The 576,716-nt window shown below is 37.4% G+C and overlaps 5 protein-coding genes, 1 non-coding gene and 2 pseudogenes across 8 annotated transcripts in view; 3 read left to right on the top strand and 5 right to left on the bottom strand.

The window, feature by feature from the left end:
• ATP7A (ATPase copper transporting alpha) overlaps nt 1–31,911 on the bottom strand; it is a 158,725-nt gene extending 126,814 nt beyond the window's left edge. Inside the window, 1 exon segment of the mRNA XM_042975315.1 lies at nt 31,747–31,911. The gene's annotated coding sequence lies outside the window, so the exon portion shown is untranslated.
• Nucleotides 31,912–36,437: 4,526 nt separating this feature from the next.
• On the bottom strand, nt 36,438–41,841 carry LOC102951800 (cytochrome c oxidase subunit 7B, mitochondrial). The gene is made up of 3 exons (XM_007090780.3): nt 41,696–41,841; nt 38,001–38,125; nt 36,438–36,637 (listed from the first exon to the last, which is right to left on the bottom strand). Exons 1-3 carry the CDS (start codon nt 41,733–41,735, stop codon nt 36,560–36,562), a joined length of 243 nt encoding a protein of 80 aa, XP_007090842.1. The 5' UTR covers nt 41,736–41,841; the 3' UTR covers nt 36,438–36,559.
• Nucleotides 41,842–48,230: 6,389 nt separating this feature from the next.
• On the top strand, nt 48,231–105,345 carry MAGT1 (magnesium transporter 1). The gene is made up of 10 exons (XM_007090779.3): nt 48,231–48,475; nt 56,891–57,060; nt 61,089–61,206; nt 84,446–84,586; nt 85,621–85,761; nt 86,696–86,785; nt 87,424–87,487; nt 96,317–96,391; nt 99,835–99,925; nt 103,310–105,345. The coding sequence occupies exons 1-10, from the start codon at nt 48,374–48,376 to the stop codon at nt 103,323–103,325; spliced, it is 1,008 nt and encodes a 335-aa protein (XP_007090841.3). The 5' UTR covers nt 48,231–48,373; the 3' UTR covers nt 103,326–105,345.
• LOC122235585 lies at nt 69,679–69,768 on the bottom strand (annotated as a pseudogene).
• Nucleotides 105,346–118,978: 13,633 nt separating the features above from the next.
• On the top strand, nt 118,979–430,861 carry ATRX (ATRX chromatin remodeler). 3 transcript variants are annotated; one of them, XM_042974749.1, is made up of 36 exons: nt 118,979–119,198; nt 165,961–166,073; nt 189,573–189,628; nt 190,563–190,615; nt 191,510–191,634; nt 194,314–194,427; nt 200,485–200,594; nt 202,225–202,292; nt 203,058–206,134; nt 224,388–224,460; nt 234,925–235,058; nt 235,745–235,921; nt 242,116–242,209; nt 275,239–275,341; nt 276,939–277,157; nt 292,775–292,801; nt 294,658–294,799; nt 295,966–296,075; nt 302,171–302,317; nt 302,481–302,658; nt 310,120–310,257; nt 312,053–312,228; nt 313,619–313,736; nt 329,840–329,970; nt 330,490–330,578; nt 330,707–330,879; nt 348,560–348,713; nt 353,670–353,776; nt 381,496–381,604; nt 393,358–393,535; nt 394,855–395,049; nt 423,066–423,215; nt 424,048–424,173; nt 425,107–425,202; nt 425,709–425,837; nt 427,117–430,861. In XM_042974749.1, the coding sequence occupies exons 1-36, from the start codon at nt 119,179–119,181 to the stop codon at nt 427,393–427,395; spliced, it is 7,488 nt and encodes a 2,495-aa protein (XP_042830683.1). In that variant the 5' UTR covers nt 118,979–119,178; the 3' UTR covers nt 427,396–430,861. The 3 variants fall into 3 exon arrangements, with proteins under 3 accessions (XP_042830683.1, XP_042830682.1, XP_042830684.1); XM_042974748.1 differs by lacking the exon at nt 292,775–292,801 and adding an exon at nt 126,429–126,490; XM_042974750.1 differs by lacking the exons at nt 194,314–194,427; nt 292,775–292,801 and adding an exon at nt 126,429–126,490.
• Nucleotides 155,005–155,618, bottom strand: LOC102951219 (annotated as a pseudogene).
• On the top strand, nt 172,209–172,313 carry LOC122235631. The gene has a single exon (XR_006213671.1). It is a non-coding gene; the product is annotated as a small nucleolar RNA U13 (small nucleolar RNA).
• Nucleotides 430,862–458,036: 27,175 nt separating the features above from the next.
• FGF16 (fibroblast growth factor 16) lies at nt 458,037–466,068 on the bottom strand. The gene is made up of 3 exons (XM_042975118.1): nt 465,795–466,068; nt 459,619–459,722; nt 458,037–458,282 (listed from the first exon to the last, which is right to left on the bottom strand). The coding sequence occupies exons 1-3, from the start codon at nt 466,066–466,068 to the stop codon at nt 458,037–458,039; spliced, it is 624 nt and encodes a 207-aa protein (XP_042831052.1).
• Between the last annotated feature and the right edge of the window lie 110,648 nt (nt 466,069–576,716).

The following is a 576,716-nucleotide window of genomic DNA, read 5'->3' as shown; positions in this document are numbered from 1 at the left end:
TACAACATCCCTCCTGCATTTATCAGTGTCTACCTTAAATTAGAATTATTAACCTCTGCCTGAAAAAATGAAAATAATTTAAATGTTAGTTCAATTTAACACCCCCTTTTATTAGTTTCCCATTGCTGCTGTAACAAATTGCCACAACTACAAATGTATCTTACAATTCTAGAGGTCAGTAGCCCAAAATGGGTCTCACTCGGTGAAATAAGATGAAGAAAGCAAAATCCACCTTGACACGGTGATCAATATTAATATCACAGTGGGAAAACAAAGCATATTTACGTACCACCTATACACCATCTATGGAGTATTTTCACTAAAAATCTCTTAACATGTATCTAATCAAACCTTTAGAGCTAACTTCCAATATACAAGAAATAATAGGGACTAAAGAATCTCATCTTGAAATCAAGGGAAAAGTAAAAACTCAAAGTGTTGGCAAAACTATGTCCTTTCTGGGAGATGGGGAGATGGGAGAATCCACCTCTTATTTTTCCAGCTGCCTGCATTCCTTGAATTGTGGCCTTTAGTTCCAACTTCATGACTCCAACCTCTGCTCCTATCCATGCATCTCTTTCTCTAACTCTCCTGACACCCTCTTTTACTGGTAAGAACCTTTATTATCATATTGGACCCACCCAGATAATCCAGGATAATGCTTCCATCTCAAGATCTTTAATCACATCTGCAAAGTCCCTTTTACCTTGTAAGTGAATCACAGGCTCCAGGGATTTGAACACAGACATATTTATGGGGCCATTATTCTGTATTCCACACTGCTCCCACATTTTATATAGTGGTGTTACATATTTTAATTCAATATGTTTACAAACACTTCAAAGGAAAGCTCTACCACCTCACAGTAGAATGCCAATTAATAAGTGTAGATAGAATAATGAAGTTTGAAAAGCACCATTTGCAAGTATCAAAGTAATAACTGATTAAGAAATCACTTGTGTATGCTAAAAATAGGGGGAAAAGTTTGATGGGAAAGAGGATATTTACATAATCTCCAAGTACCACCCTAGAAAATACTTGCCAATTACTAATAAGCCAAAAATACTCCTTAATTAACTTTACAGTAATATTTTAGACAAAATAAAAATTATCATCACAATTAATGAGACAAATTTACATACTATGCTAACTCTATTCAAAAGAAAGGTGAAGGCTATGTTAATATTTAAGAGGATTTTAGAACAAGGATCATAAGCAGAGATAAAGAAGGTCTATCATTGAAAGACCTCAATGATAAAGGGGCCAATTAATGAAGAGGACATAACAATCCTAAAAGTATATGCAGCTAGTGACAGAGCTTCAAAACTCATGAAGCAAAAAGTCAAAGACTTGCAAGAAGAAATAGAAAAACCCACAATAATAGTAAGAGATCTCAACACCCCCTCTCTTAATAATTAAAAAAACAAGTAGTCAGAGAGCCAGCAAGAATAGATTTAATGAACACTATCAAACAATTTTACTAGACTGGTATTTCCAGAATAGGCGAATTTACCTACATCATAGGGTTGTTATATGGATCTAATGAAAAAAGCAAGTAAAATAATCAGATATAAGTTTATATTTATATGTTTTAGAGAAAATGTATGTATATTAGATAATATGCTTGTTTTCCTGAAATATTCACCTAATTACAGAGTTTAAGGTAGAGTTAATGTAGAGAGGTATTCAACAATTGAATGAGGTCGGCAGCTAAATATATCAAAATCAATTGTTTATTCACTGACAATAATCATCTAGAAAATATAATAGTAAAAGATCCCATTCATATAGTACCTAAATATCTCCCTGGGAAAACAAATTTTAATACTCAGTAATAATAAGAAATGTGTATGAAGGGGCACCTGGGTGGCTCAGTCGGTTAAGTGTCCTACTTCAGCTCAGGTCATGATCTCGTGGTTCATGGGTTCGAGCTCCGCATCGGGCTCTGTGCTGACAGTTCAGAGACTGGAGCCTGCTTCGGATTCTGTGTCTCCCTCATTCTTTGCCCCTCTCCCACTCATGCCCTATCTTTCTCTCTCTCAAAAAATGAATAAACATTAAAAAATTTTTTTAAATAAATGTATATGAAGATATTGTGAAAATGTATATGAAGATAGAAAAGTAAATTCTATCCAAATTAATCTATACATTTAAGAGAGTGAGTAGGTAGCACAAAAACAGGCATTCCGATCAATGGAACACAATTGACAACCTACAAACGGACCCACAAACGTATGGCCAACTAACCTTTGACAAAGCAGGAAAGAATAGCCAATGGAATAAAGATAGTCTCTTCAGCAAGTGGTGGTGGGAAAACTGGACAGTGACATGCAGAAGAATGAACCTGGACCACTTTCTTACACCATACACAAAAATAAGCTCAAAATGGATGAAAGACCTCAATGTAAAACTGGAAGCCATCAAAATCCTCAAGGAGAAAGCAGGCAAAAACCTCTTTGATCTTGATTGCAGCAACACCTTACTCAACATGTCTCTGGAGGCAAAGGTAACAAAAGCAAAAATAAACTCCTGGGACCTCATCAAAATAAAAAGCTTCTGAACAATGAAGGAAACAATAAGTAAAACTAAAAGGCAACCGACAGAATGGGAGAAGATATTTGCAAACGACATATCAGATAAAGGGTTAGTATCCAAAAATCTACAAAGAACTTATCAAACTCAACACTCAAAAAAACAAATAATCCAGTGAAGAAATGGGCAAAAGACATGAATAGACACTTCTCCAAAGACATTCAGATGGCCAACTGACACATGAAAAAATGCTCAACATCACTCATCATCAGGGAAATACAAATCAAAAGCACAATGAGATACCACCTTACAGCTGTCAGAATGGCTAACATCAACAACTCAGGCAACAACAGATGTTGGCGAGGATGCAGAGAGAGAGGATCTCTTTTGCATTGCTGGTGGGAATGCAAGCTGGCACAGCCACTCTGGAAAACAGTATGGAGGCTCCTCAAAAAATTAAAAATAGAACTAACCTACAACCCAGCAATTGCACTACTAAGTATTTATCCAAGGGATACAGGTATGCTGTTTCAAAGGAACACGTGCACCCGAATGTTTATAGCAGCACTATCAACAATAGCCACAGTATGGAAAGAGCCCAAATGTCCATCGATGGATGAATGGATAAAGAAGTGGTATATATATACAATGGAGTATTACTCAGCAGTCAAAAAGAATGAAATCTTGCCATTTGCAACTACGTGGATGGAACTAGAGGGTATTATGCTAGGTGAAATTAGTTAGAGAAAGACAAATATATGACGTCACTCATATGAGGACTTTAAGACACAGAACAGATGAACATAAGGGAAGGGAAGCAAAAATAATATAAAAACAGGGAGCGGGACAAAACACAAGAGACTCTTAAATATGGAGAACCAACAGAGGGTAACTGGAGGGGTTGTGGGAGGGGGTATGGGCTAAATGGGTAAGAGGCATTAAGGAATCTACTCCTGAAATCACTGTTGCACTCTATGCTAACTAATTTGGAAGTAAATTTTAAAACTAAAATTAAAAAAAAAAAGAGAGTCAGTAGGATTTTGAGGTAGATGGAACCTGATACAATGATCCTCAAGGTCATATGAAAGAATAAACATCTAAGAACACACAAATTGTGAAAAAATGATAAGGGGAAAATACATACATATATATATGTGTGTGTGTGTGTGTGTGTATATATGTGTGTATACATATATGTGTGTGTGTGTGTATATATGTGTGTGTGCATATATATACATGTATATATGACTTTCTACATATCACTGTACTTAAAATAGAGACATTTCCTTTTTCTTAACTAAGATTTTATTTTTAAGTAATCTCTAAACCCATCAGGGGGCTCGAACTCCCAACCCTGAGATCAAGAATTGCATGCTCCACTGACTGAGCCAGCTAGGGGCCCTGAGACAGCATTTCAAGTAGGTGAAGAAACAGTGGCTCACTTAACAAACACCATTGGGACAATTGGTTAATCATTTTAGAAAAAAATAAAGTTAGTTCTCTATATTATATATCTAAACTAAAATAAATTCTAAATGTATTGCAAATTTAAGTGTAAAATACAAAAGGTACTGAAAGAAATTATAGGCAAAAATTAGTATAATGTGGGAGTAGACAAAGCCTTTCTAAGCATGATACCAAAGTCAAGACACATAAAAACTAAAAGCTCCTACGTTGGGAAAAAAATACAAACAGATAAAAGATAACAAAATATAAAAATGGATGAGCAATATATACGACAGGCAAGTGATTAATATCTTTAATATACAAGCATCTTTTACATATATATAACAAAAAGATTAATACCTAAAAGAGAAATGCACAATGGAAATAAACAGGCAACGCACAAATGAAAAAAATACAAATGGTTGGGGCTCCTTGCTGGCTCAGTTGGTAGAGCATATGACTCTTGATCTTGGGGTTGTAAGTTTAAGCCCCATGTTGGGTGTAGAGATAACTTAAAAATAAAATCAATCAATCTATACTTACTGGCTTTGACTTTTCTTATGAGCTCCAGACTTGAGTTCCCATCTGCCTGCTACATCTATCCGGATATAAATATGCCCAGTACCTCTCAAACTCAACAAAGCATTAAGTCTCTACCTTCCTACTCCTCTGCCCTGACCACCTCTACCCTACTACAACCTGCTCCTTAAATAATATAAAAACAGGGAGGGTGACAAAACAGAAGAGACTCATATATATGGAGAACAAACTGAGGGTTGCTGGAGGGGTTATAGGAGGGGGGAGGGGCTAAATGGGTAAGGGGCATTAAGGAATCTACTCCTGAAATCATTGTTTCACTATATGCTAATTTGGATGTAAATTTTAAAAAATAAAAAATAAAATTAAAAAAAAAAAAAGAGGGGCGCCTGGATGGCTCAGTCAGTTAAGTGTCCATCTCTTGGTTTCAGCTCAGGTCACGATCTCACAGTTCGTGGGTTCCAGTCCCACGTTGGGTTCAGTGCACTGACAGCGTAGCAGAGCCTGCTTGGAATTCTCTCTCTCTCTCTCTGCCCCTCCCCTGCTCATGCATGCACACAACCACTCTCTCTCTCAAAATAAATAAATAAACTTAAAAGATGGAAAAAAATACAAATGGTCAAAAAGTCTCACGAGTCATGGAAGACAAAAATAGATAATCATTTTTCACATAACAGACTGACAAAGCTTAAAAAGAATTTCAGTAACATCTAGCATAAATGTGGTCAAATAGACATTCTCTTACACTGCTAGTGAGAGCATGAAATGATAGCTTTCTGAATGAAAATTTGGCAGTATGCTATCAAAAGTCTTACAAAGTATTAACCACTTTTATATACTGTTAGTGGGAGTATATAGGTGTACAACTCTTCTGGACGCCATTTTGGCACTATTTACCAAAATGTATAATGTACGTGCCCTATGACCTCACAATTACACTTCTAGGAATTTTATCTAAAAGATATGCTCATAGGGGCACCTGGGTAGCTCAGTCGGTTAAGCATCTGACTTCGGTTCAGGTCATGATCTCGTGGTTTGTGAGTTCAAGCACCGTATCAACTCTGTGCTAACAGCTCAGAGGCTGGTGCCTTCTTCAGATTCTGTGTCTCCTCCTCTGTCTACCCTTCCCATGCTCATGCTCTCTGTCTCTCAATGATAAATAAAAGTAAAAAAAAAAATTTATAAGATATGTTCATAAAGATACATATACAAGGATATTCCTTGAAGCACTGTTTATAGCACAGAACTGAAAACAACCTAAATGTTAATCAAAAAGGAACTAATTTAAATAAAACACAACATACCCAGACAATGGAATATGCTATAACCATTTTACAAAATAAGGTGGTCTATATTTCTTGATGTAAAATGTACAAGATATGTTAAATGAAAAATGGAAGTCATAAAATTGTGTGTGTATGAGATCCCATATGTGTAAAGAGAAAAGAAAAAGAAATAAGTATTTACATAGGCTTGAAAATGCACTGAAAATTTCTGAAGCATACACAAGAATCTGCTAACAGTTTCTCAGAGAAGAGAGCTGGGAAGTCAGAAAATCTTTTTACCTTACATGCTTTTTTGTATCTTGTAACATTTTGTCACTATGAAAATATACATTACCATTGATATAAAAAAAAAAGCTTAGATAAAGTACCACTCTCTGACTTGGAAATACTACTTTGAGGAATATATCCTAAGGAAATAAATAGAAAGATACTTCAGTATATAAGAATACTCATCACAAAAAGAAAACATGAATACAAGTTAAAGGACTATAAAAAATCAGGACTGATGGGGCGCCAGGGTGGCTCAGTCAGTGGAGAATCTGACTTTGGCTCAGGTCGTGATCTCACGGCTCATGAGTTCAAACCCCACATCAGGCTCTGTGCTGACAGCTTGGAGCCTGGAGCCTGCTTCAGTATCTGGGTCTCCCTCTCTCTCTCTATGCCCCTCCCCCACTCACACTCGGTGTCTCTCTCAAAAATGAATAAACATTAAAAAAAAATTTTAATGAGGACTGGTAAAATAAATGATGGCCCATGTATTTGATGGAATACTACATAGCTATTAAAGTTAAATTTTCTTACATTCAAAGACAGTCAATAATATGCTGAATAATGAACCTATTTTAAAAAGCATCTTAATGTTTATTTTTTATTTTATTTTTTTTAATTTACATCCAAGTTAGTTAGCATATAGTGCAACAATGATTTCAGGAGTAGATTCCTTAATGCCCCTTACCCATTTAGCCCATCCCCCCCACACCCTCTCCAGTAACCCTCTTATGCTTTGCCCCCTCCCTGTTTTTATATTAGTTTTGTTTCCTTTCCCTTATGTTCACCTATTTTGTCTCTTAAAGTTCTCATATGAGTGAAGTCATAAGATATTTGTCTTTCTCTGACTAATTTCGCTTAGCATAATACCCTCTAGTTCTATCCACGTAGTTGCAAATGGCAAGATTTCATTCTTTTTGACTGCTGAGTAATACTCCACTGTATGTGTGTGTGTGTGTGTGTGTGTGTGTGTGTGTGTGTGTGTGTGTATACACACATTTTCTTTATCCATTCATCCATCGATGGACATTTGGGCTCTTTCCATACTTTGGCTATTGTTGATAGTGCTGCTATAAACAATGGGGTGCATGTGTCCCTTTGAAACAGCACACCTGTATCCCTTGGATAAATACTTAGTAGTGCAATTGCTGGGTCGTAGGGTAGTTCTATTTTTAATTTTTTGAGGAACCTCCATACTGTTTTCCAGAGTGGCTACACCAGCTTGCATTCCCATCAGTGTTTATTTTTGACACGGAGAGAGAGAAAGACAGGGAGAGAGGGATAGAGCAGGGAGAGAGGGAGACACAGAATCTGAAGCAGGCTCCAGGCTCTGGAGCTGTCAGTACAGAGCCTGACACAGGGCTCCAACCCAGGAACCGCAAGATCATGACCTGAGCCAAAGTTAGATGCTTACCCAACTGAGCCACCCAGTCACCCCAAAACGTCTTTTTGTTTTTAAAAAGAGACACAGAGAGGGGCGCCTGGGTGGCTCAGTCAGTTAAGCATCTGACTTCGGCTCAGGTCATGATCTCACAGTTTTTGAGTTCGAGCCCCATGTCGGCCTCTGTGCTGACAGCTCAGAGCCTGAAGTCTGCTTCCAATTCTGTGTCTCCTTCTCTCTCTGCCCCTCCCCCCCCATGCTCTCTGTCTCTCAAAAATAAATAAATGTTAAAAAAATTTTAAAAAGAGAGACACAGAGAGACAAGTGTGCATGTTTGCATAGGAAGAAGTTTGGAAGCCTAAACAGTTAACTTGGAAAGCAATAGTTCCTGTAGTAGTTAGGATTTTTGGCTGTACTTCATGAAGTCTTCTGCAATGAACATACTGTTTCCTGAAACAGAGTGACTGACCATCCATGTGGAGTTAAACCCATAAATCCTAGGAATTTAAACACATTCAGCTTGCTGCCCATGTATATTCATTAAACACCTTCAAATCCACTTTGGTTAACACAGTCCTACAAGAATCCTGGGATATGTCTAGTTCTAGCAGGCTGTTTCACAAGAGTTGCACGATACCTGTTATGAAAAGATTTAAATGTATTTTTTTAAAGGCACTAAAACAGGGGCACCTAGCTGGCTCAGTTGGAAGAGTGTACAACTCTTGATCTCAGGGTTGTGAGTTTGAGCCCCCACACTGAGTGTAGAGATTAAAATTTTTTTTTAATCTTTAAAAAAGGCACTAAAACTGAATGAGCCTTTTGAAAATTTCAACAACATGGATGAAGCTAGAGAGTATTATGCTAAGCGAAATAAGTCAGAGCAAGACAAATACCATATGATTTCACTCATGTGGAATTTAAGAAACAAAACAGACAGACATAGGGGGAAAAAAAAAGAGACAAACGATAAAACAGAGTTTTAACCATACAGAACAAACTGAGGGTTACCGGAGGGGAAGTGGGCAGGGGTGTGGATTAAATGGGTAATGAACAAAACAGCTGAAATAGGAGAATAGAAGAAAAAATAAGATAAAAACTGGGAAGGAAGCAAACCATAATAGACTCTTAAATATAGAGAACTGAAGGTTGCTGGAGAGGAGCTGGGTGCGGGGATGGATTAAAGGGGTGATGGGCATTAAGGAAGGCACCTGTGATGAGCACTGCGTGTTATATGTAAGTGATGAATCACTAAATCCTACACCTGAAAATAATTTTACACTGTATGTTAACTGACTAGAATTTAAACAAAAACTTGAAAAAAAAGTAAAAACATTCTCTGAAAAATAAAATCTTGTTCCCCATAACATTTAAACTTTCAAGATACTTGTAAAAGGAAAGCATTTACCTTGCATTAGCACCTTCCATCCTGGGCTGCCTGTACTTCAAGATAAAAAACTTTTCTGTAACAGGGGCAGCTGGGTGGCTCAGTTGGTTAAGCGACTTTGGCTCAGGTCATGATCTTACAGTTCGTGAGTTCAAGCCCCATACTGGGCTCTGTGCCGACAGCTCAGAGCCCAGAGTCAGCTTCAGATTCTACGTCTCCCTCTCTCTGCCCCTCCCCCGCTTGCACTCTGACTCTCTCTCTCTCTCAAAAATAAACATTTAAAAAAACTTTTCTATAACAGTCTCTGGAGGTCAAGTAGGTAGCTACACTCACAAAATTTATCATTTAATTTTTTTAAGCAACCTCTACTCCCAACATGGGGCTTGAACTTACAACTTCGAGATCAAGGAACTGAGCCAGCTAGGCACCCTACAAAATTTATCATTAACTTACACAAACGGTACACTGAATGATCAAGCAGTAGTAAAAGTTTAGTATGACCAGAAAATTCCAATGAAGTAAGAAGGGTTTTGGTTTTTATTTCAATATAGGATTCCCCATTTTTTAACAGAAAAAGGCACTTCCATGACTTTCCATATGACATAACAGTTAATAAAGTTGCATTTACTTTCATTAGGTGAATTGCACTTTATATGCTACCAAGTTGGTAATACAGATTTTGGGAGGGGGGGATAATTAGTTGCCTTTATTTCTACCTGTGAGAGTTGGTGGACCAGAACAAATATTAACCCTCACTACATGCCTGTTACTTTGGTGAAAGTTAGCAACAGAGGTTGGGTGGGTGGCAGAAGGGCGTGAGAACCACTTCCAAAATTCCGTCATGCTACCCCTTTATAACCAACACTTCCCAACATCCCTAAATCCTGGTACCCACTGATTGATTTTCTTCCCTATCATTTTGTTTTTTCAGGTTACATATAAAGGGAATCACATTATATAGGCTTTTGAATCTGGCTTCTTTCACTTAGCTAAGTGCATTTTAAGATTCATCTGTTTTATTCCAAGAATCATTAGTCAGTTCCTCTTTTATCATGGAATAGTATTCCATGGTATGGGTATAAGATAATGTGCTTATCTATCAGTTGAAGTAACTGGGTTGCTTCCAGCTTTTGATGATTAATGCTGAATAACGCTGCTCTTAATACTCATGTACAGGTTTTTGTGTAAACATAGGTTTCATTTCTCTTGGATAGATACCTAGAAGAATTGCTGAGTCATATGGTAAGTATATGTTTAATTTCATTACAAACTAGCAAATGTCTTCTTTTTAAATCTTTCTGTGCCATCAGCACAGAGCCTGATAAGGGGCTCGAACTCACAAACTGTGAAATCATGACCTGAGCTGAAACCAAGAGGCAGGCACCCGACCGACTGAGGCACCAGGCACCCCTAGCAAACTGTCTTATATAGTGGCTATGCTATTTTTCATTCCTACCAGCAATGTATGAAAATTCCAGCTGCTCTGCCTTGCTAACACTTGGTATTGCAGTTTTGTTTTGTTTTCACATTCTAATAGGTGTATAGTGGTATCGCCCTGTGATTGTCAAAAATATTTTTAGAGCATTTTTAGATTCACAGCAAAATTGAACAGAAAGGATAAAGACTTCCCATATACTCTTTTCCCTCCCATGCACAACAACTTTCCCCACTATCAACATCTTGAATCAGATTGGTACATTTGTTACAATCATCACTGTGGTTTTATTTTACATTTCTCCAATAGTTTTCATTCACATATGTCTAATTTGCATTCACCTTATTTGCTATTTGTATATATTCTAGGTGAAAAGTCTATTCAGATATTTTGCCCATTTTGTTATTGGGTTATTTTCTCATTGTCAAATTTTTAATTTTCAGGAATTTGTTTATGTTTATTTATTTTTGAGAGAGTGTGCGTGCACATGCATAAGCGGGGGAAGGGCAAAAAAAGAGGGAGACAGAGAAACCAAAGCAGGCTCCAGGCTCTGAGCTGTCAGTGAAGAGCCTGATGCAGGGCTCAGACCCACGAACCATGAGATCATGACCTGAGTCGAAGCAGGATGCTTAACCACCTGAGCCACCCATACACCACAAATTTTGATGGTTTTTTAATTTTATCCTGGACACAACTTTTTGTCAAAACTGTGATTTGCAAATATTTTCTCCCTGTCTGTGACTTGTCTTTTCATTTTCTTTCATAGGACAAAAGTTTTTAATTTTAATAAAATCCAATGTAATCATTTTTTCACATATGGATTGTGCTTTTGGGATGACACAGATTTCTAATCACATTTCTTTGTTCACATCTTTCTTTGTATTAGCATTTCTCCTAATTAGCAGCCTCAGTCACAAAGGTTGAGAACAAATAAACAAAAACTGCCACTAATACTGTTTACTGGGTATAGAGTTTCAGGTTGGGAAGATGAAAAAAGATCAAGAGACAGATGGTAGTTGTTGAGATGAGCACTGGGTGTTATATTTAAGTGATGAATCACTAAATTCTACTCCTGAAATCATTACTACACCAAATTTTAACTAACTTGGATTTAAATAAAAAATAAATTTAAAAAATTTTTAAAAGAAAATGTTTATAAACCAAAAGTTATTTTTTTACACAGAAATCCTGTTTTTTTTACAATTTCTGAAGAAAATGAAAAGCATATTAGACACATAAGAACTAAGGAAATATTATACCTGTGGGCTCAGGCTGAAAATATTTCTCAAAGGTATACTAACCATTAAAACCATTTAATTATAGAATTAAAAAAAGAGAGACACATGGTAGTGAAGATTGCATAACAACATGAATGTACTGTAAAAAAAAAAAAAAAAAAAACTTTTTTAATGTTTTTTGGGAGAGAGAGACAGAGGACAAGCCGGAAAGGGGCAAAGAGAGAGACACAGAATCTGAAGCAGACTCCAGGCTCCGAGCTGACTGCACAGAGCCTGACACGGGGCTCGAACTCACAAACCGTGAGATCATGACCTGAGCCAAAGTCAGATGCTTAACCGACTGAGCCACTCAGGTGCCCCACAACATGAAAGTACTTAATGCCATTAAACTATACACATAGAAGTGGTTAAAATGGTAAAATTTTGTTACCATAATAATTTTACGATAACAAAAAGCTGCCACTGAACAACAGTATTTCAGAGAAGTCCATGTTCCAAAGCTCACCACCTAGAACATTTCAAGCAGTACTGAAACCAATGCAATAGAGCCAAAGCTTCCCTTTGGATCCATGGATGATGAATGAGGGTCCATCTCCAAGATGAGAGGTAACCAGACAAAAGGGACCATGCCCAGCACTTTGTAGAAAGGTTGTCTCTTTTAGTCCTCATACTCATCTTATGAGGCAGATAGTATACTATGCTTCTTTCACAATTAAAAGAACTGAGACTTGGAGGGCAAAGTTACCAGTTCAAGGTCATGCTTGAGTCACTGTAACAAGGAGTGAAGATAAGTGGAAACCAGACAAACTGACCCCAGAGCTCTTACTCTGTACCATTCCCCTGTATTACCTCCAAATCTGTGAAGAAAAACTCTCTTTTCAGCTTTTATTTTAAAAAATTCTAAAGTTTTAAGAAACTACAAATAATTTACCAAACATTCCTTGGGGACTTTTGAATGTATTTTCACAAGATTGGTTTCCCATAATACAATGAACAAAGATAAGCTACATGTTATCTTCTACTTTGCAATGGAGTGGATAACAACTCTAATGTGAAGTCAAATGGCCTCATGTCAAATCCTGGCTCTGGCTTTGTGCTGAAATAACTTATGAATTTTAGTTAATGTGAAAATTTTCCAATTTGGGGTAATAAAATCATAGCACTAGAAGCTTGTTCACTCAAATGTGCTGTTTTTCTCATCTTGAAGCTCCAAATTATAAGTAAGTTCACTGATATTGTGAAGATTTAATAATGCTTAAAATACTTTGAATCTCTATAAAAGTTAGCTATTATTGTGGGGGTTTGCTATTATGGTTTATAAAAAGTGTTACCTTAGGCAAATCACTTCATCTATAAAATATATAAAAGTATTTAAGAGCAAGGGCTCTGGAATCAGTCTACCTTAGTTTGAGTCTTCACTCTGCCACCTGCAGAATTTAAAGCCCTGGACCTGTTACTTTGTCTCTTTAAGCTTAAGTTCTTCACAGCTGAAAAAATAAGAATTATTACAGCACTACATGATGCAGGATAAAACGAAACAATCTATGCAAATTGCTTATTATAGTCCTTCATACACAGTAAGCCATCAATACATATGAACTGCTATTGTTTTTATACCAATAATAAAATGTGTACATAGCATTAGGAATCAAATCATAGGGCATTTTGCAAACCTGCAGAGACAGCAATACCCTAAGTAATGAATTCTTAGAGAACTGTCACTTTTCTTATTTGGTACTCATAAACATTGACCCTTCCATTAAAGGCTACCTTTTGCCAGTCCCTCTATATCACAATCTTCTTGTTTTACATTTACCATACCACTTCACTACTTGATATCTATTTACTTTAATTATTTACTATCTGTCTTCCCCTTCTAAAATGTAAGCTCCCTAGAAGTAGGGAGGCATAACAGTTAAAAACACGGACTGAAGAGCCAGACTGGGTTTGAGCCCTATCTCTGCTGCTTGCGAGCTATGTGATGTGTCCTTGGGCATGCTACTTAAGTTCTGTGCTCGGTTTCCTTATTTGTAAAACAGGGATAACAACATCTGTTCCATAGGGTCGTAATGAGAATTAAATGGCTTAATATATATAAAGCACTTAGAAAAACTTAACACACAGGAAGCACTCAACAAATGCTAATATTATTATTGACCCAACTGTCATTTAAGCCGCCTGAATCATCCCTGGCACAGAGCAGGCACTCAATAAACATTTACTGAGTAAAGGAATTATAAGAGCTCAATGCTCCAATTGAATCCAGTCTTACAGCTCAAGAACATTCCTAAAAGACAGAGTTGGGAACAGGGAGAGGAGACTGGGGAAAGGTGCCTTCTGAAGGGTCAAAGACTATGTTCAGACCCCATCTTCCACCCTAAGTGTTAAAGGCAGCTGATTTCCATGGGGCATGATCTAAATTCTAGAGCTGCCTCTGGCAGCTAGCTAAGTCCCTGGGCACCACCTCCTTCCTCAACTAACATTCATCAAGAGTTACCAGGAGCAGTATTTTTGCATGTATTAACTCATTTAATCCTTACAACAACCTTGAGGTAAATACTATAATTATCCCTATCTTACAGAAGGGAAAACTGAGGTACAAATAGGTTAAGTAACTTGTCCAAGGCCACATCACTCTCCAGGGCAGGATAGGATAGAAAGCAAGAAGATCCCCTTAGTGTAGCAGGAAACCAAAGAGACCTGAAGGGTCCAACCCTGTTCTGTCATTTTTTAAAACATTTCCCTTTATTTTTCAGCCATGGGTCTCCTCCTCACCTTTTAGGAAAAATACTAATCTTTAAGTTCTGAGCTTCTCACAGGTAATATGAGATAAAAGACCTCACTTCTCATTGATATCCCCCTCTGCAGGCAAGTTCCCCCTCTTCTTCTGCTTCCTGCCTTCCAGTGATATGTTCAAACCATTCCTCTGCTTATGTCCCTCTCCTGTTCTCTCTGTCCTTGTAGGCTTAAGCCTTTCAAAACTTCTTTAGTGTCATATTAGTGGAGTTTGAGAAGGACAAGAGCTAACCATGTGTGGTCAGGTAGCCATGTTTAACCCTATATACTACTTTTATGATTTTTTTTTCAAATGAAGATTTAAAAACTAGCAGATCATGCTGATAGTAGGTAGAATTATGAGGTAAAGGGGAGGAGAATAAAAGGGAAAAGGAATAAAGAGTTATTGAATTACTATTATATGCCAGATATTTTTAAATATTTTAATCCTAATAACCATATTAAACTGTCTTCCTTTTGGAGAAGATGAAATTGAAGTCCAGAAAGATAATGAGAGTTTCTTAGCCTAATGCCAAGAAGCTAATGAAGGGTAGAGTCTAATTCTAATTCACACCTCTTGGACTCCAAAAAGTATGTTCTTTCCCCTGAATGTCCATCCTTGCTCATCCTGAGAAGACACACAAACAGTGTCCCTTCCTCCCCTTAATCTGAAACAAACATTAAACTTTCCAATTCTTTCCATTTCTCTCACTTCCTTACCATTTCCTAGATGTTTTTTTTTTCTCCTACCTCTTCTGGGCAGCTATTCTTCCGATCCTAGCCCCCAAAGTTCTACAGAATCCCCTCCCCCTGGTCCCCTACCTGGTACAAATACACACATTCCAGCAATGTTTCCTCCCTAAGTTATAACTGCAACTGGTTATCCTACCCTGGACAAAGTAAGTGTGACTGGGGGTGACCTTAACGGTGCATTATCAAGAAAAGAAAATCTCTTGAGTGCCTAGCATATTTCTCTGAAACATATGACAGGCCCTCAATAAGTATTCATTGAATGAATACCTTCAATTTAAAAATGGGTTCCTTGAAGGGCACCTGGATGGCTCAGTGGGTTAAGCATCCAGCATCTGACTCCTGATTTCAGCTGAGGTCATGACCTCATGATTTGTAAGTTCGAGCAGTGGTCAGGCTCTGCACTGACAGCATGGAACCTGCTTGAGATTCTCTCCCTCTCTCTCTTCCCTTTCCCTGCCCACATACACATGTGTGTTCTTTCTCAAAATAAATAAATAAACCTAAAAAAATAGGTTCCTTGAGTGCAACTTGCAGAGCATGGCATTAGTGGGTTTTCTATGTTTGGCGGCAGCAGTCCTAGCATGGGGCTTCCTTTGAGTTTGGAACTCCTGGGAATGAATGAAGAGTCAGGAGCTGACTGATGTTCTGGGAAATGGAAGCAGGATTCTCCTGGTGATCCTGCATCTTGATGAAGCCATGTTCTTTGCTCCCACAATGCTAGGCTTGGCCTGCCTGAGGCACCAGCTGTCCTTGCTTTGCTTCTCTGCAGGGTTCTGTTGTAGAGAGCTAAGCAAATACGCCAAAGGTTCCTTCTCTGGGCGCTGCACAGAGAATTGGTGGCCCCAGCTTCTGGACTGTAGTAGCCAGCTTCCTAGGTGGATTGGGGAAAGTCACCAGCTTTGGTATTTCACTGCCAGCAGGACTGAGGAGCACAAGAGAACTGCTCACATTTCATTCCATTTAATACCTACATTACTGCTTGGAACTGTGACTGTACTCATTATTCTGTGGAACCTTTTTACCTGCTAAAGGACTAAGAATAATGATCTTACTATGGGACACCAAACAGAATCTAGGCTGTATCATGCCTGCCCAACCCTTAAAATTTTACTACTAAAGGTAGCAAAGGACTTTCCTGCTCCTTTTAAAATCCATTTTGTGCCAGAAAGATGCATATGTCAACTTGAAGAGATTGATTCAGATCATTATACTAGAATATAATCTTATAAGTAATTTTAGAGTTCAACTCCTCTAATTTTCAGTGAAGAGGCTTTCAAAGAGTAAGTCCTCCTTTACCATACAGAAAAGATGGACTGAGAAAACAAAAATTGACACTGATACTGGATTATGGTAATAATTGCACAACTGTATAAATGTAATTGAACTATATATATAGACAACAGGTGAATTTTATGGTATGTAAAATTATACCTCAATAAAACTATTTTCAACAAGAAATTGGGTTCCTTAAACCATTGTTTGTCAATTGATTTTGAAGACATATGTTTTCTCACAGAAAACATTATACATGATGGCTAGGTTCACAAATTGGTCTTTAGAAGTTTCTTGGCAATTATGAAGCTAGATTATATATTAATAGTGTTTTAGCACTGGTTCTTATGGAGAAATGCATAGTGAGTTCCAATTAGGAAATCAAAATGCCAATGGACACCTATGTCCTATTCACATTTCCAGCTCTGGGAAAGATTTCTCTGCCCCATGGAGGCAGTGATAGGGGTAAGTGATGCCTGTCCTCAACAACAGTAACAAGTGAACTTATGTCAGGTCTTTCATAGATAATTAGGTCAGGTACTTGTATTCTGCTTAGGAAACAAAAAAGGTATCAGGTAGGTTTATACCACCAATCCCATGCACACTAGCATTTGACTTGTATTGGAGGAAATTGTAATACTCAGTATATGTGGTATATCTTGGTGACCCATCTTGATGATTATGCAAAAGTATCTTTCCTATCAAGTAAGAATATAATCAATCTTTCCAATATTTATTTATTTATTTTTTTTAATCTTTCCAATATTTAAAAAAAAGCAGTTTAAATACTGGTAGAAAAACTATTTTGTCTTAATTCTTAGAGATGAAATATTTATGTGCTATGACTAAAACCTAAAAATAATATACATATCTATTTTTCAGAATACTTTGACCTTTCCTAGCATCCATATTGTTCATAAATTTTCTTTTTATCAAACCAAGGTCCAAAGAATAATTTTCAGCATGAAGTAAGCAGACACTGTAAATATAGTCCAGATCTACATTCCCACCATACTCAACCCCTCAATTCCTTTAATGCCCTGTTTTATACACTTTGATTAATGAAGGTGAAAATCTAATAAACATTCTATCCTATTCAAAGTTGAATCACCATCAGAACAGATAAGGATGAAAAATTACGTACTAGGAATGTATGAGGAGTTCAGGGTTTTTTTAAGTTTATTTTTGAGAGTGTGCATGTGTACGAGCAGGAGAGGGGCAGAGAGAGAGAATCCCAACCAGGCTCCACACTGCCAGCACAGAGCTGAATATGGGGCTCAAACCCATAACCTAAGCCAAAATCAAGAGCCAAATGCTTACTAGACCACTCAGACTTACTAGAGCCACTCAGGCACCCCTAAGGAGTTCAATTTTTAAAAAGGGACTAGAGGGGCACCTTGGTGGCTCAGTCAGTTAAGCGCCCACCTTCGGCTCAGTTCATGATCTCGTGGTCCCTGGATTCCAGCCCTGCATCAGGCTCTATGCTGACAGCTCAGAGCCTAGAGCCTGGAGCCTGCTTTGGATTCTGTGTCTCCCTCTCTTTCTGCCCCTCCACCGCTTGCATTCTCTCATTAAAAAATAAAATATAATAGAAAAGGACTAGCAATTCCAAATTGTCAAGGACAACTGTTTAGCCAGGTATTTTCATACAAATGAATGAGAATGAATTCGGAGAAGCCCTATATCATTCCATACCCTTTAGAGTTTTTAACTGGGAAGTTTCAAGTGCTTTGTTTTTTGTGTTATAAATAGGCTCCATGCCCAATGTGGGGCTTGAACTCACCATCCTGAGCCAGCCAAGCACCCCTCAAGTGTTTTGTTATCACAAGCAAGTGGAAGCCCTAATACTGATGGCTATATCAAGTCCAGTGAATTGGCTATATCAAATCCACTGACTTTCTGGGAAAAAAAAATATTAATTTTAATTCAATGCACATTTGTTGAACAGAAATAAAGACAAATAGCCAACAAGATTTACTATTTTTAGAATTTAAAGTACAGGTGGGCACCTGGGTGGCTCAGTCAGTTAAGCATACGACTCTTGGTTTCAGCTCACGTCATGATCTCATAGTTCGTGGGTTTGAGCCCCATGTTGGGCTCTGTGCTGAAAGCTTGGAATTTCTCTCTCCCTCTCTCTCTGCTCCTCCCCGGCTTGCTCGCTCTCTCTCAAAAATAAACAAATATTAAGAAAATCATGGTGCCTGGGTGCCTCAGTCGGTTAAGCGTCCAACTTTAGCTCAGGTCATGATCTCATGGTTCATGAGTTCGATCCCGCATCGGGCTCTGTGCTGACAGCCCGGAGCCTGGAGTCTGCCATGGATTTTATGTCTCTCTCTCTCTGCCTGCTCCTCCCCAGCTCATGCTCTGTCTCTCTCTCAAAAAATTAATAAACATTAAAAAAAAATTTTAATCTTTAAAGTACAAATTCATTATGATCTGCAGGAAGATTTTTTTAATGTTTGTTTATTTTTGAGAGACCGAGCACAAGCGGGGGAGGGGCAGAGAGAGACACAGAATCCAAACCAGGCTCCAGGCTCTGATCGGCCAGCAGAGAGCCCAACGTGGGGCTTGAACCCACAAACCACGAGATCATGACCTGAGCCGAAGTTGGCCACTCAACCGACTGAGCCACCCAAGAGCCCCTGCAGGAAGAGTTTTTTTTCAGAATTCAGTTCAGCCTCAGTTCTGGGTTCTGTGCTTTCTCAGAAAGCACTAGGATGAACTTTGTCATCTTACAAAATTAAGACTCCAAATAGGCTGAAATCATTAGAAAGTTGCTTTTGGTAAAGTAAAAAATGTACTTTACCTAAAAGGGAGCTTCCCTCCCAATTTCAGACATGCAATTTTCACAAAGTGGATGCTTCCTTTCAATTAGTTTGCTTTAAAGAGGTTTAACTTTTTAATTCTGAAAAAGCTGTAGGGAGTCAAGCTATAACTAATTCAAATTTTGGCTTAGTATATTCTCTTGGTCTTTGAAATAAATTATCAAAAAGCCTCTTGTCTTATGTGCCTTTTTTCCTACTTTTGATGAAGGATTAATGTGCACAAACACACACACAGAGAAATGAGTCAGATAAAGACTAAAATTACTAATATCTTTCAGCTAAAAACAAATTCTGACAACATCTCCCTTTGAAAAAGGTATGGCTATGAATGTAGGAAATTAAAGTTGGACATATCAGAGAGAAAGGGAAATAGATCAAATTAGGAAAAGTGTAAGTATCTATGTTCAAAGATGATACTGCCATAGTTTGGTGTAAAATAAATTATATCTGGCCAGATAATTACAAATCAGTCTCCTCAACATGCACACACAAAAATGAGTTGGATGGAAATGGATGGATTAACCTGAAAAGCTTCATATCATAATTATAAGCCAAGTTCATAAAAAGTGGGTAGAGCATGAGCAATATAAAAAGACAAAAGAAAATAAAATGTCAGACACCCCTAAACACACACATTTTTAATAAAAATTATGTATTTTGTTTTATGACATGCTTTTTTTAAATGTTTATTCATTTTTGAGAGAGACAGAGAGAATGCGATAGGGACAGAGAAAGAGGGAGAGGATCCGAAGCAGGCTCCATGCTGACAGCAGAGAGCCCAATGCAGGGCTCAAACTCACAAACAGTGAGGTCATGACCTGAGCTGAAGTCCGATGCTTAACTGACTGAGCCACCCAGGTGCCCTGTGACATGCTTCTCATTCAATACTTACAATGAAAAACTTTGTAAATATTAACATGTAATATTACCTAATATTTTTTAATATTTTAATCTTCACAACCCAAGGGGAAAGGTACAATATTATATCACTTTATAGATGATGAAATTGAGACTCAGAGAGGTTAAGGAACTTTCCCAAGGTCACATAGCTAGTAAGTGACATAATTGAAATTTGAACCCAATAAGTCTGATCCAAAGTCTGTGCTTTTAATCACTAATATATGCCATAATTTTAAAAGGCTGAATAGAAGTCCATTATATGAATGGACCATAATTTAACCAACCTACTATTGTTAAGAGAGCTGGGTCTTGAAGGTTGAATAAGAGTTCTCCAGAAAAATGCATAGGAACTCCAGAAAAAAGGGCCATGAGCAAAGTTACAAAGGTGTCAAATAGCATGGCACATCTGAAGAAGTGCTTTTGGTATGACTAGGAATATGGTGTGAGTGGAAAAGACAAAGATGTTGGAAAGGTTAAGTAAGATCATATCATGAAGGATAAATTTGAAAGGGGCAAGACTAGAGTCAGAAGACCAGTTAAAAGCCTACTGTCGAACGATGGAATATTATCCAGCCATTAAAAGGGATTAAATTATTACACATACTGTATCATGAATGAACTTGAAAGACATTATGCTAAGGGAAATAGGCCAGATAAAAAAGGGCAAATACTGTAGGATTCCATTTATAACAGGTACCTAGAATAAGCAAATTCATAGTGACAAAAAGTAGAATAGAAGTTATCCGGAGTAGGAGAAGGGGGAGTGGAGTGAGAAGTTCTTCTTTAACAGGTTCAGAGTCTCTGCATGGGATGGTGAAAAAGTTCCAGAAATGTACAATGCTGACAGTTACACAACTTTATGAATGTACTTAAAGATACTGAATTGTACACTTACAGTGGTTAAACTGGTAAATATTATATGATGTATATTTTACCATAATTTTGACAAAGGCTATATAGCGCAGGGCACCTGGGTGGCTTAGTTAAGCATCCGACTTCGGCTCAGTCATGATCTCACAGTTTGTGAGTTTGAGTCCTGCATTGGGTGAGTTCAAGCCCCACTTTGGGTGAGCCTGGTTCCCCTCTCTCTCTCTCTCTCTCTCTCTCTCTGCCTCTTGCTCACTTGTGCCCTCTCTCTCTCTCAAAATAAAAATAAAAAAATAAAAAGGGAAATGATTAGGGACTAAATGGAGATATAGAGGTAGGGGAAATTTGGGGAAATATCAAGAACTAGACAACAGAGGCGCCTGGCAGGCTCAGTCAGCACAGCATGTGACTCTTGATCTCAGGGTTGTGAGGTTCAAGCCCCATGATGGGCACAGAGCTTACTTTAAAAAAAAAAGAAGAAAAAAAACTAGACAAAAGACTTGGTGACTGACTGAATATGGGGTGAGGAAAAAAAAAAACAACTCTTGGGTTTCTAGGTAGAGAGGAGTGGCATTATTAGTGTCCTTTCATAGATAAAGAAACAAACACCCAGAAACACGAAGTTATTTGTCCAAAGTCACAGTTTGTTAATAGCAGAATTGGAACTTAAATTCCAGACTCCTGTCTCAAAGTCAGTACCCCTTCCACTATAAGACAAGACACCAAGAAAGAATATTATCTTACATTTGTATAGCACTCTACAATTTACAAAGTGCTTTTGTATATTATTTCACTTGATACTCATAACAACCTATGAGTTAGGATAGGCAACATCACCATTTTATTGATGAGTACACTTAAATAGAGTAAGAAAACTGATGCAAGTCCTTAAAATCCTCAAAGATCTAAATTTCATCTGTTGGACTACAGAAGAGCCTTAAGGTGGGAAGTGAGATTCAAGTGATAAACTTGGGACTACCATGGCTGCTAAATGTTGTAGATATTAAGAGAAAGGGGCTAGAAATAGAAGTGGTTTGTCAAGTTTTCAAGGTGAACATATTGCACAACTCCACATTATAATATCTATAGACTTATATGTATTCATAATATTTATAGACTACCAATGTGACTGCTGCCTCTGGAGTTGTGTAAGACAATAGCCCTAGATGAAATAAAGTAGAAGTCTCCAACCTGCAGATCAGGATCTACTGGTCAGTCTAGAAACCTTGCTTCATGGAGCTCCAAGGTGGTTCCCAGTATTTTCTCCTCTCTGCTACATCCCCTTTCTGCCACATGTCCCAGCTAACATTCCCAGAGTGAAAGGGAGAACAGACGTACAGCCAGCAACTACTTCTCAGGAACTACAATGACTATATCTGCCCTGATCTCAAGACTTAGATTAAAATAAGGTCCTCCGGGGGTGCCTGGATGTCTCAGTCAGTACAGCATGTGACTCGTGACCTTGGGGTTGTGAGTTCAAACCCCACGTATAGAGCCTACTTTAAAAAAAGAAAGAAAAAGAAGGTCCTCCACATAATAAGGCTGGAGATCACCCCAATAAAGGATTGGGATGAGACATAGATGGTCTTGTGTGATCATTTCTACTCATTTGGCGGAAAAAAAATTCTAGAAAGTGCCTTAATAATACTGTTAAACCTTATTAGAACATGATGGTATTGGGGCACCTGGGTGGCTCAGTTGATTAAGCGTCTGACTTCAGCTCAGGTCATGATCTCACAGCCCGTGAGTTCGAGCCCCGCGTCAGGCTCTGTGCTGACAGCTCAGAGCCTGGAGCCTGCTTTGGATTCTGTCTCCCTCTCTCTCTGCCCCTCCCCTGCTCATGTTCTGTCTCTGTCTCAAAAATAAATAAAAACATTTAAAAAAATTTTTTTTAAAAGAACATGATGGTACTTACATGAAATCCAAAGGTAGCAAGGGACAAAAGGCAGGTCATATCAGGCATTCATTTGGCAATCCACTCAGCCTTAAGCCAAGTTGTGAGAATACTAACACCGATTATAAACAAAACTTACCATATAAGCTTCTGACCAAGTTGTGTTTAGGTAAAACACAAAACTAGGACGCAATGGTCTAGTCAGATGCTTCAAATATAGAAGATACTCTGACACTGACTAGATGCTTTGCATGTAGAAAAGAATCTAAAATGACCACCGGTAGTCCTCAAGTGGCTGAGTCAAATAACTTGCAGTTATTGTCTCATATTTGGACAGAAGAAACACACTATTCTTAATAAAATACAACTGAAAACAAAGGCAAAGCAAATGTACTCTGTTTTGCTTGAAGACATTTCTAATGGCATTCTACTAACCATCACAGAATGCATTTCTTTCTCTCTCCTTGTCTAACGTCCTTCTACTTCTCCCAACTTCTTAAACTTCCCACCGGCACTTCATGTAGACATTGCTCTCTTGTGTTACTTGGTGTTACTAGGGTAACTGATCCCAGCTCCTCTGTGAAAATACCATTTTATTGCTCACTAAGAAAACTTAACACAAAATTCTAAACTTAGGACACAAATTAGAATGGAAATGGGACCAAATCAAGGCCTAAGGCTCCAAAGCCCATGCTCCTAACCCTCTCCAAAACACCATATCCAAGGAATTTACCACAGATTAAATACTGTTCAAAGCGTTCAAAAGATGGCTGTATTAGAAAAACCCAGTCTTCTTTCTCATGTTTCTCCTTTAGTCTCATAGTACTCCTATACTCATAACACTTCTGACACCAGATGTGTGGCAGTTTTCCTCCAACAAGCAATTCTGTGTGACACCAGCTGGGTGTCCTACAGTTTAACTCAATTCTGATACTGTCTATCTGGAGATAGGGTCAGATTCCAAGTTAAGGGCTTAGTCCCACAAGACTGTTCCCACCCCACTTTCCATAGACTTAAATTGTTGTTCAAAGCATTCAAATGATGGCCCTCATCTATCACTTTCAATACTCTTCCCTAATATTCCCTAACATATATAATCTCTACTACAATCAGGCAAGTGCCCTCACTGCCATATATAATCCATGCTTGCCATTTCTTTCTACTATATTGTTTAGACTGGTCCCCTCATCTGGAATGCTCTCTTCCACACATTTAAATCACCTCACTCATCTGTAAACTCCAGAAAAGCAGGACCAGATCTGTTGTATTCACAATCATATCCCCAGTACCTTGCACATCAGCTACTCAAATAATTGCCGAGTTAGTAAATGAACTCAAGTCCTACCTCCTCCATGAAAAACATGTCAAATACTCATACCCACTTTCTTTTTGAGTTCTGAATACCCTTGGAATCAGCATCATAGTTTAGTACTTAATTTCTCTGTAATTGCTTGGTTTTAGATTTATTTCTGATTAGACAATGGAGCATATGCCTTATGCTTCTTTGCATATCTCACAGAACCCACATAAATACTACATACATAACAAGCACACAATAAACATTTAATTGGAGTGCTGACATAACTTGTAACAGCTCAACTTACATACAACTTTGTAAGAATGCAACTATTTTGAAGAGTAGGTCAGAAATGCACAAAGCCTTTTTTTTCCTCTGCCTACTTTTTCAGAAATCATTCAAAGTATGGTTCAGCATTTAACAATTAAAGAAATAATCCAGAAAAGCTCAGTGACCCAGAGCCTGTAACTCAGTAATTATGTAAGCAGAATGCCATGAGTTTTCTTGGTGGAGAAGCAGAAAGATTAAGTACATCACGGTGACTTGACTTGCTATCTGTGATAATGAGTTTCAAGATGTGATGTTAGCATACTGTAGGTGTAATGTAGGCTACTGTGCCCTCCCAATCTGAGTTTTCCATTTTCTGTGGTGGAATTTAGAAACTAATTATTGCTGCAGTACCTGGGTGGCTTAGTCAGTTAAGCGTCTGACTTCAGCTCAGGTCATGATCTCGCAATTTGTGGGTTAGAGCCCCGCGTCGGGATCTGTGCTGACAGATCAGAGCCTGGAGCCTGCTTCAGATTCTGTGTCTCCCTCTCTCTCTGCCCCTCCCCAGCTCGTGTTCTCTCTCTCTCTCTCTTTCTCTCTCTCTCTCTAAAGTGAATAAACATTAAAAAAATTTTTTTAGTGCATTAGAAACTAATTATTGCTTGCAGGTACTGATTCATTAGTATATTCCTCTTACGTCCACTCAATTTATAGTACTGCAAAACTAGAATTTATAATTTTATTATATAGGTTGCTAACATTACTTTAAAACATTTTTAATAATTTTTAATTTTTTTAATTTTTATTTTTGAGAGAGAGACAGAGGTGAGCAGGGGAGGGGCAGAGAGAGAGGGAGACACAGAATCTGAAGCAGGCTCCAGGCTCTGAGCTGTCAGCACAGAGCCCGACACAGGGCTCGAACCCTCAAATCAAGAGATCATGAACTGAGCGAAAGTCGGACGCTTAACCAACTGAGCCACCCTGGCGCCCCTATAGTAAATAGTTTTTAAAAGAATAATGGTAACTAAACTTTACTGTGTGTTTACTACCTGACAGGCACTGCTCTTAGAGCTTCACATGTATTAACTCATCAACAGTCCTCTGAGGTAGGTACTATTATATCATTTTTGTATTTACCTAATGTCTGAAATACATGTACTGAATAAAACAGTTTTTCTTTTTTTAAATAAACATTTTTCCTTAAAAAAAAAAGATAAAAATAGACACATGACCATTTCTTTTCTCTTCCTGAGGGACTTAGAAAATACAAATAAGACCAACATCACTTTAAACATTAAGTCTTTTAGCATATCTTTAAATAATGTAATTAGCTAAAAATAAAACTATGACTCCTTACTTTTGAATTTAGTTTGAAAGTATCAAGGAAATTTTGAGTTACCAATACTTTAATTTTTCATCATCAAATCTATTTGCTCATTCATACTTTCAAAGAAGATAAATGAGTATTTCTCCCTTTAGGACAAACAAGGAACTTAACTGCAATAGAGCTAATTTTGCTCAAATGTCTATGTACTTTAAAAAAAAAAACAGTTCTTTGGGGAGCCTGAGTGGCTCAGTCAGTTTGGCATTTGACTTCAGCTCAGGTCATGATCTCGCGGTTCACGAGTTCAAGCCCCACATCGGGCTCTGTGCTCACAGCTCAGAGCCTGGAGCCTGCTTTGGATTCTGTGTCTCCCTCTCTCTCTGCCCCTTTCCCACTCACACTCTGTCTCTCTTTCTCTATCTCAAAAATGAATAAACATTAAAAAAATACAGTTCTTTTATTTAAGGTAAGAACATGGATTCTAGGGGCACCTGGATGACTCAGTTGAGCATCCCATGATCCCAAATTCATGGGATTGAGCCCATGTTGGGCTCCACACTGGGCATGGAACCTGCTTGAGATATTCTCTCTCTTTCTCTCTCTCCCTCTCCCTCTCTGCCTCTCTCCACAACTCATGCACTCTCTCTAAAAAATAAAAAATAAAGTGACTTTATAAAAAAAAAAGAGAGAGAGAGAGAGAAGACCACAGGTTCTAAAACCAAACTGTCTGGCTTTAAATCTTAGCTTAGCCACTTACTAGCTCTAGAAATAAAATCTGGCCCTATGAAAGAACATGTTAACTCCTACCAAATTGCACATTTTTTCACACTAGATGAAAGATCAATTCTAGTCTCCTTCATTTACATGCTCCCAAAAAAATAATAAAAAGGAAAAGATTCAAGATCCCATGACTTACCACTGCCCCTAAAGTTAAGAAACAGGCATCTGTGAGTTATTTTTGTAAAAAACACAGTGGACACACTCTTATGCAACCCTAGTCATACCCTAACACTCAAGGTCAAGTAATACACTGCACTACATAAATTATTTTTTCTATCATCATACAATGAATTTAAGGCTTTATAACTATCTGAAGACTACAAAGGTTTTTATGACTAAAATTCATTCTGCTATCACCTCGCTAGAAACAGAGGAGCCAGATAAAACACTTCACTTTAGATGGACAATACTTGAAGACATATGACACCAATTTGATTTCTAATACCCAAAAACACACTTACAGGTGTGATCAGAAATTAATACCAAGATACTGTGGCTGCAAGTCTGAACTAAAAATTGATAATCAGAATTAACAGTGAAATGGCAGAGTAAAATAAGAGAAAACATTTATTGGCCAAAATGAAACTGGTTCTATGCAAATGATTTAATATTAATAGTAGTGTTTTAAAAATATAATATATTGGAAGCACCTAGGTGGCTCAGTTGGTTGAGCATCTGAATCTTGATTTCAGCTCAGGTCATTATCTCACAGGTTTGTGAGATCAAGCCCTGTGTCAGGCTCTGCACTCAGTGTGGAGCCTGCTTGAGATTCTCTCTCTCCCTTTCTCTCTGCTCTTCCCCTGCTCCAGCACACGTTCTAAATAAATAATTAATTAATTAAAAATATAATAATTGGGCACTTGGGTGGCTCAGTCAGCTGAGCAACCAATTCTTGATTTCGGCTCAGCTCATGATCTCACAGTCCTGAGATCAAGCCCCATGTCCACATCCGGTGCAGAGCCTACTTAAGATATTCTCTCTCTCTCTCTCTCTCTCTCTCTCCCCCTCCCTCTCCCTCTCCCTCTCCCTCTCCCTCTCCCTCTGCCCCTAGCCGGCTCTCTCTCTCTCCCCACTCCAAAATAATAACAATGTATTTATTAATAATCAATACAATATACTTTATATTAATAGCATTATTATTGATTGATTTAATAATTCAATTAGAATTCTTAGAATAATTTTATTATCACCAAAAAATTAGATACCTTTGTTTTTCTTACCATTGTAAGTACAAGGATCAACTAAGGAGTTACACTTGGAACTCCTTACCAAGCTCTTTGTAAACTTTTGTTAGTTCAAGGATCAATTCTTAAGTATCCTCATGACACTAGAAGTCAGCTACAAATTTATCCTAAATAGTCCTGAGAAGGGCCCCTGGGTGGCTCAGTCCACTGAGCTTCTGACTCCTGTTTTCAGCCCTGGTCAAAATCTCAGGGTCAGGCTCCACCCTGAGCATGGAGCCTGCTTAAGATTCCCTCTCTTCCTCTCTACCCTTCCCCCACACATGCATGCTTTCTCTCTATATATTAAATAAATAAATAAGTAAACAAATAAATATTTAAGAAACAGTCCTGGGAATTTCCTTTAAAGGGCTCTCCACTCTGGAATTCTTTTCTGTTCTTCTATCTCTGTTAACAGTTTTTCAGGTCTTAACAGAAGCCCTCTTAATGCTCTCCTCTCCTGAACGGCAGGTACCATGCTTCAGGTGAACACTCAAGAGAGCAGAAACCATTTTCTTCACAATTCCAAGAATATACAATGCCCTGCAAACTCTCAGGTCAGAGTAGAGGAGGGAAGTAATTCCAATATTATTCCCTCACAATCTTTGGCTGAGACATCAAATGCACAAACAGGATCAGCAACAATTACATCAGCATAAAACAAAACACTTAAACTTTTTACAAACAAAATCAAATAAGGTAAATGGCCAGGTTAAAACAATTTCCCTAAGATGTGAAATAACCTGTTTATTCAACTAGTAAATTATGAAAATGTGCTCCCGAGTATAGGTCTGAAAAACTGGACTTCTACACTAGAAAATCATAAAGTAAAAATAGGTTTAAAAAAATAGCTGTGTAATTCTAAATGTGGACAGAAAACATGGGACAAAGTACAACTAAGTGGCTCAAAATGGGGGATATTTTATCCTCATTTCAAGGAAGGAAATATCTGTGAAAACTAATGTAATCTACCAGTATCCCACACATTTAATTCCACAAAGATAGGAAAATCACTTCAATTTTCTAACAGTGCTGGAGAAACTAGGAACATATTTATGAAACCAGAAATTTTCTACCCTTTCACTTTAATGGAACACATTCTAAAAGTATCATGATACTTTTCCTGCCATACTATCTCAGCAAATAAGCAAGTTATATCATATTAAATCTACCTGAAGACTTGAGAGTCATAAGTGAAAAACATGATTGTTGAGATGGTAAATTGAACCAAAACAGGCCTGTGGCCTATCTCTCCTGCCCACCTCCCTGCTCCGCCCACATTTTTATGTCCTAAGAAAGACCACAGTTTAAAAACAAAACTCTGTAAAACCTTTCACAAAGATGAGTAGAAGAAATTTTAAGATAAAACTCCCAAATATTATTCTCAGCTGTGCCAGTGCCTGTATCACCTCAGATAAATCTCTCCTCACAATTTAGTTTCCCAACTGGTAAATGAAAATTATTTTCATGCATTGGGATGTGTCAAAAGTCTTGATTAAAGGAGCACCTGGGTGGCTCAGTTGGTTAAGCATCTCTTGGTTTTGGCTCAGGTCACAGTCTTATGGTTTCTGAGTTTGAGCCCCAAAAGGGGCTCCACGCTGATGGTGGGGAGTGTGCTTGGGATTCTCTCTCTCCTTCTCTCTCTGCCCCTCGTGCTCTCTCTCTCTCAAAATAAATAAATAAATAAACTAAAAAAAAGTCTTGATTAAAGTTTGTCAAGTATTTTTAAACATATAGATAAAAGAAGTTATAATGAGGAATTTATAAAGAAATGTGTTGCCTTAGCACCCTCACAGAAGTAAAGATTGTATATGTTAGTTGATTTTTGCTCATCACTCCCTTTCCTTTTCAAATAAATTGTACTATTTCTGCATGCATCTTTTCAAAGAAAAACAACCTTCTGCATTAGAGACCAGAGATGTCTCTATCCTTTGGGGAGATTAGTGTTTAATCTAACCCTACCTGGAGGCCAAGAATCAAGATCTTTCTAAGACTATGATTGGAAAAGAATAGTTTCTATCATATTAAGACCAGGCGAGAAATCAATTTGGAGAAAAAGAAATGCAGAAATTCATTGGGGAAATCCTGGAACAAACAACTTCTGGCTTCAGACACCGATGTTATTCATTCCCAGAAATGTAAAAATTGATTCCAAATTACATTTAAGTTATAACAGTCAATCAGAATTAAAATACAACAAACTTTAAGAGGAAAAAAATGAGAGAGACAAATCAAGAAACAGACTTTTTCTTCTTCTTTTTAAGTTTATTTTGAGAGACAGAGAGAGTGAGAGGAGGAAGGGCAGAGAAAGAGGGCGAAAGAATCGCGCTGGCTCCTCACTGTTAGTACGGAGCCTAATGTGGGGCTCAAACTCATGAGCCGTGAGATCATTACCTGGGAGCTTAATTGACTGAGCCACCCAGGCACCCCAAGAAACAGACTTAACTATAGGGAATACATTAATGGTTACTAGAAGGGAGGTGGGGGGGGGTATGTTAAATAGGTGATGGGGATTAAGGAGTGCACTTGTGATGAGCACTGGGTAATGTATGGAAGTGTTGAATCACTATATTGTACACCTGAAACTAATATAATACCATATATTAACTAAATTTAAAATTAAAGCTTAAAAAAATTAAAGCTTAAATGAAAATATATAGCAAACTTTATTTTTTCTCTTAAATTTGAGTTTACATCTGACTGAAATCTCATACATTCATGCTGCTTTTGTCATTTCATGTATTTTTTCTATATATAAGCTTTTTTGTTGGCTGGAGGGTAGCTGGATATGGTTGTGAGCTTACCAGTTTTGGAGCCTATATATTTTTTTCCTTTAACAGGAATATCTTAGAGGATGTGGCTGTGTTAGAAATAGGGATGTTGATGTACAGTGTGTTGTTGGATGTCCTGCATCTTTCCAGCCCCCTAAGCCTCGGCTCATATTTTTTCTTCTACCTGGGCTGCCCTCCCCTACTTCCATTCCTGCAAAGTTAAGTCCTACCCATTTTCAAGGCCCATCTCAAATGCTCCCTTCCCTGCATTCTCATAACACTTTCTCGTTCTAACGTACAATGTTACTGAGATGAAATTGAAAGGATGTACCTGTCTTTCCTATACATTGTGAGACCCTCTAGTACCAAAAAACCCTCTCATGTCATGAATGTAAACACAAGAACGTTTTAAAAATAAATAAAATCTCAGTTGAAAATATCCTTTTAAAAGGATGAGATTTTAAAAAGATTTTTAAAAAAAGAGGATGAGATAAGCAGTCTAGTTATTCAATCAGTGGGGCTGCTAGAACCCACTGACTTCATAACTGAACCCAACTAACTTGACTGCAAACTCACTTGAGGCCAAGGACTCTGTCCTATTTCTTGCCTATACTCCATACCACCCCCACACCTCGATATCACCCAATTCGATGTCCTTCACACATTAAGACTCAATACAAAACCGTATTACTGTAGATGAAAAGACCCTAAAACAAGGATCAGATGCTAAAATACGAATTTGTGAAGCAATGAAAGAGTTGTTGGTGCTTGGGATAACCTCAACGTCTACAACAAAAAGTGTCAAAGATAAAGGTACCACAAGGGTGTGACAAGTGTGGAGAATAACTTTACTGGGAAGCGGGCCGAATGAACAAAATGAAATGAGAACAAGAGCGTTCTCTCAGTTTAGCTTATGCTCCCAGAGCAAGACAAGAAGCAAAATAATTTTTCACTTTATTTCATTAATTATGGTCATCAGTACATGTGACTTCCATACAGGCACAGACCTTCTCATATCTTTAATTAATTAGGTAACACAGGCCACAGGATGATCAGAACACTTCCCCAGGAGGGTACAAGGAAAATGACACGGGTCAGTACCCAATCTCCCCTCCATTATGCCCTGTTAGGAGGGGTAAAACATGAGCGAGGTAAATACCTGAGTTGTGAAGAAGTGAGCGTTTGGGGATTGCCCCCAGATTAAAATGACCCTCGGTACACTCGATAGTACAGACTGACAGTACAGAACACCTCTCCAGTAGAAAGGAACGACGGGAAGCCGGTATAGGACTTACCTGGGTTTTTTTTCCTATGGTTAAACGTCGGGAGCTACGCAGCCCGTGGCAGCGACAAATGCACGCGCAGGCTCCAATCTAACACACCGGGAGAAGCAGCAATAGTGGCGGCGTCCGGAGGGAGGGGGAGGAGGAGAGGGGAGGGGAGCGCGGCGGCGGCGGCGGCGGCGGCGGCGGCGGCGGCGGCGGCGGCGGCGGCGGCGGCGGCGGCGGCGGCGGCGGCGGCGGCGGCGGCGGCGGCGGCGGCACTCACTCGGGCTCTGTTCCTCCACCCATAGCCTCCCGGGCCTGCGGCCTTTACCCTTCCCTTCCTTACTCCCCCCACTTCCGGTGACGCCCAGGCCGGAAGCAGGGCCTGAGACGCGGAAAGAGGGACGCGTCACGTGAAGGGCAACGCGAGCCCTAGAATCAAGCTTCTTCCGCCCCCTACTGCCCTTAGGCTTACACGCAGCCCCTGGCTGAAGTCTTTGGCGTGGCAAGAGAGCCCTCCAACCCGTTCCATCACCAGAAACAAAACAAAACCCCACCAAAGCCTGTGTCATCTAACCAGCCAGAAAGTGCCATAGACCTCCTTGTAAATCTTGTACATAGTTCAGCCTTTCCCAGCATGAAATTAATGTGCTGCTGATAGACTGTGTAGCCTAACTCCAGATGCAAATGCCAGAACTATGAACTTGCATTCGTCCTCCCTTCAAAAATGATCTTGGGATGCCTAGGTGGCTCAGTCGGTTAAGCGTCCAACTTTGGCTCAGGTCATGATCTGGTGGTTCATGACTTCGAGCCCTGCATCCAGCTCTGTGCTGACAGCTCAGAGCCTGGAACCTGCTTCAGATTCTGTCTCTATCTCTCCTTCTCTTTCTCTCTCTCTCTGCCGCTCCCCCGCTCACACTCTCTCTCAAAAATAAATATTTTTTAACAATTTGTAAAAAATGATCTCAAATTTTTTTGACTTTTTATTCATGCTTTTGAATTCATAATCTTTATGTGTCAGTGCGTTACAGTTGGGGCAGGCATCGCACCTCACACTACCTTCGATATCACCATCCTAAAGCTTCCAACCACTTGCCCATTTATCCATTCACTTGCCGATCTTCTTAAAAACCTAGAGGATTCCACAGATGTAAAGATATTAGACTATCACCATGAGTTCGGAAAGAAATGAGATGCATAAAATGTAGCAAGACCATGCAATAAATAAGCAATACAGAATTTGAGAAAAACATACTTTTAATCCTGTTTGCCCATTTCAACATTTAAAAAACGGCAAAATCCTAGGATTTTTAAAACTATGAACATTAAGAGGTACAGGCTCCCTTTCACTAAATTAAAAGTGAGATATGGTCTTTTCATATTTCCTTTCATTGAATATCTGTCATAAGATATAGAGGGAAATTATAGATTATTTTGCATTTTCAACCCAGTTCCTGGGGAGCACCTGGGTGGCTCAGGTGGTTAAGCGTTGGACTTTGGCTCAGGTCTTGATCTCACCATTCATCAGTTTGAGCCCTACATTGGATTCTCTGCTGTCAGTGCAGAGCCCGCTTCAGATCCTCTGTCCCCCTCTCTCTCTGCTCCTCCCCCACTTGCACTCTTAAAATTAAAATAAACATTTAAAAAACCCAGTTCCCATAAAAGTATCAAGTCCAATAATGTTGCCAAATTCAAACTAGTACACAAGGTATACATATTAAATTAATATTTGTAAAAGGCTTAGCAAAGTGCCACACACTAAGCATATTTAAATACTGATAAACTAATTTCCATGCCACCTGTTTTCAAACTCCTATTAAGCCTTTACAGGCCACTTAAAATCGCCCAAGATTTAAATTTTAGGCCTACAATGAAGTATTTCAGAAAGGATTATTCCTTCTCCCCTATACCTATACACATATATGAAAAAATTATCTTCAATATTCCTAACCTTCCCATTTAGTTGTAACTGTCAATCGTGTACAACCTTATGTCACAAATTCAACCCCAAATTTAAAATCTTTAAAAGTCACATGAAATTAAGATGGCTTTTAAGTGAGCTTCAAATCATTAGTAAGTTGGTTTGTAACTACAATATTAACAATTGTATTAAGCTTTCACAGAAATTCACTAAAAGGCAGAAATCATAAAGCTTTATCAGAGTACCAAATTTACCAGCTAATTTTTATGTAAAGTTTATCGTTATGAGCTGCAACTCTCTTATCATGTACATCCTTAGTGATTGAGCCTTTCCCTTACTCTAAAACACCTCACATCTCTAAATGCATAATCCCTAATCTCCCTAATCAGCGCACAAGCATACCAACAGTTTTTTTTACAATTATTATACTGAGCTTTCAAATAGAAGGGAATATCTTCAGGAAGTAATCAAGTTTTCTGGCAGTGAGCAGATAGTAGGTGCCCCCAAAATGCTTATAAAGTGAGATTAAGATCTCCAATAGTCACAAGGGTGAGAACTCAATATCTGTGCCTCCACAATTACCATAGTACCTAGTTCTAAATAAGCTTAATAAATTTAAAAGAACAGAAAACATTGTGATATAATTTACGGTCAAATTAATTGAATTCATGATATTTCCCCTAATTTAAAAAATACTTTCTGGGGGCGCCTGGGTGGCTCAGTCGGTTAAGCGTCCGACTTCAGCTCAGGTCACGATCTCGCGGTCCGTGAGTTCCAGCCCCGCGTCAGGCTCTGGGCTGATGGCTCAGAGCCTGGAGCCTGCTTCCGATTCTGTGTCTCCCTCTCTCTCTGCCCCTCCCCCATTCGTGCTCTGTCTCTCTGTCTCAAAAATAAATAAACGTTAAAAAAAAAATACTTTCTGGCCTTCAACAAATAACATTTAAAGGATTGGCAATGTTTCTAAAGTCACTTACCTAAATTCTTCAGACGAACAGATTTTTGATAGGAAGACTAATTTGACAACCTTCCCAATCTAGGTATTAAAACTTTCAGTGATGTTCTGGGATAAACTGAGTGTGTTTGTGAGAGGATAGACCTTTGAGTACACTAAGGAGGCTGCAAGGTCAGAACACTGTGATGACACAAACTAATTTAGGCTTCTACTACTGCTTCATTTCTGGTAGTGGCCATGGCAGTTTTATTTTATATTATTACTTTTTATTTGAGAGAAGACAGATTGTGAACAGCAGAGAGAGAGAGACACAAAATCTGAAGCAGGCTCCAGGCTCTGAGCTATCAGCACAGAGCCCAACAAGGGGCTCAAACCCACAAACTGCGAGATCATGACCTGAGCCACCCAGGCACCCTGGCCATGGTAGTTTTACAATTACTCATCAGGACAAGATTAAGTACAAAATAAAGTTTTAAAAGTCTGTTCAGACATGCCAACTACCACCACCAGATTTTATCACACAGAGAAACATGTATGTTGGCAAATGGACAAGTAGACATTTAAAAAAATTTTTTTTGCCTGTAAGAGCTGGCAACACTTACCTGACAAAGTGGCACAAATCATATTGAAAATTGCGTATAGTCGTTAGTAATCCTCAATAAAAATTCAGTAATGAAGAGGTAAATAATCTAATGGAAAGTTAAAGCTTCCTTAAAGAAACGTTTATTTTACTTAATCACATCTCAGGGCTACATGCATTTGAACACTTTAGTCCTATTTTAACATTTTTTCTAAATATAGTGTTCATTCAAATTTTATCAAATATAGGCACTATTACATAGTTACTAATCTGCAACATAGTTTGCAAGGACATTCAACTGATTTTTCCTACTCAAACAATGAAATTACTTACTGGCTTTGATGCATTTTGCCACGAGAGCATTCTTCTAGTATTTCATACAACAGGTAAAAATTTTTCTGATGTTTGGTTACACATACATCCTTACCTACATACATCAGGTAAATTTGGCAATTCCTAAAAGCCGCTTACCTGATAACTTATTTTAGGTGAGTGAATTTAGGAATCTCTAATTTAGCTAACATAGATTACTCCACTGAAATTCCATTTTCTGCTTATTTGAGCACTATCAACAAACATGAGGCTTTTTACGCCTTCAGCCAAGGAATTAACAAAGCACCAATGTGCTTCAAACATTATAGATGTTTTCTTCAGTTAGCATCTTACACATAAAATCCAAAGTCATACTGAATTCAGGATAATACATGCATCAAAAGTTGGTATAATTACAGGATGCCAATAGGTCACCGAAAGTAGCTGGTTAAGTGACAATAAACCATATTTGACAGATCCTTTCTTTAATAGCATCATAAACATCCTAAATAAATATAATGAAAGATCCAAAGCTCTAAGATGAATGTGCCAACGGAGCCAAAGAGCTAGCTAATCTTCAGACATCCTAGGAGTTCATCTGATAGGACCACTCTTCCCTTGGGTCTGGTGACACCCCAAGTTCTCTTGGCAGGACTAAAAAGGACTTAATTCCAATTCCAAATATACATATAAATTAGAGGTAGAAAGCAGTATGCATATCAATATCTGGGCACTCAAAGATGACCTAAAGTAACTCTGAAATCACTTATTCATGAACTATAAGCCTACTATAAAGTTGACTTCCAGGTGATAGCCAAATTTTCCTTTCAAAACACCTCATAAAGAAAAATTATTTAAGAAATTATAATGCATCTTCCTTTAATAGTAACACAAAGGTTAAATAAATGAAAAGTGATCAAGCTTGGTTTCATTACAAAAGAAACAAAATGACAACAAAGGTTTCAAATATACTTTATTTCTTCAATCAGGCCATATTTTAATGGGTGCACAGTGCTTTTACTTGGCATCAATTAGGAGTTGGTTTTGAAACAATTCATTATTATACCAGCTGGGATGACTACTGATCTCTCCATTCCTTTGGGGTGACTCTGCCAACAGGGGACAGGTTCCATTCTATTCCAATTTGTGTTGCTGTCTGTAAGAATTAAAATGCTATCAGTTATAAAAGTTTAAACCAGAGTCTACTCTCCCGTGGAGACCATTTCTTAAAAGTGACAAAGGTATTCTACTCTATAGGTTAAAAACACACAGAGATTCAGCTGGGATATATAGTGCCCACTATGTAAGCCAAACCCAATTGCTGTCCTAATTCTCCAGAGCAGTACTCTTCAATAGAACTTCTGGAGATGAAAGAAATGTTCTAGATCTTCATTGTCCAACACAAGAGCTACATATGGTTACTGAGCAACTGAAATGTGGCTAATATGACTGGGCAATTGAATTTTTAATTTAATTAACTCAAATTTCTACTTCACATTTCTGTAACATCTCCTCAAAACATTGCTTCACTCAACCACAACTACCTAAATACTGCCAAAGAGCACTTTTGTAATATCCTTTCAAGGAACACCACTCCAAAAGTGCCCCTGATCACACATTTGTTCAAAATCTATTTACTCTTCTAATTAAGTAGACACACCTATTTAATAGTATATTTAAGGAAGGTTAAAACAAGAATAAAAAGCCCCATTAATAAATATCTTTGTTTATTAAGGTAAGGATTTATACGTATCTTTTAAGAACAACATATATTTATCCCACTTTTAACCAGCAAGTATATAAACTGGTAAGCAGATTGTTATATGTAAGATGTAAAAAACTATAATAGTGAAAACAAGTCACTTTTACATCTCATCCATCAAAAATGTTGTACTCTGTTCAGAGGGCAGAACTTTAGAAGAGAAATGAAGGAAGGTGACCCAAGATGGTGAAAACCATGGAAACCACATAACAAAAAGTGATTAACAGAACTAAGGATGTTTAAGAGAAGATCCAGGAGACATGATAGCAATTTTCTAGTATCTAATGGTTGATACATGAAAATGGGATCAGAATTTTTTTGGCAAGAAAATGATGGGTAAAATATGAATGCTTAATGCTATGGAAGAAATTCCTATACTGGGTGGTTAATTACATCAGAAAATCTCTGAAGTCCCTCTGAACAAGAAATGTATACTACTATGTGAAAACATCTTGAATTCATGAACTAAATAGGAATGAAGGGGCGCCTGGGTGGCTCAGCCGGTTGGGCAACTGACTTCAGCTCAGGTCATGATTTCACAGTTCGTGGGTTCGGAGGGTTCACAGCCCTGCGTCGGGCTCTGTGTTGCCAGCTCAGAGCCTGGAGCCTGTTTCGGATTCTGTGTCTCCCTCTCTCTCCGCCCCTCCCCCACTCACGCTCTGTCTCTCTCTAAAATAAATAAACATTAAAAATATATATATATTAAATAGGAATGAAAAACATCTAATATAGAAAATTATCAATCAATAGTACTTACATAAGCCCATACAGCAACACAGAAAGTGGCTCCACTAGCTAATACAGCATTACCGTATTTGTCATGGAAATCAGGTGTCCGTTTCTGGTGGCTCTGCCTTGCCATTGTTTGCTGAATGCTTTGAACTTAAAGGAAAAAAGAAATACAGAAACATATCTATCAATTATAAGGAAAAGAGAACATGTAACTGATACTGCCATCAGGAAAGCAAAGGAAGTTAACTTTATAGTATCAGGCACTTCAATAAAATGTTAAAACATATTGTAGCTAAAAGCAAAGTAGCGTACTTTAAAATGCATCAAAAATAAGATGAAATGACAGATGTATAGATATGTGAGAAACCAGGGGCACCTGAAATGGCTCAGTTGGTTAAGCATCCGACTTCAGCTAAGGTCGAGCACTCTGCTGTCAGCACAGACCCTGCTTTGGATCCTCTGTCTCCCTCTCTCTCTGCCCCTCCCCTGCTCATCCTCTCTCTCAAAAATAAACAAACATTAAAAAAAGATATGTGAGAAAACAAATATATCAAAATGTTAATTGTATCCATTAACATTAATTTGTATCAATAATTAATTTGAATTAATTTGTAATTTGTGTGTGATCATACAATTCTTCCAACTTTTCTATATGTCTGAAAATTTTTCATAGTAAAATCTTGGGGGACAGGGAGTGCCTGGGTTGCTCAGTCAGTTGAGCAGCCAACTCTTGATTTCAGCTCAGATCATGATCTTGAGGTTCGTGAGTTCAAGCCCCATGTAGGGCGTGGAGTCTGCTTGGGATTCTCTTTCGGTCCCTACCCCACTTGTGCACTCGCACACTCTCTCAAAAATAAATAAACAAACATTTAAAAATTAAGATAAAATCTTGGGAGATAAAAAGGACAGGTGGTGTCAGTAACATTCACTACAAACCTCTGGAACTTGGCTCCTATTCATTAATTTGAATGACTTAAATTTTCACTAGAGTTTATTTACTCTGCAGTACTCAACAACTTACAACATAAGTTGTAACTTACAATACCCTCAAAATGAATTTCAAATTAAAGCACACTAAATGCTTATGACCTTAAAATTACAAAAACAGGGGCGCCTGGGTGGCTCAGTCGGTTGGGGCGTCCGACTTCGGCTCGGGTCATGATCTCGCAGTCCGTGAGTTCGAGCCCTGCATCGGGCTCTGTGCTGACAGCTCAGAGCCTGGAGCCTGTTTCAGATTCTGTGTCTCCCTCTCTCTCTGCCCCTCCCCCGTTCATGCTCTGTCTCTCTCTGTCTCAAAAATAAATAAACGTAAAAACATTTTTTTTATTACAAAAACAAAACAAAACTAGAATAATCTTGATTTTTTTCAAAAACAAATGAATACCATGCTAAAAGAAATGGGGTACATGAAAATGTGTAAAACACAGATCCTGTCCTCAAGTAACCCCCTAAGTTAGAGGAGGATATGGGACACCCATACACAAACCACTGTACTACAAGTAGAATATTAGATAAGCACTTTGAACAGCAGGTAGGATTTGGTTACATAGATGTAGGAAAGGGAAATGTGAAAAACAGCAAACAAAGAAAAGCCTAGTATATTAAAAAAACAATTATGGGGGCACCTGGGTGGCTCAGTCAGTTAAGCGTCCGACTTCGGCTCTGGTCATCATCTTGTGGTTCTTGGGTTCAAGCCCCCAATCAGGCTCTGTGCTGACCTCTCAGAGCCTGGAGCCTGGTTTGGGATACAGTATCTCCCTCTCTCTGCCCCTCCCCTACTCATGCGTGCAGCATGCTTTCTGCCTCTTTCTCTCAAGAATAAACAAACATTAGAAAAGGGGAAAATTTAAAAAGTTATGTTTGCTTGAAGGACAAGGTATACGGACAAGTAATGGGGGATAAAACTAGAAAGGGTCGGGGTGCCTGGGTGGCGCAGTCGGTTAAGCGTCCGACTTCAGCCAGGTCACGATCTCGCGGTCCCTGAGTTCGAGCCCCGCATCAGGCTCTGGGCTGATGGCTCGGAGCCTGGAGCCTGTTTCCGATTCTGTGTCTCCCTCTCTCTCTGCCCCTCCCCCGTTCATGCTCTGTCTCTCTCTGTCCCAAAAATAAATAAAAAAAAAAAAAACGTTGAAAAAAAAAAAAAACTAGAAAGGGTCGTTGGTAGAGGCAAAGGTTTTTGAGCAGAAGGACATTAAAACTTTGCGTTACTATTTTTTTAGTAGAATGAGTTTTCAAACTGCCTCTGGAGGCACTTAGGAGAGCTTGGCAAAGAGCCCGAGACTGGAAAACGCGTATTTCCGGATATTTTTTTTTTCTTCCGAAGTAACAGGTCCTTATTGTTTTAGATCCTCAAATGGCACTACTTATGTAATTGTTGCCCATTCACTAGCATTTAAGAATTTAATAGCTTCTATGTGATAGAATGGGTTATCTCAGGATAGTTATTTGGCCATTAATGATTTCTCCTCTTAACTGCCTTACAGGTTTTCTTTTCACCTTTAGATACACTTGGGATGAGCAAATTTACAAACATTTCACTATATATTCTGCTCTAGAGCAGTTATTAAAAAGTGAGCGTGTGACTTCCACATTGAAAAACAAACAAAACAACAACAACAAAAAAAACCTCCCTTTCCTGAGAAGTACAGGCCGTACCAGCTCAAAGGGCAAATAGATTAAAATTACCAAACAATTCTGCAACACCTCATGACTTCAACATTCCGGTAACCCAAGTGGATTTCTTTAGAACTCTCCTCTGTTAACAAGAAATTTCTTGGTTACCACCTATTGGTGATCTCATATAATCCTCAACAATGGTATGAAGTAGGAATTATTTACTAACACCCTATCTTACAAAGAAGGAAAATGAGGTTCAGAGAAAAATCATTTGCCCAAAGTGAAAGAGATAATAGACATGGCTTTTGGAATATTGAAAACCCAGTTGGGTAACTATTGTTTTGGTTATTGTCAAAGCTGCTTCAGTGTTTAGAACACAATCTACTAATACCTCTAAATGACTCTGTAAACTGAAAATAACAAGATGGCTCAAGAAGCAATATGGTAATTGCTTAAGGTCACTTTCAATGTAAAACCACTGCTCACATTAGTCAAGGTCACCTTCACTGCAAATCAAGTACGGAAATGAATTTTTCTCTCCAATGTAATACATTCTCAATACATAAGGCTGGTCTCAAAGTTCCCTGTACCTGCTTAACTTTTAGACAAGAAAAAAAAATTACAATTACTTTCGAATAAGCTAATATTCACTTACTAACCTACAAACTACATAAAAGCTGCAGGGCCACCATTTAGGCTGTCACCTTGCAATGAAACCAGAGAAGCTACATTTACAGTTTCCTTCCACAGTTACAGGAATTGGGAGAGAAGGTTCTTCTCTTTCGGGGTAAGTGCACCCTCAAAGCTAAAACTTACTAAGGGATTAGTGTCCACCAAGTGCCTCTTTCCCTGCAATTGTACATAACTGAATAATAATAAAAAAAACTGGGTATGCTATGACTCTGGTAACAGAGCGAGCTGGGAACCAAAACAGGAACTCTGCGTGATTAAGTTAATGCTAAGGACAGCTTTCCAATTACTTCGGGAGACTGCGCATTTAGAATTAGAAAGTCAGGATGAAGGTGGAGGGAAAGGACACGAGAAACCATGAGGACAAATTGATAAAATGCAGTTGGAAATTATTTGCTCACAATTTTTGCTTACCTCGGAGACGACTTAAAGCGTTTCTGGCCATAGGAAACATCCTGAAGCTGAAGACAGAACGGTGCAACTGTAGCTGCTGATTTGCCACAATTTGGGGCCAAGTCCCCTTGCAATGAGCCCTGAAAAACAAAATGGCTTTCTGCTGGATACTTTAATGAGATTTAATGAAATCTCGCGAGACCTTAAAAAAACCCTATAGAAATTGTAATCCTCTTTACAGACAGGAAGGAAAAAGCCTTTCTGGGAGATGTAGTTTCACGCCTTGTGAGTGGTGTACGATGGTATTCAGTGAAAAATGAGAGAATCCTCCCCCTGCCCCCGTCTTGGAGCCAGGTTTAGAGCTCTACAGAGAGCTAAGACAGTGATTTTAGGCTGATACATCCAAGGCGCTAGCTTCAAAATAGTGTTTCAGAGTCTTTGAGCCTGTATCTCGCTCCACATTAGCAGTTTGTTTGGGTCCCCCGAACTTCATTTCTCTAATTTTTTTTTTGTCTCCTATTACTACATACTACTTTGTTTAACTTTCAATTTTGAAATGATTTAAAATTTAGAAAAGTTGCAAGAATAGTAAAAAGAAACTAGTAATATGTGGATAAACAACGTCATAATTGTAGAATCTTGATGGTGGGTGTTCAGAGTACAGTTCTTTCACACTTTCTGTATGTTTGGATATTTTCATAATAAAATATAGGTGGTGAAGAGAACTCCTAAAACACCCATTGCCAAGGTACACCACTTGGATAATGTTTTGCCACATGTGTTCTCTCTCTCGCTTTCTCTCTCTCTCTCTCTCTCTCTCCCTCTCTCTGTCTATGGTGGGGGCAGATGTGAACCATTTGAGAATAACTTGCATACATCATGTACTTTTACCTGTTAATACTAACGGGTTCATTTTGTAAGAATAAGATATTCTATTACATAGCCATAGTACAGTCATCAAATTAAGAAATTTTAGTATTGATACAATACAGCTTATATTCCAATTCACCAATTGTCCCAGTGTCTCTATCCAGAATTCAGTCCAGATCCCCATATTGAATTTAGTTGTTGTGTGTCTTTAGTTTCCTTTAAAATTGAATAGTTCCTCTGTCTTTGTCTTTTGTGGCATTGATTTTTTTGTCACTACCAGTAACCTTTATTCTCTGTTTTACATCTGAAGGAAGTGAGGTGCATAATCCTTAAGTGACTAGTAGAAGATCAAGATTAGTCAATTGTAAGTGGAAGAACTGGTAATGGACCTTCTGACTCCACAGGTCTGTGCTCTGTAATATCTTTGAAGAGTATAGGCCAATTATTTTGTAAAAGTTCCCACAAATTGTGTGTGCTTAATGTTTACTCATGATTGAATTCAATTTATGCACTTCTGGCAGGAATACTACGTAACAGATGTGTTTTCTTAGGGCATCTTATCAGAAAGCATACAGTGTCCTATAATTGTCTCATTATTGCCAACTTTAATCATCTGGTCCAAAGAGTGGCTTCCAAGTTCCTACACTAAAGTTACTGGGATTTTTTTTTCCTTTGTAATAAGTAATGTGAAAAATACATTGAGACCATGCGAATATCCTATTCTTCATCAAAATATCACCCACTAGTTATTGTATCCATTGATGATTTTTGCCTAAATAAATTATTAGTGTGAAAGTTTCAAATGGTGATTTTCTAACTCTATCATTGCTTCTATATTTAATAGTGGGTGTTCTGCTGTAGGGAGGAATTTTATCCCCTCCTCCATTTTATTTGTTCATTATCAGTATGGATTTGTAGATTCAACAGCTATAATCCATTACTAGCATGATTTATTTTAATAATCAATAGTCCCAGATGTGAACAGTAGGATTCCATTCAAGCTGGTTTCTATGTATTTTTTTACATGACTTCATTATTTTTTTATCATGTGTTTATTTTCTGACATAAGATGTTCAAGGTTCATCTTGTACTTTCCCTGCCACGGTACTGGAACCAGCCATTTCTCTAAGGAGCCCTAATTTTTTTAGAGATGTTATTTAGCAAAATATATTCGGCACCAAGTATGCTCATTGATATTGGAGTGTCGTTGCTTCTAGTCCTTTCAGCAAATAGGGCTAGGAATATATGTTAGGAATAATATTTTATACTAATACCTCCAATGCCAGTCCAATCCCCAAAAGTTCTTTTTTAGTTTCCCCCCTTTCATATTTGTATCTCCCTTCTTCCATAGTGAGAATCCTGGCTCTCAATAACATCAGTGTTTATACGTATTACATTATATACAATATATTATATACAATACTCATATTGCTATAAAAAACAAACCAACTTAGTAGAGTTCAAGATTTGCTTGTAGGGTTTTTTTTTTTTTCAACTAATGGTGTATAATCAAAGTCCTGTGTTTCATAAATTATTCAGATTTGTTTTTTTCTTTAGTGTAGTTGTTTTTCTTTTTTTTTTTTTACTTTTTTAAATGTTTATTTATTTATTTATTTATTTTTTAATTTTTAACATTTATTTATTTTTGAGACAGAGAGAGACAGAGCATGAACGGGGGAGAGGCAGAGAGAGAGGGAGACACAGAACCGGAAGCAAGCTCCAGGCTCTGAGCCATCGGCCCAGAGTCCAACGCGGGGCTCGAACTCACGGAACGTGAGATCGTGACCTGAGCTGAAGTCAGACGCTTAACTGACTGAGCCACCCAGGCGCCCCAAATGTTTATTTATTTTTGAGAGAGAGAGACAGAGTGTGAGTGGGGGAGGGATAGAGAGAGAGGGAGACACAGAATCTGGAGCAGGCTCCAGGCTCTGAGCTGTCAGCACAGAGCCCAATGCGGGGCTCAAACTCACAAACCATGAGATCATGACCTGAGATGAAGTTGGACGTTTAACCTACTGACCCACCCAGGGGCCGTCATAGTGTGGCTGTTTTTCATTTGAAATAGTGTCAAGCTCTCTTTTTTCTGTTTATATTCAATTTAAGTTTTCCCACATTCTTACTGATATGATTTAATTTTTTTCTAATTTACTTTATCTTTTAAATTATTATTTTTTTAAGTAAGCTCTACACCCAATGTGGGGCTCAAACTCACAAGAGTCGCATGCTCAACCAACTAAGCCAGCCAGGCACTCGTCTAATTTATTTTCTAAATTGTGGTAAAATATACACAGCATAATATTTACCTTTAACAATTTTCAAGTGTACAGTTTAGTGGCGTTAAGTACATTCACATTTTTGTGCAATCATCATCACTATTCATCTTTAGAACGTTTTTCATCTTGAAAAACCAAATGATTTGTTTTTTACAATTGGATTATTTTATAAATATTTACATTATTGCAAAAGTCAAAACTATACACACTTGTATACTTAGAGAAGTGTCATTCCCTCCCATAACTGTTCCACTCCATTTCTTCCACCTCCTATAGATAACCAATTTCATTAATTTCTGGTTTAACTTTTTTTGTGTTTCCTTTTGCAAAAAATGGGCAAATATGTGTATATTTTCTTATTTCCTCTTCTATTTTACAGAAATGTAGCAAATATGTATATTCCTTTGTACTTTGGGTTTTTCCCACTTAACAAGAGATCTTGAAAATCCATATCATTTACATATATATATATATATATATATATATATATATATATATATATCTGTAAAATACTCAATGTTGTTTATCTATGTTGGAGGAGGTAATCGTGAGGACTTGACTGCTGGTTGACCTGCGAACTGGATCCAGGCAATCAGATACTCCTCACTCAAACCCCATTCTTGGAATGTACATTATGCTTACTATCTCCACAATGAGAGCTATTCTAATGACATAACTTTGAGAGTAAGTTATTGTTGAAACCACTTGTACAGAATACATGACTGAACCCATTTAAGGCCTTTTGAGATCTGGTGGGCAGGGGAGGAATTCTACTCATTTTGCAGCTGCCCAAGATAAGCCTCACAAGTAAGTTCCCTTGCTTAGTAAAAATACAACCTAAGTGTCCATTGATAGATAAATGGATACAGAAAACGTGTTATATACAGTGGAATATTACTTAGCCATAAAAAATGAAATCTTGCCATTTGTTTTTTAATGTTTATTTATTTTGAGTGGGAGAGAGAGAACAGGACAGCAGGTGAGGGCAGAGAGAAAAAGGGAGAGAGAGAATCCTAAGCAGGCTCCGCACTGTCAGGGCAGTGCCTGACATGGGGCTCAGTCCCACGAACCATGAGATCATGACCTGAGCTGAAATCAAGAGTTGGACATTGAACCAAGTGAGCCACTCAGGTGCCCTGAAATCTTGCCATTTGTGACAACACGAATGGACCTAGAGGATATGTACTAAGTAAAATAAGTCAGACAGAGAAAGGCAAATACCATGTGATTTCACTTATATGTGGAATCTAAAAAACAAAACAAAACAAATGAACAAACAAAAAACAGAAACTGGCTCATAAATACAAGCTGGCGGTTGCCAGAGGGGAGGGGGGAGGTAAGATGGGTGAAATAGGTGAAGGGGATTAAGAGGTACAATCTTCCAGTTGTAAAATAAATAAGTCATGGAGGTAAGAAGTACAGCATAGGGAATATACTCAATAATATTGTTATAACATGATATGGTGACAGATGGTGACTACACTCATGGGGGTGAGCACTGCATAATGTATAGAATTGTCAAATCACTTTGTTGTACACTTGAAACTAATATAACATTGCATTTCAACTATACTTCAAAAAAATAATTAAAAAATTTAAAAAACTTACCAATCTAGAATGGTCTGCTTCTTTCTTCAGTCTCTCCCTGCCCTGCATGTACGGGGGCCAGTTTGTGAACCAACAATGTACTATAGTATGTTCAGTCTCTTGTATTTGAATATTTGGGTGGTTTTGAGTATATTTCAGTTATAAATAGTGCTAAATGAGTAACTTTGTACACATATATTTTCTTACTTTTGGAGTAGATTCCTAGAAGTGGATTGCTGGATCAGAGGACAAATGCATATGTAATTTTGCTAGGTGCTGTCAAATTACCCTCTATCAATATACCATTTTGCATTTCCACCAGCATTATATGAAGGTGCATGTTTCCCAACAGCCTCGAAATTAGCATGTACTGAATTTTTGCCAACATGATAAGTGAGATTTCTCTGTTTTCTTTAAAAACTTACCTTAATTTTTACTTGTTCAATTTATATGCAGTAGAATTCATTCTTTTATGGTGTACCAGTCTGTGAGTTTTGACAAATGCCTAGTGTCACCACTCCAACAATAAAAGATATAACAGTTCCATCACCACAAAAACCTCCTTGTGTGACTCCTTTTGTAGCCAACCCTTTTCCCCACCTCCAACCCCAGACAGCCACTGATCTATTCTCTGTCCCTTTGAGTGTGTCTTTTCCAGAATGTCATATAAATGGAATTGCACAGCATGTCCCCATATACTTTTATTTTGTATTATTATTAGTGTCTGTGAACATTTTAAAATGTTTTTCATATCTCTCGATCACATCTCATCACTTTAGAACGAGCCATTTTCCTTTCTATATGCATATCTTTGTCTTCAACATAATGAAATTCTCTTTCTGTGTGTGTATGTGCATGTACTTCCAGCAAGGCCTAAAAGTGTAGTCATATCATGTTTCACACCATGAATTTAAATCCAAATTATAGGCACCTGATTTTATTTTGTTGGTATATTTTCCTCTGGAGTATATTATTCTTGTCTAGTTAAATCATCCCAGATTTACAACCTACTATGATAAACAGAACTGGACCAAATAAATGGAAACTTCTTTAGCTATGCAGCATTTTTGTTATTTTTTAGATAAGGGGAATTGGATGTTTAAAGAAACGGACTATGACACAAAAACTAAAAAGACAGATCTGCTTCCTTACAACCTTAGTTTCGCGCTCATCTCCCAAACAAAATAACAAAAAAGACGGCATTTGTTGTCTATAAACTGAAATTTAAGTCTTTGTTGGTGTTTTAAAGCAATAAAGAACGTTAACTTTAACATTTTCATGAAAAAAAAACTTAAATAACTTTGACGTCCACTCTGTTCAGAGGACAAGGCACAGTTCCTGGGACACAGAAAGTATTCAACAAGCTCTTACTCACTTTATTTTAAAAATCTCCCTCATTGATATCAAGTGTATTTCTGCTTTCCTGCCTTTACTATTTTCATCTGATTCGAAAAGCTTTACAGGCATAATGAGGAATAAGATAGCTAACATTCTCGTGGCTGGGCCCACTTTCTCTGGAACATTACATGAACAAAGTGGGTTTCAAGGACTTCTAAATCAGCGGGGAAAAGACTCCGTTTCAGCAACCTTAAACCATTTTGGATTAGAGTAGGAAAAAAAAAAACAAAAAACAACACCCCGCAACGCTTCCCAGCTGCGCATGCGCCTGTGAAGATCCATCAAATGTCTCAGCTTTTCGTAAACCAAAGGGGTGGTTAATCATCCTTAGCAAACCAATGAAAAACCACCAGATTATCCTTTTTCTATTGGCTAACAGAGACCAATTAGAAGTGAACCGTCTTTTAGCGGGCGTCTAGCAGTAGAGCGCCGTGACGTAATGTGAAGGGTCACCCAAAAGGGCTAAGTTGGACCAATGAGGAGGGACAGGGGGCTGGTTCGCCTGTTCTCACGCCCGACCCTCAGACCGAGCCCGAAGAAAGTTTAGCTTCTCAGAGGGAGAGGAGCGAACATGGCAGCGCGTTGGTGTCTTCGGTGTGTCTCCGCGAACATGGCGGTGGCGCTGCTGCTCAGTTACGGGGTTCCCTCAGCTTCTGCCCAAAGAAAGAAGGAGGTGAGGACGCTGTTTGCGACAACACGGGCTTTTCCCAAATAGTGGGGCTTGAGAGGGTCTGTACTCTTTCCCATTCTTTTTCCCCCAATGGTTCTGTGTCTTTTGGTGGCTCCATTTTCACCGTTTTTTAAGAGTTATGGGGTTCGCGAGAGAAGAAATTGTAACTTCTTGTCTTCTGGGGATGTAGAGTCTGAGAGGGGTGGGGTAGATGACAATCTGGCTTCGTTAGGCCTGTGCATGTACATAGTTGCCGAGTGTTGACAGTACTTTCAGTATGGGCCCCATCAGGTGCTAAGGGAAGTTTGACTTTAGGTCGGTGGGTAGATTTTCTGCAGTCCGTAGATGTAACTCCTTTCTAGACGACTAAGAGCTATATGTTTGTAGCATTTTCGCTTCAGGAATGTGAGAATTAAACTGAAAAGCTAAAACTATGCCAGGATTATGACATTGTCCAAATAAGTGATTCGAAGCAATTTACTGGGATGGAAGCTCTTAAAACATTTTCAATCATTTACTAATATCAAATATGCCAGGTACTGTTGTAGGAGCTTGATATGCGTAAGTGAACAAAACTAAGATTCCCTCTTTGTGGAATTTACTGGCTTTGGCAAGAAGAGGACATACAATATTCTTTACTTACCGTTAAGCAATGCAAGCAAAGGCATTTTAACATTGTGTTTTGAAACATTTGTGACTTAGAGCCATATGCTCTTAGAGATTTCAAGATTACTAACAATTATTTATGTTCTCTAATTTTATAGATGAGGAAAACTGAGTCCTAAGCTTACACAGTTATTTGTTGCAGAACAAGGACTAAAATCCTAGGTCAGTCTTATGCTAGTTCCTGTAGTACAGGAACTTTTTTTTGTGCTTCCTCTAGTACACAACACCTGTACACACACTTTTAAAATACCATTTAAACGTCTCAGATGCTTGTCAACTGAGCTGAATTTAAAGGAGCCTATTTTAGGGGTTCCTGGGTGGCTCAGTCGGTTGAGCGTCCGACTTCGGCTCAGGTCATGATCTCGCGGTCTGTGAGTTCGAGCCCCACGTCGGGCTCTGTGCTGACAGCTCAGAGCCTGGAGCCTGCTTCTGATTCTGTGTCTCCCTCTCTCTCTGCCCCTCCCCGCTCATGCTCTGTCTCTCTGTCAAAAATAAATAAACATTAAAAAAAATTAAAAAAAAAACATTTTAAAGGAGCCTATTTTTTTCTGTTTCTGAATATTTGAACTATTCGATAAAAGAAGCCAGGAAGTTAAAGTGAATTACTTATTAGGTTGGCAGAAAATTAAAAAAAACACAGTTTTCAAATGTACAGTGAAGTGAACAGGCTTTTTTGGGGGGTGGGGGATTCCAAGCTGTTTTTACATGGGTAACAAGATGCAGGGAAATACTTTTTTAAATTCTGTAAAAAAAATTTTTTTAATGTTTATTCATAGTCAAATGAGAGACAGAGTGTGAGTGGGGGAGGGGCTGAGAAAGAAGGAGACACAGAATCTGAAGCAGGCTCTAGGCACAGGGCCTGACACGGGGCTCAAACTCACAAACTGTGAGATCACGACCTGAGCCGAAGTCAGATGTTCAACCGACTGAGCCACCCAGGTGCCCCGGGAAATACTTTACATTTCAGGTGCCTTTTATGCACCCCCCCCCCCACCAACCTGCATATAAGTGCATATGTATGTGTAGAGAAACCTTTGTAAGGATACACAACAATCTTAACAGTGGCTATCTCTGGGTAGTTGGGATTGTTCATTAGGGGAACACTTTAACTTTTTACATTATATACAGGTATTGTCTGAATTTCTACAGTAACTACTTACTCCTTTTTAAATAAGAAAAGTGAAGATTTTTTAAAACTACTATTTCTACCAGTTAAATTCTATTTAGTCATTTAATCTTTCACTGAAATAGAAGAAGTGCCTAGCAGAAGATAGATTTTTAAATTTTATTTATTTATTTAAAAAATTTTTTTAATGTTTATTTTTGAGAGAGTGAGAGACAGAGTGGGATCGGGGATGGGGCAGGGAGAGGGAGACACAGAATCTGAAGCAAGCTACAGGTTCTGAGCTGTCAGCATGGAGCCTGACGTGGGGGGATGAACCGTGAGATCATGACCTGAGCTGAAGTCGGAGGCTTAACCGACTGACCCACCCAGGCGCCCCAGAAGATAGATTTTTTAAAAAAGGAATCAGCAGGGGAGCCTGAGTGGCTCAGTTGGTTGAGGGTCCGGCTTCGGTTCAGGTCATGATCTTGCAGTTTGTGAGTTCCAGCCCCGCGTCGGGCTCTGCTGACAGCTTGGAGCCTGGAGCCTGCTTTGGATTCTGTGTCTCCCTCTCTCTCTGCCCCTTCCCTGCTTGCACTCTGTCTCTCTCTGTCCCTCAAAAATGAATAAACGTTAAAAAATTAAAAAAATAAATGAAAAGGAATCAGCAATGAATTCTATGCTTTAAAATGATTAACATGGTGGATTTATGTTATGTAAATTTTATCTCAGTAAAATAGTTTAAAAAGGAATCAGATTCCAACTTCCTTCCCATCATGCCCACTTTTCAGACCCTTACCACTCTTGCAGATCTGTTGTGATACTGCCTAACTGGTCGTTTTGAACCCATCCTTCCTTCAACCAATCCTTCGTAGTGTTGCCAGAGATGCTAACATGAAAATCTGGAAGCCTTTTAAACCTATTTTGCAAAGTATAAAAAGGCTTCTGTAGCTTGTCCCTGGTTGGCTTGTTCCAGGCTTATCTCAGTCCAAGCTCCTCTCTATACTATGATTGCACTAGTCATACTGAATTATCTGCCTTCCTTGATATTTCTGTATTTTCTCGCAACTGTCTGTATTTGCTGGACTTCTGGAGTATTTTCCTTTTCTCTCACCCCACCCCCTCATTCACCTGAGGATTCCTACTCTTCAAGTCTTAGCTCAAACATTATCTTCTTCCTCAACCAAGCTTTTCCTAGTCCCCCCAGGTGAATTGAGATGAATTCAGCATATCACGTAATCATGTTCATATATCAGTCTTTCCCATAGTCTGTGATCATCTTGAATACAGATACTTTTAAATTAATTTTTGTTTCCTGGCATCCATCAATGTCAAAAAGGTCCTTGATAAACATCAAGTTAATTAATTAATTGTGTGTATATAGAGTCAGGAATCTGTTCTTTCACTTGCAGTTTGTTTAGATTTCACAGCCTGAAGTTGGATTTTCTCATCAGTAAACAAGGAATTAATATAGGATGGTAAAGATGGTTTAGTTTTTACCCTTTTCCCCTGTAACTGAGGATGTTTTAAGCTGTTTAAAAAAAGATAACTGTGATACTACTTAGAAACAAAAAATATAGGTGTTCTGTTACAGAACACTTACTTTTTTTGTCAATTTTGAAAACATTATTTATTTATTTATTTTAATGTTTATTTATTTTTCAGAGACAGACAGAGAGACATAGCATGAGTGAGGGAGGGGCGGAGAGTGAGGGAGACACAGAATCCAAAGCAGGCTCTAGGCTCTGAGTTGTCAGCACAGAGCCTGACGCGGGGCTCAAACTCACAAACCATGAGATCATGACCTGAGCCGAAGCCGGACGCTTAACCGACTGAGCCACCCAGGCCCCCCCACACTCTTTTTTTTTTTTTTTTTAATCTCAGGTCTATCCATCATAGTAGATGTGGCTTTAAACTTTAGGGTGATGTCCAGTCTTATAATCTAAGTGTTCCTTTTAAAAAGACACTTTTCCTAAAGTAATATAATTAAAAATCACTTCTCAAGTTCCTCCTGGTTGTCTGTTGTTAAATGTAATGCTACCCTACTTATCTGATTATTTACACTCATAACAGTGTTTTCACTGGAACATTGACTTATTCTATAATATTTATTCAATACCTTCTACATGCCAGGCACTGTGGTTTATATACGTTATCTAGAATTCTCACAATAACCCTGCAGAGTATTAATCCCTTTAGAAAGATGAGGGAAGAGGTAACTGATGTTGAACCAGAGAGATGTGAGCTTGCCCAAAGAAGCACAGCTCTAGAGACTGAGCTGGGATTTCACCCCAGGTCTGACTCCAAACCCTTTCCTCTCTGCTAGGCCACAAAGGTTCCTTTTGAAATGACTTATTTTATTTTTCTGATGAATTGTATCTCCCTTTAGTAGAAGGAAAATTGTTTGTCCTTGCATCTGGTGTCATTTTAGGAAGGCAGCATGATAAAAATGAGTAAGCATGACCTTTGATAAAATGATCTGTATATCTTGATCTACTTCTGGGAATCTGTAACAGAGAAATAATATGAAATATGGAAAACAATGAATGCACAAAGCATACTGAAGCCTAATAAAAATGATTATAATAATGCTAGGATGACAAATAGGTCTCCCCTCTTTTCTCAGTTTTCCAAAAAATTTTATAAAATATAAAAAGCATATATGTTAATGTAATCCAAGTGATCCTTAGCCAGTTACTCTTAGTCTCATTTTCCTTATCGGTAGAATGCAAAAATGCCTATTTCTATGCATATTGTGAAAATTAAATGATGAAGGCTGTAAAGTGCTTAATGCTGTACCTGGCATATAGAGGACATTAGATTAATATTAGAAAATAAGATTGTGTTCCTCTGTGGTAGTAAATTACTTTTCAGTTGATATCTTTGTGATATTTTTATGAATATTATTCAGAAAATAGAAGTACTACATATTTTGACAAGGAAGGTTATTGTTGGGAAAACTTCTACATTCTCTGACATTACTTTGAGAACTGACACATAAAATTGCCACGTGCAAAACCCCTGTGATTCTTTTTTTAATGTTTATTCATTTTTGTGAGAGAGAGAAAGAGAGCTAGTGAGCATGAGTGGGGGAGGGAGAGGGAGGCAGAGAGGGGGACAGAGGATCTGATGCAGGGCTCGAAAACATGAACCAGGAGATCATGACCTGAGCTGAAGTCAGATGCTCAACCCTTGTGATTCTTTTTTTAATTTTTTTTAACATTTATTTATATTTATTTTTGAGACAGAGAGAGAGCATGAACAGGGGAGGGGCAGAGAGAGAGGGAGACACAGAATGTGAAACAGGCTCCAGGCTCTGAGCTCTCAGCACAGAGCCTGACGCGGGGCTTGAACTCACGCACCGTGAGATCATGACCTGAGCCAAAGTCGGACGCTTAACCGACTGAACCACCCAGGCACCTCAACCCTTGTGATTCTTTAGAAAATAACTTATTACTAAGAACCAAAGGCCTAGTAGCAGTTGCAAAGCAAATTGAGGTACCCCCCAAAACTAAAACATCAAGAAGAGGGGACAGAGGTGTATTTTACCCCTGTCCAGAAATTAGGTAAACTGAGAATGGAGCAGATGACACTTAAGGATCAAAAAATGCTCCATTCTCAGGGGTGACTGAGTGGCTCAATTGGCTAAGAATGTGACTCTTGACTTCAGCTCAGGTCATGATCTCAACATAGTGAAATGGAGCTGAGGTCAAGGCCCCCTCCCACTGCCCATGTTGGATTCCATGCTGGGCGTGGAGCCTGCTTTAAGGTTCTCCATCTTCCTCTCCCCCTTCTCCACTTGTGTGCACACATACACTCTCCCTCTCTCAAAAAAAAAAAAATGCTCTCTTCTCTGCTTATTGTCTCTTTCCTTCAGTCATTATCTTCCAGATATGTTTCCAGATCTGTTCAATCTCTTAATTTAGTGATGGAGTTGGAAATGTATTCCTTAACCAGGAATTTTATTTCACTAATGTCTGAAAACTAGTGGATGATTAACAAAAAGCTGAAAATAGCAAGAAATGTTATGAATAAACCCTGATGGTCTAGAACACAGATACAGTCAAATAAGCTTTGTGGGAAAGGGAGGTGCATTTGAGAGGAATTCAGACTGGTGATGTTTAGCTTTATTACTTCTGAAATTCAGAAGAAATCTTAACGGCAGGATCAGATTTTAGTTTTAAATGATAATGGATTCCCATATGCTATTTTTCATGAGAGAGATTCAGGGACAGTAGGAGAATTTGTAGTTGTTAAGACTTAGTCTAATTTACTAGAACTAACTTAGATAAATATTATGCAAGCAGGTAGAGTGAAATGAAACTGTTGTGTCGCTGCCTTTTCTTGGCTCTCTTAATCCTTCGTAGCCCTAAAATATTCATCATACTTGATTATTACTAACAGGATTAGAGATATTAATTGACTTCCTGTTAGTGGGATTATTTTGTGGCCATACTAATTAAAATGTTTCCAGAGAAGAGAGAGTTCAAGCTTACTTAACTTTGTTGGTAAATATTTTAATTGTGAATAATATTGCTCCTTTTTTTTTATTTGAATAGAATATAGTGTAGTTCAAGAAGGAGGAAAATTACTTGATTGTAAAAGTCTTTCCTTATGAATTTAGTTTTTTCCATAACAACCCTGTATTTTGTTGTGAATAAATGTATTTAATACAAATTAAAAACTGTGAATGGATATGTTTTCTTAAATGTTTTGTAAAACTGTTAGTGGAAAAATTATTTGCAATAGTTGTTTCCAAATCAATTGCTTTTTGTAGTTTCTGAATAATTCATTTGATAAACCACCTACTTTCTGTACTATAGTTCTTTGTGGATCTTACCAATAACTATAAAATATTAACAAATAGAAGGGAATGAAGGGCATGAAGGGCATGGGCAACATTTTAATTCTTTACTTTTGAAGGTTATGTCTTTGGAAAATAAAGGGTATCTGGGGAGTGTATAGTGGGACTTAGTGTAGATGCTGTAGAAAAACAAAATTTTTATTTCTGAGCCATAGCTTTCAATACCCAAACAATGGGCTGTAGACAATGGATAAAAGGTACCCTAAGGAAGAAGTTTCTTCAGTACTAGAGATTTTACACTGATCAAGAAATCTTTCAACTCAGGGAGCCTGAGTGGCTCAGTGGTTGAGCATCTGACTCCTGATTTTGGCGCAGGTCATGATACTAGGGTCACGGGGTCAAGCCCTGCATCAGGCTCCACACTGAGCATGGAGCCTGGTTAGGATTCTCTCTCTCCCCTGCTCTGCCCATCTTCACCACTCACGTACTCTCGCTCAAAAATGAAAAATAAGTTACAAAATTAAAATAAAAAATGAAAGCTTTCAACTCAAATGTGAAAAGAGAAGTTCCATTATAAAACCACATACTAGAGAAGACAGAGGGCTAGTGAAAGAAGTATCTAGGACCTCTACTTTAAAAACTATAAAACATTGATGAATGAAATTGGAGATGACACAAATAAATGGAAAGATATCCCATGCTCATAGATTGGAAGAAGAAATACTGTTAAAATGTCCAAACTACACAAAGCAACTACAGATTTAATGCAATCCCTGTCAAAATACCGACAACATTTATCACATAACTAGAAAAAACAATCCTAAAATTTGTATGGAACCATAAAAAACCCCAAATAGCGAGAGCAATCTTTTTTTTTTTTTTAATTTTTTTTTAACATTTATTTATTTTTGAGACAGAGAGAGACAGAGCATGAACGGGGGAGGGTCAGAGAGAGAGGGAGACACAGAATCTGAAGCAGGCTCCAGGCTCCAATCTGTCAGCACGGAGCCCAACGCGGGGCTTGAACTCATGAACTGCGAGATCATGACCAGAGTCAAAGTTGGACACTTAACTGACTGAACCACCCAGGCACCCCTTCCTAAGATTTTTTATAGTTTTAATTTTTATATTTAAGCATGTGATCCAATTTAAGTTTTTTGTATAAAGTGTGAAGTTTAGTTCGAGGTTTGTGGTTTTTACTATGGATGTCCAGTTGCTCCAGCACTGTTTGCTGAAAAGGCTCTCCTTCCTTTACTGAGTTGTTTTTGCACCTTTGTGAAAAATCAGTTGGCTATACTTATTATAGGTCTATTTTTGGGTTCTTGTTTCTATGCCATTGATCTATGTATCTATTCTTTTTTATCAGTACCACCCTGCCTTGCTTACTGTAGCTATATAGTAAGCCTTAAAATCAGGTAGAGTGACTCTTCCGATTTTGTTCTTTGTTTTTGAGATTGTTTTAACTACTCCAGTTTCTTTATAGGTGTGTTTTGTTTTGTTTTGGTTTTGAGAAGCAACATCTTATACAAAAAGTAGCTGGTTGGTTTAACTCAACATTCTTTGGAATCTTTGGTAAATGAAAGGTTTTATGATTTTATATTTTATTTATGAGTAAATAATAAGTAATTCACATCAACAGTGTAGTATCTTACTAAATCTTATTATGAAATAATAGAATTTTAAGAATAATTATCATAATCAGCTCCAATTAGTAGATTCTATTTTTCTGTCTTTCACATTTTCTATGTACCTCTGCTTGTTAGTCTTGGTTTTAAGTTGCTTAGTTCAAAGGAACTTCAGATGACAAGTTGAGAGCATTAACACTATGCTCCTCCCTTTTTTTTAGATGGTGTTATCAGAAAAGGTTAGTCAACTGATGGAGTGGACCAATAAAAGACCCGTAATAAGAATGAATGGAGACAAGTTTCGTCGCCTTGTTAAAGCCCCACCAAGAAACTACTCCGTTATTGTCATGTTCACTGCTCTCCAACTTCACAGACAGTGTGTTGTGTGCAAGTATGAACTTTCAACTATACTTTAAAATTAAATAACATAAGATTTTAACCATTTCTCAATCCCAGAAGAACCAAATTGGTTCTGTGGGTACATAAACAATTAATGTCTGTATCTTACTTAGGATGTCTGTAGTAACACATAATACTACTGCCCTTTTACAGTATTTCTTAGTTTCCCACATTAGTGGGGGGAACAAAAAACAAGGATAAAGTATTCTGGTAGCCATGATAGGAATAATGTAAAAGTTGAATAATCGTCTTATAAATTGGTGTCACTTATACAAATGTATGCTAGTAGCATTGATGTAGTATTTTACCATTTGTAAGTGCTTTCAATTTCATACTCTTATTTTATACAACACCCCCAGAAGGTAAGTAAAGCAAGTATTCTCTCATTTATGAAGAAACAAGTTCCAAAATTTTTAACTGGTTTACCCAAAAGTAGAGATAATTATTAATGCAATAATGGTAGCTATATCCAAATTTGGAATTACAAGAGAACATTTTTAGAAAATAAAGATGTATGATTTAGAGATGTTTTCTTTTTTCTAGATTATTTTGTTGGGATTATAAACCGTGGAAATGGCGACTAATCTCAGTTAAACTTTCATCAAACAATGGTGTATTGATTTTATTTTCCTGTTTCTGAATGATCTTAGGAACAAAGATTGATATTTCTTTAAACAAAAGGACTTTAAACAAAAGGACTATATTTCTTTAAACAAAAGTACAAATAGTGGGTACTGAAAAATAGAACAGCTTTAGCTTTTTGGTGTTTTTTTTTTAACTTATATTTGAGATCAGTGTGTGTGGTCTGGGAATTCACTTTAAATGAAATGACAAAGCTACCCTGTGACGAACTAATTTAATAAAATCTTGAAGGCTTTCCAAATTCTGACACCCTGGGCCTATGTGAAGGAATAGACAATTTTTTTTTTTTAGAGTATACATTATGCTACCCCAAGACTTCTATCTTTTCTTAAAGGATTTTCTCCCTAGAGTTAAGAGATAGTCAAGGTAATTGGTACTATGGGTAGTACTTATATTTGAAGAGATGTTATGAATAAACATAAAATCTAAAATCACTCCTTTTTTAAAATTTTATTTTCTTTCATTTTTTTAATTTACATCCAAATTAGTTAGCATATAGTGCAACCATGTTTCAGGAGTAGATTCCTTAGTGCCCATTACACATTTAGCCCATCCCCCCTCCCACAACCCCTCCAGTAACCCTCTGTTTGTTCTCCATATTTATTAGTCTCTTATGCTTTGTCCTCCCTGTTTTTATATTATTTTTGTTTCCCTTCCCTTATGTTCATCTGTTTTGTCTCTTAAAGTCCTCATATGAGTGAAGTCATAAGATTTTTGCCTTTCTCTGACTAATTTCACTTAGCATAATACCCTCCAGTTCCATCCACGTAGTTGCAAATGGCAAGATTTCATTCTTTTTGATTGCCAAGTAATACTCCATTGTATATATATACCACATCTTCTTTATCCATTCATCCATCGATGGACATTTGGGCTCTTTCCATACTTTGGTTATTGTTGATAGTGCTGCTATAAACATGGGGGTGCATGTGTCCCTTGGAAACAGCACACCTGTATCCCTTGGATAAATGCCTAGTAGTGCAACTAGGGTAGTTCTATTTTTAGTTTTTTGAGGAACCTCCATACTGTTTTCCAGAGTGGCTGCACGAGCTTGCATTCCCACCAATGATGTAAAAGAGATCCTCTTTCTCTGCATCCTCGCCAACATCTGTTGTTGCCTGAGTTGTTAATGTTAGCCATTCTGACAGGTGTAAGGTGGTATCTCATTTGTATTTCCCTGATGATGAGTGAAGTTGAGCATCTTTTCATGTGTCGGTTGGCCATCTGGATGTCTTTGAAGAAAAAAAAAATTTTAACATTTATTCATTTTTGAGAGTGAGAGAGACAGAGCATGAGCAGGGGAGGGGCAGAGAGAGAGGGAGACACAGAATTGGAAGCAGGCTCCAGGCTCTGACCTGTCCGCACAGAGCCTGACGCAGGACTCAAACTCATGGATCATGAGATCATGACCTGAGCTGAAGTCAGACGCTCAACCGACTGAGCCACCCAGGCAGCCCTCTTTTTTAAAAATTTTTAAATGTTTTTAATTTATTTTTGAGAGAGAGAGAGACAGTGTGAACAGGGGAGGGGCAGAGAGAGGGAGACACAGAACCTGAATTAGGCACAGAGCCCAATGCAGGACTTGAACCCATGAATCGCGAGATCATGACTTGAGCTGAAGTCAGATGCCCAACCGACTGAGCCACCCAGGTGCCCCTAAAATCACTTTTTTCCTTTATGTTTATTTATTTTAGAGAGAGAGAGAGAGACCACGTGTGAGTGGGGGAGGGGCAGAGAGAAAGGGAGACAGAATCCAAAGCAGGCTCCAGGCTCCGAACTGTCAGCACAGAGCCCGACGCGGGGCTCAAACTCACGAACTGCGAGATCATGACCTGAGCTGAAGTCAGATGCTCAACCGGCTGAGCTGTCCAGGCGTCCCCTAAAATCACTCTTAGTTCAATAATTTACTCAGCAATCAAGAGTATATAAAAAATCAGGAAACAAACACAAACTCCTTCATAATTCTGTATTAAATGCAAATTAATGACAAGTGTTTATTAGTATCTTACTTTCTATAGTACCAAATTTAATATTAGCTCACATTTTCCTAAACTCATTCAAAAAATAAAAGTTAACAGCAATGTGTATAATACTATATATTTGGTGCTATCAGGATGAGAAGTGTAAGATGCCTATCCTTATAATATGGCTAGGGAAATGAATTCCACACGTGAAAATTTAGCTGATAATATAAGGCAATTTATAATTAAGTAGCAAATGGATTATGTACATAATAAATACTACAAGATTTCAGGAAGGACTTAAAATAGGAAGATTGGGATTGGCCTGAAGAAGAAAGGATTTGTATTAAGGCTAGACAGATGGATCAGATTTAGATAGAAGTAGGATATTTTGGTTAGAAATAAAAATGTGTGCAAGGGTACAGAGATAGTGGCAAATAAAGTGCTGGAATTAAGAAGTCCTGTTTTGGATTGATTAGTAGTAAGGCTACATAAAAGCTAGATGCCTTATTAGGACTAGATGATAAAGAATCTTGAATGACCAGTGAAAGCTTAGAGACTGTTCTAAGGTAGTAGAAAAGCAATAGTGGTTTCTGAGAAGAGTAGGAGTTTCAGGAAAGTAGTAATTTAGGAAGACTGATGTATATTGCAGTGTAAGAAGAAGGATTGGAGAAGGAGAAACTAGAGTCAGTATTTTAATATTCTAATGTCCAATATTAAGGATCTGACTTTAGCTGGTGGCAATGAAAGTTAATTAGAAGGGATGGAGTTAAAAGATAATTGCGAATGAAGAATGATCAGATCTTGGAAACTGAAAACATTTGGGCAATAAGGGAAAAGTCAAACGTGACTTGAGGTTTCACTTAATCTCAATTCCCTAGATTCTTCTTATCTTTCACCCTAATAATTCCTATGACTGTATTTTTATTTACTGACTAGCATGTTACACATTAGATTTATAAAATGGATTACTATTATAGCCTTCTTTCTCTGGAAATACTTAAACCTTGTCTTTAAACACTTAAGTAATTTAGAGTATTAAAAAAGTTGTTGTACACTTAGCTGTATTTTTCCAGTGACTACTTAAAGAGCTTTGAAATAAGAAACAGGCACAAAGTATGAAGCTGAGTTGAGTAACTACTTTCTGTTGAAATCCCTAGCACTTAGGATAAGCCTTCTCTCATGTCAAAACAGTGGCAATTTTTTCCAAGGTTTGTCCTAACCCTGTCAGCAGAGCCTTACTGCTCGCTCTCTCTCTCTCTCTCTTCCTTTCCTCCCCTCTCTTTCTCTCTTAAAAATATTTCCCCCCCCTTTGGAAAAACTGCTATGGCTTCTTTGGCTCTGTTTTACTGCTGACAAACTAGATTGCTTTTAAAAATGTTTTATGTTTTATCTTCACAAATCTGCTTGTATCTAGGCAAGCTGATGAAGAATTTCAGATCCTGGCAAACTCCTGGCGATACTCCAGTGCATTTACCAACAGGATATTTTTTGCTATGGTAGATTTTGATGAAGGCTCTGATGTATTTCAAATGGTAAGATCTTCGGCTTATTTTATTAAGTAGGGATAAACTAACTATAGATAAAGTAGAATATCTTTTTCAATGGTCGCAAGAATTCTTATTTATATATTCTTTATTATCTAAGTACAATGGATATACAATGTCGTATTGCTTTCAGGTGTACAACATAGTGATTTCACAATTCCATCCATTACTCAGTGCTCAGCATGATAAGGGTATTCACCATCCATCACCACACAATGTTATTACAATATTTTGACTATATACCCTATGCTCTACTTTTCATTTCTGTGACTTATTTGTTTTATAACCGAAAGTTTGTTCCTCTTAATCTCCTTCACCTATTGCCCATCATCCCTTCCCTCTGGCAACTACCAGTTTGTTATCTGTATTTCTTTTTAAAAACAATATTTTTAATGTTTATTTTTGAGAGAAAGAGAGTGCGAGTGAGGGAGGGGCAGAAAGAGAGAGAGAGAGACACAGAATCTGAAGCAGACTCCAGGCTCTGAGCTGTCAGCACAAGGCCAACATGGGGCTCTAACCCATGAACTACGAGGTCATGACCCGAGCTAAAGTCAGACACTTAACTGACTGAGTCACCCAGGCGCCCCTGTTCTCTGTATTTCTGAGTCTGTTTCTGTTTGTTTGTTGGTGTGTTTTTTAGATTCCACATATAAGTGGGGCACCTGGGTGGCTCAGTCGGTTAAGAGGCCGACTTCGGCTCAGGTCATGACCTCGCGGTCCGTGAGTTTGAGCCCCACGTCGGGCTCTGTGCTGACAGCTCAGAGCCTGGAGCCTGTTTCAGATTCTGTGTCTCCCTCTCTCTGACCCTCCCCCGTTCATGCTTTGTCTCTCTCTGTCTCAAAAATAAATAAACGTTAAAAAAAAATTTTAGATTCCACATATAAGTGAAATCATGTGGTATTTATCCTTCTCTGTCTGACTTATTTCACTTAGCATAATACCCTCTAGTTCCACCCATGTTACCACAAATGGCAAAATTTCATTCTTTTTCATGGATGAGTAATAGTTCGGTGTGTGTGTGTGTGTGTGTGTGTGTGTGTGTGTGTGCGCGCGCGCGCACACGCACACGTGTATATACATGTCATATCTTTTATATCCATTCATCTATCAATGGACATGTGGGTTGCTTCTATATCTTGGCTATTATGAATATCTCTGCAATAAATAGGAATGCATATATCTTTTCTTTTTTTTTTAATTTAACTTTATTTTTTATTTTTTAAGATTTACATCCAAATTAGTATATAGTGAAGCAATGATTTCAGGAGTAGATTCCTTAACGCCCCTTACCCATTTAGCTCATCCCCCCTCCCATAACCCCTCCAGCAATCCTCAGTTTGTTTTCCATATTTATGAGTCTCTTTTGTTTTGTCCTCCTCCCTGTTTTTATATAATTTTTGTTTCCCTTCCCTTATGTTCATCTGTTTTGTCTCTTAAAATTCTCATATGAGTGAAGTCATATGATTTTTGTCTTTCTCTAATTTCACTTAGCATAATACCCTCCAGTTCCATCCACGTAGTTGCAAATGGCAAGATTTCATTCTTTTTGATTGCCGAGTAATACTCCATTGTGTGTGTGTGTGTGTGTGTGTGTGTGTGTGTGTGTATCTACCACATTTTCTTTATCCATTCATCCATCGATGGACATTTGGGCTCTTTCCATACTTTGGCTATTGTTGATAGTGCTGCTATAAACATGGGGGTGCATGTGTCCCTTGGAAGCAGCACACCTGTATCCCTTGGATAAATACTTAGTAGTGCAATTGCTGGGTCATAGGGTAGTTCTATTTTTAGTTTTTTGAGGAACCTCCATACTGTTTTCCAGAGTGGCTGCACCAGCTTGCATTCCCACCAAAGATGCAAAAGAGATCCTCTTTCTCTGCATCCTCGCCAACATCTGTTGTTGCCAGAGTTGTTAATGTTACATGCTGACAGGTGTAAGGTGGTATCTCATCGTGGTTTTGATTTGTATTTCCCTGATGATGAGTGATGTTGAGCATTTTTTCATGTGTCGGTTGACCACATGGGTGTCTTCTTTGGAGGAGTGTCTATTCATGTCTTTTGCCCATTTCTTCACTGGATTATTTGTTTTTTAGGTGTTGAGTTTGATAAGTTCTTTGTAGATTTTGGATACTAACCCTTTATCTGATATGTCGTGTGAAAATATCTTCTCCCATTCTGTTGGTTGCCTTTCAGTTTTGCCGATTGTTTCCTTCGCTGTGCAGAAGCTTTTTATTTTGATGAGGTCCCAGTAGTTCATTTTATAGGAATGCATATATCTTTTCTAATGTTTTCATTTTCTTTGGGTAAATAGTAGTGTAATTCTTGGGTCATATGAGATTTCCAATATTAATTTTTTGAGGCATCTGCATACTGTTTTCCATAGTGTTGCACAAATTTACATGTCCACACCAACAGTGCACAAGGGTTCCCTTGTCTTCACATCTTTGTCAACACTTGTTATTTCTTGTCTTTTTGATTCAAGCCATTCTGACAGGTGTGAGTCAATATCTCATTCTGGTTTTGATTTGTATTTCTGTGATGATTAGTGATATGGAGCATCTTTTCATATGTCTATTGGCCACCCGTATGTCTTCTTTGGAAAAATGTCTATTCAGTTTCTCTGCCCATTTTTTAATTGGATTATTTGGGGGTTTTTTGGTGTTGAGTTATATGTTCTTTATATATTTTGGATATTATCCCTTTGTTAGATAATGTGATTTGCAAATATCTTCTATTCAGTTAGGTTGCCTTTTTGTTTTGTTGATGATTTCTTTCCCTATGCAAAAGCTTTTTATTTTGGTATAGTCCCATTAGTTTATTTTTTATTTAATTTCCTTTGCCTGAGGATACATATGTATAAATATGTTGCTATGGCCAATGTCCAGGAGATTACTGTATGTATTTTCTTTTAGATTTGTGGTTTTATGTCTCACATTTAGGTCGTAGGACTGCTTTTGTGGTGTCCCAAAGATTTTGGACTGTTATTTTTCTGTTTTCATTGTCTCCATGTATTCTTTAATTTCCTTTTTGATTTATTTGTTGACCCATTGGTTGTTTTAGGCCCCATGCATTTGTGTTTTTTCTGTTTTTTTTTTTTCTTGTAATTGATTTCTAGTTTCATTGCATTGTGATTGAAAAGATGCCTGATATGATTCCAATCTTCTTAAGTTTTGAGACTTGTTTTATAACCTAATTTATGATCTATTGAGGAGAATGTTCCACGTGCACTTGAAAAAAATGTGTATTCAGCTGGGTTTTTTGGATAGGGTGTCCCATATGTATCTGTTAGGTCTGTCTGGTCTAATGTGTCATTCAAAACCACAATTTTTTTTATTGATTTTATGTCTCGATGATCTACCCATTGATGTCAGTGGGATGTTAAAGTCTCCTACTATTATTGCATTATTGTCAGTGTCTCTCTCTATATCTGTTAATATTTGCCTCATTTATTTCAGTGCTCCTATGTTGGGTGTGTATTTATAATATTTATAATTGTATTGTTAAATTTATCCTTTTATCATTACGTAATGCCCTTCTTTGTCTCTTGCTACAGTCTTCTGTTTTAAGTCTGTTTTCTCCAATATAAGTATACCTGGCTATTTTTCCTGCCTTCATTTTCATGGAATACATTTTCCATTCCTTCACTTTCAGTCTGTGTGTTTCTTTAGGTCTGAAATGAACCTTTTGTAGGCAGCACATAGATTGTTCTTGTTTTTTATCCATTCAGTCACCATATTTTTTTTAGAGAGAGAGAAAGAGCACAAGAGAGCACACACAAACGGGGGAGGGGCAGAGAGAGAGAGGGAGAGAGAAAGAGAGAATCTTAAACAGTCTCCACATCCAGCACAGAGCCCAAAGGCGGGGCTTAATCTCATAATCCTGAGATCATGACCTCAGCCAAAATCAATTGTCAGACAGACACTTGGACACCTTGGGTGGCTCAGTTGGTTAAGCGTCCGACTTCAGCTCAGGTCATGATCTCTCAGTTTGATGGTTTAAGGGTCTGAGCCCCACATTGGGCTCTGTGCTGACAGCTCAGAGCCTGGAGCCTGCTTCAGATTCTATGTCTCCCCCTCTCTCTGCCCCTCCCCTGCTCACGCTCTTTCTCAAAAATAAGTAAACATTAAAAAAAAATTTAAAGAGTCAGATGCTTAACCAACTGAGCCACTCAGGTGCTCCATGATATGTTTTTTGATTAGAGCATTTAGTTCAGTTAGAGTAGTTACTGATAGGTATGTACTTAGTGCCATTTTGTTATTTTTTTTTCTGGTTGTTTTTGTAGGTCTTCTCTGATCTATATTTTCTTCTTCTCTTCCCTTGTGGTTTGATGGATTTTTCTAGTGTTGTGGGTGGATTATAACATTCTATGTTACCTTGTTTTTAAGATTTTGTATATCCCTTGACTAATTTTTGTAGATATAATTGATTTTACTTCTTTTGTGTTTTAACTTCCATGCTGGCTTTATAAGTGATTAATCTAATGCCTTTACTGCATTTTTGCTTTCACCATTGAAATTTCCTCATTTCATAATTTTCTTACTTCTAGTTATGGCCTTTTTCCACTTAAAGAATGCCCCTTCATGATCTCACTATTGGTGAGTTTGAGCCCCACATTGGGCTGTGCTGGCAATGCAGAGCCTCCTTGGTATTCTTTCTCTGTCCCTCTCTCTCTGCCCCTCCCCTGCTCTCTCTCTCTCTCTCTCTCTCTCTCAAAATAAATAAACTTTCTCTTTTTTTAACATTTATTTATTTTTGAGACAGAGAGACAGAGCGTGAATGGGGGAGGGCCAGAGAGAGAGGGAGACACAGAATCTGAAACAGGCTCCAGGCTCTGAGCTGTCAGCACAGAGCCTGACGTGGGGCTGGAACTCACGGATTGCGAGATCATGACCTCAGCCCAACTGACTGAGCCATCCAGGCGCCCCAAAATAAATAAACTTTTAAAAAATAAAATAAAGAATGCCCTTATCATTTACTCTAAGTTTGGTTTAGTGGTGATGAACCTCTGTAACTTTTTTTTTTGTCTCAGAAACTCTTTATCTGCTCTTCAATTCTGTTGCTAACCTTACCTGGTAGAGTATTTTGGTTGCTGTTTTTTTTTCTTTCAGCACTTTGAATATATCATGCCACTCTCCCTTCTGGTCTGCAAAGTCTCTGCTGAAAAACTCAGCTGGTAGCCTTACTGGGCTTCCCTAGTATGTAACTGTTTTCTCTTGCTGCTTTTAAATTTCTCTATTATTAATTTCTGCCATTTTAATTATATGTTTTTGTGTAGACCTACTTGGATTCATCTTGTTTTGGGTTTTCTGTGCTTTCTGGACATGGATGTCAGTTTCCTTCCCCATATTAGAGAAGTTTTCAGCTATTTTTTCTTCAAATAATTTTTTCTTCCCCCTTCTTTCTGTCTTCTCCTTCTGGGATCCCTGTAATGCAAACATTATTATGCTTGATGATGTCATAGAGGTCCCTTAAGCCGTTCTCTTTTTTAAAAATATTTTATTTTTAAGTAAAACAACGTGGCACTTGAACTCTTGACCCTGAGATCAAGGGTTGCATGCTCTTGCAACTGAGCCAGCCAGGTACCCCAAGCTGTTCTCTTTTTTTATTATTCTTTTATCTTTCTGCTATTCAGCTTTGTTGCTTTATATTATCCTGTCTTCCAGATTGCTGAACCATTCTTCTGTGTCTCCCAGTCTGCTGTTTATTCCCTCTAATGCATTTTTTAATTCAGTTATTGTGTTCTTTACCTCTGTCTGGTTCTTTTGGATAGTTTTTATCTCTTTTTTGAAGTTCTCTCTGAGTTCATTCACCTTCTTTTCAAGTCCAGTGAGTACTTTTATTTATTTATTTGTGAATATAATTTATTGTCAAATTGGCTTACATCCAATACCCAGTGCTCATTCCAATAGGTGCTCTCCTCAATGCCCATCACCCATTTTCTCCTGTCCCCCACCTCCCCCCCCACCCTTAGTTTGTTCTCTGTATTTAATAGTCTCTTGTGGTTTGCCTTCCTCCCTCTCTGTTTGTATCTATTTTTTCCCTTTCCCTTCCCCCATGGTCTTCTGTTCAGTTTCTCAAGATCCACATATGAGTAAAAACATATGATATCTGTCCTTCTCTGACTGGCTTATTTCACTCAGCATAATACCTTCCAGTTCCATCCACGTTACTTCAAATGGCATGATTTCATTCTTTCTCATTGCCAAGTAGTATTCCATTGAATATATAAACCACATCTTCTTTATCCATTCATCAGTTGATGGGTATTTAGGCTCCTTCCATAATTTGGCTCTTGTTGAAAGCGCTGCTATAAACATTGGGGTACACATGCCCCCATGCATCACCACCAGTGAGTACTTTTATGACCATTGCTTTGAACTCTTTATCGGGCATATTGCTTATGCCCATTTTGTTAGCTCTTTTTCTGTGATTTTGGCTTGTTCTTTTATTTGGGACACAGTCCTCTGTCTCCTCATTTTGTCTATTTCTGTGTTTGTTTCTTTGTGGTCATGTAGGTCACCTACATCTTCTGGTCTTTTTTTTTTTTTTTCCTGGTCTTGAAAGTAGTGGCCTTGTATAGGAGAGGCCTCATGGTGCCCTGTAGTACAGTTACCCTGTACACCAGAACCAAGTGCTCCCTATATGAGCTACATGTGCCCTCCTGTTGTGGATGTGCTGTGATTGCTGTGGGCATGCTGGTGGGTGGGGCTGGCCCTCACCCCAACTGGTTTCAATAACCAATTCACCTACTGCAAGTGCACTAGACAGGGTTTGCTTCCTACACTGTTGAGAGGCCCTGCTGCAGCCCTCATGGGCTTGTTGGTGGATGGGTCTGGCCCTAAACCTGGTTGTTTACAGCCAGGTGCTGTGATAGCTACAGATGCAGGGAAGGGTAGTGCTGGCGCTGGCTGTCAGTGCAGTTAGCTAAGAGGCCTGCCTTTAGGAACTGCAGGCATGCTGTTGTATGTGGTTATCTCCTCCCCACCCTAGGGCAGAATTCATTTTGGAAGGGTGCTAGTTCCAACTGGAGCTGCCTGCCAAGTGTGGTGGGGCAGAAGCCACTTTGCAGGGGCACCTGCCAAGGTGTGTGTGTTAAGTGGGGCAGGTCTAAAGAGGAATGCCAGAGCCAGACATGTGGCACTAACAAGGTAGATGGAGAGTGTGTGAACTGGCTTCCACAAGTGACTGAATATGTAGGCTAGGGGTGGGCAAGATAAAAATGGTACCCACTAGCACTTTTGTTCCCAGAGAAGTCTGCAGATCCCTGCCCCTCCAGCACATGTCCTAAAATTGGTGAGTAAATTTCCTTCATATATACCCCAGGTACTTTTCAAACTGCTGCTTCTGTATTTCAGGCTAAGTCATTTAGTGTGCTGATTCTTTGAGGGTAGGGATTCATTTTCTTTTTCCTATTTCCTTCTTGCTCTCCCGGAGTTAAGCCCCACTTCTTTTCTTTTCTTTTTTTTTTTATAACTTTTTTTAATGTTTATTTATTTTTGAGATAGAGACACAGAGTGTGAGCAGGGGAGGGTCAGAGAGAGAGGGAAACACAGAACCCGAAGCAGGCTTCAGGTTCTGAGCTGTCAGCACAGAGCCCGACATGGGGCTCGAACCCACAAACTGTGAGATCATGACCTGAGCCGAAGTCAGCTGCCCAACCAACTGAGCCACCCAGGCGCCCCTTAGCCCCACTTATTTACAAAGCAAGATGTATGGAGACTTACCTTCCCAGTGCAGGCCTTCAGGGCCAGGGGTCCCTGGTGTGGGATCTGATTAATTGCCTTGCTCCTCTGTGCTTGTGATGTCCCTTCTATTTGTGGTCATTTGTACTGGGGGTTTGGTTTCCAACCATATCTCCATTCCTCCTACCCTTTTTGATGTGGTCTATCTACAACTAGCCGTGGAAGATCTTTTCTGCCAGTCTTCAGGTCATTTTCAGAATTAGTTTCCAATACATGTAGCTGCTGCCTCAATGTGTCCATGGGGCAAGGTGAGCTCAAGGTCCTCCTACTCCTTCATCTTCCCTTGGCCACAAAAAGTTTTAAATATTTATTTATTTTGAAAGAATGAGAGCGAGTGAGTTGGGGGGAGGGGCAGAGAGAGAGGGAGAAGGGGAATCCCAAGCAGGCTCCACGCTGTCAGCACAGAGCCCAGTGCAGGGCTCTTTCCCATGAACCCTGAGATCATGACCTGAGCCAAAACCAAGAATCCGATGCTTAACCAACTGAGCCACCCAGGTGCCCTGGACACAAGAAATTTTAAATAGGACTTGTCTTATGTGATACCTAAAGTAGTTAGTGAGATAAAAGTGAACTTGAGCTAGCCATGAAATGTAATGGTCGGTGCTATTAGAATATGGAAAATGAGTAGTAATCAAGTAGGTTTTGTAGTTTTTTATTGTGTTAAGCTATATATAATACAAAAAGTTACCATTTTAACCAGTTTTTCTTTCTTTTCTTAAACATGGAACGCTTCATGAATTTGTCATCCTTGTGCAGGGGCCCTGCTAATATTCTCTGTATCATTCTAATTATAGTACTGACCAGTTTTAACTCTACAATTTATCAAGTAACTTTTTAAATCACAGTGTGAATACCACCATTGTGCCACCATTATGTAATAGTGAAGTTCTTAGTAGAACTAGGTACCTGTCTACCCTCTTGCTTCCTGACTTAGTGGAACATCTCCTTATTCCTGATCAAAGCTTAACCCTTTTCCTGTGCTTTGAATCCCATACCCATTAGCTCTATTAATCATGACCTCTTGCACCTGTATTTTTTTTCACCTGTATTTTTAAAAAAAAGGTTTTTAAGTTTATTTATTTTTAAAGACAGAGCAGAGGAGGGGCAGAAAGAGGGAGAGAGAGAATCCCAGGCAGGCTCCATGCTTCCAGTGCAGAGCCTGATCTGGGGCTTGAACTCACAAACCATGAGATCATGACCTGAGCCAAAACCAAGAGTTGGACACTTAACCGACTGAACCACCCAGGCATTCTAACACCTGTACTTTTTAAAATTAAGACTTAAAAAAAGTTTTTTTTAATGTTTTATTTATTCTTGAGAGAGAGGGAGACAGACAGAGAGACAGAGCATGAGTGAGGGAGGGGCAGAATAAGAGAGGAACACAGAATTTGAAGCAGGCTCCAGGCTTTGAGCTGTTAGCACAGAGAGCCTGATGCCGGGCTAGAACTCACAAGCCATGAGATCATGACCTGAGCCAAAGTCAGACGCCTAACCAACTGAGCCACCCAGGCACCCCAAGGCTGTTTTAAGAGCAGCTTAAGGTTCACAAAAGAATTGAGGGGCAGATAAGGAGATTTCCCTTATATCCCCTCCCCTCACACATGGGTAGCCTCTCATCATCAACATTCCCCACCAGAGTAGTACATTTGTTATAGTTGATGAACCTGCATTGACACATCATAAACACCCAAAGTACATAGTTTACATCAGGATTCACTCATGATCTTGTACATTCTATTGGCTTAGACAAATGTATAATGATATGTATCCATCAGTATGGTATTATAAAGAGTATTTTCACTGCCCTAATAATCCTCCATACTCTGCCAATTCATCCCTCCCCCCATCCCTTGGTAACTACTGATGTTTTTACCATTTCCATATTTTGCCTTTTCCAGAATGTGATATAACTAGAATCATACAGTATGTAAACTTTTCAGATTGACTTCTTTTACCTAGTAATATGTATTTAAAGTTTCTCCATGTCTTTTCATGGCTTGATAGTTCATTTCTTTATAGTGCTCATAGTGCTCATAGTGTTCATAGAATAATATTCTATTGTCTGGATGTACCAGTTTCTTTATTCATTCATGTATTGAAAGATATCTTAATTGCCTCCAGGTTTTAGCAATTAAGAATAAAACTCCTGTAAACATCCATGTGCAGGTTTTTGTACAGACATTAAGTTTTCAGCTCCTTTGGGTAAATATCAAGGAGTGTGATTGCTGGATCATATGGTAAGAACATGCTTAGTTTTGTAAGAAACTGCCAGTCTTTCAAAATGGCTGTATCATTTTTCATTTCTAACAGCAATAAATGAGAGTCTCCATTGTCCCACATAGTCATCAGTATTTGGTGTTGTCAAGTGTTCTGCATTTTGGCCATTCTAATAGTTGTATGGTGGTATCTTACTGTTTTCATTTGCATTTCCCTGATGACATATCATGTAGAGCATCTTTTCAAATGTTTATTTGCCATTCATACATCTTCTTTGATAAGGACTTTGGCCCATTTTTTCTTAAAGTAGGCTTCACGACCCATGTGGAGCCCAATGTGGGGCTTCAACTCATGACCCTGAGATCAAGACCTGACCTGAGATTGAGTCAGAAGCTGAACTAAGTGATCCGGGTGCGCCATGGCCCATTTTTAAATCGTCTCATTTGTTCTCTTATTGTTGAATTTTAAGAGTTCTTTGTATATCTTAGAGAACAGTCATTTATCAGATGAGTGTATTGCAAATTTTTTTCTCCCAATCTGTGTGTCATCTTGTTTTCTGGACTCTTTTTCACCAAGCAGAAGTTTTTAATTTTAATGAAGTACAATTTATGAGTTATAGCCATCATAGATAATGTCTTTGGTGTTATATCTAAGAAGTCATCACTATATCCATGGTCATGTAGGTTTTCTCCTATGTTACCTTCTAGGAGTTTTATATTTTTTCCTTTTACATTTAGGCCTTTGATCCATTTTGAATTAATTTTTGTGAAAAGCATAAAGTCCACGTTTAGATTAGGTGGATTATTTATTTATTTTGCTCATGGACATCCAGTTGTTTTAACACCATTTGTTGAAAAGACTGTCCTTTCTCCTTGTAACTGCCTTTCTCTTTTGTCAAAGATCAGTTTTATGTGGGTCTATTTCTGGGCTCTCTGTTCTGTGCCATTGATCTATGTGCTATTTGGCTAATACAACAGTCTTGATTACCATAGCTTGAAGCTGAGTAGTGACAGTCCTCAAACTGTGTTCTCCTTCAACATTGTGTTGGTTATTCTGAGTCTTTTTTGTCTCCATATAAACATTAGAATAACTTTGTCAATATCCACAAAATTCATTGCTGGGATTTTGACTGAGACTGTATTGAATCCATAGATGAAGTTGGGAAGACATTTTGACAATATTGAGACTTCCTATCCATGAACATGAAATAGCTCTCCATTTTGCTAGTTCTTCTTTGATTTCTTTCATCAGAGTTTTGTAGTTTTCCTCATATTGGTTTTGTACATATTTTGTTAGATTTATACTTAAATATTTCATTGGGGGATGCTAATATAAATGGTATTTTTAAATTTTTTAATGTTTTATTATCTTTTAATTTTTTTAATGTTTTTATTTTTGAGAGAGAGAGAGAGTGAGGGAGGGACAGAGAGAGAGGGAGACATAGAATCCAAGGCAGGCTCCTGGCTCTGAGCTGTCAGCACAGAGCCTGATGTGGGGCTTGAACTCATGAACTGTGAGATTATGTTCTGAGCCAAAGTCAGACACTCAACCAACTGAGCCACCCGGGCGCCCATTTCACTTATTTTTGAGAGAGAGAGAGAGAGAGCGCGCAAGTGGGTCAGAGACACTGGGACAGAGGATTCAAAGCAGGCTCTGCACTGACAGCAGCGAGCCTGATGTGGGGCTCAAACCTGTGAATTGTGAGATCTTGACCTGAGCCAAACTCGGATGCTCAAACCAACGAGTCACCTAGGCTCCCCTTTAATATTTCCTTAATGTTTATTTTGTTTTTGAGAGAGAGAGAGAGAAAGAGCATAAGCAAGGGAGTAAAGAGAGGGAGACACAGAATCCAAAGCAGGCTCCAGGCTCAGAGCTGTCAGCGCAGAGCCCAATGTGGGGCTTGAGCCCATGAACTGTGAGATCATTATGTGAGCCGAAGTCAGACACTTAACTGACTGAGCCACCCAGGTACCCTGTATTGTTTTTTATGTCAAATTTCTCTTGTTCATTGCTGGTATATATGGAAGCAGTTGACTTTTGTATATTAAACTTGTAATCTGCAACCTTTCTGTAATCGATTATTAGTTACAGGAGTTATTTTGGTCGATTCTTTTGGATCTTCTACATAGATGATCCTGTCATCCGTAAACAAAGACAATATTTTCCTTCCTTCCCAATCTATATGCCTTTTATTTCCTCTTTTATCTTATAGCATTATTGCATTAGTTAGAACTTCTAGGATGATGTTGAAAAGGATTGGTTACAAAGGCCATTCTTGTACCTAATCTTACTAGGAAAGCTTTGAGTTTCTCATCATTAAGTATAATGTTATGGCACAAGAACAGAAACTCAGATCAATGGAACAGAAGAGGGAACCCTGAAATGGACCCATAAATATATGGCCAACTAACCTTTAACAAAGCAGGAAAGAATAGCCAATGGAATAAAGACAGTCTCTTCAGCAAGTGGTGCTGGGAAAACTAGACAGTGACATGCAGAAGAATGAACCTGGACCACTTTCTTACACCATACACAAAGATAAACTCAAAATGGATGAAAGACTTCAATGTAAGACGGGAAGCCATCAAAATCTTCAAGGAAAAAGCGGGCAAAAAACTCTTTGATCTTGGCCACAGTATCTTCTTACTCAACACATATCTGGAGGCAAGGGAAACAAAAGCAAAAATGAACTATTGGGACCTCATCAAAATAAAACTTAGTGAGAGAAAGACAAATATATTGACTTCACTCATATGAGGACTTTAAGAGACAAAACAGATGAACATAAGGGAAGGTAAACAAAACTAATATAAAAACAGGGAGGAGGACAAAGCGTAAGAGACTCATAAATATGGAGAATAAACAGAGGGTACTGGAGGGGTTGTGGGAGCAGGGATGGGCTAGATGGGTAATATACTCCTGAAATCATTATTGCACTATATGCTAACTAATTTGGATGTAAATTAAAAAAAAAAATAGGGGCGCCTGGGTGGCTCAGTCAGTTAAGCATCTGACTTCAGCTCGGTCATGATCTCACAGTTTGAGATTTTGAGCCCCGCGTCGGTCTCTGTGCTGACAGCTCAGAGCCTGGAGCCTACTTCAGATTCTCTCTCTCTCTCTCTCTCTCTCTCTCTCTCTCTCTCTCAAAAATAAATGAACATTAAAAAAAGATTTAAAAAAATTAATTAAAAAATGTAGCATTATCAGAAGGAAAAAAAGTATAATGTTATTTGTAGGATTTTTGTAGGCATTTTTATCAAGTTGAGGAAGCTCCCCTCTAAGTTTACTAAGAGATTTTATCATGAATAAGTTTGGATTTTGTCAAATGCTTTTCCTGTATGTATTGATAAGATCATGTGATTCTTTTTAGCCTATTGTTATGATAAATTGCATTAATTATTTTTTTATTTTAATTTCAATATAGTTAACATACACTGTTATATTAGTTTCAGGTGTGTAATATAGTGATTCAGCAATTCCATACAACACCCAGTGCTTATGACAAGTCTACTCCTTAGTTTCCATCACCTATTCCACCCATCCCCCACACCCACCACCCCTCTGGTAACCATCAGTTTGTTCTCTATAGTTAAGAGTCTGTTTCTTGGTTTGTCTCTCTTTTTTTCCTTTGCTCATTTGTTTTGTTTCTTGAGTGAAATCATATGATATTTGTCTTTGTCTGAATGATTTTTTTCACTTACATTATGCTCTCTCACTCCATTTGTGTCATTGCAACTGACAAGATTTCATTCTTTTATATTGGTGAATAATATCCCAATGTGTGTGTGTGTGTGTGTGTATACCATATATATATACCACATCTTCTTTATCCATTTGTCTATTAGTTGGACCCTTGCACTGCTTCGATAACTTGGCTGTTGTGAATAATGCTGCCGAAGACATAGGGGCACTTGTGTCCCTTTGAATTGGTATTTTTGTATTTTTTGGGTAAAATACCCAGTAGTGCAGTTATTGGATTATAGGATAGTTCTATTTTTGACTTTTTTAGGAATCTCCATACTGTTTTTCACAGTGGCTGTACCAATTTGCACTCCCATTAACAGTGCAGGAGGGTTCCTTTCTCTCCATATCCTCACCAATACTTGTTGTTTCTCTGTATTAATTTTTGAATATTGAACCACCCTTGCATACTTGGTTTAAATTTTTCTTGGTTGTGGTGTATAATTCTTTGTGTACATTAATGATTTAATTTGTTCATATATTTTTTTATGTTTATTTATTTTGAGAGAGAGAGAGACAGAGCGTGAGTGGTGGAGGGGCAGAGAGAGAGGGGGAGACACAGAATCAGAAGCTGGCTCTGTCTCCACGCTGTCAGCACAGAGCCTGATGCAGGGCTTGAACTCACAAACTGCAAGATCATGACCTGAGCTGAAGTCAGACCTTAACCAAGTGAGCCACCCAGGCGCCCCGATTTGTTCATATTTTGGTTAGAGTTCTTGTATCCATGTTCATGAGAGACATTGATGTGTGGTTTTCTTATAATGTCTTTGTTTTGGGTATGAGGATAAAAGACATGCTTTATCTTCTGAAAGAGATTGTAGAAATTGGTATAATTTCTTCTTTATATGTTTGGTAGAATTCACCATTGAACTCATCTGAACCTGGTGCTCTCTATTTTGGAAGGTTATTTTTATCGATTCCATTTCCTTAATAGGTATGAGCCTATTCAGATTGTTTATTTTTTGTGTGTGAGTTTTGGCAAATTATGTCTTTCAAAGAACTGGTCCATTGCATATAGGTTATCAAATTTGTTGATAGTTTTTTTTTTTTACTATCCTTTTAATGTCCATAGGATCTGTAGTGATAATCTCTCTTTCATATCTGATATTAGTATTATGTGTCTTCTCTCTTTTTTTTTTTTTTTTTTTTTTTGAGAGAGAGAGAGGGCACAGTGAGCGAAGTACAGAGAGAGGGAGAAAGAGAGAGAGATAAGCAGGGCTCACCTGAAGTGGGGCTCATGATTTTTTTTTTTTTTTTACCCAGAGTGGGGCACAAGCTCACTGGATGCAGGACTCAAACTCACGAACTGTGAGATCATGACCTGAGCCGAAGTCAGATGTTTAACTGACTGAGCCACCCAGGCACCCTCTCGGTTTTTTCTTAATTTGGCCAGACACTTATCTATTTCTTTAATCTCTTCAAAGAACAAGCTTTTGGTTTCATTGATTTTTCTCTATTGACCAGTTTGAATTTCATTGGTTTCTGCTCTAATTCTTTTAATCTATTTTCTTCTACTAAATTTGGATTTAATTTGCTCTTCTTTTTTTGGTTTTGTAAAGGGGAAACTTAGATTGTTGGTTTTAGATATTTTTTCTCATTATACATTCAATGTTATAAATTTTCCTCTAACCATTGTTTTTGCTCTATCCCACAGATTTTGGTAAGTTGTGTTTCCATTTTCATTTAGTTCAAAATATTTTTTAAAGTTTATTTATTTGAGACAGACAGAGACAGCACAAGCAGGGAAACGACAGAGAGAGGTTAGAGAATCCCACACATGCTCCATGCTGCTAGTGCAGAGCCCAACCTATGAGATCATGACCTGAGCCAAAACCAAGAATTGGACACTTAACCGACTGAGCTGCCCAGGCATCCCTAGTTCAAAATATTTTTATATTTTTCTTGAGATTTCTTTTTGGACCAAGTGTTAATTAGAAATGTATCATTTAATTTTCACATATTTGGGGATTTTCTAGTTCTTTTTCTGTTATTGATTTCTAGTTTAATTACATTGTTGTCTAAGGGCAAACATTGTATGATTTATACTCTTTAAATTTGTTAGGGTGTGTTTTATAGCCCAGAATGTGGTCTGTCTTGGTGAGTGATCCATGTGAGCTTGAGAAGAATGTATATTTTCCTTTTTTGGATGAAGTAGTCTATAGATGTCAATTATATCCAGTTGATTGATGATGTCTGCCTTAATGCCCCTTACCCATTTAGCTCATCCCCCCACCCACAGCTACTCCAGCAACCCTCAGTTTGTTTTCTGTATTTAAGAGTCTCTTATGTTTTGTCCCCCTCCCTGTTTTTATTGTGTATATATGTATCACATGTTTATCCATTCATCTGTCGATGGACATCTGGGCTCTTTCCATACTTTGGCCATCATCAATAGCGCTGCTATAAACATTGGGGTGCATGTGCCCCTTTGAAACAGCACACCTATATCCCTCTGATACATACCTAGTAGTGCCAATTGCTGGGTTGTAGGGTAGTTCTGTTTTTAACTTTTTGAGGCACTTCCATACTGCCTTCCAGAGTGGCTGCACCAGTTTGCATTCCCATAGTTTGGGAAAATTCTCAATCATTACTGTTTTAAATATTTCTTCTGTTCCTTTCTTTCTTCTTCTGGTATTCCCATTGTGTGTATGTTACATCTTTTGTAGTAGTTGACCTATAGTCCTTGGATTTTCTGTTCTGTTCTTTTTAGTTTTTATTCTCTGCTTTTCAGTTTTCAAGGATTCTGTTCATATATCCTCTAGCTTAGAGATTTTTTTCCTCAGCCATGTCTAGTGTACTAATAAGCTCATCAAAGGCGTTTTTCTTTCTGTTATAGTGTTTTTCATCTCTAGCAATTCTTTTTGGTTCTTTCTTAGGATTTCTATCTCCCTGCTTACATTGCCCAAATGTTTTTACATGCTGTCTAATTTATCCATTAGAGTTATTAGCATATTAATCATAGATTTAAAAAATGCCCTGTCTGATAATTCCACCATCCTTGCCATGTCTAGTTATGATACTTGCTCTGTGTCTTCAAATTGTGTTTTTTTTATTTTAACTTTTGGTATGCCTTGTAATTTTTTCTTTATACCATACATGATGTACTGGTTAAAATGAGCTGTGGTAAAGTGGCCTTTAGTAATGTGGTGGTGAGGAGGAATGGGTACATTTTATGGTCCTATGGTTAGGTCTCAGTCTTTTAGTGAGACTATACCCCCTGGACTATGAACTTCACAAGAGTTTTTCAGTTTTTTTTCTCCCCTGTTAGGGGGCAGAATGGCATCTTCTTTCATTTGAACTAATACAGTAGCCTTTCAAATGGTTCACTTACCATCCATATAGTACTCTATCCCGATTACCTGCTATAACAGTTTCCAGAGGTTTTTCAGGAGAGTGTTAGTAAGAATCATTGGGAAAAATTATATTCGGGAAACTTGAAGGTAAACAAAATTAAATTTTATTTTTGACTTCAGTGTATCGTGAACTATGAAGGATCTGAGGGATTTACTCTACTTACAATTGTGCTATAATAAGTTAGCCTGCCATGGTTTCATAGATATTGGCAGAAGAAATGATACTCCTGGGTCAGAGTTAAAGAACTTTATTTATTTATTTTTGAATTTTTTTAATGTTTATTTATTTTTGAGAGAGAGACAGAGCATGAGTGAGGGAGGGGGCTGAGGGAGAGAGGGAGACACAAAATTCAAAGCAGGCTCCAGGCTCTGAGCTGTCAGCACAGACCCCAACATGCGGTTCGAACTCACTAGCCGTGAGCTCATGACCTGAGCCGAAGTCAGATGCTTAACCAACTGAACCACACAGGCACCCCAGGACTTTATTATTCACAGCAACAACGGTCTCTAAATTATCTCCAAAGCACTTTCTTGTACTGTTTCCCCAAGCCCCACTTCCCATGGGACAATGCAGAGAAGGCCAGTGGTTTGCATTATGGGAGAATATCTCCAAGCTTTGGGAAACCCAGATCTTCTATAAGGGTAGAAAGCATGCATGCTCTTTGCTTTGGAGGGGGTCTATCTCTGTCTTTTAAGGCTATACAAATATGCTTGGGCAAATCATCCACAACAAAGGCAGTCAGGTCCTCTGCATGCAACGTGTACAGAAACACAAGAAACCTATGAGAATTGTCTCCCAACACAGGACTTCTTATAGACTTTAACATGCTGATATGTTACTCTTTCAATTCCAACAGTGGGCTGTGATATGTAGAATTTCCCAAATTATTGGACTATTTAATGGAGGATTTTGGTTAGATTCTATGGAACATACTTTTGGAAATAGTGGCATATAGACTAAAGCCAAAATTCCTTAGTCTTCCATTCATGCCCTCTTTACTCTAAACACATAACTACCTTTCTCATATTTATATTATGTCATACCCTGTCTTGTTTCAGCATCGTTGTTTGCTTCCTACAACATGAAATATCCTTGCTCCCTTTTTCTCCTCTCTTAAAATTCTATTTACCCTTAAAGCCTCATTTCAGATACTCCCTTGCAGCCTTTTCAAATCCTCCAGATGAAATGTAAGTCACCCCTTTTCTTGTGTCACCATACTATTTTCCTTATATTTCTATTCTACGTGTATCCACATTCTACATTATAGTAGAATTAGTCCTAGAGTTGTTTGACAGTCCCCCTTAGAATATAGTTACTTACTTAAGAGCAGATCCAACATCCTGTAGCTATTGTATTAATCACATAATAGATGTTCAGTAAGTAGTAAATAGCTTAATGTTCCCATTTTAAAGTATGTCATGTGTCATTCTAGTCACAGATCAATAACTCAAAATTAGTACATTTATAAAATGCTATAACCTAAAAGATTAGTGCATTTAGTCTTTATTAGAGGAAACGAAACAATCTCTAGAGTTTAAGAAATTGCTTTCTAACTGTCTACTATTCAGGCTGGGATTGTTTTAGAAATTAAAAATTGTAATTCCATTTATTTTAACAATATACACAAAGACTTTTTGTTAGTGATTTGTAAAAATACAAAACTAATTTTCTTTTACATCAGATAGCTTTCATATTGATGCTCATTTTATTTTTTTATTATTTTTTTCAATGCTCATTTTAGGGCTATATTTAGAGTTGGTGGTATAAGGATAGAAGTATGTCCATCTGTGGAAGAAATTCAAATCTTTCTCTAAATAGTAGTGTCACTTGCCACTATAAGTGGGAAAATATATATAACATATAATGTACTATCTTTACCAATCTTAAATGTACTGTTCAATAGTGTTAAATAACACATTGTTGTGCAACTGATCTCCAGAAGTCTTCATTTTATAAAACTGAAATTCTTTACATATTAAATAATTCCCTATTCCCTCTTGCCCAGCCCCTGGCAACTACCATTCTTTCTATTTTCAGTCGCTTTGAATTTGGCTACTCTCTATGTACCTCACATAAATGTAATCATACAGTATTTGTCTTTTTGTAATAAGCTGTATTTCACTCAGCATTATGTCCTCAAAGTTTATACATGTTGTAGCATGTGTCAGAAGTTTTTTTCTTTTTTGAGGCTGACTGATGTTCCATTGTATGTATATAGCATATTTATGCATTAATCTGGTGATGGACACTTGAGTTGCTTCCATCTTTTGGCTATTGTGAATAATGCTGCTGTGAACGTAAGTGTACAAACATCTCTTTGAGACTCTGATTTCAATTCTTTTAGATATATGCACCTAGAATTGAAATTTCTCTAATGGTAGTTCTATTTTTAGGTTTTTTTTTAATGTTTTTTTAATGTTTATTTTTGAGAGAGAGAGACAGAGTGTGAGCAGGGGAGGGGCAGAGAGAGAGACACAGAATCGGAAGCAGGCTCCAGGCTCCGAGCTGTCAGCGCGGAGCCCGGCGCGGGGCTCGAACTCACAGACTGTGAGGTCATGACCTGAGCTGAAGTCGGACGCTTAACCGACTGAGCCACCCAGGCGCCCCTATTTTTAGGTTTTTAAGGAACCTCCATACTGTTTTCCATAGTGACTGCACCATTTTGTATTCCCACCAACAGTACACACAGGTTCCAGTTTCTTTACATCCCCATCAACACTTATTTTCTAGTTGTTTGGTTTGGTTTGGTTTGGTAGTAGCCATTCTAATGGGTATAGTTTCATTATAGTTTTGATTTATATTTCCCTAATGATTAGTGATATAGAGCATCTTTTCATGTGTTTGTTGCCCAGTTGTTTCTCTTTTTTGGACAAACATCTGTTCAAATCTTGTGCCCAGTTTTTTTTTCTCTGCCCAGTTTTTAATCTGTTTGGGTTTTTTGTTGTTGACTTGTAGTTCTTTGTATATTGTAGGTATTAACCTTTTATCAGATAATATGATTTGCAGATATTTTCTCCCATTCTGTAGATTGCCTTTTCACTCTATCGATTGTGTCTTTGGTCTACAAGATATTTTAAAAGGGGTGATTTGGCATAAAGATGTTATACTACTAATTATGGAAATACAAGTTACAATAATGGTGATGTATAATGTTTACCTATTATATGAGGTTTTGACAAGACTTTGCAGAAATAGATAGATACCTTCCTACATTGGTGGGTAAAAGTATAAATTGGTACAGCCACTTTGGAAAGCAAATGGACTCTATGCATTTTAATTTAAAACTTTTCTACCCTGTGACCTAACAAGTCCATTTCTATAGAAAACCTCTCACAAGTATACAGGGAGGTAAGTATATGGCTGTTCATTGCAACATTATGTATAATTGGAAAAAAAACTAAAAGTTTAACAATAGCATAGTTACTTAATAATCTATAAGAGTGAGGTTGAGGGGCACCTGGTTTCAGTTTGGGTCATGGTCTCACGGTTTGTGAGTTCAAGTCCCACATCAGACTTCGTGCTGGCAGTGCAGAGCCTGCTTGGATTCTCTCTCTCTCTCCCTCTATCTCTGCGCCCCCCCTCCGCTCATGCTCTTAATTTCTCTCTCTCAAAATAAATAAACTTAAAAAAAAAGAAAGGCCAGCACTGCTCCCCTGGGGCGGCACCGGACAAGGGCTACCTGGAAGGCGCTCATCTTGGTTCTGGAGAGAGTTTGAGTTTGCATGGGACAGAGGCACATGCAGGTATGGCTGTAAACTTAATTCCCAGCCCCGTTCAAGCCTTGCACTGGCTGGGTGGCTGGGTGGCTGGGTGCTGGCTGCGTGGCAAAAGGCAGGTCGCGTCTCTCTGTTTGCCCCTGAAAGAGAGGTAGCTGCATCTCAGTCTCCTTAACGTGCCACCTGACTTGAGGACCCTGCAAGTCAAAGCGTATACTGGGTGACGACAGCTCCATGCCCAGGTCACGGCTGGGCTTTTTTGCCAGGTTCTTGCCAGAAAGGGTTTGGGTCTCATTGATCCACCAGTAAATACGGGCTTGTGCTGAAGTTTGCTCCCTTGCCATTTTAAGTGCATTTCTTAATTTTGTTACCTGGTACAAAATAGGTGCTTAATAAAACTTGGTTAAAAGAATGAAAAAAAAAAAAAAAAGCAAGAGGTTGATATATATCTATCATGGATAGATCCCTCAAACATGGCTGCATATAAAAGCAAATTGCAGAATATTATAGGTAATATGATACCATTTGTGTTAAAGTGGACACAAAGCAATATTTTTGTTTTCTGTGGTATACACACACATATACACATATATGAATAAATTCAAGAAGGTTTAGAACTAATAATAGTGGCTGCTAGAATTGTTGGTCCTTATAACCTTGTAAACTTTTTTTTAATTTTATAAAGGAAATAGATTCATATATTACCTGTATTTTTAGACATTTTCTTATGAATCCAAAAGTGATATAGTTAACTATTGAATATTTTGGCCTAGGGGTGCCTGGCTGGCTCAGTTGGAAGAGTATGCAACTCTTGATCTCAGGGTCATGAGTTTGAGCTCTATGTTGGGTGTAGAGATTACATACATACATACATACATACATACATAAAAATTAAAAAGAAAAAGACTTTGGCCTAAAATTTGGGCAACAGTTTGATGGAGTGAAAACTGTCCAGGGTCTAGTTCTTAGCTTTTCAATTTTTTTTAAGTTTGTTTATTTTTGAGAGAGACAGAGACAGAGCATGAGTAGGGGAGGGGCAGAGAGAGAGGGAGACACAGAATCTGAAGCAGGCTCCAGGCTCCGAGCTGTCAGCACAGAGCCTGATGTGGGGCTCAAGCTCACCGACTGTAAGTTCATGACATGAGCTGAAGTCGGACTCTTAACCAACTGAGCCGCCCAGGCGCCCCAAGGTTCTTAGCTTTTCAAATTCAGAAATTGCATTTTAATTTTTTTTTAATGTTTATTTTTGAGACAGAGAGAGACAGTGCATGAGCATGGGAGGGGCAGAGAGAGAGGGAGACACAGAATCTGAAGCAGGCTCCAGACTCTGAGCTGTTAGCACAGAGCCCGATGCGGGGCTTGAACTCACGAACTGTGAGATCATGACCTGAGCTGAAGTCGGACGCTTAACCGACTGAGCCACCCAGGTGCCCCCAGAAATTGAATTTTAACAATGTAGGCAGAATTTACCTAGTTCTGGAGACTGTGCACACTCACATGGATGTTGGTAAATAAGGTACTAATCTATTAATTCATTAATTTGCCATATTATATTGCCAAGGAGACCAAATAATCATATCGACTAATCACTATACTTTTCTTCCTTATGGGAAAGTCTAAAAAATTACTATTAGGGGGTTCTATTGTGATTATAGAATCAAAGCAAGGGAGTTGGATTATTTTATTGGCTGATGTCTTTAAATTATAGTTGTCTTATACAAGCTAGTCTCCATTATTGGATTGCCTGTTGAGGGACCTGAATGTTTGCATCAGTTGGTCAGCATCTTTTCCCTGGACTTACTCAGACTTTGTATTTTCCACAAATACAGTTATATCACATCAGGAAAGATATAATGTGGATGAGTCAGTCATGGTTTCTTTACCTTAGCAATTCCAATGTTGTCTTCTTTAAGCATACCATCGTCTCATTATAGAGAATAGAAAAATGTGATGCTTATCAGTAAACATTTATGAACCTTTTAGAATTAACTGTTTTTGCATATGACTACCATTTTGATGGTTTTCACTGCAGTGTTATGTATGTATGTATGTATGTATGTATGTATGTATGTATGTATGTATTTCATTGCAGTTTTAGAGCACTGTCTTGTTTTCTCCAGATTGAGAATGTACTCTATTTGGAGTTTAGTCCAGCTACATAAGGCAATTTTAGTTCTCACAAATGTATTATTTTTGCATAATTTCTGAACAGATGAAAATGTTTGTGATATATGAGATTTTCCATTCTAAAGTAGAAAGTATAGACTACTTAGCTAGGAATTAATATTTGGTGAGTAAAGTGTACTAATTAATTAAGGTCACAGGCAGCCTTGGATTTGAATCCTGACTCCACCACTTACCACTTTCCTTAAGATGCCTAAATTTCAAGAAAATATTTGCTGTTAAGATTATTTTCTTGATAACTTATATTTTCATGGACTTCTTTTTATTCAGCTAAACATGAATTCAGCTCCAACTTTCATCAACTTTCCTGCAAAAGGGAAACCCAAACGAGGTGATACATATGAGTTGCAGGTGCGTGGTTTTTCAGCTGAACAGATTGCCCGGTGGATTGCTGACAGAACTGATGTCAATGTAAGTTTCCCTACTTTGTAGAAAGTTACTTTGCCATTATCCACTTCAAGTCTTACGGGAGGTCTTAATTGGTCTCCTCCCCATATCACTGAGGTGGTAATAGTTCAGTAGCCCCTTCAAAAGTAGCATTTAACAGAATCATCCTGATGAAAGAGTGAAATTATAAAACATCTTCTATCACCTTCTTGAATTCAGTATGGAAACCACTCCTTTGACCTCATTAAGTCCATGGACTATCTAGAGATACTTGGCAAATACATCTTAATCTTTATTTATTTTTGAGAGAGAGACAGCGTGTGAGCAGGGGAGGAGCAGAGAGAGAGGGAGACACAGAATTGGAAGCAGGCTCCAGGCTCCGAGCTGGCAGCAGAGAGCCCAACGCGGAGCTCAAACTCAAGAACCGTGAGATCATGACCTGAGCCGAAGTTGGACGCTCAACCGACTGAGCCACCCAGGCACCCCAACTTGGCAAATGCATCTTAATCTAAAAGATGTTATGTTGTAAGCAGAATGTTGTACTTATCCCATCCCATTTAGGATATACTATAGACTGTTTTGATTAGGATGAAAAGAAAAAAAGTGTAATTTTTCCTGAAAGAATTTGAAATAATTTTTCAAAAATTTTTATTGGGGCGCCTGGGTGGCTCAGTCGGTTAAGCATCCAACTTCAGCTTAGGTCATGATCTCACAGTATGTGAGTTTGAGCCCTGCGTCGGGCTCTGTGCTGACAGCTCAGAGTCTGGAGCCTGCTTTGTATTCTGTGTCTCTCTCTCTCTGCCCTTCCCCCGCTTGTGCTTTGTCTTTCTCTCAAAAATTAAACATTAAAAAAATTTTTTTTAACATCCAGTTAGTTAACATACAGTATAATGTTAGTTTCACATGTGAAATATGATTCACCACTTCCATACAACACCCAGTGCTCATCACAACGATAACCACACTAATTTTTATTGCTTTCATTTCAAATCAATTTGACCTATATAATTAACAAATAAATTTCATACTTGAAAACATTTTTCTTTCCTTTCCATTAGATTAGAGTAATTAGACCTCCAAATTATGCTGGTCCTCTTATGTTGGGATTGCTTTTGGCTGTTATTGGTGGACTCGTATATCTTCGAAGAAGCAATATGGAATTTCTCTTCAATAAGACTGGATGGGCTTTTGCAGCCTTGGTAAGTAAATTTAGAACAAAAATTGTTTGCATACAATATAGTATAGTTAGGTAGCATTAAGTTTATTTCTTACCTGTGAGAAGAGATTTTATATGTTTTTATTTCATGCCTTAAAATCAGTTTCTTTCCTCCATTATCTCATTAGGATGGCCAGGGTTTGGAGGAACTCATACTCAGTTTTTATTCACCCCTATGAAAATATGCATTTCTTTTGGAAATGCTTTTTTTTTTCTAATTTTCTTTTGTATTAAAAAAATTTTTAATGTTGGGGCACCTGAGTGGCTCAGTCGGTTAGGTGTCCGACTTCAGCTCGGGTCGTGATCTAGTGGTTCGTGAGTTCGAGCCCCGTGTTGGGCTCTGTGCTAATAGCACAGAGCCTGGAGCCTGCTTCGGATTCTGTGCCTCCCTCTCTATATGCCCCTCTTCCGCTCTCGCTCGCTCGCTCTCTCTCTCAAAAAATTTTTTAATTTTTATTTGAGAGAGCACCAGCAGGTGAGGGTCAGAGAGAGCGGGAGAGAAAGAGAGAAGGAGAGAGAGAAAGAATCCCAAGCAGGCTCTGGGTTGCCAGCGCAGAGCCTGACACGGGGCTTGAACTCCCAAACTGAACCATGAGATCATGACTGAACGGAAACAAAGAGCCAGACACTCAACCAGACTGAGCCACCCAGGTGCCCCCCTTTGAAAATATTCTAAAAGACTTCAGTTTTCAATTGTGAAACTTGTGTCAGCTTATTTATAATTTTAAAATAGGGTTTTCCTTTCAGAATAACTATTATTGGTTCTTGTGAAATACAAGACTTAATCAAAAATCATTTATCTGAAAAAATTTTGTTCACATATTACTTAAGCAGACACACTTTTCATAAACCTGTTAATCAGTGTGGGAGCAGCTGCACCATGTTGTATAAGTATTTCATTATTTTTTGTTTTTTAGTGTTTTGTGCTTGCTATGACATCAGGTCAAATGTGGAACCATATAAGAGGACCACCGTATGCTCATAAGAATCCCCACACAGGACATGTGGTAAGGGAAGTCTGGAATTTCTTTCCATTGTATACCAAAGTTAACCTTAATAATTATTTTGTGACATCATTGCCAGGATGTGAAGGACCTAGGTTTAGTTTTTACCTTTTAAGTTCTCTGATACTGAGCTTCAATTACTGAAAAGTTCTCTTAAAAGTAGAAAGTTCCTAAAAAACAAAAAAAGTGGAAAGTTCCTTATCCCATTTGGTGAGTCCTTTTGACTAGGCTGACTCTGAAAGTCAGACTTGAACTAAATAGAATAATTGATCAAGTACTTGAGCATGTACTGTTTCTAGGCACTGTGCTAAGTATTATAGTGATAAAGAAGAAAAACAATCTTTGTCTTCATGAAGTTTACATTATTGTACCTCATGGTCTTGTACACTGAAATACTAGTTTTCTCATATGTTCTGTTGTTGAAAACATAGTATAAGTACAATGAAAAGGCAAATGAATAAAAACACAGAAATAATGTTTATTTTGTCCAAATTACTTATTGATGAATACCACAGATCCAGTGCTGGTATACATCAGGTAAATTAACAATTTCATAGGAATTGAAAATAGCCCATTTTAGGATTAGAATATCAAAAGTTAATGTATGTTTAAAGATTTAATTTTGTCTTTTTTCCCCCCAGAATTATATCCATGGAAGCAGCCAAGCCCAGTTTGTAGCTGAAACACATATTGTTCTTCTGTTTAGTATCCTCTTTATAATAAGTCCTTGGTGCTACATTTTAATTTGTCTGTTTGCTCACATTCTAGTATTTTGTCTATAGTGTTTGGTTGAGGCTGCTCTCTTATTTTTTTGTTTATTTATTTATTTTGAGAGAGAAACAGCACAATTGGGAGAGGAACAGAGAGGGAGGGAGAGAGGAAGAATCCCAAACAGGCTCTGCACTGTTGGTGAAGAGCCTGTCATGGGGTTCGAACTAAGGAACCGTGAGACCATGACCCGAGCCTACATCAAGAGCCAGATGCTTAAATGACTGAGCCACCCAGGTACCCTGAGACTGCTCTCTTATTAATGCAAGTTTTAATATCTTTGGAATCATATTTCTGTGCCATCTATCTTAGCGCAGAGACAAACCTGCAGTCTGATAGAGCCAGGTTTATTGATCACTGATTCAAGGGAGACTGCACATCAGAAGAATCATGCGACATCTTACCTAAGGAAAGATAGAGTTATAAAATTTGAAGGAAGGGTGAAGCTTAGGTGAAATGTAAAGGAAGCAGTGTTTTTGATAAACTTAAAGGAAAGCCAGGCTAAATGTAAAGGGATCAGTATCAAGTTTGGACTGTAAAGTGGACACAGGATTCTGTTTCCTAGAAACTATACAGAGTTCAGATAAATGTGGGAGTTTGTCTTCACAAACTCTTTATTTGAAGCTTTATTTAGTTGTAAATTGAGGCTACTTAGAAATTGTGCATTAGGGCACCTGGGTGGCTCAGTTGGTTAAGCATCTGATTCTTGGATTCAGCTCAGGTCATGATCCCAGGGTCATGGGATTAAGCCCCATGTCTGGCTCCATGCTGACAAGGAGCCTGCTTAAGACTCTCTCTCTCTCTGCCCCTCATCTCCTACTTGCGTGTACTCTCTCTCTCTGAAATAAAAGAAGAAATTGTACATTTAGTAACTTAGATCCTCCAGGCAAGAATGGATTGTTACCTTAGTGGTATAATTTGAATCAGTGTATGATTTTAGAGAACCGTGTTCATCATTTAGTAAAAAACAGTAGTTACTCAAAGACAGAGGTTATTTTGACATTTTATAGCTGCAGCACATCCTAGGTAGAAATATTATTTCCTGTGAACTTTGTAGCTGCTTTTTGTATGTTGTCCCATTCTTTTGAATGGCAGGGCAGATTTTTACTTTCTCACATCTGAAAATTTCAGTCTCAACAGTAACAGACAGGTCAGTGTGTAAATTTCATAGTATTACTGAACACAGTTTACCGCCACCCCACGAATATACAAGCAGTGACTCTGCAGAACAAATCAACAAGGTAAACAAATGTAATGTTCCTAGAGTTGTGCTTCTTGGCCAAGGGGTCCTGACGTTGACATTAGAGTCAGTTGTAGCCCAGGCTGTTAGAGAAAACTGCCCAGTGGCTTGATGGTAAGGTCTCATCTCATAGTCTAAAGAACTTAGAGGTCATCTAGTTCAACACTTACTCTGTTGACAATGGATTATACTAAGAACTGGCTAAGAAATTTGAAGGTGATTACAATCAATATGACTAATTTAATCCCTTAAAAATTTTTTTCTGATTATAAAAGCAATACAAGTTAATTAAAGGAAATTTAGAAAATAAAAAGAAGTGTAAAGAAAATATCAAAACCCTTGGAAATACCCCCTTTAGTCAATCTTTGTAAATCGTTCCCCATTTTATTTTACTATATCAGTGATTTATTTAATAGAGATACTTGAAGGGAAACATTCTGGAAAAAATTTAAGCTTTTGGTCTTAATTGAAGGACATTTGGGAAAATGATATTTTCTCAAAACAGTGTTCATGTATAATATGGAAAACAAATCTGCTTAAAATCCAGTTCAGAGGGGCGCCTGGGTGGCGCAGTCGGTTAAGCGTCCGACTTCAGCCAGGTCACGATCTCGCGGTCCGTGAGTTCGAGCCCCACGTCGGGCTCTGGGCTGATGGCTCGGAGCCTGGAGCCTGTTTCCGATTCTGTGTCTCCCTCTCTCTCTGCCCCTCCCCCGTTCATGCTCTGTCTCTCTCTGTCCCAAAAATAAATAAAAAACATTGAAAAAAAAATTAAAAAAAAAATCCAGTTCAGAGCCAGGGAAGTTCATCTGTTCAGCCATGGAATGGTGAGCTAAAAAAATTAATAATAAACACCTATTCCTTATGATAAGAAAGAAGATCACAAGAAAAATATGATCCAAACCATGTTTCTTTCAAATCCTAAAATTTATTTTTTATTCAATTTATTTAAACTAAAAAAGTTCACCCATTTCTCCCACCCCTTACTTCCCTTCTCTAGTAACCACCAGTTTGTTCTCTGTATCCATGAATGCTTGCAGGCATGTGTGTATATACAATTTATTTTTAGATTCCACATATAAGAGATGATACAAGTTTGTCTTTCTCTGTCCTATTTCAAGTTATTTGAAAATTTAATTTGAAAATGCTCATTTATGGTTTGGTGTATTAACAAATTACTATACCTTGGAAATTTTTCAGTGTCTCAAAATGATCTCAATTAATGATATTTTGAAACTGAATAGTATAGCAAAATGGCAGATAAAATTATACAATATTAAGTGATTTGTGGTTTGTTGGTGTTCTAGCTTTGTCCTAACTTTTTTTCCAAAAAAATTTATTTCTTCTTCATTGTTGAAGGGTATTTTACAGGTATAGATTTCTAGATTTCTTTAAGCACTTTGGAAATGTTATTCCATTGTATTTTACTTATGTAGTTTCTGTGAAAAAGTTACATTTAATTCTTATTATTGTTCTTTGAAGGCAGTGTGTCTTTGATGGATTTTAAGACTTTTTTCCTAATGTTTTTATTTGTATTCCTCCTGTTTTCTGGGTTACAGAACTTCCTCAATCTGTGGGTCAGTACCCTTCATTCATTTTGAAAAATGTTTTAGTTACTGTCTCTTCAATGTTTTTCTCCCATTTTCTCCATCTTCTCCATCCATGGCTTTCAACTTGAGAGCCTGGTCTATGAACCATGTCACTCTTTCTGGTAGAACCTGGACCTTAATCATGGTCTCTTTAACATTGTAGACTGTCAAAATTCTCTCCTAAGCTTGTCCTCAATTTTTAAGTATAATTATATAAGAAATTTAAGAAATAGGAATAGTCTTACCTTTTTCTTCTGCCTAAAGGTTAAACATTACTTAAAGCTTCACATACATTTGGAACAGATTGCAAGCCTGTTGAAAGATAGCATTTTTTTCCTTTCCAAGTTTTTATTTAAATTCTAGTTAGTTAACATATAGTGTAAATTTAGTTTCAGGTGTAGAATTTAGTAACTCAACAATTACATACAACACTGGGTGTTCATCACAAGTGCCCTCCTTCTTAATCCCCATCACCTGTTTAACCCATTCCCCCACCCACCTCCCTCTGGTAACCATCAGTTTGCTCTCTATGGTTAAGAGCCTGTTTCTTTGCCTCTCATTCCCCCCTCTTATGTTCATTTGTTTTGTTTCTTAAATTACACATATGAGTGAAATCACATGGTATTTGTCTTTCTCTGAGTGATGTAATTTGCTTAGCATAATACCTTCTTCCATCTCCATCCACATCATTGCAAATGGCAAGATTTCATTCCTTTTTTATGGCTGAGTAATATTCTATTCCCTCTCTATATCTATATATCTCTATCTCTATCTCATCTATATCTCTCACATCTTTTTTATCCATTCATCAGTTGATGGACATTTGGGCTTTTTCCATACTTTGGCTATTGTTGATAATGCTGCTGTAAACATTGGAGGGCATGTATCCCTTTGAATTTGTAATTTTGTATCCTTTTGGTAAATTCCTACTAGTGCAATTGCTGGATCATAGGGTAGTTATATTTTTAACTTTTTGAAGAACCTCCATACTGTTTTCCACAGTGGTTTCACCAGTTTGTATTCCTACCAAGAGTGTAAGAGGGTTCCTCTTTCTCACATCCTTGCCAACACCTGTTGTTTCCTGTGTTGTTAATTTTAGACATTCTAACTGGTGTGAGTGGTATCTCATTGTGGTTGTGATTTTTATTTCCCTGATGATCAGTGAAATTGAGCATCTTTTCATGTGTCTGTTAGCCATCTGTACATCTTCTTTGGAGAATTTCTATTCATGTCTTCTGCCCAAAAATTATTTGTTTTTTGGGTGTTGAGTTTTGTAAGTTCTTCATATATTTTGGATACTAACTCTTTATCAGATATGTCATTTGCAAATATCTTCTTCCATTCTGTTGGTTGCCTTTTAGTTTTGTTGATTATTTGCTTCACTGTGCAGAAGCTTTTTATTTTGATGAAGTCACAATAGTTTCTATTTGGAAATACAGCATTTTTTGTAAATTTGGTTAATAGGATGCAAAATGGGAAATTTTTTTCAGTGAGATATTTATTTTTCCTTTGTTTTAGCTCTTTTGGTAGTGGTTAGGAAGGTGTGAGTGATGTTTTCTGAGCAATTACTTTGCTAAATGTTATGAATGCATTATTTATCTAAGGAATTTACAGTATTGAGACAAACAGATGTGTACAGATTACAAGACAGTACCTTAAATACTGTGTAATAAGGTGTGATGGTGAGACCATGAATGAAGTTATTTAACTATGTTAGCAGTAGGGAATTTTATGGAAGACTGAAAATCCCTTATTTTTTTTAATGGACACAAAGCCTGAAAACTCAAAAGTTACCATGTGATAAGAACTAATAGAATGAGACTACTACTAACTAGTAATTATGAGTTTGGAAAATATCCACATATTTATCATTATTTTAGTATTGTATAATTTACTACATGATTAATAAAGCAATCTGTATGAATTGAGTGATCTACTAAAAGCAACTTTTAAAATAACATTTTAAACTTTTTAATTTGAATTATTATATTCATGCAGAAATGTTCCCAATTTATAAGTGCAGTGTACAGTTTGATAAATTTTCACAAAATGAACAAAACTAGGTGTAACCACCACCCAGCTGATGAAATAAAATTTTACTCACAACCCAAAGCCTCCTCCATCTCATCACCTCCTCCAGATTGCTACCTCCCCACCCAAAGGTAACTACTATCCTGACAGCTAACAATGTGGATCAGTTTTGCTTATTTTTTAACTTTACACAAATGGAATTATACATTAAATATATTTTAATGTAAAAAATAAAACAGCAGATCAGAAAAATGTCATCCATGATCTTAAACCCTAATATTAAAATCTAGGTTTATTTTTGCATATTCTCTTGCATTCTTTGCTTATTTGTATTTTTTTGAGGGGGTGATCCTTTTTTTGTAGTTATAGACATACTTTGTATGCAGTTTGGTTTAATATATCACAAGCATTTTCTGTATCATTGTTGGCCTTTATAGTTATAAACGTTGCATGAGAATTACAGAGAAATAAGAAAATACAGGCAAAGAAAAATAGTGATCATTCTTAATGTTTATATAATATGTATATCATAATTCAGTTATTCTCCTATTGTTGAATATTGCAACGAGTGTTTACTTGGATATAAACATAATTTGGCAGGGACGTCTGGGTGGCTCAGTTGGTTAAGTGTCCAACTTCGACTCGGGTCACGATCTCATGGTTTGTGGGTTGGAGCCCCGCGTCAGGCCCTATGCTGACAGCTCAGAACCTGGAGCCTACTTTGTATTCTGTGTCTCCCTCTCTCTCTGCCCCTACCCCACTCATGCACACTCTCTCTCAAAAATAAACATTAAAAAAATAAATATAAGATAATTTGACATATCTCCAAATTCTCAGAAGTAAGATTTGAAGCAAAGTGTACAAATCTTTCTATTGTTCTTGATGTTTTGTCTAAATTATTTTCCAAAGTAATTTTACTGAAAAAAAGGGAAGGAGGATTGCTGCCAGAATATGTGCACTGATAGCCCTGACAAGTTCTAAGTATTATTATGTATTCTCACAATTTTTCTTTAAAGTTTATTCATTTATTGTTTCTGAGAGAGACAGTGTGAGAGTGCATGCACAAGTGCACTAATGAACTGTGAGATTGTCCGTCACCTGAGCTCAAGTCTGAGGTCTTAACTGACTGAGCCACCCAGGTGCCCCTGTTTTCTCACTTTTTTAAACTGCTAATTCAATAGGCAAAGAAATTGTATGTCATTGCTTAAATTACCTCGGACAATAATAATTCAAAGTACGTAATTTAAACATTTTTCCACAATTTTATAATTATGCCTCATTTTATGCAAATGTCTTTGCCTTCATCATATATAATATACTTTAGTTCTCCTAGTTCTTTAAAAAAATTTTTGATGTTTATTTTTAAGAGAGAGACAGAGCGTGAGTGGGGGAGGGCAGAGAGAGAGGGAGACAGAATCAGAAGCAGGCTCCAGGCTCTGAGCTACAGAGCCCAATGCGGAGCTCAAACTCCTGAACCATAAGATCATGACTTGAGCTGAAGTTGGACACTTAACCAATTGAGCCACCCAGGCGCCCCACTGGTAGCTCATTTTATAGCCCAGTTCTTATGTGTTATAAAATACTACTTTCTCTAATTTCTATTCAGTTCTCCCATAGTAACATTTAATCATGATTAGGTAATCATTTATTATTTGTTTTATCACTTATATATCCCACTAGAATGTAAACTTGTCCAAAGAATGGTCTATATTTTGTTCAACTTTTTAAAAATATTTTCTTTAATCTTCATTTATTTTTGAGGGGAGAGAGAGATACAGAGCGTGAACAGGGGAGGGGCAGAGAGAGAGGGAGACACAGAATCAGAAGCAGGCTCCAGGCTCTGAGCTGTCAGCATAGAGCCCAATATGGGGCTCGAACCCACGAGCTGTGAGATCATGACCTGAGCTGAAGTCGGACACTCAACTAACTGAGCCACCCAGGCGCCCTAATTTTGTCCAACTTTTAACTCCCAACATCTAGAAGCACCTGCCATATAATAGGCAGTGTCAGTAAAAGTTTGTCAATAAATGATATGAATCAATAAATGAAATGAAACAATACATATGGAAGTACATCACAGCTCTTGATAACTGAGAACAGTACACAAAGACCTTGGTGGTATATTGCAAGATGGAAAGCTTATTTAAAGAAAATACATATAGACCATGATACAAAACAAACCATTCCGAAAGCAAAAGTCTCAGCCATTAATCAAGAGTGCCTTCTAACTAAAGCCTACAGAAATGATCAGTCTTTTCATGTATCTGGGTATAAAGAACCTTAGAAAAAATAATCATTGGCAGAATACTACTTGTCTAAGCAACTAAAAGCATGATGAATGGGCATAATGCCTAAAAAAAGGCTATTGAGAGAGAGTGCAAGACCATAGTGAAGGGATTAATAGACAAACTATAGAGCCAGTGATAAATTCAGGCTTTACCTGAACACCTATTTTTCCCTTTCTTCTTAATCATACCCACATGTGGTAGCCTACAATGTGTATGTGTGTATGTGTAATTAATTTGGGAATTTTTTTAAGTTTATTTACTTTGAGGAGAGAGAGAAAGAGCACTAGAGGGGGAAGGGCAGAGAGAAAAAGAATCCCAAGCCGGCTTTGAGCAATCAGCGCAGAGCCCGACATGGGGTTCAAACTCACAAAGCTGTGAGATCATAACCTGAGATGAAATCAAGAGTGGACTGCTTAACTGACAGAGCCACACAGGCATCCCTGATATGGGCTTTAAGAAAAAGTTTTTTGATGTTTAATTTATTTTTGAGAGACACAGACAGATTGCCGAGTGGGGAAGGGACAGAGAGAGGGAGATACAGAATCCGAAGCAGGCATCAGCCTCTGAGCTGTCAGCACAGAGCCTGACACAGGGCTCAAACCCATGAACTGTGAGATCATGACCTTGGTGATTTGGGCATTTTTAACTGCTGTTTGTATTTACCAAACTGCAGGGTAAATTTCTCTTTTCTATTAGAACACATTATATTTGCTTTAAAATTCAATTTTGCTTATTTTAGCAGTTAACCATCCCATGTGTAACCTATTTTCATGAGTAGGTATATTTTGTATTTATGTAGCTTCTATATTAAGCTGAATAAAATTGAGGTGATGACATACAGGATTTTCTTTTTTTTTTATTAGAATATGTCAAGCTGAGTTTAGTAGTAATTTGTACTTTAGAAGTTAATTGTTGAAATTCTGGAGAATTTTTGAAAAGTTATTTTTCAAATAAAAATTAGCTGCTATTCTCTCCAAATGGTGTACATTTCAAGTGTTTTCAATTTGGGAGGGTGGTTGAATAATCATAAAGGCTGTTTATGTTTTAAAATGTATACAAGGTTGTGGGTGCCTGGGTGGCTCAGGTGGTTGAATGTCAACTCTTGATTTCGGCTCAGGTCATGATCTCTTGGTTCATGAGATCAAGCCCTGCATTGGGCTCTGCACTGGCAGCATGGAGCCTGCTTGGGATTCTCTCTCTCTGTCCCTCCTTTGCTCAAGTTCTTTCTCTCTCTTTCAAAATAAATAAACATTAAAATAAATAAATAAATAAAACATATACAAGGATGGAGCAATAGTTGCCAGGATGTCCAGAAAGGTTATATCAAAGTACCATGTCAGGAAAACTCATATTTCATTTGTGAGTTATTGTGGGATATTTGTTGAAAATATTAGTTTTTATTTGTACAAATGAAGTAATTTTCCAACCTTAATATTTTTATTATATCTTCACAGTAAATAATTGCCATTCTGTATAGATACAAGATTATGTATTTTAGTTTTTGGTAATTGAAATTTGAAGGTTTGTATGTTCATTGTAATTTTCTTCATGAAATAATAAGAATATTAAAGTAGTATGTCTTTGTGTCTGTATGAATTTCTCCTTAAACAATTTTTCTAAGATGGTGGGGTTACCTTAGGGATGGTGCTCTTATGTGAAGCTGCTACCTCTGACATGGATATTGGAAAGCGAAAGAGTAAGTTATATCATATGCCAAAGTGTAACAATTATACCTTTATTTTTTATTTAATTTTTATTTTGTGTTATTAAAATATAGTTGGCATATAATGTTACATAACAGTTCTGCTTTTAATATAGAAAAAAGAATGTCCTCTTAATCACTTCCTCTCTTAGATATAAGTGTGTTGTTTTACTTCTTAATTATTTTAAAAGTAACATACACTTAATGTTGAAAATGTGAAGGGAAATCAGAGTGTGAAACATTTGGGGGGAGAATTACCCATTATTCCATAATTGAGAAGCTAAATATTTTAATGTTTTAATATAGTGTCTTTCATTTGTAAAAACATATTTAAAACTCTGTATAAAATTTTAAATCTTGTACCTCCCTTTTTAACTGGACTTAAACAATTCACTAATAAATATTTTCCTATACATAATTTTAAATTTGTACTCTATGCGGTAGTTTACTTAACCATTCTGATTTTGTTAAACATTTAGATTTTCTTCTAACTTCCATTATAATAATATTTCCTTAATGACTATCATAGCATATTAAGCTTTATTCTCATTTCATATTAATTTCCTTTTTTTAAAATTTTTTTTCAATGTTTATTTATTTTTGAGAGACAGAGAGAGACAGAGTGTGAGTAGGGGCGGGGCAGAGAGAGAGGGAGACACAGAATTCAAAGCAGGCTCCAGGCTCTGAGCTGTCAGCACAGAGCCCGATGCGGGGGCTCGAATCCACGAACCACGATATCATGACCTGGGCCGAAGTCAGACGCCCAACCGACTGAGCCACCCAGGCGCCCCTCATATTAATTTCTTAAGGTAGATTCCTACAGGGGCGCCTGGGTGGCTCAGTCGGTTAAGCGTTCGACTTCGACTCAGGTCATGATCTCGCAGTTTGTGAGTTCTAGCCCCGCATCGGGCTCTGTGCTGACAGCTCAGAGCCTGGAGCCTGCTTTGGATTCTGTCTCCCTCTCTCTCTGCCCCACCCCTGCTCACGCTCTGTCTCTCTCTGTCTCAAAAATAAATAAACATTAAAAAAGAAGGTAGATTCCTACAAGTTGAATGACTGTATGGTCCTGTGTATTTTTTAATTCTCTCGATGTTTTAAACTGATGATGCCAAACTCTTTCCCCAGATGTTCTGATAGTTTAGATTCCTACTAGTGGCATTTAAAAATGCTTGTTTCCAAAAAAAAAAAAAAAAAAAAAAGAATGCTTGTTTCACAGTAACTTTGTCAGCATTAGCTAAACTAAGCTCATTAAAAATCTGTGTGTGTGGTTGTGTGTGTGTGTGTGTGTGTGTGTGTGTGTGTTTGCTAATCAGATGAGGGGGAAACTTTATATTATTTTGTACTTCTTTGGTTATTAGTAAAGTTGAATATTTTTCTAAATGTTTATTAGCTGTTTGTGTTTTCCCTTCTGTAAAAAGCCTTTTTGACTTTTGCTATTTAATCTATTAGAGTCTTAGAACTCTTTCTATTGGTTTGGGTGAACTTTTTATATATTAAAATATTCACACATGGGTACTTGTTGCAAAGAAATGCTAGCAATGTAGTTTTATTTTACTTACATAAAATAACTTTAAATCAGAGTTTTACTTTTATGACTACAGAGTTAAATGTTATCAAATTAAACTCACTAAATAAAGTCTACTTTTTATTCTAGAAAAAAGATGATGACATTGGATTTCAGATTTAGAAGATTCTTATTTTTCTGAATTGAAATGAATCTTCACATATTGCAAAAGCAGAACAAATGTATCAATTTTTTATCTAGTCAGTATACATCCTTTCATTGCCTGACTTAAAAACTTGCCTTTCTCAGTATCCATTATTGGGAATAGGCCCTCTGGGTACTACACTGGTGGCATGAATTTAAATTATAAAGTATTTTGGTGACATATATTAAAATAATCACAATTTGATCTACTTCTAAGGTTCTAACCTAATAAAATAATACAAATAATAACCATAAGCACTTATTTAACATTTGTTTTATACCAGAACTGTCTTAGACACTTTTAGATATGTTACATGAAAAAAGTAGAATACAAACATACACAGACTGATTTTATATATAGATTGATATAGATATAGATATACATGTATGTGTGTGTTTAATTGGATAAAAAAAACTTCTACAATGATCATGTGTTAATACTCAGAAAAAATATATTTAACATTTAAAAAATTTTTTTTAATGTTTATTTATTTTTGAGAGACAGAGACAGAGTGCAAGTGAGGGAGGGGCAGAGAGAGAGGGAGACACAGAATCCGAAGCAGGCTCCAGGCTCTGAGCTGTCAGCACAGAGCCTGACATGGGGCTTGAACTCACAGACTGCAAGATCATGACCTGAGCTGAAGTCGGATGCTTAACTGACTGAGCCACCCAGGTGCCCCTTTAACATTTACATTTTAGTCCCTAATCATATTATGTGATAACTTAAAAAAGGAAAAAAAAACTGTTCCCTAAGTATAAGATAACTAAAAGCTGTTTTTTGTGTTGGCCAATAAGTATGTTTCCCTAGAACTTCTGCTGTAGCACACATGCTTTCCCACATCCCCACCTCTGTGCTTTTTAGCCAGTGTTATTCGCAGGACTCAAAGAGCCTCAAGTTATGGGAATCATACTTGAGCATTGTGGGGTCAGCATCCAGATTTAAGGTCGTTAACGGCTATGCCAAATCAGAGCATATGAAATGAATGTAGAGAGCTATGAATTTAGAGCTAGGATTCAGTATTTTCCCCCTCATTATTCAAATGAGGCATCCATATTGAATGAGTACCTTATTTAGGCAGTGTAGTTACCTATAAATAAATAAAGTACTTTCAAGTGAGGGTGTCACAATGATGTTATCAGATGTCTTTAAATCAATATTTATCAATACAATAAGGCCACTTTTAAGGGTTTAAAAGGAATTTAGTGAGTGATTTCCTTGTCAGTAGAACTTTCTAACACTAATTTCTTGACTGTGATAATTTTAAAGGAATATATTATATACAATTAAATTGCACAAATGTATAAGTGGAACTACTCTATTATATTGTAATGGTTCAAATTAAATGGGAAGGCAGAATCCTGAAGATAAAGAATAGGTATGGAGGCGCCTGGGTGACTCACTCGGTTGGGTGTCCAACTCTTGATTTCGACTAAGGTCATGATCTCACGGACCGTGAGTTCAAGCCCCACATCGGGCTCTGTGCTGACAGCACAGAGCCTGCTTGGGATTCTATCTCTCCCTCTCTCTCTGCCCCTTTCCCCCCACAAAAGTAAATAAATAAACTTTAGAAAAAATTTTAAAGAAAGAATAGGTATGAAAATTTTTGGAAAACCGCAATTTACCAGTAAATTATATCCCTTCCTTTTCACTCTTGTAGACTAAAATTTGTGCCCCAGTTTTTTATTTTGCTTAACCTGCTCATTTTGCTCTCCTTTTGTTTTTCTCCAGTAATGTGTGTGGCTGGTATTGTACTTGTTGTATTATTCTTCAGTTGGATGCTGTCTATTTTCAGATCTAAATATCATGGATATCCATATAGGTATGATTATTTTATATTTACATAGTGATTACCTATACTTAACAATGATTAGAGTTAATGTTGCTTTATAATATTTGTTTTTCTTTACCTCCAAACTAGTCTAACTTCTAAAGCAGAGATAGGCATTAACTTAGATATGTTGCATATAAAAATTAACTTAAGAAAATTATGATATAATGGACAATAGTATGTGATTTCTCTTCTCAGGAATATCTTTGAGGGTTGTTCTGACATCACCTAATTTAATCTAAAAATCTAAAAACACTTAATGATTAGACTATTTTATGCCTTGTCCACATACTCTACTTACTCTTGAGGAGCAAATTATTATTTTATTTATTATTTATTATTTATTATTTTTTTTTATTTTGAGAGAGAGAGGGAGCAGAGGAGGGGCAGAGAGAGAGGGAGAGAGAGAATCCGAATCAGGCTCCATGCTGTCAGCAAAGAGCCCAGCATGGGGCTTGATGCCACGAAATGCAAAATCATGATCTGAGCCAAAATCAAGAGTTGGATGCTCAACCGAGCCACCTAGGCACCCTCGAGCAAATTATCTTTTAATGTTATTTTAAAACTTCTCACCTCTACTTTTCAAGGCTCTTTAGATGGCATAAACAGAACATTTCATTAGAATCCAGTTTATTTTTTTATTATTTTGATTTTTTAAGGTTTTTATTTATTTTGAGAAAGAAAGAGCACATGAGCAGGGACAAGGGGCAGAAAGAGAAGGAGAGAGAGAATCCAAAACAGGCTCTGTGCTAACAGCATGGGGGCTCAACCCCATGAACAGTGAAATCATGACCTGAGCCAAAATCAAGAGCCGGATGCTTGGGGCACCTGGGTGGCTCAGTCGGCTAAGTATCTGACTTCAGCTCTCATGATTTGTGAATTCAAGCCCTGCATCAGGCTCTGTGCTGACAGCTCAGAGACTGGAGCCTGCTTCACATTCTGTGTCTCCCTCTGTCTCTGCCCCTCCCCTGCTCATGCTCTGTCTCTCTCTCCTTCAAAAACAAATAAACGTTAAAAAAAAAAAAAAAGTCGGACACTTAACCAACTGAGCCATCGAGGTACCCTAGAATCCAGTTTATGGAGAGTATAAGAAAGAGTGTTTGAGGAACTGTCAGCATGGGGCCTGCCTGGCTCTCTCTTCCCTTCTGCTTACACTCTCTCTCTCTCAAAATAAATAAACTATAAGACAACAACAAAAAAAGAAAGAGTGTTTAAGAAGATCTAATTGGCTTGAAATGTTCATAGAGATCTCTAAGGCTCAGGGAAGAAATTACTGTCCTGGTTGTAAATTCTCGATTTTATTCTGTTAGTAGCCATGAGATGTGTACCTACATAATGGGGAATGTTGTGAGTTAGTTTTATAATCTGAGTACCAGTTGCCATAATTCCTGTTCTTTTAATACAACATTGTCCTGTTGTATAAAGGACTATGAACACTAAAAATAAAGTATATCAAGTGATATTTTTGAGAGACAAATTCATTTTTCATATTACTTTTAACACGTTTGCAGTAGGTAATTTTGAACAGCTCCTTGGTTGATTGATTATATTGTGACAGTCCTAGATTCTTTTGATCAATGAACAACATAAATCAATCTTTTTTTGAATTTTTTCTTGCAAACATACTTAATTTTATTTCTTTTTTTATTTTTCAGATTTTTATTTAAATTTTAGTTATCATATAGTGTAATACTGGTGTCAGGAGTAGAATTTAGTGATTCATCACTTACGTATAACACCCAGTGCTCATCACAAGTGCCCTCTTCAATACCCATCACCCATTTAGCCCATCCCCCGACTACCTCCCTTCCATCAGCCCTCAGTTTGTTCTCTAGACGTAGGAGTCTCATGGTTTGCTTCCCTCTCTTTTTTCCCCCTTCCCCTATGTTCATCTGTTTTGTTTCTTAAATTCCACATATAAGTGAAATTATATGGTATTTGTCTTTCTGTGACTGACTTATTTTGCTTAGCAAAATACACTAGCTCCATCCATGTGGTTGCAAGTAGTAAGATTTAATTCTTTTTGATGGTGAGTAAAATTCCAGTTAGTTAACATACAGTGTAATATTAGTTTCAGGTGTACAATTTAGTAATTCAGCACTTCCATATAATACTTGGTGCTCATTATAAGAAGTATACGCCTTAATCCCCATCACCTATATAACCCATTCTCCCCCCACCTCCATTCTGGTAACCATCAGTTCCCTGTAGTTAAGAGTCTCTTTCTTGGTTTGATTCCCTCTTTCTCCCTCCCCTTTGCTCATTTGTTTTCTTTCTATTTTAATATTTACTTATTTTGAGAGAGAGAGAGAGAGTACACACAGGGGAGGGACACAGAGAGAGGGAGAGAGAGAATCCCAAGCAGGCTCCATACTGTCAGCATGGAGCCCAATGTGGGGCTCAGTCTCAACAACCGTGAGACCATGACCTGAGCCAAGATGAAAAGTCAGGCACTTAACTGACTGAACCATCGAGGCACCCCATTGTTTGTTTTATTTCTTGAATTCCACATATGAGTAAAATCATATGGTATTTGTCTTTCTCTGACTGACTTATTTCACTTAGCATAATACTGTCTAGCTCCATCCATGTCTTTGCAGGTGACAAGATTTTGTTCTTTTTTATGGCTGCTGAGTAATATTCCATTGTGTGTATATATATATATATATATATATATATATATATATATATACACACCACATCTTCTTACCCATTCATCAGTTGATGGATATTTATGCTGGCAAACTTAATTTTAAGAACAAAACCTACCCGAACTTTGATTTTTGATTTATAATCTTCTACCTTTATAATTTTATTCTTCTGTGTATATATATTTTAAAATAATTTCTCCTCTATAGAATACTGAATGGAGTACAAGGGCAATCTCGCTGGGATTTCTATTGCTTTATTTCATCACCATGGTTGATTCAGTTATTAATCAGTATTTCTCTTCATGACATATTTTAACTTAAGTTTATGTCTATTTCCTTCTCGCCTAAGACCATCTCAGTATCTCGGTGTTTCTCACTTTTGGTATTAATACTCAAAGTTTATTATGCATACACCCAAATGCTCTTTTGTCTGTTAAAATCAAGATAACAGTATTTGTTAGAATTAAAGCCTATTGTGGGGTGCCTGGGTGGCTCAGTCAGTTAAGATCCCACTCTTGATTTTGGCTCAGGTCATGATCTCACTGTCATGAGATTGAGCCCCACATCAGGCTCCACATTGGGCATGGAGCCTGCTTAGGATTCTCTCTCTCCCTCTTCCTCCATTCTTTCCCCGCTTGCGTGTGCACACACTCTCTGTTTCTCAAAAAAAAAAAGCCCTTTTTTTTTTCAAAGACTAACATATTGTTTAATGTTTTTATTTCAGCTTTCTGATGAGTTAAAAAGGACCCCAGAGATATGTAGACACTGGAGTAATGGAAATTGGAAAATGAAAAATGGGTGTGTGTTGTAAAGAATGAAATTTGTGTATTTTGTATTACCTCTTTTTTTTTTCAATTGATTTAAATAGTTAATCATTTAACCAAAGAAGATTTGTAGTGCCTTAACAAGCAATTTCTTGTCAAAACCATGAAGTATTTTAGATACAATTCTCCTCCTAACCTTCCCTTCCTGATGAACTTTATGTAACATTTAATTTAGTAAAATTAAGTACATTATAAAAATTTTATAACTACTACATTTTAATTAGAACAAGGTTCAAAACTGCTTTAGTAAGCTTTTGGCTATCTGATTTTATATTATCTTACCCAAAATTAGGGGAAAAAAAGAACTGACCAGGTGTTCCTACATATGCCTATTACAGATAAATGTATCAGGAATCCAGTTTTAGCTTTTCCATCTTTGCATGGATGTGTATACTTTGCACATCTTTCCTTTTGGGCGGGGAAATATGTGCTATGCAAGCTTATGAAAATAGAACAATATTGTTTAGAGTACATATCTAACCTGTAGAAAAGACCAGCCAGTCCTCCCCCTCCTTCATGTTTTCTGCTGAAATACAGTGCTAGTTATGCTTTGTGGTAGCTATAGATATTAAAAAGTCTAAATACAGGATTATGATTTCTGCATGAATGTGTTGTTAACTATTTTTATTTGGAAAGATTTCAGGTTTATTCTGTCTTCTTAATTTCTTTTATTTACGGTGGGTTCCACTCTAATAAAAATGTAGCTTAGTGCTAAAATCAGTGTTACTTAAAAATTGTCTGAAATGTTTCTGCAAATTAAAGATTGTTGCTTATTTCATTTGTACCTTAGAGAAAAAAATAGGTTCATCTGGTTAAGTCAATTTCTGTATTACAGTTACAACATATTTCATTAACCCTTGTATTTAGGAGAAGGACTCCCTTAGACTGGAAGAAGCACATCCTGACATAATTGAGTTGTTGCCTGTGAATGGAAAGTAAATTGTTTCTTGACAGTTCTGTTTTTGCTATTATTTTAGCCTTCATTCCCACACCTCAAGTAGAGAAACAGTAAATATTTGAAGAGTTTTTGAGTTTTGTCTTTTTTTCTGTCAGTGGAAATAACCATAAATGCTAACCAAATTTATGTGAAGAATGAAAGAATGAAAGTTATCGCTAGATCTAGCCATAACCTTTCCTATAGCTATGAAGAATATCCTGAAATTCCACTATTATGGAAATATGATAATTACGATTGTGAAAAAATTTTAAAGCAATCTTAGAAGTATTACATTAAAATAATACTTTGCCTACTATTTACTATCTAATAACTCCCATGTGGTCTAAAAGTCTTATATAAAGAGATTTGCAGAAGAGACGGATATAATTGCCTAAGAAGAAACATTTTATGAGGGTTTTTGTTTGAAGATTTGGTGGGTGGGGACATACAGTTGACCATTTCCCCTTTAGTGGATTCACTTTTTGGTAATTACTTCCCTGTAAATTGTGTGATTTTGGATTCCTTATCTGCTATTCTTGTAATTGTCTCAGGCCAAATAAATTTATGCTGTGATTCTTACGAGACTTGTATAAAGATGCCCTGATTTGTACAAACTGACCAGGGTAATACTACTGCCATGTAATCTGTATAGCTCCAGATAATGTGCCATGAGCATTGAAAGAATGGCACTTTTTTTTATTTGTTTTGTCTCCCTTATAGCACATTTTTCTTGTGCAGGGAGAAAAGTTACATTCTAGCTAAAATCTGTAGAAAGCAGGTTTACTAAACTTAGAATAGAGTTAATTTTATGGAAACTTTGAAATTTGCTTTCATCTGAAGTGCCTTAAAGTAGACTCTTAATTTACTTTTCTAGTAATGTTTTAAATATTATTTGTTATGCATTTTAAAAATACTATTCAAAATGACATTGTAGTAGCACAGATAACCAAATGTCTGGCTATTTGCTTTTTGACCATATCAATAAACTTTTACAATCTACTCTGAGTTTTTTGATTAACATGTAAAGAGGGGTGAATTTAAAACACTAAATTAGAATTGTAATATTAGATTATTTCATTTTGAGATTATAATTGAATTTCTTATTGTCCTAATGACAGTGAATTTGATAAGCCAATTTCCTTAGGTATTTCTATTTTTTATTTTTTTTTACATTTATTTATTTTTGAGAGGCAGAGAGAGACAGAGCACAAGGTGGGGGAGGGGCAGAGAGAGAAAGAGACACAGAATCTGAAGTAAGGATCTGAGCTGTCAGCACAAAGCCCGACGTGGGGCTCGAACTCACAAACTGCGAGATCATGACCTGAGCGAAAGTCGGACGCTTAACCGACTGAGCCACCCAGGTGCCCCCCCTTAGGTATTTCTAAACTGAGATACATTCTTCTGGGATTTCATATGTTATCTTTCATTAATGTTGTCACCTATTAGATTCAAAACAGCCAAGATTAATAGATGAATGGCTGTCATAAATGGTTGATCTAGTTTTGTCCCTATGAACATTGTGACTAGGCAAATTACGTTTTTGTACTGAATAATTGATTTGAAAGTTACCCAGACAGATTATCAAGTTATATGAGACTGGGCAACAGTACATTTGCAAACATGGAATGGGAACATTGGACAGGAAGTAGAGAGATCTGGCTTTTAAACAGCTTTTGGTCCTTCCTTACTCTCTGTCTAGCTATGTGACCATAGGCAAGTCACTTGAAATAGGTTCTCTCAGGACCTGTTTCTTTATTCTAATGTGAGTGCATTGGACTAAATCACCTCAATGTACCTTCCAGCACCACTGTTTTAGGTGCAAAATATTAAAGATACATGTATTTAAAATTTGAATACATATAATTTGTGATATTCAGGTTTGGTATCGAATTAAATCAATTGAAATGTAGGATGTTTTGTAGTCAGAGTTCTGAAGAAGCTCTGAAATGCTGTGGAGGCCATTATAGGTGCAAGTTATTTCATATGCATTGAAATATTTTTTAGAAAAAAATCTAGAAAGGATTTACTTGAAACCAGTAAGTTAATATCAGATCTTGATTTAAAGAGGTTCTTCCCAAATATGAGCAAAGATGAAATCAACAACTGTAATAGTATGCTAATATTATAGAAAGTCAAAGCCAAAGGGACCATTTAATCAGCCCCTTTATTCTGACTGTTAAAGAAAATCTAACTTAGAGAGGTGATGCAGTTCACTGAAGGTTATTCTAAGGAAATGCCTACAGAGTTTCCAATTTTGTTGCAAATTTCCTATGCATTAGGTTTCAGTGGGAGATGCGAGTTACTCCCTGGAGACATAGAAACCATAGTCTATGATTGTTTCCTGACATCTAGACCCTGGATGAAGGGTCCTGATGGGAGAGGCATTTCCCTGGAATGGTTGATGTAGGCTTCAGAAGAAGGGAGGAGTTTCAATAGACTCCCTTTAATCTGTGAAAGTAGAATTTAGGGTCACCTGGCTGGCTCAGTCAGTAAAGCATGTGACTCTTGACCTCAGGGTCATGAGTTCAAGCCCCATGTTGGGCCTAGAGCTTACTTTAAAAAAATAAAAAATAAAATATTTTTTTACCACAACTCAAAACTAAAATACTAATCTCACAACTAAAATACTAATGCCTTGGCTCCAACCCCATACTGGCATATCCTCACTGACACCACTTTGTATTTCACCATTGTCCTGAAAATATGAGTACAGCTGGATAGAATATGACTCATGGTTAAAATGTTGAAGCATGGTCTTCAGGCTCTTTTGGGCAACAATTTAAAGACATTCAGATAAACCCTGCCTTCACAATCAGTGGTGATTAGTATATTCCAATGAGTGCTTTGTAAACAATGACTTCCAGCTGGAAAAAAAACTCATTAAGATGTGTTGGCATCACCCAAAATCCAGACTCAGAAATGATCCATTTGGTTTGAACCTTCCAGTTTATGATGCTTCGCCATGGCTCTGTGGCCAGCAGTTGTAGCTAGAGAACTTCAGGTCTAAAGTTCTTTTTGTGATCTTCAAATAAAATTAATGAAATGTTTTCTCCCCCTCAAACACAGTTCAAACATAATTTCTCGGAAGTTTTCCTGACCTCCCACTTTTGGATCTATACCCCTCCTCTCTTACTTAGTGCATGCCATCTCTGTTAGTCTATCTCTAATTGCTGGGTTTCTCCCCTAAACAGTAAGTTCCTTGAGAACAGGAGTATTGTCTTACTCATCTTTGTATGCTCATTTTCTAAAATGCCTGCATAGTACATGCTCAGTAAAGTTTCACTGATTGAATAAAGAAAAAAAGGTCCTTGCTCTTGAGTTGCTTGCAGTCTTGTGGTGGAAATAAACATGTAAACAAATGCAATCCCTATGTGTTAGTGGGAGAATATATGTTATATCATGGGTACAGATAAAGGCTTAATCACTTTCTTGGGGTTCGGGTGGGAGGCAAAGAGAAAAGTTTCTGTGACAGAAATTGAAATTTTAAAGGTGAATAATTCACAAGATAGATTTTTTTTTTAATTTTTTTTAACATTTATTTTTGAGACAGAGAGAGACAGAGCATGAACGGGGGAGGGTCAGAGAGAGGGAGACACAGAATCTGAAACAGGCTCCAGGCTCTGAGCTGTCCGCACAGAGCTGGATGCGGGGCTCGAACTCACGGACGGTGAGATCATGACCTGAGCCGAAGTTGGCCACTTAACCGACTGAGCCACCCAGGCGCCCCACACAAGATAGATTTTTAAGGTACTGAAATGCCAAAATATTCTCTTTTTTTGGTCCCTGCCCCCACCTAAATGCCAAAATATTCTTGTAGGTATAGTATCATTTCAGTACTTAAACTCTGAAGTCAGAGGGGCCACCTGGGTGGCTCAGTAGGTTAAGCGTCCGACATCAACTCAGGTCATGATCTTGCAGTTGGTGGGTTTGATCCATGAGTTGGACTGTCTCCCTCTCTCTCCCTGCCCCTCTCCCGCTCGTGCTGTCTCTCCCTCAAAAATAAATAGACATTAAAAAATAAAAGTAAAAGAGGCCTTAAAAATACATGAAGTCAGATTCATTTACATCCTGAGTCATACCCAGAGTTACATGGTACTTGGAAACTTCTAAAATAACAAAATGCACTACTTTAAAAATATTCCTACCACTCTTATCCCTTTTCTGGTTTTAAAATTCTTTCAACGTATCTCATTTCAATTACCAGTTTCCAAGTTATTAGTAACTCTGAACATCTTTTATTTATTAGTCATTTATATTTCCCTTACAACCAATTTGGACCTCCATCCAATTCCCATAGAATCTTATTACAACTGAGGTGAAGAAACTAGAGAAACAGAAAGAGAAGATAGTAGAGAAATTTGAAGAGAAAAGGAAAAAAGAGGGAGGGAGGTTTCTAGGCCCAACCCCTGAAAACCCAACTTCTTCTCTTCCTCTGTGGTTAGATCTCTTCTTTCCTTTCCCTTTTCTCCCTCAAAGGTCAGATTCATTCTCACAAGGCTGACCTCTCCTCACCTCTTTTTTTTTTTTTTAAGTTTATTTATTTTGAGAAAGAGAGAGCAAGCAGGGCTGGGGCAGAGAGAGAGTATCCTAAGTAGGCTCCACACTGTCAACACAGAACCCAACACAGGGCTCATACTCACAAACCATGAGATCATGACCTGAGTTGAAACCAAGAGTTGGACACTTAAACAAATGAGCCACCCAAGCGCCCTTCTCCCCACCTCTTTTAATGGAGATTTTCCTTCTTAATCATTCTATTTCCAAGACTCGAGTTGGAAGTACAAAGAATCCTTAATCTTTGTTCCTGGCCTGTTTTCAGGGGTAACATCTGAGGACAACATGTAGACTATTGTGACAATTTTATCTCATATTTTTATAAAATACCAACGTTTTGGTAATATAAAAATATAAATACTAAAATATCAGTATTACCATTTTGCTGTAGTAGCATACATAATACATTATAGTCCCAAAAGCTCAGCAGAAGGAAGGTATCGGATAGAATCCCTTCATAGTGACTAGCTAGCTAGTTCTGTCAAATGTTAATTAAGATTAAGATAGTATTAGGAATATGGGGCACCTGGGTGGCTCAGTCGGTTAAGTGTCTGACTTTGGCTCAGGTCATGATCTCACACTCCATGAGTTCAAGACCCGCGTCGGGCTCTGTGCTGACAGCTCAGAGCCTGGAGCCTGCTTCAGATTCTGTGTCTCCCTCTCTCTCTGCCCCTCCCCAGCTCATGCTCTGTCTCTCTGTCTCAAAAATGAATAAAAACATTAAAAAAATTTTTTTAAAGATAGTATTAGGAATAAATGTAATAAAAGATAGGCAAAACATATACTGAAAACCACAAAACATTGACAGAAATTAACACCTAAATAAAGGATATGCCCTATTCATACATTTCAAAATTCAGTGTTATAATGCTCTCAATTTTCACATCAATTCCAGTAAAAATTGTGGCAGATTTTTTAGTGTGTGAAGATTGAAATGCTGATTTTAAATTTTATATGCAAATGTGAAGGGCCAAAAATAACCAAGACAGAAGATGGCAAAGTAAACAGTTTAAAGGGCCCATCCCTCTGTAGAAACAATGAAAAAAATGAGCAAAACTGTCAGTATCACTGTTGTCAGAACTCTGGAAATAGTCAAGGTTTAAAGCAACCAAGTGAGGGGCTCCTGGGTGGCTCAGTCATTTGAGTGTCCGACTTCAGCTCAGGTCATGATCTTACAGTTCGTGGGTTTGAGCCCCTCATCAGGCCCTGTGCTGACAGCTCAGAGCCTGGAGCCTGCTTCGGATTCTGTGTCTCCCTCTTTCTCTGCCCCTCCCTCACTCACACTGTCACTTTCTCCTTCAAAGATAAACATTTAAAAAATTAAATAAATAAACATTAAAAAATGTAAAAAAAAAAAAAGCAACCAAGTGAATGCTGAATCAAGAAAAGTCAACTTAAGCATAGTAGGAGAGCTTTGTGCTATTTTAGCCTTGCCTGATTTCCCCACTCTGGTGTGTCAGAGTCTTGAATTCACCCTGTGTTCCCAGTGTAGGTAGCTGGTCCCAGAGAGAGCAGAACAGATTTTGTTCCCAAAATATTGTGTTTGTCTATTTTGACCTGTTTGTGTGTTCCTGGAAGGAATGACACAAGGGGCTTGCCTCAATTTTGCCTAACTCAGAAGTCTTTCAGGGCAGAAAAGCAGTTATGAACAGGGTGTTCCTTGAAAATATTGAAAGACAAATGAAGAAGCCAATGCTGCCTGAGGAAAAACATGGCAGTTGTGACAAACAACTGCACCAAAAGTCTGGGAGGAAAATCTGAGAAGACACTTTGAGAAATAAAAATTTTATATACCAAAAACAGAATGCATACTCAGAAAAGACTTAGGAATTCTCTGAGCTTTCACCCTTGGCTGATCTTTATGCTCATTGTGAGCAGGAATTGAAAGCTAAGGCAGAGTTGTAAGCACACTGGCTAAGTGTTGAAGGACTGCACCAACACAAATCCAATCTGCAAAGATCAAGAGAGTTCTTTTCTTTTTTCTTTTCTTTTCTTTTCTTTTCTTTTGCCTCCATATGTTTAAGGAAATCAACTCACAAATCATTAAATGACCACTAAGCTAGTGAAACAGACTTCAGGATCCACACATGACAAAGAATTCAGTCTTTATAAAAACAGTTTAAAAGCATGCTCCAGTGGCAACAATCAGCACACACTACTTATACAAAAGTAGTTTAGAAACCTCACTAAGCAAGAACTACAACCTACAATGAACAACAACAAACCCTGGGAGAGGAAAAGAACCTGGTTTCCAGAGGTACCACATTACTATATTCAAAATGTCCATTTTTCAGTAAAAAAAATGAGACATTAAAAAATAAGAAAGTATGGCCCATTCACATGGAAAAAAAGAAATTGGCAGAAATTATGCTTCAGGAAGCCTAGATATTATACTTACTAGAAAAAAGACTTTAAACCAGGTATTTAAAATATGTTTAAAGAGCTAAAGGAAACCATGTTCGAAGAACTCAAGAAAATCAGGTGAGCAATGTCTCACCATAGAATATCAATAAAGAGATGGATCATAACAACAAAATGGTAATTATGTGAGGTGAAGGATGTGTTAACTAGCCTTATTATGGTAAACGTTTCACAACGTGTATCAAATCATGTATATCTTACTTGTATACAACATTATATGTCAATTACATCTCAATAAAGCTGGAAAAATAAAAGATATTAGTCTTGGTGGAAAAAATAAAGAAATAGATATCACAAAAAGAACCAAATGGAAATTCTTGAGTGGAAAGATACAGTAATGAAAAAAATTTACTACTTCAAAAACACATTTAAGCAAGCAGAAGAAAGAAATAGTAATCAGGAAGATAAGTCAATTATAATCGTCCAGTTGCAGAAGCAGAAAGAAAAATAGAAGAAGACAATTAACATAACGAGAGTTCTGGCAGAAGAAAAAAGAGAGAGAGAAAAGGCAGAAAGAATATATGAACACATAATGGCTGAAAATGTCCCAAATTTGATGGAAGACATGAATCTACACATCTAAGAAGCTCACCAAACTCCAAGTAAAATAAACTCAAAAAGATCCATACCAAGACAGGCAGACAGATAGAGAAACTTGAAAGTGCCAAGAGAAAAATGATTTGTCAATAAGATTAACAGCCAATTTTTCATTAGAAACAAAGGAGGTCAAAAAGCAGTGGGATGACATTTAAAGTACTGAAAAAATATATTAACCATGAATTCTAGAATTGGCAAAACAATTCTTCAGATATGAGGGAAAAATTAAGACATTCCCAGATAAAACAAAAGCTGAGAGAACTTGCTTCTAGTAGATCAAAAGATCTTCAGGTCAGGGTGCCTGGCTGGCTCAGGTTCGACTTTGGCTCAAGTCATGATCTCACTGTTCGTGAGTTCGAGCCCCGTGTTGTGCTCTGTGCCCACAGAGCCTGGAGTCTGCTTTGGATTCTGTGTCTCCCTCTTTCTCTCTGCCCCTCTTCTTTTGCACTCTCTCTCTCAAAAATAAATAAACATTAGAAGATCTTTGGGTCAAAATTAAAGTACACTAGACAGTAACTCAAAACCATATGAGGAAATTAAGATCACTAGTAAATGTAACTACACAGGTAAATGTAAAAGCCAGTATTACTGCATTTTTGGTTAATGATTCCTCTTTATTATCCCATATGATTAAAGAGAATATGCATAAATCAATAATTATAAATTTATGTTAATGAGAACACAATGCATAAAGATATTAGTTGATGATAACAACATAAAAGGGGAAGGATGGAGCTGTATAGAATCATTGTTTTAGGGGGGCCTGGGTGGCTCAGTTGGTTAAGCATCCGACTCGGATTCGGCTCAGGTCATGATCTCACAGTTTGTGAGATTGAGCCCCACATTGGGGTCAGTGCTGACAGCACAGAGCCTGCTTGGGATTCTCTCTCTCTCTCTCTCTCTCTCTCTCTCTCTCTCCCTCCCTCCCTCCCTCTTTCTCCCTCCTTCTCTCTCTCTCTCCCTCTTGAAATAAATGATCTTTAAAAAATTGTTACAAGTGACAAAAAGGACCTTATTTATTGATAAAGTGTCAATCCCTGAAGAGAATATAATAATTATAAACATATACTGATAGAATTGAAGGAAGAAACAGACAGTTCTACAATAATAGTTGGAAATTTCAGTACTCCACTTTTAATAATTGATAAAACAAGAAAGAAGATCATTAAGGAAATAGAGGGCTTGAACAACACTATAAACCAACTGGAGTGATGGACTTACAGAGAACACTCCACTAAACAATATCTCCTCTGACTACAATGAGAAAAAACTAGAATTCAGTAACAGAAGGAAATTTGGAAAATTCATAAGTATGAGGAAATTAAACAGCATACTCTTAAACAATCAACGGGTCAAAGAAGAAATCACAAGGGTATTTAGAAAATAATTTGAGATGAATGAAAACAAAAATAGAAAATACAGAAACATGGGAATTAGTGAAAGTATTGCTCAGAGGGAAAATTATATCTGTAAATGTCTAAATTAAAAAGAAGAAATATCTTAAATTAATAATCTAATTTTATAACTTAAGTAACTAGAAAATAAGAAATAGGTATATATTAGGTATAGAATAGTCTAGATATAGAAAATATATAGAAGAATAAATTATAACAAAATCTATCAGAATACTAAAGATTAGATTAGAATGAAGACACACAAAATAGAGAATAGAAAAACAATAGAGAAAATTAACAAATTCAAATTTTTTTTTTAAAAGATCAACATAATTGACAAAGGTTTATACTGAGAAAGTAAGAGAGAAGAGTTAAATTGCTAAAATTAGAAATGAAACAGTATATTACTACTAATATCAGATCAAAAAAAGGATTAAAATGGGTATTATGAATAATTGTATGCCATATAATTACATAATCTAAATGAAATGGACAAATTTGTGAAAAAATTTGACACACTACCAAAAAAGCCTCAAAAAGAAATAGAAAATTTGAACACACCTATAAAAAGTAAGATTGAGTCAGTAATCCAAAACCTTCCAAAAAATGCTCCAGACCACATGGTTTCACTGGTGAATTCTACAAACATTTAATAAAGAATTATCACCCATCCCTGTCAAAATTTTCCAAAAATTAGAAGAGGAGGAAACACTTCCTAACTCATTCTATGAGGCCACCATCACTGTGATAACACAGAGAAAGATACCACAAAAAAAGAAAACTACAGATAAGTACAATACTCTTTATAAATATAGATGCAAAGCTCCTTAACAAAATACTATCAAATCAAATGCAGCAGCATATTAAAAGGATTATACACTATGACCAAATGGGATTTATCCCAGAAATGCAATGGTGATACAAAACTAAATCAATGTAATATACCATATTAATAGAATGAAGGAAAATGCAGAAAAAGCGTTTGACAAAATTCAATACCCATATGATAAAAACACGCTGAAAACTAGTTACAGAAGGGAACTTTCTCAATTTGATAAAGGGCATTTATGAAAAACACACTACTAAGGTTTTAAGGTAGAAAGCTCAGAAAGCTTAACCACAGGATTGGAATTGAGGGAGAGTACTTTTTTTATTAAAATTTTTTAAATGTTTATTTATTTTGAGAGAGAGAGATAGAGTGTGAGTGGGGAGGGGGGAATCATCAGGCGGAGAGAGAGGGAGAGAGAGAAATCCAAGCAGGCTCCAGGCTGTCAACAATGAGCCCGATGCAGGGCTTGAACTCACGGACCATGAGATCATGACTTGAGCCAAAGTCAAGAGTCGCATGCTTAACCGACTCACTGGTGCCCCAGAGAAAGCACTTTTTAAAACAATACTGAGCTAAGGTTTATGTTGGCATAATTGTTACTTAAATTCATATTTGCTGGCAGAAAATTGATAGTTCTGTTGTTGCTTACAACAATTAAAATTATTTAACTTTCTCACATCAACTTTATAGTATATTGTCATTGTAGGAAATTTGGAGAAAATGGAAAAATAGAAAACAGGAAAAAAATCACTCAGACATATCACCTGAAGATATCTAGTCTTCATACCTTTGGATGTATCATCCAACATTTTTTTGCCCTAATAGCACCTTTTCTTTAAAATGAGATTTTAGGGGCACCTGGGTGGTTCCCTTGGTTGAATGGTCCACCTCTTGATTTCAGCTCAGGACATGATCTCACATTTTGTGAGATGGAACCCGGAGTCAGGCTCCGTGCTGACAGTGAGAAGCCTGCTTGGGATTTTCTCTCTTCCCCTCTCTCTGCCCCTCCCCCACTTACTCTTGCACACTTTCTCACTCTCTCAGAATAAAAAAATAAACATTTTAAAAAATGAGATTTAAAAAATATTCAATGTAAATGCTAAATTTCTTTAACTCAAGGTAATACTTTTTAAAAATTTATTTTTGAGAGCGAGAGAAAGCTCAAGTGGGGGAGGGGCAGAGAGAGAGAGATAGAGAGAGAATCCCAAGCAGGCTCCACACTGTCAGTGTGGAGTCTGATGTGGGGCTCGAACTCACAAACTGTGAGATCATGACCTGTGCTGAAGTTGACTTAACCTGCTGAGCCACCCAGGCACCCCAGTACTTTACTGATCTGTTGCATTCACATTGTGAGTGGTCACTGACTTTGCCCATTTTTTAATGAAGTTATTTGTTGTTGTTGTTGAGTCATAGAAGTTCCTTACATATTCTGGATATTAACCCCTTATCAAATATAATTTGTAAATATTTTCTCTTACCCCACAGGTTGCCTTTTCACTCTGTTTATAGTCTTCTTTGATGTGCAGAAATTTTCAAGTTTGATATGGTCTCATTTGTCTATTTTACTTTTGTTGCTTATGCTTTTGGTGTCACATCCAAGAAACTATTGCCAAATCCAATGTCCTAAAGTGTTTCTCCCCTATGTTTTCTTGTAGGAATTGTATAGGTTTAGGTCTTGAATCCATTTTAGGTAATTTTTGTATATGCTGTGAGTTAAAAGTCCAACTTCACTGTTTTGAAAGTGGATTTCCAATTTTCCCAGCACCAGTTTTTGGAGAGACTATCCTTTCCCCATTGTGTAGTCTTGGCAACCTTGTTGAAAATCATTTGACCTTATGTGAAAGCGTTTATTTCTGGGCCCTTTTGTCCTGTTATATTGGAATCTATCTATCTATCATCTATTTATCTATCTTTTATGCCAGTACCACACTATCTTGAATACTGCTGGTTTGTAGTATGTTTTCAAATCATGAAATGTGTGTTCTGCAACTTTGCTTCTCTTTTTCAAGATTGTGTTGGTTATTCAGGGTCCCTTGAGCTTTCTTGTGACTTTTTGGATTTTTTTGTCTAATTCTTCAAAGAATGACATTGGGATTTTGACAGAGAATTTAAAGAATCTGTAGGTCCCTTTGGCTAGTAGAAACATTTTAAAAACATTAAGTTTTCCAGAAATACATGGGAATGAGATATCTTTCCATTCATTTGTATTTTCTCTGATTTCTGTTAGCAATGTGTCATAGATTTCAGTGTACAAGTCTTTCATCTACTTGGTTAAGTTTATTTCTAAGTATTTTATCCTTTTTGATGCCATAGTAAATGTGATTGCTTTATTACTTTACTTTTTAGATTGGTTATTTTTAGTGCGTAGAAACACAACTGATTTTTGACATTTTTTTATTTTAAGGAGCTATTTGGTATTCTGTTGCATGGATGACATAATTCATTTAACTAGTTCCCCATTGAGGACTATCAATGTCATTTTCAAAGTTTTGATGTTACAAACAATGCTGCAGTGAATAGTTTTGTGGATATCTCATTTTTCCCATGTAGAGTATATCTGTTGGTCAAATTCCAGAAGTTAAATTTCTGGATTAAAGGATATATGTATTTAAAAATTTAATTGATATTGCCAAAGCATTTTGATTTTGACATAAAATAGAATTTGTGATGGTGTTTATTAAAAATTATTAGAGTCTCTATTTTCTTATCCAACTTGCTCTCTTAAAGGTAATATACCTTGTCTTTCAAGAAAATTCACAAATTACACATTTATGGTTGAGTTCAAGGAAGGGTTGTTTTTTTTTTAAGATTTTATTTTTAAGTAATCTTTACACCCAGTGTGGGGCTCAATTCCACAACCCTGAGATCAAGAGTTGCAGGCTCTACTGACTGAGCCAGCCAGGTACCACACCAAGGAAAGGTTCTATGTTGATTTCTGTGGCAATTTGATGAAAAATGTGATATTTGAATGAGTGAATTTATTCTAAAATATGGTAGAAGGAAACTCATTGAAAATCAGCTATTGACAGTGATACAAAACAGTGATACAACTATAATATATCAGTGAAACTTTGTTAGTCATCTTTTAATAATAGAGGAATGCTCTTTCTTATGATTCATGAATACAGTGAGTTATATATTTAAAAATTTCTGTTATTATAATTTTGTTATTAAGATGCTTCTCTGTTTGTGGAATATGTCATGTTAAAATGCTTAGTGTTAAGAAGTCTTATCACCAAGAACTAGGTTAAAAGTTGTGTGGGGCACCTGGGTGGCTCAGTTGGTTGAGTGACGGACTTCAGCTCAGGTTATGATCTTAGTGTTTGTGAGTTTGAGTCCTGTGTCTGGCTCGTGCTGACAGCTCAGAGCCCAAAGCCTGCTTCGGATTCTGTGTCTCCCTCCCTCACTGCTCCTCCCTCACTCACGCTGTGTCTCTCAAAAATAAATATTTTTTAAAAATTGTGTGCTGTCTTGTATCTCCTTTCAAATTAACTGCATTTATCCAGGAGGAAAATATAACTTCTGTAAATTGTATGTTTAAGTGATGTTTATCATTACGGAAGACAAGAAGAAAATTAGTAGACCAGATATGGAAGGCTGGTTTCTACAGTTGGCAATAGTCCTTGAATATTTAAAAGATGACTTGAAATATATATAAACTTCTCTCTTTTTTCTTTTAAGTAATCTCTACACCCAACATTGGGCTTGAACTCATGACCCCCGAGATCAAGAGGTGCATACTCTTCTGACTGAGCCAGCCAGGTTCACCCAAACTTTTCTTAGTTAAAAATTTGCTGTGCTTATCAAGTTATCAAAGCGTTCCATTTAAAACAGGCTCACTATTTCCAATTGCGGAAGAAAGCAGCAACTCTTTCACCCAAATACAAAAGGAGCACTTGCAAATTTCAAGAAAAGCAAATAAAATGAAATAAAACATGTATGTCAGAATAAATTTGGAAATCAAATTAGAAACTATTCAATTTCAGAGAACTGATATGTGACTTGCAGAGATTACCAGTGGACAATTAAATTACAGAACATGAAGTCTGGAAAGGGTTTTAGCGATTACCCAGCCAAACCTCTGTGATGAGGAGGAAATAGACCTTGATTGGTTGGTGAGTTAAACATCACATCAGACTCGGAGAATGGTCGGTGTGTGTGTGTGTCTGTCTGTATGGCAGTTTACAGTTTATTCAATATCGAACGAATTGTATGCAGATCTCAAGTTCGTCTTGTGTATATAGTTGTAAGTATGCTGGCAGGCTTATTAATATATAAAAAACATGTAGGAAAGTAAAGAACTTGAACATAACCTGGAATATGGGAAAGAAAATATATAGGATGGTCATATAGTTTAGAGGTTAAGAGTGTGGTGTCTGGTCTGAATTTTGGCTCCACTAGTGTGAGACTGTGTTTTGGTTTCCTCATCTGGAGAATGTAGTTAACAAGCGTCTGTCTGCCTCAAAAAGAATAAGGATTGCATGAGATAACTCGAATAAAGGATTAGTATAGTGCTGGTATATAGTAAACTCTCAATAAATGTAAGTTGTTATTGTTTTGTCAATATATGAAAGAAAAGAGGATGGATCAAAAAGCATTTTCAGAATAAAGTCAAAATACGTCACTAGCGCTTTCAGGTCCTTAGGACTGAATTGGAACCCCTATGAGAAGGTGGAGTGGATCAAATGACGTAGACCGCCTTAGCAACAGGCCCCCAAAGAAGGTGAATTTCCGTGGCCAATAAGATTTTGAGCTGCGGAGGGAGTAGCCAATGGGAGACGGAAAGAGGAAGAGGGAGGACGCGCCAATTCTTCTGCCTGAGCCTCGGCCCAACAAAATGGCGGCGGCGGCGGCGTCGCTTTGTTTCCGCGGCTCCTGCGGCGGGGGCAGTGGTACCGGCCTCTGAGCTGTGGGGAGGATCCAGCACCAGCTATAGTGACGACTAAGAGTCCATTACATTTCTGTCGTAACCCGGCGCCGGAGAGCGCAAAGCGGCGCCCTACGGTCGTTGAAGCTACAAGGCGTTGAAGCGAAAACATGACTGCTGAGTCCATGAGGTAAAATACAACCCCGTCTCACGGGTCCTAGCGGTCTGGGCCTATGCGCCTTCTGAGCAGGGTGTTTGGGAATGCTTTAGCTTGGTGTGTTAGGCCTTTATGTCGCTTAGCGGAAAGAGACCTTGTTTTCTCTTTAGGTGAGGAGGTTTTCGGAGTTTCGGCAGTAGCTTCTAACCGGAATGGGGGTGGGGGTGAGGGTGGGGGTGGGGATGGGGGGGCGCGGCCTGGCGTGTTGAGCGCTTCCTTCAACCACCCCTAACCGGTGAAGCTTAGTTGCCTCGTCTAGTTTGTTTTTTGGTGCCTGTGGAATTGAGACCCCCCTAAGTCGGAGGCGGTTTTGGTATCCCGGTCGATCTTCCTAATCTTTGGGCCTGGAAACTGCGTGGGGAAGGAGAGGGGTTGGGAGGAGGGGGGAGTGGGAAGAGGGGGAGGGGCGAGCGGGCGGGAGGATGTGAGATTCTGGGAGGACTTAGTGGCGTTTGGATAGCAGGATACGGGAAATACCCTGGCTTTGCGGAATTTTTTTTTCTGCAGCCCCTGGGGACAAGCTCTTTTTTGTGGGGGTGAACGGGTGGGTCTTGCTAGGTTTTTACATTCCTTCTCTACTCCAGATCCTGAAGGGTATCCTTGGATTTATCTCTAGGCAAGAGGATACTAACGCAGGGTTTTGCTTCCAGAGGACCTCAGTATACTTTTTGTGAAGTCCGGCTTTAATGAGTGGTAAGGCAGACCTCAAATGTTTCTCCACTTTCTGGGCAAATTTCGAGCAAAAGTAATTAGACCCTACGTTTTAAAAATTTATTCCGTGAGGAATGGGGAGTAGGTTAATGTGGGTCGATGGGAAGTAAGATTTATTCCAAGGGAAACTGTGCCTGGCAGGCTCCTTTTAACAATCAAGCATGTTTATTAGTTTGAGCTTGTTTTTCTCTTGTGCTTCTGATTTGCCTCTTGATAGTGTCTAAAAATATGGGTTGTTAATATGACATGTATACCACTTTTACACAGGTGGCTGGCTTGCTTTGCAGGCTGTTTGACATCTGACTTTTCATTCCTCGTGAATTAAGTAATTTTTCTGTTCTTAAATATATTCTTGGTGCCTAGTGGCAAAATAAACTACAGGGGGCATGGATCAGAATTGCATTGGTAATTGGCAAAATGTGCCTTTGAGTATTATGATGGTATACATTTTTAGAGCACTTTACCTAGCATGTAGAATTTGGGAATGAGCCTGTGATATTGTCTATTTTTGTACATTAACACACAGTAGATAGAATATGTTTTCCTTCCCTTGAGAAAAAAAATACACTTTAGTTCTTATCAGATCCCTAGCTGTGTAAAGATTTTAACCTGTTTCTGAATTTGTGTTAATTGGTCCAACTACAGTAAACCTTTATTTATAGGGTATTGGGTACATAAGAGGTACCCAATACAACTTATTGGCTGGTTATTAGGTGCTCATGTTCATATATAGGAAGGGTATACCTTGTAATTAAATATAATCTCTGTATTTTACTGAAAGTCTCATAAAAGGAGACTTCATTCATTTTATGCCAGGGTCAATTTTTTTCTCTTGTCTTGAATTTTTGTAGATCTTGGTGGTAAGAGTAATAATTGTAACTAAAATTGAGTGCTTATTGTTTATCTTCATCTGTATAATCTTAATTCTCAAAACAACCCTATGGGATAGGTACTTGGTGTTCCTCATTTTACAGAAGAGTAGGAAACTGAGGCATAGGGAGATCAAAGAACTTGACTAAAGATGTACAGCTTGTAATTGGTGGAGCTAGAATTGAACCTAGTTTTGACTCCAGAACTTACGTTCTTAACCACAAAGCATTAATGCCCCCTTGACCTGCCATGTCTAATGTGATTATGATCGTTTTAATTTAGCCCAAGTATTACAGTGGAAGAAGTTCATTTTAGCTGCTGTTGTGGTCATTTGTCGTAGGTCTTTAAGTTTGTAGCTGTTAATAGTATTTTGCCTTTTATGTACAGATGAGATAGTGAGAATAACTGAAACATTGAATTCCAGGAGAGTCCCTTGTAAAAGAAAACCCCTTGTAAAGAACCACATACATTAATGTTAATATAAAAATGTATGATGCTTTCTGATTATTTACTGTGAAAGAGCTCTAAGTGGGTGTTGAGAACTGTCTCAGGCTGAAGTGTCATTCATCCCAAGTCATAATCATAGTCAAAGGATAATCGGACAGGTAGTGCTTGATTCAGTTTAACCCACAATACTGAATCACTCTTGATTCTCTTCTAATGTGAGATAGAAATAATATGAGCAATTTTATACATAATTGTTAGTTTTATTTTACGTAATAGTTCCAGATTTTTCTTTTTTCTTTTATTTTTTAAAAAATTTACATCCAAATTAGATTTTCTCTTCTTTTTAAAGATTATTTATTTTGAGAGAGATGGGGGAGGAGCACAGAGAGAGGTAGAGAGAGAATCCCAAGCAGGCTCCACACTGACAGTGGAGCCTGATGCAGGCTGCGCTAGAACTCTTGAACTGCGAGATCATGACCTGAGCTGAAATCAAGAGTTGGATGCTTAACCGATGGAGTAACCCAGGTGCCCCTCCACAGATTTTTCCTTTATTAGAACTTTTGTTGAGCACTTAAAGTAGGAACAAAGATTAGTTCTAATTTTTACTAGTGTTTATAAACAAAAGATGTTATCTATGATTCTGTGGTGAAAAAAATAGCTGAAAGGCAAGAAGGAACAAAAATAAACTGATGACCTGAATCATACACTGAAAAATCAGTGTCTCAGTCCTTAAAGGTTTTGTTATTGTTTTTAAAGGGCTTTTTGTTATGTATTTTATTTTAAATGAGATCGGTTTGTTTCTTGAAATATTGTCATTATGAAAGATCAGCTTCTGATTGACAGATGAAATTTATTTTTGGATAAAGGTCTTAGAGATTTGATGGAACTTGTCATTCTAATCCTTATGGCAGCTGATTACTTGAAAAGTTGACAGCAGTATAACATTATTAGTCTTAAGTTTTATTTCATTTTATTTTTTAGTTTATTTATTTGTTTTTAAGTAAGCTCTATGCCTAGAGTGGGGCTTGAACCCAGGATCAAGAGTCGTGTGCTCCACAGCTGAGCCAGCCAAGCACACCATGGTCTTAAATTCTATTTTTTAAAAAATAATTAATTTTTAAATATTTGTTTATTTTGAGAGAGAATGTGAGCGAGCAAGGGAAGGGCAGAGAGAGAGAATCCCAAGTAGGCTCAGCACTGACAGTGGGGCTTGATCTCACGAACTGTGAGATCATGACCTGAGCCAAAATCAAGAGTTGGATACTCAACCACCTGGGCCCCCCGCCCCCCCCACCCCTCCATGGTCTTAAATTTTAAAAAGCAGAAGTTGTTGAAATGGAGAGATGCTGGGAAAATGTCATAGGAAGTATCTTTTAGGACAGTAATTCACAATGAATTGCATACTAACTTAATTTTTGAAAAATGTTATCTGTGAAATATTTGCATTTCCACCAAGTGGAAAGTGTTAAGCCAGGCTGTGGAGGGGGAGTACATGCACATTTTATAAAAGGTTTTGAAAGCATTTAAATACCAGTTGTTTGGTTATGTTGCTGATTGGGATGAAAAGAAAGACATTTGTGACTTTAATTTTGATCGTGCCAGTTCTCATTACTGGCAACCCTTGGTATAGTTGGCCATCAGCTTTCAGTTGTATATTGTATTTCTAGAGATAAGATAAATGTAGTACTTAAAGAAATTTTTATATAGATACAGGTGTGTGAAACAATTTTCTGCAAGAAAGTGTGTGTATTTATGTGTCTGTTTCACTTTTGGAGTCTGAATACATTTATGGATTGTATCAGACAGTTCTTGGATTTACATGAAGTCCTTTCCTCCAGACCTGGAGTGTTTTCCTGAGCTTTGGCAAACGCTGTTCAAACAGTTTAAGCCAATTGAAAATGATGTTTAGATCTTCTTTTAGGAATGTTGGATATAATAGGACAGTAAAAGGAGCGTCTAGGTAGGATTTCTCTGTACCTGTATGCTAATGTTTGTCTTATGATTTGCTTAATAGCTAACATGCAAGCTATTTATCCTCCATTTTTCCATCTGTAAAATGGGAATAAGTTTAATAAATATTGATAAAGCCTGTAGTTGTTCTGGAGGAAGTAACATGGTTAGAACATTGGTTCTTAAAAGGCAATAAACTAAAGATATGTGTGGTCTTTGTTAATTTATAACTGTTGAGACTCTATAGAGGTCCTAAAATTAAAAGTTTGAGAACTACTAGTGTTAGGAATGAAAACTGAACTCTGAGCCAAATCTGGGTTTTCTAAGTATAGATCTTTTTGCCTAACTGATTATAGGACCTTGGAAAAATTTATACTTTCTAGGCTTGTGTTTTGTCATTTGTAAAATGAACCTGTACTAGATGTTCTATAAGGTTATTAAAAAAAAAAAAAAGGGGCACCTGGCTGGCTCAATTGGTAGAGCATGATGAGACTCTTTTTTTTTTTTTAGTGTTTATTTTTATTTTTGGAGGGGGGAGAGGGAGAGAGAGAGAGAGAGAGAAAGAGAGGGACAGTCAGTCAGTGTGAGTGGGCGAGGGGCAGAGAGAGAGGGAGACAGAGAATCCAAAGCAGGCTCCAGGCTCTGAGCTGTCAGCACAGAGCCCGCCGTGGCGTGGGGCCCAAACTCGCCAACTGCGAGATCATGACCTGAGCTGAAGTCAGACGCTTAACCGACTGAGCCACCCAGGTGCCCAGAGCATGAGACTCTTGATCTCGGGATTGTGAGTTTGAGCCCCACATTGAGCGTAGAGTTTAAAAAGAAACAAAAAAATGTTCCTGCTTATGTGAATGTCAGTCATTTTTTTTTCTTACCTTACTTTGGGAGATAAGAAGGGTAGTGATGAAGGGAAGTTTCTTTACCATGTATGCATATCTTTTTTTGCCTTAGAACTTACATGTTAGGATACAGGTGTTTTGTTGATAATAAAATCTGTAATGGTGTCATGTACATATATTTGTTGGAACATTGGAAAGGAAACACTTTTTGCTGAGAAGTTTGTCAGTGATTATTGTTGCCCAGGACATGTTCTATTTTGAAAGATTATTATATCCAGTGTATTATATTTCTGCCCTTTTATAATTGGGGATGATACTTTTGAAAAGACCTTTATTAGTTTTGGCCAATTGTGCTTTTTGCCCTGAGAAAAGGTTCTGTGAATTGGGTGCTGTAGCCACTGTTTTCAGATCATGTCTCTTGAGACTTTGTCTTTCAGCTTTGGCTTGAAGTAGCCATTCTTGGTATCTGTAGTCCAGCTTTCTTGGTAACTGTTCTATACAATATTTGTTTAAGAAATTATTGTTATGGCAGTGGTGTTCACATGTTTATATCTTATATTCCATATTTTGAGAGAATGCTTTCTTAGTAGATCAAATACTTGAGTATCAACTAGGGGCCAGGCACTGTGCTAGGGTATGCAAAAGTTAGTAAGACAAAATTCCCACCTCCTTAAGGAATTCTTAATCTAATGAGGGAGATATCAAGTAAATAGGTATAAAACAGTGCTAAAGTGGGGGTATATTGGTTTTACTGAGTATAAGAAATGAAGGAAGGCCTCATTTTTGGGATATCTAGGATTTACAGAGGAAATGGTATTTGTAGTGAGTCTTAAAGATGAGTTAGAAATTAAGGGTTGTCTGTGAAAAAGGGCTGCCCAGGCAGAGAGATAAGTTTGGTTAAAAGGTTAGTCTTATTTTCCATATAGCAGAGGAAATAAGACATATACACAAATAGTTTTGAAGTAGGATATAAAGTGATAAATGCTGCATTTGGTAAAAACTAAGTTCAGAGTAGGAAGATATTTCTGATGAGGTCCAGGGAAGGCTTTATAGAGAAAGCATTTGAATCTGGCCCTTGGAGGATGGGAGGATGGATAGTTTTGACAAAGAATACTAGGGGAGATTCCAGATGTGAGATATAGCAGCTTGAGCAAAGGATTGTTGTATATGTTAGTGTTTTCTATTTAGAAGCAGGTAAACTTAGAATTTTTAACTCAATTCCTGGACAAATATTGTATAACTTTTGTGCAATTAGTATGTTTTTCCCCAGATTTATTGAGATATAATTAATATGTAACATTGTGTAGTTTAAGGTGTACAATGTGATATTTTGATAATTGTATATATTTTGAAATGTTTACCTCAAAATAAGGTTAGTTAACACCTTCACCGTACATAACCATTTTTTTTGTTGTGGTGGTGAGAACTTTCAAGATCTAGTCTCTAGCAACTTTCAGTTATATAATACAGTATAGTTACCTTTAGTCACCATGCTGTATATTACATGTCCAAAACTTATTCATCTTCTAGTGTAATTTGTATGTTAACTTTTGTGGTTTGATGATCTTAGAAAAGTCACATGTGCCCTTGTAAATGAGCCTGATAATTTCAGTTCAAAAGAGCTGTCAAAGTATTTTCCGCTTTCCTTAACAATTATATAGAATGTAATGCACAGATTTTGATTGACTATGGTTGTTCAAATCTATCCTTAGTTGTCTTTATTTTGGTCATTTAAAGTGCTCAGTTGACTTTTGGGTAATACTTGATTTATAAAGTCCAAAATAAAAAAATAATTTATATTCATGTAATACTGTATTTGGTATTTTGCTTATTTGAATTATATTCATATTTTGATTTATTTGATAGCATTCTAAATATAGTTCTGCTATAATGTTTGTTTTGAAAATGTGTGTATGTCTCAACAAGGTTGATAAATCAGGTAACAATTTGAGCATAAGACAAAATTTTTATTTTCTTATGCAGGATTTTGCCTGCAAGGTCAGGGATCAGCAAATCATGACCACCAACTAGTGGCTTGTTTTTGTAAATAAAATTCTTTTGGAACATACTTAAGCCCATTTGTTTATATTTTCTGTGGCTACTTTTGTACCACAATCTCAGAGTGGAATAGTTGCAACAAAGACCTAATGGTCCACAAAGCCTAAAATAGTTTCTATCTGGTCCTTTATGGAAAGAATTTTCCCTAAGTGAACTATACCCAGCTGAACTGAAGTGTGTTAAATACATGCATATACATGCACATACCTCTTACCTCAAACATCTGTTGGCTAGCTTAGTTCACCCCTTGTGTTATGAGCCACTCCCATCCACATCTGTTGTTACAGTTTTCCATCCGATTTCAGATAACCCTCCTTCCATCATTTCACAGTAATTCATGAGCTGCAGCCCTTCTGATGTGCTTCCACAAGCAAACTTCAGGTCTTTTTCAAGGTAAAGTGCTGTATTTATTATTGTATTTGTATATTTCTTAATCACTTAATGTGTAAACTGTGTAAAATTGTGCAATCATTTTAATCAGGTTTCTTTTAAAAAATGTGTCATTGATGAAATTTTTTGAGTGTTGTGCTTTTTAAAAAATGTTTATTTTTTTTGAGAGAGATGCAGAGGACGGGGGAGAGGGAGAGAGAGAGAGAATCCCAAGCAGGCTCTGGGCTGTCAGGGATGAGCCCGATGTCGGACTCGAACCCATGAACTCTGAGATCCCTACCGGAGCTGAAATCAAGAGTCAGGTGCCCAACTGACTGAGCCACCCAGGCATGTGAATGTTTTGCTTCTAACCCCATTTTCCCTATGAGTCGTGTGGTGTTCATTGCACAATTTTCCATAACCTGGTGATTTTTAGGAACTGATGTTAACGTGATTTCTGAACTGAATGTAATCGTCATCCTGCAAGAAGTACTAATTCATTCACAAATATTTCTTGGACTCTGTGAATATTTAATGAATTAGTGGACACAAAGCACTTAGGTTAGTGTCTAGGACATACTAATTACTCAAATACTAATTATTACTGATTACTATTACCATGTGCCAAGAACTGTTTAAAGTACTGCTTAGGTGAATAAGACTAACGCCTTCTCCCCATGAAACTTACATTATACTTCAAAAAATCTGTATTAATATACATTTTGGCTAGTAACTTAGTCCTACTCCCATAAAAGATATTTTTGTGTTATTATAAATAATATTTTAAAAATATCCAGAGATCAAAGACATTTACTTAAAACAACTTTCTAGTCACTGTCTCACTGATCTCATGTAATATTTGAATGATTTTTAAAATGTTTTTAATGTAACCTCAGGAGATCTACCTTCAAGGAGACAGAGGATAATCTTTTTACTATATTTCAAAATAAAAAGTTAAAAATTATAGATTTAGACTTAATTTGCAAAAATTGTATATAGATTCTCATAGATCCTTCACTCAGATTTATCAAATAGTAATATTTTACATCTGCTTTATCATTCTATGTTATTTTTCTGAGTCATTTGAGATTAAGTTGCAGACATGATGCTCCTTTACCCCTGAATACTTCAATATGTATTTCCCCCAAATAGGAATATTCTCTATAACCTCATTATAGTTAGCAAAATTAGAGATTAACATTGATACAGTAGTATTTCTACTCTACAGACCTTATTCATGTTTTGCCAGTTGCTTCATAATGTCCTTTATAGTGAAAGACAAAAGTTTATTTTTTTTCTGGCCCTGCATCCAATTCTGGAACATGCATTGCATTTCATTGTCATGTGTCTTTAATCTTTTTTACTCTGGAGCACTGTACCTTGCTTTTATCCCCTTATGTATTTTTGAAGAATACGGAACAGTTAATTTGGGTTTGTCTGATATTTCCTTGTGATCATGTATTTTGCTAGAAACACTGTGAAGTCATGTGTCTTTCTCAGCACATTTTATCAGGAAGCACATGATATCTTTACTCTTACTATATTTTAAAATGTTTTTTCTAATTTTTTTTAAGTTTATTTATTTATTGAGAGACAGAGAGAGAGTGTGTGTGAATGGGATAGGGAAAGAGAGAGAAGGGAGAGAGAATCCCAAGCAGGCTCCTCACTGTCAGTGCAGAGCCCCATATCGGGCTCCAACTGTGAGATCATGACCTGAACCAAGATTAAGAGTCAGATGCTTAACCAATTGAGCCACCCAGGTACCCCTAAAATGCTTTTTCTTTTAATACTAAGATTATCACTCCTTGCCATTTAATTTAGATATTTGAAGCTAGGTTTGGTTAATTTCTATAGTGTTGGGGAGAATTTGCTGACCTCTTACTGTTTTTTTCTTTTCCCCTTTCCACCTTCCTTATATACCCCCAAAATTCAAAACCACAGAACACCCTATTTGTGCATTTTCATTGTGTGTTCTGAGTGCTAAACAGAGAATCAAGAGTGAATGTTTCATATTAAAGTGACTGCACCTGTTACTTGTTAAGTATATGAAATAATATATTTCTTTCGAAGGCCGACTATATATAGTGCATCTGACATAGCTTACTGAATATCTCATTTTAGAGACAGGAAGATACTGGAGGGTAAAATGACTTCAGGTGTTGTTTTTAAAAAATTTTTAATGTTTATTTTACTTTTGAGAGAAAGAGAGCACGAGCAGGGTAGGGGAAGAGAGAGAGGGAGACACAGAATCTGAAGCAGGCTCCAGGCTCTGAGCTGTCAGCACACAGCCCGATGTGGAGCTTGAACCCACGAGCTGTGAGATCATGACCTGAGCTTAAGTCAGACGCTTAACCGACTGAGCCACCCAGGAGCCCCATCAGGTTTTTTTTTTTTTTTTAATGCTTAACCAATCACCACTCTTTTAAGGAATCTCTGAGCAGATTATTTTCATTAAAATTTTTTAATGTTTATTTTAGAGAGAGAGAGACAGAGTGCAGAATACAAGCAAGGGAGGGGTAGAGAGAGAGGGAGACACAGAATCCAAAGCATGCTCCAGGCTCTGAGCTGTCAGCACAGAGCCTGATGCCGGGATGGAACTCACGAACCATGAGATCATGACCTGAGCTGAAGTCAGACACTTAACCGACTGAGCCAACCAGGCACCCCTAGATTATTTTCATTTTAATAAGCATTTATTACAAGGCAGTTTGTTTTTTCCCACATGGGAAAAAGAGACAAACCCAGACCAGTTTCCTCCTTTGAGGAGCTTACAGTTCAGTAGAGATTACTTTGAGTTTTAAACAAGGAACTAGAAGCAGAATGTGTTGCTTATTATAAGAGAAGTAAAAGAAAATTCAGTGGAAGAGATGTGTTAAGATTGGAAATTCACGTGTGAATTATCTTGCAGAGAGCTTTGAATGCTATGCTTAGGAGTTTCGTACTTTATAAACATGGGAAGACTTTGAATATTTTGAGCATGGGGTGACATATTTGAGTCTATACTCAATTATGCCAATTATTGGTCATACTGAGAAGATAGAACAGTCCTTTAGACAAGGAATATATTTAAGAGAATATAGGCATATATGTCCAACTCCCGTTCCCCTTAAAAATATAGTAGCATGTGCTAAGTACAGTTGAGTGCTACTGACACATATGGTGTATGAACATAGTGGTTTTACTTGAATCAGGGGTAGAATTAACTTTGATAAAAGATGGAATTTCAAGGCAGGAAAGGATGACTTTTTGGAACTTCTTCTTCCCCATTCCAATAGATATTAAAAGGTTTAGGGGCGCCTGGGTGGTTCAGTTAAGCGTCCGACTTCAGCTCAGGTCATGATCTCATGGCTCATGGGTTCGAGCGCCACGTTGGGCTCTGTGCTGACAGCTCAGAGCCTAAAGCCTGCTTCAGATTCTGTGTCTCGCTCTCTCTACCCCTTCCCCAGTTTGCACTCTGTCTATCTGTATTTTCTCAAAAATAAATAAACATTAAAAAAATTAAAAAAAAAGATTTAAATAACTTGTGTTCCTAAATACTGCCACCTACTTATTAGCATATTATGATTTGTCTCTGACATCTGAATTCTAAGCAATTACCTGACTATTTTGGAAGGGAGCTAGGGTTACCTGCCTGGTTTGAAGGATGAGTTGTGGAAACAGGTGCTGTTTTCTGGCTCTAAAATCTAAATGTCTTAAAATTGTATTTTTTTTTCTGCAGGGAAAGAGAACCCTAGTTCTCACCTGAAGACTCTTTTCTTATTTCTCCTTACAATAGGAATAAAACTTTTTGCTTCACTTTCTTGCTCTTGCCACATTCTTTGCCTCTTGTCTCCATTTGAAGAATGCCTTTGCGTAAAGATGGGGTGTGATATGTTGTTGGAATGAACTGTGTTTAATAAAGCAGGTATCAGTGTGTCAAGTAAGTTGAAACGTTTTTTGAAGGTTTTAGTACTTTGGCCCACATGAAAATGGTGACGTTTTTTGCAATTTAATTTTTAATTAGAGTATTACATAGAGACCACTATTCAAAGACCACATAATAAAAAACGCAGACCTTATTCACATATTGCTGCTTTATTACAAATTTATAATTTATTTCCATTAGAGCATTTATACCTTGATATTAAAAAAATAGACTGGAATGTTATTAGTCCTCCATTGTTTCTTAAATATTTTAGAAAGCTTGACATTTTCATACAGATTCTGAATAGTGTTTATTTGCCTAAGTAGGTGCTGTTGATACTGAGCGTAATAAAACCAGAAAAATTGAGATTCTGCCCTTAAGTGCTTTTTAGACTAAAAATAAATAACACAAGACAAGAAAATAATTAATAAATCACAGAAATATATTTTCCTGGCAACAAATCTGGCATATAAGGAGATAGCTTATTCATGTATACCTATGAACTTTCAAAACAGATTTTAGAGATTTTTCATATGCTGGAAGGGAGAATGGTAATGGACAGATGTTACTGCTACCAGCCTTGTTATTTGTATTGTTCTTTTCTGTTTTTTTTTCATGTCTTTTCTGTTGCGATAAAATACACTTAATATAAAATTTAGCATTTTAACCACTTTAAAGTGCACAATTCAGTGGCATTAAGTACATTAAATGTATTTACAAAGTTGTGCAACCATCATTGTTGCTATCTAATTTTGGGATGTTTCCTTTACCTCAAAAAGAATCCCTGTATCTCCCAGTGTTCTGCATCATTATGCAACCATTACCTCTGTCCAATTCCAGAACTTTTCCATCATCTCAAACTGAAACTTCATTGTACCCATTAAACAATAACTTTCCATTCCCCTCTCCCCTAAGTCCCTGGTAACTACCATTTCACTTTCTGTCTCTGATCTTAACTATTCTAGATACTCCTATATAAGTGGAATTGTATTTGTGTTTAGCTTATTTTATATAGCATAATGTCTTCAAGGTTCTTCCATTTTGTAGCATGTGTCAGAATTTCATCCCTTTTTAAGGCTGAATACTATTCCATTCACTATGCATATATGCACCACATTTAATTTATCCATTCATCTGTTGATGGACATTTGGGCTGTTTTCATCTTGGCTACTGTGCATAATGTTTCTGTAAACATTGATGTACAAATGTCTATTTGAGTCTCTACTTTCAGTTCTTTTGGATATGTACCTAGAAGTGAAATTCTAGCTTTAATCTCTTGATGAACCACTAAACTGTTTTCCAGAGTGGCCGTACTATTTTACATTCCCACTTGTGTTGTAGAAGGGTAACAATTTTTTTTAAGTTTATTTATTTATTTTGAGAGAGAGAGAGCGAGCGTGTGCACAAGTGGGGGAGACGGGGAGAGAGAGAGGGAGAGGGAGAGAGAAAGAAAGAAAGAAAGAAACAAAGAAAGAAAGAGAAAGAAAATCCCAAGCGGGCTCCTCACTGTCAGTGTGGAGCCTGTTGTGGGGCTCAAAGCAACAAACCTGTGAGATCATGACCTGAGCCTAAGTTGGACAGTTAACTGACTGAGCCACCAGATGCCCTTATTATTATTTTTTAAAGGAGCTACCTGCCCTTTCTTTTTTTTAAAAAAAAATTATTTATTTTGAGAGAGACAGAGACAGCACAAGTTGGGGAGGGGCAGAGAGAGGAAGAGAGAGAGAATCCCAAGCAGGCTCCGCATTGCCAGTGCAGAGCCCCATGTGGGGCTTAAACCCATGAAGCCATGAGATCAATACCTGAGCTGAAACCAAGGGTTGGATGCTTAACAGATTTAGCACCCAGGCACCCCTCTTTTATCTTTTAGAAAAATGAGTTCATACAGTTTATTTTATTTTAGAATTAAGTTAATTTAAAAAATTTAGTTGACTCTGTCAACTATACTGAAATTAAAAAAAAATTAGTTGACAAATAAGAAACTAAAATGAAGTAGATTAAGAGGTACAAACTTCCAGTTATAAAATAAATAAGTCATGGAGATGCAAAGTACAGCATAGAGAATATCATCAATAAGATGGTAATCTTGGGGCACCTGGGTGGCTCAGTCGGTTGAGTGGCCGACTTCGGCTCAGGTCATGATCTCATGGTCCGTGAGTTTGAGCCCCGCGTCAGGCTCTGTGCTGACTGCTCAGAGCCTGGAGCCTGTTTCAGATTCTGTGTCTCCCTCTCTCTCTGCCCCTCCCGTGTTCATGCTCTGTCTCTCTTTGTCTCAAAAATAAATAAGTGTTAAAAAAAAAATTAAAAAAAAAGATAGTAATCTTGTTTGGTGACAGATGGTGACTACACTTAACCATGGCAAGCACTGAGTAATGTATAGAATTGTTGAATCATGTTGTACACCTGAAATTAAGATTAAACACTGCATATACCCTGTACTTCAGTATTTTATGTTTTTTCTTTATAATAGCCATACTAACAGTTGTGGAGTGTTACCTCATTGTAGTTTTTATTTGCATTTCCCTGATGACTAGTGATGTAAAGTCTCTTTTCATGTGTTTATTGGCCATTTGTATATCTTCTTTGGAAAAATGTCTATTGATCTTTTGCCCAATTTTAAATTGGGGTTTTTTTTGTTTGTTTAGTTGTATGAATCTTAAAAATTCTGGATATTGGGGTGCCTGGGTGGCTCAGTCGGTTAAGCGGCCGACTTCGGCTCAGGTCATGATCTCTCGGTCCGTGAGTTCGAGCCCTGCGTCGGGCTCTGTGCTGACAGCTCAGAGCCTGGAGCCTGTTTCAGATTCTGTGTCTCCCTCTCTCTGACCCTCCCCTGTTCATGCTCTGTCTCTCACTGTCTCAAAAATAAATAAAACGTTAAAAAAAATTCTGGATATTAACCCCTTATCAGATATACGATTTGTGATTATTTTTCCCATTCTTTGGTTGTCTTTTCACTGTTTTGGTAGTGCATGAAAGTTTTCAGTTTGGATGCAGTCCAGGTTACCTGCTTTTTCTTTTGTTTCATGAGTATTTTAGTGCCATCCAAGAAATTATTGCCAAATCTGAAGTCATGAAGATTTATCCCCCTATTTTCTTCTAAGAATGTATAGTTTTAGCTCATATTTAGGTCTTTGATCCAGTTTGAATTAATTGTTTTAAAGATTTTTTTAAGTAATCTCTACACCCAACGTGGGGCTCAAACTCTGAACCCCAAGATCAAGAGTCACATGCTTCACCAACTGAGCCAGCCAGGCACCCCTGGAATTAATTTTTGTGTATGGTGTAAGATAGGTTCCAACTTCATTCTTTTGAATGCGGATATCTAGTTTTCTTGGCACAATTTGTTGAAGAGACTGTTATTTCTCCATTTGGTGGTCTTGGCACCCTTGTCTGTCAGTTGACTGTGGATGTATGGATTATTTCTGGGCTTTCTGTTCTATTCCATTGGTCTATATGTCTATCCTTATGCCAGTACCACCTGTTTTGATTACTTGAGCTTTGTAGCAAGTTTTGAAATTGGGATGTGAGAATGTCCCAAATTTGTCCTCCTTTTTCAAGATTGGTTTGGCTGTTTGGGGTCCCTTTAATTTCCATTTGAAATTTAGGATTGACTTTTTGATTTTTGCAAGTAGTGGCCATTGCAGCTTTTTTTAAAAGTTTGTTTATTTTGAGAGGGGGAGGGGCAGAGAGAGGGAGGGAGGGATGGAGGGAGGGAGGGAAGAAGAGAGAAAGAGGGGGAGAGAAAGAATCCCAAGAAGGCTCTGTGCTGTCAGCATGGAGCCTGACACAGGGCTCAATCCACGAACTGTGAGATCATGACCTGAACCTAAATCAAGAGTTGGACACTCAACAGACTGTGACACCCAGGTGCCCCCGCTGTTGTGTTTTTTTTTTTTTTTTTTGATAAGAATTATTTTATTTTTATTTTTATTTTTTAATTAATTTATTTTTTAATTTCCATCCAAGTTAGCATATAGTGCAACAATGATTTCAGGAGTAGATTCCTTAATGCCTGTAACCCATTTAGTCCATCCCTCCTCCCACAACTCCTCCAGCAACCCTCTGTTCTCTATATTTAAGAGCCTCTTATGTTTTGTCCCCCTACTATTTTTATATTATTTTTGCTTCCTTTATGTTTATCTGTTTTGTATCTTAAATTCCTCATATGAGTGAAGTCATATGGCATTTGTTGTTCTCTGACTAATTTCGTTTAGCCTGATACCCTCTAGTTCCATCCACGTAGCTATAAATGGCAAGATTTCATTCATTTTGATTGCTGAGTAATACTCCATTGTATATGTATACCACATCTTCTTTATCCATTCATCCGTTGATGGATATGTGGACTCTTTCCATACTTGGGCTATTGTCATTAGCACTGCTATAAAAATTGGGGTGCATGTGCCCCTTGGAAACAGCACACTTGGATAAATACCTAGGAGTGCAATTGCTGGGTCATAGGTTAGTTCTATTTTTAACTTTTTGAGGAACCTCCATACTGTCTTCCAGAGTGGCTGCACCAGTTTGTATTCCCACCAGCAGTGCAAAAGAGATCCTCTTTCTCTGCATTCTTGCCAACATCTGTTGTTGCCTGAATTGTTAATGTTAACCATTCTGACAGGTGTGAGGTGGTATCTCATTGTGGTTTTGATTTGTATTTCCCTGATGATGAGTGATGTTTAGTGTTTTATGTGTCTGTTCACCATCTGGATGTCTTCTTAGGAGAAGTGTCTATTCAGAATGTCTTTTGCCCATTTCTTCCCTGGATGATTTGTTTTTTGGGTGTTGAGTTTGATAAGTTCTTTATAGACTTTGGCTACTAACCCTTTATTTGATATTTCATTTGCAAATATCTTCTCCTATTCTGTCGGTTGCCTTTTAGTTTTGCTTATTGTTTCCTTCGCTCTGCAGAATCTTTTTATTTTGATGAGGTCCCAATAGTTCATTTTTGCTTTTGTTTCCCTTGCCTCCAGAGACGTGTTGAGTGAGAAGTTGCTGTGTCCAAGGTCAAAGGGGCTTTTCCTGCTTTCTCCTCGAGGATTTTGATGGCTCCCTGTCTTACATTGAGGTCTTTCATCCATTTTGAGTTTATTTTTGTGTATGGTGTAAGAAAGTGGTCCAGGTTCATTCTTCTGCATGTCGCTGTCCAGTTTTCCCACCACCACTTGCTGAAGAGACTGTCTTTATTCCATTTGCTATTCTTTCCTGCTTTGTTAAAGATTAGTTGGCCATATGTTTGTGGGTCCATTTTGGGGTTCTCTATTCTGTTCCATTGATTTGAGGTCTGTTTTTATGCCAGTACCATACTGTCTTGATGATTACAGCTTGGTAATACAACTTGAAGTCCAGGATTGTGATTCTTCCAGCTTTGGTTTTCTTTTTCAAGATTGTTTTGGCTATTTAGGGTCTTTTCTGGTTTCATACAAATTTTAAGATTGTTTGTTCTAGCTCTGTGAAGATGCTGTGTTATTTTGATAGGGATTGTATTGAATATGTAGATTGCTTTGGCTAGTATCAACATTTTAACAATATTTGTTTTTCCAACCTAGGAACATGGAATATTGTTCCATTTTTTTGTGTCTTCAATTTCTTTCATCAATTTCATCAGCTTCAATTTCTTTCATAGTTTTCAGTGTATAGATTTTTCATCTCTTTGGTTAGGTTTATTCGTAGGTATTTTATGGTTTTTGGTGCAATTGTAAATGGGATCGATTCCTTGATTTCTCTTTCTGTTGTTTCATTATTGGTGTATAGGAATGCAACCGATTGCTGTGCATTGATTTTATATCCTTCAACTTGGCTAAATTCATGGATCAGTTCTAGCAGTTTTTTGGTGGAATCTTTTGGGTGTGTTGCAGATTAATAGAGATTACATTTGAGCTGTATATCATTTTGTGGAGTATTGCTTTCAACAGTATTAAATCTTTTACTCCATGAACATGGGATATCATTCTCTGTAAATGAAATTGTTTCATTTCATTTCATGTCATTTCATGTCATTTCTGTTCATTTCATTTCATTTCATTTCATTTCATTTCATTTATAATCTCTACACCCAATGTGGGGCTCAAACTCACGACCCCATGATCAAGAGTTGGAAGCTCTTCTGACTGAGCCAGTGAAGCGCCCCTGGAATTGTTTAATTTCTTTAAGCAATATTTTTTAATGATCATTGTACAAGTTTTGAGTCTCTTTGATTAAATTATTCCTATATATTTTATTCTTTTTGATGCTGTTGTAAACTGGAAGTGTTTTTTTTTTTTTAACTGGGAAGTATTTTCTTAATATCCTCTCTGCGTTGTTCATTGCTAATGTATAGGAATATAACTGCTTTCTGTGTACTGATCTTACATCTTGCAGTTGTGCTGAATTCATTTATTATCTCTAATAGTTTTCTGTGGATTCTTTTGGATTTTCTATGTATAAGATCACATCATCTACAAACTACTTCATCCTTTGTTGTTTTAATCTTTTTTTCTTCTTTTTCTTTTCTATTGAATAGAAATGGCAAAAACAAGCATACTTGTTTTTAATCTTAGGTTGTAATCTAGCTTTTTCACTATTAAATGTGATGTTAGCTGTGGGTTTTTCATGAATACCCTTTATCCAGTTGAGGAAGTTCCTTTCTCTTTGTAGTTTTCTGAGTGATTTTATTGTGAAAGTGTGCTGAATTTTGTCAGATGCTTTTTCTGTGTCAGTTTAGATGATTATGTGATTTTTACCCTTTTATTCTGTTTTATGTGGTATTTTACATTCATTTATTTTTGTGTCATACTTTTCATTCCTGGGATAAATCACATTTGGTCATTGGTGTATAATTTTTTGATGAGTTATTGAATTCTGTTTGCTAGCATTTTGTTTAGGATTTTTACATTATTAACTAGTATTTTGTTTAGGATTTTCACATCAGTAGTCATAAGGGATATTGGCCTGTGGTTTTCTTTTTTTGTGATGTGTTTGTCTGACTGTGATATTAGGGTAATGATGGCTTTGTAGAATGAGTTAAGTGTTCCCTACTCTTCTGTTTTTTGGAGGAGTTTGAGAGGTGATAATTATTCATTAAATGTTTGGTAGAATTTACCAGTGAAGCCAGTGGTCTTGGGTTTTTCTTTTTTGGGATGTTTTTGATTATCAGCTAAGTAAAGAGATTGAGTAGTTATAAATCAAAAAAAAAAAAAAAAGAAAGAAAAATGTAGTGTTGGTATTTACCTAATGTGGTTACTTTTCCTATTGTTCTTTGTTTTATGATATAGCTCCAAGTTATACTGTGGCGTCTTTTTATTTCACCCTGATGGAGTCCCTTTAGCATTTCTTGTAGTGCAGGTATACTAGCAATGCATTTCCTCAGCTTTTGATTTTTGACATAATTCTTCATTTTTCAAGGATGTACTTGCTAGATATAGAATTCTTGGTTGACCTTTTTTCCCCAGCACTTCAAATATGTCATCTCACTGTTCTCTGGTTTCCATTGTGTTCGACTATTTAAAAAAATTTTTTTTACATTTATTTATTTTTGATAGAGAAAGAGAGAGACAGAACACAAGTGGGCGAGGGGCAGAGAGAGAAGGAGACACAGAATCCAAAGCAGGCTCCAGGCTCTGAGCTGTCAGCACAGAGCCTGACACGGGGCTCAAACTCACAAACCTTGTGATTATGACCTGAGCCAAAGTCGGACGCTTAACTGACTGAGCCACCCAGGCGCCCCCATTGTGTTCAACTATTAATCTTGATGAGGATCCCTTGTACTTGTCAGTTTTCATTGATTTTGAGATTTTCTTTGGCTTTGACAGTTTAATTGTATTTTGTCCCAATGTGTATCTCTGTTTATTCTTGGAATTCATTGAGCTTCTTCGATATGTAGATTGATGTATTTCATGAATTTGGCATGTTTTGATTATTATTTAAATATTCTTTCTGCTCCTTTTTCTTCTTGTCTGTGACTGTCATTATGCATGTGTTGCTGGGCTTGATGGTGTCTCATAGGTCTCTGATGCTCTGTTCATTTTCCCTCCTTCTTTTTCCCTCCTTCTTTTTCCCTTGTAGTGGTTAATCTCAATTGGTGCTGTCTTTAAGTTCACTTGTTCTTTCTTATCCTTGTTGTATTGAACCTGTATAGTGATTTTTTCATGTGTGCTATAATACTACTTACCTCCAAAATTTTATGTGGTTCCTTTTTAGAATTTCTTTATTTGAATATTCTTACCTTGGTGAGACATGCTGGTTTCCTTTAGCTCTTTGAATGTATTTAAAAGTTGATTTAAAGGCATTGCATGCTGGGGCACCTGGGTGGCTCAGTTGGTTAAGCATCTGACTCATGATTTTGGCTCAGGTCATGATCTCAAAGTTTCTGAGTTTGAGCCCCACATCAGGCTCTGTGCTGATAGTGCGGAGCCTGCTTGTCATTCTCTCTCTCTCTGCCCCTCCCCCCTCTCAGTAATTATTAAATAAACTTAAAAAATTTTTTTTAAAAAGCTTAAAGAAATAAAGCCCTTGCCTACTAATTCCAACATACGGGCCTCCTTAGGGACAGTATTGTTAATTTCTTCCTTTTTTTTTTTTCCCTGTGAATGGACCATACTTTTCTTGTTTCTTTGCATGTTTGTATCTTTTTGTTGAAAATGGATACTTTGAATATTGTAATATGGTAACTGGAAAATACCTGCCCCCCACCCCAGGGTTTGTTGTTGCTTCCTGTAGTTTTTGCTTAGTGAACTTTCTAACCTATTTTCATAAAGGCTATATTTGTCATGTGTGTATACTGAACTGTTTGTTCTGGTAGCTGATTGGTCAGTTAGTGGTTTGACAGAGCTTTCCTTAAATACCTACAAGGAAAAAAATAACAGTCCCAAAACAAACAGAAACCCAAATCAAACCAAACCAACTCTCTGTCTTTGTAGATTGGCTCAGTATTGGGGCACTTCTCACTGCTTAGCCTGTACATTTACAACTCTGGTAGTGGGGCACCTGAGTGGCTCAGTCGGTTAAGCGTCCGACTTAAGCTCAGGTCATGATCTCGTGGTCTGTGAGTTTGAGCCCCATGTCGGGCTCTGTGCTGACAGCTCAGAGTCTGGAGCCTGCCTGGGTTTGTGTTTCCCTCTCTTGGCCCCTCCCCTGCTCCCACCTGTGTCTCTTTCTCTCTGTCTCTTTCTCTCAAAAGTAAATAAACAAACAAAAAAAACTCTTTGGTAACTGTCACTTACCTGATTGGGTGGAGGGTAAAAGTCAGCCAAAGATGAATGTTTTTGGCCTTCTCATGATTTTTCTGAGCATGTGTGCAGCCTTGGGCATAGGTATGTCCTTCCAAATTCCTTTGTATGTGCTGGAGCTTTATGGAGCTCTTTGGAGCTCTTATTTCCTTATGTATCTCTCTCTTTTTTTTTAAATCTTTATTTTTAAGAGAGAGAGAGCACAAGCAGGGGAGGAACAGAGAGAGAGGGAGACACAGAATCTGAAGCAGGCTCCAGGCTCTGAGCTGTCAGCATAGGGCTTGACGTGGGGCTCGAACTCGTGAACTGCGAGATCATGACCTGAGCCGAAGTCAGATGCTTAACTGACTGAGCCACCCAGGTGCCCCTCCTTATGTATCTATCTGGCTTCTTTCTTCCCATCTTTTATGTCTGTCAAGTGCCTGGCCCACTTGTTATCCCTTGCCCTGGTGGCTATAGATAGTATATTTGCCTTTACATGCTTTGGACAGGGCACTTGGGTGGCTCAGTCAGTTGAGTAAACCACTGTTGGTTTTGGCTCAGGTCATGATCCCAGGCCATGCATCGGGCTCCATGCTCAGGGTGGAGCCTGCTTAAGATTCTCTCTCTCCTCTTCCCCCCACCCCTCTTCCCAGCTCATGGTCTCTCTCTCTCTGAAATTGAAAAAAAAAAAAGGAACAGTGCAGGTTCAAGAATTGCCAAGATAGTACAAAGAAGAACAATGTGGGCATTGATGCCCAAGTATATTTCACAAAAAGCTATAGTTTTTAAGAAAATGTGGTACTGGCATAGGGATTACAACAAACACACCAGGAGTGACATCATATACAGTGGCAGAGCAGGTAACTCCAAAATTCTGTCACTTCATAAAGGCAATAATTACACTAGTAAAAGAATCTACTTTTTTGGAACTCTAATAAAAAACACACAACCAACAGGGAATAGAAAAAGCTGCTGAACTTCGATATGACAGCACTATGGTGTTTTAACTTTATGCACCTACCACGTCCCACTCCCTTGCTAGATGGCAGCCATGAAGACAGTCACCCGCATTCCTAGTGCAACTTGCAGATGCCAAAAGGAGTGATGTGGATCATAGTCTTAAAGAATTGTGGTTGGGTGTTTTGACCTGTTTGGTCGTTATCTGACAGAGTGGGACCGGGGTTGCCTTTCTTTCAATCTTGGCATTATAGACATTTTGATCTAGATTATTCTTTGTTGTGGGAGGCTGTCCTGGGTATGCATTGTATCTCTGGCCTCTGTCCAGTAGATACTTGTAACACCCCCCCCCCCACCAGTTTTGACAACAAAAAATGTTTAAAGACACTGTCAGAAGGTTCCTCTGGATAGTGAGCGTGTGGGAATGGCAAATCCTCCTGTTGGAGAACCGCTATTCTAGATGATAGGGATTCACAGATGATTAATATTGAGCTAGGTGGAGGAGTAAATGACTGAAATATATTGTGATGTAGTTAAGTGAGTTACATTGGTGTGAACCAAGAAATGTGGAACAACAGCAAACAATTGCCTTGGTGAGTTGATGGCAGAATTTTCCAGAGAGAGAGAGAAATGGCAGTTTTGAGTTGGTACTTAAGTCAAGGTGGTAGGTGTTGCCAAGGAGGGGAGATGTTCTAGGTGGTGGAAAGGTCGTATCTAGGCCCTTTTGTGTCTTGAGAACAGTGAGACATTAAATGTGATTGGAGAGAATATGGGAGGTAGAGGTGAAAAAAGGAAGGTTATTGGAGTCAGATTTGAAAAATCTTTTTAATTTGAAAAGGATTTTTATGCTATACTGATATGTTCACTTTTTGCTGTTTTATAACCTAGAAGATCAAATACTATAAAACCCTTTAGAGTAATATGATCAACTTCTTTTAAAGAATAATAATGATATAGTGAAATGATTAAAAGCATATGGTAAATATTAAACTCAAGCAAATAGCTTTAGTCTATAAAGTAGGAAAATAGGAAGGGATGGAGATTTATATAAAACTAGATGTCAGATATTACTCTTTTTTTAAAAAAAAATTTTTTTTAACGTTTTTATTTATTTTTGAGACAGAGAGAGACAGAGCATGAATGGGGGAGGGGCAGAGAGAGGGAGACACAGAATCGGAAGCAGGCTCCAGGCTCTGAGCCATCAGCCCAGAGCCCGACGTGGGGCTCGAACTCACAGACTGTGAGATCGTGACCTGAGCCGAAGTCGGACGCTTAACTGACTGAGCCACCCAGGCGCCCCCAGATATTACTCTTAATAGTAATTACACCACCCTCTGTGTAGCCTGTTTTCATCCTGTATTTGTCAAATCCCTAAATGTTATCATCATTGAGGGTGATTCTTGGTATTTTTAAAAATTTTTTTAATGGTTATTTATTTTTGAGAGAGACAGAGACAGAGTGCAAGCAGGGGAGGGGCCGAGAGAGGGGAGACACAGAATCCCAAGCAGGCTCCAGGCTCTGAGCTGTCAGCACAGGGCCCGACGTGGGGCTTGAACTCACGAACTGTGAGATCATGACCTGAGCCGAAGTCAGCTGCTTACCTGACTGAGCCACCCAGGTGCCCTGATTCTTGGTATTTATAAAGCAGGAGTAAAGTGGGCAAATGTACAAAGTTGTATGTTTTTTCAAGTAGATTATCAGAGTGATATATTTTAAACTGTTAGCTGCTTTCTCAGATTAGACATGGAGTCAGATGAACTGAAACTGTGTCCTTAGAAAAGGAAGATACTTGAAGATTTAAAATGCTAAAAATATTTTTTGTAACTTTTATTTTTTTCAAATGTTTATTTTATTTATTTTTGAGGGGACATGTATGTGATCAGGAGAGGGGCAGAGAGAGAGAGGGAGAGAGAGAATCCCAAACAGCTTTTCACTGTTAGCACAGAGCCCAACGTGGGGCTTGAACTCACCAACCATGAGATCATGACCTGAGCTGAAATCAAGAGACGGATGCTTAACCGACTGAGCCACCCTGGCGCCCCCATCCCTTTATTTAAAAAACAAAATATATGGTTAAATACATATTATAAAATTTGTCATTTTAACTCCTTTAAGTGTATATTTCAGTAGCGTTAAATACATTTCCATTGTTATGTAACCAGTCTCTGTAATATTTTCATCTTGAAAACCTGAAACTCTATACCCATTAAATAACAACTCCCCATTTTTCCTAGCATCCCTTTATTTGTAATCAATGTCTATATTTAAAGTGGGTTTCTTGGAGATAAATGACACCCTGATAATATGACACCCTGTTTTAGTTGGTATATTCATCATTCACATTTAAAGTGAAATTTGATATAGAGTTGGATTAATATGTACCATGCTTGCATTTGTTTCCTTTTTCAACTTCCCCCTTTCACCTTTGGTTTTAATTGAACATTTAAAAGATATTTATTTTTCTGAGAGAGAGAGACAGAGAGAGACAGAGAGAGTGAGAGCAAGCAGGGGAGGGGGAGAGAGAGAATCCTAAGCAGGCTCTGTACTGTCAGCCTGAAGCAGGGCTGGATCTCACAAACCATGAAATCATGACCTGAGTCTAAACCAAGAGTTGGGTCCACTTTTAAATAATACTACAGTTTTCCCCTACTATCTTCAAGAAGAGTGTTCTTATGAAACCTTTTATAAGCTGAAATAGCTTACCATGAAGAAGCAATTACCATTAATTTGTATGGAAAAAATTTAAGGCATTCCCAGACCCCCCAAAAAACCCTCTTTTTAGGCTTTTCCTGATACCTTAGGACACACCTTACTAATGGATTCACAAGATGAATTGAGATAAATCGCAAATTCTTGGAAACACAGTTGAAAGATAGAGGCTGGGTGTAGTTCCCAGGGAAGGAGCTTGGTAGTGCTACTATTGCTGCTCAGCGTGTGTACTGTCTCTGTAATAACAGCTTGCTGCAGAACAAACGTTAAATGCTGTTTTCACTTTTTGCTTTTTTCTGTAAGAGTCAAAATCCTCTTTGAATTTCTTTTGATTAGTTAAAACAAATATTAATGTAGGTCTTTCATAAAAGTGAAGTAGCATGACACTAACATTAGAAAAGTGGGGGATACCTGTATATCACTTCACAAGTAGTATAGGTACCTTGTAACAGTATTCTTGATTCCTTTTCCTTTTTAAAAATATAATTAATTGTCAAATTGGCTTACGTACAACACCCAGTGCTCATCCCAGCAAGTGCCCTCCTAAATGCTCATCACCCATTTTCCCTCTCCTCAGTTTGTTCTCTGTATTTAAGAGTCTCTTGTGGTTTGCCTCCCTCCCTCTCTGTTTCTAACTTTTTTTTCCCCTTCCCTTCCCCCATGGTTTTCTGTTCAGTTTCTCAAGATCCACATATGAGTGAAAACATATCTGTCCTTCTTTGACTGACTTATTTCACTCAGCATAATAACTTCCAGTTCCATCCACGTTGCTGCAAATGGCATGATTTCATTCTTTCTCATTGCCAAGTAGTATGCCATTGTATATATAAACCACATCTTCTTTATCCATTCATCAGTTGATGGACATTTAGGCTCTTTCCATAATTTGGCTATTGTTGAAAGCACAGCTATAAATGTTGGGGTACATGTGTCCCTGTGCATCAGCACTCCTCTATCCCTTGAATAAATTCCTAGTAGTGCTATTGCTTGTTCATAGGGTAGTTCTACTTTTAACTTTTTGAGGAACCTCGACACTGCTTTCCATAGCGACTGCACCAGTTTGCATTCCTACCAACAGTGCAAGAGGTTCCTGTTTCTCCACATCCTCGCCAGCATGTGTTGTTTCCTGAGTTCATTTTAGCCACTCTGACTGGTGTGAGGTGGTATCTCAGTGTGGCGTTGATTTGTATTTCCCTGATGATGAGTGATGTTGGCCATCTTTTCTTGTGTCTGTTGGCCATCTGGATCTCTTCTTTGGAGAAGTTTCTATTCATGTCTTCTGCCCATTTCTTCACTGGATTATTTGTTTTTAGGGTGTGGAGTTTGGTGAGTTCTTTATAGGTTTTGGATACTAGTGCGTTATCCAATATGTCATTTGCAAATATCTTTTCCCATTCCATTGGTTGCCTTTTAGTTGTGTTGATTGTTTCCTTTGCAGTGCAGAAGCATTTTATCTTGATGAGGTCCCAATAGTTCATTTTTGCTTTTGATTCAGTTGCCTTTGGAGCTGTGTTGAGTAAGAAATTGCTGCGGATGAGGTGAAAGAGGTTGTTGCCTGCTTTCTCCTCTAGGGTTTTGATGGTTTCCTGTCTCACATTTAGGTCTTTAATCCATTTTGAGTTTATTTTTGTGAGTGGTGTAAGAAAGTGGTCTAGTTTCATTCTTCTGCATGTTGCTGTCCAGTTCCCCCAGCACCATGTGCTGAAGAGACTGTCTTTTTTCCATTGGATTCTCTTTCCTGCTTTGTCAAAGATTAGTTGGCCATACATCTGTGGGTTCAATTCTGGGTTCTTTATTCTATTCCACTGGTTTATGTGTCTGTTTTTGTGCCAACACCATGCTGTCTTGATGATTACAGCTTTGTAGTAGAGGCTAAAGTCTGGGATCGTGATGCCTTCTGCTTTGGTTTTCTTCTTTAATATTACCTTGGCTCTTTGGGGTCTTTTGTGGTTCCATACAAATTTTAGGATTGTTTGTTCTAGTTTTGAGAAGAATGCTGATGCAGTTTTGATTGGGATTGCATTGAATGTGTAGCTTGCTCTGGGTAGTATTGACATTTTAACAATATTTATTCTTCCAGTCCATGAGCATGGAATGTTTTTCCATTTCTTTGTGTCTTCTTCAATTTCCTTCATAAGCTTTCTATAGTTTTTAGCATACAGATCTTTTACATCTTTGGTTAGGTTTATTCATAAGTATTTTATGGTTCTTGGTGCAATTGTAAATGGGATCAATTTCTTTGTTTCTCTTTCTGTGACTTCATTATTAGTGTATGAGAATGCAACTGATTTCTGTACATTGATTTGTACCCTGTGACTTTGCTGAATCCAGCTCTTTTGGTGGAGTCTTTCAGGTTTTCCATGCAGAATATCGTGTCTCCGAAAAGTGAAAATTTGACTTCTTTGCCAATTTTGATGCCTTTTATTTCATTTTGTTGTCTGATTGCCAATGCTGGGACTTCCAACACTATGTTAAACAACAGTGATGAGAGTGGGCATCCCTGTCGTGTTCCTGATCTCAGGGGGAAAGCTCTCAGTTTTTCCCCATTGAGGAAGATATTAGCTGGGGGCTTTTCATATATGGCTTTTATGATGTTTAAGTATGTTCCTTTTATCACAGCTTTCTTGAGGGTTTTTTTTTAAACACTATTTTAATGTTTTTATTTATTTATTTATTTTTGAGACAGAGGGAGACAGAGCACGAGTGGCGAAGGGGCAGAGAGAGAGGGAGACACAGAATCTGAAACAGGCTCCAGGCTCTGAGCAGTCAGCACAGAGCCCAACGCAGGGCTCAAACTCATGAACTGTGAGATCATGACCTCAGCCGAAGTTGGGCGCTTAACTGACTGAGCCACCCATGCTCCCCTTGAGGATTTTTATTAAGAAAGGATGTTGTATTTTGTCACATGCTTTTTCTGCATCTATTGACAGGATCATATGGTTCTTATCTTTTCTTTTATTAATGTGATGTATCACACTGATTGATTTGTGAATATTGAACCAACCCTGCAGCCCGGGAATGAATCCCACTTGATCATGGTGAATAATTATTTTTATATGCTGTTGAATTCATTTTGCTAGTATCTTGTTGAGAATTTTTGCATCCATATTCATCAGAGATATTGTCCTGTAGTTCTCCTTTTTTGTGGGGTCTCTGTCTAGTTTGGGAATCAAGGTAATGCTGGCTTCATAGAATGAGCCTAGAAGTTTTCCTTCCCTATTTTTTGGAACAGCTTGTGAAGGATAGGTATTAACTCTGCTTTAAATGTCTGGTAGCATTCCCCAGGGAAGCCATCTGGTCTAGGATGCTTATTTCTTGCGAGATTTTTGATAACTGATTAAATTTCTTCACTAGTTATGGATCTATTCAAATTTTCTATTTCTTCCCATTTTAGTTTTGGTAGTGTGTCAGTGTTTAGGAATTTGTCCATTTCTTCCAGGTTGAGCAGTTTGTTGGCATATAATTTTTCATAGTATTCTCTGATAATTGCTTGTATTTCTGATGGATTGGGTGTGATAAATCCATTTTCATTTGTGATTTTATCTATTTGGGTCCTCTTTCCTTTTTGAGAAGCCTGGCTTGAGGTTTATCAATTTGGTTTATTTTTTCAAAAAACCAATTCTTGGTTTCATTGATCTGCTCTACAGTTTTTTTTAGATTCTATTTTATTTCTGCTCTTATCTTTATTTCTCTTCTGCTGGGTTTGGGGTATCTTTGCTGTTCTGCTTCTATTTCCTTTAGGTGTGCTGTTAGATTTTGTCTTTGGGATTTTTCTTGTTTCTTGAGATAGGCCTGGATTGCAGTGTATTTTCCTCTCAGGACTGCCTTCGCTGCATCCCAAAGCATTTGGATTGTTGTGTTTTCATTTTCATATGTTCCATATTTTTTAAAAATTTCTTCTTTAGTTACCTGGTTGACCCATTTGTTCTTTAGTAGGATGTTCTTTAACCTTCATGCTTTTGGAGGTTTTGCAGACTTTTCCTGTGGTTGATTTCAAGTTTCATAGCATTGTGTTCTGACAGTGTGCATGGTATGGTCCCAATTATTTTATATTTATTGAGGGATTTTTTGTGACCCAGTATGTGATCTATCATGGAGAGTCTTCCATGTGCACTCAAGAAGAATGTGTATTCTGCTTCTTTAGGATGAAAAGTTCTAAATATATCTGTCAAGTCTGTCTCATCCAGTGTATCATTCAGGGCCATTGGTTCTTTACTGATTTTCTGTCTAGATGATCTGTCCATTGTTGTAAATGGAGTTTTAATATCCCTGCATTTACCACATTCTTTCCAATAAGATTTCTTATTTTTGTGATTGTTTTATATGTTTGGGTGCTACCGAATTTGGTGCATAAACATTTATAATTGTTAGCTATTCTTGATGGATAAACCCTGTAATTATTATATAATGCCCTTCTTCAACTCTTGTTATAGCCTTTAGTTTAAAATCTAGTTTGTCTTATATAAGAATGGCTACTCCAGCTTTCTTTTGACTTCCAGTAGCATGGTAGATAGTTCTCCATCCCCTCACTTTCAATCTGAAGGTGTCCTCAGTTCTAAAATGGGTCTCTTGTAGACAGCAAATAAATGGGTCTTATTTTTTTATCCATTCTGATACCCTGTGTGTTTTGATTGGAGCATTTAGTCCATTTACATTCAATGTTATTATTGAAAGATAAGGGTTTAGATTCATTGTGTTCTCTGTAGGTTTCATGCTTGTAGTGATGTCTCTGGTCCTTTGTGGTCTTTGCAACAGAGTCCCTCTTAGGATCTCTTGTAGGGCTGGTTTAGTGGTGACGAATTCCTTCAATTTTTGTTTGTTTGGGAAAACCTTTATCTGTTACTTTTCTGAACCACAGGTTTGCTGGATAAAGGATTCTTGGCTGCATATTTTTCCTATTCAGCACAAAGAAAATTTCCTGCCACTCCTTTTTGGCCTGCCAAGTTTCAGTAGTTAGGTCTGCTACTACTCTTATGTGTCTACCCTTGGAGATTAAAGCCTGTTTATCCCTAACTGCTTTCAGAATTCTCTGTCTTTGTATTTTGCTAGTTTCACTATGATATGTAATGCAAAGGATCGATTCAAGTTACATCTGAAGGGAGTTCTCTGTGCATCCTGGATTTCAGTGTCTGTTTCCTTCCCCAGATTGGGGAAGTTCTCAGCTAGATTTGTTCAAGTACACCTTGGCCCTTTCTCTCTCTCTTCATCTGGAACTCCTATGATACGTATATTGTTCCCTTGCATCGAATCACTTAGTTGTCTAATTCTCCCCCGTGATCCAGAATTTTTTATCTTTTTGTCAGCTTCATCTTTTTCCATAAATTTCTCTTCTGTTTCACGTATTCCTCCCTCTGCTTCTTTAGTAGTCACTGTCACCACCTCTACTTTATTTTGCACCTCATTTACAGCATTTTTTAATTCATTATGACTATTTTTTATTTCCTTGATCTCTGCAGCAGTAGATTCTCTGCTGTCTTCTATGCTTTTTTCAAGCCCAGCAATTAGTCTTATTACTATTATTCTAAATTCTTGTTCAATTATATTGTTTATATGTGTTTTGATCAATTCTTTAGCTGTCATTTCTTCCTGGAACTTCTTTTGAGGAGCATTCTTCTGTTTTGTCATTTTGGCTAGTTTGCTGTCCCTTATGTGTTTTAAAAGCTTGTTATGTGCCTGCCCCTGTGAGCATTACTATATTAAAGAGGGGTCATACACTGTCCGGGGCTGGCCCTTCAGGAGGTGTTTTTTTGGAGAGTATTTGGTTACTTTATCTCCCTACTTGTAGTGATGTTGTGGACCCTCCACCAGGTGTGCTTTGATTTCGTTGAAGTAGCACTGGAAAGGAAAACAAACAAAAAAGAAACAAAAAAACAAAACAAAAACATACAAACAACCAACCAAAAACAAAAAATCAGAAACACCAGCTATAAGTCAACAACAGGGTGGAGGCAGTGTTGATGGAAGAGGCCTTATCCCATACAAGGATAGAAATGACAGGGGCAGTGGAAAAAGAAAAAACAAAAATTGGCCAGGCAGAGAAACTACACGGCTTAATCCAGAGAGAAAGAGAAAGGAAAATAAAGAAGGAGGCGGGGAAAAAGAAAAGAAAATAAAATTGAGCCAAGAAACTATATGGCTTAATCCAGAGAGAGAGTAAGGAAAATAAGGAAGGAGGTGGGGAAAAAGAGAAAATAAAATTGATCAGACATAAACTGTATGGCTTAATCCAGAGAGAGAAAGGAAAATAAAGAAGGAAGTGTAAAGCATGTGTCAAAAGAATGGATAAAATATGTCTGCTTAAACAAACCAACAACCAGAGTAACCAGACTAGAGGAGGGAAGAGATAAGGAGGAAAGGAAGGAAGAATATGTTTATATAATAAGAATTGTCCGAGAATTAAATCAGGCAATGCAACAGCACTGATCTGGAGAAGGGGCTGTGTGGTTGTCACCTTCAATCCTGCTCGAGTAGATACGCAGTTATCAGCCACAGAAGGGCGTGGTTTGGTGTATGCCATCCCGCCTCCACTGTGGGCCTGCTGTCCATTCCCTGAAGCCCCACCTTGTTGGTGATGGGAGAAAAATGACGACTCCCCAGTCTCTCCTCCATGGACCAGGTGTCCCAAACCACTCTGTTCAAGCAGTCCTCACTGTGCCGCAGGCGTAAACAGGGAGGTTTGTCCTGCTCCACCAACTCCCATGCCTCCCTGGTGCTTGGCTGGGATTCAGACTCCTGCATAGTGCACCCCGTGTTGGGGGAGTGCCGCTCTGTGCCGCCCCATATATGATTTCTGGCTGGTGGGCGCAGGCAGTCTTTGTCTTTCCAGTGGATATAAACCCTAGTCTCACAGCACTCCAGGGAGGGGATTGCTTTCTCCTACTGCGGACCATGCCCCTGACCTAGCCAATGAGTCCGAGGCTGGCTCCCCTCCTCCCCAGGTGTGCAATCAGGGCAGCTGGCCCCAGTCTGGAGAAAGCCCCTCAGAGATTGGAACTTTCTGCGCTCTGGTCCATGGTTTTTTTTTTTTTTTTTTTCTTGTCCAGAGACAGCCCTATGCTTTCCTAGCCTCTCTTTCTCTTCTCTTTGTCTCTCTGCAGAAGGGGATCCCTCCCCTCCATTCGTTTTATCTCTCCCAGTCTCCAGTCATGCACCTATGGCCCGTCGGATTGTCCCAGTGGGTCCCTGGAAGTGACTCTTGTCTCTTTGTCTTTTGGACTCTTGGAGTTTAAAGTCCTTTGGCTTCAGTACTGCTTTGAGAGATGAGGGAACTTTGGATGCCCCTACTTCTCCGCCATGTTGGCCCTTCTCTCTTGATTACTTTCCTTACCCATAAGCTATAATCACCCAGTACATTTTTGCATCTATTAGTTTGAATAGTTACCTATTAGGTCAGTTAGGAATAAGAAAAATAAAAGATGTTATTTTACCTTCATTTATTCCTTCTCTAATGCTCTTCCTTCATGTAGATTTGTGTTTCTGACCTGTATAATTTTTTTTTCTCTCTGAAGAGCTTTTAACGTTTCTTGCAAGGCAAGTCTACTGTTGATAGATTACTGCAGCTTTTGTTTGTTGAGAAAGAGTAGTTTGTTTTCACTTTTGAGGGATTGTTTTGCTGGATACATTATTCTAGATTGGTGTTTTATTTTTCTTTCAACACTTTAAAAATATTCCACTCTCTTTCTGCTTGTGTGGTTTCTGACAACATATCAGATATAGTGCTTATCTTTGTTCTTCTGTAGATAAGATGTCTTTTTCTTCTGGCTAATTTTAATATTTTTCTGTCTTTGGTTTTCTGTTTGCATGTGATACTGCTAGGTGTAGATACTTGGTATTTATCCTGCTTTGGTGTTCTTTGTGCTTCCTGAATTTGTGGTATCTGTTACTAATTTTGGAAGATTTTCCCACCATTATTATTTCAACCATTTCTTCTCCTTTTTCTTTTGTCCTTTGTATTCCTGTTACATATATGTTACAATTTCTGTAATTGTCCTACAGTTATTAGTTTTTGTTTTAAGTGATTTTTTAAAGCTTTTTGATTTGTTTTGAGAGCGAGAGAGTGGGCATATGCATGTGGGAGTAGGAAAGGGGAAGTGAGAGAGAAAGAGAATCCCAAGTAGACTCCACGTTGTCAACACAGAGCTTGATGTAGGGCTTAATCTCATGAACTGCAAGATCATGACCTGAACTGAGATTAAGAGTGGGATGCTCAACCAACTGAGCCACCCAGGCACCCCTAGTTATTAGTTTTACTGTTCCATTTTTTTTCAGTTTTATTTCATTTTGGAAAGGTTTTTTGTTGTTTGCTTGGAAAGATTCTTTTGACATGTTATCAGTGTCACTGTTTCTTTCCTCATTGAGTTCATTGATTCTTTCCTTGACTGTGTCCAGTCTACTAATGAGCTTATCAAAGGCATTCTTTATTTCTTTTACAGTGTTTCAGATTTGTAGCATTTCCTCTTGTTTATTTATTAGAGTTTTCCTCTCTCTGCTTACACTACCCATCTGATCTTGCATGTTGTCTATTTCTTCCGTTAATATTACCCATAGTTATTTTAGATTCTCCTGATAATTCCAAAAGTCTGTGTCTTAAATAAGTCTGGTTCTGCTGCTCTCTGTTTCTTTAGATTTTGGTTTTTCTTGTTTTCTTTTGTTATTTTTTTGACCTTTTTTAAAAAAAAGTCTTTTAGTGTTTATTGTTTTTTGAGTGAGAGAGAGAGCGTGAGCAGGGAAGGGGCAGAGAGAGATGGAGACACAGAACCTGAAGCAGGTTCCAGGCTCTGAGTTGTCAGCACAGAGTCCGATATGGGTCCTGAACTCAGGAACCTAGAGATTTCATGACCTGAGCTGAAGTCAGATGCTTAACTGACTGAGCCACCCAGTACCTCTCCTTTGGCCTTTTGGCATGACTTGTAATTTCTTTGGAAGCCAGATGTTTCTGGTAGTGGGAATTGAGGATATTGGCTTTATTTATTTATTTATTTACTTACTTATTTAAATGTTTGTTTATGTTTGAGAGAGAGAGAGCGCGAGCGCAAGTGGGGAAGGGGCAGAGAGAGTAGGAAACAGAGGATCTAAAGCAGACCCTGAGCTGGCAGCAGAGAGCCTGATGTGGGACTCAAACCCATGAACCACAAGATCATGACATGAGCCAAGTTTTGAATGCTTAACTGACTGAGTCACCCGGGTGTCCTGAAGTTGTTCACTTTTAGTGTGAACTTTGTGAACTTTTATGTTAATCTAGCTAGGAACTGGGCTATGTGTTGTTTGCTGTAGCTGTAGGTACCAGAGGATTCATTCCCTTATAGTTTCTTTGTTATAATTATTTTTTCCCTATTTTCTTTCTGTTTCTCTAAGAATTCCTTCTTTTTTTAAATATTTATTTATTTTGATAGAGGGAGAAAAGAATCCCAAGAGGACTCCATGCTGTCAAGGACAAGAGCTCGACTCTGGGCTCATGGGGATCGATGGGGTTTGATCTCAGGAATCGTGAGATCGTGACCTGAGCCAAAATCAGGAGTCAGACGCTTAATTGACTGAGCCACTCTGGCACCTCAAGAATTCCTTCTTTTTTTTTTGTTTAACGTTTATTTTTTGGGAGAGAGAGAGAGATAATGCGAGAAGGGGAGAGGCAGAGAGAGTGGGAGAGACAGAATTTGAAGCAGACTCCAAGCTTTGGGCTGTCCGCACAGAGCCTCATGTGGGACTCAAACTCACAAATCACGTGATCATGACCTGAGCTGAAGTCAGACAATGGAGCCACCCAGGCGCCCCAAGAATTCCTTCTAAAACAAAGTTTGTATTGTGCTCACTTGAAATTCAGTTATTATACTGGATCTATGTTAATGTGATAAAGGAGTTAGGGAGGGATAGTATTCTTTAATCTTAAAATTAAATCTCAGTTATTTTTAGTGGTCTTGAGTCTTTGGGCTGAGGCCTTGAGATGTATTTCTTAGCTGTCCCCCACTGTTGGGTGAAACAGGAAGACCAGAAGAGGCTGAGGTTGTCTAATTGAATTGCTCTTCCTTCAGGTAGATTTTGTCCTATTAAAGTAATATACCTTGATATAGCATGACTTTGTTAAGAGAATGCTCTGGGCTATTTCAGTATGGCTACTTTCCCCTTCTGCTAAAGGCACAAGAGGATTTTCTACAGATCTTAACTGTTTAAACCTGAAAACCTTATGGGGGCTCCTAGAGGTAAACCCAGCAAAGTGTGGGCCCCCCACCTAAAACTGGGACTCCCGGATTTTTTTTTAACTCTCAAGTTAATACATTCTTGGCCTCTAATGATTCATAACTTACTGTTGAAGTGTTCCCATACCAGATAAGCTGTATCTGCCTGTCTCTCTGGTTTTCGTTTCTTTTTTTTTAATTTGTTAACGTTTATTTATTATTGAGAGACAGACAGACACAGAGCATGAGCAGGGGAGGGGCCAAGAGATGGAGAGACACAGCATCTGAAGCAGGCTCCAGGCTCTGAGCTGTCAGCACAGAGCCCTACGTGAGGCTCGAACTCAAAAACCGCGAGATCATGACCTTAGCCGAAGTCGGACGCTTAACCGACTGAGCCACCCAGGCGCCCCTGGGTTTCTTGGTAGTGATTTGCCCTGTGACTTCATGCCTCTAAAGGATCTAAGATACTGATTTTCAGTTTGTTCATCTTTTTTCTTGTCAGCATAAGAGTGAGGACTTGTAAGCCCCTTACATGTTGTAGCTGAGTGGCTAGTATTTTATTTATTTTTTATTTTTTTAAATAAATGGACCTGTGTGAAATGGCATAATTGTCTGTGGCTTTAATTTTGGTGCTCTTCTTTGTTTTAAATGTTTGTGTAACCCCTTTCAGGTCTTGATTTTTGTGAGGATCAGGTTCTAATTTTAGTTGGAAGTTTTAGGAATTGATTTTAAAATTATTTCTCTTATTGTTAGCAAGTTATCTTTAGTTGTTCCTGAATCCAAGTAAGGATAGTGTGGTAAGTGCAGTGGTTTAAACATGAGCAGTAGAACGGGAGAACTCAGGTAATTTCATGTGTCCATAAAATGCTTTATTAAAAAATTAAACTAATGTCAATAAGTATATATAAAATGATAAAGATGAAAATGAATAAAGATGAACATTTTTGGAAAAGTATAACTTATGCATACCTGTTTACTCAGACATTATTATACATATTATAGATTTTGTGTCACTGTATATAACTCATAGATTGTTATCATTTGTGATTAAAATTATTTATTTAGAATTATTTTCTTTATCTAGTTAAGATATAGGCAGAATTATTTAGGATAAGATCAAAGGCTTTTCCCAAGTTCTTTTCTAAATCCTTGTATTACACTGGCCATATATGAGTGTCTATTTCATAGCACCTTGTTCTACAATGAGTAGTCATTTTTCCCTTAAATATTTCATAGGCAAAAAGAGATAACCACATTAAACACTTTTTGTTAGCATTTAATAAAGTTGTAGTTTAATATCCATTTCTTCACATACTTTATTTACCTTTTAGGTGATGACAATTTTTTCAAAAGTTACCGTAAGGGAGTCAGAGCAAAGTAATGTGTTTTACATTGCTTAGGTTTTGTTAGCACACATTTATCTACTAACCAAAGGGATGATCCTAATAAAGTCAATTCTTGGGTAGTTACATGTAAAATGTTTGTGATAGAGATAATTGAACACAGTAATGAAATAAAAAAAGGCAGCATTATGTAGATTTGCTCATTGAACTGAGCTTGTTCATTTTGACAGTTAATTCCTCTTTAAAGTGATGGTGGGATTTTCATTATACTTTTTCGTATATCCTGGTACCAGTGACACCATTCATAATACATTCCATCAATAATATCCTAATCTTCTACTTATTGTGCTTTCCTTCTCTTTCCATTACTGGTGTTGAACCAATATACTGTATGGAAAGTTGAATACATTCTGAGTTTTTCTGCCATCAGCTGTCGTTTCTTCAAACCTCTTTCCCATTTTACAAGAAAACCGTTCTAAAGTGTTCTCAGTTTTTATGGTGAGAGACTTGCTGTCAGAAGTGATGACACAATCTGGCTTGGCCTTTGTGCCCATTTTTCACAGTGCCACTCCCATTTGTCCTTCCTTAATATATTCAGGAAAGTCTTTACTCTTCTTTCATATAATCCTTAAAACCATCTTCCTACCAGTTGCTGAATTGTAGCCATGGTGGGCGTGGGGAACAGGGTCTAGTGCAGGAAGCAGGGCACTTGGTCCTGGGAAGTGTGCTTTGCCTCACACCTTCTAATCCCACCCTCCATTCCCCTGGACCAGGCTGTGCAAACCAGGTTCACCTAGGATGCCGGGACCTGTAGGGCACTGCTTACAAGATAAGTTTTTTATTTAAAGTTTTTACTTAATTCTGGTTAGTTAGCATACAGTGTTATCTTAGCTTCAGGTGTAAAATACACTGATTCAACAATTCCATGAGTGGCTCCTGGGTGGCTCAGTTGGTTAAGCATCTGACTCTTGATTTTGGCTCAGGTCATGATCTCGTGGGTCATGAGTTCGGGTCTGTGTCAGGCTCTGCACTAACAGTGAGGAGACTGCTTGGGGTTCTGTCTCTCTGTCTCTCTGTGTCCCTCTCTCTCCCTCCCCTCTTGCTGTCCCTCCCCTGCTCGCATTCTTTCTCTCAAAATAAATAAATAAACTTTTAAAAAAGCAAAAAAAATTCCACATATCATCTGGTGTTCATCACAAATGCTCTCCTCAATCCTGATCACCTATTTAAACCCATCCTCCCACCCACCTCCCCACAGGTAACCATCAGTTTGTTCTCTGTAATTAGGAGTATGTTTTTTAATTTTTCTCTTTTTTTCCCTTTGCTTGTTTGTTTCATTTCTTAAATTCCACACATGACTAAAATCATACGTTGTTTGTCTTTCTCTGACTTAATAGTTTTGATTTGCATTTCCCTGATGATAGTGTTGAGCATCTTTTAAAAAAATATATTTAGGGATGCCTAGGTGGCTCAGTTGGTTAAGCGTCTGACTTCAGCTCAGGTCATGATCTCACTGCTTGTGAGTTCGAGCCCCACATCGGGCTCTGTGTTGACAGCTTGGAGCCTGCTTCGGATTCTGTGTCTCCCTCTCTCTCTGCCCCTCCCCTGCTCACGCTCTGTCTCTCTCTCAAAAATAAACATTAAAAAAATTAAAGGATGATATTAGCTGTGGGGTTTTCATATGTGGCCCTTATTATGTTGAGGTATATTCCCTCTAAATTTACTTGTTGAGAGTTTTTATCATAAGTGAATTTTGAACTTTCTCAGGTGCTTTTTCTGCGTCGATTGAAATTATATGATTTTTGTCTTTCCTCTTATTGATGTGATATATCATGTTGATTGATTTTTGAGTATTGAACCACTCTTGTATCCCAGGAATAATCTCACTTGATCGTGGTGAGTGATTTTTTAATGTACTGTTGGATTCGGTTTGCTGGTGTTTTGTTGAGAATGTTTGCATCTGTGTTCATCAGGGATGTTGACCTGTGGCTATCTTTTTTAGTGGTGTCTTTATCTTGTTTTGGTATCAGGGTAATACTGGCCTCATAGAGTGAGTTTGGGTGTTTTCCTTCCTTTTCTACCGTTTGGAATAGTCTGAGAAAACCAGGTGTTAACTCTTTATTAAATGTTTGATAGAATTCCATCTGTAAAGCCATCTGGTCCTGGACTTGTGTTTCTTGGGAGTTTTTTGATTACTGATTCAATTTTTTTGCTGGCTATCAGTCTGTTCAAATATTCTGTTTCTTCCTGTTTCAGTTTTGGTAATTTATGTTTCTAGGAATTTATCCCTTTCTTGTAGGTTGTCCAATTTTTTGGCATATACTTTTTCATAATACTCTCTTATTTCTATTTCTGTGGTGTTGATTGTTATTTTTCCTCTCTCATTTGTCATTTTATTCATTTGAGTCCTTTCTCTTTTTTTCTTGATAAGTGTGGCTAGATATTTATCAATTTTATTTATCTTTTCAAAGAACCAGCTCCTGGTTTCATTAATCTTTTCTATTTTTTTTTTTTTTTTAGTTTCTGTATCATTTATTTCTGCTCTAATTTTTATTATTTTTCTCCTGCTGGATTTAGCTTTTGTTTTTCTAGCTCCTTTAGTTGTAAATTTAAATTGTTTATTTGAGATTCTTCTTGCTTCTTGAGGTATGCCTATATTGCTGTAAGCTTTCCTTTTAGAACTGCTTTTGCTTCCTCCTACAGGCTTTGAGCCATTGTGTTTTCAGTTTCATTCATTTCCATATACTTTATTTTTGAGAGAGAAAGAGAGAGAGAGAGAGAGAGAGAGAGAGAGAGAGGGAGGCAGGCACGTGCTTAGGAGGGCCAGAGGGAGAGAGGGAGAATCTTAAGCAGGGTCCATGTTCAGCACAGAGCCTGACATGAGGCTCGATCTCATGACCATGAGATCCTGACCTGAAGTGGAATCAGGAGTCAGATCCGACTGAGTCACCCAGGCGACCCTCAATGTACTTTTTTAAATTTCCTGGTTGACCCATTCATTGTTTAGTAGCATGTTATTTCACTTCCATGTGAATGTGGTCTTTCCAGACTTTTTGTTGGGGTCAACTTATAGTTTCATAGCATTGTGGTTAGAAAATATGCATGGTATGACTTCAATCTTTTTGAATTTGTTGGGGATTGTTTTGTGGACTAATATGTGAAGATACTTGTTTTATTATTAATGAATGTGGTAATTAAAATTTAATGGTATTTGTTTCAGAATTTTAGATTATTAGAATTTTGTAGATAAAGCTAAAGTTCCATTTGAACTATTTTTAGTTTCTTTATATTGACTCATGTTGCTCTAGTTCATTCATTTAACTGCTATATAGTATTCTTTTATGTGAACATATAATCTATCCATTCTGTTTTTTGTGAATAATTGGGTTATTTCCAAATTTTCTCTAGTGTAAATAGTGCTGCAGTTAGTACATTCTTTGTTCATATCTTTAGGGGCCAGGTGCAACACCCAACTTTCTTTTATAATATTTACTTGATAGTATTAAATATCTTTTAAAATATTTACCATTTTAGGGGCACCTTGGCTCAGTTGGTTAGGCATCCAACTTTGGCTCAGGTCATGATCTCATGGCTCGAGCCATGAGCCCCACTTTGAGCTTTGTGCTGACAGCTCAGAGCCTGAAGCCTGCTTAGGATTCTGTGTCTCCCTCTCTCTCTCTGCCCCTCCCCCACTCGCACTCTGTCTCTCTCTCTCAAAAATAAACATTTAAAGTAAAAAAAAAATTACCATTTTTAAGTGTATGATTCAGTGGGTTTAGGTAAATATATTGGCATTCTTGTGCAACCATCATCAGTCCCCATTTCCAGAACTTTTTCATCATTTCCCAAACAGAAACTGTACCCATTAAACAATAACTGCATTCCCTCCCCCTTCCAGCCCTCTATTCTTTCTGTCTCTATGAATTTGACTTCAAGGAACATCAACCAAGTGGAATTACATATTTTTCCTTTTGTTGTGTCTGGCTTGCTCATTTAGTATGTTTTAAAAGTTCATTTATGTTATAGCATGTGTCAGAATTTCATTTCTTTTTAGGCAATATCATTTCCTTTTATTCCTTTTATTTTTCCGTTCACCTATTTTTGATGGATTTTGGCCATTGTAAATAATCCTGGTATGAACATTTGTGTGCAAATATTTGTTTGATTTCCAACTTTCTTTTGGATATATACTTAGAGGTGGAATTGCTGGATCATATGGTAATTCTTTTAAAAAAATTGTTTTTATTATGTTTCTTTATTTTTGAGAGGCAGAGAGAGACAGAGCATGAATGGGGGAGGGGCAGAGAGAGAGGGAGACACAGAATCCAAAGCAGGCTCCAGGCTCTGAGCCGTGGGTCCTGTGGTAATTCTGTTTAACTTTTTGAGGTATTACCATATTGTTTTTCTGCAGTGGGCCCACCATTTGATATTCCTACCAGCAATACACCCAGGGTTATAATAGCTCCACATTCTCATCAGCACTCATTTTTTCCCATTTTTTTTGGTAATAAAAATGGGTGTGAAATGGTACCTCATTTTGGTTTTGATTTGTTTTCCCTATAGTGTTGTAAGCCTCTTTTTGTGTGCTTATTGGATCTTTGTACATCTTCTCTGGAGAAATATCTATTCAAGACCATCGACTATTCTTAAATTTGTTTTTTGTTGTTGAGTTCTGGGATTTTCTTATATAATACTGTGGATGTTAATACCACTTCAGATATATGATTTGGAAATATTTTTTCATAATCTGTGGGTTGTCTTTTCACTCTCTTTATAGTGTCCTTTGATGCACAGGAGTTTTTCATTTTAGTGAAATTCAGTTTATTTTTTTTTCTATTGTTGCATTGTACTTTTGATATCATGTTCAAGAAACCATCACCAAATCCAGGGGCGCCTGGGTGGCTCAGTCGTGAGTTCGAGTCCCGCATCAGGCTCTGTGCTGACAGCTCAGAGCCTGGAGCCTGCTTCAGATTCTGTGTCTCCCTCTCTCTATACCCCTCCCCCACTCAACTCTCTCTCTCTCTCTGTCTCTCAAAAATAAATGTTAAAAAAAAATAAAAAAAGAAAAATCATCACCAAATCCAATGTCCCAAGGATTCTTTCCTGTGTTTTCTTTGAGTAATTTAATAGTTTTAGCTAGTATGTTTAGTTCTTTGTTGCCTTTTATGTTAATTTTTATTATATCAGGTAAGGGTCCAGGTTTATTCTTTGGCATGTGGATATCCCATTTTTCCAGCCCTTTTATTGAAAGAACTGCCCTTTCTCTATGGAATGATTTTGACACCTTTGGTGAAAATCAATTGACCATATGCACACAAGGGTTTTGGTGTTTCTGTTCCATTGGCCTATAAATTTGTCCTTATGTCAATACTGTACTGTTTCATTTATTTTAGCTCTGCAGTTAGTTTTGAAATCAGGAAGTGTGAGTTCTCCAAATTTGTTCTTTTTCATGATTGTTTTGGTTATTTGTGATTCCTGGAGCTTCCCCATGAATTTTAGGATGGCCTTTTCTGTTTTCTGCAAAATATGCTGTTGGGATTTTGATAGGGGTTGAAATGAATTTCTAGGTCATTTGTGTAGTATTGTCATTTTAACTTTTAGTATTGTGTAGTATTGTCATATTAATTTTTTCTAACCCATAGAAACTATATTTCCATTTATTTGTGTCTTCAATTTCAGCAATGAAAACATTGCTGTTTTGCAGTTTTCAGTGTTTAAGTCTTTTGCCTCCTTGATTAAATTTATTCCAAAATACTGTTTCTGATGCTATTGTAAATGGAATTGTTTTCTTAATTTCCTTTTTGGACTGTTCATTGTTAGTGTGTAGAAATGGAATTAGTTCTTGTGGTGATACTGTATCCACTAAGTTTACTGAATTTATTTATTAACTATCTCAATTTTTTTGTGACATCTTGAACTTTTTTTTTTTTGAGAGTGCATGAGGTGGGGGGAGAGGAAGGAGGGAGGGAGAGAGAGAGAAAGAAAATCTTAAGCAGGCTCCACCTTAAGCAGACTCCACTCTCAGCTTGGAGCCCAATGTGGGGCTTGATCCCAAGATCCCTGGGTTCATGACCTGAGCTGAAATCGAGTAGATGCTTAACCAGCTGAGCTACCCAGGAGCCATTTTCTACATATAAGAAGCCATCTGTGAACAGAAATAATTTAACTCTTTCCAATTTGGATAATATGCTATTTTAAATAGTCATGAAGTGAACAAAAATTTTTAAATTGTTTACCATTCTTTTTTCCATTAAAAAACCTATTTTGGTCAATATGATCACACCCATGGTCATATTACCAAATTTTAGAGACTGTATGGTCCATGGTGTGCCTTAAACACAGCAGCCCATCTGTGGGAACAGATGCATGAATGGATTAAATGTGAAAAATAGTTTTTTTTTAATACATTACCATTGTGGCAGACTGGGTAATGAATACACAGAATCTTTTTTAAAACTGCATGTCACTCTCCATTTATCTCAAAATGAAAAATTTAATTCAAAAAATGGCTAGTTCCTCTATGCATATACATCTCCAAAATAAAAGTACAAAAGAGTACACATAAAATTTTTGTAATTCCACAGTTATTCATGGAAAAAAATTAGTAACACATTCAAGGGAAAGAACACAGCCCTTAGTTAAAAATATTGACATTAGGACTCAAAATTTGTCTAAAATCTAGTCATTCATGATATGGTTAGCTTACAGTAGGAATTAAAGTTTTTATGATCCACTGGCAGATAGGTCAATTTTTACAGGTCATCAGCAACAAGCCCATGTTATAATTGTGTAACTGTGAGCATGAAGGCGGTACACATTCTTCCTCAATGGAGATTTTTAATTTTTTTAATGTTTATTTTTGGGAGACAGAGACAGAGTAGGGGAGGGGCAGAGAGAGAGGGAGACACAGAATCTAAAGCAGGCTCCAGGCTCCGAGCCTTCGGCACAGAGCCTGATGCAGGGCTCAAACCCACGAAGTGCGGGATCATGATGACCTGGGGCAAAGTTGGATGCTCAACTGACTGAGCCACCCAGGCACTCCCCTCAATGCAGATTTTTAACCACTCTTAAAAAGATTGGTTTAAGGACTAGGACCTACAGTTAAGTAACCTATATAGTACTGGTTAAGTTAGCTTCACGTTTTGGTAGAGGGATGAAGAGAGTGACAATCATGTCTGGATTTAATATAAATATCCTTTGTAATAGTTCACAGTTATGAAACTAATAAATTAATGTATGCAGTTTTGCCTTAGGAAGATTGTTTAGTTTACAAAAGTATTGATAAGTGTCACATTTTAAATGGTTTGTTGGGGGGCACCTGGGTGGTTCAGTTGGTTAAGTGTCCGACTTTGGCCCAGGTCATGACCTTGCAGTTATGACCTTGCAGTTCGTGAGTTCGAGCCCTGCATTGGGCTCTGTGATGACAGCTCAGAGCCTGGAGCTTGCTTGGGATTCTGTGTCTCCCTCTCTTTCTGCCCTTCCCCTGCTCACACTTGGTCTGTCTCTCCTTAAATGGTTTGTTGTGTTTAAAATACTGTTTCCAGGGGCGCCTGTGTGGCTCAGTTGGTTAAGCATGTATTCTTGATTTTGGCTCAGGTTATTATCTTGCAGTTCATGAGTTAGAGCCCCATGTCGTGCTCTGTGCTGATAGCTCAGAGCCTGGAGCCTGCTTGGGATTCTGTGTCTCACTCTCTCTCTGCCCTTCCCCCTCCCCCGCTTGCACTATGTTTCTCTGAAAAATGAATAAACATTAAAAAAAGTAAGCTTAAAAAAAGTGTGATTCTAGAAATGAGGCAGATTTTAAAAGGTGACATCAGAGCTTCTATATGCAGATGGGTACTTCCCTTCTCAGTACACCATACTGATATCAGTGATGATGTTATTCCTGAGGACATTTTGAGAACTCTCCTTTTGTAGTCAATGTAGAAGTCATGCAAGAAAATGTTAAGGAATATTTGAGATTTCGGCAAAAAAGTTATTTTATCCAACCTGATAATTCACCATATTTGACTCTAAATGACATTTAGCTGTTTGCAAAAATCCCACCCACCTCAAAGAAGATTTTTCAAAAGAATGAGCAAAATTTTTTAAGTATTCACATTTTTTTTTACCATTGGGCTTCTACCTGGTTTCTTAATTTATAATATAAGACAAACATGTTTATGCCTAAAAGTGCTATCCTTCACAGAGGGAGAAAGTTCTACTGATTGTATTCGTTTTAATTTTTACATGTGGTAGTAGTAATATTAATGGGTTGTGCTGACTTATCCAGTCCTGACCTTGGTCAGCTACAGCATGGATTCATGTGATAGTTGGCTTTGTGGTTGGAATGAGTGAGAAAATCACTATTTTGTTGGTTTGCTGTACTCCTTTCTAAAGAATAATTTTTTTCTCTTTTATAATCTGTTGATGGGACAAGAATATAGAATGATATTCTTATTTTTGAATTTTGGTTACAAGAAATTCTGTGTGCCATGGGTTGATACATAGTATCTTTTGATCTGGTTCCATTTTCTAATTTAAGATTAAGGACTCGGAGTAACTCGGTAATTTTTCGTACATTTAACTTTTCCAAAGCAAGGTTATGGGAAAAAGTAGAAATCATACACTCTTGGTATCTTTATCCTAGAGGCAAGTTTGTTTCAGAATTTTGTAAAATAACTTTCTTCATTGAAACAAAATAGTTGCAGTTATGTCTGGTATATCTCATTTCTTTTTCTTTCCCTTAATATCCTGGGTTCTCCCTAACCAAACATAGGAAAATGATGCAGAGGGGGCTACTGGCCTTGGGGTGGGCCTAGTGCACTGCTTGAATGGTGGTGGTACCTGGCCCAGGAAGGACTGATAACAACTGTTACTTGATTTACAGTGTTTTAATTTTCATTCTGTTGATTACTAGTGAGGTTGTAGTGCTTTTTCTTCCAATTTTTTGTTACTCCGTTGTATTCCCTTTTAAAAAGTTGTTTCTTTTTATTCACTTACTAGGAATTTAGTATTTTTAGAAAATCTAATGAGGTTGTTTTTATATTCTTATTTTCAAGTTAGTTTGCCTTTTAAATTTTGGTTATGGATTTTTTGGAAGTGTATATGCAGGTATTACCTTAAATATATAAATGGATTCTTGAATGTCTTCCTCTCTTTGCAATTTTTATTGAGAAAATTCACATAAAATTCACGGTTTACATCAATTTAGTTTAGAATTTAATGTTTTTTTTCTAACAAATTTACAATATTGTGCAACTGTCACACTTTGTAATTCTAGAAAATTTTCATTGCCTCCCCAAAATAACACATACCTCCCAATACCCCACTTCCTCTATTGCCTGGCAGTTACTAATCTTATTGTCTTTATAGAATTGCATATATTGGACATTTTATATCTATAAATGGAATCATCCAATATGTGGCATTTTGCATTTGCCTTTTTTAGCATAATGTTTCCAATGATCATCCATGCTTTAGCATGCTTTAGGATGAATATTTCTTTCCTTTTTATTGGGATATAATATTCCATTGTTTAGCAGTTGGTGGACATTTGGGTACTTTCTCCTTTTGTTGGCTATTATGAACATTGCTGCCATGACCATTTGTGTACAGTATTTTTTGTGTGGGCATGTGATTTTATTCTCTTGGATATATATCTAGGAATGGAATTACTGAGTCATTTGGAAACTTTATGTTTAACTTTTTGAGTTACCACTAAACATTTTTACAGTGCCTATACCATTTTACATCTCTACCAGCAATGTATTTGGGTTCCAATTTCTTTACACACTTGCTAACTCTTATTTTTCATTTTAAAAATTACATCCACTCTAAAGAGTGGTATCTTACTATGGTTTTGATTTGCATTTTCCTTTTTAAAAAAAATGTTTATTTGAGGCAGAGAGAGTGTGTGCATGTGCATGGGAGGGGCATAGAGAGAGGAAGAGAATCTGAAGCATGCTGTGTGCTGTCATTGCAGACCCAGATGCGGGGCTTGATCTCACAAATTGTGAGGTCACGACCTGAGCGAAATCAAGAGTTGGAAGCTCTACCCAGTGAGCCACCCAGGCACCTAATGCATTGTCCTAATGACTCATAATCTTGAGCATTTTTCATGTGTATAAATGTTTTATTTATTTTAGAGAGAGAGAGACAGAGTATGAGCAGGGGAGAGGCAGAGAGAGGGAGACACAGAGTCTGAAGCAGGTTTCAGCCTCTGAGCTGTCAGCACAGCGTCTGACATGGGGCTCAAACACATGAATCACAGGATCATGACCTGAGCCGAAGTTGGACTCTTAACCGACTGAGCCACCCAGGTGCCCCTGCATTTTTCATGTGTTTACTGGCCCTTTGTATATCTTCTTTGGGGAAATGTATATCTAAGTCCTTGCCCATTTTTAAATTGGGTCTTCTTTCATTGTTTTAATTGTAAAAATTCTTTATTAAAAGCATAAAAAGCATTTTAAAGGATATATATTGTCTTATTAAAGGATATATATTATATAAAAGGCTATTAATATCTTTTCAGATATATGATTTGAAGATAGTTTTCTTTAGTTGTATGGATTTTCTCTTTACTTTCTTGATGCTATCTTTTAATGCACAAAAGTTTTAAATTTCAATGAAGTGAGTTTTATCTATTTTTCCTCTTTTAAAAGTTTAGGAAAACATACTAGAATTGGGGTACATGTTTATTTTTGTGCATTTTTTAAGCTTTTAACTTGTATAACTGTTGGATTACAGATGTACCTATTATATAACTTAGCAGGATATGCTGTAACAATTAAGCTGCATAAATATTTCCCTGGGAATCTGTGAGTTCTCCTAAGTCCTGTTTTAAATTTTATTCATCTTTGTGTCATTTATACAATTATTCTGTGACAAGCAGAAGACAGAATGATAAACAAAAAAACTGTAGAAGCTTTCCAGGGAGTGTTTAGTAAATATATTCGATACATTACTCAATTATTATTCTAAATGATGTAGAGCAAAATCTCATCAGCTTTTTCCTTAAATTATATTTTGATCCTGGGTAAGTATAAAGTAGGTTGGGTTGTTCATTTTTCAAATCCTTACTGAAATAATTAACATTCATTTTTTTAACTTTTATATTGAATATGCTTTCTTTCAGATAACTTACAGTATAGATATGTTTTCAGTTTGTTAGACCCTTACACTTGATTAAATACATGACAAGCTAATTAAGGAAGTTCTTTAAATTTTTTGTTTTAATAGTGAAAGCAAGTTGAATACATTGGTGCAGAAGCTTCATGACTTCCTTGCACACTCATCAGAAGAATCTGAAGAAACAAGTTCTCCTCCAAGACTTGTGATGAACCAAAGCACAGGTAAATTGAAAAATAATATGCAATATCTTCTAGTCTATTTTCCATTCATTTTTGGGAGGGAGAAGCTAGCAAAAGCTTTAATAGCTGTTATGTATTTAGTATTTAGCTAATATCTGATATTAGAGAATTATTTCATTTGAGAGAGAGAGAGAATCTCAGGTGGGCTCTGTGTTAACACAGGGCTTGATCCCATGACCCGAGCAGAAATCGAGAGTCAGGACGCTCAACCAGCTGAGTCACCCAGGTGCTCCTGATGTTGGAGATTTTAATTTAGATAAATAAAATGTAGGTTGTGTAGTTATAGGTGCTTAGAGAATGATGTACTTATGGTTTTATGCCTAATGGAGATGTCTTCTAGAGTGGGTGATAAATGTCACTATGAAAAATAGGTAATATTAGAAGAGGCGGGAGCAGTATAGAAATATATTATCTTAGCAGTTGTTTGTGTATTGAGTTAAATTTTTATGTTTGATAACTTCTGAGTAGAATTGGTATATTTTTTTGTATAAATAAGACTTAACATCTCATTTGTCCCTCCTTTTCTCCTTTTTAAAAGTATCCTGTATCATGTGATGATAACTTATTTTCATGTTTTCATGGGTAGCTACATATAGAAGAACTGAATACACACACACACACACACACACACACATACACACACATATACATGCATGTGCACCACAGATAAAATTGGTACAAAAAGTATAGTAGAGGTAGACCACAGTGAGAAGTTAACCATATAATTAGAGTTCCAAAAGGAGAGAAAATTAAACTCCTAAAGAACAAAACAACAACAACAACAACAAAACCAAGAGAAAAACTTAGAAACAGGCAGAGGAAAAAATTCATTGCTTTTAAAGGGAGTAGCAATAACAGTGATAGCATACATGAATGATAGAAGCTACATGACTTTAAAGTACCAAATGAAAATAATTGCCATCTTGGTACTCTATATTCAGTGAAAACGTCTTTCAAAAGTAAAGGTGAAATTAATATAGAAAAAAAGTGAGAACTCCATGTTAGTAGACCTACACTAGTTGGAATACTAAAGGCTTTTTTTTAATCAGAAGGAAAATAATTTGAAATGGCAATACCAAAATACAGAAATTAATGAATAATAATGGGAAGGGTAAGTAGGTGGGTAAAACTAAATATGTAGTGTTATCTAATCCATAGTCCCTATTCTTAATTCAAAAATTGCCCCAACAGTTTTTATAGATAAGTTGTTCCTCCCAAGTCAAGGATCCACTTGAAGATAACATATTGTGTATAGTGGTCTCTTTAGTCTTTTCAAATCTAAAACCATTTCTCTGTTGTAACCGTGACCATTTTGAAATGCAAAGGTCTATTACATTGGTGACCCTTGATGTGAATTTGTCTGAATAGGTAGATTCAAGTTATTTATTTATTTTTTTGGTCAAGGTTACTATGTAGGTGGTGCTGTGTTGTTGTCAATACATCATCTCACAAGACACATGATGTAATTTTTTCTTTTTTTTAAAGTTTTTATTCATTTTTGAGAGAGAGAGAACAAGCAAGGGAGGGGTAGAGAGAGATGGAAGCAGAGAATCCCAATCAGGTTCCCCACTATCAGCACAGAGCCTGATGCAGGGCTCAAACCCATGAACCATGATGTCTTGAGCTGAAATCAAGAGTCAGATGCTTAGCCGACTGAGCCACCCAGGTGCCCCTGTAATTTTTTTCTTTTTATAACACTTTTTAAAAAAAATAGTATGTATTTTTGAGAGAGAGACAGCACGCAAGAGGGGAAGGGGCACAGAGAGGGAGACACAGAATCTGAAGCAGGCTCCAAGATCTGAGCTGTCAGCACAGAGCCCGACACAGGGCTTGAATCCACAAACTGTGAGATCATGATCTGAGATGAAGTCAGATGCTTAACTGACTAAGCCACCCAGGCACCCCTGTAATTTTTTTCTTTTATTGGTGATGTTAACTTAGGATACTTTGTTATGGTTGATTTGCTAGATTAATCCACTGTAAACTTAATGATTTATTCCTTTGTAACTAATAAGTAATTTGTAGGAGATTACTGTGAAACTAGGTATTCTTTTTCATCATCAAAAGTTAATTTATGTGTTTTCTGTTGCAAATTAACACAAACATGGCAGCTTCCAATAATCCAAATGTATTATTTCACATTTCTGTGGTCAGGAGTCCAGTGACCTTTTCTGGTCTCTGCCCAGGGTGTCACAGGGCTAAAGTGAAAGTGTCATTAAGACTATGTTCTTTTTCTCTCTCTCTTCCAAAAATAAATAAACATTAAAAAAATTTTAGGCTGTGTCTCTCTCTTCTACCCCTCCCCTGCTACACTCTTTTTCTCTCTCTCCTTCAAAAATAAATAAACATAAAAAAAAATGACTATGTTCCTTTCTGGGGTGCCTGGGTGACTCAGTCAGTTAAACATCAGACTCTTGGTTTCAGCTCTGGTGACGATCTCACAGTTTGTGAGTTTGAGCCCTGCATTGGGCTTTGTGCTAATAGTGCAGAATCTGCTTGGGATTCTCTCTCTCTCCCTCTTTCTGCCCATCCCTGGCTCACATGTTATGTCTCTGTCTCTCACAAAATAAATAAATAAACTTAAAAACATAAAGACTGTATTCCTTTTTGAAGGCTCTGTGGGAAAATCCATTTCTGTGCTGATTCAGATTGTTGGCAGAATTCAAGTCCTTGTGGTTGTACTTCTGAGGTTCCCATTTCTTGGTGGTCATTGGACAAGATCCTCTCAGCTTCTTAAGGCTATTTGTATTTCTTCTCACATGACCCCCTCCATATTCAAAGGTAGCAACAGCATGTTGAGACTTTCTCATGATTTGTATCTCTCTAACTCTTCTGCTTACTTCTTCTGTCAATTCTGCCACCATCTGGAGAATTTTCCCCACTGTTAAGGACTCATGTGATTAGCCAAATCCCTTTCACCCCTCCCTCCAATTTTTTTAATGTTTATTTATTTTTGAGAGAGAAAAACAGAGTGTGAGCAGGGGAGGGGCAGAGAGAGAGGAGACACAGAATCCGAAGTAGGCTCCAGGCTCCAAGCTGTCAGCAAAGAGCCTGATGCAGGGCTAGGACTCACGGACTGTGAGATCATGACCTGAGCCAAACTTGGACGCTTAACTGACTGAGCCACCTAGGTGCCCCCCGCCTCCAATTTTTAAGGCCAGCTGTGTCATTTTATATAGCACAATCATGGAAGTAGCGTTTCCTCACATTCACAGATTCTGGATATTGTGGGGCATGAAATTTTGGGGGGCCATTTGTAGAAATTATGCATACTACAGTATCCCTTCATGATTCTCTGCTAATGATGTATTACTTTGGTGAGTTCCAAATGCTGATAATCTATACTTCTATGTTTTAGATGGTATATTACTATAAGGGAGGGCTTTACATGCCATTCTCTCTTCATTTGATTATATTAGTATGTAGTAATTTCTTTCTTTGCCAAGAATAATTCTATCATTAAACTTTTTTTAATGTTTATTTTTGGGAGAGAGCGAGTGAGCGAGCATGAGTAGGGGAGGGGCAGAGAGAGAGGGAGACACAGGGTCCGAAGCAGGTACCAGGCTCTGAGTTGTCAGCACAGAGCCTGGTGGGGGGCTCAAACCCATGAACTGTGAGATCATGACCTGAGCTAAAGTCAGACACTTAACTGACTGAGCCACCCAGGTGCCCCATCATTATTTATTTCAGTGCTCTTTTGTATCACTGTTGGCCAGTGGGAGCCCCTTCTGTATGGCTTCCGCTGATCTTTTGAAAAGTCCTCATTCTAGAGCACTTCATTACTTTCTGCCCTTATGAGATGTTGAATGTTTACTTTGCATTGTCTTTTTCCTAACCCAAGAATCAGTTATTTCTCCAAGGAGTTCTGGTTCATTTTAATGAGATAATGTGTTTAGAAACCAACATCTGGTTATATGATGTTCTTATTGCCACCAGGACGTCTTTGCTTCCAGGCCCTCTCACAGAGAAAGCGGATATATGTATTCTATTTTCATAAGTTGATTTTGACATTTTTATTTTTTAAATTAATTTTTAAATTCTGATATAATTAACATGCAGTTTTATATTATTTTCAGGTGTACAATATAGTGATTCCACAATTCTTACATTAAGAGTACTCTTAATCTCCTTTACTTACTTCATCTACCCATCTCTCCTCTGGTAAACACCAGTTTATTCTCTATGTTTAAGAGTCATTTGTTTGTCACTTTTTTTCTTTGTTTTCTTCAGTTCCACATATGAGTGAAATCATATGGTATTTGTCTTTGACTTATTTCGCTTAATACTATACCCTCTAGATCATCCATGTTGTTGCAAATGGTAAGGTTTCATTCTTTTTTATGGCTGAGTAATATTCCATTGTATATACATACCACATTGTCTTTATCCATTCATCTATTGATGGACACTTGGGTTGCTTCCATATATTGGGTATTTTAAATAATACTCTAATAAACATAGGTGTGTGCATATCTTTTCAAGTTAGTGTTTTTACATATTTTTTTGGTAAATACCCAGTAGTGGAATTACTGGAGCATATGGTGATTGTATTATTAATTTTTGAGGAACCTCTATATGGTTTTCCATAGTGGCTGTACCAGTTTCCATTCCCACCAACAGTGCACAAGTGTACCTTGTTCTTCATATCCTAGCAAACACTTGTGGTTTCTCATGTTTTAAATTTCAGCCATTCTGACAGGTGTGAGGTGATATCTCATTGTGGTTTTAATTTGCATTTCCCTGATGATGAATGATGTTGAGCATCTTTTCATGTTGGTCATCTCTGTCTTTGGAAAAATGTATGTTCGTGTCTTCTGCCCATTTTAAAAAATTGGATTATTGTGTAGTTTTTTTTTTGGTGTTGATTTGTGTAAGTCCTTTTTTTTTTTTTTTAAACTTTTTTTAATGTTGGAGCACCTGGGTGGCTCAATCAGTTAAGCATCTGACTTCAGCTCAGGTCATGATCTTGTGGTTCATGAGTTCGAGCCTCGTGTTGGGCTCTGTGCTGACAACTCAGAGCCTGCAGCCTTCTTTGGATTCTGTGTCTCCCTCTCTCTCTCTCTGCCCCTCCCCCGCTTGTACTCTGTTTCTTTCTCAAAAATAAATAAAACATTAAAAATTTAACACTTTTTAAATGTTTATGTATTTGAGAGAGAGAGAGAGACAGAGACAGAGAGACAGAGAGAGACAGAGAGAAAGGGAGACAGAATCTGAAGCAGGCTCCAGGCTCTGAGCTGTCAGCACAGAGCCCGATGTGGGGCTCGAACTCATGAGCTGTGAGATCATGACCTGAGGCAAAGTTGGACGTTTAACCAACTGTGCCACCCAGGTGTCCCGAGTTGTGTAAGTTCTTTACATATTTTGTATATTAACCCTTTATTGGATATGTCATTTTCAGATGTCTTCTCCTATTCAGTAGGTTGTCTTTTAGTTTTGTTGATTGTTTTCTTTGCTCTGCAGAAGGATTTTATTTTGATGTAGTCCCAATAGTTTATTTTTGCTTTTGTTTTCTGTGTGATTGTATTACACAGGAAACAAATGCCTCGGAAGACCTCTAGAAAAGTGTTGTTATGGTGGATCTCAGAGAAATTACTGCCTGTGCACTCTTCTAGGATTTTTATAGTTTCAGGTCTCACATTTAGGTCTTTAATCCATTTTGAGTTTATTTCTGTTTATGGTATCAGAAAGTGTTCCAGTTTAATTCTTCTGCATATAGGTGTCCAATTTTCCCATTATCATTTGTTGAAGAGGCTGTTTTTTTTCCCATTGCATATTCTTGCCTACTTTATATGAAAATTAATCAACCATATAATCTTGGATTTATTTTTGGGCTGTCTTGTTCCATTGATCTATGTATTTGTTTTTATGGAAGTACCATACTGTTTTTGATTACTATAGCTTTGTAGCATGTCTTGAAATCTGGGGTTGTGATACCTCCAGTTTTGTTCTTCTTTTTCAAGATTGCTTTAGTTATTCAGGGACTTCTGTGGTTCCATACAAATTTTAGGAATGTTCTTTCTAGTTCTATGAAAAATGCTCTTGGTTATTTGACTGGGATTGCATTAAACGTGTAGATTGCTTTGAGTAATATCGACATTTTAATAGTATTTGTTCTGGAACCTTTTGTAGTTCATAAGCATGATGATTGGGTGTTCACACAATTGTGTGGCATGTGCCTCCCCTAAACCTTTGTTACCACCTTGGCACGTTACCCATCTGGTGTGAACTTGGGGAAAAAAAACAATATTTGTTTCCATTCCATGAGCATGGAATGTTTTTCCATTTCTTTGTGTCCTCTTCAACTTCTTTCATAAGTGTTCTGTAGATTTCAGAGTACAGATCTTTTAACTCTTTGTTTAGGTTTATTCCTAGGTATCTTCTTGTTTTTGGTAAAATTGTCAGTGGGATTATTTTCTTAATCTTTTTTTTTTTTTGTACTTCATTATTAGTGTGTAGAAATGCAACAGATTTCTGTAGATTGATTTTGTATCCTGAGACTTTAATGAATTCTTATATTAGTTCTAGTAGTTTTTTTGTTGGAGTCTTTAGGGTTTCCTCTAGAAAGTATCCTATTATCTGCTAATAGTGAAAATTTTACTTCTTCCTAACAGTTTGGGTGCCTTTTCTTTCTTTTTGTTGTCTGATTGCTGTGGCTAAGACTTCTTTTTTTAATTTTTTAAAATGTTTTTATTTATTTTTGAGACAGAGACAGAACATGAGAAGGGAAGGGGCAGAGAGAGAGGGAGACACAGAATCCAAAGATGGCTCCAGACTCTGAGCTGTCAGCACGGAGCCCGTCGCGGGGCTCGAACTCACAGACTGAGATTGTGACCTGAGCTGAAGTCTGACATTTAACCAACTGAGCCACCCAGGCACCCTGGCTAGGACGTCTTGTACTATGTTGAATAAAAGTGCAAGGCATCCTTGTCTTATTCCTGACCTTAGGGGAAAAGCTCCCAGTTCTTTCCACAGTTAGCTGCGGGTTTCTCATAAATGGCCTTTGTTATTTTTGAGGTATGTTTCCTCTAAAGCTACTTTGTTGAGGATTTTTGTCATGAATGGATGTTGTACTTTGTCAGACATTTTTTGCATCTTTTGAAATTATCATATTTTTTAATCCTTTCTCTTGTGAATGTGATATATCATGTTAATTGATTTGTGAATATTGAACCACACTTGCATTCCAGGAATAAATCCTGCCTGATCATGGTAAATGAATTTTTAAATGTATTATTGGGATTCAGTTTGCTAATACTTTGTTGAGGGATTTTTGCATCTATGTTCAGTGGGGATATTGGCCTTTAGTTCTTTTTTTTAGTGGTATCTTTATCTGGTTTTGGTATCAGAGTTAACACTGGCCTTATAGAATGAAATTGGAAGCTTGCTTTCTTTTATTTTTTGGAATAGTTTGAGAAGAATAGGTATTAAACTCTTTAAAAATTTTTTTTAATGTTTATTTATTTTTGACAGAGACAGAGTGTGAGCGGGGGAGGGGCAGGGAGAAAGGGAGACAGAATCCGGAGCAGGCTCCAGGCTCTGAGCAAGCTGTCAGCACAGAGGCTGATGTGGGGCTCGAACGCACAAACCGCAGCATCATGACCTGAGCCAAAGTTGGACGCTTAACCAACTGAGCCACCCAGGCACCCCATTTTTGATGTTTTTATTTATTTTTGAGACATAGAGAAAGCACGAGCTGGGGAGGGGCAGAGAGAGGGAGACAGGAACCGAAGCAGGCTCCGTGCTGTCAGCAGAGAGCCTGACGCGGGGCTCAAACTTATGAGCGATGAGATCATGACCTGAGCTGAAGTCAGATGCTCAGCTGACTGAGCCACTCAGGTGTCCCTCAAAATTTTTTCTAAAGTTTATTTTGAGAAAGAGAGAAAGTGGGGCTGGGGAAGAGAGAGAGGGAGAGAGAGAATTCCATGCAGGCTCCGAAATGTTAGCACATAGCCCGATGTGGGGCTCTAACTCAAAACTGTGAGTTCATGACCCAAGCCAAAACCAATAGTCGGCGCTTAACTGAGCTACCTGGGTAACCTGGTATTAAACTCTTTATTGTTTTATTATTATTTTTTAATGTTTATTTATTTTTGACAGAGAGAGAGAGAGAAAGTGAGCATGCGTGGGGGAGGGGCAGAGAGAGAGGGAGACACAGACTCCAAAGCAGGCTCTAGGCTCTGAGCTGTCAGCACAGAGCCCAGGGCGGGGCTCGAACTCATGGACCGCAAGATCATGACCTGAGCCGAAGTCAGATGCTCAGCCAACTGAGCCACCCAGGTGCACCTAAACTCTTTAAATGTTTGGTAGAATTCACCTGTGACATCATCTGGTCCTGGACTTTTGTTTGTTGGTTGTGTTTTGAATACTGATTCAACCTTACTGCTGGTAATCAGTCTTCTCAAATTCAGTTTTACTTCTCCTGATTCAATTTTGGGAGGTTATATGTTTCTAGGAATTTATCCATTTCTTCTACGTTGTACGAATTTGTTGTCATATACTTTTTCATACTATTCTCTTCTAATCCTTTGTATTTCTGTTCAGTTGCTTTTTTATTTCTCCTCTTTTCTAATGTTGAGTTCTCTTTATTTTTTGATGAGTCTGGATAAAGGTTTATCAATTTTGTTAATCTTTTCATACAACCAGCTTATGGTTTCATTGATGTGTTGTATTGTTTTTTTAGTTTCTTTTTTGTTTGTTTCTGCTCTTATTTTTATTTCCTTCCTTTTACCTGTTTTGGGTTTCATTTGTGATTCTTTTTTTTTTTTTCTTAGCTCCATTAGGTATAAGTTTAGGTTTTTTATTTTAGATTTTTCTTACCTCTTAAGGTAGGCCTGTTTTGCCATAAACTTTCCTCTTGGAACATCTTTTGCTGCATGTGAAAGATTTTGGACCATTGTGTTTTTATTTTCATTTATTTACATTTGTTTTTATTTCCTCTTTAATTTCTTGGTTGACCTACTTATTGTTTATTAGCATGTTATTTAATCTCCATGTGTTTATGTGTTCTCCAGTTTTTTTTCTTGTGGTTAATTTCTAGTTTCATAGTGTTTGGAAAAGATGCATGGTATGACTTCATCTTTTATTTTTAAGTTTACTTATTTATTTTGAGATAGATAACGCTAGTGAGGGAGGGGCACAGAGAGGAGGAGAGAGAGAACCCTAAGTAGGCTCTGTGCTGATAGTGCAAAACCTGACACCGGACTTGAACCCACAAACTGAGATCATGACCTGAGCTGAAATCAACAATCAGACATTCAGCTGACTGAGCTACCCAGGCGTCCCCATCTTTTTGATGTTTTTGAAACTTGTTTTGTGGCCTAACACATGATCTGTTGTGTGGGGAATGTTCTATGTGTATATGAAAAGAATCTGTATTCTGTAGTTTTAAGATGGAATGTTCTGAACATACTTGTTAGATTCATGTGGTCCAGTGTGTCCTTCAAAGCCATTGGTTGCTTTCTGATTTTATTTTTTGTTTGGATGATCTATCTATTGATGTAAGTTGGGAGTTGAAGTCCCTTACTATTATTGTGTTACTGTCAGTTACCTCCTTTGTTTGTTATTGGCTGCTTTGTGCTTTTGGATGCTATCATGTTGGGTTAATACATATTTGCAATTGTTAACGTTTTCTTGTTGAATTTTTCCCTTCATGATCTTGTTATGTCCTTTTTTGTCTCTTGTTACAGTCTTTGTTTTAAAGTCTATTTTGACATATATAAATATTGCTACCCTAGCTTTCTTTTCCCTTCCATTCATATAATAAATGTTTGCATCCATTCACCTTCAACATGCATGTGTCTTTAGGTCTGAAATGAGTCTCTCGTAGGCAGCACACAGATGGATCTTGCTTTGTTATCCATTTTGTTACCTGATTTCTTTTGATTGGAGCATTTAGTCAATTTATATTCAAAGTAATTATCAATAGGTATGTATTTATTGACATTTTGTTATTTGTTATATGGTTGTTTGTGTCTTTTTTTTTTCTCTTGCTCTCTCATTGTTTGCGTCCTTTCATTAGTGATGTGCTTTGATTGCTTTCTTTTTATGTTTTGCGTATCTGTTACCAGCTTTTGATTTGTGGCTATCATTATGTTTATATATAACATCCTCTGCATATAGCAGTCTATATTAAGTTGGTGGTTGCTTAATTTTGAACCACTACCGAAAGCACTGAAGTTTTACTTTTTTCTCCCCACCCCTATGTTTTAGATATATGGTGTCTTATTTTACATCCTTTTGTTTTGTGAATCCTTTGACTGATTTTTATAGATGTACTTAATTTTACTGCTTTTGTGCTTCCTCTTTTTCTTTATCTTACTTGCGATGTAATCTTCCCACTCAGATTATACCCTTTAATATTTTTTGTAAGACTGGTTTAGTGGTGATGAATTCCTTTAATTTTTTGTTGGTCTGGAAACTTTATGTTTCCTACTCTGAATGATAGCATTGCTGGTAGAATATTCTTGTTTGCAGGGTTTTTCCTTTCAGCACTTTGATTAAATCATGCCACCTACTTTTGGCCTTCACTGTTTTTGCTGAAAAATCAGCTGATAGCCTTATGGTGTTTCCCTTGAATGTACCTGCTTTCTCCTGTTCATTTTAAAATCCTCTCTTTATCACTACTTTTTGCCATTTTAATTACTGTTTGTCTTGGTATAGACCTTCTTGGGTTGACTTTGGGGGTGCTTTCTGTGCCTTGTGTATCTGGATTTTTGTTCCTTTCCCCACATTTGGTAATTTTTCAGCTATTATTTCTTCAGATAAACTTTCTACCCCATTTTATCTTTCTTCTCTTTCTGGAATCCCTATTATGTAAATGTTATTATGCTTGATGGTGTTCCTGAGTTCCTTTAATCTATTCTCATTTTTCAAATTTTTTACTTTCTTTTGTTCAGCTTGATTGCCTTCTATTACTCTGTCTTCCAGGTCACTAATCCATTTTCTGCATCCTTCAGTGTACTATTTATTCCCTCCTCGTGTATTTTTAATTTCAGTTATTGAGTTTTTCATCTCTGCTTGGTTCTTTATTATTTTTATTTTCTAAGTTTATTTATTTTGAGAGAGAGAGAAAATGAGAATGTGAGCGGGGGAGGGGCAGAGAGGGAGCAAGAGAATCCCAAGCAGGCTTTGTGCTGTTAGTGCAGATATCTCCGATATCTCACGAACTGAGAGATCATGACCTGGGCCAAAATCAAGGGTCAGACGCCTAACCGAACCACCCAGGCACCCCCATTCTTTCTTATATTTTATCTCTTTGTAGAGGGTCTCCTTGAGATCGTCTACTCTTTTCTCAATTCCAGTAAGTATCTCTAGGACCATTTGTTTAAATTCTCTATTAGCCATATTGCTTATCTCCATTTCACTTGCCTCTCTACCTGTCAGGTTTTTTTTTTCATTTAGGGCATATTCTTCTTTCTCCTCATTTTGTCTAACTCTGTGTGTTAGGAAAGTCAATGTATCTTATGCTTGTAAGTAATGGTCTTATAAGGAAGACGTCCTGTAGTTCTGTGTAGTGTGGTGTCCCCTGTTCACCAGAACCTTGAGTTTTGGGGGTGTCTCCTGTATATATGTTGTTTGCACACTATTGTTGTGGTTGAGCCACATTTTTTTTTCAGTGCAGTTAGATGCAAAGCTCCCTTTGCCTCTTATGGGCAGAGTTTGATCCCAGTGTTGTCAGTGCGCCAGTCTGGGAATGGCTCCTGCTATGAGACATTTGCAGGGTACCCTCTGAACTCAACTACAGAGTACTCTCCTTGTGTTGTCCTCTGAGACTTACATCAGTGTGCAGGGCCTGTCATCAGCCAGCTGTCTGCCCTCAGCCCTCTGATGGTGCCACAGTTGAACTGGGCTGTGTGGTTATTTGTCCTTCTCCCCAGGGCATGAGTCACTTTGTATTGGTTCTAGCCACTGTTAGGTCTGCTTGCACAATGCCAGTTTTATGGTGCCACTCTAGGTGGACTCTTGCTGGGGTTGTGTCAAATAGGGCAGATTGGCAGGAAAGGTAGTGGTGTGAGTAGGGTTCGTGGTATTAGCAAGTTATGCACTAATCTGCTCTGGAGAGGACCTGGAGCTACATTGCAGAACTCTTGTGGAGGGCATGGTGTGCTGTTTGCAAGCTAGGTGGAGAGTATTCACTGGTCCCAAGGGTGTTCACTAGTTCCCGAAAGTGTCCGGATATCTGGACTGGGGGTTGGGGAGGAAAATGGTGCCTGCCCATTCTTTTCTTAGAATAGTCTCTGAAAGATCCCTGTGCCTTCTATGCAGGTTCTGAGATTATTAAATAAATAAATCTCCTTCCTGTATACCTCAGGTGTTTTTTAAACTGCTGGTTCTATGTGATATTTCAGCAGGGTTGTTTGTTATGCTGGCCCTTTTAAGGGCGGGGACTCAGTTTCCTCTTGCCCTCTGGTTTTCCCAGAGCCAAGCCTGCTGATTTTTAAAGTTCAAAGTGTTGAGGCCCACTGGTTATAAAAAGTTACAATGTTAAATTCCTCACCTTTTCAAGCCAAATGTTACATGGGGGATTTGCCTTTCCAGTGCAGGTCCCCCATGCCTGGGGAGCCTGGTGTGGGTTCTGCTCTTATCCTTTCTCTGTGTTTGCAGTTTCCCTTCTTCCTGCAGTCTCGGGTCACTTTGGTGACCATGTCTGCATCCTTTCTATCACTTTTGATGTGGCGTATTCTCTATGATTGTGGTGGAGAGTCTGTTTTGGCAGTGTTTGGGTCATTTTCTGTGTTATTTACACTGATGTGGGTGCTATTGAGGTGTATCCATAGGTGGAGGTGAGTTTAGGATCCTCCTACTCTATATCATCTTCTCCCCAAGTTGATATTGATACTTTTAATTGTAATTTGTACCATAGATTTCATTGTAGTCTTCCTCTTTTTATATTTTAATTTCTTTCTGCAACACAGAAATCTGGCCCTGTTATCCTCCATTTTTTATACTCATTTGCTCAGTCCTCATGGTATTCACCTAGTTTCAAATTTGCCAACCATTGTTTAGAATTGTTTAGAATTCTCTTCTACAAATGATGTATATTGTTTGGTGGCAGACTAGCTTATTTGCATAAGCACATTATTTCCCACAGATACCAGTTACACTCTGACCAAAATACTGAAAACAGTTATGTGAAGGAACGGCCAGTGACAAAAAGCAGACATAAATGGGAGGTGAGTTAACACATGGAAGAAGGAAATAGCAATAGTGAATTTCCAATTGTTAAGCCTTTTTTCCTTAAGGAAAGTGCCAGTTAGCTCAATTGGTGTCAGTTAAGACTTGGATAGTAATCTGCATTCTTGTTGGATAAGGTATAAAGAAATTTAGAGACCCTAGCAGCTTTTTTTTTTTAATTTTATTTTTTTAATTTACATCCAAATTAGTTAGCATATAGTGCAACAGTAATTTCAGGAGTAGTTTCCTTAATGTCCCTTACCCATTTAGCCCATCTACCCTCCCACAACCCCTCCAGTAACCCTCTGTTTGTTCTCCATATTTAAGAGTCTCTTATGTTTTGTTCCCTCCCTGTTTTTATATTATTTTTGCTTCCCTTCCCTTAAGTTCATCTGTTTTGTATCTTAAAGTCCTCTTATGAGTGAAGTCATGTGATTTTTGTCTTTCTCTGACTAATTTCACTTAGTATTATACCCTCCAGTTCCATCCATGTAGTTGCAATTGGCAAGATTTCATTCTTTTTGATTGCTGAAATTTTCTTTATCCATTCATCCATCGATGGACATTTGGGCTGTTTCCATACTTTGGCTATTGTTGATAGTGCTCTTATAAACATGGGGGTGCATGTGTCCCTTTGAAACAGCATATCTGTATCCCTTGGATAAATACCTAGTAGTGCAGTTGCTGGGTCGTAGGGTAGTTCTATTTTTAATTTTTTGAGGAACCTCCATACTGTTTTCTAGAGTGGCTGTACCAGTTTGCATTCCTACCAGCAGTGCAAAAGAGATCCTTTCTCTCCGCATCCTTGCCAACATCTGTTGTTGCCTGAGTTGTTAATGCTAGCCATTCTGACAGGTGTGAGGTGGTATCTCATTGTGCTTTTAAATTTTTTTTAATGTTTATTTATTTTTGAGAGAGAGAAGAATGCGAGTGGGTTAGGGGCAGAGAGAGAGGGAGACACAGAATTCAAAGTAGGCTCCAGACTCTGAGCTGTCAGCACAGACCCCATTGTGGGGCTCGAACTCACAAGCTATGAGATCATGACCTGAGCCGAAGTTGGACGCTCAACCGACTGAGCCACACAGGCGCCCCTCATTGTGCTTTTGATTTGTATTTCTCTGATGGTGAGTGATGTTGAGCATTTTTTCATGTGTCGGTTGGCCATCTGGATGTCTTCTTTGGAGAAGTGTCTATTCATGTCTTTTGCCCATTTCTTCACTGGATTATTTGTTTTTTGGGTGTTGAGTTTGATAAGTTCTTTATAGATTTTGGATACTAATCCTTTATCCAATATGTCATTTGCAAATATCTTCTCCCATTCTGTCGGTTGCCTTTTAGTTTTGCTGATTGTTTCCTTCGCTGTGCAGTAGCTTTTTATTTTGAGGAGGTCCCAATAGTTCATTTTTGCTTTTGTTTCCCTTGCCTCCAGAGACGTGTTGAGTTGCTGCAACCAGGATCAAAGAGTTTTTTGCCTGCTTTTTCCTTGAAGATTTTGATGGCTTCCTGTCTTACATGGAGGTCTTTCATCCATTTTGAGTTTATTTTTGTGTATGGTGTAAGAAAGTGGTCCAGGTTCATTCTTCTGCATGTTGCTGTCCAGTTTTCCCAGCACCACTTGCTGAAGAGACAGACTGTCTTTATTCCATTGGCTATTCCTTCCTGCTTTGTCAAAGATTAGTTGGCCATACGTTTGTGGGTCCATTTCTGGGTTCTCCATTCTGTTCCATTGATCTGAGAGCCTTTTTTATGCCAGACTGTAGCAGCTTTTGTAAAAAGGGGAAGGTTCCATTTAGAAGAGAGCTACAGATTGGGAGCTCCAGAAGCTGCAAGAACTCCAACCATGTTTGTGATTGAATTATTCAAGTGCAGCCCAGATTACAGGCAGCTCAGGTAGGGTTAAAAAGAACAGTAGAAAACTTTTAGTTGCTTTTAGTACAGGGTAATCATTTTGGGGTTTGATTTTAGCTAATATCTCCCAATAATAGAAATATCAACTGTCTGGAGGAACATAATGGGATGCAGTGTCTTCACTGTATCTTTCAAAATGAACAGTATGCAATCCAATAGAAGAAGTTCTAAAGTAGAAAGGTAATCATTAGAGACCAGTCTACAGACAACTCAAATGTTGCTATTAGCAGCCAAGAATATTAAAGCAGCTTTTAAACTATGCACAAGCACAAAAAGGCAAATACATTTATGAACAGACATATATAGGAAATCTTAGCACAGACATAAAAACTATAAAAACCCATTTTGAAATTATAGAACTAAAAAATATAATTTTGAGCAACAAATCATTGTACTTGACAGAGTAAAGGTAGGAATAGAAGTGTCAGTGAATTTGATGACAGACTAATAGAATTTATCCATCTTAGAATAGAAAACCTTAAAAAATAAAAAGTATACAGAACACTTACTCTTGAAAACCTTTCTCCAATAAAACTGTATAGTTATCTTTTTTGGGGTTTTATTTAAAAAATTTTTTAAAAATATAATTTATTGTTAAATTGGCTTACATACAACACCCAGTGCTCGTCCCAACAAGTGCCCTCCTCAATACCCCATCACCCATTTTCCCTCACCCCCTATCCATCCTCAGTTTCTTCTCTGTATTTAAGAGTCTCTTGTGGTTTGCCTCCCTCCCTCTATGTTAACTATTTTTTCCCTATATAAGGTTTTTGTAAATACACTTTATTAAATTGAAGATGTTTCCCTCTATTCCTAGTTTTCTGACAGTTTTTTAAAGTGACATTTATATTCAGAAAATTATAGATTCACGTGCAATGTTTTTTGCAGTTTTAACAACTAATACAGAGCCCTTGTATACACTTTGCCCACTGCCCCCATAATGGTAATATTTTACCAAACTATATTATTATAATCAAGCTATTGATATCTATCAGTCTGATTCATATTTCCTCAGTTTTCCTTGTACTTGTGTGGGTTTATTAAGTTTTGTACAATTCTGTTACTTGGATTAATTCACAATCTCCCCCCCAACCCCCGCCACAGTTGTGTATCCACCCTCACAGATTACTCATCTTGTCCTTTCATAATCATGCTAACCTCTCTAGCCTGACTCCTACCTATGTTTAATTCCTGGCAATTACTAATCTGTCCTCCATTTCAAAAAATGTTACATAAATGGAATCCTATGTATATATACGTTGGGATTCAGTTTTTTCACTTAGCCTAATTCCCTAGAGATTCATCTGCATTGTAGCATTATCTGTAGTTGTTTCCTTTTTATTGCAGTGTAGTGATGTTTCATGGTATGGATGTACTACAGTTTGCTTAACCATTCACCTGTTAAAGGACATCTGGGCTGATTCCATATTTGAGCTATTACAAATATAACTGCTGGTGAACATTTGTGTGAACATACATTTTCACATCTCCAGGATAAATGCCTGAGAGTGCAATTTGTTGGTCATATGATGATTACATGTTTAAGACACTCCTAAACTATAAACTGTTTTCCAGAGGGGCCACACCATTTTAATAGTGCCAAAGCGATGTATGAGTAATCCAGTTTCTCTGCATCCACACCAGCATTTGGAGTTACCTCTAGTTTCTTTTTAATTTTATATATGCTGGTCGAGATTTAGTGATATGTTGTTGTGGGTGAAACCACATAAAAAACATTTCCTTAATGACTAATAACACTTTTAACAGTTATTGAGATATAATTTATATACCATAAAATTCACCCATTTAAAGTATACAATTTAGCAGTTTTAGTATTTCACAGATATGTGTAACCGTCACCACAGTCAATTTTATAGCATTTGTATCACCTCAAAAGAAACACCCCCCCCCCTGCCCAACCTTAAACACCACTAATCTACTTTCTTTTTGGATTTCCCTATTTTGGACTTATCAGTGGCATTGTATAATATGTGGTCCTTTTTAACTGGCTTCTTTCACTTAGTATAATGTGTTCAAGGTTTATCTGTGTTGTAGCATGTGTTAGTTAGTACTTCATTCCTTTTTATGACCAAATAATGTTCTTTTATATGACATTTGTTTGATCTGTTCATGGATATTTGTCTTGTTTCCACATTTTGGCTATTATGAATAATGCTGCTATAAACATTTGTAAACATGTTTGTGTATGGCAGTATATTTTCATTTTTCTTGAGTACATACTTAGGAGTGGAATTGCTAGGTTATATGGTAACTGTGTTAAATCTTTTGAGGAAATGCCAAAATGTTTTCCAAAGTGGCTGCACCACTTTACATTCCCACCAGCAACATATGAGGATTCTGATTTCTCTGTATCTATGCCAACAATATTATCAGACTTTTTGATTTTAGCTATCCTAGTGCATGTGAAGTAGTGTCTCATTTTGGATTTGGTTGTCATTTGCCTGATGACTGATGATGACTATATTTTCATGTGCTTACTGGTAATTTGTATATATTTTCCTTGGAGAATTGTCTTTTCAGATCCTTTGCCCAATTTTTAATTGGGTATTTGTTTTTTTATCGTTGATTTGTAAGAATTCTTTATATATCCAGACTTTTTATTATGATAAAATTTACCATTTTAACCAGTTTTAAGTGTACGATTCTCTGGCATTAAGTACATTCACATGGTTGTGCAAACATCATCACCATCCATCTCCAGAATGTTTCATCTTCATCAAATGAAACTCTGTACCCATTAAGCAGTAACTTTCCAATCCTCTCTCCCCCAGCCTCTGGCAACCACCATTCTACATTCTGTCTCTATGAATTTGACTACTTTAGGCTCCTCCTATAAGTGGGAGGGGTCTACAGGTTTTGTCCTTTTGTGTCTGGCTTATTTTACTTAGTATAATGCCTTCAATGTTGTGGCCTGTATCCAGATGTTCTATTTTACTTAGCATAATGCCTTCAAGGTTCATCAGTGTTGTGGCCTGTATCCAGATGTTCTTCCCATTTTTTAAGTTTTTTTTTTCTTTTTAATGTTTATTTCCTTTTGAGAGAGAGACAGAGACAGAGCGTGAGCAGGGGAGGGGCAGAGAGAGAGGGAGACACAGAATCTGAAGCAGGCTCCAGGCTCTGAGCTGTCAGCACAGAGCCTGACGTGGGGCTCGAATTCATGAACCGTGAGATCATGACCTGAGCCAAAGCTGGTGCTTAACCGACTGAGCCAACCAGGTGCCCCTCTGTCCTTCCTTTTTAAGGCCAAATAGTATTCCATTATATGTATGTAGCGTATTTAGTTTGTTGTTCATCTTTCAGTGGAAACTTGGATCAAACATATGATTTGCAAATTTTTTCCCTCATTTTATTGGTTGTCTTTCATTTTCTTGATGATGTTCTTTGAAACACAAAAGCTTTTAATTTAGATAAAGTCTAAGTAATCTAATTTTCCTTTTGTTGCTCATGTTTTTGTTGTCATATCTAAGAATCCATTACTAAATCTGAGGTCATAAAGATTTGCCCCTGTATTTTCTTCTAAGAGTTTTATAGCTTTAGCTTTTATATTTACGTATTTGATGCATTTGGAGTTAACTTTTTTTAAAGTTTATTTTTATTTATTTTGAGAGAGAGAGAGAGAGGGAGCGCGAGCAAGTGGGGGAGAGGCAGAGAGAGAGGTAGACAGAATCCCAAGCAAGCTCCAGTCTGTCAGTGCAGAGCGGGATGTGGGGCTTTATCTGAACTCAATGAACTTGTGAAATCATGACCTGAGCCGAAGTCAAGAGTGGGACGCTAAACTGAGTGAGCCACCCAGGCGCCCCTGTAGTTAACTTTTGTATGTGGAGTGAGGCAGGGCTCTAGGTTCATTTTTTGCATGTGGACACATAGTTATGCTACTAGCATCATTTGTTGAAAAGATTCTATTTCCCCACCGAAGGGTCTTGGCATCCTTATTGAAAATCAGTTGACCATAGATATGTGGTTTTATTTCTGGACTTTCAGTGTTTTCTGACTGATCTGTATGTCTATCCTTTAGCCAGTATTGCACTGTATTAATTAAAATTGTTTTACACTAAGTTTTGAAATTGTGAGTCTTCCTATTTGTTTTTCCTTTTGAAGGTTGTTTTGGCTTTTCCTGTTTAATTTTATGTGAATTTTAAAATGAGCTAGTCAATTTCTAGAAAGAAGTCAGCTGGGATTCTGACAGGGTTTGCATAGGTGGGTAGATCAGTTTGAGGAGTATAGCCATCTTAATGTTAAGTTGGGTTGTTTTCTTTATTTTTAGGTCATGTTTTACAAGTGAATAGAAATACAATTGATATTTGTATATTTTTGTATTTTTCTTTTTTTTTGTTTATTTATTTATTTTGAGAGAGAGAGAGACAGCGTGAATGGAGGAGGGACAGAGAGAGACACACAATATCCCAAGCAGGCTCCAGTCTCTGAGCTGTTAGCACAGAGCTCGATGCAGGGCTCAAACCTGTGAGCAATGGGATCATGACCTGAGCCGAAGTCAGACAACTGAGCCACCCAGGCGCCCCTGTTCTAGTATTTTCAATCTTTCTGAACTCTTTTACTAGTTCTGATAGTTTTTTGGTGGATTCCACAGATTTTCTATATATATGATAATGTCAACTCCTAAGAGAGATAGTTTTACTTCTTCCTTTTCAATCTTACTGCCTTTTATTTCTTTCTCTTGACAACTCGCTCTGGCTACTCCATTACAATATTGAATATAAGTGGCAAGAGTGAATTTTCTTTCTTATTTCTGATCTTAGGAAAGTATTCAGTTTTTCACCACTTAGTATGGTGTTAACCTGTGAGTATTTTGTAGATAGGTGAGGATGATCCCTTTTTTTAGGGTCTTTTAAAATAGATTTTACTTTTGAGAGCAGTTTCAAGTTCACAGAAAAGTGGAATGGAAAGTGCAGGATTTCCTATGTATTTCTCCCCATACATGCACAGCTTCCCCCACTGTCAATAGGCTGCACCACAGCTGTACATTTGTTGCAATTGATGCACCTACACTGACAAGTCATGATCACCCAGAATGCAGAGTTTGCATTAGATTTCACTCTGGGTGTTGTACATTCCAAGGATTTTGAGAAATGTGTAATGACATGGATCTACCCTAATAATATACAGGTTGGTTTCACTGCACTAAAAATTCTCTGTTCCATCTATCCATTCTTCCTTCCCCCTTAACTCCTGGCAGCCACTGTTTTCATACTTTTGCCTTTTCCAGAGTGTCACATAGTTGGCTGCTTCAGATTGGGTTCTTTCACTTGGTAATGTGCATTTGTTTCCTCCATCTCTTTTCATGGCTGCATGGTCATTTCTTCTTAGTGCTGAATAATACTCCATTGTTTGGGTGTACCACGGTTAGTTTATCCCATTCACCTTCTGAAAGATATGTTGGTTGTTTCTGTATTTTGACAGTTATGAATGAAGCTACCTATAAAATGTTTATATAAATTACCAAGGTTGTTTATGTAAAATAAAGGTGTTTATAAGCATCTGTGTGCAGATTGTTAATGTTTTTTTTTTTTTGAGAGAGAGAGCGAGAGCAAGAGAGTGCCTGCATGAGAGAGCTGGGAAGGGGCAGAGAGACAGGGAGACAGGATCTGAAGCAGGCTCTGCCCTGACAGTAGAGATCCCAATGCAGGGCTGGAACTCCTGAACTATGAGATCATGACCTGAGCCAAAGTTGAATACTTAGCCGACTGAGCCACCCAGATGCAACCATATGCAGGTTTTTGAGTGGACTTCATTTTCATCTTTTTTTGAATAAATATCAAGGAGTGTGATTGCTGGATCATATGATAAGAGAATGGTTAGTTTTGTAAGAAACTGCCCTAATATCTTCCAAAGTGGTTGTACCATTTTTACATTCCCAACAGTAGTCAAATGGGAATTCCTGTTGCTCCACATCCTCACCAGCATTTGGTGTTGTCAGCGTTCTGCATTTGTCCATTGATTGTTTTTGCAGTGTTATCTGATTGTTTTAATTTCTAGTTCCTTCATGACATATGATGTAGAGTATCTTTTCATATGCTTATTTGACACCTGTGTTCCGTCTTTGGTAAGATATCTTCAGATCTTTGCCCATTTCTAATCATGTTGTTTATTATTGTTGAGTTCTTTGTATCTTTTAGATAATAGTCCTTTATCAGATAGATCTTGTGCAGATGTTTTCTCCTAGTCTGTGGGAGAAAGACTTGTCTTTTATTCTGAAGTGTGCCAGTATTTTGTTGAGGACTTTTCTGTCTGTATTTGTGATAGTGTTCTGTAGATTTCTCTTTTTGTGGTAACTTTTCTGGTTTTGGTATGATACTGGTCTCCATATACATGTATGAGTATCCCATACTTCTTTTATTGGAAGTATCCCACCTTTTTTTATTGGAATAGTTTGTGAAAAAATTCTTTCTTTTTATGTTTATTTATTTTGAGAGAGAGAGTGTGTGAACAGGGAAGGGCCAGAGAGAGGGAAAGAGAGAGAATCACAAGCACGCTCTGTACTGTCAGCACAGAGCCTGATGTGGGGCTCAAACCCACGAACCAGGAGATCATGACTTGAACTAAAATCAAGAGTCAGATGTTTAACTGACTGAGCCACTCAGGTGCATCAAGAATACTTTTTTTGAATGCTTGATATATTTCAGTGGTGAAGACATCTGGACCTTTGCTTTTTCTTTGTTGGTAGTTTTTTGATTACTAATTCAGGCTCTTCAGTTATAAATCTATTCACACTCTCTTTAGTCAGTTTTGTTAGCTTGTGTGTGTTTAGGAACTTTTCCATATTTTGTTATCTAATATTTTGGCCTTAAATTGGTCATGATATTTTTTTATAATCCTTTTATTTCTTTAAGGTAAATAGTAATGTCCCTCTTTACTTTCTGATTCTAGTAATTTGAATTTTTCTCTTTTTTCTTTGTCAATTTAGATTCAGGTGTGTTGATTTCATTCAGCTTTTCAAAGAACTAACTTTTGGTTTCAGTGATTTTTATTTTCCTAATTCTGTTTCATTAACTTTAGCTCTCATCTTTATTATTTATTTTCCTCTGCTTCCTTTAGGTTTGTTATTTTTCCATTGTCTTAGGTGAAGGGAAATAATATGATTTTATTGTTAGTAGAAGATAGAGGTTAAGTTTTCTTTTAAGAGAAGATATCTTAGAATATTACAGTAAGGAGGCGCCTGGGTGGCTCAGTTAAGCGTCTGAGTCTTGGTTTTGGCTCAGGTCATGATCTCATAGTTTTGGTCCAGGTCATGATCTCATGGTTTCGTGGGTTTGAGCCACACCTTGGGCTTTGTGCTGGCAGCATGGAGTCTGCTTGGGATTCTTTCTCTTGCTCGCTCTCTCTCTCTCTCTCTGCCCCTCCCCCACTTGTGCTGTCTCTGTCTCTCAGAGTAAATAAATAAACTTAAAAAAAAAGAAAATTACAGTAGGAAGTGTTTTGATGCCAAACTACTATTTTTAGAAATTTAGTGCTTTTTAAGAAGGAGTTAGTGTGATAAGAGAGTGATTCTAGTGAGAATATTCTTCTAGGAATATTTTTTTCTTTCTTAAATTTTTATTTAAATTCTAGTTAGTTAATATATAGTGTAATAATGATTTCAGGAGTAGAATTTAGTGATTCATCACTTACATATAACACCCAGTGCTCATAATAGCAAGTGCCCTCCTTAATCCCCATCACACATTTAGCCTATCCCTCACCCACCTCCCTCCATCAACCCTCAGTTTATTCTCTGAATTATGGTTTGCTTCTCTCTCTCTTTTTCCCCCTTCCCCTGTGTTCATCTGTTTTGTTTCTTAAATTCCACATAGAAGTTAAATCATGTGGTATTTGTCTTTCTCTGATTTATTTGGCTTAGCATAATATTACTCTAGTTCCATCCATATTGATGTCAATGGGAAGATTTCATTCTTTTTGATGACTGAGTAGTATTCGTGTGTGTGTGTGTGTGTGTGTGTGTGTGTGTGTGTGTGTGTGTGTGTACACATGTACATTTGGGGTTTTTCCTTAGTTTGATTATTGTTAATAATGTTGCTACAGACATCAGGGTACATGTACCCCTTCAAATCTGTATTTTTGTATCCTTTGGGTAAATACCTAGTAGTACAATTAATTGCTGGGTCGTATTTTTAACTTTTTAAAAACTTTCTTTTAACTTTTCGAGGAATCTCCATACTATTTTCCAGAGTGGCTGCACCATTTTGCATTTTCACCAACAGTGTAAGAAGGTTTCTTTTAGGAATATTTTAATGTGAATAATGTATTACTAGTACTGTTGTACTTCATAGATTGAAGAATGGGTTTACGGAGTTGCAGATATTGGTGTTCTGTTTCATGATGCTTTGAAGAGATAAATAAAGTTTTTATTTCTTCTCTTTTAAGAAAAAAACAGTGGTTCTGGAAATAACTCAGATATGATGGAAAACAGCAAGGAAGAGGTGAGACTAATTTGAAACATTTAAAATATATTTATTAATTATTAATAACTAGAGTGTATATCATCAAATTGCTTCTGTTTAGTACATGCATGTGTTTAAGTTTATTGTTATACCCAAGTATTATGATACTTCATTTTGGGTAGTTGTTTATTTTTAGAAGGTGTTCATTGTTTTTATTATTGTGTGTTTCACTTTAGCAATATACCTAAAGTTGTGTATTTCACTTTAGCAATATACCTAAAGTTAGACAACTAAAGGCTTGCTAACAGATAGGTATTTGAACGTTATTATATTGCAGTAGTGACACTCAAGGTGATTGTTTATGAACATGACTCCATGGTTCTGAGAGTTCTCAAGACTGGATATTTAGAGTATCTTAAGCATTATTATAGGAACCCATTCTGAGGTCCTTTACCTGGGATACCCAGGCATAGTTTTGAGATTTTTTTCCACTTAGTATAAAAAATTTAATTCAAGAAATATACTGATTATTACTGGCACAATGAAGGTAAATTTAGTATCTCAAAGAGAATCATAGAAGGTACTTTGTGCCATATGTTGGGATAGAGAAAATGACACATTTTTTTACATCCTCAAAACTCCCTGTCTGTTGTGATCTGATTACTTCTATACCTTTATTTTGTCTTTGTTGACTTGGGCAAAAATCATGATATAGCAGTGCATTCTTACCTACCCTACAAAATTCAACAGTAATAATTTAATTTAAAAAATGAACCAGAAAATTAATCTTAATCTAAGGAAGCCTGAGAATAAATGAATTAGTTTTTGAAGTTCCTTTTATAAAAGTATTTTAGGCATAAAAGTAATACTATTTATATCACTATATCAGAGATCTTGGTAAAGGGAAATAGTTAATTGTAGGGATGTTTCTTTGATAATTGTATTCACTTTTAAATTTATTTCTCACGTTTAGGGAGCTAGCTCTTCGGAAAAATCCAAATCATCGGGATCGTCACGATCAAAAAGGTTGGTTGATACTGAAGGGAAAAAGTTTTCAGGATGTTTTATTTTCTTTTTCTAAGAATAATAATCTTTTCTAAACTTATTTCAAGCACTCTTGTTCTAATTAAGTAAACTGTTTTATATAAATGTACACATTAAAAACTGGACAGTATAGTGTAATGAATCCTCTTGTATCCATCAATTAACTTCAGTTATTGATTCATTCTTACTTTGAAATTTACTGGAATTTTCCAAGGAAGATTTATTATGCATTAGTGGCCCTTGCAAAACATAGATTATTTCTTTTAGATCATATATATATGTGCTCAAAGGACAGAGGAGAAAATGAAATGAATACCTCATGAGGCAATAATGCGTTTTTTAGGATTATGTGAAATTGTTCAGGATGGGGAAGGATAGCCATTATAATTATGAGGAAGTTATAAGAAGATCAAAGAGTGGTAAAAATACTTTCCTATATTAAATTGTCAAAACAAATTGTACATAATGACCGAAACTACTTCCAATCATACTATAAAGCATAATATACTGTGGAGTATAGATTTGATTAGAAGTTCACGGTTTATTGTATTGGGCATTTGTTGTCTCTTACCAGTGGGAATGTCTCTTAATAAACACAACTTGCTTGTTATTAACTTATTCTCTAAAGTGGTGATTTTTAAAGAGGAGTTCCCTTCATGATCCCCCCGGGAGCTTTTTCAGAATGAACATACCATGGTCCTACCCCAGACCTACTGAGTCCTAATTTTCTGTAATACAGTACAGAGATGTGTGCTTCCCCAGGTGAGTCTGATGTGTATTTCTGGTTAAGAGCCACTGTTCAATATAACATGTTCTTTGGGTAGTTTTCCAATTGTAAGAAATGCCCATAATTCTGTGGACTTAATTCTTTCATAGGAAACCTTCAATTGTGACAAAGTATGTTGAATCTGATGATGAAAAACCTTTGGATGAAACTGTAAATGAAGATGCTTCTAATGAAAATTCAGAAAATGATATTACTATGCAAAGCTTGCCAAAAGGTAATGTGTATTAATTTTTCATATGAAGTTAAAGTTGAAATGTGTTTTTAAATGTCGTTATTATAAAATTAAGAACTTGATTATTGTTTAGCTGTGTGTAAGGGAACAAAACTAGCATCTTAATAGTGGTGGTCTGGAGATGTATTAGAATGGTAATGATAATGTATGTTATTGAGGTTAAAAACTTAGACTGCAGTCAGCTCTGAAAAAGAATAAAACTTATTTCCTCTTTCCATTGGGTTTTAGAAAAGGGATTTTAGTTTCCAAATAATATTTGAATGTGGAAGTTAGTTTAAAAGTTTAAACTAAGTTTTGGTTCAAATTTAAATATGCTTGCTATATAGGAAAACATAATATTCTGAAAACTTTAAAAAGACATTTAAAGTCTGGTTTAATCTTACTGCATTCTTAAATTCTCTAAGACTAAAAGCTGAAGTTAATTATCAAAGATAGATTTAGATGTATTTTTTTTTAACTTTTATCTCTTTAAAAAGTCTTGTCACATACTTTCAACTGTTGCAGTTCTGATCTTAAAAACCTCATTCTTTAGATTGAGGTAAGAAAAAGCCAAATGAAAATCTTGGAAGTTTCATAGCCCAAGTCTGAGAGCAGTATGATTATATGATAAGAGTAATGATAAAGGTCTTGGTAATTTCATGGTGTTTCAGAGTCAAAAGTTTCAATATTTTTTCTTTATTAATATGTTTAAGGCTCTTAGCAGATTTTTCAAATTTATCCTCACAGATCATTTATAGTAGTGTTTACTAAACTTTGTTCTCTGTCTACATTTATATTTTTGTGACCCAGATTTTGATTATGAAAGCTTAAAAAAATTGTGGGAAGGAGCATAAGAAATTGCTTGACCAGGACAAATTAGGAGTTATAGTAGATGAGAAGTGAAATAAGGAAAAGGAATGAATGAAAGGAAGAAGAGAGATAGAAGGAAAATTGGTGGGCCTACCATTTACTTGGCTTTGCATATAATTTATGACAATTTTACGCAATGGTTGGTGGCTTAGGGCAGAAATAGCTAATATGGGAGTGTGAGTCCCATAGGCAGTGACTCACCTTGGATCGTTACATTCCCAGTGGTTGTCACTGGGAGTCCTTACGATGGCCACTGGGTGAGCTAAGAAATAGGAATTCAAATCTTTCTTTAAATGATACTGTGGAAGAAAGTATGGGATGTTTCTAACCTGAAATTAAGCATAATTCTCTTCCACCAAACCAAAAATAGACCTGTTTCATAAGGTAGAATTTGGGTGATGATAATTATTTTTATAGTGTATTGAGTATATATAGGTACCAGACTCTTATAGAACTAACTCATTTAATCTGCAGACCAATACTGTAAGGTAGTTGTTTCTACTTGTAGAGATTAAGGAACAAATTCAGAGCTCAAGGTACTTTTTCAGCTTTAAATTGAGAAACGAAGATTTGAACCCAGGTCTGCCTGAATCCAAAGCTAGGGAGTATTCTTTCTACTCTATTGCTTTGCTTCCATTTAGAGAAGAATCTTCAGAAATAATTCTATTTTTTGTTAATTATAAATCTTTAGCTTTTCAAATGCCATGGCTTCTCTGAGAGTATATATGTGAAATGGTTATTGTAAATAAAGTTTTTTTTTTGTGTGTAGATTATTTAAATTCACTAGTTTGTAAAACTCAGTCCTCTATGCCTGCTTGCCTCCACCTTTTTTTATGGAGACTCAGAAATACATATAACTAGAGGCTCTACCTTGCCAAAATCTACTTGCTTGCTGAATAATATAGGCCCGTATTTCAGGGAGACCACCCCTGACAGCTACCAGGTTTTACTTTCTTAATTATTGCCAATAATGCCCAATTACTAAGCCCAGCAATGTAGGTAAACGTGAGACCTGGACCCTTTTTACTATGCTCCTGCTTTATTTGCTCTTGAGAGATTATAATGAAAACTTAAATTAACAACCTGTCTTCTCAGTTTATGTGTTTTGTATCTAAGAGAGTACATTCTTTCTAAATTATTCCATAGAAATCAACAATTGATCTCATTCTACAGCTTATTGTTAGAGCACTTGAACTTAAGTATCTTAAGGCAGTCTTCTGTTTAAGACTCTTTAAGGACTTTTCAGGGTACTGAAACTTTGACATACTTGTTGGGAAATGCCTCAGAATAGGTATAGCAGTAATAGCAGAATTAACTTCTTGCATTGCCTCCCACTATCCTCCCCCAAAGCGATATAAAAAAAAACCCTTAAAAATCTTTTTCTGAGTTTGTGATTTGTATTATGAGAAGAATAGGATGTCGTTTTAAAATTTTCCTTCTGGTCCTTCTATTGTATAAACTCTTTTGGAACTTAGCATGGGTGTTCATACTCAAACGCAGTGTTTTGTGATAGGCAGTGTAAAAATTCAGAACTGGGCTGAAGCTTTCTACTTTATTCACACATTTCTGTTATAATCAGTTCATAATACCCCCACTCTATTAATTATATTCCAATAAGTAATCTGATTGCTGACACCTGGCCCTTTTATATTTCCCTGTTTTATTTACTCTTGAGAGGTCCTTATACAAGTATTGAAAGCTTGAAAGAGACAAAATTATGTACCAGCAATGTTGGCTTTATCTGAACTGAAGTCTTGCACTTCACTTGCACATTTAATATGTGTAATGGTTTTTTAAATGAAATCATTCTAGGTACAGTGATTGTACAACCAGAGCCAGTGCTGAATGAAGACAAAGATGATTTTAAAGGGCCTGAATTTAGAAGCAGAAGTAAAATGAAAACTGAAAATCTCAAAAAACGCGGAGGTAAATACAAGTGAAAATGAAAACATGAATTTAAATTGCTGTTTATGACCATATTGGAAAATCTGATGTGCTCATTAAAAATACCTCCACTTTTCTGCCCATTGTTTATTAAAAGCACTACTTAAAAATAACTTCTGTTTCTCTCTGAGCTCTGAAGCAGAAAAGGTTAAACACCATTTATCAAAATACCTTTGCCTTCAGTGGCTATAAAGTTATCTCAAGAAGCTTAGCATTTCCTCCTTATACATGTTAGTTCTATAATGCCTATATGCCAAAATACCATGTGTTCCCTCTCACCCTGAAAGAATTTCAGATTTGGATAATACCTTGCCTGTGGCCTTCGGGTAACTTTATGTATATCTAATACATTGTTTTACAGAGTTACCTGTGCATTAGTGTTGTTTGGGGTGCTTATTAAAAATGCAAATCCCTTGACTCCACTCCTAACACATTAGAATTTTTGGGGCTGATGTCAAGAATGAGCCCCGTTTTGTTCTTTCCTACATTAAAGTTGGAGATCAATTGATGTAAGGATAATGTAGAGATGAGTAGGAAGGAGAAGGGAGCTAGAGCTATAACCTTCCCTCCACCTGTCTGAGCCATCTCTTCTTTTGTCTGTCTACCCCCACACTTGTACATGCACCATGTTGGCTAATCATCTGTAGAAAGTTAGCATAAGGAGGATTCGTTTAGAAATTTATGTCAGTGGAGTATGTTTCCCATTCGTTTCTGCATGATTTTTAAATAGTGCCGTATTTTTGGGCAGATTTACAGAGCCAGAATCTATGCCTATAACAGGAATGAATCTCTAAAAAATAGAACATGACACTAAATTTCTAAGTAGAAGTATAATGGAAGCATGTCTGTTTAATATTTATTATTTCACTTGTGAAATTATAGAATAGTAGTTATATTGGTGAAATTTTGTGTAGATTATTATTTCAGTGCTACATGATTATCTTGATGGAATTAGTAAAATATATCTGTATTTGTTATATATTTTGTCAGATTAAATAATTCATTAGGTTGTTGGAGAAAATCAAGGGAATGTTGTTTAGTCTTCTGTCCACAAGGGGGTGTTCTGCTCCTTTCAAGCATGTGGAAGATTTATTGAGAATGTAGTTCATAGTAGGGAAACTGTCATTGCAGCAACAGAGCTCACCAAAGCTAAATAGTTTTTTTTTTTTTTTTAATTTTTTTAATGTTTATTTTTTGAGAGAGAGAGAGAGCACGAGCAGGGGAGGGGCAGAGAGAGAGGGAGACACAGAATTCAAAGCAGGCTCCAGGCTCTGAGCTCTCAGCACAGAGCCCGACGCGGGGCTCGAACCCATGAACCGTGAGATCATGACCCGAGCGAAGTTGGATGCTTAACCGACTGAGCCACCCAGGCGCCCCTAAATAGTTTTCTTAAAACAAGAATCAGCAAGTAGAAGGTGATTGATGTAGGGATCAGTAGCAAGAGTCTAGAGGACAGATAACTAAGTGTACTGCATTGTGTCAAAATTAATATCTAAGTGGTGTCTTTTGGGAAGGACTCTGGAGCAGTCAGTGTCTAGAATGTGTGTAAGGACCAAAAGGAGAATGAAAAAAGAACCATAGTTGTTGGGGAGGGTGTACTTAATGCCACTTCACAGTGCTGCTGGTGTTTGGTCTGAGCTGGTATGTTTCTGGAACATTTTATTGAGTGTTCTGTGTAGTAATGTTTATATCATGTTAATGAAATATGTATGTTTATAGCCATATAGTAGCACCTAAAGCTCTCATGTTAATTTTTGTCTTAATGATTTGCTACATCTTTAGGCTGTCAGAAATCACACGGGAAATTTAACTGTGTTTACTAGTATACACGTGTATGAATAAACTAGTGATCTTAGGTACTGAATTGCTAGTTAATATTCAAACTTCCTAGGAAAGTTAATTCTATAATTGAAGTCTAATTTAGGAAATGATCGAGAAAGTAAACTGTTTATAAAGTAATCTTACATTGGTTGGAAACAAAATTAAACCTAAAGATATAGCTATATGGACCATTTCAGGAGACACTTAAAAAAAATACCATAGCCTATTTTGACATCCTTTCCCCCATTTTGTTAGAAAGTTTATTTTACATCTGATTTTTCTATCTGGCACAATAATTTTGTTCTTTTCTTTTTATTTCTTTTTATTTTATTTCACATTCCAGTATAGTTAATATACAGTGTTATTTTAGTTTCGGGTATACAATATAGTGTTTCAACAGTTTCATACATCACCCAGTGCTTATCATGACCAGTATACTCCTTAATCCCTATCACCTATTTTATGAATCCTAGCACCTACCTCCCCTCTGGTAACCATTAGTTTGTTCTCTATAGCTAAGAGTCTGTTTCTTGGTTTCTCTCTCTCTTTTGCTCATTTTTTTCCTCTTATATTCTTCATATGGGTGAAATCATATGGTATTTGTTTTTCTCTGACTTACTTTGTCTCGCATCATACTTTCTAGCTCTATCCATGTCATTGCAAATGGCAAGATTTCATTCTTTTTTATGGCTGAGTAATATTCCATTATGTATATATACCATATCTTCTTTATCCATTCATCTATCAGTGGAAACTTGGGCTGCTTACATAATTTGGCTATTTTAAATTATGCTTCTATAAACAGGGGTACATGTGTCTCTTTGAATTAGTGGGTGTTTTTTTTTTTGTATTTTGGGGGTAAATACCCAATAGTGTGATTACTAGATCGTAGGGTAGTTCTATTTTTAACTTTTGATGAATTTCCATACTGTTTTCCACAGTGGGTGCACCAGTTTGCATTCCCACCAACAGTGCAAGAGGGTTCCTTTTTCTCTGCATCCTTGTCAACACTTTTTTTCTTGTGTTTTTGATTTTAACCATTCTGACAGATGTGAGATGATAGCTCATTGTATTTATTATGATTTGCATTTCCCTGAGTGATGTTGAATGTCTTTTCATGTGTCTGTTGAACATCTGGATCATGTGTCTGTTGAACATCTTCTTTGGAAAAATGTCTGTTCATGACCTATGCCCATTTTTTAAGTAGATTATTTGTTTTTTGAGTGTTGAGTTTTAGAAGTTCTTTATATATTTTAGATAATAACCCTTTATTGGATATGTCATTTGCAAATATCTTCTCCCATTCTGTAGGTTGTCTTTTAGTTTTGTTGATTGTTTCCTTTGCTGTGCAGAAGCTTTTTATTTTGATGTAGTCCCAATAGTTTTGTTTGTTTGTTTGTTTTTGCTTTTATTTCCCTTGCCTCAGGAGACATATCTCGAAAAATGTTGTGACAGCTCATGTCAAGAGACATTAGTACCTGTGCTCTCTTCTAGGATTTTTTTTTTTTTTGTTAAAGATTTTATTTTTAAGTAAGCTCTGTATCCAACAAAGGGCTGAAACTCATAACCCTGACATGAAGAGTTGCATACTCCAATGGCTGAGCCAACTAGTTTGTTTTGTGTGTGGTGAAAGAAAGTGGTCCAGTTTAATTCTTTGCATATAGATATCCAGTTTTCCCAGCACCATTTGTTGAAGAGACTTTTTTCCACTGGATATTCTTTCTTGCTTTGTCAAAGATTAATTGACCATATAATTACGGATTTCTGGGTTTTCTGTTCTGTTCTATTGATGTATGTGTCCATTTTTGTGCTAGTACCATGCTCTTTTGATTACTACAACTTTGTAATATGACTTAAGTGTGGAATTGTGATACCTTCAGCTTTGCTTTTCTTTTTCAAGATTGCTTTGGCTATTCAGGGTCTTTTGTGGTTCCATACAAATTTTTGAATTCTTTGTTCTAGTGTGTGAAAATGCTGGTGGTATTTTGATAGAGATTGCACGAAATCTGTAGATTGCTTTGAGTAGTATAGACATTTTAACAATATTTGTTCTTCCAATCCATTAGCATGGAATGTTTTTCCATTTCTTTGTGTCATCTTCAGTTTTTTAATTAATGTTTTATAGACTTTTGTTTTATTTAAATCTATTAAAATGTATTGAGCCTAGAAATGAAAATGCCTCTTTTCCATTTCTACACTATGTTATAACCATTAAGATATTTCACAACTAAAAATAAAAGTTTAAAATATATGCATATAGAAACAAGTACAAAAAGTAACCTTTCACCATTATTCAGTATTTGGTTCACATCTCCCTTAAATGAAATACTGGTTCAGTCCTACTCCTTTATTTCCTCCTCCTCCCACCCCTCTAATAATGATTATTCTGAAGTTTCTATTCATATGCGTGTGTATTATTTTCATGCACGTTTTTATATTTTTCCTATAGATGTTTATTCACAAAGCATTTATTTTTTATTTAAAAATATACAAAATAGTGTCCTCTATATTCTTTTGTACCATTTCACATTCAGCATTGTTTTTGAAGTGTGCCATATCAGTAAAACATACATCTATTTTTTAATTTTCCACCGCTGTATAAAATTTTGTTATATGAGTAAACCATTATCCACATCCCAAATGGAATTTTTCATTTTCAAAGTTTTCTAATTTCCTAAATAGTGCTGCAATGAATATTGTGTATATGATTCTTTGTGCACATGTGGGAGAAATTCTCCAAAGGATCACCGAGTTTTGATTATTGAGTGATATACGTGCAAAAAGCACATAGAAGATGTTTAATATTTATTATGTTAACATTGGATGAATATTCATATTCTAGCTTTTGTTAGTATATCTGAATTCAATCATTATTTGAAATGAAGTACACTGTGTATTTGTTTCTACTAAAACAAATACAGAATGAATCCTCAAGATCAAACACTGATGTAGGACAGTTTGATTTAAAATAAAATATTAGCAACTTACATAGTGAGTCTTCAAATTTTCTATATTGTCTGGAAAAGTATGATGGTGCCCTTAAAACTTGGTTAAACTTTTTTAACTTCTGCAAATAAGAATATTTGTGATAATGTTTGGGTCCATGGTGTCTTGCACATAAAGAGCAAGAAAAAAACCAAAATAGAATATTAAAAGGTGAGAAATATATGTGTTGTTTTGTCTTTTATTTAGATATAGATATAGTTTATTATTCTTCTGATCATCTTTTTATTTGTGAATGCAGGCGTTTTTATTGGCCTGTTTAGAATCCTAATCTGCCATCTTACTTGTATCAAGGTCTTGGCTGCCCATCAGAACCATCTATAAAACTAAAAAAAAAAAAAAAAAAAAGGGCAGGAGATTCTCAGAAGTTTAGGGGTGTAATGGCTGTCTCTGCTTTTAAAAAGTTTCTTCAGAGAGGATTCTGATGTTCAGCTTAGATTGTGAAACACTGCTCAAGGCAGAACTAGGGACAAGAGTAAGGCAGAAGACGTTTCCTCTTTGTCATGTTAGGTTATCTTCAGTCTGTTTTCCTGCAAACACTGTCTTTCTCAGGGTTTGCTGCCAAGATAGATATATGTGCAAGTCTTATTTGTCCTTATTTGGAAATAGACCGTGCTGATATGGAATGGATGGTGAAATTGACATAGAAGGCAGGTTAATGGGAATTATAGTGAAATAATCTGAGGGAGATGGGGATGGTATTGAAGTAATCTGAGGAAAGAAATTGGTAATTTAAAATCATCAGGTTTTCACACACTATACTGGAAGAGTCTGTGCAGATATTTTTATTTTAAGGATAAAAAATTAATGGCATATCTAACTTAAGTATAAGGTTACAAAAGACATGTATATCACTTGCTTCCCTGTTCATTAAGAACTGATAATTAATTTATTTGCAAAGCAATAGCAAAATGAAAAAGAGCTCTTGATCCCTATTTTTAGAACTTCTCTTATGGAGTTTTTATCAAGTTGTTGTGGGAAATAAGATTTGGATCTAAAGGAAACAGATAAGTATTTCTAGTTCTAGAATTTGCTAAGGTTGTCATGTTTTAGTAAGTCCATAAAATTATTAGCCTTTTGTGGCCAAAATGTCACTTTTCTAAGGATTCTGAAGTATTTAATTTCCAATGTAAAAGTAGCACAATGCTGACTAAAGTAAATATCTTTTTTTATGTGTGTGTGTATGTGTGAATAATGGTCACTCCTTTCTCCTAGAAGATGGGCTTCATGGGATTGTGAGCTGCACAGCTTGTGGACAGCAGGTCAATCATTTTCAAAAAGATTCCATTTATAGACATCCTTCACTGCAAGTACTTATTTGTAAGGTATGTAATCATCTGTTTATAATTCATTCCACAAATATTTGAATGCTTACATATGTTAGACTTTTGGTTCACATTGATGAAGAAGATGGAAATGGTCTCTGTCTTTGGAGGACTTAAACTGTAGTGGGGAAGACAGACCTTACAAAAAGCCTAATAAGTGACACGATAGGGGGAATACTATGGGAACACACCAGAAGCCTGTGTAATTTGGAGTTGGGTAGGGGGACTTTATAATGGAGAATGATATAAGCTGATATCTGGAATATAAATACAAATTAGCCTGGTGCAGTGGGATTGGTTCAGCATATTTTCAGCAGAGGCAACATGGTATTCAAAGACTGATAGGTGAAGGGGAGCATGGTGTGTTGGCAAATCTGAAGAGTTTATGTGTGTACACATGTGTTTTATAACCTATGAATTCTGGTTAACCAAATCTAAGCTTTCCACATGGGGCAAGGTTTTGTCACAAGTTGGAGATAATAGAATTAAAAATGCTTCATATGTGTTGAAGACAGTTTTAACATTCTGTGTATATTCTTTTATTAGTAATACCTTGGAGTTAATTTTAAGTATCTATAATATTAAGGTTATGGTTTCCCTAACTCATTATCGCTAAGATTAATTCTGTGTTAGTGTCTCAACAAAATGCCTCCTCGAAATGCAGGGGCAGACCAGATTTTCCTCAGAATTCCAATTCTGGATCATTCATTATTTGAATTGTTGATATACACCTACTTAAATGGACTAAATTTACTTTCTTCTTTAGCAATTTGTGTTACTCCATTCTTTGAATTCAGTTTAGCCAGGAGCCTATTTATAGGATGTGTTTTAGCTTCTAGTTTTCAAATGTGGTAGCTGAATTTTATATTCCTGGATTTGTAATGTGCATTTCCTTTCTCTTATATATATAATTGATGTTTTTCCAAGGACCAGTCTGTTGAGCCTAGCCCAATTCAGTAATTAGTACTTTTCAACACTGGGCATGGAACCTAACCTTTTTCCAGTCTTAGTGAAAAGGAATTTAAAGTCCGTGGGACTTGGACTTGAATACCAGCATTGGCTCTTAACTAGTTGTATGACTTTAGAAAATTTATTTACATAATAATGGTAATGAATCTTAGCCTTTTCTCTCAAATTGGGCGTAATACCTCCTGTCTTCCATAATAAGGGCTTGAGATTTAAAGGGAATGTAGCTTAATGTAGGATAATGTTGCTTAGCTGTATACATAGTAGCTGTTGATATATAAAGACTATTAAATTCATTAAGTAGCAGCAACATCTAATACGTTTTTATGTAGAGGTTTAGTAGCTAGTTGTATGAGATCAGAAATTTGCTTTACCAAAATCTTCTATAAATTTTATATAAGGAATAGTGGTACTTGATGATATGGAAATCTATTTCAAGGAATTAATTTTCTTGAGATATTTCTATGTCTGGAAATATTAGAATACTACCCTAGCATTGGGCAGTGCCATGTTTTTGCTTTGATTCTCTAAAACACACACACACACACACACACACACACACTCCCTTTACTTTTTTTTAGTGACTTAAAAATAAAGTTTTTGTCCATTATGAATGTTACTCATTTTGAATTTAAAATTTCCCCTTCCCCTTTTCTTTTAATAGAATTGCTTTAAATATTACATGAGTGATGATATTAGCCGTGACTCTGATGGAATGGATGAACAATGTAGGTAGGTAATAAATCATGATGAGCTAAAATTCAGTACTGTCTACTTTTTGGGGGGAAATTCTTACATAGTATGTTATTAGATCCATTTTTTATAGTATCATCATTGTATCTAATGGAAGGTTATTTTTTTCCACAAAACCTTCAGTTTATGTCTCTTTTAAGTTTCCAATAAAGAATAGGCAGATGATCCAAATAACTTTACTATTAACATTCCTGGCACGAAATTTTAAGTTGTTTTAAATTTTTTTAATGTTTATTTATTTTTGAGAGAGAGAGAGAGAGAGAGAGTGAGTGTGAGCAGGAGAGGGGCAGGGAAAGAGGGAGACACAGAATATGAGGCAGGCTCCAGGCTCTGAGCTGTCCACACAGAGCCCAATGCTGGGCTCGAACCCACAAGCTGTGAGATCATGACGTGAGCTGAAGTTGGACGTGTAACCGCTAAACCACCCAGGCACCCCTAAGTTGCTTTAATAATGAAAAAATTTAAAGTGAGAGTAATTTGAGAATAATACTTATTTTTTATTTTTTTATTTTGAGAGAGAGAGAGAGAGAGAGAGAGCGTGCACGAGCATGAGCTGGGGAGAGGGGCAGAGGGAGAAAGAGACAGAACCTTAAGGAGGCTCCATGCTCAGCACAGAGCCCAATGCAGGGCTTGATCCCATGACCCCAGAATCATGACCTGAGGTGAAATCAAGAGTCAGAGGCTTAACTGACTGAGCCACCAGGTGCCCCTGGGAATAACATTTTAATCTTTTAATAATTTCAGGTGGTGTGCAGAAGGTGGAAACTTGATTTGTTGCGACTTTTGCCATAATGCTTTCTGTAAGAAATGCATTTTGCGCAACCTTGGTCGAAAGGAGCTCTCTACAATAATGGATGAAAACAACCAGTGGTATTGCTACATTTGTCACCCAGAACCTTTGTTGGACTTGGTTACTGCATGTAACAGCGTATTTGAAAATTTAGAACAATTGTTGCAACAAAATAAAAAGAAGATAAAAGTTGACAATGAAAAGAGTAATAAAGTATATGACCATACATCCAGGTTTTCTCCAAAGAAAAATAATTCAAATTGTAATGGAGAAGAAAAGAAATTAGATGATTCATGTTCTGGTTCTGTAACCTACTCTTATTCAGCACTAATTGTGCCTAAAGAGATGATTAAGAAGGCAAAAAAACTGATTGAGACCACAGCTAACATGAACTCCAGTTATGTTAAGTTTTTGAAGCAGGCAGCAGATAATTCAGAAATCAGTTCTGCTACAAAGTTACGTCAGCTTAAGGCTTTTAAATCTGTGTTGGCTGATATCAAGAAAGCTCATCTTGCATTAGAAGAAGATTTGAATTCAGAGATTCAAGCTTTGGATGCTGTAAACAAGGAGAAAAATACCAAAGAGCATAAAGTCATAGATGCTAAATCTGAAACAAAATTACGAAAGGGAGAAAAACCCTGTGCTTTGGAAAGGAAAGATTTTTCAAAATCAGAAGCTAAACTGTCAAGAAAGCAGGTAGATAGTGAGCACATGGATCAGAGTATTGTAGTACAGGAACAAAGAGCAAATAAAAGTGCCAGTGGTGAACATAAGAAATCTGATAAAAAAGAAGAACCTCAGTATGAACCTACTAACACTTCTGAAGATTTGGATATGGATATTGTGTCTGTTCCTTCCTCAGTTCCAGAAGACATTTTTGAGAATCTTGAGACAGCTATGGAAGTTCAGAGTTCAGCAGATAATCAGGGAGATGGCAACAGTGGAACAGAGCAAGAATTGGAGAATTCTTCTGTAAAATTAAGTATTACTTCAAAAGACAACAGAGGAGGTATTAAGTCAAAAACTACAGCTAAAGTAACAAAAGAATTATATGTTAAACTCACCCCTGTTTCCCTTTCTAATTCGCCAATTAAAGGTGCTGATTGTCAGGAAGTTCCACAAGATAAAGATGGCTATAAAAGTTCTAGTCTGAACACCAAGCCAGAGAACTGTGGACTTGGAGAGGAAAAAAATGATAATGAGCATTTGTTTGAAAGTGAAGTTCCATTACTTTCAGAAGAATCTGATCTTCGAAGATCCCCACGTGTGAAGACTACACCCTTGAGGCGACAGACAGAAACCAATCCTGCAACATCTAATTCAGATGAAGAAAGTAATGAAACCGTTAAGGAGAAACAAAAACTATCCATTCCAATGAGAAAAAAGGATAAGCGGAATTCTTCTGACAGTGCTGTAGATAATCCTAAACCTAATAAATTGCCTAAATCTAAGCAGTCAGAGATTGTGGATCAGAATTCCGATTCTGATGAAATGTTAGCAATCCTGAAAGAGGTATCCAGGATGAGTCACAGTTCTTCTTCAGATACTGATATTAATGAAACTCATACAAACCATGAGAAGACTTTATATGATTTAAAGACTCAAACAGGGAAAGATGATAAAGGAAAAAGGAAACGAAAAAGTTCTACTTCTGGCTCAGATTATGATATTAAGAAAGGCAAATCAGCTAAAAGGTCTATAATTTCTAAAAAGAAACGACAAAACCAGTCTGAATCTTCCAATTATGACTCAGAATTAGAGAAAGAGATAAAGAGCATGAGTAAAATTGGGGCTACCAAAACAACCAAAAAAAGAGTTCCAAATAAAGAGGATTATGATTCTTCTGAAGATGAAACACACAGGAAAAAAGGAATGGATAATCAAGGGCAGAAAAGTTTGAAGATTGCACAAGAAGGATCATCTGATGATGCTGAAAGGAAACAAGAGAGAGAGAATTTCTCTTCAGCAGAAGGCACAGTTGATAAAGACAAGACCATCATGGACTTAAGAGATCGAATGTCTAAAAAGCAGCAGTCAGGTGTTTCTTCTGATGGTGCTAAGTTGCCTTCAGGGAAAGAGGAGAGTTTTAATTCTCCAGAAGACAAAAAGGTTGCTGAAACTAAAGAAAGGAGTAAGCATTTGAAAACCAAAATGGGTAAGAGAGTACAGACTGGATTACTGGACATTGCTGAGAAGTTCCCAAAGAAAGAGCAAAGTGAGGAATCCTCTGAAGATGATAAAAAGCTGAGCAAAAAGGGAACTGAAGTAAAAGAAAAGAAAATTACAGATTTGAAGAAAAATGTAATTAAGATGGAACAACAGTATGAATCATCATCTGATAGCACTGAGAAATTACCTGAGGGAGAAGAAATTTCTCGTTTTCCTAAAGGAATAAAACAAAATAAGAATGACACAACTTATGGGGAAAAGAAAAGAAAACAAATAAAAGATAAAACTTCTGAAAAGAAGGATGAATTATCCGATAAGGCTGAGAAATTACAGGGGAGAAGAGATAGTTGTGATTCTTCAGAAGATAAAAGGAGTAAGAATGGAGTATCCAGTAGAGTGAAGAAAAGGTGCAACCTGCCTGAAAAGAGTTCAACGAAGAGACGAGATTGTTCATCATCTGATACTGAGAAATACTCCATGAAAGAAGATGGTTGTGATTCTTCTGATAAGAGACTGAAAAGAATAGAACTGAAGGAAAGAAGAAATTTAAATTCAAAGAGAAATACCAAGGAAGTACATAGTGGCTCATCATCTTCTGATGGTGAGGAAAGTTCTGAAGACAATAAAAAGCTGAAGAAACAGAGAACTTCAGCTAAAAAGAAGGCAGTCAGTGTCAAGGAGAAAATGAGAAACTCCCTGAGAACAAGCACTAAAAGGAAGCAAGCTGACATTAGTTCATCATCTTCTGATATAGGAGATGACCAGAATTCTGTAGGTGAGGGGAGCAGTGATGAACAGAAAATTAAGCCTGTGACCGAAAATTTAGTGCTGTCTTCACATACTGGATTTTGCCAATCTTCAGGTATGCAAAAAATAAATAAATTTATAATTTATGATTTTACCCTCATGAATAACCACATTGTTTAATTTTCCCTGAAGCCAATCAAATGCAAGGTTACTGTTCAGGAAAAGGCCCTTTAAAAATTCTTTAAAGATTTACTCGAAAGCCTTCCTTCATTTATTTTTATGGCATCATTGGAAGTTATGCCAAATATCATTAATATTCTGTATCAGATATACCAGGTTTGTTGGGTAGATGACAAAATTTCTTTACCAGTGTTCTGGAGTAGTAAACAGTAGTTCAGGAAGGAAAATCAGACCTGTGCCAATAGTTTGGTAGGTATATATTCATGTAATGGAGATGTGTGCTTGGTACTGGTGTTACATAGTGTGTGAAAGTTTTAACTGCTTTGCATTGTATATGATTTTTTATGTAATCTCTACACCCAACATAGGGCTTGAACTCAAAACCCTAAGATCAAGAGTTGTATGCTTTTCCAACTTAGCCAGCCAGACGCCCCTGCACATGACTTTTTAAATTGGGTAGATTAACTTTGTGTCCAGTGAAATTCTCTGAAAACTTTAAATTTACTTCATTAAACTCATTACTGATACTTGTCAATTTTTTACTAATCACATGAACAGATGTTTCTGTTTATAACAAAAGAAAAATCCAAAAAATAGATGAATTATCTTTCTCTGAGGAGATAGAGAACTAGGACAATTAGGATTTGGGTTAACCTGTTAGTGATACCCCCCCAAATAGAATTGTGAAAATAATTTCTATCATTATTGCAGTTCTTAAAAAACAGTTGTATAATAAATACACATGTCACTTGCATTGTCTTTTTTTTTTTAATCCGTAAACCTGGCAGTTAACCAGGGACATGTTAAACAAATTTATTTATTCATTTAAAAGATTTATTTATATTTCAGTTCCAGCTTATGCTTAAAATAAAGTGTCATATTAGTTTCAGGCATACAATACAGTGACTCAACAACTCTATATGTTGCTCCATGCTCATCATGATAAATGTACTCTTAATCCCCTTCACCTATTTCATCCATTCCCCCACCTACCTCCCCTCTGGTAACCGTCAGTTTGTTCCCTGTAAAGAGTGTGTTGTGTTTATCTTTTTCCTTTGTTGATTGGTTTTGTTCCTTAATTTTACATATGAGAGAAATTATAAAGTGTTTGTCTTTCTCTGACTTATTTTACTTAGCATTATACTCGCTTGATCCATCCATGTTGTTGAACATGGCAAAAATTCTTTTTTATGGCCCAAGTAATATTCCATTGTATTTATACATACCACATCTTTAACCATTCATCTATCATTGGACACTTGAGTTGCTTCTATAATTTAGCTATTGTAAATAATGCTGCAATAAACATATCTTCCTGAAGTAATATTTTTGTATTCTTTGGATAAATAGTAGTAGAATTACTGGATCTTATGGTAATTCTATTTTTAATTTTTTGAGGAATGTCCATACTGTTCCACAGTGGCTGCACCAGTTTACATTCTCACCAACAGTGCATGAGGATTCCTTTTTCTCCGCATCCTCACCAACACTTTTTATTTCTTGAGTTATTGATTTCAGTCATTCTGACAGGTTTGAGGAGATATCTCATTGTGGTTTTGATTTGCATTTCCCTGATGATAAATGATGTTGAGCATCTTTTCTTGTGTGTGTATTGGCCATCTGTAGGTCTTCCTTGGAAAAATGTCTGTTAATGCCTTCTGCCCTTTTTTAATTGGATTATTTGTGGGGTTTTTTTGGTGTTGAGTTGTATAAGTTTTTTATATATTTTGGATGCTAACCCTTTATCAGATATGTCATTTGCAAATACTGTCTCCCATTCAGTAGGTTGTTTTGTAGTTTTGTTGATTGTTTCCTTTGCTGTGCAGAAGCATTTTATTTTTTTTATTTTGATGTAGTCCTAATAGTTTATTTTTTGCTTTTTTCCCCCTTGCCTCAGAAGGCATATCTAGAAAAATGTTGCTGTGGCAGATGTCAGAGAAATTACGGCCTGTGCTGTCTTCAAGAGTTTTTTTTAAATTTTTAAAAATGTTTTATTTTTTTTTATAAAAAATTTTTTTTGAAGATTTTTTTTAACATTTATTTTTGAGAGACAGAGGCAGAGCACGAGCAGGGGAGGGGGAGACACACACACACACACACACACACACACACACACACACAGAGTCTGAAGCAGGCTCCAGGCTCTGAGCTGTTTATTAGCACAGAGCCCGACGTGGGGCTCAAACCCACGAACTGCAAGACTATGACCTGAGCTGAAGTTGGACACTCAACTGACTGAGTCACCCAGGCGCCTCCCCAAAATTTCTTAATGTGTATTTATTTTTAAGAGAGAGAGTGCGAGCATGAGCGAGGGAGGGGCAGAGAGAGGGAAAAACAAAACTCAAAGCAGGCTCCAGGCTCTGAGCTGTCAGCATAGAGCCCGACACAGGGCTTGAGCTCATGAGCTGCAAGATCATGAACTGAGCTGAAGTTGGATGCCTAACTGACTGAGCAACCCAGGCGCCCCTTATTTTATTTTTGAGAGAGAGAGAGACAGAGCACAAGTGGGGGAGGAGCAGAGAGAGAGAAGGAGACACAGAGTCCAAAGCAGGCTCCAGGCTCTGTGCTGTTAGCACAAAGTCCTACATGGGGCTAGAACCCATGAATCATGAGATTATGACCTGAAGTGAAGTCGGTCATTTAACCAGATGAACCACCCAGGTACACCTCTTCTAGGATTTTTATAGTTTCAGGTCTCACATTTTAGTTTTTTAATCCATTTTGAATTTATTTTTATGGTGTAAGAAAGTGGTCCAGTTTCATTCTTTTGCATGTTTCCATCCAGTTTTTTCAGCACCATTTCTTGAAGAGATTGTCTTTTTCATATTACATATTCTTGCCTCTGTTGAATAAATTAATTTTGTTGATAATTAATTGACCACATAATCTTGAATATAATTCTGGGTTTTCTATCCTATTCTCTTGACCTATGTGTTTATTTCTGTGCCAGTACCATACTCTTCTTGATTACTATGGCTTTGTAAGTATATCTTAAATCTGAGATTGCGATACCCCACAATTTGTTTCTCTTTTTCTTTCTTTAAAAAAATTTTTTTTAATGTTTTACTTATTTTTGAGGGGAGAGAGAGATACAGAGCGTGAACAGGCGAGGGGCAGAGAGAGAGGGAGACACAGAATCTGAATTAGGCTCCAGGCTCTGAGCTGTCAGCACAGAGCCCAATATGGTGCTCAAACCCACGAGCTGTGAGATCATGACCTGAGCTGAAGTCGGGCGCTCAACAGACTGAGCCACCCAGGCGCCCCTGATTTTCTTTTTCAAGATTGCTTTGGCTGTTTGGGGTCTTTCGTGGTCTCATATAATTTTAGGATTGTTTGTTCTAGTTATGTGAAAAATGTTGGTATTTTGATAGGTGTTGCTTTAAATGTGTAGATTGCTTTGGGTAGTATGGGCTTTTAGCAGTATTTATTCTCCCAGTCCATGAGCATGGAATATCTTTCCATTTGTTTGTGTCCTCTTCAATTTCTTTCATCAAAGTTGTGTAGTTTTCAGAATACAGTTCTTTCACCTCCTTGGTTAACTTCATTTCTAGGTATTTTATTAGTTTTGGTACATTGGGACAGTTTTCTTAATTTGTATTTCTGCTACATCATTATTAGGGTATAGAAATGCAATGTATTTCTGTACATTGATTTTGTATCATGCAACCTTATTGAATTTATCTGTCAATTCTAGTAGTTTTTTGGTGGAGTCTTTAGGATGTTATATATATATGTATATATATAAATTCTGCAAATAGTGAGAGTTTGATTGCTTCCTTACAAATTTAGATGCCTTTCATTTGTTTTTGTTGTCTGATTGCTGTGGCTAGGGCTTTCAGTACTATGTTGAATAAAAGTGGTGAGAGTGGGCATCCTTGTGTTGTTTCTGACCTTAAGGGAAAAGCTCTTAGTTTTCACCATTATGACATTAACTGTGAGGTTTTCATATATGGCCATTATTGTGTTGTGGTATGTTCCTTCTAAACGTGCTTTTTTGAGAGTTATCATGAATGGATGTTATACTTTGTTGGAAGCTTTTTCTGCATCTCTTGCAATGATCTTATGTTTCTTATCCTTTCTCTTATTGATGTGACATAAGATTGTTGATTTGCAAATATTGAACCACCTTGCAGTCCAGGAATGAATCCTACCTGATCGTGATGAATGGTTTCTTTAAAAGTATTGTTGGATTCGTTTTGCTAGTATTTTGTTGAGGAATTCTGCATCTGTGTTCTTCAGCGGTATTAGCCTGTAGTTCTCTTTTTTAGTGGTATCTTTGATTTTTGTATCAGGGTAATGCTGGCCTCATAGTACAAATTTGGAAGTTATTATTCTTTGTCTTCTATTGTTTTGGAATAATTTGAGAAGAACCGGTATTAACTTCTTAAAATATTTAGATTTCATCTGTGAAGCCATCTGGTCCTGGATTTTTGTTTGCTGGCAGATTTTTATTGCTGATTCAGTTTCATTGCTGGCAGTTGTTCTGTTCAAATGTTCAATTTCTTCACAATGGAGTTTTGGGAAGTTATATGTTCTTAGAAATGTATCCATTTCCTCTATTTTGTTCAATTGTTAGCATATAATCTTTCATAATCTCTTATTATCCTTTCAATTTCTGTGGTGTCCATTATTTCCCCTCTTTAATTTTTTATTTTGTTTGAGTCCTCTCTCATTTTTTTTGGTGTGTCTGATAAAGGTTTATCAGTTTTGTTGATCTTTTAAAAGAATCAGCTTCTGGTTTCATTGATCCATTGTTTTTTTTTAACTATTGTTTTTGTTTATCTCTGCTCAAATCTTTATTATTTTTTCTTTTACTGGTTTTGTGTTTCATTTGTTCTTTTTGTAGCTTCTTTAGGTTTAATGTTTTTTTTTAAATTTATTTGAGATTTTTCTTGCTTCTTAAAGTAGGTCTGTATTGTTACAAACTTCCCTCTTAGAATAACTTTTGCTGCATGCCAGAGATTTTCGAACATTTTGTTTTCATTTTCATTTGTCTCCATGCATTTTTAAAAAATTTTCTCTCTGGTATCTTGGTTGACCCATTCATTTAGTAGTGTGTTATTTAACCTCCATGTATTTGTGTTCTTGCAGATTTTTTCTTGAGGTTGATTTCTAGTTTCATAGCGTTATGGTCAGAAAAGACACATGGTATGACTTTGATCTTGTTGGATTTGTTTAAGACTTTTGTGGCCTAATCTGTGATCTAGTCTGGAGAGTATTCCATGTTCACATGAAAAAGATTGTATTGTGCTGTTTTAGGATGGAATGTTCTGAATATATCTGTTAGATCCATCTAGTCCAAACTGTCCTTCAAAGGACTGGTTCCGTGTTGATTTCTGTGTGAATGAGTATCCATTGATGTAAGTGGGGAGTCGAAGTACTCTGCTATTATTGTGTTACAATTGATTGCTTTCTTTATGTTTGTTATTAACTCCTTTATGTTTTTGGATGCTCTCATGTTGGATTCATAAACATTTACAGTTGTTATGCCTTCTTTTTGGATCGTAGTATTTATATGTGGTATTCTTCTTTGTCTCTTGTTACAATCTTTGTTTTAAAGTCTGTTTTTGCTAATATAAGTATTGCTACCTGGCTTTCTTTTACATCTATTTGCATGATAGATGTTTTTCTATCTCTTCACTTTCAATCTGCATGTGTCTTTAAGTCAGAAATGAGTCTCTTATAGGCAGTATATAGATGGGTCTTGCTTTGTTATTCATTCAGTCACCCTGTGTGTTTTGGTTGGAGCATTTAGTACATTTACTTTCAAAGTAATTATTGATAGGCATTATTACCATTCTGTTACTTCTTTTATGGTTGTTTTTGTAGTTTTTATCTGTTCCTTCTCTTGCTGTCTTCTCTCATCTTTTGCTGACTTTCATTAGTGATGTGCTTGGATTCTTTTCTCTAGTTTTTTGCATATCTATTAGTGGTTTTTTATTTGTGGTTATCGTTAAATTTATATATAGCATCTTCTGCATATAGCAGTCCATATTAAGTTAATGGTTGCTTAAGTTTGAATCCATTCTAAGAGCACTAAATTTTTACTCTTTTCTCCCCATGTTTTAGATATATGGTGTCCTACTGTACATCCTTTTTTTTTATGAATCCCTTTACAGTTTTTTATTGATATACTTAATTTTACTGCTTTAGTGCTACCTACTTTTCTTACTACTGATTATGGTCTTATCTTTCCACGCAGAGAATCCCCCCTCATTTTAAGTTTTTTTAAAATATTTATATATTTTTGAGAGAGACAGGGTATGAACGGGGGGAGGGGGCGGGAAGGACAGAGAGAGAGGGAGATACAGAATCTGAACCAGGCTCCAGGCTCTTAGCTGTCAACACAGAGCCTGATGTGGGCTTGAACTCATGAACCACAGGATCATGACCTGAGCTGAAGTCAGATGCTTAACTGACTGAGCCACTCTGAGAATCCCCTCTAATATTTCTTGCACAGCTGGTTTAGTCATGATGAATTTCTTTACCTTTATTTGTCTAGGAAACTTTCTCTTTTCTTCTGTTCTGAATGATAGTCTTGCTGGAGACAGTATTCTATTTATTTATTTATTTATTTATTTATTTATTTATTTATTTATTTAATAGTTTATATATTTTTGAGAGAAAGAGAAAAAAAAGCATAAGTGGGGGAGGGGTGAGAGAGAGAGAGAGAGAGAGAGAGAGAGAGAGAGAGAGAGAGAGAATGAATCCCAAGCAGGCTCCGCACTGTCAGTGTGGAACCCTAAGTGGGGCTTGAACTCAAGAACTGTGAGATCATGACCTGAGCTGAGGTCAGATGCTCAACTGACTGAGCCACCCAGGCACCCCACTGGAGAGAGTATTCTTGGTCGCAGTTTTGTTTTTCTTCAGCACTTTGAATATACATGCCCGTCCCTTCTGGCCTGCAAAGTTTCTTCTGAAAAATCTGCTTATATCCTAGGAGGTTTCCCTTGAATGTACCTTTTTTCTTTTCTCCTGTTCCTTTTAAAATTCTCTCTTTATCACTACATTTTCTATTTTAATTACTATGTGTCTTGGTATAGATCTCCTTGAGTTGATTTTGTTAGGGTCTCTTTGTGCCTCCTGCTCCTGAAACTGGATGTCAGTTTCTTTCCCCACATTCAGGAAGTTTTTAGCTATTATTTCTTCAAGTAAATTTTCTGCCCCTTTTTCTTTTATATTTCTGGGATCCTTATAATGTGCTTATTACTGCGCTTGATTGTGTTAGTGAGTTCCCTAAGTGTATTTTTAGTTTTTATTTTTTTTCTCCTTTTTGTTCAACTTGATTGCTTTCCATTACTCTATCTTCCGGGTCACTGATTTGTTCTTCTACTTTCTCTGTTCTATTTATTCCATCTAGTATGTATTCAATTTTACTTATTGAGTTCCTCATTTCTGGTTCTTGTTTGTGTGTTCTACCTCTTTGTTGAGCATCTCACTGAGGTCCTCCTCTCTTCTCAATTCCAGTGAGTATTTTTGTCACCATTACTTTAAATTTAAATCCTCTCTCTTTGGCATATTACTTATCTCTGTTTTGTTTAGCTCTCTTGCTGTTATTTTGTCATGTTCTTTAATTTGGGAAAGACTCCTTTTTTTCCTCATTTTGTCTAATTCTCTGTGTCTTTTTCTATGTGTTAGGAATGTCAGCTGTGTCTCTTGCTTTTGTAACTAGTGATGTTATGAAGAACTGGTCCTATAGTGCTTGGTAGGGCAGTGTCCCCTGTTCACCAGAACCTGGCACTTCTGGAATGTCTCCTGTGTGTGTGTGTGTGTGGAGTGTGCCCTAATTTTATGGCTGAGCCTCATTTGCCTTAAGTCCAGTCATCTCCAATAGCTCTGTTTGCCTCTGGTGGGCAGGGTTTGGTCACTGTGTTATGGTCCAGTCTGCTGTTTGCCTTGGGCTTGAGTTGAGTCAGACCAGCCATTTGACAGAGATGCCATAGCTTGGAACTGCAGGGTGTTCTCCCTGTGTGTTGTCTCCTTAGAAACTTTTGTTGGTAGGCCCACTGCTAAGGCTGCAGTTAGACTCATGTGTATGCTTATATTTCCCTGTGCCTCCAGGAAGGAGTTACTTTGGAGTGGTACTGGCCACTGTTGGGGCTGCTAGCACACTGCCAGGCTTGTGCCACTGCTTTGGTTGGTCTCCAGCCAAGGATGTGTTGGCAGGGGCAGTCCGCAGAAGAACGTGGGGGTGGGGTGTGTATGGTGCCAGCAAGGTCCATGCCAGTCCCCTGTGGGAGGTGTTTTGCAGCCACCTGATAAAACTCATGTCCAAAGGCAAGGCTGGTGTGGAGGGGCAAATCCATAGAAGAAATGGTGGGTTGGGACATGCTGTTAGCAAAGGTATGTGGAGAGTGTGGGTGCTGTGCTGGTTCCCTCAGGTGTATGTGTATCTAGGCTGAGGGCGGGGTATATGTGTATGTAGGCTGGGAGGAGAATGACTCGTGCTAGCTTTTTGTTCTTGCAGAAGTCTCCCAAAGATCCCTGCCCTTACAGCACATGCTTAGGGGTTAATAAAGAAACCTCCTTCCCATATACCCTAGGCATTTTTCAAACTGCTGCTTTTATGCTGTATTTCAGTGGGGTTGTTTGTTGTGACATCTCTTTAAGGATAGGGACTCAATTTCCTGTCACCCCATGGTTCTTCCAGAGTTGAACCTGCTCATTTTTAAAATTTTGTGTGTGAAGCCCCACTGATTGTAAGCACTCAGGATGTTAGGTCCTTCTGGTTTTCATTTTTTTTAAATATGAAATTTATTGTCAGATTGGTTTCCATATAACACCCAGTGCTTATCCCAACAGGTGCCTTCAATACCCATCACCTACCCTCCCCTCCCTCCCACCCCCTGATCAACCCTCAGATTGTTCTCAGTTTTTAATAGTCTTTAATGGTTTGGCTCCCTCCCTCTCTAACGTTCTTTTTTTCCTTCCCCTCCCCCATGGTCTTCTGTTCAGGTTCTCAGGATCCACATAAGAGTGAAAACATACAGTATCTGTCTTTCTCTGTATGACTTATTTCACTTAGCATAACACTCTCCAGTTCCATCCATATTGCTACAAAGGGCCATATTTCATTCTTTCTCATTGCCACGTAGTATTCCATTCTGTATATAAACCACAATTTCTTTATCCATTCATCAGTTGATGGATATTTAGGCTCTTTCCATAATTTGGCTATTTTTGAAAGTGCTGCTATAAACATTGGGGTGCAAGTGCCCCTATGCATCAGCACTCCTGAATTCCTTGGGTAAATTCCTAGCAGTGCTATTGCTGGGTCATAGGGTAGGTCTATTTTTAATTTTCTGAGGAACCTCCACACTGCTTTCCAGAGTGGCTGCACCAATTTGCATTACCACCAACAGTGCAAGAGGGTTCCCATTTCTCCACATCCTTGCCAGCATCTATAGTCTCCTGATTTGTTCATTTTAGTCACTCTGACTGGTGTGAGGTGGCATCTGAGTGTGGTTTTGATTTGTATTTCCCTGATGAGGAGCAACCTTGAGCCTCTTTTCATGTGCCTGTTGGCCATCTGGATGTCTTCTTTAGAGAAGTGTCTATTTGTGTTTTCTGCCCATTTCTTCACTGGATTATTTGTTTTTCGGGTGTGGAGTTTGGTGAGCTCTTTATAGATTTTGGATACTAGCCCTTTGTCCGATATGTCATTTGCAAATACCTTTTCCCATTCTGTTGGTTGCCTTTTAGTTTTGTTGATTGTTTCCTTTGCAGTGCAGAAGCTTTTTATCTTCACGAGATCCCAATAGTTCATTTTTGCTTTTAATTCCCTTGCCTTTGGGGATGTGTCAAGTAAGAAATTGCTGCGGCTGAGGTCAGAGAGGTTTTTTCCTGCTTTCTCCTCTAGGGTTTTGATGGTTTCCTGTCTCACATTCAGGTCCTTCATCCATTTTGAGTTTGTTTTTGTGAATGGTGTAAGAAAGGGGTCTAGTTTCCTCCTTCTACATGTTGCTGTCCAGTTCTCCCAGCACCATTTGTGAAAGAGACTGTCTTTTTTTCCATTGGATATTCTTTCCTGCTTTCTCAAACATTAGTTGGCCATACTTTTGTGGGTCCAATTCTGGAGTCTCTATTCTATTCCATTGGTCTATGTGTCTGTATTTGTGCCAATATCATGCTATCTTGATGATTACAGCTTTGTAGTAGAGGCTAAAGTCTGGGATTGTGATGCCTCCTGCTTTGGTCGTCTTGTTCAAAATTACTTTGGCTATTCAGGGTGTTTTGTGGTTCCATACAAATTTTAGAATTGCTTGTTCTAGCTTTGAGAAGAATGCTGGTGCAATTTTGATTGGGATTGCATTGAATGTGTAGATAGCTTTGGGTAGTATTGACATTTTAACAATATTGGTTTTTCCAATTCATGAGCATGGAATATTTTTCCATTTCTTTATATCTCCTTCAATTTCCTTCATAACCTTTCTATAGTTTTCAGCATACAGATCTTTTACATCTTTGGTTAGGTTTATTGTAGGTGTTTTATGCTTCTTGGTGCAATTGTGAATGGGATCAGTTTCTTTATTTATCTTTCTGTTGCTTCATTATTAGTGTATGAGAATGCAGCTGATTTCTGTACATTGATTTTGTATCCTGCAACTTTGCTGAATTCATGTATCAGTTCTAGCAGACTTTTGGTGGAGTCTATCAGGTTTTCCCTGTATAATATCATGTCATCTGCAAAAAGTGAAAGCTTGACTTCATCTTTGCCAATTTTGATGCCTTTGATTTCCTTTTGTTGTCTGACTGCTGATGCTAGCACTTCCAACATTATGTTAAGCAACGGTGAGAGTGGACATCCCTGTCGTGTTCCTGATCTCAGGGAGAAAGCTCTCAGTTTTTCCCCATTGAGGATGATATTAGCCGTGGGCTTTTCATACATGGCTTTGTTGATGTTTAAGTATGTTCCTTGTGTCCCAACTTTCTCAAGGGTTTTTATTAAGAAAGGATGGTGAATTTTGTCAGATGCTTTTTCTGCGATTGACAGGATCATTTGCTTCTTTTCTTTCCTTTTATTAATGTGATGTATTACATTGATTGATTTGTGAATGTTGAACCAGCTCTGCAGCCCAGGAATGAATTCCACTTGATGGTGGTGAATAATTCTTTTTATATGCTGTTGAATTCGATTTGCTAGTATCTTATTGAGAATTTTTGCATCCATATTCATCAGGGATAATTGGCCTGTAGTTCTCTTTTTTTTTTCCTGGGTCTCTGTCTGGTTTAGGAATCAAAATAATGCTGGCTTCATAGAATGAGTCTGGAAGTTTTCCTTCCGTTTCTATTTTTTGGAACAACTTGAGAAGGATAGGTATTATCTCTGCTTTAAATGTCTGGTAGAATTCCCCAGGGAAGCCATCTGGTCCTGGACTCTTAATTTGTTGGGAGATTTTTGATAACTGATTCAATTTATTCACTGGTTATGGGTCTGTTCAAGTTTTCTATTTCTTCCTGTTTGAGTTTTGGAAGTGTGTGGGTGCTGAGGAATTTGTCCATTTCTTCCAGGTTTTCCAGTTTGTTGGCATATAATTTTTCATAGTATTCCCTGAAAATGGCTTGTATTTCTGAGGGATTGGTTGTCATAATTCCATTTTCATTCATGATTTTATCTATTTGGGTCTTCTCCCTTTTCCTTTTGAGAAGCCTGGCTAGAGGTTTATCCATTTTGTTTTAAAACCCAACTCTTGGTCTCATTGATCTGCTCTATAGTTTTTTTAGATTCTATATTGTTTATTTCTGCTGTGCTCTTTATTATTTCTCTTCTTCTGCTGGGTTTGGGGTGTCTTTGTTATTCTGCTTCTATTTCCTTAGGTGTGCTGTTAGATTTTCTATTTGGGATTTTTCTTGTTTCTTGAGATAGGCCTGGATTGCAATGTATTTTCCTCTCAGGACTGCTTTCCCTGCATCCCAAAGCGTTTGGGTTGTTGTATTTTCATCTTCATTTGTTTCCACATATTTTTAAATTTCTTCTCTAATTGCCTGGTTGACCCATTCATTCTTTAGTAGGGTGTTCTTTTTTTTTTTAATTTTTTTTTATTAAAAAAAATTTTTTTTTAACATTTATTTATTTTTGAGACAGAGAGAGACAGAGCATGAACGGGGGAGGGTCAGAGAGAGGGAGACACAGAATCCAAAACAGGCTCCAGGCTCTGAGCTGTCAGCACAGAGCCCGACGCGGGGCTCGAACTCACGGACCGCGAGATCATGACCTGAGCCGAAGTCGGCCGCCCAACCGACTGAGCCACCCAGGCGCCCCTAGTAGGGTGTTCTTTAACCTCCATGCTTTTGGAGGTTTTCCAGACTTTTTCTTGTGGTTGATTTCAAGTTTCATAGCATTGTGGTCTGAAAGCATGCATGGTATGATCTCAGTTCTTTTATATTTACGAAGGGCTGTTTTATAACAGAGTATGTGATCTATCTTGGAGAATGTTCCATGTGCACTCGAGAAGAAACTATATTCTTTTGCTTTGGGATGCAGAGTTCTGAATATATCTGTCAAGTCCATGTGATCCAGTGTATCATTCAGGGCCCTTGTTTCTGTAGGGATCCTGTGTCTAGATGATCTGTCCATTGTAAGTGGAGTATTAAAGTCCCCTAAAATTACCACATTCTTATCAATAAGGTTGCTTACCATGCCTGGGATGACTGGGTTGGGGTCTGCTCTTCTTCCCGCTATTAGTGTATGGCATCCCTCCCTTCTGCTGAAAGACCCACGGTTCTCTTTGGCTCCCCATCATATGTTTGCCCTTTCTGCCCTCTTGGTTGTGGCCTTTTCTCTACATTTAGCTGTGGCAAGTCTGTTTTACCAGTCTTAAGTTCATTTTCTTTTTTATTTACTCTGATGTGGCTGTTATGTAGACATAACCATAAGATGAAGAGAGCTTGAGATCCTCCTACTCCATCATCTTACCCAGAAGTCCACATGAATTTTATTTTAAAATCTTATTGAGGAGATTTCAGGTATAACTATGTTCCCAGCACAGGCAGAATGTTTAAAATTTTCCTTTGAATCCTTAAGTTAGGATTTTAAATTTATCCCAATTGGAATTTGTGCAATTAACATGAATATTGCCTTTTAATAAAACTTCTAATTTCTTGTATATAGTGCTTATCTGATGAGTTGATTTGGAAACCAAGTGTGATTTTCATTGCATATTCAGTTTAATGCTTTGCGTTGTCAGATACCTATATGGATGTTTGCCCGTATGGCTTTAACTACAAGTCTGCTGTCCCTGAAATTGTTGGGTCCAATGTGTTTTAGAGTTTTCAACTTCTTGATTTTTAGAAATATTATGTAGATTAGTTAGCATATATTATGTTATAGCTCTAGTTTCATGTGAGGCAATACTCCCATGAGCAAATTAGTATTTCTGCTGCAGAACATCTGAACATTCATAGTTAAAGGACTAAACAGTTTAGATCAAGTTTTGCTGCCAGATGAACTTAGGCAACAATTTACAAAACTTACATTGAGAGCTTTTTGATTTTAAAATTATGGTTGACCCTTGAAAAATGTAAGGGTTAGCGATGCTGGCCCCCTTGACCCCCTTTTCAGTCAGAAATCCATGTGTAACTTTTGATTCCTCAAAAACTAATTTTTTAGTTTAGGAAAAAATAATTTCCTTAAAAACTAATTCCTCTAATAGCCTAATGTTGACTGGAAGCCTTACCAAAAACACCAATAGTTGATTAACACATATTTTCTATGTTGTATATACTATATTCTTACAGTAAACTAGATAAAAGGAAATGTTAATCGAAAATACAATTATAGTACTATCCTGTAAAAAATGCAGTTATAAGTGGACCTGTGCAGTTTAAACCTGTGTTGTTCAAGGGTCAACTATATGGTAGTTTAAGATATTGTTTGTATTCATATTACAATCTAATAGTTACTTTGATGTCATATCAATGTTTTGTTATCAGGTTAGTTGGGAAAACTCTTATTAAGGATTAGAGTATAAGAATAATAAATTGTGAGTAGTTACATGGGATATTCTCATTGGCTAATTGTAGACTATTGAGTTAATCTTAAAATTTGGAAAATTGGTTTCCATGATTAATCAGCTTCCCCGTGAAATCAGCATGTTTGATTTCAATTGCCAATTTTCATCTCCCCAAATCTAACTTGATCTGACACTTATAAGAGAGTTTTATGATATACCTCTCATGTTTAAAACTAATACATATATAATAAGTAATATGTATTCATTTGATCTTAAGAAGCGATGGCAATGTATGGCAAATATTCATAGGGTGCATACCCCCATAATTCCTTACCTGAGCACTTGTATAGATAATTTTTTTCCATTGTGATCATTGTGTTGCGTGTAACTTTGTTCTCAAGTACCAGTGTGCTAGTACATATCCATAGAAGCCTTGAAAATTGAGCTCTTCAGGAGATGCCAGTCTCTCTCAGCTATTTGGTGGAATAAGCCTTGTTTGGATTTTCTTTACCCTGGATATTTCTTGGAACTGATTACTTTAGATGAAGAAGATAATTTTGATTGGAAATTTATACATCTAGAAATTGGACTTTGTAAAAATCTTAAGCAGAAAAGATTATGAAGGACATTGAAAATAAGCACTATAAAAAGTACTGTTTTTCAAGATAAGTTTGGTTGTGAGCCAATGATAAGTGACATTCGTTTATAATTTGTTTATGCGTATATAAACATGGTGTAGTTTCCTAATATGTCCAACTTAATTAAGGGAACAATATTTTTGAACTCTTAAAATGCCTCTCCTGCTCCTGTATATTTAGATGATTCCAGTTTATCCAGCCATATGTGGGTATCCTATAATGAGGTGTAATCGTTTACTAGAAAAATTGGGGCTTGAGAATGGCAGGGGCATGAGCAACCAAAATGAAGAACATGGTCCTAGGAGATTGCAGTCCAATGAATAAGATAGACATAGATAAATCATTATTTTAAAAAATACCACAAGAAACATATAAAACTAAAATGGAGCTGTGTGATAAATAGCAGTTGGGCCATTTAATCTAAATATTAGAGAAAGACTTTGAACAGGTAACATTTGAACTCAACTTTGAAGGATATGTCAAATTTTGAAAGGTGTAGTAGAGGAACAACAGTAATATTACTAGTAATACTTCATTTGAAGAGTGGTCTGTTTGAGGTATTGATTATGAGTTTGCTAGGGTATTCTAAGATTTATTTTTGCCTTTCTATGTTTAGCATATTTCTATCCTGAACCTATAGTTGTCTGTGTTCTTTATGGATTTTTTTTCTCTAACATTTTGTCCCTATCTTTTATTATGAAGCAAATTTAAATATACAGAAAAGTTTCTGTCATTAACATTGTACTGTGTTCACATTATCACATATTTATTTATATATCCTTATATTTATCCATCAATATACCTAATTTTTTTGTCTTTTTAACTGTTCATTTTGAATGAATTATAAATTCACAGGAAATTGCAAAAAAAAAATGTACACGGAGGTCTTGAATGATACCCTCCATTCAGTTTTCCCCAGCGGTGACATCTTACTTAACTGTAGTACAATGTCAAAATCAGAAAACTGAAGATTTATTGCGGTCTAACCAGTTTTTCATGCACTGATTTGTTTGTGTGTTTATGTATATGTAAGTACAGTTCTCTGCAATTGTTATCACTTGTGTAGTTTTGTATAACCATTACCATAGTCAAGATACTGAACTGTTCATTGCCACAAGGTTCCCTTTTGCTACCCCTTATGCACATCACCTTGCTTAACCATATTCTTTTTTTAAAAATTAAAATTTTTTTTTAATGTTTGTTTATTTTTGAGACAGAGAGCATGAGAGGGGGAGGGGCAGAGAGAGAGGGAGACACAGAATCTGAAGCAGGCTCCCGGCTCTGCTGTCAGCACAGAGCCCGATGCAGGGCTCAAACTCCTGAGCTGTGAGAGCATGACCTGAGCTGAAGTTGGAAGCTCAGCGGACTGAGCCACCCAGACACCCACTTTCTTAACTGTATTCTTAACCCCTGGCAACTGTTAATTCCATTTTCATCTTTAATTTTGTTATTTTGAGGTAGAATCATGAGGTGTGAAACCTTTAGAGATTGACTTTTTTCACTCAATGTAATGAATGCCCTTGAAATCCTTGATGCATTTCAAAGTAAATGCTAATCATCAGCATACTTCTCCTTAATTGCTTCACCATAAATAGTATTAATTACAGGTTAATATAGAAGTGTGTTTTCGAGGTGAAATTTACATATAGTGAAATGCACAAATCTTAACCATTTTTTTTACATTTTTATTTTTTAAAAAATATTTATTGAGAGAGAGTGAAGAAGGGCAGAGAGAGAGGGAGGGAGGGAGGGAGGGAGAGAGAAAGAGAGAGAGAGGGAGGGAGGGAGGGAGAAAGAGAATTCCAAGCAGGCTTCATGCTTCTGTGCAGAGCCCAATGCAGGGCTCTATCTCCCAACCATGAGATCATGACCTGAACTGAAATCAAGAGTCGGATTCTTAACCCACTGAACCACCCAGGCACCCCTTCATCTTATCCTCTTTAGATTAATTTTTTTTTAGGTTTATTTATTTTCAGAGGCAGCGCAAGCAGGGGAGGGGCAGAGAGAGGGGGAGGGAGAGAATCTTAAGCAGGGTCCACGTTCAGCACAGAGCCTGATGCAGGGCTTGATCTCAGGAACTGTGAGATCATGACCTGAGCCAAAATCAGGGGTGCAATGCTCAACTCACCGAACCACTCAGGTGCTCCAGCCACTTTAGATTTTTAGTCAAAGGATAGCAGTGTAGCTTTTTAAAAAATATTTTTTTTAATGTTTATTCATTTTTTGATAGAGACAGAGCATGAGTGGGGGAGGGGCAGAGAGAGAGGGAGACACAGAATCTGAAGCAGGCTCCAGGCTCTGAGCTGACAGCACAGAGCCCGACGTGGGGCTTGAACTCATGGACCGTGAGATCATGACCTGAGCTGAAGTTGGACACTTAACTGACTGAGCCACCCAGGTGCCCCAGCAGTGTAGCTTTTTATAAGGAATCGGTTTTACTGTACTTGAATATATCTCTTGGTAATTCTACTCATGAATACAATACAGATTCCACCCCAAAAACCAAATAATCCAGTGAAGAAATGGGCAGAAAACATGCATAGACACTTCTCTAAAGAAGACATCCAGATGGCCAACAGGCACATGAAAAGATGCTCAACGTCACTCCTCATCAGGGAAATACAAATGAAAACCACACTCAGATATCACCTCACGCCAGTCAGAGTGGCCAAAATGAACAAATCAGGAGACTATAGATGCTGGAGAGGATGTGGAGAAACGGGAACCCTCTTGCACTGTTGGTGGGAATGCAAATTGGTGCAGCCACTCTGGAAAACAGTGTGGAGGTTCCTCAAAAAATTGAAGATAGACCTACCCTATGACCCAGCAATAGCACTGCTAGGAATTTACCCAAGGAATTCAGGAGTGCTGATGCATAGGGGCACTTGCACTCCAATGTTTATAGCAGCACTCTCAACAATGGCCAAATTATGAAAAGAGCCTAAATGTCCATCAACTGATGAATGGATAAAGAAATTGTGGTTAATGGAGTACTATGTGGCAATGAGAAAGAATGAAATATGGCCCTTTGTAGCAACGTGGATGGAACTGGAGAGTGTTATGCTAAGTGAAATAAGCCATACAGAGAAAGACAGATACCATATGGTTTCACTCTTACGTGGATCCTGAGAAACTTAACAGAAACCCATGGGGGAGAGGAAGGAAAAAAAAAGGTTAGAGTGGAAGAGAGCCAAAGCATAAGAGACTGTTAAAAACTGAGAACAAACTGAGGGTTGATGGGAGGTGGGAGGGAGGGGAGGGTAGGCGATGGGTATTGAGGAGGGCACCTTTTGGGATAAGCACTGGGTGTTGTATGGAAACCAATTTGACAATAAACTTCATATATTAAAAAAAAAACTTGTATTCTGGGAAGGAACTTTGAAATATATAAGATACAACTATTGTGTTACTGCTGGCACTTCATAAATTCCCCATTGTGTTTTTTCTATAAATTTTGTTTTACTCATGTTTTGGATTCAGAGTACGGTTTAGAACCCACTAGTTGTTTTAAACTTTTTAGCTTTCAGTTTTATTTTACATGGTTTTATTTATATAGATAATTCAAACCTAATTTTAAGTACACTTTTTTCCCCTCAAGGAGATGAAGCCTTATCTAAATCAGTGCCTGTCACGGTGGATGATGATGATGACGACAATGATCCTGAGAATAGGTATGATTCCATCTGTAAGGACTTAAAAAAGATTATAACACACCCTAGGCGTGGGCACAAACAGCAGCAACGGAACCGCAAGCAGGTTGTAAAAACCAGGAGTGCCTGCCTTAGAAAGACTCGCTCACAGTCTTCCTGCAAGTTTGAAAGGCCAGAAAATGGGCTAAAACTCATAAACCTTAAGAGAAAGTAAATACAAATATTAACACACCTAGCATAGGGTGTGTTATAAAAACAGCACTGTCAATTTTATGTTCCCATGTAAACTGTGATAATTCTTTGAGAATATTTTAATTTCAGCAAATTATTTTATTGATGAAAGTAAATCATTTCAATAAATTGGTGACAACAGACATCTCCTCAGTATTTGATTTTTGTTTTTAATTGCCATCTAATATGGTGGTCCTATTTATTAAGACCAATTCAAAGTGAAAGAAAGGAGATTGCTCAGATATGTAAGATTAAGAAATTGTTTTCAAAATAAGTATCAATATACAAAGTGTCCAGAGTGATTTGGATTTTAACTATTTTTCTCATAAAATAGATAGTATGGTGGTATTAACTTTAATAAAACTTAAACAGCTGATTTAAAAGTAAACAGTGTAGCCTGTACATATTCACTTAATCTAAGGGATGGTAGGAGTAGAAAAAAATACAAAGACATACCCATATCCTAACAATGAAGAATAATGAAAATGAATGTATTAAAGAATATAACCCTAAATTTTTTACCTGTCCTTTAAACCCTTCCTGGAATATAGTGTATCCTACGCAAAACTTCGACAACTTAATGTGGTGTAGTAGGTGGAATTTGGGAATAATGGGGATAAGAATATCTGATTTCTAGTTCTAACTTCTCTAACAACTGTCTGTGTGATTATGCGCAAGTGACTTAACTACTCTGCCAAAATTTTCTGATTTCTAAAATGAAAAGATGGGATGAAATTTTCTGTGATTAATTCTGGCACCAAATATCAATGATAGATTTGATTGTTTTACTAAAGAACACTATATTAACCATCCATTTATTCCTAATAGTAAGTTATGATATTAAGAAAATTTGAAAATATACATGTAATTTTTGTGTCATAATTTTGTAAGAAATTAACTTTGAGTTAGTAAATGCTGTGGGGCCAGCTGTTTTCTAGCTCTGTTTTCTGTATCTTGTTGTTGCTGATAGGGTTTTCTGTTTCCAAGATCAGCATTCTCCCAATAGAATGTTTTTCTTATGGTAAATGAACAATTTTATTTTGTACTTTTAAAGAGAGATTAATCATGGACACAATGACTCAGTTGCTGCTTACCTAGTATATAAAAATTAAATATATACATACCTAGTTATTTTATGAGATGGGGTGGGGTCGAGAATGGAATGTTAAAGGCCTACATGTTATTCCTCAGCAAGTTTTATAGTACATGATCATAGATTATGGAAGCATTTAAAAACTTGTCTTTTAAAATGCTTTAGTTCCTCTATTTATATTACTAATTTGTTTTCCTGTAAACCACAAGGACTCCAATATTATTGAAAGGCTAATAATATTTAAAACATGCTATATTCTAATTTAACTATGAGTGATGAACCTTAATCTCATATTTAGCCACCAGATGAGAGTGTCATTAAGGTATGATAATTTTATATTTGTGTTAGAACCTGTCAAAATATAAATATTTTCATCTTTTAAGTTTGATTATATCTCTGTAACTGGCAAGTATTATATTGGAAGGTATAGTTAATTCCATCTTGTATTTGTGATTAAGAAATACAACCCTGTCGAGTACTTTTGAGAAGAATTGAATTTTATCTTGAACATGTTTTTCTTTATACTTACTTTAATGTGCCTTTATAAAATACACCATTAATAATTTATTTCATATTGAACATACCAAAGAGGTATCTAATACCCATCGTGGGGATACAAATACCATCTGGAACTATTTTAGCATAGATGATGTATTTGAGCATATTTGAATATGCACTAAGCAAATTTTAAAAATTTGTTTGCAGATCACAATTAATTCTTGGAATTATTTTTACCAATTTCACATTTTTGAGTCGGATGTATTTTAGTACGCAGCATGTTGTAATTTTGTGTAAATTTGTACACAATTGTGTAATTGTGTATAAATTTTGTATATATTTCATATGCTTTGACTTTTTAGCAATGTCGTTAATACCTTTTCAGTGTTGATATTTATGGAGAGGTAAATAGTGTATTAATGCCATGGCTTAACTGTTTGGATGCAATAAATTTCTGTAAAACTTTTTCTTGTTCAAGCATTTAATTTTAATTATGTATCTTTTCATGAAAGTTGAAAGATTTTGTTAAAATCAAGATATGGAAGGTAGTTTGTAGCCAGCTTACATATGAATATATATATACACACACACTTATCTGTGTGTTTTCTGTTTTAAAGCTATGATAGCTTTTGAGGTCATTTAAAAAAATTAGCCATGGGGCGCCTGGGTGGCGCAGTCGGTTAAGCGTCCGACTTCAGCCAGGTCACGATCTCGCGGTCCGTGAGTTCGAGCCCCGCGTCAGGCTCTGGCCTGATGGCTCGGAGCCTGGAGCCTGTTTCTGATTCTGTGTCTCCCTCTCTCTCTGCCCCTCCCCCGTTCATGCTCTGTCTCTCTCTGTCCCAAAAATAAATAAAAAATGTTAAAAAAAAAAAATTAGCCATGTACTGAATATTTTATTAAGTATGAATATGTAAATTTGTTATTTTAGCATACTCTTATGTGGCACCATTCATATTTGAAAGTAAATGCATGCTACTGTGAGATAGAGTGGTCTAACGTGTAAATTAATTTCTGTTTAATAGTATTTAATAAACAATGACAAAGTATTGTAGGTTGATTGACAGTTTAACTTTCTTTGGTTGAACTTTTTAGAAAAATAAATAGACTAACTTTATATGTTGAATTTTGTATAATTGATAATTTACTTAGAATTTTATAGCTTAGACTTTATATACTTTTTGAAAGGGAGAAGAATACAAAACAGTTTGTTAGGTTATTTAAATTATACATGTAATTTTAAAAGTCAGTTATTTGAATATGCCATTATGTTAATGTTGTCTTTCAAATACCTGTTGTGTTTTAAATTGGTTCTTTCATTTAAACAACATTTATTCATGTAATTTGATTACTGTTGGATTTCTATAGTTAGTTGGCATTGAAAATGTGTTACGATTCCTTAATAGGTATATTTTGACCAAACATTTTCTAGTGTCCTATATTCGTATACCTGCACTGTGAATTAGTCTCAAGAGGCAAGATGGTAGTTTGTTCAAGTTTAACAGTGTTTGTGTTGAGGATCATTAAACTAGGCTTGTCTTTAGAGGTTGCATACTACACAATCAGTGAAGACTCCATTCTCTCCAAAAAGGAATTATTTTCAGAATATTCTTTATTTGGAGATTGTTTTCTAAATAAGCATTCTTTCTTTATTCCAATTTTGACTAAAAACTGAGATTTTATATGGATACCCTTCCCTGGCACACACATACAAATATTTACCTTATAATTGAAGAATGCTTAATTGGATCTAATAATATTCCAGTTTTTCTCATAATTTCTTTCTCAGTGGGGCTAAATACTTACTACATAGAAGCAAAATTTGACATGGAGATTGCTTAAAGGAATTGTCCATTGTTAATAGAAGTTCCACTTAATTATAGTGGGACTACACTGTTGCCTTAAAAGTTTCCGATTATTTTGTTATTTGGTAATACCTTGCTTTTCAACTGGAAAATATACAAATGATTGTTTTCTCCCTACTAGCTTGGTGTGGATATTCTGTTGATGAAGGTTCTGTACTATTAATTCAGCATATTCTCAGAAGTAATTAATTGTTCCTGGATGTTGTTCATGCTAATGAAGATATTTAATGATTGTTTACCTGATTTCAGCAATGTTTAAAAGGTTGAGTATATCTCAAGTTCCTTAACAAAAGACTTCATTTGGTTTCCATTTTAAACACTTTTCAGAATGTTTATCTTCTACATGTGTCTTTATTCTTTATACGAATTTGCTAAATCTGGAAGAATCTCTTTATTCTTTATAGGAATTTGCTAAATCTGGAAGAATTGGTTCTCTGTGAAATGTTTTTTTTTTTCACGGTGGTCCTGTTACCAAATTGCTTTTGTTATCCCTTACTGTGTTAAAAAACAAAGGTAGCATTTTGAATGAAGCATTTCACTTACTTTTATGTTTGAGTAAGGGTTTTAAATGCCTGATAGCTTCAAAGTAACTTTTAAAATTTACTTTATTTTATAGTGCAGGTAAGTATTGTAAGTCATTTAAGTATATATAGGTGTCTAGTCAGTAGATAGGATCTATTTGTAGTTAACCAAACTGGTTGCAGTTGCCATAAGATCTCCTTTTTAAATGCTAGAATTTTCAGCAAGAAAAGAAATATGGTCAGTAGTAGTGATCTCTGCTTAAGATTTAAACATTATATTCAGCCCTCCTTTCTTTCCTGCTCTTTGTTCTTTGGTGATATTGGGACTTTTAGAGCATAGAAAATAGACCCTCCCCAAAAAGAGGGTCTGTATTTTCTAGTGTTAGCAAAAATGATCCATTTTTCTGACTTAATATATGTCTCCTTTGTCTTTAACTTTGAAGTTTGGGATGAATTGAGATGAATAATATCTGTTTTTGCCTTTCAAGTATAAGAAAATATTAAACTGGTTCTTTAATATGAACAAATTTTCTATATTTTTTATGTTAATAAATTTTTTCTTGTTAAAATTTCCTCCATAACTGCCTTAAATTTTACATAAAATCAGGGAATGTACATTTTGTAATTTGAGTTTATTCAAACAGTATAGCAAACTTCATAGCATAAATTGTTAATACACTGTGCATTCTTAATTTCATACAGCTTTTATTTTTTTCTGTTTGTAAGAGTTTTTAAAAAATTTATTTGATACTAATTTTTCTGGTACTCTCACTAAAAAGAAAACGGTGCTGTTTTTCATTAACTGCAAACATCGTAAACATATGACTAAAAAGTGTTTCAAACTGTTTAGCTTTTTGATTATTTAGTGACATCATCATTATTTCGTAAATTCCACCATTTTGGGGTACAGATCATTATACTTTAGTCATATTTTATAGAATGGTTCATATCAAGGTACTAATTTTGAACTAAAGACTTAAAAAATACTAATACAGATTTTGAAAATGAGGAATTCCATATTCTATAAAATATTCTGGCTTTTTTTTTTTACATTAAAATTTTTTTTTAACATTTATCTATTTTCAAGAGACAGAGACAGAGTGCAAGTGGTGGAGGGGCAGAGATAGAGGGAGTCACAGAATCTGAAGCAGACTCCAGGCTCTGAGCTGTCAGCACAGAGCCTGATGCGGGGCTCGAACCGACCAACCGTGAGATCATATCTTGAGCTGAAGTCAGACGCTCAAGTGACTGAGCCACCCAGGTGCCCCCCCTTTTTTTTTTTTTTTTTTTTTTACATATTTTTAATGTTTAGTTTTGACAGACAGAGAGAGCATGAGTGAGGGAGGGGCAGAGAGAGAGGGAGACACAGAATCTGAAGCAGGCTCTAGGCTCTGATCTGTCAGCACAGATCCTGACGCGGGGCTCTAACCCACAAATTGCGAGATCATGACCTGAGCTGAAGTCGGATGCTTAACTCACTGAGCCACCCAGGCGCCCCTAGTTTTTCTTCTTAACCCTGAAGTATATAACATTTGTTAATGCCTCACACTTTATTAGTAGAATATGTTTTCCCCACCTTGTTGTCACAAAAAGTTTTCAATGTTTTTTTGGCTGTAGCCATTTGAATTGTTTTATGTATCAACATTTTGAATATGGTATGGTATTTTAACACTACATATACTTAGATACTTGTTTTGCATCTCTAAAGAGTATACATTTAAACCTGTAATCTGCCTCAGAATTCTGTTTTAACTAATTATTCTATTGTGATATTGTGCACAAAGGTAAACAGTTTTTTTTTTTTTTTTTAATTTTGTCATCTTTGTGTATGGATGCACCGTACTGTTTTGGCCTTCTAAAATAGCATTTTTTATTTAGCACTTTTCTTCAAACCTGTTTTCAGAACCTCTTAAAAGATAAAAGAATAGATTATAGGGATGTGTCTGAGATGGCCTGTCAAGTGCATTTCAGAAATGGAGCATACTGGACTAAAGATGTTTAGAAACCTTTTTTATTTAATCTTTAAAAGTCGAAGCTTGAATTCTTTCATTTCAAAAAACATATTTGGAAATCAGTGAAATACAGATATCTTTAACAATGTGACTATAGTGTATTCACAAAGTACTAATAAACATAGCAGTAGTGAATGAGTAGAGAATATAGATAGCACTGGCATACTAAAATTAGAGAATATTGGCATTCAGGATCTTAGGTGCTACTTCTGGCTTTGCCACTAACTAGCTTTGTTTCTATGGCTTCATCTTTTTCCCTTTCTAAGCCTGTTTCCTCCTTTGTAAAGTGACAGAATTGGACTCTAAGGTCCCTTTTTCTAGCTCTCACATTTTGTGTTGCTTTTGTAATAGCTATTTGCCTTAAACCTCCATGGTACAAGAGATCACTCTCTCGATTGCTTCTATTTCAGAAATTTAATGTTTTGAATTAGTGATTCACCTACCAGAAAGAGGTAGTTTACTTCGTTCCCTGTTTGAGCACTTAAACAAGAAATATTATGCATCTCTTTTCTAGATCAGATCAGAATAACTAAAGGCTTTTCTTGGCTTTGTCTCTCTCTTTTTTTTTTTCTTTGCTTGTTTGTTTATCTTTGCATTGTTGGGCTTATTCCTTATTTTATTTTTGCTTTCTTGTAGTAGATGAAGGTGTAAGGGGTAATAAGACATTATCTTGGTATTATGTGATTTAGAAGACTTAGCTTGTTTGGATTATGGGGTTCTATGATTCTCTCATGCACCAGTTCCAATCATTGTTTGTGGGTTTTTACCCTTCCTCCCATATTGTTTTGCTTTCTCCCCTTCTCCCTTCCCTCCCTTTCAGGAAAATGGAGGAGTGGCTCCATTACTTCCAGCTCTGCCCAGGTTTTCTGCCACAGAGTGGCACAGCCTGTGCCTCTAACGCTTCTGATAGAGTCGTGACTGCTTTGGATGCTACACCTGCCCCAAGATGTAATATTGAGCATTGAGATTCCAGGGGGCAGTACCTTGTTGCCTGGATGATTTTCTCAGAAACCTCCTGGAAAGCCTCAAGAAAGGAAACTTCAGAGCAAACAGAAATCAACTAGGGATCATGATTATACATCCATCACATGCATACCAGCATGGGTCCAGCCAAGGCCTCCAAAATGATGTTTTGCCAGCCTCAGCTGGTTCTCAAGTGATGATGTCCTTGAAGTCTCTGTGGCCCGTGACTCAAGAGTTAAGGTAGTGGAGTTTCCCTTAAAGCATCTCACAGCAGGCTTTATAGATGGGACACATCTCATCTCAACATGTTTGCTGACTACTCAGGTTGAAGGTCAGCCTCAACCCTTAGGTCCTTCAAATAAATTTCTAACTTTGAGGTGTAGGTTACGTGATAGGCAAGGTTTATGATGCAGTGAGTCTTTGACATATTGGACTTGAGTCATCAGTCAGGGAAATAATTTAACTTTATTCTTTTTAGGGCTTTAATATGCATGGCTATACATTAGGTTTTTCATTGGTCAAAAGGTGTTAGAGGGTAAATCTAAACTAAACTATCTCAGGGAGGTAAAGCTAAGGGAATCTCCATCATTCTGTATGTAACTTTCAGTTTGGAGAAAAATCACCATTCTCTGAATTTTGTAATTTTTTTCTGCTTCTAAAGTGATTGTGATTGTTCTATATATATTATGTTCTTAATGAAGGTTGTTCATTTAAAAATCATGTAATTTTTCAGTGTATGGATCTCATTTAATTTTCCATGATTTATTATATGATTTCATAGTTGATATATAGAATTGTATTTTATTATCTTATGTGTATCATATTTCTCAGTTTTTTCATGACAATCCAGAACTTAAGTATGAATTAGGTAGGTTTACATATTTTGACCTTCCATTTAGTAGATGTATTCTTAAGAGTCTAGAGTTTGAAAGAAAAAAAAAAAAAACTTGTGGTTTCTTACAATTAACAACCAGGTTTTTATAGATAGTATAGAATTATAGACTTTTTTTGAACTTGTAATACAAACTGAAATCAAGAGATTGAAGTAACCTTTAGTGTGACTAAATTAATACTTGTACTTTTGTTGGTTATTATTGTACTACCCACATGGTGATATAACATCTTGTAACTGCAAGTGGAACTATGTTTTTCTATTTGTAATCTATTATTCAACACTTTATATTTATACATATACACATGCACACACACCCACTTTTACTCATTGCAAAAGAGTGGTTTTATTGAAATTGGTTCAAGAAAGCACTTCCTTGTCCATGGGAAATAACAAATGTAGTTTGTATTAGAGAGTTTTCCTAGACAGATGCTTTTATTAAATTTAAACCACCCTTCATTCTGAAACTGTTCCTAATTTGTGGAGGGTGTGTTGAAAGAGTCTTTATTTTATAACATGATGAAAATAAATGATACTTGGCTTTAAATTTTTATTCTTGGCAAAATGAAAAGTTGGCAACCCTAGATTATTCCCCATTTTAAAATGTTTATTGTGTACAATCCAAGTCAGCAAACCACTTATCTAGAAGTGTAAGAGCAACACTTTATAACTCAACTCCAGTAGGATTAAATTGGAGTGATCTAATCTTCACTTTATTGAAACACAAATCATATCAAAATCCCTCAAAAATGCAAACTCATCTGTGGTTTCCTTTAGCACTTGGTAACTCTCTGTGTTGTCTATTTCCGATCTGTATATTTAGGGAAGGAAGCACCAAAAGGTAGATAATAAGTGTTTATGAAGTGATTACCTATTTTGCATCAGTCTGTTTTGGTGCCTTTGCTATACCTCTTTGAATAAAAATAGTAATGAACAGTGTACCTTTGAAATAAAATTACCAAGGCATTAACATCTCTTACCATTGAATGAATTCTTGATTGAAATGTGAGTGTATGTTAAGAAATATAAAGAAGGGTTTCAGATCCAAAAATAACAGAAGTTCCATGATTCAAGCTGCAAGTTTTTGATGAGCTAGAGAGTTAATCTTGATTGCACAGTGGATGTTTCCCATAAAAGTTCACTCTTATGTGGATCCTAAGAAACTTAACAGAAGTCCATGGGGGAGGGGAAGAAAAAAAAAGAGGTTAGAGAGGGAGAGAGCCAATGCATAAGAGACTCTTAAAAACTGAGAACAAACTGAGGGTTGATGGGGGGTGGGGGGGTGGGAGGGAGGGGAGGGTGGGTGATGGGTATTGAGGAGGGCACCTTTTGGGATGAGCACTGGGTGTTGTATGGAAACCAATTTGACAATAAATTTCATATATAAAAAAAAGTCCATGGAAAACTGAGAATCATGCTACTTTCCTTTTGAACCTGTCTATAAGGTATTCCTTTGTTAGTGTGATTTATGAATTTATATCAAAAAGACACTTCAGGTGCAAAATACCTCATCTTATACAAAAGCTGCTTGATTGCTTTTATCTTACATTTTCAGATGTTTTCCTTTAGCATAAGCATGGAAATTTATTAGGAATATATTTTATTTTAACATGAGATGGTATTAAAGAAGTATCTTCTCATGCTTTTAGCAGTTGATTTTTCCATTAACAAATTGGTCTTTGAGGAGCATCTTGAGAAATTTTGATATGAGTGAGGCTACTGTACTATCTACTTTCGTGGAAAGCGAAAACTCATGGTAATTTGTGTTCTTTTACCATGTGTGTAATTAATAGCACTCCTGTCCCTTCTCTTATCTGCCCTCGTTTGAATATTATTAGGGATTTCTGATTGCTTCGATACTTAGTGAATAGTATATGCTTGCATTTCATAACAGAGTTTATGAAGTAAATTGAAATTTAAGTGCCAAAAATATTATCCACCAGTTTCAGGCACTGTTTCATAAGAAAGTGGTTATTTACACATTGATTTTCTAAGAATATGTTTTGCTGAATGATCCTCTCATGTGGAGTTTTGCCTTGGAATGCCATTTGTCTGGAAAAGTTGATTTATTATTGTGAGCCTGATATTGCAGTTGTTGGATGATGGCTGCAGAGTAAATACAGGATTGGAAGTATGCATCATGAAATGGCAATTGGTCAAAATAGTAGAAATGTCCCTCAGATTTTTAAATATATTGCAGAAGTATTTAGAATTGGAAGAAAATCAGTGCTAAGAGCATCTTTCAAAAGTTTTGGTTGGTTGGTAGCTTAGGTTAAAACATGGCTTTGGTAGTCTTTTATTTATAGTATAAAATCTTTTTATACATTTATTTCTGTTTTGATAGTGAAAAAATTTTTAATTTGTTACACTTCACCACCAAATATATAGTTTTTTACTGTTTTTTTTACTCAAGAATTGCCAAGAAGATGCTTTTAGAAGAAATTAAAGCCAATCTTTCCTCTGATGAGGATGGATCTTCAGATGATGAACCAGAAGAAGGAAAAAAAAGAACTGGAAAACACAATGAAGGAAACCCAGGAGATGAGGGTGAGCTCCAAAGAGAAGTACAGGATGTCATAATTTCATTGTTTGACCAGTTCAGTCTTTGAAGACTATCTGTCTGTGAAATCTCATAATACATGCATTTGAAGTTTATTAAATATTTAAAACTTTACTACCTTTACTCTTTTTGAGTATCTGGTAATAGTTGTGCATGTTTTTTCAGTTATTGCCAATAAACAGATGATTTTTATTATTATTTTTTAATTTTTTTTATGTTTATTTCTGAGACATAGACAGAACATGAGTGGGGGAGGGACAGAGAGAGAGGGAGACACAGAATCAGAAGCAGGCTCCAGGCTCTGAGCTCTCAGCACAGAGCCCGATGTGGGGCTTGAACTCAAAAACCTTGAGATCATGACCTGAGCCAAAGTCGGTTGCTCAACCGACTGAGCCACCCAGGCGCCCCTAAACAGATGATTTTTAAAGCAAAATATTTTTTACCTTTAAAAAAAATCTATGAACGTATTGGTGATGTTTAATTAATATTTAATTATAGTAATTGATCAAGTTTAATGTATAAGGTTGCCTGGTATCACCAGTGATATCAAAGTAAGTGAACAGCTCTGATTTTTTTTGTAAATCATGAAAATTTTCAACAATCAAAATAGTTTTATAACAGGTTTTAAAGGAAAAATGTCTGAAGGTTTTACTGATTTCTTTTCTCCACTTAGAAGCAAAACATCAAGTCAATTCTGAATCAGATTCAGAATCTGAAGAATCTAAGAAGCCAAGATACAGACATAGGCTTTTGAGACACAAACTCACTGTGAGTGATGGAGAATCTGGAGAAGAAAAAAAGATGAAGCCTAAAGAGCACAAAGAAGCCAAAGGCAGAAATAGAAGGAAAGGTAAGATATTTTAATTCTGAATATAAGGAATATACTGATTTTATAAACTAATTACAGTAGTCAAACTTTTTAAAGTTTATTTATTTTGAGAGAGAGAGAGGGAGGGAGAGAGAGGGAGAATCCAAAATGGGCTCTGTGCTGACAGCAGAGAGCCTGATGTGGGGCTTGAGCCCATGAACTGTGAGATCATGACCTGAGCTGAAGTCAGATACTTAACCGACTGAGCCACCCAGGGCTCCTACAGTAATGAAATTTAACTATTATCTGGACCACCTGTATTAAGTGAATATCAGCACACTGGCAAAAACTATTCTCTTAAATGAGAGTGAAATAAAGAATTTAGAGTGGGAAGATAACCCAGAAAATTATGAGATGACACAAAGAATATATTTTTAGTCTTTTTTTTTTTTTAAAGTTTATTCATTTATTTTGAGAGAGAGATAGCACGAGAGAGAGAGAGGGAGAGAGAGAATCCCAAGCAGGCTCCGCACCACCCCTGCATTAGCACAGAGCCTGATGTGGGGCTCGAACTCACAAACTGAGATCATGACCTGAGCTGAAACTCAAGAGTTGGAGGCTTAACACACTGAGCCACCTAGGCACCCCTATTTTTAATCTTTAGTAGTCATACACAACTTAGATTAAAAAGATACATATGACAATAAATAAAATATACTTAAAGGCTATGTAAAAAATACAGGATTGTCTGTAACTGCAGGAAGAAATAATGCTTCCTAAGGAAAGACAATGCAGTTAATTTGGGAAGATTTATTATATACAAAGCTTGTATATAGTCAGCTCAAATTTTTATTACATTAAAAGTCCGAATCCTTCTGCATTGAGTGCTTATGTGTTTCCAACATCATGATAAACATTGAGAATACAAAAATAAGTAAGGAAATCATTGTCTTGTATGGTGGTTTTCAGCCTGGCTATACATGTGGATTACTTTGGGGATTTTGAAGTATACATATTACAGGACTGCATCTCAAGCCAATTACAGCATAATTGGTGGTAGTGAGACCAAAGTATCCATATATTTTATAAAGCATCTCTGATATGATTCTGATATGCAGCCAGGTTTGGCTGTCAGTGGTTTAGTAAGAGTTATTGACATTAATATTATATGAAATTATAGCACCATGACAGGTGTCTTATACAACAGAGGTATTGTATAGTGTGGCACAAGGGAACATTTCCTTAGCTTCTTAGGGGATGGTGTTTATCCCCAGAGGAGACTTCACAAAGATGAAAAGTTTCATTCAGCAGACCCAAGTTGTAATTGGGGACCAGGTAGATGTGTTGTGAAGATTTATAATATAAGAAGAGAAAAAACTTGAGAAGCCTCTGCAAAATGTTCACACATGATTGAGGGGAAGCAGTTAATATGGTATATAGCGAAAGTATAGGAGGGAATAGGGAAAGGATCAACAGGACATGAGGCTGGGCCAAGACAGAGACCAGGTATTGGAGACACTTGTAAGCTTTGGTTTCTCAAACTGGAATACTTGACAGTTGATTCATGGGTACATGAGGCTGTAGAGTAAACATTGCATACCTCTTTGGTGTGTCCATTTTATTTGAGCATTGGGGTAGAGCATTCTTAAATAATCACATGTATATTGAAAAATTAGCAGAAAGTTCAGAGAAACCTTTTGGTTTCTTAGGGGCAAATTTTAAAAACTTTACTCAGATTAACTCTTTGCCACTAGGAATAGGAAAGCAGTTTCGGAAGTATCTGAGAAGGACAATAGGCTCTAGAGGCTGGAGAGTCATTGGGAATTTTTTTTTTTAATTAAAAAAAATATTTTTATTTGTAATATTTTTGTACTTTAGCCCTTTTGAGATATAATTCACAAACCATACAGTTTGCCTGTTTATAGTATACAAGCTGTATAAGCAGACAGCTTGATGAACATGTATGGCGCAGGACATTCATTACTAGTACTCATGAATCACAGCCTCAGCACAACCACCCATTGTTCCCACTGAAAGATTTTAACCAAGAATATAATATGATCAGATTAGTTGCTTATTATTCTGTTATACTCAGAGCTTAGATTTGTGTCTCTGGAGGATATTGCTATAGTTGATACCAAGCACAATTTTTGAAGAGGAAAATTGACAGGAGTCATAGACTGAATTGTTAGATCTTATTAATTGATATGAAAGACAAAAGTCTGGGATGACTGCCAGGTTTTTGGAGTTGTCATGGTATATGTATAACACTACCAGAATAGTTGACATTGCCAAAATAGTTGATATCAGAATCTTGGAATCCTGAACATTTAAAGGGCTGTTGAACAGCCCTTTGTTGAATAGTTATTCATTAAAGAGGAAGAAGAGAACCCCCTCCCCCACCCCACCCCCTGCCGCCACACACACACACACACACACACACACACACACACACTCTAAATATGTCATGGATATTTTCATGTTAAATAAATAATAGTCCATCACTTTGTGAATGCGTTTTTTAAAAATTTTTTACAGCATGACTACAAGCTTGTTTTTCAGATTTTATAAAGCAACTGAGCAATTTAAGTAGGTTACATAACTTCACACGAATTCCTGTGCATCTTCAACAAAAGGGGAAATACTGATTTTGCCTCTGAGGCTCAGATCAGGATAGAGCCCTTTAGTGGACACAGTTACATTTGAAATGTTTTATTAAAGTCTAAGTCTTTTGTCACCTGTTTCCACTGTCCTCCTCTGTGGATAATTTATTACCAAGTATTTTTTCATTTGTTTTTGTAGGAGGGAGTAAACGAATCCTATCATTTATGTTTCTAATATGGATTATAATATTGATTGATACTACATTTAAAGTTGCAAAGGGGCTTTATTTCAAAGGGTGGCTCAGTCAGTTAAGCATCCCAATTCTTGATTTCGGCTCAGGTTCACGGTTACACACAGTTCGTGGGATCGAGCCCCACATTGACTATGCACTGACAGTGCGGAGCCTGCTTGGGATTCTCTCTCTCCTTATCTCTCTGTGTCTCTCTCTCTCTCTCTCTCTCTCAATAAATAAATAAATTAAATAAATAAATAAAGTTGCATAACTTTTCAGGTTTTACAAACTGTTGTGCCTGTATTGTCTGGAAATTTAAGTTAGGCAATGGGGAGAAATCAAGAGAGAATAATAGCTGACTTAGTAGATCAAGGGCAACATGTGAACTTTCAGTTTTCACCTAAATTTGAAAAAAAATTATAAAAGTTATTTTGGTGATAATTTAAAAAATTTAATTATTGCCTTTATTATTATCAGATAATATTAAATTGATTTTTTTTAAGTGTGATAATGCTATTTATATAGGACAGCATCCTTATGCTTAAGGATAAAGTGCCATGATATCTGCACTTATATTTAGATGGTTCAGTGCAAAAACCTGTGTGTGTATATACAACAAAGAGAAAGCAAACAAATATGATAAATTTAACAAATGAGTTTAGGAGAAGGGTTGTAGATGTTCATTCAACAGTTTTTTCAAAGTTTTGGTACGTTTGAAAATTTTCAAAATAAAGTGATGAAAAATTAATAATAGGTTTAGAATTTTGCTTAATGACAGGATTTATATGTGTGCATATGGACACATGTGTTCTTCAAATTCCCAGTTGCTTAGCAGTTATTTTTTTATTTTTGTTTTTTATTGTGATAAAGTACACACAACATAAAATTTTAACCATTTTAATCATTTTTAAGTGTACATTTCAGTGACAGTATATTCACATTGTTGTACAACCATCAACACTCCACAACTCTTTCGTCATCCCAAGCTGAAACTCTTTAAACAATAACTCCTTATTCCCCTTTCCCCCATTTTCAATTCTTTACTGTATTTATGTTAACCCATGTCTTTTTTTAGATAGATCAGATTATAGATTCTGATTTCAGATCAATATAGATCTTTGAAAAAATTTATTTCAAAATTTAAAGTTGAAAGAAATGTTGCAAAAATAGTACAGATTTCCTATATTCCTTCTACCTAGCTTCCCTAATTTAACACCTTAAATTTAACTATATGGTACAATAACCAAATCCAGGAAATTAACATTGATAGAATACTATTAGTTAAACTGGGGGTTGAGTAACTATACCTGTAGGCTAAATCTGACCGTCTACCTATTTTTATAAAGTGTTTTGGAACCAGGTTATACTTAGTTACTGCTTTTGTGTAATTAGAGTGGCAAAGTTGAGTAGAGATAAGTAGTTGAAACAGAGACCATATAGCCTACAAAGTTGCAAATATTTACCATCAGACTTTTCACATAAAATATTTTCTGACCTTTGAAGTGGGCTAAAGATCTTACTTGGTTATGGTTAGTTTTCTCACTAATGTCTTTTCTATTCCAGAATCCAAACTAGGATGCCACATTGCTTTTAGTTGTGATGACTCCTTGATAGACTCCAATCTGTGACCGTTTCTCCTCCTTTTCTTTCATGACCTTGACACTTTTGAAGAGTATTGATCAGTTATTTTCTTTTTAAAAATTTTTAAAAATGTTTTTATTTATTTTTGAGAGAGCAAAAGAGCGAGTGGGAGAGGGGCAGAGAGAGAGAGAGAGGGAGACACAGAATCTGAAGGGGACTCCAAGCTCTGAGCTGTCAGCACAGAGCCCGACACGGGGCTCAAACTCACGAGCCGTGAGATCGTGACCTAAGCCAAAGTTGGACGCTCAACCGACTGAGCCACTCAGGCACCTTGATCAGTTATTTTCTAGACTGTTAATCCATATGTATTTGTCTAATGTTTTCTTATGGTTAAATTGAGGTTATTAAACATTTTGACAAGAACACCACAAAAGTAATATTTAACCCTTCTCAGAGTATCCTACACCGAAATTATATGATGACATTATGTCTTATACTGGTAATACTGATTACTTGGTTAAGTTGGTGTCTGCTGGGTTTTTCCACTGCAAAAAAAAAATCTTTTTCTATTCATATTTAATTAATGTCTTGTGGAGAGATACTTTGAGACTATTCAAATATCCTGTTTCTCATCATACTAAAGCCCACTAATTTTAGCATTCATCTTGTCTGAAGCAGTTTTTGTGATGTTTATCTAGTGGTTATTTTCTGTTTCTTTCTTTACTTACACATTTAGTAATGGTAAGGAAGAGCTATCTGTTTTCCCTTATTTATCCCATTACTTAATATGAATTTATAGATATTTTATTCTGTTAGTTGTAATTCAGTTGTTCATTTTGTTGCTCACATTGTCCCAGCTTTGGCTATTAGAAGCTCCTTCAAGTTGGATCAAGTGTTCTTTGAATATACCCCAATCATTCTTTGAGCATTGGATTATTTTCTGGCACCACAAGATATTTGAGACTCATTTTGTGTATTCCCTGCCTGGTTTCCTCTGGCTAGAAAAATGTGTATTCTGCTAGAGTTTAGGTACCTGTGTCATAGTGGCTATTTTGGTACAGAAAAATAAAATTTTTGAGAGAAAAATAAAATTGGGGTTTCCATTTACTCTCATGATATACAGGGCTCAGCTCCTTTTTCTCAGTGCTGTGGCTAGAAATGGGGTTCTCCCAGTTTGCTCTTGGCACCCTCTGCATAGTTTTGGAATTCAGCCTGCCTTCTTGTTGAAATCAGGAAAGAAAGAAGGAAAAAACCCTATGACACCCATAGTCACTACCCCAACCTCAATTTTATAGGAATCATTATTCAAGTTTTTGTTTCAGTCCCCAGTCTGCCTGCTGTTGTTTCCTTTTCAGAGTGCTTAGGTCATTTCTTTCTATATTCTGTTCATAATTTCTAGTTGTCATAAATGGCAGAGAGTCTGTATTTGTCCTTACTCCATTTTGGCCAGCCTACTTTGTTTGTTTTGAATAACCAGAATTCTTTTTATTCACCTTTGGTAATAATGAATATATTTTATTGACAGTTAAATTCACATTTTAAAAATTCATACATAATTAATACTTATATTTTAATATAGAACCATAGTTTTATAATCATAGTTGGAATACATTTGAATAGTTTTTATAAATTCTATTTGCATTATTAACTGGTCTAATCTATATGCTGTGTAATATCCATTAATGTACATACTAAAATATACATTAATGTACATACTGTAGATACACAGTGGTCTAAGTTTTAATGTGAAGTTATTGACAAATCAAGTGAATTGCATTTCTGTTGGGAAGTATTTAATAACTTAATTTTTTTTTTCAAGTGAGCAGTGAAGATTCTGAAGATTCTGATTTTCAGGAATCAGGAGTTAGTGAAGAAGTTAGTGAATCTGAAGATGAACAACGGCCCAGAACAAGGTAAATATTATATCACTATTTCAAAAATTTTAGGTATATGAATGAACATGCTTCAAGTTATTTGTAGAAAGGTTGGTGTTACTAATAAAGTAAAAAATTTAGTATTTTGATTTGAAACGAATTGTGAAAATTAATTTAAAAAGAGTACATATAAACATATATGGTTGAAATATGTGTTCTAAACTGGGAGGACTTTGTGCAAAATCACGCTTGACTGTAATTTTGGTTGTTATATGGGGGGATGTACCAGTGTAGTAGATTACAGGCTTTGTAGACAGCCTACCTAATCTAACTGTTGGCTCTAATATTTGTTATTTGTATGATTATTCTGTGCTTTAGTTTCCTCATCTGTAAAATGGGGGATTATAGTAGCACTTACCTTATTGATTATGTTGGGCATTAAATGGGCTTCTAATATGCCCACTTGGAATATAGGAAATGTTCCCTGAAATCTAATTATTGGTCTTAGTAGTATACTAGTATTATAGTGATGAAGATGTGTTTGTTCTCTCAGTACACATAGCTACTGATCTAGATGACTAGTTACTTAAAATACTACATAGTATTTTTTTTAAAGTTTACGTACCTATTTTGAGAGAGAGAGAGTGCATGCATGCTTGTGAGTGGGGGAGAGTAGAGGAGGAGAGAGAATCCCTAGCAGGCTCCATGCTCAGTGCAGAGCCCGAAACGGAGCTTGATCTCACAAACCATGAGATCATGACCTGAGCTGAAATCAAGAGTTGGATGCTTAACCAAATGAGCCACCCAGGTGCCCCTATTTCTTAGCATAGTATTTTAGATAATACTAACCTTTCTAAGAATTTTTTATTTCCTCCGGAATATCACATATTGGCCTTTTGTCTAAGATCAAGTATATTTCCTTCAGAATAATATTATCCTTTTATAATTTATCAAATGGGCAACCTATTTGTATTTGTGTGAATGTGATATGTGCGTCTGCATAGGTGTCATACCTGTAAATTTTAAAACATTTGAGATCTTTTTAGATTAGCAGTTACCAGGTTGTTCCTGGAATATAGCAACATATTGTACATTAGGGAAATAACAATAGGATAAATTGAGAGATTTTTAAACCTGAGAATTCACATAACACAAAAATTCACTTATTTTATTTTATTTTATTTTATTTTTTGAGATAAAAGTATTTTATTTTCAAGTTTGTTTTTTAAATTTAAATTTTAGTTAACATGCAGTACAGTATTGGTTTCAGAAGTAAAATTTAGTGATTCATCACTTACATACAGTACTCAGTGCTTATCACAACAAAGTCCCTTCTTGGTACCTATCACGCATCTAGCCTATCTCCCACTCACCTCCCTCTGTCAACCCATAGTTTGCTTTTTCTCATTAAGGGTCTCCTGTGGTTTTATTCCCTCTTTTCTCTTCCCCCCACCTCCTTCCCATATGTTCATCTGTTTTGTTTCTTAATTAAATTTCACATATGAGTGAAATCATATGATATCTGTCTTTCTCTGACTTATTTCACTTAGCATAATACATTCTAGCTCCATCCACGACATTGCAAATGGACACATCTCATTCTTTTTGATGGCTGAATAATATTCCATTAAACACACACACACACACACACACACACACACACACACACACACACACACACACACATACACACACACCCACCCACCCCACATCTTCTTTATCCATTCATCAGTTGGTGGAAATTTGGGCTGTCTCCATAATTTGGCTATTGTTGATAATGCTGCTACAAACATCAGGGTGCATGTACCCCTTCAAATGTATATTTTTGTATCCTTTGGGTAAATACCTAATAGTGCAATTGCTGGGTCATAGGGTAGTTTTATGTACTTTCTTGAGGAACCTCATACTGTTCTCCAGAGTGGCTGAACCCATTTGCATTCCCACCAGCAGTGCAGGAAAGATCCCTTTTCTCTGCATCCTCGCTAACACCTGTTGTTTCTTGCGTCGTTAATTTTAGCCATTCTGATTGGTGTGATGATGATCAGTGATGTTGAGTATCTTTTCATGTGTCTGTTAGCCATCAGATGTCTTCTTTGGAAAAAGGTCTTTTCATGTCTTCTGTCCATTTATTAACTCGGTTATTTGTTTTCTGGATGTTGAATTTGATAAGTTTTTTATAGATTTTGGATGCTAACCTTTATCTGATATGTCATTTGCAAATATCTTCTCCCATTCTGTAGGCTACCTTTTAGTTTTGTTGATTGTTTACTTTGTTGTGTAGAAGCTTTGTATCTTGATCAGGTCCCAGTAGTTCATGTTTGCTTTCATTTCCCTTGCCTTCAGTGACATGTCTAGTAAGAAGTTGCTCCACCTCAGGTCAGAGAGGTTGCTGCCTATGTTCTCCTCTAGGATTTAGATGGTTTCCTGTCTTATATTTAGGTCTTTCATCATACTGAATGTATTTTTATAAATGGTGTTAAAAAGTGGTCAAGTTTCATTCTTCTGTATGTTGCTGTCCTGTTTTCCTAACACCATTTATTATCCTTTGGATATGCTTTCCTGCATTGTTGAAGATGGGTCGGCCATATAGTTGTGGGTCCATTTATGGGTTCTCTATTCTGTTCCATTGATCTGAGTGTCTATTTTTGACCCAGTAGTATACTGTCTTGATGGCTACAGCTTTGTAATACAATGTAAGATCTGGAATCATGATGCCTCCAGTTTTGTTTTTCTTTTTCAGGATTGCTTTGGTTATTTGGGGTCTTTTGTGGTTCCATACAAATGTAGGATTGTTTGCTCTAGCTCAGTGAAAACTGCTGGTGGTATTTTGATAGGGATTGCATTAAAGATGTAGACTGCTTTGGGAAGTATAGACATTTTAACAATATTTTTTCTTCCAATCCATGGGCATGGAATTTTTCCATTTCTTGGTGTCCTATTCAATTTCTTTCATAAGTGTGCTATAGTTTTCAGAGTATAGATATTTTACCTCTTTAGTTAATTTTATTCCTAGGTAACATTATTTCTTGAGGACTTGCAAATGTGATTGATTCCTTGCTTTTCTTTTTCTGCTGCTTCATTATTAGTGTATAGAAAAGAAACAAATTTCTGCATGTTGATGTTATATCCTATGACTTTGGTGAATTCATGTATTTATTCTAGCAATTTTTTTTTTAATTTACATCCAAGTTAGTTAGCATATAGTACAGCAATGATTTCATGAGTAGATTCCTAAATCTTAATGCCCCTTAATGCCCATCCTCCCTCCCACGAGCCCTCCAGTAACGCTCTGTTTGTTCTCCATATTTAAGAGTCTGTTGTTTTGTCTCCCTCCCTGTTTTTATATTATTTTTGCTTCCCTTCCCTTATGTTCATCTGTTTTGTATCTTAAAATCCTTATATGAGTGAAGTCATATGATATTTGTCTTTCTCTGACTAATTTCACTTAGCATAATACCCTCTAGTTCCATCCATGTAGTTGCAAATGGCAAGATTTCATTCTTTTTGATTGCCGAGTAATACTCCACTCTTTCTGTGTGTGTGTGTGTGTGTGTGTGTGTGTGTGTGTGTATGTACACACATACCACATCTTCTTTATCCATTCATCCATTGAAGGACATATGGGCCCTTTCCTTACCTTTGTTGATAGTTTTTCTTTCTTTTGCTTTATTTTTTTTAATTAACTTGTTTTATTTTATATTTTTTAAAATTTATATCCAAATTCATTAGCATATAGTGCAACAATGATTTCAGGAGTAGATTCCTTAGTGCCCCTTACCCATTTAGCCCATCCCCCCTCCTGCTACCCCTCCAGTAACCCTCTGTTTGTTTTCCATATTTATGAGTCTCTTCTGTTTTGTCCCCATCCCTGTTTTTATATTATTTTTGTTTCCCTTCCCTTATGTTCATCTGTTTTGTCTCTTAAAGTCCTCATATGAGTGAAGTCATATGATATTTGTATTTCTCTAACTAATTTCACTTAGCATAATACCCTCTAGTTCCATCTACGTTGTAGCAAGTGGCAAGATTTCATTCTATTTGATTGGTGGGTAATACTCAAAGCCTATTGGTGAGTAATCCTCAAAGAACACCACATCTTCTTTATCCATTCATCCATCGATGGACACGTGGGCTCTTTCCATACTTTGGCTATTGTTGATAGTGCTGCTGTAAACATTGGGATGCATGTGTCCCTTCGAAACAGCATAACTGTATCCTTTGGATAAATACCTAATAGTGCAGTTGCTGGGTCATAGGGTAGTTCTATTTTTAATTTTTTGAGGAACCCCCATACTGTTTTCCAGAGTGGCTGCACCAGTTTGCATTCCCACCAGCAGTGCAAAAGAGACCCTCTTTCTCTACATCCTCACCAACATCTGTAGTTGCCTGAGTTGTTAATTTTAACCATTTTGACAGGTGTGAGGTGCTATCTTGTGGTTTTTATTTGTATTTCCCTGATGAGCATTTTTTCATGTGTCGGTTGGCCATCTGGATGCCTTCTTTGGAGAAGTGTCTATTCATGTCTTTTGCCCATTTCTTCACTGGATTATATGTTTTTTGTGTGTTGAGTTTGATAGGTTCTTTATAGATTTTGGATACTAACCCTTTATCCGATATGTCATTTGCAAATATCTTCTCCCATTCTGTTGGTTGCCTTTTAGTTTTGCTGATTGTTTCCTTCGCTGTGCAGAAGCTTTTTATTTTGATGAGGTCCCAGTAGTTCATTTTTGGTTTTGTTTCCCTTGGCTCCAGAGACATGTTGAGTAAGAAGTTGTGGCCAAGGTCAAATAGGTTTTTTCCATGTTTTCTGCATGTTACTGTCTAGTTTTCCCAGCACCACTTGCTGAAGAGACTGTCTTTATTCCATTGGATATTCTTTCTTGCTTTGTCAAAGATTAGTTGTCCATATGTTTATGGGTCCATTTCTGGGTTTTCTATTCTGTTCCATTGATCTGAGTGTCTGTTCTTGTGCCAGTACCATACTGTTTTGATGATTACAGCTTTGTAATACAGCTTGAAGTCCAGGATTGTGATGCCTCCTACTTTGGTTTCATTTTTCAAGATCGCTTTGGCTATTTGGGGTCTTTTGTGGTTCCATACAAATTTTAGGATTATTTGTTCTAGCTCTGTGAAGAATGCTGGTGTTATTTTGATAGGGATTCCTTTGAATATGTAGATTGCTTTGGGTAGTATCAACATTTTAACAATATTTGTTCTTCCTATCCAAGAGCCTGGAATATTTTTCCATTTTTTTGTGTCTTCAATTTCTTTCATAAGCTTTCTATACTTTTCAGTGTATCGATTTTTCACCTCTTTGGTTAGATTTATTCCTAGGTATTTTATGGTTTTTGGTGCAATTGTAACTGGGATCACTTCCTTGATTTCTCTTTCTGTTGCTTCATTGTTGGTGTATAGGAATGCAACCGATTCCTGTGCATTGGTTTTATATCCTGCCACTTTGCTCAATTCATGGATCAGTTATAGCAGTTTTTTGATGGATCTTTTGGGTTTCCCATGTAGAGTATTATGTCATCTGCAAAGACTGGAAGTTTGACCTCCTCCTGGCTGATTTGTATGTCTTTTATTTCTTTGTGTTGTCTAGTGAAGCTAAGACTTCCAAAACTATATTGAATAACAGTGGCGAGAGTGGACATCCCTGTCTTGTTCTGACCTTAGGGGGAAAGCTCTCAGTTTTTCCCCATTGAGGATGATATTAGCGTTGGGTCATTCATATATGTCTTTTATCATTTCGAGATATGCTCCTTCTATCCCTACTTTCTTGAGGGTTTTTATCAAGAAAGGATGCTGTATTTTGTCAAATGCTTTCTCTGCATCTGTTGAGAGGATCATGTGTTTTTTGTCCTTTTATTGATGCCATGAATTACATTGATTGTTGTCCTGATATTGAATCAGAGCTGCACCCCAGGTATAAATTCCACTCGGTCGTGGTGAATAATTTTTTTTAATGTATTGTTGGAGACGCTTGGCTAATATCTTGTTGAGGATTTTTGCATCCGTTTTCATCAGGGAAATTGGTCTGTAGTGGGCTCCATGTCTGGTTTTGGAATCAAGGTAATGCTGGCTTCATAGAAAGTGGAAGTTTTCCTTCCATTTCTATTTTTTGGAACAGCTTCAAGAGAATAGGTGTTAACTCTCCATTAAATGTTTGGTAGAATTCCCCTAGAAAGCCATCTGGCCCTAGACTCTTAGTTTTTGGATATTTTTGATTACTAATTCGATTTGATTACTGGTTATGGATCTGTTCAAAGTTCCTATTTCTTCCTGTTTCAGTTTTGCTAGTTTATTATATGTCTCTAGGAATTGTTCTTTTCTTCCAGATTGCCCGTTTTATTTGCATATAATTGCTCATAATATTCTTTTAATGTTTTTATTTCTGCTGTGTTATGATCTCTCCTCTTTCATACTTGATTTTATTTATTTGGGTGGTTTCCTTTTTCTTTTTGATCCAACTGGCTAGTGGTTTATCAATATTGTTAATTCTTTCAAAGAGCCAGCTTCAGGTTTCATTGATCTGTTCTGTTTTTTTTTTTTGTTTGTTTCTATAGCAATGATTTCTGCTCTAATCTTTATTATTTCCTGTCTTCTGCTGGTTTGGGGTTTTATTTGCTGTTCTGTTTCCAGCTCTTTATGGTGTAAGGTTTGGTTGTGTGTCTTAGATCTTTCTTCCTTCTTTAGGAAGGCCTGGATTGCTATATACTTTCCTCTTATGACCGCCTTTTTTGCATCCTAGAGGTTTTAGGCTGTGGTGTTATCATTTTCATTGGCTTCCATGTACTTTTTAATTTGATCTTTAACTTTTTGGCTAGCCCATTCATTCTTTAGTAGGGTGTTCTTTAGTCTCAAAATATTTGTTACCTTTCCAGATTTTTTCTTGTGGTTGATTTAGAGTTTCATTGTGTTGTGGTCTGAAAATATGCATGGTATGATCTCAATCTTTTTTTTACTTGTTGAGAGCTGATTTATGTCCCAGTATGTGATCTATTCTGGAGAAGATTCCATGTGCACTGGAGAAGAATGTATATTCCGCTGCTTTAGGATGAAATGTTCTGAGTATATCTGTTGAGTCCATCTGGTCCAGTGTGTCATTCAAAGCCATTGTTTCCTTGTTGATTTTCTGTTTAGATGATCTGTCCATTGTTGTAAGTGGGGTCTTGAATTCCCCTACTATTATGGTATTATTATCAATGAGTTTCTTTATGTTTGTGATTAATTGATTTACATATTTGGGTGCTGCCACATTTGGAGCATAAATGTTTAAAATTGTTAGGTCATCTTGGTGGATCAACCCCTTAATTATGATATAGTGCCCTACTTCATCTCTTGTTACAGTCTTTATTTTAAAGTCTAGATTGTCTGATATAAGTATGGCTACTCTGGCTTTTGTTTGTCAACCATTACCATGATAGATGGTTCCCCATCCCCTTACTTTCAATCTGAAGGTACTTTTTAAATTTTTTTGCAATGTTTATTTTTTTTTGAGAGACAAAGTGTGAACAGGGGAGGGGCAGAGACAGAGAGGGAGACATAGAATCTGAAGCAGGTTCCAGGCTCTGAGCTATCAGCACAGAGCCTGACGTGGCGCTTGAACCCATGAGTCATGAGATCATGACCTGAGCTGAAGTCGGACATTCAACTAACTGAGCCACCCAGGCGCCCCCTGAAGGTGTCTTTAGGTCAAATGTGGGTCTCTTGTAAATAGCATATAGATGCATCTTGTTTTCTTATCCACTGTTACCCTATGTGTTTTGATTGGAGCATTGAGTCCATTGATGTTCAGAGTGAGTACTGAAAGATAAGAGTTTATTGCCATTATGTTTCTTGTAGAGTTGGAATTTCTGGTGGTGTTCTCTGGTCCTTTATGTTCTTTGTTGCTTTTGGTCTTTTTTTTTTTTTTTTTCATCTTTTCTCCCCTCAGAGAGTCCGCCTTAAAATTTCTTGTATGGCTGGTTTAGTGGTCACAAACTCCTTTAATTTTTGTTTGTCTGGGAATATTTTATCTTGCCTTCTATTTTGAATGACAGCCTTGCTGGATAAAGAATTCTTGGCTGCATATTTTTCCAGTTCAACACATTGAATATATCCTGCCACTCCTTTCTGGCTTGCCACATTTCTGTGGATAGGTCTGCTGCAAACCTGATCTGTCTTCCTTTGTAGGTTAAGGACTGTTTTTCCCTTGCTGCTTCCATGATTCTTTCCTTGCTTGAGTATTTTGTGAATTTGACTGTGACATGCCTTATTGATGGTCGGTTTATGTTGAATCTAATACAAGTTGTCTGTGCTGCCTAGATTTTGATGTCTGTGTCTTTCCTCAGGTTAGCAGAAGTTTTCCGCTATGATTTGCTCACATAACCCTTCTACCCGTTTTTCTCTCATCATCTTTTGGGACCCCTGTGATTCTGATGTTTCTTTAGATGAGTCCCTGATTTCTCTCATTATTAAATCATGCTCTTTTGCCTTAGTCTGTTTTTCTGCTTAGTACTCCATAAGTTTGTCCTCTGTATTGCTGATTGTCTTCTCTGCCTCATCCATCCTTGGCCGCTGTGGCATCCATTTGAAATTGCAGCTCAGTTATAGCATTTTTTATTTCGTTCTGACTAGATTTTAATTCTTTTATCTCCACAGAAAGGGATTCTAGTCTATTGTCAACTCCAGCTAGTATTCTTATTATCGTGATTCTACATTCTGGTTCAGACATCTTGCTTGTATCTGTGTTGGTTAAATCCCTGGCTGTCGTTTTTTTCATGCTTTCTTTAGGGGTGAATTCCTTCGTTTCATAATTTTGAAGGAATAAAAGGAATTAATAAGGTAAAAGGAAAAAAAATTAAAATTAAAAAATTAAAAGTAACACACACACACACACACACACACACACACAAAAGAATCAAATAAATGATGCTATATCCTAGGTGTGTTTTGATCTGGTTGTTGAAAGGAGCTTGATAGATAGATTAGAGAAAAAAGGGAAATAAAAGGAAAACTTTTGAACATTTGAAAACATGAATACAATGGAATAGAACAAAATGAAATGGTGGAAGTAATAGAATTTGAAAAACTTACAATAAAGTAAAAAGTAGAGTGAAAAAAATTAAAGAAAAATATTTTTAGTAAAAATTGAAAATAAAACTATTTTTTTTCTTTCTGTATTCAAGAAAAGGAAATTAAAAAGAGAAAAAGAAAAAAGAATTGGATAGATGGACCAGTGAATAGACTGAAATACGATTGAAATTACATCTTTGTCCCCTAGGAGTCCAACTATGAAGTTGAAGTACTTTATTGTTCGTAAACTAAGCAGGTGGAGAAACTTGTGGTGTTCCTGAAGAGCGAGTTTGGCCCAGTTGGGCGGGGCTTAGTGTATTGGCTCTGTTCTCCATTAGATGGTGCTGCTTAGCTTACTGGCGTGGATTGTTTTGGCGTTTGTTGGAGTGTATGAGCATGCGCAGGAGGGTTGGAAATGGCGTCACCCATCTACCCAGTCTGTAGTATCGGAACTTTGTTTTCCTGATCAGCAGTCAAGCACCTGTCCTTCCTCTCTGGCTTCCGTCCACTCCCCACATTTATAGGTCCGTGACCAAGCCATCAGGTTGCCAGGCGGCACCTCCCTCCTGAGTTTTATCTCAGATATGGCTGTGTTTCCCAACCCCTCACTTCTGAGGGACTGCAGCTTTGTCCCACACAGACCTTCTGGGGGAGGGTCTCACCAAGCAGTGGCCAGGTGCCAGCCGTACCTAGGAACATTCGTGGGACTGCGTTGCTGCCAGTGCCCATAGACTGCATCTGGGTGCCAACCCGCCCCAGAAAATGTTCACACAGTCGTGTAGCAGCAGCAGCATTTCAGGAATTATGGAAAATCTCAACACACATCTGGCGCCAGGCTTCACCTTTAACGACCTTGTTCCAGCACCAGTGAATGTGGTTGTTCTCCGGAGTCTGCTGGTGCCTTTGTCTGTGGGGGGGGGGGGTCACACAGCCTCTACCAAGTGTCCTCCCAGTAGGGGAACCACCTGTACCCTGGGGCCCTTGGGCACCCGGACCTCATTTTGCTCCTGGGGATTTGCCCTTCCCAGCAGAGCACTGCCAGATGTTGAGCTGCAGAGTTTCAGACTCTGCACTCCCCCTGTGTATAGAGTCTTAGTGGAATTTAAACTCTCTCCTTTTTCCCTTTTAAGTTCAGTCCCTGTGACTGTTTCCACTTTTCCACTTTCTCTCCAGCTGCTTTTTGGGTCGGGGGTTGCTTTTCCCGTGCTCTTTCCCCTGCTGTCTCCGTCCTCTCTCCACAAGTAAAAACAGCTTCCTGCCCTCCACGGCTTCCCTCTCCCCCAGTTCACCTCCTCATGCCACATACCTGCTACGTTCTGTGGTTCAGGTTGTGCAGATTGTTGTGTTAATCCTCAAATCAGGTTTCTAGGTGTGCAGGATGGTTTTGTGTTGATCTGGCTGTATTTCATGGACGCAAGATGCAAAAAAAACTTCCATGTGTTCTGCCATCTTGGTTCTTCCCCTCATTCTAGCAATTTTTTGGTGGAGTCCTGCATTTTCTATGTAGAATGACATATCATCTACAAATAATATAAGTTTGACTTCTTCCATGAGAATTTGGATGGCTTTTATTTCTTTTTGTTATCTGATTGCTGAGGCTGACTCCCATTACTGTGTTAAACAGTAATGGTGAGAGGGCCATCCTTGTCTTGTTCCTGACTGTAGGGGAAATGTTTTCACTTTTTCCCCATTGAGGATGTGGGTTTTCGTATCTTGCCTTAATGATATTTAGGTATGTTCTATCTGTTCCTACTTTGTTGAGGGTTTTTATCAACAGTGGATGCTGTATTTTGTCAAATGCTTTCCCTGCATCTATTGACAGGATCATATGGTTCTTATCCTTTCTTTTATTAACGGGGTATATCACGTTGATTGATTTGTGAATGTTGAACCAGACCTGCATCTCAGAAATAAATCCCACTTCATCATGGTAAATAATTCTTTTAATGTACCATTGAATTTGATTTGCTAGTATCTTCTTGAGAATTTTGCATCCAGGTTTATCAGGGATGTTGGCTGGTAATTCTTTTTAGTGGAGTCTTTGTCTGGTTTGGGAATCAGTGTAATCCTGGCTTTGTAGAATGAGTTTGGAATGTTTTTTTGAAACAGAATGTTTTTTTTCAAATAGTTTGATAAGAATAAATATTAACTCTTTTTTAATGGTGGTTGAATTCCCCTGGGAAGCCATCTGGACCAGGACTGTTATTTATTGTGAAATTTTTGATTAGTGATTCAATTTCTTTGCTGGTTATGGGACTGTTCAAATTTTCTATTTCTTCCTGTTTGAGTTTTGGTAGTTGTTGAGTTTCTAGGAATTTGTCCATTTTTTTCCAGATTGCCCATTTTTTTGCCATATATGTTTTCAGAGTATTCTTTTATAATTGTTTGTATTTCTGTAATGTTGGTTGTTATTTCTCTTCTTTCCTTAGTGATTTTCTCTATTTGGGTCATTTTTCTTTTTGATATGTTTGGCTAGGGGGTTTATCAATTTTGTCACTTGTTTCAACAACCAGCTTTTAGTTTCATTTATCTGTTGAATGTTTTTTTTTAATATCATTTATTTCTGCTATAATCTTTATTAATAATTTTTTTTCTTTTGCTGGGTTTAGGCTTTATTTTCTGTTCTTTTCTAGCTCCTTAAGGTGTAAGGTTAGGGTCTGTATTTGAGACCTTTCTTGGTTCATGAGATAGGACTGAATTGCAATATACTTCCCTCTTAGGACTGCATATGCTACATCCCATAGTTTTGGACTGCCGTGTTTTTATTTTCGTTGGCTTCCCTGTAATTTTTTATTTTTTAATTTCCTGGTTAGCCCATTGATTCTTTAGTAGGATGTTTTTTAACCTTTGTATATTTGAGGGCTTTCCAAATTTTTTCTTGTGGTTGACTACAAGTTTCATAGTGTTGTCACTGAAAATATGTATGGTATGATCTCTATGTTTTTTAAAAAAAAATTTAATGTTTTATTTTTGAGAGAGAGAGAGAGAGAGACAGAGCAAGAGCAGGGGAGGGGTGGAGAGACACACACACACAGAATCCGAAGCAGCCTCCAGGTTCTGAGCTATCAGCGCAGAGCCTTCGCGGGGCCCAAACTCACAAACCATGAGATTATGACCTTAGCCAAAGTTGGACATTTAACCAACTGAGCCACCAAGGTGCCCCTGTTTTATTTATTTATTTTAAAAAAATGTAATGTTTTTATTTATTTTTGAGAGAGAGACAGAGAGATAGAGCATGAGCGAGGGAGTGGCAGACGGAGGGAGACACAGAATATGAAGCAAGCTCCAGGCTCTTAGCTGTCAGCATAGATACCAATGTGGGGCTCAAAATCACGGACTGTGACATCATGACCTGAGCTGGAGTTGGGCACTTAGCCCACTGAGCCCCCCAGGCATCCCATCTATGTTTTTATACTTCTTGAGGGCTGATTTGTGACCTAGCATGTGATCTATTCTGGAGAATGTTCCATATGCTCTTGAAAAGAATATGTATTGTGCTTCTATAGGATAGGATGTTCTGAATATATCTGTTAAGTCCATACGGTCCAGTGTGTCATTCAAAGCCATTGTTTCCCTGTTGACTCTCTGTTTAGATGACCTTTCTATTGCTCTAAGTGGGATGTTAACATCCCCAATTATTATTGTGTTATCACCAGTGTGTTTTTTTATGTTTCCCATTGATTTATATATTTGGGTGGTCCCATGGTGGTGGCATAAATATTTACAATTATTAGATCTTGTTGATGGATAGACTGTATTGTCACAGTCTTTGTTTTAAAATCTAGTTTATGTTTAATACATATGGCTATTCCAGCTCTCTTTTGGTAACCATTAGCATGATAGATGGTTCTTCATCCCCTCACTTTCTATCTGCAGGTGTCTTTAGGTCTACAATGAGTCCCTTGTAGGCAGCATATAGATAGATGGATCTTGCGTTTCTTAACTCTTTTGATACCCTATCTATGTCTTTTGATTGGGGCATTTAGTTAATTTACATTCAGATTATTGAATGATACAAATTTAGTGACATTTATTACATGTAGAGTTGCCAGTTCTGGTGATGCTCTCTGGTCCTTTCTAGTCTTTGTTGCTTTTGGTCTTTTTTTTTTTTTTTCCCTCCACTCAAATAGTCCTCCTCAGAATTTCTTGTATAGCTGGTTTTGTGGTCACAAACTCCTTTAGTTTTGTTTGTCTGGCAAAGTCTTAATCTTTCCCTCTATTTTGAATGACAGCCTTTCTGAATAGTGCATTCTTGGCTGCATATTTTTTCCATTCAGCACGTTGATTATATCTTGCCATTCCTTTCTACTCTGCCAAGTTTCTGTGGACGGATCTGCTGCCAATCTGATGTGTCTTCCCTTGTTAGGGAAGGTTAAGGACTTTTCCCCTTTCTGCTCTCCAGATTCTTTTCCTTGTCTGTGTATTTTGTGAATTTTACTATGATATGTCTTGGTGGTTCCTAGGTTTTGTTGAATTTGATGGAAGTTATCTGTGCTTCCTGGATTTTGATGTCTGTGTCCTTCCCCAGATTAGGGTAGTTTTCAGCTATAATTAGCTAACACAAACCTCCCGCCCTTTTTTCTCTCTCATCATCTTCAGGAACTCCTGTGATTTGAATATTACTACATTTAAAAAAATTGCTGATGTCCCGAAGTCTGCCTTTGTGACCTCTGATCTTTGTTTTCCTCTTCTTTTCAGCTTCATTATTTTCCATAGTCTTATCTTCTATATAGTGAATCGCTCCTCTGCTTCATCCATCCTTTTTTGTATTGTTTTGATTTGGGTTTGCATCTCGGTTATAGTATTGTTGATTTTGGCCTGACCAGATTTTAGTTCTTTTATCTCTGCAGAAAGGGATTCTCTGGTGTCTTCTATGCTTTTTTCAAGCCCAGCTAGTATCCTTATAATCATTGTTTTTAATTTAATGGTTTAAAGTAAATTTAGTTCACACATCTTACTTATATCTGCATTGATTGAATCCCTGGCCATTATTTCTTAGTGTTCTCATCATTTTAAAGTGTATAATACAGGGGCACCTGGGTGGCTCATTTGGTTGAGTGTCTGACTCTTGATCATGATCAGGTCATGATCTTGCAGTTTGTGAGATCGAGCCCCACCTGGGTCTCTGCACTGAGAGCATGGAGCCCTGCTAGTGCTCTCTCCTTCTCTCTTTCAAAATAAATAAATATATATTAAAAAAATAAAGTGCAGAATACAGTGGTTAGAATATTCACAAGTTCTGCAGCCACTAGCACTATCTGGTTTGAGAACAATTTCACCACCGCAGAAAGCAACCCTGTACCCATTAGCAGTCATTTCCCATTCTTCCTGCCCTCCATTCCCTGGCAAAAGCTAATCTACTTTATATATGGATTTGCCTATTCTGGACATTTTATATGAACGGATTCATATAATATGTTTTCTTGATGTTTATTTATTTTGAGAGGGATTGTGCAGCATTAGCTGGGGAGGGGCAGAGAGAGGTAGAGAGAGGAACCCAATCAGGCTCCGTGCCATCAGTGCAGAGCCTGACACAGGGCTTGAACTCATGAACCATGAGATCATGATGTGAGCCAATGTCAACATTCAGACACTTAACTGACTGAGCCACCCAGGTGCCCTCAATATGTTTTTTTAAGTGAATGGATTCTTTCAATTAAAATAATATTTTGAAGGTTCATCCATGCTGTAGCTTGTATTAGTACTTTTATCTTTTTAAAAAATTTTAAATGATCATAAAATAACATGTAACATAAAACTTACTGTTTTATTTATTAAGTGTATGGTTCAGTAGTGATAAGTACATTCACGTTGTTCTGTAACCAATCCTTATAACTTTTTTTATCTTGCGCAACACACACTTTGCCCATAAAACAATAACTCCCCTTTCCCTTATTCCCAAACAACTACCATTCTACCATTTGTATCTCTGAATTTGATTTTTATGGGTACCTTATATAAGTGAAATCATACAGTATTTGTTATCTTATTGTGGCCAGCTTATTTCACTTAGTACAGTATCCTCAAGCATCATCCATGTTGCAGCATATATCACAGTATACTTCTTTTTTAAGGCTAAATAATGTTCTGTATGCATACACCACATTTTGTTTATTTCTTCATCATTGAACACTTGGCTTACTTGAACCTTTTGCAATTGCAAATGATGATTCTGTTTTGAACATGAGTGTACAAATATTTCTTCAGTCCCTGCTTTAAATTCTGTTGGTTATATACCAGAAGTGGAATTGCTGGATGGTATGATAGGCTGTGTTTAACTCTGAGGAACTGCCAAATAGTTTTTCATAGTGGCTGTATCATTGTACATTCTTTTTTTTCAATTTTTAAAAACTTTTTTAAATGTTTATTTTTGAGAGAGAGAGAGCGAGTGCACAAGTGGTGGAGAGGCGGAGAGAGAGGGAGACAGAAGAATCCAAAGCAGGCTCCATACAGTCAGAACAAAGCCCGACATGAGACTCAAACCCATGAATCATGAGATCATGACCTGAGCCGAAGTCAGATACTCAACTGACTGAGCCACCCACGTGCCCCTTAAAATTTTTTTTAACGTTTGACTATTTTTGAGGGAGAGAGGGAGGGAGGGAGGGGGGGAGGGCAGAGAGAAAGGGATAGACAGAATCCGAAGTAGGTTACCGGCCTTGAGCTGTCTGCACAGAGCATGAGGTGGGGCTCAAACTCAGGAACCATGTGATCATGATCTGAGCTGAAGTCAGATGCTTACCCAGGCACTCGTAACATTCTTACCAACAGTACATAAAGACTCTGCTTTCTCTACATCCTCACCAGCACTTGCTCCTTTCTGGATTTGTGGGAGTGCGAGAGGCTACTAGCCATCCACATGACTGTTAGGTGCTTTTTTTTTTTAAATTAATTAATTTATTTCAATGGAGACCAAGAGAGAGAGAGCAGGGGAGGGGCAGAGAGAAAGGGAGAGAGAGAATCCCAAGCAGGCTTCACACTGTCAGTGTGGAGCCCACCATGGGGCTCAAACTCACAAACCATGAGATCATGACCTGAGCTGAAACCAAGGGTTGGAGACTTAACCAACTAAGCCACATGGTTGCCCTGTTAGATGCTTTCTTATTGCAGTTTTTATATGTGTTTTCCGTAATGGCTAGTTATGTTGAGCCTCTTTTCGTGTGCTTTTGTGTGCTCTGAGTTAAAGGAGACAGTTCCTTTCTGTTAGGCAGCCCCCAGAAAAGTCAGAACATTGCAAGCAATTTTAATTCGTTTTTTTAATGTTTATTTTTAAGAGAGAGAGAGAGAGAGAGCAGGGGAGGGGAAGAGAGAGAGGGAGCACAGAATCTGAAGCAGGTTCCAGGCTCTGAGCCGTCAGCACAGAGTCCCACGTGAGTCTCAAACTTGTGAACCACGAGGTCATAACCTGTGCTGAAGTCAGATGCTTAACTGGCTGAGCCACGCAGGTGCCCTGCAAGTTTCATTCTTTGCCATCATTCCTGGGGAAGGAGCTGAGAATTGGGTAGGTTCCTGCTGATCCCATTGAACCAAGTTGGAAATGGGGTGCAGCAAGTGTGAGCAAAAAAATGACAAAATATCCTGTCAATTTAAATGTGATTCTTGGTTAGGTGTTCACTTGGTTGTTGCAGTTCCTTAACTGGTTTATGGAGTTTTCCAAAAGTTACTTTTTACCACATGCTTTTTATTCTGTGTTTCTGTGGGAGAACAAGAGTCCTGAGCTTCCCAGTCTCATCTGGCTACTTTATTACCTTTTTTTTTTTTAAGTTTATTTATTTATTTTTGACGGGGGGGGGGGGGGGGGGGAGAGTGAGCCAGTGCACACACAAGCAAAGGAGGGGCAGAGAGAGAGAGAGAGAGAGAGAGAGAGAGAGAGAGAGAGAATCTGAAGCAAGCTCCAGGCTCTGAGCTGTCAGTGCATTGCCGGATGCGGGGCTTTAACCCACAAACCGTGAGATGATGACCTGAGCTGAAGTCATGATCCACCCAGAATCTGAGCCACCCAGGCACACCTACTTCATTACTTTTAATGGGTGAATAATATTTCATTGAGCATATAAATCCACACTTTGCTTGTTTATTTACCATCTCTTGATAGATATTTGGGTTGTTTCCATTTTTTGGATATTGTGACTAATGCTGCTATGAACATTTGCACACAATTTTTGCACAGTCATATATTTTCATATTTATAGGAATATACAAATGAGTGGAATTGCTTGGTTATTTTGTAATACTATACTTACCTCTCTAAGGAACTGTCAACTTTTTTTCCACAGTGGCTCATCATTTTACATTTCCACCAGCAGTGTGCCAGAATTCCAATTTCTGCACATTTTCATGAACATTTATTATTTTTGGTTTTTTGATTTTAGCCAACCTAGTGTGTGTGTGGTGGCATCTCATTGTGATTTTGATTTACTTTTCCAAATGACTAATAATTTTAATTTTAATTTTTAGTTTTAAGCATTTTCACATGTGCTTACTGGCCATTTGTATATATTCTTTGGAGAAAGACCTGTCTAAATGCCTTTTCCAATTTTTAATTGTGTGGTCTTTTTTATTGTTGATTTGTAACAGTGCTTTCTTTAACATTTATTTATTTTTGAGACAGAGAGAGAGACAGAGCATGAACAGGGGAGGGGCAGAGAGACAGGGAGACACAGAATCTGAAACAGGCTCCAGGCTCTGAGCTGTCAGCACAGAGCCCGACGCGGGGCTCGAACTCACGGACCGTGAGATCATGACCTGAGCCGAAGTCGGCCGCTTAACCGACTGAGCCACCCAGGTGCCCCCAGTGCTTTCTTTATATATTCTGGGTGTAAGACCCATGTCAGATATGTGATTTACAAATATTTTTTCCCATTCTGTGGTTATCTTTTCACTTTCGTGACAGTATCTATTCATGCACAAATGTTTTTAATATTGATGAAGTGTAAGTTATCTGTTTTTAATTTGGTTGTGGTTTTGGTGTCATATTTAAAAATCCCATCGCCTAATCCAATGTTATAAAGATTTATGGCTATTTTCTTTGACAGGTTTTATAGTTTTGGCTCTTATATGTAGGACTTTGATCCTTTCTTTCCCTATAACCTTTATGAAACCTTACCTAAGCTTCTAGGTTTAAATGTTTAGATAGTTACCAGTATTCTCTAGTATAGATATTGTAGTCATAAAAATATGTGCATACTGTCATATATAGAGATATAGAAATATTTTTATTATAATGTTTTTATAATGTATATACACACACATATATATGTATGTGTGTGTATTCACACACATGTTTGATTATTTACCTTAGAGCAAATTACTAAAAGTGACATTGTGGGTCCAACTTGTATAATTTTATTTTTTTTTAATTTTTTTTTTAACGTTTATTTTTGAGACAGAGAGAGACAGAGCATGAATGAGGGAGGGTCAGAGAGAGGGAGACACAGACTCTGAAACAGGCTCCAGGCTCTGAGCTGTCAGCACAGAGCCCGACGCGGGGCTTGAACTCACGGACTGCGAGATCATGACCTGAGCCGAAGTCGGGCGCTTAACCGACCGAGCCACCCAGGCGCCCCATCAACTTGTATAATTTTAAAACTTTTGTCATATGTGTTGTCATGTTTTTGCTTTTCCCCCCCATGCTTTTCTTAAATTCCAGTTAGTTAGCATACAGTGTAATATTAGTTTCAGATGTAGAATTTAGTGATTCATCACTTATACAACACCCAGTCACAAGTGCCCTCCTTGATACCCATCACCCATTTAACCCATCCCTCCACCCACTTCCTCTCCTGTAACCCTCAGTTTGTTCTCTGTAGTAAAGAGTCTGTTTTCTGGTTTGCCTATTTTTTTTCCCACTTTGTTCATCTGCTTTGTTTATTAAATTCCACATATGAGTGAAATAATATGGTGTTTGTCTTGCTCTGACTTAATGTTGCTTGCATGGTACTCTATAGCTCCATCCATGTCATTGCAAAGGCAAGATTTTATTTTTTCTTATGGCTGAGTAATATTCCATTGGGTGTATGTGTGCGCACACACACACAGTCCCCCCACATACTCTTCTTTGTCCATTCATCAGTGGAGACACTTAGGCTTTTTCCATAATTTGGCTATAATTGATAATGCTGCTATAAACATCAGGGTGGATGTATCCATTCAAATCAGTATTTTTGTGTCCTTTGGACAAATACTTATTAGTTCAATTGCTGGATCTTAGAGTAGTTCAATTTTTAGCTTTTTAAAAATTTATTTTTAGACGAAGAGAGTGCAGGAGTGGGAGTGGGGCAGAGAGGGACAGAGAGAGGATCCAAGCAGAAAGAGGATCTGATCCAGAGCTCGGCCAGTGAACCATGAGATCATGACCTGAGTTGAAATGATGAGTCGGACACTCATCTTACTGAGCCACTGAGGGGTCCCCTATTTTTAACTTTATGAGGAACATACATACGGTTTTGGAGAGTGCTATACCAGTTTGCTTCACACCAGCAGTGTAAGAGGGATCCCCTTTGTCCACATTCTTGCCAATAACTGTTTCTTAGGTTGTTAATGTCAGCCATTCTGAGTGGTGTCAGGTTATATCTCATTGTAGTTTTGATTTGCATTTTCACGATGATGATGAGCATCTTTTCATGTGCCTGTTGGCCATCTGTATGTTTTCTTTGGAAAAATGTCTATTCATGTCTTCTGCCTGTTAACTGGATTAAGTTTTTGGTGTTGAGTTTTATAAGTTCTTTATACATTGTTGGATAGTAACCCTTTATCAGATGTGTCATTTGCATATATCTTCTCCCATTCTAATGGTTCTCTTAGCTCTGTTGCTGGTTTCCTTCACTGTTCAGAATCTTTTTATCTTGATGAGATCCCAATAGTTTATTTTTGTTTTTGTTTCCCTTGCCTCAGGAGATATATCTAGTAAGAAGTTGCTAAGGCCAGTGTAAAAGATGTTACTGCCTGTATTTTCCTCTAGGATTTTGTTGGTTTTCTGTCTCACATTTAGGCCTTTAATTGATTTTGTATTTGTTTTTGCATATGGTGTAACAAGGTGGTCCAGTTTCATTCTTGTGCATGTTGCTGCCCAGTGTTCCCAGCACCATTTGTTGAAGAGGCTGTCTTTTTCCCATTGGATAATATTTCCTGCTTTGTTGAAGATGAGTTGACCATTTAGTTGTGGGTTCATTTCAGTTTTTTTTTTTTTATCTGTTCTGTTGATCTGTGTGTCTGCTTTTGTGTCAGTATCATACTGTCTTGATCACTTCAGCTTTGTACTCTAACTTGAAGTCTGGAATTGTGATGCCTCCAGCTTTGCTATTCTTTAAAAAAGTTTATTTAAGGTTTATTTATTTTTTTTAATTTTTTTTTCAACGTTTTTTATTTATTTTTGGGACAGAGAGAGACAGAGCATGAACGGGGGAGGGGCAGAGAGAGAGGGAGACACAGAATCAGAAACAGGCTCCAGGCTCCGAGCCATCAGCCCAGAGCCTGACGCGGGGCTCGAACTCACGGACCGCGAGATCGTGACCTGGCTGAAGTCGGATGCTTAACCGACTGCGCCACCCAGGCGCCCCAAGGTTTATTTATTTTTGAGAGAGAGAACAAGTGTGCGAGCAGGGGAGGGGCAGAGAGAGAGACAGAATCTGAAGCAGGCTCCAGGCTCTGAGCTGCCAGCACAAAGCCTGATGTGGGGCTCCAACCCATGAACGGTGATACCATCACCTGAGCCAAAGTCATACGCTTAACCAACTGAGCCACCCAGGTACCCCTGCTTTTCTTTTCTTTTTTTTTTTTAATTTTCTTTTTTAAAATTTACATCTATGTTAATTAGCAACGCAACAATGATTTCTGGAGTAGATTCCTTAGTGCCCCTTACCCATTTAGCCCATTCCCCCTCCCACAACCCCTCCAGTAACCCTTAGTTTGTTCTCCATATTTATGAGTCTCTTCTCTTTTGTCCCCCTCCCTGTTTTTGTATTATTTTTGTTTCCCTTCCCTTAGTGTTCATCTGTTTTGTCTCTTAAAGTCCTCATATGAATGGCTGTGTGTCTGTCTCTAATTTCACTTAGCATAATACCCTCCAGTTCCATCCACGTAGTTGCAAATGGCAAGATTTCATTCTTTTTAATTGCTGAGTAATACTCCATTGTATATATATATATACCACATCTTTTTTATCCATTCATCCGTCGATGGACATGTGGGCTCTTTCCATACTTTGGCTATTGTTGATAGTGCTGCTATAAACATGGGGTGCGTGTGTCCCTTGAAACAGCACACCTGTATCCCATGGATAAATGCCTAGTACTGCAGTGGCAGGGTCACAGGGTAGTTCTATTTTTAGTTTTTTGAGGACCCTCCATACTGTTTTCCAGAGTGGCTGCACCAGCTTGCATTCCCACCAACAGTGCAAAAGAGATCCTCTTTCTCTGCATCCTTGCCATCATCTGTTGTTGCCTGAGTTGTTAATGTTAGCCGTTCTGATAGGTGTAAGTTGGTATCTCATTATGGTTTTGATTTGTATTTCCCTGATGATGAATGATGTGGAGCATTTTCTCATGTGTCGGTTGGCCATCTGGATGTCTTCCTGGGGAGAAGTGTCTATGCATGTCTTTTGCCCATTTCTTCACTGGATTATTTGTTTTTTGGGTGTTGAGTTTGATAAGTTCTTTGTAGATTTTGGATACTAACACTTTATCCAATATGTCATTTGCAAATATCTTCTCCCATTCTGTCGGTTGCCTTTTAGTTTTGCTGATTGTTTCCTTCGCTGTGCAGAAGCTTTTTATTTTGATGAGGTCCCAGTAGTTCATTTTGGCTTTTGTTTCCCTTGCCTCCAGAGACATGTTGAGTAAGAAGTTGCTGTGGCCAAGATCAAAGAGTTTTTGTCTGCTTTCTCCTCGAGGATTTTGATGGCTTCCTGTCTTACATGGAGGTCTTTCACCCATTTTGAGTTTATTTTTGTGTATGGTGTAAGAAAGTGGTCCAGGTTCATTCTTCTGCATGTCGCTGTCCAGTTTTCCCAGTACCACTTGCTGAAGAGACTGTCATTATTCCATTGGCTATTCTTTCCTGCTTTGTCAAAGATTAGTTGGCTATACGTTTGTGGGTCCATTTGTGGGTTCTCTTCTGTTTCATTGATCTGAGTGTCTGTTCTTGTGCCAGTACCATACTGTCTTGATGATTACAGCTTTGTAGTATAGCTTGAAGTCTGGGATTGTGATGCCTACTGTTTTGGTTTTAATTTTCAAGATTGTTTTGGCTATTTGGGGACTTTTCTGGTTCCATACAAATTTTAGGATTATTTGTTTTAGCTCTGTGAAGAATGCTGGTGTTATTTTGGTAGGGATTGCATTGACTGTGTAGATTGCTTTGGGTAGTATCAACATTTTAACAATATTTGTCCTTCCTATGCAGGAGCATGGAATCTTTTTCCATTTTTTTCCATTTCCATTGCCTTCTTCAATTTCTTTCATAAGCTTTCTATACTTTTCAGTGTATAGATTTTTCACTTCTTTGGTTATATTTATTCCTACGTATCTTATCGTTTTTTGCGCAACTGTAAATGGGATCTATTTCTTGATTTCTCTTTCTGTCGCTTCATTGTTGGTGTATAGGAATACAACCAATTTCTGTGCATTGATTTTATATCTTGCAACTTTGCTGAATTCAAGAATCAATTCTAGCAGTTTTTTGGTGGAATCATTAGGGTTTTCCATATAGAGTATCATGTCATCTGCGAAGAGTGAAAGTTTGACCTCCTCTTGGCCGATTTGGATGCCTTTTATTTCTTTGTGTTGTCTGATTGCAGAGCTAAGACTTCCAATATTATGTTGAATAACAGTGGTGAAAGTGGACATCCCTGTTTTGTTCCTGACCTTAGGGGGAAAGCTCTCAGTTTTTCCCCATTGAGGATGATATTAGCATTGGGTCCTTCATACATGGCTTTTATGATCTCGAGGTATGCTCCTTCTATCCCTACTTTCTTGAGGGTTTTTATCAAGAAAGGATGCTGTATTTTGTTAAATGCTTTCTCTGCATCTATTGAGAGGATCATATGGTTCTTGTCCTTTCCTTTATTGATGTGATGAATCAGGTTAATTGTTTTGGGGATATTAAATCAGCCCTGTATCCCAGGTATAAACCCCACTTGGTTGTGGTGAATAATTTTTTTAATGTATTGTTGGAGCTGCTTGGCTAATATCTTGTTGAGGATTTTTACATCCATGTTCATCAGGGATATTGGTCTGTAGTTCTCCTTTTTAGTGGCGTCTCTGTCTGGTTTTAGATCAAAGTAATGCTGGCTTCATAGAGTTTGGAAGTTTTCCTTCCATTTCTATTTTTGGAACAGCTTCAAGAGAATAGGTGTTAACTCTTAAATGTTTGGTAGAATTTGCCTGGAAAGCCATCTGGCCCTGGACTCTTGTTTTTTGGAAGATTTTTGATTACTAATTCGATTTCCTTACTGGTTATGAGTCTGTTCAAATTTTCTGTTTCTTCCTGTTTCAGTGTTGGTAGTGTATATGTTTCTAGGAATTTGTCCGTTTCTTCCAGATTGCCCATTTTATTGGCATATAATTGCTGATAGTATTCTCTTATTATTGTTTTTATTTCAGCTGTGTTTGTTGTGATCTCTCCTCTTTCATTCTTGATTTTATTCATTTGGGTCATTTCCTGTTAGTTTTTGATCAAACTGGCTAGTGGTTTATCAATTTTGTTAATTCTTTCAAAGAACCAGTTTCTGCTTTCATTTCATCTGTTCTGTTTTTTTTTTTTTTTTGGTTTCGATAGTATTAATTTCTGCTCTAATCTTTATTATTTCCTGTCTTTTGCTGGTTTTGGGTTTTATTTGCTGTTCTTTTTCCAGCTCCTTAAGGCGTAAGGTTAGGTTGTATATCTGAGATCTTTCTGCCTTCTTTAGGAAGGCCTGGATTGCTATATACTTTGCTCTTATGACAACCTTTGCTATGTCTCCGAAGTTTTGGGTTGTGCTGTTACCATTTTTATTGACTTCCATATACTTCTTAATTTCCTCTTTAACTGTTTTATTAGCCCATTCATTCTTTAGTAGGATGTTCTTCATTCTCCAAGTACTTGTTACCTTTCCAAATTTTTTCTTGTGGTTGATTTCGTGTTTTATAGTGTTGTGTTCTGAAAATATGCACGGTATGGTCTTGATCTTTTTGTACTTGCTTAGGGCTTATTTGTGTCCCAGTATATGGTCTATTCTGGAGAACGTGTCATGTGCACTGGAGAAGAATGTATATTCTGTTGCTTTAGGATGAAATGTTCTGAATATATTTACGTCCATCTGGTCCAGTGTGTCCTTCAAAGCCATTGTTTCCTTGTTGGTTTTTTGATTAGATGACCTGTCCATTGCTGTAAGTGGGGTGTTGAAGTCTCCTACTATTATGGTATTACTATCAATGAGTTTCTTGATGTTTGTGATTAATTTATATATTTGGGTGCTGCCACATTTGGCACATAAATGTTTACAATTGTTAGGTCTTCTTGGTGGAAAGACCCCTTGATTATGATATAATGTCCTTCTGCATCTCATTATTTAGTCTTTATTTTAAAGTGTAGATTGTGTGATATAACTATGGCTACTCTGGCTTTCTTTTGTTTACCATTAGCATGATAGATGGTTCTCCATCCCCTTATTTTCAATCTGAAGGTGTCATTAGGTCTAACGTGGGGCTCTGGTAAACAGCGTATAGATGGATCTTGTTTCCTTACCCATTCTGTTACTCTATGTCTTTTGATTGGAGCATTGAGTCCATTGACGTTTAGAGTGAGTACTGAAAGATATGAATTTATTGGCATTGTGATGCTTGTAGAGTTGGAGTTTCTGGTGGTGTGCTCTGGTCCTTGTTAATCTTTGTTGCTTATGGTATTTATTTATTTATATATCATTTTTGTTTGTCTGGGAAACTTTTTCTCTCTCCTTCTATTTTGAATGACAGCTTTCCTGGATAAAGAATTCTTGGCTGCATATTTTTCTGATTCAGCACAGTGAATATATCCTGCCACTCCTTTCTGGCCTGCCAAGTTTCTCTGGATAGGTCTGCTGCAAACCTAATCTGTCTTCCCTTGTAGGTTAGGGACCTTTTTTCCCTTGCTGCTTTCATGATTCTCTCCTTGTCTGAGTATTTTGTGAATTTGACTATGATATGCCTTGTTGATGGTCGGTTTTTGTTGAATCTAATGGGAGTCCTCTGTGCTTCCTGGATTTTGATGTCTGTGTCTTTCCCCAGGTTAGGAAAGTTTTCCGCTATGATTTGCTCACATAACCATTCTACACCTATTTCTCTTCCTTTTCTGGGACCCCTAGGATTCTGATGTTGTTCCTTTTTAATGAGTCACTGATTTCTCTAATTCTTAAATTGTGCTCTTGCCTTAATCTCCCTCTTTTTTTCTGCTTCATTATTCTCTATAAGTTTGTCCTCTATATTGCTGATTCTCTGTTCTGCCTAATCTGTCCTTGCTGCCACTGCATCCATCCGTGATAGGAGCTCAGTTATAGCATTTTTAATTTCATTATGGCTATTTTTTATTTCTTGTATCTCTGCAGAAAGGGATTCTAATCTATTTTTGACTGCAGCTAGTATTCTTATTATCATGATACTAAATTCTGGTTCAGACATCTTGCTTGTATCTGTGTTGGTTAAGTCCCTGGTTATTGTTTCTTTGTTTTCTTTATTTTGGGGTGAATTCGTTCGTTTTGTCATTTTGAAGGGAGAAGAGGAATTGATGAGGTACAAAAATTGAAATTCAATTAAAAAATATTAAAATTAAAACATTAAGCACACACACACACACACACACACAATTGACTACATGATGCTAGATCCTAGGTGTGTTTTGGTCTCGGTATCAAAAGTGGTTTGACAGATTAGAGATTAAAAGGGGGGGAAGAAGAAAAAAGTAATTGTTTGAGAGTTTTAAAAAATGAATATACTCAGAGTAAAATGAGGTGATGGGAGTAAAACAGAATTGGAAAAAATAATACACAAAAGTAAAGAATATAGTAGAAAAAATTAAAAGAAAATATTTTTAATATTTTTAATAACAGTTAACAGTAAAAATGATTTTTTCTCTTTCTGTATTCAAGAAAAAGAAAAGAAATGAAAAAGAAAAAAGAAAAAAAAAGGAAATCGTTTCAAAATTTGAAAAAGTGAATACACTGTAGTAGACTAAAAAATGTGATGGAAGTGAAATAGAATTTGAAAAAATTTACATAAAAGCAAAAACTGTAGTAAAAAAATTAAATGAAAATATTTGTAATAGAAATTGAAAGTAAAAGTGAAGTTTTTCTGCATTCAAGAAAAAGAAATGAAAAAGCGATAAAAAGAAAAAAAAGGAAATTGTTTAAAAATTTGAAATGGTGAATATACTCAAGCAGACTAAAATAAATTATGGAAGTAAAATAGAATTTAAGAAAGTTTACACAGAAGTAAAATATATAATAATAAAAATTAAAGAAAAATATTTTTAATAAAAACTGAAACAAAAATGAATTTTTTCTTTTTTTCTTTAAATCTGTGGTTTAGGTTATGCAGATCGTTGTGTTAATCCTCCAGTCATTTTTCTAGGTGTGTTGGTCTGGCTATACTTCATGGACGTGAGACACACAAAAAACTTCCATGCTTTTCTGACATCTTGGCTCCTCCCCTGCCCCTGCTTTTCTTTTTAAAGATTGTTTTGGCTCTTTGAGGTCTTTTGTGGTTCCATACAAATTTTAGGATTGTTTAGTCTAATTCTATGAAAAATACTGTTGATATTTTTATAAGGATTGCATAAATATGTAGATAGCTTTGTGTGTAGTGTAGACATTTTAACAATATTTGTTCTTTCAACCCACGAGCATGGAATGTTTTTCCATTTCTTTGTGTCTTCTTCAATTTCTTTCATAAGTGTTTTATCATTTTCAGAGTACAGATACTTCACTCCTGTGGTTAGGTTTATTCCTGGGTATCTTATGGTTTTTGGTTCAGTTGGAAGTGGGATTGACTCCTTTATTTCTTTTTCTGCTTCTTCATTATTGGGGTATAGAAATGAAAGAGAGTTTTGCATATTGGTTTTGTATTCTGCAACTTTACTGAATTTGTTATCATTTGTAACAATTTTTTGGTGGAGTCTTTTATGTTTTCTATATAGCATATCATGGCATCTGTAAGCAGTTAATGTTTGACTTCTTCCTTGCTGATATTGGAAGCCTTTTATTTTTGTTTGTTAGCTTATTGCTAAGGCTAGGACTTCCACTAGTATGTTAAATAACAGTGTGGAGAGACTGGACATCCCTTTCTTGTTCTTGACTGTACAGGAAAAGTTACCAGTTTTTTACTATTGATTTTATTAGCTTTGGGTTTTTCATATATGGCCTTTATGATGTTGAGGTATGTTCCATATATATCTACTTTGTTGAGGTTTTTTATTAAGATTCAGTGCTGTGCTTCATCAAGTACTTACTCAGCATCCATTGAGAGGATTATATGATTCTTATCCTTTCCTTTATAAATGTGGCGAATCATGTTGATTGATTTATGAATATTGAACCACCCTTGCAGCACAGGAATAAATCCCATTTGATTGTGTTGAATGATGTTTTTTAATGTACTGTTGGATTTTTTTTACTACTTTTGTGTTGAGAACTTTTGCAGCCGTCTTTATCAGGGACATTTGCCTGCAGTTGTCTTTTTTAGTGGAGTCTTTTATCTAGTTTGGAATTAGGGTAATGTTGGCCTTATAGAATGAATTTGGAAGTTTTCCTTCCATTTCTATTTTGTATTAGTTTGAGAAGAATAGGTATTAACTATTCTAATAAATGTTTATTTATTTTTGAGATTGAGAGAAAGCAGGGGAGGGGCAGAGAAAGGGAGACAGAGGATCCAAAGCAGGCTCTGTGCTGACAGCAGAAGCCTGATGCAGGGCTTGAACTCATAAACTGTGAGATCTTGACCTAAGCGAAAGTCTGACACTTAACTGATTGAACCACCCAGGCCCCTTAACTCTTCTTTTAACGTTTGGTAGAATTCCCCTAGGAAGCCATCTGGCTCTGGAGTTTATTTTGTTGGGAGGTTTTTTGTTTTTTTTTAATTTTTTTAATGTTTGTTTATTTTTGAGAGAAAGAGAGAGAGACAGACTGTGAGTGGGGGAGGACCTGAGACAGAAGGAGACACAGAATCGAAGCAGCTCCAGGCTCTGAGCTGTCAGCACAGATCCAGACGTGGGACTGGAACTCACAAACTGTGAGATCATGACCTGATCTGAAGGTGGACGCTCAACCAACTGAGTCCCCCAAGCGCCCATGTTGGGAGGTTTTTGACTACCAATTTCAATTTCATTGCTGGTTATCAGTCTGTCGAAATTTTCTTTTTCTTCCAGTTTCAATTTTTTAGTTTGTATGTTTTCTCGGAATTTATCCATTTCTTCCATATTTCCCAATTTGTTTGCATAAAGTTTTTCATAATATTCTCTTATAGTTTGTATTTCTGTGGTATTTGTGGTTATCTCTCCTGTCTCATTTGTGATTTTATTTATTTGGGTCTTTTTTTTTTTTTATATGTCTGGCTAGGAGTTTATCAGTTTTATTAATTTTTTTCAAAGTACCTGCTCCTGGTTTCATTGATTTGTTTGTTCTTCTACTATTGATTTTGATTCTGTGTCATTTATTTTTCGTGTAATTTTTATTATTTCTCTTCTGCTGCTGCCTTTTGGCTATGTTTCTTGTTCTTTTTCTAGCTCCTTTCCATGTAAGGTTAGGTTTTGTCTTTGAGAACTCCTTGCTTCTTGCAGTAGGCTTGTCTTGATATACACTTCCCCTCTTATGACTGGTTTTACTGTATCCCAAAGGTTTTGGATTGTCCTGCATTCATTTTCATTTGTTTCCATGTATTTTTTAATTTTCTTTAATTTTCTACTTGACTTAGTCATTCTTCAGAAGGATGTTGTTTAACCTCTTTGTATTTGTAGTCTTTCCAAATGTTTTCTTGTGGTTTACTTCAAGTTCTATGGTGTTGCGGTTAGAAAAGTTGCATGGTATGATCTCAATCTTTTTGTACTTCTTGGGGCCTTATTTGTGACCTAGTATGTGATCTTTTCTGGAGTATGTCCCATGTGCTCTCAAAAAGGAGGTGTATTGTGTTGATTTAGAATAAAATGTTCTGCATGCATTTGTTAAATCCATCTGGTCTAGTGTGTCATTCAAAGCCATTGTTTCCTTGTTCATTTTCTGCTTAGGTGTTCTGTCCATCATTGTTAAGTGGAGTATTTAAGTCCCCTACTATTATTGTATTATTATCAATAAGTTCCTTTATGTCTGTTACTGTTTTATATATTTGGGTGCTTTCATGTTGGGGGCATAAATATTTACAATTGTTAGATCTTTTTGGAGAGACCCCTTTATTATGGTATAATAACCTTCTTCATCTCTTGTTAAAGTCTTTTGTTTAAAATCTAGTTTGTCTGATATAGTGACTCTGGCTTGCTTTTGACGTCCATTTACAAGATAAATATTTACCTATCCCCTAACTTTCAATGTGCAGGTGTCCATAGGTCTATCATGAGTTTCTTGTAGGCAGGTTATAGATCGGTCTTGTGTTTTTATCCATTTTGGTACCTTATGTCTTTTGATTGGAGTATTTAGTCCTTTTATATTCAGCGTGATTATTGATAGATATGAATTTAGTGCTGTTTTATTACTTGTTTTGTCATTGTTTTTGGATATTTTCTCTGTTCCTTTCTTGTCTTTGTCTCTTTTGGTCTTCCTTTCCCACTTGAAGAGTCCCTTTTAATATTTCTTGCAGGGTTGCTTTAGGTGTCATGAACTCATTTAGTTTTTATTTGTCTGGGACGTTCTTTATCTCTCATTTGACTCTGAATGATGGCCTTGCTGGATGGAGTAGTCTTGTCGGCAGATTTTTCCCATTCAGCTTTGAATATATCATGCCACTCCTTTCTGGCTTGCCACGTTTCTATGAAGGGATTTGCTACTACCCTTATGCATCTTCCCTTGTAAGTTAGGGACTTCTTTTGTCTTGCTGCTTTTATGATTTTTTTCTTTATTACTATATTTTGCGAATTTAATTATGATATGTCTTGGTGTTCTGCTTTTGTTGATTTTGATGGGAGTTCTCTGTACCTCTTGGATTTGTATGTCTGTTTCCTTCCCCAGATGATGAAAGTTTTCAGCTATTATTTTCTCAAATACACCTTTAACTCTCTTTAATCTTTTTGTGGGGCTCTCATGATACAAATATTATTACATTTGATGGTATCACTGAGTTCCCTATGCCTGATGCCATGATGTATCATTCTTCTTTCTCTCTTTTGTTCAGATTCATTATTTTCTGTAATTTTATCTTCTTCTTCCTCTTTTTTTTTTTTTTTTTTTTTTAGAGAGAGCATGCGAGTAGGGGATAGGGGCAGAGGTAGAGAGAATCTTAAGCAGGCTCCACACCCAGTGAAGAGCCTGACATGAGGCTCAATCCCATGACTCTGGGATCATGAACTGAGCTGAAATTAAGAGTCAGACACTCAACCAACTGAGTCACCCAGGCGACCCCCATAATTCTATCTTCTATATCATTTGTTCATTTGTCTACTTCTTCCATGCTTGTGGTCATTACATCCAGTCTGTTTCAAATCTCAGTTATTTCTGTTTTAATTTTTGAATGATTGTTTTTAGCTCTTTTATTTCTATGGTAAATGTGTTTGTGATGTCTTCCATGTTTTTCTGAAGTCCAGCCAGTAACCTATGATTGTTGCTTTAAATTCTGCATTAGGCATATTATATCTGTTTTGATTAGATCTCTGGCTTTGACCTTTTCTTGTTCTTTCTTTTGGGATAAATTACTCTGTGTAGACATTTTCTTTATGTCTTTATCTTTTTCTCTGTGTTAGAAAAGCCTGTTAGGTTTCCTGTTCCTGAGTAATGGCTTCATGAAAAAGAGGTCATATAATGTCTAGGACTCGGAACTTCAGGAAGTGTTTTTGCTTTATTCCTCAGTTTATTCATCTGCAGAGGTTCTCCTTCCCTGCAATGGGTAGTGTTGGGACCTTGGCCAGAATGTGGTGAGTTTTAAGTAGGTGTACTGTTGTCTGCTATCTAAGAGAGACCTGATAGTATTTCCACTAGAACTAAAGCTTTGCAGAGCTCTGTGGTCAGTAGATGTGGTGCATGAATCGGTGTTTACTGGTCTTTTGGTCTCAGACACTTGTCTGAGAAAAGCAGTACCAGCAGAGCACAAGGGGATAAGGACTTGGTGTAAGCAGGTTAAGCAGCCAATGTTGGCGCCATGTTGTTTCCTGAAGTTGGTTTATACTGAGGGTGGGGAGGGAAATGGCACCAGCCAGTTGGAGTCCATGCTGGCTCATCTGAGGGAAGCCCTTCTAGAAGAGCGAATAATTTCCACTCGTGCATAGTAGGTGTTTTTCAGATCTCTGTTTTCACACTGTCTTTTCCCGGGTTGCTTGCCTGCCTGGAGCAGTGCAGTGCCCTTTCATCTCTATCACAGCCAATCCTGCTACTTTAAACTCAAAACTTTCTTGAGGGAATGGTGCCCACTTGGTCTTTTTGCCTTATAAAGCAATGTACCTCTCACAAATGCATTCTAAGAAGAGGGAACAGTGTCTCTCCATGCACAGATTGCACTGTTTGTGGAACAAACAGCAACAGGGTTGCTTGCCTGCCTTCTGTCCAGGAGTAGGACAGTGCACTCCAGTCTCTATTCTAGCCAAGCCCACCAACCTTTAATACTCCAGTCTTTGATTCCACTGGTTGCAAAAACTCATGAAAATCAGCTCCTCTCATTTTCCCACCAGTGGCTTTGGGGGATGTGTTTTTTTGTGTGTATCTCTTTGCAATCCAGTGTTTCTGCAGCACACACGGTTGGTCTCTCCCCCAAACCACACCTCAGAACTGCCTACTTTCTTCAGTGTGGCCTCTTCTCTCTTTTTACTTGTGGCGTTTGTTTTATCAGTTCTCAGGTCAATTTCTTAGGTATTCAGAATGATTTGACAGTTATTTACCTGTCTTTGAGGGACAAGGTAAGCCTAGGGTCCCTGTCTATAGCCATTTTCTCACTTTTTCAACAATAAATTAGTGAGCAGTCTGTTAGCCAGAACATTATCTATCTATATGTCTGTCTGTTTTAAGGGGATTTTGATCCATTTTGAGTTAATTTTTATATATGATGTAAGATAGGGGTCCAACTTTATTCCTTTGCATGTAGATAACTACTAGTCTCAGTACCATTTATCTAAAAGATGTTGTTTTACCTGTTGCATTGTCTTGACACCTTGTGGAAAATCAGTTCATCACAAATGTGATGTTTTATCTGGACTCACATTTTTCTTTCATTGATATGTGTGTCTGTTATTTATGCCAGGAATGTACTGTCTTAAAATATGTAACTTTATACACCAATTTCTAAGCCCAAAGTACTTTTTTTTGCCAAAAGTTGTTACTATTTTCTTTGTTTGTAAGCTCATTTTAAGAAACCAGCATCTAGCTTTTATAATCTGCCTTTTTTTCTAAGAGATGATGAATATTTTTTGTTTGTATGTTGGCTATTTATATTTCTAAAGGCATCATCCATCTTATGACTCATGCCAAACCTCTCCTCTGAATAACTTAAAATGTTAATTATTGGATTCGAAGTAAGGGTTATCCTTTTTGAACCTAGTGAAGAGTTTTTGCTTTTTGTTTTTGTTGTCTTTTTTAGGAATGTACACAAAGGGAAATCAGTTCTAAAATAGTATCTAATTAGGGGTGCCTGGGTGGCTCAATCAGTTAAATGTCCGACTCTTGATTTTGGCTCAGGTCATGATCTCGTGGTTGTGAGATTGAGCCCTGGGTTGGGGTCTGCACTGGGCGCGTAGTCTGCTTAAGATGATCTGCCTTTCCCTCTGCTCCTTTCCAACTCAAGCACACTCTCTCTCTCTCAAAAAAATTAAAAAGTAAAATAGTATATAATTAAGGAAAGTCCTGAAATATTTTATTTTTCATTTTAAATGTTCTTTAGGTCTGCAAAGAAAGCAGAGTTGGAAGAAAATCAGCGGAGTTATAAACAGAAAAAGAAAAGGCGACGCATTAAGGTTCAAGAAGACTCATCCAGTGAAAACAAGGTAAATGACATTTATTCTGTGCTTGAATCATAACTGGCACCATAGACTATAGTAAATATGTTACTACCTCTTTGCATTCCATTCATTAATTTAATTTTACTGGTTTATTTATATTTTAATACTTTTGTGGAAAGATTGACTTATTGATATAAATGTGCAGTAATATTAATAATATTTGTAGTAATATAATAATAAATAGCAGTAATGTGATATATTATCAATTTTTTTTTGTTCCTTAACTAAATCTGATGGAAATTTTAAGTTGTTCTTAGTTATTTTACATTCTTGGAGCTATAGAGTTGATGAGAAGTGTTCTGTTTTCTGAAGACATAAAACATTTTATCCTGAATAATGACTCATGTGTGAGTAAACTTCTTCTAGCAATGATGTTAGCCAATTGAAATTTCTTTCATGTAATCAGGATTATGTAAGTACAAGTTCTCTGTAATATGTTTCATTCTGTCAACACTAGGCTCCCAGATGGGGGGGGGGTTCATTTGTTTTTAAATGAAACTTTTAACCATTTCTGAGTGTACATTTCAGTGGTCTTAATTACATTCACAATTGATAACTCTGTAATTAGCCCCTGGTAACTTCTTCCAGTTTCTGTGTTTGTCAATTTGTCCAATTTATATACTTCATATAAGTGAAATCATACAATATTTGTCTTTTTGTGTCTGGCTTATTTCACTGACAATGTTTTCAAGGCATGTCCATGTTGTAGCATGTATCAGAATTCCTTTCTTTTTAAGGCTAAATAATATTCTCTTTATGTACATATCACGTTTTGTTTATCCATTCATTTGTTGATGAACATTTGGGTTGTTTCCATCTTTGGGTATTTTGAATAATGTCATAAATGTGGGTATAGAAATATTTGAGTACATGCTTTTAATTTTGGTTATAATCTGAGGTATGGAATTGCTGGCTCATGTGGTAATTCTATATTTAACTTTTTGAGGCACCATCACACTGTTTACCCAGTGTACTAGGCTTCCAATTTTTCTACATCTTCACCAACACTTCTTATTTTTTATTTTAAAAATAGTCATCCTAATGGGTGCAAGATAGTATCTTATTTGTTGTTTTTATTTATTTATTTATTAAAAAATGGTTTAATGTTTACTTTGAGAGGGAAAGAGAGCGAGAGAGAGCAGGGGAGGGGCATAGAGAGACGGAGACAGAATCTGAAGCAGACTCCAGGCTCTGAGCTGTCATGTCAGCACAGAGCCCAGCACGGGGCTCAAACTCACAAGCTATGAGATCCAGACCTGAGATGAAGTCTAATGCTTAACAAACTGAGCCACCCAGACACCCCTGTGGTTTTGATTTAAATTTCCCTAATCACAAGTAATACTGAACATCTTTTCACAGGATTATTGGATATTTCTGTATCTTGGGAGAAATATCTGTTCCAGTCCTTTACCTCCTTTTCTGGGTTGTTTTCAATTAATGCTCTTCCTTTTTGCAAAGTATAATTTTAAACCTCTTCAGTATGTTTTGTTTTACTTTTTCTTGTTAAATTAATTATTGGAATGTGAAATGGATAAATTAGACAATTTTGTGGTATTTACCTCTCATCGTTTAAATTCCATAGAGTAATTCTGAAGAAGATAAAGATGAAGAGGAAGAGGAAGAGGAAGAAGAAGAAGATGAAAATGATGATTCCAAGTCTCCTGGAAAAGGCAGAAAGAAAATTCGAAAGATTCTTAAAGATGATAAGCTAAGAACTGAAACACAAAATGCTCTTAAGGAAGAGGAAGAGAGGCGAAAACGTATTGCTGAGAGGGAACGTGAACGAGAAAAATTGAGAGAGGTAAGCCAGTTTTTATTTATGATTTCAAAAAATATGACTCATGTATGTATATATATACATATATATCTCTGTATTTTTTCATGTATGTATATATATACATATATATCTCTGTATTTTAAGAACAGAATGTTGTAATCACTACAGATTTTTAGTTATGGTTGCTTTTCCCTATTAGTATTTTATGCAAATTAAGATCTTCATTAGGCCATATTAATATAATTAGGTACATGGAAAGATTTGAAATTCTTGAATGATCACCAAAGTGACTGTGTTTTATATGAAGTAGAAAAATGTTTAAAGATTATTGCTCAAATTCATAAAGTATTTTAAATTTTTAAAAAAACCTTTTTTGATTATAAGTTTTCAAGCAGATATACAGGCAAAGGGAATAGTATTATAAATCTTCATGTACCAACAACAGTTACCAACTTCAGCAGTTACAACACAAGGCCAGTCTTGTTTCATCTATTCTCTTATCTTCATGTTATTTTGGAGAAGTCTCAGAAATCATATCATTCTGTCTATATATACTTCAGAGTATATTGTCAAAAGATAAGTACCGTTTAGACATTATTATGGTATCCTTTTTGTGCTTAAAATTTGACTTTCCATAGTATCATCAAATACCTAGTTAACATTCCACATTTCTTCATTTCCCTCACAAACATATTAGTGTTTTTTAAAAATTGTTGGTATGTATCAGGATCTTAAGAATGCCTTACTACATGTTATATTGCATTTAAATGTTATACCTTGTAAATCTATTTTAAATCTGAAAAATTTCCTTTTTCTCTTTCCATTTTTTTTTTCTTTCTTGGAGTACATTTGTTGAAAAAGCTAGATTATTCATGTAGAATTTCCTATATTCTGAGCTTTTCTTGTTGCATTTCTGTGGTGTATTTTCACTGGCTCCCATATGCTCTATAAACTGTTGGATGTAGAGGTCTGATCAGTTTTAGATTCAGTTCTTTTTTTGGCAAAAATACTCATGGATGGTAATATACACCTCTTCTTGCATCTCACTTTTCGGTACTTATAAGTGTTGTTATCTCTTTTTGTGATGTTACTTAAATTGTATTTTAAAAATTTAAACAATAGTCATTAGGTAAATAGACATTAATATTCTATATTATTATTTTCTTCTGATCCCTATCAGTATATATACAGGTGTTTCACATAACTGCGGTCACTATATGTGATATATGCTGTATTTTCCTCTCCTGTTTATTTCATATAATTTCAATGTATATTAACATGTTCCATGTACTTTTAATTGGTTTATAATGTTTCTTTTCTTTTCTTTTTTTTTCAATATATGAAATTTATTGTCAAATTGGTTTCCATACAACACCCAGTGCTCATCCCAAAAGGTGCCCTCCTCAATACCCATCCCCCACCCTCCCCTCCATCCCACCCCCCATCAACCCTCAGTTTGTTCTCAGTTTTTAAGAGTCTCTTATGCTTTGGCTCTCTCCCACTCTAACCTCTTTTTTTTTTTTCTTTCCCCTCCTCCATGGGTTTCTGTTAAGTTTCCCAGAATCCACGTAAGAGTGAAACTATATGGTATTTGTCTTTCTCTGTATGGCTTATTTCACACTCTCCAGTTCGATCCACGTTGCTACAAAGGGCCATATTTCATTCTTTCTCATTGCCATGTAGTACTCCATTGTGTATATAAACCACAATTTCTTTATCCATTCATCAGTTGATGGACATTTAGGCTCTTTCTACAATTTGGCTATTGTTGAGAGTGCTGCTATAAACATTGGGGTACAAGTGCCCCTATGCATCAGTACTCCTGTATCCCTTGGGTAAATTCCTAGCAGTGCTATTGCTGGGTCATAGGGTAGGTCTATTTTTAATTTTCTGAGGAACCTCCACACTGCTTTCCAGAGTGGCTGCACCAATTTGCATTCCCACCAACAGTGCAAGAGGGTTCCCGTTTCTCCACATCCTCTCCAGCATCTATAGTCTCCTGATTTGTTCATTTTGGCCACTCTGACTGGCGTGAGGTGATATCTGAGTGTGGTTTTGATTTGTATTTCCCTGATAAGGAGCGACGTTGAGCATCTTTTCATGTGCCTGTTGCCCATCCGGATGTCTTCTTTAGAGAAGTGTCTATTCATGTTTTCTGCCCATTTCTTTACTGGGTTATTTGTTTTTCAGGTGTGCAGTTTGGTGAGCTCTTTATAGAATTTGGATACTAGCCCTTTGTCCGATATGTCATTTGCAAATATCTTTTCCCATTCCGTTGGTTGCCTTTTAGTTTTGTTGGTTGTTTCCTTTGTTGTGCAGAAGCTTTTTATCTTCACGAGATCCCAATAGTTCATTTTTGCTTTTAATTCCCTTGCCTTTGGGGATGTGTCGAGTAAGAGATTGCTGTGGCTGAGGTCAGAGAGGTCTTTTCCTGCTTTCTCCTCTAGGGTTTTGATGGTTTCCTGTCTCACATTCAGGTCCTTTATCCATTTTGAGTTTATTTTTGTGAATGGTGTGAGAAAGTGGTCTAGTTTCAACCTTCTGCATGTTGCTGTCCAGTTCTCCCAGCACCATTTGTTAAAGAGACTGTCTTTTTTCCATTGGATATTCTTTCCTGCTTTGTCAAAGATGAGTTGGCCATACTTTTGTGGGTCTAGTTCTGGGGCTTCTACTCTATTCCATTGGTCTATGTGTCTGTTTTTGTGCCAATACCATGTTGTCTTGTTGATGACAGCTTTGTAGTAGAGGCTAAAGTCTGGGATTGTGATGCCTCCTGCTTGGGTCTTCTTCTTCAAAATTACTTTGGCTATTCGGGGCCTTTTGTGGTTCCATATGAATTTTAGGATTGCTTGTTCTAGTTTCGAGAAGAATGCTGGTGCAATTTTGATCGGGATTGCATTGAATGTGTGGATAGCTTTGGGTAGTATTGACATTTTGACAATATTTATTCTTCCAATCCATGAGCAGGGAATGTCTTTCCATTTCTTTAGATCTTCTTCAATGTCCTTCATAAGCTTTCTATAGTTTTCAGCATACAGATCTTTTACATCTTTGGTTAGATTTATTCCTAGGTATTTTATGCTTCTTGGTGCAATTGTGAATGGGATCAGTTTCTTTATTTGTCTTTCTGTTGCTTCATTGTTAGTGTATAAGAATGCAACTGATTTCTGTACATTGATTTTGTATCCTGCAACTTTGCTGAATTCATGTATCAGTTCTAGCAGACTTTTGGTGGAGTCTATCGGGTTTTCCATGTATAATATCATGTCATCTGCAAAAAGCGAAAGCTTGACTTCATCTTTGCCAATTTGGATGCCTTTGATTTCCTTTTGTTGTCTGATTGCTGATGCTAGCACTTCCAACACTATGTTAAACAACAGTGGTGAGAGTGGGCATCCCTGTCGTGTTCCTGATCTCAGGGAAAAAGCTCTCAGTTTTTCCCCATTGAGGATGATGTTAGCTGTGGGCTTTTCATAAATGGCTTTGATGATGTTTAAGTATGTTCCTTCTATCCCGACTTTCTCAAGGGTTTTTATTAAGAAAGGGTGCTGGATTTTGTCAAAGGCCTTTTCTGTATCGATTGACAGGATCATATGGTTCTTCTCTTTTTTTTTTGTTAATGTGATGTATCACGTTGATTGATTTGCGAATGTTGAACCAGCCCTGCATCCCAGGAATGAATCCCACTTGATCATGGTGAATAATTCTTTTTATATGCCGTTGAATTCGATTTGCTAGTATCTTATTGAGAATTTTTGCATCCATTCATCAGGGATATTGGCCTGTAGTTCTCTTTTTTTACTGGGTCTCTGTCTGGTTTAGGAATCAAAGTAGTACTGGCTTCATAGAATGAGTCTGGAAGTTTTCCTTCCCTTTCTATTTCTTGGAATAGCTTGAGAAGGATAGGTATTATCTCTGCTTTAAACGTCTGGTAGAACTCCCCTGGGAAGCCATCTGGTCCTGGACTCTTATTTGTTGGGAGATTTTTGATAACCGATTCAATTTCTTTGCTGGTTATGGGTCTGTTCAAGCTTTCTATTTCCTCCTGATTGAGTTTTGGAAGAGCGTGGGTGTTTAGGAATTTGTCCATTTTTTCCAGGTTGTCCAATTTGTTGGCATATAATTTTTCATAGTATTCCCTGCTAATTGTTTGTATCTCTGAGGGATTGGTTGTAATCATTCCATTTTCATTCATGATTTTATCTATTTGGGTCATCTCCCTTTTCTTTTTGAGAAGCCTGACTAGAGGTTTGTCAATTTTGTTTATTTTTTCAAAAAACCAACTCTTGGTTTCGTTGATCTGCTCTACAGTTTTTTTAGATTCTATATTGTTTATTTGTGCTCTGATCTTTATTATTTCTCTTCTTCTGCTGGGTTTAGGCTGCCTTTGCTGTTCTGATTCTGTTTCCTTTAGGTGTGCTGTTAGATTTTGTATGTGGGATTTTTCTTGTTTCTTGAGATAGGCCTGGATTGCGATGTATTTTCCTCTCAGGACTGCCTTCGCTGCGTCCCAAAGCGTTTGGATTGTTGTCTTTTCATTTTTGTTTGTTGCCATATAGTTTTTAATTTCTTCTCTAATTGCCTGGTTGACCCACTCATTCTTTAGTAGGGTGTGCTTTAACCTCCATGCTTTTGGAGGTTTTCCAGACTTTTTCCTGTGGTTGATTTCAAGCTTCATAGCATTGTGGTCTGAGTGTATGCATGGTATAATTTCAGTTCTTGTATACTTCTGAAGGGCTGTTTTGTGACCCAGTATATGATCTATCTTGGAGAATGTTCCATGTGCACTTGAGAAGAAAGTATATTCTGTTGCTTTGGGATGCAGAGTTCTAAATATATCTGTCAAGTCCATCTGATCCAATGTATCATTCAGGGCTCTTGTTTCTTTATGGACCGTGTGTCTATATGATCTATCCATTTCTGTAAGTGGAGTGTTAAAGTCCCCTGCAATGACCACATTCTTATCAATAAGGTTGCTTATGTTTATGAGTAATTGTTTTATATATTTGGGGGCTCCGGTATTCGGCGCATAGACATTTATAATTGTTAGCTCTTCCTGATGGATAGACCCTGTAATTATTATATAATGCCCTTCTTCATCTCTTGTTACAGCCTTTAATTTAAAGTCTAGTTTGTCTGATATAAGTATGGCTACTCCAGCTTTCTTTTGACTTCCAGTAGCATGATAAATAGTTCTCCATCCCCTCACTCTCAATCTAAAGGTGTCCTCAGATCTAAAATGAGTCTCTTGTAGACAGCAAATAGATGGGTCTTGTTTTTTTATCCATTCTGATACCCTATGTCTTTTGGTTGGCACATTTAGTCCATTTACATTCAGTGTTATTATAGAAAGATACGGGTTTAGAGTCATTGTGATGTCTGTATGTTTTATGTTTGTAGTGATGTCTCTGGTACTTTGTCTCACAGGATCCCCCTTAGGATCTCTTGTAGGGCTGGTTTAGTGGTGACAAATTCCTTCAGTTTTTGTTTGTTTGGGAAGACCTTTATCTCTCCTTCTATTCTAAATGACAGACTTCATGGATAAAAGATTCTCGGCTGCATATTTTTCCTGTTCAACACATTGAAGATATCGTGCCAATCCTTTCTGGCCTGCCAAGTTTCAAAAGAGAGATCAGTCACGAGTCTTATAGATCTCCCTTTGTATGTTAGGGCACGTTTCTCCCTTGCTGCTTTCAGAATTTTCTCTTTATCCTTGTATTTTGCCAGTTTCACTGTGATATGTCGTGTAGAAGATCGATTCAAGTTACGTCTGAAGGGAGTTCTCTGTGCCTCTTGGATTTCAATGCCTTTTTCCTTCCCCAGTTCAGGGAAGTTCTCAGCTATAATTTCTTCAAGTACCCCTTCAGCACCTTTCCCTCTCTCTTCCTCCTCTGGGATACCAATTGTGCGTATATTATTTCTTTTTAGTGTATCACTTAGTTCTCTAATTTTCCCCTCATACTCCTAGATTTTTTATCTCTCTTTCTCTCAGCTTCCTCTTTTTCCATAACTTTATCTTCTAGTTCACCTATTCTCTCCTCTGCCTCTTCAATCCGAGCTGTCGTCATTTCCATTTTGTTTTGCATTTCATTTAAATCGTTTTTCAGCTCCTCCTGACTGTTCCTTAGTCCCTTGATCTCTGTAACAAGATATTCTCTGTTGTCCTCTATACTGTTTTCAGGCCCAGCGATTAATTTTATGACTATTATTCTAAATTCACTTTCTGTTATATTATTTAAATCCTTTTTGATCAGTTCATTGGCTGTTGTTATTTCCTGGAGATTCTTCTGAGGGGAATTGTTCCGTTTGGTCATTTTGGATAGTCCCTGGAGTGGTGCGGATCTGCAGGGCACTTCCCCTGTGCTGTGGTGTATAACTGGAGTTGGTGGGCGGGGCCGCAGTCAGACCTGATGTCCGCCCCCAGCCCACCGCTGGGGCCACAGTCAGACTGGTGTGTGCCTTCTCTTCCCCTCTCCTAGGGTCGGGATTCACTGTGGGGTGGCGTGGCCCGTCTGGGCTACTTGCACACTGCCAGGCTTGTGGTGCTGGGGATCTGGCGTATTAGCTGGGGTGGGTAGGCAAGGTGCACGGGGGCAGGAGGGGCAGGCTCAGCTCGCTTCTCCTTAGGTGGTCCACTTCAGGAGGGGCCCTGTGGCAGCAGGAGGGAGTCAGACCCGCTGCCAGAGGGGTGGCTCTGCAGAAGCACAGCGTTAGGTGTTTTTGGGGAGCGAGCAAGTTCCCTGGCAGGAACTGGTTCCCTTTGGGATTTTGGTTGGGGGATGGGGGAGGGAGATGGCTCTGGGGAGCGCCTTTGTTCCCTGCCAAACTGAACTCTGTCGTCCCGGGGCTCAGCAAGTCTCCCTCCCGTTGTCCTCCAGCCTTCCCGCTTTCTGAGCAGAGCTGTTAACTTATGACCTCCCAGATGCTAAGTCCCGCTTGCTGTCGGAACACACTCCGTCCGGCCCCTCCGCTTTTACAAGCCAGACTGGGGGGCTCTGCTTGGCCGGCAGGCTGCCCCTCTGCCCCGGCTCCCTCCTGCCCGTCCGTGGAGCGCGCACTGCCTCGCCGCCCTTCCTACCCTCTTCCGTGGGCCTCTCGTCTTCGCTTGGCTCCGGAGACTCCGTTCTGCTAGTCTTCTGGTGGTTTTCTGGGTTAGTTAGGCAGGTGTAGGTGGAATCTAAGTGATCAGCAGGACGTGCAGTGAGCCCAGCGTCCTCCTAAGCCGCCATCTTCCACAATAATCCTATGTTTCTTTTCTAATTAACGTTTTATTAAATTCAATAAGTGTGCTTTTTAAAAATCAAATATTATCAAAAGGCTACATTGAAAAAAAAGTCTTCTGTTACTCAGACTCTACTCAAAGGTAATGGCTCAGTTCTTGTAGACATTCTTTGCTCTTACCTATATGATTCTGTTTAATATGCTTATAATTTTTTTTTTGTTTCTCAGTTTTAGACATTACCATTATTATATGTTAACCGCAGATTTAGTTTTCATATACTGCCTGCCAAACACAGAATTCCCTTCTCCCATTCCCTCAGTATGGTTATGCCACAGTTCTCATGAAATCGTTAGTCAGTGTTTGCATGACTATAACGGTAAATATTTACAGCAGGGCTATGTAGTGTTTATTGCATGTATATCTCATACACACACATATACATGTGTATATACATATTGTGTATAATGATTACATTCCTTTTTACATTTTCTAAATTTCTTTAAAAATTTTTTGTAAAATGTTTATTTATTTTGAGAGACAGAGCATGAGTCAGGTGGGGGCAGAGAGAGAGGGAGAGAGAGAATCCCAAGCAGTCTCTGTGCTGTCCACACAGAGCCAGATCCAGATCCAGGGCTTGAACCCACAAACTGTGAGATCATGACCTGAGCCGAAATCAAGAGTCCATGCTGAACCGACTGAGCCACCCAGGTGCCCCATTCAAAAAAATTTTTTAATGATTATTTTTTAGAGAGCATGCATACACGTGAGCGAGCATGAGAGGGGGAGGGGCAGAGAGAGAGGGAGACACAGAATCTGAAGCAGGCTTCAGGCTCTGAGCTGTCAGCACAGAGCCTGACGTGGGGCTCTAACTTAGACCATGAGATCATGACCTGAGCAAAAGTCGGATACTTAACCGACTGAGCCACCTAGGAACCCCTCTAAATTTTTTTTATTGTTTATTCATTTTTGAGAGAGAGAGAGAGAGAGAGAGAGAGAGAGAGACGGAGTATGAGTGGGGGAGGGGCAGAGAGAGAGAGGGAGACAAAGAATCTGAAGCAGGATTCAGGCTTTGAGCTGTCAGCACAGAGCCTCACAGGGGGCCCTAATTCATGCACCAGCAGATCATGACCTGAGCCAAAGTCAGACGCTTAACCAACAGGGCCACCCAGCATTTTCTGGAGTTAATTTTCTAGAGTTAATGCTGGATGCCCGTAGCATTTTCTATAGTTAATAACGTTTTAGATTATATTTTCTTATTTTCTGCATACCTATGACTAATTCATTTCCTGTGTTTTTAGTAAAACCCTAAAATTCCTCAATAATTTTAAAACACATCAGGTGATTGATTAGTTTATTTCTTTTTTCTTTGAAATGATACTGCTGGAGCCTTGTTTTCTCATTCTAATCTTGTCTGTTTCATCTATTTTCACTGTTCTGGGAATTCCCACACGTATCTCTTGTTTTAGATCTCTTGTTTCCTAGATACTTATTTTCCCATGCACCTTGCTTCCCAGAATTTTTGAAGTGGGTTAGATACCTTACTTTAATAATGGACTAATTTGGTAATCTGGTAGGTTTGACTGTTCTTATATACCTGTATTTTTTTAAGGGGGGATAGATACATGTCCCTCTTTTATTTTTAATGTTTATTTTTGAGAGACTGAGAGAGACAGAGCAGAAGTGGGAGAGGGACACAGAGAGGGAGACACAGAATCCAAAGCAGGCTCCAGGCTCTGAGCTGTGAGCTCAGAGCCAGACTCAGGGCTCAAATCCACGAACTGCGAGATCATGACCTGAGCTGAAGTCAAATGCTTAGCCAATGGATTCACCCAGGAGCCCTCTTACCTGTATTTTTTTAAATGTTTATTCTTGAGAGAGAGAGAGAGAGAGAGAGAGAGAGAGAGAGAGAGAGAGAGATTGAGCGGAAGCCCTCTTGAGTGGGGGAGGGGCAGGTGGAGAGGGGGGCACGGAATCTGAAGCAGGCTCCAGGCTCTGAGCTGTCAGCACAGAGCTGGATGCAGGGCTCAAACCCACAAACCATGAGATCATGACCTGAGCCAAAGTCAGAGGCTTAGCCAGCTGGGCCACCAGGTGCCCTGACTGTTAAGTTGTTTAGAGTTTCAACCAATTTTCCTTTCACTCCACACCTCTTTCAAACTATTGTGTTTAACCGATACCTCCTTGTCTTGTACTTCTGAGGAATAATATGAAATATGTGATTCTTGTTGGTTTTTTTCTCTATAGGTACTTAAGTTTCGGCCTTTTTCCTTAAACTTTAAAAAAAATATTTGTTTCTTTTTGAAGGAGAGAGAGACAGAGTGCAAGTGGGGCGAGGGTCGGAGAGAGAGGGAGACAGAATCCGAAGCAGGCTTCGGGCTCTGAGCTGTCAGAAGGTTTAGCCATTCTGAAGGGTTTTTTTTTTTTTTTTTTTATCTTGATGAGGTCCCAGTAGTTCATTTTTGCTTTTAATTCCCTTGCATCTGGAGACATGTTAAGTAAGAAATTGCTGTGGCCTAGTTCAAAGAGGTTGTTGCCTGTTTTCTCCTGTAGGATTTTGATGCTTTCTTGTCTCACATAGAGGTAATTCACCCATTTTGAACTTCTTTTTGTGTATGGTTTAAGAAAGTGGTCCCGTGTCATTCTTCATATCGCTGTCCAGTTGTCCCAGTACCACTTGCTTTGTCAAAGATTAGTTGTCCATTTATCTGTGGGTCTGTTTCTGGGTTCTCTATTCTGTTCCATTGATCTGTATGTTTTATGCCAGTGAATACTGTCTTGATGATTACAGCTTTGTAATGCCCCTTGAACTTCGGAATTGTAATGCCTCTAGCTTTTGTTTTCCTTTTAAAGAATATTTTGGCTGTTTGGGATCTTTTCTGGTTCCATACAAATTTTGGGATTGTTTGTTCTAGCTCTGTGAAAAATGCTGGTGAGATTTTGAATGTGTAAATTGCTTTGGGTAATATCAACATTTTAACAATATTTGTTCTTCCAATCTATGAATATGGTATGTTTTTCCATTTCTTTGTGTCTTCTTCAGTTTCCTTCATAAGCTTTGTATAATTTTCAGCATACCTCTGTGTTAGGTTTATTCCTAGGTATTTTATGGTTTTTGGTGCAGTTGTAAATGGGATTGATTCCTTGAGATCTCTTTCTGCTGCTTCATTATTGGTGTATAGAAATGCAGCTGATTTCTTTTTTTAATATTTATTTTTTGTGTGAGAGAGAGGGGGGAGGAGAGAGAGCATCCCAAGCAGGCTCCATGCTGTCAGCACAGAGCTGGACGTGGGAGTTGATCTCATGAACTGCCAGATTATGACCTGAGCTGAAATCAGGAACCGGAAGCTTAACCGACTGAGCCACCCAGGCCCTGCAACTGATTTCTGTACATTGATTTTTATATCCAATGACTTTGCTGAATTCATGTATCCATTCTGGCAGTTTTTTGGTGGAGTCTTTCTGGCTTTCCATGTAGGATATCATGTCATCTTGAAGAGTGAAAGTTTAACTTCTTCCTTGCCAATTTGGATGCCTTTTATTTCTTTTTGTTGTCTGATTGCTGAGGCTAGGGCTTTTAGTACTACGTTGAATAATAGTGGTAAGAGTGGACATCCCTGTCGTGTTGTTGATCTAAGGGGAAAATCTCTCCCTTTTTCCCCACTGAGGATGATATTAGCTGTGGGCCTTTAATATATATGGCTTTTATGAACTTGAGGTATATTCCTTAGATCTCTACTTTCTTGAGGGTTTTTATCAAGAAACGATGTATTTTGTCAAATGCTTTTTCTGCATCTATTGAGATGATCACGTGGTTCTTATTCCTTCTTTCATTAATGTGATATATCACGATTGATTTGCAGATATTGTGCCACCCATACAGCCCAAGAATAGATCCCTCTTGATCATGGCAAGTAATTCTTTTGACGTGTTGTTGAATTTGATTTGGTAGTATCTTATTGAGAATTTTTGCATCCAGGTTCATTAATTGTCTTGTAATTCTCTATTTTACTGGGGTCTTTGTCTGGTTTTGGAATCAAGGTAATGCTGGCTTCATAGAATGAGTTTGGAAACTTCCCTTCCATTTCTATTTTTTGGAACAGTTTGAGGAGAATAATTATTAACTCATCTTTAAATGTCTGTGGTATTCCCTTGGGAGGCCATCTGGCCCAAGACTTATTTATTGGGAGGTTTCTGATTACTAATTCAATTTCATTGCTGGTTATGAGCCTGTTCACAATTTCTATTTCTTCCTCTTTGAGTTTTTGAAGTGTGTGAGTTTCTAGGAATTTGTTCATTTCCAGATTGTCCTGTTTGTTGGCATATAATTTTTCATAGTATTCTCTAATAATTGCTTGTATATCTATCTGTTGTGTTGGTTGTGATCTCCCTTCTTTCATTCATGATTTTATCTATGGTCCTCTCTCTTTTCTTTTTGAGAAATCTGGCTAGGGGTTTATCAGTTTTGTCTATTCCTTCAAATAACCAGCTCTTAGTTGGTTTTTTTCCCCAGGTCTTAGTTTTATTGTTGTTTCCTACTGTTTTTTTTTTTTTTAATTCTATTTCGTTTATTTCTGCTCTGTTCTTTATTATTTCCTTTCTGTTGGCTTTGGGCTTTATTTGCTGCTCCTTTTCTTGCTCCTTTAGGTATAAGTTTAGGTTGTGTATTTGAGACCTTTATTGCTTCTTGAGATAGGCATGAATTACAATGTACTTTCCTCTTAGGATTGCCTTTGCCACATGCCAAAAGGTTTGGACTGTTGTGTTTTTCATTTTCATTTGCTTCTATGTATTTTTTAATTTCTCCTTTAATTTCCATTCATTCTTTAGTAGGATGTTCTTTAACCTCCATGTATATGAGAGCTTTCCACATATTTTCTTGTGGTTGATTTCCAGTTTTATGGCTTCTTGATCTGAAAATAGACAGCATATGATCTTGTTCTTTTTGTATCTGTTGAAGGCTGATTTGTGATCCAGTATGTGATCTCTTTTGGAGAATGTTCCATGTGTACTCACGAAGACTGTGTATTCTGCTTTTTAATATCTGTTAAGGCCATCTGGTCCTTCAGAGCCGTTGTTCCTTGTTGATTTTCTGACCATATGATCTGTCCATTGCTGTAAGGTGAGGTATTAAAGTCTCCTACAATAATGATATTATTACCAATGAGTTTCTTTGTTTGTGATTAATTGATTTATATATTTGAGTGCTTCCAACTTGAGGGCATAAATATTTATAATTGTTAGATCTTCTTGATTAGTAGATCCGTATATTATTATATAATGCCCTTCTTCATCTCTGGTTACAGTCTTTCTTTTAAAATCTAGTTTGTCTGATATAAGTATGGATATTCTGGCTTTCATTTCACCTCCATTAGCATAATAGATGGTTCTCTATCCCCTCACTTTCAATCTGCAGGTGTCCTCAGGCCTAAAATTAGTCTCTTTTAAAGTCTCTTGCAGCATATAGATGGATCTTGGGCTTTTAACCATTCTGATACCTAGCGTCTTTTGATTGGGCATTTAGCCCATTTACATTCAGAGTGATTTTTGAAAGATATGTATTTAGTGCCATTGTGTCATGTGTAGATTTCATGTTTCTTGTGATGTTCTTTGGTCCTTTGTAGTCTTTGCTGCTTTGTACTCAGAGAGTCTCCCTTAGAATTACTTGCAGGGCTCGTTTAGTGGTCACGAACTCCTTTAACATTTGTTTGGGTATGTTTATCTCTCCTTTTATTCTGAATGACAGACTTGCTAGATAAAGGATTCTTTGGTGTGTATTTTTCATATTCAGCACATTGAATGTTTCCTGCCACTCTCTTCTGGCCTGCCAAGTTTCAGTGGACAGGTCTGCTACTGCCCTTATGTGTCTACCCTTGTAGGTTAAGGCCTGTATATCCCTAACTGCTTTCAGAATTTTCTTTTTCTTTATATTTTGCAAGTTTCTCTGTGATATGTTGTGGTGTTGACCCATTTTTGTTGATTTTCAAGGGAGTTCTCTGTACCTTTTGGATTTGGATGCCTGTTTCCTTCCCCAGATTAGGGAAGTTCTTAGCTGTAATTTATTCAAATAAACCTTCTGCCCTTTTCTCTCGCTCTTCTTCTGGGACTCATATGGTATGGATATTGTTTCATTTCATGGAATCACTTAGTTCTCTAATTCTCCCCTCGTGATCTAGTAATTTCCTTTCCCTTTTTTTTTTCATCTTTATTATTTTCCATAATTGTGTCTTCTATTTCACCTGTTCTCTCCTCTGCTTCTTCAGTCCTCGCTGTCACTGTGTCTAGTTTAGTTTGCATCTCAACTATAGCATATTTTAATTCATTCTATTTTTAGGTCTTTGATCTCTGCAGCAAGGGTTTCTCTGGTATCTCCTATGCTTTATTCAAGCCCAGCTATTAGTCTTATGACTTTGGTTTAAATTCTTATTCACATATATTATTTGTATCTGTTTTGAGCAAGTTTCTAGCTGCGATTTCTTCTTCACCTTTTTTTCAGAGAAAATTCCTCCATTGTCATTTTGACTAAGTTTCTGTCTTTTGCGTGTTTTAAAAGCTTTTTATTTCCTGCATCCGAGAGTACTGCTATTTTATTTATTTTAATTTTTTAAATGTTTTTATGTGTATTTGAGTATAGTTGACACAGTCTTACATTAGTTTCAGGTGTACAATATAATGATTCAACAAGTTTATGTTATGCTATGCTCAGTATCACTAATCCTCTGGGAAATGCAAATCACAACCACGATGTCACCTTATCCATGTAAGAATGGCCAGAATCAAGAAGAGAAGAAACGACAAATGTTGGCAAGGATGTGGAGAAAATGAACCCTCTTGCCCTATTGGTGGGAATGTAAATTAGTATAGCTATTTGGGAAAACAGCATGGAAGTTCATCAAAAAATTGAAAATAGAACTACCCTTTGATACAGGAATCACACTACTGGGTATTTACCCCCCAAATACAAAAGCACTAATATGGAGGGATACATGCACCCCTCTGTTTATTGCAGCACTATTTATAGTAGCGAAACTATGGAAGTAGCCCATGTCCATCGATAGATGAATGGATAGAGAAAAGTGGTGTGTATATTCCACACAGTGGAATATTATTCAGCCATAAAAAGAATGAAATCTTGCCATCTGCAACAACATGGCTAGAGCTAGAGAATATAATGCTCAGCGAAATCAGTCAGCTAGAGAAAGACAAATACTGTATGATCTTACTCATATGAAGAACTTAAGGAACAAAACAAATAAGCAAAGGAAAAAAAGAGAGAGAGACAAACTTAGAAACAGACTCTTAAGTATAGAGAACAAACTGATGGTTACCAGAGGGGAGATGCGTGGGGTTATTGGGACAGGGATTAAAGGTTACACTATAAAGACAATGAAAAAAATAAACAGACAAAAAATTATCTCCTCCTACATTCAAGATGAAGATTGAATAATCCCCAATCCCTAAGATAGCACTTAATAATAAAAATATTATCCAAACCACTAATGAACATATGGTTCCAAAGTCTTTAATTAGAGCCTTGTACATGAGTTTTCTAGTGATATATTAAAATATTATTACAAACTTAGCAACTTAAAACAAGACAAAATTATTATCTTACAGTCCTGTAAGTTAGGAGCTTGATAGTGGCCTGAATGTGGCTCTACTGGGTTGCCTGCTCAGTGTCTCACCAAGTAGAAATTGAGGTGTTAGCCAGAATGGAGATTTTTATATAAGACTGTGTGTCATTTTTAAGGTCACTTTTTGTCAGAATTAAGTCTTTTGTAGCTTGTAGCATTGAGATCCTTAGCTCCTAGACACTTCTCTTCACAGCATGGCTTTGAGACCAGTAAGAGACTATTTCTTATCACTTGTCTTTTAAATGGCTCATCTTGATTGGGTCTGGCCCACCTAGGAGAATCCTCTTTTTGGTTTAATCAAACCCAGCTGATTATTAACTCAATTATGGGAATGATATCCCATTCATATTTACAGATGTCAACCACACTCAAATGGATGGGAGTATATAGGGTGTTTACACCAGAGGATGGGGATATTAGGGACCATTTTAGGATGCTGCCTGCCACACCATGCAAACAGGACAAGACACTCAGGAATTTTCCATTTTGACTAATGGATTTGCCCCAGTGATACAAAGCTGGCACACATCCAAGCTAGGACACAGTGAAAAATTTAGTGAATTCTTAGTCTATGTCAGATACTTTGCATACATTGTCTTATTTAATGTCTACAACAACTCCTGAAGGCTGTTTATAATCTTTCCTACTTTGCAGATGGAAAAACTGAAGCTGAGAGGATTTAAGTAACTTGTTAAAATGGAGTTTGGATCTAAATGGTCTGTGGTATTTATTCTCCACTAGGATGTTATCTAGTATAGTATTAATCCTGATTTGTATATCATTTACAGTTTTACACAAGTACAGTATCTATTCAGGTAATTTATCACAGTTTTGTGACTTATTTTTTATTTTTTCATGCAAGAATAATACTGAGGTTATGGTTTAAAAAGAGTGTCCTTCTGGGGCGCCTGGGTGGCTCAGTCGGTTAGGCGGCTGACTTCGGCTCAGGTCACGATCTCACGGTCCGTGAGTTTGAGCCCCGCGTCGGGCTCTGTGCTGACAGCTCAGAGCCTGGAGCCTGTTTCGGATTGTGTCTCCCTCTCTCTGACCCTCCCCTGTTCATGCTCTGCCTCTCCCTGTCTCAAAAATAAATAAAATGTTAAAAAAAAAATTAAAAAAAATAAAATAAAGAGTGTCCTTCTAAAGAGACATTTAAAAACATTTACAGATGAAATTCCATGCTTTCTCAGGTTTGCTTCAAAATCATTTGTGGGATCTGAGGAGTTAGAGAATGGGTAGGAGGAGGCTGCCAATGGAAAAAAAAAAACTGACCAGAAGTTGTTAATTTTTGAAGATGGATAATGGGTAACAGGGTTGATTATACTATTCTTTCTACTTTTGTTTACCTTTGAAAATTTCCATAGTGAATATTAAGTAATCCATAGTTACAGTTTTAAATAAGAAAGAAAATACTGGCTAAGTTTTATTCCTTATATGACATTCCTTACACATCATAATGTCTGCAATTATTTTTAATGTTTATTTATTTATTTTGACAGAGCACACATGTGCACAAGTGGGGGAGGGGCATTGAGAGAGCGTGAGAGAATCCCAAGCAGGCTCTGTACTGTCAGAATGGAGCCCAACATGGGGTTCATTCTCATGAATTGTGAGATCATGACCTAAACCAAAGTCAAGAGTTGGATGCTTAACTGACTGAACCACCCAGGATCCCCATAATGTGTGTAATTTCAAAATAATGAATTTTATTGGTTTTCATGGAACAAAACTGTTTATAGAAGCATTTCCTTTATTAAAATAGTATTGTGTAGTGGTTAAGAGCAAGGACTCTAGTGTCTGATCCTCTGGGTGTAAATCTTAGTGTTGTGATATTTGATAATTGTATGACCTTGTATAAGTCATTTAATTTCTGGGTCTCTCACTTTTTTTTTTAATTTGTAAAATGGGAATATTTATACCTATATTATACAGTTCTTGGTTGTAGTATGTAATGGATACATATTGGGATAAGACAGCAAAAAATGTATACACATACATGTATTCATGTGTATTTATGTCTAAGTTTTCTTTTAAATAAGAAACTTAGATAATTGTTTTCCTCTTGCAGTTAGAGGATATTATATGTTGTTGTCATGTTTTTGAGCCTGTGGTTCTCAAACCAGTGTTTCTAAAAGTTTTTTCCTTTCACAATGCATACTTCCACTGTTTTTCAGTGGAAGTCGTTTAGCATCTTGGGTGGGTCAGTTTTTGTTTGGGACTGGCTTTTACAGTGTAGAACATCTGTACTTACCTTCCTCTCTGCCTACATTACATACCAGTCCTTGTGACAACCTATGTGCCCTTGCACATTTTCAGATGTTTTCTAGAAAATAGAACCATGCTTGTTTGCGAGCCATGTGTCTATTCAAATCTTTAGGATGGTACCATATATAGAGTGTTTTAGAATACTACTTTTCTCAATGGCTTTATTTATCACGTGTGTTGATACATGTTAGGTGTGAACTGATGATTTAAATTAACCATATTACCACAGTGATACAGGTTTTTGATTTTGGAAAACCTGTATTAACCTGTGATATGTCCTGATCTTTTTGAACAAAGTATTGGATATGTGGTGTGTAAGTAGATGTGTCTATATTTTGGAAAAGTTTCCTTAGTATTGCTTGAAAGATTTCTCTGAGTTGGCTAACTATAATTCCCTTTCTTGTAGGTGATAGAAATTGAAGATGCTTCACCCACCAAGTGTCCAATAACAACCAAGTTGGTTTTAGATGAAGATGAAGAAACCAAAGAACCTTTAGTGCAGGTTCATAGAAATATGGTTATCAAATTGAAACCCCATCAAGTAGATGGTAAGAAACAGTTATATGATTAAAGCATTTTTATTTTTTTATTTTTTATTTTTTTAAATTTTTTGAATATTTATTTTTGAGAGAGAGAGAGCAAGGAAGGGAGGGGCAGAGAGAGAGTGGGAGACACAGAATCCAAAGCAGGCTTCAGGCTCTGAGCTGTCATCACATGTGCAACGCAGGGCTGGAACTCATGAGCCGTGAGATCATGACCTCAGCTGAAGTCAGATGCCTAACCAACTGAGCTACCCAGGTGCCCCTAATTAAAGCATTTTTAATTAAGTTTTACCAATATTTGGTGTCTCCTGTGTGCCTTACATTCTGCTAAGCACTAGCAGTACATTGGTGTGGAAAACAAACATGAACCCTGCCCACTATGGAGCTCATAAATATATGAGGAGAAACAATTGGATGATTGTAAAGGAAATGAGTGTTATAGAAGGGGAAATAAGTGCCACTTACAAATGGTATATATAGCAAATGGATTCATATAGTCTCCAGTGGTTGGCTAAGGGCAGCTGCAGGGTAGGGAGAGGTACCACCATTAGCTAAAAGCTTTCTTCAGAAAATGCTATTTGAACATTTTCAGGTATATTTGTTAATAATATTCTGACATTGGTATTTTTAAAGATACCAAATTATCCCTTTTCTCCACTTCATTAGAATGGAATCAGTAAGTCAGTTTTCAGTGTGTATATGAATGAATTCATAAGGGAAGTTCTATAGTTCCTACTTCTTGGATAGTGAACCCCCCTTTTTGTTTAGTCTTTACTATTGAATAAGGGGAGAGATGATAAATTATCTCCTGGGTTGTTTTCCTGATAAACTCAACAAGCATGAAAGAATATTTGATAGGAATCTGTAAATTGGATAAAATTTTGCATAACATTTCTATTTTAGATTATTCATATGTTTCTTTGAATTGTCCCAGGGAATGAAGATTTGCTGTGATAGATTAGTGAATGAAGGGAAGTGGCTGTATGCTTGTGTTTGCTGTCCTTTTTTCTAATTAAACTTATTGGGTTTGGGAGCATCTCATTTATACTTAGAAGATTATTTCTTTTTAAAATTCTGTTTATTAGAAGTTTGGTTATGTTTTTGATGTGTTTATGAAGGAAGATTTTTAACTTGGATCTTTAAATTAAACTTAATGAAGCTGTTGTTTTTAGGTGTTCAGTTTATGTGGGACTGCTGCTGTGAATCTGTAAAAAAAACAAAGAAATCTCCAGGTTCAGGATGCATTCTAGCCCACTGCATGGGCCTTGGTAAGACTTTACAGGTAAGAACAGAAAGGTATTCTGCTTTTGTACATTTCATGTTTTCAAGAATATATATCGGATTCTATTCTGTGTCCCAGGCGGAGTTGTAGTGGCTGGAGATAGAGCGGTGAATAAGAAGATCCCTCCTCAGGAAGCTTCTATTCTGGTGTGGTTGAGAGATTTTAATCAAATAAGAAATACATATTTTCAGATAGGAAGAGTTCAGAGGGAATAGAGAGGGAGTGTAGCTTTTAGGAGGTGAGACAGAGCAGAAATCCTAATGAAGTGAAGGAATAGAGTTACAAGTCATAGCCAGTAAAAAACTGCAAAGATTTTGAAGTGTAATGAATTTCCTTTACAATTTTTTAACAGTCTGTGATCCTATAGTAAGGAGAATGTAAAATACTTTTCACTGTTAAAATACTGCATTTCTGATTGGTAGGAGTTGTAATACAGATAACATTAGTGAATATATATGTAATATTAAGCCATGAGATAACTATTACAGACTCAATGAGTCAGGACACTTTGGTTTTTATTTTTATTTATTTATTTTTTTTTACCATTTTAACCATTTTTTTGGCTTTTTAAGATTTTAATTCCCGTTAGTTAACACAGAGTGTTATATTAGTTTCAGGTGTACAGTACAGTGATTCAGTAACTCCATACGTCACCTAGTACTAATCATGAAAAGTGCACTCCTTAATCCCTATCATCTTTTAATCCATCCCCCTCCGCCTTCATCCCCAATGTAACCATCAGTTTGCTCTCTGTAATTAAGGGTCTGTTTCTTGATTTGTCTGTTTTTTCCCTTTGTTCGTTTCTTTCTTAAATTCCATGTGAGTGAAATCCTGTGGTATTTGTCTTACTCCAACTGACTTATTACACTTAGCATTATGCTCTCCAGCTCCATCCATGTTGTGGTAAATGGGAAGATGTCATTCTTTTTTATGGCTAATATCTCCTCTGTGTGTGTGTGTGTGTGTGTGTGTGTGTGTGTGAGTGATCTCACATCTTGTTTATCCATTCATCTACCAAATGACACTTGGACTGCTTCCATAATTTGGCTGTTGTAAATAATGCTTATGTGAGCATATGGATACATGTCTGTATGCCTTTGAATTAGTGTTTTTCTATTCTTTGGGTAAATACCTAGTAGTGTAATTGGTATTGTTAACTTTTTGAGGAACTTCCATACTGTTTTCCACTGTGGCTGCACCAGTTTGTTTTCCCACCAACAGTGCAGCAGGACTCTTGTCCCCACATCCTTACCAACACTAGTTTTTCTTGTGTTTTTTATTTTAGCCATTCTTTTTTTTTAATTTAAAAATTTAAATGAATATTTTAATATAATATTTTAAATATTTAATTTTTTATTAAAATATTTAAATATTTTAATATAATTCAAAATCAATTTTTTAAATAAAAATTTTTTTAATGTTTATTTTTGAGAGAGAGAGAGAGTGTGATCAGGGAGGGGCCGAGAGAGAGGGAGACACAGAATCCGAAGCAGGCTTTAGGCTCTGAGCTGTCAGCACAGAGCCCAACGCAGGGCTCGAGCCCACAAACTGTGAGATCATGACCTGAGCTGAAGTTGGATGCTCAACCAACTGAGCCACCCAGGCACCTCTGATTTTAGCTATTCTGACAGAGGAAAGATAATATCTCACTGTAGTTTTGATTTGCATTTCCCTAATGATGAGTGATGTTGACCTTCTTTTCTTGTGTCTATTGGCTGTCTGTATGTCTTCTTTGGAAAATGTCTATTCATATCTTCTGAATATTTTTTAACTGGATTATTTGTTTTTTGGGTGTTGAACTTTATAAGTTCTTTATATATTTTGGGTACTAACCCTTTATCCAATATGTCATTTGAAAATATCTTCTCCCATTCTAAAAGTTGCCTTTTAGTTTTATTGATAGTTTCCTTTGCTGTGCGGTTTTGCATTTTGATGAAGCCCAGTTTATTTTTGCTTTTGTTTCCCTTTCCTCAGGAGTCATATCTTGAAAAATGTTCCTACAGCCCGTGTCAGAGACCTTGCTGCCTGTGCTCTCTTTTAGGATTTTTATGCATTTAGGTCTCACATTTAGGTTTTCTATCCATTTTGAATATTTTTGTGTGTTGTGTAAGAAAGTGGTCCAGGTTTATTCTTTTGCATGTCGCTGTCCAGTTTTCCCAACACCATTTGTTGAAGAAACTTTTTCCCATTGGATATTCGTTCCTGCTTTGTTGAAGATTTATTGACCATATAATTTGGGGTTTATTTCTGTTTTTTTTTATTTTGTTCCATTTATCTATATTTCATTTTTGTGTCAGTAGCATTCTGTTTTCATTACTACAGCTTTGTAATATGCCTTGATGTCCGGAATTGTAATGCTTTACCTCTCTTTTTCAAGATTGGTCTGGCTATTTGGGTTCCTTGTGGTTCCATACAAATTTTAGGATTATTTGTTGTAGTTCTCTGAAAAATGTTGGTGGCATTTTGATAGGGATTGCATTAAATGTGTAGATTGCTTTGCATAGTATAGACATTTTAACAGTATTTGTGTTTCCAGTCCATGAACATGGAATGTCTTTCCATTTCTTTGTGTCCTCTTCAGCTTCATTCATCAGTGTTTTATAGTTTTCAGAGTATAGATCTTTTGCCTCTTTGGTTAGGTTTATTCCTAGTTATCTTACTGTTTTTGGTGCAATTGTAAATGGGATTGTTTTCTTTATTTCTGTTTCTGCTGCTTTGTTATTGGTGTATAGAAATGCAACAGATTTTTGTATGTTGATTTTGTATCCTGTGACTTCAGTGAATTCATTTGTCAGTTCTAGCAGTTTTTTGGTGGAATCTGTTGGGTTTTGTATATGTAGTATGTCATCTGCAAATAGTGAACATTTTACCTTTTCTTTGCCAATTTGGATGCCCTTTATTTCTTTTTGTTGTCTCATTGCTGTGGCTAGCACTTTCAGTCTTATGTTGAATAAAAGTGGTGAGAATAGACATTCTCATGTGGCTGTTTTTCTGTCTCTAGTCTTGCAGCCCATTTTCTCAGACCTCAGATTGATTTCTTCAGTGTTCTGAATGGTTGCATTATTTATCTAGCTGTGTTCAAGTGACTAGGCAAGCTTAGGGTCCCCCTGCACCTTTGGTGTCTTCACTTGGTATCCATTTGAATGATAGATATTTCTCCATCCCCTCACTTTGAATCTAAAGGTGTATTTAGGTCTAAAATGAGTTTCTTGGTAGGTAGCATATAGATGAGTCCTATTTTTTTTATCCATTTTGTCCTTTTGTGTCTTTTGGTTGAAGCATTTTGTCCAGTTACATTCAAAGTAATTGTTGATAGATAATGTATTTATTGTCATCTTATTATTTGTTTTGTGATTGTTTATGAAGATTTTCTCTGATCATTTCTTGTTTTTTGTCTCTTTCTTGTTTTTCTGATTTTCTTTAATATATTTGGATTTCTTTCTCTGTATTCTTTGCATGTTTATTGGTGGTTTTTGATACATGGTTATCATTAGGTTTGTTATAGCCTCTTCCGCATATCAGTCTATATTAAGTTGATGGTCATTTAAGTTCAAACCAATTGTTTCCTGCTCTCTTCCACATGTTTTCTGTATATGGTGCCATATTTTATATCCTTTTATTTGTTCGTTTACTGATGTTTTACAGTGATGTTCATTTTTAATGCTTTTGTGTTTCCTACTTTTATACTGTCACGTTTTCTCTCCTTTCAACTCAAAAGAGTCCCCTTTAATTTTCTTATAGGGATGGTTTATTGGTCATTAAACTCCTATAGTTTTTGTTTGTCTGGGAAACTGTTTCTCTTTCTATTCTGAATGATAGCCTTTCTGGACAGAGTATTTTTGGCTACAGATTTTTCCCATTCAGAACCTTGAAAATTTCATGCCAGCCCCTTCTGGCCTGCAACATTTCTTCTGAAAAGGCTGTTAATAGCCTTATGGGTTTTCCTTTGTGTGTCACTGTTGTCTTTTGTCTTGCTGCTTTGAAAAGTTGTTTTTTTTCCACTATATTTTGCCAATTTAATTAGAATATGTTTTGGTGTGGGTCTGCTTTTGTTCATTTTGTTGGGAGTTCTCTGTGCTTCCTTGATCTGGATATCTGCTTCCTTCCCCAAATTAGGGAAGCTTGTAGCTATTGTTTTTACAAATAAATTTTCTGCCCTCTTTTCTCTGTCATCTTCTTTTGGGGGTTATATAAATACAAATGTTATTAATGTTTGAGGGAGTCACTGATTTCCCTAATTTTGTTCTTATTTTGCATAATTCTTTTATCTCTCTTTTGTTTACTGTGATTACTTTCCATTACTCTGTCCTCTAGGTCATTAATTCATTCCTGTGCTTCTTCCATCCTACTCTTCATTCCAGGGAGCCTATTTCTCACTTTGTTTATTGAGAGTTTTATCTCTGCTGTGTTATTCTTTATCTCTCTGGTAAGGGTCTCACTCATGTCTTCCTCTCTTTTCACAAGTCCAGTGAATATCCTTTTATCGTTACTTTAAATTCTGTCTTAGGTTAATTACTTATATCTGTTTCACTTAGACCTCTGGCCTTAGCCTTGTTTTGTTCTTTCATCTGGGATAAATTTCTCTGTGTTCTCATTTTGTCTGTGTCTCTGTGCCTGTTTCACTGTGTTAGAAAAGTAAGCTACATCTCCTGTTCTTTAGGGTAATGGCCTTATGAAGAAGAGGTCCTGTAGTGCTGTGCCATATAGTATCCCATGTTCCCCAGGGTCTGTTGCTTCTGGGACTAACTCCAATGGGTGTTGCGTGTGCTTTGCTGTTTTGTCCTGGCTGCTTTATCCTTCAGGCCAGTTGTCTGCAGAGGCTCTCTTTATCTTAGCAGTGTTTGGTCCATGGTCTGAATATGGTGAGTTTTAACTAGGTGTGCTCTGGTCTGCTTGTGAAATGAGAACTGTTGCAACTGCTGCTAAAACAAGACCATGAAAACTCCTTGGTCAGGAGACATGGTGTGAGCAGGGGTTTGGGCTGGTCTGGGGGTGACTTGGAGGTGTGCTTCCAGTGGAGTGCTGTTGTTGGGGGCTTATTGTAAATAAGTTAGGTAGGGAGTGCCAGTGCTTATGCTCAGGGTCAGGACAGAGAAATGGTGCTGGCCAGTTTTTTTGTTCCTGGAGGGGTCTCTTGGTGAGTGCTGGGATGTGGTTTGAGATAAGCATATATCTTCCCCACTGTGTGCTCCAGTTGCTCTTCAATTCATTCTTTCCATGTTGTATGCCCACGGGCTGTTTGCCTTCTCTTTAAGAGCAGCACGGTGTCTTCAGAGCTCTATTTTAGCGATGACTGCTGACCTTTAAAACTTAAGCCCCGCTTTTTCTAAGAACTCATGAAATTCAGCCCCTCCCTTTCTAAGCCAGTTGCTGTGGGGATTCATTTTCCCTGTCTGCTTTACTGTGTGATATTCTGTCCCTTACCCTTCTCCGTAACCATGGCTCCCTCCCTGCCACAGCGGCCATGATCCTTTTCTGCCCTAAACCGCATCTCCACACTTCCTACTCTCTTCGATGTGGCCTCTTCTTTACCTTTAGTTGTAGAATTTATCCTACCAGGCTTTTGGTCGGTTTCTTGGGTATTTATGATGATTTGATAGTTATCTAGTTGTATTTGTGGGATAAGGCAAGCTTAGGGTCCTTGTACTCTGCTTGGATCTTCCCAAGGTATCAAGTTAGAACACTTGAAAATAGAAAAGTACTGCATAACAGAATTCTCTTCTGAATGGGTGATGGTAGCTTCTGAACATTTGTGGGGATAGACATTGTGTGGAGACCAGCGACTTCGTCATAGTTTTGGTATGGTTACTTCTTATATTCATATTATTATTATTATTATTATTGATCATAGGATCATGAAGCTTTAAGGTTAGAAGAACCTTATATATTATGTAGTCAAACTCCATCTTTTTATATATTATAATATCTCTTTCCATGTACTTTGCCTTGTTTGGAAATTGTGACCTTTGATTGGTTGCTTTATTGTTTAAAGGTAGAAGAAAACCAAGCTACTAAATCGTAAGATTGTTTCATTTATTTTAACTTTTTTACTGATATTTTAGTTGAAGATGGTAACTTAATTTGTTTTTTTGTAGGTGGTAAGTTTTCTTCATACGGTTCTTTTGTGTGACAAATTGGATTTCAGCACAGCTTTAGTGGTTTGTCCTCTTAATACCGCTTTGAATTGGATGAATGAATTTGAAAAGTGGCAGGAAGGATTAAAAGATGATGAGAAGCTTGAGGTATTATATTTTAAATATTTTCTCTTATTAAAATAACTGCAAGAAATTCATATAGTAAAAGAAAAGGATTTTTAATTATTAAGGATGCATATTTACATGGGAATAAGTAGTATTCCTACATGTCTAATAGCTACCTTTAAAAATCTTTATTTTCTCACAAAAGGTCTCTGAATTAGCAACTGTGAAACGTCCTCAGGAGAGAAGCTACATGCTGCAGAGGTGGCAAGAAGATGGTGGTGTTATGATCATAGGCTATGAGATGTACAGAAATCTTGCTCAAGGAAGGAATGTGAAGAGTAGGAAACTTAAGGAAATCTTTAACAAAGCTTTGGTTGATCCAGGTAATATATTAAGAGGCACTGAGATAAATAAGTTGAATAAAAAATTGCTGATGTTCGGTTTAACAAATAACTACTTTATTGAGCAACTGGTAAGTAGCTGGGTTTTGTTTATCCTTCAGGTTTTTTCCTTCCTTTTTTTTTTCTTAGTAAAATTTTATTAAGGTTATAGCACCCTTACTGTTGCTAGCTGTTCAGAATTCAGTTGTTGAGTCTGGAAGTGTTTGAGGTTTTTATGGGAGATCTGGTTAATAAGTAAAATTACATTAGGTGCCTATGTCACAATTGCATTTTCTTCCAGCTGTCTGAATATTAGATGATAACAAGACCTCTCTCCATACTTTGAAAACAGTTTTTAAGTTTCTTTCCCAACTTTATATCATTAGAAGAATTGCTACATGGTCCCCCCCACTATGTTTTGAAGTGTCATCACTATGGAAAGTTAATATTTGCAACACTGTCTAACCTTATGACATTAAGATCCAAATATTTAATTCTTAATTGGCACTTGGAAAAGCAGCAAGTTGTACTATTTGCAAAACTAATTAATTAAAAAAAATTTTTTTAATCTTTTTATTTATTTTTGAGAGAGAGAGAGAGAGAGAGAGAGAGAGAGAGAAACAGAAACAGAGTGCAAGGTGGGGAGGGTCAGAGAGAGAGAGGGAGACACAGAATCCAAAGCAGGCTCCAGTCTCTGAGCTGTCAGCACAGAGCCTGATGCGGGGCTCGAACTCACAAACTGCGAGATCATGACCTGAGCCAAAGTCAGACACTCAACTAACTGAGCCACCCAGGTGCCCCACAAAATGAATTAATTTTTAATTATTTGTTTTTTCCTTTTTAAACTTTATCTTAACATATCTAATTACATTAAGACACTTATTGAGGCTTTAGATGTGTGTTGAGAAAATGTAATTTTCACTGTCAGAGTAACAGTATTCTTTAGAATCCATCACTTTACCTTTTTTTCATTTATTTTTTTATATTATATTCTTTTCACAATTTTTTCAAGTACAATTCACAGAATTGTAAGATACTTAAATTATACAATGTGATGATTTGATGTATAAATACATTTGGAAGTGTTACCAAGAGTTAGATGGAAAAAGAAAGTGGCTTGCTATTCTCGCTGCCACATTAAATAATTACAGAGAAGTGAAACGAAAGAAAAGCAGAGCAAAGTTTTATTAAAGTATACTCCAAGGGAGAAGCTGGCAACTCCAGAGAGACTGAGGCCCTGAAACTCCTCAGTGTGGGCTTATATCAGTTTTTTCTTTTGGGTAGTTCCTAGGTTTGCAACATTTGAGTGACAGGCCTGGATTATATAATAATTAGCCAACTATGCATGTCCTTTTCCAATATGTATTTGAAACACCTTTATGGGGTAGGAAACCACAGCATTATTTCTATTCTAGAGACATAGGTCAAATAAGGACAAGCAGCTGCTTTCTGCAAAAGTGCAACACGCACAACAAACTTAACTCTTCCTCTGTTGGGATGTTGTAATTGCAAACTGACTGTTACATGGGTGGAATAGGGTGGTCCCTGGGTGGTCCTCGGTTGGGGCTCTCCATCAGGACGTCTAAGGTCCATACTCCTGTTGCCCATTAGCTTCCTGCCTAACAGAAGGATTCACCACTTTGAGTTACACATCTATGACCTCACATATTTACTCACCCCATTTTTTTTTTTTTTTTGGTGAGAGCATTTAAATTTTACTCTTTTAGCAAATTTTAATTCTACAGTTAAATTTAGTGTTATCAGCTATACTCACCATGTTATACATTAAATTCTCAGACCTTATTAATCTTAGAACTAAATGTTTGTACTGTTTTGCCTCTTTTTTTAGGTAATGATGTAACTAACATGCACCAAAGTAACATTGCCATTGTAAATCTAAGGCTCAATGAGTTTATCTTTCTCCCGTGATTAAAATATTTGTCTAAAAGTTCTGTGGTGGTTTTATTGTCAGAGAACTTTAAGCTAGTGAATAGTATTGCAACATATTTTTCAGAAAGTTGCTTTGGAATAGTTAAAACAACAGTGTCCAAACGCTTAATATTGTGATTTGTTCATGAGGAAATACATTTAAAAAAATTAAAGCTCATAACATGAAGAGTAACATTTGTTATTTCCATGTAAATCATTTAGTGACATTTTAAACATGTTTTACTTTAGAATAATTTTTTACAGAAAACTTGAAGTGATAGTAAAAAAAAGCTCCCATATTCCCTGCATCCAGATTTCCCACTGTTAACAGCTTGTATTGCCATGGTAGATTTGTCAAAACTAAGAAATTGATACAGTGTTGGTTTATTGTTAACTAAACACCAAACTATATTTGAATTTCACCATTTTTCTTGTTTGCATTCTATTCCAGGATCTGATCCAGGGTATACCACATTGTATTTAATTGGCTTGTCTTCACAGTTTTGTCTGGTCTATGACAATTTCTATCTTTATTTTTCATTATCTTGTTAGTCTTGAGTACTGTGCAAGTATCCTATTTTATGTTCACTAGTGTGTATTTGTTGTTTTTCTTGTAATTAGTTTGGAGTTACAGGTTTTTGAAAAAATTTACCAGAGGTGAAACACCCTTCTTATCACACACAATCATATCAGGAGTACATTAGAATGACATGACATTACTGGATCTGCTATTTTTACCTGTCCCTGTTCTTTGGAAGTCAGTCACAAAGTCTAGCTTACCCAAGTTAGGGGAAAGCTGGGATTAAGCTCTGTCTCCCTTAGTGGCCAGTATCTACACATAAAATTTGGAATTTTTCTTTAAGAAAGATTTGTCCTTTCTTTTTTATATAATCAATCATTGATTTATAGCATTATAGACTAATAATCTATTATTAGTTTATATTTTAGACTATAATGTTATTTTGCTGTTCAAATTGTTACTATTTGGCCATTGGGAGCTCTTTCACATTTGTAGATTGGTTGGTGTATCCCTTTGATATTTCATTCTTTTTGTCGTTGTTGTTTTAAGCACTTCATTACTTTCTGGTACTATAAGGTATTCCAGGCTCATGTTATATTGTCTCTGCCCCCTACCCCAGAATTAACCATTTCAGTAATGTGCCATGGTTTCTCTTATTGAAAAATAGTGTTTACAAACCAAGATCTGGTGCTTAGTAGTGTTTGTTACTACTGGAGTATCATTGCTTCTAAGTCCTCTAAGCAGACAGAAGAACTAGGTGATATGTGTACTGATCTATGTCTATGCACAAATCTATCCCTTTGTGTGTGTGTATAGAGATAAATTTGATTTTGTAATGGTGTCTTTGACTCTAATCCAGTGTCATAGGGTTCAGTTTCACCTTCTTCGTTAATCTGTTATTTGTCTTTCCAATTATGGGAATCCTGGCTCCAGCCACCTGCTATCTGTTTATTTGTTCAGTTTCATTACACAGTTTATTTGTTCAGTTTCATTACACACATAAAGTAATTTCAGAATTGTTAGCCATATTGTTTCACAGTTGTTTCTATGTGAGAAACAGATTTAACCACTATAGTACAGTGTTTATGATTGTTTTTGTCTATAGCTTAATTTATAGTTAAAACGTTATTTTCTAAAGTCACTTAGGTTAGTTTCTGTGTTTTATTATTTGTGCACATGAAAGTATATACTTTGTAATGTAGAGTTTAATGGGTTTTGACAAATGAATAGAGTTATCTCTTTATAACCTCATTACTAGCTTTTTGTTGTTGTTTAATTCATAGCACAGTTAACGTTAAGTCACGCTAAGCATTTATTCATTGTGGTAGCTTTAGTATTAATCTACATTATCTCATTTTAATTTAATGACTAGAGTTTGTTGTGGTAAAAATACACATAACATAAAATCCATTTAACCATGTTAAAGTATAATTCAGTGGCATTTAGTATATTTACAGTGTTATGTAACTATCACAACTATTTTGTTGAACCCCACAGCATTTTCATGTACCTCAAAAAGAAATTTTGTACCCATTAGCAGTCACTTTCAAATGCCCTATCACCTGGAAACTACCAACATATTTTTTGTCTCAGTGGATTTGCCTTTTGTGGACATTTCATAAAAATATTTCTGGACATTTTATAAAAGTGAAATCATATAATATCTGACTTCTTTCAGTTAGCATAAGGCTTTCAAGCTTTATTTGGTTTGTAGCATGTTATCAGTACTTCAGTCCTTTATATATACACACAATATTAATTCAAGGTACTATTTGATTTAAACAATAAAATAGGCCTAGGTAATTAAATAAAATAATGACAGATTTCCATGGTGTATTGAACTATTTCACTCAGGCTTGATTTTTGAACAGAAGAACTTTTCTTCAAGCCTCTTGCTATATCCGTTTTCAGAACTGCATGACTGCATTCTCCCTTTATTTTTTCTATTATGATTTCTAAATATAGCTGTTTTCACATCCTACCACTTCGTTCATAGATCATTGGAATGAGGTTTTCCAGAAGGTAGATATTCAGGATTATTAAACTTATGCAGAGAGAGAGGGAGACAGAGAATCTCAGGCAGGCTCTGCACTGCCAGTGCGTAGCCCGATGCAGGGCCTCGAACTCAAGAACCGTGAGATCATGACCTGAGCCCAAATCAAAAGTTGGACACTTAAGCAACTGAGCCACCCAGGCCCCCTAAAACTTCTTAAGATTTTAAAACTTTTTTATGTTAGAATGTTATGTACATTACTATCTTTGTAAACAGAATATGAATAACATCTTTTAGCTTTTTTGTTGATTCAGGGTTATTCATGAGTATATTTGCTTTTATTCTGTCTCCCTACTCTTATTCTCTAGATAGCCCTGCTAAAGAAAGGGCCCCCTTGCCTTCCATTGCCACACTAATAAATAGTTCTTTTTAAGTTAAATTATAAAAGCAATACATGTTCTTAAGCAAAATACAAACAGAAGGAAAAGGTATATATTAAAAAATAAAAGTTCATTCGTCAGTGGACACTTAGGTTGTTTTTCCATGTCTTGGCTGAACATGGGAGTGCAGATATCTCTTTGAGATAATGATTTTGTTTCCTTGGAGATATACCCGGAATTAGAAATGCTGTTTCGTATGGTAATTCTACTTTTCAATTTTAGAGGAACCTTCATAGTGCCTGCACCAATTTACCTTCTTACCAATGGTGCACAAGGGTTCCCTTCTCTTTACATCCTCACCGACAGTTGTTATCTCTTGTCTTTTTGAGAATAGTCATTCTAACAGGTATGAGGTGATATCTCATTGTGGTTTTGATTTGCATTTTCCTGGTGATTAGTGATGTTGAGGTCTTTTTTGTGTACCTGTTGCCCATTTGCATATCTTCTTTGGGTCCTCTGCCCATTTTTAAAGAAGATTGTGTGGGTGTTTTTTCAGGCATGTTTTTTATATTGCAGTGTTTAGAGTCCCAAGGCCACTCTCAGGTTTAGTAATTAACTAGAACTCATGGAACTCAGAAAAGCTATGTTGGTTATTACAGTGAAAGGATACAAATTAAAATCAGCAACAGGAAAAGTCACAGGGCATCCAGGAGAAATCCTACTGATCTGTCAGTGGAAATGTGCAGACCGCAGTTACTTCTCCCAGCAATGATGTGTAACAGTACATACAGAGTGTTGCTAACCAAGCACACGTATCCAGGCCTTGGTGTTTAGAGTTTGGGCTTGGTCACAAAGACATGTTTGACCACCCATGTGAGTGATCTTAGTCTTTACCCCTTCTAAAGGTCAAGAAGATGCCATATGGCCCAAAGGCCTTGTTGCCCCGATAATTCACCTTTTTAGACTATCTGGTGTGTGTCCTAAGCCATCCAAGTAAACAAAGACCATTTTCTTAGGCAGGATATTCCAAGTTTAGAGGTTACCTCCCAGCTGCTGAAGGCAAAGGTTGGGCAGGTTTAGTCCTTTGCTACATATATGTATACATAGATAAAATCACCCTGTTTGAAGTGGTTGTTTAAATACAAACAGCATAACATACATTCTGCACATTGCGTCTTTTTATTTAATATATTTTGGCATGTCTTTCCAGGTCAGTACATAGAAATCTATATCATTAATTTTAGTTCTGCAACATTCCATTAAATCATAATTTTATTAACACCCTTTGACAAGCTTTTAGGTTGTTTTCAATTTTCCACCATAACAACCAATGCTTCACAGAATATTTTTATGTATTTTTGGATACTTGCCGAAGTATATCTTTAGGATAAATTCCCAGAAATTGAAATAATGGGTCAGAAGGTACACTATTTTACATTTTAATAGATACTGTAAAGTTGTCTTCCAAAATGTCAGATAGTAATTTAGACGCTCACAAAGATTGTATGGGAGTACCTGTTTTAGCATACCCTCATGACACTGAATATTAGATGGTGAAAATCAGTTAAGTCACTTGTGTAAAACACAATTTTTCTTTCTTGAAAACTTTTAGGATTCAAAAGAAGCCAGTATGTAGCTTTTTAATACAAAGCTATGTGTAGATTTTTGTTTTTAGAAAGTATATTAGTAATTTTAACATGTCTTAATATTTGTGTAGCCCCATCTGAATACTGAATAATAATTGTATTATTTGGCCAATCATACTGAAATGTTTACTTTTGAAATCATGTAGAAGATGAATTTTCTCTAACGCCTAACAGATGGGGAGTAATTTGACAACTGCTTTTGTTGAAATCAATATTTAAAGTAGTATGTGTGTTAACCAGCAAGCAAATTATGTATAAACAATGCTTTAGGAAGCAATAATATGTTATGAAAGTGGATGTATTTCTTTTGAAGACGTTACTCTCAGGTGTAAGGTCTTTTATAGCTTGGAAAGTGTTCTCCCCCATCCTGTAGCCATATAACAATCAATTTATCTATCCTTTATCAATTAAATTTTCACCCTGCAAAGAGTATTAGTTATTTGGAATAAGTTGTATGGAAGATACCGCATAGCCAATTGATTTATACAGTATTTCTTAAAATGTAGCTTGAAATTTGTCTTTTCACGTATATATGAATTGCTTAGTCTTAGGCAGTTGTGTTAACTTGATATGTTTTGCTGTAATATATCTTTAGCTACTGTTTTCCAATTATTAATATATTTTGTTTTTTCAAATACCTAAAATATGTTGGAGAGATCTTTACACTCTTCTATTTTTATTTTTATATTCTTATTCAGAGAATCTTAAGTACCATCTGTAGTAGTACTTTACTGTTTTATTGTTATATTATATATAGGGATATATATAGGGATATATATATATTATATAGGGATATAATACTCTACCGTTGGGATATAATTAATACTAGTTAGTGCCACATTACAAAATACAACAAATATAGCAGCAGATAAAATATGACTGTTCTTATGAGCGTGTTGTTTTATTCCCACAAGAGGAGCACTTTAAAGGGTTAACTTATTTACTTAAATGGGTTACATTTTCAGCTTAAATGTTTTTTTCTACACATTTTTATAGGCCCCGACTTTGTTGTTTGTGATGAAGGACATATTCTGAAAAATGAAGCATCTGCTGTTTCAAAAGCTATGAATTCTATACGATCAAGGAGGAGGATTATTTTAACAGGAACACCACTTCAAAATAACCTAATTGAGTGTGAGTTAATATCTGCAGTTATGTTGTAGAGTTTTGGCATTGCCTCAGATATATTTTTGCCACTTTGCCATTTGCCTTTCTTCTGTCTAGTATAGTCTCTGACCATGATCTACATAGGTCCATCTTAGTCTTCTATGAAAGAATACCATACATTTCAAGCCGAATGCTTTGTAAATACGAATGGTAAACCACAGTCAAAAGGTGTACCATTTTGAATGTTCAAATATAAACATAGAATTTGAAATCTATAAGAATTATCAGATGTATTAATGATGGCTTTAAAAGTACAAATGCATTGGTGACTATTCAGGAGATACTGTAACAAACTATAATTTAGGGAGAGGTACTATAGGAAATTGAAAAGAAATGCCAAGTGTGAATATTTTTAGGAATGTGGAGATGCGAAAAGGAGAGCTATGTCGAATCTGTGTCAGCATAGAATTTGTTCAGACTGAGGACAGATGATGTGAACCCAGATGACTTGTGAATTTCTCTCATTTTCATATGTGTGAGAATACTTGAGGGAACAGGAGTTATATTCAGCTAATAAATTGAAATTTCCTATTTATAATCTGTTGTAATAGCTTTTTGTTATTTTTATGTTATTTCCAGCCCTTTAGTAACTTATTTTCTATTTTATTATTTGTAATACTGGTTATTACTTCCTTGTAACCTATATTTTATCTTCATTTTTTATCTGTTCCAGTTTCCCCCTTTTCTGTTACTTCATTTGTAGAAATGCTACTTCACATTGCAAAAACAATAAAACATTAGTTAGAAGAGTTTTATGATACAGTGAAGAAAGCAAACCAGTGGTGTTTGACAGTGAAATTCACAAAGAAGTATTTTTTTACTCCCGTGGAACTTTGCTTTAAGTGACAGTGCATGTAGAGTTCATTCCTAGTTCTTGATTGAACTGCACTTAATTCTCAATATTATCCATGACTTTATTTTTTAGTTTTTTTTTTTTTTTTGAGAGAGAGATGACACAAGTGATCGAGGGGCAGAGAGAGAGAAGTTGGGCTTGTGTGCACCTGAAGCAGGGCTTGTGCTCACACAATGTGGGACTCCAACTCATGACCTGAGCCAAAGTCAGATGCTGAACCGACTGAGCCACCCAGGCACCCATATTATTCATGACTTTTTAAGGGCTCTGCTATAATGATAATATGTTCTGTCTTACTTTTAATATCTAATTATATATTCTTAGAATTTTCTAAGAGAGTCCTTTGTATCCTGTAAATATCAATTTTGATGTAATAACTGCTAATTTATATTGAAATGGTGAAAAAACACTATTTCACATTGTGATCTTATATTGTATAGGACAGCTGATAACTCTATTAAGAGCTTCTGGAACTAGAACAGTTAATACAAAATTTGATATAGTGGCTTATTACCTGATTTTATTATTTTGATTCAATATATATGTTTTTTCACTAGATACCCTTGCTGTCCATAAAATCATGGTTAGAATTATAGAATACTTGTTTCATACTCCATATCTATTATAAAGAACAGGGAAGTAGAATAAAATGTTCTTAGGTATTTTTTTTAAACATTCATATCTAGAATATAGGGATGGTTTTATTTGAATTTCTCGTCTGGTTTGGAAATCCAGTTCCAGAACTGACTTATAACCAATGTTTAGTCTATACTCAGTTTACTGTTTGTTCTTTGCAGCTTAATTCTAATGCTTCCATGGCATGTGTTTTTGACATGAACATTTTATCAGGTTTATCTGAGTCCCTTTTAGCTATTATTGTCGTTAGTGAACTAATGTCTTCTCTCTTAGATCATTGCATGGTTAACTTTATCAAGGAAAATTTGCTGGGATCCATTAAGGAGTTCAGGAATCGATTTATAAATCCAATCCAAAATGGTCAGTGTGCAGATTCTACCATGGTAGATGTCAGAGTGATGAAAAAGCGTGCTCACATTCTCTATGAGATGTTAGCTGGATGTGTTCAGGTACAAATATGTTCCATATAATAAAATATCGTTGCTTTGTTAGATTACAATCCCAAGTGTTTTCTGAATTTAAACTTTGTTTTATGTTTTCTTTCCTCTTTTTTCAATATATAGTTTTATAGTTAAATCTCCTAGCGTTGTCTTCAAAAGTTTTTGAAACCTTGAACTTTCAAAAAAAGAGTTCCATTGTGAGGTTTAGAGCATACTTGATTAATTCATTTGCCAAGTGTATAGCTTCATATTTTAATATGTTAATGTTTAGATTTCTCATCTTTAAGATAGGGAGTATGTAAAAGAAACACAGCTATTATGATTAAGAAATTCCTATGCTCACCTTAATTTTATAGTATAGTGGCTTGAACCTCACTTATTTGAAATATTTGTAGGAAATGCAATTATGAATTGTGAGAGGGTCATTTTTAACAAAATCCTGAAGAAACAGTTTTATTAATTTGAAGTAATAAAATAACCTGAATGGGTTAGTTAGTACTGTTTACATACAGATATTTAGTGAGTCTCTATTGGTGAGTGAATAAGTAGAGTTTGAGCCAGCAGTTAGTAGATCTTAAGATCCGCACATTTTCTTCAGACACTAGATATTAATCATAGCCACAAAGATGTAACAAATCTTTAGAGATAGACTGTGCTTCTGGCTGGATATTCTTTTTTTTTTCCCTGGCTGGATATTCTACCATCATATACGGCAGTCGTTCTGTTTGTTCAGGTTAGCCACAGGTACTAGCAACTCCTCTGTTTCTGTATTGCTGCTGCTACCTAGGCAGTGTTTTCCTGGTTTAGTAGTCATTTGTATCTAGCACATTCCTGTTTGTTATTTCTTGTTCTTATAATTAAATGGTTTCAAGGGTGTTTATACATGGCTTGCTTTCTCAAGTGGGTAAACAGTTCCCCTAAAGTTATGTGTTATTCTCTGGTATATTGGCACATCTTACCCGAAGGACAACCCAGACTGCATCAGACTTTGATTCATTGTTTTTAGTGTATGATTAAAGCAAGTCTTTTTCTTAACACTGCCTACTATATCCCCTTCCCACGTTTTTTCTTTCTTTTTTCTATATAGAGGAGACATTTGAAAACATAAATTACTTGGTTGGTAATATGACCACTTCAATTAAAAACCTGCCTGGTGTGTTGCAGTCTCTTATTACCAATACATCATATTGTATAGTCATATGAAATATAATCATTACAATCATATGATGATCATTGTGTGATTAAAGAGGGTAAATATGTTTAAGAAAATGCTTTCTTGTATGTTTGGTACCTGTTTATGCATATCTTTTAGTTGCAAGCAATGATAATTCTTTGAACAGTCAATTCCTTTCGTATATTTAGGTTAACTAATTTTCATTATCTTTCTTGTTAATTACAGAGGAAAGATTATACAGCGTTAACAAAGTTCTTGCCTCCAAAACATGAATATGTGTTAGCTGTGAGAATGACTCCTATTCAGTGCAAGCTCTATCAGTACTACTTAGATCACTTAACAGGTAACAAATATGCTTAGTTTATTTTTATATTTTCTCTAAAGACATTCTTTTTCTGAAGGATGTTGTTTTAGTAATTTTACCATGTCATTTGTGTTTTTTTTTTCCAGTTGTGCATTTGAATAACATGGGTATGATTATTTTGTAAAAGCACAAATTATTTCTAATTTAAAAAACACTAAATTGTCAAAATAAACTAAGAAACAAACTGGTGAAAAAAACATACACAGTATATTGAATAATGCTCTTAGCTTGTAATGAGCTTTATTTCAGGAAAATTATTAGTGACTAATGTAAAAGAAAATATATAAAAGTCCAGTGTATTATTTAAAAAATTGAACCACAATAATAAAAGGCAAAAAAAGCAAAATGCAAGGCAGGACATATATTATGCTCCCAACATTATAATAAAAATATACACAAATGCCTAAAATACACCAAAATGCTTGACAGAAATTGTTTTTGGTTTTATAGTTTTTTGGTGGTTTCATTATGAGGATCTTTTAGATAAGAATACTTCTTATTCTTTTCTATGGGCTTTTAAAAAATACAATGGATAGGTATTAATGTTATCATCAATAAGCTCATGTGTCTGTGTGTGTGTCCCTGACTGTGTGCCTAGGGTTGTCACTGTTCACAGAGCAAAACCTAGCCTCTGGTCTGAAGTGAGGTTTCTTATTTCTTAGGCACTTCATTCTGGTAACTTTCGCTAAGTGATATGTTAGGTTTATTTAGGTGATACAGGTTAGAAAGTACCCATTAGCCATTGTGAATAAAATAATTGATCAAAAAAATAATAGAAGGTGGAAGTATGTACACACATATTAAAATGATGCTTTGTATCAGTAAAGGGATACTCTTCATATTAGCAGTGCATTTTATTTTATTTTAATTTTTTAACAGCAGGGCATTTTGGAGAACAGAATAATGATGGTCCTCAAGCATTATTTTGCTTTGGAGAAAATAGGATTTGAATGTTAGTGTTTTACAGAAGTACTTTTTTGCTGTATTATAAAAACAGCTTTTATTGACTTTTAGAAGAAAATCACTTGTTTTAATTTAAAAAATTTAACATTTATTCATTTTTGAGAGACAGAGACAGAGCATGAGTGGGGGAGGGGCACAGAGAGAAGGAGACACAGAATCCGAAGCAGGATCCAGGCTCTGAAGCTGTCAGCACAGAGCCCAACACAGGGCTCGAACTCACAGACAACAAGATGATGACCTGAGCTGAAATCGGACACTTAACCACCGACTGAGCCACCCAGGCGCCCCAAAAATCACTTCTGGAAGGCACACATTTTCATTTGTATATCAGTCAGAAACTGTTAGGTTTATTGTACCATTGTGTTTTGAATGACAAAAATTGGAGACATAATTAAGTAACTAAATGTTATTCCAATGAGAGAGCTACTATGTACTTAGAGAGGGATATCCAGACTTACCTTTCATTTATATCTGAGTAATAACAGGTAGTAAATTTGGTCATTTAATTTACTATTTTTTCCATTTAAAATTTTGTTTTATCTTAGAGAAAATGCCAGCTACTGTGTTTTCAAGTATCAGAGAGCCACTTGTCTTTAATAACCAATAGCAAAATGTTAATGGCTCATATATAAACATTAAAATGTACTCTTTTGAGGGTAATGCAATATTTAAGAATTAAGGGGGCTTTATTCTTTGTGACTTTAATTGATAGTAAATATCTAAAGTACTAATTATTAAAAGCTTCAAACTCTGAAAAGTATGATTGTTAACTTCTTATCTGGTGCCATGAATATTTTAATTATGAAAAGGTCTGGGGTTCTACCCTACTAAATGTGATGTTTTCTTTTCCTTAAAGTAGAATAACCTGACTTAATAGTCCCTTTGAGAAAAATGCCCATAAAAGGCCACATGGGTTCTATTAAAGGTATCTTGATTCTTACTAGAAACCTATCACCCACCTCTCTCACTTGTATTTACAATGTTTGGTATTTTTCTGTTACACATTCCAAAATTTCTTTTGTTTCTATATTTGACTCTTTTTAGATTGTACTTGGTTTTAAGAAGTTCATTTAAATTTTGCTTTTATTTTTATTTATTTGTGTCTTTTTTTTTTTAATATATGAAATTTATTGTTAAATTGGTTTCCATACAACACCCAGTGCTCATCCCAAAAGGTGCCCTCCTCAATATCCATCACCCACCCTCCCCTCCCTCCCACCCCCCATCAACCCTCAGTTTGTTCTCAGTTTTTAACAGTCTCTTATGCTTTGCCTCTCTCCCACTCTAACCTCTTTTTTTTTTCTTTTTTTCCTTCCCCTCCCCCATGGGTTTCTGTTAAGTTTCTCAGGATCCACATAAGAGTGAAACCATATGGTATCTGTCTTTCTCTGTATGGCTTATTTCACTTAGCATCACACTCTCCAGTTCCATCCACGTTGCTACAAAAGGCCATATTTCATTCTTTCTCATTGCCACGTAGTATTCCATTGTGTATATAAACCACAATTTCTTTATCCATTCATCAGTTGATGGACATTTAGGCTCTTTCCATAATTTGGCTATTGTTGAGAGTGCTGCTATAAAAATTGGGGTACAAGTGCCCCTATGCATCAGTACTCCTGTATCCCTTGGATAAATTCGTAGCAGTGCTATTGCTGGGTCATAGGGTAGGTCTATTTTTAATTTTTTGAGGAACCTCAACACTGTTTTCCAGAGCGGCTGCACCAGTTTGCATTCCCACCAACAGTGCTAGAGGGTTCCCGTTTCTCCACATCCTCTCCAGCATCTATAGTCTCCTGATTTGTTCATTTTGGCCACTCTGACTGGCGTGAGGTGATATCTGAGTGTGGTTTTGATTTGTATTTCCCTGATAAGGAGCAACGTTGAGCATCTTTTCATGTGCCTGTTGGCCATCCGGATGTCTTCTTTAGAGAAGTGTCTATTCATGTTTTCTGCCCATTTCTTCACTGGGTTATTTGATTTTCGGGTGTGGAGTTTGGTGAGCTCTTTATAGATTTTGGATACTAGCCCTTTGTCCGATATGTCATTTGCAAATATCTTTTCCCATTCCATCGGTTGCCTTTTAGTTTTGTTGGTTGTTTCCTTTGCTGTGCAGAAGCTTTTTATCTTCATAAGGTCCCAGTAATTCACTTTTGCTTTTAATTCCCTTGCCTTTGGGGATGTGTCGAGTAAGAGATTGCTGTGGCTGAGGTCAGAGAGGTCTTTTCCTGCTTTCTCCTCTAGGGTTTTGATGGTTTCCTGTCTCACATTCAGGTCCTTTATCCATTTTGAGTTTATTTTTGTGAATGGTGTGAGAAAGTGGTCTAGTTTCAACCTTCTGCATGTTGCTGTCCAGTTCTCCCAGCACCATTTGTGAAAGAGACTGTCTTTTTTCCATTGGATGTTCTTTCCTGCTTTGTCAAAGATGAGTTGGCCATACGTTTGTGGGTCTAGTTCTGGGGTTTCTAGTCTATTCCATTGGTCTATGTGTCTGTTTTTGTGCCAATACCATGCTGTCTTGATGATGACAGCTTTGTAGTAGAGGCTAAAGTCTGGGATTGTGATGCCTCCTGCTTTGGTCTTCTTCTTCAAAATTACTTTGGCTATTCAGGGCCTTTTGTGGTTCCATATGAATTTTAGGATTGCTTGTTGTAGTTTCGAGAAGAATGCTGGTGCAATTTTGATCGGGATTGCATTGAAAGTGTAGATAGCTTTGGGTAGTATTGACATTTTGACAATATTTATTCTTCCAATCCATGAGCAGGGAATGTCTTTCCATTTCTTTAGATCTTCTTCAATTACCTTCATAAGCTTTCTATAGTTTTCAGCATACAGATCTTTTACATCTTTGGTTAGATTTATTCCTAGGTATTTTATGCTTCTTGGTGCAATTGTGAATGGGATCAGTTTCTTTATTTGTCTTTCTGTTGCTTCATTGTTAGTGTATAAGAATGCAACTGATTTCTGTACATTGATTTTGTATCCTGCAACTTTGCTGAATTCATGTATCAGTTCTAGCAGACTTCTGGTGGAGTCTATCGGATTTTCCATGTATAATATCATGTCATCTGCAAAAAGCGAAAGCTTGACTTCATCTTTGCCAATTTTGATGCCTTTGATTTCCTTTTGTTGTCTGATTGCTGATGCTAGCACTTCCAGCACTATGTTAAACAACAGCGGTGAGAGTGGGCATCCCTGTCGTGTTCCTGATCTCAGGGAAAAAGCTCTCAGTTTTTCTCCGTTGAGGATGATGTTGGCTGTGGGCTTTTCATAAATGGCTTTGATGATGTTTAAGTATGTTCCTTCTATCCCGACTTTCTCAAGCGTTTTTATTAAGAAAGGGTGCTGGATTTTGTCAAAGGCCTTTTCTGTATCGATTGACAGGATCATATGGTTCTTCTCTTTTTTTTTTGTTAATGTGATGTATCACGTTGATTGATTTGCGAATGTTGAACCAGCCCTGCATCCCAGGAATGAATCCCACTTGATCATGGTGAATAATTCTTTTTATATGCCGTTGAATTCGATTTGCTAGTATCTTATTGAGAATTTTTGCATCCATATTCATCAGGGGTATTGGCCTGTAGTTCTCTTTTTTTACTGGGTCTCTGTCTGGTTTAGGAATCAAAGTAATACTGGCTTCATAGAATGAGTCTGGAAGTTTTCCTTCCCTTTCTATTTCTTGGAATAGCTTGAGAAGGATAGGTATTATCTCTGCTTTAAACGTCTGGTAGAACTCCCTTGGGAAGCCATCTGGTCCTGGACTCTTATTTGTTGGGAGATTTTTGATAACCGATTCAATTTCTTTGCTGGTTATGGGTCTGTTCAAGCTTTCTGTTTCCTCCTGATTGAGTTTTGGAAGAGCGTGGGTGTTTAGGAATTTGTCCATTTCTTCCAGGTTGTCCAATTTGTTGGCATATAATTTTTCATAGTATTCCCTGCTAATTGTTTGTATCTCTGAGGGATTGGTTGTCATAATTCCATTTTCATTCATGATTTTATCTATTTGGGTCATCTCCCTTTTCTTTTTGAGAAGCCTGGCTAGAGGTTTGTCAATTTTGTTTATTTTTTCAAAAAACCAACTCTTGGTTTCGTTGATCTGCTCTACAGTTTTTTTAGATTCTATATTGTTTATTTGTGCTCTGATCTTTATTATTTCTCTTCTTCTGCTGGGTTTAGGCTGCCTTTGCTGTTCTTCTATTTCCTTTAGGTGTGCTGTTAGATTTTGTATTTGGGATTTTTCTTGTTTCTTGAGATAGGCCTGGATTGCAATGTATTTTCCTCTCAGGACTGCCTTCGCTGCGTCCCAAAGCGTTTGGATTGTTGTCTTTTCATTTTCATTTGTTTCCATATATTTTTTAATTTCTTCTCTAATTGCCTGGTTGACCCACTCATTCGTTAGTAGGGTGTTCTTTAACCTCCATGCTTTTGGAGGTTTTCCAGACTTTTTCCTGTGGTTGATTTCAAGCTTCATAGCATTGTGGTCTGAAAGTATGCACGGTGTAATTTCAATTCTTGTAAACTTATGAAGGGCTGTTTTGTGACCCAGTATATGATCTATCTTGGAGAATGTTCCATGTGCACTTGAGAAGAAAGTATATTCTGTTGCTTTGGGATGCAGAGTTCTAAATATATCTGTCAAGTCCATCTGATCCAATGTATCATTCAGGGCCCTTGTTTCTTTATGGACCGTGTGTCTATATGATCTATCCATTTCTGTAAGTGGAGTGTTAAAGTCCCCTGCAATGACCACATTCTTATCAATAAGGTTGCTTATGTTTATGAGTAATTGTTTTATATATTTGGGGGCTCCGGTATTCGGCGCATAGACATTTATAATTGTTAGCTCTTCCTGATGGATAGACCCTGTAATTATTATATAATGCCCTTCTTCATCTCTTGTTACAGCCTTTAATTTAAAGTCTAGTTTGTCTGATATAAGTATGGCTACTCCAGCTTTCTTTTGGCTTCCAGTAGCATGATAAATAGTTCTCCGTCCCCTCACTCTCGATCTAAAGGTGTCCTCAGGTCTAAAATGAGTCTCTTTTAGACAGCAAATAGATGGGTCTTGTTTTTTTATCCATTCTGATACCCTATGTCTTTTGGTTGGCGCATTTAAACCATTTACATTCAGTGTTATAGAAAGATACGGGTTTAGAGTCATTGTGATGTCTGTATGTTTTATGCTTGTAGTGATGTCTCTGGTACTTTGTCTCACAGGATCCCCCTTAGGATCTCTTGTAGGGCTGGTTTAGTGGTGACAAATTCCTTTAGTTTTTGTTTGTTTGGGAAGACCTTTATCTCTCCTTCTATTCTAAATGACAGACTTGCTGGATAAAGGATTCTCGGCTGCATATTTTTCTGTTTAGCACACTGAAGATATCGTGCCAATCCTTTCTGGCCTGCCAAGTTTCAAAAGAGAGATCAGTCACGAGTCTTATAGGTCTCCCTTTATATGTTAGAGCATGTTTATCCCTTGCTGCTTTCAGAATTTTCTCTTTATCCTTGTATTTTGCCAGTTTCACTATGATATGTCATGCAGAAGATCGATTCAAGTTACGTCTGAAGGGAGTTCTCTGTGCCTCTTGGATTTCAATGCCTTTTTCCTTCCCCAGTTCAGGGAAGTTCTCAGCTATTATTTCTTCAAGTACCCCTTCAGCACCTTTCCCTCTCTCTTCCTCCTCTGGGATACCAATTGTGCGTATGTTATTTCTTTTTAGTGTATCACTTAGTTCTCTAATTTTCCCCTCATTCTCCTGGATTTTTTTTATCTCTCCTTCTCTCAGCTTCCTCTTTTTCCATAAGTTTATCTTCTAGTTCACCTATTCTCTCCTCTGCCTCTTCAATCCGAGCCATCGTCGTTTCCATTTTGTTCTGCATTTCGTTTAAAGCGTTTTTCAGCTCCTCGTGACTGTTCCTTAGTCCCTTGATCTCTGTAGCAAGAGATTCTCTGCTGTCCTCTATACTGTTTTCAAGCCCAGCGATTAATTTTATGACTATTATTCTAAATTCACTTTCTGTTATATTATTTAAATCCTTTTTGATCAGTTCATTAGCTGTTGTTATTTCCTGGAGATTCTTCTGAGGGGAATTGTTCCGTTTGGTCATTTTGGATAGTCCCTGGAGTGGTGCTAACCTGCAGGGCACTTCCCCTGTGCTGTGGTGTATAACTGGAGTTGGTGGGCGGGGCCGCAGTCAGACCTGATGTCCGCCCCCAGCCCACCGCTGGGGCCACAGTCAGACTGGTGTGTGCCTTCTCTTCCCCTCTCCTAGGGTCGGGATTCACTGTGGGGTGGCGTGGCCCGTCTGGGCTACTTGCACACTGCCAGGCTTGTGGTGCTGGGGATCTGGCGTATTAGCTGGGGTGGGTAGGCAAGGTGCACGGGGGCAGGAGGGGCAGGCTCAGCTCGCTTCTCCTTAGGTGGTCCACTTCAGGAGGGGCCCTGTGGCAGCGGGAGGGAGTCAGACCCGCTGCAGAGGTTTGGCTCCGCAGAAGCACAGAGTTGGGTGTTTGCCTGGAGCGAGCAAGTTCCCTGGCAGGAACTGGTTCCCTTTGGGATTTTGGCTGGGGGATGGGCGGGGGAGATGGCTCTGGTGAGCACCTTTGTTCCCCAACAAACTGAGCTCTGTTGTCCGGGGGCTCAGCAGCTCTCCCTCCCTTTGTCCTCCAGCCTTCCCGCTTTCTGAGCAGAGCTGTTAACTTATGACCTCCCAGACGCTAAGTCGCGCTTGCTGTCGGAACACAGTCCATCAGGCCCCTCCGCTTTTGCCAGCCAGACTCGGGGGCTCTGCTTGGCTGGTGAGCCGCCCCTCCGCCCTGGCTCCCTCCCGCCAGTCCGTGGAGCGTGCACCGCCTTACCACCCTTCCTACCCTCTTCCGTGGGCCTCTCGTCTACGCTTGGCTCAGGAGACTCCGTTCTGCTAATCCTCTGGCGGTTTTTTGGGTTATTTAGGCAGGTGTAGGTGGAATCTAAGTGATCAGCAGGACGCGCTGTGAGCCCAGTATCCTCCTACGCCGCCATCTTCCCTCTCTCTCTCAAATTTTGCTTTTTATACTAGCAATAGTTTGGTGTTAATTTTAGCAGTGATAACTTATAATAGATTTAATATTTACAGAATTAAAGTCATAAGACTGACTTTTAATGAATTTCAAAGAAATTACAGCCCTCTTAATTTTCCTTTATGTACACGCACGCACACACACAATGGGATATTCAGTCTTAAAAAGAAAAGAAATGCTGGGGCACCTGGTGGCTCATTTGGTTAAGCGTCTCACTCTTGGTTTTAGCTCAGGTCATGATCTCACGGTTTGTGAGTTTTGAGCCCTGCATGGGGCTCTGTGCTGACAGTGTGGAGCCTGCTTAGTATTCTTTCTCTCTCTCTCTCTCTCTCTCTCTCTCTCTCTCTCTCTCTCTCTGCTTGGTATTCTCTCTCTCTGTCTCTCTCTGTCTCTCTCTCTCTCTCTCTCTCTCTCTCACACACACACACACACACACACACACACACACACTCTGCCCCTCCCATGCATGCTCACTCACTCTCTCTTTCAAAATAAATAAATTTTTAAAAAAGGAAATGTTGACACATTACAATATTAATGAGCCCCAAAGAATAAACTAGGCACAAAAGGACAAATACTGTTGATTCCACTCAGATGTACGTAAAGTAGTCAGATTCATAGAGGCAGAGAGTAGTAGTTACCAGCATTTGGGGGAGAAGGAAATACAGAGTTATTTTTAATGGGTACAGAATTTCTTTCTAGGATGATGAAAAGGTTTTAGAAATGGAGAGTGGTGATATTTGCACAACATTGTGATTATACTTAATGCCACTGAATTGTACTCTTATAAATGGAAAAGAGTAATATGCTTTGTGTCTAAAATTGCGTGGGTCCAAGTGTCATCCTTTAGAGACTGATTAAGTGCATCTGGAGTAGGGCTCAGGCACTTACATTTTTATAAGCCCTACAGATGATTTCATGTACCCTCAGCTTGAGATCCACTGCTCTAAATGATGTTCAGCATAACAAGCTATCAGGGAAATGTAAATCGAAACCACAGTGAGATAAATTTTATTACTAGGATGGTTTTAATCCAAGAAATTAAAAAATAGCAAGTGGTAAGGATGTGGAGGAATTGGAACTCTGTCTGTTGCTGGTCTGGAATGTCAAATGGTGTAACTTATGTGGAGCACAATTTGGCAGTCCTTCAAAGGTTCAGTATACAGTTACCATATAACCCAGCAATTACATGTCTAGGTGCATACTGAATAGAAAGGAAAACACTTGTGCACACAAAAGATTTATACACCAATATTCACAGCATCATTATTCATAATAGTTAAGAGCTAGAACATGTCCATCAACTGGTGAAGAGAGAAACAGATTTGGTACATGCATATCATAGAACATTACTCATTATGAAAAGGAAGAAAATGCAGATTCATGCTACAACACAGATTAACCTTGAAAACATATGGTTAAGTAAAAGAAGCCAGTCACAAATGACCACATGTTGTATGATTCCATTCATATGAAATGTCCAGAGTAGGCAAATCTGTAGAGACAAAGTAGATTAGTGGTTTCCTAGGGATGTGGGAGAAATAAGGAAATTGGGGGATAATGGCTTAGGGGTGCAGGGTTTCTTTTGAGGGTGATGAAAATGTTTTAAAAACTGGATTTTGGTGATGGTTGCACAACTCTGTGAATACACTAATAAATTGTAGTGGTAAATTGTATGTAAACTATATCTGAATAAAACTTAAAAAAAACTCAGTGGCTTACTTTTTATCCACAGAAGTTTTATTCAGTTATCTTCCAGCTAATTAATTGTTCGTTCTTTATGATTTCCTGTGCCTTACATGTACTTTCAAGATTGTCTTTAACATTTCTCTTTTTTTAAGTTTATTTATTTATTTTGAGAGGGAGAGAGTGAGAGACAGCACAGGAGGGACAGAAAGAGAGGGAGAGAGCAAGAATACCAAGTAGACTCTGTACCAGCAGTGCAGAGCCCGACACGGGGCTCCTGCTCACGAATCCTGAGATCATGACCTGAGCCAAAACCAAGAGTTAGACACTTAACTGACTGTTACCACCCAGGCGCCCCTGTCTTTAAAAATTTCTTTAAACATAGTAAACAGTTATAGTCTATGTCTGATTATTCCAGTTTCTGAAATCCTTATAGATCTCTTTCATCTCTCTCATTTCTGTCAGTTCAAGCATGCTGCCTTGTTTCCATGTGTGTTTAAGTACTTTTGACCATAAGTTCCTAGTATCCCTTGGGGTTATTAACATGTGGGAATTCTTTGAGGCCCAGGATAAAGGTTGGTTAGTCCAGAAAGGATTTGTTGTTTTTTTTTTTTCTGCTAGGGGTCTGGGGATATTATTAGTCTGAGATCCCTTGATATTATAATTTGTGCTTGAAGCACCCTTAACTTTATTTATTTATTTATTTATTTAAAATTTGCATCCAAATTAGTTAGCATATAGTGCAACAATGATTTCAGGAGTAGATTACTTAATGCCCCTTACCCCTTTAGCCCATCCCCCCTCCCACAACCCCTCCAGTAACCCTCTGTTTGTTCTCCATATTTAAGAGTCTCTTATGTTTTGTCCCCCTCCCTGTTTTTATATTATTTTTGTTTCCCTTCCCTTATGTTCATCTGTTTTGTCTCTTAAAGTCCTCATATGAGTGAAGTCATATGATATTTGTCTTTCTCTGACTAATTTCGCTTAGCATAATATCCTCTAGTTCCATCCACGTAGTTGCAAATGGCAAGATTTCATTCTTTTTGATTGCCAAGTTATACTCCATTGTACATATATACCACATCTTCTTTATCCATTCATCTGTCGATGGACATTTGGGCTCTTCCCATACTTTGGCTATTGTTGATAGTGCCGCTGTAAACATTGGGGTGCATATGTCCCTTTGAAACAGCCCACCTGTATCCCTTGGATAAATGCCTAGTAGTGCAATTTCTGGGTCGTAGGGTAGTTCTATTTTTAATTTTTTGAGGAACTTCCATACTGTTTTCCAGAGTAGCTGCACCAGCTTGCATTCCCACCGACAATGCAAAAGAGATCCTCTTTCTCCACATCCTCGCCAACATCTGTTGTTGCCTGAGTTGTTAATGTTAGCCATTCTGACAGGTGTAAGGTAGTATCTCATTGTGGTTTTGATTTGTATTTCCCTGATGATCAGTGATGTTGAACATTTTTTTCATATCGGTTGGCCATCTGGATGTCTTCTTGGGGAGAAGTGTCTATTCATGTTTTTTGCCCATTTCTTCACTGGATTATTTGTTTTTTGAGTGTTGAGTTTGATAAGTTCTTTATAGATTTTGGATATTAGCTCTTTATCTGATATGTCATGTGCAAATATCTTCTCCCATTCTGTTGGTTGCCTTTTAGTTTTGCTGATTGTTTCCTTCGCTGTGCAGAAGCTTTTTATTTTGATGAGGTCCCAGTAGTTCATTTTTGGTTTTGTTTCCCTTGCCTCCGGAGACATGTTGAGTAAGAAGTTGCTGTGGCCAAGATCAAAGAGGTTTTTGTCTGCTTTCTCCTTGAGGATTTTGATGGCTTCCTGTCTTAGGGTTTTATGTCTTAGGTCTTTCATCCATTTTGCGTTTATTTTTGTGTATGGTGTAAGAAAGTGGTCCAGGTTAATTCTTTTGCATGTCGCTGTCCAGTTTTCCTAACACCACTTGCTGAAGAGACAGTCTTTATTCCATTGGCTATCCTGCTTTGTCAAAGATTAGTTGGCCGTACATTTGTAGGTTCGTTTCTGGGTTCTCTGTTCTGTTCCATTGATCTGAGTGTCTGCTTTTGTGAATCACCCTTAACTTGAAAGTTAGTAGGAATTTGGGCTAATGATGGGCTATTTGATGATATGAGCTGGGAACTCTATAGTACTTAAAATGTTGCTCCTTTCTTTCTTCTACTTTCTATGAAATAAAATATGCATACCCCAAAGAATGTTAACCAGTTTTAGTGGACTTTGCATGGTAGTTCAAGGGTGGTAGTTTTTTTGTGAGATTTCTATACTGTGTGGCTAATTAGAATGTGGTAGGACTATAAGATTTAAATTTAGACTTGAACAGGTGTAACAGCCATTTCCTTAAAGTCAGCGTTTTAAGGCCTGTGTTGAAGTATTGAGGCAGTGGAATAACTAATATCTACGAGGTACTCTTTTTTCACTTATTGTTCATTATATGTAGAATTCTTCTGGGCACCTCTTGGTAGTTTGTTATTGCTTGGGTTTCAGGCTTTCATAAAGCTTTGTTATGTTATAAATGGCCTTGATTCTTAACAGTTAACTGAAGGAACATTGGAGTGAGAAAATCAGATTTCTGAGAATGGTACAAAGGAATTATTTGATTAGTAAGGATTTTGTGCTAAAGCAATTGTAGAAATCCTAAAAGGTGTTTCTAAATTCTTAGTGGCCAAACTACTCCCAATGCTTTTTATTCATTTATGTGGAAAATTATTTGAAATGATTTTCAGGACTTGGGGAAACTGTATAAAATTTATTTATATAGTCCCTGGTATTTTATTATGATCATCTCCAGTTCCCTGTTTATTATAGCTAATTGATCATCAGAATACTCCATTGAGACTGGGTTTTAATAGTATAATTGTAATTTGTAAAGAATCAAAAGGAGAATTGTAATTTGTAAAGAATCAAAAGCTTGTAGTCTTGTATTTTTGGAAAGTTTGCCTCAGCTCTACTGTCTTCATCCTTGAATAACCTTGAAGGGCACTTAAAATAATGGGGTAGGCTGAATGATGGCCACCTGGAGAGGTCAGATCTTACCTAGTTTCTGGAACCTGTGTTACCTTATAAGAAAAGGGATTTTTGCAGAGGTGATTAAACTAAGGATCTTGAGATGAGGAGATTGTCCTGGATTGTCCAAATGGGCCCTAATTCCAATTGCAGGTGTCTTTTGGGAGAGATGCTCAGGGAGATTTGATCTACACAGAAGAGGCGACATGGTGACCATAGAGGCAAAGATTGATGTGGCTACAAGTCAGGAAATTGCCTTGAGGAGGCAAGGAACAAATCCTCACCTGGAGCTCCCAGAGTGAATGTGTGTGGCTCTGTGGACTCTGATTTTGTCTCAGGACAGATTTTGGACTTATGATTTCCCAAGCTGTGAAGGAATATATTTCTGTGGTGTTAAAATTTTGGGTTTGTAGTGATTTACTACGGCAGCCCTAGGATACTAATTGAAGCAGTGAGTTTTCCCCAACCATTCTTCTTTTGACTTGTACCCTAATTTGCAGTGCAAGCATTGAGAAACTTCTTAGAAAGTTTAGATTTCTGTGCCTCATCACAGATTTAGGAAATCAGAATTTATTGGAATATAATTTAAGGATCTGTACAACAAATTGCCCAAGTAATTCTTATGTGCACCAGGTTTGATAAACATTTCACTAGGATGCTGTATTGGTTTCCTCTTGCTGCTGCAGAAAACTACCATCAAGTTGATGGCTTAGAACACAACTCATGGTCCTGGAGGTTGGAGGTCCAAGGTTAGTGTCATTGGGCTAAAGTCAGCAGGGCTGGTTCCTTCTGGATGTTCTAGGGAGGGAAAATGTTTACTTGTCTTTTTTAGCTTCTGGTGGCTGCCTGTATTCTCCATATTGAAAGTGCATCACTCCAATCTGTGCTTATGTTATCACATCACCTTCTCCGACTCTCACTTTTGGATGCCTCTTATAGGAACTATTATGGTTGTATTGAATGCTCCTGGATCAACTAGGATGGTCTTCTTTACTTTAGGCCCTGTATCTTGATTGAATCTGCAAAGTTCCTTTTTTGTAAGGAATAACACATGGGTGCCTAGGTTTGCAATGTAGATATATTTGGGAGACCATTATTAGTTTACCTCAGACCCAATGATAACATCTCATGTAAAAACCATGGATGTAAATGAGGTTGAACAGATTGCCCTGCTTAATTCATTATGTATTCACCTAACCTTTTTTGGCAAGTTTTCCAAATAAAGTCATTTGGAAGTCAAAAAAAATTTTTTAAAGATAGAATGATTCAATAACGATAGTACATTTTTGAGTAGACAACATTTTTTGTGGATGTTTATTTGGCTACCTTATTAGCATATGTTTTTTATGTGGTTCGCATTCCCCACAAAGAATATCAATGCTAATATAAGTCAGTAATGTAGATATAAGAAACTTTTTTTCCCTTTTTCAGTAGAAGTTTTTTCCCTTTAAAAATTTTCTCCCTTTTGGGGAACCTGGGTGGCTCAGTTGGTTAAGGGTCCGACTTCAGCTCAAGTCATGATCTCTCAGTGCAGAGTTCGAGCCCCACGTTGGGCTCTGTGCTGACAGCTCAGAGCCTGGAGCTTGTTTCAGATTCTGTGTCTCCCCCTCTCTCTGCCCCTCCCTTGCTTGCTCTCTCTCTCTCTCTCCCTCTTTCTCTCTCTCTCTCAAAAAGAAATAAACATTAAAAAAATTAATTTCTCCCTTTTTCTGTCTTAGGTCTAAAAAAGTCGTATAAAATTTCTCTATAATAGACGATATTTATGTTATTTGCAAGAGCAATTTTCCCCCCACAAAACAAAAATAGGCTTTTAAGCTTTGTTGGAGAATAAAATGATATAGTTTAGATTACCTTTCTTTTAATCCCTCTTTCCTTTACATTAATTTAAAGACTCATAAGGCATTCAGTGATAGAACAGCTGGGTAGAAGATCAACAAGGAAATACAAGACTTGGAAAGCACTATAAACCAACTAGACTTTAACAGATATCTGTAGAACACTCCATCTAGCTGCAGCAGAGTACACAGTCCTCTCAAGTACACATGGAACATTCTCCAAGATAGACCATATTTTAGACTTTAAAATAGTTTCAATTAATATAAAAGGATGAAATCACACAATATTTTTTTTAACCACATGGCAATGAAATTAGAAAACATTAACAGAAGGAAAGTTACAAGATTCACAAATGTATATAAATAACACAGCCCTGAATAGCCAATAGATCAAAGAAAAAATCACAAGGGAAATTAAAAAATATTTAGACAAAAACACAAGGTTCTTGAATATGGGATGCAAGTAAAGCATGCTTAAAGAGGGATAATTACAACTGTAAATGCCTATAATTTAAAAAGAAGAAAGATCTCAAATTTATAATCTAACCTTTTACCTTAAGAAACTAAGAGCAAACTAAACCCAAAGCAAGTAAGAAGAAGGAAAGAATACAGACTAGAGCATAAATAAATATAAAGGGGGAAAAAACATAGAGATCATTGAAACCGAAATTTGGTTCTTTGAAAAGATCAACATAATATCTTTTTAGCTGTACTTAAAAAGTAATAAATAGAGGAGACACACTAAAGTCAAATGTGAAAGAGTATCACTTACATTATGGAAATGAAAAAATTATAAGGGAATGCTGTGAAAGTTGTATATCAAGAAATTAGATAACTTCATTTTCATAGAGTGATTTCTATCATACTTAGTAGAAATACCTCTTATAAGACAGAATAATCAGTACCAGATTTAGTGTTTCATACGATTAAATTTTCTCTTGCCATGAGTGGAGGCAAGATTTACTAATTACTGGTGAATTTGCATCTTTTGAAACTGGACAGAAAAATATGTTATTGTTTAAATACTTTTTGTCTTTTAATCGGCTTTGTTTTGCATCTTACTCCCTTGTTAATTTTGTCATATTAGTGAAATGTACATTCATTTCATTTTTATTTCACTTTCATAGAAAAATGTGATTTTGTTGAAATTACTCTGGGCAGAAGAAATTTAATGTTTTTAATATGAAAAACATAATTTTTAGGAGTACATTTCTTTGTGTAAGAATATTTGGAAAGAATTGTCAAAAGATTGGATACAGAAAGGCTTTGTCTAAAACAAGAGTTTTTTAAGTTTTTATTTAAATCCAAGTTTTTTAACATGTAGTGTAAATTTTGTTTCAGGTGTACAATGTAATGATTCAATACTTCCATACATCACCCTGTGCTCATCATGACAAGTACCCTTCTTAATCCCCATCATCTCTTTAACCCATCTCTGCCCACCTCTCCCAACATAGAGAATTCTTATGTCTCAACATTAACTGCTTTTTTTATTGATCAGGTGTAGGTAATAGCAGTGAAGGTGGAAGAGGAAAGGCAGGTGCAAAACTTTTCCAGGATTTTCAGATGTTAAGTAGAATCTGGACTCATCCTTGGTGTTTGCAGCTGGACTACATTAGCAAAGAAAATAAGGTAAATCAGGTAACCTTAAAGGTATCTGTTGGAAGCATAATAACTTTAGGAAAAATGTTGATCTATATAAACTTACTGTATATTTGAATTTTCTTTTGCTTTGTGGTGCAGTAATTCAACTTACTTTATTTTTAGTTAATTTCTGTATGTTAGAATGCATTATGATTATGGAAGGAGTATTAAATGTTATTCTTAACATCTTACATAACCATGATAAAATGACCAAAATTAAGAAATTAACATTGAGTCTATACTATTAAGTAAACAACAGACTTTAATTGGATCTCATCAGTTTTGTATTTATGTCCTTTTTCCTTTCCATGATTCAATCTAAGACCTCACATTGCATTTAGTAAGCATATCTATCCTGTCTCCTTTATTTTTTCTAATCTATGATAGTTTCTTAGTTCTTTCTTGTCCCATGAAAATTAATTTATCCTTAGATAAAATAAATATCATTATAATTTTCAATAGAAGTTGAAATAAACTATTAAAATATTCATCATTTTTTTCCTCTAGGGATACTTTGATGAAGACAGTATGGATGAATTTATAGCTTCAGATTCCGATGAAACTTCCATGAGTTTAAGCTCCGATGATTATACAAAGTAAATTGAATACTTTTTGTGTTCTGTGTTAACACATTTAAAATCCCTAATTGCTGATTGTCCTCTCATAATTGGCATTTGTGTCTTTGCTATGCTTTCCTAACAGTTTAAATTTATTCCTTTTTTAGAAAGAAGAAAACAAAGGGTAAAAAAGGAAAAAAAGATAGTAGCTCAAGTGGAAGTGGCAGTGACAATGATGTTGAAGTGATTAAAGTCTGGAATTCAAGATCTCGAGGGGGTGGTGATGGAAATGTGGATGAAACGGGAAGCAATCCCTCAGTTTCGTTAAAGCTGGAAGAAAGTGAGTCTAATGAATGTTGCCTTTATCATGGAACATTGATTTAGAAAATATCATGGCCATGGTTTTCTCAGTTATTAATTTATCCTTACTCTTTTTCTCAAAGGAATATCTTTCCTCAACTTGTAAGCATCTAGAATAATCAGGTCACATAATAACAAGTATCTGGTGAATGTTTAATTATAAGCAAGCCATTGTGCTCTCTCTGGTATTTAAGAGGAAAGGAAGAAAGAAAAACTAGTGTTTATGTATATGTATATAAACTGATTGCTGTATTGTTTTCACTCCATGCATTAGCTAACTTAATTCTTGAGTAGACTTGCAATGCTGTTGATAATTTTTATTTTTATAAATGATTGGTACAAGTGAGACTCAGACCTAGACACATCTAATTTCAGAACCACCATGGTATTTTCACTTAACTACATATAAATGACTAGAAACATTGCTTATAATCAAGTATGATTGTAATTAACTCTGTACAGTGAAAGTAGTGTTAATAGTTTAGGCTTTTTCCTTTGTAATTCTTCATAATCTATAGTTGTATACTTTAAGTTTTCCCTGTATCATGTAGAGCTTATCACCTCTTTTGCTTTCTCTTTCTCTTTTTCTCTTGTGCATGAGTGTACATACAACTGAATGTCTTTTGAAGTTTATTTATTTAATGTTTATTTATTTTTTGGTGGGGGGAAGATAGTATGAATGGGGGAGGGGCAGAGAGAGGGAGACAGGATCCAAATCAGACTCCAGGTTCTGGGCTGTCAGCACAGAGCCTGACGGGGGCTCAAACTCCTGATCTGTGAGATCATGACCTAAGCCGCAGTCGGACGCTTAACCAACTGAGCCACCCAGGTGCCCCACAACTGAACATCTTTGAATTTTCTATTGGCTAAAGTTGCTTTGACCTATATCTTGATTTGAAGGGTTAATGTTAAGGCCCCATATATCCTAGTGTTGCCTGACTGGGTGTCTAGGAATTCCAAAGCTGGGACTAAAAATCTGAATATTTGAAATAGCAAATATCTGAAGACAGAACAGTGTAAATAGCTCTAAATAGTTGTCACTTGAGAGTCATGTAGCAAAGCAGTTTAATGTAAAGGGAAGAGAGATAGGTGCCACCTAGGTAAATGAGCTTGAGTTCAAACAAGCATGGCTGGGTTTTGGGCTGCAGCTGAATTAATTTGGTGATTCCTTAATAAACATTTCACTCTTCAAGAAATAGGGGGAAGAAAAAGTATTTGAGGAAATAATAGCTGAAAACTTCCTTAATGTTGGGAAGTAAACAGAAATCCAGATCCAGGAGGCACAGAGAACTCCCTTCAAAATCAGTAAAAGCAGGCCAACACCAAGATATATTCTAACTAAATTTGCAAAATATAGTGATAAAAACATCTTAAAAACAGCAAGAGAAAAGAAGTCTTTAAGTTACAAGGGAAAATCCATAAGGCTAGCAGGAGATCTCTAAACAAACTTGGCAGCCCAAAAGAGAGGGGCATGATATATTCAGAGTGTTGAGTTGGAGAAATCTGCAGCCATGAATACTGTATCCAGTAAGGCTGTCATTCAGAATAGGAGAGAAATAGTTCCCCAGACAAACAAAAACTAAAGGAGTTCATGACCATTAAACTAGCCCTGCAAGAAATGTGAAGGGGACACTTTGAATGGGAAAGAAAGACCAAAATCGACAAAGAATAGAAAGGAACAGAGAAAATCTTCAGAAACTTTGGCAAAACAAGTAATAAAATGGTACTAAATTCATATTTGTCAGTAATTACTCTGAATGTAAATGGACTAAGTGTTCCAATCAAAAGACTTAGGGTGTCAGAATGGATAAAAAACCAAGACCCATCTACATGCTGCCTACAAGAAGACTATTTTAGACCTAAAGACACCTGCAGATTGAAAGTGAGGATGGAGAAACATTTATCTTGCAAGTGGACATCAAAGGAAAGCCAGAGTAGCCATGCTTATTTCAGACAAGCTAGGTTTTAACCAAAAACTGTAACAATAGATGAAAGGGCATTATATCATAATAAAGGGGTCTGTCCAATAAGAAGTTTTAACAATTATAAATATTTATGCCCCCAACTTGGAACACTCAAATATATAAAATAGTTAACGGGACACCTGGGTGGTTCAGTTGGTTGAGCATCTGACTCCTGATTGTGGCTCAGGTCATGATGGGTTGTGGGATCAAGCCATACATTGGACCCTGTGCTGAGCATGGAGCCTGCTTAAGATTCTCTCTCTTTCCCTCTGCCCCTCTCACCCACTTGCACTCTGTCTCTGTAAAATTAACATAATAATATAAAACAGTAACAAATACAAAGGAATTAATTGATAATAATACAGTAAGAGTAGTGGACTTTAATACCCCACTTACATTAATGGACAGATCATCTAAACAGAAAATTAACAAGGAAACAATGACTTTCAAGGACATACTGGACCAGATGGACTTATCAGATATATTGAGAACACTGAATCTTAAAGCAGCAGTATACACATTCTTCTTAAGTGCACCTGGAACATTCTCCAGAATAAATCACATGCTAGGTTACAAATGATGCCTTAACAGGTGCAAAAAGATAGAGATTATATGATACATATTTTATGACTACAATGCTATGAAACTAGAAGACATCCACAGAAGAAATTTGGAAAGACCACAAATACATGAAGGCTAAAGAACATCTAACTAAAGAATGAATGGGTCAACCAGGAAAGTAAAGAATAAATAAAAAAATACATGGAAACAAATGAAATGGGAACATGGTGGTCCAAAGCCTTTGTGATGCAGTAAAAGCAGTCAGAAGAAGAAGGTATATGGCAATGTAGGCCTACCTCAAGAAGCAAGAAATATCTCAAATACACAACCTAACCTTATACCTAAAGGAGCTAAAAAAAAAAAGAATAACAAATGAAGGCTGAGCCGGCAGAAGAAGTATAATAATAAAGATTAGAGCTGAAATAAATGATATAGATGAAAAAACAAAAACATCCCACTAAATAGATCAATGAAAGAAGGGGCTGGCTTGTTGAAAAAAATTAATAAAATTGGTAAACCCCTAGCCAGACTTATCAAAAAGAAAAGAGAAAGGACCCAAATAAATAGAATCACAAATGAGAGAGGAGAGACCATAACACCACAGAAATACAATTATAAGATTATATTATGAAAAACTATATGCCAATAAATTGGGCAATCTGGAAGAAATGGATAAATTCCTAAAACATATAAACTACCAAAACTGAAACAGGAGGAAATAGGAAACTGGAACTGATTGATAACCTCCAGTGAAATTGAATCAGTAATCAAAATTTTTCCAGCAAACAGAAGTCCAGGGCCAGATGGCTTCCTGGGGTGCGAGGGTGGTTCAGCATTTACAAATCAATCCACATTAATAAAAGAAAGGATAAGAACCATATGGTCATTTCAGTAGATGCAGAAAATGCATTTGACACAGTACAGCATCCATTCATGATGAAAACCTTCAATAAAGTAGATTTAAAGGGAACATACCTCTACAGAATAAAGGCCATATATGAAAAAACCACAGCTAATATCATCACTAGTGGGGAAAAACTGAGAGTTTTTCCTCTGTGGTCAGGATCAAGACAGGAATGTCCATTCTCACCATTGTTATTTAGCATATTACTGGAAGTCCTACCCACAGCAAATAGACAACAAAAAGAAGGAAAATGCATCCAAATCAGCAAGGAAGGAGTCAAGATTTTACTATTTCCAGATGCCATGATACTCTATATAGAAAACCTGAAAGAGTCCACAAAATTTCTGTAACTTTTAAATTCAGTAAAGTGGCAGGATACAAAATCAATGTACAGAAGTCTGTTGCATTTTTATACACCAATAATGAAGAAGAAGAAACAGAAATTAAGGACTCAGACTCATTTACAATTTTACCAAATGCAAGAAGATTCCTGGGAACAAAGTCAACCAAGAAGGTGAAAGACTTGTACTCTGGAAAGTATGAAATCCAGATGAAAGACATTGAAGAGGACACAGGGAAATGGAAAGACATTTCACGCTCATGAATTGGAAGAACAAATATTGTCAAAACGTTTATGGTACCTAAAGCAATCTACACATTTCATGTTATCCCTATCAAAATACCAAAAGCATTTTTCACAGAGCTAGAACAAAGAATCTTAAAATTTGTATGGAACCACTAAAGATCCCAAATAGCCAAAGAATCCTTGATAAAGAAAGGAAAGCTGGAGGCATCACAATTCCTCATTTGAAGTTATATTACAAAGCTGTATTAGTCAAAATATTATGGTGTTGGTGCAAAAAGACACATAGATAAATGTGTTCAGAATAGAAAACCCAGGAAGGAATCCATAACTACATGGTCAGTTAATCCTTGACAAAGCAGGAAAGAATATCTAATGGGAAGAACATTGTCTCTTCAACAAACAGTGTTGGGAAAACTGGATAGCAAAATGCAAAAGAATGAAGCGGGACCACTTTATTACTCCATACAGAAACATAAATTGAAAATGGATCAAAGACATAACTGTGAGACCTGAAATCATAAAAATTCTAGAAGAGAACACAGGCAGTAAGTCTTCTGGCATTGGCTGTAGCAAGTTCTTTCTAGGTATGTTTCCTGAGGCAAAGGAAACAAAAGTAAAAATAAACTATTGAGACTTCATCAAAATAAAAATCTGCACAGCAAAGGATATCATCAACAAAACTAAAAGACAAACTTTGGAATGGGAGAAGATATTTGCAAATGACATATCTGATCAAGGGTTAGTATCCAAAATGTATAAAGAACTTCTAAAACTCAATACCCCGAAAATGAATAATCCAATTAAAAAATGGGCAGCCTACATGAACAGACATTTTTCCAAAGAACATATACAGATGGTCAGTGGACACCTGAGAAGATGCTCATCATCGCTTACCATCAGGGAAATGCAAATCATAACTGCAATGAGATATCACCTTATAACTGTCAGAATGGCTAAAATCAGCATCACATGAAACAACAGGTGCTGCTGAGGATGTGGAGAAAATGGAATACTTGTACGCTGTTGGTGAGAAGGCAAACTGGTGCAGCCACTCTGGAAAACAGTATGGATGTTTCTCAGAATGTGAAAAATGGAACTACTCTATGATCTAACAATTGCATTACTAGGTATTTAACCAAAAAATACAAAAAAAGTAGTTCACAGGGGGTACATACACCTCTATATGTATGGAAGCATTATGTAAAATAGCCAAATTATGGAAGCAGCCCAAGTGTCCATTAACAGATAAATGGATAAATAAGAGGTGGTGTGTGTGTATGTGTGTGTATATGTATACACAATGGAATATTACTCAACCATAAAAAAGTGTGAAATCTTGCCTTTTGAAATGACATGGATATAACTAGAGTGTCTTATGCTAAGCGAAATAAGTCATTCTGAGAATGATGGTTACCGTAGGGAAATGATTGGGGGCAATGGGTTAAATAGATGATGGGGATTAAAGAGGGCACTTATTATGAGCACTGGGTATTTTATCAAAGTGATGAAACACTATATTGTACACCTGAAATGGATATTACACTGTATGTTAACCAACGGGAGTTAAAATAAAACCTTAAAAAAATACAAAGCATTTCTGTCTTCAGTACCTCTTTGGAATAGATTTTAGCCTACCCAGACCCTTGTTTACTTCTCTTATAAATCAGAGGAATAGTACAATTAAATTACAAAAATTTCCTCCTTATTCTTCTCTGCTGTTGTCCCATGAAGGCAGTTTATTGTCACTGTTCATCTTCCAGTTAGATTTAAAGAATACTTTTCTAAGAATAGTAAAGGAATAGTTGTAATTGAATTTATTAAGAAGCTCTTTTTCATTTAAATTTCTCCTCAGTTGTCTCATAATTGTAAATAAATAGCTTAAAATTTATGTGGTCCTAGGAATGATTTTCTTAAAATATTCTTGTTGAAATTTTTTTGTAACTTATGGTTAGGAGAAGAGGGAGAGTAGACTAATTGGTATGCTCATCCTGTGCTATAAATGGGTTAAATAAAAGTATGCTGAGGTACTGATCCCTTTGTCACTTACAAGTACAAGTGGGTACTGAGGTAGCTGGGTCACCTCTAGAAATGAGCAACCTCTTCCATTTTCTCTGGGTTGCTATATAAATAGTATTGTTTTCCATATATGTCATCATATAAAAATGGTTGGAAGGAATTGGGGCAGAGAGTAGGTGGCTGACTATATGTCATGAACTTAAAAGCAGATAGGGAAGGTTGTGAGTCCCAAATGACAAATTTTGACTGCTTGTCTAAGGTCTTTACATTTTAGGTGTGTGCAGTCAAATAGAAGTCATTCATATGTAGATGTATCTTATATTTTCTTCAGCTGTGTACATGTATAGTTTATTAGAAATATTTTCCAGAACAAATTGATGATAAAAATCTATTTTGGGGGGTACCTGGGTGTCTCAGTTGGTTAAGCATCCAACTCTTGGTTTAGGGTCAGGTCGTGATCTCACAGTTCATGAGTTCAAGCTCAGCATCAGACTTTGTGCTGACAGGGCAGAGTCTGCTTGGGATTCTCACCCTCCCTCTCTTTCTGCCCTTCCCCCATTCATGCTTTTTCTCTATCTCATATTTTTGTAATTTAGATCTAGATTACTCCAAATAAGGCTGAGTAGATCATAGTATATAGACACATATAATAGGTATTGTGTAGCTTTGTAAAAAATAATTACTTTCTTGGCAACTCAGTGGCTCAGTTGGTTAAGCCTCCTACTGTTCCTCTCGGTTCAGGTCATGATCTCAGGGTTCGTGAGTTCAAGCCCCCTGTCGGGCTCTGGGCTGACAGCACGGAGCATGCTTGGAGTTCCCTCTCCCTCTTTCTCTGTGCCTACCTTACTTAGGCAGTCTCCCTCTCTGTCTCTCTCTCAAAATAAATAAATCAACTTAAAAAAAATTAAAAGTTATATATAATTACTTTCTCATAAGAAATGTAAGAAAACCTAAATAGGAAGGATTAAAGGGCTAAAATGTTGCATTTAGAATTTGAACTGTATATTAATTAAGTAGATGGTTATAATTGAGCTATGATTTTCACTGCATATTTCATTTTTACTTTCAATGAGTTGCTGTTTCTTTTTACAGTAGCTTTCTGAATGTTTTCAGAAGCAATATCTTGAATACATCTTTTAAGTTAACCTTATGGCATCCCTATTTCTATTTTTCAGTGTTTTATTAGAAAGACAGTCTTTTTATGAGGAAATGACTATGTAAACTACAAAGTATTCAATTCATTATTATTTCACTATTTTTAGAGTAAGCTTCATTGGTGAGCATTTACACTTTAAAATGTCTGTAATTTATTATATGGGTATAAACTTCTGTGGCAGAATCCTTGTATGTGATATAGGAGCATAAAATTAGCACTAATAAACCACATTTATTCATTTGACAAATATTTATTTGAGTGCTTACTATGTGCCAAGCACTGCTGTAGAAGCTTGGGTTATATCAGTGAACAAAATGCACTCATGGAGTTTAACATTCTACTACTAGTACTATATAGATTCATAATACTTTAAAGATATGCTTTTCCTTATAAAACTGCTGTGTATCTTGCTGCAAATGTAGTTACATATATATTTAGAAAAATGTGCTTCAAGAAATTATGGGTAAAGTTGTTGCTGTTCATTTGTATTCCTTTTGTGCCTTACCTTGTAAGCATTTTGTGATATCCAGAGTGGATATTAAGGAGTGGCTTTGATTAATTAATTTACTTTTTCTTGTCATGTATGTAAGGACAAGGTTATAACAGAAGTAATAGTTAATCCATGTGGATGATGAAATAAGAATATTCAACATAAAATACCTGTAAGTTTTAATTAGATATTCAGGATATTCATTAACTGGAGTAGCCCTTGTATTTCTAAACCAGTTTTTAGTTTTTTAGACATTACTATAAAGTATTGTGGTTATATCCAATAGGATCAAAATTCAAATGGAATCTTTTGTATTTGCACAGAAATTATCATCTATCCAAGACTTCTTTCTTACCTAGCTACCACATTTTTTTTTTGCTACCACATTGTTACTAACTTTCTGCCAGCATTTTTTATTGCTAACATTTTCACCTTAGATAAATTACCCTTAGTGGGTAACCATTCCTAAAGTTATGTGTGATCTGTGGAACTGCAGAATTCTCTAAAGGAATTTGTTACTTGGCCAGTTGACTAATTGTAGAATGGAGTTTAGTTAACATTTGCTTGATAAACTATTTGTCAGTGGCCCCCAAGACCACCCTGAGGTTCAGTGATTCACAGGGACTCAGCATATAGTTATATTCAGGTCTATGATTTCTTACAATCAAAGGGTACAAAGCAAAATCAGCAAAGGGAAAAGGCACATAGAGTAGAGTCCAGAGGAAACCAGGCATAACCTTCCAAGAGTCTTCTCCCAGTGGAGTCACTCGAGATGTACTGATTTCTTCAGAAATAAGTTATGATAACATGTGAAGTGTCATCTACAAAAGAAGGTCATTCATTAGAGACCCAAGTGTCTAAGTTTTTTTATATATGTTTTAAACACTGTCTGTCTGATGCATACCAAATTTCAGCCTCTCAGAAAGAAAATATGTGTTCAGAATAAGCCACTCTAGGCACAGTGAGTCATTCTTATCAGGGAAAGTTTTATATTAGTACAGAAAGCTGTTTACCATTCAAGCACCCAGGGCCAGCCTTGCAAAGCAGGCTTTTCTAAGATGTAATTTTAGGTGACTCTTGAAGAGAGTGAAGCATAAATAGAAGTTTGCCTTGCAAAGAATGGGAAAGGTATGGATTCAAGGAAAGGTATGGATTCTTGGAAATATGTGACATGTTTCGATAATAGTTCATTGTGGTTTGAATATCAATACTTAATGAGCTATCTATAAGTAATGGAAATTACCAGGACCCAGACACACACACACAAAAAGGAACTGATAATTTAAACCATTAAAGGTATGCTATGGAAGCCCTAGGGATATGCTAGTCTTGTGACTAGCAGCTTTGGCTTTCACCTACTCAGTGATATGATAGAAGGCTTTGAGCCCTCTATGAGGTGGAGAGTTCTTTGAACCCAGATTAAAGCTGAATCTCTAAAGGGTATATATAGTCCATTGAAGAATAGGATAGAAAAAAAAAATGTGCCTATCAATCCAGATAGATGACAAAGTTTATCTGTTTCACCCTGGTCTCTGGGTTGAGAAAAATAGTTTCTTTGCATTCATAATCTTGGGCTTTCCCTTATATAGGTTATGATTTGAATGTACATTACTTAGTCTAAAAATCTCAAGCTGAAATACCTTGAGTATTCGGGGTTGTTGATCCTTTGGAGCACCGGGCAGAAGCAGATGCAGAATAAGTACGGAGATGTATGACCTTTACCAAGGATTCTCACATATTACAAATGCAGTGAAAGTGAAATGACGATAAAAATTATAGAGAGTTCCGGTGAAAGATGGCTGCATAGGAGGGCACTGGGCTCACATCGTCCTGCTGATCACTTAGATTCCACCCACACCTGCCTAAATAACCCAGAAAACCTCCAGAAGCCTAGCAGAATGGACTCTCTGGAGCCAAGTGTAGTCAAGAGGCCCACGGAAGAGGGTAGGAAGGGCAGAGAGGTGGTGCGTGTTACACGGACTGGCAAGAGGGAGCCAGGATGGTGGAGGGGCAGCCCGCCCAGCAAGGCAGAGCCCCTGAAGTCTGGTTTGCAGAAGCGGAGGGGCGGACTGCGTGAGTTCTGACAACCAGTGGGACTTAACATCTGGAATGTTAAAAGTCAACAGCTCTGCTTGGAAAGCAGGAGGGTTAGAGGACAGTAGGAGGGAGAGTTGTTGAGCCCCAGGAGACAGAGCTCAGCTCGGTGGGGACCAAAGGTGCTGGCAAGCGCCATCTCCCTCTCCCTTCCCCCAGCCATAATCCCAAAGGGAACCAGTTCCCATCACCGAGCTTCCTTGCACAGTGCAAGCACCCAACGCTGTGCTTCTGTGGATCTATCCCTCCGACTGGTCTGCCTCCTTACCAGAGCTGCAGGGCTCCTCCCGCAGGGGACCACCAAAGGCAAAGCTAGCTAAACCTGCCCCTCCTGCCTCTGTACACCTTGCGGATCCATCCCTTCTAATACACCCTTGGCCAGATCCCATCCAAGTCTCACCAAAAGCTTGGCAGTGTGCAAGGAGCCCAGATAGGGGCCACACCTCTGCACAGTGAGCCCTGCCCCTGGGAGAGGGGAAGATAAGGTACACACCCGTCTGACTGTGGCCCCATCTGTGGGCTGGGAACAGACATCGCGTCTCACTGCGGCCCCACCCACGAAAACAAGTTACTCCAGACAGCACAGGGGACATGCCCTGCAGTTTGGCAACACCCCAGGAACTATCCAAAATAACAAAATGGAAGAACTCTCCTCAAAACAAACTCCAGGAAGTAGCAACAGCTAATGAATTGATCAGAAATGATTTAAGCAATATAACGGAACAAGAATTTAGAATAATGGTCATAAAATTAATCTCTGGGCTTGAAAAAAGTATAGAGGACTTTTTTCTCTGTAGCAGAGAATCTATTGCTACAGAGATCAAGGGACTTAGAAATAGTCATGAGGAGCTAAAAAATGCTATAAATGAAGTGCAAAATAAAAATGGCAACCACAGCTCGGATTAAAGAGGCAGAGGAGAGAATAGGTGAATAAGAATATAAAATTATGGAAAAGAGGAAGCTGAGAAAAAGATAAAAAAAATCCAGGAGTATGAGGGGAGAATTAGAGCACTAACTGACGCAATCAAACAGAGCAATATCCATATCATGGTAGTACCAGAAGAAGAAAAAGAAGACACAGAGAGAGAAAGGAGCTGAAGGTGTACTTGAACAAATTATAGCTGAGAACTTCCCTGATCTGGGGAAGGAAACAGGCATTGAAATCCAAGAGGCACACAGAAAACTCCCTTCAGGTGTAACTTGAATCGATCTTCTGCATGACATATCAGTGAAACTGGCAAAATACAAGGATAAAGTAGAGAATTCTGAAAGCAGCTAGGGAATAAACAGGCCCTAACTTACAAAGGTAAACACATAAGGGTAGTAGCTGACCTACCTACTGAAACTTGGCAGACCAGAAAGGAATGGCAAGAAGTCTTCAATGTGATGAACAGGAAAAAAAAATTGCAGCAGAGAATCCTTTATCCAGCAAGTCTGTCTTTCAGAATAGAAGGAGAGATAAAGGTCTTCCCAAACAAAAACTGAAGGAATTCATCACCACTAAACCAGTCCTACAAGAGATCCTAAGGGGGATTCTGTGAGTGAAATGTTGCAAGGACCACAAAGTACCAGAGACATCACTACAAGCATGACACCTACAGACATCACAATGACTTCTAAACCCATATCTTTCAATTATATCACTGAATGTAAATGGACTAAATGCTCCAACCAAAAGACATAGGGTATCAGAATGGATACAAAAGCAAAACCTATCTATTTGCTGTCTACAAGAGACTCATTTTAGACCCGAGGACACCTTCAGATTGAAAGTGAGGGGATGGAGAACTATCTATCATGCTACTGGAAGTCAAAAGAAAGCTGGAGTAGCCATACTTATATCAGACAAACTAGACTTTAAATTAAAGGTTGTAACAAGAGTTGAAGAACGGCATTATGTAATAATTACAGGGTCTGTCCATGAGGAAGAGCTAACAATTATAAATGTCTGTGTGCCTAATACGGGAGCCCCCAAATGTATAAAACAATCACAAACACAAGCAACCTTATTGATAAGAATGTGGTCATTGCAGGGGACTTTGATACTCCACTTATAACAATGGATAGATCATCTTGACACAGGATCAATAAAGAAACAAGGGCCCTGAATGATGCATTGGATCAGATGGACTTGACAGATATATTGAGAACTCTGCATCCCAAAGCAACAGAATATACTTTCTTCTCGAGTGCACATGGAACATTCTCCAAGATAGATCACACACTGGGTCACAAAACAGCCCTTCATAAGTATAAAAGAATTCAGATCATACCATGCACACTTGCAGACCACAGTCCTATGAAACTTGAAATCAACCACAAGAAAAAGTTAGGAAAACCTCCAAAAGCATGGAAGTAAAGAACACCCTATTTAAGAATGAATGGGTGAACCAGGCAATTAGAGGAGAAATTTAAAAATATATGGAAACAGATGAAAATGAAACACAAGAATCCAAACGCTTTGGGATGCAGTGAAGGCAGTCCTGAGAGGAAAATGCATTGCAATCGAGGCCTATCTCAAGGAACAAGAAAAATCCCAAATACAAAATCTAACACCACACCTAAAGGAAATAGAAGCAGAACAGCAAAGACACCCCAAACCCAGCAGAAGAAGAGAAATAATGAAGAGCAGAGCAGAAATAAACAACATAGAATCTAAAAAAACCGTTGAGGAGATCAGTGAAACCAAGAGTTGGTTTTTTGAAAAAATAAACCAAATGGATAAACCTCTAGCCAGGCTTCTCAAAAGGAAAAGGGAGATGACCCAAATAGATAAAATCATGAATGAAAATGGAATTATGACAACCAATCCCTCAGAAATACAAGCCATTATCAGGGAATACTATGAAAAAGTATATGCCAACAAACTGGGCAACCTGGAAGAAATGGACAAATTCCTCAACACCCACCCACTTCCAAAACTCAAACAGGAATAAATAGAAAACTTGAACAGACCCATAACCAGTGAATAAATTGAACGAGTTATCAAAAATCTCCCAACAAGTAAGAGTCCAGGACCAGATGGTTTCCCAGGGGAATTATACCAGACATTTAAAGCAGAGATAATACCTATCCTTCTCAAGCTATTCCAAAAAGTAGAAAGGGAAGGAAAACTACCAGACTCATTCTATGAAGCCAGCATTACTTTGATTCCTAAACCAGACAGAGACCCAGTAAAAATGAGAACTACAGGCCAATATCCCTGATGAATATGGATGCGAAAATTCTCAATAAGATACTAGCAAATCGAATTCAACAGCATATAAAAAGAATTATTCACCATGATCACGTGGGATTCATTCATGGGCTGCAGGGCTGTTTCAACATTCGCAAATCAATCAATGTGATACATCCCATTAATAAAAGAAAAGAACCATATTATCCTGTCAATCGATGCAGAAAAAGCATTTGACAAAATTCAGCATCCTTTCTTCAGAAAAACCCTCGAGAAAGTTGGGATAGAAGGAACATCCTTAAACATCATCAAAGCCATTTATGAAAAGTCCACAGCTAACATCATCCTCAATGGGGAAAAACTGAGAGCTTTCCCCCTGAGATCAGGAACATGACAGGGATGTCCACTCTCACTGCTGTTGTTGAACATAGTGTTGGAAGTGCTAGCATCAGTAAGCAGACAACAAAAGGAAATCAAAGGCATCAAAATTGGCAAAGATGTAGTCAAGCTTTCACTTTTTGCAGACGACATGATATTATACATGGAAAACTCAATAGACTCCACCAGAAGTCTGTTAGAACTGATACATGAATTCAGCAACGTCTCAGGATGCAAAATCAATGTACAGAAATCAGTTCCATTCTTATACACTAACAATGAAGCAACAGAAAGACAAATAAAGAAACTGATTCCATTCACAATTGCATCGAGAATCATAAAATACCTACGAATAAACCTAACCAAAGATGTAAAAGATCTGTGTGCTGCAAACTATTGAAAGGTTATGAAGGAAATTGAAGAAGACAGAAATGGAAAAACGTTCTGTGCTCATGGATTGGAAGAATAAATATTGTTAAAATGTCAGTACTACCCAAAGCAGTCTACACATTCCATGCAACAAAATTGCACCAGCATTCTTCTGAAAGCTAGAACAAACAATCCTAAAGTTTGTATGGAACCACAAAAGACCCTGAATAGCCAAAGTAATTTTCAGGAAGAAGACCAAAGTGGGAGGCATCACAATCCCAGACTTTAGCCTCTACTACAAAGCTGTAATCATCAAGACAGCATGGTATTGGCACCAAAACAGACACATAGACCAATGGAGTAGAATAGAAACCCCAGAATTGGACCCACAAAAGTATGGCCAACTAGTCTTTGACAAAGCAGGAAAGAATATCCAATGGAAAAAAGACAATCTCTTTCACAAATGGTGCTGGGAGAGCTGGATGGCAACATGCAGAAGAATGAAACTAGACCACTTTCTTACACCATTCACAAAGATAAACTGAAAATGGACAAAGGACCTGAATGTGAGACAGGAAACCATCCAAACCCTAGAGGAGAAAGCAGGAAAAAACCTCTCTTTCAGCCGCAGCAATTTCTTACTTGACACATCCCCAAAGGCAAGGGAATTAAAAGCAAATGAACTATTGGGACCTCATGAAGATAAAAAGCTTATGCACTGCAAAGGAAACAGTCAACAGAACTAAAAGGCAAGCAACGGAATGGGAAAAGATATTTGCAAATGACGTATCAGGCAAAGGGCTAGTATCCAAAATGTATACAGAACTCACCAAACTCCACACCCGAAAAACAAATAATCCAGTGAAGAAATGGGCAGAAAACATGAATAGGCACATCTCTAAAGAAGACATCCAAAGGGCCAACAGGCACATGAAAAGAGGCTCAGCATCACTCCTCATCAGGGAAATACAAATTAAAACCACACTGAGATATCGCCTCATGCCAGTCAGAGTGACTAAAATGAACAAATCAGGAGACTGTAGATGCTGACGAGGATGTGGAGAAACGGGAACCCTCTAGCACTGTTGGTGGGAATGCAAACTGGTGCAGCCGCTCTGGAAAACAGTGTTGAGGTTCCTCAAAAAATTAAAAATAGACCTACCCTATGACCCAGCAATAGCACTGCTGGGAATTTACTCAAGGGATACAGGAATGCTGATGCATAGGGGCACTTGTACCCCAATGTTTATAGCAGCACTTTCAACAATAGCCAAATTATGTAAAGAGCCTAAATGTCCATGAACTGATGAGTGGATAAAGAAATTGTGGTTTATATACACAATGGAATACTACGTGGCAATGAGAAAGAATGAAATATGGCCTTTTGTGGCAACATGGATGGAACTGGAGAGTGTTATGCTAAGTGAAATAAGTCATATGGAGAAAGACAGATACTATATGTTTTCACTCTTATGTGGATCCTGAGAAACTTAACTGAAGACCATGGGGGAGGGGAACGTAAAAAAAAAAAAAAAAAAAAAAAAAGGTTAGAGAGGGAGGGAGCCAAAACTTAAAAGACTCTTAAAAACTGAGAACAAACTGAGGGTTGATGGGGTTTCGAGGGAGGGGAGGGTGGGTGAGGGGTATTGAGGAGGGCACCTGTTGGGATGAGCACTAGGTGTTGTATGGAAACCAATTGACAATAAATCTCACATTAAAAAAAATTACAGAATAACCAAGGAAACTATTATCTTCAGGAAACATTAGCCACAAAATAAGTTAGCAGCAAGCCTGATAAAAGTTAACACACAAAACTAACAGCCTAATTAGATTCTCTAGGGCCTCAGATAATAGAAGTTTTTGATAAAGACTACAGTTATTTTTAGTGAGAATTTTAAATATCACACGTGTAAGTTTATGCCATAAAATTTAAAACTTATGAGATAGACAATATTCTAGAAAAATATAACAACATTGAGTGTTCTTTTGACAGTAGCCAAAAATTAGAAATTATCTACATGTCTATGAGAGGGACTGATGAGGAGATGCCATAATGTCTATGAGGAGAGCTAAAAATGATGGTATATTTGGGCAGTGGAATTCTACGTAGCGGTTAGAGTGATTAAGTAAGTCTCACTTTGAATGAAAAATGATAAGCTACATTTATTGAAGAAATAAATCATATAAAGATACATCCAGTATGTACTGATTACATGGAGTTTAAAAACATGAAAGGTAATATAGGGTTTAGGCATACATGTGTAGTGAAAATATAAAAACATACACAAAAATAGTAAATATTGAATTGAGGGTTTTATTTTATTTTCATTTATATATATTTGAGTTTTTACTTTTTTTAAGTGTAGTTGACTCAATATTAGATTAGTTTCAGGTGTACAACTTAGTGATTTGACAAGTTTATGCATTATGCTATATTCCCCACAAATGTGGCTATCATTTGTCCTATTATATTGCTATTAATGATATCATTAACTGTATTCCTTATGCTGTGCCTTTTATTCTCATGACTTGGTTTGTTCTATGTATTTATAGGTCTGATACTGCTTTTTGTTTGTTTATTCATTTGTTTTGCTTTGTTTTTAGATTTCCATGAGTTAACTCATTCCATAACCCGAGGCCTGTATGTCCCTCTCCCCTTCACCCATTTTGCCTGTCTGCCCATCCTCCTCCCCTCTGGCAACACTGTTTGTTCTCTGTATTTATATATCTGATTCTGCTTTTTCTTTATTCATTTTTTAAGATTCCACTTATGGGCAGAATAATATGGTATTTTCCCTTATGAGTCTGACTTATTTCACATACCTTAATACCCTGTAAATCTAGAGAGTTTCATAAGTTGGGATTTTAGAAACCTAGAAAGAAGGGAAGGATAGAAGAGGATGTAATTGAGTATGGTTACATATTAGTCGTCACCTGCATCAGAAGCAGATTTAATTAATAAGTGGTAAAATTTAATGAAGATGGGATGTGGGAAACACTGGTGTTCATTATATTCTATATATTTTTGTGAATGTATAAAATATTTTGTTTATAACAAAAATGTGTAAAAATTTAAAATAGTTTGCATTAAAAAGCAGTTGAGGGAAGGTACAAAAACCAGGTAAACCTTTATGTTCCTTGTTTTGAATTGAACTGTTTATGTTTAGATATAATGGATTATTTTGTATTACTTTCTTCTTACATCTTTTATAGTCAAAAGTTTGCGGGGAAAATAAGAAAATGATTTAACATGATATGATCATTCTGGGATCAATCCTTGTTTGTTTTCCAGAATTCTAGTAGGAAAGAGAAATGTTTCATGCCCCTAAGATCTTTTCTCTCTTAATCTCTGAGTCAGTCTGTCTCTTCCCTCCCTCCTCTCCTCCCTACCTTTCTCTGTCTTTCTTTGGTTCTCTATGTCTTTTTCTCTCCTAGTCTCTGTCTCTTGAGATGTGTGTTGGGAGTTATACTCTCTCAGTGACTTGGGGGCTTTGCCTCTTAGGGTCTCTGTTTTTCTGAGTCTCCCACTCCCAGGCACTGTTTCTCATAGTTGTACTTTCTCAGGGTCTTTCTCTTGCTTACTCTCTCACTTGGTGTGCCTGCTCCCACTCAATGTTTTTCTTCCTTTGCATCCATACGTGTGTGTTTGTGTGTGTCTGACTCCCTGTCTCTTTCTCTCCCTCTCCTAGGATGGGTTTGTCCCCTCTACTCCACTCCCCCACCTTGTGTCTTTTTCTCACAGTATAACTCTCTCTTTCCTGGGGTGGTCTTTTTTCCCTCTTTTTTGCAAGAGGGTGCCCTCCCTCCCCGTTATCCCCCTCTCCCCTCTCCTCTTCTTCCTTCCCCTCTCTCCCTCTCTCCCTCTCTCTCCTCTTTCTCTTGGTGCCTGTCTTAATCTTTCTTTTAGGATCTTTCAGTTTTCTTTCCTTATTTGCCTACTCATTTATGTTTCATTTGTTTTATTTAGGTAAAGCTACTTCTTCTTCTAATCCAAGCAGCCCAGCTCCAGACTGGTACAAAGATTTTGTTACAGATGCTGATGCTGAGGTTTTAGAACATTCTGGAAAAATGGTACTTCTCTTTGAAATTCTTCGAATGGCAGAGGAAATTGGGGATAAAGTGTAAGTTTCTCCTATTTTTATTCTATAAATGAACCTTTTTAATAATCCTTCTGTTGTTTAAACAATTTATTTGAAGAAATCTGTTTTGTTTTCTTCCTTAGAACGATGTAATTTTTTTGGTTAGTGTAGTGATAGACCACTATCTTCCTTCTAAGCCACTAGTTCTGAGTGCATATTCTGGTTATTTCTTGATTGCGGTTTTCCCTTTCTGGCTATTGCACCTTGAACTTATTTCTTTGAGCCAAGCCTCTGATGGATATCTATATTTCACTATCTTTAATATTATTTTTCAATCCATGTAGTGTGGTTTCTACCATGTCACTTTATTGAGATTTTTTTCCCCCCTAAAGTCAGTTAGTGACCTTTTAATCTCCAAATCTAGTACCCTTCAGACTGTATTTCACCTCTTTGACTATTCTCCATAATTTCTCCTTTGTTTTTGTTCCTGTTTGTTTTACTTCTAGCATTTGTGTCCCCATTCCCTTCCTTGCGTCCCTGCCTTCCACTCTCATCCTTCAAATTACTATTCAGAATACATACTTTTAATGTTTTGAACCATACTTACTATTTAGGTTGTTATAAGGTCCCAACATCTGATCATAAAATATTTTAAAAATGTGTCTGTGATTCTTTTAATAACAGTTTAACATAAGGCTGAAATCTTTTATCTTAAAAACTTTCAAACTTAGTTCTTTTAACTCTTGGAAGGAGGTAGATCTGCTATTAATATTTCTAATCCATCTTTTAATATACCTCTAATGTTAATAAATTCATTTAAAAAATTTTTTTTTAAATTTTAATGTTTATTTCTGAGACAGAGACAGAGCATGAGTGGGGGAGGGGCAGAGAGGGAGACACAGAATTAGAAGCAGGCTCCAGGCTCTGAGCTGTCAGCACAGAGCCTGATGCGGGGCTCGAACTCACAAACCGTGAGATCATGACCTGATCTGAAGTCGGTCGCTAAACTGACTGAGCCACCCAGGCGACCCTAATGTTAATGCATTCTAATATACTTGTATGTCTTTTCACTGGATAGTGAGTTGTTTGAAGACACAGACTGTTTTATTATTTTTATTAACTTACTATATCTTGCACTTAGTAAGTACTTGATAAAATTTATTTTTGTTGTATATTACGACTTTATTTACACAGAAACAAGTGGTTCAGATATGTGATGAATGGAGTGACAATATTGGAGGTAAAGGACATGTTTTGGAATAGAAATAACAGGATTTAGTACATTAAATTCAGGGCAATAAGAATGAAAGAGTAGTCAAAAATGACTCCTAGGCTTCCAGACCAGGAGGCTGGTGAATTCTGGTGCTACTTACTAAAATGGAGAATAGGGAAGAACTACGTTTATTAGACATCGTAAAGAAGTCTGTTCTGGCTATGTTAAGTTTGAGAGCCCTATTAGATATCCATAGAAGATGCAAGTAGAAAGTGGATATTTGAATTCAGCATTCCTAAGAAGTCAGGAGAAATGATTGCTCTGACATGCTTTGCTCTTTTCTGCTATCAACTTCTGTAGTTTAAAATTAATTTTTATTTGGGTACCATACAAGAATTTTAAGAATATGGAAGGGATTTTAGTGGTCTTTGAATTTCCTAGGCAGTGCAAGAATCTCTTCCACCATTTTCATCATGATGTTCTCGTAGCCTCTCCTATGGTAGAACATTTGCCATTTCAGAAGGCTACCTATAATTGAATACTTCAAATTTTTAGAAATTGTATCCTTATCTTTAGTTTGTACTTTATCCCTATACATTTTCCTTGTGGTTTAAAATTGAACATATCTTTTGCTTTTTTTACACTCTTATAGTGATTTTTTTTAGTTACAAGCCCAACTGATAGACATTATCAGTGCTAATACTATAAAACTATGCATTTCCTTAACTGTGATTACCACTATTCTTTATTTGTCCAACATTTCCTTATGGAAGTTTTCAAACATAAAAACAGAAAGAATTTTACAGTGAATACCCATATGCCTATCACCTAGCATCTGTACTATATTCTATATTTCATTGTACTTTCTTTATTACATATCTATTTATCTATCCATCTTATTTTCCTGATGCCTTCCAATGCAGGTTGCAGACATCAATACTACTGTTTTAATTGTCTCCTTTTCAGATAATGGTGGGTTCATCTCTCTTGTCACTTTTAGCTTTTTTTTTTTTTTCTCTGCATTGATCTATTCTTTGTATGGCCTAATTTCATAGGTTTTAAACATACTTCAGTTTTTTAGCACCCATCTCAAAATGTGGTCACAGCAAACAAAACACTTCAACTGAGTTTTTATTAACACAGACTTATAGTAAAGCAGGTTCTTGTTTATTCTGGACCCTATAGTTCATCCATGCGGTCCAATAGAGAGGTTTTCCAACATCTAAGTAACACTGTTGGTTCATATTGAACTCATGGTCAGCTGAGACTCTCGTTTATTTTTTAAAGAAGAACTGCTGTTAAATCAGATTTTTCTATTCTCTATTTGTGCAGTTGATCTTTTGACCCAAGTGTAAACTTGATATTTCGTGGGGCAAAAGATAAATGGATTTCAGTGATTTTAGCCACTGGTGTGTTGATAAATGTTTAACAACTGACTCTTCAGGAAAATAATAACACAAAAGGAAATGAAGCAAGAAAGAAAAGCTCTAATTTGTAACATTTGCTGATTTTCATAGTCAAATACTGCCATGTTCAATTTTAAGCTATCATCATGATGTCAGTGGTGGGAAGAAATGCTAACAATCTACTTTCCTGTTCCAAGCTAGTTATAGCTAATTCCAGTACACTACTGGTTTCAGTCCAGCCCTTCTAACTTGTTTTCTGTCATTTAAATATTAAAATTTGATTAAATTTTAATTTTCCAGGTTTTTTTGTATATGTATGAATTTGATTTGTATTGATTTTATATTTTCATAGGAGTCACTAATAAAACAGATAAAGCCAAGGTAGTTTATACAAGTATGAAAATTATTACCAATCCGGGCAGTAGTTTTTCATGTTATCTGCAACTAGAAAAAGTCAACAGAGATAACCATTAGTATGTAGTCACTTAATCCTAATAATACCACCTTTTTCATAGTGAGGTTTTTCTGAGCTCAGTGGTTCCCAGAACCAGTCTTAATGCTGACTCAAGTCAACCTTTTTCCAGAATAGTAACCCAAATTCCAGATTAATTCCAATTAAATAAATAATTAGTATTTCTAAGAATAAGTCTCGTAGTTATAAGAATTGCAAGAAACTTAATCTGTAGCTCAGAAAGAAGTGATTCAGTAAAGGTTTTGATTCTGGGAAAGATAATCAACCTACTGAGGGATCAAGGCCGTTGGTCATTTATACTTAGTATTGGGAATAAATTCATTTCCTTACCAGTATACCAGGAGTACCAACTAGGAGACATTAGACTTCCATAGTGCATGCAGAGTTTAGGAAGTCATACAATAGCCAGTGCATATGTTGTTAACTCCAACAGCTGTTTCATAACTTGAGTTGTTCTTTTTAGTTCTACTAAATCTGAAGACATCCAGCATTGAGTGTTGAAGGATCTTCTGGAGTCATAAAAGCATCGTTCTCTTACAGTACAGCTTTCAGAATCAATTAAAACCAAACTGTTTGGACAGATGTCTAGTTCCTTATATACTAACCTACTTTGTTTGCATATGTAAGGGAGAGAATGAGCCTTCCTTCATTCTCTTTCTAGATTTTTTTTTCATTTCCTGTGTATAATTATGTCCGCTTCTCACCAAAGGGATAGATGAGAGTAGTGATTTTCAAACTGTTTCTCAGAGCCCTTGAAAGTTGGTGACCTAGAGCAAAGGCTAAGGGGCCAGTGACACTTTTACCTTCTTCTCCCCCAAGGCACCCTGATTTTATTTTATGTGTATGTATACACACGTGTGTGTGTGTGTGTGTGTGTGTGTGTGTGTGTGTGTGTGTGTATTAAGTTTTTATTTAAGTCCCAGTTAGTTAACATACAATGTAATTGTAGTTTCAGGTTCAACACGTGATGGGGATTAAAGAGTGTACTTGTGATGAGCATCAGGTGTTGTATAGAAGTGTTGAATCACTATATAGTAATTATATTGAAATTATTTATTATATTTAATACCGCATAAGCCATTTTCATGGCTAAAATCAGGAGTTAGAAAACTATTGGGATGGCAAATAAGGAATCAGACATATTTGAAATGGAATAACAAAGTGTTTTAGAATGTGTATAAGTCTAAAATTACTCAAATACTTTTAATAAGACTTTTTTTTATCATATTCACTAAGTAGTGTCTTTTATACAATAAAAGTTTTAAATTTTGCTGAAATCCCGTTCATCAGCTTTTTTCCTGTAGATCATACTTTTGGTGTTCTACGAATTGTTTGTCTAACCCCAAGTTACACGAATTTTCTTAATTGTGTTTTTTAAACATTCTACAGTTTAACATTTTAAATTTAGATTTATGCTTTATCTTGAATTACTTTTTGTATAAAGTGTGAGATTTAGGCCAAAATTCTTTTTTTTTTTTTTTTTGCATATGGATGTTGAATTTTGCCAAGATCATTGTTGAAAAAATTATCCTTTTTCCACTGAATTGCCTCTGCTCTTTGTAAAAAACCATTTAGCTAACTATATTGTGTGGCTTTGTATATCTGGACCCTATATTCTGTTCCATTGATTTGTGCTTGTCCCTTAATCAGCACTACATTGTTCTGATTACTTAAGCTTTGTAAATGTCGAAATCACGTAGAGTTAGGCCTCCAACTTTTTCAAAGTTGTTTTGGGTACTGTGTGTGCTCAGCATTCTCATATAAACTTTAGAATCAGCTTGTTAATTTCTCAAAAGTCATACTATAGTTTTGATTAGAATTGTGTTGAATTTGTAGACCAGTTTGGGAAGAAGTGATATCTTTACTATGTGAATATTCTAATTCATGAACACTCTCCATTTTTTTAGCCTTGTTTTCAGCCAGTCTCTCATATCTCTGGACTTGATTGAAGATTTTCTTGAATTGGCTAGTAGGGAAAAGACGGAAGATAAAGATAAACCCCTTATTTATAAAGGTAAGTTACAAACATTTCTGTATTATAATTTTTGTATATGTGTTGCTGAAGCGAGCACTGTATTATAATTTTTGAAACCTTCGTTTAAATGTATTTTACAAGCATTTTAACAATAAAAGAAAAAAATACTACCCAGACACACAACTTTAATGTATTCATTTTTTCTGCACATTCTTCTTGTCCTTATCTATGTAAATATGGTCTTAACTGTTGGAATTGTAACATAAAATAAGATTTTTTGTTTTTTTTGTTTTTGTGAAGAGCTTTATTGACATATAATTCACATATCATGCAGTTCAACCATTTTAAGTGAATAGTTTATTGGTTTTTAGTATATTCATGGAGTTGTGCAACCATCACCACAACTTTCAACCATTTTAATCGCCACCAAAGAAACCCTGTATCCTTTAGCTATTACCCTCCTACCCGTGCCTTCCACCTCTTCAAACCTTAAGCAGTCACTCATCAATCTGCTTTCTGTTTCTATAGATTAACCTGTTCTGAAACTTTCATATAAAGGGATTCATATAATATGTGTTTTTTTGTGACTGTTTTTTTTTCATATAGTGTGTTTCAGGGTTTTCCATGTTGTAGCATGTGTCAATATCTTATTCATTAGGTAATAAAGACCTAATATTCCATTGTATGGATAATACCCACATTTTGATTATCCATTTATTCATTCATATATATCTGGGTTGTTTTCACCTTTTGACTGTTGTGAACAGTGCTATGATAAATATTTGTATTCAAGTATTTAAGCATCTGTTTTCACTTCTTTTGGTTGTATACTTAGGAATGGAATTATTGGGTCACGTGGTAATTTTATGTTTAACTTATTGAGGAACCACCAAACTGTTTTCCTTACTGGCTGTACTATTTTACATTTCCATAAACAGTGTACAAGGGTTCCAGTTTCTCCACATCTTCACCAGTAGTTATCTTCTGTTTTGTTTTGCTTTGCTTTGCTTTGCATTGCTTTGTTTTATTACAAGCATACCTCAGGGATATTGAGGGTTTGGTTCCAGACCACTGCAAAAAAGCCTGGAGCCTGCTTTGGATTCTTTGTCTCCCTCTCTCTCTCTCTCTCTGCCCCTCCCCCACTCATGCTCTCTCTCAAAAAAAATGAATAATCATTAAAAAAAATAAGACAGCAGTGAAGTTTGCTGCATTGACTTTTTACATGAACAGTTTCTGTGTAGCATGCAATGCTGTTTGATAACATTTTATCCCCAGTAGAATTCCTTTCAAAATTGGATTCAGTCTTCTCAAACCCTGTTGCTGCTTTATCAAATAAGTTTATATAACATTTTGGATCATTTGTTGTCATTTCAATGATCTTCACAGAATCTTCACCAGAAGTAGATTCCACCTCAAGAAACCACTTTCTTTTCTCATCTGTAAGAGGCAAATCCTCATCTGTTCAAGTTTTATCTTGACATTGCAGCAATTCAGTCCTATCTTCAGGCTTCACTTCTCTTTTTTTTTTCAAAAAACTTTTTTAAGTTTATTTATTTTAAAAGAGAGACAGTGTGAGTGGGGGAGGGGTAGAGAGGGAAACAGAAAATCCCTAGCAGGCTCTGTGCTGCCAGGGTGGAGCCCGATGTAGGGATCAAACCCACTAAAGTGTGAGATTATGACCTGAGCTGAAACCGAGAGTTGGATGCTTAACCGACTGAGCCACCCAGGCACCCCTCAGGCTTCACTTCTAATTCCAGTTGTCTTGCTATTTCAATCACATCTGAAGTTATTTCTTCCAGTGAAATCTTGAACCTCTAAAATTCATCTATGAGGGTTGGATTCAACTTCTTCCAAATGTCAATATTTTGACCTCTTCCCGTGAATCACAAATGTTCTTTTTTATTATTTTCTATTTTGAAAGAGAGAGAGTGTGTGCATGTAAGCAGGGGAGGAGCAAGGAGAGAGGGAGAGAGAGAATCCCAAGCAGGTTCTGCACCATCAGTGCAGAACCCAATGTGGGTCTGAACCCATGAACCGTGAGATCATGACCTGAACTGAAATCAAGTCGGATGCTTAACTGACTGAGCCACCCACGTGCCCCATTTTAATCGCCACCAAAGAAACCCTGTATCCTTTAGCTATTACCCTCCTACCCGTGCCTTCCACCTCTTCAAACCTTAAGCAGTCACTCATCAATCTACTTTCTGTTTCTATAGATTAACCTGTTCTGAAACTTTCATATAAAGGGATTCATATAATATAAACGTGCCCCATTTTAATCGCCACCAAAGAAACCCTGTATCCTTTAGCTATTACCCTCCTACCCGTGCCTTCCACCTCTTCAAACCTTAAGCAGTCACTCATCAATCTAATAGCACCTAGAATGGTGCTATGAGATTAGAATTAATAGAATTAATAGCACCTAGAATGGTGAATGCTTTCCAGAAGGTTTTCAATTTATTTTGAGACTACAGCCTTACAAAATGTATTTCTTAAATCATAAAACTCGAATGTTTAAATTACTCTTTCATCTATGGGCTGCAGAATAAATGGTGTGTTAGCAGATCATGAAAACAACATTAATCTTGTGTTCATTTTCATAAGACTTCTTGGCTGATGAGGTGCATGGTCAATGAGCAGTAATATTTTGAAAGAAGCCCTTTTTTTTTTTTTCCTGAGCAGTAGGCCTCAACAGTGGACTTAAAATACTTAGTAAACCAGGTCAAAAACAGATGTGCCGTCATCCAGGCCTTGTTGTTCCCTTTATAGAGCACAGGCAGTGTAGATTTAGCTTAATTCTTCAGAGGCCCTGGATTTTTCAGAATAGTAAATGAGCATTAGCTTCAACTTAAAGTTACCAGCTGCATTAGCCCCTAAGAAGAGAGTCAGTCTGTTCTTTGAGTTTTGAAGCCAGGCATTGACTTCTCTCTAGCTATGAAAGTCAGAGATGACATCATCTTGTAATAGAAGGCTGTTTTGTCTACATTGAAAATATGTTGTTTAGTATAGCCACCTTTACTAATTATTTTAGCTAGATCTTCTGGATAACCTGCAACAGCTTTTACATCAGCACTTGTTGCTTCACCTTGCACTTTTGTGTTATGGAGACCACTTTCTTTGTATCTCATGAGTCAACCTCTGCTTGCTTTAAACTTTTCTTTTGCAGCTTCTTCACCTCTCTTGGCTTTCATAGAACTGGAGAGAGTTAGGGCCTTGCTCTGGATTAGATTTTGGCCTAATGAAATGTCATGACTGGTTTGACTTTCTATCCAGACCACTAAAACTTTTTCCACATCAGCAATGAGACTGTTTTGCTTCTTTAATCATTCATGTGTTCACTGGAGTAGCACTTTTAATTTCCTTGGAGAACTTTTCCTTTGCATTTACAACTTGGCTAACTGGCAGAAGAGGCCTAACTTTAGGCCCATCGCATCTGTCAACATGCCTTCCTCATTAAGCTTAATCATTTCTAGCTTTTGACTTAAAGTGAGAAACATATGACTCTTCCTTTTACTTGAACACCTAGAGGCCAAGTGTAGGGTTATTAATTGGCCCAATTTCATTATTATTGTGTCTCAGGAAATAGGAAGGTCTGAGGAGAGGGAGAGATGTGGGGGATTGGCCAGTTGGTGGAACAGTCAGAACACACACAACATTATATTAGTGAAGTTCTCTGTCTTCAGTGGGTGTAATTTGTTGTACCTCAAAATAGTTACAATAGTAACGTCAGATTTTACTGATCACAGATCACCATAACGAATATGGTAATGAAAAAGTTTGAAATATTGCTAGAATTTCCAAAATGGGACACAGAGACACAGAGTGCACAAATGTACCAATAGACTTGCTTGACACAGGGTTGCCACAAACCTTCAATTTGTGAAAAAACAGTATGTGAGAAATACCACAATAAAATAAGGCCAGCTTGTAAAGCCATCCTAGTGGCTATGAAGTAGTATCTCATTGTGATTTTGATTTGTATTTCTCTAATGACTCATAATGTTGAACATCTTTTCATGTTTTTATTGACTATTTGTATCTTTGGAGAAATGTTTATTGAGGTCCTTTGCCCATTTTTGAATTTGGTTGTCATTAAGTTTTAGGAGGTTTGTTTTATATTTTCTGCATATGAAGCTCTTATTAAATATATGATTCACAAATATTTTCTCTTGTTCTGTGGGTTGTCATTTCACTTTCTTTTTAAAAAAAATTTAGTGTTTATTCATTTTTTTGAGAGAGAGGGGGAGAGGGGCAGTGAGAGAGGGAGACACAGAATCTGAAGCAGGCTCCAGGCTCTGAACTGTCAGCACAGAGCCAGATGCAGGGCTCAAACCATGAACTGCGAGATCATGATCTGAGCTGAAGTCAGACACTTAACTGACTGAGCCACCTAGGTGCCCCTCACTTTCTTGATAGTGTTTTTTGATGGACACAAGTTACTCTTTTTGATGAAGTCCAGGAGATTTGTATTTTCTTTTGTTACTTGTGCTGTTGGTGTTATATCTAAAAAACCATTGCCAGATATGTTCATGAAGATTTATCCCTATGTTTCCTTCAAAGAATTGTATAACTTTTGCTCTTATATTTAGGTTTTTGATCCATTTTGAGTTGATTTCTATATATAATATGAAGTAAAGGTCTAAATTTCTATATATGATGTGAAGTAAAGGTCCAACTTCAGTCTTTTGCTGTGTCTATTCAGTTATCCTTGCACTATTTCTTGAAAGGACTATTCTTTCCCTGTTTAATGGTCTTGGCACCCTTGTTGAAAATCAGCTGGTCATAGAGCCATAGGCTTATTTCTTGATTCTTAGTTCTATTCCACTAATCTATATCAGTCCTTATGCCAGTAACATACTGTCTTGATTATCTTTGCTTTGAAAGTAAGTTTTGAAAGTGAATCATCCTGTTTTGTTCTTCTTCAAGATTGTTTAGGCTATTCTGGGTCCCTGGCAATTCCATATGAATTTTCAAATCAGTTTGTAAATTTCTACAGAGAAGTCAGCACAGGGATTCTGATTAGGATTCTAACTGGGATTATGATAGGGATTACGTTGAATCTTTATTTCATTTTAGGAAGCATTGCCATCTTAACAATATTCAGTCTTCTGATCCATGAACTAGGATGTTTTAGGATTTATTTAGGTCTTTAATTTTCTTTCACAAGTGTTTTGTAGTTTTTAGTACATACATTTTGCATGTTGTGTGTTAATTTATTCCTACTTCTTTTATTCTTTTTGATGGTAATTTAAATGGAATTTTGTTTTTAATAATAATTTTGGATTGTGTCTTGCAAATGGTTTTAAAAAATTAAGTTTTGCATATTCATTCAATTATTAGTCCTAATAGTTTTTAAGTGGATAAAGGGTTTTCCATATACAAGATCATATTATTTGCAAGTAAAGATAATTTATGTTTTCCTTTCCAATGTGGATTACTTCTGTTTCTTTTTCTTGACCAATTTCCCTGGTTACACCTCTTAGTACAGTGTTGAGTGACAAGAGCAGATGCCCTTTTCTTGTTCTTAATCTTGGGGGATAGAGCATCTGATCTTTCACCATTAGTATAGTGTTGTAGTTTTTTCATAGAAGCTGAGGAAGTTCCTTTCTATTTCCAGTTTTGTAATTTTTTTTTATCATGAATGGTGTTAGATATTGTCAAATGATTTCTCTGCATCTACTGAGATTATCATATGGGTTTTTAAAATTCTTTTGATATGGTACATTACTTTGAATGTCAGATAGTAAACCAACCTTGCATGCCTGGGATAAATCCCATTTGGTCATGGTATATAATTCGCTTTATATGTTGCTGAATTCTGTTTACTAATATTTTGTTGAGGATTTGTGCATCCTTATTCCTAAAAGATACTAGTTTTCAGTTTTGTTTTCTTTTACTATTTGGTTTTGGTATGAGGCTAATACTGCCCTCATTTTAATGAGTTGGGAAGTATTCCTTTTCCTGTTTTTTGAAAGAGTTTGAAAAAAAAATGAAAGAGTTTGGGAAGAATTGATGTTAGTTCTTTTTAAAATGTTTGCCAGAACTCAGTAGTGAAGCCATCTGGAACTGGGCTTTTCTTGTGGATAGTTTTTATCATCATTATCAATAACATTATTGTAAAATATACATGACATAAAATTTAACATTTTGTCAGAGTAAAAAGGCAACCTACAGTACAGGAGAAAACATTTGCAACTCATATATCATTTAAGGGGTTAATATCCAGAATACGTAAAGAACTACAATTCAACAATAAACAGATAATCTAATTCAAAAAATGGGCAAAAGAAACAGACACTTGAAAAGGTGCTCAACATCACTCATCATCAGGGAAATACAGATCAAAACCACATTGAGATACCACCTCACACCGGTCAGAGTGGCTAAAATTAACAACTCAGGAAACAACAGCTGCTGGTGAAGATGTGGAGAAATGGGAACCCTCTTACAGTGTTGGTGGGAATGCAAACTGGTGCAGCTGCTCTGGAAAACAGTGTGGAGGTTCCTTAAAAAATAAAAAATAGAACTACCCTACAACCCAGAAATAGCACTACTAGGAATTTATACGGGGGATACAGGAGTGCTGATTCATAGGGGCACAAGTACCCCAATGTTTATAGCAGCAGTTTCAACAATAGCCATATTGTGGAAAGAGCCTAAATGTCCATCAACTGATAAATGGATAAAGAAGATGTAGTTTGTATATACAATGGGATACTACTTGGCACTGAGAAAGAATGAAATCCTGCCATTTGCGACAATGTGGATGGAACTGGAGGGTATTATGCTAAGAGAAATAAGTCAGTCAGAGAAGGACAGATATCATGTTTTCACTCATATGTGGAATTTGAGAAACTTAACAGAACATCATGGGGGAAGGGAAGGGGAAAAATAGTTTCAAGCAGAGAGGGAGGCAAACCCATAAGAGACTCTTAAATACAGAGAACAAACTGAGGGTTGATGGGATGTCAGGGGAGAGGGAAAATGGGTGTTGGGCATTGAGGAGGGCACTTGTTAGGATGAGCACTGGGTGTTGTATGTAAGCAATGAATCACGGGAATCTACCTCCAAAACCAAGAGCACACTGTCTACACTGTATGTTAGCCAACCTGACAAATTATATTTTTAAAAAATGGGCAGAAGATTCAAATAGACATTTCTCTAAAGATAATATACAAATGACCTACAAGCACATGAAAATATGCCCAGCATCACTAATCATTAGAGAAATGTAAATCAAAACCGCAATGAGATACAACCTCACACCTATTGGAATAGCTAACATCAAGAAAAAAAAAATCAGTAAATACTGGGTTGGTAATGATGTAGAGAATTTGAAACATTTGTGCACTATTGGTAGGAATGTAAAATGATACAGCCACTGTGGAAAATAGTATAAAAGTTCCTCAAAAAATTAAAACTAAAATTATCATATGATCCAACAATAACACTTCTGGGTATATACCCAAAATAATTGATAGCGTGGTCTCTGAGATATTTGTACACCAATATTCATAGCTACATTATTCACAATAATGAAAAGGTAGTAACAATCCAAGTGTATATTGGTAGATGGATGGATAAACAAAATGTGGTATAAACACACAGTAGAATATTTCTCAGCTTTTAAAAGGAAGGAAATCTTGTCACATGCTATAATATGGATGAACCCTGAGACAGAGTTCATTAAGGTTATTAAATGAAATAAGCCAGCACAAAAAAAGATGAATACTATGCAATTCCATCCACTTCAGATGTCTACAGTAGTCAAATTCACAGAGACAGAAAGTAGAATGGGCTTACTATGGAGAAGGGAGAATGGGGAGTTGTTTAATGTGTATAGAGTTTCGCTTTGCAAGATGAGAATGTTCTGGAGATACGTTAACACTACTGAACTATACACTTAAAATCAACCGATGGTAAATTTTATGGTGTCTGTTTTTTTCTACCACAATTTAAGAAGATACATCACCAGCTCCTAGTGGAGATTGGGTAAAATAGGAGGTTAGTTTGTTTGTTTTGCACCAAATCTTTCTGATTTAGGTTTGTGTTTTGTTAAAAATACAAATTTTTAAAAACTGGTAAGAGATACAGGACAAGAAAATTAAAACTCTGTAATGATTTTATAGTCTATAAGACAGATTTATATTTAAAATTAGTGGACATTTGGGGTGCCTGGGTGGCTCAGTCGGTTGGGTGTCTGACTAGCTTAGGTCATGATCTTGTGGTCTGTGGGTTCGAGCCCCGTATCAGGCTCTGTACAGAGCCCAGAGTCTGCTTCATATTCTGTGTCTTGTTCTCTCTCTGCCCCTCTCCCACTTGTGCTCAGTCTCTCTCAAGAATAAATAAATATTAAAAAAATAAATAAAATTAGTGGACATATATACATATATTTGATGAGTATCTTAGGAAACACACTTGTAGTCCCTTTCTGAAAGAGCTGATAGTCTAATGGTGAATACAGATATTAAGTACAAAAAAATTAAATGCCCAGGAAATTGAGGGAACAGTATTTCTGTGATTTAAGAAGGAGTCTTCTAATCTGTTTGCCTCAGGATATATCAGATAGCTCCTTAGTCTGTCTTAATCATATTTCCCCTACTCAGTCAATTAATAGAAAAAAGGAAAACCAAATTGGGAGGAGAGAGATAGGAAGGGGAAAAGGATTTTACCATTTTGACCATTTTTAAGTGTACTGTTCTATGGAATTAAGTATACCCATATTACCATGCAGCCATCACCACCATTTTAAAAAATTAATTTTCACCTCTTTTGCTGGGAAGCAAGTCCATGGAGTTCCTTATGCTGTCACACCAAGAGTTCCTCTTCCCATAGATTAAATTTGTTGTTTTTTTTTTTGCTGATCATTTCACAAACATTTTGATGTTACTTTGTAGATGATGTTACTATATATATCACTTTCAGTTCTACAGTAATCTGTCTAATAAAAATCATAACTATTTTGCCATTATTATACATTAGGATTATTGTACTCAATTTTTCACTATTACAGGTAATCTACCATGGGTACTTTGTTTTTTTTTTTTTTGTTTTTTTTTTTTATTTATTTTTATTTTTTTATTTTTTAATATATGAAATTTACTGTCAAATTGGTTTCCATACAACACCCAGTGCTCATCCCAAAAGGTGCCCTCCTCAATACCCATCACCCACCCTGCCCTCCCTCCCACCCCCCATCAACCCTCAGTTTGTTCTCAGTTTTTAACAGTCTCTAATGCTTTGGCTCTCTCCCACTCTAACCTCTTTTTTTTTTTTTTTTTCCTTCCCCTCCCCCATGGGTTTCTGTTATGTTTCTCAGGATCCACATAAGAGTGAAACCATATGGTATCTGTCTTTCTCTGTATGGCTTATTTCACTTAGCATCACACTCTCCAGTTCCATCTACCATGGGTACTTTGATAGTAGTGGGTGGGTTTTTAAAATTTTCTTTGGGTTAAATTTCCACATAAAATTACTGAATTTAAGGGTATACTATTTTTCTATTTGAGAATAATACAGTGTGTATTATGAATACTATTTGCAGTATCCTTATTTCTTTATCTGAATATTAAAATTGACAGTTACTTCTTATCAATAACAAAATTTATTTAGGTTTTCTTTCCAATAAAAAGTAATCTGTTTATTATTCAAATCTTTTCTTCAGATAATTGTGTAGTTATTTGAATGATCAGAATCATATTTTTCTTTTAACAGCTATTGAGATAATAAACATATTTTTGATGCAGAAATATTTTGAAAAAGCAGGCTATATATATTGTGGCCTTTATTTAATTTTACATAAAACTGACACAATACCCTATTAGTTTCAGGTGTACATCATAATAATTTGGTATTTTTTATGCATTATGAAATGACCTCCATGATAAGTCTAGTTACCATGTTTTTACTGCACAGTTATTACAATACTGTTGATTATATTCTTTATTTAATAAGTGGAAGTTTGTATCTCTTAATTTTGTTCACATTTTTTGCCCATCCCCTATCCCCTCACCATTCTGGTAACCAGCAGTTTGTTTCCTGTATCCATGAGTCTGTTTCCATTTCTTTGTTTGTTAGAGTTCACATATAAGTAAAATCATATGGTCTTTGTCTTTCTCTCTGTCTGACTTATTTCACTTAGCATAATACTCTCTGGGTCCATCCATGTTGTCACCAAATGGCAAGATCTCATCCTTTTTTATGGATGAGTAATACTCCATTGTGCATGCATACACACATTTAGGTTGCTTCCATGTCTTAGCTATTGTAAGTCATGCTGCAGTGAACATAGTGAATATATCTCTTTGTGTTTTTACTGTTTTCTGTTTTAAAATTTATTTCAAAGAGAGAGTGTACATGTGCATGTGAGCATGGGAGGGGCAGAGAGAAAGAGAGAGAGAATCCCAAGCAGGCTCTGGGCTTTGAGTGTGAGCCCGATGTGGCTCAATCTCACAAACAGTGAGATCCTGCCCTGAGCCGAAATGGAGTGTGATGCTTAACTGACTGAGCCACCCAGGCATCCCTGGTCTCTTTGAATTGGTGTTTGCATTTTCTTTGGAAAAATACCCAGAAGTAGAATGCCAAACCATAGGGTAGTTCTATTTTTAATTTTTTGAAGAATCTCCATAGTGGCTGCACCAATTTAACATTCCCACAACACTGTGTAAGGGGATTAACATTCCCACAACACTGTGTAATGGTTCCCTTTTTTTCAGTATTGTTACCAGCATTTGTTTTTTTTTTGTTTGTTTTTTTGTTTTTGATAATAGCCAATCTGACCAGTGTGAGGTGATATTTTGGTTTTGATTTGGGCTTCGCTGATGCCTAGTGATTTTGTGCCTCTTTTCATGTGCCTATTGGCCATCTTTATGTAGTCTTTGAAAAAAATGTCTGTTCAAGTCTTCTGCCTATTTTTAAATCAAGTTGAGTGTTTTGGTGTTAAGTTGTGTAAGTTCTTTATTTATTTTGGAATTGAACCGCTTACTGGTTTATGATTTGCAAATCTCTTCTCCCATTCTGTAGATTGCCATTTTGTTTTGTTGATGGTTTTCTTCAATGTGCAAGGACTTTCTAATTTGATATAATCCCACTTGTTTATGTATATAATCCCATTTGTTTAATTTAGCTTTTGCTGCTCATACTTGAAGAGACTGGTCAAAAAAAAATACTGCTAAGACGAATGTTAATGAACTTACTGCCTGTGTTTTCTTCTAAGAGTTTTATTGTTTCCAGTCTTACATTTAAGTCTTGAAACCGTTTTGAATTTATTTTTTTATATGGTGTATGATAGTGGTCCAGTTTCAGTCTTTTGCATGTAGCTGTCCGGCTTTCCCTATACCATTTATTGAGGAGGCTTTTTTTCCCACATCGTACATTCTTGCCTCCTTTGGCATAGATTCATTGACCATATGTGTGTAGGTTTATTTATGGGCTCTCTACCTTGTTCCATTGTTTTATGTGTCTGTTTTTGTTCCAGTACCAGACTATTTTGATTACTGTAGCTTTGTAGTATACTTTGAGATCTTGGAGCATGGTATCTCCAGTTTTGTTCTTCTTTCTCAAGATTATTTTGGCTATTTGCCATCTTTTGTGGTTCCATATAAATTTTAGGATTCTTTGTTCTAGTTCCAGTTTTTGAAAAAAATTTTCTTTTTTTTTTTTGTTTGATGGTACCCTGAGTACTCTTGCATTATAGTGCTTGCTGTTTTTAATTTTAATTTTCCAATTCTGTTGATAATATTGATAATACTTTCTATTCTTCTATTCATTTTAAATATTTTTTTTTTTACTTTTTAGGAAACAAAACAATAACATCCTCTGCAAATTATAGGCAGATGGTATCTTTATTTTTAGACAGGTGCATTGGTTGCTTAGGTCGCTATAGTAATTGAAAAGGAACACTTGCCCTTTGTTTGATATCACACCACATACTATATCATTGGTTTGCTAGGATTTTTACCTAGTAAAAAAAGTAGAGTTCCTTTTTTTCCCCAAGCAAAATCTTACATGGAATATTGGTACACTGGGCCTGGGTTGCTAAAAATTGAAAAGATCTCTCTTCCTTATCTAAGTGGTGCTAAGAATTACCACTAAGCCACTGCCTCATTAGTATGCCTCATATTAGCAGTTTACAGAACCCATAGAAGACAAAATGTCCCTAACCTCCTAAAGGCTATATTTTTGTTAGAGAAAACCAATAAGAAGCAAACAAATGTATAGTTTTTTTTTCTTTTCTTTTTTTTTTTAATTTACATCCAAATTAGTTAGCAAGTAGTGCAACAATGATTTCAGGAGTAGATTCCTTAGTGCCCCTTACCCATTTACCCATCCCCCTCCCACAACCCCTCCAGTAACCCTCAGTTTATTCTCTATATTTGAGTCTCTTATGTTTTGTCCCCTTCCCTGTTTTTATATTATTTTTGTTTCCTTTCCCATTATGTTCTTCTGTTTTGTCTCTTAAAGTCCTCATATGAGTGAAGTCATATGATATTTGCCTTTTTCTAATATATATATATATATATATATATATATATATATATATGTATGTATATATGTATACACACACACACACACACACACATATACATATATACCTCATCTTCTTTATCCCTTCATCCATCGATGGACATTTGGGCTCTTTCCATACTTTGGCTATTGTTGATAGTGCTGCTATAAACATTCGGGTGCATGTGTCCCTTGCAACAGCAAACCTGTATCCCTTGGATAAATGCCTAGTAGTGCAATTGCTGGGTAGTAGGGTAGTTCTATTTTTAATTTTTTGAGGAACCTCCATACTGTTTTCCAGAGTGGCTGCGCCAGTTGGATTCCCACCAACAATGCAAAAGAGACCCTCTTTCTCCTCATCCTCTCCAACATCTGTTGTTGCCTGAGTTGTTAATGTTAGCCATTCTGACAGGTGGTATCTCATTGTGATTTTGATTTGTATTTCCCTGATGATGAATGATGTTGAGCATTTTTTCATGTGTTGGTTGGCCATCTGGATTTCTTCCTTGGAGAAGTGTCTATTCATGTCTTTTGCCCATTTCTTCACTGGATTATTTGTTTTTTGGGTGTTGAGTTTGATAAGTTCTTCATAGATTTTGGATACTAACCCTTTATCTGATATGTCATTTGCAAATCTCTTCTCCCATTCTGTCAGTTGCCTTTTAGTTTTGCCGATTGTTTCCTTGACTGTGCAGAAGCTTTTTATTTTGATGAGGTCCCATTAGTTCATTTTGGCTTTTGTTTCCCTTTCCTCTGGAGACATGTTGAGTAAGAAGTTGCTGCGGCCAAGATCAAAGAGGTTTTTGCCTACTGTCTTCTCAAGATTTTGATGGCTTCCTGTCTTACATGGAGGTCTTTCATCCATTTTGAGTTTATTTTTGTGTATGGTGTAAGAATGTGGTCCAGGATCATTCTTCTGAATGTTGCTGTCTAGTTTTCCCAGCACCACTTGCTGAAGAGACTGTCTTTATTCCATTGGCTATTCTTTCCTGCTTTGTCAAAGATTAGTTGGCCATATGTTTGTGGGTCCATTTCTGGGTTCTCCATTCTGTTCCATTGATCTGAGAGTCTGTTCTTGTGCCAGTACCATAGTCTTGATGATTACAGCTTTATAGTATAGCTTAAAGCCTGGAATTGTGATGCCTCCAGCTTTGCTTTTCTTTTTCAGCATCACTTTGGCTATTCGGGGTCTTTTCTGGTTCCATACAAATTTTAGGATTATTTGTTCTAGCTCTGTGAAGAATGCTGGTGTTATTTTGATAGGTATTGCATTGAATATGTAGATTGCTTTGGGTAGTATTGACATTTTAACAATATTTGTTCTTCCTATCCAGGAGCATAGAATCTTTTTCTATTTTTTTGTGTCTTCTTCAATTTCTTTCATAAGCTTTCTATACTTTTCAGTGTATAGATTGTTCTCCTCTTTTGTTAGATTGATTCCTAGGTATTTTATGGTTTTTGGTACAATTGTAACTGGAATCAATTCCTTGATTTCTCTTTCTGTTGCTTCATTGTTGGTGTAAAGGGATGCAACCGATTTCTGTGCATTGATTTATATCCTGCAACTTTGCTGAATTCATGGATCAATTCTGGCAGTTTTTTGGTGGAATCATTAGGGCTTTCCATATAGAGTATCATGTCATCTGTGAAGAGTGACAGTTTGACCTCCTCCTGGACGATTTGGATGCCTTTTATTTCTTTGTGTTGTCTGAATGCAGAGGCTAAGACCTCCAATACTATATTGAATAACAGTGGCGAGAATGGACATCCCTGTCTTGTTCCTGACCGTAGGGAGAAAGCTCTCAGGTTTTCCCCATTGAGGATGATACTAGCGTTGGGTACTTCATACATGGCTTTTATAATCTCGAGGTATGCTCCTTCTATCCCTACTTTCTTGAGGGTTTTTATCAAGAAAGGATGCTGTATTTCATCAGATGCTTTCTCTGCATCTATTGAAAACATCATATGGTTCTTGTCCTTTCTTTTATTGATGTGATAAATCACGTTAATGGTTTTGCAGATGCTGAACCAGCCCTGCATCCCAGGTATAAATCCCACTTGGTCGTGGTGAATGATTTTTTTAATGTGTTGTTGGAGCCGGTTGGCTAATATCTTGTTGAGGATTTTTGCATCCATGTTCATCAGGGAAATTGGTCTATAGTTCTTTTTAGTGGGGTCTCTGGTTTTGGAATCAAAGTAATGCTGGTTTCATAGAAAGAGTTTGGAAGTTTTCCTTCCATTTCTATTTTTTGGAACAGCTTCAAGAGAATATGTGTTAACTCTTCCTTAAATGTTTGGTAGAATTTGCCTGGAAAGACATCTGGCCCTAGACTCTTGTTTTTTGGAAGATTTTTGATTACTAATTCGATTTCCTTACTGGTTATGGCTCTGTTCAAATTTTCTGTTTCTTCCTGTTTCAGTTTTGGTAGTGTATATGTTTCTAGGAATTTGTCCATTTCTTCCACATTGCCCATTTTTTTGGCATATAATTGCTCATAATATTCTCTTATTGTTTTTGTTTCTGCTGTGTTGCTTTTGATCTCTCCTCTTTCATTCTTGATTTTATTTATCTGGGTCCTTTCCTTTTTCTTTTTGATCAAACTGGCTAGGGTTTATCAATTTTGTTAATTCCTTCAAAGAACCACCTTCTGGTGTTATTGATCTGTTCTACTGTTTTTTGTTTTTGGGTTTGTTTTTTTTTTTCGTTTCGATAGCAGTAATTTCTGCTCTGATCTTTATTATTTCCTGTCTTCTGCTGGTTTTGTGTTTTATTTGCTGTTCTGTTTCCAGCTCCTTATGCTATAAGGTTAGGTTGTGTATCTGAGATCTTTCTTCCTCCTTCTTTAGGAGGGGAGGGTGGATGAGGGGTATTGAGGAGGGCACCTGTTGGTAGGAGCACTGGGTGTTGTATGGAAACCAATTTGACAAATTTCATATAAAAAAAAAAAAGGAAGGCCTGAATTGCTGTATACTTTCCTCTTATGACTACTGTTGCTGTGTCCCAGAGGTTTAGGGTTGTGGTGTTATGATTTTCATTGGCTTCCATATAGTTTTTAATTTCCTCTTTCACTTCTTGGTTAGCCCATTCATTCTTTAGTAGGACGTTCTTCAGTCTCCAAGTATTTGTTACCTTTCCAATTTTTTTCTTGTGGTTTATTTTGAGTTTCATAGTGTTGTGGTCTGAAAATATGCATGGTATGATATCAATCTTTCTGTACTTGCTTAGGGCTGATTTGTGTCTCAGTATATGATCTATTCTGGAGAACGTTCCATGTGCACTGGAGAAGAATGTATATTCTGCTGCTTTAGGATGAAATGTTCTGAATATATCTGTTTAGTCAATCTGGTCCAGTGTGTCATTCAAAGCCATTATTACCTTGTTGATTTTTGATTAGATGATCTGTCCATTGCTGTGAGTGGGGTGTTGAAGTCTCCTACTATTATGGTATTACTGTCAATGAGTTTATGCTTGTGATTAATTGATTTATATATTTGGGTGATGTCACATTTGAAGCATAAATGTTGAAAATTGTTAGGTCTTCTTGGTGGATAGATCCTTTGATAATGATATAATGCCCTTCTGCATCTCTTGGTACAGTCTTTATTTTAAAGTCTAGATTGTGTGATATAAGTATGGCTACTCCAGCTTTCTTTTGTTGACCATTAGCATGATAGTTGGTTCTTAGTCCCCTTACTTCCAGTCTGATGGTTTCTTTAGGTCTAAAGTGGGTCTCTTGTAAACAGCATATAGATGGATCTTGTTTCCTTGTCCATTCTGTTATACTGTGTCTTTTGATTGGAGCACTGAGTCCATTGATGTTTAGAGTGAGTACTGAAAGATATGAATTTATTGCCATTATGATGCTTGTAGGGTTGGAGTTTCTGGTGGTGTTCTCTGGTCCTTTGTAATCTTTGTTGCTTTTGGTATTTATATATATATATTTTTTTTTTTTCACCTTTTCTCCCCTCAGAGAGTTCCCCTTAAAATTTCTTGCTAGGCAGGTTTAGTGGTCACAAATTCCTTTCATTTTTGTTTGTCTCAGAAACTCTTTATCTCTCCTTCTATTTTGAATGACAGCCTTGGTGGGTAGAAGATTCTTGGCTGCATATTTTTCTGATTCAGCACAGTGAATATATCCTGCCATTCCTTTCTGGCCTACCAAGTTTCTGTGGATAGGTCTGCTGCAAACCTGATCTGTCTTCCCTTGTAGGTTAGGGACCTTTTTCCCTTGTTGCTTTCATGATTCCTTGTCTGAGTATTTTGTGAATTTGACTATGATGTGCCTTGTTGATGGTCAGTGTTTGTTGAATCTAATGGGGGTCCTCTGTGCTTCCTGGATTTTGATGTCTGTGTCTTTCCCCAGGATAGGCAAGTTTTCTGCTATGATTTGCTCACATAACCCTTCTACCCCTATTTGTGTCTCTTCCTTTTCTGGGACCCCTATGATTCTGATGTTGTTCCTTTGTAAAGAGTCACTGATTTCTCTAATTCTTAAATCGTGCTCTTTTTCCTTAATCTCCCTGTTTTTTTCTGCTTCATTATTTTCCATAATTTTTCCTCTATATCGCTGATTCTCTTCCCTGCCTCATCCAACCTTGCTGCCGCGTCATCCATCCATGATTGCAGCTCAGTTAAGCATTTTTTATTTCATCATGAGTAGTTTTTACTTCTTTTATCTCTGCAGAAGGGATTCTAATCTATTTTCACCTCCAGCTAGTATTCTTATTATCGTGATTGTAAATTCTGGTTCAGACATCTTGCTTATATCTGTGTTGGTTAAGTTCCTGGCTGTCGTTTCTTCCTGTTCTTTCTTTTTGGGCGAATTCGTTCGTTTTGTCATTTTGAAGGGAGAAAAGGAATTAATGAGGTAAAAAAAAGACACACACAAATGGGATAAATGATGCTAGATCCTAGGTGTGTTTTGGGCTGGGTGTTGAAAGTGTTTTGATAGATTAGAGAAAAAGGGAAAATAAAGAAAAAAAAGGAAATAGTTTGAGAATTTGAAAAAAATGTATACACTGAAGAAGACTAAAATGAAATGATAGAAGTAAAAGAGAATTGGAAAAAATAGTACCAAAAGTAATGAATATTGTAGAAAAATTAAAGAAAAATATTTTTAATAAGAATTAAAAATAAAAATGAAGTTTTTCTGTAGTCAAGAAAAAGAAAAGAAATGAAAAATAGGAACAAAAGGAAATCGTTTGAAAAAGTAAATACACTGTAGTAGCCTAAAATAATATGATGGAAATAAAATAGAATTTGAAAACATTTACATAAACGTTAAAAATATAGTAAAAATTTAAAGGAAAATTTTTAATAAAAATTGAAAATAAAAATTTTTTCTCTGTATTCAAGAGAAAGAAACGAGAAAGCAAGAAAGGAAAAAGAAAAAAAGGAAATTGTTTGAAAATTTGAAAAAGTGAATACACTGTAGTAGACTAAAATTAAATGATGGAAGTAAAATAGAAGTTGAAAAATTCACATAAAAGCAAAAAATTCAATAAAAAATTAAAGAAAAATATTTTTAATAAAAGTTGTAAGTAAAAATGAATTTTTTCTTTCTGTATTCAAGAAAAGATGTGAAAAATATAAAAAAAAGAAAAATTTGAATAGTTGGACCTCTTAACAGATTGAAATATGACTGAAATTACTTCGTTTTCCCCTAGAAGTCAGACTATGAAGCACTTTATCGTCCATAAACTAAGCAGGTGATGAGATTTGTGTTCTTGAAGAGGGAGGTTGGCCCAGTTGGGCGGGGCTTAGTGTAGTGGCTCCATTCTCCACTAGAGGGCGCTGCTAGCCTACTGGGGTGGAGTGTTGTGGTGCTTGTGGATGTGTATGCGCAGGAGCGGTGAAAATGGCATCACCCAGCTACCCAGTTCTCTAGTATCGGAACTCTGTTCTCCCTGATCAGCAATCACACACCTGTCTTCTGTCTTCAGCTTTCATCCACTCCCTGCTTGGTCCGTGACCAAGCCCCAGGCAGTACTTCTCTCCTGAGTTTTGTCTCAGATGCGGTTGTTTTCCCTTGTGCCTTACTTCTGAAGGAGTGCGGCTTTGACCAGTTCTGCCCCTCTGCGGGAGGGTCTCATCAAGCAGTGGCCAAATGCCAGCTGCACCCAGGAACACTTGCTGGACCCTGCTGCTGCCGGTGCCCTGAGACTACGGCCAGGTGCCTGCCCACCCCAGAAAAGTTCGCGAGGTTGTGTAACAGCAGCGTTTCAGGGATTATGGAAAATCACAGCACACATCTGGCACCAGGCATCACCCTTAACGACCTTGTTCCAGCACCAGTGAATGTGGGCATCTTCTGGGGTCTGCTGGGACCAAGGGGCCTCAACAGTCTGTACCAAATGCCCTTCCAGCAGTGGAACTGCTTTTCCCCGTGTGACCCAAGAACCTCCCGGACCCCACTCTATTCCTGGGGATTCACCCTTCCCACAAGAGCATTGCCAGGTATGGAGCTGTAGAGTTGCAGACTCTGTGCTCCCCTTGTTTACAGTCTTAATGGAATTGAAACCCTCTCCTTTCTCCTTTCTCCTTTCTCCTTTCTCCTTTCTCCTTTCTCCTTTCTCCCTTCTCCCTTCTCCCTTCTCCCTTCTCCCTTCTCCCTTCTCCCTTCTCCCTTCTCCCTTCTCCCTTCTCCCTTTTCCCTTCTCCCTTCTCCCTTCTCCGTTTTTATTTCAGTCCCTGTGGCTGTATCCAATTTTCCACTTTCTCTCCAGCTGCTTTTGCGGAGGAGTACTTTTCCTGGATTCCCCCCCCCCCATCTCCGTCCTCTCTCTGCCCACAAGAGCGGGTCCCTGCCCACCGTGGCTTCTCGCTCCCCAAGTTCACCTCTCCGTGCCGGGTATTTGCTGAATTCTGTGGTTCAGGTTGTGCAGATTGTTGTGTTAATCCTCAAATCAGTTTTCTAGGTGTGCAGGATAGTTTAGTGTTGGTATGGTTGTATTTCATGGACGCAGAACCCACAAAAAACTTCCATGCTGTTCCACCATCTTGGCTCCCCCACCAAAGAAATACATAGTTTTAAAAAAATGCGGTGGGTAAATAATGAAATACTATGAAGGTAATAGTGAGTTTTGGGGGACAAGATGTAAAGCAGTCAGGCAAGGCTTTACTGATGTCCAGCATAGTATTGAACATGTTGTAGGTCTATAGTAAATACTTGCTGAATTTGCAAGGTAATACATTGTCCTTATCTGGATATTCTCTAGTTGTTTTCCATAGAGAATCATGCTCTTGTGATGCATTTTTTATGTGCCCATTAGGTTTAAGTGCTTGGTATATACTGGCACTTTTTAATGTTTTTCATTCCCTGCCTTCTTTGTTTCTTAGGTCCTTCCTTATTCATATGTAGTGTGTATATGTATTACTTGATTTGACTATGGTTATGCATGTTGTTGGCTTAAATAGGTTTTTCTGTTATCTACTATTTGTTTTATGAGTTCATTTCTATGTTCTGGCAGTGCTTCATTATATGAAAGGCAAAGTGCTAGGAAACGTATGAGTTTTTATACTACCATGAATAAATGGCAAATGCCCATTTTACTATATACCTGTAGTACTGTAATTATATTTTCCCCATCTTTAATGGGTAAAAATAATTGTTCTTGTTTTGATTTGTATTTTTCTGACTACTGGCAGGGTTGAATATTTTTCCATGTGGTTGTTAGTTCATATTTAATATCTTCAACAAACATTTATTTTAATCATTAATCAGTTCAGTTTCTTTTTTGTCACCACCACCACCACCACTACTACTATTTCTACTTCTATGACTGTGTATTGGGCACTGAACTAGGTTCAAGGGGTATTACAGGAAATCATGTTACAGAAATGATCACATATTAATGTGCCATATTAGAGACAGATATAATTTGATGTAGGATCTTGGGGTGATAATATTGAGTACTCAGTAAGCTTAATTACTGTGTGATAGACACTGTTCTAAGTATTTTTTCTCTTATATCAACTCATTTAAAAACAATAACTGTATGCAGTAGGTATTGGGCTATCTCCATTTTTATTTTTTATTTTTTATTTATTTACTTTTAAATATGAAATTTATTGTCAAATTGGTTTCCATATAATACCCATTGATCATCACAAAAGGTGCCTTCCTCAGTACCCATCACCCACCATCCCCTCCCTCCCACACCTCATCAACCCTCAGTTTGTTCTCAGTTTTTAACAGTCTCTTATGCTTTGGCTCCCTCCCTCTCTAACCTCTTTTTTTTTCTTCCCCTCCCCCATGGTCTTCTGTTAAGTTTCTTAGGATCCACATAAGAGTGAAAACATATGGTATCTTCCTTTCTCTGTATGACTTATTTCACTTAGCATAACACTCTCCAGTTCTATCCACGTTGCTACAAAGGGCCATATTTCATTCTTTCTCTTTGCCAAGTAGTATTGCATTGTGTATACAAACCACATTTTCTTTATCCATTCATCCATCAGTTGATGGACATGTAGGCTCTTTCCCTAATTTGGCTATTGTTGAAAGTGCTGCTATAAACATTGGGGTAAAAGTACCCCTATGCATCAGCACTCCTGTATCCCTTGGGTAAATTCCTAGCAGTGCTATTGCTAGGTCATAGGGTAGGTCTATTTTTAATTTTTTGAGGAACCTCCACACTGTTTTCCAGAGCGGCTGCACCAGTTTGCATTCCCACCAACAGTGCTAGAGGGTTACCGTTTCCCCACATCTTCTCCAACATCTATAGTCTCCTGATTTGTTCATTTTAGTCACTCTAACTGGCATGAAGTGGTATCTTAGTGTGGTTTTCATTTGTATTACCCTGATAAGGAGCAACGTTGAGCATCTTTTCATGTGCCTGTTGGCCATCCGGATGTCTTCTTTAGAGAAGTGTCTATTCATGTTTTCTGCCCATTTCTTCACTGAATTATTTGTTTTTTGGGTGTGGAGTTTGGTGAGCTCTGTATAGATTTTGGATACTAGCCCTTTGTCCGATATGTCATTTGCAAGTATCTTTTCCCATTCCGTTGGCTGCCTTTTAGTTTTGTTGCTTGTTTCCTTTGCTGTGCAGAAGCTTTTTATCTTTATGAAGTCCCAAGAATTCATTTTTTGCTTTTAATTCACTTGCCTTTGGGAATGTGTCAAGTAAGAAATTGCTACGGCTGAGGTCAGAGAGGATTTTTTCTTGCTTTCTCCTCTAGGGTTTTGATGGTTTCCTGTCTCACATTCAGGTCCTTTATCCATTTTGAGTTTATTGTTGTGAACAGTGTAAGAAAGTGGTCTAGTTTCATCCTTCTGCATGTCTGTCCAGTTCTCCCAGTACCATTTGTGAAAGAGACTGTCCTTTTTCCATTGGATACTCTTTCCTGCTTTGTCAAAGATTAGTTGCCCATACATTTGTGGGTCTAGTTCTGGGGTTTCTATTCTATTCCCTTGGTCTATGTGTCTGTTTTTGTGCCAATACCATGCTGTCTTGATGATGACAGCTTTGTAGTAGAGGCTAAAGTCTGGGATTGTGATGCCTCCTGCTTTGGTCTTCTTCTTCAAAATTACTTTGGCTATGCGGGGTCTTTTGTGGTTCCATACAAATTTTAGGATTGCTTGTTCTAGCTTCAAGAAGAATGCTGGTGCAATTTTGATTGGGATTGCATTGAATGTGTAGGTAGCTTTGGGTAGTATTGACATTTTAACAATATTTATTCTTCCAATCCATGAGCATGGAATGTTTTTCCATTTCTTTATATCTTCTTCAATTTCCTCCATAAACCTTCTATAGTTTTCAGCATACAGATCTTTTATATCTTTGGTTAGGTTTATTCCTTGGTATTTTATGATTCTCGATGCAATTGTGAATGGGATCAGTTTCTTTATTTATCTTTCTGTTGCTTCATTATTAGTGTATAAGAATGCCACTGATTTCTGTACATTGATTTTGTATCCTGTGACTTTGCTGAATTCATGTATCAGTTCTAGCAGACTTCTGGTGGAGTCTATCGGATTTTCCATGTGTAATGTCATCTCATCTACAAAAAGTGAAAGCTTGGCTTCATCTTTGCCAATTTTGATGCTTTTGATTTCCTTTTGTTGTCTGATTGCTGATGCTGGAACTTCCAACACTATGTTAAACAACAGCGGTGAGAGTGGACATCCCTGTCATGTTCCTGATCTCAGGGGGAAAGCTCTCACTTTTTCCCCATTGAGGATGATATTAGTTGTGGGCTTTTCACAAATGGCTTTGGTGATGTTTAAGGATGTTCCTTCTATCCCAACTTTCTCGAGGGTTTTTCTGAAGAAAGGATGCTGAATTTTGTCAAATGCTTTTTCTGCATCGATTGACAGGATAATATGGTTCTTATCTTTTCTTTTATTAATGGGATGTATCACATTGATTGATTTGCAAATGTTGAACCAGCCCTGCAGCCCAGGAATGAATCCCACTTGATCATGGTGAATAATTCTTTTTATATGCTGTTGAATTTGATTTGCTAGTATCTTATTGAGAATTTTTGCATCCATATTCATCAGGGATATTGGCTTGTAGTTTTCTTTTTTTACTGGGTCTCTGTCTGGTTTAGGAATCAAAGTAATACTGGCTTCATAGAATGAGTCTGGACGTTTTCCTTCCCTTTCTATTTTCTGGAATAGCTTGAGAAGGATAGGTATTATCTCTGCTTTAAATGTCTGGTATAATTCCCCTGGGAAGCTATCTGGTCCTGGACTCTTATTTGTTGGACGATTTTTAATAACTGATTCAATTCATTCACTGGTTATGGGTCTGTTCAAGTTTTCTGTTTATTCCTGTTTGAGTTGGAAGTGGGTGGGTGCTTAGGAATTTGTCCATTTCTTCCAGGTTGTCCAGTTTGTTGGCATGTAATTTTTCATAGTATTCCCTGATAATGGCTTGTATTTCTGAGGGATTGGTTGTCATAATTCCATTTTCATTCATGATTTTATCTATTTGGGTCATCTCCCTTTTCCTTTTGAGAAGCCTGGCTGGAGGTTTATCCATTTGGTTTATTTTTTCAAAAAACCAATTCTTGGTTTCATTCATCTCCTCAACAGTTTTTTTAGATTCTATATTGTTTATTTCTGCTCTGCTCTTCATTATTTCTCTTCTTCTGCTGGGTTTGCAGCGTCTTTGCTGTTCTGCTTCAATTTCCTTTAGGTGTGGTGTTAGATTTTGTATTTGGGATTTTTGTTGTTCCTTGAGATAGGCCTGGATAGCAATGTATTTTCCTCTCAGGACTGCTTTCGCTGCATTCCAAAGCATTTGGATTGTTGTGTTTTCATTTTCATCTGTTTCCATATATTTTCAAATTTCTTCTCTAATTTCCTGGGTGACCCATTCATTCTTTAGTAGGGTGTTCTTTACCTCCATGCTTTTGGAGGTTTTCCTGACTTTTTCTTGTGGTTGATTGCAAGTTTCATAGCATGGTGGTCTGAAAGTGTGCATGGTATGATCTGAATTCTTTTATAGTTATGAAGGGCTGTTTTGTGACCCAGTATGTGATCTATCTTGGAGAATGTTCCTTGTGCACTCGAGAAGAAAGTATATTCTATTGCTTTGGGAGGCAGAGTTCTAAATATATCTGTCAATTCCATGTAATCCAATGTATCATTCAGGGCCCTTGTTTCTTTATTGATCCTGTGTCTAGATGCTGTATCAATTATTGTAAGTGGGGTATTAAAGTCCCCTGCAATTACCACATTCTTAGGAATAAGGTTGCTTCTGTTTGTGATTGTTTTATATATTTGGGGGCTCCTGTATTCGGCCTATAGACATTTATAATTGTTAGCTCTTCCTGATGGATAGACCCTGTAATTATTATATAATGCCCCTCTTCATCTCTTGTTACAGCCTTAATTTAAAGTCCAGTTTGTCTGATATAAGCATGGCTACTCCAGCTTTCTTTTTGCTTCCAATAGCATGATAGATATTTCTCCATCCCCTCACTTTCAATCTGAAGGTGTTCTCATGTCTAAAATGAGTCTCTTGTAGACAGCAAATAGATGGGTCTTGTTTTTTTATCCATTCTGATACCCTATGTCTTTTGGTTGGAGCATTTAGTCCATTTACATTCAGTGATGTAAGTGAAAGATACGGGTTTAGAAGTCATTGTGATGTCTGTAGGTTTCATGCTTATAGTGACGTCTCTGGTACTTTGTCTCACAGGATCCCCCTTAGGATTTCTTGTAGGGCTAGTTTAGTGGTGATGAATTCCTTCAGTTTTTGTTTGTTTGGGAAGACCTTTATCTCTACTTTTATTCTGTATGACAGACTTGCTGGTTTAAAGGAATCTTGGCTGCATATTTTTCTCTTCATTACATGGAAGATTTTCTGCCATTCTTTTCTGGCCTGCCATGTTTCAGTAGATAGATCCGTCACTAGTCTTATCATTCTCCCTTTATATGTTAGAGCATGTTTATCCCTAGCTTCTTTCAGAATTTTCTCTTTATCCTTGAATTTTGCCAGTTTCACCAAGATATGTCGTTCAGAAGATCGATTCAAGTTATATCTGAAGGGAGTTCTTTGTGCCTCTTGGATTTCAATGCCTTTTTCCTTCCCCAGATCAGGGAAGTTCTCAGCTATGATTTGTTCAAGTACACCTTCAGCCCCTTTCTCTCTCTCTTCCTCCTCTGGATTCCCTATTATGCGGATATTATTGTTTTCCATCGCATCACTTAGTTCCCTAATTTTCCCCATATTCCTGGATTTTTTTTATGTCTCTTTTTCTCAGCTTCCTTTTTTTCCATAATTTTATCTTCTGATTCACCCATTCTCTCCTCTGCCTCTTCAGTCCGAGCTATGGTCGCCCCCATTTTATTTTGCACCTCATTTATAGCATTTTTTAGCTCCTCCTGTTTCTTAGTCCCTTGATCTCTGTAGCAATAGATTCTCTGCTGTCCTCTATACTTTTTTCAAGCCAAGTGATTAATTTTTGACTATTATTTTAAATTCATGCTCAGTTATATTGCTTAGATTGTTTTTGATCAATTCGTTAGCTGTTGCTACTTCCTGGAGTTTTCTTTTGAGGAGAATTCTTCTGTTTCATCATTTTGGATAGTCCCTGGAGTGGTGTGGAACTGCAGGGCACTTCCCCCCGTGCTGTCTTGAATAACTTGTGTTGGTGGGCGGGGCTGCAGTCAGACCCATTGTCTTCTCCCAGCCCACCACTGGGACCACAGTCAGTCTGGTGTGTACCTTATCTTCCCCTCTCCCAGGGACAGGACTCACTATGGGGTGGTGTGGCCCATGTCTGGGCTACTTGCACACTGCCAGGCTTGTTGTGCTGCTTCTGTGGGATCTGGCTTATTAGCCGGGGTGGTTCCACAAGTTGCACAGTGGTGGGAGGGGTAGGCTCATTTCACTTTGCTTTTGGTGGTCTGCTCCAGGATGGGCCCTGTGGCACCAGGAGGGAGGCAGATCGTTGGAGGGATGGATCCACAGAAGCACAGCGTTGGGTGTTTGCGTGGTAAAGCAAGTTCGGTGACGGGAACTGGTTCCTGTTGGGATTTGGCTGGGTGATGGGCGAGGGAAATGGCACTGGCCAGCGCCTTTGTTCCCCACCAAGCTGAGCTCTGTCTTCCGGGGCTCAACAACTCTCCCTCCCGTTGTCCTCTAGCCCTCCCGCCCTCTGAGCAGAGCTGTTGACTTATAACATTCCAGATGTTAATTCCCACTGGCTGTCAGAACTCACTCCATCCAGCCCCTCCACTTTGCAAGTCAGACTCGGGGGCTCTGCCTTGCCAGGCGGGCTGCCCCTCCACTGCCCTGGCTCCGTCCCGCCAGTCCATGTAACGAGCACCACCTCTCCGCCCTTCCTACCCTCTTCAGTTGGTCTCTTGTCTACACTTGGCTCTGAAGAGTCTGTTCAGCTAGTCTTCTTGCGGTGTTCTGGGTTATTTAGGCAGATGTGGGTGGAATCTAAGTGATCAGCAGGACTCTGTGAGCCTAGTCCTCCTTTGCCGCCATCTTCCAACCCTCCATATTTAAACACAATGAAACACATTTTCACATTTTCTAAATGAAATTGCTAGTAAATGGTGAAACTGGTATTTTTAAAAAATGTGTATTTGACTTTGTCACTTTTTAAGTGTTGGATTCCCAGAAGTGGTAGTACAGATTATTCATTTGTATTACCATCAGAAGGTGAATATGTTGAAATAATTTTAAAAATATTAATATCATTTTATGTATGATTAGCATATTAACTTTCATAATTACCCAGTTTAGGTGATCAATTAATGGAATTGTGACTCCAGCCTCTTTTTTATCTAATCATCTATTTCAAATTCTCTTTTCCTTAGCTGTGTATGCCTTTTTTTCCAATTGAAGGAGATAAAAGCCATAAATAAGTAGACTTTTTTACCCATTTTTAGCAATGAAATTTTAGTTTTAAATATAAGTAAAGACATGGGTAAGTAAGTAAGCATGTTAAAAAGCACCTTTAATACTAAATACTAAATTTAAGTAAAAAGTTCACCAAAAGACCTGAATCTCAGTTTTGTCACCTTTTTTTTATGTTAAGATTCTAGGATCGGATTCAGGGATAATAGTAGTATTATATTTATAGTTTAGAGAATTGTAATGAAAATTAATGTATAATAAAATATAAATGTCATAAGCACTAAATTTGGTATTTTAATTTTAATGTAAGTCTTGGGTAAATTTTCACCTCACTGTCCAAAAGTTGACATGTCTGATAACTGTTTTACTTATAAAGTCAAAGTCCTTACGCACACACACACGCAGACACCCACACACACACACACACAATTGTCATGAAATAGGAATATATGCTGATATATGTGGCCAGACCATAGAATAATTTTTGATGCATATTAGGCATTCAATAAATATTTGTTCAGTGATTGAATAAATGCATTCTGTGTCAGGTACCCTTACCAGGGTCAACTTGTTAATAAGGGAGGAAACATGGCCATTTACAAATTCAGTTAAAAGCAAGCTTCATGAGCATAATGCAATTTAACCATATTCTTTTGACAGTTTTAAAAGATTGTCATCAAGGAAGTCTTTTAAGAAATTCACATGTAGATGAAATACTTTTTTAAAAGTACCTTTGCTATTCAGTATCTATTAGAAGTAAATCTGTGGTAAATTTATTTGTAATATTGTGAATTACACTTTAATTAAAAAAAATTTTGTGTTGCTATGCATGATAATCAGATTTTAAATGGTGAGCGGGGAATATAATCTGTTATTACTAGCAGAACAATGTATATCAAATCTCTTTTTTCTTGTTAAATTTCCAGGTGAAGGGAAGTGGCTGCGAAACATTGACTATTACCGTTTAGATGGTTCTACTACTGCACAATCAAGGAAAAAATGGGCTGAAGAATTTAATGATGAAACTAATGTGAGGTGGGAAACATTTTTCGTTTGTATAGAGAATTAAGAAAAATAATTTTAGGAGTACCTGCGTAGCTCAATTGGTTAAGCGTCCGACTCGATCTTGGCTCAGGTCATGTTCTCACAGTTGGTGAGACCGAGACCCGTGTCAGGCTGTGCACTGACGCTGCAGAGACTTACTATGATTCTCTGTCTCCCTCTCTGCCTCTCCCCTGTTCATGTGCTCTCTCTCTCTCTCAAAATAAATAAATAAACATTAAAAAAATTAAATCTATCTACAGTCAAATTCACTCCTTTTAGTGTATAAGTTTTGACAAATGCAAGATAGAGTCAAGATACAAAATGGTGTCATCACATCTCAAGAAATTCATCTCATATGGCTAACAGAGACATGAAAAGATGCTCAGCATCATTCATCATCAGGGAAATACAAATCAAAACCACAATGAGATACCACCTCACAAGTGTCAGAATATCTAAAATTAACAACTCAGGAAACAACAGGCATTGGTGAGCATGCAGAGGAAGGGGAACACTTCCGCACTGTTGGTGGGAATGCAAGCAGGTGCAGCCACTCTAGAAAACAGTGTATAGAGTTTAAAACAGTATAGGCACCCCTCTTTTTTTCTGATTTCTTATTCTACCTTTCCTGTGGGTTACTTTTTACCATTTGTGAAATTGTATTTTTATTCATCTATGGTGTTTTTTGATGTATCTTTTTATAACTTTCATAGTGGTTGCTCTAAGTATTACATTACATGGACATAATTTATCATAGTCGACTAATGTCATCATTTTACCATGTTAACTAAGTGTAGAAACCTTATGCCCTTATGTCCCTTTCTCTTCCCCATTTATAATATAATTGTCTTAACTGTTTTTCTCTATATAAATGGATTACCACATTAATGTAATAATTTTTCTTCAATAATTATCTATAACTTAGAAAAATTAGAAGGAAAATTATTTTATTTACTCATATTTTTTGTTTTTTAATTGTTGTTTCTTCCTTCCTAACGTGTCAGTATTTTTTCTTTTATCATTTCCATTCTTTCTAGAGAAATTCCTTTAGTCATCCTTTCAGAGCAGGTCTGCTGGCAATAAATTTCCCGAGTACCTTCAGAAGAGAATTTCTTGATTTCCTCTTCATTTTTGAAGAGTGTTTTAGCTGGGTATAGGATTCTGGGTTGGCATTTCTCTTCTTTCTGCACTTGAAAAATGTTTTACCACTTCCTTCTGGATTTCATAATTTCTTTCAAAAATACCTGCTGTTTTATGAATTAGGCTTTTTGAATTTCACACAAAAGTGATATCATGCAGTATTTGTCTTTCTCTTACTTATCTCACTTAGCATTATGTGTTCAAGGTACATTCATGTTGGCACATATGGCAAAATGTCCTTTTTTTCTCATGGCTGAACACTATCCCATTGCATATATACCACATCTTTTTTTATCTTTTCATCTGTTGCTGGGCCCTTAGGTTGTTTTCATATCTTGGCTATTGTGGATAGTGCTGCAGTAAACATGGGAGTGCATATATCCCTTTGACATTCTGTTTTCATTTTTTTTTGTATATATACCCAGAAATGGAATTGCTGGATCATATGGTAGATTTATTTTCAAAATTTTGAGGAAACTGCATATTGTTTTTCATAGCGGCTAAACCAATAAGTGAATGTAGACTACAGTATTTTATTATAATCATTAAACTTCCTCGGAGATTAGAACTTAATTATTCCAACCGGTAAAAAGAAAATATTTACATGGTAGAGGTGCTAATTGTTGGTACAGTGCCAATAATATTACAGTATATAAGTGTATCAAATTAACATGTATACCTTAATTTTATACAATATTATATGTCAAATATATTTTAATTAAAAAAATCTGTTTTTAAAATCTTTTTTTCTTGTCAGTAAGGTTCTATTTCTTGCTTATTTCAAGATTTTTTTTTATCTTAGTTTCAAAAGTTTGCCTATGATGCTTCTTGGCATGAATTTCTTTGAGTTTGCCCTGTTTGTGGTTCATTCAATTTCTGCATCTGTAGGTTTGTGTTTCTTGCTAAATTTGGGTAATTTTCAGCCATTATTTCTTCAAATACTATTATAGTCCCTTCTTTTTTTTCCTCTCCTTTTAGGACTCCAGTGATAAGAATGGTAGACAATAATGTTAGAGTCCTATAGGTCCCTCAGTCTCCATTTTGTTTTTCTGTGATTTTTTTGTTTATTTGTTTGATTTCTATCTGTTGTTTAGATAGGGTCATTTCTATTGTTCTGTTTTCAAAGTTAATTGAATCTCTGTTCTCTACATTCTACTGTTTAGTTTTTTATTGTATTTTTCAGTTCTAAAATTTCCATTTGGTTCTTTATGTCTTATATTTCTTTACTGAGGCAATTTTTTTTTCATTTGTCTCAGGTGTGTTAATAACTCCTTATTGAAGCATATTTAGAAATGTAACAACTTTTTCCATCCTTGTCAAACAATTCTGACATTTATGTCATCTTAGTGTTGGTGTCTGCTGATTGCGTTTTTTCATTGAAGTTGAGATTTTACTGGTTCTTGTTAGGACAAAGATATAATTTAACTGGATATTTGCTTATTATTTCATGAGACTGTGGATCTAAATTTTCTGTTATAGCAGGCCTCTTTTGACACATGTTCAGATGGAAGATGAGAGCGGGAGTTGAGTCTACCGACTACATTTCTGCCAATACTATCCTGGCTGGGAGGGTTAGGATTGCCTATTTACAACCCCTACCCATGGGCCTCCACTGACACTGCAGGGGTAACTCATTAACTGGGTTGTCGTATAATTCCTGACTCTCCACTATATATCCTTTGATACTACCCTAGTAGAGAGATATAGGGTTTTTCTTGTAACTTTTGGGTGGGGATGGATGTCTGAGTTCCCTTCATGGTCTTTACTGACACTGCTGGGTTGAGAGGAGGACTGTGTTAACTCAGACTTCTCTGACACCACTCTGGCCATGCCTTGTTACAACTAGGAGAAGGTAGGAGTCTGAACTCCCCACTCAGCCTTTAGTGACAAGGATGGAGTTGCACCGCATTTTTTTTCTGTACTGCTTGACTGCAATTGAATGATTATTGTTTTAAAGTTTTCTGTCTTTCTAGGGTGCCCCTTTTTTTGGTCCTTTGGCTAGAGAGAGCAGGATTTTCTTGGAGACTCTTTTTTTGGCAGTATCTACTGGCATTTCCAGATTGCTGGGTTCTTTAGCCCTCGTTTTGGGAAGAAATCCTATGGAACTTAGTGCCATGTTGTTCCTTAGCACCCAAGGTCCCTAGCCAGTCTTTCTCCTCTTCCTCACTTTTCAGAAACTTCTTATGATTGTTTTATATGTAATGTCCAGTGTCTTTTGCTTTCCTTATTGTAAGGAATAGGGAAGAGTATGTCTACTCCCATCTTTCCAGAGTGGAAGTCCAAAGATTCAACTTTTTAAAGATTGTTGTATCTGTCGTTTGTCAAGCATATGTATGTGTTTCTGTTGTGTATATGCCCAGAAGTAAGATTGCTGAGTAAAAGATGCATGTACATTCAGCTTTAGCTCATATTACCAAGACATTTTTCCAAAATGGTTGTACCAGTTTGCACTCTGCACCACCCCCCCCCCCAGTAGCATATAGGCGTTTCAATTGTTCTCTGTCCTCATCATCACTTGACAATGTCTGTTTTTTTAAAGCTATTGTGATTGATACGTACTGGTAAGACTTGGTAATCTTAAACTGTATTTCCCTGATAACTAAATCCATGGTTTGTAGATTTAAATGTGGAAGCTAAAACAAAAGTTTTAGAAGGAAACAGTAAAGAATATTTTCCTGATATTGCATTAAGAAAACTTTCATAAAAAAGACCCACAAAGTACTAACCGTAAAAGGAAATATTGTTGAGTTGAGCTTCATTAAAATTAAGAATTTTTAGTCATCAAAGGAATTTCATGTTAAAAATGAAAAGGCAGGCCACAAAATAGAAGCTATTTTCTCATTTTTACAGATACTATGGAAAATCACAAAGAAGACAATAAATGTTATTGTTTATAATTTAGTAACCCAGATATAACCATGGTTAGAGTTTCTATGCTTATACAAACATATACTTTTGATTTTGTGTTTGTTACCATTTTTTTTATTAAAATACAATTAACATTACAGTGCTTATGTTAGTTTCAGGTGCAGAATATGATTAAACAATTGTATATATTACTCAGTTCTCATCAAGATAAGCATACTTTTGATCCCCTTTATCTAATTTACCCCTACCCCCCCCCCACCTCCCCTCTGGCAACCACCAGTTCTCTATATTGAAGAGTCTGGTTTCTTTGTTCATTTTTTTGCTTAAATTCCACATATGAGTGAAAGCATATGGTATTTGTCTTTGTCTGACTTACCTCACTTAGGATTAAACTCTCGAGGTCTGTCCATGTTGTCTCAAGTGGTACAGTCTTGTTCTTTTTTAAAGCTGAGTAATATTACACACCACATCTTTATCCATCCATTCCTTTATCAGTGTAGACTTGGGTTGCTTCCATATCTTGGCTATTGTAAATAATGCTGCAATAAATAAACTTAGGGGTGAATATATCTTTTTGCAATAATGTTTTCTTTTTCTTTTTTCTTTTTTTTTTTGGTAAATACCCAGTAGTAGAATTATTGCATCATATGTTAATTCTATTTTTAATTTTTTGAGGAGCCTCCATACTGTTTTCCACAGTGGCAGTACCAATTTGTATTCCTACCAGTAATGCACAAGGGTTCTTTTTTTCTCTACATCCTAACACTTGTTATTTATTGTGTTTTTGATTTTAGCCATCCTGACAGGTGTGAGATCTCCTTGTGGAGATTTGCATTTCCCTGATGGTTAGTGATGTTGAACATCTTTTTATGTGTTTGTTGGCCATCTGTATGTCTTCTTTGGAAAAATGTCCACTCAGGTCCTCTGCCCATTTTTAATAGAATTATTTGGAAGTTTTTGGTGTTGCTTTGTAGAAGTTCTTTATATAGTTTGGATATTTACCCCTTGTTGGATATGCCATTTGCAAATATCTAGGAGAAGCTACTCGTAATACATAGATCCAAAAAGGACTCTTACCCAGAATATGCAAAGAATTAATAAAAATTAGTAGGATACAAGCACCTGGGTGGCCCAGTTGGTTAAGTGTCTGACTTCAGATCAGGTCATGATCTCGCAGTTTGTGAGTTCAATCCCTGCATCAGGCTCTGTGCTGACAGTTCAGAGCCTGGAACTTGCTTCGGATTCTGTGTCTCCCCCTCTCTGCCCCTCACATGCTCATGCTCTGTCTCTCTCTGTCTTTCAATAATAAATAAACATTAAAAATTTTTTAAACAAAATTAGTAGGATAAACCAGCCAATGCCAAAGGAAAGAACTTCAAAAGGACTTTACAAAAGACAGTATTCATATGGCCAGTAAACATACAAAAAGTGCTCATCTTTAGTAATCATCAGAGAAATGCAAGTTAAAAGCATTTTTGAGGAAGGTACAAAAGTGTTTCAGTGAAGGGAGGATGGTCTCTTCAACAAATGGTATTGAAACAATTGCATATTCACAGGCTGAAACAAACCTTGACCTAAGCCTCACCCCTATTCAAAAATCAAGTCAAAATGGTTCATAAATTTAAATGTGAAACATTATACTTGTAGAAGAAAGCATAGAAGAAAGTCTTCAAGGGGTGCCTGGGTAGCTCAGTTGGTTAAGTGCCTGAATCTTGATTTTAGCTCAGGTCATGATCTCATGGTTCATGGGATCAAGCCCTGCATCTGGCTCTGTGCTGACAGCATGGAGCCTGCTTGGGTTCTCTCTCCCCCTCTGTCTCTGCCCCTCCCCTACGTTCGTTGTCATTTATTTTCTCTCTCTCTCTCTCTCTCTCTCTCTAAAAAATGAATAAATAAACATTGGGAAAAAGATCTTCAGGAACTAAGTTTAAGCAGATAGTTTTTCAGTCATGACACCAAAGGGATATAATCCATTGAAGATAAAAAGTCAATAATTGGATAATTAAAAATAAAAACTTTAGGGATGCCTGGATTGCTCCGTCAGGTAAACATTCAACTTGGTTTTGGCTCAGGTCATGATCTTGCAGTTTTGTGGGTTTGAGACCTGCCTTGGGCTCTGTACTGCCAGTGAAGAGCTTGCTTGGGATTCTCTCTCTATCCCTCCCTCTCTACCCCTCCCCTACTTGTACTGTCTCTGTCTCTCAAATAAATAAATAAACTTAAAAAAATTATAAAAACAATGTGGATGGAACTAGAGTATACTATGCTAAGGGAAATTAGTAAAAGACCAATATATAACTTCACTCATATGTGGAATTTAAGATACAAAACAGATGAACTTAAGGTAAGGGAAGCAAAAATAATATAAAAACAAGGAGGGGGACAAAACATGAGACTCTTAAATACAGAGAACAAACTAAGGGTTGCCGGAGGGGTTATGGGTGGGGGGATGGGCTTGATTGACAAGGGGCATTAAGGAAGACACTTGTTGGGGCGCACTGGATGTTGTAGTAGGGGATGAATCACTGGATTCTACTGAAATCATTATTGCACTATATGCTAACTTCGATGTAAATTAAAAATAAATTTTAAAACAGTTATAAAAAAGTAAAATAAATAAAAACTTTGTTTGTGAATGGCCCTGTTAAGAAAAGACAGATCACAGACTTGAAGAAAATATTTGCAAATAGCATTTTTTAGTAAGGGCTCATACTCAGAATATGTAAAGAATTCTTTAAATGTAATAGTGAAAAAACAAACATTTTTCAGTTAGAAAATGGGCCAAGGACTTAAACTGACATTCATTTAAGAGGATCAATGCAGCATGGCAAATAAGCACTTGAAAATACATTCGTCACTAGCCAATAGGGAAATGTAAACTGAAACTACAACAGGATATCACTTCATATCAGAATGGCTAAAATAAAAAATTGTGACATTGTAAAAGGCTGATTAGGATTCTGACACCTAGATCTCTTCCACAATGTTGATGAGAATGTAAAATGACACAGCCATTCTTCCTTGAAAACAACTTGGGGGGTGGTGGTGGTGCCTGGGTGGCTTAAGTCCCTTAAGTGACCAGACTCCCGATTTTGGCTCAGGTCATGATCTCACAGGTTCTGGGGTTTGAGCCCCGCATCCGGCTCTGCACACACAGAGCAGAGCCTGCTTGGAATTCTCTCTCTCCCTCTTTCTGCCTTTCCCCTGCTTGCTCGCCCTCTCTTTCTCTCAAAATAAATAAACCTAAAAAATTTTTAAAAAATAAAAGGAAAACAACTTAGTAGTTGTTTTAAAAAAATAAACAATTAAACATATTCTTACTATACAATCCTGCAATCACTTTTAAAAATTTATGCCAGAGAAATGTAGACTTGTTTTCACATAGAAACCTATACACAAGTGTTCATAGCAACTTTATTTGTAACAGTCAAAAACTGGAAACAACCCAAGTGTCTTATAACATTTGAATGGATAAATTATGTTACATCTATATAATGAAATAGTACTCAATAATAAAAAGGAAGGAACTATTGATATTGATCCAAAGAACTTGGATGGATCTCAAGGGCATTATGCTGAATGAAAAATGCTAATTTCAAAAGGTTACATGCTATATGATTCCTTTCATATGGTGTTCTTTTTATTCTTTTTAATGTTTGTTTATTTTTTGAGAAAAAGAGGGGGAGGGGTAGAGAGAGGGAGACAGGATCTGAAGCAGGCTCCACGTTGACAGTAGAGAGCCCGATATGGGGCTCGAACTCACAAACTGCAAGATCATGACCTGAGCTGAAGTCGGACACTTAACCGACTGAGCCACCCAGGCACACCTCATATGGCATTCTTGATGTAACAAAATTATGGTGGTAGAGAACAGATTAGTGGTTGTCAGGGATTAGGGTTTGTGGGGGGAAAGTATGAATACTAAGGGATAACACAAAAGAGGTTTGTTTTTATGGTGGTGGAACAGTTCTATATCCTGCTTGTGGAAATGATTGCATGATTCTACATACATGATAAATTTCATAGAGCTGTATACCAAACAAAAAAAGCACATGTAAAAACTGGTGAAATCAAATAAGCTTGCATTCATAGTATTGTACCAACATCCATTTTCTGGTTTTGACAACGTATCATAGTTATGTAAGTTATTACCATTGGGGAAAGCTGGATGAAGGGTACATGGAAACTCTATACTACTGTTACAAATTCTTGTGATCCTTAAGCTAATTTTTTTGAAGGTTATTAAAAAAAGGCAATGCCATGAGTTGTCAAGGATCTGGAACAGTTAGAACTCTCAGACTGCTAGTGGGAATGTAAATTGGAACAACGACTTAGTAGAACTATTTGTTCAGCTTTAACAGTGCTGTATACATACCCTGTGACCCAGCAATTCTCTTAGATATATACCTAACAGAAAGGTTTACATGTCTTTACCAAAAAACATATCCAGATGGTTTATAGCAGCATTATTCAAATAATAGTTAATATTTTCATTGTGTTTGTATATTTTAATACTGATGTTTAGTGTTAGGAAAATCTTAAAATATCCTGGTTAGATTATTTCAGTATGAATTTATATACTCCATACTGAATAATATTAACAATTAAATAATTGTAAAATTTTTTTGATTTTTATTTTTGAGAGAGAGTCAACAAGCAGGGAGGGGCAGAGAGAGAAAGAGACGGAGACACCAAATCCAAAGCAGGCTCCAGGCTCTGAGATGTCTGCACAGAGCTTGACATGGGGCTTGAACCCATGAGTCTTGAGATTAGGACCTGAGCTGAAGTTGGGCGCTTAACCGACTGAGCCACTCAGGCACCCCAGTTGCAAAATAATTCTTAATACTACTTGTTCATTTACTTGACTTTATTTTTCTTTTGGATGCAAAATCAAACAATTTTGCATTCCCACTTATATGCTTTCAAAAATCAGAATATTTACCATGTAAATAAATACCTCTATTATTGCAAATTAGACTGCATACAATTGTTTATATGTTTTTTTATCTTGTCATTGCACTCCTTTAGTGCAGTGGCTGGACATTTTTTCATTTTTTTCTATTAGCAGTCTAGCTCAGAACTTGGGATGCATAGCAATTTGATAAAGGTGCTTATTTAAGCCCCTTCAACTCTTCATTACTGGGTACATACCAAAGAGTTTTGAAGTTCTCTACAAGGTTTCCTGTTTTGTGTGTGTGTGTGTGTGTGTGTGTGTGTGTGTGTGTGTGTGTGTGTTTAACCTACATAGTTTATGCCATTCTTGTATGCTTGATCCTTTCACTGGTGCAGAATAGATATATATAACGAGAATAATTTTGGAGCCCTAGTTGCCAATGATCCCTAAATATGTCCACTAAGTAAAAAAAAAAAAAAAAAAAAGCACAGTTTGTTCTCTGTAATGAATATTATAGATAAGTATAAAGAAGGAAGTAATTATCAGGGTGGCTCAGTAGGTTGAGCGTCCGACTTCGGCTCAGGTCATGATCTTGTGGTCTGTGAGTTCAAGCCCCACGTTGGGCTCTGTGCTGACAGCTCAGAGCCTGGAACCTGCTTCAGATTCTGTGTCTCCCTCTCTCTCTGCCCCTCCCCTACTCATACTCTGTCTCTCTCTCTGTCAAAAATAAATAAACATTAAAAAAATTAAAAGAAAAAGAAGGAAGTAATTATCACAATTCCATGACCAGAGAACTACTGTTAACATTGTATGTATGTATATGTTTTGGTTTCTAGTGCAGTTGAAATTATACTTAATAATGTTCTAGATCTTGCTTTTTTTCACATAACATAATAAATATTTTTTAAACATTTTTTAATGTTTCATTTATTTTTGAGAGAGAGAGAGAGAGAGAACAGAGTGTGAGCTGGGGAGGGGCAGAGAGGGAGACGCAGAATCCGAAGCAGGCTCCAGGCTCTGAACTGTCAGCACAGAGCCCAATGTGGGGCTCAAACTCGTGAACTATGAGATCATGACCTGAGCTGAAGTCAGACACTCAACCGACTGAGCCACCCACGTGCCCCTAACATAATATAGATTTTTATTGGTAATGTAACTCATTGAGTAGCCAGAGTGTAATCTAGTCCTCTATGTTGTACATATTTTTTGTTTTCAACCTTATGATCTTATTTATAACAGTGTGAATGAATATATTATCTTCCATTTTTGATAACTTCTGTAGCTTGTATTCTTAGACATGTAGTAGCACCAATTCCATATAAAACATGAATTTAGTACCTGTGTTGACTCTTTCCTATTTTAAATTTTGAGCTTCTTTGCATCTTAGTTTATAATACTGTATGTAATCAGTATGGCATTTTAGTTACAAATTTCCCTTATGAAATTATAGATAGTAAGGCTTGGTATTTAAAGGCATTTTGTGGAGAATTTTGAAAGTTTATTATATTCCAGGGGTTTTCTCACTCTTAATTAGTTTGGCCAACAGTAAATTATATAGTCCTCTGATGGAATATTATTTAGCTACCAAGCCTGATGTTTACCGAGAAAGTTGAAGAAATACTCATAATATAAACTATATACACGGATATTATCATGTATATGTAAAGCCAAAAATATATGTGATTATAAAAAAGAAACCCTAGGAAATATTCCATGATTTGGAATGGAGGTTGTTTCTGGGGAATGGAACTATTTTTTTTTTTCTTTAAATTTGTTTATATTTTCAAAAAATGTCGTATAAAATCTTCCTAAAGTTTGTTTATATCAAAGTAATATATTTACAAATTTTAAAAAAGTTTTATAAGTCTTGAGATCAAAATCAGTCCCTTAACCAACCCCTTCTTACACATGATACCTCTCTGCAGGTAACCGGTTTCAACTCTTGGCAATTCTTCTGGTATTTACTTTCGTATATCCACATTACAATTTAAGGTGGGAATTTACACACACACACACACACACACACACACTTTTCCTCATTCATTTTCCCAACGTATTGTTTTATAATATTTGCCTAAATGAGTCTGGAAGTATTTGCTTTTTTGTGACTATGTAAATATTCATACATAAACCACTTAAAAAACTGTGATTATTTTTCCCTTTTTAATGCACATATTTATTTTTGTTCAAGTAATTATTTCTTTTTTAACATTTGCTTAGTTTTCTATGAACCTATCAACTAATTCATTTTCAAATTCTCAGCAATATAAATTCTTGTGTTCCAACACAGAAAATTTTTTAACACATCCTCACATCCTTCTTGGAGCAGTCTGTTTTCTTGATTCTGTTTTAGCTACTGCAGTATTTTGCATCTGTCTAACTTCTCTCCCTGTGTTTACACTATATTTATTATAATTGCTTATCACTGATTCCTACTACACTTAGTTCCTTGGACACCGTCCTTCATTTTGATGTACTTAGTGCTTGCTCATAACAGTACCGAACACAATAGGACTTTTGAGTTATATATACATGGATTTTCTACATTTACTCAGAATCTACAAATGCTTTGAATACATAATTTCCATATTTATCTTTAATGTGATTTCCATATTTATCTTTATTCCTATGAGACTATTTGATTTTCTAGCAATAAGATTCATCTTGCATGTATAAATCATCAGCCTGACTCCTTAGACATGTCTTTATTTTTTTCAGTAAGTGAGAAATGAATTCTTTGAACCTTTAATTGTTCAAAAAACTGCCTTAGGATTAAAAAGTCATTTCATAATATCTGTGAAGCACTTATTACTAAAGCATTTATTCATGTTTTTATTTTCAGAGGACGATTGTTTATCATTTCCACCAAAGCAGGATCTCTTGGAATTAATCTGGTAGCTGCTAATAGAGTGATTATATTTGATGCTTCTTGGAATCCATCTTATGACATCCAGAGTATATTCAGAGTTTATCGCTTTGGACAAACTAAACCTGTGTATGTATATAGGTTCTTAGCTCAGGTAGGTTTGTAATTTATATTTTCTTTTTCATAGTGAAAGGTTGGGTGAAACATAATATTTTTGGAGTGCCAAACATATATGCATTATGAAGAGGCAAATGAAATTGAGAACATCAATCCTATACTATATATAATGCAGCAGAACTCAATTTTGGCCTCTCATGATTTTCTGTTTTGTAGTTCATCCATGTCTATAATGTCACCTTTCTCAGTTTGAGATGGATTTGCATGGATAAACTGATTTAGAATTTTCTTGCTTGTTTAGGAAAGTTAAAAATTTATAGTTCTTTTACTTAGCATACATAGAAAAGCAAATAAGTAAATCTAATTTGCTTATAGATGTAAAGGTCAAATAATTCTTGTTTTTAGTGGCCACCAGATACTCTCTTAATTTGAAAATATGGGTAAATAGGAAGAAAAAGTTAACTTATAATAATAATGAATCATTACAAAGAGCAATACTTTCTAGGAAAGAATATTAACATTATTTCCTTTAAATATAAACTCAGATATTAAAAAACAGAAACTGAAATTTAAGAAAAATAAGTAAAATTAAAGAAGTACAAGGTAATACAGATTTATGGAATCAAGCAAGTTGCCTTTTAACTGGTACATCTGTTTTGGGAACAGATGCTGTTCTCTCCACCTGCCTCCAAATCTGGGCTTCTGAACCAGAGACTGGGTTTTATTGGTAGATTGATCCTTGCTCATTTGATCTTCTCTAGTACATAATACTATTAATTGGCAGACTACACTGTCACCCCTTTCCTATCCTTGAACTAAAAGCTCTTTTACATTCTAGTTTAAAATGCTATATATGTAATAGATGTGGCGTTTTAGTTATTAATTTTCTGTCCTGAAATTATGGAAAGTAAGACGATAGAAAGGCAGTGTGTAGTGATTGAGAGCTTATTATATTCCATTCAGAAGGAATTAAGCTACTCTTTTGTATTATTTTATAACCCTCTAAAATCTTATTGCATGTACTTCTTTATTTCTGTGTTCTGTTTACCCTGGTGTTTAACTGCACTTCTACTTCCACCAAGTACAGATATATATAAGGCAAAACATGAATGTGTATTGGTCAGATAATACAGAATGATTATCAGTAATGTAGCTTTCTTTTTTGTCAAGGTAAACTACAGTGAACAGATGAAATCTCTCATGAATTAAGCATTATTGCTAATAAAACTTGCTTTATGGCAGTATATTATTATGAAGTTTTGCTCTTTTGTATTAACCAATAATTGTATTTCTCCTTGATTAAGTTTCATGTGTACAAAAGTTGCTTATTTGTATATTGTTCCTTCTTTTTACAAGGGAACCATGGAAGATAAGATTTATGATCGTCAAGTAACTAAGCAGTCACTGTCTTTTCGAGTTGTTGATCAGCAGCAGGTCGAGCGTCATTTTACCATGAATGAGCTTACTGAACTTTATACTTTTGAGCCAGACTTATTAGATGACCCTAATTCTGAAAAAAAGAAGAAGAGAGATACTCCTATGCTGCCAAAGGTAAACATCTTTAGATTATTAGCTTAAAAAAAAAAAAAACCCACGATGGACTAAAGGTATTTTACTACTACTATGAAAGTTAGTCATTTGAATAAGACTAGATTTCAGAATTTTCCAAAGAGAATAAAATTGTATTTAAATGAGAGGGTGCTTGGTCAGTTCTCTACATAACACCACAAAAAGATCGTGTAATCTGAAATACATATTTAATGCCAAATAAAAAGTTCAGCTCTGTAAAAAAAAAAGTTACGGAGTAGAAACCTTAAAGGAAACAGTATGTTTCTCTTTTAATAATCTCCAGTAGAGGGCATACATAATTTTAATATTTCTATATGAAATTTTAATGGTCTTTTCTTTAACATTTATTGCTGTCATATAGCGGTTAAGAATCCGCAAATAAAGGTGTATCTTACTTGATATTTTTCACTGTCATAAAGCAAGTAAGACTTTCACACTTGGAAAAGGATACTTAGAGGTAATCTTGCCAAGCCCTCTTATTTTATATAAGTGGAGAAAGCTAGGGTCAGAGATATTCAGTGACTTGCTCATAGTTTCCAGCTAATAAGTGGCAGAATCAGGAGTAGTATCTACATCTGTCTTCCGGTCCATTGTTCTTGGATTTAAAAAAAGACATTATTTAGATCAATATAGAAATGTATTATAATGGTAGATATCATTTTGACCCTTTTGAATGTAAGACAAAGCCATATGTTCTCTGATATAAAGTGATCTAAATATATTTAAACCTATTCTAGTTCATCTAAAAAGCTGTTTTAGGGGGTGTTGTTGGGGGGTTGCTTTTCCTGTTGTCTTGGTTTCAGATTCAAGAACTTAATGTCCCCTGTAGCTGTTAAGAGAATTGGGAAAGCAGCTACCAGGTTATGGTATCACTCTACCAAAGTCACTTTAGTCATTTGTGTATGTGTTACCTCATAAGTATCTTAGCTTTTCATACAGTTGGACACATTTAATGAAAGCAAAAGATAATAGTAATAAATAACTCTCTAATGCTAACGTCAGTCAGTGATTTCTCCAGTTAACTTTTAATGTACGTGTCAATTCTTAAGTAACATGAACATTAAGCATTTGTAAATTTTTTAAAAATGTCTTTTGTCTTTAAATACTTTGTTGTTCTAATCAGTGAACTACTCTTCCATTTTAAGTTCTCTGGTGGGGTGCCTGGGTGGCTCAGTTGGTTGAGCGTCCAACTCTTGGTTTCGGCTCACGTCGTGATCTCACTGTTTGTGGGTTTGAGTCCCGCATCAGGTTCTGTGCTGACTGCATGGAGCCTGCTTGGGATCCTCTGTCCCTCTCTCTCTGCCCCTTGCCCACTTGCTGGCATGCTGTCTCTCTCAAATAAATACACTTTTTAAAAGTCACTGGTAGAACATTTATGAAAGAGTTTTTGAGACAGTGTCCATCAAATCTCTTTGATAATGGCTTAAGGCCACATGGGGGTTTGAATCTAACATTTTTTAAGTTAACATTTAACATACTTCATTAAAGAATATTATTTCATTTTCATGTTATGAAATACTAAATTGATAGTGATTTGGCTTTCTAAATTATGTTATTATAGAACATCAGTAGAATTCTTAAATAGTCTTTGGAAAATTTTATGCACTCAAATTTTTTTGTATATCTTTAAAAACACACAAACACAGGGGCACCTGGGTGGCTCGGTCGGTTAAGCGTCCAACTTCAGCTCAGGTCATGATCTCATGGTTCGTGAGTTGGAGCCCCATGTCAGGCTCTGTGCTGACAGCTCGGAGCCTGGAACCTGCATTGGATTCTGTGTCTTCCTCTCTCTCTGCCCCTTTCCCACTCCTTCTCTGTCTCTCAAAAATAAATAAATGTTAAAAACACAAACACAGGGGCGCCTGGGTGTCTCAGTCGGTTAGGCGTCCGACTTCGGCTCAGGTCATGATCTCACAGTCTGTGAGTTCGAGCCCCGCGTCGGGCTCTGTGCTGACCGCTCAGAGTCTGGAGCCTGTTTCAGATTCTGTGTCTCCCTCTCCCTCTGCCCCTCCCCTGTTCACGCTCTGTCTCTCTCTGTCTCAAAAATAAATAAACGTTAAAATAAAAATTTTAAAAAACCCACAAACACAAATGGCATCGTACCATATATACCCTTCTCCAACTTGTTCTTTTCACCTAAGATGTTTCTTGAACATCTTTCTATATTGGTATATATACCTCTACTTTTTAAAAATCAGCTGCATAGTGTTCACTTGCCTTGATTTGTTTAACTCTTGTATCCCCAACAGCTTTCGTATTAGTTACTTAATTCTGTATGGCAAGAAGTATTCTTTTAAGGACTTGCATGTATGTTTATAATTTTAAAGATAGTGAAGTTTCCCTTTTCAATTTGAGAATGATTTTTGTCTGATTAACATCGTTCTTAAAATTACACTTTAAGCTTCAACTTTTATAAGAAGTGCATCATGGTTAGTAATATTTCTGATAGGAAGCAAACATTCCACTTTGAAAGGGAGTAATTGCTTTGAAGTTATTCGTTATGTGGTAAATTTCTGATTATGGGAATATTTGTTTAAGTTGATAAACATTTGGGCCGCTTGGGTGGCTCAGTTGGTTAAGCCTCTGACTTCAGCTCAGGTCATGATCTCACAGTCCGTGAGTTCGAGCCCTGCGTCGGGCTCTGTGCTGACAGCTCAGAGCCTGGAGCCTGCTTCAGATTCTGTGTCTCCCTCTCTGTCTGCCCCTCCCCTACTCATGCTCTGTCTCTCTCTGTCTCAAAAATAAATAAAAACATTAAAAAAAATTTAATTTGACAAACATTTATTATTAGCTGATTTTGAGGTGTACTGTGAGGGTATACCAAGACCAGCAAGATATCGTCTGTACTTTAAAGAAGATTTAAAAAATCCTGCAGGAAAGGAATGCTATTTAATTGTTGTAAGATGTCTGAAAAGAAACCATCTGTTCTATAAATTGGTACTCTGAGTTGTTAAAAGTATCATGCTTTTTCATTTATAGACTTTACTTACTGTATTTTGCTTTTTTAAAAAAATGCTTATTTATTTTTGAGAGAGAGAGTGAGTGAGTGTTGTGGAGGGGCAGAGAGAGAGGGAGACACAGAATCTGGAGCAGGCTCCAGGCTCTGAGCTGTCAGCACAGAGCCCAATGTCGAACTTGAACCCACGAGCCATGAGATCATGACCTGAACTGGAGTCGGACACTTAACCAACTAAGCCACCCAGGTGCCCCCTGTATTTTGCTTTTGATGGTATAACCCTTTGCCCAAGAACAAAAAGGAAAAGGAATATTAACTCTCCCACAACTCTTCCCAAAAGGAAAATAATAGTTAACTTTTACTGATTTCTTACTGGGTTTCATACTGTGTGCTAAACACTTTGTTCAGATTATCTTCTTTAATCCAGCAGCAATTGAAAAGCCAATAATGCTGTTTTCATTTTGGATGGGGAGATTAAGGTTTGGAGAGGTTATGTAACTTATTGAAGTTTACACACGTAATTAGTAGCGAAGCTGGTCTTCAAGTATGCCCAACTTGAAAGCATGGAGTCTTAATCATTATATACTTTACTGCCCCCCATTAGAAATTAGAATGTTAAGTCCAAGTACATGAAACAGGGCAGAGTACCTAGGATTCCTAAAATCAGATGGCATTTAGAATGCTTCTATTTTATTTTATTTTATGTTATGTTATGTTATGTTATGTTATGTTATGTTATGTTATGTTATGTAATTTTAAATAAAGCTGGATTTTAAAATATAGAATTCTTGGGGAGCCTTGGTGGCTCAGTTGGTTAAGCATCCGACTTCAGCCCAGGTCATGATCTTGCAGTTTGTGAGTTCGGCCCCATGTCAGACTCTGTGCTGACAGTTCAGAGCCTGGAGCTGCTTCGGATTCTGTGTCTCCCTCTCTCTCTCTCTGCCCCTTCTCTGCTCATGCTCTGTGTGTCTCTCTCTCAGAAATAAAAACATTAACAAATAAAAGAAAATGTAGAATTCTTTCACAGTTAATACCATTGTGTAATGTAACTATTGAGATTGTATAGTACAGCGTTTAGCTCATGGCTTGTGAAGTTGTAAATTCCTCAAATTTATAGAAAACTTTAAAGTTTAACTTTTCTCATACATATTCATTATTTTAGGAGATGGAAGTCTAGGGAGAATGTGACTACCCAAGGGTACATGTCCAGTGTTAAGAGCTAGAACTTGAATTTAGCAGCTTTCAAATGGCATATTCCAAGGAGCTTCCAGTAGAGTAGCATAGTTGCTCCAGTGCCACCATGTGGCTGAGTAGGGGAAGGCTAGACAGGCAGGCAGCACTCCAAACCCCACATCTCATTTCAATCAGAGTCTCTCTCCTTTTATCTTTTATGCATTTGGGCTGCAACATAAGATTTCATTTAAAGGGAGGATATTGATGGGGCGCCTGGGTGGCTCAGTCGGTTAAGCGTCCAACTTCAGCTCAGGTCGTGATCTCACGGTCCATGAGGGCTCTATGCTGAGAGCTCAGAGCCTGGAGTCTGCTTCGGATTCTGTGTCTCCCTCTCTCTCTGCCCTTCTGCCCCTCATGCTCTTTCTCTCTCCCTCAAAAAATAAACATTAAAAAATATATATTTAAAAAGGGAGGATGTTGGTACCTTTTTTCCCCCCTATGCTCTGCTTTTTATTCCTGTAACTTACTCAGAGGTTAGGGCTTTTTAAAAAAAGTTTTAAAAACAGTGTACTGTATATACTATAATGCCTTTCTAACTATCACAGTAACTAAGAATTGTCAGGGATCTAAAAGGAAATAGGATATTGTATGAGATTTACCTGAAGAAGGTGATAACCCACTTGTGGAGAGAAAATTAGCATAGTTTAAGAAAAAAGAATGAAGTGCTGATGTGACTAGTACTGAATGTGTTTTCCATATAGTATATATGGTTAAAAAATGGAGGATAGAGCATTCAGGTACAGTTTTGGTGGAAAAACATCAGACTGGCCAATAAAAGATGGTTAGTATTTAGTTGGTTTAGGAAAGAATGAGGTTTGAATGTAGAATGCAGCAATTTGGGCAAAGGGGAAGATAATGATTTATGTACCGGATTCAAGGTATGATGAAGACATTGGCCAGGTGAAGAGTTGAAATTGGGTGTGTGAGGTGTGGGTAATGTGGGGCCAGCTAATAGAGAGCCATGAAAGGTAAATGGAGGCAATTGTATTTAAAATAGTATTTACTACATAAGTTCATGAATGGATCTGTTGTATGATGAATGTGAGCTTTTGGAAAATTAATCTGGTAGTAAAATGCAGGATGAGGATGCATAATAGGGTGATAAAGGGCACCTGAACAGCTTGGTTGGTTAAATGACTCTTGATTTCTGCTCAGGTCATGTTCTCCCTGCTTGGGATTCTCTCTCTCCTCTCTCCCTGCCCCTTCCCCCGACTCACATGAATTCTTTCTTTCCCAAAATAAATAAATAAACTTAAAAAAATAGGGTGATGATTATGGAGTGAATCAAGCACTTCAAGAAAATAAATGGGAGAACTCAATAACTGGTGATAGACTGTAACTTTTACTTAGTAGGCAGTGAAAAAAATATACCTAAATAATGAAGTTTATTCATTCATTCATTAAAAACTTTTCAGGTGCCTGCAAAGTAACTATCATTATGCTGGTTACTAAGAATACATTGGTAAACAAGACTAGGTTCCTGCTCCTAAGGAGTTTGTAGTCTAATCAGTGTACTATAAGCAAGTAAATATAATAAAAATTATGGGTCCTATGATACAAATCTGTATAGGCATCAAGGAAGGAATATTCAGGTCTTTCTTGGAAAAGTTGAGGTGGGGAGTTGACATTAGGAAGACTTGAACTGATGTTGAAAATAGAAGTGGGTAGCTGTTTGCATTGCTATGAGGATAAAAGGTGAAGGCCCCTCAAGAGGAGGAGCAGAAAAAAGAAACATGCACCAAAAAGCATGGCAAGTTTTGGGAGCCTAAAGTGGTTAAAAATGTATAATAGAGTAAAAGGAGATGGTGGTAGAGTAAGGGAGGTAAGGCATGGGGAAGAGGTAAGAGAAAAGACTGGAGAGACAGATGGGAATCAGATCATAGAAGTTAGAGTTTGGACATTGTGTTACATTGTGTTTTTAAGAAAACAACCAACGCTGAATTTTCATTTTAGAAAAAAATCACTTTGGGTATCAGTGTACATGATGGATTGGAGAAAGGAAAGTAGATGTAAAGGTACTTGTTAGGTTGCTATATTAATAGCACTTAAAATCCAGATGAGAGAGGTAATGCAGGCCTGAAGTAAAGTGGTAGCAGTGAGGGTGGAGAAGTACCAAGCACAGTGTAGGTACTCAGTAAATGTTAAATTTGCTCCCTGGGCTTATATGTAGAATTTCACTTAACTCTGCCCATTACTGTTTGGTTTTGATTTCCTTTAACAAGAATTTGAAAATTGGTCCTCTCTGAAATAGGTATAAGTAGGTGATTTTCTTGGTATTTGAACCTGCCCTTATTAAAGACATTTCAAAGTTGGCTCCTATTATTCTAGTACAGTTGCAAACACCTTCCTTTGTTACATATAATGTTCAAGATGAAAGCCTGCTAAAAATGAAAGTTTATTTTCACTTTACTTGGTATATGATTATATTTTTTTTCTGCTTTATCACTTCCTCTTTAATTGTTATAGAATTCTTCTCCATGCATTTCTGTTTTTTGTTTACGTTTTTTTACTTCTCTACTTTTTAATTAGTATCTCAGACTTAATTTATTAACCACTTGACTTTTTGTCTTTTATCTTTGCAGCTCTTTAAAGGCAAGAACTATATCCTTTATTTCTTCCTTCACTATTTCCTTTTTCACTTCTTCACTATTCTATTCATCCATAATGAATAAAATAACTTTGGCACTTTTGTATGGCCTTTTTTTGAAATATATCATTGATAAGCAGTGTTAGACTTACTGTTGCAAATAGTAAAATTGAAATGAAGAGTGAGTCGTCCATCACAGCAGGTGTGTGAAAGGAAGAGAATTGGAGCTTTAATTTGTGTCTTCAGTTTTTGTACTGAATCAGCTTAGTCAGCTCTGTTCTCCATTCCACCCATGAATTATATTGTGTTAAACCCCTCGTTGATTTCTTGCTGTTGTTGGTGCTGCTTTTCTTTTTTTGAAATATAACAGTCTCGTACTTTCATGAACCCATTTTTAATATATTGATTTTAAATATATTGATTTTAGAATCATGTCTACAGAGTGGCAGTGCATCTCTTTAGTTGTTTAGGGTAATAGTCTTTTTCAGCCATTTTGAAACTTCCAACATGATCTAAACTTACCGTTTAACATAAGTTTGTAGTGATAAAGATTTGTTGACTGATTCTTAACTATTTATTTTTTAACTATTAAAGTAATAACTCACTTCTGTTAATGTTTATGTAGATTATGTTAGGGAAAGTATCTTTTCTGGTAGTAAACTTCTGAATTACACAGATGTCAGAGATGAAAATCTTGGTCAAGTTCATATTTCTTAATATGCTTAAGTGAGTATATAGCCTAAGCTCTGTACCCTTTCTTAAGAAAACAAAAGTCAGTAAAACTGGTATAAAAGTTCTTTTGTACTTCCCTTTTCTAGCACTGTACTACCTATGTCTTTTTTTTTCTTTTATTTATTTATTTTTTCAATATATGAAGTTTATTGTCTAATTGGTTTCCATACAACACCCAGTGCTCATCCCTAAAGGTGCCCTCCTCAATACCCATCACCCACCCTCCCCTCCCTCCCACCCCCCATCAACCCTCAGTTTGTTCTCAGTTTTTAACAGTCTCTTATGCTTTGGCTCTCTTCCACTCTAACCTCTCTTTTTTTTTTTTTTTTCCTTCCCCTCCCCCATGGGTTTCTGTTAAGTTTCTCAGGATCCACATAAGAGTGAAACCATATGGTATCTGTCTTTCTCTGTATGGCTTATTTCACTTAGCATCACACTCTCCAGTTCCATCCACGTTGCTACAAAGGGCCATATTTCATTCTTTCTCATTGCCATGTAGTACTCCATTGTGTATATAAACCACAATTTCTTTATCCATTCATCAGTTGATGGACATTTAGGCTCTTTCCATAATTTGGCTATTGTTGAGAGTGCTGCTATAAACATTGGGGTACAAGTGCCCCTATGCATCAGTACTCCTGTATCCCTTGGGTAAATTCCTAGCAGTGCTACTGCTGGGTCATAGGGTAGGTCTATTTTTAATTTTTTTGAGGAACCTCCACACTGTTTTCCAGAGGGGCTGCACCAATTTGCATTCCCACCAACAGTGCAAGAGGGTTCCTGTTTCTCCAAATCCTCTCCAACATCTATAGTCTCCTGATTTGTTCATTTTGGCCACTCTGACTGGCGTGAGGTGATATCTGAGTGTGGTTTTGATTTGTATTTCCCTGATGAGGAGTGACGTTGAGCATCTTTTCATGTGCCTGTTGGCCATCCGGATGTCTTCTTTAGAGAAGTGTCTATTCATGTTTTCTGCCCATTTCTTCACTGGGTTATTTGTTTTTCGGGTGTGGAGTTTGGTGAGCTCTGTATAGATTTTGGATACTAGCCCTTTGTCTGATATGTCATTTGCAAATATCTTTTCCCATTCCGTTGGTTGCCTTTTAGTTTTGTTGGTTGTTTCCTTTGCTGTGCAGAAGCTTTTTATCTTCATAAGGTCCCAGTAGTTCATTTTTGCTTTTAATTCCCTTGCCTTTGGGGATGTGTCAAGTAAGAAATTGCTACGGCTGAGGTCAGAGAGGTCTTTTCCTGCTTTCTCCTCTAGGGTTTGGATGGTTTCCTGTCTCACATTCAGGTCCTTTATCCATTTTGACTTTATTTTTGTGAATGGTGTGAGAAAGTGGTCTAGTTTCAACCTTCTGCATGTTGCTGTCCAGTTCTCCCAGCACCATTTGTGAAAGAGACTGTCTTTTTTCCATTGGATGTTCTTTCCTGCTTTGTCAAAGATGAGTTGGCCATACGTTTGTGGGTCTAGTTCTGGGGTTTCTAGTCTATTCCATTGGTCTGTGTGTCTGTTTTTGTGCCAATACCATGCTGTCTTGATGATGACAGCTTTGTAGTAGAGGCTAAAGTCTGGGATTGTGATGCCTCCTGCTTTGGTCTTCTTCTTCAAAATTACTTTGGCTATTCGGGGCCTTTTGTGGTTCCATATGAATTTTAGGATGGCTTGTTCTAGTTTCGAGAAGAATGCTGGTGCGATTTTGATCGGGATTGCATTGAATGTGTAGATAGCTTTGGGTAGTATTGACATTTTGACAATATTTATTCTTCCAATCCATGAGCAGGGAATGTCTTTCCATTTCTTTATATCTTCTTCAATGTCCTTCATAAGCTTTCTATAGTTTTCAGCATACAGATCTTTTACATCCTTGGTTAGATTTATTCCTAGGTATTTTATGCTTCTTGGTGCAATTGTGAATGTGATCAGTTTCTTTATTTGTCTTTCTGTTGCTTCACTATTAGTGTATAAGAATGCAACTGATTTCTGTACATTGATTTTGGATCCTGCAGCTTTGCTAAATTCATGTATCAGTTCTAGCAGACTTCTGGTGGAGTCTATCGGATTTTCCATGTGTAATATCATCTCATCTACAAAAAGTGAAAGCTTGACTTCATCTTTGCCAATTTTGATGCCTTTGATTTCCTTGTGTTGTCTGATTGCTGATGCTAACATTTCCAACACTATGTTCAACAACAGCTGTGAGAGTGGGCATCCCTGTCGTGTTCCTGATCTCAGGGAAAAAGCTCTCAGTTTTTCCCCATTGAGGATGATGTTACTGTCGGCTTTTCATAAATGGCTTTTATGATGTTTAAGTATGTTCCTTCTATCCCGACTTTCTCGAGGGTTTTTATTAAGAAAGGGTGCTGAATTTTGTCAGAGGCCTTTTCTGCATCGATGGACAGGATCATATGGTTCTTATCTTTTCTTTTATTACTGTGATGTATCACGTTGATTGATTTGCGAATGTTGAACCAGCCCTGCAGCCCAGGAATGAATCCCACTTGATCATGGTGAATAATTCTTTTTATATGCTGTTGAATTCGATTTGCTAGTATCTTATTGAGAATTTTTGCATCCATATTCATCAGGGATATTGGCCTGTAGTTCTCTTTTTTTTACTGGGTCTCTGTCTGGTTTAGGAATCAAAGTAATACTGGCTTCATAGAATGAGTCTGGAAGTTTTCCTTCCCTTTCTATTTTTTGGAATAGCTTGAGAAGGATAGGCATTATCTCTGCTTTAAACGTCTGGTAGAACTCCCCTGGGAAGCCATCTGGTCCTGGACTCTTATTTGTTGGGAGATTTTTGATGACTGATTCAATTTCTTCGCTGGTTATGGGTCTGTTCAAGTTTTCTATTTCCTCCTGATTGAGTTTTGGAAGCGTGTGGGTATTTAGGAATTTGTCCATTTCTTCCAGGTTGTCCAGTTTGTTGGCATATAATTTTTTATAGTATTCCCTGATAATTGCTTGTATCTGTGAGGGATTGGTTGTACTAATTCCATTTTCATTCATGATTTTATCTATTTAGGTCATCTCCCTTTTCTTTTTGAGAAGCCTGGCTAGAGGTTTGTCAATTTTGTTTATTTTTTCAAAAAACCAACTCTTGGTTTCGTTGATCTGCTCTACCGTTTTTTTAGATTCTATATTGTTTATTTCTGCTCTGATCTTTATTATTTCTCTTCTTCTGCTGGATTTAGGCTGTCTTTGCTGTTCTGATTCTGTTTCCTTTAGGTGTGCTGTTAGATTTTGTATTTGGGATTTTTCTTGTTTCTTGAGATAGGCCTGGATTGCAATGTATTTTCCTCTTAGGACTGCCTTCGCTGCATCCCAAAGCGTTTGGATTGTTGTATTTTCATTTTCATTTGTTTCCATATATTTTTTAATTTCTTCTCTAATTGCCTGGTTGACCCATTCATTCTTTAGTAGGGTGTTCTTTAACCTCCATGCTTTTGGAGGTTTTCCAGACTTTTTCCTGTGGTTGATTTCAAGCTTCATAGCATTGTGGTCTGAAAGTATGCATGGTAAGATTTCAATTCTTGTATACTTATGAAGGGCTGTTTTGTGACCCAGTGTGTGATCTATCTTGGAGAATGTTCCATGTGCACTCGAGAAGAAAGTATATTCTGTTGCTTTTGGATATAGAGTTCTAAATATATCTGTCAAGTCCATCTGATCCAATGTTTCTTTCAGGGCCCTTGTTTCTTTATTGACCATGTGTCTAGATGATCTAGCCATTTCTGTAAGTGGAGTGTTAAAGTCCCCTGCAATGACCACATTCTTATCAATAAGGTTGCTTATGTGTGTGAGTAATTGTTTTATATATTTGGGGGCTCCGGTATTCGGCGCATAGACATTTATAATTGTTAGCTCTTCCTGATGGATAGACCCTGTGATTATTATATAATGCCCTTCTTCATGTCTTGTTACAGCGTTAAATTTAAAGTCTAGTTTGTCTGATATAAGCATGGCTACTCCAGCTTTCTTTTGACTTCCAGTAGCATGATAAATAGTTCTCCATCCACTCACTCTCAATCTGAAGGTGTCCTCAGGTCGAAAATGAGTCTCTTGTAGACAGCAAATAGATGGGTCTTGTTTTTTAATCCATTCTGATACCCTGTGTCTTTTGGTTGGCGCATTTAGTCCATTTACATTCAGTGTTATTATGGAAAGATATGGGTTTAGAGTCATTGTGATGTTCGTAGGTTTCATGCTTATAGCGATGTCTCTGGTACTTTGTCTCACAGGATCCCCCTTAGGATCTCTTGTAGGGCTGGTTTAGTGGTGACAAATTCCTTCAGTTTTTGTTTGTTTGGGAAGACCTTTATCTCTCCTTCTATTCTAAATGACAGACTTGCTGGATAAAGGATTCTAGGCTGCATATTTTTTTTCTGTTCATCACATTGAAGATCTCCTGCCATTCCTTTCTGGCCTGCCAAGTTTCAGTAGAGAGATTGGTCACGAGTCTTATAGGTCTCCCTTTGTATGTTAGAGCACGTTTATCTCTAGCTGCTTTGAGAATTTTCTCTTTATCCTTGTATTTTGCCAGTTTCTCTATGATATGTCGTGCAGAAGATCGATTCAAGTTACGTCTGACGGGAGTTCTCTGTGCCTCTTGGATTTCAGTGCCTTTTTCCTTCCCCAGATCAGGGAAGTTCTCAGCTATTATTTCTTCAAGTACACCTTCAGCACCTTTCCCTCTCTCTTCCTCCTCTGAATGCCAGTTATGCGTAGATTATTTCTCTTTAGTGCATCACTTAGTTCTCTAATTTTCCCCTCATACTCCTGGATTTTTTTATCCCTCTTTTTCTCAGCTTCTTCTTTTTCAATAATTTTATCTTCTAGTTCCCCTATTCTCTCCTCTGCCTCTTCAATCCGAGCCGTAGTTGTTTCCATTTTATTTTGCAGTTCATTGATAGCATTTTTTAGCTCCTCCTGGCTGTTCATTAATCCCTTGATCTCTGTAGCAAGAGATTCTCTGCTGTCCTTTATACTGTTTTCAAGCCCAGCAATTAATTTTATGACTATTATTCTAAATTCACTTTTTTATATTGTTTAAATCATTTTTGATCAGTTCGTTAGCTGTTATTTCCTGGTCATTTTTCTGAGGGGAATTTTTCCGTTTCGTCATTTTGGATAGTCCCTGCAGTGGTGTGGGACTGTGGGGCACTTCCCCTGTGCTGTCTTGAATAACTGCGTTGGTGGGCGGGGCTGCAGTCAGACCTGATGTCTACCCCCAGCCCACCCCTGGGGCCACAGTCAGACTGGTGTGTGCCTTCTCTTCCCCTCTCCTAGGGGCGGGATTCACTGTGGGGTGGCCTGGCCCATCTGGGCTACTTGCACACTGCCAGGCTTGTGGTGCTGGGGTTCTGGCGTATTAGCTGGGGTGTATGGGCAAGGTGCACGGGTGGGGAGGGGCAGGCTCAGATCGCTTTTCATTCGGAGATCCGCTTTGGGACGGGCCCTGCAGCATGGGAGGGAGTCAGATTCGTCGGAGGGATGGTTCCGCAGAAGCACAGCGTTGGGTGTTTGTGCAGTGCAAGCAAGTTTCCTGGCAGGAACTGGTTCCCTTTGGGATTTTGGCTGGGGGATGGGCGAGGGAGATGGGGATGGGCGAGGGAGATGGTGCTGGCGAGCTCTTTTTTTCCCCGCCATACTGAGCTCTGTCATCCAGGGATCAACAACTCTCCCTCCCGTTGTCCTCCAGCCCTCCCCTTCTCCGAGCAGAGCTGTTAGCTTATAACCTTCCAGATGTCAAGTCCCACTTGCTGTCGGAACACACTCCGTCCGGCCCCTCCGCTTTTACAAGCCAAACTCGGGGGCTCTGCTTGGCCGGCGGGCCGTCCCTCCACTGGGGCTCCCTCCCGCCAGTCCGTGGAGCACGCACAGCCTCGCCGCCCTTCCTACCCTCTTCCGTGGGCCTCTCGTCTGCGCTTGGCTCCAGAGACTCCTATCTGCTAGTCTTCTGGTGGTTTTCTGGGTTATTTACGCAGGTGTAGGTGGAATCTTAGTGATCAGCAGGACTCGCGGTGAGCCCAGCGTCCTCCTACGCCACCATCTTCCCAGGATCCCTACCTATGTCTTTTTAAAGGTGTCCTGAGTGTCAGTAATTCCAGAGAGAACAAAATGGAGATTTAAACTAACGTATCCAAAGTGAAGTTTTAGGTTTGCTTCCTCCACCCTGATCTTGTGTACAATTTTCTCCCTTTGTCTTTAGTCCTTTATTAAAATTTTAATAGCTCAGAGCATAGTTTACTGAACAGAGATGTTATTATGCAGTTTTGTTGACCAGCAGTGGTTATATAAGGTTTAACCTTACTTAGTCTTATTTAACATTAGAGAGAAATATACTCACTAAAATAATCTGATGTGAAGTATAAAATAGCTAATCAACCTTTGTAGGGAATTTCATACATTTATTTTTAAGAATAAAAGTTCAGAAGGACCAATTTAATTGTAGGGCAGGTGTCAGTAACCTATAGCATATTAACCACATGGGGGCACATGAGCCCAATTTTTGTTGACATGTACCCATAAGGAGCCATGCTCATAATTGAAGCATATATGAGGTTTGATGTCATTATTTCCTACTTCTCTGCCTCTTTTATCACAAGCTATATATTTATTATTTAATAAAGAAAGTTCTGGTATTGTTTCTATAATTGTATTCACTGGCATAAGAATGATTATTCATCTGAATAAGAATAGGCCACCAGAAATCATAATGTACTCTAAGATCTAAGAGTGTCATGCTCTACTAACTGAGCTAGCTGGGCAGTTATTCATAATGTACTCTAGAGAAATTGTTTTAATTGTACAATTTCTTTGTAGATTATAAAAGTCTCCCATTCAGTGTTTACTGGGATGGATGATACCAAGTAAAAAGAGCAAATGGTTTAAGCCCATTCCTTTTTCCACATCACCTGCCAACCACCCTTTTTAGGATGTAATCATAGGCAAGCCATGTAAACTTTGCAAGCCTCACTTTCCTCAAGAACATAAGAAGATAGTAGTACCTGTCTTACAGAGGAGATAATCCACTGCCTAGCACATAGTAAGTGCTCAAATGTTAGCTGCTATTTTTGTTTTCATAACTGTTATTAATATTGCCATTATATTTGGTTAATTTATCTGATACCAGTACAAACCCAATGTTTTAGAATTTCAGAGGAATCATGAAGTTCTGATCCTTAGGAGATTAAGCTTGACATATGACAGATCAGTAGAGGACTAAAAACATTTAGGGGCCAGAGGCAGTAATCTCAGCTAGACTTCAGAAGAGACAGGTATTTGAGGCTTGAATTCTTGTAGAGATCAATTATAATCAAGACTGAATAATACTAGATATTGATAATCACCTTTAATGATGTTAGCATGCATTTGACTATGAACTACTACCCTTAATTCAAAGATTTTTTTCATAAATAATACATACAACTTTAGAAGTTATCTGTTATAGCCAGCTGATACCCCTGTAGTAAGTTTTTAAAATGAAGAGGTCCTTCTAGTGTTCCTCCACAAACTATAAAATAAATACTTGCTAATAGACTGATCATGCTCTATCTAAAGTGCTGTTTTGTGTCTTATATTGATTATATCACCTTATAATGAGCAAGAACAATTATTAAATAGCCAAGGTTACCAAGTATTTTAGGGAAACCATTTGGGTTTAAAGGGACTTTAGTGCCAGTGATGCCCCTAAGTAGCAGCCTCCCTAACCCTGGCAAGATGTCTTACAAATCACTGCTAATGGAAATATCAATATCTTTAAGGCTACCTCGCTGGCAGAGTTGGGTGTGGAATGCAAGATTCCATTGGAGAGGATGTGGGGTAGACTTTAGGAAGTGTCTCCTTTTGAATCACTAGAAATATATACTACTGAAGATCATGGAAATTCTGAAACTTAAAATACCAGGTTTGTATTTAGTAAATGTTCACTGATTAAATGAATTAAGTAGCAGGAACTGTTTTGGCTTTGTAGACAAAAGATGTCTGTGCTCTGTAGATTAGAAGCTTCCTACTACTGGCCTGTGAGGGTAGGGATTGTGTCAGGGAGTCTTCATCACTATATTCCTATAATACTTAGCACATAGTAAGTATTCATTAAAAATGTGACAAGTGAACAATGAATTTTTGTCCTTAGATTGCAAGCTGACTGTCAAAATGCAATGGTTGACATACCTTTAAAATAGCAGTTTTTCGGGGCGCCTGGGTGGCTCAGTCGGTTAATCATCCTGACTTTGGCTTAGGTCATGATCTCACAGTCCATGAATTCAAGCCCCGTGTCGGGCTCTGTGCTGAGAGCTCGGAGCCTGGAGCCTCCTTTGGATTCTGTGTCTCCCTCTCTCTGTTCATGCTCTTTCTCTGTCTCAAAAATAAATAAGTATTTAAAAAATTTTAAATAAAAAAAGAGCAGTTTTTCAAAAAAAGAGGGAGTCAAACCATAAGAGACTTCTAAATACAGAGAACAAACTGAGGGTTGGTGGTGGGGGGCAGGGGAGAGGGGAAAATGTGTGAGGGGCATTGATGAGGGCACTTGGTGGGATGAGCACTGGGTTTTGTATGTAGGTGATGAATCATGGGAATCTACCCCTGAAGCCAAGAGCATACCATATACGTTGTATGTTAGCTAACTTGACAATAAATTATATTTAAAAAATAAATAAAATAGCAGTTTTTCTTGTGTGTAGTTCTTGAACTAGCATCTGAATAGCATCAGAAACACCTGGTAGCTTGATAAAACTGCATATTCTTGGCTTCATCTAAGACCTACTGAATCAATTTCTGGGAGTGGGCCTTGGGAATCTGTATTTTTTCTTAATTTTTTTTTTAACGTTTATTTATTATTGAGAGACAGAGAAACAGAGCATGAGCATAGGAGGGTCAGAGAGAAGGAGAGACACAGAATCTGAAGCAGGCTCCAGGCTCCAAGCTGCCAGCACAGAGCCCGATGCAGGGCTCGAACTCACAAACTGCGAGATCACAACCTGAGGTGAAGTCGAATACTCAACTGACTGAGCCACCCAGGTGCCCTGGAATCTGTATTTTTAACAAGGTCCACCACTGTTGTGGGGTAGAAGGTATATAGTAGCATGATTTGTCTTTATAGTTGTTATCAGCTAAACCTTTGAATTAATAATAAGCAGGAGCTATCACTTACATTTTTTAATGTCAGTCACTGTACTAAGGGCTTTATTACTATTGAGTCATTTAATTCTTATAGGTACCTTACAAAGCTGGCACAATTTGTTTCCATCTTACAGATGATGAAATTATAACAGAGAGGTGATAGCACCTGCATTTGATCTCAGTGCTGTAACTGCAGACACCATACACTTTAACCACTACACTCTACTGTGCTGACATTAATATGTTACATGATTAAACTTGTAGAATTAGACTGAGGCCCTCTTCTTTGATATGACTTCACACTCCTTTTTTTCATTACCAACTTTCTTTTTCATTGAGATATAATTGACATAATAGTTCCAGGTGTACAACATAATGATTCAGTATACATATGTATATATTGCTAAATGATCACCACAATAAGTCTATAGTTAACATCCATCACCACACATAGTTACACATTTTGTTCTTGTAATAAGAACTTTAAAGATCAACTCTTTTAGCACCTTTCAGATATACAGTACAGTATTAACTATAGTTGCCATGCTGTACATTACATCACCAAAACTTACTCATCTTACCTTTTGACAAACATCTTCCCATTTCACATATACCCTCAGCTCCTGGAACCACCACTCTACTCTGTTTCTATGAATTCAGCTTTTTAGATTTTACATATAAGTGAGATCATAGGTATTAGTCTTTCTCAGTCTGACTTATTTCACTTAGCATAATGCCCTCAAGGTCCCTCCATGTATTGCATTGACAGGATTTCCTTATTTTTATGGCCACATAATATTCCATTGTGTATATGTACCACATTTTAATTATCTATTCATCCATCAGTGGATACTTAGGTTGTTTCCATGCCTTAGCTATTATAAATAATGCTGTGACCAAGGTGGGGGTTCAGGTATCTTGGTATTTTCCTTTCCTTCTGATAAATGTCCAGAAGTGAAATTGCTAGATCATATGGTAGTTTTATTTGTAATTTTTTGTGGAACCTCCATGTTCTGTTCCATAGTAGTTGTACCAATTTGCATTCCCACCATCATTCCACAAGCATTCCCTTTTCTTCATATCCTTATACTTCTTGATCAGTTCTATGAGTTTATGAAAAAGCATTTTCAGTGTTAATCAAGGTGTGTAATATTGGAGAGTATAGATTTCATCCTTCAGTTACTGCAAAATCCTAGGTTGATAAAGCTGAGCCTATTCCTCCTTAACTATCTTGGATGCTGAACTTATTTACCTCTAGCCCTGAGTCAGCACAGCATAGTCATTGAGAATAGGAGCCCTTGGGAAAGACCACCTGGATTTGAATCTTAACCTTTGTCAAGTTATTTGACTTCCCTGTGCCTCAGTTTCTTGATCTATAATTCTGAGATATTTATATCCATTATTCAAAAATCTCATCTTCATTTTCATCTCCTTCTGAGATTGTTATTAGTAAATGCCTGCCGTTCTGCTTTAGCTTCCATATCTTACCATATATATGTATACCTATATACATATACATATGGGTATATATATATATATATATACCTATATATTTTCTATTCCGTTATCTTTTCCTACTGACTCCTTGAAGGGCGCCTCATTCTGATCTCCTAACTCACTAGGTTATATATGTGTGTGTGTATATATATATATATATGGTATATATACCTATATATGTGTGTGTGTGTGTGTGTGTGTGTGTGTGTATATATATATATATACCTACATATATGTGTACCTTCTACCTACATATATATGTATATGTATATATTCCTCTTCTGCTTTTTATACTATTCATTGTGTTATTATTTTATTTCAGTGATTATTTTTTATCCCTAATATTTCATTTTGGCTCTTTTTAGATAGTTTTTGTTTGAATATCCTTATTGGTAATACCTTTCCTTAAGTATACTTTCATGCTTATTTTGAATTATTGGTACATTTTTTCAATAACTCTGCTTCAGATGGCATATGATGTCAGTTTGTTGTCACTCCAGGGGTGCGGTGTGTGTGTGCGCGCGCGCGTGCGCGCACGTGCACCTGCATGCACCAATAAGTTCCTGGAATTCATGGTTTGTTTTCCTTTCTGTAGTTTCTGTGGGTTAATTGTGGTGGGAAAGAGCCAGCGGCCCATGCTGATTCATTATCTTAGAAAATTTCATCAGTTACATGGTGATGATAATAGTATGTACTTCATAGAATTGTTATGAAAATTAGATATTCCACGTGAGGTTCTTAGAACAGTGTTAGTATGCAATTATGCATTCAGTTTAGCTTTAAAAAACCTATAAAGAGGTGACTTGGATTCAGATCCCAGCTTTAGAAAACTGTTTTGGTATGCTAAAATATAGAGTAAAAAGGATAATAAAGGGTAAAAAGGATAACGACCCATTTTTCAGACTTTGGGCTGTCCCAGAATTCTGTCACATTGTCTAGTGTTTTCTGTCTCCATTATTGCAAAGTAAATTTAAAAAAATGTTCCTTTTAATTTTTTTCCTATTTTTAAAATTTTCAAACCAGAAAAATATAATGGATACTCATACCCCTCACCTAGATTTAGTCATTGTTAATATTTTACCACTATTGCCTCCTCTATTTTCTGAAATATTTTAAATTATATATTTTTAAAGTAGGGGCACCTGGGTGGCTCAGTCAGTTAAGCGTCTGACTCTTGATCTCGGCTCAGGTCATGATCTTATGGTTCATGAGATCAAGCCCTGCATCAGGTTCTGTGCTGATAGCATAGTGCCTGGTTGGGATTTTCTTTCCCTCTTTCTGCCCCTCTCCAGCTCTGCACATGTGCGTGCTCATTCTCTCTCTCTCTCTCTCTCTGTCTCTCTCTCTCTCTCTCTCTCACTCCCAAAAATAAACATGAAAAATGTGTTTTTCTTCTTTTTTTTAATTTCATTTTTTAAATTTACATCCTCTCTGCCCCTCTCCAGCTCTGCACATGCATGCGCTCGCTCTCTCTCAAAAATAAACATGAAAAATGTGTTTTTCTTCTTTTTTTTAATTTCATTTTTTAAATTTACATCCTCTCTGCCCCTCTCCAGCTCTGCACATGCACGCGCTCGCTCTCTCTCAAAAATAAACATGAAAAATGTGTTTTTTTTCTTTTTTTTAATTTCACTTTTTATATTTACATCCAAATTAGCATATAGTGCAACAATGATTTCAGGAGTAGATTCCTTAATACCCCTTAACCCATTTAGCCCATCCCCCCTCACACAATCCCTCCAGTAACCCTCTGTTTGTTCTCCATATTTAAGAGTCTCTTTTGTTTTGTCCCCCTCCCTGTTTTTATATTATTTTTGCTTCCCTCCCCTTATGTTCATCTGTTCTGTGTCTTAAAGTCCTCATATGAGTGAAGTTATATGATATTTGTCTTTCTCTAATTTCGCTTAGCATAATACCCTTTAGTTCCATCCATGTAGTTGCAAAAAAAATTATTTAAAATTAAGATTTTGATGTTTCATTTATAATTACACTTATAAATAAATCTGTAAAACATAAAGTCATTTCTTATATAACCACTATCCCATAAAATTAATAACTTCTTAATTTCTTAACATCATCTAATACCACATCTGTATTCAAAGTACTCCAGTTGTCTTGAGAATATCTTTTATAGCTCCTTTGTTCAAATCAGGATCCATTCAAGGTCCACACATTATATTTGATTGTTGTCTCTTGTTATTATATTTTTAATTTAGTGTAGTCATATCCCCTCCCTTCATTCTGAATTTATTTCCTGGTGTGTTTAAACTTCTATCTCTTATATATTCTGTAAACTGGAAATTAGACCCAAAGGCTTGATTAAATTCACAGCATATGTTTCTGGCAAGAATGTTTTATAGATGATGTGTAAAAAGATTAATATTTTTAAAAAATATAGGATGAGGCAAAGTGGAAAGCAAAAGGAGTACTACATATCAAGTGTTTGTGCTATGTTCCTTTAAATACATTATCTCAGTGGAGTGCCTGGGTAGCTCAGTTGATTGAGCATCCAACTCTTGATTTTTGGCTCAGGTTGTGATCCCAGGGTCATGCGATTGAGCCCTGTGTTGGGCTCCACGCTGAGTGTGGAGCCTGCTTTAAGATTCTCTCTCTCCCCCTCTGCCACTCTCCTCCATTCACTCTCTCTCCATCTAAAATAAAATAAATAAAATTGGGGTGCCTGGGTGGCTCAATTGGTTGAGCGTCCAACTTCGACTCAGGTCATGGTCTCATGGTTCATGAATTTGAGCCCCTCATTGGGCTTACTTGATGTCAACACAGAGCCTATTTCAGATCCTCTGTCCCCATCTCTCTGCCTCTCCCCCACTTGTGCTCTCTCTTTCTCTCAAAAAATATTTAAAAAATAAAATAAATATAATACATATACAGTCACAGAACAGGCAATAATTTATTGGTCCTTCTATGACAGCCATATATCCAAGGTTTTCTAGGACAATTCTGATATCAAATAATTTGTCCTGTCAAACATCTCCTGAATTTTTCATTAGAAAAACTTGGATAAAGTGTAAAACCTCTTTCTCTGTAGAGTAACACACTGTTTGTTTTTTAAAGTTAGGGTCTTCTTTAGACCTTTAGAAACAGTGTTGAAAGTAAGAGAGAGTAGTAAATAACACCAGTAGAATTCTTCCAGTTAGCTAACCAAGAGAAGATAGTATTTTGGTGAAGAGAGGGATTAAGATCTGTCAGATGTTGCTGGTGGATGGATAGGATCAAGTCTGAGAATCGACCATCAGATTTAGCAATTCAAAGGTCATTAGTAAATAGGGCACTGTGCTTAAGCACTTCATGTGTAGTATTTAATATCCATGGTAGATCCTGTGAAATAGATAGTTATTAGGCCCATTTTACAGACCAGGAGACTGAGATTCAGAGAGATAACTTGCTCAAGGACATAGGGCCAGTAAATGTTAGAACTAGGATTTAAACCCAGTAAGACTCTAGATCGGCACTAACTCAAGAGCAACTGGCTACATGTGGTTATTTACATTTGTATTTAAAGAAATTAAATTAAAATTTTAGTTTCTCAGTTGCACTAGTAACATTTCAGGTGCTCAGAAGCCACATGTGGCTAGTAGCTACCATACTGGATAGCACAGACAGAACGTTTCCATCATTGCCCAGAGTTCTGTTGGATAGCAGTACTCTAGAGCCTGCAATCTTAATCACTACACATAAAGTCTCCCAATTTACAAAGTTTTATATATGTGTATATAATTTAAAATAAATCCTGCCATTAAATTTTCCTCTGAAATTCAAAAGGCTGACATAGGTCTTCTTTCTATCAAATCAGTTGATTCCAGCAAAAATTATTTTGGTGTTTGTATGTCTAACAGTCTGGTCATGAAATTATCTGGTGTAGGGAGAAACCTGGAAAGCAAGGCTATATATCCTTTCACTTTTTTCCACTTTCATTTATGAGAGTTCAGAAGGACATAACTAACATGTTGGAATGATCAGTGATCCTGAATTAATATAAAGTACTTGAGTGCTACAGTATCTGTATATTACTATCCTAAAGTATGTTACTTGATTGGTTAGGTTGGCTGATTCAGAATATGCCTTGTAACATTCTAGGAATAGGAGCAGTGGAAAATTTAGGCTATGATACTTTTAGGGGAATTAAGTAGGTGAATGCTTCCTTCTATCTCTTCAGTTAATGATGTTTTCATGACCAAGATGTTTATATCATATTCATTACTTTGGACCCTTAAAGGAATATAATTTGCATGAGAGATTTGGTCAGTACAAGAATCACTAGATAGATGACCATATTTGTATATTTTGTTTTTACTATTTTGTCTTTCATCGTTTAATGTTTTCTTTCTTTAAAATGTAATTTGAACTGCTAAATATCTGCTTTCATTCCTATTTCATACGTCTTCCTTCTATCTGTATCCTTTTTACAGCATAGCTATAGTTAGAGGATGTTAACAGTGTTTATGAAATAAAGAGATAATATGAACCCCACATTGTATAGCTTGAGAATCAAGTTCCATTTCAGGCTCTACTTGGAAAGCTGTAACCTCTAGAAAGTCACTGCAGTCTTGTAAAATCTGGAATGACACTCTTTACCCCACATTGAATGGCATGTGGCTTATGTAGTAATTATAACGGATAACCAGTTTTTAAAGGCTAAATACTCAATATACTATCTAGTTCTTTGAATGTTAAATTGAGTAGAAACCATTCTTATCAAAGGAGAGTTTGGCTCTTACCTTCCACCAAAGTCAGTTTGGCAGGCCTGCCTTTTCCTTATTTGAAAGTGACAAGTTCTGTAGTTGTCACTGTCTTTTTTATACCTACAATTTGGGAATCTGGATATGTTTATAAATGCTTTTTGGCAGAAGTTATGTACTCTTGACCTAAAAATCTCATATGAGGTAGTACATGAACTTTATTCAGTAGCTCCCTAGTTACTTTTCAAGTATGTTGCTTTTTTTTTTCCAGTTTGGAACAGGCTTCAAATTTGAAAGTAGAAACTTTTTTTTTTTTACCAGGAATATTAAGTTTCTTTACTAAAAATCTAGACTTATTGAAGTAATAAAAGGATTTTTTCATAGCTTTTGAATGGGTCCTGTGGCACTTATGTGTTCCAGTGGCATTTTATTTCCAGATATTATAAAATTCAAATTCAAAGTGATGGCAAGCAAAATATTTTGAAACATGGCAAACCCCTGCCCCCACCCTTAGGCAAAGACTTGATTGTTTTTAAAATTTTTATTTTCAAGGTTGAATTTCAGAATTGATTAGATGGGAATTTTTGTCAGCTTGCCAAATACTTTAAACTTCTAAATAAATTAACTTAAACTTTTAATTTATCATTAATTTTATTTTATTAATTAAACCAGTCATTTTTAAAGCTTAAGCTAACTTAGCTGTTACCTAGAATATAGACCATGCTTTTTCCCAGCTTGTAAGCTTTTTCACTTACTGAAGGAAAATAAAGTTTAGACAAAGAAAAGGTACACATTTGGATATAATTTAAACCTCATTTTCATGACTGTTGGCCTAGTGATTATAGATTCTGTTCCAGTATTGTTTTCAATAATAGTGTTGCTATAGCAACTAATAAATACATGCTTCAAAGGGAAGAAACAAAAAGCCTCTCCACTGATTGTGTTGTACATTGGGATGAAATTTTTCTTTATTAACTTGTATAATTTGCTCTAGACTTGCAAAACTGTTTTTCCCAAAGAAATATTCTGAGAATTCTGTTACACGTTTTTCTTTGCTGTTTTAATCTCATCATCTGTTTCTTGTATTGACAGTATGCTACAGTTAATTTACAAAGGGAAAGATGTAGAAACAGTTTATATCAGAAATTCTGTATCTTTCTCTTTTGTCTCAAACAGCACTCTAGAGGAAAGAAACATTTTTGCCCTCGTGCTTTTGTCTCATGCCCTCGTGAGCTGTGTAAAATGAATCTTGTTCCTATAAAAATCAGTTAATTTAACATGTAGTGTCTTTTCTTTGTTACAGTGAGGATTGTTGTAAACATTAAGTCCTTGAGTATTATCAGCATAGTTATTGTATGAACAAATGGTTGAAATACATTAAAATTGTCCATTAATGTATTTCATTGCAGAATTGGTCATAATGAATACTGGAAGTGGCCTAAATGTCTTAATAAACCCTTAATTAAGTAGGAGAATAATTAAATAGATTATAAGGTATATCTATATACTTTGTAAGCATCTTGCAGCCATTAAAAATTATGGTTTGTATTTGATGTAAAATGATGTCCATGGAAAGATAATAATTCAGAAAAGTGTTTTCAAAACTGTAGTACAATACCATTTTTATGTGAAAACGTGTGTGTGAGTGTGAGTTTAAAATGTGAATGTGTGTAGAAATATATGACAGGTGTTACCATTAGTTATTTCTAGGTTTTAAAATAGGACATTAGCATTGTTTCTGTATTTTTTTAAATTCTTTGAAAAGAAGGAAGTGTTGTAGCCAATAGAAGCAATTTCAGTGGTGTTTTGGCTTGATGTTCGGAGGGAGCTAATATTTGGGGGAAAGGGTCCAAAATTTTTTAATAATACAAAACAATGTCACATGCATTTCTCCTCTGACTTACTGGCATTTCAGTTGGCTGTGGGTCAAAAGGAAAGTGAATGTATGGACAGAAGCTGAGTCTCTACCATAATCTGACCTTAATAAAGCAATCATGCTTGACTTGATAGGATAGATCTTAAGTCTGGAATTGGTGGGGAGAAGACTAATGTTTTGGAAGTGGGGTGTCCTAGGATGACTATCTCCAGAAGATGAAAATGGTAAAATAGTTCATGTCAGGTTTAGGCTAAGCACGAACTGGCCTTTCACAGATTTGTTTCTGAGAATTGTGTTTGCTTCAGTTTTTAGATTTCCTTTTATTAAAAGATTAACATATGCTTCAAAAAAACTTCAAAAAGTACAAAAGTGTTAAAAAGTCAGGGGAAAATAGACATACTTGGGTTTCTCCCACCCCTGGAATCCTTCAGTCTTTTTTAATATAAGAGAACAGATCTGGGAAATGGAGGAACTAACTATGCCTCAAAATATTTCATTCTTGGGGTGCCTGGGTGGCTCAGTCGGTTAAGTGTCCCACTCTTGATTTCAGCTGGGCGTGGAGCCTGCTTAAGATTCTTCCTCTCCCTCTCCCTCTCCTTCTGCCCCTCCCTCCTCTCAAAAACAAAAACAAAAAACAAAACCGTGGTCATTCTTTATAATGTGATACAATGATCACTGGATAGAAGTCAGGAAATTCACCTTCTGGTCCCAGTTAGTGTTAGTTGTGTGACTGGAACAAGTTACTTTGCCTCTCTTGACATAGGTTTCTACCAATTCCAAGGTGATAAATTTGGACTTTGAAATTATAGGATGATAAGGGTTGACTTGATAAAACTCCCTAATAATGCAGACATTTTTTAAAGGGTATATATGAGAGTGTGTGTGCGCGTGTGCACATGTACATTGCATATGTGCATCTCTGGAAAGGCTTTCTCTCTAACTATAAAAAAGTAATGTATTAACTGTGGTGTTTATAATTGTGAAATAAACACTGCACTTAATTGACAGAGGATTTATTTCCAAAGAATTGGGTGTTTCATCTATTTTTGCTATTCTCGTATCATCCTGTTAGACATGTGAGTAGAGAGGATTTCATTCATGTTTAAGTGACAGTCATAGCTAGACTAAATTATTCATTGTTACAGAGAGAATCAGTGGCACAGCTGAAAATAAATTCAGTTCCTAGCACACAATTCTCTTGGTCTTTCTCTTAGGTTTCTTTCTTAGAGAAATGAAGTTATTTTTGATATGGTTAAGAACATCATTTCTTGCTTAACAGAAGTAAAATTAGGGACTATCCATAGAACATTTCTACCTTATAATTTATTTGGTATTTTGTAGAATAGATTACTTTCCTAATTGTATTTGTCATGGTCACTTACTAAAAATATTTAGTGTTATCTGGTTTTATTATATACCTCTCTCTTGAGTCATGGTTGGGGGTGAGCATGGGAGACCTACACATAAGGAAGGCATTATCTTTTAATAGAAGTTAATCACATTGGCCTATCTCCCTGCCTGCTTGGTCAGTAACTGTGAACTCTGGAGATCTATCTAGTGATTATAAACCTGTTTTATATGGCATATGACTTTATATGGGAAGTCAGCTTTGATGATAGATTTCTACACTGGTGTAGAAGAGAAATGTTTAGTTAGCATTTCAGAAGAATTGAACCTGTTAGCATCTATGTATTCTGCCTTTAGGCTTTCTTGAGCCCTCTCATTTGTGTAATCTTTTAATGTTATTGGTTTTCAACAAAAGAAATAGCACATCATGTCAAAATGAATTATTACAGCTGTATTCATTAAGGAAATCAATTCCTTTTATTTCATGGAATGATGAAATTATTATTTCAGGTGTTTATGGGGGTAGCGAGATTAAGAGTTATTGACATAATACCAGATATTCAGAATACTTGGAAATAGTGTTAGCATTTGCTATGTACAGAAAAAACTTAGGGCCTCATAATTTGAATTTTTCACTTGAGTTATTTAACAGACATTTGAGCTCCTACCATGCATTGGACCTTATACTCTGGGGGTGGATGGAGATGTAAAGACAGAATTATTTTCAAGCGTGGGCTTTGTCTGTGCTGAAATTTAGGAAGGCATTAAGCATTATTAGATGTAGATTACATTTAATGTACTATATACCTCTGCAACCTTTCCCTTGCCCTATAATTATTTGTCACTTCACTAGATTCACACTCAATTTAGAAAGTGTGTTCTAAAAGAACTTGCTGTTAGAAGCTATGAAAAATCCTTTTGTAAAGTGAATTAATTTGCCTTTTATATATCCAGGTTTTCATCTGTGATTTCTTAATAAACAACTTGTGAGTATTTTAATTTTTTATTAGCAAGTAACATATCTATGGTTCACTTTAACCCCTTTCTCCCAGCCTCTCTTTGTGTCCCTCTCATAACTGTAATTACACAGAACAGGAGTTTGGTTGTTCTTACTAAGTATATAAATGATCCTAGTTTTCAAGCTTTTAATTTTTTTAACCTTAAAAGACTGACTTAAGACACTATGACTTAAAAAAATTGTAATAAATTGATAAACAATGTGTATCAGTTTAAATTTGACCCATGGGTCTTTTCAGTGTAATTTATATTTGACCTTTGTACAGTTGAAGTATAAGGGCTATATGTTCTAGTCAAATTTTCCTGTAGCTGTTTAGATTAATTTAGATTTGGTTTTCGGTAGTATAGTGGTTGGTAGCCAAAGTGATTGTGAAAATAAAGTTGTTAAATATGTATAAACAGGAGTAGCTATGATTTTTAGCATGCACATCCAATGTAATCTCTTATTTAAGCAGACTTATATTAGCATTTATTATCAACTCAGAACAAAGTACAAAACATGGGGCACCTGACTGGCTCAGTTAGTAGAGCATGCAACTCTTGATCTCGGGGTTGTGAGTTCAAGCCCCACATTGGGTGTAGACATTACTTAAAAAATAAAATCTTAAAAAAAAAGCAAAATACAAAGCACTACATATGAAAAATTAGAAGAAAGTTGGAGGAAAAAAACCTTGAAGCTGAAAAGTAGTCATTTAAAAAATTGAACCCCTAAAACATGCTTATATAAACATTGTTATATAGAAAGTTCTTACATAAGAGGCTGGTGTTGCATGTATTGTGACTGTTTTCTAAGTAATTTATATCATATATATCAGAAATATGTGTAGCAGCCAGTGTCTAGTTTCTAGTCTGACAGTAGGCCAAAGAACTTTGGAGGTAGGATCCAGAGAGAAAAAATAATTCTCTGTTATTTCAACCCCTCTAAACAGGACACCATACTTGCAGAACTTCTTCAAATACATAAAGAACACATCGTAGGATATCATGAGCACGATTCTCTTTTGGACCACAAAGAAGAAGAAGAGTTGACTGAAGAAGAAAGAAAAGCAGCTTGGGCTGAGTATGAAGCAGAGAAGAAGGTAGTTCATTCAAAATGCTTTTTGGTTTTTGTATTTGTGTTACTCATTTGAAAGAGAGGTGAGTAAGAAAAGGGTCACGTTTGGAATAAGTAATAATAATAGTGAGTCTTCAGGAACAATATGGGCTTTTGGCTACCTTTTGGGGTAGGGTGAGAGGAAAGGAAAGAAGAAAATAGTTTCCACTTAAAGTGTAGTAACCCCATTTCTGCTTAGCACTTGCTGAATTGAGAGATTAGTGGGAAGCTATATATTTAGCATCACTTAACTCCCATCAACACCCTCACTCTAGTAACAGATATACAGGAGCTTAGAGTTTGGAGGTAGGAGTAAATGTTGCTTTAGCATGTGTACCTGAAATCTAAATTTTGACTGTCAGAACACAAAAATATTCCATTATTGGAAATTAATGTCACTCGCCAACAGCAACTTTATTTAAAATAATTCCTTCCATGTTTATTTTAAACACCAATCCACTTGAGCAAAAATGTGCCTGAGCATGGGAAACCTTATCCTAATACCTGAATTCTTTAAACTCCTAACTCATTGTACCAAACTTCTTTAACGTTAATGTTATGTTAGGAGTCTCATTAGAATTCTCTGAGTTGCCCCATTCTGTGGGAATTATCAGAAAAAAAGAATACACCTTTAGGGGTTAAAACTTTCTGTGTAATAAGATCTTGGTTTCGGGTGAAAAGGGTGTTTTGTTTGTGTGTGGAAGAGTGTTAATAATTTCTTAGATCTGAGAATGTGGATTCTTTTCTAAACCAGTAGGTAATGTAGAATTTCAAGTTTTAAATCACAATGTGGAAAGTGCATAATTTTTTGTTTTTAGGGACTGACCATGCGTTTCAACATACCAACTGGGACCAATTTACCCCCTGTCAGTTTCAACTCTCAAACTCCTTATATTCCTTTCAATTTGGGAGCCCTGTCAGCAATGAGTAATCAACAGCTGGAGGTAAGTTGTGAAGTACAAAAGTAGTTTAACTTGAATTAAAGGCAATTTCAAGTGCCTGTTGTTGAGGGTTCCCTATGCAGGAATATCACATTCTCCAAAAGATTACCTCTGAATAGACCAAGAAATTTTTCTTTTATTTTGTTGACCCTTTTGAACCAACATAGTATGGTAGAATGTGGTTTGTTCAGAGCACAAGAGAATTAGGCCTTGAATTAATGTTGTTTGAATTGTTTTAATTAAGGAACAATAGGCAGCTGACTAGCTGGGGAAATAGAACTTTCTTCAGTTATAAAATATTTTGAATAAACAAATTAACTTAATGTTTGAAAATAGAATACATTAATTTACATTGTGATGCAATGGAGATGCAGCATTAAGTATATGATAATGTTCAGTATGAAATAAGTTAATTAAGAGTCAATTATAAATTAAATAAGAAAGATTAGGTTTTATTATACCAATAATGTAATAACTTAATTGAAAGTGTTGTTTCCTTTTTAAAATGTATTTAAATTTATAAATTACTGGTGCAAACCCAAACTTTTATCTTCCTAACAAGACCCTCACTGATGCGTTTTACCCACTTTATTGATGCTGCAGTTTTCTGCTTTTCAATTATTTGAAGAGTTTTAAAACCAAATGCTATATAAAAGGGGTGCCTGGGTGGCTCAGACAGTTATGCGCCTGACTCTTGATTTGGGTTCAGGTCATGATCTCACGGTTCAGGAGATTGAGCCTCAAGTTGGGCTCTGTGCTGACAGTGCAGAGTCTGCTTGGGATTCTCTCCCTCTTTCTATGCCCCCCCCCCAAAATAAATAAATAAACATTTACAAAGAAAACAAGTGCTATCAATTGGCAAGAGGAAGGATCCTTATACTTTACAACCAGGCCATCTTTTATATGCCCTATGTAAGATTTCTTATATTCTTCTAGGACCTCATTAATCAAGGAAGAGAAAAGGTTGTGGAAGCAACGAACAGTGTAACGGCAGTGAGGATTCAGCCTCTTGAAGATATAATTTCAGCTGTAGTAAGTTAATTGGCAGTTGTCTTACTCCAACTTGCAATATTGTCCCTCCCCTAATTTGTTTTAATTTTTAATTGTTGTTTGCTTCACTCCTTCTGTGGGGAAAACAGCATAATTTTTATATCTTTATTGGCAATAGTAAAATGCTCGTAAACTGGATAATAGTGTCAAGCTATAATTCAGCAATTTTACCTAAAAGCTGGCACAAAAGAGAAATGGGTAATATCTAAGAAATGGGAAATCAGTCAGTCATAGAAATGTATGTGTTGTTTACATAAACAAGTTTTATCTGTTGCACCAATTAAATCCAAGTAGTTTCACTCCAGAGATAGCCAAACCTTGTACAACGGTGGATAACTTAGTGCCTTGCTTTTTACATCCTTGTTTTCTTTAGAAAAGAATAAAGGAGAGAGAAAAAAAACTTTTAAAATCCTGAGTATTTTTAAGTACCTTAATTATTTTTCCTCAATGTACTGCAATAAGGAGTAAATAGAACCTTTTTTTTTTAGTGGAAAGAAAACATGAATCTCTCAGAGGCCCAAGTACAGGCGTTAGCATTAAGTAGACAAGCCAGTCAGGAGCTTGATGTTAAACGAAGAGAAGCAATCTACAATGATGTATTGACAAAACAACAAATGGTAAGAGTTTGACTATTTCTAAGTTATGTCCAATTTTCTTGAATTCATAATAATGGGTTTGTGTGACATCTGTGTCAATAACCATCCCTTCCTCATATGGCTGGCTGGCTGGGTCATTGGTTGTTCCTGGAAGAAGTATTGTCAGAAAACCTAATAATGTCAAGTAAAGGTGTAATATCTTGGTTACCAGATTACAGAAGAGCAACAACTTCCCAAGTGGGTCTCCTTGAAGATTATGTAGGATCTCTTTCACATAATTTTATATGTTATGTAGTCTGGACATTTAAAAAGGAATTTTTGCCAGGGGCGCCTGGGTGGCTGTCAGTTGGGCGTCCGACTTTGGCTCAGGTCATGATATCACAGTCCGTGCGTTCAAGCCCCGCGTCGGGCTCTGTGCTGACAGCTCAGAGCCTGGAGCCTGCTTTGGATTCTGTGTCTCCCTCTCTCTCTGACCCTCCCTCGTTCATGCTCTGTCTCTCTCTGTCTCAAAAATAAATAAACATTAAAAAAATTTTTTTTAAAAAGAATTTTTGCCAAACTTTTACCATATTTACCATTTTAAACACCTTCCCAAAATAAGTATACTTTTTAATATATTTGAGATTAAAAAAAAAAAGTGGAGCTATAGATGATATATGTCACCAGTTCCTATTAAATTATTTAATTCTTTAAAAGGCTAGCATATTCCAGGACCTTTGATCATTTTTTCCCAGCATAGTTGTTTGCCAGCCATCTGCCTTTCAGTGGGAAATTTCAACTCTTGACTCCAGGGAATCAATTTCTGTGGCATGAATTTTACTTAGCGCTGTAGAATTATTGATTTCAGATTATCTTAGGAAATTTGAGATAGTCCAAGTAGGAATTATTCCCACTGCAAGTGCTTTTCCCCTTTGGTGTTTGTCACTAAAAATGTTTGTCTGTCATTATGTGAAATATTCAGAAGAATGAACAAGAAATGAGACTTGACAAAAAGTGCTGTAACTAATACTTGAAACTAATCATAGCGCAGGACAGTTACTATGGCAACTAACCTAAATACTGCTTGCATTGCAATACAGTAGTCAAGTCATTAAGAAAATTTAGCCCTAAATGGTGTTACTAACTGGTTTCTACAGTAATGGTCTTGTGAATGCCTCAAATTAGTAATGGTGATAACAATAATGTGTTTTCCTTTTGGTATGGTACACCCTTAACAAATTGATTTTAACTTAAAACTCGATATTTGCCTCTTTGAGACAGGTCATGCACTTGTAACATGCTCTCCCTTTTCTCTCTTTAGTTAATCAGCTGTGTTCAGCGAATACTTATGAACCGAAGGCTCCAGCAGCAGTACAATCAGCAGCAACAACAACAAATGACTTATCAACAAGCAACACTGGGTCACCTCATGATGCCAAAGCCTCCAAATTTAATCATGAATCCTTCTAACTACCAGCAAATTGATATGAGAGGAATGTATCAGTCAGTAGCTGGTGGTATGCAGCCACCACCATTGCAACGTGCACCACCCCCAATGAGAAGCAAAAATCCAGGACCTTCCCAAGGGAAATCAATGTGATTTTGCACTAAGCTTAAATGGATTGTTAAAATCATAGAAAGATCTTTTATTTTTTTAGGAATCAATGACTTAACAGAACTCAACTGTATAAATAGTTTGGTCCCCTTAAATGCCAATCTTCCATATTAGTTTTAATTTTTTTTAATAGGGCATACCATTTTTTCCTGACATTTGTCAGTGATGTTGCCTAGAATCTTCTTACACACATTGAGTACAGAAGATATTTCAAATTGTTTTCAGTGAAAACAAGTCCTTCCATAACAGTAACAACTCCACAGATTTCCTCTCTAAATTTTTATGCCTGCTTTTAGCGACCATAAAATTATCATCAAATTAATGAATTTAGCAAAGAATACAGATTTATATATTCGTTCTTTACATGTAAAAATACACAGCTGAGTTCTTAGAGTTGATTCCTCAAGTTATAAAATACTTTTGTACTTAATCCATTTCTTTATTAAAGTGATTGAAATGGTTTTAATGTTCTTTTGACTGAAGTCTGCAACTCGGCTCCTGCTGTTATCTCCGTGACTGAAAGTTAGAAACTAAGGGTTATCTTTGACACAGAATTGTGTGCAATATTCTCAAATACTACTGCTCTAAAACTTGGAGGAGTCTTGCAGTTATCTTAGCATTGTATAAACAGCCTTAAGTATAGCCTAAGAAGAGAATTCCTTTTTCTTCTTTAGTCTTTCGGCCATTTTTTATTTTCACTTATATGTGCTTAAATAATTACTGGTAAAATTTCAGGGTTGTGGATTATCTCCCACACATGAATTTTCTCGCTCCTGGCACTAATATAAAGCACACCTCCTAACTGCTTTGTGCCAGTGCTAGTGCTTCATCCTGTTGCTGGCAGTGGGATGTGGACTAACAAAATCAAGTTCTAGCATTTTAGGAGGTTAAGGATGATGGTGTGGTTGTAGGGTCACACCCTGTTCTATAAATATCAAAATGGCAGAACCATTGCTGACTTCTTAAGTTCACATGAGGAATGTGCTTTAATAATTCCCAGTACTGTCAGTATTGTGAAATAATTCCTCCGAAAGATAAGGATCACTGGCTTCTATGCTCTTCCTCTTTTCTGTCACCCTTATGTTCTTTTCCCTCAACTTTCCTATGTTATCTTAAATAACTTACATTTCAAAGTTTGATTTTTTTTTAGTTTAGATCCGTGAGGCAGTTTTAGGATCAAAATTCATCTACTACCCTTTTATGAACTTTTACTAGAAAACCATTACATTGTTGTTTTTCTTAATCCAAGCCTATAAAATGACCTATGAGTTTATTCATGTACAATTTGGTTGCTTGAGTTCCTTGAAGAAAAAGATTGTTAGACTATGGGAGTCAACTCAACATGGCAAAACCATTTTTGAGATGGTGATGTAACAGGTAGTGGAAATAGCTAAGGAATTGCATAAAAAATGAAAGTTGGGTGGCGGAATTGCTCTAGGTATCACTGGATTAGAATGAGTTTAACATTAGCTAGAACTGTTTTGAGTTATTTGGATGATTAAGAGATTTCCATTTTTATCATGAAAGAACTAGTGGTAAACATCCAAGAGCACTAAGGTTTGTGATACAGAATTTGTGAGGTTAGGTGGATCCACTCCATCCCCCCTCCCACTTTACCATGGTGAGTTATCACTAACAAATTCCATATATTTGGATATTGTGCCAGCCATATAATCAAGTTTATTTAATTGGGATGGGGGAGATATGTTTTTACTTTAGAAGAATGAAAAGGACAAGATTTATGAGAAGTATTTAAAGGCAGTACACAATGGCCAGCTGTTGTCAGTTGGTATTTCTGCAAGTCCAGAATACTTTAAACCTGATTTACTAGACCTGAGAACTTTCAACATGGTCTGATTACTTGCTCAAAGACATGGATGTAAAAATTTTAGGCAACCTTCTAAACCTTTTTCACCATGGATGAAACTATGACTTAAGGAGTAATACATAGAAAGGATTAATTGGAACTAAGAGAGTTTGAAATAAAACTTGGACCACTTTGCATACACTCTTCTCACTTGACATTTTAGCTACATAATATGTACTTTGAGTATAACATCAAGCTTTAACAAATATTTAAAGACAAAATCACATCAATTAAGATACTAAAAGGCTCATTTTTCTATTTGTTTTAGATGTTTTAAATAGTTGCAATGGCTTAAAAAATGATGATTTAAAATGTTGCTTGTAATACAGTTTTGCCTGCTAAATTCTCCACATTTTGTAACCTGTTTTATTTCTTTGGGTGTAAAGCGTTTTTGCTTAGTATTGTGATATTGTATATGTTTTGTCCCAGTTGTATAGTAATGTTTCGGTCCATCATCCAGCTTTGGCTGCTGAAATCATACAGCTGTGAAGACTTGCCTTTGTTTCTGTTTAGACTGCTTTTCAGTTTCGTATTGAGTATCTTAAGTACTGTAGAAAAGATGTCACTTCTTCCTTTAAGGCTGTTTTGTAATATATATAAGGACTGGAATTGTGTTTTTAAAGAAAAGCATTCAAGTATGACAATAATACTATCTGTGTTTTCACCATTCAAAGTGCTGTTTAGTAGTTGAAACTTAAACTATTTAATGTCATTTAATAAAGTGACCAAAATGTGTTGTGCTCTTTATTGCATTTTCACAGCTTTGAAAATCTGTGCACATATTGTTTCATAGAAAATGTATAGCTTTTGATGTCCTATTTAATGGTGATTCTTTTGCACATTTAGTTATTTAATATTGGGAGGTCAAAAAGTTTGGTCTTTGAATCTGTTATGTACTAAATTCTGTAAAAGGGGATCTCTAACCTCAAAAATAATTTACATACCAGGAAGCCTATGTGTGTTTGTGTTAGTTTTGGTTGTCTCTTTGTAATCCAGCACCATTTCCTGCTTCCTAACAGCTGAAATCACTCATTTAAATCAAGCAAGGCTACCAATCCACACTTGATAGAAAAGCTGCTTACCCTCCTGAACCCATAGCAGGTTGATGGAAGCCTTATTACCTGGCCTCCAAAGAAGCTGAATATTTTGTAGTTTTCCCTTAGCTATGCCCATTTTCCCTCTATCACAAATCAGATACTTAACATTTATGCCCCAAACAAAACTTTAATTACTTACCTTATCTCAGTAACCTTTGTTTCTTTTAAGGGTGGCATGTTGTGAAGCTATAGATACTTACTCTAACAGTAAATTAGGTCATTCTTTTACATGCTTATTTCACTAAAAATTATGTTCAGGTTATTACCCACCTGATTTCACTAGACTTAGTCTCAAGTGACTTTTAGCTATCTCCGTACCAAATCTACCCTTAGAGATGAAAATTTTTCCACCATGGCTTTTTTTTCAAGTCTGTAATCTGTGCCAATCCCAAAAGAGTTACCAAATTTCAGAAATGCTTTTTGTCTGTGCAACATTTTATATATGCTGTTATATGGAGGTGAATAAAAATTTAAAATCCAAAATATATATTGTTTCTAAGCTTAATATCTGCTAGGTAACCAAACTCTTCCCATATTACTCATGTTGGATATAATAATGGAATTGCCCACCTAAGAGTTTTACTCCCCAGAGTATGTACTGCCATAAAATTGCTTTACAGTATATACTGCCACCCTCTGTTTGGAATATCCTTCCTGTCACCATTGTGCCTACTTGGCTAACTATGGCAGTCACCCTTCCTCTCCTCAATTGAGAGATCTGATAGTGACTACTATATATGTTCATCAAGGAAGGCAGCATATAAATTGAGGCCTTTATTAAAGATAATGGAGAGAAAGCTGTAATTGAACGAATAAAAGAGACAAATCCTAAAACACTGCAGGCCCTCTTTAACACTCATAACTACTACATATTCCAAGCAATCTCTACCCTGTAGCACTCCTCCAAATTCTGCACTTCATCATTGTGTCCTCACCTTGTCTCTGGTAGAAACATGTAAGGAAGAGGGGAGTTAGTTCCAATCTCCTTTAGTTAATCATATCAGATGACTACCAAGAGACTTCTACCTATTGAATCAACCCTCTCCCTATAGTTCTCACATCAAGTAAGTGTTGGTTTTCAAGAAAGATGAAGAGAGATGACTTACCAGATGCAAGGATGGGATTTGTTTCAGGTATATGAGGAGAAAGTGTAGTATTGAAAGAAAAGGAATAAAGGTAGAGAAAGATTGGGAAAGAGAATATATTGGAGTGGATTGATGGAAGATGTTGAAATGCTGAATAAATCAATAACGGATGATTAAGGGTTTGTGAGGTGGTTAATGTGTTCAAAGTTACAGGTAAAGGCGATTTGGCACAGGTAATTTGAATGGTTAAGAATGCAAAATGAAGAAAGATTGGAGACAGGAAGATAATCCAGGCATTCAGTGACCAGACTATAGACCATTTTTAAGGGCGAAAGGAAGAGATCACTAGAGGTTGTATAAGTGAACTTCTTAAATTGCAAGAAAAAGCCGTCATTTCCTTTTACTCTTCCCCCAAGGAGCCCACTTCCTTCAGGATTTCTTATTTTACGTGCAAAATGTCACTTGCTTTGATTACCCTCTCAAGCCTAATGGTAAGACCGTTAGTGGCATACCTGTTCTTTTTTTCATTTTTCATTACTCCTAATTATACTCTTACACGTATATATAGAAAGTGAGTTCGGTCCATTTAACTAAATTGAGTGTAATGCTGTTTGTTTCCTCAAGCTAATTTTTCAAAGGGCTAAGTCCATTCCTTTTAATTTTCCTTCAGACCCGTCCATTCCTTTTAGTTTTCCTTCAGACCCACCCATTCCAAGTGCTAGTATCTGTCGTTAATATTATAAGTTTCCTTTGGTGTTTTCAAAGTGGCTTGTGGTTATTGTGTGTTAACCTGTATACGACATAGCTGTGAAAAAAAAAGTGAGAATAATTACATTCTCCTCATGACAGTTAAGGTAAAAGAACGAAATAAAATCCATTGCACTTAGGCGGCAGATAGCATTCTAGTTGAGCTATCTGGGTCTTCAGGTCTCATTTGGAAAATAGGACTATAATGACAACACTTCTGAAGGCAGGACCCTGGACCAGGTGAGTTCCTGAAGTGCCTTTCAGCTCCAAGAGTTAAAGTTTAACTGTGAGCTAAGCACAGTTTGAAGGCAAAAGGTGATGGGTTTGTCTAAGGTTACATGGTAAATTTGTGAACGGAATTAGAAATCCCTTGCCTTTGGTTAACAGTCTCCCAGACTAAGGTATACCTTTTCTTTTCCTCGGGTTAGAAAAATAAGAGGTCTGACAGGCGTTTTAATGACAAAGCAGATAAGTTGTAATGGGCTCTAATTACCACTTCCATAACTGTAACCTTTATCTTTTGCCCAGAGGCACTCCCAGAGCTGTGTTTCTTACTGTGTTTCTGGAACTCAGAAAATGAAAGACTGTTTAAGGATCTGATTCTTCTATCTTTGTTGCCTGATTGGGTTTATATACATGACAAAACATCAAAGTAAATATAAGTCTGGTTCTGTAAAGTCAGCTTTTAATGATAACTTTCCATTCTATTCATAACTTTAAACCCCAAAATTAGGCCAATGTTTAAATTGTCTGGTCTGGGTGAAATTTATAGTGAGTAAGAGGCGATATTGTTTATATTGACTCTTACGTCGCAACACATATGGCATACTTTTTGAGGTATAGGTTTTATAAAGAGTCAAATCTCGTGACCCAAACTAAGAAGAGTGAAATAGTAATCTTTTTTTTTTTTTTCTGTAGCTGCTTGTCCTTTTCCTTACATGCCAGTAGCAAAGTCGGTAGAAACATGTCTAGCCTGCTGAATACATTTCAGTGGAAACAAAACCAAACTTGGGAAAAACGTGGTTAATATAATCATCTGAGGTCTTGTTAGTTCATTCCCAGCTCTTGGTAGGCTTTCAGCTATAGAGTGGAGGCTTTAGTGATGCAGGGTTGCTTGAATACTATCCTTAGTAAAGTAGACCTTTTGTTAGCAAGTTTTCCTGCCCTCTTCCCTTATCTTGCACACTCTACTGAATGTGTAAGCTCAAATGAAGTGCCTGCCTGCCTGCCATTTTCCCCCTTCTTCACCCCCCCCACCCTATCACATACATATATATATATATATATATATATATATATATATATATATATATACTCCTTTATATTCTAATACTTCAGTGTAGTGGGGAAAGCCCATAGAATCATAGAATGCTAGGGATCTTAGAGACCCTGTAGCCTAGCCCTTTCCCTTTACAATCTGGAAAACAAAGGCCCAGAAACGGAAAGAGGCCCAAGAGTACTAGTGTCCTCTAGCTTCTATTCCACTTCTCATTCCACTCCATTCAGATGCCTGCTATTACACTTGTATTCCATTTCACTTCTTCAGTCTGCCAGACCACATTAAGTAAAATTTCAGAATAACTATTACTGAACTAAGCTTCAAAATGGAAAATGTTTGCGGAAAGTAGAGGAATATGTGAACCAAAATGAAAGGGAAACAAATTCTTGTGTGTCACCTGTAAAATGGGAAGACTGCTGACATATCCCCTAAGCTTTTAATTTAGTATCTAGGGTGTTGGCTTCAGGACTTTGTTTCAGAGGGATATTTAATCTGTTTAAAAGGTTCTTTTACCACAATCATCAAAGTTTAGAACAATAGGATCTAGAAGCACTGTTCCACTTTCCAGATATTAGTGTCCTTCAGTGCCAAGAATGAAATCATTCAGACTTCCTCAAAGGAGGCAGGTTAATGTACCAAGTACTTTAAAATCTTCTTTTTCAAATGAGAAATGCTGCTATATTCACAGGGAAACAAGAGAGAAAGCTCTGTTAGTGTAGTGGTCTCAGTCAGGATAAGGGTAAACTATTCTTTAGTTATGGAGATGTGCTATAAGGACCATTAATAGTTTATATATTTCCAAAGAACTGAAAAACCAGCAAAACAATTTTGATACATTAGAATTCTAGGGCCTGGCTCAATCTGTATAAACTTAGAAAAGTTTCTTCACCTCTCTGAATCTTCACTCACAAAGCAAGATTTATTGAACACCTATTAGGTGTCAGGCACTGTGATTAGTCACTTTTGTAATTCCTGTTTTACAGGTGAGGAAATAGGTTTAAAATAATTCAGTTATTAACCCAGTGTCTCATAACTGACTGGAGGAGGCAGGATTCAACAACGTGTATCAGATTCTATGTTTTTGCCATTGAAGAAGCTTGCAACCCTTCCTAGAACCATGATTTAATTCCACCCTTTAGCAAACCATTAAGGGTACCTTATCACTTTGTTCTTTTGCATATCAACTCCCATTTGTCTGCTTTTACTTTCAGCAAGGTCTTAAAGAAACAGAATACTCCCCCTTGGTGTGGTGTTTCTAAGTCACTTCCTTCTGTCCCTCTTCACTGTTGCCTAGAGGGCTTGGCTTTCTCTTTTCATTTCCTTCTGTGATCCAAAAAGAAGTGTCTGAAAAGTCCAGTTTGAATACTTTAAAGTGTGTTTTAAGATATCACAATTCATTTTTGAATACAGCGGCTTCCTCACAAGTTCAATTAGACACCAACTAAGATACTAAAAGTAGAAGTATTCTGAACAAAGATTATTTTTCATTTTTCCACCTGATAAAGTCTAAGTGCCATTTGAGCAACATCTTAAAAGATAGCTAGAATATAGATATATAGAGATTGAGGAAAATGGCATCTCAGAGGAAACAGCTAACAAACATATGTAGGCAGCAAAGAATAGAATTCAGTATAGTTCCAGAATTCTGTACTTGTGCACAGAAGTCTATAGCCCCATTTAAGACAACAGCTTCTATAATGCACAGTTTGTAGTTAAATGGTGTGGTAGGCCACCGAAAAATGGAGCCCCGAAGATGTCCATGTCCTAATCTCAGAACCTGTGAATATGTTAGATTACATGACAGAAGAGAATTAAGGTTGCAGGAATTAAGTTTGCTAATCAGCTGACATTGAAATGGGGAGTCGCCTGGATTATCTAGGTGGGCCCAATATAATCAGAAGGGTCCTTAAAAGTGGAAAAGGGAGGCAGAGCGAGAGTCACAGGCAGATGTGACCAGGAACAAACACCTCAGAGAGATGCAATGTTGCTGCCTGTGAAAATGTGGGGAGAGGGTCATGAGGCAAGGAATGTGGGTGGCCTCTAGAAGCTAGAAGGAGTAAGGAGAAGAATTCTCACCTAAGAACCCCCAAAAAGGAGTATCGCTCCGCTGACACCTTGATTTTAGCCCAGTGAGACCTGGATCAGACTTTTACCTACAGAACTGAAAGATAATAAATGGGTGTTGTTATAAGCCACCAAGTTTGTGGTTATTTGTTACAACATCAATAGGAAACCAATACAATGGTCATTTGTGTGAGTACTTGATCAATGTCTTGCTCCTCTGCTAGATATGTGAACTCTCTTAAGGCAGAGACCCATATTCACTTTAATATCCTTAGCACTTGACACAGAAAAAGTGTGAGAAAAATGTTTGATGAATTTATGTGTGGATGTCTTGGCAGTTATATCTTATCTGAGAACATCATGCCAATGTCAATAGCATCAGTCTGTGTTTCTGTGTGCTTAAACGTGTATGTATGTGTGTGTGTATGTATGTAAATATATATATATATATATATATATATATATATATATATATATATGCCTATTCTCCTTTACTTTGGGTCTCCTTGTCTTCCTCCTTCCCTTTAGTATCTCTTCTGTCCCTATCTTTTTAAAAAGTTTTATTTTCTTTATAGTGCGAGTGAGAGAGGGGCAGAGAGAGAGAGAGGAGAGAGAATCCCAAGCACGCTCTGTGCTGCCAGCAGAGAGCCAGACACAGGGCTCGAACTCACAAAACCATGAGATCATGACCTGGGCTGAAACCAAGAGTTGGATGCTTAACCAACTGAGCCACCCAGGCATCCCTGTCCCTATTTCTTAACAAGCCATAACAAAAGCCTATATTCTCCACTATGTTTACCTAATAAAGTCTTATATTTTCTTTTCATAGTTTTTAAAAAAGAAGTAATGTAGTTTATTGCAGTGAAAAAATGCTTTATAATCAAGGGCCCCTTCATTTATTACCTATTTAATGGGTAAGTGATCCTTGATAGGAGTTTCTCATTTCTGACTTAGGATGGTGTGTAGAACTCAGGGGCAGAAACATCCCACAGAAGCTGTCCTGTTATATCTGCTAGTGGGAACTTGTTCCCTGATTGTACGGCCCACATTGCCCAAATAACATAATTTCCTCTCTTCTGAGAGGAAATTGTTTGACATTGTTTATCCAGAAGAAATCAGAAGCCCCATTAGGACCAGAGTTATTTTGTCTTTCCCTGGCTCCATCCTCTGTCTACTGAATTTGATCATAAAGATGTTTAATGTTTGAATGGGATACACTGGAGTCCTGAGGAAGGCATAAGGCCTATTGTTCACTTACAAAGCTCAGAATGTTCCATGAAACAGAATGGCCTAACGAAAGGTAAAACTTTTGGTGGGAAAGTTCTTGAAGTTTCTAGTGATTAAGAACATTTAGGGAACTCTTCATTTCTAGAATTGGAAGGACCTGGGCTAGTCCAGTGCTTCTCAAGTTTTAATGTATGTGCAAATCACCAGGGGAACTTATTAAATTTTAGATTCTGATACAGCAGGTGTGGGATGGGGCCTAAGAATCTGCATTTCTAGCAGGCTTCTGGGTGATGTTGATGCTGCTGGTCCAGGGACCATACTTCGAGGAGCAAGAGGATAATGGATATAGGACAGTCAGAGATAGGGTATCTGCTTTCTGCACAGGGGAACCAGAAGATGGGCGTTTCTAGAAGCAGCGCCTCAGAGAAGGTGTCTGACCTTCCCTCTCCTCTCCAGGAGATGCAGGGCCTAGGTCTCTCATGTGTTGGGGTCCCCAGAACCAGGAGTTGGGGCAGTTCCCTGGGTGTATTAGGGTAATTAACCCCAGCTGCTACAAAGACCAAAACACAATTTGAAAACCACTATAGGGTGAATAGAAAAAGTCTGGAATGGTATACACCAGAATATTAAAGATGATAGGGATTGAAAATATAGCTACCTTTGTTTTCTTCTTTTTGGTGATCTGTATTTTCTGATTTTTTCTGTAGAAAAAAAAACCCAAACTTGTATAATTTTTCAAAAGCTACTTTTAAAAAAGGTGCATATATTACTTTTACAATAATGAGGAAATAGGCTTGCTGAAATCAAAACAAACCCAATCATATTCTGCATGTAATTATTTCTTGAATAATGATAATAATATCTAACACTTATCAAGCACTTACTACATACAAGTTATTGTTGTTTCACAAATATTATCTTATTTATTACTTGCAACAATTCCGATGCAGGTACTATAATTTCCCCTATTTTGCCATTGAGAAAACTAAGGCATGGAGAGGTTTAAGTGACTTACTTAATTTTAAGGTAAGTGGCAAAGCCAGAATTTGACCCCAGGCACTGGTGGCTCCAGAGTATATGCTCTTAAACACTACTATATATTACCTCCATTAGAGTACATACACAGCATCTGTTTTAGGCCTCAGAGTCAATCCTACCCTAAAAACAAATGCAAAGAGTCCTTTCTCTGTTTTTTCCTCAAGCCATAGCCCTATCACCCCTTTGTCTTTTCTGCTAAACCTCTTGAAAGTGTGGTCTATACTTGGTGTCTGCATTTTCCCTCGCTCTGCTCTTCACTCCTCAGATCCAGCAATATGTCTTCTGCTCCAACCCTGCCACAGAAGATGTTTTCTTGACAGGAACCCATGATATCCTAATCACCAAAGCCTATGACTGTTTCTCAGAAAGAAAAATCCCACAACTTGTGGACTAGAGTCACAACAAAATAATGATCTCTAAACTCAGCTGCCTAGAAACTCTTCTAAGTGTCCTTAATCAGCTGCCTACTACCCTCTTCTCCATGCTCAGAAGATGGTCTTGCCTCCCAGTTCACTGAGAATGACAAAAGCATCAGGTCAGAACCTCTCAACCTCCTTTCCCCCCAGTCCCCTTCACAAACATACCTTTTCCTTCCCCTTCTTTTGTCTTTCAGTGTCAGTGTCTCCCTTCTGGCAAGAAATGAATTCCTCTACTTGTGCTATGGAGCCAAATTCTTCCCTCCTCCTTCGAGATCTGGATGTATCCATCTTCCCTTCTCTCCTATACTTTCAACCTCCATCTACTCATCTCTTCCTGACTGGATAACTGCAGTAGTCTCTTCATTGGTCTTCCCACCTTCATCCAATCCATCCTCCACACTGCATCCAGAGTGATATTAAAATGCAAATCTGATCATGTTTCATTTCCTTAGGTTGCCCCCCACCATATAGCAGCTCATATGACAGGGAATATAATGTTATATTTATCACTAAATTTCTAAAAGTCATCAAAACTGCCAGGAGTCTTGGCCTCTTTAGCTTAGAATTTCTGTGCCCCACCTCCCAGATGTGTCTTGTGGAGTAGTGTGGGAGGAGCTAGTGGTTGTTTTCTCCCTCAGTTGGCCCCAGGGGTTTCAGTCATTACTGTGCAATCACTGTACATGGGGGCAGAAAAACTCCAGGGCAAGAGACACAGGCTGAAGAGCAATAGGATTTCTCTGTGCTTTCGGAACCTTTGGTTATACTGTAAGCCTTGCCTCAAGTCAAGTCCATGAATATTTGCTAGCACCTACTGAGTTCCCTGCAGTGTGATGGGTATGATAAAGAAGTTATAGAGTGGTGCCTGGGTAACTCAGTGGTTTAAGCATCCAACTCTTGGTTTCAGCTCATGTCATGATCTCACGGTTTCATGAGTTTGAGCCCCGTTATCAGGCTCTGTGCTGGTAGTGTGGAGTCTGCTTGGGATTCTCAGTCTCCATCTGTCTGCCCCTCCCCCACTTGTGATGTTTATGTGCTTCTCAAAATAAATAAAATTAATAAAAAAGAGAGAACTTGCTATGGTCTGGATCTTGGCATTAAGAAGCTTGTGTATTTGGGGGCGCCTGGGTGGCTCAGTAGGTTAAGTGTCCGACTTCGGCTCAGGTCATGTGAGTTCGAGCCCCGCATTGGGCTCTGTGCTGACTGCTGGTAGCCTGGAGCCTGCTTCGGATTCTGTGTCTCCTTCTGTCTCTGCCCCTTCCCCACTTGTGCTCTGTCTCTCTCTGTCTCTCAAAAATAAATAAAAATGTAAAAAAAATTTAAAAAGCTTGTGTATTTGTATGTATCTCCTATTGATTATTTTCCGTGTGCCAGCCACTATCCTATTTTATTTATGTTCATTGAGTCATTTAGTCTTGTATTACTCTACCATTTTATAAATGAGAAAGCTGAGGCTTGCCAAAGGGTCATACACATCACATGGAACATCCACGTTTCAAATCCAAATCTGCTACCTGCAAAGCCCCTTCTATTTTTTTTAAGTGACACTTCTTGCAACCTGTTTGGGAATATACGGCTGATGCTCTTGACATGAAGACAGCACGTTGGAGCAGTAATGATGAAGTGGTAATATGTGGTAGCACTATAGACAAAATGATGTGATGTGAAGAGCCTAGGATGGAAGTTTGGTAAACTCTGGAGCCAATTTTGATTCTGTCACTAAGCATGTACCTTAAATATATTACCCTCTTTGGGCATCAGTCTCCTATTTTTAATTTTTATTTAAAAAATTTAATTCCAGTGTAGTTAACATACAGTGTTATATTAGTTTCAGGTGTACAATATAGTGATTCAACAGTACTATACATTACTCAGTGCTCATCATGGTACTCATAACCGTGTACTCATAACCCCCTTCACCTCTTTCACCAATCCCCCAACCACCCACCTCCTCTCTGATAGCCATCAGTTTGTTCTCTATAGTTAAGAGTCTGTTTCTTGGTTTGTCTCTTATTTTTCTTTGCCAATTTGTTTTGTTTCTTAAATTTCAAATATGAATCAATTGGTGTTTGTCTTTCTCTGACTTGCTTATTTTGCATAACATTATGCTCTATCAATGTTATTGCAAATGGGAAGATTTCATTTTTATGGCTGAGTAAAATTCCATTGTTATATTTATGTCACTTCTTCTCTATCCATACATCTATAGATGATGGCACTTGGGCTATTTCCACAATTTGGCTATTGGAAATAATACTGCTACAAACATAAGGGTGCATGCATTCCTTTGAATTAGTGTTTTTTGTATTTTTTGGGTACATACCCAGTAGTGTGATTCCTGAATTGTAGGGTAGTTCTATTTTTAATTTTTTGAGGATCCTCCACACTGTTTTACACAGTGGCTGCACCAGTGCAAGAGGGTTCCTTTTTCTCCATCCTCCACAACACTTGTTGTTTCTTGAGTTTTTTATTTTAGTCATTCTGGCAGGTGTGAGGTGATACCTCATTGAAGTTTTGATTTGCATTTCCCTGATGATGAGTGATGTTGAACATCTTTTCATGTGTCTGTTGGCGATCTGTATCTGTATGTTTTCTCTGGAGAAATGTCTATTCATGTCTTCTGCCATTTTTAAATCAGATTATTTGTTTTTTCAGTGTTGAGTTGTATCAGTTTTTAATATATTTTGTCTACTAACCCTTTATCAGATATGTCATTTGCAAATATCTTCTCCCATTCAGTAGGTTGTTGTTTAGTTTTGTTTATTGTTGCCTTTTCTGTGAAGAAGCTTTTTATTTTTATGTAGTCCCCACAGTTTATTTTTGCTTTTGTTTCCTTTGCCTCAGGAGACATATCTAGAAAAGAGTGGGTGGGTCTGATGTCAGAAAAATTACTGCTTGTGCAGTAATTTCAGGGTTTTTATAGTTTCAGGTCTCACATTTCAGTCCTTGATCCATTTTGAATTTATCTTTCTATATGGTGTAACCCAGTGGTCCAGTTTCATTCTTTTGCATGTAGTTGTCCAGTTTTCTCAACACCATCTGTTGAAGAGACTGTTTTTTTCCCTCTGTTGTATATTCTTTCCTCTTTTGTCAAAGATTAATTGGCCATATAAACATGAGTTTATTTCTGGCCTTTCTATTCTATTCCATTCAATTATCTATGTGCTTGCCTATTTTTGTGCCAGTACCATACTGCTTTGATTACTACAGTTTTGTAATATAACTTGAAGCCTGGAATTTTGATACCTCCAGCTTTGTTCTTCTTTTTCAAGATTGTTTTGGATATTCAGGATCTTCTGTGTTTCCATACATATTCTAATTTGGTGGAAAATGTCGATATTTTGATACGGATTGCATTAAATTTGTAGAATGCTTTGGGTAGTGTGGACATTTTGACAATATTTGTCTTTCCAATCCATGAGCATAGAATATCTTCTATTTGCATGTCTTGTGTTCAATTTCTTTCATCACTGTTTTATAGTTTGCAGAGTATAGATCTTTCACTTCCTTGGTTAAGGTTATTTCTAGGCATTTTATTGTCTTTGGTACAATTGTAAATGGGACATTTTTTTTTTTAATTTTTTTTTTCAACGTTTATTTTATTTTTTGGGACAGAGAGAGACAGAGCATGAACGGGGGAGGGACAGAGAGAGAGGGAGACACAGAATCGGAAACAGGCTCCAGGCTCTGAGCCATCAGCCCAGAGCCTGACGCGGGGCTTGAACTCACGGACCGTGAGATCGTGACCTGGCTGAAGTCGGACGCTTAACCGACTGCGCCACCCAGGCGCCCCTGGGACATATTTTTTAATTTCTCTTTCTGTTGCTTCATTATTAGTATATAAAAATGCCACAAATTTCCGTATGTTGATTTTGTATCCTGTGACCTTACTGAATTCATTTATCAGTTCTAGTAGTTTTTTGGCAGAGTCTTTGGGATTTTCTATGTAGAATATCATGCCGTTGGCAAATAGTGAAAGTTTTACTTCTTCCTTACCAATTTGGATGCCTTTTATTTCTTTTTGTTGTCTGATTGCTGTGGCTAGGGCTTCCAGTACTATATTGAATAAAAGTGGTGAGAATGGACATCCCTATCTTGTTCCTGACCTTAACAGAAATGCTTTCAGTTTTACCTCCCCACTGACTATAATGTTAGCTGTGATTTTTCATAATGGCCTTTATTATGTTGAGGTATGTTTCCTCTACACCTACTTTGTGAGGGTTTTTATCATGAATGGATATTGTACTTTGTCAAATGCTTTTTCTGCATGTATTGAAATGATCATATGGTTTTTATCCCTTTTTTTATTGATGTGATGTATCACATTGATTAACTAGAGGATATTGAACCACGCTTGCATTCTGGGAATAAATCACACTTGATTGTGGTGAATGATTTTATAAAGGTATCATTGGATTTTGTTTGCTAATGTTTTGTTGAGGATTTTGCATGTATGATTGTCAGAAATATTGGCCTTTGGTTCTCTCTCTCTCTCTCTTTTTGCAGTGTCTTTGCAGTGGTTTTGGTACCAGTGTAACACTGGCTTCATAGAATGAATTAGGAAGTTTTTTGTTTTCTTCTATTTTTTTGGAATAGTTTGAGAAGAATAAGTATTAACTCTTCTCTAAATGTTTGGTAGAAAACCTGAGAAGCAATCTGGTCCTGCACTTTTGGACTTTTGTTTGTTGAGAGTTTTTTTTTTTTTTTTAACTGATTCAATTTCATTGCTAGGAATCGATCTGTTCAGATTTTAAATTTCTTTCAGATTCAATTTGGGGAGGTTATATGTTTCTAGGAATTTACTATTTCTTCTAGGTTGTCCAATTTGTTGGTATATGATATTTTGTAATATTCTCTTATAATCTTTTGTATTTATGTGGTGTCAGTTGTTATTTCTGCCCTTTCATTTCTGATTTTATTTATTTGAGTCCTCTCTCTCCCTCTCTCTCTCTTTTGATGAGTCTGGCTAAAGGTTTATTGATTTTGTTGATCTTTTCAAAGAACCAACTCCTTGTTTCATTGATCTGTTCTATTTTTTTAGTTTCTATCTTGTTTATTTCTGCTGTAATTTTTATTATTCCCTTTCTTCTATTGGTTTTGGATTTTGTTTGTTCTTCTTTTTCTAGTTCCTTTAAATCTAAGGTTAGGTTGTATATTTGTGATTTTTATTGCTTTTTGAGGTACCTCAGTACTGTTATAAACTTCCCTCTTAAGAACACCTTTTGCTGTATCCCAAAGACTTTGGACCATTGTGTTTTATTTTCTTTTGTCTCTGTGTATTATTTGATTTCATCTTTGATTTCTTGGTTGACCCATTCATTGTTTAGTAGCATATTATTTAACCTTCGTGTATTTGTGTGCTTTCCAGGTTTTTTCCTTGTGGTTGATTTCTAGTTTCATAGTTTTGTGGTCAGGAGAGATGCATTATGACTTCAATCTTTTTGAATTTGTTGAGACTTGTTTTGTGGCCTAATATGTGATCCATTCTGGAGAACGTTCCATGTGCACTTGAAAAGAATGTGTATTCTGCTGTGTTAGTATAGAAGGTTCTGAATATATCTGTTAGATCCATCTTGTCCAATGTGTCATTCAAAGCCACTGTTTCCCTGTTGATTTTCCATTTGGATGATCTATGCAATGATGTAAGTGGGATGTTAAAGTACCACTTTTGTATTGTATTGTTATGGTTTGTATTGTATTGTATTGTATTGTAAATGTTATTGTATTACTATCAATTACTTCCTTTATGTTTGTTTATTAACTGCTTTATGTATTTGTGTGCTTTCATGTTGGGTACATAAATATTTACAATTGTTATATCTTCTTGTTGGAATTTTTTGTTTATGTATATATAGTGTCCATCTTTGTCTCTTTTACATCTTTTATTTTAAAGTCTATTTTGTGTGATAGAAGTATTGCTACTCCAACTTTCTTTTCACATCCATTTGCATGATAAATGTTTCCCCATTCCCTCACTTTAAATCTGCATGTGTCCTTAGGTCTGAAATGAGTCTCTTGTAGGCAGCATATACGTGGGTCTTATTTTTTATCCATTTTGTTGCCCTATGTCTTTTATAGGAACATTTAGTCCGTTTACATTAAAAGTAATTATTGATGTGTGTATTTATTGCCTTTTGTTACTTGTTTTGTTACTTGTTTTTTAAAGTTTATTTATTTTGACAGGGAGAGAGAGAGAGAAAGAGAGAGAGCGAGCACAAGCAGGGGATGAGCAAAGAGAGAGGGAGAGACAGCGAATCCAAGAAGGCTCTGCACTCTCAGCATGGAGCTTGATGTGGGGCTCTCACAAGAACCATGAGAGCATGACCTGAGCTGAAATTTGGACACTTAAACAACTGAGCCACTCAGGCATCCCTTAAGGTTGTTTTTGTAGTTTCTGTTTCTTTATTCTCTTGCTCTCTTCTCTCATGATTAGTTGGCTTTCTTTAGTGAAATACTTGGATTCCTTACTCTTTAGTTTTTGAATATCTATTATGTTTTTTGACTTGTGGTTACCATTCAGTTTATATATAACATCTTCTGCATATAGCAGTCTATATTAAGCTCACTTAATTTTGAACTCAACTTTACTCCTCTCCCCTCCACATTTCAGATATTTGGTATTATATTTTGCATCCTTTTACTTTGTGCTTCTCTCGACTGGTTTTTGCAGGTATATATTTTTGGCTTTTGTGCTTCCTATTTTTTCTTACTCTTTCTTATGTTTTTTTGTTTTTTCCCTCAGAGTCCCCCCTTAACATTTCTTGTAGGGCTGGTTTAATGCTCATGAATTCTTTTAACTTTTGCTTGTCTGGGAAACTATTTATCTCTCCTTCTATTCTGATAGATATCCTTCTATTCTGAAGGATAGCCTTGCTGAACAGAATATTCTTGCCTGCATATTTTTCCCTTTAAGCAATTTGAATATGTTTTGCCATGCTCTTCTGGACTGCAAAGTTTCTGCTGAAAAATCAGCTGACAGCCTTATGTGGCTTCCTTTGTATGTAATTGTCTTCTTTTCTGTTGTCACCTTCAAAATTCTTTATCACTATTTTTTCGCCATTTTAATTACTATGTGTCTTGGTGTGGACTTCCTTGAGTTGAATTTGGGGATCTTTGTGGCTCCTGAATTTGGATCTCTGTTTCCCTCCCCAGATTCAGGAAGTTTTCAGCTATTATTTCTTATTTATTTATTTATTTATTTATTTATTCATTTATTCATTTATTTATGTATTTATTTATAAGCTTTTATTTTACTTCCAGTTGGTTACTTCCAGTTAGTTAACATACAGTGTTATACTAGTTTCAGGTGTACAATATAGCGATCCAACAATTCCATACATCACCCAGTACTCATCACAAGTGCACTCCTTAATCCTCATCACCTATTTAACCCACCCCCCACACCCACTATTATTTCTTCCAATATATTTTCTGTTCCCCTTTCTCTCTGTTCTTCTGGGATCCCTGTAATGCAAATTTTATTACACTTTATGTCTCATTATGCCATATTTGTCTCTCACCTGTTCATCTTATTGCTTTCTCTTATTCTATCCTCTAGGTCACTTAAGTTCCTCTGCTTCCTGTAGCCTACTGTGTATTCCATCTATTATATTTTAAATTTCATTTTTTGAGTTCTTCATCTATAATGTTATTTTTAATCTCTTTGTCAAGGGTCTCACTGATGTCCTCCCTTTTCTGAAGTCCAGTGAGTATCTTTATGATCATTACTTTAAATTCTGTATCAGGCATATTATTTCTGTTTCACTTAGAAGTCTTGCTGTGATTTTGTCCTGTTTTTTCATTTGGCACATGTTTATCTGTGTTCTCATTTTGTCTACATCTATCTGTTTCTCTGTGTTAGGAAAGTTGGCTGTCTTCTACTCTTAAAAGTAATGGCTTTATGAGGAAGAGTCCCTGTAGTGCCCTGCAGTGCACTGTCCTCTGTTCATCAGATTCTGGCATTTCAGGTGAGTCTCCTATATGTATTGCTTGCTTCCTGCTGTTGTGTCTCAGTTGCTTTTTCTTTCAGTCCAGATGTCTGCATTGATTCTCTGCCTGCTGGCTCTCTGTGGTGTTAGTGAGACCCAGGCTTGCTGACTCTGAAGAGGCGTGACCACAGGAGAGCTGGTGGCAGGGTGGGGGTGCTAGCAAAATTCGTGGTTATCCCAGGGCTGAGGCCAGCTGCCTTGGAGTGGGTGAATCCTCAGGAGAACGTATGGGTGGTGCACACTGCTAGCAGGTTAGATAGCGAGTGTCTGTGCAGTGGTGCCCCTGACAGGTGGCTCTGTGTTTATCCTAGGGAGTGGGGGAGGAAAATGGCACCTGCCATCTCCTTTCTTTCTGGAGAAGTCCCTCAACACATTCTGAAATCGGTATAAACAGATCTTCTTCCTTTTTGTCCCAAGTGTTGTGAAAACTGTTGTTTCTATGTTGCCTCTCTGAGGCAGCTGTCTCTTTAAGGGTGGAGACTCATCTATCTTGCCCTCTGGACTTGCCCAGTGCTGAGTCAGCTGATTTTTAAAGCTCTAAGCTCCAAGTACTGCTGGTTATACAGTCTCACAGAATGCAGCCCCTCTGGTTTTCAAAGCCAGATATTACAGAGATTCATCTTCTGTATGTGGGTTCCCTGGTGAGAAGAACCATTTCTTTCCCCTCTTTGTACCTTCAGCTCCGTCCCTCCTATGGGGAGCTCATGACCACTGTTTCTGCCCTTCCTAACCTCTCAGATGTGACTTCTTTACATTTAGTTGTGGAGTTTGTTCTTTAAGTCTTTTTTAAAAATGTTTTATTTATTTTTGAGAGAGAGAGAGAGAAAGAGAGAGAAACAGAGAATGAGTGGGGAGGGGCAGAGAGGGAGGGAGACACAGAATCCGAAACAGGCTCCAGGCTCTGAGCTGTGAGCACAGAGCCCGACATGGGGCTTGAACTCATGAACTGTGAGATCATGACCTGAGCGGAAGTCGGACGCTTAACTGACTGAGCCACCCAGGCATCCCTTTTCTTCAAGTCTTTGAATCACTCTCTGGTTTATTTACATGGATATGAGTGATGTCTAGTTATAAATGTGGGACAGGGTGAACTTAGGGTCCTCCTACTCCACCATCTTCCCTATTCCACTCTTTCCTTCCTTCCTTCCTTCTTTCCTTCCTTCCTTCCCTTCTTTCTTGAACTTCTTTCTTTCTTTCTTTCTTTCTTTCTTTCTTTTCTTTTCTTTTCTTTCTTTCTTCTTTCTCATTCCAGTAGAGTTAACATACAGTGTTAAATTAGCTATAGGTGTACAATATAGTGACTCCACAATTTTGTATATTACTCAGTGCTCATCAAGTGTACTCTTAATCCCCTCACTTATTTCACTCCTCCCCCACGCATCTCCACTCTGGTAACCATCAGTTTGTTCTCTATAGTTGAGTCTGTTTCTTGGTTTGTCTTTTTTTTTTTCTTTGTGCATTTGTTTTGTTTCTTAGATTCCACATATGAGTGAAATCATAAGGTATTTGTCTTACTGTGACTGACAGATTTTGCTTAGCATTATACTTTCTGGATCCATCCATGTTATTGCAAATGGCAAGATTTCATTTTTTATGGCTGAATAATATTCCATGGTGTGTGTGTGTGTGTGTGTGTGTGTGTGTGTGTGTGTGTGTATCTCACATCTATTTTATCCATTCATCTATTGATGAACACTTGGGTTGCTTCCACCATTTGGCTATTATAAATAATGCTATAATAAACACAGGAGTGCATATATCCTTTTGAATTAGTGTTTTCATATTGCTTGGATAAATAGTGCAATTACTGGATCATATGGAACTTCCATCTTAATTTTTTGAGGAGCTTCCATACTGTTTTCCACAGTGGCTGCATCAGTTTGCATTCCCACCAACAGTGCATGAGGGTACCTTTTTTTCCAGCACTTGTTTCTTGTGGTTTTGATTCAAGCAATTCTGATAGGTGTAAGGTGATATCTCATTGTGATATCTCATTGTGGTTTTGATTTGCATTTCCCTGATGAGTAGTGATGTCATCAACCTCATTTTAAATGGATCGCATAATCATACCAATGTACCATAACGTATAGTGATTCTTCTATTGTTAGAAAGTCAGGTTGTGTGTGTGTGTGTGTTTGCTTTTATACATAATGTTACAATAAGTATCTTTGTGTATAAGTCTTTGGTTGAATTACTATAAGTAGATTTACTGGATCAAAAGGCATGGACATTTGTAAAGTTCTTGATTTATATTATTAAGTTACAGCATCAATATTCTCCCAATAGCAGTATATGATTGGGCCTAGTTCTCTGCACCCTCTCATTGTGGTGGGTGACTGAATATTATCATATATTAAAAACTTTGTTAATATGCTAAGAAAAATATATTTCATTGTTTTACATTTCACTAATTACTTTTGAGGTTGAAGTATGTTGCTTATGTTTTTTGCAAGTTGTATATCTTCTTTTGTGAATTGCTTATGTTCTTCGGCCATATTCTGTTGGGGTTTGGTGTTTTTATTATATATTTGTGAGCATCTTATATTCAGTATATTTAAGGATAACTTTTTGTATTCTGTGGAAAATGTTTCCCTAAGGATTTTTTTTTGCCTTTTAATTTTATTAATTATTTTTTATATTTAGGACTTTACAAACTTCCTGATATTTTCTTTAATAGTTTCATCTTTTACTTGTATGTTTAGGAAGTTCTTCAAGAACTAGAAAAATTTGGACATGTTGCAAAGACAAGGCTGTGTGGAGGAGTTGGGATCAAATGTACAAAGAAAGCACATAGCTTTTATAGAAAGAGGAATACTCTCTGAAAGAGGAGAAAAGGAAAAATGAATCTAAAACTTGCTAGAAAGAAATTAAAGGAAACCTAAATAAATAGAAAGACATCCTATGTACAGGGACTGGAAGACTTAATATTGTTAAAATGCCAATGCTACCCAAATTGATCTAAAGATTCAATATAATCTCTATCAAAACCCAGGTGGCTTCTTTGTATAAATTGACAAACTAATCCTAAAATTCATATGAAATTGCAAGTGATCAAAAATAGCTAAAACAGTCTTAAAAAGAATAAAGTTGGAGACTCCCACATCCTGATTCAAACCTCACTACAAATCTATAGTAATCATGACTGTATGGTACTAACATGAGGATAGACATATAGATCAATGTTTAGAATTGAGAATGCAGAAGGAAACCCATACCTCTATGATCAAATGATTATCAATAAGAGTTCCAAGCCTATTCAATGGGGGAAAGTATAGTTTTGTGTTTTTTTTTTTTGTTTTTTTTTTTTTAGCAAATGGTGCTAATGCTAAAACATCTGGGCATACAACATGCAAAAGCATGAAGTTGGAGCTCTACTTCACACCATATAGTAGTGTCCAGAATATATAAAGGAATCTTATTAATAATAAAAAGCCAAGCTAATTAAAGAGGGGACAGAGAATCAAAATAGACATTTCTCCAAGGAAGATACACAAATTGGCAATAAGCACATGAAAAACTGCTCACATCATTAGTCATCAGGAAAATGCAAATCAAAACTATCATGAGATACCACTACACACCCACTAGGTTGACTACAATAAAAAAGTTGGAAAATAACAAGTGATAGTAAGAATGTGCATAAATTGGAACCTTCATATATTGCTAGTGGGAATGTAAAATGATATAACCTCTTTGAAAAGATGTTTGGTAGTTTCTCAAATGGATGACCATAAAGGAGCAATTCTGCTCCTTGGTATATATCCAAAAGCAATGAAAACATGTGTTCACACAAAGACTTGTACACACATGTTAATAGCAGCATTATTCATAATAGCCTCAAAGTGAAAACAATCAAAATGTCCATGAACTGATGAATGGATAAACAAAATATGGTATACAATGAAATACTATTAAGCAATAAAAAGAAATGCAGTATTGACACATGCTACAATATGCATGAACCTTCAAAACATTATGCTACATGAAAGAAGCCAGTCACAAAAGACCATATATTTCATTTATATGAAATGAATGATTTCATTTATATGAAATGTTCAGAAAAGGAAAATCCATAGAGACAAAGTAGATTAAGGGTTACCAGGGGCTGAGTAGGGGAAGTAATGGGAAGGTATTCCTTAATGGTTTCAGAATTTTTGTTTGGGGAGATGAAAAGTTTTGGAAGTAGATAGTGGTGATGATTGCACAACATTGTGAATGTGATTAATGCTACTGAATTACACAATTAAAAATGGTTAAAATGGCAAATTTTGTTTTATATATTGTACCACAATAAATTTAAAAAAAAAATTCTCTTTAAAAGAAAAAAGCAAGGGGGCTCCTGGATGGCTCAGTAGGTTAAATGTCCGACCTTGACTTAGGTCATAATATCATGGTTCTTTAGTTCCAGCCCTGTGTCAGGCTCTGTGCTGACAGCTCAGAGCCTGGAGTCTGTTTTGGATTCTGTATGTCCCTCTCTCTTTCCCCCTCCCCACTCTCTCTCTCTCTCTCTCTCTCTCTCTCAAAAATAAATAAACATTTAAAAAATAAAAGTAAAAGAAAAGAAAAAAAACAAAACTAAACATAATGAAAAATGATTACTAGGAAGCCACAATTAGATGGCTTGGGTCTTAGTGAAACGTTGAGGGAGGTTTCATCTACCGATACCAAAGAGTGCCTGATCCAGAACAGGTTGGAGTTGAGAACTGTAGACAAATGAAAATTTATATTGTGTCACATGAACTAAAGCAATACTTAATCCCTACTGTCATGATAAGAATTACTTGGGGGAGATGCCTGGGGGACTCAGTTGAGCATCTGACTCTTGATTTTGGCTCAGGTCATGATCCCAGGGTCATGGGAGGGAGCCCTGAGTCAGTGCCATGCTGAGCATGGAACCTGTTTCGGATTCTCTCTCTCTCCCTCTTCCCCTCTCCCATGCTCATGCTCTATCTCTACAATAAAAAAAAATAATATAAATACATGGGGACTTGTTAAAAACAGATCAGTGATTCTCAAAGTTTGGCCTAAGGACTCTGGGGTGTGGTTTGTGGGTTCCTTCCTTTTCTTAAGTAGGCTTCACACTCAGCATGGAGCCCAATATGTGACTTGAACTCAAAACCCTGAGATCAAAGCCTCAGGTGAGAACAAGAGTTGGATGTTTAAACAACTGAGCCACCCAGGCACCCCAGGTTCCTTCCTTTTCTAATTACACATCTAGGAGAAGCCAAATCTTCTTCCTATAATTTAGCCAAAAGAACATATAGCAACAGATTGAATACAGAAGCAGATATAAGAATCCAGATGTTGGGGCACCTGGGTGGCTCAGTTGGTTAAGCCTCTGACTCTTGATTTTGGCTCAAGTCATGGTCTCACAGTTTGTGGGATTGAGTCCTGCATTAGGCTCTGTGCTAATAGCACAGAGTCTGCTTGGGATTCTCTCTCTCTCCCTCTGTCTCTGCCCCTTCCCTGCTCATGCTTTCTATCTCTCTCAAATAAAGTTAAAAAATAATTCAGCTGTCTTCTATTAAGGGAGATATCAAAGAGGTTTGGAAAACAATACCACTCACTGAGTGTTTTAGAATATAGTTATTTTTCATTAAAACATGATTTATATTGATGTTAATGGATTTATTGTTATTTTAAATGAATTATTAGATACAATTTTTTTGGAAATTAAAACCTTATTTGAGTTTCTAATATGGTAAATACCAATAGCTTTAACCCACATTAACAAAAGCTCTTGGAGTTTCTCAATAATTTTTAAGTGTGTAAGGATTTTCCTCAGAATAAAAAGTTTGAGAACCATTGATAGATAATTTCAGTTGTAAATTGTGATTTAGGAAGTCCCAACAGAGTCCAAGAGTCTGTATTTTTAGACAATTACACCAGATACTGAACAGAGTTTGGGTAACACTGAGCCAATATAAAAGTGTTTAAATTTAGGGATTTTTATGACAAGCTATGGTGAATGCCAGAATCAAAACTAAGTGAATAAAAGGATTGTCAAGTAGAAAAGACTGGTCCATTTGAAGTTGACAAGACTGTATTTGTAGGGGAGCCATGTAATGACCCAATTTTCATAACTTTCCTGAGTAATGTTGGCAATCCAGGAGTAGAAACACAGAAAGTGGGCATTTTATTTTTTATTTTTTAAAAGTTTATTTGTTTATTTTGAGAGAGAGAAAGGGAGGGGGAGAGGCAGAGGGAGAGAGAATCCCGGGTAGGCTCCGTGCTGCCAGCACAGAGCCTGACGTGGAGCTCGATCTCATGAATGGTGAGACCATGACCTGAGCAGAAATCAAGAGTCAGAATCTTAACCAGCTGAGCCACCCAGGTGCCCCAAAGAAAGTGGGCACTTTAAACTAGTGTTGGATGAGGCTTTGGGTGGGAGCTAAGTTGCCCTGTAACTAGCTATATATATGATATTCAGATTTTACATTGAGTAGGTTATACTCTGGGTTTATGTTGTAGGAGAGTTCCCCGGGGGCCGATTGGGTGTGGTTTAATAGCCTAACGGGGATGCCTGGAGAAATCTATAGGATATAGTGTTAGGTGAGGTTAGGATGGTGTGACGAGTTTTGGAAACTTAGAGCATTTGCAACTGGTGAGATATAGGGAAATTAGAAACCAACAAGGCAAACATATATCTGCCAACAGGGAGTCTGGTGTGTGGAACATTAAAGGGGACTTGGCTGGGGCTCAGAGAACCCAACTATGAGGAAGAGAAATGAAGATAAGGATTTTTGGATATCTGGGACTCAGGTGATACTGTCTTCTCATGATGTGGTTATGGAAGCCTGGAGAAAGGAGGATCTTGGGACCCTAGGATGCACTGCTAAAATATAACTAAAATAGAAGTTGGGTGAGGGCTGAGAGATTCTGTTGGTTTACTTCATACCAGGTACATTCAAAGATGGAGTTTCCAAGTGGGTGCTCTCATGACATGTTCTTAGTAAGAGGCCAGCATTTGTATGGCATGACTATCCCATGTACCACCTTGCTTTCTGGAACCTGTCCTTTGTAAAATCCCAGCAGAATCATACATACAGGAGAGGGGATGGAATGATGCATATGAATAATGCATTCATAGATGTGTCTTCAAATTAATACTAATACTAATAAATAATGAACTAAAAGTAATAACAATAGTTAACATTTATCAAGTGCTTACTATGCACGAGGTACTGTGCTAAACACTTTATACTTTTCATACATTATCTTATTTAATCTTTATAGCAACAGCCCTTGAGGTAGGTCCTAATGATCATTCTTATAGGTGAACACAATGTGGCTTACTACAATTCAGCCATACTACTTTCTTAAATTTTTTTTGATTATGCTTAACTTCTTCCTGCCTCTGGACTTTTATATATTACTGCTTTCTCTGCCTGTAAAGCTATTCATTCCTACCCCCAACTAAGCTAACTCCTACTCACCTTCAGGACCCACCCTAAGCATCAGCTTTTTAGGAAGCCTTCCCTAACTCATTTGATAGGTGTATCTCCCTAATATACACTTTTGTAACACTCTTGTAACAAGTTCTCTTTCTTTATAACACATATTACTATATGTAAGCTTACTTGTTTATGTCTGTCTTCCTGACTAGATCATGCCATGAGGAGAGGAATGGCTGCCTTACTCTATATCTTTAAAGACATAATAAGTGCTCAATAAATATCTGTCACATGAAAGAAAGAATGAATGAATGAGTGAATGAATGAATTTTAGGTCAAAGAGCTAGGAAGTTAAGGGATCTGGATGTAAAACAAGGTTGGTCTGACTCTAGGATCTGAGGAGCATGTTATCTGTGTCTTTTGCTTCGTTGCTGATGATTAACAGGGCTGATCCCATACCTTGTCTGGAAATTGGAAAGAGATGCAGAGGGCAAGCAGCCTATTCTGGGATGGAGGAGTGGAGAGAGACTGTTGAGGATTAAGGAGATAATTGGGTATCTTTGCAATTGTCATCAGAGCCTTGGTGTAGAGAGACCTATTAGGTCATCAGTTTTCTCTTGAGAACAGAAGGACCTCTAGGAATGACAAACTAAATTATGTTCTGATTCTTCTGTTCAGCAAGGAAATTAAATGACAGATGGGAGAACATGTCTTTTCAAAGGAGAGGATCTCTTCTCTTTGGTTTCTTCTCCCTAGCCTCCCACACTCCTCCACAACAGATCCCTATTCTTGAAGTGCTGGGGAAAGGCAGTCTAACTCTACTTCAGAGAGAAGGACAGCAATCCCCAAGGGCTGCCCTCTTCAGGAGGAGGAAGATTAAGTCTGTACTCTAAGCAACTTGGACTGAGCCTGTGTGAACTGTGGTCCTACTAGAACACTGATCCTTATGGATTTCTGACTATGCAGCCAAAGATTTGGTGGCTGAGCAGTTCAGTGACTTGAAGGTAGATAACTTAATCTTCTTTTATTTCAATACTTTATGTTCTTTTTGGGAAGGAGTCTGCTTTGATGGCTCTGATAACCTCCTTGTGTCTGGGCATGGTGAGTTCGGTCTCTGCTTGCCTTTTAAGCGTAACATTCAGCTTGGACGGTGAGGGTGAAAACAGAGATGTGTAGGGAGGCGAAGGAGATCTGGTTGCTATCAAGAATGTTGTAGGGGCTGGCCCTGGGTTGAGAGTTTTTCAGAACCACTGAGCTGTAAAGCTATCGCAGGTCTTCCCTCTCCTCACTCCCACCTCCCTGTCACCAAACTTGAAGCTATCTCTTAGAGGATAGGAGTCAAAGTTTTCATACATAAAATCCACATCTTTGAAATAAAAAACACAAAGCATCTATCATGGTTTTCACACAGGGTCACAGGGGCCACCTATTCTTTCAACCAATCATGTGTCTATTGAAACAAACATTTCCTAAGTGTTTGTTTTGTTCCAGTAATACCCTAAACCCTGGGAGGGGATGCAAAGATAAATTAGAAATGGTCTCTGTGCATATTTTCATCCAACACCAAAGGTCCAGACTTTACTACTCTAAAATTCTCTCAGGTTGGCACAAAAGAATTACTTTTGCACTTTAGGGATATGGTGCCATTCAGCTGTCAAACGATCTAGTAGTACTAGGTTATCTAGCTTACATTTCCATTTCCAGAATTTACCTTTCCCATCCTTTTGAAAATGAGAATAGCTGCCCATTGACATTTTCTGGCTATGTGCCCCATTCATTGTTACTCCTAAAGAGTGCCTCCCCTATGAATTCCTCCTGGGATCCTACACCATTCTTTTGGTCTTTTTCCCTGTAATTCCGCCCAGAGGATAAAGGTAAGGCCTGACCCTAAGATTTGGAGTCTTTCCCTGTTTCATTACAGTGGCATTTTTCCTTGTAATCCTGCCCTGTAGTACTGTGCTTATGGCTTTGCCAGGCTCATGTCAAGTGTCTTACTAGAGTAATGATTGGCCCTACTCACAGGGAAGTGCCAGCTTCCTATTGGTTAAAATATATTTCATTTATCTCACAAGTCCTCAGAAATTGTGGCTGTGTATCAAAAGTTATAGGTAGCTGACTGTAGATAATATAGGTTAAGTTTTGGTTTAAAATAAAAATGTGATGCTCATTAAAAATGTGATAACATCACAAAGCTGATTTTTACCCTTATCCTAGAGACCTCTAGAGGTGGTGTCTCTTCCCTGCAGCTTAACACAGACATTGCCATCAGCCTCTTTGCCTCTCCAAGTTCTGTTGGTTTTTCACAGCTGGAGTTACCCCTTTCAGGAAACTCTCCCTACTCACCCTAGCCCTGTGAGATCTTCACCTAGGTGGATCCATTGGTGAGCATTCTAATCTGTGATCATGCATAATCATGCAACTTAGCACTTTTTATCATATAATCTTATTTGCTATCTCATGTATATATTCTCATATGTGTGATTTCTCTGTTGGTTACTTAGATTTGGATGAGCTTTTAGACTTTATCTTTAAGTGAGCTGCTACCTAAGTTATTTGCTGCTACCCCACAGTCAGAAAAAAACAGTGGATGCCTACATGATGTGATTGAGGAGAATCAAGGTACTAGCCTAAGCCCCAAACCTTTTCCCACCAGTCCTTCATGGGGTCTGAGTACGCAATGAGACATTTATTCTGTCTGTTTTATCCTGACACCATTTGGTTCGAAAATTCAAATAACCCTATGCTTCTACCTCAGTAAATATTAGTAAAGAGGCCAGGGATTTTAAACCATGATATATCAGGGGTTGCTCTAGAGAAGAGGGAGTTCCAAGGAATGCCATCTCCATTTGAACTACAGCAACTCTACTTTTGTTTTATGGACTAAAGTTATCCTAAAACTTTATTTATAAGCCATTCAGTTTCAGAAAGAATTCTTTTTGAAAACCATTCTTTTAGGGCACTGGGTTTCAAAATTTATCCTGCACAGGGATCCTCTGGAAGGCTTGTTACATGCAGATTGCTAGGCCCCACATCCCAGAGTTTCTGACTTGGTAGATCTAGGGTAGTTCTTGATAATTTACATTTCTAACAGGTTCACAGCTGCTGCTACTGGTCAAGAGACCATATACTCTGAGAACTACCTCTTTAGGGAAGTGTGTTAACAGCTTCTCAGAATGCTCTAGAAGCACTGGCAGGGGATGGGGGGTGGATTGGAGAGGGAGTGGGAGAACACGTCCAGAAGGGAAGTTGGTTAAAAAAAAATAGGTGTCCTTACTGATTGTTGCTTATTTGTAATCACTTCTTCTTCATATCTAAAGTAAGAAGCCACCAATTAGGGTTTCTGACCTTCAGGCATTGAGGCCTAACCAAATCCCAAAAGAGTGTTTATCTACACCTTGTCTTAAGCACAAATAGGAGCTTCTGTAAGAGCTATTGGTCCAGGCCTTCCTGAAGCTTTGATGCATCACTAAGTTTAAACTCATAGAACCTGAAAGGACTTCAGATAAGGCCCCTAAATAATGCTAGCATTGTTGGTGATAAGTCTTCTAGGCTAGGCAGCATAATGCTGACATCAGGAGATTCTAATAAGTTGGAGAGAAAGAAGGTAACCAACCTTCTAATCCCACTAAATGTATAACCAACCTTCTCATCCCACTAAATGTATAACTCAGTAGAATTAGACAATGGTTACAATATAAAATTTTATTGCCAATAAAAGCCTTTAATAACTCATTTATCCTGTTTCAGTAGGACCTTATTCTTTCTGATGAAAATCCAGTCATAGCATCTCTCATTAAAAATAAAATTATTTTGAAATAAATAAATATATAAAATAAATAGCATGTACATTTCATAAATAGTTTGTCCTTATGCACAGTATCCATGCTTACATTTTAATATCATTTTCTCACAATCTACCCCATCTCCCAGGTCCAATGGCAGGAAACCTGCATGTCGGGACAAATGATAAATCTCCATAGCCAGTGCAGGGATGACCTGCAACAGGGCCATAGCCCCAAGGATTTTAATGAGACTTTCCCAAAGCTCTGTATGTAGCATCTATGGCAGATTCCTTGGTCTTTCATTTACCCATTGTCAAAGTATTTGGGTGGATTGTGGGGCAAGATACCCCTGGCCCTTGGCAGGGGCCCCCATTCTTTCTCGTGCCACCTCGGGGGAAAGAACATGAGTAAAGAAATAAGTATATACAAGATTTTCTGTAGCCCACCCATCCTCCCACATCCCTCTCCCAAATAACCCAACTTTGATATACACTTTGAACAAGGGAACAGCTGGGTTGAGTTGAACATTAAGTGCTTCTCTGTTATCTAAATTTATAGGAAAGAAGACTGAAAAGCTATGAGTATAGTGCTTGCAGAGACAACTGTGGCCCTAGGGGTCACAGAGGTCACACTAGGGGTCCATTACCTATAGCGGAAGAGGTCTCTGGACATGGAAGGCAACTTAGAAGGATCTACTGGCCTGGGCAAAAAGTGAGTGAATTTCTGGTGTCGTTTAGTCCTGTATCCCTCCCGGGGTGAGCCGTCTTTATTCAAGGCCACATAATACTGTCTCTCCGAGTCCAAGTGTTTGTACAAGGTTGAAGCATAGGTGTTGTACCAGTTTTCTTCAAACTGTTCCCGGAAAACACATTCACGTGTGAGTTTTTTCTGTGAGGGTGAGAAAATAAAGCAGAGCCTATTATATGACTCTTTCTCCCGTCCCGGCTTGCTGAAATATCAATAGCATATTGACATTAGAAAATTTCAGTCCTATCTCCCAGTATTCCTGAGGCATCTTCTTTCCAAATAGCACAAAACAGTCCTGTCCTTATTGCCTTCATCTTCTTTCATGAACCACACTGAAATGTTTAAGGAGAGATCTTTCCTAAAGGCAGGAGACCAAAGGAGTTGGTCTCACTGGGCTCTTTGAGCCTGAGAATTTCTGCTATGGTCTTCCAATGCTCTTCTGGCACCCTAATTTTCTACCTACTTAGGGCAAATAATGTCAAATCCATTGATATTACAGACAACCATGTCAACTAGCAGGCAAAGGCCTTGGATCTATATAAAGCTCCATGAGAGGAGAGTTGTGATCTCTCCTAATGAAGGGCCTCAGGGCTGTCAGTTGAAAAGCTCAGAAAAGATCTCCTTGAAAAGTTCCTCCAATCTGGCTACTTCAAGCTAGCAGCTCCTGAGGCAGGTCTCTTGCCTCTGCCCCTTCTCACACTTGATCCAGCTGGCATACTACTTGCTGTGGTTGCCGATACCAAGTGCTGGGGACAGGCCTATCTCTTAGGTGTCAGGGAAAAATGTGCTCTGATTTCATGGGGTGTAGGCAGCCAGAAAGTGTGCTATGTGGCTCAAAAGCCAAACCCTGAAAGGGTTAAGGTCAGCAAAGTCACTCACCATTCCCCAGCTCTGGGCTAGCTTCCAGAATGGAGAACATGTACTGCAGCCAACCCAGTCCTAGCTGGGGACTTAAGCCTGTCACCAGACTCTGGAACCCTCACTTTTCATTTGTTTGTTTCATTTGGCCTATGGAATTAAGCTGAAGCAGTTTGGAAATCAGGGACTGTGTTTTTAATCTCAGAATCTCAATCTGAAGGGCAGCTCTTCCACTGCCTATTTTTGTGCCAGCTAGTCTGCTACTCCTCTAGGCACCCATTAAAATTCAGAGGTGCTCCTCAGGGGAGTAAATGGCCCAAACCCTTACCATCTATTGACAAACCAGCACAGCTTACTATTATCATCAGACTATCTGGCTGTCTAATGGAAAAGGTGAAAGCAAATGTACCACAGAAAAGCTTAAGTTTTGATGGGAACTGAATGAGTGAAAGTGTTATATAGCAAGCTCCCAGGCATCCAAGAAGCAACTAGAAGACACTAATCCTTCACAGTTGACAGAAGTATTTCAAGTGCTAGATAAATGTTTTTATACGTTTGCCTTACATAGTCCAAACACTGGTGGTAATAGCCTCTGATGAAAAGAAAACCTTAAACTTACCGACCCATATAGTTCTCCTCGCTCGTTCATTCCTAAGTATAGGCCAGAATCCACTCCCCGGATGCTGATCAACCCCACAGCCAGGCTGATAAACTCTAGGATTCCTAGAGCAAAAAAGTGAATGCCATTTCCATTACTGACATCAAGCCAAGAGGAAGCTATTCAGGTGACATGAGCTACCAGTCATCTATACCCAACTCCCTATGACACCATCTTGTGCAGCAACAGTGGAAACTCAGAAAAGATACTGAGTCTCTCTAGGCCTCAGTTTTTCCATCTGTAAGGTGGGTGGAACAACCTCTTACTCAACACTCTTAGGCATATTATGAAGAAGAGACCATGTGAAGGCTTTGGCTACAAAAGCTTCATAATTACAAGGTACTATTGCTGTTAAATACCAACAGTTCAAGAAATGGGAGGGTACTTTATTAATGGAAGAATGTGGCTAGATTTCTGTATGTTTCCAAAGTCACTTCCCTCCTCCCTAGAGCACACAGCATTATCTTGTTGTCCTCTAGGCTGAATTCATTTTGCACCCTCTTAGCTCCCATGTCCTTAAAGCCACATGAGGCTGTCAACTGCCGGTACTTGACTCTAACAAAGGCCACACAGGCCACTCACTAAGTCTGTTCTTCTTACCTATGGCAGAAGGCAAAATATGGCCTGGTGAGAGCCTTATCCTATAAAATGCTCTTAGCCAGGGCAGCCCCAGGCTGATAAGCCTGTCATTTTATCCTTCTCTCTTTAGAATTTTAACTTTACCCATGGCCAAGAGTTGGCAGGTAGTACTGGACTTAATACTGATTTGAGATGTTGCAACTTTAAGGGGAAAGTTTGGAAGACATTCAGAAACATCCCTCTAGCTGACAAGGTTAGAGGTGAGGATTTGAAAATGTTTTCATTTACTCAGCAGCAGTAGGAAGAAAAAAGAAATCAACTTCTAAGAGGGAAAATGGACCCAGAACTGAAATCCTGGTGATGCTGAAGTCTTTACAATTTTGTCCTAAGGTAGCACAATCTGTTGTTCCATGGATACAAACACAATGGTCAAGTAGATTCCTCTTTTATGTTTCTGTTTCTAACCGTGTTTTTCAAAGTACAGACCAAAACTTTATATGATTGACTCGCAGAGGCATCCAAAGGTATGAAATGAGCTCATATCTGGCTGTTTTTCTTATCCAAAAATGCAATTCTTAAGGGTAACAATATTCTATGTAATCTACATAGGGAGTATGATTTGTAAATCAGATTCAAGACTCCAGTGGGAAGTCTCTTGAAAAGCCCCAGTGGTTTGGACTGCCAGATAGGTGTGCAGCTGTTGCAGCTTTAGGGCACATGTTTCCATGGCCCACTTGGATCTATTTGAAGAATGCAAAAGGTTCTGCTGCCATTGTATAGAACACTCAGAGTGTAGGCTTTGGCCACCAAAATAGAGAGAGAGAGAGGGAGGGAGGAGAGAGAATCTTAAGCAGGCTCCACACTCAGCATGGAGCCTGACATGGGGCTCCATCCCACAACCCTGGGATCATGACCTGGGCCAAAATCAAGAGTCAGATGCTCGACCAACTGAGCCACCCAGGTGCCCTAACATTGAAATCCTTTACATTTTATTGTCAATCAGGTTGTTACTAACACTTATAAGCACAAGAAAGGAGTTTTGGGAAAACACATTGACACAAGATGGCAGGAGGAGAAGGGCAAATAGCTGGTGTCAAGTGGGGGTTAAGGAGGAAGTGATTTAATGGATCAAAACCTTTAGCTGCATTGCACAAGTGTCTGATTTTGGTTCTGCCTTGTATAACGTTTTAATAAATGACTTGTAAGAGGACATAGGGAAACTGCTTACTCTACTTCCAAAAGATGTACAGCTGAGAAGGTGACACAATCAAAATCTGAAGAGATTTCAAGAGGATGGAAAAATGTACTGACTCCACAAAATAAGCTTTAATTAGAATAAATGTAAAGTCCTGCACTTTGGTCCCCAAACTGATTACTCAAGATGTTTTGTGTTTGGGGTTTTGTTGGGGGATGGCGAGCCACAAGTGCAGACAGTTGAATTAATCACACTCCTTGCTTTATTGCCTGTTATCATAATTGGTCTGGACCAGGGCTTTTTATTTATCTATTTCTTTTTATTTCCATACTCTGCTTCCACCCCCCTCTGTACTTCAGGCAATCATGTATATTTTATTGAAAAAATGTTATATTCTTTTGTGTTTCTATGCATTTTCATTAATACAAGTCAGTCCACCATTGGAATGGGGAGATGTGGCTTAGCAAAACATACACAACAATGGTTAAGGGATTTGGACAAGATAAGATCAGTATGCGTGATTCATGATAATGTAAAACTAATATGCATTAGTTAATAATAATGTAAAAAGCTAATGTAAAACTAGTCATGTAAAAATTAAAATTTATCAAAAAGCTAATGTGAAAAAAAAGCTAGTGTGATCTAAGTTTGCACTGATAGAGGTCTAGTAATGGCATAAGGGAGGAGACAGCCCCCTCTCTGTTCTGCCTTAGACCACACTGAGTGTACTGTTTTTAGTTCTACTGTGTTTACAGAGGTCTATGGAAAAACAGGAGTGTGTTCAAAGGAGAATGGCCAGTATGGCAAGGAAAAAAGAAACCAGGTCATGATTCAGTTCTGTGTGCTAAACTTTGAGTGATACCAACCTGCTGGAGGCTTCAGTTATTTGCTTTGCTTAGACAGATTACTTCTGAGCTTCAAGTCTTAGTTCCCTCATTCTCTAAGTATCTCATGTTTCTGATCACCCTGAGCTCACTAAGTAGCAGAGGGCAACTTGTGATCTCACTGTCCAAGACCTGGTCTGAGAACAAATCATGAAACCCAAGAGGTGTGGCCATTTGAGTCACCACAGTTTTTCTCCAACTCTCTGTTAACCCTGATGCCAAAGGACAGATCATACAGGAAGTCACTTGGGTTGTGTCCAGTAACAGGGGTCTCCAACAGCTGGAATCATCCCTGCCCAGCTGTCTTTGGGCATCATTTTCATTGCCAATTTTCCTATTAGCTGGATTCAAACTGTGGGAACCCAGTAGCACATGATGATGGAACAGATATTCCTAAACCTCCTGAATCTCAGCCAGCATGAAGGGAGAGAGAAAACAAGCCATTTTCACATTTTCTCAGTTACAGTTGGAGAGGGCAGTTAACAGCAAAGTGTTGAGGCAAAGTGTTAAGTAGGCTATGTTTGTCCTCAGCACTCTCACCCCCTTCAAGGTCCAGGACCTCCCTCTACTCTGCCTCATCTTGACCTGTCCATCTCAGCCTCTGGCCTTTGCTTGACAATTTACAGGCTCTTCTTACATCCTTCCCCCCATGGCCTCAGTTAAAACAGATCTGCCCTGAGGTCCACTGCTTCAGAACCTAGCTAGATGGTTGGCTAACATGTCATTGAATCTGGTTACATGACTTGCCTGGCTCCCTCAGCCATCCTTTCAGACCTTCAGGGCCAAGACAGTGCTGCTTTGGCATCTTGACAAATAAGAACCAGATTGCTCAAAAACTGAACCAGCTGCATTAGCCTGCTTCATCACACCTGGTGTGAGGCCTCTCCTCCAGTCTATCTCCCAAGTTCTGCCAGTCCACAGGTGCCCCTCAGGAATGTCAGTATCCCTGTGAACCTCATGAATGCCACCAGCCAAGTGGAGATTGAAATACTCCTGACTACTGATTGCAGAATGGAGTGGGGGAGGGGGGAGGATAGGCTATGCCAACAGGTTATTATTTGGAGTCGTGGCTGCTCTTGGGCTCAGCCTGACTCATTCTGAACACATGGATTCCAGGGTAATCCTTGGGGGCCCTGCTCTCAAATTACAACAAATAGCTATTTACTTTACATGGCCTTTGGAGACTACCTCCTCCCCCCAAGCAGAAATCTATAATATTTTATATCTTAAGTCTGGCCTACTTTACCCTGCTGGAATGTTGACTGCCAAAGCACTTATGGAATGTTAAAGTTTCGATTTATTGAATACCCTGGCTGATTAACTCAAATGTGGAGGGAGGAGACTTAGCAAACTCAAACGCCACCTCTTTCTTTGCCAAAAGCTAAACCAAGAAAGAATAAATGTGTGTTTGAAAGTTGGCAGCGGAGGTTACAAAGAGACAGCTTTGACTAGTTATCATTTCCTTTACAGGAAATACATGGAACTGCCAGGAAGCCAGGGAAGGAGGAAAGGGAAAAGGTGGTGCAGAGGTGGTCTCAGGCAGTGTTATTTTAAAAGGCAAAACCAAAAATGAAGCAGTCAGTTAAGCAGCAATGAAAACATCCCTTCCTCCTGCCAGTTTTATTTCCTTTGATTTCTCCTGAAACTTACCCTTAGCAGGCCTGAGAGATGAAAAGAAATCAAGATGTGTCCTTAGGGAGGTAATTAAAGACCACTTATCCTAAGAGCCTATTACTAATTTATGTTGACCTTGTAGGTTATTTGGCTCAGCTTAGGCACAAAGTCAGACAAACACTAGCTGCTGGAAGCCAAGGTCACAGTTTCTCCACCTCTGCTGCCCCCCACCCTACATTTCTCCATCATTTCATGATTCCTCTTTTTATATATCAGGAATGGACTACCCCAATGTCTTTAGGCCATTTCTGGGAGACTTTGGGAGGTTCTGAGGCCAGGGTGGGAGTCCCATTCCTTCCGAAGAGGAACAAAAGGGAACTGCAAAGTCACAAGTGATGGAAGGGAAAGGAGCCAAGTTAATACTCCCTCTTCCCTGACTCCACCTTATCACCCTTTTGAGGACCTGCTGCAAGTTTATACAGGCACCTGCACCCCTCCATTACTCCCACCCCACACACAACCCACTGTACTCCAGCTCTGTGAGTGTTTTTTTTTTTTTCCCAAGATGACATAGATCTCATTAGGGTTCCTGCTTGCTCTCAGCAAGGAAGATCAGCCCCAACCCTAAGTTGTTTGCTAGACTTGGCCTTGCCCAGAAACTAGCCTCTGTGCTTCCCCCCTCTCCTTTTACTGTTTACTCCAGATGCAACTCTAGCAAGGCAGGGGAAAAAGAAGATGGGGAGGTTTGGGGGGAACGGGGGAGGGTGGGATAAGCAAGGGAACAGGTATCATGCCTGAGGGTAGGCAAAGCCTCTTCCTACCGGCTTAGGGATAGAAGATGTCCTTGGACCATAGGGTCCATAGGGCATTGGGGGATGGGGTTACCGAGTAAAGGTAGCTGTCACAGTACCTGAATTATGGTTTAACAGAGAATAGGAAATTGAAAATAAAAATGGCCAAATTACTGAGAAATGAACACATTTGTTTCGAAACCTAATGATCTCCATCCCACATCAAGGTTTATACTAATTATGTTTTGTATGTCAGACAGGCTCTTTAAACAATCTGCCAAGTGTTGGGCAGAGAAAATCCTGGATGGAGGTTGTACATTTCCTGTCCTGGGCCCAGGAGACACCTGTTTCTGGGGCTGGGAGTGGGCCCAGGAGTGGGCCCTGGACCATTTCCTCCCTGTGAGGCAAGGAGTCCAGAGGTATATCTAGGCAATAGCTGACCTAGGGCTGTGCCCTACGCAGTGGACAGCAGGAGGATTTCCCAGTTTCTCCAACACCCAGCTCATGCCTTGCTACCGGGATTGGCCTCCACCCCAGGCAGAGCAAGCCAGAGGCAGACAGGTGCCACGGCTGCCGGCTGCCGATCCCCCTGTCAGCCAAAAGCCACTCCGGCACGGACCGCCCACCCACCACATCGATAGCCCACGAAGGCTTCTGCTCCAGACAACCTTGCTGCTCTCGAGGCTCGAACCCGCGCTACAGCCATGGTCCCTGGTCTCCTCAGCTGGTGCTTCTACCCTCCTCCAGCTCCACCTGCTTTCATCCTAAGCGCAGCGTCGTCAGAATGATCCCCTCGCTATGGGGGAGGGAAGAAGGGTGGAGTGGGGAAAAGAGAGGCCGCGCCTCAAGGCGCCCCCGCCTCCTCCCTGGAGCTTCTGAGGGTGCCAGGAGCCCTGACGCCAAGTTTGCACCATTCGATCCTGCCTGCCCCGCGTCCCTGGCGGTGTCCCGCCTCGACGGGCCCGGACGGCACAGGCTTGGGGGCGGCCCGCGGATCCCAAGCCGGAGCCCAGAGCCATCGGTTCACCAGAGAACCGTCCGCTCGCTTCCCGTCCCTCCCGGCCGCGTCCTCACCGAAACGGCTGTGGTCGTGGCGAGTGCCATGCACAGTGCCGTTGGGGAAGATCTCCAAGTGGAAGCCGGTGCGGCAGTACAGCTGGCGGCGCCGCAGGATCCCCTTCAGGTGGGCGAAGTCTGTGGGCGAGCCGCGCTGCAGCTTCCCCTCGATCTGGCCTAGGCGCTCGTTCAGGAAACCCGGGGAGTCAGCTAAGGGCACGTTCCCCAGAGACGAGGAGAAGCCGTGCAGGTCCCAGTCCAAGGAGGCGAAGACTCCCCCCACCTCCGCCATGGCTGGGTGCGCAGGGCCGAGCTGGGGCCGCGGGGCGCGAACTACCTCTCCCCTCAGCGAGCGCTGGCGACTCGGAGGCGCTCGTTTGCTCCCTCGCTCGCTCCGCGCTCTGCCTAGCTGCAGTGGACGTCTGTTCGCGTCCAAGGAACTTCTCAGCGGCGGGGCAACGAGCTCCTGACCTTTCTCTCAGTCAAAGTGGCGCTTCCCCTACGCATCCATCTCCCTAGGCCTCTCATAGCTGGCTTCGTCGAGCTATCAGATGCAAACGGCACTTTATATACATACCCACTCCCCTTACATTGACATATTGGATATTTAAATACAAGCCACACCTCACTGGCATCCCCTCGGAGATTGGTGTGTGGGTTTTTTCCCCCCTTGTATCCTTTTGGCTCTTTTGGAAGGGAGGGGGTGAGGGAGGAGAGAGCAAGCGAGCTTCACTCCCTCTTTTATTATGAAAAAAAAATGGCAGGAAAAAGCTACACATTGCAGTGAGGCATAACTGTTTTTGGCAGGTTTTTCTGAAACTGCTGATGAAATAACGGAGCCCAGTCCGTGGAGGCTGTTGGCGCCCACGGCCACTCAGGCCTGTGGCGTGGAGGTCAGCTGCGCGTGGGCAGTTCCCACCTCCCACGCCTCCTCTGGCGTCTCGCCTTTGGAAAGAGGCTTGAGACCCGGGCTGGGGGTTCACGCGTTCCTGACCCCTTCTTGTTCCTGGCTGGTCAAAAACTGCAGAAGGGGCGCCTGGCCTGGGACAGGAGCTCCCTGGTTTCTTTGTTCTGTTGCCCATCCCCAGTCCCACTCCCCACCTGTAGGTCGGCGGGAGCCAAGGAAGTGAAAAACACGAAGGCGAGTGAAGTTGGGGATAGTAGTGGTCCCTGCGAGCACCAAGCCGGAGTCTTTAAGGGGTCTGGGAGGAGCGGGAAACCTCACGGAGGAAAGAAGACATTTTTTTTTTTTTTTTAAAGGGACGTTTACAGCTTAGGAAAAGTAGGAGGGAGTAAGAAATAGAAAGTGATCTTTTTGAAAAATGATCTGCACTGGCTTTCTGGGCGCTCTTTTACAAGGCTCCCGAGAGCAAACCCGATGAGAAGCCATTGGAAGCCTGGTGGGGGCTTCCCCCTACCTCTTTTCTTGTTGGAAACAGGTGTTTCCTTGCTCTGCGCCGTGCCCTGCTTGGAGATACTCTATCAGGAAGAGCGATGGTTGGAGCAGGAACTGGCGGCAGTTCGGGGCAACTGGCAGCATCGGGAAGACCTGGGGAGCAGGTGCCCAGCCTGTCCAGCGGCCCCGCGCCCCTGCCCCACACCTGAACCCTGGGACCCCTCTCTGGCCCTGGCGCTCGGCGTTCTGTTCGACTATTAAACTGCATTGTTGCTTGCAGTTTGCACCCTTAGCGGGCTCTGGCTGCCTTCCCAGTCTCCCGCAGGGGACTTCCACTGCACCTCCGCCTTTGCAGCGCCTCCTCCTGGAGAACCCGTGTCTCATGACCAGTTCGAACTCTGGCTGTCCCTGAGAGAAAACCGATTCCGTTCAATTCAGTTAGTGAAATTTGATTCCTGATCCTGGGCTCCCACGTGCACCTCATATTCACTGTCTGGAACTGTAGCAGTTCTTGGTTTGGAACATCGTGGCTTGGTTCTGGTGTGCCCCCTGAGCTCAGACAGAACCTCCTGAGCCAAGCACAAGGTATGGCACATAGTAGGTGCTCAGAAATTATCTTATGTGCTCCCAGTAGTAAGGCGCACAGATGAAAACGATCTTCCTGTTGTAGGGGACACAGAAATGCAAAAGATGGTGTCCCTATTGGAGTATTTATGGGTGAAATGACAGGCTATCTGGGATTTTCTTTAATCCAGAGTGAGAAGGCAGAAGGAGTGGAGGCATAGATGCAATAATTGTTGAAGGTGGGTGATGGGTACATGGGTGTTCATTATAAATTTCCTCTACTTTATATATAAACACACACGTGAAATATTTCATAATAAAAATATCTTTAAAGGGAGACTGACATAAAACAAAGAAATCATTCCTTCCTTCTTCATTCTTTCCTTTGAAGAGTTTGTGGATTTAGTAAGAAGGTAGGGTGGAGGGGCAGAGGTTAAGACAAGTATATAAATGACTAGAATACAAAGTAGTGTAAGGTACAGTGCTGTATGAATTCAGGAAGCAGAAAGAAGACTGATCTCGGGGATTTAGGACTGGATTCTGGGCCAAAGTGTGGCCTTCATAATTGATGGGCCCTGAAAGGAAGATGGGAAGGATTTTGCAAATTCAGATGGGCCACTTCCAAGAAGGGGAAAGGAGTAACAAAGCAAGTGGGACAATTTAAATGACAAAGACTAATTCTTGGGAGCTTTAGTGAATGTCACATGAAACAATATAGGTGAAACTGCTTTGTGCAGTATGTGATTGTAAAGGATTTAGATGTCTCCATGATGATATAAATCACACATTGACAGTGGTGAAAGGCCATTTCCTCAACAATCACTTCAGGGAATTTCTGCATTTGTTGTCCCCCAAAATTCCCAAAGTCACCAACCACAGTTGCAGATCTGGAGTCCTACCTGATGGAAGATCAGGGATATAGGCATTCTATTGCCCTTCTGGGGCTTTTCTGAGATTAAGCTGACTGATGATTCTATTTTAAATGTTTCCATGAAGAGACCTGACTGACAGCACTTTTATGAAAGTTATTTAATTTTCACAACCTTGTGGAGTAGGAGGTGTCAAATCCCCATTTTAGAGGTGAGGTTAGGTGACTAGCACAGAATCATATAGCTAATAAGCAAAATCATAATTTGATTTCAGATCCACTGGGGACAAATTACTCTCAATTTATGGGCCTTGGGATTATGCAAAGATCAGTGTATTGAGGACAGTGAGATTTCAGAATATTTTGGTTTATAGAAAATCCTCAAGAGGACACAACCTCTGGCCAGGGTTGTGCTGGATATGTGAGATAAAAGGAAAATGTACATAAGAAAAGAAGAAACCCTCACTGGGTTCAGGACAACACTTTTATTTATTTTTATTTATTATTATTATTATTTTTTTAATGTTTATTTATTTTTGAGACAGAGGGAGACAGAGCGCAAGTGGGTGAGGGGCAGAGAGAGAGGGAGACACGGAATCTGAAACAGGCTCCAGGCTCTGAGCTGTCAGCACAGAGCCCGATGCGGGGCTTGAACCCATGAACCATGAGATCATGACTGTTAGGATGTCCCTGGAACCATGGTGGAGGGGACAGCCATCTTGCCAGTGCAACCCAACGGAAAGCCCCAAGCAGCGCACCAGAACGAATTGAAGGTCAACCAATCACCAAGCGACAGCATGACCTGGCGCAAAAAAGGCCCACCCAGACCTAAACCCTGAACCGCTGCAGCTTAAAAACCCCACCCCACCACACCAGGGTGCGACTTCCCTGACTCCTCTCTCTCTCTCTCCCTGAGTCACGGAACCTCACCCGAGACCTTAGTTCCCAATAAAGCCTTTGACTGCTAAAATTTTTTAGCTTCTGACTCTTATCTTTACCCTGCCCTACGCCTGACCTTAACAATGACCTGAGCCAAAGTCGGACGCTCAACCAACAGAGCCATCTAGGCGCCCCAGGACAACACCTTTAAAGTGAGGTTAACTTCACAGTGGTATTGTGAGGATGAAATCACTGATGGAAAGTGTCCAGCATCCTGTCTGGCACATAGAAGACACTCAACACACCTGAGATTCCATCCTCCTTTTCTGATATCTCATAAGGTTGATATGAAAAATAAAACAGCCTATGTGAAAAGGACATAGAAAAAGAAAACTCTTTAAGAAAAAAGAGCATTCTCACTCAGGCTATAAGTGACCAGACGCTGGGGGGCAGCCTGCTGGGATCTGTTCCTCAAGGAAGGAGATGGTGATGTTAATAATGCTAGTACTCACCTCCCACCTACCCCCACCCCCCAACCCCCCCACACACCCAGAAGGTAGGAAAAGGTGTCTGGAATTGTTGCTCAGCCCAGTTCTTAATTTTCCCTGCAGCTTATAAATGTTTTCTCCTTTCTAATTTATTTTCCCTGAGAAGGGACATGGGGAGGTGTATTGCCAGGCAAATCCTGCAGAGAGCATAGTTAATAACATCAATTGCTCCTATTTACCGAGTACTTACCTTGGGTTACGCATTGCCCTGGGTGCTTTACATGCATTATCTCCCTAAGCTTTATCACAACTCTAAGAAATAGTTTTATTTCCATTTTACAGCTGAGGAAGCAGAGGCCCAAAGATATTCAATAATTAGTGCCAGAGGTTGGACTTAAACTGTTGATTTTAAGTTAGGACATAACCCTAACATTACACTGCCTCAATCTATTTACTTCAAAAAGAATTTAGGGGTGCCCAGGTGGCTCAGTTGGTTGAGCTTCTGGCTTCAGCTCAGGTCGTGATCTTGCGGTTCCTGAGTTCCAGCCCTGCATGGGACTCTTGGATGTGATCAGGGAGCCTGCCTCAGATCCTCTGTCTTCTCTCTCTTCTCCCCCGCTCATTCTCTCTCTCTCTCAAAAATAAATAAACATTTAAAAAATTAAAAAAAAAACAAAAAGAACTTATAATGTTCCTTTGTCTTTTGGACAGCAGTACAGTGTGGCAGTTGCACCCTCATCTCTGATGTCAGACTGCCTGGGTTCAAATCCCAGCTTAAAGCCATTCTAGGAGTTGAAGCCTCAGTTTCTTCTTTTTGGCTGATGATGATGATGATGATGATAGTCATGACCTCATAGGGTTGCTGTGAGGTTTAAGTGAAATAATACACAGAATGTTCTTAAAACTGCCTGGCACATATTAAGTGGTCATTGTTATTAGTATTATTTACAACCTGCTTGGCCCCAGTCATATTTCCTCCCCAGGTTTCCTCAGGCCATGCTCATTTTTTCCTAAGGGAGAGATGAGAACACCGGCTGAGTAAACCAAAAGCAATCAGTTCCAATCCTATTATTCTTTCTCTGTGATATTTGGCCAGTCTTGTTCTCTCTGGGCTTTAGAGGCCTGTCTCCGAAATGAGGTAACCAAACCGTCACCTCTCTGTGGGCAGGGAAGTAATGCGAGAGTGGTGGTCTGAGAAAAATAGGAAATTGCTGTTTTGTAAATTCCATATATTGAGCATTCTAAGTTCCTGGCATTATTTAAAAGTGCTTCGTATTTAAATCACATCACACTACCACTAGATAGATACTATTATTATTCCATTTTTTAACAGAGGGCAAAACTGAGGGCTAGAAAAATTAAGTAACTTGCTCAAGGTCATACATATTATAGGAGCTGGGGCTGAAATTCAGACCCTGGAGAGTGGGTTCAGAGTCCATGCTGTTGATCACTACACTACTCTGAAAGTGTTGGGGCCTTGTTCAAAAGAGACAGTGTTACGGTGTGACCCAATCTCCTTTTAGACAAGGAAAACCCAGGCTAAAAGAGCAGTCTTTTTTCCCCTACATGATTTACAGCTGAGTTTGAGAAGTCTGCAAAAAGTCAGACTGCATTCTGATTTCCCCACCCCCAACTCTAGGGCCCAAAGAGTTCCAGCTCTTTGGCTGGAACAAGCCCCCATCTTACTTGTCTGGTCAGTCTCCTGCAGTAAGAGTCAAGTCTGAAGTCTCCTTTGTCTCTGCTGTTATTCTCCCATGGGTCTATCTGCAATGGGGAGGGGGTAATGAACCATTTATTCTGACTGTCACTTGCCATTAGTTGACAGGTGATGACATCTTTGTGAAATGATCTGTTAGTTCTTTGAGAGGAATGGGACACCGTGGAATGTGGCTCTAACCTTTGGCAACCTGGGTCACTTCTCAACCTTATGTGTGTGACGGTGAACGTATTAATGGTGGATGTGTAGGTTCAGAGCTCAGTGTTGGGAGAGAAGTGTGGTCAGAAACTATGATTGTATTGGTTTTCCCAACACAAATGCATACTTAGATTTGTGTTTGTGACACTGTGCAGAAGAATTTGCGTATGTCTGTGTAACAATTTGCATTATCTGTTTAAGGTGTGAATAAGTGGATGAAAGTATGAGTCTATAGGCAGTTCCTGCTTATTTGCCCAAAGAATATATATGATGGTTGTGAAGCTAAGTTCATTTGAATACGAAGTCACTTCCATTTTTTTTTTTTTAACCTGAGATGATTATTTTAGTCCCACAACCTGATGAAAGATTTACCTCATGAGATAGGAAGCCAGTTGGGGGGCTTCTCTGAAGTCCCCATTTCCTTGCAGCCTTGCTGAGGTAGCCTTTTAGCATCTCTTTCTCACATAAAAGAAGGAAAAATGTACGGTCTCAAGATCAGCTCTTTGTTTCCTGGCTATGGCCTTCAATTAGCAGGACTGTCTCCTTGCTTTGTTTCCTCTCTCCCCAAAACTGGGAACTTTATTCTGCTTATGTGAGGGATTTAAATCTCATCAGTTACACTCTGATTTCTGGGAAATTCAGCATTATTTACTGTGTTTGAAGCTATAGAAAGAGACTAAAGTTTCTGGCCTACTCTCAGAACTGCTGGTGCCACAGGCTTCCCTAAGGATAGGTTGTATAACCCTTGGCAAAGAAAAAAAATTCTGAAGGGTACAAGGGGGCAGAAAAGAGTTAGAAAGGAGTAGTGAGAAGTGTAGTTCCCAGTCAGTAGCTACTGGAGCAAGTCACTAGGAAAAAATGTACATTCTGATGGTGGTACATTGTGGTCCCAGCTCTTGCTGAACTTACTGTCTTGGGCTTTGGCCAAATTATTTCTCATCTGTGGACCTCAGTTTTCCTAATTGTGAAAAGAAGGACTAGATCAGTCTCCTCAAATTTTTATTTTTTTAACTGAAGTAGCCCTAATGACAAAGGAGAGGGAAAATGAAATCCCCAGCATGGGTAGGGGAGAAGGGTGAATGGGATAACCCAAAGCAGCCTACTTGAAGCTTGAAACATCCTTGAGGCCTCGTGTTTTATCCTAAAAATACATGCAAAGTTTGCATTTTCCTATATGATATTGCCATATTTATTTTAATATAGAAATATTTTGAATTTATTACACTCTAGTAAAATTGACACTCTAAGGAAGAATGCCATATTTATCCTGTGGCTTTGTGGACCCCTTGACACACTGCCATGAACCCCTAGAAGTATACATACCCCAGTTTAAATGTTTGGGAGTAAATGATTAAGATTCCTTTAATCTCTGACACTCTGTAGTTCAATGACCTGGGAATACATGTGGTGTCTTTGGTAGCTGCTCCCCAGGATGCTGGTTTTTTTTTATGGCTGTGTCTGAGCACTTCATTTTCTAGCCAGTTATGCAAAAAATAATGGAAACCCCTGACTTTGTTTCTAGAACAAGTATCTCCAGCATGTCTTTGCTGAGCCTCAATTACAGGCTCAGGCTTATGCTAAGTGTCCTGAGGGAGGTCAAGAAGGATACTTCTGGTATTATTGTGGAGCATAAACTAGCTTACATGAAGCAACAGAAGGTTAAGAGTTTGATGAATTAAATACTAAATTGTGTGGTATAGATTTTAAGTGCTGCAGAGGTTAAGAAGCCAAATACTGATGTGCTTCCTGGAAGAGGTAATAGGAGAGAGAGCAAAAGAGGGTTTTTTTTTTAAAGTTTATTTATTTATTTTTAGAGAGAAAGAGCACAAGCAGGGGAGGGGCAGAGGGAGAGGGAGACAGAGAAAATCCCAAGCAGGCTCCACATTGTGGAGCCTGATGTGGGGCTTGAACTCACAAACCATGAGCGGAAACCTAGAGTCCAATGCTTAACCAACTGAGTCATCCAGGAGCCTCTAGAGGGGTTTTGAAGAATGAACATGGTTTAGATAAATGGAGTGGAAGAAGAGTGGCATTCTCAGCTAAGAGGAGAGCATGAGTAAAGGTATGGAGGCTGTCAGGATTATGGCATGCTTAGGCCTAGGTCAGAGGGTCATTGGCAGGAGGCATGCTCAGCTGAAACAGCTGCTCAGTAGCAGGAGGCACAGAGAGCTGAAATAGTCTTTATCCCCCTGGACATGAATCATCAGCTACTTATCTGTCCACTGTCTTTATTTTTTATAGGACTCTATGACTAGGGCTGAACCCCTCTTCTGCAGGAAGTAGGAAATCCTTGGAGCAAAACAAAATGACCCTTGATAAAGGGATTTGGGAGAGGGAGTGGAGGATAAAAAATATCCAAATGACCTCATACACTGTCATTTAATCCAATCCGTGGTTAGAGCTAGGTTTATTCTATAAACCATTAGACTTCAGTTCTTTTGAGTGCATGTTATTTCCTCTGGTCTTCTTCTTTTTTTTTTTAGAAAATTGAAGTATAGTTGGCATACAATATTATATTAGTTTCAAGTGTACAACATAGTGATTCAATAGTTATATACCTTACAAAATGTTCATGATGATAAGTGTGGTTACCATCTGTCAGTGTACAAAATTACTATATTATTGACTATATTCTCCATGCTGTGATTTTCATCCCCATGACTTATTTATTTTAAAAAATAACTAGAAGTTTGTACCTCTTAATCCCATTCACCTATTTCACCCATAGTCATTGCCTCCTCCCCTATGGCAACCACCAGTTTGTTCTCTGTATTTATGAGCCTGTTTCTGTTTTTTGTTTGTTGATTTTTTTTAGATTCCACATATAAGTAAAATCACATGGTATTTGTCTTTTTCTGTCTGACTTCTTTCACTTAGCATAATACCCTGTATGTCCATTCATTGTTGTCATAAAGGGTAAGATTTCATTATTTTTAAAAAATGTTTATTTTTGAGAGAGAAAGAGAGGGAGACAGAGTGTGAATAGGGGAGGGGCAGAGAGAGAGAGAGGGAGAGAGAGAGAGAGAGAGAGACACAGAATCTGAAGGAGGCGCCAGGGTCTGAGCTGTCAGCACAGAGCCTGATGTGGGGCTCGAACTCACGAACCATGGGATCATGACCTGAGCTGAATCCAGATGCCTAACCGACTGAGCCACCCAGGCACCCCAAGATTTCATTCTTTTTAATGGATGAATAGTATTCCACACACATGTATTCACACACACACACACACACACACACAAACACACACATCTTTATCCATTCATCTATTGAAGGACATCTAATTTATTGGTAAAAGTTCATTTCAAGGGAGCTTGAATAGTACTTGCACAGCACATATGGTTCAGGACAGCCTAGAGTTCAGGAGGGTTCAAAGATCCTGTCATGTCACCTCAGAGCAGAGTGTGAGGGCTAGAGTGAAGGAACCTGACCAGAACCTGTGACTAGAGATGGTGAGGCCAGAACTGCCTCAGAGTATAACTTAAGGAGAGACATAACCAAGGGGAGCAGAGTCGGTGGTAAGAGGAGGTTTCAGCAACAGGCCCAGGGAGGACTAGGTTGTACGTTAGTGTCAATACCACAGAGCCTAGCAGCAGGCCGACATAAGTGTCTCTGCAGCGTGCAGAGATAGCATCTAGGAAACTTGGTAGCAGAATTTAGATAAGGTTCTAGGTAGTGAGCTGTTGTCAAGGAAGTGCAGTTGAAGGTGGCAGAGACACATTATCAATAGGTTAGAAATCCAAACAAAGTAGAAATGTTAATATGACTAACAAAAATAAAGAGGTGATGGGAGAGAAAACAGATGAATAAGTGATGATTTTATGAACTACTTTATTGAGGCATAATGACATACAAAAAGCTGAACATATTTAATATATACAACTTGATGTGTTTGGGGATAAATATATACCCATGAAACCATCTCCACAATCTATTCCATAAACATATCCATCACCTACAAAGGTTTCCTCTCATTGTCTTTATTTTTTTATTATTATTACTATTATTTTTGGTGATAAGAATACTTAACGTAAGAACTATCCTCTTAGCCAAATTTTAAGTATACAATATGGTATTATTAACCATAGGCACTACACTGTACCGTAGATCTCTAGGGCTTATTCATTTAGCATAACTGAGTGCTGATTTGTTAACCTTTCCTATAGGAAATAAATTGACAGCATCCAAAATTGAAATATGTGAAGTTAAAAATACTCCAGGGGCACCTGGCTGGCTCAGTGCGTATAGCATGTGACTCTTGATCTTGAGGTCATCAGTTTGAGCCCCACATTGGGTATAGAATTTACTTTAAAAATATTTTTTAAGGGGTGCCTGGGTGGCTCAGTTGGTTAAGCGTCTGACTTTGGCTCAGATCATGATCTCACAGTTTGTGAGTTCAAGCCCCGCATCAGGCTCTGTGCTGACAGCTTAGAGCCTGGAGCCTGCTTCGTATCCTGTGTCTCCCTCTCTCTCTGCCCCTCCCCCACTCATGCTCTGTCTCTCTCTGTAAAAAATAAATAAAACATTAAAAAATATTTTTTTAAAAAAGTACTCCAATTGTCAGAAAAGACCCAGGTTGAGTAGGGATTGGAGGGATTGGAAAGGAAGCCCTCTCTCCCCCCAGTGCTGAAAGAATTTGGATATCTACAGGGCCTCAGAGGGAATAAGACAGGGACTCAATCACAGGAACTGGGTATAAGGCAGATATCTGTACGTAAGGGAAAGGACAAGAGCCCAGTTACTGGAACTGGAATTATGAAATCGGAGCAAGGCCAGACACTACATACTTGAGCCTCAGCTGGTGAGGCATGGATGGAGATGTCTTGTATTTCCTCCTGATTCAGAATAGAATGAATCCCAGAGTCCAAGTTTTGTAGAAATGGAAGGAAAAAACCTATCAGTGGGGTTAGGTGGCCTTGGAAGGAGCATGGAGCTGGACAGGCCATCACAGTGCTACCCAGACGAGCTTACATAACCATATTAACGCTCAAAATGCCTGCAGCAGAGTCCAGAAGTATATGCTTCCTCATTTACTGCACCCTCTGTCCTCTCTACCACCCCATAAAAGGAGCACAAAGTTGTCTTTTCATGGCATTGCTTTCACTGTCTGGACTTGCCCAAACCCAGGTCTTTCCTGATTAGCATCTCAGGCCCACAATAGAGGATGATGTCACCCTGGTATGAGATGAGATGACAGTATCATGACTTGGCTGGCCATAAAACAAATGCTTTCTCTAAAAGCTAAATTTTATAAACTCATAGTTTACCCAAGGGGTTATGTAGTTCAAAGCATAGCCATGACATGAAACTATTTATAAAATTCTGACTTTCTCCTGAACCAAGTGTGGATTAGGGAATGGTTATGGTAGCATGGAGGAAGGAAGAGCTGAGAGCTGGGGGAGGCAAACAATGCCCAGATGGTTCAAGGGTGAGACCAACACTCATGGTTTCTCTAAATGTGACAGGGGTTTCCTCTTCTGCAGATATAGTTCTGGTGGTAGATAGGGGTTAAAAAATGTGACATTTTTTCCTTTTGAATATAATAAGGCCATTTGGAATAGATATTTTCCTGCTAAAATATCTTTGCTCAGACCTCTTGGGGACTCACATAGGGAAATAACATCTGTGAATTATATAGGTCAAACAGCAAGTAGGCTGGGTTGTCCCAGCAATTCCTTCACAATTGAAGCCCAAGGCTCCTGAGCCTCATCCAGAAGGTCTGCGGAAGAAAGAGGGGCTGTCCCAGACTAGACTCTGTGTGTGTGTGTGTGTGTGTGTGTATGTGTGTCTAAGACAGTGCAGGATGGGAGGTGGGGAGAAGAGAAAGGGAACCAATGTGTACTATAACTTAGGGCCCCAAAGTATCCTGGGATTGCATGTCGTTCTTTTTCAAACATTCATTCAACCATCCTTTTTTCTTCCAAATCTTTTCTCCAGCTTATTTCCTTTATTTTTCCCCCTCCTTCTCTCTGCAGGATAGTGAAGGACATCTGGACATTTGGAGTGGCCTGATGCTGGAGCAGCATCTTTGAAAACAGGAGACTCTCATCTTGCTGCCCTCCTCCTCTACAATTCAGGGATTTCCAATTCATCCATTCAGGCTCTGTTTCTGTCTCTCCTTCCTGTTCATTTTGGAAGGCTGAATAAAAGCACATGAGCTGCAACCCTCTCCTCTGATAACCCTGTTTCTCTGCATTTTTCCTTGACTCACTAGGGAAAATCACACATCTTTTTGGATGGAGCACTTGGCTGGAGGCAAAGGACTTGGATCCTGTTCCCAAGCTCTACTCTATACTTTTGGTGTGACCTTTGGCAAATTCCTGAACTCTTTGGGGTCTTACCTTCCCTTTCAATAAATATGATAAATGGAAAGGAAAACCTTTGGAGCCTGCACTCAAAAGTGATGCTAATTAGAATGCTTGGGCTTCCAAGATCTTCTTAGCCCTTGCCCACTCCCTTCCTCCCAGGAAGCAGTTAGTTAACTGAAAAGCTACACCTGAGGGTATGGTCTGAGTAGAAGGACTGAGTTAAATTTAACTTCTTAGTGTAAGATATATAATCACAAATAGTCCCCAAGAAAGTGGAAGGCAGGGATAAGATTCTGAAAGTGTAGGAATTTTGTGGATAAAAATAAACAGTTATCTCTCTGAACTTACACTCAAAGGTCCAAGATGAAGTGTTTGGACTGCTGTTAAACAGAGAGTTTGGCATAGAAGCAGCCCATTTCCCAGGTGGTTGTTGAGGATGAGGGAACTGTTGGTTTGAACAGGACATACTTGGCTGTAGTGTGTGGGGATTTGTGAGCTCAGTCCTTTCCTTATGATTGGGCACCTAGCATGAAGGGTGTGGGTCTGCTTTGGTTTGTCTAACTGTGAAACAAGAAAGAACAGGAGCCTCCATGAAGGCCTACAGCTGCCTTCCAAAGAATTTCAGTGTATCTGGGAGCACAGAGGCTGAGTAATATTTTGGGAGAGGATTGTGTTTTTATACCCGCAATGCAGGGTGTTGCCATAATATTAATCATTATTATGGTTAAAAACAAATATACTCATCCTGCAGTTATGACAAATCTGTGTTTTGGCTCTTTCTAGCCCCTGCATTGTCTTTCTTTTAGATTCTGCCTTAGGGAACCAGAGTTTAACTCAATATTTCTAGAATAGGCAATTGCTTTCCTAAAAATTTTTTTGGATGCACATAAAGTACCTAATTAAAAAAAATTCCACATCTATTAACTAATATCTATAATTTCACTGTGTCAAAATTCAAATACTCCTTTAAGATAAACTGAAATACAATTAAATACACAGATTTTAGTGCACAAGTCAATGTGTTTTGACAAATCTTTACATCTATGCAACCCAAACCCCTATCAAAATGCAGAACATTACCATCACCAAAAATATTCCTTCTCAGTCAATCCCTAACTCACCCCATTGTCAACCATTGTGATTATTTTTTTTCTACCATAGATTATTCTGACTGCCCATGGAGTGTGTGGAGTTTTTTTAAAAAAAATTTCACAGAAACCCTTACTTATTCAAATACACAACCCAGTTTTCTTTCTAAAAATCCAGAAAATTTCATTCGATATATTTAGAATGGAAATACCTATTCTCAAAGGGTATTCTATGCTTTCAACATACATAATTATCACTAAAAATGTATCACATGCATTTTTAGAGTTAAGAATATACCAACAGTAGGTCTATTCAGAGACTAAGAATGGACATAATCCTCACTCAACCCCTCTGGTTCTCACCATTATGGAGCCTGTGAAAACCTAGGGGCTGTGGACTGTTTAGCACACTAGTTTGCCTGAGGTCAAAGCATCTGTTTCCTCTTCTGGAAACTGTACAAGGCTCTGTATAACATACACATCAAGGAAACTCTGGTTACAAGGGTGATAAAATTAGCATTTATCAAGCACTCATGATATACCAGGTCTTGCACTAGGCATTCTACATATATGATATCATCTAGCTGTCAAACCTCTGAAGAAATTATCATTATCTTAATTTTACTTGTCAAAAAATGGGTGGAACACCTGGGTGGTTCAGTTGGTTAAGTGTCCGACTTTGGCTCAGGTTATGATCTCACAGTTCATGGGTTCCAGCCCTGCACTGGATTCTGTACTGACACTCAGAGCCTGGAGCCTGCTTGGGATTCTGTCTCCCTCTCTTTCTGCCCCTTCGCCACTCACACACACACACACTCTCTCTCTCAAAAATAAATAAACACTAAAAAATTAAAATAATATTGAGACCTCAGGTTAAATAATTTTCTCAAGGTCACAGTGCTACTTAATAGTGCTAGAGTGGAGTCTGAGTGACTTTCTGCACCTTCCTACACTGAATGTACAGTCATCTGGGGTTAAAGTTGCAATTTCTCAAAATAAGTGATGTGAAAGGGTAGTACCACTGCCTAAATGAAGCGCAAATGACAAAACTGAATTTTGGTTAAAGAATCTGATGTACTTTTAGGGAAATTGTATTTATATGTAAAGAAAAACAACTGAAAATAATGTTGAACTCTAATTAATGGTATGCATGCTGAAATGTTTATGGGTGAAATGTGCTGCCTGCAATTTATTAAAAATTTTTTTAAAACATTTATTTATTTTTGAGAGAAAGAGAGCGCGAGGGAGAGAGGGACAGAGAGAGAGGGAGACACAGAATCAGAAGCAGGCTCCAGGGTCTGAACTGTCAGCACAGAGCACGACACGGGGCTCAAACTCACGAACCGTGAGATTATTTCCTGAGCCGAAACCGTGAGATTATTTCCTGAGCCGAAGTCGGACGCTCAACCGACTGAGCCACCCGGGCGCCCCTCCTGCAATTTATTTTTAAATGAGGAAATCAAAATAATAAAATGAATTAGGATTAAATGGGATTGTGCTGACGATCTGGGATAATGTTGGTCAAGCACCTAATGCAATGCCTGGCACACAGTGATTATATTTTTAGAATGGCAGCTACTATATTCTAAGTATAAAAATTTATTAGGGAAGATATATAGTGCTAACTGCAATGGTAGTGTCTACTGTGGATTTGTCTTGTAGATGGTTTTGCTGATCGGAGTTATGAGAGCTTGTTTGGAATAGAAGAAGAGAAGCAAAGAAAGTACACACTCAGGATCTTTTAGGGGGCAGTGGTCCCTTTAACATAGTTGTTTTGGTTGTTCCAGGGCTAATTTGTCTTTTTATTAGGTCACTCCATTTCTGAAAGTCAGTACTTAATGCTATTCCCTTTAGTTTTCTGGTTTATATTCTCCTCCCCTTGAAACAGTTTTTTAAAATGCCTTGACAGTTCTGTATATGACCAACACCATTTTTACTTTATTTTATTATTTTTTCTTCCAAGATTTTATTTAAATTCAAGTTAGTATATAGTGTAGCATTGGTTTCAGGAGTAGAATTGAGTGATTTATAACTTACATATAACACCCAGTGCTCAGCACAAGTGCCCTCCTCCCTAATGCCTATCACCCATTTAGCCCATCCCCCCACCTCCCCTCCAGCAACCCTCAGTTTTGCTCTCTGTAGTTGAGTATCTTATGGTTTGCCTCTCTCTCTGTTTTTATCTTATTTTATTTTTCCTTCTTTTCCCCTATGTTCACTTGTTTTGTTTCTTAAATTCCACATATGAGTGAAATCATATGGTGTTTGTCTTTCTCTGATGGACTTATTTCACTTAGCATAATACACGCTAGTTCCATTCACATCATTGCAAATGACAAGATTTCATTCTTTTTGATGGCTGAATATATGTATCTTTTTTATCCATTCATCATTTGATGGATATTTGGGCTCTTTCCATAACCAACACCATTTCTAGTATCAGTTTCCACTTTTTTGTTTTTTGTTATTTTGGCAACCACCAGTGTGATGTATTATCCCCAATGGTCAGCCCCCAAAGTTCTACATCTTATCTAATCTACATTTATCTAAATATTATTTAAGCCTTAAGACACTTTTTAGTTACACTGCTCTCTCCCCTTTCTGGTCTTTATTTTTCCTAAAGTTTTTTTCTAATGTTTATTTATTTTTGAGAGAGAGGCAGAGCGTGAGTGGGGGAGGAGCAGAGAGAAAGGGAGACACAGAATCGGAAGCAGGCTCCTGGCTCTGAGCCGTCAGCACAGAGCCCCACGTGGGGCCTGAACCCATGAACCCTGAGATCATGACCTGAGCCGAAATTGGAAGCTTAACCAACTAAGCCACCTAGGCGCCCCTGGTCTTTATTGTTCTTACGGTTTGTAACACACCATTTAGCACATTATTATTTCCTGCTTGCATCACTCAAGTTAGATGCTGAGCAACTTGCAAGTGGGGCCATATCTTGGAGAAACTTCATAGTTAATATCAATCTAATTTATGTTATTGTTTGTCACTGATTGCCTTTTCTGAGACACATTTCCCAGGTTCCTAAGTATTATCCATTCATATTATTGCCAAAGTATAATACAGGTATTATGAAAATAAGTAGTGTAGGGCTATGAATATTTCCCTCACTCCTTTATTAGGACTATAAAATTTACTAGTCTTACTTTTTTCTCCACTTGTTTTGTGCAAAGTGAAATATACTTTTGGTAAATAAGAAATGCAAACAAAGCATCCCTTTTAATGCTACATACTACATTTGCCATCAAACCAGAGGAATATGGAAAATTGTTTACATTAATGAAAAAGAATCACTAGTTTTTATTTTTAATGTTTCTACTTTAAAGTGTATTGAGATTATCTCAGGCAGCATTGAAATTGAGCCTTCCATATGAAAACCAATTCAAATGCTCCTTAAGCCTCATTATTTACTTTGGTCTTAATATTAATGGACTTTTACTATTGTTTCTTGAGAGCAGATGGAGTGAAAGGAGAGACCATGAGGGTCCAGGACATTTGTTCAGGGAGAGGTTGCCCTGAAGGGGAGAGGAGGGCAAAGATAAGGGATGTTGGGACATTGAAGACAAATCACCAATCTGTTGGTTTTTCCGTACACTATTTGTAGACACAGGTCATGGCTACTGCTGCAGGGGTTTTGTGATGGTGGGGGAAGGCAAAGGAATGGTGAAAGGAAGATCACTTAATTTATTATTTTTTAAAAATGTTTATTGTTGAGAGAGACAGAGTGTGAGTAGGGGAGGGGCAGAGAGAGAGAGAGGGAGACACAGAATCTGAAACAGGCTCCAGGCTCTGAGCTGTCAGCACAAAGCCTGACACAGGGCTGAAACTCCTGAAGGGCAAGATCATGACCTGAGCCGAAGTCAGATGCTTAATCTACTGAGCCACCCAGGTGTCCCCGAAGATCACTTAATTTAGTGAGCCATTTTCCCAGCATGGGTCTCAGGCCCTGGCTCTAGAGCAACAGATTCAGGCCTCAAAAAAGGTAAGAGGTAACAGCTTGTGTGTTTGGGCCATTTTAGGTTGAGTCCTGGGGCACTGGGCAATTTTTATGGATCAAGCCTTGGCTCCAGGGCCCATGGTTCCCACAGAGTTGAGAAAGCTGAACCAGTTTGGGAACTTCTGGGTATCTGAGGGGAAAGGGAGAATGTGTGAGGATTTGGACTTAGTGAAAGACATGAATGTTAGAGCAAAGTGTGCCCTTAGATGTTACCCGTTTTGTCAGGCTAGGCCCCCAAACCAATTTTACCCAGTGACCCAGAAATACATTTTGCCTATTTCTAGAACACACCCTATCATTTTGTTTTCTCACTGGCTGCTTAGAATTTATTTCCCGCTTGGTGCAAGGCACATGGTTACAGGGTGTCAGGAAGGGTTGTATGTGGTTTGGATAGTAAAGAATGGGGTTCTGTCAACTTCTTTTTTGGTGTTTTGCTGTTTTGATATGAAAGAACTCAATTGCTTCTGCTTGCTACATACAGCATGCCTAGTTTCTCATGAGAGACATAGGGGCTCTGATAAGCCTAGTGCTTCCTGAAGCCTGGTGGCTGGTCGTGGCCACTCAGGACTGGGGCCTGGTGTTGGCTTTGCCAGGTTGGTCCAAAGGCTGTTTCCTCATGGCTTCCAGAGCCAAGTGACAAGTGCTTGTGCTGCTGGAGGCCTGGGGAGATAGACTCCACCTTATCTTGACCAAATTAAAAAAAAAAAAAACAGGCTCAATGATGCCCTATGTGTCTTTCACCAGAGCTTAGAGGAAAGCAGATAAACTAGGGTGGAGACTCCCCAATTATGGTCTTAACAACTGTCTTTTCTATCATTCTCTGTTGCTCTCCTATATCTACCCTCATTTAGTGGCAAAAATGGCAACTCTTCAGAAGCTGTCCCTCACTCCCCTAGTTAGATAGCTCTTCTCACCCCCCGCCATATCACTCTGTTTATTGTCTTCACAGCAGCTTTCCCTACCTCAAATTCCCATTTGGTTGTTTGGTTGTTTATTGTCCCTCTCCATCCCCTTGTCCCAAGTAGGCTCCATAAGATCAGGGACTGTGTTTGGTCCCCTACCATATCCCCAAAATCAGACAGAATTGGGCAAGCCTCTTATCTGTCTCCTGAACACAACATATATGTCCTCCCTTTGTACCTTTGCTCAAAGTATTTCCTCTCTCTTGAATGTATTCTTCCTTGTCCACCCAATCTTTTTCATCCTGCAATGCTGGATTCATGTCCCACCTCCTCCCAGAAAGGCCTCCCTGATCACCTCAGCCCACAGAGATCTTTTCCTTCTCTGGCTGCTATAGCCTTACTGTCTTTGCTATATATTTTGCTAATTCTTCCTTTACTGTCATGTGTTCCTTCCCAAATGTTTCCTTTGCATTGGTCTTATCTCTCCAAGTAGATTTTATTCACAGTATTATCCAATTTTGATCAGGCCTAGCTCTTCTTTCTCACTTCAGGTTAAGATGAGTTTTATTGTGCTCATTCAGTGATGCAGATAATGCATCAGGACACAGAAACAGTTTCTTTGTGTGGCCGAAGGACATGTGTAGCCCATCTTTAAATGCAGATTCCAAGGTACTATCTCCACAGATTCAGAATGTATAGTTTGGGATGGGGATCTGGAATCTTTGTTTGAAAGAAGATTCTTCTGATACATGAAGTTTGAGAGCCAGTGATTTAGGGAGACCCATCTTGGTCCTGGCTCAGCCATTAACCAGCCATGTGACTTTCGGTGACTCACTTGTCCTCTCTGGGTTTCTGTTTCTTCATTGTAGGTTAAAGAGTTGGGCAATGTAACATTTCAGTTCTAAAAATCAGCAAGTTTATGTTTTGTGAAATTCCATAAGCTAAATTCTTTGGCTTACATATCTTAGAATCTCAATTACAGCGTATTCAAGTATAGTACCTTAAAGGTAGTAGGTGTTTAATAAACACCAATGAATTGAATGAATGGAGCAAGTAGCTGAGAAGCAGGGAAGGGGGAACTTACAACAATCCAGGAACAATAGTGTAGTGGACCACATTACACAGGTCTGAGTTAGAATCCCAGTCTCTGCCAACTCGTGATTTCTCCAACTCTCCATTTCCTCATCTCTAAACTGGAGGTGTTAATAGTACCTACTACATAAGGCTGTTGGAGGATGGAATGAGATAATGTCTACAGAAAGCTTAGCATAGTATCTGGCATATAGTAAACAATATCTTTTTTTCAATTCTGATTGCTTTTCAATGAAGCAGAACCTGACCTTAAACCATATTCCAGGCTCCTCAGGTCTCCCCCTTTCCCACTGGCCCACAAGTTAAAGGGGAAGAACAATGGATGTTGTGGAAAGCCCATAGAGGCCCTGACTATGAAAGCAGGGCCTAGGACCCTGGCTTCTCTGATAGCCACAGCTCTTTAGAACTTGGAAGTAATGAGCTGGGGTCTCGGAGCATGCTATGTCTTATCTGTGGGCTGGGAAAACCAGAGTGTCAAAACATCATGATAGTTATCATCAAGGGTATGGAGAGAGTATGGGGCTTGGAATGAGAGTATTTGGGTTGAAGTCTTAGTTCTTGCAGGAAGCCTTTCTTGACCTTGTTGTACCCCCACATCCTTATATGGGTCAGGTGCCCCTTCTCTGTGTTTCTACAGTGCCTACTATTTCCCTTACTTATCACATTATTCAGCTGTGTCACTACCTCCTGACTGTCATCTATAGTAGACTGAACTTATTGACAATGAGGACAATGTCTTGACATCTCTGTATCCTGGACAAAGAGCATATTGTCTGAGTAGAGCAGATATGCAGAAAATGTTTTGGAGTTCAACTCAAATGATTTGCTGATGTACTGTTGAATTTAGCCATTGATTAGCTTTGGGCAAGTCAATTAACCTCTTTAAGCCTATAAGAGGAGGATGGATAAACAACTTACCAAAGTAAGAGAGAGAGAGAGAGAGAGAGAGAGAGAACAATAAGCAGACTCTTAACTATAGAGAACAAACTGATGGTTACCAGAGGGGATGGGGGTTTGGGGATGGGTTAAATATGTGATGGGCATTAAGGAATGCACTTGTTGTGAGGAGCACTGGGTGTTGTGTGGAAGTGTTGAATATTGTACACGTGGAACTAATATTACACTGTATGTTAACTAACTGGAATTTAAGTAAAAACTTAAAAAAAAAACCCACCACTTACCAGGGTTATTGTGAGGCCCAAACACATTCAGGCTTCTTTCTTGTCCCTTCCTACCCTACTAGCCATGCTGACCTTTACCTAAACCTATTTACCACTCCTTTAGGACTCTACTTTTTTTTTTCTTTAGGCTATTTAATCACCAAATGTGGAAAAGAAATCGCTGCTAATGTGTTAATGGGTGTTAATTGGATGATATATTTACATTTTTAACAGGGAGCTTTTCCTGCTTCAGGAGGAATGAGTATTGGTGGATTCCAGGTGCTTGGGCAAGGGAGGGACATGTTTTGTTGTTGTTTGGGGGCCTTTTAAGCCATTTCCCAAACTGCCTTGGTAGGGAGCCACCCCCCTTTTGTCTACAAAGAGCTTGCTGCAGCAGCTTACACTGTGTTCCCCTGCATTAAATGCCAGAGGCATCTAGGACACAAAGGGGCTTCTTTCTTGTAAGACCTCCAAGAGCACACAGAACCAATCTTTAGCAATTTACCTGGGCCTCCCCTGAGTTTTGAGTCACACTGGCTCAAGAGGCTTGATGAGCTCTGTACCAGGTTTGGAGATCAGATCTGGGCTCCAGAAAAGGCATTAGTCTGGAAAGATTATTTCTGCTAATCCCCCTAAGCAGCTCCTGAGGCTTTTCACATGCTCACAGAATAGACTGGGGTCTTTGCTGGGGTCCAGTGTTAAGCTCCTTTGGAAAGAGGTGTAATTCTTGGCTAAAAGTTCCTCTGGTGCTATTAATGTTGAACAGAAATAAATTTTGTGCCTCAAGTATCAATGCCAACAATTTCATGTGTATTGAGGACCAGGAGGGGAAGGTGAGGGGTTTACTGGCTAAGAGTAGTTTGAGTCTGCAGGTATGAGTAGGGCTGGGGTAAGGATGTCCCTGTATGGACTGTGGGCATGAGTGTGTATTTTGAATGTGCATGCCTTGTATGTATGTTCTATGAATTTGTCCTTTGGTTCTTTTCAGGAGTCTGTAGTGCAAAATTTGGCTATGAAAAGAAATTTTTCCTCCTTTCTGCTTTATATGTAAATAAAACCACACCTAAGGTTCTTGGAGCATTGTTCCTGATTGTATTAAATTCTGAAATACTGAAAGCATGATAGGTTGCCACTCTGGGTCTCAGAGTTTTCCATTTAGAATGTGAGGACCTTGCATAAATTTTGGGAAAGTGGTCCAGGAGAGGTTGGATTAGAGTACCCGAACTTGCCAAAGGCTGGTTGTCTTGTGGCTTATAGGTTATTACAGGGCTTGCCAGCCATTTCTACTCCTCTGCCTCTTGCCCACTTCTCCAGAGGAAGAGTGAAAAGGGAAAGAGCTGAACCTCACTGTCCTTCATTTGGAAAATATCTTGCTTCCTGGCCTTTGTGGGGTTAGTGGCCACTAGGTTTCCCTACACTTCAGCCCCTGACAGGAGCACTGATGAAGCTACCACTCATATGCGTATTGGAATTGTACCATTTATCTGTGGTAGATTCAGATGAATCTATTCTCTTAATGGGGCTGGATTTATATATAAATGTGGATACTAAATGTGCTCATGGACCAAGAGGTGATTATCGGATAATTTACTTTCAGTGCAGTGGGTTTGTAGGTTAACTCCTTCTTGGGCCAAGGGCACTGGAACAGGGGCTTGGAACTCATTTGGCAGATGGGGTGGGGAGCAGGCTGAGAGGGGCATAATCTCCTTGGGGATGAAGAGTAGAAGTTGCCAAGCAGAAATCCAAAGGCCAAATCCAGCATTCACACTTTATGTGACTTGAACAATGTTTTCAAACATTTTGAATTGGTTGCCCACATTTAAAAATTCAGAAACTTAAGATCATATAACACTGAATAAGGTGCTTATTTGATAACAATTATACTGAGCAGTGGCTGCCACATTTGGGCAGGATCTGCACTTCCAGTTTTCCACAGTCCCCCATTTTCTTACTGGTTGCATTATACCATGTGTGCTTCTCTCATTTAGACTACCTGTTTGGCTCTTGTAGACCAATTTGTGATCCCTGGACTTTTAACACTCATCATGGTTGGATAGATCTTGCAGGAAGATTCTGCTGCAGGGGATGGGAGACCAGATGAGTAGCAGGGCCTGAAATAGAAAGCCTGAGAGAGGTAGCCTGGGGGCACCATTGGGCATCCTGTCAGGCAGAGGGATCACAGTAATAGGGATCCCAGAACACAGCATTTTGTGAAGACTCGGACAGGAAATATTGAGGGAAGGGATATTCTGGAGGAGGACAGAGGAGGATAGCACCAGAATGTCTGAGGTCAAGTGACCCTGCCATAGTTCTACTTAAACCCTCAATGACTTCCTATTGTTCTTAGGATAAAGACAAAAGCTTTATCATGGTCAGCAAGATGCTGCATGGTCTGGTCTGACAATGTTGAATTTTATCTTGAGCCCTGTGCTTCTAAAAAAACCTTTATCATAAGACCATCTGGGACCATTATAAGACCAGACCCACCTCCACACTTTCTGAATGACTGAGCTAAGACTCATCCCAAGCCTTCTCCCTTTTCTTTGATACATTCCTCATTCATGAACACTCTCCCTATTGCAACAACCTGAATAAAATCATGTCCTTAATTGCCTGTTGTATTTTGTCTTTCATGGTTTGGGTATTATTGCGAGCATGCTATGAAGGCACACGTATGAGTTGTGTCTTTCCATAATGTTGCTTTATCCAATCATAATGCAAAGGTTAACATAATTGTAAAGCAGGTTCAAGATCACAAAATCAATGATATTTCATTATACATTTAACTTGGCTTTCTATACAGCATATACATCATATAAAGCAAAGCATAACACAAAGTCACACAACAAACAAGATACAACAAGGGGTAAGAGGTTAACAAACCTAACTCGAAGTCAGTCCTTGTATGTGCAATTGAGATAAAGCCTTGATCCTGTCCAGGTCAGCTCTTGACAGGTGCGGCTTATTATGTTCAAGAAATGGAGAATCTCCATTATGTTCAGAAATTAATCAGGCAGAGCCCTTGTTGGCAGTTGCCTTTTTGATGTGGTCAGATGTGAAAGGGTCAGCATCTGGAGAGTCTGATAGTTTGCTGCAAAAATTCTCCCTTTTTAAAGGAGTTTAATCAATCTTGGGCCTTCATAGACCTCCTCTGGTTCTGTGGCTTGTCATTTCTGGATGTCTTCAGCCTGTACTGGTTTTGGCAATATCCGGTCTTAGCTCCAATGCCCTTGGCTGCTTACATCACTGCTTGACATAAGTCACTGACATCACTGCTTGACATAAGTTACATTGAGTGACTCCATCTTGCTCTCTACTGTTGTCATGACTCAAATGGGATTGGACCTCACCTTCAGATACATATTTATTCCCCTTAGATAACAAGGCCTCTCAAAAGCCTTTGTGTTCCTCTTCTGACTGCTGATCTGGGGACCCAACAGTTAGTCCAGCTCCAGATTTGGTATTCCAGACTCTTGTCCACTGTTAGAACTGTAAGGATTTGATTTTGATTATTTTTGAGTACTTGCTTGAATTTTGGTTTTGGCTTCTTTTGTTTTCTTGACTTGACCATTCAGTGATTTCTGTGAATAGATTGATGGTTTGTAGACATCTTGTCTTGGTTAGGTGAAAGAAGACAGTATCTGGTCAGTCTTTTCTGTTTTGAGCTCAGATCAATTAAGAATTCCATGCCTATCAGGAAGAGAACAGCTCTTTGATATGGATCAGTGAGTTTTAAAATTCTGTGTTTACATTTGACTCATACTGAAATTTTAGAATTAAAGCCAGAAGCTGTTTTTCTATTTGTGTTTGTATGTTTATGTATAATTCAGAAAGACCTCTACCTTTCATGTGTGAGTGTGTAATATTTTTCTACCTTTGGTTGGTATTACCAAATTAGATTATAAAATCTCTTAAAAAGAGCTCCATTCTGATTGGCTTAGAAATAAATAAGTGCTTGTATAAATTGAATGTTCCTAAAATTCCCAGAAATTAAGAAAATTGTATTGTATTGGATACTTACACTGTGCTACACAAAAGTGTTCTTATGGAAATGAATTCAAATATTTTAAAAATTCAAGTTCACATAATTTAGGGAAATCTAGCAAATGACAGTAGTTTAATACTTTTCATTTAATAAAAACAACTGTACTTTTTAAAATTTATCAGTCTTGAGGAGGGCATCTTTTGGGATGAGCACTGGGTGTTGTATGGAAACCAATTTGACAATAAATTTCATATTAAAAAAAAGAAAAAAATTATCAGTCTTGAATATACTATAAGCATACATTTTTATTCTACTGGGGTATGTTCTTCCTAAATTTATACATTTACTGATCAAGTTAGCTAGCATTACTTCTACTAAACGTTTGAGATTATGAAAAATGTAAATTTGTGTTTAACCAAATAAAATCATTAATCTGAAAAACTCTATTTCAAGAGTAATTATATTTTGTAGCATGTCAGCTTGAAGATAATTTCCAAAATATTTATGTAACTTAAAATCTTGGACTAATACTAAATTGAGTTGATTACTGGATATTCTTCATATATCTTAGATAATTTCTAAGATAGAATACTGAAACATTCATTATTATTATGCATAATTTTAAATTTATATAATTTGCATCTCATTTTTATATGCTACAGAGGCTATTTATACTTGGGTATGTTAATAAATGTGTTCATTTTTACCATTTTGAAAAGTTGTACTGTAAGGGTTGTATGTGGATATAGAAAGTTACAGAAGTTTTGTGGAAAGAGAATTACATTTGTTGTATTCACAGCTGGCTAAGGCTTGATGTGCTTATTTCTTAATTTGTTTATTTATTGGTGCAAAAAATTGATTTTAGTAAAGCATGTGGACAGGACCCGTGGGCAGGAAAAGCTGCCCTGGGACTCTGAGGAGAGACTGATTATATACTTGGGAGGTGGGAGAGGTAAAGTCAAGAAGAAGTTTCCAAAAGGATTTTCATATGCTAAAGACAGGATATTGGAAGCCTGTGTTTATTTATAATATTTTCAAAAAAGAGCTTTAGTGTTAACTATTTTTTTAGTTTATTTATTTATTTTGAGCATGCGTGAATGGGGGAGGGGCAAAGAGAATCCCAAGCAGGCTCCACACTGTCAACACAGTGCCTGTTAGGGCTCCATATGAACCTTAAGAGCCAAAATCAAGAGTTGGACGCTTAAGTGAGCCACCCAGGCACCCCTAGGGCTATTATATGGATGCAAAACTAGAATTGCATTTTTTCTCTGTTAAAATGACAATTTTTTCTTGGATTATTGGTCTGCTCTTAATAGGTTGTAAAAGTTTATTTTTCACTTTCTGTGCCATTTGCCTAGAAGACAAAGTTTTTGTGCCTTGCTGGAATAACCTTCTATGGTTTATGTTGACTTTATGTCCTTGATTATTTACAAAAAGGGTCTTTGGAGCGCCTGGGTGGTTCAGTCGGTTAAGTGTCCAACTCTTGGTTCCAGCTCAGGTCATGATCTCAGGGTTCATGAGTTTGAGCCCCACGTGGGGCTCCACACAGTGCAGACCCTGCTTGGGATTCTCTCTCTTTCTCTGCCCTTCTCCCACTCTCTCTCTCTCTCTTTCAAAATAAATAAATAAAAACTTAAAAAAAGACATTATTCTTACTTAAGAAAGAGCTATGATTATTTATAATCATGTCACCTCTTTATTTTTCAAATCTTTTATCAAATTGGTCAAATAGGTAGCCAAGTATTGTTTTTCAGTAGCCCATGATCCTATCTTAAACGTTCAAATATCTCGACAACTTTTGATATTTGGTTTTCCAAAATCTAATCCTAAATGATATCTTTTGTACCTACAACTGTCTTTCAGATTTCCCAGAGGGCTTGTGGAAAATTCAAAACAAAAAAGATTTGTTCTTTTACCTTGTAAAATAGAACAGCTAGAGATAATTGGGTTTGTTTGATATATAACTCTCGATGAGTTGCATGAGTAGAGTAGTTAAAGAAGGGATTCTCAGCCTTTCCTACAGTAAAGTATAGGTAAAATGTTATTAATATAAGTATTTCATAAATTGTATGCTGTTTGAGAAGTTCCAAGAGAATTGTCAGTGTCCTCTGTGTCCATGAAATGTTTCTGTTTGTCAGAATCCTAGTGTTGCTTTGCCAAATAATATAAATAAAATAATATTATCAGTCATAATTTGTTATTTTTTAAAAATGTTAACTTGGTTGCAATGTCGCTTATTTAATTTGAATCTAGCATCTTCTAAACCAGTGGATTATTAAATGTTGAAGTACATTTGAAACACAATGTTACATTAGTTTCAGATGTAGAGCATAATGCTTTGCCAACTCTGTATGTTATGCTATGCTCACAAGTGTAGCTACCATCTGTCACCATACAATACTACTACAATACCATAGACTATATTCTCTATGCTGTGCCTTTAATCTCTGTGACTTATTCACTCCATAACTGGAAGCATGTAACTCCCATTCCCCTTCACCCGTTTTGGCCATCCCTCATCTCCTCCCCTCTGGCAACCATCAGTTTGTTCTATTTATGGATCTGTTTCTGCTTCCATTTGTTTGTTCATTTGTTTTGATTTTTGGATTCCACATATAAGTGAAATGATATGGTGTTTGTCTTTCTCTGACTTATTTCACTTAGCATAATATCCTCTAGGTCCATCCATGTTGTTACAAATGTAAGCCAGTGTTTTTTTTTTGTCCAATGTATATATTTTTCACAAGGAAGTTTCCATTTTAGTATATTAATGATACCTATTTTTAACAAAATATTGGCAAATATATAGGGCTTTGATTCAACTAGTCATAATATCAACACAGAGATTGTTTGTTTATAAGCCTTAGAGTTAAAATTGGATTTAAATTATGGTAGTTAGGCTTCAAAATGTAGAGACATAATGATGAAATCATACAAGAAATTAATGTCCACTTATTTTTTTCAGAGTACTTTTCTGGCTTTTATAGTAGTAAGATTAGGGCCTTGTATTGCTTGAGAGGCATCACAAATTTTATTTAGAAAGATCTCCTTATTAATAGAATTCTTGATGTATTTTTTAAATAGAGAAGAAATCAGTTTTTTATATTAATGTTATTCTCCAATGCATATTTTTAGTTGCTATTTTTGCAACTGTAAATACTAATTTTTCAGGTATGAAGCCTGCATTACCATGTTAGTTTTGAATTTTTACCAGAAATGAGATGTGATTGTCCATTAAGATGCAGTCCAACTGTAAACACAAATTAAATTATTGCAAGGAATAAGCCATAATAATTTCTCTCTGTAATTTGTTTAAAATGACAGATGCTTTAAAATTTTTTTATTTGGAAACTCATGGAAATGAAGTGTATTTCATTTGCTTGGGATCTTAGATGCAGAATAAGATTTTTAGTATACATTATTAAAGATTTTATATTATTATTTAACTCTCATTACACATTGTTATGATCCTCCCCACATATAACAGAATGTTCCAAAGGCTCTATTTTGTAGTTGAAATGTTATACTATAGATCAATTCATTTGCTACTAGAAGTATGATATCCATTTTCTGGATTACTACTATTTACATGAATAATATATATTCTAATTTTTACCTTAATATCTGATACTGTATTTTTTCATGATTCTTTTGCAAAGGTTTTTTCTACTGAATTTAAGCCAGTGGTTTTTAATTGTGGTATTCAAATCACTTACCTATGGAGTTTTATTAAATTTTTTTTAATGTTTATTTTTGAGAGAGAGAGAGAGCGAGCCAAGGAAGGGCAGAAAGAAAGGAAGACACAGAATCTGAAGCAGGCTCCAGGCTCTTAGCTGTCAGCACAGAGCCTGATGTGGGGCTTGAACCCACGAACTGTGAGATCATGACCTGAGCCTAAGTCGGATGCTTAACCGACTGAGCCACCCAGGCACCCCCCTATGGAGTTTTACTAATATGAAATGTTTAGGACCTACTCTAGAGTTGCAGAAACTCTTTACTTGAATTCTTGATATATTCTTGGTATATTCTAATGATAGGCTTAACATGTTCATGGCGTGTTACGATTATTATGTTATATCTGAAGTTTTTTTCTTGGTAAAATTATGTTGATACAGTCTTATAAAGTAGATGTAATATTTGCTCTTCTTTAAAAATAGATTATGTTTTATAGAGATTTTGTTTAAAACTTTATTTTGAATTGACTTTATTTTCTTATTTTGACAGCTATTTTATTTATGTAATGAACTCTCATTAGATCTTTCACTTTTGAAAATGATCAGTAATAAGGTAATCACAGCTAATGTCAGTCTTTTGTCATCTACAGATAGTTTTTTGTTTTTTTAATTTTTTTTAATATTTATTTTTGACACAGAGAGAGGAACAGAGTGCAAGCAGGGGAAGAATACAGACACAGAATCCTAAGCAGACTCCAGTCTTTTAGCTGTTAGCACAGAGCCCAATGCAGGGTTCAAACTCACGGACTGTGAGATCATGACCTGAGCTGAACTCAGACACTTAACCGACTGAGCCACCCAGGTGCCCCGGTTTTTTGTTTTAATTTAATGCTTCCTTGAAATATTTGCAATTAGCTACAGGCCAGAGTGCTTCATCTTCCAAAAAAGGACAGAAGTTCCTTTGAAAAAGACTATATCAGGTATTATTAGGTACAGGGTTCTGATGATGTCATTTAGACAATTTTGAGACCATACTAATGAATCAAGTTTGGATTTTCAGAACTCTAGTCAACAGATGGGTCCATGATATCACTAAGCCAAGACTACATAGAACAAGAATTAATTACACAGACCTGAATCAACTGATGAGGGATGATTGTGGGTTTTGTTTGGAATATTGTTAATGTTTTAATGGTTTACTTTCTGAGTATTTAAGGAATCTCATTCTTTTTTGTCTTAAGTTACCTGTAACTCATGACAATTTATAGATTACACTTTCATAAATAGGAAATTTTTTTTTAGGTTTATTTATTTGAGAGAGAGACAGCATGAGTGGGGGAAGGGCAGAGAGAGAGAGACCGAAAGAGAGAGAGAGAATCCCAAGTGAACTCTTTGCTGCCAGCGTGCTTGAACTCATGAAACTGTGAGATCATGACCTGAGCCAAAACCAAGAGTCAGACACTTAACCGGACTGAGCCACCCTAGAACTCCTGAAAGGAAATATTTTTTAAATGATATATTCTTCTTTCTGTTTAATCCCTCCAAAATTCTGAAACTTTTATTGAGTATTTTATTTTTCATGGCAATGATTATTTAAATAAGTTCAATAAGAATTTGTTTTTCTTGTTACATTTTTACAAAGGAGACATACAGATGGATAATAGACATATGAAAAGATACTCAACATCACTCATCAGGGAAATACAAATCAAAAGTACAATGAGATATCAATCACCTCACACCAGTCATAATGGCTAAAATTAGAAACACAAGAAATAACAAATGTGGGTCAGGATGTGGAGAAAGGGGAATCCTATTCCACTCTTGGTGGGAATGCAAAGTGGTGCAGCCACTCTGAAAAACAGTATGGAAGTTCCTTGAAATGTTAAAAACAGAACTACCCTATGATTCAGCAATTGCTCTACTAGGTATTTACCCAAAGGATACAAAAATACTGATTTGAAGGGATACATGCTCCCCAATGTTTATAGTAGCATTATAAACAATAGCCAAATTAGGGAACAGCCCAAATGTCCATCAATTGATGAATGGATAAAGAAGATGTGATATATATACAATGGAATATTAATCAGCCATAAAAAAGAATGAAATCTTGCCATTTGAAACAACATGCTTAGAGCTAAGTGACATCACAGTGACTCTAAACCCATATCTTTCTATAATAACACTGAATGTAATGGACTAAATGCTCCCACCAAAAGACATAGGGTATCAGAATGGATAAAAAACACAAGACCCATCCATTTGCTGTATACAAGAGACTCATTTTAGACCCGAGGACAACTTCAGATTGAAAGTGAGGGGATGGAGAACTATCTATCATGCTACTGGAAGTCAAAAGAAAGCTGGAGTAGCCATACTTAGACAAACTAGACTTTAAAGGCTGTAACAAGGGATGAAGAAGGGCGTTATATAATAATTACAGGGTCTATCGATCAGGAAGAGCTAACAATTATAAATGTCTATGTGCCGAATATGGGAGCCCCCAAATATATAAAACAATTACAAACATAAGCAACATTATTCATAAGAATGTGGTAATTGCAGGGAACTTTATTACCCCACTTACAACAATTGATACATCATCTAGACACAGGATCAATAAAGAAACAAGGACCCTGAATGATACATTGGATCAGATGGACTTGACAGATATATTTAGAACTCTGCATCCCAAAGCAACAGAATATACTTTTTTCTCAAGTGCACATGGAACATTCTCCAAGATAGATCACATACTGGGTCACAAAATAGCCCTTCCTAAGTATACAAGAATTGAGATCATACCATGCATACTTTCAGACCACAATGCTATGAAGCTTGAAATCAACCACAGGAAAAAGTCTGGAAAACCTCCAAAAGCATGGAGGTTAAAGAACACCCTACTAAAGCATGAATGGGCCAACCAGGCAATTAGAGAAGAAATTTAAAAATGTATGGAAACAAATGAAAATGAAAATACAACAATCCAAACGCTTTGGGATGCAGTGAAGGCAGTCCTGAGAGGAAACTACATTGCAATCCAGGCCTATCTCAAGAAACAAGAAAAATCCCAAATACAAAATCTAACAGCCCACCTAAAGGAACTAGAAGCAGAACAACAAAGACACCCCAAGCCCAGCAGAAGAAGAGAAATAATAAATATTAGAGCAGAAATAAACAATATAGAATCCAAAAAAACCCCCAGTAGAACAGATCAATGAAGCAAAGAGTTGGCTTTATGAAAAGATAAACAAAATTGATAACCCCCTAGCCATACTTCTCAAAAAGAAAAGAGAGTGGACCCAAATAGATAAAATCACAAATGAAAGTAGACATATCACAACTAATCCATCATAAATACAAACAATTATCAGAGAATACTATCAAAAATCATATGTCAACAAACTGGAAAACCTGGAAGAAATGGACAAATTTCTAGACACCCACATGCTACCAAAACTCAAGTGGGAAGAAATACAAAATTTGATCAAACCCATAACTAGTGAAGAAATTGAATCAGTTATCAAAAATCTCCCAACAATTAAGAGTCCTGGGCCAGATGGCTTTCCAGGGGAATTCTACCAGACATTTAAAGCAGGGTTAATACCTATCCCCCTCAAGCTGTTCCAAAAAATAGAAATGGAAGGAAAACTTCTGGACTCATTCTATGAAGCCAGCATTACCTTGATTCCAAAACCAGACAGAGAACCCATTAAAAAGGAGAATTACAGGCCAATATCTCTGATGCACATGGATGCAAACATTCTCAACAAGATTCTAGCAAATCAAATTCAACAGCATATGAAAAAAATTATTCACCATGATCAAGTGGGATTCATTCATGGGCTGCAGGGCTGGTTCAATATTCACGAATCAATCAATGTGATACATCACATTAATAAAAGAAAGGGTAAGAACCATATGATCCTGTCAATAGATGCAGAAAAAGCTTTTGACAAAATTCAGCATCCTTTCTTAATAAAAAACCCTCAAGAAAATCAGGATAGAAGGAACATTCCTAAACATCATAAAAGCCATATATGAAAATCCCACAGCTAATATCACCCTCAATGGAGAAAAACAGAGCTTTCCCCCTGAGATAAGGAACATGACAGGTATGCCCACTCTCACCACTGTTGTTTCACATAGTGTTGGGAGTCCTAGCCTCAGCAATCAGATAACAAAATGAAGTAAAATGCATCCAAATTGGCAAAGAAATCAAACTTTCACTTTTTGCAGAGGATATGATACATGGAATACCAAAAAGCTTCTAGAAGTGATACATGAATTCAGCATACTCACAGGATACAAAATCAATGTACAGAAATTGGTTGCATTTCTATACACCAATAATGAAGCAAGAGAAAGAAATCAAGAAATTGATCCAATTAAAAATTGCACCAAGAACCATAAAATACCTAGGGATAAACCTAACCAAAGATATAAAAGATCTGTATGCTGAAAACTATAGAAAGCTTATGAAGGAAATTGAAGAAGACACAAAGAAATGGATAAACGTTTCATGTTAGTGGATTGGAAGAATAAATATTGTTAAAATATCAATACTACCCAAAGCAATCTACACATTAAATGCAACCCCAATCAAAATTGCACCAGTATTCTTCTCAAAACTGGACCAAACAATCCTAAAATCTGAATGGAAATACAAAAGACCCTGAATAGCCAAAGTAATGTTGAAAAAGAAAACAAAAGTGTAGGTATCACAATCCCAGACTTAGTGTCTACTACAAAGTTGTAATTATCAAGAAAGTATGGTATTGGCACAAAAACAGACACATAGACTAATGGAATAGAATAAAGAACCCAGATTTGGACCCACAAATGTATGGCCAACTAGTCTTTGGCAAAGCAAGAAAGAGTATCCAATGGAAATACTCTTTAGCAAATGGTGCTGGAAGAGCTGGACAGCAACATGCAGAAGAATGAAACTAGACCACTTTCTTACACTATACATAAAAATAAACTCAAAATGGATGAAAGACCTAAATGTGAGACAAAAAACCATCAAAACCCTGGAGGAAAAAACAGGCAACAATCTCTTTGACCTCAGCCGCAGCAACTTCTTGCTCAACATGTATCCAAAGGCAAGGGAATTAAAAGCAAAAACGAACTATTGGGGCCTCATCAAGAAAAAAAAAACTTCTCTACTGCAAAGGAAACAGTCAACAAAACTAAAAGGCAACCAATGCAATGGGAAAAGATATTTGCAAATGAGATACTGGATAAAGGGTTAGTATCCAAAATCAAAAAGAATTTACCAAACTTAACACCTAAAAAGCAAATAATCCAGTGAAGAAATGGGCAGAAGACATGAATAGACACTTTTCCAAAGAAGACATCCAGATGGCCAACAGACACATGAAAAGGTGCTCAACATCACTCATCATCAGAGAAATACAAATCAAAACCACACTGAGATACCACCTCACACCAGTCAGAGTGGCTAAAATTAACAACTCAGGAAACAACAGCTACTGGCAAACATGTGGAGAAACAGGAACCCTCTCTCACTGTTGGTGGGAATGCAAATTCATGCAGCTACTCTGGAAAACTGTGTGGAGGTTCCTCAAAAAATTAAAAATAGAACTACCCTACTACCCAGCAATAGCACTACTAGGAGTTTATCCAAAGGATACAGGAGTGCTGCCTCATAGAGGCACATGTACACTGTATGTTAGCCAACTTGATAATAAATTATATTAAAAAAAGAAATGTTAAAAGAACTTCTTTAAGCTGAAAAGAAGGCACCATTTAGTAATAATAACACATATGAAAGAATAAGTCTCACTGAAGAAGTAATTACATAGTAAAATTAGTGATTTAATTACTTATAAAGCTAAAATGAATATTAAAAGACAAAAGTAGTAAAAATAACTATGATAACAATAATTTTGGTTAAAGAATACACGAGATAAAAGTTGTAAAATGATATCAGAAACATACACATGGGGGAAGAGTAAAAATGATGAACTTTAGAATGGGATCAAACATAGGTTGTTATTAACTTAAAATAGACTGTTATGGATATGAGTTGTTATATATAAGCCACATGGAAACCACAAAGCAAAAACCTATAGGAGATAAACAAATTTAAAGAAAAAGGACTATAAGAACACCACTAAATAAAGTCATTAAAACCACAAAGGAAGAGAGAATGTAAAGAAAAAACGAACAGAGAAGAACTACAAAAACAGCTAGAAACTAATTAGTAAAGTGACAATAGGCATGTATTTATCAAAAATTATTTCAAATGTAAATGAACAAAATTCTCCAATCAAAAGACACAGAGTGGCTGAATGGATAAAAAACTCATTTATATGCTGCATATGAGAGACTCACTTTAGATATAAGGACACACAAACTGGAAGGGGAGGGATGGAAGAAAATATTCCATGCAAATGGAAACCAAAAGAAAGCTGGAGTAGCTGTGCTTATATCAGAAAAAAAAATGTGACTCTACAACAAAGACTGTAACAGGATAAAGAAAGATGTTACATAATGATAAAGGGGTCAATTCAACAAAAGAATATAACATTTGCAAATATTTTTGATACTTAGAAGCACCTAAGCATATAAAGCAAATATTAACAGATCTAAAAACAGAAAGCAATACAATAATGGTAGGGCACTTTAATACCCCACTTACATCAATGGATAGATCATCCAGACAGAAAATCAATAAGAAAACATCTGCCTTATTTTTCTTTAATTTTTTAATGTTTTATTTATTTTTGAGAGCAAGAGAGAGACAGAGTGTGAGTGGGGAGTGGCAGAGAGAGGGAGACACAGAATCTGAAGCAGGCTCCAGGCTCTGAGCTGTCAGCACAGAGCCCGACGTGGGGCTCAAACCCATGAATTGTGAGATCATGACCCGAGCTGAAGTCTGACGCTTAACTGATGAGCCACACAGACGCCACAACATCTACCTTAAACAACCGTTAGACCGGATGTACTCAACAGGTATTTATAGAACATTCCACTCCAAAACATTCCACCCATGTGCATTTCCAGGAAGTGCACATGGAACATTTTCTAAGACAGATCATATGTTAGACCATAAAACAAGTATTTATCAATTTGAGAATTGAAATCATACCAAACATCTTTTATAACCACAGTTGTATGAAACTAGAAATTAATTACATGAAGAAACCTGGACAATTCCCAAATATGTGGGGATTAAATAACATGCTGCCGAACAACCAATACATCAAAGAAAAATTTTAAAAAATAAAAAATTACCTTGAGACAAATTAAAATGGAAAAGTAACACATCAAAATTTGTGAGATGCAGCAAAAGCAGTTCTAAGAGGAAAGTTCATAGCAATAAAGGCCTACCTTAAGAGATAAAAAAAAGTCTGAAAAAAAAACCAACCTAATTGTACACCTCAAGGAACTAGAGAAAGAACAAAAGGAGTTAAAAGGTAATAGAAGGAAGGATATAAAAAGGATCAGAGTGGAAATAAATGACATAGAGACAAAAAAAAAAAATTGAAAATATGAATGAAATTAAGAACTGATTCTTTGAAAAGATAAAGAAAATTGACAAACCTTTTAGCTTGATTCACCAAGAAAAAAAGAGAGGACTCAAATAAATAAAATCAGAAATGAAAGATATGTTACAACTGGTACCACAGAAGTACAAAGATCATGAGATTACTATGAACAATTATATGCCAACAAATTGCAGAACCTAGAAGAAATGTATGCATTCCTGGAAACATACAACCTACAAAGACCATATCATGATGAAATAGAAAATCTGAACAGACCTCTTACCAGTAAAGACATTGAATAAATAATCAAAAGTCTAGGACCAGATGGCTTTATTGGTGAACTCAAAGAACATTCACATAATTAATATCAATCTTTTCCAGAGTCTTAAAGAAGATAGAAGAGGGAGGATCTACTTCAAACACATTTTACAAGGCCAGCATTACGTTGATACCAAAACCAGACAAGGATGCCACCAAAAAAATTATGGGCCAATATTCCTGATAAACATAGATGCAAAAACCCTCAACAAAGTATTAGCAAAACAAACTCAACGTATTGTTGATTAAAAGGATCATACAGCATGATCAAGTGGGATTCATTTCAGAGATGTAAGGATAGTTCAACATCCATAAATCACTCGATGTGATACAGCACATTAATAAAACAAAGGACAAAATAATATTATTATCTTAATAGATGTAGAAAAAACATTTGATAAAAATTAAAATCCATTTATGATAAAAATTCTTAAAAAAGTGGGTAGAGTTCACGAACCTCAAAATAATAAAGGCCATATATAAACCACAGCCAACCCCATATTCAACAGTGAAAAGCTGATAGCTTTTCCTCTAAGATCAGGAACAAGACAAAGATGTCCACTCTTGCCACTTTTATTCAACATAATATTGGAAGTTCTAGCCACAGCAATTAGGCAAGAAAAAGATATAAAAACATCTAAATTGGAAAGGAAGAAGAAAAACTGTTGCTATTTGTAGATTACATGATATTATATATAGAAAACCCTAAAGACTCCATCAAACAACTGTTGGAACTAATAAACAAATTGAGTAAAGTTGTAGGATATAAAATCAATACACAGGGGCACCTGGGTGGCTCAGCCAATTAAGTGTCTGACTTCAGCTTGGGTCATGATCTCATGAGTTCACGAGTTCGAGCCCTGCATTGGGCTCTGTGCTGACAGCTTGGAGCCTGGAGCCTGCTTCGGATTCTGTGTCTCCCTCTCTCTCTGCCCTCCCCCACTCACGCTGTCTTTCTCTCTCTGTCTCAAAAATAAACATTAAAAATTAAAAAAAAAATCAATACACAAAAATCTGTTGTGCATCTTTATAATGAATTAATAACAAACTATCAGAAGGAGAAATTAAGAAAACAATCTCATTTATAATTGCGTCAAAAATAACAAAATATCTAAGAATAAATTTAACCAAGGAGGTGAAAGACCTGTATATTGGAAACTACAAGACATTAATGAAAGAAATTGAAGAAGACACAAATAAATGGAAAGATATTTTATGTTCATGCATTGAAAGAATTAATATTGTTAAATTGTCCATGGTTCCCAGAGGAATCTATAGATTCAGTGCAATTCTTACCAAATTATAATGGTATTTTTCACAGAAATACTAAAAAATCCTGAAATTTATGTGGAACCACAAAAGACCTTGCATAGACAAAGCTATCTTGAGAAAGAAGAACACAACTAGAGGCACCACACCCCCTGATTTCAAACTATATTAATAAGCTATAGTAAATAAGGAGTGCCTGGGTGCCTCAGTCAGTTAAGCATCCGACTTCAGCTCATTTCATGATCTCACGGTTTGTGATTTTGAGCCCTACATCGGGCTCTGTGCAGACAGTTTGGAACCTGGAGTCTGCTTCTGATTCTGTGTCTCCCTCTCTCTCTGCCCCTCCCCCACTCATGCTTTGTCTGTCTCTCTCAAAAATAAATAAACATTAAAAAAGTTTTAAAAAGCTATAGTAATTAAAACAGTATCATATTACCATAAAAACAGACACATAGATCAATAGAACATTAGAAAGTGTGGAAATAAGCCCACACATATATGCTCAATTAATTTACAACAAAGAAGGCAAGACTATACATGGGGAAAAGGTCTCTTCAATAAATGGTGCTGGGACAATTGGACAGCTACATGCAAAAGAATGAAACTGGTCCACTATCTTACATAATATACAAAAATTAACTCAAAATGGATTAAAGACATAAATGTAAGACCTAAATCTATAAAAGTGTTAGAAGAAAATAGGCAGTAAACTCCTTGACATAGGTCTTGGTGATGATTCTTTGACTCTGATACCAAAAGCAAAAGTAACAAAAGCAAAAATAAACAAGTGGTACTGCATCAAACTAGAAAGCTTCTGCATGGTAAAGAAAACATCAACAAAATGAAAAGGTAACTTACTGTATGGGAGAATATAACTTTAAATCATATATCTGAAAGGGAATAATATCTAAAGTATATAAAGAACTCATACATCTCAAAAGCAAGAGCAATCTGATTTTAAAAATGGTCAGAAGATCTCAATAGACATTTTTTTTCCAAGGAAGACATACAAATGACCAATAGACACATGAAAAATTGTCAATATCATTAATCATCAGGGAAATGCAAATCAAAACCACAGTGAAATATCACCTCACACCTGTTAGAATGACTAATATCAAAATGACAATAAATAACAAGTACTGCTGAGGACATGGAGACAAGGGAACCCTTGTGCTCTGTTGGTGGGAATGTAATTAGGTGTAATCATTATGGAACCTATGCAGAGGTTCCTCAAAATATTAAAAATATTGCCATATTCCAAATTGCTGCCATATGATTCAGCAGTCCTGCTTCTGGGTATTTATCTGAAGAAAGAGAAAACACTAACTCAACCAGAGGGAAGGAGGTAGGGGAATGGGTTAAATAGGTAATAGGAATTAAGGAGTGCACTTGTCATGATGAGCACTGGGTGATGTATGAAATTGTTGAATTACTATATTGTACACCAGAAACTAGTATAACAGTGTATGTTAACTAACTGGAATTAAAATAAACTTAAAAAAAGAACACTAATTTCAAAAAATATATATGCACTCCCATGTTCATTGCAGCATAATTTACAATAGTCAAGATATGAAGACCACCTAAGTGGCCATCAATAGATGAGTGGATAAAGAAACTGTGGTGTATATATACAATGGAATATTATTCAGCCATAAAAAATTAAATCTTGCCATTTGTCAACAACATGGATGGATCTTGGGGGCATTATGTAAAGTGAAATAAGTCAGATGGAGAAAGACAAATACCTTAATATCCCTCTTATAAGTGGAATCTAAAAAAAGAAAAAAAAACCCAAAACAAACACCAAAACAAGCTCATAGGTATAGAGAACTGAATGGTGGTTTCAAGAGATGGGTTGAGGATAGGAGAAATGGGTGAACTGTTTTGTTTGTTTGTTTGTTTGTTTGTTTGAGTTAATTGAATAAAAAGTTAAGAATTACACATGGCACTTTGGACATTCATGGACAGACACAGAACGGTGAAAATTTTGAGCTAAGGCATGTGTTTCGGCTGAGATTGAACAGGACAATACTCTGTCTTCTTTCAGCTCATATACTGTAAACAAGAGTCCCTTTTGTGATCTGTTTAGTGCTACATTTTTTGCATTTTATTGTTCTTTTTATTGGTACTTTGCTGTTTAAAGTGGTCCGCGTGTGTAGTGGTGAAGTGCTGTCTAGCGTTCCTAAGCAAAAGACTGTGACGTGTCTAACAGAGAAAATTTGTGTGTTGGATAAGCTTCACTCAGGCATGAGTTATAATGCTGTTGGGTGCGAGTTCAATATTAATGAATCAACAATATGTATTTTTTTAATTTTATTTTTTATTAAAAAAAATTTACATACAAGTTAGTTAGCATATAGTGCAAAAATGATTTCAGGAGTAGATTGCTTAGTGCCCCTTACTCATTTAGCCTATCCCCTCCTCCCACAACCCCTCCTGTAACCCTCAGTTTGTTCTCCATATTTATGAGTCTCTTTTGTTTTGTCCCCCTCCCTATTTTTATATTATTTTTGTCTCCCATCCCTTATGTTCATCTGTTTTGTCTCTTAAAGTCCTCATATGAGTGAAGTCATATCATTTTTGTCTTTCTCTGACTAATTTCACTTAGTATAATACCCTCCAGTTCCATTCACGTAGTTGCAACTGGCAAGACTTCATTCTTTTTTTTTAATATATGAAATTTATTGTCAAATTGGTTTCCATACAACACCCAGTGCTCATCCCAAAAGATGCCCTCTTCAATGTCCATCACCTACCCTCCCCTCCCTCCCACCCCCCATCAACCCTCAGTTTGTTCTCAGTTTTTAAGAGTCTCTTATGCTTTGGCTCTCTCCCACTCTAACCTCTTTTTTTTTCCTCCCCCGCCCCCCCCGCCATGGGTTTCCGTTAAGTTTCTCAGGATCCACATAAGAGTGAAAACATATGGTATCTGTCTTTCTCTGTATGGCTTATTTCACTTAGCATCACACTCTCCAGTTCGATCCACGTTGCTACAAAGGGCCATATTTCATTCTTTCTCATTGCCACATAGTACTCCATTGTGTATATAAACCACAATTTCTTTATCCATTCATCAGTTGATGGACATTTAGGCTCTTTCCATAATTTGGATATTGTTGAGAGTGCCGCTATAAACATTGGGGTACAAGTGCCCCTATGCATCAGCACTCCTGTATCCCTTGGGTAAATTCCTAGCAGTGTTATTGCTGGGTCATAGGGTAGGTCTATTTTTAATTTTTTGAGGAACCTCCACACTGTTTTCCAGAGTGGCTGCACCAGTTTGCATTCCCACCAACAGTGCAAGAGGGTTCCCGTTTCTCCACATCCTCGCCAGCATCTATAGTCTCTTGATTTGTTCATTTTGGCCACTCTGACTGGCGTGAGGTGATCTCTGAGTGTGGTTTTGATTTGTATTTCCCTGATGAGGAGCGATGTTGAGCCTCTTTTCGTGTGCCTGTTGGCCATCCGGATGTCTTCTTTAGAGAAGTGTCTATTCATGTTTTCTGCCCATTTCTTCACTGGATTATTTGTTTTTCGGGTGTGGAGTTTGGTGAGCTCTTTACAGATTTTGGATACTAGCCCTTTGTCTGATATGTCATTTGCAAATATCTTTTCCCATTCCGTTGGTTGCCTTTTAGTTTGTTGATTGTCTCCTTTGCTGTGCAGAAGATTTTTATCTTCATGAGGTCCCAAGGTTCATTTTTGCTTTTAGTTCCCTTGTCTTTGGGGATATGTCAAGTAAGAAATTGCCGCGGCTGAGGACAGAGAGGTCTTTTCCTCCTTTCTCCTCTAGGGTTTTGATGGTTTCCTGTCTCACATTCAGGTCCTTTATCCATTTTGAGCTTGTTTTTCTGAGTGGTGCAAGAAAGGGGTCTAGTTTCATCCTTCTGCATGTTGCTGTCCAGTTCTCCCAGCACCATTTGTGAAAGAGACTTTTTTCCATTGGATATTCTTTCCTGCTTTGTCAAAGATTAGTTGGCCATACTTTTGTGGGTCTAGTTCTGGAGTTTCTATTCTATTCCATCGGTCTATGTGTCTGTTATTGTGTCAATACCATGCTGTCTTGATGATTACAGCTTTATAGTAGAGGCCAAAGTCAGGGATTGTGATGCCTCCTGCTTTGGTCTTCTTCTTCAAAATTACTTTGGCTATTTGGGGCCTTTTGTGGTTCCATATGAATTTTAGGATGGCTTGTTCTAGCTTCAAGAAGAATGCTGGTGCAATTTTGATTGGGATTGCATTGAATGTGTAGATAGCTTTGGGTAGTATTGACATTTTAACAATATGTGTTCTTCCAATCCATGAGCACGGAATGTTTTTCCATTTCTTTGTGTCTTCTTCAATTTCATTCATAAGGTTTCTATAGTTTTCAGCATACAGATCTTTTACATCTTTGGTTAGATTTATTCCTAGGTATTTTATGCTTCTTGGTGCAATTGTGAATGGGATCAGTTTCTTTATTTGTCTTTTTGTTGCTTCATTATTAGTGTATAAGAATGCAACTGATTTCTGTACTTTGGTTTTGTATCCTGCAACTTTGCTGAATTCATGTATCAGTTCTAGCAGACTTTTGGTGGAGTCTGTCAGATTTTCCATGTATAATATCATGTCATCTGCAAAAAGCGAAAGCTTGACTTCATCTTTGCCAATTTTGATGCCTTTGATTTCCTTTTGTTGTCTGATTGCTGACGCTAGCACTTCCAACACTATGTTCAACAACAGCGGTGAGAGTGGACATCCCTGTCGTGTTCCTGATCTCAGGGGGAAAGCTCTCAGTTTTTCCCCATTGAGGATGATTTAGCTGTGGGCTTTTCAGAAATGAATTTTATGATGTTTAACTATGTTCCTTCTATCCCGACTTTCTTGAGGGTTTTTATTAAGAAAGGATGCTGAATTTTGTCAAATGCTTTTTCTGCATCGATTGACAGGATCATATGGTTCTTTTCTTTTATTAATGTGATGTATCACGTTGATTGATTTGTGAATGTTGAACCAGGCCTGCAGCCCAGGAATGAATCCCACTTGATCATGGTGAATAATTCTTTTTATAAGCTGTTGAATTCGATTTGCTAGTATCCTATTGAGAATTTTTGCATCCATATTCATCAGGGATATTGGCCTGTAGTTCTCTTTTTTTGCTGGGTCTCTGGTTTAGGAATCAAAGTAATTCTGGCTTCATAGAATAAGTCTGGAAGTTTTTCTTCCCTTTCTATTTTTTGGAATAGCTTGAGAAGGATAGGTATTATCTCTGCTTTAAATGTCTGGTAGAATTCCCCTGGGAAGCCATCTGGTCCTGGATGCTTAATTGTTGGGAGATTTTGATAAATGATTCAATTTCTTCGCTGGTTATGGGTCTGTTCAAGCTTTCTACTTCCTCCTGTTTGAGTTTTGGAAGTGTGTGGGTGTTTAGGAATTTGTCCATTTCTTCCAGGTTGTCCAATTTGTTGGCATATAATTTTTCATAGTATTCCCTGATAATTGTTTGTATTTCTGAGGGATTGGCTGTAATAATTCCATTTTCATTGATGATTTTACCTATTTGGGTCCTCTCCCTTTTCTTTTTGAGAAGCCTGGCTAGAGGTTTATCCATTTGGTTTATTTTTTCAAAAAACCAACTCTTGGTTTCGTTGTTCTCCTCTACAGTTTTTTTAGATTCTTATTGTTTATTTCTGCTGTGATATTTATTATTTCTCTTCTTCTTCTGCTGGGTTTGGGTTCTTCTTCTGCTTCTATTTCCTTTAGGTGTGCTGTTAGATTTTGTATTTGGGATTTTTCTTGTTTCTTGAGATAGGCCTGGATTGCAATGTATTTTCCTCTCAGGACTGCCTTCGCTGCATCCCAAAGCATTTGGATTGTTGTATTTTCATTTTTGTTTGTTTCCATATATTTTTAATTTTCTTCTCTAATTGCTTGGTTGACCCATTCATTCTTTAGTAGGGTGTTCTTTAACCTCCATGCTTTTGGAGGTTTTCCAGACTTTTTCCTGTGGTTGATTTCAAGCTTCATAGCATTGTGGTCTGAAAGTATGCATGGTATGATCTCAATTCTTGTATACTTAGGAGGTGCTGTTTTGTGTCCCAATATGTGATCTATCTTGGAGAATGTTCCATGTGCACTCGAGAAGAAAGTATATTCTGTTGCTTTGGGATGCAGAGTTTTGAATATATCTGTCAAGTCCATCTAATCCAATGTATCATTCATGGCCCTTGTTTCTTTATTGACCATGTGTCTAGATGATCTATCCATTGTTGTAAGTGGGGTATTAAAGTCCCCTGCAATGACCACATTCTTGTCATAAGGTTGCTTATGTTTGTGAGTAATTGTTCTATATATTTGGGGGCTCCTGTATTCAGCGTATAGACATTTATAATTGTTAGTTCTTCTTGATGGATAGACCCTGTAATTATTATATAATGCCCTTCTTTATCTCTTGTTACAACCTTTAATTTAAAGTCTGGTTTGTCTGATATAAGTATGGCTACTCCAGCTTTCTTTTGACTTCGAGTAGCATGATAAATAGTTCTCCATCCCCTCACTTTCAATCTGCAAGTGTCCTCAGGTCTAAAATGAGTCTCCTGTAGACAGCAAATAGTTAGGTCTTATTTTTGTATCCATTCTGATACCCTATGTCTATTGGTTGGTGCATTTAGTCCATTTACATTCAGTGTTATTATAGAAAGATATGGGTTTAGAGTCATTGTGATGTCTTTAGGTTTCATGCTTGTAGTGATGTCTCTGGTACTTTGTCTGACAGGATCCCCCTTAGGATCTCTTGTAGGGCTGGTTTAGTGGTGATGAATTCCTTCAGTTTTTGTTTGTTTGGGAAGACCTTTATCTCTCCTTCTATTCTAAATGACAGACTTGCTGGATAAAGGATTCTTGGCTGCATATTTTTTCTGTTCATCACATTGAAGATTTCCTGCCATTCCTTTCTGGCCTGCCAAGTTTCAGTAGAGAGATCCATCACTAGTCTTATCGGTCTCCCTTTATATGTTAGAGCACGTTTATCCCTAGCTGCTTTCAGAATTTTCTCTTTATCCTTGTATTTTGCCAGTTTCACTATGATATGTCGTGCAGAAGATCGATTCAAGTTACGTCTGAAGGGAGTTCTCTGTGTCTCTTGGATTTCAATGCCTTTTTCCTTCCCCAGTTCAGGGAAGTTCTCAGGTATTATTTCTTCAAGTACACCTTTAGCACATTTCCCTCTCTCTTCCTCCTCTGGAATACCAATTATGCATAGATTATTTCTCTTTAGTGCCTCACTTAGTTCTTTAATTTTCCCCTCATACTCCTGGATTTTTTAATCTCTGTTTTTCTCAGCTTCTTCTTTTTCAATAATTTTATCTTCTAGTTCACCTATTCTCTTCTCTGCCTCTTCAATCTGAGCTGTGGTCGTCTCCATTTTATTTTGCAGCTCATTAATAGCATTTTTTAGCTCCTCATGGCTGTTCCTCAGTCCCTTGATCTCTGTAGCAATAGATTCTCTGCTGTCCTTTATACTGTTTTCAAGCCCAGCGATTAATTTTATGACTATTATTCTAAATTCACTTTCTTTTATATTGTTTAAATCGTTTTTGATTAGTTCGTTAGCTGTCGTTATTTCCTGGGGTTTTTTTTTTGAGGGGAACTCTCCAGTTTCATTATTTTGCATAGTCCCTGGAGTGGTGTGGAACTGCAGGGCACTTCCCCTTTGCTGTCTTGAATAACTTGCGTTGGTGGGTGGGGCCTCAGTCAGACCTGATATCTGCCCCCTGCCCACCGCTGGGGCCACAGCCAGACTGGTGTGTACTTTCTCTTCCCCTCTCCTAGGGGCAGGATTCACTGTGGGGTGGTGTGGCCCATCTGGGCTACTTGCACACTGCCAGGCTTGTGGTGCTGGGGATCTGGCGTATTAGCTGGGGTGGATCGGCAAGATGCACAGGGGTGGGAGGGGCAGGCTCAGCTCCCTTTTCCTTTGGAGATCAGCTTAGGTAGGGGCCCTGCGGCACCAGAAGGGAGTCAGACCCGCCAGAGGGATGGATCCGCAGAAGCACAGCATTGGGTGTTTGCACGGTGCAAGCAAGTTCCCTGGCAGGAACTGGTTCCCTTTGGGATTTTGGCTGGGGGATGGGCGAGGGAGATGGCACTGGCAAGCACCTTTGTTCCCCGCCAAGCTGCGCTCTGTTGTCCAGTGCTCAACAACTCTCTCTCCCATTGTCCTCCAGCCCTCCCGTTCTCCCAGCAGATCTGTTAACTTATAACCTTCCATATGTTAAGTCCCGCTTCCTGTCAGAACACATTCCCTCCGGCCCCTCCATTTTTGCAAGACTTGGGGGCTCTGCTTTGCCAGAGGGCTACCCCCCTGCCCCGCTCCCTCCCGCCAGCCGTGTAGCATGCACCGCCTCTCCACCCTTCTTACCCTCTTCTGTGGACCTCTTGTCTACACTTGGCTCCAGAGAATCTGTTCTGCTAGTCTTCTGGTGATTTTCTGGGTTATTTAGGCAGGTGTGGGTGGAATCTAAGTGATCCGCAGGAGGCAGTGAGCCCAGTGTCCTCCTATGCCACCATCTTCCCAGAAACCTCCAAGATTTCATTGTTTTTGATTGCTAAGTAATACTCCATTGTATATATATATATACCACATCTTCTTTATCCATTCATACATCGATGGACATTTGGGCTCTTTCCATACTTTGGCTATTGTTGATAGTGCTGGTATAAACATGGAGGTACACGTGTCCCTTGGAAACAGCACACCTGTATCCCTTGGTTAAATGCCTAGTAGTGCAATTGTTGGGTTGTAGGGTAGTTCTATTTTTAGTTTTTTGAGGAGCTTCCATACTGTTTTCCAGAGTGGCTGCACCAGCTTGCATTCCCAAACAATATGTATTAAATAAAGTGCCTTTAAACAGAGGCATACATAAAACAAGTTTATGTATTGATTGGTTCATGCAAATATTGTGACCAGAGATGCACAGGAATTTAACCCTGTATTTCCCTAGGGGTAATGGTTCAAGATTCACTAATTCATTGTTGGCAGAGACTCCATAGAGTGTAACCACTGTGAAAAATGAGAATCAACTGTACTTTGGTCTTTTCGTTCATAGCAGTGATCACAGGTTTTAAGTATATGTTTGTTCATGTAATTTTTTGAAAGTTTATTTATTTTGTGACAGAGAGAGAAAGAGAGAGAGAGAGAATGAGAGGGGGAAGGGCAGAGAGAGAGAGAGAGAGAGAGAGAGAGAGAATCTCAAGCAGGCTCCACACTGTCAGCACAGAGCTCCACATGGGGCTTGATCCCAGAAACCATGGGATCATGACCAGAGTCCAAACCAAGAGTTAGATGCTTAACTGACTGAGCCACCCAGGTGCCCTATTCATGTAGTTTTAAAATATCTGTCTCCTCCACTGGCATTTAAGCTTCAGGAGGATAGAGGATCATTTCATTTGATTAGATCTCTAGTACCTGATACAGTACCTAATACAGAGCTAGTATCTGGTAAAGATTGTTGAAGAATAAGTGAATGAACGACTGACTGAACACAGTGACTGTAGCTGTGTGGTACAGAGGAATACCTGGGCAGGGATCCAGGCAGTTCATCACAGAGGGAGGTTGCAGGCTGTGGTAGGAGAGACCATTTTTCTCTTCTCCTTTTCCATTATAGTAACTCTTGTCCTATAGTATTGACTGTACTCAGTATGTAATGAAAGGATTTTCCTTTGAGAGTAAGATGTGTTTCAGGTGTCAAAGCAAAATACCATTTTCCTTTAAGTAGCTTAATATCCTTTCATTTTTCTTACAGTGAAAACAGTCAAAAGCAGCTCTTGAAACCTTGTGGTGCAAATACCAGGCAGATTTAGAAAGGGCATGGGGTTTTCTTCTCTCTTTCCCCTGGAGACTTCAAGTAGGCTCTCAGATGTGGCCACAACTCCTTTTGGGTTTTATATGTGTTAAAATACTCCAGACAGAAGGCCTGGAACACATCTCTACATCACGTTTATTGAAATTAAATCACTTAGGCCTTTCTGGGCATCCTGACATAACACAGCTAGACAGTTATTCATTTAGTAATCCCACATGGTAGGTGATGGAACATAATCCATGTATCAGAAAGCCATCTTGAGGAGCCAGCCAGCTGGGCCACTGTGGAAAGGAATTCAACATAGATCTAAGGCCAAGTCAGGGAAGGCTATATCCAACTTAGTGAAGGAATGTTTGAAAGCTGACCTTATGTGTATGCAGAACACTAAGTAACCTATATGCTATATGCTGTGGTCACCTATATAGAATGTTTTGAGGGTCATCACGGTCCTCCCACCCTTATTCCTTAATGAGATATTTTTACACCCAACTATGCTCTTGGTTGTTCTATTCCCCTGGACAGACCTTCCCTTTTTGTTAAAAATTTGCTAAATCTTACCTATCATTCAAGCCCCAACTTCTCTAAGAAGTCTCTTTGGACATTAGATCTCAGTCCTCTCTCTGAAGTCCACTTTCTGGGAACCCTAGGACTGCTTTGCATGTACGGCCTGCCTTTATCAGTGATAAACAGTGACACGAGGAACATTGTACAGCTCTGTTTACATTTTCTGAAGGACATTTTTTTGCAATTGGAAGACAGGGACCATGTCCAGCATTTCCTTTGTAATCTTAAGATTTCCCAGAACAATGTTCTGCACATTTTGGCTCTTAGTAAAGATTTGTTTAACAAATGGTGTCAATCAACTTTTGTGAAGCCTTATCTGCCCACCTCATTTGGAAGGGACCTGTCTTTCCTCAGAACACTATATTGCCTTAAGAGTTGACTATATTGCAGAGACAACTCTGAGTAAAGAAAGTTTGGGTGTTAGGAGCTGATACAAATATGATTATGACTAGGGCCATATCTTTTCCACCAACAAAACAAAAGTTGTTTTTGGCATCCAGGGCCAGTCCAAACATACTTGATATGCAGATAGAGATTTTTTTTGTATTCTGCACTACCTTTTTGATTTCTTGCTTCCCCTGGGATTCAGTACCCTCCTGACCATGATCCTCCTACTCGTATCTCAACTATTCCCTTTACCTATGTTTATGCAGTCCAAATACATGCATGCTGATATTTACCTCCTCAGGTTTCCTCCAATTAAGATTTAGTTTCTTTCATCTGTCTTCATTAATTATACCAGCTGATTATCCAGTATCATATTTTAAGATCTTTCCTAAGCCTCTGCTGCCAGTGTACCTGCTGATAATCTGCCCATCTTAGGGTATTTTTCATAATGACTAGAACCATGGATAGGGGGCCAGATTTCCTTGTGCTTCAGCTGGAATTTGGGATAGTCCAGGCACCCCCAAAATGACTTCTGCAACTCACTCCTGGTTAAGGACAACCCTTGACTCACTGGTCAGCAGGACCAGGTATCTTTCAGCCTTTATGTTCTTCAGCTTACTCCTACCTCAAAAATATTTGCCTTTTAGATTAATTTTTTCCCTAGTTACATGATTTATTTTGTGATTTATTTTGTGGCTACTTGGCTATTTCTTGTGCATATTTTGAAGCTTGTTTTTTTTTTTTTTGCATGCTGCTCATGTCTCTGTTTCTATTTCTCCGCTTTTCTCTCTGTGTTCTTCTCTGCTGAGCCTTCTCTCCTTTGTGAGGTTAAGTTATTTTCACTCATAGTGTGGATAGTGCTTCTAGAACTGTGATGGGAACTGTGATTGTAAAGTCCCCTTTCAAAAGTTCCAGGCAGATGAAAATTGGAGCATTGCTTTTAGGACATGTAAGCAAAAGACCTCCACGACAGGGGTGGACATTGTGGTGCCTGGGCCCTGGCATTCCTCCATTGCCTTGTTTTCTACTTAATTGCCTATGTATAGCTCAAAGAAGGATATTCCCTCATCTTCAGCCAATTTCTTACACTCTAGGTCAAACTTTCTCAACCTTGACACTCTTGACATTTGAGCAAGATGGTTCTTTGGTGTGTGTGTGTGTGTGTGTGTGTGTGTGCTGTTTTGTGCATTGTAGGATGTCTATCAGCATCCCTGGTATCTATCTACCAATGCCCGTAGCACCTTCCTACCCAGTTGTAACAACTTAAAATGTGACATCAAATGTCCCCTGGGGGCATAATCATCCCAGGTTGAGAACCAGTTCTCTAAGTTCCTCCTTTTGCCTTGGTCCCTAGTCCCTGCCTGATAGTCTCCTTTCACTCTAGTCCTTTCTACAGCTCACATGGAAGTCTCCATCACTTGGATAGTGAAATCATCATAGAATTAGCAAAGGGAACTCTAGACTTGTAAGACTTGATTTTTACCGCTGGGTCTACCACTAACTAGCTTTGTGACCCTGCACAAGTTACTTAATTCTTAGTTTCCTCATCTATAAAATGGAGAGAATAATAATCCTGCACCAGAAGATTAAATATCTTCCTTCTTCCTTTGCTAACCATTGCTTTTACCATTCATGGAATCAAAAACTAAAACGATGGTGAATGGAGCCAAGGGTAGAGCCGGCAGTCTTCAACAGATAATCCACAGTGGTATAGGAGAAGAAAGCCACATATCTGGAAAGAAGAAAAATAAAAACATTGGTTTCCAAATCTAGTTGGGCATCATAATCATATGGAGACATTTTTTGACAGGACAGTGTTGAGCTATGCCTTAGGTGTCTTGAATGGCAATATCTGGGTATAGGACAAAGGATCTGTACCAAACAAGCTCCCTAGTGGATTCTGATGAAAAGCCATGCTTGGGCACCACAGAGTTATATAATCTTTAAGGTTCTTTCTAGCTCTGATAGACAGTGATTGTATATTTCTTTTTAAAATTTATTTATTTATTTTGAGAGAGAGAAAGAGTGCATGTGAGTGAGTCGGGGGAGGGGAAGAGAGAGAAGAGAGAGAATCCCAAGCAGGCTCTGTGCTATCAGTGTAGAGCCTGACATGGTGCCTGAACTCAGAAACTGTAAGATCATGACCTGAGCTGATATCAAGAGTCATATGCTTAACTGACTGAGCCACCCGGGTACTCCATGTATGTTTCTATTTATCCTGTAGAATATTATACAAACTGAAACTGTACCTTCTGGGCATGATCTTAGGGAATTTTCGTGAATTTTTTTGGAGACTGGAGTTGAAGAATGTCACCTGTTCTAACAGAATAAACAGCTTCTGTAGGCACATTTGATCTTATAAGCAGGGAAGAAGGAGGCAGTCTAATGAAGCATCAATCAGCAGTTGTTATCATGTTACTAACTAAAGAGCACAAGTTTACAAATTGGCTGTTGAATAAACTTCAGTTAGTGGTCCACAGACCACAGCACAGACCAAGCCAGGAGAGAAGGTAGGATTTCCAGTAGCCAGAGTCCTGAAAATCTCTCTGATTGACTAGAGAAGTGATTACAAGGTTGGTTCAAAAGGGTATGTAATCCCAAAGAGTAATCTCTGGGACAAAAAAGGAAAGGACCCTTCTGTTCTAGAAGTTTAGGAAGGCTTTGGAAGTAAAACAGGACATAGTCCAGAACCTAGGGCTCCATGTCTTAATGGCTTTCTTTAGCATTGACTCTCTCACCCCAGATAGTGTTGAAGTGTTTGGAATATCCAAATATGTTTGGAAATTTAAAAAAAGTGAATTGTCCAAGAAGAAAGAACAGGAATGGGATATCCCATTAGCTATGTCAGGTCAACCTGTGGAACTACTTGAGTTACATTAGGATTAGAGTTCAATGTTATGTAAAATTAACTGGGTCTGTTTTCATGTTTGTTTTGTTTGCCCTTGGTCTCCTGATAAAAACTCTTTGACAAATCCCCAACTTGTTTTCATTGAACTAAGGGAAAAGAGAGATTTTTCACACTGTATTACTTTTCTGTTGCTGTGTAACAAATTACCACAAATTCAGTGACTTAAAACAACACAAACTTATTATCTCACAGTTTCTATGGAGCAGGATCACAGTATAGATTAGTTGGTCCTTTGCTCAGGGTCTCACCAGGCTGAAATCAGGTTGTCCTCAAAGCTGCACTTTCATCTGAGGCTTAGAGTCCTCTTCTAAGCTCACTGATTTTTGGCAGAATATATTTCTTTGTGGTTGTAGGACTGAGGTCTCCATTTTCTTTCTGGCTGTTGGCTGGGGACCACTTTCAGCTTCTATAGGTTAACCTCAGGTCCTTGCCATGTGGCCCCTGTCACAGGCAGTTCACAACATGGTTTGTTTGCTTCTCCAAGGCCAATAGAAGAACCTATGCTTATTTGAATATCTCTAACTTATTTTAAGTGCACACTTGACTAGGTCAGGCTCACCTAGGATAATCTTAAAATAAAGTAAACTGATTAGGAACTTTGATTGCATCTGCCAAATTGCTTTACATCAGCATCTAAATTAGTGTTTGATTGAATAAATGGGAGAAGAAGTAAACATCAGGGCCTGGGAATCTTGGGATCACATCTTAAAATTCTGCTTACCATACACAACTTGGTCAAGAAGTGTGGTGAGGGGGCCCAGAGAGAAACTGTCCAGGGCTATGGGTGGATTGTGTTTGGGTTAGGGCTTCCTGTACTCCATTATGTATAATAACAGGAGTGTTAGGAAAATATTTTCAGCAACGTGGCTCCTCTTGGAGAGGTGAAAGATGTCTTTGGTCATGATCAGTGCCACCCTCTCCTTGCTACCCTAAGTTTCTTATTTGACTTACAGGGAAAATACTCCAGTAAGGCTTTCCCAAACCTGTGATTTTTAAGTTAGATTGGAGTGTGATTTGAAGCAAAATCAAGGGCAGTGTGGTATAGAAGAAAGGTACTTCCTTTGACAGAAACCTTTCCAGCTCTTTGCAACTTCTCTCTCCAAGTATCCCAAATTAGGGTGCAACAAATACAGATGAGAAAGGAGTCACATGACCAGGAAGGAGGCTCTATGATTTCAGACCAGGGTGACTGATTGCTTAGGGATGTGAAGGTTGGAGAAAGTTGTCTCTTTTGAGAGAAAGGACAAACTCCTATTGGTGTGGGGACCTCAGAAGACCTAAGAGACAATTAATGAATTTGTGTGTGTGTGGAGATGCAACATTGGCCACTGGCCTGCTTCTCTTAGGAGAAATGGAGTGGGTGGGATTTGCTATAGTAATAACCATGACTAAATTTTTGGACTATTTTCTATATGCAGGCACTATTCTAAGTGTTTACATGTATTAACCCTCCCCCAAATCTTCTGAGGTAGTTACTATTATTATCCCTTCTTTATAGATAAGGAAACTGAGACACAGAGAAGTTAAATGCAAATTATTCTAAACTATAGCTAATAAAATGCATGTTGGAGTGTTTAGGGGGAAGTGTACTGATGTATGCAACATGCTATGAGATACAAGAACAAAAGAATTGTCTGATGCATGGATAGAGGGATGGATAATAAGTATATATATTATATATATGATAAAACAAGTATAGTAAAATGTTAATGGTAAAATCTAGTGGTGGGTATATGGATGTTCACTGTAAAATTCCTTCAACTTTTGTATATGTTTGGGAATTTGAAAGAAGTGAATTGTCCAACATCACACAGCTAGTAATGGTGGTGCCAGGATTTTAATTCAAGTAGTCTGGGCCCAAAGTATGTGCTTTTAACAACTATGTTAATCTACTTCTCAGAAGCTCGTTTTCCAAGGATTTATGTTGTGTTGAATGCTTGAAATTAGATTGTTATCTCAAGTCAGTTACTCTTTATAAGTTTTGCCATGGAAGCTGGAGCAGCATAAGAATCTCTGTCACAGGGGTTTGCTGGGGAGGCAAAGGTGCCCATATCTAAGTCAACCTAAGAGGAGATAAAATGAGGGAGCAGAGCTCTAAATAGGGACTGCTGGGGACTGAAATGAAGGCATGGATTGGGGCACTGGTAAACTTCCTTAAAGACAGGTGGAAGGAGCAAGGGTATAGCGTTTGAGATATTTGAGGTAGAGTGGAAGGATTGGACCTGATAAGACTATCTTGTAGGTATAGCAGGAGGTAAGATCGTCTGCCAAGAAAGAGTGTATGGGGGCCAGTGGATCAAGGAAAGTGGACAAGAATTGAAACAGTTGCTTTGGTGAGTGAACATGAGATGACTGGAAAATATATTAAGCATCAGGGCAGCTGGCTGGCTCAGTCGGTAGAGCACATGACTTTTGATCTCAGGGTCATGAGTTCAAGCCCCACATTGGGCATTGAGCTTACTTAAAATAAATTTTAAAAAGTATGTTAAGAAGTAGGCAGATCTCAGTTGGGGTGAGAGGGCAGGTGTTTGCAGTTCTATATTTCTTCAGTCAATTTTATTGTAGCCTATTAGAAACAGGATAGGACAAATTATGAAGTGAATTAGGCTCAGAAAAAAGAATGCGACCAAGATGTTGATGGTGACTTTGATAGGGAAATAATAGGGAGGAGAGAAAAGTGAGCTATTCCTCTCCTTGAATGTTCTCTGCTTGACATTGCTGTTCATGTAAGAATCTGGCTGCTTCCTACATCCTGTCATTGGCCTGCAAGCCTTTCAAACCTGGGTGCTAGCTTTGGCAAACTTATTTCTCAGGCCTTAGTTCTCGCTACTTTTTGCCCTCAAGGCTTAATTGAAACCACTCTTTCAAAGGTCACCAAATCGAATAGTGTTTATTCTGTGCTCATTTCTTGATCACTTTTCTCTGTGCTTAGCCTCTTTCTAACAACTCTCCTTCCTTAATTTTCATGATGATATTCTCTTTTACTTTCTGACTGCTCTTTCTCAGTTTTCTTGGTTGAGACTTACTACATCCTCCCATTTCTCAAAGTAATTGGGCCCAGAAGTTCATCCATGGCTCTCTTCCAGCATCAAACCGGAACTTAGCTGGAATCATAAGAAGGGATCACCTCCTTGCTCAAGTCCCAGCAAAAGGTGGTCTTGTTGGAGTAATGGATTAATAGCAGGTAGAAAAGAGAGTTTGGTGATGGTAGGCATTGATGTGCTTTGTACATGGGTGTGATTCACATACTTTGGGCACATTAGCCATTATGCCTCTTGACATCCCTAGACCCCCTACTCTAATGTTTACCCATACACATGTGGACTCATGGCCAGACCTTTCTTGTGCCTGCTGAGGAAGGACCACCCCCACATACACATTCGTCACAGGTCTTCCCTTCCCCCACCATCAGCCTCAATTTAGATAACTTTTAGATTCAGGGAAAAGAGTAGAGGATAGGGCCTGGAAAGGCAATGCATGTTTTAACTGCTTTGTTTTTCTTATTAAAACACTCATCCATAACTAAGGACTAACTGTGCCCTGGGGCTTGGGCTGAGGGATAGTGGGTTGAACAAGTTTATTCTATACTTTCTGTCATTTATTTTTGAATAAGGCTTTTCATTTTCTGTGCAAATCCCCATGGAGGTAGGCTAGGAAGCCACTCTTATCTTTGCTGAGAAAACTCTGTGAAGTGATTTGAGATAGGTAGGCCTAGGAGTCTTGGGCTGCTCATTTTCAGCCCAGAGCACCTGCCAATGCCCCATACAACTAAACACAATCAATTATTTTTTTAAATATTTTATTTATTTTTGAGAGAGAGAGAGAGACAGAGTGCCAAGTTGGGTAGGGGCAGAGAGAGAGAGAGACACAGAATCTGAAGCAGGCTCCAGGCTCTGAGCTGTCAGCACAGAGCTTGATGCAAGGCTCGAAATCAGGAACTGCGAGATCATGACCTGAGCCAAAATTGGATGCTTATCCGACTGAGCCACCCAGGTGCCCCTAAACTCAATAAAATCTTGGAGGTCCTTGTTCCCAATTCAGGTAAGCACTCAGCACTTAAGGGAGAAGTTGCTGGGGCCAGGCCTAGCTGGGAGTCTGTTTGATTTGCTTAGGAGATGGTGGGGCAGTCAGAGAGCAGGGGACTGTGAGTTGCTATGAGAAAGGAGGAGGGGCTTGGGATTTGGGCCCAGGAATTCCCATCAGGAAAGAAACACTTTCCACCTGCTGCCACATAAAGTGCCTAACTCCATCATGGAATTTGCATACAGATAGTTAGATCAGACTTTGGAAACAAGAAATGAAAAACGAGTTTCCTTCTTTCTGTTCATTGAGGCCAGCCAAGAGCCAGAGCTGGAGCCAGGCCTCTGATCATAAACTAAATAACAGAACCAGTTATTGGTTTCAAGTCTGACTGCCTCCTCTTGTAAGGACTTTGGAACTTGGAGAGGCTCCCTTACCCTTTAAAAACAAGCGGAAAGAAGTATGACTAAGACCCCGGATAGAATGGCAAGTATATTCAACAGTGGAGTGGGAGGCCAAAAGTGCTACTTGGAATGTATTTAGTGATTTTACTATTTAATTCTCCCATTTGTCTATGAAAAACTTGCTGGGAAAGACCTGATTTGGAAGGGCAGAGGTAGGGATTAGGTAGGCAATATCAAGTATTAGGTAGGTACTGGGTGCCTTGGAATTAACGGCTGAGAGCTTAAGGAGATATAACTCCCTGGGGGGACAGCCCATAGCTAATCATCACAAGAATGAACCAGGAGACTAACCCTCTAGTCAAGTCTTGACCAGATTGGAGTTGAATATATGACATGTGGCCTCATCAAGGCACCTGTCTTGGACTCTTGGCTCTTCCATCTACTAACTGTAGGACAAAAGAGATGTTTGGTTACCCTTCTGGGTCTCAGTTGCATTTTATGTTAAATGGGGATAATGCGTACCTACCTTACAAGATTGTTGAGAGGATTGAATAGATCTAATAAATGTGAAAAGGCCTTATAAACCATAAATCCTGGTGTAGATATGAAGGGTTAATATCATTACTACCACATGGTCTTCTGGCTTTTCGTAATTAGCACCTCTAGGAGAGATTAAGGAAATCCTAGGATCAAGGGGGAATATAAATGGATATTTTAGTCTGGGTGATCTCTAAAGAGGAGAAATTAATGTTTGGGGAGGCTGGAGCCTTTCCAATGATATCTGTTTTCTTGAGTATATGTTCACTTTGTCCTCAGGGTGGAGGTGCCAAGTTGGGTCTTCAGCTTGGGCCATAACTCCTTTTTGGATATCATTCTTAGTTGTCTCTCTGCATGGTTGGAATTTGAGTAAGCAAATAAAACGAAGTTTGGGAGTTAGAATCCTATCAAAGGACAGTTAGTTTTATATCAAAATACAGACTGGTTCCATAAGCACTAGCTGGACTAACAATCAGCCCAGCCAGTGAGGCAATATAGAGTCAGGGAAGAGTAATTGACTAAGAGTCAAGTTAGAGGTTCTGCTCCTGCTCTGGCTTTGCCCCTTAATCAGCTCTGAGACCTTGAATGAGTCTGAGAGTTATATGTATATTATCAAATGAGAGAGACAATGTGAGAACTCCTTTTAAGCTGTAAGGTAGCATATAAATAGTAGCAGTTATTATTATTATTACATTATGTCATATAGAGAATTGTTATTTTTATTATTTTATCCTCAAATATTATGTCTTTGGTTGCAAATGAGACCAGATATGTTGGATCGGTATATCTCATTTCTGTTAATTAGATAAAAAATTGAAAATGCAGAATCTATTGTTTTTACCATCATTATCATATTTGAAGAACAGGAATATTCAATAGTGGAGGGGATCTTAAAGATCTCTGCCCAGATATGGGGTATATTTGGGGGATATTGGAAATGTTCTGGAATTAGAAGGGATGACGTTTGTGTAACATTGTAAATATACTAAAGCCCCCACCAAACCACTTTAAAATGGCAAGTTTTATTTCACTTTTAAAAATTACAAAAAAAAAAAAATCCCTACCCTGAGGTCATGAGGACAACAAAGCCTAGATCTGAAGCAGTGAGAACAGGCCCACAGCAGGTAAATCAAACATTGCTTTTTACTGTGTGAAGTGTATACTTGTGAGAGATAGCGGTGTCTTTTGCATGGTGTGTGTATAAGAGAAACCAACTACTTAGATATAAAAGCAGTACATCCCAGAAACAGTCAAGATGTAGTAGTTTTGATAATCGTTATAAAAATGATGGTCCCAGGGCAGTTTTTGGGAATCTCAACTGGAGGATCCCTATTGGCTCCAGGGATGAGTAGCCCACATTTACTTATCTGAGGAGTGGGGGAGCCAGTTATTGTTGTAAATGCAAATTTAGATCGACCATTCTGGTTTGCCCAGATTTAAGGAGTTTCCTGAAATGGGGATCTTTCTTTTTTATTTTCTAAAAGACTATTTTTCCCAGCTCTAGTGAAGTATGGTTGCCAATATATATATATATATATATATATATATATACATATATATACATATATATGTGTGTATATATATATATATATGTTGTAAAATGTGATTTTTAAAAGGCATACATGATGATTTAATATATGTATATGTCATGAAATGATTACCACAATCAAATGAATTAACAGATCCATCACCTCACATAGTTACCATTCTTTTGTGTGTGTTTGATGAAAACGTGTAAGATCTGTTTTAGCAAATTTCATGTATACAATACAGTATTATTAACCATAACCACCATGCTGTACATTAGATCCCCCAGAATTCATTAATTTCATAAATGAAAGTTTTTCCTTTTGACCAATACTCTAAGTGTCCATCATTGGATGAATAAAGAAAATGTGCTATATTTATACAATGGAATATTATTCAGCCATGAGAAAGACATCCTTCTATTTGTGACAACATAAATGAACTTGGAGGACATTATGCTGACTTAAATAAGCCAGACACAGAAAGACAAATACTGTGTATCATTTGTATGTGGAATTAAAAAAAATTGAACTCATCGAACCAGAGAGTATAAACGGTGGTTGCCAGGGGCTGGGGGATGGGGAAAATGGGGAGATAGGGGGCCTTTCAATGTTAAAAGTAAGAATGATCTGGGAAAACCAGGTTGCCCTAAAACTGGTACCCCTGTTAGCATAGAGAATGAAAAGGCCTGAGGAATGCTTTACAACCCTCTGGTTTAGAAGAAAGTGAAATGTCATCCCTGGTTAGGGCAGGAGAAAACCATTCAGAAAAGAAGCCAGAAGGAAAAAATTTTCCTGAGTGATACTGGGCAATGAAAACCATTTTCAGGATGCTGATAAATGAGAAACTATGGGATGTCTGGGCCTTAGACATGATAAAGGGTGCCATCCACAGAGAATAAAATTTGGGGGGGGGGCAGCAGCACTTTTCCAGTTTTGCTACAAAGCACAAGGAATGTTTATACAAACCAGAAAACAGGGAAGAATCAGGTTCCTGTCTTTAAGAGTTTAGAGCTAGATTGGTGGCCTTATTTTGAAGCTGATGGAGGTTATCACATCTAGATCTCAAATGGCCAAATGAAGTTAGATTTCCTTTGGGACCTGTATTCAAGATAAGGCATTAGTTCAAATGTTTACTAAATGCCTATAGTCAACTAGGCATTATACTTGAGTGTGTTAGGGATAAAATGGTAAACAAGATTGACATGGACTCTGCCTCTATGGCAGATAATCATTTAAGTCCTATAAGAGAAGTATGGAGCCTCAGAGGAAATTATAAGGGAAACCTAACATGGTCTGGGGAGTCAGGGAAAGCTAGCCATCAGAAACGAGGTCAAAGAATAGGCCTAATGGATAAATAAGGATTAACTAGGTGATCAGATGGGGGACAGACATCCCAGGCACAGGCAACTGCATGGGCAAATACAAGGGAGAGAGCAAGTATATTTGAAGAATTACGGTATGGTCCAGTATAGCTAGAATAGGCTGTAATTCTCCAAGTGTGGTCTACAAACCATCTGCATCAGAATTACACAGACTTTTGTTTTTGTTTTTGTTTTTAAACTCAGATTCCCAGATTACTGTATCTCTGTAGTGGGGTCTGTGCATCTGCATTTTAATTTGTTCCCTTGGTGATTCTAATGCATTATAATGTTCTATATAATCTAGATGGCAAGCATATATACATTCATGTATCAAGAAAAATAATACGTGTGTGTGTGTGTGTGTGTGTGTGTGTATGAGCACACGCATGCACTTTGGCACACATTTTGGAACTACATCGGTGGTTAGAGAGGAAGGGAAACGCCAAAGTTTTGAAAGCCCTCCTTCCAACCTTGCTTATAAATCTGATCTTCCTAAGGTCAAAGTCTCTGGGGATCAGCTACCCGAGGCCTCTCCACAGGACCGAGGTGATGAATACCTGGGCATACCTGTAATCCATTTAAGGCACACTGTTTGGAAAGTTCTGCTGTTGGCCATGATAAGGAGTATACACTTTGCCTAATAAGCAATGAGGATCCATTGAAAGGTTTTACAAATAAAGTGATTTAAACTGATTTGTTGCTTAGAAAAATTATTCATTTTACAGAGGGAGACTGAATTAGAGTGGGGCAGGATTAAAGATGGGATTAGTTGGGATAATATTGCAACAGTCAGGTTCTTCAACTCATCTGACCTGATAAATAAAAATATATTACTTTATTCAGTGATTAGAGGTTAACAACATTCTCTTCATCTCCTTGTTTTCTTTATGCCTATTATGAGTGTCAGGAGCTGCCAGAAGAAGATTCTGTCCCATATTTGAACTTAACTGACTATAATGGCAAAGATTCATCCTCATACTTGAAGTTTCTTAAATTGGATATGGGAAGCTGAAGGTAATAGAGGTCTTCCTTTATTGTTGGCTCTGGGTTTGGTTTATGGGACCCCCCCCCACACTGAGTAGGAGAGATAAGATCGGAATCTCAGAGATGGAGTGCAAAATCAAAAGCCAGGAAGATGCTAAGTGGTGCATAAATCTTAAAGAAGTAGAAGTACCAAAAAGCAAGGGATAGCTGGCAATGGGGAAAAAATGCCGAAGGTAAATGAAGCATGTTATGGCTGATCCATGTCCCATTTCACCAGTTCCCTTGGGATCTGTGGACAGTTATTGCATTTATAGATGGTAATCCTGAGGGCACAAAAGGATCTGAAGAGGACAGTGGCATATGAACTCAGGGATTTGAAAAGCTACTTGTATGTGAGGCATTCCTCATTTGGGGAGGAACCTGACTCCTGAAGATTTGTGGTATGGTCTGACCTCCTGGAGCCAGCATGGCCTGCTCAGGGTCAGTCTTCCCACTCTAATTAAGACATTTGCTGCAAGTAAAAGAAACAGCTGCTGCTATCCAGAGTAAATTAGGCACACATAAACCTTCTCCTCATTCTGTCTCCTTGTTTCCCATAAATGCCTGAAGCCCAGCCTTAGAGTTGGTATGTACTTTTAATTATTTCAAGAGCTGGCATCGCTTGCCTCATAATAAAAGTGTCATGAAATTACTGTAAGGTTGCATGAGTTTGGGCCATAAATCTTGTTCACTTCAGCTACATCTCATACCTTAATTCACTGGAGTATAAAATGCCATTTACACTGGTTCTTAGTTCACTTAATCATAATTAAATGACCTCAGAGGGCAGTAACTCATTGAGGCTCTGGCTTTGATGTGACACAAATAACAAACTTGGTTTTCCATGTGGACAGGTTCCTCCACAGTTTTACATTGGCCACAGACCTCATGGAGCATATAATGTTGGCTTTTTGGTGTGGGCATGTGCTCTGGTTACATGGAACATCTGGGCCACAGATGTGGTTGAAAGGACAAGCTAAATGGTCCCCTTTGGAATTTTGCTGCACCATCTTCAGGGCTCTCTGGGCCTTCCTTTAGTTCCTTTCAGTTCTCCAAAGAATGAGTATTTTCCTATGTTGCACCTAGATAAGAGGCGATGCGGACATTTCCTTTTTCAGCTTCTTATCCTTGTGTTATTCCCATTCTATTAGGGGATCAGTGGCTCAAGGACTTTAAGACTTTATTTCCAAGTGTAAAACTCTCCAAGTTCTTGTCCCTAATCATGATGAGTTTCCTGGGATCTAGATCCTCAAGTTCTGGGGACCATTGTCATTTGGACACTTCACTTAACTTGGCAAACCTTTATTGCCTTCCCATCCAAATGAATTCCTTTCATTTTCTCCATCATCATCAGTGGCACCACGATCCTTGTGAGCTCCCAAGTTCTAACCGCTGAAGCTTGTGGTAAGCAGACTAGTATCCCTAAACCCCAAAAGATGTCCATGTCCTAATCTTAGAACCTGTGAATGTATTAGCTTACATGACAAAGGAGAATTAAGGTTGTAGGAATTAAGGAATTATGGTTGCTAATCAACTGACCTTGAAATGGGTAGAGTCTCCTGGATTATCCAGGTGGGCCCAGTGTAATCACAAGTGTCCTTAAAAGTGGAAGAAGGAGGCAGAGGGAGTCACAGGCAGATGTGACTAGGAATAAACACCTCAGAGAAATGCAATGCTGCTGGCTATGAAGATGGGGAAAGAGGCTCATGGGGCAAGGAATATGGGTGGTCTCTAGAAGCTGGCAAGGGTAAGGAATTCTCACCTAGAACCTCCAAAAAGGAATACAGCTATGCTGGCACCTTGATTTTAGCTCAGTGATACCTGTATCAGACTTTTATCCTACCTACGGAACTGAAAGATAATAAATGGGCGTTGTAAGCTACCAAGTTTGTGGTAATTTGGCCTAGCAGCAATAGAAAATGAATATAAAGCCCATTTTGACTTTTCTCTTTCACCATATCTAATTAGATGGTAAATCTTATGGATACTTTTTCAGCCACAGCTCTAAAATTATTATTATTACTTCCCTTGGTATTTTCCACCTGCTTTACAATGTGGCTTGTTGCATGGACTCCAAGATTCTTTGCTCTAAATGATCCTATATATGGATACTAGAAGAATTATTCTCAAATATTATTTTCATCATATTATTCTTTCTCAAGAATAAGTTATGGCCTTATATTGCATCAATTCCCAAATTATCATTCTGGCCTCCACATTTTCACCATTGGAATATGGGGTTCATAGGAAAGCACCTTGCTATCTACAAATCATTTATATAAATGTAAAGAATTACTATGAGAAACAAGGGACTTCCATTATGTACTGCTTGCTAACAAAGTCAATATCTTTCTTTGTTGTTTATTCAGAAAAGCTAGTTTTACACAGGGAAGTATCTAAGATACATCTCTGTGCTTGCATCCCACATATTATTGTTTTGTAAGTGCTATCAATAGCTCAGTTTTTCAAGAGATTTTTTTGAAGGAAAGCTTCCTGTTTCAGTTATCTATTGCTGCACAATAAACTACCCCAAATCTTAGTGTCTTGAAACAAAAATTTATTATTTCTCATGACATTGTGGAATGTTGGCTGAGGGGTTTTGTTCAAGTGATATTTTCTGGTATCAGTCTGTGTCTGAATTCAGCTGGTGGCTGAACTGGGGTGCCTTGGTTCTCCTCCATGTGTTTTCTATCTCTGCATATCTTGTCTTTCAGGCCTTTCTAAGTAGCCTCTTTCCATGTCCAGCAGGATTTAGCCCAGGCTTTGTTACTGCATGGCAGCTGGTCTCCAAGAAGTATAATTCCAAGAAAAAAGGCCTCTATTTGTATCATGCTTGTCAATATTTCACTGGCTAAAACAAGTCATGAGGTCAAGCCCAAAGTCAATGTGAGAGGGGACTACACAAGGGTATAAGCACTGGGAAGAGTAATTTACTGGGAGCTACCAATATGTCTACCACAGTTCCTTTTCTCTTTTTTAGACTTTTTTTTCTTAATCAATAGGTACTTTTTAGAGCAGTTTTAGGTTTCAGAAAAATTTAGCAGATAGTGCAGAGTTCCCAAACATTCTTCCCCTCATGATTTCTCTTAAGAATTTTAAATTTGTATTTATTTATTTTTGACAAATGAAAATTGTATATATTTAAGATATACAATGTTATGTTCTTTTTTTTTTTTTTTTTTTTTTTTTTTTTTTTCAACATTTATTTATTTTCGGGACAGAGAGAGACAGAGCATGAACGGGGGAGGGGCAGAGAGAGAGGGAGACACAGAATCGGAAACAGGCTCCAGGCTCTGGGCTGATGGCTCAGAGCCTGACGCGGGGCTCGAACTCACGGACCGCGAGATCGTGACCTGGCTGAAGTTGGACGCCCAACCGACTGCGCCACCCAGGCGCCCCTACAATGTTATGTTCTGATATATGTATATACTTGGAAATGATTATCACAGACTAACACATCCATCGCCTCCCCTAATTATATTTCTTTTGTGCTTTCTTATGCTTTCTTACCAAATTGCAAGCATAAAATACATTATTACTAACTATAATCACTGTGTTGTACATGGCCAGAATTTATTGATCTTATATCTGAAAGTTTGTGCCCTTTTTAAAAATTTTTAAAATATTTTTAATGTTTATTTGTTTTTGAGAGAGAGAGAGAGAGAGAGAGAGCGAGCGGGGGAGGGGCAGAGAGAGAGGGAGACAAAGAATCTGAAGCCCGCTCCAGGCTCTGAGCTGTCAGCACAGAGCCCAGCGCAAGGCTCCAACTCACAAACTGTGAGATCATGACCTGAACCAAAGTCGGATGCTTAACTGACTGAGCCACTCAGGCGCCCCTGAAACTTTGTGCCCTTTGACCAATATCTCTCCATTCTCCCACCTTCAGTCTCTGGTAACCACCATTTTACTCTGTCACTATAATTTTGACATTTTTTTTTAAGATTTTACATGTAGGTGCACTCATGTGATATTGGTCTTTCTGTGTCTAGCTTGTTTCAGTTAGCATAATTTCCAGTTTCATCCATGTTGTCACAAATGCAGGATTTCCTTCTTTTTACAGGATGAATAATACTGCATTAGTGGGGGACATTTGTTATAATTGATGAACTAATGTTGATACGTTCTTATTAGTTGAAATCCATAGTATACATTAAGGTTCACACTTTGTGTTGTAGAGTTCTGTGGTTTTTGACAAATGTACAATTTCATGTATTTAACATTATAATATCATACAAAATAGTTTCACTGCCTTAAAAATCTCTTGTGATCCACCTATTCATCTCTCCCTCCATCTCCAATCACTGGTAACCACTGTACTTTTTACAGTTTCCGTAGTTTTGCCTTTCCCAGAATGTTATGTAATTAGGATCATACAATATGCAGCCTTTCCAGACTGACTTCTTTCACTTAGCAATATGTAATTAAGTTTCATTTTTCCTTTTGTTGGCATTTTGTGACACAAGCAGATCAGGGATAGACCAGGCTATAGCTTCAAGGCCTTCTCCCGCTTGGGATTTCTACCATGCACTGTTTTTGGAAGACATCTGACTAGTTTCTCACAAGGAACACAGACAGAAAGGGAAAATAAGCAGACAATTGTGTTAGCCACTGGTGTCTGGCTAAATTTTGAATAACAGCTCTGGTAGATTGTTAATGTAATTGTCCCTAATGAATCATGCCTCCCAGGATCTATGCACTTTTATGCTTTCCCTCCCACATTGATGCTTGGCCAAGTAACTTGCTATTGGAATAGTAGCAAGTGTGATATAAATAGAAGCTTGAAAAACCCTTGTGATTTGTGGCTGCCTTCTCTTGCTCCTGGGATCTCTTTTGCTACCATATTAAAAAGACCAGGTTAACCATATTTTTTTTCTTTTTAAAGTTTATTTATTTATTTTGTGAGATACAGGGAAAGAGCAGGGGGAGGGGTGGAAAGAGACGGATGGGGAAGAGAGATAAAGGAGGAGAGAGGGAGAGAGAGAGAATCCTAAGCAGGATCCATGCTGTCAGTGCACAGCCCAACATGGGGCTCCAGCTCATGAGCTGTGAGATCATGACCTAAGCTGAAATCAAGAGTCTGGACGCTTAACCAACTGAGCCGCCCAGGCATCCCCCAAGGCTGACCATATTGAAAATGAAACCACACTGAGAGGCCCAGGTAACAGACAGCCACACATAATGACTGAGGCTATCTTAGACCATCCAGCCCCAGCTGAACTACCAGATAGTTATAGCCACATGAGTGACCCAAGAGAGTCTAATAGTACAAGCACCCAGCTGAGTCTAGCTCAGACTCCTGATTCCCAATATTTGTGAGCATAATGAAATGTTTTTTGTTTTCTTTTTGTTTTTGCTACTAAGTTTTGAGGTGGTTTGTTGCAAGCAATAAATAAGTGCTTCAATAAATTTGAGTTACTGGTTATGGATCATTGGCTAAAACTGGCCTTGTTGTAAATATGTTGCCAGGACCTGACCACATACAGATAAGAATAATTAAACACTTTGAAGGAACCAAAAATATACATTCTTTTGAAACTAGAAAATGTTGTTCTTAAAGATGTCTCTCTTTTTTTTCATATCACTGAGAACCATTTATTAATAGGATGGAAAGTTAATCTTACCCAACAATGAAAATTATAAACATGTAGGAATAAATTTTCCAAGAAAGATAAAGGATCTATGTGCAGAAAATTACAAAATCTAATGAAGAGCATAAAACAAATATGGAGATGTATACTAGGTTCCTTGACAGAAAGAGCTAATATAAAAATCTCAGTTCTTGCCAAATTAATAAATAAAGTATGTATCAGAATTCCAATGGATTATGAGCTGGATATAGTCTGCTTCTCTAGATGCACCCTCTACCCATCTCCATCTTCATCTGTGCCCCAGCTGGCTGCCTTGTATGGAGAGCATCAACCCCCTCTCTTATTCTCTGATGCTTGGTTGGGTTTGGCAACAGGAAGTGCTGGCAGGAGTTCTGGAGGTAGGAGGAAAGGAAGGTCAGGGCATTGATCTCCACAACTTCTTCCCAGCCAGGGGATATGGGTTAGCTATGGCAATTCTTGTTGGTAACACTTTCTAATGTAGATATTCTCTCAGGACTCTAGTAACTTCTGCCTTCCCTTCAACCTTCAGACCCAGAGGTGGTAATCGCTGCTGCTTACTATAGCTAGTCTGACGGTGCATCACCATCCCATTTCAGTACCCCTCATCTCATTCGCACATGTCCCTTTATTAAACTCTGTCTATAGGATGTCTCCATTTTTGAACTCTGAGAACATTTTTTGTTAATTTTTGTAGTTCATTAGCCATTTGGCTGAAATCTCTTTAAATTCACTCTCTCCACTTTAAAGAAACTTCCTTGTTGAAAACCCTTTTCCTAGGTAGTCGGTGATAGATTCATCTTTTCTTAGCATCAACATGTTTGCCCAGAGATGGCAGTATCACATGTACACTTGTCTGAATGGTACTGACTGTGTGTCTATGATGAGGTTTTTTTTTTTGTTTTTTCAACCTTTTTTTTAAACCCACATCCTTTAGATACCATAATTTAAAGTTCTGATTATAATTATCTATAGATATTGTCTTTCTGCTTTTAAGTAAGGGCGAGCACTAACTATAACATAGTGATTAAAAGAACACACCCTGGTGTCAGATTTAATGTTTGTTTTTTTAAAATTTTATTTGAGTATAGTTGACATATAATATTACATTAGTTTCAGGAGTACAACTTACTGATTCCACAACTCTATAGGTTATGCTATGCTCACAAGTATAGTTACCATCTGTTACCATACAATGCTATTACAATATCATTGATTTTATTTCTTATGCTTTGCCATTTATCACTATGGCTTATTCATTCTATAACTGGATGCCTGTATCTCCCATTCCCCTTCACCTATTTTTGCCCATTCCCCCCACGCACTGACAACTGTCAGTTTGTTCTCTGTAGACTTAATAGATTTTTATACTAGCTGTGTGACCTTGGATTATTTACTTAACTTTATTGTGTGTCAGTTTCCTCATCTGTAAAATCAACATTATAAGCTGTCTCCTAAGTCTGAGATGGTTAAAATGATGTATTTCACACAAAGCAATTATAACAGTGCCTACCATAAAATATCAAACCATATTAGCTTTTGTTATATAATATGGACAGCATCTCAGACCCTGAAGGCAGCTTCCTGTCAGGCCAGGCCTCTCTTAGAACTTCAAAAAATTAAGTCTTAATTTGTTTTAATTTTCAATTACTTTATTTATTTATTTATTTATTTATTTATTTATTTATTTAAATTCAGATCCAGTTTAGTTAACATACAGTGTAGTCTTGGCTACAGGAGTAGAACCTAGTGATTCATCTCTTACATATGATTCTCAGTGCTCATCCCAAAAAGTGCCCTCCTTAATGCCCATCACTCATTTAACCCATTCCCCTGCCCACCTCCCTTACAGCAACCCTGTTTGTTGTCTGTATTTAAGAGTCTCTTATGGTTTGTCTCCCTCTCTGTTTTTATTTTATTTTTTCTTGCCTTCCTCTAAGTTCATCTATTGTGTTCCCTCAAATTACACATATGAGTGAAATCATATGAGGCCTTTCTCTGGCTGACTTATTTTGCTTAACATAACACCCTCCAGTTCTATCCATGTTGTTGCAAATGCCAAGATTTCATTATTTTTCATTGCCAAGCAGTATTCCATTGTGTATATATATATATATATATATATATATATATATATATACATACCACATCTTCTTTATCCGTTCATCAGTTGATGGACATTGGACATTTGGGCTCTTTCCATAATTTGGCTACTGTTGATAGTGCTGCTATAAACATTGGGGTACATGTGGTCCTTTGAATCAGCATTTTTGTACCCTTTGTATAAATACTTAGTAGCACAATTGCTGGGTCATAGGGAGTTCTATTTTTAGTTTTTTGAGGAATCTCCATACTGTTTTCCAGAGTGGCTGCACTACCACCAACAGTGCAAAAGTGCTCCTCTTTCTCTACATCCTCACCAACATCTGTTGTTTCCCGAGTTGTTAATTTTAGCCATTCTGACAGGTGTGCGGTGGTATCTTGTGGTTTTGATTTGTATTTCCCTGATGATGAGTGATGTTGAGCATATTTTCATGTGTCTGTTAGCCATCTGCATGCCTTCTTTGGAAAAGTTTCTATTCATATGTTATGCCTGTTTCTTCACTGGATTATTTGCTTTTTTTGGGGGTGTTGAGTTTGATAAGTTCTTTATAGAATTTGGATACAAACCCTTTATCTGATATATCATTTACAAATATCTTTTCCCATTCCATCAGTTGCCTTTTAGTTTTGTTGATCATTTCCTTTGTTGTGCAGAAGCTTTTTAACTTGATGAGGTCCCAATAGTTCATTTTTGCTTTTATTTCCCTTGCCTCCGGAGACATGTTAAGAAATTGCTGTGGCCTATGTCAAAGAGGGTGCTGGCTGTTTACTGCTGTAGGATTTGATGGTTTCCTGTCTCACAGTTAGGTCTTTCATCCATTTTGAATTTGTTTTTGTGTATGATGTAAGAAGGCGTCCCGTTTCATTCTTCTGCATGTTACTGTCCAGTTCTCCCAGCACCATTTGCTGAAGAGACTTTTTTTCATTATATACTCTTTCCTGCTTTGTTGAAGATTAGTTGGCCATACGTTTGTGGGTCCATTTCTGTGTTCTGTCTTCTGTTTCATTTATCTATGTGTTGGTTTTTGTGACAGTGCCATACTGTCTTGTTGGTTACAGCCTTGTAATACACCTTGAAGTATGCAATTATGATGCCTTAAACTTTGGTTTTCTTTTTCAACATTACTTTGGCTATTCGAGGTCTTTTCTGGTTCCATACAAATTTTTGGATTGTTTATTCTAGCTCTGTGAAGAATGCTGGTGTTATTTTGATAGGGATTGCATTGAATATGTAGATTGCTTTGGGTAGTATCAACATTTTAACAGTATTTGTTCTTAACTCAAAATGGATTAAAGACTTAACTGTGGGGCCTGAAACCATAAAAATTTATTTTTACTTATTTTTAATTTACATCCAAGCTAGTTACCATATTGTGCAACAGTGATTTCAGGAGTAGATTTCTTAATGCCCCTTACCCATTTAGCTTATCTCCTCCTCCCACAACCCCTCCAGAAACCTTCTGTTTGTTCTCCATATTTAAGAGTCTCTTATGTTTTGTCCCCCTCCCTGTTTTTATATTATTTTTGCTTCCCTTATGTTCATCTGTTTTGTATCTTAAAGTCCTCATATGTGTGAAGTCATATGATCTTTGTCTTTCTCTGACTGACTAATTTCATTTAGCATAATACCCTCTAGTTCCATCCACGTTGCTGCAAGTGGCAAGATTTCATTCTATTTGATTGCTGAGTAATACTCCATTGTGTGTGTGTGTGTGTGTGTGTGTGTGTGTATATATATATATATATATATATATATATGTGTGTGTATATATATATATATATATATATATATATATGACGTCTTCTTTATCCATTCATCCATCAATGGACCCTTGGGCTCTTTCCATACTTTGGCTGTTGTTGATAGTGCTGCTATAAACATGGGGGTGCATGTGCCCTTTCGAAACAGGGTATCCTTTGGATAAATAGCTAGTAGTGCAATTGCTGGGTCGTAGTAAGTTCTATTTTTAATTTTTTGAACAACCTCCATACTGTTTTCCAGAGTGGGTGCACCAATTTGCATTCCCACCAGCAGTGCAAATTAGATCCTCTTTCTCTGCAACCTTGCCAACATTGGCTGTGCGAGTTGTTAATGTTAGCCATTCTGACAGGTGTCAGGTGGTATCTCATTGTGCTTTTGATTTGTATTTCTCTGATGAGTGATGTTGAGCATTTTTTCATGTGTCGGTTGGCCATCTGGATGTCTTCTTTGGAGAAGTGTCTATTCATGTCTTTTGCCCATTTCTTCACTGGATTATTTGTTTCTTGGGTGTTGATTTTGATAAGTTCTTTATGGATTTTGGATACTAACCCTTTATCTGATATGTCGTTTGCAAATATCTCCCATTCCATCAGTTGCCATTTAGTTTTGCTGATTTTTTCCTTCGCTGTGCAGAAGCTTTTTATTTTGATGAGGTCCAATAGTTCATTGTTGCTTTTGTTTCTCTTGCCTCTGGAGACGTGTTGAGTAAGAAGTTGCTGTGGCCAAGATCAAAGAGGTTTTTGCCTGCTTTCTCCTCCAGGATTTTGATGGCTTCCTTTCTTACATTTAGGGCTTTCATCCATTTTGAGTTTATTTTGTGTATGGTATAAGAAAGTTGTCCCGCTTCATTTTTCTGCATGTCGCTGTCGAGTTTTCCCAGCACCACTTGCTCAAGAGACTGTCTTTATTCCATTAGCTATTCTTTCCTGCTTTGTCAAAGCTTAGTTGGCCATACGTTTGTGGGTTCATTTCCTGGTTCTCTATTCTGTTACATTGATCTGAGTGTCTGTATTTGTGCCAGTACCATACTGTCTTGATGATTACAGCTTTGTAGTATAGCTTGAAGTCTGGGGTTGTGATGCCTCCTGCTTTGGTTTTCTTTTTCAAGATTGTTTTGGCTATTGGGGGTCTTTTGTGGTTCCATACAAATTTTAGGATTGTTTGTTCTACTCTGTGAAGAATGCTCGTGTTACTTTGATAGGGATTGCATTGAATATGTAGATTGCTTTGCATAGTATCGACATTTTAACAATATTTGTTCTTCCTATCCAGAAGCATGGAATATATTTCCATTTTTTTGTGTGTCTTCTTTAATTTCTTTCATAAGCTTTCTATAGTTTTCAGTGTATAGATTTTTCACCTCTTTGGTTAGACTTATTCCTAGGTATATTATGGTTTTTGGTGCAATTGTAAATGGGATTGATTCCTTGATTTCTCTTTCTGTTGCTTCATTGTTGGTGTATGGGAATGCAACCGATTTCTGTGCATTGATTTTATATTCTGCTACTTTGCTGAATTCATGTATCAGTTCTAGCAGTTTTCTGGTGGAATCTTTTGGGTTTTCCATACAGAGTATCATGTCATCTGCGAAGAGTGAAAGTTTGACCTCCTCCTGGCCGATTTGGATGCCTTTTATTTCTTTGTGTTGTCTGATTGGTGAGGCTAAGGCTTCCAATACTATGTTGAATAACAGTACTATGTTGAATAACAGTGGTGAGAGTGAACATCCCTGTCTTGTTCCTGACCTTAGGGGAAAAGCTCTCAGTTTTTCTCCATTGAGGATGATATTAGCGTTGGGTCTTTCCTCTATGGCTTTTATGATCTCGGGGTATGATCCCCACTTTCTTGAGGGTTTTTATCAAGAAAGGATGTTGTATTTTGTCAAATGCTTTCTCTGCATCTATTGAGAGGCTCACACGGTTCTTGTCCTTTCTTTTATTGATATGATGAATCACATTGTTTTGCGGATATTGAACCAGTCCTGCATCCCAGGTATAAATCCCACTTGGTCGTGGTGAATAATTTTTTTAATGGATCCAGTTGGCTAATATCTTGTTAAGGATTTTTGCATCCATGTTCATCAGGGAAATTGGTCTATAGTTCTCCTTTTCAGTGGCGTCTCTGGTTTTGGAATCACGGTAATGCTGGTTTCATAGAAAGAGTTTGGAAGTTTTCTTTCCATTTCTATTTTTTGGAACAGCTTCAAGAGAATAGGTGTGAACTCTTCCTTAAATGTTTGGTAGAATTCACCTGGAAAGCCATCTGGCCCTGGACTCTTGCTTTTTGGCAGATTTTTTATTACAAATTCAATTTCCTTACTGGTTATGGGTCTGTTCAAATGTTCTATTTCTTCCTGTTTCAGTTTTGGTAGTGCATATATTTCTAGGGATTTGTCCATTTCTTCCAGATTGCTCATTTTATTGGCGTATAATTAATTGCTCATAATATTCTCTTATTATTGTTTTTATTTCTGCTGTGTTGGTTGTGATCTCTCCTCTTTCATTCTTGATTTTATTCATTTGGATCCTTTCCTTTTTCTTTTTGATTAAACTGGCTATTGGTTTATCAATTTTGTTAATTTTTTCAAAGAACCAGCTTCTGGTTTCATTGATCTGTTCTACTGTTTTTTGTTTTTTTGATAACATTAATTTCTGCTCTAATCTTTATTATTTCCTGTCTTCTGCTGGTTTTGGGTTTATTTGCTGTTCATTTTCCAGCTATTTAAGGTGTAAGGTTAGGTTGTGTATCTGTGAACTTTCTGGGGTGGTTACCTTCTTTACCAATCTTTTGGGGGGAGTCATTAGTTCTGGACTCCTACGGAACCCTTTGATGACAACTCTCTTCTTTACACATGAATCATTCAAAGTGGCCATATGACAGAAACAGGTAAGTCACCTTTACTAATTAGTACCAGAAGATGCTCAGCTTACAAGTAAGGTAGGTAGTTGGCATTTGGTTTCCAGAGCTAATTTAACACGAGCAGATGGTGCTAAAATGTAGTTTCTCGCTCCTGAAATAAATATCTAAATTTCCCTTAAAATCATAAACTAAATAAATGTAGGCATATTAACTAATTGTTCTGGAAAGTTCAAATCACCATTTGATTTCCTTGAACAGAGATCCACCTGAAACCTAGGGAGCCCTTACACCCATACTCATATCCAGGCCTCTTTCAACTAAATCAGTTTTCTTTCAGTTGGAATCTCACCCACAGGGAGGCAACTAAAGCAGAGAAGATTTTTATCTCATGGCCCAATTGGGAGGCAAAACTTAACCAGAGACCTATCTACATAGCTCAGCGAAAGATGAGTGTTTGCTACTTCTTGGGGTTTTTAGTATCATTTCTTCCCAGCAGAGTACTAGTCTCCCAAGGGAAAAAAAAAGTTCTTAATTTATGACCCTTTTCTAACATTTCTAACATTAGATCTTATAGGGTACTTAGCAAGCATGTAAGCCAGTAGTTTTCCAACTATTTAGCATTTCAACAATTTGTTTTTCAACTGGACCTTTCATGGAAGCCCAATTTATAAATCAGATAGAAGGTGAACTATTCTGTTGAAATGTGTGTTGGGGGTCTGGATTTCTGCTCTCTTGGCCTCTCCTTGATTTTATCATCTATAAGGTAGCCCTGAGCCATGCATTCTTATCTATAAGGTAGCCCTCAAGCCAAGCATTCCAGCTCTATCATTTACATACTGGGAAATTGAGTCCAGTGAGGGAAAGTATTCAATGGTTTAAAAGATGGATGAAAAGGCCAGTTCATCTGTTTGGCAGGGTTAGAGTCCATGTGCATGTACAGAGCATGTGGTAGAGCTCTAGTTCTCTGGAGCTTCTTGTGAATAGATGTAAATGTGCACACAGGTCTTGTCCTACTTATAACCACATTTGATGTTTTAATAGCGTTCATTCAGTTCATACCCCTGAGAGAAGTGTAACCTCCCCACCTTTACCAAAGATAACCGTGGGTTAATACCTCATGACTCTGATATATACCCTCCCTGGGTATAGGCAATGAACTCTTGGTTTGGCCCAAATGAATTTGTGAAATCTTCCATGTAGTTAAAGTGTCTTAATCTTACCTTTCTGTGACCTCCTTCTCTCCTAGGTATTTAGGCTTTTGTGCTAGGGAGAAAAAGGTCTGCTGATCTTATCCAGGCCAAGATGCTTCCTTCAGATGTTCTATCTTCAACCAAATTGAACCTCTTTATTCCTTTTATATAATGCAAGCTCTTTTTACTTTGAATACAGATGCCACTCCCCCTGGGCCCTACATTTTGGTGAAGGAGACCAAGGCAGATATCTAGAGATATATGCTTTCTTAGTGTAGTGGGTACCTAAAGTTTTGGAGTGGGGGGCTCCTGTGCCAAGGGTTAATGAGAAAATAGGCTTTAACCCAGCATGCATGGTCCAAGACATATGTGCCATGGCAGGCAACATACCCAAAAAGCCTTTATCAGGTTCTCTTAAATACAATGCCAGATGACTTCAAGTCATCAAGTGAGTGGTATACATCACAATGTGAACAGTACTCCTGGAATTGTGTGACTCTGAAGTACTGAAGGTGATGTTAATCAGATTTACAGCTCCAACTTCTGGGAGAGAACATTCTAACATGGATATATTTGTGTGAACAAATCATGATTAGGACCAAAAGGGTCCTTAGAGATTACATAGTTCAACCCTGCGATTTCACAGATGAATATAAAAGCCCAAATAATAGAAAGGGATTTCTCAAGGTCACATACATGGTGGCAGGATTTGGAGCAGAAGCCAGACTTCCTAAGTGTCACTGACCTCACCAGTATACATGATGCTTGTTTCTCTATATGTATAAGGATCATGAATATGACTCCCCAGTGGTAAATGGAGTTCCACGAATGGCACTAAAATGTTTGTATTCTTCAGCTGTATTTTGAAGGGTGAGGAGAAAGATGACGGGGTTACTAGAGAAGCTGAGCTATCTTGAGGGTCTGGGGAACACTACAGGGGTTGATCATATCAAATCAGGAAATCCTAAGCCCAGGTGAGTGCTGGAGCCTTTACTAAGAATAGGGTCAATGAAAAAAATAGACTCAAAAGCTTATTAGGAAGAATGTGAACATTAAAAAAATATCTACCATTGATCAGCGAACTTTAAGACCACCCTCGGTGCTAGGGGATAAAACCCAAACACTGGCAGATTTTCTTATCAGTCAGACTTGAGCACTCGAGATAACTTAAAGTACTGAAATAGTACAATTAGACTCCTCAGGCCCAGATTTCAGTCCCATTCACTTTAGCAAATTTAATTTAGGTAACACCTTGAAAAACAACATTCTTCCTGTGAGTGGATATAGATTACAAGATAAATGATCACATGATTAAGCCTTGGCAAGCAGAGAGAAAGCACTACATTTGGCCCTTATGTAAATGTGCTCTATAAATGGCTGGTGATTACACAAGTGATAGGGCTTGTTCTACTGTGTGTGTGTGTGTGTGTGTGTGCGCGCGCGCATACTTGTATGTCTAGGTCATAGGTTTACAGATGTCAGCTCTCAAAGCAATCTTATTTATCCGAAACCCATAGATGGTTAACAGTGAGAATGAGAAATGGGCAGTGACTTGTCCAAGGCCCTGCAATGCATCAATGACAAAACCTAGGCTAGATCACAAGTCTTCTGACTGCCAGTCCTGTACACTCTCCTCCCTCTCTCACTTACCACTGGGATGATATGATTGGGTCACTTTTCCCACAAGTCATTATAGTCAACCTTGGTCATACCTGTATAAAAAGATAACTATTTTCTTTAAACAGTGGCTTTTGCCAATTGTCCTTGAAACAGTATCCTTTAGTATAGCAACAGGATTATTTGGAGACTGGAGCTGGCCTGAATTAGGCTGCAAAAGCCCCTACAGCTCTTGAGACATATCCCCAGTAAAGCAAAAAGTTGGGAAGGAGAGCAGTGTGCATATAGCCACAAAAGGCCATATGAAGACTGACCCCAAATTTGAAACCATATGATCTTTTGAAGTAGATAACAGTGGCATAAATGGAGTTTTGTATGACCATTGTGATTGATTCAACAAACATTTATTAAGGGTCTATTTTACTTTATTTTAACATTTATTTGAGAGAGAGAGAGAAGGAAAGAGAGAGGATGAGTGGAGGAGGGGCAGAGAAAGAGGGAGAGAGAATCTCAAGCAGGCTCTGCACTACCAGCACAGAGTCCAATGCGGAGCTTGAACTCATAAACATAGTGGAAGAACGCAGTCTTTAGCATGTGAATGTCCAAATTCTACCTAGATCACTTGCTAGAGGTGTGATCTCAGACAAGTCTTCCCATATTTCTGAACCTTAGTTTTATCAGTTATTAAATAGGAGTAGTAATAGTATCTACCTTCCAGGGTTGTTGGGAGGACTTTAGGTGGAATGATATATCTAAAGTGCCTATACAGCTTCTAGTACATAGTGAGTGTGGAATAAATGTTCTTTACCTGCTGTGTGGAATGGAGAAGTGAACATGTAGGAGCTAGCCTACCAAAATAAATTAATTTCTTCTCTGGATTGGTTACTAGTGTTCTACACAAAGGGAATTCATTAGTAACGGTGTATATTGACTTCTGTAAATTTTTTGTGACATCTTTGTGGACAGAATGAAGAAATATCGGCTGAATGATGGTATAGTATAAGATTCATAATTTGAACCCCAAAATGGTTGTTTCGTGTTTTATGACATCCTAAAGGGGATATCCAGTGCTTCACCAGACTTGTTAATTTTCTAGTCAACATTTTAATCAATGGTATGGATGAAGATATAGACAGTTATATTATTACATTGAAGTTGACAAAAAAATTGGGAGAAAGAGCAAATATGTCAGATGTCAGAATCAAGATGTAAAAATTCTTGTATAGGGTAGAATAACAGGTGGAAACAAATACAATGATATTAAATATAAACAAAATAGGTTCTGCTTTTGCAACTTCAACTGTCTAGGACAGGGAGATCTGACTGGATTACAATTCTTATAGCTAAGACTTGGGAGTTGCAATTGACAGAAAACTCAGTTATGAACTAAAATTATGACATGGCTATTAAAAAAAAAGCTAATGCAATCACAGGCTGCTTTTTTGGTATTCAGATCAAAGGAAAGTTAGCTCCAGGTTACTCTAGACCTTGAGAAACTTTCTACACTGTTTTTTTTAGGGCACTGTACTCTACTGGTTCTCATACTGGTTCTTTGATTATTCTTCAGTGTCATTTGAGAACACTTCTCCTGTTTCTATTCCCCACACCTCTAGCTTTATTGAGGTATGATTGATAAATAAAAATTGTATATGTTTAAGGTATACAATGTGATATTTTGATATATGTATACATTGTGAAATGATTGCCAAAATCAAGATAAGTAACATAGTCTTCCATTAAGGAATAAGTCCACTTAAAATTGCACCAAAACCCCATAAAATACCTAGAAATAAACCTAACCAAAGAGGTGAATGACCTGTACTCTGAAAATTATAAAACACTCATGAAATAAATTAAAGAGCACATAAAGAAATAAAAAGACATTCCATGCTCATGGATTGGAAGAAGAAATATTGTTAAAATGTTTATACTACCCAAAACAATCTACACATGTAATGCAATCCCTGTCAAAATATCAATAGCATTTTTCACAAAACTAAAACAAACAATCATACAATTTGTATGGAACCACAAAAGACCCTGAAGAGCCAAAGCAACCTTGAAAAAGAAAAGCAAAGCTGGATGCATCACAATTCTGGACTTAAAGTTATATTTCAAAGGTATAGTAAAAAACAACAACAACAGTATGTACTGGCACAAAAATAGACACACAGATCAATAGATCAGAATAGAAAACCCAGAAATGAGCCCACAACTATATGGTCAATTAATCTTTGATAAAGAAGGAATAAATATGCAGTAGGAAAAAATAATCTCTTCCAAAGATAGTGTTGGGAAAACTGGACAGCTACATGCAAAAGAATGAAACTGGACTACTTTCTTTCACCATACACAAAGATAAACTCAAAATAGATTGAAACCTATATGGGAGCCCTGAAACCAGAAAAATCCTTAAGGAGAGAACAAGCAGTAATTTCTGTGACACTGGTCATGGCAATATTTTCTCACATTTATTTCCTGAGGCAAAGGAAGTAAATGCAAAAATAAACTATTGGGATGACATCAAAATAAACAATTTCTGCACAGTGAAGGAAACAATCAATAAAGCTAAAGGGCAACCCACTGGATGGGAGAAGATATTTGCAAATGGCATATCTGATAAAAGGTTAGTATCCAAAATACATAAAGAACTGACACTATGCAACACACAAGAAATGAATAAATCCAATTAAAAAGTGGTCAGAAGACATGAACAGACATTTCTCTAAAGATGACATACGGAGTATTATTTAGCCATGAAAAAGAATGAAATCTTGTCATTTGCAACAACCTGGGTAGAGATAGAGAGTATAAGGCTAAGTGAAATAAATCAGTCAGAGAGACACAAATACTGTGTGATTTCACTCATTTGGAATTTAAGAAACAAAACCAATGAGCAAAGGGAGAAAAAAAAAGAAGACAAACCAAGAAACAGACTCTTAACTATAGAGAACAAAGTGATATTTACCAGAGGGAGGGTAGGGGGGATGGGTGAAATAGGTTATGGGGATTAAAGAGTACACTTATTATAATGAAAACAAAATAAAATAAAAAACTGTGCTTCATTTAATTGAATGTAGAATATTTTATTGAACTCATTTCCCATTGATGGTATTTAATTTTTTTTAGATTCTTGCTTTTACCAACAATACTGAATGGATAGTTTTTTCACATATTTATTCTCATAAATACATTTTTAAAGCTTGAGTGTAGTTTACAGACAGTGTTAGTTTCAGGAGTACAACAGTAATTTAACAACTCTATGTGTTATGCTGTGCTTACCACAAGTGTAGCTACCATCTGTCACCATTCAATGCTATTATAGTATCATTGACTATATTCCCTATGCTGTGCCTTTTATCATAATGATTTATTCATTCCATAACTGGAAGTCTGTATCTCCCACTTCCCTTCGCTCATTATGTCCACCCCCCACCCTCCCCTCTGTCAACCACCAGTTTATTCTCTGTAGTTATAGGTCTGATTCTGCTTTTAAAGACATCTTTATTACATGTGTCTTTAAACACATCTTTAGCATTACAGAAGAGCTATCATATCAATTTCCTGAAATAACACTTGTCAAAGTAGCTGAATGCATAGTTTTATACCTACATCTTTGTACAGTTCTCTGATGATCTTTTCCTTAGATAACATTCTCCCAATGTGAATTGCTGGGTCAAAGAGTATGTGTATGTCAAATTTTAATATGTTGCCAAACTTTACTTCAGAAATGGTGTGGAAAATTTTTAATTGACAGTCCTACATCACAGAGCTATCTACTCGTAAGGTCAGTGCCCTAATCCTGTGTATAAAACAGCATGCAGGAACATATGTGAATGAGGACAAAGGTAGAACAAAAAAAAAGTGCAAGTTCAGGAAAGAAGTCACAGGGAACTACTGAAATTATCACGGAACTGGAATTTAGTCCCACCTCTTGCTATACCAAAATTAATTAAGAGAAAAAATTAAGTAAAAGAATACCACTGTTGGCTTAGAAAATCGGTAAAGATAATAATAGTTTGGTATGGTTGTAGGAGATATGCACTCATACATTGCTCATAGAATGAAAACTGGTACAATTTTCTAGGGGACAATTTCACAATGTATTTTAAAAGCTTTATTCTTGCCCTTTAAACTAGTAGTTCTACTTATAAGATTTTATCTTAAGAATTAATGTGAACAAAGGTCTGTGTGTATGGATTACTCAATAAATGACACGTGGAGCAGCTATATGTCAATTTTTAAGGAAATATATTCAGAAATCCAACTTGTACCATATTGAAAAATTGCATAGAATTTGAGATATAAATGTAAAAAGTTAACTATAAAGGTTTTATAAGAAAATATAAGATATTTGTATAACTTCTCTTTGGTTTTTCTAAATCTTTATTTTTTTATAGCATCCTGTTTTTATTTCATGGTTACAATATTTTAGAACTCTGAGTATAATAAAAGTTTCCTTCTACTCTTTTCTTTATTTCACTGTTTCATTTGCTTGTTTCATTATTTATCTTTAATATAGAAGGCTTTCCTATAGAGCCAGGGCTTATCACTTGGTGATCTTCACTATAAGATGACTGAAAGCCTGGCTAATTTACTGGGGATCCCCCAGATGACATATTCTATAGGTCTTTTCTTTGGAAGTAGTTCCAGTTTTTTCAGAGATGAATTCTCCAATTTTCTACCTGGAAAATACATAACTGGCTGCTAGTCTTGGAACTAAGGTATTTGGGAGTAGGGAAAATGATCTTACTGTAGAATTTCATTTAGTGCTTCTATTTTCAATATGATGCCCTTTCTGTAACTTCCACTCTACCTGGGACATCTGGATCTGGGGCTTCTGTGGATCAGTTTTTTAAAAACAAACTTCCAGTCTCCTGTCAGAGTAGGGAAATGTATTTTTCTGGCTAAGCAGGATGAGGGAAGGAATCTGAGGGTGTTCTAACAGTACTTCTTACATACGTACAACAAGACGCTCTGTTTTCAGCCTCTTGATGGGCCCCTGCTTTCTTTGGTCACTGCTGTCTCTAATTTCTGAGCTTTCCAGGAATTCTGTGGCATGCATTTTCTTGCTTCTCATTTCACATTCACACCTCTTGCCACAGGCTCTTGGTTTTCAGCTCTGCTAACCTGCATCTACTTTCCATCTTCTAAAAATGTATTTACATATCTTGTCTGTTGCTGCCTTCATTCCTGTTCTCTTTGTCTTTGTGGATTTATACCCCTTAAAAACTCATTTACTTTTATTTTAGTGCAGTTTTAGAAGAGATAATAGATAAACATGTATTTAATCTGTTATATTTAATGGGAAGTCCTCTAATTGTATTTGTTAAAATGAAAAATTCACATGCCCTTTGACCTGGAAATCTCACTTATGATAATTTAACTGTCAGAAATAAAAGTGCCAGTATGTATAGGTAAGATTACAAGGGAGTTTACTGAAATATTTTTTTTGTAATAGTAACAACCTGAATGTCTACTGATACGGAGCTAGTTATATTACATTATGTTGTATCTATACTATGGATTATTATCTAGTAATTGAAAGGAATAAGGCATATTGACTTGGAAAGCTCTCTATGACACATTGTTGGGTAAAAAAGAAAGCTATAGTGACCCCATTTTTGTGAAAGAAAATAAACTCATGCAATATGTTTATATACTTGTATATGTGAAGGAAAAAGTGTCTAAGGATTCACACTAGATTTTCACAGTGGTTACATTAAGGGGGTGGCTTTGTAGAGTGAGTGAAAGAATATATCAAATTAAATTTAGGAATTTTTGTATCGTATTTGAATTGCTTCAGTTAATCTGTGGTGCTTTTGTCATTTGAATGGCAAAATAAACGTGCTTTTAAAAAAAGGTGTAGATGCAAGAATGTTCACTGCAGCATTATCTATGATAGTGAAAACGGGAAAATAATGTAAGTGTCTAACAATAAAGACTATTTAAATATGTATGATATGTCTATATGGCAGAATATTATGTACCTATAATAATGATCTTTCAAAACAAAATTTAATGTTGCATTAAAATGATCATGAATAATGCAAGGTGAAGAAAGTAGGATATGAAATAGTATATACTTTATAATTCCAATGTTTATCCAATTTATTATTTTTAAAAACTTTCTAAAGAAGTTATCTCTACACTTAATGTGGGTCTAGAACTCACAACCCTGAGATCAAGAGCCACATGCTCCACTGACTGAGCCAGTGGAGTCAGGTGCCCTTCCAATATTATAATTTAAATGTATATGCATTTAAAAGATTAGAAGGAAATTTGCCATATTTGTTATTTAACACTGTATAACAAATTTAGTAATGTAAAGTGACAATCATTTATTATTATCTCCCAAGACTCTGAGGGTTGACTGGGCTCAGTTACATAATTCTTGCTCATAGTCTCTCATACAGTTGCAGTCAGACAATGGCTGGAGCTGGAGAAATCTCAGAGGCTTCCTCCTTCACATGTCTGGCAGTTGATGCTGGTTGCTAGCTAGAAACTCAGCTGGGACTTTCAGCTGGAAGAGTTACATGTGACTTCTCCATGTGTCCTGGGTTTCCTCATAGCATGATGGCTAGGTTTCAAGAACAAATATCTCAAGAGAGTGAGAGAGAGCGAGAGAGAGCGAGAGAGTGACCGCCAGGTGGAGGCTATATTGATTTTATTACCTAGCTTAAGAGTCATGCAACATCACATCCACTGCATTCTATTTGTTAGAAGCAAATCACTAAATCCAACCTATATTTTAGAGGAGAGGAACTAGATTTTGCTTCTTGATAGGACAAATGTTAAAGAATTTTTGAACTTGTTTTAAAACCACCATATGTGCCAATATGTTTACAGTCAGTTGTAATATTATAAAAGATTTAAATTTTACTTTTTATTTCTTTTTGAGTTTTCCAAATTGTCTACAGAAAACATATATTACTTTTAAAATAAGAGGAGAAAAGATAATAAAGTGCCATAGAGTAAACAAGAGCATGGGACAGAGTTAAAAGACCTGAATTTTAGTTTTAGCTCTGCCACTAATTCATTGTAAACCTCGGGCAAGTCCCTTCCTCCCTTGGAGCCTCACTTTCTTTATTTACCACAATTAAAGGTTTGGACTACATAATCCCAGAAGGCTCTCCAAATGCTAGAGTTTTCAGGACTTTTTCTTTTGTGACACTAGTGAATTCTGGCTATTCCTTCTCATTTACATTTGCATGATCTTCTGTTTACCCTTCCCATTTTGATGTTCCCCAGGGCTCCATCTTAAGCCTGGGAGCCTTACCTCATTCATTTTCACCATGCTACCTACTCCTTTTGCTATACTTGCCCTGTAGAGCTGCAACCCAGAATAAGTTCAAGTTATCACCATTTCTCTGCTCAACACTCAGGCTGTTGGAAAACACACATGCATGTGTCCATACACACACACACACATACACAATTCAATTTGGAGCTAATACAAATTTATGGTTTCCCATCCTCACATTCTAACCTATGCCCTCAAATAGCTGCACAGCAACCCTTCTGTATGTCTCTAGGTAGTTAATTCTTGAATTTCTTAGTGGCTATTCTGCATTTCCACTTTTCTTCTTAATCTCTATGTTATATCCTTTTGTACCCTGTGACTTTGCTGAATTCATGGATCAGTTCTAGCAGTGTTTTGGTGGAGTCTTTTGGGTTTTCCATGTAGAGTATCATGTCACCTGTGAAGAGTGAAAGTTTGACTTCTTCTTTGCCAGTTTGCAATGTCTTTTATTTCTTTTTGTTGTCTGATTGCTGGGGCTAGGACTTCCAACACTATGTTGAACAACAGTGGTGAGAGCGGACATCCCTGTTGTTCTCCTGACCTTAGAGGGAAAGCTCTCAGTTTTTTCCCCATTGAGGATGATATTAGCAGTGGGCCTTTCATACATAGCTTTTATGATGTTAAGGTATGTTCCTTCTATCCCGACTTCCCTGAGGATTTTTGTTAAGAAAGGATGCTTATTTTTTTTATTAAGAAAGCAAATGCTTTTTCTGCATCTATTGACAGGATTATATGGTTTGTATCCTTTCTTTTAATAATGTAGTGTATCACATTGATGGATTTGTGAATACTGAACCAGACCTGTAGCTCAGGAAGAAATCCCACTTGATCATGGTGAATAATTCTTTTAATGTACTGTTGAATTTGATTTGGTAGTATCTTGTTGAGAATTTTTGTGTGCATGTTCATCAGGGATATTGGCCTGTAATTCTCCTTTTTAGTGGGGTCTTTGTATGGTTTTGGAATCAAGGCAATGCTGGCTCATAGAATGAGTTTGGAATCTTTCCTTCCATTTTTATTTTTTGGAACAGTTTGAGAAGAATAGGTATTAACTCTTCTTGAAAGGTCTGGTAGAATTCCCCTGGGAAGCCATCTGGCCCAGGAGTATTGTTTGTTGGGAGATTTTTGATTAATCATTCAGTTTCTTTGCTGGTTATGGTCCTGTTCAAATTTTCTTTTTCTTCCTGTTTCAGTTTCAGTAGTTTGTGAGTTTCTAGGAATTTGTCCATTTTTTTCCAGATTACCCAGTTTGTTAGAATATTATTTTTCATAGTATTATCTTATAATTTTTTGTATTTCTGTGGTGTTGGCTGTAATCTCTCCTCTTTTGTATATGATTTTATCTATTTGGGCCATCTCTCTTTTCTTTTTGATAAGTCTGGTTAGGGGCTTATCAATTTTGTTCATTCTTTCAAAAAACCAGTTTTTAGTTTCATTGATCTGTTCTTTTTTTGTTTCTATATCATTTGTATCTGCTCTAGTCTTTATTATTTCCCTTTTTCTGATGGTTTTTAGCTTTATTTGTTGTTCATTTTCTAGTTCATTTAGGTGTAAGGTTAGATTGTATATTTGGGAGCTTTCTCGCTTCTTGAGATAAGCTGAATGGCAATGTATTTTCCTCTTAGGATCACCTTTGCTGCGTGCCAAAGGGTTTTGACTGTCATGTTTTCATCTTCATTTGCTTCCATGTGTTTTTAAATTTCTTCTTTAATTTCCTGGTTAACCCATACATTCTTTAGTAGGATGTTCTTTAACCTCCATGTATATGAGGACTTTCCAAGTTTTTTCTTGTGGTTGATTTCCAGTTGCATAGTGTTGCTTTTCAAAAATATGCATGGTATTATCTCAATCTTTTTGTACTTGTTGAGGCCTGATTTGTGACCCAGTGTGTGATCTATTCTGGAGAATGTTCCATGTGCACTTGAGAAGAATGTGCATTCTCCTGCTTTAGGATGAAATGTTCTGAATATGTCTGTTACTCCACCTGGTCCAGTGTGTCATTCAGAGCCATTGTTTCTTGTTGATTTTCTGCTTAGATGATCTGTCCATTGCTGTAAGTGGGGTGAGAAAATCCCCTACTATTACTGTTTTGTTAATGGGTTTCTTTAAGTTTGTTATTAATTAATTTATATATCTGGGTGCTTTCAAGTTGGAGGCATAAATGTTTACAATTATTAGATCTTCTTCATGGACAGACCATTTAAGTATGATATAATGCCCTTCTTCATCTCATGTTACATTCTTTGATTTAAAATATAGTTTGTCTGACATAAGTATGGCTTCTCTGGCTTTCTTTTGACAGCCATTTGAATGATAGATGGTTCTTCATCCCCTCACTTTAAATATGAATGTGTATTTAGTTCTAAAATGAGTCTCTTGTAGGCAGAGTATAGATGGATCTTGTTTTTTTTTCATCTGTTATGATAACCTATGACTTGTGATTGGAGCATTTATTCCATTTATATTCAGAGTGATTATTGAAAGATATGAATTTAGTGCCATTGTATTACCTGTAAAGTTGGTATTTCTGGTGATGTTCTCTGGTCCTTTGTAGTCTTTGTTGCTGTGGTCTTTTTTTTTCTCCACATAGAGTCCCCCTTAAAATTTCTTGCAGAGCTGGTTTAGTTGTCACTGACTTCTTCAGTTTTTGTTTGTCTAGGAAACTCTTTATCTCTCCTTCTATTCTGAATGACAGCCTTGCTGGAAAAAGATTTCTTGACTGCATATGTTTACTATTCAGCAATTGAATATTTTCTAACATTCCTGTCTGGCGTACCAAATTTCAATGGACAGATCAGAATTCTCTCTTTATCTTTGTATTTTGCAAGTTACACTATGATATGTCATGGTGTTGACCTGTTTTTGTTGATTTTGAAGGGAGTTATATGTGCCTCTTTGAGTTGGATATCTGTTTCCTTCCCTATATTAGGGAGTTCTCAGCTATAATTTGTTCAAATAAACCTTCTGCCTTTCTTTCCTGCTCTTCTTCTGGGACTCCTATGATACGTATATTGTTTTGTTTCATGGAATCAGTTCTCTAAATCTTTCCTTGTGATCTAGTAATTTCCTTTCACTCCTCTTTTCAGCTTCATTTTTTCCTATAATTTTATTTCTTTTTCACCTTTTCTCTTCTCTGTTTGTTCAATCCCTGTTGTCACTGTATATAGTTTGTTTTGCATCTCATTTATAGCATTTAAAAATTCATCCTGACTAGTTTAAGTCTTTGATCTCTGGATCAAGGGTTTCTCTGGTGTCTTATATGCTTCGTAAAAGGCCAGCTAGTAGTCTTATGATTGTTGTTTTAAATTATTGTTCAGATATATTGCATATATCAGTTCTGACAAGTCCCTGGCTGTAATTTCTTCTTGACCTTTCTTTTGGGGAGAATTCCCCCCATTGTCATTTTGGCTAAGTTTCTGTATTTTGCACGTTTTAAAAGCTTGTTATGTTTCCTGCACCTGAGAATACTACTGTATTAAAAAAGGGCCATACACTGTCCAGGGCCTGGCACTTCAAGAAGTGTTTCTGGTGTATGCTGTGTGCATTCTGCTGTTGCGTTTTGCTGCTCTTTCCCACCGGTCAGTCCTCTGCAGAGCTCCTCCTTGCTTGCAGCAGTGGAATGTTTGGACCTTTGATTAGGTGGGCTTTGATTTGTTTGTTGAAGTAACTCTGGACAAAAAAGGGGGGGATCCTGATCCCCAAAAAAAGGGAAAAGGAAAGGAAACACAAAAACAAACATAGAATCAAAAAACTATAAGGCTAATTCTAAATAAAAAGAAAAGAGAAAAAGAAAGAAAAAAAAACAGAAGAAAAAGAAGGGAAAAGAAAAGAATAAAAAAAGCCTGATCCAAAAAAAGAGCAAATGAAAAAACAAACACACACACAAACAGGAAACTATGAGCCTGATTCCAAAAGAAAAAAAGAAGGAGGAAAACAAGAAAAAAGAGTTGTCTATTAGTGCATGGGCGATGCTGATGTGCTGGTTTGGAGGGGAGGCCATCTTGGCTCAGAGTCAATCTTGTCCCAGTAAATAGGCCCTTACCAGGCACCGAGGGCCAAGGTTTTGTGTAAGCAGTTCCCACCTCCACTGGGAGCAACTGTGTTCTTCTCACCGTGTTGGCACTGGGGTGAAAATGGCGCCACCCCAATCTTTCATCCCTGGACCGGGAATCTCAATATTTGCTGTTCAGGCAGCCCTCACAGAATAGCAAGGACAGTCAGCTCCCTGCACCACAGCTCTCCTGTGTTTTTTCTTTGGCGTGTGGTTGGGATTCAAAACCCAAAGTCTTAAAGGATCCAGCATGGCATGGATCTGCTCCCCTGCTCTTGAGTAGAACCTCTCCACTCTAATGATGAAAAGTCTTTGGCTGGTACATGCAGGCTCTTTTTCCCTTGGGGAGGCAATAAACCCTCTTCCAAAAGTAATCCAGGAAGGGGAATGTTCTTTCCTGGTGCATCCAGAGATACACCACACTATGCACTCTGGGGCTAGCTCCCTATTCCCCAGGAGCTTGTGCCATAACTCCACTCTGGAGAAAGTTTTACACTTCCAAAACCTCAGAGTATGAGCTCCAAAAGCTCGCATCTGTCAAGTTGTCTCCCTCCAACTGTGGAGATCCTTCTGCAACTTCATAGATCAATTAACTGGGTGTTCCAAGTAATCAGCTCAATCAGCTGTGTTTGAAGGATGAGGAAAGCCCAGGGTTTCCCTACTTCTCCACCATCTTAACTTCTTCAACCTCCTTATGATTATTGCTTTAAATTCTGCATCCTGCATGTTATTTATATCTGTTTCATTTAGATTCCTGGCTATGACCTTTTCTTATTCTTTCTTTTGGGATGAATTTCTCCTTCTTGGAATTATGTGTAGGTCTCTGTCTTCTGTGTGGTAGGAAACCTGTTATGTTTCCTGCTCCTGAGAGTAATGGCTTTATAAAGAAGAGGTCATATACTTTCCTAGGCCTGGCGGTTCAGGGAATGTCTCTGGTGTGATGTGTATACTCTCTGCTGTTGTGTTTTGGCTGCTCTTTCCCTCAGGTCAGTCCTCTGCAGAGTTTCTCCTTGCCTGCAGTAGGGAGTGTTTGGACCTTTACCAGAGTGTGGGGAGTTTTAACTAGATATGCTGTGGTCTACTTGTTAAAGGAGACTTGACACTATTTCCATTAGGGTTGAAGCTTTGCAGAACTCTGTGGCCAGGAGACATGGTGCATATGGGGTTCTGTGCTCATCTGGGGGAAGTGCTTGCTGCTCTGGTTCTCAGGCACACTTTCCCAAGAAAAGCAGCACCTGCAGATTGCAGGGGGGCATGACTTTGTGTAAGCAGTTTAGGCCACCTGTCCATATCAGTGCTGTGCTGCTACTGAAGTTGGTTTATGCTGAAGAGTAGGAGAGGTTAATGGTGTTAGCCAGCTCCCTTGTCCCCAGAGAGGGGAGTTCACTACTGCCACTGTCTGGGAAGCTATCCTAGAAAAGTGAACAATCTCCTCTTGTGTGTCCCATGCATCCTTCATATCACTGCCTTCCCAATGTCTGTGTTTGGGTCGCCTGCCTGGTAGCACAGTTCACCTTGGGCTCTATCCCAGGCAGGATGGTTGAGTTTTAAAACTCTGGACTTTAGGGAATTGGCATGTTGGGGATCCGCACTAGTCCTCTAGGGGAGAGTCTTGCTGCACTGACACCCGTGTAGATTTGACCCAGAAGGGAAGTTGCACCAAAGTGCAAGAGCATAGGATTTTGAGTAAAGCACAGCAAAGAGCCAGTGTCCAGGTTGCCCTCCCTTAGCAGGTGTCTCTGTTCTTATGTAGAAGGAAATGGTACCAGCCAGCTCTTTCGTCCTCAGAGGGGCAATGCCATCTCTCTGATGCACTCCAAGAAGTGGGAATTGTCTCTTCCAGTGAGCCTGAGAGGATCCTCAGATCATGCAGTCTGCATCCAGGTTACCTGTCTGACTTCTCTACAGGAGCAATGCAGTTCTCTCAGGGCTCCACACTGGCCATGCCATGGAACTCTAAAACTCCAGTCTTTGAGCCCTGCTGGTTGTAAAAATTCACAAAAATCAGCTCCTCTCATTTTCCCAGTCAATGGCTTTGGGGAAGTGTTTTCCTTGTATAATCCCCCTGTGCACTCCTCTCTCTTCTCTCTTTTTCATTGGGGCCCCTTCCCCTCTGCAGCACCCATGATCCATTTCTCCCCCAGATCATGTCACTTCACCTCCTACCTTCCATAATGTGGTCTCTTTTCTCCATCTGGTTGTGGAGTTTGTTCTGTCAGTTCTCAGATTGATTTCTTGGGTATTCAGAATGATTTGATATTTATCTACCTGTGTTCAAAGGAGGAGGCAAGCCTAGCGTCTGCTTACTACTCCATCATCTTAGTGCCTTCTTCCAATTTTGGTAGTCTTGATGAGAAACGATGGAGGGCAGAGTCAGGGTAGTAGCAATAGGGATAAAAAAAGTGGAAAAATAACTTGAGAGGGAGCTTTCTATGCAGAAGACATAGTATGTTTGAGTGCCCAGTGGTGTGAGTGACAATGGCACTTTCAAGGAACTGAAACAGTTTTTGTGTGGTGGAAACACTGTGAATGGCAAAAGGCAAAAGATGAATCCTTGTAGGCCATGGTAGGGAGCTTGAACTTGATTCTGTGAACAGTGTAAAACCATTAAAGTGTCTCAAGTATGGTGTGATGTGATCAGAGTATGTTTTAATAATATTACTCTGGTTGTGGCAGGCACTAGGAAGTCCATTGAGACATTGGAACAGTAACCCAATCCACAAACTAAACCAGGAATCTAAGTCAAGAGGTTCTTCTTGGTCTCATTATAAAATGTCAGAAGGACATATTCGACTCCATTGTTTTGGATCTTCTCTTAGGAGGTGTAGGAAGTGTCTTTTCTGACCCCTAGAACTAATGACACTGGTCTCAAAAACTAGCCACTCCTCCCACAGACTCCCTATATCTGTAAGCCAGGATGGTAAAAGATTCCGGGGATGAAGGCAGTGAGGAGAGAAAAATAGGACTTGTGTGCCTTTTGTCCCATCTCAGCAATGTTATTTTTGCTTGCTACTGCTACCCAGTGATGTTTGGGGCTACCCAGACAAGAGAACTGGAGAGCTAGAGATCTGGCCACTTTGGCAGTTATGATAAGTTCCCACAGACCTGGAGGGAGGTAAGGCCATTGAGATTCAAGGATTTGGAGAGTTGAGGGAAGGGAGAGAATCACAGGAAAGGTCTCTGAGAATATGAGTGAGACAGACAGCTCCCATGCTATCAATTTTCTTATACATCTCAGAGGCCATTAGAGCTAGCACACACTTGTTATCCGTTCTTGTTCCTTTCATCTCTTCACTATTTCCTTGAGCACTTTGATTATCTAACAAATTGGCAATCCGTGTAATGCAGCCTCTCCCACTCTTTCTCTTCTATTCCTTCCCTTTAACATAACTGGGTAATCTCAGGACAAAAAGGTCATCAAACATGTAGGTCCAACTTCTCCACCTGATGGCACAATCTCCTCTCTAAACTGCCTGCCAAGGGTGTCTGGGTGGCTCAGTCAGTTGAGAATCTGACTCTTGGTTTTGGCTCAGGTCATAATCTTACCATTTGTGGGATCAAGCCCTGCACTGACAGCCTGGAACCAGCCAAACAATTAGAGACACTTAAAAACTGAGAATAAACTGAGGGCTAATGGGGGTGGGAGAAAGGGGAGGGTGGTTGATGGGCATTGAGGAGAGCACCTGTTGGGATGAGTACTGGGTGTTGTATGGAAACCAATTTAACAATAAATTTCGTATTAAAAAATAAAAATAAAAATAAATGAACTGTTGGGACCTCATGAAGATAAAAATCTTCTGCACTGCAAAGGAAACAATCAACAAAACTAAAGGTAACCAACAGAATGGGAAAAGATATTTGCAAATGACATATCAGACAAAGGACTAGTATCCAAAATCTATAAAGAACTCACCAAACTCCACACCTGAAAAACAAATAACCCAGTGGAGCAATGGGCAGAAGACATGAATAGACACTTCTCTAAAAAAGACATCCAGATGGCCCACAGTCACATGAAAAGATGCTCAACGTCACTCCTTATGAGAGAAATACAAATCAAAGCCACACTGAGATATCACCTCACGCCAGTCAGAGTGGCTAAAATGAACATATCATGAGACTATAGACGCTGGAGAAGATGTGGAGAAATGGGACCCCTCCTGCCCTGTTGGTGGGAATGCAAACTGGTGCAGCCGCTCGGGAAACAGTGTGGAGCTTCCTCAAAAAATTAAAATTAGATCTACCCTATGACCCAGGAATAGCACTGCTAGGAATTTACCCAAGGGATACAGGAGTGCTTATGCATAGGGGCACTTGTACCCCAATGTTTATAGCAGCACTTTCAACAATAGCCAAATTATGGAAAGAGCCTAAATGTCCATCAAGTGATGGATGAATGGATAAAGAAATTGTGGTTTATATACACAATGGAATACTACTTGGCAATGAGAAAGAATGAAATATGGCCTTTTGTAGCAACGTGGGTCAAACTGGAGAATATGCTAATTGAAATAAGTCATAGAGAGAGAGACAGATACTATATGGTTTCACTTATTTGTGGATCCTGAGAAACTTAACAGAAGACCATGTGGGAGGGGAAGGAAAAAGAAAGTTAGAGAGGGAGGGAGCCAAACCATAAGAGACTCTTAAAAACTGAGAATTAACTGAGGGTTGATGGGGGGTGGGAGGGAGGGGAAAGTGGGTAATGGGCCTTGAGGAGGGTACCTGTTGGGATGAGCACTGGGTGTTGTATGGAAACCAACTTGACAATAAATTTCATATAAAAAACAAAACAGAAAACATAATAAAAAAACAAAGAGAAGCAAACAAACAAACAAACAAAAAAGAGATCCTATGATGGTGAATTCAGTGCAGCTTCATCTATCTTTGCCTATTTTTGTCAAGTCTTATTTTGAGGTGTAATTCATCCTCTGTAACTTTTTCCCTTAGTTCTACTACTTCAGGCTCCACAGGATAATATTTCACTTATAGAAATTTATTTTTATTTTGATTACATTTTATTCTTCTTATATATGTCCAATCCATGTAGTGTGTTAAGGTATTTTTGATCCTGATTCTACTTTTTTCATCTTTCTTCCTCCTCCTTTCTTTTCCTTTAACTCTTTCTTTTTCCTCTCCTTCTTTCTAGACCAGGCAGTCTCACTTTAGAGAGACACCTAAAAATTGTATCAGTATATGAGAAGGAGAGGATTATCAGGGAAAACTTCTAGGAGGAGAGATCTGAGCTAACTCATGAAGAAGGAATTGTTAGGTAGATTTAATAAAATGGGAAGATATTCCAGGCAGGGGAACAACCCGAGCTTCCATTGATACAGTAATGAAGAGGGCATGGATGATATATGGGATAACCATTTTAGTTGAGTGTCTGGGGCAGAAGCCAGACTCAAACAAAAAGCAAAAACCCAACATATATTTGGTGCTTGCTTGTTGGCCCTCAGGCTCTGTGCTAGGTGTTGGAGATGCAATGATGAACAAGACAGTATGAGACCTTAAGGATTATAGTTTGCAGAGACAAAGAAGAAAGCAAATAATTAGAATTCAGAGTTATTGAAGTCAGGGTGTGTACCATGGTCATATTTTTGCAATTATACTATGTTGCTCAGTAGTGCTTTTTTTTGGAGATGACAGCTGAGTTGAAATAAGAAGGGCAAGTTCACCCAGAAAAGTGAGGAAAGGATATTCCAGGAAACTGAAGTAATATGCACAAAGGCGTAGGGGTGGTGGTGAGAATGGTTGGTATGTTTTGGGAATGGTGAGTTGTTGAGTGTGGCTAGAGTGAAGAATGTTTGGTGAGGAGTGGATAAAGATGAGACTACAAATGGAAACAATGTCCAGAGCATGCAGGGCCCTGCAACTCTGTCAAAAAGTTTCTATTTTCTCCTGTAGACAATAAAGAACAATTAAATGGTCTTAAACAGGTATGATCTGACTCACCTATATTTTAAAAATCACCCTGGCTGTTTTGTGGAGGATGGTTTGAAGGGAGGCAAGAATAGAAGCAAGGAGATCAGTTAGCAGTCTGTGGCAGTGGTTCAGTGGAGAGTGGTGTTTGTTTGATAGTGGCAGTGGAGGTGACGAATATATTTGTTGGATTCTGTATCTATTTTGATCTATTTTGATAATTGACTGAACAGGATTGTTGGTGAGTTGGATGTGAATAATAAGGGGCAGGGATTCTATGTTGTGGGTGAATTCATGATGAGAGAATGGAAGCAATAGGTACTGATCTTTGACTGATTAGAGGAATTTGCAAGTGAAGGGAATGAAGACAGACCAGGGACAGTTGAGTGAAAGTGGAGGATTTTGTGGGATAGGTAGATCTCAGTGTGAAAAGAGCTGATGGATGTAGATGTTGGAAGATACAAAAATGGAAAATGGATAGATCAAGGATCTAGAGAAATCTGGAGGAGATATGATCTATAGCCTAGGTATAAAGTTGAAATTTTAAAAAGAAGAGGAGCACATATTCTTTTGGGATTGCAGATAAAGAATGAGTATGAGTTTAGAGACAAACATACATGTAATATACATATCAATGTATATTATATACAATACATATAGTCATTATACTATATATGGTCTTATACATGATATACTATAACAATATTACTATTACTATATATTACTCTTACATATACTATACATGTTTATACCTGTATACTATATGTATGTAATACCATATACATATATACTATTATATAAGTGTATATTATATATACATATATAGTATGTATGACCATATATACATATACATTGTATATAATAGATATTACATAAGATATATGTGTACTATACATATATATACATATATATATAATATTTTTACTTTGCAAACATTTTACTTATAGAAACATTGCAATAGTATGTCCCTCATTTGTATCCATTAACTGTTAACATTCTGTCATATTAACACTTGTGCTGTCCTTATTATCTTATTCTTTTTATTTTTTATTATTGCTGAACTACTTGAGAATTAGTTGCAGATTTTCTGATGCTTTGCCCCTAAATACTTTAGTTTGTATCTCCTAGGGATTAAACTCCTTTTTATATCACCATAGTGCAATTTTTAAATTCAGTATATTTGACATTTATAAAATACTTTTATCTAATTTATAGTTGATATTCAAATCTTGCCATTTGTCTCAATAATGTCTTATATAGCAATGTCCCCTCCCAAGTCAGGATCCAATCCAGGACTACGCATTTCACCTTCAGTCTTTCTTAGCCTGGAACATTTCCTTAGCCTTTTTTTTTTAACTTCATGACATTGTTACTTCTGAACAGATCAGGCCAGTTATTTTATAGAAAGTGCTTCAAGTTGGGTTTGATATTTCCTTATGATTAGATTGAGATTATGCATTTTTGGTATAAATACCACAAAAGATGCTGTGTCTTTTTCAGTACATCATATGGGGAGTCACATAATGTTGGTTTTAGAAGAAACAATAGAATTAGAAAAATCACTACAGGCATACCTTGGAGATATTGCAGGTTTGGCTCCAGACTACTGCAATAAAGTGAATATTGTAATAAAGAAAATCAATTGAATTTTTCTGTTTCTCAATACTTAAAAAGAGTTACATTTACACTATACTGTAGTCAATTAAGTGTGTAATAGCATTATGTCTAAAAATGTACATACTTTAATTAAGAATATTTTACTATTAAAAAATGCTAACCATCATCTGAGCTTTCAGTGAGTCACCCTGCCACTGCTTTATCAACTATGTATAGTATTCTAAATCCTTTTTGTCATTTCAACAGTCTTTACAGAATCCTCACAATGAGTAGATTCCATTTCAAGAAAATACTTCCTTTGCTAATCTATAAGGAGCAACTCCTCATGCATTCAAATTTTCTCATGAGAACATAGAAATTTCAGCCCTATCTCTAGGCTCCACTTCTAAATTCTAGTTCTCTTGCTAGTTCCACCACATCTTTAGTTGTTTTCTCTACTTAAGTCTTGAACCCCACAAAGTCATCCATGAAGGTTAGAATCAACTTCTTAAAAACTCCTGTTAATGTTGATATTTTGACCTCTTCCTTTGAATCACAAATGCTCTTAATGGCATTAGGATGGTGAGTCCTAGGGCACCTGGGTGGCTCAGTTGGTTAAATGTCCAACATTGGTTCAAGTCATGATCTCATGAACTTGAGCCCCACGTCGGGCTCTGTGCTTCCAGACTCTGTGCTGACAGTTCAGAGCCTGGAGCCTGTTTCAAATTCTGTGACTCCCTCTCTCTCTGCCCCTCTCCCGCCTTCTCTCTCTCCCTCAAAAATAAATAAATGTTAAAAAAAGAATAATGAATCCTTTCCAGAGGTTTTTCAACTTACTTTGCCCAGATCCATCAGAAGAACCACTGTTTATGGCAGATATAGCCTTATGAAATGTATTTCTTAAATAAGACTTTAAAGTCGAAATGACTCCTTGATCTTTGGGTTGCAGAATGGATATTGGATTAGCAAGCTTTAAAAAGATTATTAATCGTGTACATCTCCACAAAGCTCTAGGTGACCTGGTGCATTGTCAATGAGCAGTAATATTTTGAAAGAATTTTTTTTTTCCTGAGAAGTAGTCTCAACAATGTGCCTAAAATATTCAGTAAACCATGATGTAAATAGATGTCCAGGCTTTGTTTTTTCCTTTATAGAGCACAGGTAGAGTAGACTTAGCATACTTCTTAAGGGACCTAAGATTTTCAGAATGGTAAATGATCATTGGCTTTTACTTAAAGTCACCAGCTGCATTAACCCCTAATGAGAGAATCAGCTTGTCCTTTGAAGGTTTGAAGCCAGGTGTTGACATCTCTCAAGCCATAAAAGTCCTAGATGGTATCTTATTTCACTATAAGGTTTTGTCTACATTGAAAATCTGTTGTTTAGTATAGCCACCTTTATTAATTATTTTAGCTAGATCTTCTGGATAACTTGCTACAGATTTTACAACAGCATTTGATGCTTCACTTTTATGTTATGGAGATGCCTTCTTTCTCAAAATCTCATGAGCCAACCTCTGCTAGCTTCAACATTTTCTTCTTTAGCTTTCTCACCTTTCTCAGCCTTCATAGAATTGAATTGTTAGTGTCTTATTTTAGATTAGTCATTGTCTTAAAGGAATATTGTGGCTGTTTTTGTCTTCTATGCAGACTACTAAATTTTCTTCCTATCAGCAATAAGGCTGTTTCACTTCCTTATCATTTGTATGTTCACTGGAGTAGCATTTTTAATTTCCTTCAAGAACTTGTTTTTTTGCATTCACAACTTGGATAACTGTTTGGCACAAGAGGCCTAGCTTTTGGCCTATCTTGGTTTTTGACATGCCTTCCTCACTAAACTTAATAACTTCTAGCTTTTAATTTAAAGTGAGAGATGTGTGACTTTTCCTTTCACTTGAACACTTATAGGACATTGTAGAGTTATTAATTGGCCTAACTTCAATATTGTATCTCAGAGAATAGAACAGGGAAGCCCAAAGAGAAGGAGAAAGATAGAAGAACAACTGGTCAGTGGAGCAGTCAGAACACACACGTTTATCAAAGAAGTTTACCATCTTATATAGGTGTGGTTTGTGGTGCCCGAGAACAATTACAATAGTAATATCAAAGATCACTGGTCATATATTACCATAAAAACATAATAAAGAAAAAGTTTAGAATATTGAATGAATTATCAAAATGTGACACAGAGATATGAAGTGAGCAAATGCTGTTGAAAAAATGGTGTTTGATAGTGCAATAAAGTAAAGCACAATAAAACAAGGTATGCTTGTGTTTTGCAGCACAGTAATCATTGATTCAGGCAAGAATCATTAATAGATGTTAAAAGTAATGGGTAAAGTTTTGATGGAGAACAGGATATTTACATATATTAAAAGAATATCACCACAGTTTACATATTATTACAAAGAAAAAATATAAACTTTACATTCGAAAACCTGGTGTACAGTGCATCTTAGCCAGGAGATAGATGTTTTTGAGACAGAGACATTACGAGTACCATAAAAATGTCTTCAATTTCCTGAGGATTAGGATCTGAATTATCATGCTAACTTCCATAAATGAATTCAAGGATGGTAGTGGTGGTGGAGGAAGGGAGAGTGAAGTGGGAGGGGTTCCTAGGTTTATCTGTGTGTCTGTTGTCCTTATCTGGAAGGTAGTATGTCTGGATCTGGAACCCAAAATATTTGAAAACTACCAAGTTCTTAGACTTTTTACCCTTAATTGCCATGAGGTCTCTGGTTCCAGAAGGGAAGTTAGTCCCCAGTGATATTCAGATAGATGATTAGTGAAGGAGCTAGTGTAGTTTTTAACTTTCTCTGAAAGCTGACTGATTTTGAAGTTGCACAGGAGGAGTTTGTCATGGACTGCAAGACATGGAGCCTCATTTTTATTTTGTAGTGGCTCTTCCTGCATAGTAGAGAATGACTTAAAATGATGATGAAAACCTGAGGGTATGGGTGTGGAGGCCTTCTAAAGAAAGACCTGATTTCCCAGTTATCAGACATTTCCTCTTGCCACTAGATGGGGTTGGGTTTTCTCCACATTAACTTTCATCTTTTCTTCCCCCCTCCTATTTATTTCTAATTCCTTTTCACAGGTCAAGCCAGGAGCTGCATTCTGTAATTAGCAAAGGAAACAGGTGAGAACTTAATAGTTTTGTTTGGCAGTTTTGCCCTTCCTCTGAGCCTTTCAGCAGGACCAGACCAGCTGAGGTGTGTGTGGTCACCTCTGAGAGAGGTCTCCAAGGCCCTTCTAAAGCCTTCTCTGGTCTGGGAAAGTGAGGACTGAAGTACCAAAGGTGCCTGCAGTACAGTCTGTAACTGCTTCAGTGACCTGTTTCACTTTACCTGGGTATTGGGGAATCATATTAGCAGCTTTGGAGAGTGGACACTTGTATATTATAATGTTTGAAGGGTAGAAATATCTGGAGTATGAGGTCCTTTACTTGGGAGAAAAGGGGAATTGATGTTTGCATTGCAATAATACTTGAAAGACATATTTGAGGTGGTTAGAGAAGCAATAGGATGCCTTGAGAAGTCATGAGTTTGCTTTCCCTTGGGATCCTGGGGGCCTATAGTGATGATTTGGATGTCCTCATCCGACCTTCAAGTTAATGTCCAAATTTAACTATCATGAATTAATGGTTATGTGGGTTTACTCTTGCCTGTAACACTCTGCAAGGTTAAAACTTCCTTTTCTCCCCTCTGGACCTGATCTCATTTTTCAGGGTATGATTTGATCATTATAGGCCCTGTTTATATTAAAAAAGAGAATGTGGGTAACAGATAAAAGTTGGGGGAAATAAATTGTTCCATGTAAGAGATAATGGACAAGGAGTTAAATTGGTAGACATATTGAGGTTTCCCCTGGGAACCCATATTTCACACTGAAACCTTAGTTGGGTATTTTTTATTTTTTAAATTTTTAAACATTTATTCATGTTTGAGAGGCAGAGAGACACAGCACACCAGCTGGGAAGGGACAGAGAGAGGGAGACACAGAATCTGAAGCAGGCTCCAGGCTCTGAACTGTCAGCACAGAGCCCAATACGGGGCTCAAACCCATGAACTGGGAGATCATGACCTGAGCCAAAGTCAGATGCTTAACCGACTGAGCCACCCAGGGACCCCCTTAGTTGGATATTTACCTGAATTAAATTTTTTTTTTAATTTTCAATTTTTTGTTTAAAATTTAGTTAGTTTACATACAGCCCAATATTGGTTTCAGGAGTAGAATTCAGTGATTCATCACTTACATACAATGCCCAGTGCTCATCATAAAAGCGCTCTCCTTAACACCCATCACCCATCTAGCCCATCACCATTGGTGCGTTCTTTATAGATTTTGGATACTAGACCTTCGTCTGATATGTCATTTGCAAATACCTTTTCACACTCCGTTGGTTGCCTTTTAGTTTTGTTGATTCTTTCCTTTGCAGTGAAGAAGCTTTTTATCTTCATGAGTTATCAATAGTTCATTTTTGCTTTTAATTCCCTTGCCTTTGGGGATGTGTCAAGTAAGAAATTGCTGCGGCTGAGGTCAGAGAGGTTTTTTCCTGCTTTCTCCTCTAGGGTTTTGATGGTTTCCTGTCTCACATTCAGGTCCTTTATCCATTTTGAGTTTGTTTTTGTGAATGGTGTAAGAAAGGGGTCTAGTTTCATCCTTCTGCATGTTGCTGTCCAGTTCTCCCAGCACCATTTGTGAAAGAGACTGTCTTTTTTCCATGGATGTTCTTTCCTGCTTTGTCAAAGATTAGTTGGCCATACATTTGTGGGTCCAATTCTGGGGTTTGTATTCTATTCCATTGGTCTATGTGTCTGTTTTTGTGCCAATACCATGCTGTCTTGATGATTACAGCTTTGTAGTAGAGGCTAAAGTCTGGGATTGTGATGCCTCCCGCTTTGGTCTTCTTCTTCAAAATTACTTTGGCTATTCGGGGTCTTTTGTGGTTCCATACGAATTTTAGGATTGCTTGTTCTAGCTTTGAGAAGAATGCTGGTGCAATTTTGCTTGGGATTGCATTGAATGTGTAGATAGCTTTGGGTAGTATTGACATTTTAACAATATGTATTCTTCCAGTCCATGAGCAAGGAATGTTTTTCCATTTCTTTATATCTTCTTCAATTTCCTTCATAAGCTTTCTATAGTTTTCAGCATACAGATCTTTTATATCTTTGGTTAGGTATATTCCTAGGTATTTTATGCTTCTTGGTGCAATTGTGAATGGGATCAGTTTCTTTATTTCTCTTTCTGTTGCTACATTGTTAGTGTATAAGAATGCAACTGATTTCTGTACATTGATTTTTTATCCTGCGACTTTGCAGAATTCATGTATCAGTTCTAGCAGACTTTTGGTGGAGTCTATCGGGTTTTCCATGTATAATATCATGTCATCTGCAAAAAGTGAAAGCTTGACTTCAAATTGCCATTTTGATGCCTTTGATTTCCTTTTGTGGTGTGACTGCTGATGCTAGCACTTCCAACACTATGTTAAACAACAGCGGTGACAGTGGACATCCCTGTGGTGTTCCTGATCTCAGGGAGAAAGCTCTCAGTTTTTCCCCATTGAGGATGATATTAGCTGTGGGCTTTGCATAAATGGCTTTGATGATGTTTAAGTATATTACTTCTATCCTGACTTTCTCCAGGGTTTTTATTTAGAGACGATGCTGAATTTTGTCAAATGCTTTTTCTGTATTGATTGACAGGATCATATGGTTCTTATCTGTTATTTTATTAATGTGATGTATGACATTGATTGATTTGTGAATGTTGAACCAGCCATGCAGCCCAAGAATGAATACCACCTGATCTTGGTGAATAATTCTTTTTATATGTTGGTGAATTCAATTTGCTAGTATCTTGTTGACAATTTTTGCATCCATATGCATCAGGGATATTGGTTCTCTTTTTTTGCTGGGTGTCTGTCTGGTTTGGGAATCAAAGGAATGCTGGCTTCATAGAATGAGTCTGGAAGTTTTCCTTTCCTTTCTATTTTTTGGAATAGCTTGAGAAGGATAGGTATTATCTCTGCTTTAAATATCTGGTAGAATTCCCCAGGGAAGCCATCTGGTCCTGGACTCTTATTTGTTGGGAGATTTTTGATAACTGATTCAATTTCTTCATGGTTATGGGTCTGTTTAAGTTTTCTATTTCTTCTTGTTTGAGTTTTGGAAGTGTGTGGGTGCTTAGGAATTTGTCCATTTTTCCAGGTTATCCAGGTTTTTGGCATATAACTTTTCATAGTATTCCCTGATAATTGCTTGTATCTCTGAGGGACTGGTTGTAATAATTCCATTTTCATTCGTGATTTTATCTATTTGGGTCCTCTCCATTTTCTTTTTGAGAAGCCTGGCTAGAGGTTTATCCATTTGGTTTATTTTTTCAAAAAAAACAACTCTTGGTTTCATTGATCAGCTCTACTGTTTTTTTAAGGTTCTATATTGTTTATTTCTCCTCTGATCTTTATTATTTCTCTTCCTCCGTTGGGTTGGGGGTGTCGTTGCTGTTCTGCTTCTATTTCCTTTAAGTGTGCTGTTAGATTTTGTATTTGGGATTTTTCTTGTTTCTTGAGATAGGCCTGGATTGCAATGTATTTTCCTCTCAGGACTGCCTTCGCTGCATCCCAAAGTGTTTGGATTGTTGTCTTTTCATTTTCATTTGTTTCTGTATATTTTTAAATTTCTTCTCTAATTGCCTGGTTGACCCATTCATTCTTTAGTAGGGTGTTCTTTAACCTCCATGCTTTTGGCAGGTTTTCCAGACTTTTTCCTGTGGTTGATTTCAAGCTTCATAGCATTGTGATCTGAAAGTATGCATGGTATGATCTCAATTCTTGTATACTTAGAAGGGCTGTTTTGTGACCCAGTATATGATCTATCTTGGAGAATGTTCCATGTGCACTCGAGAAGAAAGTATATTCTGTTGCTTTGGGATGCAGAGTTCTAAATATATCAGTCAAGTCCATCTGATCCAATGTATCATTCAGGGCCCTTCTTTCTTTATTGATCCTGTGTCTAGATGATCTATCCATTGTTGTAAGTGGAGTATTAAAATCCCCTGCAATTACCACATTCTTATGAATAAGGTTGCTTATGTTTGTGATTAATTGTTTTATATATTTGGGGGCTCCTGTATTCAGTGCATAGACATTTATAATTGTTAGTTCTTCTTGATGGATAGACCCTGTAATTATTATATAATGCCCTTCTTCCTCTCTTGTTATAGCCTTTAATTTAAAGTCTAGTTTGTCTGATATAAGTATGGCTACTCCAGCTTTCTTTTGACTTCGAGTAGCATGATAGATAGTTCTCCATCCCCTCACTTTCAATCTGAATGTGTCCTCAGGTCTAAAATGATTCTCCTGTAGACAGCAAATAGATGGGTCTTTTTTTTTAAATCCATTCTGATACCCTATGTCTTTTGGTTGGAGCATTTAGTCTATTTACATTCAGTGTTATTATAGAAAGATATGGGTTTAGAGTCATTGTGATGTCTGTAGGTTTCATGCTTGTATTGATGTCTCTGGTACTTTGTCTCACAGGATCCCCCTTAGGATCTCTTGTAGGGCTGGTTTATTGGTGATGAATTCCTTCAATTTTTGTTTGTTTCGGAAGACCTTTATCTCTCCTTCTATTCTAAACGACAGACTTGCTGGATAAAGGATTCTCGGCTGCATATTTTTTTCTGTTCATCACATTGAAGATTTCCTGCCATTCTTTCTGGCCTGCCAGGTTTCAGTAGATAGATCCGTCACTAGTCTTATCAGTCTCCCTTATATGTTAGAGCGTGTTTATCTCTAGCTGCTTTGAGAATTTTCTCTTTATCCTTGTATTTTGCCACTTTCAGTATGATATGTCGTGCAGAAGATGGATTCAAGTTACGTCTGAAGGTAGTTCTCTGTGCCTCTTGGATTTCAATGCCTTTTTCCTTCCCCACATCAGGGAAGTTCTCAGCTATGATTTGTTCAAGTACACCTTCAGCCCCTTTCTCTCTCTCTTACTCCTCTGGAATCCTTATTATACGGATATTATTGTGTTTCATCGCATCACTTAGTTCCCTAATTTTCCCCTCAGATTCCTGGATTTTTTTTTATGTCTCTTTTTCTCAGCTTCCTCTTTTTCCATAATTTTATCTTCTAATTCACCTATTCTCTCTTCTGCATCTTCAATCTGAGCTGTGGTCACCTCCATTTTGTTTTGCAGCTCATTTATAGCATTTTTTAGCTCCTCCTGACTGTTTCTTAGTCCCTCGATCTCTGTAGCAATAGATTCCCTGCTGTTCTGTATACTTTTTTGAAGCCCACCGATTAATTTTATGACTATTATTTTAAATTAATGTTCCCCTATATTGTTTTAATCGTTTTTGATCAATTTGTTAGCTGTCGCCACTTCCTGGAATTTCTTTTGAGGAGAATTCCTCCGTTTCCTTATTTTGGATTGTCCCTGGAGTGGCAGGGAACTGCAGGGCTCTTCCCCTGTGCTGTCTGGAGTAACTTGTGTTGGTGGGCGGGGCTGCAGTCAGACCTTATGTCTGCCCCCAGCCCACCGCTGGGGCCACAGTCAGACTGGTGTGTACCTTCTCTTCCCCTCTCCCAGGGGCAGGAATCCCTGTGGAGTGGTGTGGCCCCTGTCTGGGCTACTTGCACACTACCAGGCTTGTGGTGCTGCTTTGATGGGATCTGGCTTATTAGCCGGGGTGGATCTGCAAGGTGCACAGGTGCGGGAGGGGCAGGCTCAGCTGGCTTTGCTTTTGGTGGTCCGCTGCAGGAGGGGCCCTATGGCACTGGGAGGGAAGCAGACCCGTCAGAGGGATGTATCCACAGAAGCACAGCGTTGGGTGTTTGCGCGGTGCAAGCAAGTTCTGTGACGGGAACTGGTTTCCTTTGGGATTTTGGCTGGGGGATGGGCGAGGAAGATGGTGCTCGTCAGTGCCTTTGTTCCCCACCAAGCTGAGCTGAGCTCTTCCGGGGCTCAACAACTCTCCCTCCCATTGTCCTCTAGCTGTCCCGCTCTCGGAGCAGAGCTGTTGACTTATAACATTCCAGATGTTATGTCCCGCTGGCAGTCAGAACTCACTCTGTCTTGCCCCTCTGCTTTTGCAAGTCAGACTCGGGGGCTCTGCCTTGCCAGGCGGGCTTCCCCTCCACTGCCCTGGCTCCCTCCCGCCAGTAGTGTAGTGCACACCACCTCTTCGCCCTTCCCACCCTCTTCTGTGGGCCTCTTGTCTACGCTTGGCTCCAGAGAGTCTGTTCTGCTAGTCTTCTGGCAGTTTTCTGGGTTATTTAGGCAGATGTGGGTAGAATCTTAGTGATCAGCAGGACGCGGTGAGCCCAGCGTCCTCCTATGTTGCCATCTTCCCACATCTTCTTTATCTAATGTTGATGGACATTGGGCAGTTTCGATAATTTGGTTATTATTGACAAGGCTGCTAAAATCATTGGGATGCATGTATCCCTTCAAATTAGTATTTTTGTATCTTTTGGGTAAATACCTAGTAGAGCAATTGCTGGATCATAGGCTAGTTGTATTTTTAATTTTTTGAGGAACCACCACACTGTTTTCCACAAAGCTGCACCAGTTTGCATTCCCACCAACAGTGTAAGAGGATTCCATTTTCCCCACAACCTGCCAACATTTTTAATTTCCTGTGTTGTTACTTTTAGCCATTCTGACAAGTGATAGGTGGTATCTCATGGTGGATTTGATTTGTATTCTCCAGATGATGATTGAAATTGAGCATCTTTTCAAATGTTAGTCATTTGTATGCCTTCTTGGGAAAAACGTCTGTTCATGTCTTCTGCCATTTCTTAACTGGATTATTTTCTTTTGTGGTGTTGAGTTTCATAAGTTCTTTATAGATTGTAGATACTAACCCTGTATCCAATATATTATTTGCAAATATCTTCTCACATTCCATCAGTTACCTTTTAGTTTTGTTGATTGTTTCCTTTGCTGTGCAGAAACTTATTATCTTTATGAAATCCCAGTTCATTTTTGCTTTTGTTTCCCTTGTCTCCAGAGACCTGTATAGTATGAAGTTGCTCCATCCAAGGTCAAAGAAGTTGCTGCCTGTTTTATCCCTTAGGATTTTTGATAATTTCCTGTCTCACATTTAGGTCTTTCATCCGTTTTAAATTTATCTTTGTGTATGGTGTAAGAAAGTGGCCCAGTTTCGTTCTTCTGAATGTTGCTGTCCTGTTTTCCCAACACCATTTGTTGAAAAGCATGTCTTTTTTCCATTGGATATTCTTTATTACTTTGTTGCAAATGAGTTGACCATACAGTTGTGGACCCATTTCAAGGTTTTCTATTCTGTTCCATTCATCTATGAGTCTGTTTTTGTGCTAGTACCATACTGTCTTGATGACTATAGGTTTGTAATATAGCTTGAAATCTGGAATCATGCTGCCTCCAATATTTTTCTTTTTTAAGATTGCTTTGGCTATTCGGGTCTTTTCAGTTCCACACAAATTTAGGATTGGTTGTTCCAGCTATGGGAAAGATGCTAGTGGTATTTTGATGGGGATTGCATTAAATGTGTAGATTGCTTTGGGTAGTATAGATATTTTAACAGTGTTTTTTCTTCCAATCAATGGGACTAGAATCCTTTTCCATCTCTTTGTGTCCTCTTCAATTTCTTTCATAAGTGTTCTATAGTTTTCAGAGTACAGATCTAGTACCTCTTTGGTTAGATTTATTCCTAGTGATCTTATAGTTTTTGGTACAATTGTAAATGGGATTGATTCCTTGATTTCTCTTTCTGCTTCCTCATTATTGGTGTATAGAAATGCAACAGGGACATCTGGGTGGCTCAGTCAGTTGAGCGTCTGACTCTTGATTTCGGCTCATGTCATGATCTCACAGTTGGTGAAATCAAACCCTGCATTGGGCTCTACACTAAGAACGTGGAACCTGCTTGGGATTCTCTCTCTATCCCATTCTCTCTCTGCCCCTCCCCAACTCATGCACACACTCTCCCTGTCTCTCTCAAAATAAATAATAAAAAATTTAAAAAGATTGAAAAAATAAATGCGAAAGATTCCTGTATGTTGATTTTATACTCTGCAACTTTGCTGAACTCATGTATTAGTTCTAGCAATTTTTTTTGGTGGAATCTTTAGGGTTTTCTATATATAGTATTATGTTCTCAGCAAATAGTGAAAGGTTAACTTCTTCCTTGTCAATTTGGATGCCTTTTATTTCTTTTTTCTTTTCTTTTCTTTTCTTTTTTTTTTTTTTTGGTCTGATTGCTGAGGGTAAGACTTCCAGTGCTATCTTAAATGGTAATATTGAGAATGCACACCCTTGTCTTGTGCCCGACCATAGGGGAAAGGCTCTCAGTTTTTCACCATTGTGAATCATATTAGTTGTGGGTCTTTCTTACATGGACTTTATGATGTTGAGTTATATTCTTTCTGTCACTACTTTTTTGAGGGTTTTTATCCAGAATGGATGGTGTATTTTGTCGAATGTCTTCTTTTATCTATTGAGAGTATCATATGGTTCATATCCTATTTTTCTAAATGTGGCACAGCATGTTTATTGATTTCTGAGTATTGAACCAGCCTTGTAGCCAAGGAATAAACTACACTTGGTCTTAGTGAATAATTATTTTAATGTATTGTTGGATTAATTTCGCTAGTATCTTGTTGATAATTTTTGCATCCAGGTTCATCAAGGATATTGGTCTGTAATTCTCCTTTTTATTGGGGTCTTTATCTAGTTTTGGAATGAAGGTACTGCTGGTCTCAGAAATGGAGTTTGGAAGTTTTTCTTCCATTTCTGTTTTTTTTTTGGAACAGTTTGAGAAGAATAGGTAGTAACTCTCCCTTAAATGTCCCTGGGAAGCCATCTGATCCTGGACTCTTGTTTGTTGGGAAAATTTTCATTACTGATTCAATTTCTTTGTTGATGTGGGTCTGTTCAAATTTTTTTATTTCTTTCTGTTTCAGTCTTGGTAGTTTTTATGTTTCTAGGAATTTGTCTATTTCTTTCAGATTGCTCAAATTGTTGGCTTATAATTTTTCATAATATTCCCTTATATTTGTTTGAATTTCTGTGGTGTTGGTTGTGATCTCTCCTCTTTAATTTGTGATTTTATTTATTTCTCTTTTCGTTTTGATAAGCCTGGTTAAGGGTTTACCAATTTTATTAATTTTTTTCGAAGAACCAGCTCTTAGTTCTGTTGATCTGTTCTACTGTTTGTTTCTATATCATTTATTTTGGCTCTAATCTTTATTATTCTCCTTCTTCTGGTGGTTTTAGGATTTAATTGTTCTTCATTTTAGCTATAAAAGGCTGTAGGGGTACACTTTAGGTGTAAGGTTAGGTTGTGTATTTGAGGCTTTTCTTCTTGAGGTAAGACAATTGCAATATACTTCCCTGTTAGGACTACCTTTGCAATATCCCAAAAGTTCTGGATTGTCATGTTTTCATTTTCATTTACTTCCATGAATTTTTAAAATTATTCTTTAATTTTCTGTTAAACCATTTATTCTTTACTAGGATGTTCTTTAACCTCCATGTATATGTGGTCTTCCCAAATTTTTTCTTGTGGTTGACTTCAAGTTTAATAGCATTGTGGTCAGGAATATCATGGTATCATCTCAGCCTTTTTGTGCTATTTGAGGCCTGTATTGTGACCTAGTGTGTGATCTCTTCTGGAGTATGCTCCATGTACACTCAAAAGGAATGTGTATTCTGCTGCTTTATGATGAAATGACTGGATACATCTGTTAGGCCCATCTGGTGCAGTGTGTCATTCAAAGCCATTGTTTCCTTGTTGATTTTCTGCTGTAAGTGGGGTGTTCAAGTCCCCTATAAGTAGTATATAATTATCAATGAATTTCTTTATGTTTTTTATTACCTGATTCATATATTTGTGTGTTCCACATTGGTGGCATAAATATATAAAATTCTTAGATATTTTTGTTTGACAGACCCGTTTATTATGGTATAGTATCCTCCTTACAGCCTTTCTCTTAAAATCTAGTTTGTCTGATGTAAGTATTGGTACTCTGGCTTTCTTTTGATGCCCATTAGCATGATAGGTGTTTCTATGTCCTCTTACTGTAAATATGGAGGTGTTTTTAGGTCTAAAATGGATCTCTTGTAGGCAGCATACAGATGGGTCTTGTTGTTGTTTTTTTTTTAATCTACCCTGATACCCTATGTCTTGACTGTAGCATTTAGTTCATTTATATTCAGAGTAGTTAGTGATGGATATGAATTTAGTACCATTGTATTATCTGTAATGTCATTGTTTCTAGAGATTTTCTTTGTTCCTTTCTAGTCTTTATTGCCTTTGACCTTCTTTCCCACCCTTTAATACTTCTTGCAGGGCTCATTTAATGGTTACAAACTCCTTTAGTTTTTGTTTGTCTGTGGACCTTTTATCTTTCTTTTTACTCTGAATGACTGCCTTGCTGGATAAGAGTATTCTTGGCTGCAAATTTTCACCATTCAGCTCATCGAATCTATCATGCCATTCCCTACTGGCCTGCCAGGTTTCTGTGGAGAGATATTCTGATAATCTCATTTGTTTTCCTTTGTATGACTTGGAATTTCTTTGTCTTTGCTGCTTTGTAGTTTGCAAATTTTCCTATGATATATCTTGGTGTTGGTTCGGTTTTGTTGATTTTGATGGGAGTTCACTGTGCCTCCTGGATTTGAACATCTGCTTCTTTCCCCAGATTAGTGATGTTTTCAGGTATTGTATGCTCAGATAAAACTTCTGTCCCCTTTCCCCTCTCTTCTTCTGGGACTTCTATGATATGAATGTTATTATGCCTTATGTAGTCTCTGAATTCCTAAATTTATATTGATGATCCAATGTTTTTCTTTCCCTCTTTTTTTCAGCTTCATTATTTTCCATAATTTTATCTTCTGTGCCACTTTTTCATTCCCTTGTTTCTTCCATCCTTGTGGTTATTACAACCAGCTGGTTTTGTATTTTGGTTATAGCACTTTTTAGGGGGCTGATTAGTTTTTAGGTCTTTTGTCTCTGGGGTAAGGGTCTCTGTGGTTTATTCTATGCTTTTGTCAAACCCAGCTAGTGTCCTTATAATTGTTTTAAATACTTGTTCAGGCATATTATTTACATCTATTTAAATTAAATTTCTGTTCTTTCTTTTGGGATGGATTCCTGAGTCATGGCATTTTGTTCAGGTCTCTTTGCTTTTTGTGTTAGAAAATCCTGTGCTTTATCCTGTTTCCACTAGAGTTGATGTTCTGCAGCACTCCATAATCAGATGTGGTGCATATGTGGGGTTTGTGTTGGTGCACTAGGGGAGGGGTCCACTGCTTCTCTGGCTCTCAATCATACTTGCTCTATTAAAAAAATGTACCTTCCACTACATGGCCTCTTTTGTTCCTCTACTTGTGCAATTTGTTTTCAGTACTCAGATTGATTTCCTGAAGGGGCAGGGGAAGAAAGACTAACCACAACCTTCAGGGAACTTCAGGGGGAAAGCTACAAGACAGGAGGTGAGTTATTGGTAGAGGAACAAAACCAATTCCAAATGACATCAGGATAGCCTGGAATGGTTGTCCCATTCTCTCTTTTTTCCACGCTCCAACTTCCTATTGGTACTTCGCATTGACTAAAACCAATCAAAAGCCAGAAGGGAGGAGAGTCCATTAATGCAGCCCATAAAGACCAGACTCACATGGCACAAAGAAGGCATAGAATAGGAAAAATAATTCTCCATGTGTGATAGATTTTGAATTAATCTTCCTGTATGATATGAAGTTTAAATGGAGGTTCATCCTGTACTCAGAAACCTCTGAATGTTTTGAATTCTGGGAAATATGGCAGAGTAGGAGAACTCTAGTCTCTCTTCATCCCATGGATACAACTAGATAAAATTCTCATCAGAGTAAACAAAGCAGAAAAATGACCCAAATACTGGAAGAATAAACTCCACAACTAAATGTACAGTAGAGGTCACATTTAAGAGAGTAGGAAGGGCAGAGACATGATCAGGGATTAAGCATACTTGCAAGACTCTGCAGAAGGGAGAGATTCCTTCGTCATGGAGAAGGGAGAGAAACAGATACCACACCAGGGATCCCAAACAGGGAAGGTAAATTCCCATTCCATTTTCCTTTGAAAACCAGAGGATCTAAATTTCGTCAGATCTTACAACCAAAGTTTATTAAAACCTATAATTAAAGAAAATCAGCAACATTGGCTCTAGGAGAGTTTGTGGGTGAGAGGAAACTGAGTGTCTGACCTTAAAGAGGTAACACAACAAAAAGCCCTAGGGTAAGGCATAGAAACAGAAGTTTTAAAGTTGCCTGGAGCTCATGGGAGGGAGAATTATTTTACTAATCTCAGAACATGTCAAGGAAAGATAGAAATCTTCGGACAACTCAACCAGGAACAAGGGATCTGGCAGGCACAATTTCCCTCTCCCAGCCCCCAGTGTAAACACGGCCACCTGCAAGACTCCCTGTCTAACTTATTTGCATTCCTGTCCTGCCCCCCACAGCTGTGTTCCTACCAAATGATCCCTCCTGACAGCTCAGCTCAGGCCAGGTGCTGCAAGATACCACCCACAGAAGAACAGCTATGCAAAAAGATTAGCATTGCCTTTTGGCTACTGCAGGTGCAAGATCTGGTCTGCAGGCTCAAAGCTTGCTAGCATCACTACCCTGCCCCCTGGACTGTGCTTCAGGAGATCCACCCTCTTCAATTTTCTCTTGGACAGATCCCATAAAGGGCAGTGTCACAGGTCTGGCAGTTTTCATGTATCCCCTACAATGGCCTGCACCACTCCAAAAAGACTCCTTCCCAGAGAGAATGAAAGATAACCACAAACAATAGTCAGATGGATGCCCTAACAGTGAACTGGAGGAAAACAACTCATCTGAATGCAGGCACTCCCCCCGAACAAAAGATATTCAGAGGACAACACAGGGAAAGCACTCTGGCAGTTTGATGCTATTGTATCTATGGTAAACACCTGGTCTGACTCAACTCAAGTACAAGACATCCCCAGACTGTCCCACTAACACAGGGACAAAACATTGCCCACATGAAGCAAAGAAAGCCATTGCACATAACTGGATTGAAGGAAAAATGGACTCAACCACAACAGCACATTTCATGCATCACACATAGGAGACACTTGTGAAGTGCCAGGTTCTGGTGAATAGGGGACACTGCATTGCAGGAAAGTACAGCACCTTTTCTTCAATAAGGCCATTATTTTCAAGTGCAGGATATGTAGCCGCCTCTTCTAAAACACAGAAACAGACATGAATCATTAGACAAATGAGGAGAAAGAGGAATAAGTCTCAAATGAAAGCACAGGATAAAACCAAAGCAAAAGACCTAAGCAAAACAGAGACAAGTAATATGCCTGATAGAAAATTTATTTTTTTTAATTTTAAAATGTTTATTTATTTATTTTGAGAGAAAGAACAAGATCAGGGGAGGTGCAGAGACAGAGAGATAAAGGGAAAGAGAGAATCCCAAGCAGGTTCCATATTCAGCATGGAGCCTGATGTGGGACTTGATGCCATGACTGAAAGATCATGACTTGAATCAATATCAAGAGCCAGATGCTCAACTGACTGAGCCACCCAGGTGCCCCTGTCTGATAGAGAATTTAAAGTAATGATCATAAAGATACTCACTGGACTCAAAAAGAGAGTGGAGGACATGAGTGAGATACTTAACAATGAGATAAAAAACAGCCAATCAGAGGTGAAGAACATAATAAATGAAATTTAAAAACACTAAATGGAATAAATAGTAGACTAGACGAAGCAGAAGAACGAATAAGTGACCAAGAGAATAGAGAAATGGAAAGTAACCAAGCTGAACATGTGAGAGAGAAAAAAATTATGCAAAATAAGAATAGACTTAGGGAAATCATCAACACCATCAAGTGTAATAACATTCTCATTATGAGGATC

This window comes from Panthera tigris, chromosome X (assembly GCF_018350195.1).
Source record: "Panthera tigris isolate Pti1 chromosome X, P.tigris_Pti1_mat1.1, whole genome shotgun sequence".
In the NCBI taxonomy this organism is placed as follows: domain Eukaryota; kingdom Metazoa; phylum Chordata; class Mammalia; order Carnivora; family Felidae; genus Panthera; species Panthera tigris.
Note: the sequence above shows the minus strand (reverse complement) of the source record. Positions and strands in the feature narration are given on the sequence as shown.

Excerpts from the sequence above, each read along its gene's own strand:
- FGF16 (XM_042975118.1), bottom strand. The coding sequence starts at position 466,068 with ATGGCGGAGGTGGGGGGAGTCTTCGCCTCCTTGGACTGGGACCTGCAC. Across the intron at positions 459,723-465,794 it reads CCACGACCACAGCCGTTTCG|GAATCCTAGAGTTTATCAGC; the intron begins GTGAGGACGCGG and ends TTTTTGCTCTAG. Across the intron at positions 458,283-459,618 it reads GAGGAGAACTATATGGGTCG|AAAAAACTCACACGTGAATG; the intron begins GTAAGTTTAAGG and ends TCACCCTCACAG.
- MAGT1 (XM_007090779.3), top strand. The coding sequence starts at position 48,374 with ATGGCAGCGCGTTGGTGTCTTCGGTGTGTCTCCGCGAACATGGCGGTG. Across the intron at positions 61,207-84,445 it reads GCTCTGATGTATTTCAAATG|CTAAACATGAATTCAGCTCC; the intron begins GTAAGATCTTCG and ends CTTTTTATTCAG. Across the intron at positions 87,488-96,316 it reads ACATATTGTTCTTCTGTTTA|ATGGTGGGGTTACCTTAGGG; the intron begins GTATCCTCTTTA and ends AATTTTTCTAAG.
- LOC102951800 (XM_007090780.3), bottom strand. The coding sequence starts at position 41,735 with ATGTTTCCTATGGCCAGAAACGCTTTAAGTCGTCTCCGAG. Across the intron at positions 38,126-41,695 it reads CGCTTTAAGTCGTCTCCGAG|TTCAAAGCATTCAGCAAACA; the intron begins GTAAGCAAAAAT and ends TTTTCCTTTAAG. Across the intron at positions 36,638-38,000 it reads GTGTTGCTGTATGGGCTTAT|ACAGCAACACAAATTGGAAT; the intron begins GTAAGTACTATT and ends TAATTCTTACAG.
- ATRX (XM_042974748.1), top strand. The coding sequence starts at position 126,435 with ATGAGCTGCAGCCCTTCTGATGTGCTTCCACAAGCAAACTTCAGGTCT. Across the intron at positions 191,635-194,313 it reads TATGCAAAGCTTGCCAAAAG|GTACAGTGATTGTACAACCA; the intron begins GTAATGTGTATT and ends AAATCATTCTAG. Across the intron at positions 425,838-427,116 it reads TATTGACAAAACAACAAATG|TTAATCAGCTGTGTTCAGCG; the intron begins GTAAGAGTTTGA and ends TTCTCTCTTTAG.